At 42.0% G+C, this 576,716-nt stretch overlaps 4 protein-coding genes and 2 long non-coding RNA genes across 11 annotated transcripts; 1 reads left to right on the top strand and 5 right to left on the bottom strand.

Moving 5' to 3' along the window:
- Positions 1-37,160: 37,160 nt before the first annotated feature.
- Positions 37,161-135,740, bottom strand: CPPED1 (calcineurin like phosphoesterase domain containing 1). Of its 2 annotated transcripts, XM_065558898.1 has the most exons (4): positions 135,462-135,736; positions 116,177-116,395; positions 73,078-73,500; positions 37,161-40,276 (listed from the first exon to the last, which is right to left on the bottom strand). In XM_065558898.1, exons 1-4 carry the CDS (start codon positions 135,523-135,525, stop codon positions 40,047-40,049), a joined length of 936 nt encoding a protein of 311 aa, XP_065414970.1. In that variant the 5' UTR covers positions 135,526-135,736; the 3' UTR covers positions 37,161-40,046. The 2 variants fall into 2 exon arrangements, with proteins under 2 accessions (XP_065414970.1, XP_065414971.1); XM_065558899.1 differs by lacking the exon at positions 73,078-73,500 and having other exon boundaries at positions 135,462-135,740.
- On the bottom strand, positions 99,955-104,737 carry LOC135973818 (uncharacterized). Its single transcript, XM_065558897.1, has 2 exons — positions 101,642-104,737; positions 99,955-100,583 (listed from the first exon to the last, which is right to left on the bottom strand). The coding sequence occupies exons 1-2, from the start codon at positions 102,033-102,035 to the stop codon at positions 99,985-99,987; spliced, it is 993 nt and encodes a 330-aa protein (XP_065414969.1). The 5' UTR covers positions 102,036-104,737; the 3' UTR covers positions 99,955-99,984.
- LOC135973817 (uncharacterized) lies at positions 109,550-111,718 on the bottom strand. The gene is made up of 2 exons (XM_065558896.1): positions 110,812-111,718; positions 109,550-110,214 (listed from the first exon to the last, which is right to left on the bottom strand). The coding sequence occupies exons 1-2, from the start codon at positions 111,350-111,352 to the stop codon at positions 109,712-109,714; spliced, it is 1,044 nt and encodes a 347-aa protein (XP_065414968.1). The 5' UTR covers positions 111,353-111,718; the 3' UTR covers positions 109,550-109,711.
- Positions 135,741-179,328: 43,588 nt separating the features above from the next.
- SHISA9 (shisa family member 9) lies at positions 179,329-440,361 on the top strand. Of its 2 annotated transcripts, XM_005307587.4 has the most exons (5): positions 179,329-180,710; positions 187,790-187,917; positions 412,854-413,009; positions 421,148-421,192; positions 437,614-440,361. In XM_005307587.4, the coding sequence occupies exons 1-5, from the start codon at positions 179,623-179,625 to the stop codon at positions 437,982-437,984; spliced, it is 1,788 nt and encodes a 595-aa protein (XP_005307644.2). In that variant the 5' UTR covers positions 179,329-179,622; the 3' UTR covers positions 437,985-440,361. The 2 variants fall into 2 exon arrangements, with proteins under 2 accessions (XP_005307644.2, XP_005307645.2); XM_005307588.5 differs by lacking the exon at positions 421,148-421,192 and having other exon boundaries at positions 179,336-180,710.
- On the bottom strand, positions 200,865-211,936 carry LOC135974056 (uncharacterized). Its single transcript, XR_010591179.1, has 3 exons — positions 211,875-211,936; positions 210,957-210,996; positions 200,865-201,563 (listed from the first exon to the last, which is right to left on the bottom strand). It is a non-coding gene; the product is annotated as an uncharacterized LOC135974056 (long non-coding RNA).
- Positions 425,898-496,836, bottom strand: LOC135974055 (uncharacterized). 4 transcript variants are annotated; one of them, XR_010591177.1, is made up of 5 exons: positions 496,535-496,836; positions 462,165-462,271; positions 452,439-452,579; positions 440,330-440,476; positions 425,898-431,170 (listed from the first exon to the last, which is right to left on the bottom strand). It is a non-coding gene; the product is annotated as an uncharacterized LOC135974055 (long non-coding RNA). The 4 variants fall into 4 exon arrangements; XR_010591176.1 differs by lacking the exon at positions 462,165-462,271 and adding an exon at positions 431,867-431,971; XR_010591178.1 differs by lacking the exon at positions 462,165-462,271 and having other exon boundaries at positions 425,898-429,750; positions 430,230-431,170.
- Between the last annotated feature and the right edge of the window lie 79,880 nt (positions 496,837-576,716).

Below are 576,716 nucleotides of genomic sequence, written 5' to 3'. Positions count from 1 at the left end.
TAGAGGACTTCAATATCCCAGGCCAGATTATACAAACACTAAATTTACTTTAAAAAAGAAAAAGGGTCACTAGAGAATTATTTTGGTGTAGCTATTCAATTCTGCTACAATCAAATGTGTTTAAGGTACTCACAAATATGGAGGGCTTCTAAAATAAATCTCTTTTAAAGCAAGATTTTTCAAATACATTTTACCTTAGAAATGTTATCTGTTGAACAATTCGCAAGGTCCACTAGAGACTCTGCACAGCTTGCAAGATCCAAAGAGCACACACAGCTTGGGTCCCTGTGGGATTTGTGGATCTGTTGGGGTGCTGCAACCTCTACAGGGATTCTGTCCAAAAATAATTATTAATTTTTTTTTAACTTAAGGAAATTCCCAAGCAAAAAAACTTTGTTACCTCATCTTAAAAAAGCCCTTAAGAGAATGTGAATTGTCTCAAAACTCATAAATGTTTGAAAGCCTGGAAATTCCCTTTAACGTGTAAAACATGAGTGTTCGGATATGTACACTTGAGGACACCAAACCAGATGCCTCAACGCTACCCTGTATCACCACGCTGAGAACAGAAACTGTAAGACAACCTTATCCATTTATCACACTTTTGTGTTAACTAATGAACTTGTGCAGTGGAAATGACTTTATTTGAAATGTTAACTGCTGCACAGGCAAATAAGCAGGCTGCATGCAATGTGATACGGTAGCTCTTCATGGATTTAAATACAGAGTAACACAGCACAAACCAACTATCCTGAATATCTGGGAAATATTTTGGTCTAAGGATGGACAGCCATGATCTCTATAATGACGCCTTTGATCTCTGCACTATCATTCTGTCCGTCCATTTTATTTTTACTTCTATCTGTAATATGCAAACTACAAAATCCATGCAACTAGATACATCTTTGAACTTATACTATATCAATATGAATGTTGTTGAATATTTAGTAGTAGTTTGAATAAGATTTGTTATATGTTAAACTGCAAATCTGTTTCTCTTTTCTCCTAAGCAGTTTGATACTGATAATTACACACAGGCGTGTGTTTGCATGCGTAAATCTTGGATCTCAATACTTACTTTTTCTACACAAATCTTTAAAATTACACTAAAAGACAAGATTAGAGGCGGCACATAGACTAGCCCTAATTTGAATCCATTCTGTATCATAAAAAAGGAACACAGTTGGAAAGGAGCAGGAGCATGAGCAAAGAGAGATTCATATTCTGTAACTGAGTAGAACAGACCAGAAGGTGAGTAAATGTCAATGCAGGGAACCTGAATCATTCTTTTTACAACTGACCCAAAGCCAGAGCTTGCATAGCTTATTTACATACCTCCACTTCTGCTCTTATTTGCAGTCACTAAAAACAAGCAGACATGGTGCTGTTGGCAGATTCTTCACCTCTTAAAATTCAGAGCTTAGAAAAGAGAATTTAGAATGTGTAACCCAGGGAAATGTGTGTTTGTTTGTTTTACAAAACAAAGCCTGTGAACACTGGAAGTCTGAAAAATAATGTATGGGAATATTTCTATCAGGTTTTGGTTTTGTGAACCTATTTACGCTCAGGCTCCCACCATTGCTAGCGCCCCTGGTGGTTAACCAGTGTTAGCAACAATGGTTCCTAAATGTTTCAAAAATGTCCCTGTTACAGAAAGGGCTAAAGAGATAAGCACTGAAGAGGCAGTAAACTGAAGCTCTACAAAACAGCAATTTACAGAAGTATGAAAAAGGAAGGAGGAAGTAGGACTGAGATCCCTGGCAGTCTGCAGCTTCCACCCACACCCTTGCTAACTGTGGCAAGAATGAAAAAGAAAGTTTCAAGAATTTGGAGTCCAATGGCCAAATTCAGCCTGGGTGTAACTATGAAACCCCAGGACTTGCACCCACGTCCACTGGGGCTGAACTCAACTGTAGATATTTGAAATAGAAATCCTGCAATAGGCTGTGAATCTACACATCAGGACTTGTTTCAGTGCAGTCCAAGGAAGAAGAAGAAATACTATTCCACAGCAATAGAGGTCTAACCGCACATGTCACATACACACCTTTATGATGGCATCAGAAAGGGCTCATTAGATCTGGAGGCTTTTTCTGAAGGGTCCCTTATGTTTTCAAACTTTTCTGGTATGTCCAATTGAAAAACTCTGCTGAATAGCCCCAGCAACATTGGGATTCTGACAATTATCCTGAATAGTGTTGCTAATTTGGGAAAGAGTTTCTGAGCAGCAACGCAGGGCCATAGTGCCTGCACTGAGTGGCTATGGAGCACTGAGCAGTTTGCTCTCCTCTTTCTCTCCCCAGCTAGAAGACCAGGTAGCACAGGTCTCCATGTCCTATTCCTCCACCACACAACAAAGAAAAAAGAACACCTCCCTAATCCTCTCCTTTTGAGAATCTAGCAGAACCCTTCCTTCAGTCTCTGCGAGGAAAAGGAAAGTGAAGTCCCATTACCCTTCAGTCAGTGTGGAGATGGAGGACAGGGAAAGGTATCACACACACCCCATCCCACCCCTAGTGCCACTTTCCTCTGACTCTGCATGAGAATAGATAGGGAAGAGAAGAGACCTGAGGGAGGACTGGAGGAAAAGGTTACACCTTGCATGGTTTCCGTGAGCAGGGAGAAGAAAAAAGGACCTCCTCCCATTATTTAGGAGAAGGAAGAGGAAACAACCTACAGCCCTGTGTCACTGTAGGGGAAGGGGAGGAGGAAGAAATGGACCCAACACTCAGAATTCAAGCAACAAGGTAGTCAATAACTCCCAATGCCAAATGTGCACCAAGTCCTAAGAGTTGAATCCGCGCACTTCCCTACAGTTGATTCTTAATTAAGAAATGCTCGTGGCTTTACTTAAGCATGGTTGAGGTGTAAGCAGGGGTCCTAAAAAGGTAAAGACTACAATAGGTTTTCCTCTCTTTTTCCTTCTCTAGTGTCTTGGACTCCTCTCTTCTTCCCTTCTCCCCCACCATCCTATTTATTTTACTTTAAATTTCACCACTGGCTTTCACTAAGATAGCTCTCTGCCTGGGAGCTTAGCAAGGTTTTCCTGTTTAAAAAAACAAAACACACCCCACTACACAAGCTTGCTGAGAGACAGCTTTTCCCAAACCCTCACAGCTCTGCATAACATTCAAGAATGCGAACACCTACACTTTACTAGAGATGGAGCTGTAATGATCCAAAACATTCACAAGCAATGTGTACAATCAATACTCACTGGGAAAACATGGCCTGTGACTGCCTCTGCTCCCTGATTCATAATGAATGAATTATACACCCACACTTCAAACACAACAGTGAAAAATATTGTGCTAGATGTATTTTTTTTTAAATAAAATATTTAGTTTGGGGGTTTTACTCCCCACATGGATTTTCCCCATGCCCGCTGTGTTATCTTCTTAACTCTTTGGCACAAAGAATTGTCAGAGTGCTTTCAAGTGTGCAACTGACTCACTAATACAGAAAGATTTAATTTACTTTTTGAACCACTGTATTATAGTCTAGAGGATAATAGGAATCTGCATCATACTATAATGCCCTTGCTCCTTGAATTTTCATACTGAAGTTGGCCACCACTGAGCAGATAAGATGTGGAAGATGTTCTAATCCATTTTACTCCACAGACATTTGTGAGTTTTTGATCTTTGACATGTGTAGGCTACTAATAAGCTATTATGCCACCCTTCTTGGCCTAAGCAGCGATTCCTTGTCATTTATCTCTCATCCAGAGAAATTGTGAACCTGTTCCTGCTTCAGAGATGAAAGTTGTCCAAAGTTCTGAGCTTAGATTCTTGTAAAGTAATGAGGGAGAGAAAGGATCAACACCCTGCTCCAAGGAGTTTCTACTACAGAAATGTGCAGATTAGGCTTAAAGCCACCCATAGTCGATGCATATTTCATTTAGCCTGTGAAAGACTCAGCTATCTATATAAAGGAAATGGTAAAAGGGGGCCCCTGAGGCAAAGCCATTCCCAGTGCTGTGTAAAATATGATGCAGAACTGTAATTATATATAACAAAGAAATGTAGTATCTGCAAATAGGAAGTTACATAACTGGGAAACTAGGGATCTGGGTTTATTTGTAGCTTTTTCCATTTATAACTTCAAGAAGTGACATGAGTCCACTGAGTCAGAGAGAGTGTAAGGTAAAACACAGCTCGTATGCCAGGTTGTCAGTAATTTAAGAAAGCTTGTATAATTCTTCTTCATCAATCTATTTCTTAATTTACTACAAACTATTGTTAGTCTCATATGAAAATGCATTGCAGCAATTTAAGAATAATGATACATTGTACTGTATACAGCCTTAATGAACCACATGGGCTCTAATGGTTAGAACAAGGGATTAGGCATTCACATTCCTGAGTTCCATTCCTTGCTCTCTCACTGAGTAACTAGAGAACCTTTTATAGTCCTGACCCACGTCACGTGACACAAGCCAAGAAATAAAAGCCAAACTTTTATCAGCACTCCTGTGTGTCACAACTTTATTGCACTGGGCAAGTTATTAGCCTCTACTTCCCTCCGTTTTCCTATTTATAAAATGAGGACAATAACATTTACTGACCTATGGGATGCTGAGTGGCTAGATTAATTAACATTGGTGGCACGGTTTGGAGACAGTTGGATGTATGATGCTGTAGAATTTCAAAGAATTCTTATATTAGTAGTAGTATAAAGATGTCTGATGAATGTGATGAATAATATCTAAAGGAACATATGCCCAGAACACAAACCAGACACTTTCTGAGACTTGGAAAGGTTGGATTTATATGGTTGACTGGTTACATTGTTGGTTCCAGATGGTATTGTCATGGGAGGTGCCAAAATACCATGATTCTCAGCTGGCCCCAAACTACTAAGTACCTGGTCCAGTATTTCAGGCCTGGCTGGAAACAAGAAGGGACAAATATCTCAAGGAAACCTGTTCTCAGCAGATTCCAGCTCCATTTTGCAAAGCTAAGTAATTTGGATGGTTACCAAGCTTTTTGAAGGTTGGGCATGAATAATAATATGAATTTAGCAATGAGAGCTGATTAGGAATATAAAATACTCTAATTGGGTTAATTCAGGTAATTTGCTATGGATTTTTTTTAAACAAAGTCAGCCTCGATCAGTGGGTGACCATTTAAGACAGTGAGAAGGGAGTGATGACCATGATCTCTTTGAAAGTCTCTGGACCAAATTAAAAGTTTTTATTTTGATTCAATCTTTCCCTTTTCAGCTGAGCCTCAACCTTAGCCTCCATTTTTGTAGGTAGAATTTTGTTGGTTCAGACAAGTACTTACGTGCATCCGTACCTGTTATGACCTGGCGGGAATCCCTCTGCCACCAATTATGAAGGCGCACTCGACTTGGGTGCAGGCCTCGTTGGCTGCCTTTTTGGCCCACGTCCCCATTCAGGACATTTGTAGGGCTGCCACATGGTCTTCAGTTCACATGTTCACCTCTCACTATGCGATCGTCTCCCAGACCAGGGATGACGCCAGGTTCGGCAGAGCTGTGCACCGTCCTGAGAATTTGTGAACCCACAGATATAGCTTGTAATCACCTATTGTGGAAAATACATGAGCAATCACTCGAAGAAGAAAAGACAGTTACCTTTTCGTAACTGGTGTTCTTCGAGAGGTGTTGCTCATGTCTATTCCACATCCCACCCTCCTGCCCCTCTGTCAGAGTTGTCTGGCAAGAAGGAACTGAGGGTGGAGGGAGCACGCAGCACCCCTTATACAGCGCCATGGAGGCGCCACTCCAGGGGTTGCTGGGGCGCTCCCCTACGGGTATTGTTAGGGGAAAAACTTCTGGCACCGGTGCACGTGGTGAGCAGACACACCTATTGTGGAATAGACATGAGCAACACATCTCGAAGAACACCAGTTACAGAAAAGGTAACTGTCTTTTCTGGTGTCCTACACATTTTATAGCTGAAAGTACTGCACTATCTTTCCCATTGTGTTTTAACACAACAGCAGGTAACAGCTACTGTAAGTGCTGGTGTCTGTTTAAACAAATCTGCCAATTAAAAACGGTTCTAATGAGCACGAGTACAGTCCTGCAAGCAAACTAACTTTAAAGCTGGTAAGGGATGTTTTCTTGCTGATGCACCACTTGCGATGTTATTGCTATATGCAATTTTTTTTTAGACCCACCCAAACACTGGAAATTCAAATGGCTTCTTTCAGGGAAATATCCTTAGTGAGTGAATTTCCCCCATGACCTGCATGCTCTTTCAACATCACAGAGTGCTGAGCACAGACATGAGCAAAGATCAGCTACCTTTCCCCATGAGTACAAGAGGCGTAATAATTGCAGTAGCTTATTCAAATTCAGTGTGAGTTGGTGAAATGTGGGAATATGTAGTTTAGTGTGCATAAAATAGACATTTTAATGAACATTGGCAGGAAAACCATGCTACAAACTTACAAGTAGTGCTGCACTTTGTATTCTTCAGCTAATTACTCCTTTTATTAGAAGATTTTGTATTGACAATGATTTCCTTATTTGCCCACATAGCTTCCATTTTTAAACAACCGAGTTATCTCCCATATCAAGCAAAGGAATGGTAGACAGTTTATACAGAAACCATATTACTGGAATTAAAAACAAAAGCAGGCGTATCACCAACTCTGTATGTTCATCGGAGTGCTGTGTATGATAAAATGTTACTCCCCATGCAAGGGACTGCTTTTCCTTGTGTGAAGAAGTTTGCAGAATCAGGGCCTTAAAGATCCTTTCTCTTTTTGTCTTGTGGTTTTGCCCTCCTGCTAGTTGGCAGAAGCAGTTGGTCTGTTACAGGCGAGTGCTATGGCATTCAGAGACATAGCTTAGGGTGGGGGGAAATAAAAGACAGATATGAAAACATTATAACCAATACATCTTAACTGAGACTTGGATTTCCAAGAAAAAACAGCTTATGTCAGGAAGAGCAGTTTATTTCGGGTGCAGGTGTCACAAAGATGAGTTGGTTCTAATATTTTCCTTATTATAAATTATTCTGGAAATAGATTGGTCTCAGGCTGTCAAAGGGTATGGATGCTCTGTGGTTACTGCTCTGTGGTCACCATTGTACAGATAGTTTTCAGTTACTACAGTATGCAAATGACAGCACTTTGCTTTCAGAACTTCCCATCCACATGTCCCCAAGAAACATGTTCACTTAAACTTGTCATGTCATCCAGATCTCATGAAACAAACCAAAAAACCCTCCAATCTATTTAAATCAGTTGCTTGTCAGAAATATTGTTCATTAGATATTTCAGTAATAACTGTATCCCATGCTAATGTATCTCCATTTTGGACTTTATTTAGCCCATGATACCATTGTTACCTCAGTAACAGGAATCACTCAAGTTATTGTCTAAATACTTTTGCAGGTAGATATTGGAGGTCTGTAAATGCCTCTGAGACAAATAAGCCAGTTTTCTGCTGTGTACAAATCTGCTGGAACGCCATCCTGCTTTCTGACTCGCTTTAGCCCCACCAGAAATCAGTGGAAATGTTCCCAAATGCACAAACGATTTCATGGCTTGGTATCTGTGTGCAGTTCCCAGGCAACGAAGCATTTGTTTATATTGAAAAGTGCCACAAAATAATGTAATGTAACAATATCTCATTTACTAATTGAGAAACAAACTGTACGATAGTATAGAAAATAAAAAAAGCCTTTAACTGGAGAAAGGCAGACCATGCAGTTAGTAATGTTCTACTAATTAAAACTGTGAAGAACCATTTTATTTTTTCTCCTCTAATAAGATGAAACTTGGGAAATGTAGTGTGTGTGTGTGTGTGTGTGTGTGTGTGTGAGAGAGAGAGAGAGAGAGAGAGAGAGAGAGAGAGAGAGAGAATAAAAAGTGCACTTCAGGCATGTAGAATCTGCAGCATTCACTGTCACTAATAAGTAGAGCTCTATGTTTGTCATGAAGGTCACAGAATCCGTGACTTTCCATGATTTCTGCAGGTGTGGCTGGGGCAGGAGCCACTTGCTGGGGAAGTCTCAACCCCCGGTTCCCCAGCAGCAGGAGTTTGGGTGTGGGGAACTCAGGGCTGGGGGTTGGTGTGCGGGGAAATGCTTACCTCGGGGGAGCTCCCCGGAAGTGCGATAGGAATTCCCCTCCCTCAGCTCCTAGCTCCAGGTGCTTCCTCTGCCCGCAGCACCACCCCCGCAACTCCCATTGGCTGTGGTTCCCAGGCAATGGGAGCTGCAGAGCAAGGGCTTCAGGTGGAGCGGAAGCAGCATATGGAGCTAGGAGCTGGGGTCACAGTTTCCCAGGAACTGGGTAAGGAGCCTTCCCCAATCCCCCCCCCCCCCCCCCCGAGCACCCGCAGTGCTTCCCCGGGCCGAGCCCACCTCCCCAGCACCCACGGTGCTTCCCCAGGCACCCACGGTGCCCCCTCCAGCACCCATGCACACCTGCAGCCCACCCCAAGTTTTAGTCAGGGGTATATAATAAAAGTCATGGACAGGTCACAGGCCATGAATTTTGTTTACTGCCCGTGACCTCTCCATGACTTTTACTAAAAATACCTGTGACTAAAATGTAGCCTTAATAATAAGTATAAGCGGACAAATGTAGATTATAACGTATAGAAGATGGGCCCAATCCTTAGATAATGTAAAATGAAGTCAGTTGAACTACACAGATTTATAGCAGCTGGGAATGTGGTTTAATATTGTAAGAGCATGCAGGTAGGCACTATGAACATTACTATTGATTATGTTGAAAATATCACAACTCATCTCTCTTTATTTTCATCACAGGATAGGGCAAGAAATGTAGCTGAGAGAGCACTAAGAAGTATATTACTTTCTAACAATATGTAATTTATTATTACAAGGCAAAATTTAATGGGGGATGGTGGGAGGGCAGTAGCATGACTATATATAGAGATTATGCCTAAGCTTCCTAGTTTTAATTTTCCACAGTCTTGGCAGCAAGGAGAAATACATCTGAATAATATAGACAACCTGAATTTTAAAGTAATCTCTTATTGAAACAGAGAAGAAAATATGATGGATAAAAATGGGAAAAGATCAGAATTCTTTGATGCTAGCAGAGATAATCTAACCATTTTTAATGGCTACATATATATGTTGGTAATGAGCTGATCAACAAACCCACTTATCATTTTTGAAAAATTTATATTATACCATCATGTGATCATATCTGACTTCAGTGGGGTAGAGTCTGCTTGCGTGGAGATATTAAACATACAGGATGTGCATTGCAGCTGAGTTGATACTGCTGCTGGAACCTTAACTTTTGCATTTCTTGACTCTGTGTGTATTTTTGTTGAGCAGGCCCTCACGGGATTTTTGCATTTTTTTTCTACCTTAGCTTTGTTAATAACGGGTTCCCAAGCACGGTGTTTTTGAGAAGGAACACAGAACTAGTGCTATATTGGAAACTGGATGATTTAGAGAGGACTTACAGGGCCAAGAGCAATTTTTCACCCCTGTACACTATAGCATAATCTGAATGATGTGAACCAATACTCCTCAGCTTCTAAGATTTGATATTTTTGAGAGGTCATCCATCCCCATTAACTCTGTCCTACAATATCCATCTGTTGTGCTGTCCAAAGAAAACCTGTCAGTACAGTGATGACATCTTTCTTGTGTTTATAATTTGGTAAGCTAGATACATTCGGTATACCGCCCATATCACATGTCAGAAATGACAAGTGAAAGGCAAATAGGAGAAGTGAAGAAATGCAGTTACTGTAAGCAATATCCAAACAAATTAAGCATGTCATATGTCTTGAGAGCCAATAAACCAGCAATGTCTGGCAAAAAGAGGTATTCAGAAAGATCCTCGTTGCTTCAGCCAAGTCTAAGGCAGGGCCCTGTTTTAAACGGAGTATTCAGCATTTCCAACCCTAAATGTTCAGAAAATGAGTCAGGCCCTGCAAAATCATGAGATAGACTTAAAAATAATGAGATTTTCAAAATATATTTTTTCCATTCTTTTGCTTTGCATTTTGGTTTATGGGCCTTTAGGATGCATTTGGATTGCTTTCAAGTCGTCTCAGCAACCATAAGCACTTACCTTTTCTTTAAATGAAAGCTGAGTTTTTTTACCTAATGATTTGTCTTCAGGAACTGATACTTTCAGAAAAACACCAAATATCACAAGAGTTGGCAACACCAACTATTTCAGCAAACTGGTGCTTCTTTTCCATTTTCTCTTGTAAATATTGTGAGTTAGCTTATGGAAATACGTCCTCTTTTGGCAAGAATAATTTAATAATGCTGTAGTAAATATATTGAATTAAGTAACCATGACAGCATCCCAGCACCACAGTCGTCTGTGGGGATTGAACCTGCATCAAAAGCACAGGCCTGTCCCAGTTGAACTAAAGGAGCAACTACATTAAGAATTCCTAAGTAGCAGCACTAGAATTAATGCAGGTATTTCCAAAGATTCTGTTGTCCATTTTACCTTTATATTTTTCATTCCCCAGACTGATAGTAACAATAAAGTGCACTCATCTGTCCCCTTCTTTACTTCCAAAACACTGTCTAGAGCTCATAAGGAATATAGGGTATATACTGTAGACAGGAGGACTCTGAGCATTGATACTTAGTTTTACAGCAGTAAGCTTGTGATATATTAGATTTGTGTAACTTGCTAGAAGATGTGGTTGGCAATCTCCTGGTAAAGGAGAGAGCTAATCTGCTATGGCTGACGTTTGTGCTTCAGTTTTCTTCTAATTTCATATGCAATACCTACCTGAGTATATTAATTAAAAAAAAACCCTAAATAACAATTTAAAAAATTGATGGGAGCAGAGGACAACTCAGTATTTCCTAAGAGATACTTCAGGATCTGGCCCACAGCTATAATTCTACATACCATCTTGGCAAAAATCTTGCTGAGCCATGAAAGTTGTCTAGACAAAGAGACCCATCTCTGTAAATGATTTAGCATCAGGAATGCCATGTGTCAGCAATATTAGGCTCAAGTACTATGAAGCAATAAAAAAACACTTTTCCCTTTTTTTTTTTAATGCCTAGATTTGTATTCCATATGAAATGAGAGAAAAATGGATACACAAAAGCTAGCTACAGTCATCAAGTGCTCAGACTGGCACTTTCCCCCAGGAAATAAAAATTACAAGTTTTCACAATATGGATTTAAAAAAAAATCAACTTACATTCAATGTATTCATGCAAAATAATCCTGTCCCATTGCTCCATTACTACAAAGGAGTTATGGTTTTCTTTATCATGTAATGGGATTATATTGTGCTATAAGTATCATAGACACTTCACGTCATTGTAAACACCAAGGCCTGGTCTACACTGCGGGAGGGTGTGTGTGTGGGGGGGAAGATTGATCTAAGTTACACAACTTCAGCTACGTGAATAACATAGCTGAAGTCGATGTACTTAGATCTACTCACCGCGGTGTCTTCACTGCGGTGGGTCGACTGCTGCTGCTCCCCTGGTGACTCTGCCTGCGCTTCTCACAGCGGTGGAGTACAGGAGTCGACGGGAGAGCGCTCGGGGGGTCGATTTATCGTGTCTAGACTAGACGCAATAAATCAACCCCCACTGGATTGATCTCTGCCCGCCAATCCCGTGGGTAGTATAAACGTACCCCAAGACTTCATGCACTTTGAATTCCAATTTGCTGACAGAAGAGAGTGAGAGAGAGAAAAACAACAACCCTGAATACAAAGCCAATCAGAGTTGTTTTTTGAGTCCTTCAGTAACACTGCATTTTCTATCACATAATAAAATTGTGGTAAGGTCTCAGGTAAGCAAGTGGCTATATTACCAACTAGCAGGATAAGACTTTAATCAAGCCTTTCAGCGTGCACGAAATGGAAAATAAAACTGTTTCCTTAGCACACAACCTTGTACAAAAGGGCAAAGAATGAGCCTTTAGCAATGTAATAGTAGGGGAGTAGGGTGATGTTACAATTACCTTCAGAATATCACTACACATTCTTTATTAGCATTACACAACTCTTGTGTGCAGAGCTCCAATAGAGTGCACATAAAGGCCACTCTAAATGTTTGGTAATCATTTCCAAGGATTGCATTTGATCATGATGGCTCCGATTCAGTTGCTTGGTTCACCTCTTTCTGTGTCTTTCTAGCCTGCAAAGAATATTACTGACATTTATTAATTTCAATATCAGTTATTCCCAGACCACTGGAAGGCCCAGACCTCTGCACCACTGCCTGTCACGCTGAAAGGCTTGATTAAAGTCTTATCCTGCTAGTTGGTAATATAGCCACTTGCTTACCTGAGACCTTACCACTGGTCATGTCAGAGACTATGAGTCTTCTGTGTTGTATTTCTAACTTTTATCATTATTTATCTTTGACTTCCAATTATGAACTAAATCTAGTGTCCTGATTCCTTTCTGCCTTTTGAGTTCTGTGGCATTAGCAAACCCTAACAATGGGAGTGCTAATGTAACCCACACACCTTCTGGATGTGGTGTTCCAGCCCATCTAGTAACATTGAGGCCACTTAGAGAGAGATTAATGAGTTTGCTCTACAGCCTTAACTAATAGTCAGTTGGTTTTTAGCTTATGCGGTAGAGACTCATGCATTAAGCTCCAGAGGTCCCTGGTTCAATCCTGCCTGCTGACAACTGGGGTCTGTCAGTGTTATACTGACATCAGTGTCTGGCCAAATTCATAGATTTTAAGTCCAGAAGGACATCTGTGGACATCTAGTCTGACCTAAATGTATTACTGTTTCATGTCCAATAGTGATGGTTGAACTAGAGCATATATTTGAGAAAAACATCAAATCTTGATTTAAAATTTTTGAGTGATAGAGAATCCACCACAGACTTTGGTAAGTTGATCCAGTGGTTAATTACTCTCACTGATAAAAATTTCCACCTTATTTCTAGCCTGAATATGGCTGGATTCAACTTCCAGTCATTGGGATCTTAGTATATCTTTACTAGATTGAAGAGTCCTGTTTTATTAAATTTCTGTTCCCCATGTAGGTAGTTATAGACTATGATTAAGTCAAACCTTAATCTTCTCTTTGATAAGCTGAATAGATTGACTTTCTTGAGTCTTTCGCTATAAGGCATGTTTTCCAATCTTTAATCATTCTTGTGGCACTTCTCTAAACCCTCTACAATTTTTCAACACTTTTTCTTCTTGAAAATGTCAGAACTGGATTCCAGTAACTATTCCAGTAGCAACTGCACCAGTGCCAAATACAGAGGTAATATAACCTTCCTATTTGATAGTCCTCTGTTTATACATCTCAGGATCACATTAGCCCTTTTTGCCACTGCTTTGCACTGGGAGTCCATGCGGAGTCACTGCTTTCCTGGATAGAATACCCCATCTTGTAAGTGTGTCCTAAATTCTTTTTACCTAGATGTATGAACTTACTTTTGGCTGTATTGAACACATGGTTTGCTTGTGCCCAGCTTACCAAGAGATCCAGATTGCTCTATATTAGTGACATATCCTCTTTATTATTTACCTTTTCCCCAATCTTTGTCATTTGCAGACTTTATCAGTAATGATTTTGTGTTTTCCGATACACACACGTCATAATATCGCACCCTCCGGTGCCTCGGGCACTCCCCTTAGAATGACACTCCCATGTTCCCATGATCTACAACCCATCCTGAACAATGATCCCTCGCTTTCACAGACCTTGGGAGGCAGGCCAGTCCTCGCCCACAGACAACCCGCCAACCTTAAGCATATTCTCACCAGCAACCACACACCGCACCATAACAACTCTAACTCAGGAACCAATCCATGCAACAAACCTCGATGCCAACTCTGCCCACATATCTACACCAACAACACCATCACAGGACCTAGCCAGATCAGCAACAACATCACCGGCTCATTCACCTGCACCTCCACCAATGTTATATATGCCATGATATGCCAGCAATGCCCCTCTGCTATGTACATTGGCCAAACTGGACAGTCACTACGCAAGAGGATAAATGGACCCAAGTCAGATATCAGGAATGGCAATACACAAAAACCTGTAGGAGAACACTTCAACCTCCCTGGCCACACAATAGCAGATGTAAAGGTAGCCATCTTACAGCAAAAAAACTTCAGGACCAGACTCCAAAGAGAAACTGCTGAGCTCCAGTTCATTTGCAAATTTGACACCATCAGATCAGGATTAAACAAAGACTGTGAATGGCTATCCAACTACAGAAACAGTTTCTCCTCCCTTGGTGGTCACACCTCAACTGCTAGCAGAGCACCTCACCCTCCCTGATTGAACTAACTATGTCCATACTGATTTATACCTGCCTCTGGAAATTTCCATTACTTGCGTCTGATGAAGTGGGCATTCACCCACGAAAGCTTATGCTCCAATACTTCTGTTAATTTTAAAGGTGCCACAGGACCCTCTGTTGCTTTTTATAAATTGATTGATTAATAATTTGTGCCAGAATTTTTCCAAGTATAGAAGTTAGGCTGACTGGTCTATAATTCTCCTTTTTGTTTCCCTTTTTAAAGATAGTTACTGTGTTTGCCCCTTTCCAATTCTTTTGGACCTGATCTGTCCTCCACGAATTCTTGAAGATAATTGCTAACAGTTCTGAGATTGCTTCAGTTTGATCCCTAAGTACCCTAGGGGTACTTCATCAGGTCCTGCCACATCTAACTTACCTAAATACTTTTTAACCTGTTCTTTCCCTATTCTGATTTGCATTTCTCCCCCCTTGTTAATATTAATTGTGTTGAGTATCTGATCACTGTTAATCTTTTTAGTGAAAACTGAAGCAAAGTAGGGATTAGACACCTCACCTTTCTTGATGTCATCAGTTATCTCTTTTTCCCATCTTTCTCTTGCTCCTAATGTATTTATAGAAACTCTTTTCATTCCTTTTTATGTCTCCTGCTAGGTGTAATTCATTCCGTGCCTTTGCCTTTCTGATTTTGTTCCTACATGCTTGAGCTTTTTGTACTCCTCCTTAGCAATTTGTCCATGTTCCGCTTTTTGTGAGTTTCCTTTTTTTAAAAAATTTGAGGTCATTAAAGAACTCCTGATGGAGACAGTTTGGCCTCTTACTATTGTTGCTTTTTAGCCTTTGCAACCTAGGTGGTGGTGGTTTCAGAATAGATACAAAGAACTGAATAGAGAGACCAATCCTCTTGGCCCCAGCGACAGTACCTCCAACTTGGCGTTAGACTCTTTTATTATTAATTCATATTTATAGAAGAGGTTTTTGAATTAATATAACAGTGCTGCAGCTTAGCTGTGCCAGTCTTCTGGATAGCAAATAGTTAGATTTAAGAGTTGTCAATGTGGTACCTTTCTGGAGCAATACATTAATGTATACAAACATTAACAGCAGCCAAAATCCCCTTTGTTGCTGGCGCTGCAAGGTGGGGATACTACCTCAATGCCATTATTCACTGCACCTGATTCTCCTCTCATTTACACTGGTGTCATTCTGTTGGTTTCAGAGCAATTGCTCCTTATTTTACCCTGCTGTAGGTAAAAGGAGAATCAGCCTCCCTATTCTGACTCAGCATGTGTAACTCACCATGCAGTCTACAGCTTGCTGGTGAGCAGGGTACTACTACTACTGAACTACCAACGATGATTGAAACCACTGCCCCCTATGGCTGTGTATAATAAGTTGCTATCACAATTTGCACCTTTGCCGACAGCCTTAGAGAGAGGCCGTAAAGGTTGAAGTAACTGCTCACTCCTTGGTGATACTTTCATCGGGTTGAGGGATAAAGGGAAGCCTGCACTTCTGCTGCCTGTGCTGTTCCTACCATGTAGACAGACAAAATTTCAGCCTCTGGAGAGCTCAGTTTGGAACTTTGCATATGTGCAAAAATTTCACTTTAGGGAAAAGAGATCTCTTAAATAACCAGACAGAATACCTCTGTATATGTGGTAGGGAGGGAGGAGGGTGGGAATTGGAGGCTGTTTAAGATTTCTTTTAAAAGATTATGTGGTGGGAGATGTCCAAAGCCTTGCAGTTTGGCTTCCCACTGGAGGAGAAATCGGTGACACTGAGTACAGGGATATTCTAGAGTGCATGGGTGGTGGGTGAAGCTTTCCCCTTGGAGAGGCTAGCCCGCTACCCTTCCTCTTCCAGCCAAGGCCCCGCCCCTGCTTGTTGCTCTCAGCCCCTTTTTCCCGTGGCCCCAGCTGGGGTGAGGGAGGGGAGGCAGGCTGAGAGGTTGGCCCCAGCTGGGGCTGGAGGGGCGCGGGCTGAGAGCTCGGCCTCTCTCTCTCGTGACCCCAGCTGGGGCGGGGGAGGGGTAGGCTGAGAGCTCTCTGCCCTGGCTGGAGCTCTGAGCCCAGAGCCCCTCCCATGTTCTGCTCTTTTCCCCTGTGCCCCCACCCTATTCCATCCCTTTCCCTGTGGCCCCGCCCTATTCCGCACACGGCCCTGTCCCTGTTCTGCCCCTTCCCTCATGGCCCCACCCCTGTTCCGCGCCCCACTCCAAATTGTCTCCCCTGAGGCCCCGCCTCCCACTTGCTCCCTTCCCCAGCTGTGTTCCTGAGATCAGAAAAGGCTCTAGGACCACGGCAGGGAGCAAGAGTTCTTCCAGCCCTGGGGCCATGGCAGGGGGATATTTCAGGGACTCCCAAATCTGCCACAGACCCCACCCAATGGCGTGAGGTTTGGGGAGGTTTAGCCTCCCCTAGCCTCCATTACACGCCACCCATGTCTAAGTGGAACTTATTTTAATTACATACATACATAAGTTCTGAAATGAGATGGTCAAACAGCATGCAGGACAGTTTTTCCTTTCAGCCTGACACCAAATGCCCAGTTCCCAGATACTTCAAGAATTGACTCCAATCAGAGACCAAGGTAGAGAGCAAACTCTCTTGCTGCTTGCCCAGCTCCCTCTGCTCAGAACCTTGCATAAGAAAAACTACCATCACCACAAGATTTCTTCCCACATCTGAACATGGTGACCTGGTGACATGTTGCCAATAACAATATATTATTTTGTAAAAAGAGCAATTTTGAGTTTTTGACCAGGCCTGGGTGAATAATTGCTTAATTTTTTTTGAATAAGCTATTAAATGTTATTTCAAAACTCACTGAATAAATGCTTGAAAACTATATTGTGTCATGCTAAAACTGCATGAATAATACAAAAATTATTGAATAATTTATTGAAAATATATTATGAAATTAATTGAATGAATTATTCAGCAAATATGTTTGACCGACCCTAGCTCTGACTAATAATATGGAATAATAAATTATAAGTAGGACAAAGCAGCAACACCACTTTCATTGATTTTTTGGTTGCTGCTAGATACTATGTACTAAAATGTCCCAGTATCTTTGGTAGTTTTCCACTATGATTAGTAAATTCTGATATCCAGGAACAAAATACTTCTGACACATTAGCATTGCTGAATATAGCCATTCCAGAATAGTTTAATACCAGGGTCAAGTCATCAAATCAGGATATTTTGGAGGATTATTAAGATTTTAATTTTTCTCCTTTGATGTTTCTCATAAAGTGGCAAACAATTCCAGCATATCAAATGTTTTTGAACCATGTTTCTGAAGCCTTTTAAAATCTTAATTTGAGTGAAACTCAGTTCTGCTTTGCAAAAACTGTAAGACTATACGAACTCTTTTTTATTAAACTGATTTTTTTATTAAAATGCTCTGTCTGATAAATGTTTTTTTACCAAGACTTCTAAGTGCATTAAAATGCATTAGTCACATGTCTTATTTGGTGCCCATCACTGTAACAATGGGTGCTCAGGCTGAGGTGATAAAAAGGCACAATGCATTTGAACAGTCAGTGATGCATTACTTGCAGTTATGGTGCAAGTTAGCAAGGAAAGTTCAACTGAACAAGAAAAACCACCCGTCTTTTGACTTCCTCTTTCCCCTTTTCTCCTTCCCCATTAAAGATGCTGAAAATATAGAGCTAAATGAACAAATCCATTAGTCGGTTCTTGCCACAAATACAAATTTAAAACCATTTTGTCAAATTTAAGTTGACACAACTCTGTCTGATTTATCAAAATGAGAACCCACAGGAGTCTCATTGTATCTTTTTAACACATTCTGTCTCACTATAAAGAAGTGTGTGCACGGTTGGAGACAGCTTTTAAGTACCTCTTGTGGAAACACTGGGAACAAGACAATTCAATGAGAGAATTAAAGTAATGAGTGTGGAATCAATGTCAGAGTCAGAGAAGAGGTCCTCTAACTTCCCCTACTGAGAAACAAATGATAGCACAGGATGCACTTGACACCATTTTAGGCTCTTTATTACAGAAATAGTAAGGGGAAAAACACATTTGAGACTTGCTGCTGTACATCAGATGTCTTCACTAACTGAGACTTCACAATGAGGTTGATTTTAAAATGTTACTTAGTTTTTTCTACCTCCGGCACATTGTGAAGTGAAGAAAGGAAATGGCTATGAGACTGAGGAACTTAGATACTTGCTCTCATAGGCCTGGTCTACATGAGGAAATTAGGTTGGTATAACTACATTGCTCAGCGTGTGAAAAATCCACACCCTTGAATGATGCAGTTAAATGACCCAACCCCCAGTGTAGACAGCGGCAGGTTGATGGGAGAATTCTCCCGTCAATCTAGCTTCTGCCTCTTGGGGAAGTGGATTACTACACCAATGGCAGAAGCCCTCATGTCGGCATAGGTAGTGTCTTTACTGAGGTGCTACAGCAGTGCAGCTGCAGCAGTACATGTGCGCTGCTGCAGCGTTTTAAGTGTAGACAAGTCCTTAGTATTCAAACACTTCTATAGCTTCATTCAAAGCCCATTGAAATGCATGGGAGACTTTACATTGACTTCCATGGGCTTTGGATCGGGCCTTTATTATTTAACTATCACATTTTAAATCAAAAGTGCACCCTTAAAGGAATATTATGTGTGTGTGTCTCTCTCGCATTTAATCTGTGAAAACATATTGGGTTTTATAAAACTTGTTATTTTGCACAATATTAATTTAGGGCCCAACCTACTTGAAAGTGGGTAAAACTTTCAAAAGCACCTAAATCATGTTGTAACCTACATTCCATTGATTTTCTCTGGGCCTTAGGTGCCTATGTCACATTGGCACTTTTGTGGCTCTTATGTTTTGGGCACAATAATGAGTGAAAATAGTATTTTGTAATATTTTCACCTAAACAATATTGATGAATTGCAACTTCTTCCTAGGGATTCTGACTTCAATGGGGGCTGCTTATGTGCTTAAAATTAAGCTAAGTGCTTTGCTAGGTCGGGGCCTACCATGCAGCACTTTACAGGCTCCAGCTCTGAACCAACATTTTACCTGGTTTAAAAACAAAGATGAAAGTTGTCAGATTGGCAGTGTAAACTTCCTCTAATCTTTCCTTTTCAACTTGGCCTTGGAGGAATTAGGACTAATGAACATACTGTAGTGAACCTGTTGGGTTGTTACTGGGTGCCATGTTAACCTCCAATAATCAAGAAATCCTCTATCTTATTTGAAATGTGCAAGTGTTCTTGGGAGCACACCAAAAGCGTAAAGCCTACAGTTTGGAGTGCCTACAATGGTTGTCTCTCTGAGGTTGTGGTACAACCAGCATGCTACCACGTTTGGGGAACTGGTCTATCACAACATTTGGAGTGACACACCCTGCCATGGAGTCAGTTACGCTTTGTTAATTTAGTCTCCATTTCTGTTCTTGATCTGTCTGCAACTGATAATGAAGGTGCCAAACGGCGTGGTGGTGATATGTGATATGAATACTTCTCTATTAGAAATTGGTCTGAGACAATCCCAGGGGTGAAAGTAACTTAAAGGATTTACCAGTATGCTAGAGTCCTGAGCGGGGCGTGGCCTCAACCGGAAGAGGTGTGGCCTCGACCGGAAGAGGTGTGGCCTTTCAGTATTCAAAGGCCTTGGGGCTCTGGCTGTGGCTGGGAGCCCCAGGGCCTTTAAATCATCCTGGAGCTACCAGCTGCAGAGGTGGTAGCTGGGAGCCCCAGGGCCAGGGTGAAAGTGAGCTGGTATGGGCCGGTATTCCATACCAGTAAGAACCCGAACCCGGCCCATACCCAGCCCACATTAAAGCGCTCTGTGGCAGTGTTTTAATGTCCCTGCCCCTTTTGCCTCCCTGGTTGGCAGCCCTGCCGGTAGGGTCCATACTGGCAGGGCTGCCAATGGGGGGAGGGGGGATGGGCAGCGACATTAAAGTGCTGCCACGGCAGTGCTTTAAGGACAGTCCTTTGCTACGGAGCCGCTTTAAGGATCCTCAAAGCACTGCCGTGGCAAAGGACCATCCTTAAAGCGCTGCCGCGGCAAACGGCGCTGCAGTGCTTTAATGTCCCTGCCCCATTGCTCCCCCCTCCCCCGCAGCCTCCGACGGGTGGGGCAAAGGGAGCAGTTGCCCTGGAGACGGCGATTTAAAAGGCCTTGGGGCACTGGATGCTGCTGCCACTAGCGCAGCAGCAGCGTCCGGCGCCTTGGGCCCTTTAAATCAACACGGGAGCCCCGGGCGGTGTGGGCCAGGTGGCCTGAAAGGGCTGGTTGGGGGATGCTGACCCCCAGCTCTGCCCCTTCTGTCAGAGGCCCCACCCCTTCCAGGGGCCAGAGCCCCCCCGCCCCTACTGGTAAGTGGCCCAGGGCTCAGGGGCAAATTAAAGGGCCTGGGGCTCTGGCCACCACGGAGCTCCGGGCCCTTTAAATCACTGCAGGAGCCCTGCCGCCACTGGGGTAGTGGCGGCAGGGCTCCGGCGGGGATTTAAAGGGCCCGGGGCTCCTGCCACTGCGGGGAGCCCCGGGCCCTTTAAAGTGCCGTTGGAGTCCTGCCGCCACTACCCCAGGGCAGTGGCGGCAGAGCTCCGGTGATGATTTAAAGGGTCAGGGGCTCCGGCCGCTGCAGGGAGCCCCGAGCTCTGGCGGCGCTTTAAAGTATCGGCTTACTTTCACCTCTGGACAATCCACTTACTTTATTTAGGTTAGAAATCAACCCTTGTATTATGTTCTGTCACTACTAATGCTAGATTTAAGAAAGTGACATAGAGCTGAAGGCCAGTACCATTCATGTTGCGTCATGATTCCGTTGCAAAGAATGATGTGTAGAATGGTGCTGCATTACAAGAGATTGTATTTATAGAGAAATGTTAATCTGCTTAGCTGTCATACAGAGTCACTTCCTTCCTTCCTTCCTTCCTTCCTTCCTTCCATTTGGAAGATTCCTTTGGAAATATAATGGGCAAGACTGAACTGCTCTAGAATTGCTATGTAGAGAAGACTGTTCTTATGTAAAGAAATAACTGGACTGATCAGTCAATGCAAACCGACAAGAATGCAGTAAGCTCCACAGAATGCACAATTTAATAAACTCTGTTTACTTTATCTATCTATCTATCTATCTATCTATCCTTAACTGTTTTATCGTGCTTTCCACAAATACATATGCTCTGTGCCAGTATGGACACTTTTTGCGATGGAATTTATTTATTTACAGCCAGCCATTAATCTTGAAATGAGGAGGGAAAAGATATAATCCTCTTTAGAAAAAACTATCAAATAGTGCACTGAGACAGCCTAGAAACAAAGTTATGTCAGATCAAAGTAAATTGCAACAATTCATCTTGTACTCTTTAAACCATCATGCTGAGTCTCAAAAGAAAAACTCAATCCTTTTCCGCTCAGCCCACCAGACTGCATGTTCAAAAGGTAAGCAGCTGTTCTCATTATGAATCAACTGTTAATTATATTTCAAAAATAAGGTGCTTAATAACATCGGCTGAATTTTTTAAAAAAATGTTATTCTCCTGATTGGGACTTGCTCATATATTTTTTCCAGGGTACATAATTTATTATCTGCATATTATAATAGATCATATGGAACATGAGACCTTGATCATTAAAATTAAATTTAACCAAGTTTACCAACATCTTCCTTTTAAATATGCAGCACAGTGTCTTTCATTAATGTCGCTTTAAATCCAAGGTTATTATAAAATTTTACTTAACCATCAGGCAATAAAAAAATAATATTCACAACCTAGTCCAGGGGTCGGCAACCTTTGGCACGCGGCTTGCCAGGGTAAGCACCTTGGCGGGCCGGGCTGGTTTACCTGCCGCGTCCACAGGTTTGGCTGATCACAGCTCCCACTGGCTGCGGTTTGCTGCTCCAGGCCAATGGGGGTGGCGGGAAGCAGCGTGGGCCGAGGGATGTACTGGCTACTGCTTCCCGCCGCCCGCATTGGCCTGGGACGGCAAACCGCGGCCAGTGGGAGCCGCGATTGGCCAAACCTGCGGATGCGGCAGGTAAACAAACTTTGATTTGATTGGTTGCAGATGTGTATGCAAGGCAGAAAGCAAGAGATGCAGTTTTGAGCGCGACCCAAGAGGGAGCAGAGGCGCAGTACTCGCTGGAAGGGCAGGCTTGGATTTCTTAGCATGGAAACTACCTGCCTCCTGTCTGTTTCTACTGTAAAAAGGGAAATAGGACTTAGGTGCAATCCTGTTTATATGCAAAGAAGGTACACAAGGAAATACCTGAATCTTGTCTTATCAATTTCTTTCCCCAGTGGAAATATCCTGGAAATGCCCCAAATAGTGGCTAGCCACTTAGACCAAAAAAGGGGCAATTTATATATGTACTGTGTACTGCACAATCCTAATTATATTCTCATTTAACTGAGATTTGATTATGGCCCCAGGGCTTTATTGTGTCTTTCTGATAAATCCCTAATCTGGCACTTGCCAGAGCATGGCACCATGTGCTACTGTGTTGATTATGCTCCCGGTCCCCTAATTATGGGGCATAGCCTCTGCTGGCTGACCAAAATATCTTCAATGTCTAGGGGTCTTCAAAACACCACCTCTATTCCAGAGCTGCTTAGTGTCGGAAAAGGTTTTCACTACACTCGAGCCCCCAAAATGCAGTGTCGGAAGTAGGTACAACTAGCACTGGGAAAGTTAATCAGCTTGTCTTCATTAAGCTGTGGGTTCCCTCCACCCCAGATTGCAGTGTCTGCACCAAAGCTAGATATCTCACCTAGCTCTAAGATTATGGGAGCCTTTGAAGTGTATACTCAAACCTGGTACGCTCGCTTTCTTTATTGTTGACATTCCCTATAGACTCAGGTTACTCCTGAAACCTCTGAATAACTTGGAGGGGGTGTGTGTGTGTGTGTGTGTGCGCGCGCTCTACATGAAAACTGTCCTTTCTTCTTTTGAAAAAAAGTAGACATGAAGTTTGATCTTGCATAGCAGAGATGTGGAGTTCTACATGTGTGAGCGCAAGTTTAAATGGTGATGAGAAGGGCCATGAATTTAGCAAGGTACTTTTAAGCATTTTTGCTGATATGCTTAAATATTTTGCTGAATAAGAGCCTCGGATTTGGAGCTCAGAGGAACGTAATCCTGCTCTGAGTGAGCTATATGTTAGGCTGGGAAGGTTGGATTTGGCAAATCTACATTTTCAAGTAATTTTTTTCTTCTAGCTCCTAATATTGACCTAAATGTTGAGTTTATTGATGCTAAGCTTGATCAGTTTTGGAATTAATACTTAAGGTCATCTGGGGTAGAATAACTTCCTTTGCTGCTAATACAAAAAACATAGAGAAATAAAATATAATGAGCAGTAAATTGTAATGTATTTAATTGCCTTAAGTTATGATGCTTTTTAGGAGCCTAGAAACTTCATGGTTATACTTATCTTCAATACTAAGTTAATACAAGCACCAGTTGAATGTCCTCTACTTAAATTGGATTTCTAGAAATCCAAAGGCAAGGGCACATCATTAAAATGCTGAAGACTTAAAAAATAAACTTGAGAGGATTTGAATGAAATACCATTGATCAGTCAAAGCCCTGGTCTACACTACAGGGTTAGGTCGAATTTATAATGAATGTGTCTACACAAGCAACCCCGTTCCGTTGACCTAAAGGGCTCTTAAAATCAATTTCTGTACTCCACCCCGGCGAGGGGAGTAGCGCTAAAATCAGCCTTCCTGGGTCGAATTTGGGGTAGTGCGGACGCAAATCAACGTAATTGGCCTCTGGGAGCTATCCCAGAGTGCTCCATTGTGACCGCTCTGGACAGCACTTTCAACTCCGATGCACTAGCCAGATACACAGGAAAAGCCCTGGGAACTTTTGAATTTTATTTCCTGTTTGGTCAGCGTGGTGAGCTCAGCAGCACCGGTGACCATGCAGTCCCCCCAGAATCGCGAACGAACTCCGGCATGGACCGAACGGGAGACACTGGATCTGATTGCTATATGGAGAGAAGAATCTGTGCAGGCAGAACTCCAATCAAAAGGAAGAAATGCTGATATATATGCCAAAATCGCACAGGGCATGATGGACAGAGGCTACAACAGGGACACACAGCAGTGCTCCGTGAAAGTCAAGGAGCTCAGGCAAGCCTACCAAAAGACAAAGGAGGCAAATGGTCGCTCCAGGTCAGAGCCTCAGACATGCTGCTTCTATGATCAGCTGCATGGCATTCTAGGGGGGGACCCTACCACTACTCCACCACTGTCCGTGGACACCTGCAAGGGGGGAGTCTCATGCAACACGGAGGAGGATTTTGTGGATGATGATGATAATGTGTAGCAGGCAAGCAGTGAATCCATTCTCCCCAGCAGCCAGGACCTTTTCATCACCCTGGAGCCAATACCCTCCCAAGACGGGATCCCCGACCCTGAAGGCGGAGAAGGCCCCTCTGGGAGTGCACATTTGTAACTACAGTACAGGGTTTAAAAGCAATAGTGTTTAATGTTTGATTTGCCCTGAAGACTTGGCATGCATTTGAGGCCAGTACAGCTACTGGAAAAATCTGTTAACGTGTCTGGGGATGGAGCGGGAATCCTCCAGGGACATCTCCATGAAGTTTTTCTGGAGGTACTCTGAAAGCCTTTGCAGAAGGTTTCTGGGGAGGGCTGTCTTATTTCGTCCTCCATGGTAAGACACTTTACCATGCCAAGCCAGTAGCAAGTAGTCTGGAATCATTGCAGCATAAAGCATGGCAGCGAATGGTCCTGGGTTTTGGTCGCATTCAAGCAACATTTGGTCTTTATCTTTCTGTATTAGTCTCAGGAGAGTGATATCATTCATGGTCACCTGGTTGAAGTAGGGGAATTTTTGTAAGGGAACAGTAAAAGGACCCCGTTCATGCTGGGCTGTTTGCGCTTGTCTAAAAGGGATCATCCCTGAGAATAGCCATGGGGTGGGGGTGGGAGTGGTGAAGGGATCATCCCAAATAGCCACGTGGAGGGGTAGGGAGAGGTGTGTGCTGCACATCCACCTGAAAACCGCAGCCCCTCCTTTTAAATGGCAAACCCAACTGGCATAGCTCGCTATGGGAAAGGAGGGCGCTGCAGTTTGAAAACATTCCCACATGTTATCAAGGTGTTAGAAGCCAAACCCACGTACCCTTCGGCTTACCATGGCTGCCTGGAAACTGAATTCTGTTGCCCAGCCGTGTGTGATGTGTCACCATACCGGCAGGCACTCAATATAAAAGGCAAAATGTGACCTTGTACCTAAAGCACATGTTCTGGATGCTGTGAATTGCTTGATTCACTGTGAAAGAGTCTCCCTTTTGTTCTCAGAAATATATCATCTTAAATTTTACTCTCCCTTTTTATCCCCCCCAGGTGCAAATGTTTCTATGCTCCCCCTATCATCTCCATCCCTGAGGTTAGCGCAGATTAGAAGGCAAAAAAAACTACACTCGCAATGGCATGTTTTCCGAGCTCCTGCAGTCCTCCCACACTGATAGGGCACAGCTTAATGCATGGAGGCATTCAGTGGCGGAGTCCAGGAAAGCATTAAGTGAGCGCGATGAGAAGAGGCAGGATGTAATGCTGAGGCTAATGGGGGAGCAAACGGACATGCTCAGGTATCTGGTGAGCTGCAGGAAAACCAACAAGAGCACAGACCGCCGCTGCATCCACTGTACAACTGCCTGCCCTCCTCCCCAAGTTCCATATCCTCCTCACCCAGATGACCAAGAACATGGAGTGGAGGCTCCGGGCACCCAGCCACTGCACTCCAGAGGATGGCCCAAGCAACAGAAGGCTGTCATTCAAACAGTTTTGATTTGTAGTGTGGCTACAATAAGCAATGTGGCCTTGTCCTTCCCTCCTCTCCTCCCCTCCCCCATCCCTCCCTACCCCACCCGGAATACCATATCAGTTATCTCCCTTTTTTTTTTAATTAATAAAGAATGAATGTATGGTTTCAAAACAATAGTGACTTTATTTCCTTTGCCAGCTGTGATTGAAAGGAGAGTGGGGTGGTTGGCTTACAGGGAGTTAAAATCAACAAAGAGGGCGGGTTTGCATCAAGGAGAAACACACACAACTGTCACACCATAGCCTGGCCAGTCATGAAACTGGTTTTCAAAGCCTCTCTGATGTGCAGCGCACCTACCTGTGCTCTTCTAATTACCCTGGTGTCTGGCTGTTCAAAATTGGCAGCCAGGCAATTTGCCTCAACCTCCCACCCCACCATAAATGTCTCCCCCTTACTCTTACAGATATTATGGTGCACAGAGCAAGCAGTAATAACAATGGGAATATTGGTTGCGCTGAGGTCTAACCTAGTCAGCAAACAGTGCCAGCGAGCTTTTAAACATTCAAAGGCACATTCTACCACCATTCTGCACTTGCTCAGCCTATAGTTGAACTGCTCCTTACTACTGTCCAGGCTGCCTGTGTATGGCTTCATGAGCCATGGGAGCAAGGGGTAGGCTGGGTCTCCAAGAGTAACTATTGGCATTTCAACATCCCCAACAGTCATTTTCTGGTCTGGGAAATAAGTTCCTTCTTTCAGCTGCTCAAACAGCCTGGAGTTCCTAAAGATGCGAGCGCCATGCACCTTTCCCGGCCATCCTACAGTGATGTTGGTGAAATATCCCTTGTGATCCACCAGTGCTTGCAGCACCATTGAGAAGTACCCCTTGCAGTTTACGTACTGGTTGGCAAGGTGGTCTGGTGCCAAGATAGGAATAATCGCCCAACCACAGTTAGTGAAACCCATTGTAGCAAAGCCATCCACTATGACCTACACATTTCCCAGAGTCACTACCCTTGATTGCAGAACGTCAGTGATTGCATTGGCTACTTGAATCACAGCAGTCCCCACAGTAGATTTGCCCAGTCCAAATTGATTTCCGACTGACCAGTAGCAGTCAGGCATTGTAAGCTTCCACAGTGCTATTGCCACTCGCTTCTCAACAGTCAGGGCAGCTCTCATCTTGGTATGCCTGTGCTTCAGGGCGGGGGAAAGCAACTCACAGAGTTCCAGGAAAGTGGCCTTATGCATCCGAAAGTTTCACAGCCACAGGGAATCATCCCATACCCGCAACACTATGCGGGCCCACCAGTCTGTGCTTGTTTGCCAGGCCCAGAATTGGTGTTCCACAGTATCAACCAGCCCCACTGCCACCATGATGGCCTAACTGCCACAGCCCGTGCTTTCAGGAATGGCTGTGTCCATGTCCTCATCACAGTTGTCCTCGTGCTGCTGTCTCTTAGCCAGGTTCTGCACATACTGCAGTACAATGCGCGAGGTGTTTACAATGCTCACAACAGCAGCGGTGAGCTGAGCGGGCTCCAGGCTTGCCGTGCTATGGCGTCTGCATGGGTAACCCAGGCAAAAATGTGTAAAATGATTGTCTGCCATTGCTTTCACGGAGGTAGGGAGGGGAGAGTGATGACGTAACCAAAACCATCTGCGAAAATGTTTTTGCCCCATCAGGCATTGGCTGCTTAACCCATAATTCCAATGGGCAGCGGAGTCTGTGGGAACTGTGGGATAGCTTCCCACAGTGCACTGCTCCGTGAGTCGATGCTAGCCATGGTAGTGAGGATGCACTCCGCTGACTTAATGCGGACATACAATTGACTGTATAAAATTGATTTCTAAAAAACTGACTTCTATAAAATCGACTTAATTTCGTAGTGTAGACCTACCCAAAGATACAGCACATCTCTGATGAGGAAACAAAATAACAATTTATATTGCTATTTCTTAGAGGCCAATGGGGAGAGGCATTAAGTATATGTATTGATTAAAAAAGAGGCGTTAGATTTATTTTAAGATTATCATCAACAAACTGCTGCCCCAATTTTGGTTAAATAACAGCATTAAAATAAATACTTTGGTAAATACCAATTAGAGCCCTGACAAAAGGATCTATTACCAGATAAAGTCTTACAGTAGTTGCTTTAGTGTAGTCCCTTCTCTCTTCCAATCCATGTGGCTTCCTCCATTCCATATGTATTACTATGCTTGTTTTGCTATTTTCTCAAATCTTACAGATACATTGATATTCTGATTTTTACTGCAGACTAATTCTACTAATGAATTTGGGCTGCAAAACTAATTCTAAATTTTAAACCAGTTGCACTGAAAATATTACTTGTATGGATTTTATTAAAATAAGGTTAGTTTGCCAAATATGTCCCAACAATTCCCTTATAATGGCAGCCTTCCAAGATAAGAGGGAAGAAAAAGCATTCTTTGGGCAGAGAGTATGGAGAAATTGACTTCTGAATATGCATTTAGCTCCTGGGCTAAACTGCTACACAGCAATAGCGGATACTGTTTTCTAAACTCTAATCAGTCTATTTCTTCTCTGTTCACATTAGGTCATGGTAACGGAGCCAGTTCTACTTTCTCCAGTGAATGAAACGCTGATCGTTATTGGGATGAGATAGACTGCTCATATAAAAAGCATGTTACAGATCCTAGTCCCTGTCTCATTCTTTGGTGGAATCAGTAATCTTACTGATAATGTTTGAACATATTACAGCTAATGAAGACTTTTCTGCATTGGATTGTAGTATAAATGGAAATCAATCAGAATTATTAAATTAAATGCATCCACTAGCAAAGATTTAAAAAAAACAACCCCTATGCACACCCTATAAAGCCAATGTGCTGTATTAATGGTCACTATTAAATCCTGAGTATTTAAGTAAATTTTGATACACTTCTGTATATGGACATGCCCTCTTTTCATCCAGATATAAGTCACTGGTTTGGTAGTTGACATTTTGCATGGTGACAAGTAGTTAAATAATCTCTGTTGTTTAATCACTTCCTTTATAATACAGAAGTTGCCAGCTGCATGACTTTAAATGTCCCTTGCACAGTAGGAGAGTACAGAGCCGTCTTCCTCCCCTTCTATGCAGAAATTGTGGAGGAAGACCAATTCTTGTATGAAGGACTATGATTGGACTCTTATGCAGTGTTGGAAGGTCAAACGACTGGAGTTTAATCATAGACTATCAGGGCTGGAAGGGACCTCAGGAGGTCATCTAGTCCAACCTCCTGCTCAAAGCAGGACCAATCCCCAGCTAGATTTTTGCCCCAGATCCCTAAGTGGCCCCCTCAAGGATTGAACTCACAACCCTGGGTTTAGCAGGCCAATGCTCAAACCACTGAGCCATCCCTCTTTGAGTTATCAGCTTGTTAGAAATTTCAGCCTCTTTTTGCAGCCTTTGAGCCAAAGTCTTTCTTTGGTTTTACAATAAGCTTAGAGAAATATAAGGAGGATACATTTAAAGCACTGAGCAATATTTATGTTCTGTCAGTTACTAGTCACCCGAAGTTTAGATAATAGCACTCGGTTTTTTAAATGGGAAGCATTTTCACAGGTCTTTTAGAGGTAAAAAGGTGTCCTTAGTCAGTCAACCTCCTGCAAGTGATAAAAGTTCTAATGGATAGAGTTACTTCTAGAAAACAAATGAAAATGTCATTTAAAAAAAAAAAAGCTGTCACCTTTTGCTCCCTCCTGTGAATGGAAGCATGGCTTTATTTTTCACCCGGGTGATTGAAGAGAGTGGTTTATCTCAGTCACTTTAAGCTTGCTTATTTTTCTTTGGTATTGGAGTTGGATTTTCTTTAGACAGGAGTTTAATCTAATGGTTATCGTGATCGTTGCCACACTGGTCTCACTATACTAACCATCGATGGTGTTTGTACAATATCTTTTTAATGAAAATGTGTCCCAATAGCAGCATCTAACAGCTTTGACTTTCCTGGCCTGGGGATGATTAATAAAATTGCTTTGTGGAGGGTTACGGGAGCTAACATGGAAGAAAACTGCTGCTAGTGTTCCAAAGGAACAATTTTTATTTAAAAAAATATTAACAAAAAAATGTACAAACCTGTAATTACCAGGCAACGTATATCCCTCGTATTATTCCATCGCTACCCATGGAGTTACAAGAGGTGTGCACCTGACCCAAATCTGTTGATACCAGAGGACTGCAGGGATGAATTCAACCTAATTTACTTAATTGACCAAGTTTCTCTCTTTGTGTTCTTCATGTGCCCAGTAACCCTGCCAGGCTGACAGCAGAAGCCTGCCTTGCCTGTCCCAGGCCAATATAAACTGGCTTTGTACAGGAGCGGTAAGGTGTGAGAGATGGGAAAGGAGTCCTTCCTCACAGCAGCTTGGCACTGAGCAGCCCTGTGGCTGTTACTGATGTAGAGCAGGCGTTGTAATACAGTTGAGGGGTAGTTTGCTACGCTATTATAGCTGGGTCTGTACAGTGACAAACTTTTGGGCCACTGACTGTAGCCTACATCACTTGCTCCTCTCTTGAGGTAGCATGGAGTAAGGTAACTGCATTACCTCTTTGTGGATTCAGAACTACGCTGGGTTAGCCACATTCTGGGAGTGAAGGTTGCAGCATTTAGAAGTTATTTGTTTCTACAGTCTCTTAGCGGACCTTCTTTCATCTGCTAGGGATAGCTGTCACTCCATAGGATTTCATTTGTCTGCTGTGCCTATGCCATCTTGGGGAAATAGCCCTGGCAAAACATCAGGAGTTGTCTTTTTTTTTTTTTTTTCAAATAATGAGCATATGCTCATGAGAGCCCAGTACTGTTTGATGTTGTGACTTCTTAGGGCTCAGAACTGAGTTGGCAGAAAGATGTACCCTTGCAATGTTGAGATAACAGTTATGGTAGAATATTGATGTGGCATTGCCCTCATATCACTATATCATTGTACAAGCTGGAATTCTGTGGCCGATGTGTGCATATCACAGTGCTAGGGAACGTCTGCCAGAGTTCTGTGTGGCAGGGATTCTTGACGATAATTATCATACCTACAAGTGTCTCTTTCAAAGGACATTAGCGTATTAGTATTCAAACTGCAGTTGCAAAGGCGGCTTAGTGAGAACATTAACAAAAGAGGCTTATTGACAGCGTTAATATCAGTGGAAACAATACTGCGTTTGCCTTCAGTGGCTCGCCCAAGGAAATACATGGATTGAGGGAGCACGGGTCTTTCAAGCACTGAAATGTTTTAATATAGTGAATATTTGCTTACGTTGGACTCATCCATAATTATTCTCCTAAGGCTCTAAAACCACCAACATGATGATAACCTCTTGAAATCAGCACCACTGAGCATTATATTTTTCGTTGTGATGTTGGTGTACAAAAGCAGGCAGAGGGAGCCCAATCTTGCCAGGGACAGAGTACCTCCTGCAAGGGGATCTGTGCCCTCAACTAGCACCATAGTGTGTGTTAAGTACTTGTCAGCCAACTGAGATAGAGAAAGAAACTCTGAATGTTGATGGGTTTATGGCATAAAGTTAGTTTGTGAATGTGTTAGGTAAAACCCACCCTATGGCAAAAACTGGATTTCTCTGTATTGAGGTGCTCTTTCTACACCATTGGTTGTATTTCCTCTATCTCAGGCCGTGTCTTCCACTAGGAAAAAGTAGTTTAGCTAAGGCCTCTGTTTCGAGGCAGTGTGCCTGTTCCCTCTTGTGTCTAGACTTCCAGATCAAATTTCCTTAATTTGGTCCAAGAAAATATATTGTTTCTCATTGCTAGCTCTGAAATTGACACTGTGATCTAAAAATCCAGTTGGAGTTCTTCCTTTTGGGGGGCAAAATGCTGCCCTTCTTGATGGCTGTGCAATCCCAGTGCCTTCTTTTGGGGTGCAGAGGATTCCCTGAAGGTAGAAATGTGTCTTACCTGAGAAACTTAGTTAATAATTCTGTTGATGCACAAGGAGCAGGATAACTCAGTTCATTCTCTCACGGTTTTTGCTGGCTCTGCAAGTTTAGGAGTGGAAAATTTATTTGTTTTTCCTTTTTAAAGTAGAGCAGGTCTGTTGGCTTAGAAAGTGCCATTTTTTCATTAGTAGTCACTTCCAGTTTAGAATCCCCCTCTGCATGAGTCTTCTCCTCCCATACCTCCCTTTGTGCACTTTTAAATGGTACAGCCTTTCTGTACCCCGATCACCTTCCGTCTCTCCCGTCGTCAAAATCCACTTCTCGCGATTAGCTTTTCTTTTGGCATTCTCAGCTCTGTGGTCCTTCCCCTCATGCTCTGATTGTATTAAAATGGAAACACCTAAAAGTAATTAAGAACCACCACAAAACTATGTAATTAAATAATGAGAACAACCCCCCAAAAACAAGTGACATCTTGCATAACTAACACCCTATCATCAGTTACAAAAAAACATGAGATCAGACGGTGTTGGACCAAGAAGGGTAAAAGGGGAGGAGGGAAGAGTCACTGCATTCAAACAACAAATACACAGTTTCAAGGGGTAAACTTTGGGGGAGGTGGGGTTCAGGGATAAAGAAAGGCGTTTACTTCTGAAACTAAAATGAAAAACAAATTGGCAGTTCTGTTTTGCCAAAGCTATTCTGAATGTCCTGTGAGCACCCTGATCACAGGTTTCTCCTTCAGATTGAATTTAATTATGAAGAATTAAATATCTTTCACAGATTGTTCTGGTGTTTTTAACCTGACATTTCTACACATGATTAAATTCTTCAGCGAGAACCTTAGACTTTTAGCTGCTTTCAGGAAACTAAGATGAATTGTGGTCATTTGATTATACATTTTTCCACCTAGAGTGAGTCCAGGGGCCATAGAAATGCACGAGAACTCAATTATTCTTTGTTTCATCAGCAGTTTGAGGTTTTCATGGCATCCCACTCCGAAGCCACTCATACACTGACAGGAGTTACAATTATCAGCCCTGTTGGAGAGAGAGAAATATCTCCACAACATCAAAAGCTTGTTTTCTTGAATGATAATTAGAGTGTCTCCATGGGTGGACTCTTTCATAAATTACCGCAGTATGAATTATTTTTCTGTACATAAACAAGATGAGACACTGTGACCATAAGGACCTCTGCCATTTCTAATTAGTTAAGACATCAGTATAAATACTAAATTAGCTAATTATGCCTGGCAAAGTAAATGAATCCAACAAACTTGTCATTTTTTGCTGGTAGAAATTGATTTTTTTAAAAACACTGGTGGTATTTGCCAAGCAATTCCACTGTGGTAAAGCACTTGGATTGAAAATTAGGTCACATTCTGCTCTCACTTGCACTGATACAAGTCCATTTAGGCCAATGGACCTGAAGCAGAAGTTGGCTCCTCGTTGTTTTAGGGGTATTGACTAGAGCTGGATGAACTTGTTTTTCAGCAAATAATAAATGCACTGCAAGATATATTTTACAGGGCACTGAAACCTTTACACTAATTCTTGTCAAATCTGGCAAATAGTTTGCCAAAAAATTGGAATTTTAAGTCAAAACAGTTCATTTTGAAATGACAGTGTTGCTGTGAAATATTGATAAAATGGACTTAAATATAAGTGCCAATTACACTATTACAGAAGTACTTTCAAATATGCTGTAGAAATAGTACTATGTATTTATAAGCATAAGTGCAAATACTTTTAGCTCCCCTATTCCCTGCAATTGTCTAGTCAATATACGGACAACTACCTAAATAATATAAGCACATCATGGAAGAGAGAAGCGCAACAATGAAATTTTATTCATAGACACAAGCATGGAATAACCATGAAAAAATTTCTTAAATGTAAATTTATAAATTTACTTCCATTTTATTTATATTTATATATATGTATAAAATATGTACAGACAGCATCAATTCCATGAAATGGGCATTTCTCTTCAATAATCTCCAACACACCATCCTGAAGATGGTTCCTTCTTGGCAGTCTCCCATTCCCCACTGCTGTTGGGCTGGGGAGTGAGTCTCCCAACCGCCTGTTTGAACGACCAATCAGACAACACCAGGATCAACAGAAAGAAGCCTGAAAGCTGGAGCTCAGGGTCTGAAGCGCCCAAGCTGGGATAGTGGGGTCTGGGGGCTCCCAGAATCTGGGACAGTTGGAAGTGATGTGATTGTTTCAAAAATGTATTTTGAAAAAGTACATGCAAATTAAAAAGAAGCTATATAAAATAACTTTAAAATGTACTTAAATACAGGTACTAAGTACAACATAATAAGTAGAGTGCTTCAGAGTACTTACGTATTTAAGTACATGGGAACACTGGAAATGAAACACCAAAAAACATAATGAAAACCTAGAAAAAATTGTTTTGAGTCAAACAAAACATTTAGTTCAAACTGAAGCAAAGCTTGTTGTTTGCTAGGTTAAAAAGGACAGTTTTCGTTTGACTGAACCATTTTTTATTTTTCTGGGGTTTTTTTTTTGTTTGGAAGCCAAATTAATAAGTCAATTATTTGCTCAGTTCTAGTGTTGATTACCTTCTGTTCAAAATGGGTCATTAAAGTTTCCTCCCTCCCCAACAAAAAGTCAATAAATTCAGCTTTAAAACCTCCCACAAAGTTTAAAAACTGTTACAGAAAAGAGGGTTTTCATTTTTTGTCAACACCTTATATGGGGTTCATGTTAAATATGCCTAGACACGCACTAACAAGAATCAGAGGGGTAGCCATGTTAGTCTGTATCAGCAACGAGGAGTCCTTGTGGCACCTTAGTAACTTTAGTCTTTAAGGTGCCACAAGGACTCCTCGTTGTTTTTACTAAGAATGTTGCCTCTGAGCACTTCTGAACGTAGCTAGTGTTGCTCTGCTTATAACCTAGAAGATGAACCAAGTTTGAACGGATGGCAAATTATGTAATCAGCTTGATCACCTCTAACATCTTGGCATTTTATTTAAAACTCCTGAAAAATTAGAATAAGCATGTTCGGTTTGAAAAATATTAGACCTTGCTTCTGTATCTAATTTCCCCCCCACTATTAGAGATAAGACTATACATGAGTCACTTCTGTAATCAGATCCTCACCAAGATCTGTATGTATATATTCCTGCTTTACTTTCATATTCAGGAGAAACTAATGGAAAGTAGATGGCTTAGTAATGTATATCAGTGTCCCCATTCTAGCAATGTGGTTCATCCAGGCTGATTAGGCTTGAATCAAACAATATTGAAGGGGCACTATCAACTTTTAAGTCACACGTCTGACTGACATTTCTCTTACTTGCCGTTGTTACAAGCAGCAACTATAAAGACTAAGCGACTAGATTTTTTCTTCCAGTTTGCTTGCTTAGTGCATCTGACAGTATTTTGTGCGTAGTCAGTTTCATTAACTATATGGGGGAAATGGTCTCCAATATAACAGGAGAGAGAGAGAGAGAGAGAGAAACATCTTAAAGGAAAATATGATTGTAAAAGAAAATTCAGAATGGGGCCTTGGGCATACGAAATAGCTTTTAACTTATTTTTTCCAAAGTGACTAGAGTAAATATAATTACTACAGATCCAAGCCTGCAGTCATTACCTGGGTAGAACTTCCATTAATTTGATTTCCACCACCCTTTCCTGCCCCCTCCTTGCCCGTTCTCCCCAAGATCTTCAGAATTGGGCCTTATTTTTTAAAAACCAGAAATATGTATTAATCATTGCTTTAATAAATGTGAATTGATCTAGAATTGAAAACTCATCTGATCAGTAAATGAGAAACTGATAAGACTCCCCAAAAGATCTGCTGTCCAGGTTTGTAGCAACTTGTATTCTTTATCTTGCACCACGACTCCTCAACCTACCTTTTCTGTTGATGATCCACGATTAAGTTCTAGGTTACAAACATTTTTTTTATAATGTATTTTAATATGTGAGATACCCTTGCTTCAAATCTCTTAACCTTCAGGTTAAGAAATGTTTTAGACATTTGCTTGTATATTCTTGCAATAGGCAGCTGGGACACTACTGTACTTTGCTAAGCAATAAAAAAGGTGTCACATGACTAAAATCAGGAAAGTGACACCTGTTTTGTAATAAAGTATGGACACATGTTGCATCCTTCCTCTGGAAAAACAGGCGCACACAGCGAGTTCACACGTTACTAGCACTAGCTGCTGCTGAATGGTATTGTTCCTGTCACCGTAACCAAGGTTCTAATTCCCAATTAAAATGTATTGGTCTTCTAATTATATAGACAATAAGGGGCTGACCCTGCAAGCCAGCAGGAAGCATGTGCACATACACACTGCAGAGATTGTGCAAACGCTGTGCTGTGTGAAGTGGAGGATGAGTGGGGATGCCAGGGTAAACCTCCTGTTGCCCATAATGTCTGCCAAACTTGAGCACACATCAGACATTTGGGGATTTTTTTTTTGAAGTAGCAATTACTTCTCCTTAGCTGGAGGGCTAACTGGAGATTTGCTGCTGAGCCCGCTGCTGGTAAGCAGGACAGGCAGCCATCCGCTGTAGATGTCCTGCAGTCAGAGTATCCCCCACTTTGAACTGATCAAAGTTTTATCCCTAAACGTCATTAAGTGTGGGGGGTGATACTAAGCACATCATGTTAGTTCCATTTTTAAAAAACATACAGCTGCCTCGCAGCTTATATTCTTACAGGTCGAAGTGTGGGTCTTTAGGGAGGGATCTGAAGGAGGACAGGGTAGTCCGCTGGGTTTCAGCCTCAGTTGGACTTCTCAAGGATAGGAAGTGGCCTAGGAAAAAAGCAAACCCATGATAGAAGTGGGCCTATGGCAACAAGGCTGGCACCACTGGCTCAGTGAACCTTGTATTTATTTTATTCCAGCATAGCGTCATGAATGGATCTGAAAGATTCGTTATTAATAAGACTTGAAAGCCCTGATTTATACAGTATATTTATTTCTCATGGTAGACTGTATGATTAATGTATAATTCCTGAAGCTTCTTATACTTCACTCAGTCATGAAAATTAATATATATAAAACGAAACCAAAACTGCTGGAACATTAGTTCCATTCAAATAAAGTATAAGATTCAGTAAATCTAATATTTGAATTCAACAATGTGACACCAGAAGCTTCTGTATTTTATAAAGCTAGTATCTTTTTGTTTTTACAAGGGTTTGTAACAGTTAAAATAGTCTTAGAAATCACAAGGTACACAATATTTGGAATATAAATTTTTTTTAATTGGATTTAAAAAGATTTTACAGTGTAGTAACGCTCTTTAGTGAGAAGACAATGAACAATTTATGGTAAAAAATCTCTTATAAAAAGCAAACTTGGAGCTATTTCTACAATATGAATTAATGTTGAAATTTGAGTTATCAGTTTGTATAGTTCAAATGGTTCTGCATAAACACGTTCATGCTTTATCATTCCACTTGTGTATATATCATTTATAAAATCATAAATTCTAAAATTTTTAGAACCACTCATTCATACCCATTCTATTAATTTCTCATGTTTACGGAAAACCGTTCTTTTCAAATCTCTCTTGGCTCTTCCAAATATCACCCCCACAATTAAATGAACCACCTCATATTTTTTTTGGCTCACTCTAATATTTGGGGCAAAACCAACAGAACCATCCAGTGCTTATCATACTCTCCGCTCTTTCTGCTGAGCTACCATAACCTGAACTGACATACTTAAATGATATAAGTAACATTGGAATACCCTTCCTTCCGCAACAAACTGTAAGGGGAGCACCACTAAAGCATTAACTAGCAGTAAGGACAAAGAAATCTCAACACATTTGGGGCCAGATTTTTAAGTGTCTAAAGCTATATATAGGCACTTTTGAAAATTCTACTAGGTGCCTAACTACTATTGAAATCAATGGAAGTTAGGCACCTAGATGCTTTTGAAACTCAAACCTAAATATCTTTATAAATCTGGTCCTTAGCCTTAGTGAAGGACATTAGCTGCCAAATCTGAGGTGGCGTTTTGAAAACCAGACTATTAAAACAATATCCAACTATGTAAGGCCACTATATCAGGGGTGGGCACACTTTTTGGCCCGAGGGTCACATCGGGGTTGCAAAACTGTATGGAGGGCCGGGTAACGAAGGTTGTACCTCCCCAAACAGCCTGGCCCCCCTGACGGCCCCCCCTCAAACCCCTGACCTATCCAACATCCCCCGCTCATTGTCCCCTCCCAGACCCCACCCCCTATCCAACCTCCCCTGCTCCCCGTCCTGACTGCCCCGACTCTTATCCACCCCACCACCCCGACAGGACCCCCAGGACTCCCACGCCAACCCCCTGTTCCCCATCCCCTGACCCACCCCCGAACCTCCGCCCCATCCAACTGCCCCCTGTTCCCAGCCCCTGCTTGCCCCAACCCCTATTCACACCCCCATCCCTAACCACTCCCCGGGACCCTGTCCCCTATCCAACCCCCTCTGCCCCCTGGTATCCCCTGCCCCTTATCCAACCTCCCCCCCACCCACCCCCTTACCACGCTGCTCAGAGCAGCAGGAGATTGCAGCCCCGCTCCCTGGCTGGAGCCAGCCACGCCACCCGGTAGGAGTGGCACACTGAGGCTGCATGGGAGGGGCCGGGGGTAGCCTCCCCAGGCGGGAGCTCAGGGGCCAGGCAGGACGGGCCTGCGGGCCATAGGTTTAGAGCAGAGGTGGGCAAACTTTCTTAAACCATGAAAGCTATATAATGGGTTGTTTGGATAAACTGATTCCTGCTGAGGCATCTATGGCTGTGTAGGAGGCAGCCTATACCTTGGTTTTCCTGTCTGCCTATTTATAAAAATATTTCCTTGTATTAAGCACAACTTTGAAATGTCACCCTAATTAATTATTCAATTTGTGCTGTCGGTAGCCAGAATAGTCCTGACAAATGTCAGAATCTCCTCAGCCTCCCTAACATGTAGTGTGGAGCATCTCCATGGAAAAGCTGACCGTTAAAATTAAGTAATAAACTACCTGACAGGCTTTCGGAGACTTCACCGAAACTAACTCAGGGTACAGAGGGGCACATCTCTCACATATCTAAATCTCTCTACTATCCTCTTATAGAAATGACATTTCTATATGTACAAGAGAGATGATGTATTCTGTCTCTACAATATTGTAAGTGTTTTTTATGGACATCCATAAATCTCCATTTGTCTAGGAGTCGGCTGTTTTCTAAAGAGGATATGCTCTTACAGGGAACTCTCAATAGCCAATTTAATTGCGATTAAATGCCAAAAGCAACGGTAAAATGATTCTTCTATATTTAGTTTCTCTTTATGGCTTTCCTATTATATTTTCTTAGTTTACAGGCTTTTCTAACCTCCACTCCTGCAGACCCAAATTGTGAGTCTTGTCTCTCTTACAGCACCCACAATGGTGGTTTGCTAGGCAGAGAAGAATCCAGCTTGCTCTGATTGCTGGAGTGGTTCTGAAGATATTACAGAAGTAAAGGCTAGGGATGGGAGATGACATCAACTGGAAGGAAGCAGAAATAGGGTGAGATCCAAAACTCACTGAAGTCAATGAAAGTCTTCTCTCTGACTTCAAAGGGCTTTGGATTAGCCCATACTGAATACGAACATGCCACATTTACTTTGTCACTTTCTGGAGGATTATCAAGAACTTAATAGAGAACATTAAGTATAATGGTTTTGAGATGCATCTTGCTGGCCAAGCTAGAACAGAAGGGTGGACTAGAGTTGAGTTTGTCATCCAGAAGCCAGTGCTTCTACTCATGGATATGCTTACTTAACTATAAAAGTCTGATCCAGGAATAGAGCAGCTAATCCCCAGAATAGCTCTTTCCCATTACAAAATCAATAGCAATAGCATTACTTCTATTATTTTTCATATTATAATTGGTTTCATTTCCCTTCAAAGGTATAAATATCTCTGCATACCTTTCTGCTTTGTTATTTAGGATGGTAATGAGTTAAGACAACTATTTTAGTACATAATACACAACTGGGAATCATCTTCAGCCCGTGGTAGGCTTTTTTGTTTTTGCTGAGTTGGTGTTCCTATCTGTGAAATAAAACATGTGAATTAAAAAAACTGGAGACTTGTCAGTTAGAAAATGGCTAATTTTGCTTAATCAAATCCATCAGCTCTTTCTCTATTCCTTGGCTACTCAGATCATTTAAACTCCAGTATCTGTGAACAATCTTCTCAGCTGTGACAATGACCACTCTAAGCCCATGGGTATCTTCTCCCAGTTGACATCCAATTGCTGATGAAACCACCATCTCTAGATCCTTGTAGAACCCTCCAGCATTCCTATGGTAGTGTCCAGAAAATACAGCTTTAATGCCTGTTTAAAAATAATATAGATTATTATATTTATGATATATATTTAGTTAACACTTACAGCCTACGAAGAAAATGAGCTTAAAAACAGTCTGATCTCCTTTTTTAGGCTTATGCAGCCACTATAATTGAAGAGATATTTATGACTAAGAACAGCTACAACTTGTCGTGCTTACCCTTATTTTCTTAATTGACATTTTTTATCTAATGGATTCAGAAATTGTGAAATTAGTAGGGAATCAGTTACATGATATTACATTTAAGAAGAAAATAAATATTAGCAACATATTGATATTCAGACCAACTAACCTCCCAATCCCTTTAAAAATATTGGAGTCCCATATCTTTAAACTCAGATTCAAGCCAGCTATTTTCCCAATACTCCTTTGATCAGAAACAGTAAAAATGTGAAAGCATGGTGTTGTTGAAAGTCCTTTTGTAATTCTAAATCAAGCAATTAACCAGAGGATGGTGCATGTAGATAGGAGCGGAAAGTCAATTGTTGGATCCACACATTACCTTCCAATTAACATTTGGAGAACTAAAGGTAACAGGACCCTCAAACCTGTTTACTCAAAGGGATAATGATTATAAGAGTGAATGACTTTAAAACATAGGTCAGACAGGATGAGAAGGGAGACAAAGTGGGGAAGGTAATAGCTTTTATTGGGCCAACCTCTGTTGGTGAGAGACAAAAGTTTTTGAGCCTTCACAGAGTTCTTCAGATCTGGAAAATGTCTCAGCTAAATACAAGGTGGAACAGAGTTGTATAGTATACTAGTTACTACATATTTCAAGGGACTATTCACATGAAAGTGGCCCACTAACACCTCTCCAGTAATGGGGTGGGGTATTTAAGAGGGTTCTAAATTGGATTTATGGCTTAGCACAACAGTGTCGCTATTCAGTCCATTATTTTTAATGTCTAGCAAAGTTATGACTTTAAGCTCTTGTCTTTTTGAAGGTGTCATGCATGTTTCCTTTGAGGATGAGGACTGAGGTCATCTAAGAATGATCAGTTCGTGACAAGTATTCATCCACAAGTGATATGTTTTTTTCTGTGTGAATTCATTCAACAGTGTAGTGATTGCTGGGTTTAATCCACATTGTTGTTGTGGCCCTTAATGCATTTGATGAGGTGTACCACATGTTATGATGGGCATGTGCAGTACCCCTGGATATTGGGAAGTGTGTTATGTGGGGTATTGCAAATCATAGCATTGGAGAGATGTCTACAGGTTTTTGCATCTGTTGTTCTGACAGGGTCTGGTGCTGCTTTGAGTCCTTGCTGATGATGAGGCTGGGGAGTTGTTTAAAAGCCAGAAAGGGGAGGGGGATTCAGGAAAGATTTCTTTTAGGCTGTGGCCCCATTGAATATGGGTTATCATGGTTTGTTACTCCATATGGTTGGTAGGTGACAACTTAGGGGTGTGCAGGAAAAAGGGGGTTCATTTTTGTATCAAAGCAGGTTCTCCTGGCAGTATTTGGGTGGCCTGCTCTATGATGCAATCTACTTCTCTGGTGGAGTGCCCTTGTTTGGTGAAGGCAGTTTTAAGTGTGTTAAAATGTATATCCCAGACGCTCTCCTCGGAGCATATTCTGTGGAATCTGAGTGCCTGGCTGTAGATAAGATTTCTTGGTGTGTTTGGGGTGGTTACTGGATCTGTGAAGGTAGGTGTGGCAATCCGTGGGTTTGTTGTCTGTCAGGTTCTATTGTTGAACCTGATCATGGTGTCCTGGAAGTTGATGCTAGTGTGAGAGTGTTCTAGCGAGAGTTTAATGGAGGGCTGGTAATTGAAATTGTGGTGGAAATCTTTGAGAGTCTGTAGGTTAGCTGCCAAAGGATAAAAATATCATCAATGTAGCTCACGTATATGACTAATTTCAGGGTGCATTTATCCAGAAATTCTTCCTCAAAGTGGTCCATGAAGAGGTTGGTATACTGGGGAGACATCCTAGTAGCCTTGGCTGTTCCTATGGTGTGTATGTTTAATGTAAAATAGTCAGGGGTGAGGATGAAATGGACAAGTTTTGGGGTGGATATCTGAGCGTTGTACATTATCTTGTAAATGTTTGAGGCAGGCAGCCATCATTGTGCGGGATGTTGGTGTATAGGCAGCTGACATCCATGGTGGCAAGGATGGTGTTCTGAGGGAACCTGATAATTTTGTGGAGTTTCTGGAGGAAGCTGGCCCTTTGTGTGGTGAATGGTTTGAGGATGATTTTTCTGAGTCCCAATATTCCTTCAGTAACACTGCTGTGGTCAGATATGATGGGTCTGCCTAGGTGGCTCCCTTATTTGTGTATTACAGGATGAGAAGACAGACCTCCTGTGCAGAGGTATTGGGAGATATCCTTCATAAAGGGCTGTGTCTGGAATATAAATAAGCAAGGCACATCAAAGAAACCTGAAACGTGTAAGAAGCCTCTAAGTTAGATGAGAGGGGAAGGAAGATGAAAACTACCTGGAGTGGAGGGGCTGACAAGCTGCAAAGAGAAAGAGGTACTATAATAACTTGAATTAACTCTTGCAGAGTATGTTACACAATGATTTTGTTTGTAATCTAATTTTTCTCTGTATACTTAATTAATCTTGTTTTTAAATTACGCCATTTGTATTTTAAACCATATTGAGGTAACATCACTATGGCCTTGAAAAGAAGAAATACTTTTGACTCAATCTCTTGCTAGAGACAACTGGGGAGAAAATTGTGCCTTATCCTCAAGAACTCTGTTCAGGTAATCCCCTAATGCAGGGATTGGCAACCCTTGGCCCGCGGCCTGCCAGGGTAATACCCCTGGCGGGCCGGTTTGTTTACCTGCAGTGTCCGCAGGTTCGGCCGATTGTGACTCCCACTGGCCGCAGTTCGCCGCTCCAGGCCAATGGGGCGGCGGGAAGCGGCGGCCAGCACATCCCTCGGCCCGCGCCACTTCCCACAGCCCCCATTGGCCTGGAGCGGCAAACCGCGGCCAGTGGGAGTCACGACTGGCCGAACCTGCGGACGCGGCAGGTAAACAAACCGGCCCGCCAGGGGGATTACCCTGGTGGGCCGCATGCCAAAAGTTGCTGATCCCTGCCCTAAAGTGTGACCCAAATACTAGCTCTAGGCAGCAGGGATTTGGGGAAAGCTCACGGACATAAATGGTAGCAGGAAGAGGAAGCAAACAAATATTTTATACTTCATAAAAATTACGTGCTTTGAGATCTTGGGATGAAAAATGCTTTAACAGATTGTAGAGCTGATCAGAAAAATTCTAATAAGCAATTAAAAAAATTAATCGTGATTAACTGCACTGTTAAATAATAGAATGCAACTTATTTAAATATTTTTGGATGTTTTCTACATTTTCAAATATATTGATTTAAATTACAACACAGAATACAGTGTACAGTGCGCTTACTTTATATTTATTTTTATTACAAATATTTGCATTGTAAAAAGCAAAAGAAATAGTATATTTCAATTCACCTAATATAAGTACTGTAGTGCAATCTCTTTATCATGAAAGTTGAACTTACAAATGTAGAGTTATGTACAAAAAATAACTGCATTCAAAAATAAAACAATGTAAAACTTTAGAGTCTACAAGTCCACTCGGACCTACTTCAGCCAATCGCTCAGACAATTAAGTTTATTTCCTGCAAATGTAATCAATGCTGCCCGATTCTTGTTTATGTCACCTGAAAGTGAGAACAGGTGTTCGCATGGCACTGTTGTAACCAGCGTCACAAGATATTTACGTGGCAGATGCGCTAAAGATTCATATGTCCCTTCATGCTTCAACCACCATTCCAGAGGACATGCGTCCATGCTGATTACGGGTTCTGCTCTATAACGATCCAAAGCAGAGCAGACTGACATGTTCATTTTCATCATCTGAGTCAGATGCCACCAGCAGAAGATTGATTTTCTTCTTTGGTGGTTCAGGTTCTGTAGTTTCTGCAGCGAAATGATGCTCTTTTAAGACTTCTGAAAGCATGCTCCACACCTCGTCCCTCTCAGATTTTGGAAGGCATTTCAGATTCTTAAACCTTGGGTCGAATGCGGTAGCTATTTTTAGAAATCTCACATTGGTACCTTCTTTGCGTTTTGTCAAATCTGCAGTGCCAGTATTTGTAAATCAAACAACATGGGCTGGGTCATCATCCGAGACTGCTATAACATGAAATATATGGCAGAATGCGGGTAAAACAGAACAGGAGACATACAATTCTCCCCCAAAGAGTTCAGTCACAAATTTAATTAACGCACTATTTTTTTAAATGATCATCATCAGCATGGTAGCATGTCCTCCGGAATGGTGGCTGATGCATGAAGGGGCATACGAATGTTTGGCATATCTGGCATGTAAATACTTTGCAATGCAGGCTACAAAAGTGCCATGTGAATGCCTGTTCGCACTTTCAGGTGACATAAGAAGCAGGCAGCATTATCTCCCGTAACTGTAAACAAACTTATTTGTCTTAGTGATTGGCTTACCAAGAAGTAGGACTGAGTGGACTTGTAGACTCTAAAGCAGGGGTAGGCAACCTATGGCACGCGTGCCAAAGGCAGCACGTGAGCTGATATTCAGTGGCACTCACACTGCCTGGGTCCTGGCCACCGGTCCGGGGGGCTCTGCTTTTAATTTAATTTTAAATGAAGCTTCTTAAACATGTTAAAAACCTTATTTACTTTACATACAACAATAGTTTAGTTATATATTATAGACTTATAGAAAGAGACCTTCTAAAAATGTTAAAATGTATTACTGGCACGCGAAACCTTAAATTAGAGTGAATAAAGAAAGACTCGGCACACCACTTCTGAAAAGTTGCCAACCCCTGCTCTAAAGTTTTACACTGTTTTGTATTTGAGTCCATGAAACAAAAAAAAATAAATCTACATTTGTAAGTTACACTTTCACAATAGAGATTGTACTACAGTACTTGTATGAGGTGAATTGAAAAATACTATTTCTTTATCATTTTTACAGTGCAAATAAAAACGAATATAAAGTGCGTACTGTACACTCTGTATTCTGTGTTAAAATAGAAATCAATACTTGAAAATGTAGAAAAACATCCAAAAATATTTAATACATTTCAACTGGTATTCTATTGTTTAACAGTGAGATTAAACCCGATTAATTTTTTTAATTGCAGTTAACTCAGGCAATTTAACTCAAAAAAATTAACTGCGATTAATCGACAGCCCTAGTTTTCAAACTTTGCCGCTTCATCAGAATCAAACTGCTTCATGTAGACAGTCCAATTTTGAAGCAGTTCTGATAGAAGCTAGCCTGATCTCCTGACAGCCCATCCACCTGGTTCTAGAGCCAAGGACCCCAGGGGCTGTGGACAGTCCACCACGCATGCTGCCTGAAGCAGGAACTCCATGCCATTTCTGGTACTTTAAAAAAATACTGCAAGAATAAAAATGGTCTCAAAATTCCATCTGCAGGGACTAATTAAAGGAGCATGGTAATTCAAATATGAAATATTGACCATCATACATACCTAAATTGGCATTTTCATCTCTTTTTTTTCCCAGTGAATGCCAATAGATGTAGCATGTAATTTAAACATAAATGTATTCTTACAGCTATTTATTGCTAATGTGCATTGCTTTCACACTTAATGCAACTCACTTCAGAAACAGTACAACTTAGAAATATGAATCAAGCATAAATAGCAAATTTCACAAACAGATTTAGAACCTCCAAAATGAACAAACAAGACCACGAAACCAGCAAAATTCTTTGCATGTCAGGCCATTACAAACTCCCTAAGGCCGCATCTAATCCTATTCCATCCCATTCTGCTTGAAAACACTACCGGACCAGATGGCTGAAAAATCTGAAAATTGTTTCATAATTTATCACATACAATGCATATGATTTAATTGTATATTTTAGGTTAGTATCACTATAGAAGGACTTTTATACCTGATGTTAGTTAAGAATACTATTCATGGTAATTTAAAAAGTGAATGGAAAGTAAGATTTTTCAAAAGCACCTAAGTTACTTAGAAGCATACCTTCCATTGAAAGTCAATAGAACTTGTGCTACTAAATCGCTTGGGGCCAAATTTACTAAGGTATGTAAGCACTCTTTAGACATGTAAGTGCAACATTTAGGTGCATGTAGCTCACTACACAGGTTGAGATACAGTTGTGCTATATTAAAAACTTTGCATACTACTTACCTATGGTAGCAAGACATGCAACCTATAATTCCCAGACTAGCCATTTTCTAATAAATTAACATTGTGTTTAAATAGGCCAAAATATAAAACAAAACAAGCTCTAAATCAAGCATCTTAAAGCTAAGAAATGTTAGCACAGAAATTCACTGTAAGGCGGAATGTAAGTTGTTTAATGTGTAGGCAAAGTGACTTTTTCCCGCCCCTCCATGAGGAATAATGCAGTATTTAAGTTTATTCATTTCTATGAGGTATTGGGAATAAGAAAGCAACCTAGTTTGGTTCCTTTTTTAAAAGATATAGATACAGATTTAAAAGTATATGGTTAGCTGCTTTCAGCGTCAGTGACAACACCAACAAAGTGGTTTGATCAGATACAGCAGTGTATCATCAAAGCCACAGTTTGAGTGGAATACTGAAATAGCCATCTCTGTGTGCATTACAGCTAAACCACAGTTTAAATAGCCTAAACAAAACAGTACTGACAGAGCTACTTTCATGCTAAGAGTATTTCCAGAATCAGCAACCAGATTCATCTTCAGCACTATGGAGGGAGTTCAGAGGCCCCCTTTAATTCAAGGCAAATTATTGTTCCAGGAAGCTCAGCAGAACAACTTGCTAGAGTCACCATCATTTCAAAAGAGTAGTGTTTCCTCTGTTCTTAGGATTTCCTTTGGATTTGTTGATCATTCATGTGACAGGCAACAATAGGACCTGCATGACTTACTGGTACTTTAGGAGTGGAACAAGAAAGTACAAATTAAATTCTGAATGAAGCAAGGGAAATTCTCTTGCTCCAAGAGCAGGAACTTTTTTTGTTAAACTAGCGCCCACTGTGTGCTCGCCAAGCAGTTCACAACATAAGGCATCTAATGATTAAAACCAGGACAGGTAAAAACAGAATTTTTTTAAAAATTCAAATAAAATACAAGTTTATTTAAAAAAATAGAGCCTCTGTAATAATTTCAAATTTAATTAAGGCCTAAATTTAGAATAGTATATTACAATATTTAAGCAGTACAAGTTTAAAACTTTGTCAAAGTCTAATCACTAATCTGATGGAAGTCACTCTAACCATCTGTAACCACTGTTTGTGAAAATGTTAAAACACCTTTTGACAGCAGCAGCGAGGACAGAGAGAATATTTTTTTTCATTTCAATTTATTTGGCAGCTCAGTTTAAAGTTTGAAAAAGAAGAAAAACTTGTTGTCCTCCAATCTGAATAAAAAATAAGGTGCGAGAGGATAAGATCTACTACATCTGAAATCTTAAAGGAAGTAGTAGCCTGAAATAATCAGTCCATTTCACTAACTACAGATAATACTTCCTCTGTTTAATAAATCAGTTTTTAATACAAAATGTGTTTTGCATTAAAAACTAAAACTTGTGTATCTGCAATTTAAGGTAGTTTTCTTTAATTAAAACAATTTAAAATGCTAGTTTTTGTGCATTTTTAATTGAATTCCAATTTCCATCCAAATTCAGCTTGATACAAATCACAAGTAAAAAGTCAATCTAGTAAACAGAAAAGAGTGAATGATGCATTTTAACTAATAAATTAAGAAGCTGAAAGTGTTTTATATTCTTTAATAAATAGGTATAATGTATTCTCCTGGTTAGCAAACAATACCAAATTTAGTGTAAAGGCTCTATTTAGGGCTCGTCTATTTAAGAGCTAACAGCATGCTGGGATGTAAATATACAGCATTCCAGCATAGTGCACACGCACTGGCTGTGGGGACCCTACTGCTGTGCACTGAAAACTCTCTAGTGAGTACTGTCTTACCCAATGTGCACTGGGGAACTTTCTGTCCACAGGCAAAGTGACTGTGTGGCACACTGACCCACTGCAGATTTACCCCTCAGCTTGCTCCGCACTAATGAGCTGCAAATCAACAGAGTTTAATGGTTACCAGCCACTGAGAATCAAGCTCTCTTTAAGAAAATAACTAAAAAGTACAAATGCAAAAGATTAAAACTGGTTTACAGTAAGCCACTCTGGTTAAAATCTGAACAAAAGAGCAGCCAGCTTAAGGGTCATCTGCCTAAGCAGATGGCAATTCACACATCATGTCAACTGAGATATTGAATCTTCAAGAAGTTAGCAGAAGGGTTGGCCCAGCCACCCATCATCTCTGATTCCTATAGATATCACTTCAGCATCTTTGAGCCTCCTAACTCCTGGACTTACAGTACCTGAAGCTGTGGGCTTGAAACATGATATTTTGCCTTCTAAAGCCTGAATATCAAAGGGCGTTCATGAACTTCCCACTCAAATGCTTCACAAATCTATGTGTTTCAGGGAATTCTGAGAACGTGATCCTCATGGTGCTCTTGAATGGACAAGAAATCCAGTTTGTCTCCCAACCAGGGATACGCTGGAGTTCCTTCTAGATGAGCTCTTGATTGGGGCTGGGGATATGTCTCCACTTCAACTAGACGTCCGCAGCTGGCCTGTGCCAAGTTTAATTGTGGTGTAGATGTTTGGGCTTCGGCTGCAGCCTGAACTCTCAGACTTTGCCAACTTGCAGGGTCTGTGGGAGGGCATGAACAGCCTCTAAATGCCTTGAAAGAGGATATAAAGTAGGCCAACAGTCTTCACTTGCTTGTGGGAAAAAATCAACTAGGCTTTCAAAGCCATTTGAACTTCTCTAAACGGAAAAGTATTCTGCTGCTGTGCAGCCAATAGAACATACGTAATGACTAGTGAAATATCAGTTTGATTATCAGCGGTGGAGTCCTCCTCACTCACTTATAAAAAAGTAGTCCAATTTCAGTTTTTGATCAAAATGAATATTCCAGTGCAACACACCAAATTTGAATCCGCCTAGGATAAAAGAGATATCTAAAATTCACCATAATAAACGTAAAAAGACTACTTCCTTGACTTAGCTGTATGAATCTAACAGACTAGTTTTTTTAAAAAAACCCAGAAGATTTAGCAGATCTTTAAAAGGTTCTATGGAAAATGGGCTGGAGCCATCATGCTTTTAAAGACTTTTTTTTTTTAAAAACATAAGATCAGCAATACTGGGTCAGACCAGTATTCTGTCTTCTGATAGTGACCAATGCCGAGTGCCCCAGAGGGAATGAACAGAACAGGTAATCATCAAGTGATCCATCCCCTGTTGCCCATTCCCAGCTTCTGGCAAAGAGGCTAGGGATACCATCCCTGCCCATCCTGGCTAACAGCCAGTGATGGACCTATCCTCCATGAATTTATCTAGTTCTTTTTTTAACCCTGTTATAGTCTTGGCCGTCACAACATCCTCAGGCAAGGAGTTACACAGCTTGACTGGGCGTTGTGTGAAAAAATACTACCTTTTGTTTGTTTTAAACCTGCTGTCTATTAATTTCATTTGGTGACCCCGAGTTCTTGTGTTATGAGGAGTAAATAACACTTCCTTATTTACTTTCTCCACACCAGTCATGATTTTATAGACCTCTATCATATTCCCCCTTCGTTGTCTCTTTTCCAAGCTGAAAACTCCCAGTATTCAAGATGTGGGTGTACCAAGGATTAAATAGCAGCAATATAATATTTTCTGTCTTGTTATCTATACCTTTCTTAATGAGTCCCAACATTGTTTGCTTTTTTGACTGCCGCTGCACATTGAGTGGATGTTTTCAGAGCACTATCCACAATAATTCTAAGATCTCTTTCTTGAGTGGTGACAGTTAATTTAGACCCCCATCATTTTATATGTATAGTTGGGATTACATTTTCTAATGTGCATTACTTTGTATTTATCAACAGTGAATTTCATCTGCCATTTTGTCACCCAGTTTTATTTTATAAATGCCCACCCTAGTCTCAAGAGAGGGGGGAGTTCATCCTCCAGTCCCTAGTCAGGCAAGATTCTCACTGAAGTCAGTCAACAGAATGCCCCATGTGATAATCCTTGGAAGCTAGACAGCTATTCTAAGGGAGATGAGGATAATAGCACTGCAGTGTACCAAAACTGGGTAGGGCTTGGGTGGAATATACAATCTCACAGTGCAAGACTTGAAAAATAACCTTAACAGATTTTTGTTTGTTTGTTTTTGTTTCGTAGGTGTTATCAATCACTTTCTCCAAACCATGCGCATGCAAATTAAAGGAAAATAACCCTGTTCCGTACTGGAGCCCCTATGGTCCTGCTGCTGGCTTCATTCTACTCTTCTGCACTGAGTATGTGGTAGTCCCTGTTTGTTCTCTCTGCTTTTACCCTCTTATCAGCCCCATCCCATATGTTTAAAAAAATTCTCTTTAGAGTCCTCCTCTCTAAACCTTATCAACATGAGCTTATTCACAGTTATCCAGATGCTTACATTCACATAGCCAGAGTATCAATCATAGGTCAATTCACTACAGCAGGATTGAGTGATTAGTTTTAATGAATGCCAGAGTTAAAAAAAAAAAAAAATCTTTACTCAAGATTTCCTCATCATGCAGAGGTTAAGGAACTTCATAAACAGGATGAAGCAAAAAAACTGCTTCTCCCTGAATTTTTATATTTATTAATCACATTATATGCAGGAGCAGTATTGTTTTTACTTTAAACAAGTGTCTCAATATTAATATGTAAAATATGATTTCTGGAGTTTCCTGTTCCTTTATCCAGCCGCAGTGAAAAGCACTGCATTGTGAAGGCTATATGGTCATGATACTAGTGGAGGAATTTTTTTTATAAAAGGGAATATGGTTCTAAAAAAAGATATAAAATATGCTTCTGTAAAAAGTATAACATGCACCTGTTTCTCCTTTCATGTCTCCCCACTCTTTATACAACTTAATGTTCACTATATCAAATCCAGACTCATTTTTCTTCCATGCGCTGCTCGTATTTCCCTTTATTATTGCTAGGGCCTTTAGTGTACGATCAATGCTCGAGCTCCCATTGTACTAGGTGCTGCATAAACATGCAATAAGACGAGCCCATGCCCCAAAAGCTTACAATCTGTTTACGAAAGACACAGCAATTGTATGAAACAAACTAATGGATGGAAATAATAAGGTAACAGAAACCCCAGCATATTTTTGTACAATTTATTCCTTTCACATTACCTCCACCCTTCTTGCCTTCCTGATCACTTGAGTGGCCTTTCCCCCACTATGATTCACCACTTACAGCAGTCATTCATGTAGCATGGATATATAATTGTTCCAGGTCTAGAGAGAGAATGCTCCAGGTCTAGAGACAGAATGCTGCAGCTCCCCACCTCTCGTCCACCAACCTCACCCTCTCTCTTCCTTTAAATCCTTTCCTACCTACTTCTTCCAACCTACTCCACCCCAATAAACCCACCAACCTCCTTTATCTTGTTCCCCTCTGTCCTGACACTAATCTGCTTGTAGAGTACTATGTTGTAAGACTTTCTCCTATAGTAGAATGAAAGGCCTGCTCAGCTCCATCAAAACATTGCAATATATTCATTCAGAAATACAATATGGCTACCTCTGGGTTAAAGCTGCAAGAATAAATTTATGTCCCATACCTTTCATTAAACCTTTAGTATTAGTGGCTATGTAAAATAACTTTCTAGGTGAAATGGGAACAGAGTTAGTGCTGTCAGTGTGAGGGGAAATTCTAAGTTTTTTCAAGAAAATACTGTCACTTTTACAGATGAAGAAAAACTGCTTAGAATTTAAGTTCCACTGCAACCTATTTTCCCCCCTTCTCCTCCTGTTACTGTCACTTTTCTTGGCTCTTCTCTACAATTCCACAGAAGGCAGAAAATGTCATTTGAGAACTCAATTTAATCTCCTGGTCTTTTATGAAAAAGTTACAGTGATATAGCTGTAAGGAGACGTTAACCTGTGTGACTATTTTCCTTTCTAAGTTGAAAAAAAAAATTCTCTCTCTTCAACTGGAAGTTGTTTGGTGTGTTCCTAAAGTGACATGCTATTGCCTTCCCCAGAATCCTACAGGTCTGAAAGAAAACGGGCAGCAGTGACAAGCTGCCTCCCCCCAAACCAAACCCCTTACTGTTGTATTTTCTTTATAATTGGAAAAGCAGTAAGAGAGGATATAAAAGCACCATAAGTAGCACAGCAAGATGCAGTGTGATAGGTAACTTTAGTCTTGCCGTGATCTTAGTGCTGTACCTCCTTCTACGACAACTCAAAACTTGTTTGCAATGCTGTAGTAGCCATGTTGGTCTCAGGGCTACGAGGGACAATGTTGGTAAGGTAATTGGACCAACTTCTGTTGGTGAAAGAGAGATAATACAGAAAAAGAACCCCCGCACTGACTGGGGAAGTAGGTGACATCTACGAGTGTGAAGAGTTGGAAACCATATGGGGTATCAACTACCCCTCTTCTGGCCTTCATACAACACTCCCTCCCTCTCCCCTCCCTGCAACCTCAACATCAGAAGCAAGTTTCCCACAGACCAGGACCCACCAATTCAAAGCTGCACCAGGCCCTGGCCTAACAACAGATGCAAAACTTTCAGATGTCCCGCCACTGCTACAATGATAAATACCCACAACACAGTTTTTGAGAGCCATGGGTCCTACATATGCCTAGCACAACATGTGTTGTAACTCACCTAGTACACTAAATGCCCCAACAACTATGTGGGTGAAACCAGATGATACTACACTCAACTCGCACAGAAAAATGATGAGAGACAAAAACACCCTATCACTTAACAGAATGAGTGCTTTGTGAAAAGCGTTCACCTTCATGTGACCTCTCACTCTTCATTGTCTGGCTATGCCAAAAGGAGGACGGGAGACAGTTGACATGGGTTTAATCAGGCCGCAACTTTATTATTAGATGTCTGGGACTACCTGGCAGATAACAGTGTGCAGTTTATTCCATAATTACCTGGGGGGCTTTTACCAGCTCCCCCGCTTTTTCCCTCCCAGTCCCTCCAGCAAATCCATTGCCGGGACCTTACCATCCACCCCCCACCACTCGTAGGAGGGTTAAGGTGGGTTATAAGAATGGGGGGTTGGCTCCCTGCCGTACCAATCATAGGAGTCCCCAACCACCCCAGTTCATTCCTTTAATGAACACCTTTTTTAAGTCCTTTTCTAAGCCATTTATCCAGTCACTTTCCTGTGGGGTTCCTGCACTGGACATCTGCCACAAGGAGGCATATTAGCTTGGCTGCCTACTCCCCAAACCCAGTCGGGTTCCCAGACATCTCCTAATGCCATCTTTTATATCAGTTAAAACATGACAGCACTTAAGTCAGACAGGTGAACCCCATCCTCCCGAAACAACTCTGCTGCCCCATATACTAGGCCAGGTTATGAAATTACTGTCCTTCCTGTGGTCCCAAGGAATTTGGCCACCTCCCTGTTCACATACCTCCTTGCCTTGTCCACCCTGCGGGGGCTCACGGCTCCCTGCCAGACCCCGCGCTGAAGCATGTCTGACCAAATAATGCTAACTCCTGGAAAAAGTTCAAGGATCAGCCCCAAGTCCCTCCTTGTTCTGAGCATTAGTTCCACCCCTTCAAGCATTCCCAAATCATTTTCCCCAAGATGCACCACAATTATATCTGGGGGCCGCTGATGGGACCGCACAGCATATAGCATCGGTATTAGTTGATCCCATAACATGCCCCTCCTTCCATGCCAACTATCACATCACTTCACCACTGAAGCCCAGCTGCAAATCCTTGGGCAACCTGGATGAGCACCTATGAGCCTAAAAGACAATACTGTGCCCGCAGAGCCACACCAACGTCTGCATGGCTGGTCATCCAATATAATGCTGAATTGCCATCTGAGGTCTTACATATGTTTGGTACACATCCGAATGCCAAAGCCCGATAGCTAGGTATGGAAGCAGAGGCAGTGCTGCTGCTGTTGGCACCCCGATTCTGAATGAGTGGGAACCAAATTCATGGGCTGACAGCCCCAACCTCATCAGCCCCCATCTCAACATGGTAACAAATTATTATGCTGTGAGGGGATTCCCATCACCATACATAAAAAGGAGCCCTTTCCTCTTTAGCTGTACAACTCTATAGACCTTTAAAGCCCGAACTGGGCAGACCCCAGACTCACCACCCTTCCGGAGGATAACAGATTCACCCCGGCCAACCTGACCCATCGTTGACTGTCATAAGTTTAACAATGACATACATCGCCAAGGATCTGCACGAGATCCCCGAGTATCTAAACCGTGATGGGACGACGGGAATCCACCCTGGGGCCACCGGAACACGACCACCCAGCCAAAAACCTTTGAAATAAAAAAACTACTGCAAGGATCAGGATAACCATTTAGCCTACTAATGAATGTAACAGCAGAAAGGCGATTCGAGATTGTGGAGGATGCCAGTTGACGGGTTGCCAACGACAGCATGTACCTCAGTACCTGTTCCTCTATAATGGGCCATATTACTGACTGGCTTTCCTGATCCTGAAATTGCATAAAATCATTAAAAATTTCTCTCGTAGCTCTGCCACATGCGTGGAGCAACTAATCTCCGCACCACACTGACAACCATTCTGCGCCAAGGTTCCATAGCGCTAGTGGCATCTGCCTGGGTTCCCAGCTGGCTCCAGAAGTGCCAACTCCAGAAATCAGTGGACCTGAAAATGAGACAAGCCGTGTGCTATGCCATTGTTAACCCCAGAGAGGTTATGAAGCAATGTAATTCCCTGGAGCCTTTCTGGGAGCCAAGCCTCGAGGCAAAGCCCACAAGTTGTACACAGGCAATTGGTTGGATGGCCCTGCCACTGTACCCTCAAATTCACACTTGTGGAATTATTGTCTTAACAACATGACCAAACCTCACCTGCCTTTCATTATCATTATTGTACATAAAGGGGATAAGAACCCCCATTAAACCCAGCCCACAAAATTTGATGCAACAACCTTGCTGGGGTAGTCCCACAGGAGGCCATAGCCCATTCCATTGCTTCTTGAAGCTGGCCTTGGGGAAAACTCACAAGTTGTCTACCGGCAATTCGTTGGATGGCCCTGCCACTATGGCTCAGAATTCATTCTTGTGGAATTATTGCCTTCACAACATGGCCAAACCCCACGCCTGACTTTCATTATTATTTTGCATAGAGGGGATAAGAACCCCCATTAAAAACCCAGCCCACAACTGTGACCCATTGGCTTTGCTGGGTTGTCCCACAGGAGGCCTTAGCACATTCCACTGCTTGAAGCTGGCCCCTTGCACCAGCCTGAATTCTGTCACTCACACCCTGTTCAAACAGAGCCTATCTGCAGGTGGCATTTGTTCTACCCTGTGAAAAGGAAGGCTCCAGGCACCATGCTGCTCCTTTTCAAACCCTGCATTCCCAAGGGAGGAGTCAGCGACCACTCTCCCCCTTTTGCAGCAGTTTTCATCTCCCTCTCTTCCCCTCAGCCATAAAGCACTGTTTCTTTTACTCAGCCAGACCAACCAAATCGCCCTGCAGGCAGGGATGTCATTGTCAAGGAAACCCGCACACCTTCAAAAGATGAGCATTGTAACTTAACGTCATAATGCTGCTAGACACTAAAATCATGGTCAGACACTGGTGTTTTATTGCTCATTACAACACTCTGTAACCTAGTAAGGCTTCTTTGTCCTATGACTGCAGGGTTGTTCAGTGCCCACTTCCTTTTAAGTGGTTTCTTGCAACACGTGTTAAACCCTTATGCGTAACAAACTGTGCTACCTTGTAGTTAGCTAGGACACGCTGGTTACCTTTTCCAGACCTGAGTCAGAACTCCATGAAGCTCAAAAGCTTGTCTCTTCCACCTAGGGTGACCAGATAGCAAGTGTCAAAAATCAGGTCAGGAGGTGTGTGGAAGGGGTGGGGAAGAGAGAATAGAAATCTATATAAGAAAAAGCCCCAAATACCAGGTCTGTCCCTATAAAATCAGGACATCTGGTCACCCTACTTCCACCAACCAAAGTTGGTCCAATAAAAAAATAAAAATAATAAAAATAAAAAAATATATATATATAAAAATAACCCCACCCACCTTGTCAATCTCAAAACTTGTTTAGGGGGCCTGTTACCATACTACAACAAGTTCATACACCTTATGGGAAATTAAAATGTGGTTAGTTACATAAGGAGAAAAGGTATCACATGAAGCACTTTCAGCTTTGCAATTTAATGGGTCTGTTCCCCCTTCCCAGCATATTGAATGTTTATTGATGCTAATCTGATTTAGCTACACTTATCAAGGCAATCCCTTAATACAGCACTGAAATAGCATCAATGCCACTACCACTAGACCCACCCCTTTATAGCCAATGGCCCAGATGCCAAGACACGCTCCTTGAAGGTGGGAGACCTGTTTTCAAATCCCTATTCTGCCTCATCTGGAGCAGGGGCTTGAACCCAGGGTGTCCCACCTTCCAAAAGGGGGTGGGTCTCAAACTGTCCCATTGAAGCAGTTTCACTTTGTATAAATCATTTAAATATTCACAAGACAGACTGACACTATAGCCAATGGCTACGGATGTACACAAGTCTTCTGCAAGTCCCGGCTCCGAGAAATAAATAATTATTTATACGAAGTAGAACAGCTTCAATGGGAGACACTGAGAAAGCCCCACACCATAAAACCCAATAGCCTGGTTACTTGGGCTCTCTCCTGGAGTGCGCGACCTAGGTTCAGTCCCAGCTCCAATTCAGGCAGAGTCAAGATTCAAACCTGATTCTTCCACATCCCAGCTAAGTGCTCTAACAACTGGATGCATACAGTAAGTGCCAAAAAATCCCACCCTGCTTACCTTCAGCTGTCTTCTATGGCTCAGAGAAAGACTGGGCCCCACCCGCAAGACTGGCAGTGGAACAATTTGCTTGAGAATCCCAGAGATTAGTTATTAGCTAGGGTACTGAACAGCTTGGCAGTGGCAGGAGATAGGAAGTTTTGCACATGCCCACTGGAGGAAACTTAAGTGCCTGGGATTTAGGGGTTAGGTGGCAGCTCAGTGGGCATTTTCAGAATCTCAGGGCGGGCCCACATGTTGGACTTAGGTGCCTAAAGCTCTTTTATGGATCTGGCCCTTGGTGTCTAACTACAGGCATGTTCAGTTGAAAATGTTGGCCAAAAATGCATGTAACATCTTGAACAAAGAAACAGAAACAGGTCTCTGCTGTATTTTAACAGAAGTCTATTTGATGAAACCTCTTTCTTCACTAATGCACAGTTTGGGTTTTTATTTTTATTCGCTCAACTACACTCAACTTATCACCATAAGAAGCCAGGGTGAACCACTCAATGCAATAATACTAAGATGACAAGCAGGCAATTTACTTTTCTCTTACTTTTGATCTTGAACATAAAAAGAATCTTATAAAATGTGTAATGCACTCAAATTTAATTTATTCACTTAGAATGTTTTGCTCAAGTAGTACTGTCAAATTATTATTTCAGAAATACATTCTATTAGAAAGAATGCTACATTTTGTCCAGGCAGGCATCATTTCATGTCCTGCTTCAGAATATGTTTGGATAAGTTAAATACAATTCTGTATAACTTGCTATGTTCAAAGAGCATGGTGCTGCCCGCTACGTTAGAGAAAGTATTGTGATTAAAGCAGTGGACGGCTGCTAATTCTTCATGTTGCAGGCATGATGTTGATTTCTGAACTAGCTGTTAGTAAAACCTCTGGTACCAAGAGAGGAAGTACAAAGCCATTATAAACCACTGTGCTAAGAAATGTCTAAGCATTAGCACCTTCACAAGCATACATTAGATCAGTTTTATGAAATATGCTTTAAACCAAAATTATGCAACACAATGTTTTACTGAACCTGTTCACAAAACTAGGACCTGTTACATCAATTACTATTCATACATAATAGACTACTCATTAAAAAAAAAAAAGTACATAAAGTGCTCAGGAAAGCAAGAAATTAAATGCACTGGACAGAGCCAGGAACAGTGCAGGTAGGTACTCTATAAAATTTTAATACACTTATTTCTGCTGATGCTCCCCTAGTCCTGACCTGCAAAACTACTGTATCTAGATTTTATATTATATTACACCTATCATTATGATACCAGAATGTCTTACAAAATTTAAATAAACTGTGAGTGATCTACAAAGACACCCATTTACGATACTCTTTCACTCCAGAGGTAGGTAGAGAAGTTCTAACAAAAAACAAACTTGTCATTCCCATGTTCTTCTTTCCCCACTGTGAGAAGAAACAGAATTAGGAGGTTTTACTGTTTGGTCAGTTCTCTCTCACTCACAGAGAGTGCGCTCGGAAATGCATATTGAATGTTAAATCTAGCTACAGATGGCTTTGTACTGAAGGTGGTTGGATTCATTATTACCCTCAGCTATAGGTAGGTACTGTACATGGAGTGCAGCTGGTGCTATAGGAAGCTCCAGAGTTGTGGGATGGCTGTTGAAAAAGCTCTGTCATCTGCTTGAACTAGTCTTTCATGAACAATGAGAGTTTCATCATCCCAGAGAATCATAGCTGCCTGTTTTCTGTAACTCCTGCTGATCCAAGTCATGATCATCTCTCAAACAGAGACTAACGATCATGCAGAGATCTGTCAAGATTTATGATGCCGACAAAGTGTCTACTAGCACCAAACTCACTTTTGATTGAAATGCGATTTTATATCAGGTCTTCAAGACATGAATCAATCAGCTACATCACCATGCCTCTAGCAATCTGAACTGAAACTACACTCAGATTGTGCATAAATGCCTGAGAACATTGACATTCTTGTCCGTAGACCGAAGATGAACTTTCACAACCACCTGAACACAAATAAACAATTCAAAAATTCCTGAACTTCCTTTAAAATAGTGCCTAAATATAGGGCTTGATTCTGATCCCACTAACAGTGGGTAAATTGAGAGTAACTCTGCTGAAGTTAATAGTTATCCTAGTATAAAACCATGCCATTAAGAGGAGAATGGAACCATTAAAAATAGTCTCCAGTCAACAAAACTGTTCTCATTGACTTGATTTTGACAAGGCAACAAGATATGGTAGTTCCAAATAACTGAGTGTGGGTTTTTTCCCCCTAATCATGCTGTCCTAGTAATGGACTTTAAATGAGTTTCTGTGTATCAGTTCTGTGAGCACAGCGGCCCATTAGCAGCATCTGCTTCATGACATATTTAATCAATGGACAATGTGTAGTTTATCTTCAAATGATATTTAACAGTTGTTGCAAAATTTTGATAACTCTGCATTTATTGAAAATCTTGACCACGAAATAAGTTTTAAAAGGTCCCTGTTTTTATTCTAACCAATATAAACATTAGATTATGTTGTTTTGGCTCAAACTTTCAAACTATATGTATTATCCAGTGGGACAGGTAAAGGAAGAATAAAATTCCTTCAGAGAGCAGCGGGTACTTTATGTAATTCAAAATGCTACCTTTTAAACACACTTTATATGGATGCTTGATCAAGCAAAAACAATAAATAAATCACATTTTGGAGAAATATTGAAGGGTATTACATGAATACTCTATTCATTTTTAATTTCTGTTAGCATTCGCAACAGTTTCTTGTATGGTACATATTTTCAAGGGGAATTAAAAATAATGCTTTTAAATATTTTTGCCTCCCCCATGAATACTAATGTATGAGAGCCTAGTATCTAAAAACCAAAAGTCATTGAGCAACATACCAAATAAGAAGTGATTAGAGGGAGTGACAAGCTCTCTTTGGTTTGGATGTTTTTGAGCTGCAGTAGCTTTTTGTGAGAAGGATAATATTTATCAGCATTCCCCAGAGCCTCTTTTTTTTCTTAACTCTCTATTACCCAAAACAGCAGGCTAAATTAAAGGGGCCTTTCTGAAAGAGAAGGTCCAGTAGATCCTGCTAAACTATGTGCATAACTTACTGGGAAAGGATAGATGCAGGACACCTGCTGTAAGTGTGGGCTCCAGGGAGTTCCTACTGTACAAGATTCAGAAATATGTACAAATGTGAAGAGTCAGGGTCTGATCCTGTGATGTTCAGTGTCCTCAACTCTCATTGACATCAATGGGAGTTGAGGGCAATCAGAACCTGTCTGGTTTTGGCTCTTGGATGCAGAAATTAAATAGGAAAATTATAAAGTTAAAGGTTTTTATCAGAGGTTTATTGAGCTTCCTATTACTTATCTGGAAGCAAATGCATTCATTCTAGCTATGCTATTCAGTCGTTTTAATACTACACCCATAATCACGCTATCAAATAAATGCTGATGTGTTGTCAAAAGCATTACATATGGTCTAGCTCAGTGGTTTTCAGCCTGTGGTCTGCAGATCCCTGAGGTTCTGCAGACTATGACTAGGATTTCTAAGGTGGTCCACACCTCCCTTTGAAATTTTGTAGACGTTCGCAAGTGAAAAAAAGGTTGAAAACCACTGGTCTAGATTCCAGAGTCTAGGTAACATTTTGACCTCTTTTCAACGGTGGAACTTTGCTGAAACTGTTTTTAAAATGAGTAAATACACAAATTACTCTGCAGGTTTTGGTTGTTCTATTATAAATACAATTGACATGTCCAATTATGCTGCAGGATTGCTGATGGGGAAATCATGTATCCTTTGTGGATATGAAAAAATAGTTTATGGTACTGGGTAATCCCAGTACAATCAGAAACAACCTGCAGTGCACTGTTCTGACAAGAAATTATATACAAGCCTGGGCTTTTTGGTCCTGAGATATTCCGCCCCCTTCAGGGCCTAGCAGTCATGTTTAATTTCACAACTACAACACTGAGGAATGTAGAAGCGGCTAGACCAGAATTTTAAAGGATTAGAAACAATTACAGAACATCTAGGTAGCTAAAATTGTTAGAAATTAAATCTTCACTACAGACGAGGAAAGGTTTCATCTTTGAGTAGAAGCCACATGCTGAACATCCTATAGAAGTATATTCCTCTGTCAGCAAGAGTGCGGAGTGAAGTTATTTAGAACTTTAAAACTGCAGCACCATCTTCTTCTAATGAAATATATTCTTACTTACAAATAAACCCATTAGAATATCAGTTTTGCAGCACCAGGGAAAAGGGGTCAGCGTGATTATGATATAATTGCACTGTAGTGGAACACAGGAAGTTAGTTGTGTGTAATGCATCATAAGCCCTGGAAGGGTAATTCTACCACAATAATTACACCCCAGTCCTGCCTTATTGTTTAATTACACTTTTGTGATTCCAAGCCCTTCCCCACCCCCTCAGTCAGTACTGCTCTACTCTCATTTTCCCTTAGTAATGGAATGAGTGCAAAAACTGTGTGATGCTAGTGCCTTTAGCCAGCCTTAACAGCCTGGAAGAAAGAAGGGCTAGGTCTCCACATGGACCAACAGAATTGGCTGGCCATTAAGTGGAGCATTCACTATACCCTTTTACAGCCGGGGGGGGGGGGGGGAGAAGAGTGAATGCCACAGAGCACAAAGAGTCTGGAATCGCTCCCACCCCATACATGGGTGAGTCTATAAGGAACAATCTTAACCTCAGACTGATTATCTTCATCTTTATATACTCTGTAGCTTAATATAAAGGCTATTTGTCTATTTAACCTTAAAATGTCTATCTTTACAAGATAAATGTCAGGCTTTCCCCCTTTTTTAATTAAAAAGAAAACTGTCTGGTATTGTACATTTTGTGCAGCCAGTGCTATATTTCATTGTGAAATTTGCATTTACATTTCTATAGGAACCATTTAAAATATTTGCATCTTATTAATGTTTTTCACCTGATCCACTATGAGCTACCCAAGCATATACATGTAAATATTTCGGATAGGCAAAGGTCCTGGGAATGGGTATTCTCCCCAGATGGGCCAGAGGAGAAAATGGCAATACAATTCCCTCTCACAACCCAAGGGAATTTTTCTGTGAGAGCGCGAGCCAGGGGCTCTTCTCCCCATTCCCCCATGAAATCAGGAATAAGTAGGGGGTCAACTATCACTGGTCTTTTGGCAAGTCAGGGAGCATCCTGACCAGCACTCCATTAGCTCTGTCCACTCCAGCAGAGCTACTGGAACACCAGTCAACCTGCTCAGCAGCAGTCCTGAACACTGTGTTCCTGAAGACTCCTGGCAATAAATAAATAAATAAATAAATAACATGTCCCTGTGACATTCCCCAGGGTACAATCTGGACCAATGAACAGCTGTCCCCCCACCTCAGTTTTCCAGCCTGGGGTGCCTTTTACACTGCTGGTCTGCTCATACACAGGTTCCAGCATGTAAATTACTCTGTTATACTGCAAGAGTGCTACAGCCAGGCACCCTTGATTTACACTGCAGAGCAACACCGGCAAACTTCCAGTCCCTGACTTTCCTCCAGAAATATACATCTTGTACTGCCCAGCCTCTCCTGGACAACACAAGCTCATATAAATTCTGTCATTTTATTAAATAGAAAATGATAGGCACAAATCCTGTTATTCCAAATGGAGCTTCCCAAACACTTCGGTCCAAATACATTGGGCTAGATAAAACAATAAAATAAGTATAATAACTACAGAAAGATTGATTTTAAGGGATTACAAGTAATGAGGCATAGAAGTCAGAATTGGTTACAAGAAAATAAAAGTAAATCGCAACTAATGCCTAATTTAACAAGTTGAGTGAATTCAAAGCAAATGTTTTAGCAGTCATACTGGCTGAATCTTTCAGTCAGGATCCCCCCTCCAGTCCAAAGTGGTTTCTTTAGTTCTTCAGAAGTTGTGAATGCCATGGGTAGAGAGAAAGGAGGAACAATTTGGGCATCTCCTCTCTCCTTTTATAGCCCTTCAAATGATACCTCATAAGGCATACTATGTATTAAATGTATCATAGTTTAGTAAAAGGGTGAACATAGGGGTACAGGCTATCACAGTCCACAAGAAGTGCGTTCAAAAGGCTTGAACAGGTCAACGTGAGAGCACTACCCTCAGCATTAAATGTCTGACGACAGGTGTGTTACTTAAACGACAACCTGAAAGAGGAGAAGTTTTGACTGGCACTTTCATCCATCAAATTATGACTTCCACTGAAAGTCACCAGTGCTCTGGGTAGGAATAGCTCAGAGCTGCAGAGTTCTATAGTTTATAGGAAGGAAGAGCTATAACAGAACTTTACTAGACTAAATGCATTAGATTTGAAATGATCAAATGAGTTCCTTAAAATCAGTCTGGCCAAAAAAGTGATAGGAAAAAAAACTGCAAAATGATGGTCAGATGTCATGAAAAATGTTTGTTTTTCTAGTTTCACGAAATTATAAGATACATTATCGGACACCAATGGCATATTTTAAAACAATAAGTTAATTCAGGTAGTATAAAGAGAATTCCAATCACACAGGGAATCTAAATTGTGATAACTGAAAAATGAGCTCTTAAGTTAAAATAGCATGAAAAATAAATGAGGAAATGTTATCTTGAAGGACTGACATTTGTTAAAAGTAATTCCACATGGTAACTTGTACTTACAAACCAATCTGCTTAATGCAAACAGAAATGAGCCGATACTGGAGTCTAGATTCTGAACTCTCCCTCTCTTTATCTAGGAGTTAATTCATAGCCTAGCCCCAATCTGGATCCAAATACTGCTCAGCCCAGCTATATGGGCAAAGTTAGTGTGTGATGTTATGCAAGAAAAGAATTACCAATATCAAAATAAACTACAGAACTGTAAGTAGGGAGAGCATGCCTGGGATAATCAGCATAGGAGATGAAAGCAGCATTTTTTAGTAAGAATGAAGCTTCCATTACATAAACTCTTTCCTTTGCTAATGAGACTCTAGCAGAATGAGGAGGGCTTAGTCTGTGGAAATATTAATGACATAATAAATATGTAATAGGTAGAGTATTATTTCTCTTGAACTTTCCACTCACTCTCTGGAGAATGTAAGAAAAAATATTTTAGGTTGATGGCTCCTTTAAGGTCCCAGTTCAGCAAAGTACTTAATCACATGGTCCTTGATTCTATTCCTATTCAGAATCAATAGGAAAAAGTCAACTTGAATGGTGCAGGATCAAGATCATGTTTTCTTAGATTGGCGAGCTATTTAAAAAAAACAAAACAAAACAAAAAAACCTAAGGTATATATAAGCACCAACATCATCTTACCTTCAAACTCCAAATCACAGATTTATTATACTGTTTGAATAATTAGATAAGACTTATAATAAAATCAAGTTACATTTTAAAATGGAATATACATATAAAAAAATTACCAGCCTCACTCCCCTTACCCAATCAGCATTGGCTATGCTAGGTCAGGAACTGTGCCAACAGAAAGTGATGCAGATGCTGCACAGATTTGTGCCAAAGACTGTAGGAGCAAGAGGTGGGGCAGCAAGAGAATTGAAGTGTAAGTAAAAATAAAAGGGTAGGAGTTTGGGAGTATGTATGTTAAGGTCAGAAATCTCACAGAGTGCAAACAATAGTTTTATCTGCACTGTTTGTTAGTAGTAGCAGGGTTTAACAGGCATGCAAGCAAAACCAAAAAGCACCATGGCTCAGATAGATGTTACTCTAAAATATTTCTTTATTAGAAGAACTTAGAAGTTTCTGGCACATGCAATAGTGTAAGTCACAACTGACATTGTGACAAAGTGTTCTCAAGCATTTCCCCAGAAGCATTAGGCCCAAACAGATTTTCCTTTCACTACAGGCATGCAGTAATTTTTCTAAAATTCCAAGCATGCATTGTGGCCAGTACAGGAAAATCTCAAAATGATTTTGCACTTCAGAGTGTTCCTCTTACAGCACAAACACAATCCAGGAACTTCCACATCACTGCCTTTTTTCCTAGTCAGGTGCTCCACATCATTTTCAAGACTCCAGTGCTACAAAGCAAATGACAGTTTTTAGAAATCTTCCACACCGCACATATCTATCTCTTGTGGAATGAAATTGATTTCCCTCTCTCATTACAACTCAAAGAGCCAGAGTATTCACCTCATGCCATCTGCCAACCATGTGCTATAGCACCAAGCACAGATGTGAATACAATAGTAGGGGTAATATTAGCAGGACTGCACAATGCTGAGACAATTTTCACGTTATTCTCTAAAAAGCAATCACTTCCTGTTCAGTGTGGTCTGACAGAAGGACATGTACACTGATAAAACTGTCAAGGAATTAAAATCATGCCTGTGTGTGAATGCCACCATCAGTTTCGTAATCGATAAAATCCAATCTAAGTGCCAGTATCATATGTGCATTTTGTGTATTCTTTTTCGTAAGCCATATACTACTTCTGCCCCTTCATGCTAATATTAATCATGAAAATGCAGGTTGAGCTAGATTTACAAATACTGAATTCTAAGTATAAGAGAATGGATTTAGAAACCATTCTCTGTTGTCAGTAAGCCGGTTCCCACAGACCTTACTTAGGAAAGCTCTCCCTTAGTTCGCCAAGTGGAGACTATGCTTTAAATAATAACAGAAGGATCAAAGGCCTGATCCAACACACATGACTTCAGTGGGTGAGGGATCAAGCTACAAAACCAGTATCTAATGGGGTACCATGTAAGGGTCTGCCTTTGCCTCATTAAAAGCTTATAACTTATTTGCAAAATAAACTCAGTAGGAATATTTAGCTTACAAGGCCTTGGTCTTGGATTTTTTTTTAAATTGAAGAATATCCATTAAAAGTGTTTACAAAGAAATTTTGAAGGCAAGTATTCCCCAATTTGGGTTAACTGCTTGGCAGATTTGAAAGCAAAGCAACCAAAAAAAGTCATGGTTTAAATTATGCTCTGTTATAAAAATAAAGTCTTGAGCATCCAAAACTACAGTTCAGTGAGAACTCGTTACTAACCCGACGTGTTTTTTATAAAACAGAAAATATTGCAAATTTAGCTGGAGAACAAATATTGAGTTCAACTCTCAATCCTTAGGCTTTAAAAAAGTATAGTGTAATTTGGAGCAGTATTAAAAAGATAAAATGGGTAGGGATTAGTAACAAATGCCTTTAAAGTTTTGATCAGAATTTACTGAAATATATTACTTAATAAATGCACTGATGCAGGACTCCTGTAGAATTTATGCAAAGAAAAAAAAAATATCAACATGTTCTCTAATTAGGCAATCAGACTTATACCTGTTTGTTAGAAATGCGGAGTTGAGGAAAACCTCTTGTTTCTGGTAATGGAATCTACGTAGTACTTTCTTGGACACAAAATCATCTTTTCAAAATCTCATAAAGCACTGTTCGTAATCTTGGTGTCATCCCTGACCACAAACTCCTCTTCCCTAATCTCTTTGGTCTATAAATCTGACCACGAAACTAGTCCCCAATTCAACAAAACTCTTAAACGTCACATTAGTGTTCTGCTGAATTAGGGCTATCGGCAATCACTTTACTGGGTGAAGCACTTACTGATCTAAGCAGTACCATGGATGTCACTCATGTACTCAGAGTACTAAGTGTTGGCAGGATTGGGTACTTGAAAATGTAACTACAGTTCAATTTAAGTCACAGAAATGTATGTAAATTTATTTTATTTAAATTAGCATAGTTTTGTCAGTAGAGTCACAATTAATTATGCTTTGTATGAAATAAACATTGGTTCAGTTTTAAGAAACAATATATATTTGCCAAGTTTTCAGTTCAAACTGCACCCAGCCTTTCACATACAAAACTGTGTACATATACACTTGAGCCTGCACTTTTCAGGTGCAAACACCTGTGTACGCACTATTAAAATGTGAACAGCTGAGCATGCATACAACTCCTTTAGAATCCATTGGCTCTAACTGATGTTGTAGGTGCAAATCCTAACATGCACAAGCGTTAGGGTAGGTCAAATATGTTTTCATTCCATAGGTTTCACATAGGTTTTCTGCACCTTCACATAGCAAGAGAAAGAATGTGTATGCACATAAGGGAGACCAGCCTTTTCAAACAGAGGCCTAAAACTCAGGAGTTATAGCATTATGGTTTCAGAAACAAATTTCTATTTGCTGATAAAAACTGCTTTGGATTGAGCTGATCTACTATTACACTCCAAACCAAAAATCTCTTTGACTATAGGAAGGAAAATGGATAATTTGTTAGATATATAGTTATCTGTATGGTTTAACTTCATAAAGTAATAGTACTCATTTACAAATGCCAGATTTTCAATTTATAAATATTTATCTTAAGGACATGATTTTATCTTTAATTAGCCCAACTGTTAAGGACACTTCTAATGTGAGAAATGTAATTCAGCATTTTGCACCAGATGTAGCTTCTGCCAGTTAGTCTTTTATCTTTGCTTGTAACGAATGAGATATTGAAATCAAATTAAAAACATTATGTTAACATGCAACTGATTATTAGAGTAACCACACCAAATCTGAGCTCTAAACTTGAAAAGGATATTGAACTTTCTAAATCAAGTTAATTAATCTGAAGAAACTTTATGCAATATTTGAATGCTAAAACACCCTGTTTACTTCCTAAATATACCTCTATATAACGCTGTTCTCGGGAGCCAAAAAAAAAAAAAAAAAATCTTACCACGTTATAGGTGAAACCGCGTTATATTGAACTTGCTTTGATCCGCCAGAGCGCGCAGCCCCACTCCCCAGAGCGCTGCTTTATCACGTTATATCCAAATGTGCGTTATATCGGGGTAGAGGTGTATCTCCATGTGTTTTTTCTTCATTTATAGTACAACCCAGTTTACCTATTGCTATATAGCCCTTTATTAAGTGCAAATGTTTTCCCTATCTCACTTTCCCTGGCAATTTCTTCCCCGCCCTCATTAAAATTGCTTTTCGATATTAGAGAAACAGACAAAGACAGACTTTAAAAACAGGAACAATATTCCAATTTCAGACAAAAATATCTTGTTAACCTTTACAGAAGAAAATTCTTTACTAGAATTTTTCATCGTTACAAACCATTTTGTATAGCATTTCAAGTCATTCCCACTGAGGCAGAGAAAAGTACTAGAACATTGGCGGGGGAGGGTATGGAAGGGTGTTAAAAAACCTTTCATTAAAAAGACAGAATAATTTTCTCAGATTAGAGTCAGGAAATTAGAATAAATATTAAGGGATCAAAAGGTTAAACTCCTTAACCTGCAAGAGCCAGAGTGTCTTTTTTTTTTTTTTTTAAGAAAATAAGCAAACAGAGTACACTGGGACTTTGTTATCTATTGTCTCTCTCTTTCCTCCATGTATATATGAGGTGAATTATGGGGAAAACCAATTTCATAACCAAGGACGTGCTGAAATTGATTAATTCTTGGGAAAAGCATAAAAATAGAAAATAACTAGTGTCACTACACATCTGTGCTACCATGATAACTGTTTTTTATACTCCTACAAAGAAGGCTCTTCAAGAGAATAAAAAAAAAATGGAAGCAGAATGCATCTGTTACTAAGGAAACTCAGAGCCACAGAGAGCTCTCCATTTTTGATTCAGAGAATTTTTCACAGCTTATTTAGTTAGGCTGTTGTATTGCTAGCTTCCTAGTGTTTTATCCTCATTTCATTTGTTTAATTAATACAAATGTTTGATTGTTATTAGTTATTAAATCATTTACTTGTTCTGTAGAATAAGCCAGAATTATCCATTAAAATATCTGTAAGTGAACCAAAACAGAATGTGCCTCTTATTATGTGGGGGTGGGTGATTTGTTCATTAGAGTGGTCTTTTATTACTGTCTTTTTCCCATAAATTAAAGCTATCTTGGTGCTCTGATAAAGTTTTAACATATTTAAGTATTGACTTTTTATTACTGCTACCAATATGTCTTAGACAAATGAATATGAAATATCACTGTGAGAAGAAAGACTATAAAAAAGCCAGGGATGCACCAAGTTAAAATACAACAGCCATGTACTATTTTACGTTATCTTTAAATTAATTAACTATGTAAAACATTATCTAAACAGATAGCTCTTTGAAGTGTTAACATGGTTGCGACGAGCCAGAAAATAGGAATGACTGACCTTTATATACTGATAAAAGTTTCAGTCAACCAAGTTTCAGTTTAATGGCAGGATAAGACTATGCAAGATGTAGTTCTGTGAAATATTCTGATAGGGAGAAGCACTGTACAACGTGAACTTTAAAAGGCAAGTGGAATGCTAGTTTTCAGTAACACTATTACTCCTGGGGGAATTCTGCACCAGTGCATGTGTACATAATTAATGAGCAGTGAATATTTTTAATATTTTGGGCAGAAAAAAGCTTCTGCGGGAAATTTGCTATAGTTCCGCCTTTTGCCCATCAGAGGGCATTGTGGTGCTAGAACACAGCAGCCGCTCCAAGCCAGCTGGGGAAGAGAAAGAGCCTGTCTTCTTCACAGCACCTGCTGCACCAGGTCAGGAGACAGGGACTATGGGGAGACAGACAGCGTGGGCTGCTGGGGCGGGGGGTCAGATGGGGCTTATAAGGGGTAGTGGCGGAGGACAGACTGGGGCAGGGGCTGAATGGGAGCAGAGGTGCAGAGCCACATGGGCAGAGGAAGAGGGAGGTGCAGAGCTACGGGGGGGGGAGCAGGGCTTCATAGGAACAAGCAGGTTGCTGAGTGGGGGCACAAAGACACATAGGACAGGGGGTGCAGGGCCACATGGGGATGGGTGAGTGGGTGTCTCAATGGGGCTGGAAGGACACATGTGGATAGGGGGTGCAAGGACACTGTGTCCTTGCTGAATGGGAGAGGCTAGGGGTCAGCCAGGGTCTACCTGGGGGAAGCTCCCTAGCAGTCCCTCTCCACCCCCCCCCCCAAAACCTCATCCATATTTTTCCCACTCATATCCAATAACACTCAAAGTTCACACCCAGGCTCCTTCCCAGAAATTACTTCCCTCTCCTTCAGCTCCTTTGTTAACCCTGACTCCCTAAAGCCTTTCTGCTTCTGAGGGGTGCGGGAAATACAGTTCCGTATTGTAGTTTAAATTAATTATTACTCAGAGTTCTGTATTAATATGCCTAATAAGGAATCTATTTGTCAAAAAACATTTTCTGAATCTTTTTTGTTGTCTGTATTGTTACAGACGTACTTGCTGACAGGTATTTTGAAATAAATGACCAAAAATAATTGAAACTGGTGTGATTATATTGTGTTTTTTTGACAAATAAAATATGCAGAATTTTGTAGAATCTGAAAATTAATGCTACATTAATGCTTATTTACCTACGGGAGACTTATGACACCCATTTAATTTTAGGCCTTGTCTACACTGCAGAGTTTTGTCGCTTTAATTAAAGCACTTTAAACTGCTATTGCCTGCCCACACTATGCTCCTTGTGTCAGCAGAGTAAATCCACACTAGCAGCTCTCGCATTGGCATAGAGAGCAGTGCACTGTGGGTAGCTATTCCACTGTGCAACTGGCTGCAGGGTTCTTTGGGAAGGGTTTGCAATGCCTCATGGGACAGGTACAGCATCACATGATGTAGGTTGCACAATCCCATCGTTCCATGGGCATCCTGCTAGATTGCCAGTCACTTTTCAACTGAAGTTTGCGGGAGGACGGGGGGGAGAGGAGCATGTGATGGGGAGTGTGTGTGTGGGAAACACAGAGACAGAATGTGTGTTGGGGGAGTAAGAGAGGGAGGGGAAGTGCGTATGTGAGAGAGACAGGGAGTGTGTCGGGGGAGAGGGAGTGTGTCGGCATGCTGTCTCTAAGTTCAGCCAACCACCAGAAGCGACCAGTCCTGAAGCGGTGGAGGGGGATACCCCCCAACATCAGCCCCCGCCTCCCTGCACAGCACAGCAGTCTCTCTCTCTCTCTCTCTCTCTCTCACCCCCCCCCCCCACACCCCCTATGCCTCTGCCTGCCTGCCTCTGTCAAGTGTAGTACCGAGCTCTGGTCAGTGTAGGTAGTCTCTTGGTCTATCCAAGGCCGTGATCAAGTGTCTTGATGTTTTTGGTCTTTTGGCCTTGAGATGAAAACCTTGTCTCTGTTTGTGGGACCTTGAAGTGAAAAAAAAAAAATCTGTGTTCCATAGTGTGGACACAGCAGCATTCCCTGTTAATGATTTCCTCTTTGCTGCGGGAGCTGAGCGGCATGCTTAGCTGTCAGAACTTCACAGAGCTTTGGAAGGGGAGGGGTGCATTCCTGTGTAGCAGGAATGCAGGGCAGCCAAATTCAAAACAGTGAGCAGAGCAGTCATGGCAGGCATTGTGGAATACTGGGGGAAGCCAGTTATAGTGATATAATTAACGGCAGCATCTACACTAATTCTTTGTCGCAAAAAGCTCTGTCCCTCCCATCGAGGTGGTTTTATTCGCTGAAACTGAAGAGTTTTGTTACCAAAAGTGGCATTGCAGTGTGTACACCTCCATTGTTTCGTCGCCAAAAGTTGCCTTTTGGTAATAAAACTCTGCAGTGAAGATAACGCCTAAGTAAGAATATCTCACAAATACATTGTTTTAAAGTGTTTAAAAATGTATAAGTATTTACCCTATTAAATATATTTCCTATTAAACTAGTACTGATATGAACAGCTCTTTAAAACTCCATAAACAGATGTGCATATTGTATTTTTCTTAAAAAATTCTAAACAATTTCATTCACAAAGATTAAAAGGATAAAATGGAAGGATTATATTTTGTACAAGAACCTCCACTATGATCTTCCAGGACAGTCTTGAAAGATGATACTTTTCCTTCTACCTCTTATATTATTTCCTATCCCCCTGGGACATTGTGTTTCATATTAGGGTCAGACTGGCAGCAGGGATCTAATAACGAAAATAAAATGTGGCAGAGTATGATTCTGTAATAATGCATCTGTGAGGTCTATTGCAATGTCAGAGAAACTCTGTGATAGAAAAGGTTAAAATTTTAACAGTACCAAGGGATAGCTTTGTGTTGTTGTTGTTTTTGTTTTAAACGATAAACATTTTAAAATGTTAACATTCAAAGATGCTTGCTGGACTACTGTGATAGTTTTTGAGCTTGGGAAATAAAATATTGGCAATTATTTTTTGGAGGGAACAGACACACACAGGCATAGACTTAAATACCCCCAAAAACCATGTATGTGAAATTCTAGGTCATTGTTTTAGAACAACCATACCTATTCTTTTTTGCTACTGGTTAATGCAGAGCACATTTTTTAAATGGATAACGAAGCTAAGGTGATCAAGGTAAAATACACGGTGATATGCAGCAATGACATTTTATTGTGACTGCAGCTCTTCTTTTTATGGGGAGATGTCAAATGGGAGATGTCCTGCTGAGGCTGATAGCTCACAAAGTTGAGCTGAGCTGCCTGAAACTACTCTTTACCATAGGTAAACTTTTACACCTGTCAGATCAAACAGATTTGTCAATCACATCATTCTAAACGAGACTTTAATCAGTATTATCTGGTGCTTCACTTGTATGGGATACAGCCTATTCTCTGGATGTAATTTTTAAAAATATTATATACACACACAGAGCAGTGGGAGGCTTCAATCTGTGGGATACTGTCCATTCACACAATCAAGCATCTTGGGACTCATCTCTCTCTTTCACCCTTGTCAAATAGGCAGTCCAAACTAATCGCTGTCCATGAAGGATTAATTTGTTTCGGGGGGGGAAAAAAGTTTACCCACTGTATGTAATTCATTTACCTCTAATTGCTTTTCTTTTTAAAAAGGCTAAACATAAAAATTTCCCTTCCTATGCCAAACCCAAAACAAAGCTCTTAACCCAAACGCCACCAATGTCCACTTATTGTATCCCAGGATATGAGCTGTTCACATCACAGTGCTGAAAAGAAAAATCAGTCAAATGCAAAAAGTAACGATACCTGCTTTATGAAACTTTTCCATCAGCTCGTGCCGAACTGACTTCTCCAAGTTAAAATAGTCATGGTCTTCATCCGGGTTTTGTAGAAATAGAGGAATATGCTGAAATACTATTACATGTTTACACTTCTGTTTTTCAGCTACAGCCAGTTGTGCATTAAGCCACTCATCTTGGGCCTGCTTTAACTCAGAACATTTAGAGGAATCAAAGTATAACTGAGAGTTAAGCACAAGAAAGAAAACTCCTCCAACCCAAAAACTGAAGTAATCATCTCCCCAGTGCTTGCAATAATCATCTATTGTTTCAGGTGTTGGAACATTGCCGATATCATGATTTCCGCTGACAAGTACCAATGGAATGTCTTGGTCAATGTTCTTCAGGACATTTTTCAAATCTTGTTCTTGGTCCTTTCGCCACTGAGTTCCTATAAAAAGAATTGTTGAGTTATTTTACCAGGATTTTACCTTTTATGTTTATGCTACACTCTTCCACCACCACCACCACTTAATTTTGTTTATACAGACAGCATTGACAGTAAAAACCAAATGACACTGCTATGCAGATAAAGCAAATATGCAGCAGACAAAATGTACGTTATTCTTTAATTATATTTTTAATATATCCATCAGTCATCTAAGCTTGATGCCTTCGCTGCTGTCTGTTTCCTTCATGCCTCCCTCCTTCCTTCCTTCCTTCCTTCCATGGCCAGTATTCTGCCATTCTCTATACCTTTCAATGCACAAAGCTGCCGAAGATCATTTTCAGATTGCCCAACAGTAGATGCCATAAGGATGCATGGTCAGTATTTTGCATCAAACTGAATCTCTCTCCCCTTTTTTCCATCATAAGAACAGCCATACTGGGTCAGACCAAAGGTCCATCTAGCCCAGTATCCTGTCTTCCGACAGTGGCCAATGCCAGATGCCCCAGAGGGAATGAACAGAACAGGTAATCAAGTGATCCATCCCCTGTCACCCATTCCCAGCTTCTGGCAAACAGAGGCTAGGTACATCATACAGACTGATGATCCATTGAGGAAAATGCAGAATCACTGGAAGGTTTAATTCAAGTTTGTGTACAAGGTAGCAACTGATGAAACACCTGGTTTATACTTTATGGCTACGTAAAAGAATGGAGTTTTTGTTCATTACTAGAACTGCTTCAGCAAAAACAATTAGTGTCCTGAAGAAATTCATTTAGATAATACAAGATTATTTTAACAAGTAATAGAACATGGGATTAATTTTAAGGAGGGGTAATTGTGCACTTTACCAATTTGTTTCCTCCCCCCATGGCTGATTTATAATATGCTTGTCTAAAATATTTATCATTCTGCTGACAGGAAGTCCTATTACTCTTGGGACATGTATATTTAATCACTGGAGAAACATACACGATGTCATGAAAAGTTAGGAAAAATGTGTTTTTGAAGAGTGTTTTTATTTATTTTACATTAAATAAAAATAGAAAAAGTTTGTTCTACATTTGAGAAAAGAACACTTTTTAAATATAGAGACAGTTGCTATGTGTTTATTATAAACAAATTAAAGTATTACATTTCTAAAAAAATATATGTTGGATTTTAGAATCAAAGAAGACATTTTTATAAAACTGGGTTTGGATTTTTTTTTTTTTAAAGTCTTCATTTATCAGGAGATCTGAATTGAGACTCACATTGCAGTGGTGACCATAAATGTAACAACTATGAAAAACATGTTTACTTAAACAAATTTAAAATTCTCAACTACATAGATTTTATATAAAATCTATTACAAAAGTTTATTTTAATTGCACCTAACACTATAAGGTTTATACAATTTCTTTTTCATGCTTCTTCAAAGTTTCTAGGGTCTGAATGCTGATATAGCCTTGACTTTAAATAAATATTACTAGTGACTTTTAAAAAAGGAATTGAAAATTTAACAAAAACACAAACTTAAAATAATCACCTTACCACTTTCATTTTGAATCTAACAAATGACAGAAGTTTACTCTAGTGTTTTACTACTACTACTACTAGTAGTAGTTCAGGAGTGGCAAAAAGCTTGAAAAATGCAAATGGCTACATGAAGGAAAAAGCCCTGATACTTTGACAGCAATGCAGTGGTTTCCTCAATTAGTACAGTTTATTTATATAGCAACACAGGTGTACAGGGTGCCTTACAACAATAAAAATTAGCCATCAACACAAAAAACAAGGTCTCTGCCCCCAAGAGCCTCGGTGGTTGTATTAAGTGGTCAAAAGAGTAATTTTAGGAGAATTAAATAGTTGATTTTGTATTTTTAGTAAAGGTCCAGACAACTTATATATATTTGTTTATTTTTTAAAAATGAGAACAAGGAAGAGTAGAGGTAGCAATGTGTGTGTATGCAACAGAAATGGAGAGCTAAGGACCTAGATGTTATTTATATTACAGTGGCACCAGGAGGCGTCACTGAGGTTGAGCATCAAGGCATAGTGCCCAGAACAAATAGAGAGTCCCTTAGCTAAGTGCTTACAATTTAACTAAACAAGATGGATAAAGAGTGAGAGGGGATACCAGGCGCACAATGAAAAACAGAAATAACTTGTCCAGAGTCCAAGTCATACAATAGGGCACTGGCATAGCAGAGAATACAACCCAGGTCTCCCGAGGCCCTGTTCAATATCCAATTCAATGGACCACATTGCCTCTTAGTATACAAAATGAACAACATAGTGGTCACTATATAGTTCATGGACGCAGCTGAAGAGGACGACAAGGAAGAGTCAAAGATAGCAGCACCTTTGGATCAACTACTGAACAAGTGTTTACTCTGGATGAAGTCAGGAGAACGTTAACTACCTGTACATCTTGCTACTCCAAAAGTTGTGCATGCAGACAGACAGTAGAAAAATTAAATGGTACTAAAAAGCAGGTTGCTGTAACAGAGTTCTTTGGTGTATTGTAGCTGATTACTGTGACTGCTTATGTATTCAGTGCGCTTTGTGTAAGCTAGTATTTGCTCGCAACCTGATTTGTTTGTGCTTATCTACTTTTCAATAAATATGCACTCTTTTTCTAAATAAAGAAAGTGATAGCACTTTTGTTTTCCCCACTGCTTATTCAATGGCCTCTCCATTATCCAAACTCCCAATTATCTCAATACAATCCATGTCCCACATCCTACTTGGATGAACAGGAGTATACTGTATGTAATCTAATACACATATCAACAGTGTTCACTGTGGGGAAGGTTAAATAAAAGTGAAGTGATATTTATTAGTCTTGTATTTTATTGTAGCTGTTTCTTGAAGCATGAAAATGGCAGAGAGAGGAGGACGACTGCTTCAAGGCATGGCAGGGAAACTTGACTTGGGAAGTGTCAGGGTGGATATAACTAAAAGTAATGAACAGTTCATTTTTGTTCAGTTTATCCTGGAGTTATAATGTCACAATGCCTTCAGTCACTAGCTACACCATACTATGTTGATGTTATATATTATGTTCTGTATGTACAGCTTTGCTCTAAGATAAATGACTTTAAAAATTAATAGCCCATGAAGGATAGTTTTGCTTTTAAGGAATATAAAGAAGCTAGAACTGTCTCTAGAGTATAGCTATCTGCAATTTTCCTTTGAGCTTTCTGTTGTATCATTTTTTGAAAATTGAGTGACATGAGCAAAAGTATAAAGGAGAAATGCCAACATCTCTGTTGCAGAACATCTTTCTATTGTAAGTTATTTGTAAGTCTCTATTTCTCTAAACATTTCCAATAATGTATTGCTCAAAAAAGTCAAGACAACCTTTCTTCTCTCACTTAGAGCAGATTTCAAGAAAGGAAGAAGTCTATTTTGCAAATGTCTTTGCCAAAACTTGCTGTAGTCAGCAGGAGTCGTATTTGCAGTTTATTCTGCAAAGGTAATAATCCTTCTGCTAATAATCCAAATCTACAACTCACCTTGGTAGCAATGCAGAGGGAACCTACATATTAAAATAAAATGATGTTTTTCAAATGCATTAGCTACAAATATGCTTTAAAACACCACATAACTGGGGCCACAGATTTGTGGTTTTGTAAACATGTTTTATTGTGACTTTTGCATCAAAAAGACAACTCTTCATTTATGTTAGAGTTCACCCTCCTTTGCAGTTATTACAGAGAAATTATGCAATATAGATCTTCTTTCAAGCTGATACTATTTTTATAAGCCCTCACTACCAAGGTACTACCACCTGCTGTGGTGGGTAGACTTTTCTGGGGCAGCTAGCACTACCAACTGCAAACTTGTGCAGGGAGTGATGGATCTATCAGGGGTCAATTTATCGCATCTAGTGTAGACGCGATAAAATCGATCCCCGATTGCGCTCCCCGTTGACTCCGGAACTCCAGCTCACGAGAGGCAGAAGAGGAGTCGACGGGGGAGCGGCAGCGGTCGACTCGCCGCCGTCCTCACGGCCAGGTAAGTCGACCAAAGATGCGAATAGCGTAGCTGAAATGGCGTATCTTAGGTCAAACCCTCCGCTAGTGTGGACATGGGCTAGGTGTGCTGCATCTGGATATCTCCACTGATATGCAGTAAGGATGGTGAGATGTGGTTCCCTTTGGGTTCTGGTGGCTGTCTAGTCAGGCACCATATAACAGGAGAGTTAATCATTGGATGAGTCCTATTATCCAGGTCAGTGGGGGTTGCAGTTCCCAGTTGTCTCTGCATCCTATAATTTGGGTGCCAAATAATCAGACTAGTCAACAATGGACGTGAACTCATACAACTCTACTGGCTATAGAGTTGACACAGCACAACGTATAGACTCTCTATTCTGCGTGATTTCTCTATCTGACCTCCTCCAGGTCAGAAAGGGCTTTCTAATTAGCTTTGTCCTACTCAAATTTGGTTTTACAGGGGTAGACTGAAGACTGGGAAGAACTGTATTTTATGTAAGAATAATACAAAAATGGAATTCTCAGGCAGAAATAGTACCAAGTCTAAAAGAGTCAAAAGATGGCACAGCACCACTGATGGAGGAATGAATATTGGACCTGTTTCTTCTTTCATTTACAATGATGTCAGTGGAGTTACATCACTGTAAAAAAGACAATTAGGCCCATTCAAAGAAATGCACATGGTCACTACAAACAGCACTCTAAGACAAAGGTACATATACAGTATTCCATCTTAGAACCTCTTCCATCTGGCTTTCACCCCTTGCACTCCACTGAAACTGCTTTCACCAAAGTCTCTAAAGAATCCTTCCTCACCAAAGCTCAGAAGCAGTACTCCATCCTCATCCTCCTTGGCCCATCAGCTGCTCTTGCCACCACCTACCATGCTCTTCTTGAAATCTTGGCCTCTTTTGTCTTCTGTGCCTCTGTCCTCTCCTGGTTTTCCCTGTATCTCTCTGATTACTCATTGTATGTGTCCTTTGGAGAATCTTCCTCAAGCCCCCTACCTCTTTCTGTGCGTTGTTCAGGACTTTGCCATTGGTCCCCTTCTCTTCTCCCTCAACACCTTATCTGTGAGTAATCTCATCTGCGAACACAAATTCAATTACTAGCTCTACGTGGATGATTCCCAGGCCTACTTCTTTCTCCAGAGTTTCTCCTTCTGGGCCTGGGCTACACTGATGGAGGGGGTGGGGGTTTCGAACTAAGATACGCAACTTCAGCTACGCTATTCGTGTACCTGAAGTCGAAGTATCTTAGTTTGACTTACCTGGCCGTCCTCATGGCGGTGAGTCGACTGCCGCGGCTCCCCCGTCGACTCTGCTTACTCCTCCTGCTGAGGTGGAGTACAGGCGTTGATTCAGGGATCGATTTATCGCATCTAGACAAGACGTGATAAATCGATCACCGATACATCGAACACTACCCGCCGATTCGGCGAGCAGTATAGACGTACCCTAAACTAACATCATGGCCTGTGTCTCTGACATCTCCTTGTGGATCCAGCCGTCAGCTCAAGCTCAACATGGCTAAAACAGCTCTTAAAATTTCCCGTTTCCTCCAATCACTGTGATCATCCTGCTTGCCACTGAGGCCCATAATCTGAGTGGCATTTTTGACTCAGACTTCTCGCTGTATCCTTACATAAAGGCTATGTCTAAATCTTGCTAATTGTTTCTGCAGAACATCTCTACATCCTTACTTATCCATCCACACAGCTGAAACTCTCATCCATGGTCTTATCAACTCATGTCTCATTTACTGCAACATCTTTCTCTCTGGCCTTGACAAAAGCAGTCTTGTCCCACTTTCAGCCATTCAGAATGCTGCTACAAATATCATTTTCCTAACCAGTTTCTTTGACCACGTCATCCCTCTCTTTGCATCCCTCCTCTGGGTCCCCCTTCTTTATCATAAACATAAGCTATTTGTCTTCATTTCAAGGCCCTTCACAGCAGAACTCTACACACTCATCTACTATTGATGTGTCAACTCCCACTTCCCTTTAGTCCATGATGCCAACCTCCAACTTCCACTTGTTAAATTTTCAAATAAGCACCTTCGTGCTTTCTCCCATGATGCCCCTCACACTTGAGAGGAGGTCCAGTTAATATCCACAAAGCTACCTCACTATCCTCCTTCAAAACTCTCCTTAGAATTCTCCTTTTCTGTGATGTGTACAAAGAACTTGACAATCATTGGTATACTGAGACCGCTGTCTATCATGCTGACCAATGCTGTCTGTTTCCTTGTACTCCCCCATCTGTCTGCATCCATCTGTTGGACCTCGTTTTATACTTAGGTTGTAAGATCTTTAGGGCAGGGTTCATCTTTTTGTTAAGTTTATACAGTGCCTAGAACAATGGGATCCCTGTTCATGATTAGGGCTCCTAAGTTGTTACAGAAATACAACATATTGCAAATGCGTATGGGTTAACAATTCAAACTAATATATGCAAGAAGAGCACATTGGATACTCCACATTTTATAATCTCCATGTGGTCATGTTCTTAAAATATATTCCTTCTGGGTTAAAGTCTGTGCTGTGATAGGCAAAATGTTTCATGTCATCTTTTTAGTAAACACGATAGTATATGTGTTATTGATAAAACTAGAGACTGAAGTCCAAATATCACCCAGGAAATGTCTCTTATTTTTACACCACGCAAAGACATATATACCTATTCATTGAGTGATTGAAACCATAGTTTAATAAGACAATACAAAAACAGGAAATGACTGCCTGGGAAGGAGTACTGCGGAAAGGGATCTGGGGATCATAGTAGACCACAAGCTAACTATGAGTCAACAATGTTACATTGTTGCAAAAAAAAAAAAAAAAAAAAAGCGAACATCCTTCTGGGATGTATTAGCAGGAGTGCTGTAAGCAAGACACGAGAAGTCATTTTTCCATTCTACTCTACACTGATTAGGCCTCAACTGGAGTATTGTGTGCCACATTTCAGGAAAGATGTGGACAAATTGAAGAAAGTCCAGAGAACAACAACAAAAATGATTAAAGGTCTAGAAAACATGACCTATGAGGGAAGATTGAAAAAATTGGGTTTGTTTAGTCTGGAAATGATAACAGCTTTATAGTACATAAAAGGTTACAAGGAGGAGGGAGAAAAATTGTTCTTCTTAACCTCTAAGGATCGGACAAGAAGCAATGGGCTTAAATTGCAGCAAGCGAGGTTTAGGCTGGACATTAGGAAAAGCTTCCCGTCAGGGTGGTTAAGCACTGGAATAAATTGCTTAGGGAAGTGGTGGAATCTCCATCATTGGAGATTTTTAAGAGCAGGTTAGACATATACCTGTCAGGAATGGTCTAGAAAATACTTAGTGCTGCCAGGAGTGCAGGGAACTGGACTAGATGACCTCTTGAGGTCCCTTCCAGTCCTACGATTCTATGAATATACCACTGGTACAAATTACCCATTGCTTCCTATGTTATAAAGAAACCTAAAAGAATCTTTTCATTGGGAATTAAAATAGCCATTTTACCACAGCTAAGATATGAGAGGCTGATTTAAACAGTATATTCGGGCATTTTATATTGAAGTAAGCAATACAAAAGTTTTACTACAGTACGAGCTCATAATGGATTATTATATTTCTGAAATGACAGTGAAATAAAAAACAAATGGAGAAAAGAACCTTTCAGCAGCTTAACTATTCCTGGAGCTTCAATGCATTGCATTATACCGATGACTGTGAACTCAGGCTTTTTTCCTAGTTTTCAGCTGCACAGGTGTCCATTTAACTACCTAGTCCTTCAAATTATTGTTCCACCTTCTGCTGTGAAAATAATCACTATGCTTCATTTAAGTACACTCCGCTCTTTTATCCACACACATACCTTAGCAATTTAGTCCTTGCATATCAAGTGCAGTCCAACACTGCCAATGCTTTGTTTCCGATTGTTACCATGACAAGACTAGCATAATTACACAAAAGTTACAAAAAAGTTAATAGAGCACCACTGAAGACACAAACTACTAGTTTCCAATTGCTATTTTTATTCAAGAGGCATGGAGGTGAAGTTTAGCTACGCAAACTTTAAATATATTCTGAGAGTCGGTTACTGCTTTTTTTTTTTTTTTTTTAAGAAGAAGTTCACGAGCTCTGAGGTCTTCATAATATTTTTCATCTCCTACTGAGGCATTATCAACATGTCTAATATCTACTGCTAATATTTTCACCAAACTGTGGCTCCAGTCCCATTATAAGATAAAAAACAAAAAACAAAAAAACAACAACTATATTCAACCAGAAAACTAAAAAAGTTTTTTTTGATGAAAGTGCAAAGATTGAAAGGGAAATTTCCCTACTCTGCTGTCTTAGGCCTTGTCTATACTTACTGTGGTTGTCCAGTATAGATATACTGATAAAATATACTGGCAACCCATCCTAGAGGAATGCAGCTTATATCTGCAAAAGAACTCTTAAACCAGTTCTCTTAACAGAATAATGTAGCAAACAGTCCCTGCACCAAAGAGTTTACAATTTAAATAGGCAAAACAGACTGATGGGACAGAATGGTGAAGTAGCTCATCCATGGTCTATGGCAGACTCTGGAATAGAATCCCAGGACTCCCAGTTCAGTACCCAATAGATCATGTTGTCTCCTACTGACAACATGAAAACTAGCACATTGAGGTCTCCCCATCTCATTCCAGCTTGATGAACTCAGAATCAAACTTGGTGCTGGTTGGACATGGATCATCATCATCCAAGGAGGAAGAAGTAGAAAACAATTTTCAGTTCAGATGGTCAGAAAAAAGGCCTGAAATACACCTTTTCAAAATTCACTGAATTTAAAACGAGACTGGAACCATTATGATCATCTAGTCTGACCGCCTAAATGATATAGGACATAGAATTTCACTTAATGATCTTTCCCTAAAACAAAGGACAGTTCCAAGAAAACAAATGAGGAAGCAAACACTATACAACAGAGTTTCTGTACTGTATAATGTGCCAGACAAATGGTTTGTTATGCAGAAAGCACACAGCTACACCTCATTCATACCACAAACAAATGGGATCGTTACCTTTAAAACATGGCTGCCAATTATGTATAAATATATTTGTCGGTTCTTCGATACCACAGTGAGTGTGCAGCCTAACAACCTGAGAGAATAATATATGGAATCAAACCCTTTGGGCTGGGAATCATTGCCACTGGCTCAATAAATATTTGTAGCTAATCTATCTACACCTATACAGAAGAAAAAACAAAGATGTGGTAAAAAAAAAAAAATTATTTTGATGGATGAAATCTTTGCTAGGATATGCGGGGGGGGGGGGGGGAGGGGGGGAAATCAAACTAGCATCTTCAACACCTGATCTCAGTATACATCAAAACAAAACATTAAATAAATATTATTGGCAAGACTACCCAGTTAAATTAGCAGACTCTGCAAAGTAAATATATATCTAAGGTTTTAGAAGAAAGCTGATAGTATATTGTGTTATATGTTCATGTAGTTAAAGATTATAACAATGTCTGAGCATAGGAAGAGTGGTACGATTATGTTAAAGTCAACAAGGTTCATCCGGGGCACAAGATCCACGACAGCAGATCTCATTGCAGGATTGGGACATAGCACATGAATAAAATGAGAGCACATTTGCTCTACAGATACAATTCTTTTTCACTGCACTATGGCTCCTTTGTGCCCATAAGCCAAAAATATATTGTCAAAGAGGTAAACCATGCATTGAGTACATTTCATACTTCCCTGCTCATGGGATGATTATAGCAAATACAATTTCATACTAAGTTGTCTGGAGGTCGTGAGCGCTCCATTAGCTTTTATTGAAATCAGATAATTTCACAAATAAATATTTTCATAGTAATGTACAAATATAATGAATTTTTATAGGGAATATAAAACCCCTCTGACAGTTTTTGCTGCATCTAGAAAGTCTTTGGACATGAAAAATTACCAATGGGCTGAGGGTTTGGAGAAAAAATAGTCAAGTGTTCTTTGGATGTGGATTCCATTAGGTCTAAACCATCAAAGTCTGTGATAGTTTTGGCTTCTTCCTAATTAACAACAAAATTTAAAAATAGCACACACACAGTCACATGAAAAAAATTATTCAATTAGTTTAAGTTAACTTATTGGCAGGAGACTAGATCAAATCCAGAACACATGTGCACAGGCCATCAGCAGTAAATCAGTTCATGTTACTTGAGGCAATGTTAGACATGTTAATTTCCACAGTTATTCTCCCACGACTCATGTAGAACTTGAGCAGTTTAAACACCAGAGCAAACATTTTTCTAAATATCATCTCTGAATTCTCAGCCTGGTATCTGAAAAATCAAGCTGTACTCTTCCTACTTCGCACTCCATGAACCACCACTGTGGAAGTGGAAGGTTTTCTTCCACACCACCCAACAAAGATCCTGGAATCAGGATTTTAGCTACTGATTTTGCTGAAAATGCATGAGATGAAATAGAATACAGCTGGCTTCTGCACAGCTGTGCAACGGTGATGGCAGTTAAAAAACAAAAACTGTTTCTGTCAGTAAACTAAGCAGATCAGCTCCGAGAAGACAAAAAAGGAGTAAATGTGTGTTCTACTAAGGTGACATGTTTACAGTCACTTTTTAAAGTCATCACCATATTTTGAATATCATTGGAAGTATGATTTTTTTTTAAAAACCAGTAACCACAGTAATATGGGCCATATAAGCAGACAAAACAAATACATTAGAATTTATGCTGTCAAATTTTAAATGGGGAAGGGAATTTTTTTTTTTAATAAACTACAGTATTGTTAATTAAAATAAAATCCCTATTTATTAAAGCAGACCTTATAAAAGGTGTCCCCGCCCCTTTGGGGCAAGCTGTAATGCTTCAATTTTATATGAAAAGCTTTTATTTACAGTTACAAAGACAAAGGAGACTGTTATCACAAGATTAATAACAGTATAACAGCAGTAACAAAAGTGACTCTTGACCAAAGACGAGTGCTCAATAACTTGTTATATACTATGGGGAAAGCACTTTGAAAAAAATATTTAAAAGTTTCAAGTATTTCTTTTCTTTGTAGATTTTGCTGATAATTCAATGCACACAACCTTAAAACTTTGTATGGGAGCCATCATTTCTCTGTGAATTGTTCAGTTCACAAGTGCATAAATTCTGCTTCTGCGCCTGAATACAGGTTGTCAGCATTATATCCATAGCACATATCGGGTGCCAAATTCCACTAGCAGCACCAAAGGGCTTCAAACCTTATTCAACTACCACAACTGCTAAAATGTGAATAGGATAATTCAGTATCCTTATGTAATAAAGTACAAGTACTGTAGGCTCTTGTTTGGAAAGCATGCCAATTAGACTAAATCAATTGTAAAACTATGCTAAAGTTTACCACTTTGTATACCTTCACAGTATAAGTGTTGCTAAGTTCTTTTGACCAAATGTCAACAGCTAGATAGAGCTTCTGCCTAATATTATCTCAGTCTCCCTTTTGAGAAAAACACTGAAGGATACTTAGAGCCTCTTGGGATGTGCTATGTAACCTCGACCCCATTGCAATCAAGTGTTCAGTGCCTTTTCAGGCTCAGAAATGCCTCATAAGTAAAATGGTTTAGAATATTTATAATTGTCATGCCCCTTTATGGCTAGGGAAAACACTGGATTTTAAAATATAGCCCTTTCGTTGGGAGAATTTTGAGTGGTGTATTTTTTTCCTCCGTCTGTTCCACACTGAATAAAATAGGCTTCTCAGACAACCCTATAAATGCCCCCCAAAATAATCCCTTTAGTAGGTCTCTCAGAATGGATTGAAAAATAATGGTTTTAAAACGTTAGTGATTATAAATTGAAATGAAACCTTAGCTCTACCTAGACAATAGCACTATCAACTTTGATGTTCCTTAATTCTAAAGCTCTCTCTTCTGAACAGAAATAACTTCACCCTCTACAGTGCACTAATCATGGTTTGTAAAGGCACCTTTATACAAGTATTGTATAGTTAAAAAAAAAAAAATCAATGTGCCTAATATATCTTGTGACCTGATCTTCAAAAGTTGCTGAGCAGTGAAGTCAGTGGGAGCAGCAATGCTTTGGAAATCAGGCCACTTATCTAGGTGCCTAAATATAAACTTAGAAGCCTAATATTAGACACCAATTTTTGAAAATCTTGGCAAATATCATCACTATTACTTTTTTCACATGGAGAAATCCACCTATCTGAAATTACTGAAAGCCTTGCCAAATTCGGGAATGCACAGAAATGTTATTTGCTGTGCAAATGTGTAGTGTAAAGGAATTGGGTAGTACTGCTTTAAATAGTTTGGGAGCTCTTCTGAAATAGAAGACAGGGAGGTCCACTAGTGGGATCCCAGACTATTAAAAGCAATACTACTCAAATACCTATACACTACAGCATGGATATCTTGTCTTGACATGGACTAGTCACATAACAGTTCTCTGCCTCCATCAAGATCAGCAGTTTTTCCTTCTTGTGGACAAAATGACTAAAATTCAGTTAGTCTTAAAACCGTCCATCTCCTGTATTACCTCAGCAAATCTTCTCTCTCCTGGATTAAAGCTCAGTCACTGCTACAAGGAAATCCAAATGTGCAAAAAAAGAATATTTGCTGCACACTACTCTGTGTAAAATCACATACTTCACTTGTACTCTATATTTTCTGTGGCGAGATGAATTACTTGACAAGTTTCTTGAGAGACAATATATTAACTCTACTATATCCAGAATTTCAGTCTGATATGTTTTGCAATTTCTAGATCCCATGATGTTTTGTGCAGACAGTTCATTGGGCTTATACAGAATTTGGTCCCTGTGTTTTTGAGGACTGTAGTACTTAGAGATTGAAAATAATTAACTATTAGTAGATCATTGAGTTCATCCCCAGAGAGGACATGGTTCGTGGATTGAAGATTTATTAGATTTAACTCTGCTTGATCTTATCCATCAGGCCAAAAATGCCTAATTAAATTAAACAGATTGCTCCTAAATAAATAAACTTTGTACCTTCTCTAGAGAGTGAGCAAATTGAATTGGAAGACTGCTAAACATATAAAGGATGGAGGACCACATATGCCCTGAGCTGTTTACATCTCTCAATACAATCTATGGACAAAAATCAAACACTTTGTTCTTATTTTGTTTGATCTAGAGCTAGGTCCCAGGAAGAGGAAGAATCAAGGTGGTTTGAAACCACCTTTAACCACTCCCCCTCCTCAGCTTCATCAAATGCTGCTCAGGTGCTGTCTCTCTGGCCCCAGAACTATAAATCAAAATGATACACTGCATTCCAGAATCTCATATTCAATGCACATTAGAGGGCTCACTGGAGCTTATTCATTACAATAATGAAATGAATTATTTAACATAGCACTTGAAAAATAAAATCAAAAAGCTTTGAATATGACAGTCTGAAACATTATTTACTAGGGTCTTTTATTCTGTATCAATTGCTAAGTATACTAGTGTCTTCCACAAGAGTTTAGGAATGGTGGGTGAGGTCATAAATGCAAGTAAAGCACCAGTGACATAAGCAAATCACTAAGGGATACTAGGGGATCCCCATAATATTTTTTTAAACTATATTTTTTCCTTATATGAAAAATGCATATTTGTATAGTACTTGGTTAGTAGTAGGCAGGGGTAAGCAAATTTTTTTATTGAACCCTAATTCACCAAATACTACCAAAATACTAGAATAATGGCATCTAAACTTCAGAGACCTATTTCATATTCAGTGCATGTTCAGTGATATTTTCTGCTCTTTACTAATCTTGATGCCCTTGCCAAATTCCAGCATTGGTGATTATGTTCCATCTGTAAATTTCAACAGGACACATTTTTCTTCGCTGCACCTCTTAAAATGTATTGCCTTGCATTGATGGTACAGAATGATATTCCATCCCAGAGATGACTGCATTTCAGCAATAGGCAAAATAAAGTAGTATGAAAGATAGAGGGCCAAGTTTGGCTTTACCCCTAAAGGAATTTGTCCCTAATTACACCAGGCCTGAATAGGACCTAGACTTTTAAGAACTTAGAAATTCCTTCTAGAGGAAAGGTGCTATATATGGATTCTGCCATTCATTATACCATAATTAATTCTGATCACACAGATAAGGCTAGGATGTCTTCACATATGTTCCATATCCAACACCTCATTTAATTAATGATTTCATAGAGACAGCATTATGCTGGATGTTTTACTCATTTCCAAACAAGTCAAGCTGCCTGATGCAACAATGTGGTATCAGAACTATTATGGCAAAACCATGGCAGTCAATCAAGCCAACTAGAGATCGTCTAGTTAAGACAATGAGGAGTTCTTGTGGCACCTTAGAGATTACCAACATTTATTTGGACATAAGCTTTCGTGGGCTAAAGCCCACTTAATCAGATGCATGGAGTGAAAAAAAAAACAGTAAGCAGAATATATATTATAGCACATGAAAAGATGGGAGTTGCTTTACCAAGTGAGGGGTCAGTGCTAACGAGCCAATTCAATTAAGGTGGAAGTGACCTATTCTCAACAGTTGACAAGAAGGGGTGAATACCAAGGGAGGGGAAATTACTTTTGTAGTGCTAACAAGGCCAATGAAATCAAGGTGGCCCATTTCCAACAGTTGGCAAGAAGGTGTGAATATTAGCAGAGGGAAAATTACTTTTTGTAGTGACTCATCCACTCCCACTCTTTATTCAGTCCAGTTTGCAAATTAATTCCAGTTCTGCAGTTTCTCGTTGGAGTCTGTTTTTGAAGTTTTTTTTGTTAAGAATTGCCACTTTTAAGTCTGTTATTGAGTGTCCAGGGAGACTGAAGTGTTCTCCTACTGGTTTTTGAATGTTACAATTCTTCATGTCTGAGATTTGTGTACATTTATTCTTTTGCGTAGAGACTGTCCAGTTTGGCCAATGTACATGGCAGAGGGGCTTCCTGGGACATGATGGCATATATCACATTGGTAGATATGCAGGTGAATGATGGTGTGGCTGATATGCTTAGGTCCTATGATGGTGTCCCTTGAATAGATCTGCGGACAGAGTTGGCAACAGGGTTTGTTGCAGGGATCGGTTCCTGGGTTAGTGTTTTTGTTGTGTGGTGTGTAGTTGCTGGTGAGTATTTGCTTCAGGTTGGGGAGGCTGTCTGTAAGCGAGGACTCGCCTGTCTCCCAAGGTCTGTGAGAGTGAGGTATTGTCCTTCAGGATAGGTTGTAGATCCTTGATGTGCTGGAGAGGTTTTAGTTGGGGGCTGTAGGTGACTGCTAGTGGTGTTTTGTTACTTTTTTTTGTTGGGCAAGTCCTGTAGTAGGTGACTTCTGGGTACCCTTCTGGCTCTGTCAATCTGTTTCTTCACTTCACCAGGTGGGTATTATAGTTTTAAGAACGCTTGATAGAGATCCTGTAGGTGTTTGTCTCTGTCTGAGGGATTGGAGCAAATGCAGTTGTATCTTAGAGCTTGGCTGTAGACCAGTGGTTCCCAAACTGGGGTTCGCAGAACGTTACAGGGGGTTCGTCAGAAAAATTTCACTAATGGCGGACAGAGGACCCCAGGCATTGGAGACAGCAGGTGGGACCCGGCTGCAGGGCAGACATCCCGAGCCCCAGGGAGAGCAGGGCTGGGCAGTTGGGGCCAGCAAACCAAGCCCTGTCCCCATCAGCAGAGGAGCCGGCAGCCCAAGCCCAAGGGAGAGTGGGGCCGGGCAGTTGGGGCTGGCAGCCCGAGCCCTGCCACTGTCTGCGGGGGAGCCGGCAGCCTGAACCCCAGTGCTCCATGTGGGGCTGGCAGCCTGAGCCCCAGGGAGAGCGGGGCCGGGCAGTTGGGGCAGGCAGCCTGAGTCCCGGTGGTCAGCGGGGGAGCCAGCAGCCCGAACTCCAGCGCTCCGTGTGGGGCTGGCAGCCCAAGCCCCAGGGACAGCGGGGCCGGGAAATTGGGGCTGGCAGCCCGAGCCCTTCCCAGTCAGCGGGGGAGCCGGCAGCCCGAACCCCAGCCCGAGCCACAGGAATTTGCCAAATCTCATCTAAAGCCAGAACCACGGCCCTCCATGTTACCACCAGCCACAACCTCACCCGAAACTAGAGATGGGTGAAAAATACCAAGCATTTTTCACAGAAAGTTTTGAATTTTTTTTTCACATTTTTCAAAATTCTCCAAGAAAATTTTACAAAAAACTGAAACGGAAAAATGGTCCATTGTCAAAAACTGTTTTCATGAAACATTTTCTGATTTTTGAAAACCAAAAATGAATTTATTTTTATTAGAAACCATTTTTTTTTTAAACAAAAGCCAAAAAAACATTTTACAGAAACATTTTTGGTTTCTGGTTTTTCTATGTTCGTTAAAAAAAGTTTCAATTAAAAATATTTTTCAGAGGTTCATAGATTCCGGGGCCCGGCCGTTGGGGCATCCATCACACTGAGGAAACTTAAACTTAAATCCCTGAAAATATTCATTTTTAGGAGGGGGTTCACGAGATTTCACAATTTAGTAGTCTGGCTAGAGAATCTTGCTCGCATGCTCGGGGTTCAGCTGATCGCCATATTTAGGGTCGGGAAGGAATTTTCCTCCAGGGTAGATTGGCAGAGGCCCTGGAGGTTTTTCGTCTTCCTCCGCAGCATGGGGCAGGGGTCGCTTGCTGGAGGATTCTCAGCAATTTGAAGTCTTTAAATCATGATTTGGGGACTTCAACAGCTGAGTCAAGGGAGAGAGTTATTGCAGGAGTGGGTGGGTCAGCTTTTGGGGCCCGCATCATGCGGGAGGTCAGACTAGATGATCATAATGGTCCCTTCTGACCTTAGAGTCTATGAGGCTAGTGAAAGGGGTTCACGGGCTGTTAAAGTTTGGGAACCACTGCTGTAGACAATAGATCGTGTGATGTGATTTGGATGAAAGCTGGAGGCATGTTGGTAAGTATAGTGGTCAGTAGGTTTCCGGTATAGGGTGGTGTTTATGTGACCATTGCTTATTTGCACTGTAGTGTCCAGGAAGTGGATCTCTTGTGTGAACTGGTCCAAGCTGAGGTTAATGGTGGAATGGAAATTGTTGAAATCCTGGTGGAATTTCTCAAGGGCCTTCTTCACATGGGTCCAGATCATGAAGATGTCATCAATGTAGCGCCAGTAGAGTAGGGGCGCTAGGGGACGAGAGCTGAGGAAGTGTTGTTCTAAGTCAGCCATAAAAATGTTGGCATACTGTAGGGCCATGCGGGTCCCCACAGCAGTCCCGCTGACTTGAAGGTATAAATTGTCCCCAAATCTGAAATAGTTGTGGGTGAGGACAAAGTCACAAAGTTCAGCCACCAGGCTTGCCATGACATTGTCGTGAATACTGTTCCTGATGGCCTGCAGTCCATCTTGTGTGGAATGTTTGTTTACAGACCTTCTACATCCATAGTGGCTAGGATGGTGTTTTCTGGAAGATCACCAATGGACTGTAGTTCCCTCAGGAAGTCAGTGGTGTCTCGAAGATAGCTGTGAGTGCTGGTAGCGTAGGGCCTGAGGAGAGTGTCCACATAGCCAGACAATCCTGCTGAGCAGTTAAAGTTTCAGTTTGAGGAAAGAGAGTAGTTTTTTTTACTAGCAATTCAACAAGTATTCAATTTAATAGAGAGTTTTCATTCCATTCTAGTGGGCATCTTATAATTTAGTGCAGTTGAAATATTAAATTACAATTGCTATGATTCACATTTTCAAATTATTATTAAATTATTTATATTGTGCTAGCATCTAGGTGCTCCAGACACAGAATACGACCCCCCCGTGTTAGCTACTGTACAACCACATAAGATCTTACTGTCTAAGTGCAAGACAAGAGACGACAGGTGCATAAAGGCAGACAGAAAGGAGCACAAACAAACAAAATAGGTCAAATCAGGTTGCGGTTTTCTTATTTAAAAAAAAAAAATCAGGTGATTTAAATTGCTCCACTGGCAAATGGACAAGTTATAAAGATAAATAAGTGAATTTTGGATACAGTAGAACCTCAGAGTTATGAACACCTCAGGATTGAAAGTTGTTCATAATTCTGAACAAAACATTATGTTTATTCTTTTAAAAGTTTACAACTGAATATTGACTTAATACAGATTTGAAACCTTACTATGCAGAAGAAAAATGCTTTCCCTTTATTTTTGTAGTAGTTTATGTTTAACACAGTACCGTACTGTTGCTTTTTTTTTTTTTTGGTCTCTGCTGCTGCCTGATTGTGTACTTACGCTTCCAAATGAGGCGTGTGGTTGACCGGTCAGTTTGTAACTCTGGTGTTCGTAACTCCAAGGTTCTACTGTACTATATGCTTAATATACAGAGCCTATCAACATCGGCATCCTGGCTGAACTGATTAAACAAATACAGTCAATATAACATTTTACATCAATGTTCCTTTGAAGATAGATGGTGCTCTATAGACAAGCTGGTAGGGGGAAAAGGTAGCTGTAGGCCTATACTAATGCTTAGGCTTGCACGTGAGGAACGCAAACATTTTCAGATAACTAAAGGATTTTTTTCATTATACAGAACGCTATACTAATCAGCACTACTGGTACTTAAATACATTACATAATGAATACCTAATAATTTTACAGTTATGACAAGTAGCATACAGAATGATGAAAGGAGTGACTTGAGTTCAGGAACAGATTGCGTTGTCCTGAAATCCTGGGAGAGCTACGTAAATGACAACCTCAGTACGCAGGAGCATGAGGAGGATTGCACATGCTGCCTTAGCAGCTAAGGAGAACTACAATAGGCTGCAAATCAGCAAGGGACTTCAGCACAGGCTTAACTTTAAGCATGTGAGTAGTTCCGTTGACTTCAATGGGAGTATTCACATATGTAAAAAGTGACACTTGCTTAAGAACCTTGCTGAGTTGGATCATCATTAAATAAACAAATGGATAAAAGAGAACCTCAGCATAGAAAGAATATGTGGTTGAAAACTAGAGTAACCCACTCATGACCAACCCTATGTCTTAAGTCCTTATCCCAAAATAGAGCAAGTCCCCATGGTATAGGCTTTGGATGGCATCAGTGGATTGAACAGATTCCATGCTGAGTTGTCTGGGATCAAACAGGGCAAAAATAAATTAAGAATAAGATATTGACAGGTCAAGCAGAAGAATGGCGATATTTTAAAAGTGACAACATTGATAACTATTCAGAAAAATATTTTAAAATGTAGATTTTGCTTTGCTTTGTTGAAAAACATCCTTTCACAACTCAAATTCTAACTTGGTATCCGATTAGTGCAGAACATCCCACTGCATGTTTTAATAAGATGTCATGGTTGATAACAATCCCTTATGTTTTCTATTACTATCCTGTCCAGAATTCGGCAGCTTATTTAAACTTGACAGTTTCAGCTTAATTCTCCCCAGCTGCCCCTCTGTTCTCTAAAACTACAACTAGTTTTTATGTCTGAAGAAATATCAATTTCTGTCATTTTACTGGGCTGATCATACTCAATGCATTTAGCATGCTAAGGATCTGAAAGATATCTTGGCAGGTATGTAAACAGAACAACACAGAGAAAGCACACAATAGCAAATGAAAGCAAGCAAAATGTATATTCCACCAGAAAGTCAATTTACTTAATGCATATGGCAATTATCAAAGATATTTTCCTAACTTTTAGACTTGAATAAAGGAAATCATACAGTAATTATGTGACGCTAACATATTTAAGCATAGTTAACCCCATACCCTTAATTTCATTTGAAATGTTAAAAATCTTACTGCAATGCTCTGCAAAGCTATGGTCTTTCCTTACGGTCCTCTCCTACTACACTATCTCAAACACTAAAATCTTGGAAATGACATAAAAAGTCCCAATATCCTTTGGTAGGAGGGAGGGAATCTCTCCTTTAAAGATGATGGGCATCAGGCCCTTAATGAATAATACTTCAAAAGGATATAGCAATACATAAAACCATATGGGCTCTGGATCCACAGCTATAGCTGAGGCAGCAGGGCACAAAGGTGGCTTTAAGTCACCTCACCACTTCCTGATTCTGGGGTCATTTGGGCATCAGATTTACCAACAGCAGCCTATCTAATCTGTGTCAGCTCTAACACCTGACCACTGCAAGAGCAATTCCAGAAATCAGGGGTTGGTAGGATGCAGGGACACCCTGGCCACACCACCTCCACCACCACCTGGGAAGGTGGGAGTACGACACTTTCTCTGGGCATTCAGAACTGTAAGTCACCTTATTATGCCGCTGCCTTAGCAAGAGAGATTTGCTGGTGCTAAACTGAGTGACAACTCCCTGCCACCCCAGTTTATTAGCCAAACCAGCCCTTACTTTGCATTGCACCCCAATATCCTGAGCCCCCCGGAAGAGAATTCTTCTGCAGCATCCATCCCATCACTGGACAACCTCAGAAAGTACCAAGTACACTGTCTCTAAAGAGATAGTATACAAACCAGCCTATCAGTTGAGGATTTATACTTTCCTATAATATTACAGCCCGAGATAAATTTATAGTAAAACCAAGAATAATTTTATTAAAAGTGAAAAGCAAAGATAATAGAAACCGAAAATGGTAACAATAAAACAAAAGTATAACAATTTCTAGTAACTAAAATTCAACTTATCCAGCTACAGTCCTGTGTAAGGCAGTTTCTCACCTAAAGCCACCTCTATTACCAACTCCCATGGCTGTAGATCCACCTTTCTGAGATACAAGACAGACTGACCTCTTTGTTCCCTCAGTGATGTATAACCAAAAAAAGTCTTTTCTCCCTTCTCCTTTTAGTCCAGTAAATCTCTGAAAAGTATTGTTGTTTGTTCCCCAGAACGCTGGCACCCTGGCTCCTTTTCCCATCCGCTACATGATTTGCTTTTCCGGTTGACTTCAGATGCAAATATAATTTCCACAGACTTTGGCTTACCCTACTCCATTTACATTTGAGACCTAGGCAGGCGGGCATATCAACATTTCTTTCTCTGGGACAATCTTGTTTACCAACTCTCCCTGGTTATATGGCTTGAGCATATTTTTAGTACATGCATACAACTTTTTAATTGTTACCCCTACATACATCACACAACGATTATGATGACCAATGTGATACAAGTTCTCATTTGATACCATACACTGCATTCTTTATAGATAAATACCATGACAACTATATGTTAGGTATAGTGTGTTTCTCAGGCCTGACAGAAGTTGCTGCTACATGACAGTGAACCCTTTTTGCCAGTCAGCACTCTTAGGGTCACAGGGAGAATGGTGTAGAATCAGCTCTATGGTGCCTGAGTATCCCCTAGTTGGGAGAAATTCTCCAGTAAACAGACCTGCTTAAGAGGCCTGAAACAGCACAAAGCAGCCCTATCCTAGAAGAGTAACATGGCCAGCTCTCGGGAGTTTCTTCTTCTGGCAATTATAAAATACAAGTGAAAAGAGCTAAAAAAGAAACTAGAAGTTAATTAAAATTTTTTAACAGAAGTTGATTAAATGTGGCTGAGATGAATAAGAACATTTTAAGAATTTATCAGCTATAAAAAGAAATGCAGTAACAGTCACGTACAGAGTCTTTCACTTAGCAGTTGCCAGTTCTAAGTCAGCTCAGATTGGTGCGGGCAGAGGTGATGCTAGAGATAGTAGTTTATCAACATGTGATTACTATTATTATTTGTATTACACCTATGCCCAAAGGACTGGAGACCCCCCATCATGCTAAATGCTGTACAAAGACCATGACACAGGAATTGCCCCGAAGAGCTTACAATCTTTTATTAAACAAATTTTTATTTTTTAATTTTTTAAAAAAAGAAGACAAAGCATAGACAAAGCTTTGTGAAAGGAATTAAAGATACAGGCAAAGTGACTAAGGTATCATTAGTTTAAAAAAAATTGTATATGCAGTCCTATAAACACATGCACAAATATATAAATGACACACAAACTATCTCAACTGCCTCTCTACTAAGCAGCTGTTGCAGGCTTTTCTCTCCTTTCCAATTTTAAGTTACCCACGTCTATTATTTTTCTAAGCACAACCTCCTATTCTATTTACATATTTAGCATTTTTTAAAGTTTGAAAATGAAGAACTGCCCTTCTATGCCACAGTTTATTGCTCTTAGTGCAAACATCACCCAATGTCCATTAAATCTTTGGGGTTAGTCACATTTCCAATGGACAGTGATCCACCTTATCAATTTCAGAAGAGAACTGAATTGACTGTGGAGAATGAGCTACTCTCTCACTAGTAGAGGTGTTGCCTTCCAGGTCATAGTAGAGGTATGCTGGGGGGAAAAGCATGGAGAAGCTTGCATACAAGCTTAGATTGTATCTCTTCTGTGGATAAACAGAAGATGTTAGCCTTCACAAAGATAAGAGGATAACCTAAATATAAAGCCAAAATAATAATAATATATAATTTGATACTATGCTATAACTCAGGGAAATTAGTGGATTTTGACAGCAGTGGAGATTTATGTTAAATACTCCTCACCATCAATGCCCACACACAACTGACAATTTTGTTTAGTTCTGAGAAAGAGAGCTAAAGAATTCTAATTAATGTTTTCTTGATCAAACTCACTCATCCAGATGTGGGCTAACCATTCCAGCAGTGCCCTCTGATGCGGTGCTTATAGTTTAATCTTTGACTGTGTTATTAACAGGAAAAAAAATGCAACCAGAATGTATCCACCAGATATACCAAGAGAGTAAGGCATGGGACTGTAACAGACTTCAATTTATTTCTAATTTAGTAACTTAAAAGAAAACATGTGGCTGGATTGAATTGGCCTATGCAGGTAGATTTAAAAAGTGAAACATGTGTCTCGCTCAGAGAAACTTCTTTGAAGTCGAAAACCCCCACAGTGATGTGAACTCCTGGGAAGAAACTAGAGCCAAGAGTAGCTTAGGGTTTTTTCGCCTTCCTCTGCAGCATGTGGGTGCAGGTCACTTGCCAGAATTATCTGGATATATCTCACGACGGGGGCCTTTGCAACTGGTGCACCTCACACCCTCCTATTTTCTGCCTGCGTCAAATAATTAGTTTGGTCTCCTAAAGTAAGAGGAAACATTAAAAGGGATCATCTAAAGCAGACGTGGGCAAACTACAGCCCGTGGGCCACATCCGGCCTGCGGGACTGTTCTGCCTGGCCCCTGAGCTCCCAGCTGAGGAGCCTAGTCCCCAGCCCCTCCCCCGCTATCCCTCCCTCCCCCGCAGCCACGCCACCGCGCAGGCCACACTCTGGCCTGCCGCTCTCGCTGAGCAGCGTGGGGAGCGCAGCTGGCTCTGGTCGGGTGTCGCGGCTGCGAGTTCCTGCTGCTAGTAAGGGGGCGGGGAGCGAGGGGGGCGGGTAAGGGAGCAGGAGGTCCTGGGGGATAGTCAGGGAGGAGGGGGCAGTTGGATGGGGCCAAGGTTCGGGGGAGGGGGCAGTCAGGTGATGGGGAACAGGGAGGGTTGGGAGTGGGAGTCCCAGGGGGCCTGTCAGGGGGCAGGGATGTGGATAGGGGTTGGGAGGGCAGTCAGGAGACAGGAAGCGGGGGGGGGGGGGAAGAGGGGGGGCAGATAAGGGGGTGGGATCCCAGGGGGGAAGTTAGGGGCAGGGGGTCCCGGGAGGGGGTGGTCAGGGGATGAGGAGCAGAGGGCAGTTGGATAGGCGGTGGGAATCCCGGGGGGGAGCTGTCAGGGGCGGGGGTGTGGACAGGGATCAGGGCCGTCAGGGGACAGGGAGCAGAGGGGTTGGATGGGGGCGGGGGTCCTGGGAGGGGCCAGTCAGGGGACGAGAAGCAGAGGGCAGTTGGATAGGGGGTGGGAGTCCTGGGGGGCTGTCGGGGGCAGGGGTGGGAGTGTGAATAGGGGGAGGGCAGTCAGGGGACAGGGAGCAGAAGGGTTGGAAAGGGGGCGGGGGTCCCGGGAGGAGGCGGTCCCGGGACAAGGGGCGGGGGGGTTGGATGGATCAGGGATTCTGAGGGGGGCAGTCAGGGGGCGGGAAGTGGGAGGGGGCGGAAAGGGGGTGAGGGCCAGGATGTTTGGGGAGGCACAGCCTTCCCTACCCGGCCCTCCATACAGTTGAGCAACCCCAGTGTGGCCCTCTGGCCAAAAAGTTTGCCCATCCCTGATCTAAAGTCATTAGCAGAGCCAGGACCGGAATCCCGATCTCCCAGTTCCCAGACTCATGCTCTAACCCCAGACCACACAGGAAATCTATGATAGGGCTGGCAAAAGAACCTTGACTGCCCCATCACCACTCCTGTGCCCTAACCACAGGACCATACTCATTATGATCAATTCACCTCAGCCACAGCCAATTTTTTTTTTTCAAAAGTGTTATAATAAGAAGCATGACTGTTAGAAAGGGTTGAATTCAGCAACCTAGGGATACAAGACTAAAAATGAGAACAAAGAGAATGAAGAGTCTTACTACTAGGGCTTGCCTAACTAGATGCTAGTGTCAGATTACTTAGCACATTATGACCTGAGCAGCACTTGAGCAGACATTAAAGATGTGGAAGCAGAGAAAGAACTGACAGGAAGGGGATGCAATGCATGACAGTTCGTTAGCAAGAGTTAGGCTAACTGTAACCCTAAGAACGCGAGATTTGTAGAAGTGAGGAATGTGTGAGGCAAGTGGGAAAGAACTGTGTGAGAAGTTGTTGCAACTTTGTGTAGACAATGTGTAGATAATATGGAATGTAGACTAAGGGTATGTCTACACTACGGGATTAATCCGAATTTATATAATTCGAATTTGGGAAAGATTGTATAAAGTCGAAATGTATGCGGCCACACTAAGCACATTAATTCGGCGGTGTGCGTCCAAGTACCGGGGCTAGCGTCGATTTCTGCAGCGTTGCACTGTGGGTAGCTATCCCATAGCTATCCCATAGTTCCCGCAGTCTCCCGCGCCCATTGGAATTCTGGGTTGAGATCCCAGTGCCTGATGGGACAAAAAACATCGTCGCAGGTGGTTCTGGGTACAGCCTCACCTCCTCGCTCCCTCCCTCCCTGCATGAAAGCAACGGACGGCAGACAACCATTTTGCGCCTTTTTTCCTGGGTGAACACTACAGACTCCATACCACGGCAAGCATGGAGCCCGCTCAGCTCAAGACAGCAGTCATGAACATTGTAAACACCTCGCGCGTTCTCGTGGAGTTTATGCTGAGCCAGGACCAGAAAAACGAGGCGAGGAGGCAGCGGCGTCGGCAGCACAGCGAAAAGCATGAGGAGGACATGGACATGGATACAGAATTCTGTGAAACCATGGGCCCCGGTGCTTTGGAGATCATGTTGTTAATGGGGCAGGTTCTATCCATGGAATGCCGATTCTGGGCAAGGGAAACAAGCACAGACTGGTGGGACCGCATAGTGTTGCAGGTGTGGGATGATTCCCAGTGGCTGCGGAACTTTCGCATGCGTAAGGGCACTTTCATGGAACTTTGTGAGTTGCTGTCCCCTGCCCTGAAACGCCAGAATACCAAGATGAGAGCAGCCCTCACAGTTGGGACGCGCGTGGCGATAGCCCTGTGGAAGCTTGCAACGCCAGACAGCTACCGGTCAGTCGGGAATCAATTTGGAGTGGGCAAATCTACTGTGGGAGCTGCTGTGATGCAAGTAGCCAAAGCAATCACTCAGGTGCTGCTACGAAAGTTAGTGACTCTGGGAAATGTGCAGGCCATAGTGGATGGCTTTGCTGCAATGGGATTCCCTAACTGTGGTGGGGCGATAGATGGAACCCATATCCCTATCTTGGCACCGGAGCACCAAGCCACCGAGTACATAAACCGCAAGGGGTACTTTTCAATGGTGCTGCAAGCACTTGTGGATCACAAGGGACGTTTCACCAACATCAACGCGGGCTGGGCGGGAAGGGTTCATGACGCTTGCGTCTTCAGGAACACTACTCTGTTTAAAGGGCTGCAGCAAGGGACTTACTTTCCGGACCAGAAAATAACCGTTGGGGATGTTGAAATGCCAATAGTTATTCTTGGGGACCCAGCCTACCCCTTAATGCCATGGCTCATGAAGCCATACACAGGCAGCCTGGACAGGAGTCAGGAGCTGTTCAACTACAGGCTGAGCAAGTGCAGAATGGTGGTAGAATGTGCATTTGGCCGTTTAAAAGGTCGCTGGCGTTCATTATTGACTCGCTCTGACCTCAGCCAAAGAAATCTCCCCATTGTTATTTCTGCTTGCTGCGTGCTCCACAATCTCTGTGAAAGTAAGGGGGAGACCTTTATGGCGGGGTGGGAGGCTGAGGCAAATCGCCTGGCTGCTGATTACGCGCAGCCAGACACCAGGGCGATTAGAAGAGCACACCAGGAAGCGCTGTGCATCAGAGAAGTTTTGAAAACCAGTTTCATGACTGGCCAGGCTACAGTGTGAAATATCTGTTTGTTTCTCCTTCATGAAAACCTGCCCCCTTTATTGACTCATTTTCTGTAAGGAACCCACCCTCCCCCTTCCCCCAGCTTGCTTTCAAACCAAATAAAGTCACTATCATTTAAAAATCATTTATTCTTTATTAATAGATTAGAAAAAGAGGGAGGGAACCCGGGTGGGATTTGGGAGGAGGATCGGTGGGAAGGAAAAGGCCACTAAAAAAAGGTTAAAAAAATGACAGCCTTTTGCTTGGGCTGTCCACTGGGGTGGAATGGGAAGGTGTACGGAGTCTCCCCCCCCCCCCCCCCGCGTTCTTACACGTCTGGGTGAGGAGGATATGGAACATGGGGAGGGGGGAGGGGGGTACAGGGGCTGTAGCGGCAGTCTGTTTTCCTGCAGCCGTTCCTGAAGCTCCACCAGACGCCGGAGCATGTCTGTTTGCTCACGCAGCAGCCCCAGTGTTGCATCCTGCCTCCTCTGATCTTCCTGCTGCCACCTCTCATCTCGAGCGTGTCTCCTCTCCTCACGTTGGTCCCTCCTGTCCTCACGTTGGTCCCTCATGTCCTCACGTTCACTGGCTTCTTTCCTATACTTTGAAACCGTTTCCTTCCACTCATTCAGATGAGCTCTGTCACTGCGGCTGGATTCCATAATTTCTGCAAACATCTCGTCTCGCGTCTTCTTTTTACGACGCCTTATCTGTGATAGCCTTCGGGATGGAGGAGGGAGGCTTGAGGAATTTGCAGCTGCTGTAGGGAAGGGAAAAAAAGAGAGAATTGTTTAAAAAGATACATTTTGCAGAACAATGCTTATACTCTTTCACGGTGACCAACACTATTCACATTACATAGCACATGTGATTTCTGTGCAAGGTCGCATTTTGCCTCTTAATACTGAGTGCCTGTGGCTTCGCTGCTAGAGATCACAGGTCCGGGCAACAGAATTCGGCTTGCATGCGGCCATGGTAAGCCATTGTCTTCTGCGCCCTCCTTTCCCACATACCAAGCAAAGCCCGTAGAGTGCTGCAGTTTTTCTGTTAACATTCAGCAGCAGCAGAAAACAAACTAACCACCCCCCCCCCGTCCCGCCATGAATTCTCTGGGATGATCGCTGTACCCCTCCCCCCACCGCGTGGCTGATATCAGGGAAGATCCCTGCAGGAACCAAACTAACCCCCCCCCGCCGCCCCCCTCCCGCCATAAATTCTCTGGGATGATCATGGTACCCCTCCCCCCACCGCGTGGCTGGTAACAGGGAAGATCCCTGCTAGCCAAACGCGAAAAGCTCAGGGCCACTTTCCCATCTGCGCTTGGCTAACTGCAGGGAAGGATTTATTTTCAGCCACAGGCAAACAGCCCAGTAGGAACGGCCACCTCTGTCCCCTTAATTAAGTTCCCGTATTTCAACCAGGTTACCATGAGTGATATCACTCTCCTGAGGATTACACAACAAGATAAAGAACGGATGTTGCTTGAATGCCAGCAAACACCGGGACCATACGCTGCCAGGCTTTGTCAGGCAATGATACCAGATTACTTGCTGCAAGCATGGCGTGGTCAAGTGTCCTACCATGGAGGAGGGAATAAGGATGCACTGCCCAGAAACCTTGTGGCAAGGCTTTTGGAGTACCTCCAGGAGAGCTTCATGGAGATGTCCCTGGAGGATTTCCGCTCCATCCCCAGACACGTTAACAGACTTTTCCAGTAGCTGAACTGACCACGAATGCATCCCAAGTCCTCAGGGCAAAGTAATCATTAAAAAACGTTTGCTTTTAAAACAAGTTTTATATTTTAAAAGGTAAACTCACCTGAGGTCCCTTCCATGGGGTCAGAGTCTTGGATACTGGCTTGGGAGGGTTGGGAGGGTACTTCAGTCAGGCTGAGAAAAAGATCCTGGCTGTTGGGGAGAACGGAGTGCTGTGTGCTCTCTGCAAGCTCATCCTCCTCCTCCTCCTCTCCCCCATCGGCAGAATCCTCAGGTGTAGCTGATGAGACTATCCCCGACCCGGAATCCACGATCACAGGTGGGGTAGTGGTGGCGGCCCCCCCTAGAACTGCATGCAGCTCGGCGTAGAAGCGGCATGTCCGCGGCTCTGACCCAGAGCGACCGTTTGCCTCCTTTGTTTTTTGATAGGCTTGTCTGAGCTCCTTGACTTTCACGCGGCACTGATCTGAGTCCCTATTGTGGCCTCTCTCCATCATGCCCTTCGAGATTTTTTCAAAAGTTTTGGCATTTCGTCTTTTAGAACGAAGTTCTGCTAGCACTGAATCCTCTCCCCATATAGCGATCAGATCCAGTACCTCCCTAACGGTCTATGCTGGTGCTCTTTTTCAATTATCGGCCTGCATGGTTACCTGTGCTGATGAGCTATCTGTGGTCACCTGTGCTCTCCACGCTGGGCAAACAGGAAATGAAATTCAAATGTTCGCGGGGCTTTTCCTGTCTACCTGGCCAGTGCATCCGAGTTTAGATTGCTGTCCAGAGCGGTCACAATGATGCACTGTGGGATAGCTCCCGGAGGCCAATACCATCGAATTGCGGCCACACTATCCCTAATTCGAAATGTTAAAATCGATTTTGGCGCTACTCCGCTCGTCGGGGTGGAGTACAGAAATCGATTTAAAGGGCCCTTTATTTTGAAATAAATGGCGTCGTTGTGTGGACGGTTGCAGGGTAAATTCGAATTAACGCTGATAAAACCGAATTAAAGTCGTAGTGTAGACCACGCCTAAGAGTCTACATTAGTGAGCAAAACAAGATATCAGAATGACCTATGTATAAACAAAATGCAGCTGTTGCTCATTATTGTCTGTAACAAAAGGTATAAATGCTTGCTGTAATTGTTTACCTGTTGAGAGACCTGTTTAGCTCTCTCCCTCTTATGCAATTGATAGAGAGAAAATAAAGTATCTGATTCGCTGTACCCAAACAAAAAAGTGGAACTCTGTTATTCTCCGACAAAGATTAGGGATTTATTCCTTCACTTAACCAGATCAATTAGCATATGTAATCACAATGAAGCTGAAGTGCCATAATACTTTCCAGTTCTAGTGATTTTAATTTTTTCTAATTAACATATGAACACAAATGCATTGATCTAAAACAGTGAAAGCATAAACATTTGTTCATTGGTCCATTATCACATTGCTAACAGATCAAGTTAATCAGGTTCTACTTGTTTTTCGATTATAAACATTATTAGACAAGACTTGTTTCATTTAGTCTCTAACAGCTATATCTAATTTACAGTTGGAGATAATTGAAGCATGTAAGAGGTCACAGCATGTACTTACACTCACCATACAATTCATGAAAACACAATTAAACACCTGCCCTAATAGTCTATCATATAGTGGACTTTACAAGATTCAATTACTAGACAAGGTGTATATCAAGTTAATAACAAGCAGTAGTGTCATAAGGAAGTTACAGAATGTAAGCAAGTTTCCTCACGGCAACTCAGCTGTACAAAAGATTTGGGGTCAGATTCTCAGCTGGTGTAAATCAGTGTAAACCTCTCAGCTTCAATGGAATTATGATGATTTACCCCAGCAAAGAATCCAGCCCTTTGTATTTGACATATTAGTCTGTTGTAGCCATTTTCAATTGGCAAAATAAAACTACTATTATGAAATGAAGAGGGAAGCACTGTATCCTACGTTAAATCAAAATGCAGCACAAAGAACCATCACAGTCTGTCCATCAGTCGTCTCCCACAGAATGGCAAAGGGGATCAGAGTGCTAAAAGGAAATGTGTCCTTTCAGCTGTTTCAGCTTTTAAACAGTTCTGATTTTCAGACCATCCCCAATTTATTTATTAATTTACTTACTTCATCTTCCGTCTCACCTTAGATGGCAATTCTAGTCCTCTTTGGGCCATTTAATAATGCAAACTAGACACATCAAAGAGAAGGTACTAGGTGTCCAGCAGCAGGGTTCAAGAAAAGACACCTTTGCTAGCTGATCCATGCAAAAAAATTATATCCCAGAACTGGGGTTTTTACAGTTTAGGGATTCAACCAAACCACCTTAGTGAAGGATGTAGGTTTGAGTGCAGACTAAGACATACATACCATGTCCACGTAACTGGAAAAGGGCAACATGATTGATATTCTGAAGCTGACAATGGATGCTGCAAGTCCATTAGTGGACAAAAAAAGTCAGCTCCTGACAAGGTTGCCCATTATATATTAACATTTGTTTATTAATTTTATAATAGAAATTAATAAATAATATCTAGATGTAATTTTAAAATTTCTACTCCCAGAGTAGAAATTAAACCTAAAGACATCAAATTCAAGAGTCCTATTTTTATTCACTTTGCGCTGGACGCTATGAGCCAGATAGTCAAAGGTACTTAGGCACCTAAAGATGCAGGTCCAGTGGGATTTTCCAACAGAGGCACATAGATTTGAAAGAAGTGGAATTTAGCCTAAGCCAAATTTTCAGAACCTCTCATTGCACCTGGAGAATTTAAGAGTACATCATCATTTGGCCTATGTCATTAAAGAGACTCAACATTTTGTCCTATATTATTTATTCCATTGCATTGTACAGGTTTTTCCATAATATGACCACCCGGATGGATAAAAATCAATTATTTTTTTAAAAATAAATAAAAAACTATTTTTAATGTAAGTTAAATACAGGGCTGTTGTATTTATTTTTTAAAATAAATTTAAAATTGACAACCTATGTTAAGGCTAAAATTATAATATATTAAAATTTAGTTCATAAAAATAATGGAAATGCTATTTGGCAGAAACAACTTTCTAAGGCTATGTCTACACTACCGCTGTAAGTTGACCTATGCTATGCAACTCCAGCTACTTGAATAACATAGCTGGAGTCGATGTACCTTAGGTCGAGTTACCATGCGGTCTACACGAAAAACTCGCCCGTCGACTTACTCTTCTCATCAGGGGTAGAGTACAGGGATCGACTGGAGGGAGATGTGTTGTCGATTTGGCGGGTCTTCACTAGATCCGCTAAATCTACCGCCAGTGAATCTCAGAGTGTCGACCCTAGCTGTAGTGTAGACCTGCACTAGGGATTAAAAAAGATGAAAATTATAATTTAAAGAGGAAGATTTAGAGAACTCAATATACGATCATTGGAAAGTTGCAGCAAAGCAGTGAAACAAGCAAATTATCCAATCAATGGCATTTTTGTGCTTTGCAGGTTAACATTTTTGCTATACCAAATTATGCTAACTTAATATACACATGGAAGTCTTTAGGAAAAAAATCTTCAGTGATCACAATACATCTAGTTATAAATATCTAAGGAGCTTGTAGAAAAAGTTATTTTTAGTAATACCTTATACTGCAACTGTATTTTGTAAAATTCTTGATTTAGTACCACAATACTAGGTTAACTATTCTTGGTAACACTATTTCTGATTACATAATCAAGACGAACTTTTCAAAATAATGTTCTGAGTATAAATCACTTTTAATCAGCATCTACATACTGAGACATTGGCACTGATTACTTAGCTCCTTTAATAGCAAGTGTAATGGATAACAAGTGTTTTGCTTGATTGCTTCCTAGCTTAGTTGATCAGGATTCTATTCATCACTCTTAGCTGTTGGAATCCTGAGACTTCTTGGAGTCCCTGTTTAAAGGTCTTGACATCATTTTGACCAAAAATCTGTGGTGGTTTACAATTCAGTCAGTCAAAGTTCTACGTACTTCATGTGTTCCTCCTAGTTAAAAATGTATTTAAGATGGGTAGGGTTTTTTGTTTTTTTAACTGATTGAGATGGCAGTTGAGCATAGAAAAATTTAAATACAATCCAAGAGAGCATAGATAATAATATGAAATCAATGGATGCTAAAAATGTATTCAAACTTTAATCTGACATTCTTAAGCAAAAACCATATTGGGAAAACAACTGCAGTACTCTTTGATTAACATTATTTTTGTCAGCTTAAGTGTAGTTTAAAACCACAACTAAACTAGAGAGCTTGTATCAATTGGATATATATCAATTAGAAATATTAATGGGCCAAATTCACTACTGTCAGACTGAAATCAAGGATTGCCTCCTCTTATGCCTTTGGTGATTTATGTCCATTGAGGAAACATTTTTTAGCCTTTCCTCCTAATACATGATGAAACTAAAATGATTAAACAAATTGACATAGATCAGTAGAAAAACTCCACTGCAGAAAAGCATGAAATGAAGTCAGTATCTCTTCACTACAAATGTATTAGTGTAGATCCAAATCTTGTGTTGAATGGTGATAAAAATAGTGAAATCAGAAAGAAGTAAAAGGAAAAGAAAAAAAACCTGACAAAAATAGTATTAGATACCAATACTCCAAACACTTGATGCATCTGATGGTACGTCTACACTACGAAATTAGTTCGAATTTATAGAAGCCGGTTTTATTGAAATCGGTTGTATACAGCCGATTGTGTGTGTCCACACAATAAAATGCTCTAGGTGCTCTAGTCGGCGGACCGCGTCCACAGTACAAGGCTAGCGTCGACTTCCGGAGCACTGCACTATGGGTAGCTATCCCACAGCTATCCCACAGTTCCCGCAGTCTCCGCCGCCCTTTGAATTCTGGGTTGAGATCCCAATGCCCGGATGATGCAAAACAGTGTCGCGGGCGGTTCTGGGTACATGTCGTCAGGCCCCTCCCTCCCCCGTCACAGCAACGGCAGACAATAGATTCGCGCCTCTTTACCTGGGTTACCTGGGTTACCTGTGCAGACAACATGGAGCCCGCTCAGCTGAGCTCACCGTCACCATATGTCCTCTGGGTGCCGGCAGACGTGGGACTGCATTGCTACACAGCAGCAGCTGCTAACTGCCTTTTGGCGGTAGACGGTGCAGTAGACTGGTAGCCTTCATCGGCGATCTGGGTGCTGGCAGCCGTGTGGCTTGCCTTTTGGCAGTAAATGGTGTATTACGACTATTAGCCGTCCTATTACAAGTCGGGTCATCGCACGTTAGCAGAGTCTTCCCCGAGCAGCCGATTGTGCAATAGGCCTGAAGACCATCGTCATACGCCGCCCCGTATTTGCTGCCAAGCACCCAGAAAGATGCCGAGGGCTATCAGTCACGCTGCACCGTCGTCTTAAGATGTAAAAAATAGATTTGCTCTGTATTCATTTGCTTCCCCCTCCCTCCGTCAAACCAACGGCCTGCTAAGCCCAGGGTTTTCAGTTTAATCTTTGGTGGGGACCATTCTGTGTGACAGTTGTTTGTGTTTCTCCCTGATGCACAGCCACCGTTCTTGATTTTAATTCCCTGTGCCTGTACGCCATGTCGTCACTCGGCCCGCCCTCCCTCCTTCCCCTAGTCCGTCAGATACTACGTTTGCGCCACAGCTCAGAGAGCCGAGAAGCGGTTCGTGCCTTTTCTTTGAATTCTGGGTTGAGATCCCAATGCCCGGATGATGCAAAACAGTGTCGCGGGCGGTTCTGGGTACATGTCGTCAGGCCCCTCCCCACTCGTCACAGCAACGCAGACAATAGATTCGCGCCTTTTTACCTGGGTTACCTGTGCAGACAACATACCACGGCAAGCATGGAGCCCGCTCAGCTCAGCTGAGCTCACCGTCACCATATGTCCTCTGGGTGCCGGCAAACGTGGGACTGCATTGCTACACAGCAGCAGCTGCTAACTGCCTTTTGGCGGTAGACGGTGTAGCATGAGTGATAGCCATGGGGCTGGCAGCCGTAGGGCTGCATTGCACCAGCCCCTTGCCAGGCGATGGTATATTATGACTGGTACCCGTCATCGTCGTATTGGTGTGGCTGTCAATCATGGCCACCTGGGCAGACATGCTACTGTTTCGATGATGATGGCTACCAGTCGTAATATACTATTTTCTGCCAATTGCCCAGTATTGTCTGCTAAGCACCCAGAAGAGGTCGAGGGCGATGCTGGGTGCTGGCGGACGTGGGGCTGGCAGACGTGGGGCTGCATTGCTACACAGCAGCAGCCCCTTGCCTTTTGGCAGATGATGGTATTTTATGATTGGTACCCATCGTCATCGTACTGGAGAGGCTATCACTCATGCTGCACCGTCGACTGCCAGCTTAAGAGGTAAAAAATAGATTTGTTCTGTATTCATTTGCTTCCCCTTCCTCTGTGAAATAAATGGCCTGCTAAGCCCAGGGTTTTCAGTTTAATCTTTGGGGGGACCATTCTGTGTGACAGTTGTTTGTGTTTCTCCCTGTTCCTGTACCTGTACGCCATGTCGTCACTCGGCCCTCCCTCCCTCCCGCCCTCCCTCCTTCTCCTTGTCCATCAGATACTACTTTCGCGCCTTTTTTCTGACCAGGCGCCATAGCTAGCACTGGGATCGTGGAGCCCGCTCAGATCACCGCGGCAATTATGAGCACTATGAGCACCACGCGCATTGTCCTGGAGTATATGCGGAGCCAGGACATGCCAAGGCGAAACCCGGACCAGGCGAGGAGGCGATTGCAGCGCGGCGACGAGAGTGATGAGGAAATTGACATGGACATAGACCTCTCACAAGGCACAGGCCCCAGCAATGTGGAAATCATGGTGTCACTGGGGCAGGTTGATGCCGTGGAATGCCGATTCTGGGCCCGGGAAACAAGCACAGACTGGTGGGACCGCATCGTGCTGCAGGTATGGGACGATTCCCAGTGGCTGCGAAACTTTCGCATGCGTAAGGGCACTTTCATGGAACTTTGTGACTTGCTTTCCCCTGCCCTGAAACGCCAGGATACCAAGATGAGAGCAGCCCTCACAGTTGAGAAGCGAGTGGCGATAGCCCTGTGGAAGCTTGCAACGCCAGACAGCTACCGGTCAGTCGGGAATCAATTTGGAGTGGGCAAATCTATGGTGGGGGCTGCTGTGATCCAATTTGCCAGGGCAATGAAAGACCTGGTGATAGCAAGGGTAGTGACTCTGGGCAACGTGCAGTCAATAGTGGATGGTTTTGCTGAAATGGGATTCCCAAACTGTGGCGGGGCCATAGACTGAACCCATATCCCTATCTTGTCACCGGAGCACCAAGCCACCGACTACGTAAACCGCAAGGGGTACTTTTCAATGCAGCTGCAAGCCCTGGTGGATCACAAGGGACGTTTCACCAACATCAACGTGGGATGGCCGGGAAAGGTACATGATGCTCGCGTCTTCAGGAACTCTGCTCTGTTTCGAAAGCTAGAGGAAGGGACTTTCTTCCCGGACCAGAAAGTGACCATTGGGGATGTTGAAATGCCTATCATGATCCTTGGGGACCCAGCCTACCCCTTAATGCCATGGCTCATGAAGCCGTACACAGGCAGCCTGGACAGGAGTCAGGACCTGTTCAACTACAGGCTGAGCAAGTGCCGAATGGTGGTGGAATGTGCATTTGGACGTTTAAAAGCGCGCTGGCGCAGCTTACTGACTCGCTCAGACCTCAGCGAAAAGAATATCCCCATTGTTATTGCTACTTGCTGTGCGCTCCACAATATCTGTGAGAGTAAGGGGGAGACCTTTATGGCGGGGTGGGAGGTTGAGGCAACTCGCCTGGCCGCTGATTATGCGCAGCCAGACACCAGGGCGGTTAGAGGAGCACAGCAGGGCGCGGTGCGCATCAGAGAAGCTTTGAAAACGAGTTTTGTGACTGGCCAGGCTACTGTGTGAAACTTCTGTTTGTTTCTCCTTGATGAACCCTCCAAACCCCCCCCCCCGACCCGGTTCACTCTACTTCCCTGTAAACCAACCACCCCACCCCACCCTCCCCTCCCGCTTGCAGAGGCAATAAAGTCATTTTTTTTTAACATTCATGCATTCTTTATTAGTTCCTTACAGAGGTAGGGGGATAATTGCCAAGGTAGCCTGGGATGGGTGGGGGAGGAGGGATGGAAAAGGACACACTGCATTTTAAAACTTTAAGTCTTATTGAAGGTCAGCCTTCTGATGCTTGGGCGATCATCTGGGGTGGAGTGACTGGGTGGACGGAGGCCCCCCCACCGTGTTCTTGGGCGTCTTGGTGAGGAGGCTATGGAACTTGGGGAGGAGGGCTGTTGGTTACACAGGGGCTGTAGCGGCGGTCTCTGCTCCTGCTGCCTTTCCTGCAACTCAACCATACGCTCGAGCATATCAGTTTGATGCTCCAGCAGATGGAGCATTGCCTCTTGCCGTCTGTCTGCAAGCTGACGCCACCTATCGTCTTCAGCCCGCCACTTGCTCTGTTCATCCCGCGATTCAGCCCGCCACCTCTCCTCTCGTTCATATTGGGCTTTTCTCATCTCCGACATTGACTGCCTCCACGCATTCTGCTGTGCTCTATCAGCGTGGGCGGACATCTGCAGCTCCGTGAACATCTCGTCCCTCGTCCTACGTTTTCTCTTTCTAATGTTCACGAGCCTCTGCGAAGGAGAAACATTTGCAGCTGGCGGAGGAGAAGGGAGAGGTGGTTAAAAAAGACACATTTTAGAGAACAATGGGTACACTCTTTCATTACAAGGTCGCATATTTCGGCTTGCAGGCAGCCATCGTAGGCCACAGTGTTTTGGCTTTTTTAACCTTCTTAACATGCGGGAAAGGTTGCAAACAGCAGCGCATTTCCCATATCAAGGATGAATTGGGTTGTCCATTTAAAATGGGGTTTCAATGTAAAAGGAGGGGGCTGCGGTTTCCCGGTTAACATGTGGCACAAACACAAGTAAACCACCCCCCCACACACACACACACACGATTCTCTGGGATGATCACTTCACCCCTCCCTCCACCGCGTGGTTAACAGCGGGGAACATTTCTGGTCAGAAGAGCAGGAACGGGCGCCTCTGAATGTCCCCTTAATAAAATCACCCCATTTCAACCAGGAGAGCTTTCTGGAGATGTCCCTGGAGGATTTCCGCTCCATCCCCATACACGTTAACAGACTTTTCCAGTAGATGTACTGGCCGCGATTGCCAGGGCAAAGTAATCATTAAACACGCTTGCTTTTTTTGGTAATGTTTACAAATAGTTACAAAGTTACACTCACCAGAGGTCTCCTGTGTGCCCTGAGGGTCTTGGGTGAGTTCGGGGGTTACTGGTTCCAGGTCCAGGGTCACAAACATATCCTGGCTGTTGGGGAAACCGGTTTCTCCGCTTCCTTGCTGCTGTGAGCTACCTACAGTACCTCCATCCTCATCTTCATCGTTCCCCGAACCGTCTTCCCTGTGTGTTTCTCCAGTGAGAGAGTCATAGCACACGGTTGGGGTAGTGGTGGCTGCACCCCCTAGGATCGCATGCAGCTCCGCGTAGTAGCGGCAAGTTTGCGGCTCTGCCCCGGACCTTCCGTTTGCTTCTCTGGCTTTGTGGTAAGCTTGCCGTAGCTCCTTAATTTTCACGCGGCACTGCTGTGTGTCCCTGTTATGGCCTCGGTCCTTCATGGCCTTGGAGATCTTTTCTAATACTTTTCCATTTCTTTTACTGCTACGGAGTTCAGCTATCACTGCTTCATCTCCCCATATGGCGAGCAGATCTCGTACCTCCCGTTCGGTCCATGCTGGAGCTCTTTTGCGATCCTGGGAGGACTCCATCACGGTTACCTGTGCTGATGAGCTCTGCGGGGTCACCTGTGCTCTCCACGCTGGGCAAACAGGAAATGAAATTCAAACCTTCGCGGGTCTTTTCCTGTCTACCTGGTCAGTGCATCTGAGTTGAGAGTGCTGTCCAGAGCGGTCACAATGAAGCACTGTGGGATAGCTCCCGGAGGCCAATAACGTCGAATTCCGTCCACACTACCCCAATTCCGACCCGCAAAGACCGGTTTTATCGCTAATCCCCTCGTCAGAGGTGGTGTAAAGAAACCGGTTTAAAGGACCCTTTAAGTCGAAAGAAAGGGCTTCGTTGTGTGAACGTGTCCAGGCTTAATTCGGTTTAACGCTGCTAAAATCGACCTAAACCCGTAGTGTAGACCAGGCCTGAGTAACTTCACACACATGAGCAGTCCCGGGCCTGGTCTACACTTAAAGTTTAGGTCGACATATCTAAGTTGCTTAGGGCTATGAAAAATCCACATCTCGACATTTCCACTGACAGCACTACAGTTACTTGTGGAGGTGGTGTTCCTCACTGTTGGAAAAAGCCCTTCAAGTTGATGTCAACCCCACAGTGTAGACACAGCTATGTCAACATAACTACAGTGCCATGGCTATGCGGGTATACTCCCCGTTGTTTAGATAGAAGTGTCTGTTGGATTGAATTTTAAAAGTTAAGTTTTAAGACCTCCGATTATTGCTGGTTATACATCGCAGAAATGTGTTACTTGGAAGGAGGTAATTTTTTAAACATCAAAAATCAATTAATTATTCATAACAAAAAATACTTAAATTCTCAAGCAGTTTGCCTTTTTCTCCTTAATGCCGCAGAAGGTTTTTCTACAACTTCAAATTCTTGACATAACAAAGTGAAAGCACTTACAGACCAATTTAAGTAGTCCTATGATGATTTCCATAATCAGGTCATTTTTTCACAGTAATCAGTTGCTGATTTAGCTTTGCTTCAGTCTAATTATGGCATCTCTGAATGACAAGAGAATGTCACTCTTTGATTTTTAATTGTGGTTAAAAAATATTAAATCCAAGCATAACAATAGCCATTGGAGTCAATGGACATGTGACAGGGTATTTCTTTTTTTGTAATCTTGACCCAAACCATGTGACTGCGGAAAGGTAACAAAGAACAGTGTGTTACAAACACTCGTGTGTATCAGAAGAGAAATTAGAGAGGATAATATCAGATAAAAATCTCTGTAGCAACTAATTCTAATGTCAGGGGATTGAAATTTTGGTGGAGAAAGCACAGCAAATGAGTTGTTAAGGAACCAAGAGCTTGATTCATTGCAAAATGTCTTGTATTTTTTTTTTTAAAAAGAAATAAAATATCCATCAACCATCCAGACTTGTTTCCACACACATTTCTCAAAACATTTTCAGTAAGTGTTTCATTATGACTTCTTTAGGATTTGGATTTGTTTTCAAAATTTTCTTCTCTTTTAGTTGATTTATTATTCCATTTATTCTCCTTTTGAAATAATTTTTATTTAAGATTATTCCAAAAGCTTACTGCAAATAAGTGAAAGAAAATGTTAGGGGAAAAAAATACAAAACCCCACCAAAAATTTCAGCTCCTCCAAGGCATCCATATTTTTATGTTCATTCATTTATGATTAAACCAGAATCCTTCTTTTTGTACTTATCTTCTATAGAATATTTTTCTGACTGTGTTTCCATTCCACTTGCTGCTTCAAGCAAGTCTCAATGACCTTTTGGGCAAACATCCAAAGAACACTGACGGAGTTTATGTCCGTGATGAGATTGCACACACAGTCTCTTAGCCAAAGAATGATTTACTTTAGCAACTTTGTCTCTTTTCAGTTTAGACAGAAAGACAAATTACGGCTATAAAATGTATTTATAAAAAGCGTCAGTAAATCGTTCGTATAAACTTAAACACATGTAAACAGAATGTAAAGCAATGAAAGCTGTTCTTGTAGGAGCTACACTTTCCTTTAATAGACTATTTCCTTAGCTACTTTATGCTTATAAAGTGTCTAATAAGCATAAAGCAGATGTATAGAATATTGCTTCATTGATTTAAGATTACGTTTATATTTACATAGTATCAAAGCTAGATACTTTGTATACCTGTACTACCTATAGTTACTAGCTATCTTTACACCAGAAAGAAGAGATGAGACAAACTGCTCTCTCCTGCTACTACTTGGAAATTGCAATAGGCTGCTGCCAATATTTATACAATGCATAGCAAATACACTATACAGAACATAAGTAGTCTTAGCTCTACAATCTGTTCAGTTTAACATTCATATATTTTGTAACTAAGATGACTATTTGATAAACAAATTTGTCAGAGTATGGCAAATTGTTAAGTTTTATGATAAGTGAGAGCCCTATGTTCATGAAAGTTGCCAGACCGGTGATACTTAGACCTCAGTGGTTCGGGAGTCAAATTAACGATCAACATTACCCAAAAGAGCCACAGTACTGTGAATTCGTGGTTTCATTTACTATAGTATTATATATTCATATTTAAACAGTGTGACGGGAAATATTTAGTTTTTTATATCTGTATATAGTCTCACAGCAAAATGACCAAACAAGTATTATTTATCAACTACAATTGGGTAAGTAAAAAACATAGTAAAGGCATCCTGATTGGTTAATAACTTAGACTGGTTAATAATAAAAATCACACAGTGTTAATATCACATGCTACAGGAGACACATTAAAAAAGTCACTTGCAGTTCACAAGAGTCAGTCTCAGTATCACTGTGCTAGACAGATAATACTGGTTGGAAAAGTCCACTATCCAACTCCTACCCCACCAAAAAAAAATATATATATATATTTTACAAGGGTGATAGCATACATATTTCTGCAGTCTGTCATGCCCGAACCTGATCTGTACAGACACCGTCTAGAAATGAGAGGATAGATCAGGCTCTACGCCCACTCAATCCTTAGTCCCTCTGAAATTTTTAACAAGAGGACTACTTATGATGGAGCTTGTTATATGGACATGAGTCCTGAGTAGACAAAACTCTTTTCAGAGGCTTAAGAGCCATTTTATGTTAATGACTTTCAGGAAATACGCATGCAAGGTGAAATCCAACATACCAGTTTTATATTAGGTTACTGCATTATTTAATTTGGTGACTGGAAGTCCTCCAAACAGATGCAGCAGAAATATTATAGCTGGTTTCTGGAGTTTCCCCTGTGCGCTCTCTCTCCTCCCCCCGCAGGGATACCAAAAGCAACAAATTTGGAATATTACTAACAAACAAACAAACAGGGGATATTTGTTGAAAAATCTCATTACAATTTTGTACTGGGAAAGTCAGACTCTTTAAAAAAAAAATGTGGCAATCCTTTATGCAATGGAGAGATTAGCAAGTTATCTGCTGCAGTACTGAAGTTCATGGGAGTTTTGCCTCCATTGATGTAGGATCATGACCCTTTAGTCATTCTCCCTCAGAAGGGAGAAAAAAGTTTTACAATTTTATATTGATTTTATGATGTTCAATTTAAAAAGTGAAGGGAAATCCTATACGACAACCTAAGTACCAAACATACTGTATATTTTTACCACTGTGTAACGATAATTTTGTTTGAAATTAAGTATTTTATGATTACATCATATTCTCTTTATTTATGGAGCACCTTTAATCCAAAGCATTGGAGAAAGATAATAAAAACACGCAATCAACAATTCATAAAATGTTAACAACCAGTGATCCTGAGTGAGAGCAAAATACAAGAAAATGGAAGAGACAGCAAAATGTAAGCAGCAGCAGCTTGAGTTAATACTTTAAATGATGCCTGCATTTAAATAAACCAGTGAAGTGACCGAGAGATGAAAGACCAGATCCTATGATCAATTGCTTGAACTATCCAATACTCTTATGTTATTTTGCTTAGTTTAACAGATTATTTCATTAGGAAGTTTAAATTTGGTGGTTTCCTATGCTTTTCTATTATCAAAACCATGTACAGATTTAAAAAAAAAAAAAAGTTCTGTGGCCTATAACCCCCTAACGTCAATTAGGGCTTCTAATTAAAATTGCCAAGATGTTGAGGTTTTTAAATAAGAAAACCCCATGAAGTCTATGAAACTATTTATACACTCCCAGTAAAATTATTTTTCTTTTAAACAAAAAGAACAGTTATGGTAAAGAAAATTTACTGGTCTAGTTGCAAAAGTAAGGAACAGCTAAATCTTGTAATCCATATTTGTATATGTTCTGTTGTAGCCTGCTTCAGTATATAACACTAGTCTGATCTCATGGTCCTGCAATAATGGATTAGAATTCTACTCTCTGAATTGTATTAGGGCATTTTAAGATCGAGTATATTACTTTTAAGATGAAGGTTCTATTAAGCATTAGAAATATCTCGCTGAAGATTTTCTATTAGGCCCCAAACTCAACTCCCTTTAGGTACTCAAATGCGTGGCTATTCTTTGGTTCTCTCCCCAGTACTGCTCAGTCACCTGGCTGGAGTCCCTATACTGTTTATGAAAGTAATACTTTTGGTGAAAGTACTTTTACATGTCCTCTTGAAAATTATATTTCATTCTAACAGCAAATTTCTCTAAGCTACAGGAAGAAGTTACTAACAGAGAGGCAGAGCTAGCATGCATGAATGGCACAGGGAGTCAACTGGAGAGGTCAGAATACTACTTCAAGCATGGGCTTAGAAGTACACATCCATGAGAACACGATACTATATAGTATCTTATACTATGCCTGACTGTAAAGCTATGGTAATTGTATATCACATCGAAAATTAAAAAAGAAAATGGGAATATGACTACCTGTGTAGATTTTTAACAGTCTTACCTGGCATACCATGTATGAGGTCACCACACAGTACAAAGAACTTGGGCTTGGGGTTTAACTGGTTAATGGCTTGCACAGCTTGCTCTGTTAATTTGATCTCCTCTTCCCATTCATCACCTCCATTGTCACAGTCACCAATTGCCCAGGCTTTCATCAGTCCAAACTGGGGATCCGCTCCTTGGATGAAGTAGAAAGGGGCTTTCCATTGACATTCATCATCTTTAAAAAATATATATATATTAGTAAAATCTTAAAGGGAAAGGAAATTTTCCCTGTATTATCAAGGTGAAGAGTAACTTTCTTTAAATGAAGGCCACTTTAATACAGTAGACACAATACTTTAATAGAGTAAGCACAAGCATAATATTTCCCTATAACAGATTAGAGCATTTTTGTTTATTGTAATTATGCAATGCTGACTTGTGGCTACAGGATGACTAGAGAAAAAGCATACCAACAACAAAGCAAAAGGTGCTTAAAACTTCAGGACTACAACATAGCTCAATAGCATGGAACATAAGAGATTCATTTTCAATTATTGCCTTTTTAATTAAATTAAAAACGCACACTACATTTTATGGTGTCAGAAGGAATCCACTTAAATTATTACTATGTTAAATGCTTTTTGCTCTTACCATACTAGAGAAAGCTTGAAAAATTAACTTGCTAGCTAGAGACACATCCCCTTTATAGGATGCAGGACAGCAACCCAGTAGGAATCGCAGCATTCTTTCCTCATTCCCAGCAGCTCTGGGCTGGCCCATCCCAGCTGAATTGCTTTTACAAGGCTTGGGCAGGAACCTTCCTAGGCTCGGACTGGTACCCTCTCTCCTCACTAGGTCCTAGAGCCTGGGCTTCTAGCCTGAGCCTGGAAGCTACATTACAAATAAACAGCCCTGCAGTCCGAGCCCCATAAGGCCAAGTCAGCTGGCACAGGCCAGACGCAGGAGTCTAACTGTGGTGTAGACATACCCATAAGGTCAATTGGCAGTGAGGTCCAGGCACATCACCTTCCTCCTTGACTTGAACTTTGGGCTGGTAGTTTTAATTCTCTGGCAAATTTTTCAAGCCTGCTCGCATACATTTTAGTTGTACTATTTAGACTTACAAAAGGCTCTCCCCACTCCCATAACACGGCATTATAGGGAGATCTCATATTACTATTACTGAACTGCTTTTCGGTCTCAAAGTGCTACAGAACATTTACTAATATACTATGAAATATTATAAATAATTTATTGTGTTTGTTTTTTATTTGCTAGCTTCGATCATTTACATTGGGCCTCAAAGTCATTAGTGAGAATTGGAAGGGTCAAATGGAAACCTTAATTTAGGATGTTCATAATGGCTCCTGACTGAAACCTAGAATACAAATATATGAGCCTGGAGGCAAACTAAAATGTGTACAGCTTCCCCCTCGCTCCACTTAAGACCAGAAACTTATGGAAGAAAGAATAGGATTTTTGTAGTTTCAGTTAATTTTTTGTACTTTTGTGCCTCAGATATCTCAGTAATGGGTATCGAAAAAAACCCTTAAATAATGTAGATAGCAAAGCAGGCTAAGAAAAAATTTCTCATTTCTTGTCCATAAATAGCTAAGACCATATTCTGCTAGAGATAAGAGAACGTGGGTGTCCCATCTTTTCTCTAAACTACAGTACAAACTTTTCAAAAGTATACTGTTGCTGCCCTGATTGTCTAAAGGCATTATCTTACATTCCAGGTGTTTGGTTTTGGACTACTGCAGCTGGGTTTTTCCCTTTTAAGCTCTTCTTTAAGGTATGTCTGACTCTCACTTTGAGCTAGTCTACACTAGAAACACTACCATGGCGCAGCTGCACCGAAGTTCGCCTGCCGACATAGCGCTGTACACACCGGCGTTTAGGTCAGTGTAACTTATTTACATCCCCGAGTGACATAAGTTGTACCAACATAACCTGTGGTGTAGCCACGCCCTTTGTCTTACCCCTTTTAGTTTTATCCTTGCTTTAATATCTACAATTAAAACATTCACTGGTAGCTGTCTGAAGTCCTGGAGCTTGTTTATTATATAAGTGGGTGGGTTTGTTTTTATTAAATTCATAATGAAAAACCCACAGTCTACCTATATAGTGCTTCAGAACAAGGAGAACGGTATTTCCACCAGAATTCTCTCTCACCAGGGTTACACAACATAATAGTTGGAATAGTGGCAACTGCAATAGTGGAATAAAAATATAAAAGGCCAGCGTAGAAACACACTCAGCGCCCCTGGAACTACAGATTCAAATGTTATCAAGGTGAGCTCAGAACTTCATCCTTCCAAGGTAGCTACATTGATTTCTAGGCAACCTACAGCAAAAGTCAGTTTTTTTCAGTTAAGCCCTTAAAAATCAAAAATAAATGTCAAAAAATAGGCTCCTAAACCCAACTAAATAAGTAGCCTGATTTGGGGATCCTTTAGTAGGAAACACTTTTTAAAAAAAATTGTTTAACATTGAAACTCAGCACACAGACTGGCAAAAGTAACTGCTATTCTTAACACACGCCATTCCACTTTCCTCTCCTTCAACAGCAAAAGCAAGAGATGTCAGGATCAGTTCTAAGTTATTAACTGCTGCCATTAGTGCCACATCTCTTTACCAAATGTAGGTTCCTACATTTCACTTAATTTAAAATGTAATTGTTAAATAAAACAATTTATAGTCAGCTAACATCATCTATCAATTCATATAGTCATCGTCTTCTTGTACATTAATAATACCTCTAAATCTCACATTTTACAGGCTGAAAACCTTTATCCATCAGTTTTTAAATCTGAAATGCAACCTTTAACATTTTCAAATTAGAAAACTCATTCAGACAGGTTTTTATTCAGAGAAGTGAAATGATCCATCAATCCATCTGTTTTCTATAGAATCCTTTTGGAACTGGCTGAATGACACAACATAATTTAGGTTTTATTTCATGTGTCTTGCATGGAAAATGAGAAATACGACTGTCATAAAAATCAGTTTATGTGCTGCATCGAAGACATTGTTTAGGCAGAGAAATCAACTTAGATTTTTTGAAGTGAAAAGCTATAAAGATGAGTTAAGGAAGCCTGCATCTCTAAGGGTTCTAACTCAGCAGACATGTTCTATGACTTAATAAGGAAAAGGAGGGTTTGAAAAAACTATTCAGTTTGGAGGAGTGGGAAGCTTTCCCAGGTCAGGCTGTCTGGTGCTGCTTGCTCCTGCTCAAAGTTTCTCCATTCTGCTACACAATGAAAACAGACCATATTCCTCTTAGTTTTCACTGCTGCTAGTGAGAACTCTGTAGGCAGCTGTGAAACTGATAAGAACCAAGTCAGTTTCACTGCTGCTCTGGAAAGCTCTGAGCAATACAGGAGGCAAGCACTACAGGAGAATACAAAAGTGGAGTCTCTAGGAAAAGTAGAGTATAAGGCACCCCATCAGAAATGCCCATACAGCAGCACAGAGGAACAAGGAGAAAGTATTTCTCTCTTCCAGAAGCTAGAGAAGGCTGAGGGCTTCAATTTTATCAGACACATACTAAACAGAGGTTTACACAAAAATGAACCACCTGAACAGGGTCAAAGAAAGAATCCCAGCACCCACCCCTTTTTCAACAACTTGAGCTACACAGTTGGCTCATCACCGGATTACTGTCCCTGACAACAAGAGCATCTACTTTTTTCATACTAATTGGTTACTGACTAGTAAATTTAGTCTTCTACCTTATAGGTGTATGAAAGTTCCCATGACTTAAATGTACATGTATTGGTGTGAGTGATATGGGGACAGAGAGACTATTGGGATACATTAGAAAAGAGAAGTTCAGTATACAGAGAGATTCTATGAGGAGAAGTGGCAGAAGAACTTATAATGGAGAAAGGGAAAGAGACATGGGAATGGAAGGATTGCGAATAAACAGAGGAAAGAGAAACTGAAACGATGTAGGAAAAGTTACACCATCACCTATTATAAGAGAAAAAAAGAAATTGAGTGAAGCCAGGAAGGGGAAGAAGATATATCAAAACTGAGAGTTGCAATAAGCAGGGATGGGCAAACAGTATTTGGTTAATATACTGTTAGATTAAATTAGTCAACAATGCCACGGAAATTAGTCAATAGCTATATTTTTGTAGTATTAGATCAGCTAGATAGTAAACAACAAAGAAGATCAATACATAATATATTCAACAGTTTTTTCTGCTATTTGGTCAGTCCAAGTAGTAAGTTCCTTTTTCAAAAAAAACAGGGCTTATTTACACAGAGCTCCACCAGTTTACTAATTCTTAATTAATACTTGGTGCAATTTTAAACCAATTTGGTTACACTAATGCAAAAGTACACTCATGTATTTTGGTTTAAACCAGCCTTATTATACTGTATCTTAAATTGATTAGGAATAGATTTAAAATAATCCAAGATAAACCACTCTTTACACACAGTTTGCACTAGTTTAGTGTAAACCTCTGCAAAACCCTGTGTGAAGAAAGAATATTCATAAATAAAATGTTCATGGACAACATAACAATTAGATACTGCACAACAGTTTTGTACTTCAAAACTGCAACAGGCAATGGCTTTTTTGAGAGTGTGCAGGTATCATTCTAGCTAGGTGTTTTAGTCCTCAGTGCTACTGGAGGTCAGGTACATTTTTCATACCCCGTTGGGTAGGTTATATAATCACAAACACGAGAGTTATTCAAAGGGAGAGCATCAAATGACTAGATATTCCACATTAGTGAGCATCCTTTCCATCTTAGTTGAAGTTGAAACATCATATAATTTAGCAGAGTCCAGAGAATTAAAAACTGGCTCACCATCTCCATGGTGGCTGTAATGCTATAGTCTCAAATAAGGCCAATGTCTGAAGAATGTACTGCAACATCACTAGTTCCTAATTCCCACACGTAGTCATGAGAAACAGATATAACAGCTTCTCCACAAACGTGTCAGGTGCGGCAAAAGGCGTAAAAGTTTTTAACTGAGTTTTAATCAATAAGGAGGAGGAAGATACACTTCTGTTTCCAGAAGCTAGATTATTCTTGGTGTTCCATGTTTTCAATTTTTACCAATTTTCACCAATAAATTACTAGTTTTTTTTTTTAATTAAAAGGGGTTCAGTTTTAACTGATTTACACCACTTTAAATCAATCCACTATTTTTTGGGGGTATTTATTTTTGTTAAACACTGATGCTTTATGTGATTGCTGTTTCCTGCAGCTCTGAGATTGAAACAGTTTCTCAGTGTAAAACACAGAACACACATGACGGAAGTCAGGGGGAAAAAAACAAAAACAAAAAAACCAATGTTAATATCGTAGTACGACTGGCTCACAAGGAGACACTGCCCGCCTATTTTTTTTGCATCTGTTTAGTGCGGCGCTGAATGTAATTAATTAATCCTCCATAGATAAAGAGAAGGTAAATGTGGGACAAAAATGCAAATTTGTGCCTGAATACCAACAAGAAAATCAGTACTTAAAATTTTTCAAGAAAAGTAAAGACCAGAGTGAAGAGGATGCATTGTGCTGCAGTTACCGCAGCATTGAGGTCAGTGCTCATGCTGACAGAATAAAGGAGCATGTCGAAAGCAAGCAACACAAGTAGCTTAAAGAAGAAAGTGAGCTTTGGGATAAGCACTCAATATCAGGAGCTTCACCAGGGTTTTAATGAAAGAGAGGACACAGCATAATTGTATCAATGAATTTGTGTGTGCTCTGTTTCACCACTGTTAATTGCAAAGGAGCCTATTGGTGACTTTGTGCAACAATACTGTCCACCAACAAAAACCCTTCCGAATGCAGACAACCTCACTCACAAATATCTGAAAGAAAATAACGATACTTGTATCTAAACTGATAGAATGAACTGATGGAAATGTGATGTCTAGTCTGATCTTTGACAAGTCTCCTGATGCCTTGGACCATCCAATTCTTGGCCTTTTGTTTTAGTTTTTTTTATTTCAAAGTGAATTATTTTGTGCTGATGTGACACAGTAGTAACTGACATGTTTGAGATGTACCAACTAACTTGGTACAATGTGGCCACAACTAACACAGATTTGACTTCCTCCATGGCTAAATTTGCACAGGAGATTAAACTCAATCAGAACCCAGAGTTTCTACACATTACCTGTCCTGCTCATCCTATTAACATTGTGCTGTCAACAGCTACTGCTACAGAAGAAATGAAAGATGTGAAATCTTGCATCATTAGGTTTGGGGCCATTTTCAAGCATGCGAACAAGTTGAAGGCTTTGTTTTACACAGTGCGAGACGAGTGCAGAGTTGACTGCTGATTATGTACCCCTGTTGTGCCACGTTGGCTGATGAGCTTGTACTTTTTGCTGACTATCATGTAAATAATGTGTGGACTGTGCTAATGCATCTCCTAGATCATCCTGAGTTTGTTGGTTCTAAAGCGGAAACACTGACGAGACTAGCAAATAACCAGAATGACCTCCAGATTCTGTGCACCAAGGTAATATTCATCGTTGAAAACTTGGAATCACTGTGTGACACACAGAAAACACTGGCGTTTTCTCCAGCTATTGCCAACACATTTGCAAATACAGATGTTTACTGGATCCTGACAACCAAAATCTCAGCTGCAAGAGAAACATACATCAAGAAAACCCAGCAGTTTCTGGAAATCCTTCTGACCCCAGAGCATGAGAAAACCAAAAAAGCATTCAAAACCTTCAACACAATGCTCAGCAAGAAATGGGAGATGACCATGACCTGTAATCTGAACTCTGAAGTGTTTGGTGCCAAAGATTCTTTTTGGAATGTCATTTAGGTATTTTACCCCTTTCTCAAGGTGAATTCTGCAGCAGACTATGACGTATGCCAGAGTGTTTCAATCATTTGCCACGGACGATGAAATTTCAAATCCGAAAGGGGGAATTAACTACTTTCATGAACTTGCCTAACTCTGACAATGCAAAACTGGATGTGCTGGCTTTTTGGAACAATCATCAAGACACACTTCCCAACTTCAGCGAAGTGGCATGGCGAGCTTTGAGTGTAGCCCTGGATCTATTGATTCAGAGAGCACCTTTTCAAAAATTGGACTACCTCCAAGAAAGCAAGAGGCTTAACATGAGTGAGAACACTTCGAAGAAAATTATGCGAGTGTACGCAAACCAGGTTTCTGGAAAAACTACGAGCTCTGAGAGAGACAAAACATACCTTTGTACATTTAAAAAAATGTTTCAGTTACACTGTAGTAAAATGTGCATATTACAAAAGTTTTTTTGTTTTTCTTTTTCCCCCCTCCCGATTTTGCTCTTTTAACCTGATTTCATTCCAGTTTTAATGTTTGGAAAATAAACACTGTAAATTTCCCAGATTTTTATTTTTTGTAAACAAATAAAAACTGAAAATGCAGAACACTAATTATTCTCTAAGCAACAGAAGTCTGAGGAACCACTAGAATTTCTTCACGTGCTGGGCGGGATATGCAGAGTGCCCTAAATTGTAAGGGTGTGCAATTTTGGTTTTACAGCTTTGAATGATCCTTTTATGGCATTGGTAATCTCTCTATAATGTATTTTTAAAAGATGCAAAATTCTGCAACAGCCGGTTCCCATTATTTCGACTGTTCAACCACCATTCTACGTACTTTTTAAACAGCTGTTGTTCCTTTGTTTCCCTAAAGTATTCCTGTATATACAGGTTTCAGAGTGGTAGCCATGTTAGTCTGTATCAGCAAAAAGAACGAGTAGGGACTGGAGCAAATGCGGTTGTATGTTAGAGCTTGGCTGTAGACAATGGATCGTGTGATGTGGTCTGGATGAAAGCTGGAGGCATGTAGGTAAGTATAGCGGCAGGGCCGGTGCAAGGAAATTTCGCCCTAGGCGAAACTTCCACCTTGTGCCCCCCCCCCCCGCCCTGCGGTAGCTCCCCACCCCTCCCCCCGAGCTGAGGCGCCCCCCCCCAGCAGCTCCCCACCCCAGCTCACCTCTGCTCTGCCTCCTCCCAGAGCACGCCGCTCCCGCTCTAATTCTCCTCCCCTCCCAGGCTTGCGGCGCCAAATAGCTGATTGGCGCCGCAAGCCTGGGAGGCGGGAGAAGTGGAGTGGTGAACGCACGCTTGGGGAGGGGGCATAGGAACACTGTAAAAAAAAAAATTGGGGGCACCGCTTTTTGGCGCCCCCAAATCTTGGCACCCTAGGCAACCGCCTAGTCTGCCTAATTGGTAGCACCAGCCCTGTATAGCGGTAAGTAGGTTTCTGGTATAGAGTGGTGTTTATGTGACCATCGAAGCCCTTGAGGAATTCCACCATGATTTCAACAATTTCCATCCCACCATCAACCTCAGCCTGGACCAGTCCACACAAGAGATCCACTTCCTGGACACTGCAGTGCTAATAAGCGATGGTCACATAAACACCACCCTATACCGGAAACCTACTGACCGTTACACTTACCTACATGCCTCCAGCTTTCATCCATTGTCTACAGCCAAGCTCTAACGTACAACCGCATTTGCTCCAATCCCTCAGACAGAGGCAAACACCTACAAGATCTCTATCAAGCCTTCTTAAAACTACAATACCCACCTGCTGAAGTGAAGAAACAGATTGACATAGCCAGAATACCCAGAAGTCACCTACTGCAGGACAGCCCAACAAAGAAAGTAACAGAACGCCACTAGCCGTCACCTTCAGCCCCCAACTAAAACATCTCCAGCACATCATCAAGGATCTACATCCTATCCTGAAGGACGATCCCTCACTCTCACAGACCTGGGGAGACAGGCCAGTCCCCGCTTACAGATAGCCCCCCAACCCGAAGCAAATACTCAACAGCAACTACACACCAAAAACACTAACCCAGGAACCTATCCTTGCAACAAAGCCCGTTGCCAACTCTGTCCACATATCTATTCAAGGGACACCATCATAGGACCTAATCACATCAGCCACACCACCCGGGGCTCATTCACCTGCACATCTACCAACGTGATATATGCCATCATGTGCCAGCAATGCCCCTCTGCCATGTACATTGGCCAAACTGGGCAGTCTCTATGCAAAAGAATAAATGGATACGAATCAGACATCAAGAATTAGAACATTAAAAAACCAGTTGGAGAACACTTCAACCTCCCTGGTCACTCAATTACAGACCTAAAAGTCGCAATTCTTCAACCAAAAAAAACTTCAAAAACAGACTCAAATGAGAAACTGCAGCAATGGAATTAATTTGCAAACTGGACACCATTAAATTAGGCTTGAATAAAGACTGGGAGTGGATGGGTCATTACACAAACTAAAAACTATTTCCACATGCTAATTTTTCCCCTACTGTTACTCACACCTGCTTGTCAACTGTTTGAAATGGGCCACCCTGATTATCACTACAAAAGTTTTTTTTCCTCCTGCTGATAATAGCCCACCTTAATTGATTAGTCTCCTTAGAGTTGGTATGGCAACCCCCATTTTTTCATGTTCTCTCTGTGTGTATTTTTATATATATATATATACACACACACATATATATATACATATACACACATATATATACATATACACACACACACATACACACACACACACAAAATATCTTACTATTATATTTTCCTCTGCATGTATCTGATGAAGTGGGCTTCATTTAAAGAAAGTGCCCAAATAAATTTGTTAGTCTCTAAGGTGCCACAAGTACTCCCCATTCTTTTTCCTGTATATACAGGATTTCTTCCCCAATGCTTTTAGTTTAGCCTTTCTAAACCCACCACCACTTGGCATCAAGAAGTAAAATAAAATGACTTTCTATTGTCATTGGATTACAAGTTTGAGTAACTTCTTTGAAAAGCTATTAACATCTCATCAATGACTAAACTATGGTGAATGTCTCACTACAAAGTGAGTTGTGTTTCCCATTACATACAAAGTCTTACTGTCAAATAACCTCTAGTCTTACTTTATGTTATCATAGTTTAAAGTTTTGCTGCCTAAATGAGTTACTGTGGAGGGACACTGCCCTCCTTCCCCACAAGGGGTCAAGGAAAAATCCCCTCAGCAACAGGCACCACACAGAGTTATCAAACGTGACTCAATGCTACACCCTCTGAAAACCTGGAATGAGGGGCATGCTAAGAGTGGATCTTGAGTCATGAGGGGACAGGGACATAGCACAGCGCTCTGGGGGATTCTGAGCTGTGGAATAGCCAGCTAACTGGCTGCTCCAATTTATGCTGTAGGTTGCACAAGGCCCCAAATGAGCTCAGAATCCTGAAAGCACAAAACGGCTTAAAGACATCTGCCTGGGTGGAGCTTTCTGGAATCTCAGCTGAGAAGTTTAGCTGGTCAACAAGGCTGAATTCTTGACTCCTTTTTCCAAGCTACAGAGGCGCTACATGCAGTGGTAAAAATTCACATTTCCTAGTTCAGGTTTCACTTTCTGAAGTTATGTGCATGGTTTCACATTTTAAAATTAAATTGATCTAGTGTCCTTATGACTCAATATCCAGTCAAATGATCCCTAAACAAACAACAGAGATAGCCTGTGCCACAGCTCTCCCTACAGTAACACAAATCTCTTACTCTGGAAGAATTCTATGCCCCACAAATGCATACAGGAACTAGAATTGTCAAGAACCAGTCCCTCTGGGGACAGGGATATAACATTCACTTTGCTCTAAGCCTCTACCAGCTGAGAAATTATTTATTTACAAGGTCACTCAAAAAAAACCTTGGTTTTCCCAATATGGTGGTGTGACACAACACTACTTAAGGAGTTATTAGACTAGTATATGAAATCACCACACAGGGAACATTTCTCCATACTGGTTCTAGCTTAATTTTTCATTTTCGGCTGAATGTATTGATCTTTGACTACAATTTGTTGTGAACATAACATCTCCTCTCCCTTCTACACCCCATTAAAGTTACACAATGGCAGCTTAGGGTTTTTTTAAAAGGGAAACACTACGCACAAATCAAAACAGTCCACCAGTGCCTCCAGTCCTGGTATGCGTACCAAACAACTGCCATAGAAGGCGGCCAGCTCCAGAATGTCATGTTGTTGTGCCCCTATTTCAGTAGCAGTTTCTGCTTCTTGTTCTACTCCAACCATGTCTACATGCACACACAGGAGATAGCATCCTTGGGACTTAATAATGAGAACTTAGAAGAGGGAACCAATACCATCTTGAACTTCTCAACGTAATCTCATTTCTTCTGTGACCTCTCAATGAATTAATCCTAACACACTAATAGCAACGCACAGCAGGAGGAAAGCTCACTAGAAGAAAGACTGATCTGGCACAAGGAAAGGCATTTCAGTGACCTGTGTGGGTCTTAAGCCTTTACTCATGGTCTTCAGAAAGGAGCTCTTGATGTCTTGGTGTGACTTTTTGAAATCTTCTCTGCCGTTCTTCGGTTCTCTCATATTTTCCCATGTTAGAGATGTGAATACACTTTTTATATAAGTTGGTCGTATTACACTTTATATAAGTTAGTGTCTAACTATTTGGCTTGAGACACCAACCATGGCATTTTCAGACACCATGACACTTCGTGAAATAAAGACAGTCCATATAAAATTCATTTTTCTTGACAACAATATCTACGTGGGCACTATGGCACTGAAATGCCAGGGGCATGAGCACAATATAAGAATTTAAACCAAACAGAACCAAGAAACAGCCATGCCGGTTAACAGACAAGTGTTCAAGGGATTTCAACTCACCACCCCACAACCCCACAAATTAACACTGAAATAACCTGTCTTGCGTGCTAACTATGGTTAAACAAGAACTGCAAAGCAAAAAAATATTTTTGGGTTGCCACTTACACTCATTTAAATAAAAATTACCCCAAGCTTGTCTTCTGTTTGTTTTTAAAACATGGAATGTCAAATATCGGGTTCCCAATTCCCTTCCTTTGTTGGTGGGTCCTGGCAAAATCTTGGAAGGTTTTAAGTGATATTACACTTGGTTGTAAGCTAAGCTATAGATCTCCCTCTGCGTGAAGTGGGAGAGAGGATGCTGACTCAGAGGGAGAGAGGTGAGACCCTAATATTTTTAAAGAAACAAACAAGATAATCTTCATACATCAGAAAGAAGGTAAAGGGGCAAAACTTTTCCCTCCTGCTTTGCAGTTCTCCTCCAAGGAAATGTATTTTCACTCTTATCAGCCCAGAGCCAGCTTGTTTTTCAAAAATAAAGTGCTTCTACTAAATCAGTGGTCACCAACCGGTCGATCATGATTGACTGGTCAATCCTAGAGGATCTCCCAGTTGATCGCAATCTCCCATGGTGTAGTGGGGCTGCCATTAAGACAGCCTGCCCCGGCCCCATCTGCTCCCAGAAGTGGCCAGTGCAGCTTCGCGGCCAGGGGTCTCCTTCCACGCATTGCTCCTGCCTGCAAGCACCACCCCCGCAGTTCCCATTGGCTGAGACCAGGGAACTGTGGCCAATGGGAGCTGCAGGGGCAGTGCTTGCAGAGAGCACCAGCGCACGGAGCCATGTGCCCCTGGGCTCCTCCCCAGGGGCCACAGGAGCATGTTGGCCTCCGGCATGGGGCCGGAGTAGGTAGGAAGCCTGCCTTAGTGGCAGCCATGCTGCACCAACTGGGAGTGGCTGGAGGTAAGTGCTGCCCGGCGGGAGGCCGCACCCCAACCCTCAGCCCGCTCCCAGAGCCAGCACCCCATATCCTGTCCTGCACCACCTTCCAGAGCCAGCAACCCATACCCCCTCCTGCACCCCAACCCACTGCCCCAGGCTCAGCCCAGAGCCCCCTCCCACACTGTGAACCCCTTGGACCTAGCCATGAGCCCTCACCTCCTCCCAAACCCCTACTCCAGCCTGGTGAAAGTGAGTGAGAGCAAGCGAAAGAGAGGGGGTGGGGATGGAGTGAGGGGGCCGGGGCTTTGGGGAAGAGGCGGGGCCTTGGGGAAGGGGCAGTAGAGCCTCAGTTGCCCTTAAATTCAAAAAGTGATCTTGGGCGTAAAAAGGTTGGAGAACACTGTAGTAAATAATTTATAATTTCCAGTTCAATACTCAAAAATACTCACTAATTGTGCCTTTAAAAAATGCTGCCATTATTGCTTCTATGAGCCGGTACAAAGACTGATTTCATCTATCAGGCAAACCACCAGAAGACAGAGGGTTATTTAATAAAGTCTTGCCTTAGCAACCACCATAGAATGTATATAAGAGGCTTTTGCTTCTTGTCCAAGGTAAACTGTTCCATGACCTTCTGCTGAAAAAAGTTTCTTATATATATTTACAATATGCATTAGCAAAATACAAAGATTTAAATGATACTTAGACAATAAGTGTATGTGAGTGGCATCTGTTAACCTGATTAAGAAAAATAGGTTTGTGTGCACTGAGTACTGTGAAAGGCTGACCTCTTGCCACTGGATTTTCCATTCCTTTTCATCTTCACCCCCAAATGTTAACATTTAATCCCATTATATAAAACATGGACTTTTTAGAGAAGTTTTTTAAAAGGCTTGGACGGGAGTGGAATATGTTATGGCAACGTGAAATCATGGTGCATTAGTCAAAACCTGCCATAAATTTGCCTAATTGTTGTGAAAATCTGAGCTGGCCCGGAGAAGTGTGTATTTCCCTAGATGAGACATACAAATTTATTTTTATACAGCATCCATCATCCAAAGCATCACAAAACTTGCTAACAAGGTGGAAATAGTGGCTGGGACTCTAACAACTGTGATATTCCTATCTCATCTTTGGGAAGAGATAGGAAAAACAAGCTAGTTCTTAAATCATCTTTAAATAAGTTAGGGTGGTCTTAATGCTGTTAAAATTAAGTAAGGGGAGGGGAGGGATAGCTCATTGGTTTGAGCATTGGTCTGCTAAACCCAGGGTTGTGAGTTCAATCCTTGAGGGGGCCACTTAGGGATCTGAGGCAAAAATCAGTACTTGGTCCTGCTGGTGAAGGCAGGGGGCTGGACCCAATGACCTTTCAAGATCCCTTCCAGTTCTAGGAGATAGGATATCTCCATTAATTTAATTTATTTTTTATTTTAAGTGTTTCTTATTTAACTAGCAATTATAAAATAGTGTATTCTAAACGTAAAATAAGTTGAGGAATTTTTAAAGCCTCATTTAAAAAAATATATAGAAGGCTTTTCTCAAATGATTATCCACAATATATAGATTTTATTACAGAAGCATAACGTGCATCTGGCAGAACTTTCCACAAAAGTCACTTGCAACAAAGAGTTCCAAGGTAGTAACAAAAAAATTCCTTTCCCTTAACATACTTCTTTCTACTCCACAAACTAGTGGCTGCTTGCCAGTACTGCCACTTGTACAATCACTTTTCTCTATTTTGCCTGCTTCCTATACAGTTGAAAACTATCTTGCCTATTCCTCCAAATCCTTTGCGCTTAGAAGTTCGCTGTGCTTCTACGGAGCCATGGCTAGAGCTCTACCAAATTCACAGCCATGAAAAACACGTCAGAGTATGAAATCTGGTCTCCCTTTGTGAAATTTGGTCTTGTGTGCTTTTACCCTATACTATACAGATTTCATGGGGGAGACAACATTTCTCAAACTGGTGGTCCTGATCCAAAAGGGAGTTGCCGGGGGTGGGAAGAAACGCAAAGTTATTTTAGGGGGGTTGCATATTGCCACCCTTACTTCAGCCACCCAGCTCTGAAGGCAGCACAGAAGAGAAGCGGCTGTTGGCTAAACACTCAGCTCTGAAGGCAGCGCTCCACAAGCCACAGCACAGAAGTAAGGGTGGCAATACCGTACCATGTCACCCTTACTTCTGTGCTGCTGCCTTCAGAGCTGGGCGGCCAGAGAGTGGCAGCTGCTGACTGAAGGCTGACTGAAGCTTTGCAGGCAGCAGTGCAGAAGTAAAGGTGACAATACCATTATGACACTGCACCCCACTCTTCATAGTGATATTATTATGATATAGTTGTAGCATAATTATGATGCATTTTATGCAAGGTAAGTCTCTGAGGGGTCATTGGGAAATTTAAAATGTGTTGAATAGGATTATCCTATTTGTATACATGTATCATTTTTGTATCTGAACTTATAAATATTGACTGTCTCTGTATTTCAAATGTAGTTACACCTAGGTAATGCCCACTAGACAAGATGCTTTCAGTCTAGATAGCTGGTTGGGAAGGGCCTATTCAGGGCAATGAGTCATTAGGGAGAACAATAGGCCTTAGGAGAAGCTTATCTTCCACCTGGTAAGCCTTCCTGAGAAGGCTACCAACAGCCTGAGTGATGGCTGGTATGACTCTACGAGGACATGTGACCAGGCCACATGATGCTGGGCTCCATCTTGAGATGTCAGTATTTTTCCACAAACTGGTCTGGGAACCAAGTTTTGGAACAAAGGGTTCCTGCCATTCGTAAGAGTTATATAAGGCAGGCAGTGACATCATCACCTGTGGTTTTTCATTCCCCACACAAGACGACTCCTGAAAACACCTGAGGAACAAAGACTGAACTGGAGGGAATGCTGGACCCAGGCTACAGGGATTTCTAGCCTGTGTGTAAAGACCTGAGAAGCCCAAGCTGTAAAGCTAATGCAGCTTGTGCTTTAAGAATCTGCTGCCTGTTTGTATCCTCTCTTAGGGTGAGAATCTGTTAATTTGTATCCAATCTATCAAGTATATTAAGCTTAGTTTGCATTTTTTTTTATTTGCTAGGTAATCTGCCTTAATCTGTTTGCTATCACTTAATCTATCTTTTGTAGTTAATAAACTTGTTTTTGTTTTAATCTAAACCAATGAGCTTTGACTAGAGTGGTTGGGGAAAATCTCTCCTTGGTTATAAGTGTGCATTGTTCTCTTCACATTGAGGAAGAGGCAGACCGGGTATTAAACCCATATACTGGCCAGATTTGACGAGGGCAGGACAGTACTGCTCTGAGGTCCCAGTCTGGGAAGCTGGTGGTTAGAGAGCCTATGTGTAACTGCAGCTGGGTATAGGGTTACCATTCGTCCGGATTCCCCCGGACATGTCCGGATTTTTGAACTAAAAATAGCGTCCGGGGGGAATTTGTTAATGTCCGGACTTCCCTCCCCCCCTGCAGAGCACGCAAGACTAACAGGGCAGCCGGATGGTGCCACTTACATGGGGCTCCGACAGCGAGAGAGAGTCCCTCCTCCCCCTGCAGCATAGCTCACTCCCTCCCTGCATTCACCTCCGGCAGTCTGAAGCTCCTCCCCCACTGCTGCCCAGCGTGCTGGGAGAACGGCTCAGACAGTTCCTGAGCAAGCTCACAGAGAGACCTTAGGCGAACCGAAGGCCAACGACAAGGGAGCCAGGGGGTCGGAGAAGGGGCAGGGAGGTTCTGGAGGGGGCAGTCAAGAAACGGGGGGGGGGGGCGGGAGTTCGGGGGGGGGGGCTTTCTGGGAGGTGTGTGGATAAGGTTTTGGGCAGTCAGGGTACGGGTAGGGGGTAGGGTCCTGGGGGGCAGTTAGGGAGGGGGGGGTCTTAGGAAGGGGCAGTTAGGGGATAAGGAACAGGGAGGCTTAGGTAGGGGGTGGGGTTCTAGAGGGCAGTTAGGAGCAGGGGTCCCAGGAGAGGGCAGTCAGGGGACAAGGAGCGGGGGGGGAGGGTTGGGGGTTCTGAGGCAGGCGGGAAGTGGGTGGGGCATGGGCGGGGCTAGGGCAGGACAGGGGCGGGGCTAGGGCGGGGCTCCTCCCGTCCTCTTTTTTGCTTGCTGAAATATGGTAACCCTAGCTGGGTATGCCCCTACATGTATGAATGCTGGTGAAAGTGCAAGTTGGAAAGTTTTGCAGCTTGTCACAGCAGTAGTGTGAGTGGGAGCCCAGACTGGTTGGTCAGGGGGCTCAGTGGTACACCAGTTCCAGGTGGCACCCCAGGGGGAACCCATGACAACCATACCATGCCATCAACTTCTGTGCTGCTGCTGGTGGTAGCTCTGCCTTCAGAGCTGGGCTCCCTGCCAGGAGCCACTGCTCTCCAGCTGGGAAGGCAGTGGCGCCACCAGCAGCAGCGCAGAAGTAAGGGTAGCAGTACCGCGACCCCCCCACTGTATTGGGCAAACCAAGCATTTTAAAATGTGTGATTTCTTTGGCAAAATTAGTTATCTAAACTGCAGAGGGCCAAGCAGCTTAACTGAAACACTATAATTGTTCTAGACAATGAGGAATTTTTTTTTTTTTTTTTACAGAAGCCTAAAGTCAATACGGATCCATTTACAACTAGCAGTGTGAAAGCTGAGTACACAAATTCTGGGATAGAATGCAGGAGGGATTAACAAAAGAAACAATAAGAAAAGGAAATGAGGCCCATGTGTAGTGTTTTCATGTTTTTTGAAAAAAATATTATGCCAGAATAACATTACAAGTGAGAGGCATCTCAAAGTAGTTGAGAGATTCGTGAACACAATGATGTCTGTGGAACAGATTAACAACAAAGACATTTGGGAACCCCAGCCCAAAATGTGAACAAATATTTTTCATTTTCAGATGGAAGAATCTTGGGCCTATGAAGCCTGGGATCTGCATTTTCCAGCACTTTATTTATAATTTAAACATTTCTTCCGTTGAACTTTAGCCTTTTTCAAAAGAACAGACTAAATCTAGAACAAGGAAACATCTCAGCTAGAGGTGGCAGATAAACACTGAACACAAGTTTGTAAGTCCAAACCAATACTGGTTTGCAGAAAGATGATTTTATTGGAGGTATTTGAAGAATACCAAGTTACCAGATGATATGAGGCAAAAAGAAAACACTTGTAAAGAATGCGGTTTGGGACAATTTTGTTTGTTGCTCTTCTCATACAACCATATTTCATTAAGTTTTTGGATCTAGTTTTGTTCAGCAATGTTTTCGCTGTTACTGGATATTCCTTCCTTGAGATTTCACTATACAACTGATGTAACCAGGGGGCTGGTCTATTACCTGTTCCAAGAATGCTAAGTGCTTTGTTCCAAACCACCAAGCCCATCAGTAACTAATAGGTTGCCAGAATGAGTGAACATGTATTTCACAGGCTCAAAATTGGTGATTTTGTTTTTTAAATTTGGCAGTAAGACCAAATATTTCCAATGAACACCAAGAAGGCAAGAAAATATGACCAAGTTGCCTGGTGCTTTGTGCCCTTAGCCCTCTAGCCACCTCAGCAAACCAATTCAAGGACAAATACAGAGATAAAATCTACACCTTTTCTACATCTGACTTTCAAGATATATTAAATCAATCTTTGTTAACCTAGCCATAAACTACCTGGGACTATGTGTAATTATGAAAGGTGACATAATGGTAACCTTAACCTCATACATCAAGACATAAACGGATCATCACCCAGACCACTTACAAAGAATTAAGCGTTACTAGGAGGTGGTATGAATGGGCCAGGGGCAGTCAATAGTCTCACACATTTTAAAATGCTTGGTTTGCCCAATACAGTGGGGGGGTCGCGGTACTGCTACCCTTACTTCTGCGCTGCTGCTGGTGGCGCCACTGCCTTCCCAGCTGGAGAGCAGTGGCTCCTGGCAGGGAGCCCAGCTCTGAAGGCAGAGCTACCACCAGCAGCAGCACAGAAGTTGATGGCATGGTATGGTTGTCATGGGTTCCCCCTGGGGTGCCACCTGGAACTGGTGTACCACTGAGCCCCCTGACCAACCAGTCTGGGCTCCCACTCACACTACTGCTATGACAAGCTGCATGAACTTCATGAACTACCGAGGGAGGCAGCCTACTCGACTTAGTGGCCAACTCTATGTCATATTTGGTATTTGATATTATGGATTGATGTTTGTGTCTAATAGAGTTAATCGCCCGGGGTGAGGGGCACTGCAGTAAGTGGAGCAGGGCAATGGGAACCGGAGTCATCTTATCGCTGGTAGTTCACAGGCGCAGGACACCTCAGACCGCGGAGTCCCGGCGAGGACGGGCGGGAGTGTACGTGGAGCGCCCTCCTCCTGCGCTGGGGCGGGGGGGGCTACCAGTGACCCCCTCCACCGCGGCTTGGGAAGACAGTGACCCTTCCACCAGGCCCCACAGCAACGGCGCGACCGGAGCCCCGCGGTTCCACAGTCCTTACTAGAGTCGTGACCCTCCGCCACTCGGCGGCCCCGTTTCCTAGTGGTCAGCCGCACCCCGCAGCCAACGCACCTGCACGCTCTGCTAGACCCTCACCCCCGCCTCGCGCACACCGCCAGACGGGGTCTGCGCATCCGTCCCCCCAAAGCCTGGTAGCGCCCCGGTGACACGAGCCCGGCGGAAACCCGCGCCCCCCGCACAAACGTTCCGCCGGGCGCCGAGCTCCAGCCGCCTCCCTTCCCCGTGCTGGGCCAGGCGGCCGCGTACCTTCGCGAAAGGCGCTCAGCGTCCTGCCCCGGGCTCTCAGGAACACGTCCCGCTCCTCGGCCATAGCGTCCGCCTAACTGCAGCCGCGCCCCGAAACGCCAGGTGGCTGCTCCGCTTCGGGATAGGGAAACCCGGAGCCAGCGCTGGGGCCGGGCCGACTGGGAGGGGAGGTGCCGCCTCCGCACGAGGGGCGGGGCCCGAGGGGTCAGCCGGGGGAAGCAAAGGGGAGACAGCGGGACGAGCCCTACCTGGCTCCTGGCCAGGAGGGCAAAGGGAGGAATCCAGCCCCGGGGGGGGGCGAGGCAGCATTACTGGGGCGGGCAGTTTTGCACTTCGCTCAGGCGTTCTCAGCACCATGTCACGGCACAGAGTGAAAACACCTGCGCCCTGAGCGGACATCGCCGCTGCAAACTTTTGCGCGGAGGCAGCCGGAGCGCTGGCCTGCGGTGCGCGTGCCCAGCTCGATGGCTCTTGTGTGAAAGCCAGAGCGTGGGCCCGTGAGACAGGAACTGAATCTACCCCCAATATAGTCTGTCTTTTTAATTAAAATATAAGGGCATCTGGGAGTTTCTGGGGCTCAACTGTCTCCTTATTTGTAAAACACAGGGACTCTGTTTCTCCCTAAAAGCACTGGCAGGCAAAGTAACAACACTTGCCTCAGGCTCATGCTGTCTTTAAAGACTGGTTTTCAGTTCAGTTCACGGTTCCCTTTCCTCCTAACATTTTTTTTATTCGAGATGCTCTACGGCTCTACAAAGGATTTGTTTGGTTTTAAAAACAAAAAGAATTTAAAGACACAACCTCTCTCTCTGACCCCCATGTTCACCTTCTGCTCTTCCTGACCCCTTTCCAGGATCAGAGTCCTCTGATAAGTTGTGCTTGTAATGGCTCCATTGTGCTTTCCTGGAGGCCTTAGGAATTGTACAGCACAGTGGACAGCAGCCCCAGCCGGCAATGCCACATTTTTCTTTGAACGCAGCAGCAGATTAAGTAGTCACACAAAGACTGGGAGAGAGAAGTTCTTTTTGTATGTGCTGTGTCCAAACTGGTGGTAGGTAGTGTATAAACACCCATTAAGACATTCCCTGCCCTGAAGAGCTTTAGAACCTAAATAGACAAGACAGACAAAAGCTGGGAAGGGAAACAAAGGTACAGAAAGGGGAAGTGACTTGTTCAAGGTCATCTAGCAGGATGGCAGTAAAGACGGGAATAGAATCCAGGTCTGCTAAGACTTGGTCCAGTGCTATATACAGTAGACGACACTACAGCAGTGGCTCTCAACTTTTCCAGAGTACTGTACCCCTTTCAGGAGTCTGATTTGTCTTGCGTACCTGCCTCCCCAAGTTTCACCTCACTTAAAAACAACTTGCTTATAACATCAGACAAATACAAAAGTGTCACAGCACACTTACTGAAAAATTGCTTTTTCATTTTTACCATACAATTATAAAATCCTCTGGAATATAAATATTGTACTTACATTTCAGTGTAACAAGTCAACGGCTGCATGAAATTTTAGTTTGTACTGACTTCCCTGGTGCTTTTTATGTAACCAGTTGTAAAACTAGACAAATATCTAGATAAATTGGAAGTACCCCCTGGAAGACCTCTGCATATCCCCAAGGGTACATGTACCGCAGGTTGAAAACCCCTGCTCTACAGTATGAATTCTTAACCATTAGAAAGTTGTGGAAAATTCAGTTTCTAATCTTTCCAATATCAATTGTTGCAATTTAAGGTATAATTCTATGCACTCCTGAGAGATTTAAATAAAGCACTATTACAACAAGTAATTAATTTTTAAATTCACCATCTTCTGATGAACAGTAGTTCAAAAATGTATTGAAAGAAAGAGCTACTTGCCTACTCTTAGTGAAGGAAGAAATCATATTGCAAGTATGGAGGAATACTAAAGGTGAAACGAGCAGGGCGGTCTAGACCAAGGAATTAAAGTTACAAAACAGACAGATGCACATTTGAAGCTAAACCCATTCTAATCTTATACATAGTCATTCTAGTCTATGTGCCATCTGGAATTCAGAGAATCCAGTGAATGCTGGGGGTGTAAACAACACACATAGGATTATCAACATCTGTTTCTGATGTGTCCTGATATATATACACACACAAGTCCTTGAGGGAAGAGTTAGACAAAATAAGGGAAATAAAACTTGATATACAAAGGACCACATCTTTGTGTTTGTTAAGGGACAATATGGATTTAGAAGGATTAGCTAAATAAGGAATATAATGAATAAAATCTGATTTTAACACTATACTATTCAAAACACCATAAACTTGCAACAACCCTACAATAAGAGAATGGATTACAGCCCTAACAGTTATAACTAGAGGCCTACTTAGATCACCATTTCACAGAAATGTGAAATATGGGATCAACAACAAAATTAGCCTTCAAAATAAAAATATGTATTAATCATAAAATATGCTGCAAAACTTGTGATTGCCACAATGCAAAAACAGTTGTCTATAATCATGCAATATCATTCCAATCATCATAGTGGATAGTTGCATAACATAGACTAAAGTGAGCAGTCACTACAGTAGATGATTGAAAGTGTGTCAACATTTATGATAAGTGAGCAGAAACAGGTTGAGTGAAAGGATTGTTGTATATAAAGATGGCTGACAAATTAAAAAAAGCAAAGAACATTTCAGCTTTGGTTAGTGTGAAGCAGTACCCATGGAGAACCTTATATGTAGTAAGGTTCAAGTGGTAAATTGTTTTGTTCATCTTGCAGTGACTCTGGATTTGTTCAGAAAAAATGTAATTGGTTGCCATTTTGAGTCTGAATTGCATATTAAACAAAAAGCACGTACAGAGGCTATATGTCAGAACAAAAAACAAGCGAAAGTGTCCATGATGTTTACAAGAATGATTGAAAGTAGTCTGGAAAAAAAAAAAAAAGCACTACAATGGAGCTAGTGGAGGCTTTCAAGGCTGCTAACGTACCTTTAGAAAAAAAATGAATCCAAAACTAAGGGACTACTTCAGAAAGCATGTAACAAATGCTGGCAGTTTTGAGTGTGCAAACAAATGTCACCAATATTATCTAACCAAAGTAATTGTGAAGCACCTTCAGTTTACAAAATCTGTGCTGGCAGAATAAGATTCCATTTCAATTGTTCCTGACGAAGCAACAGATGCATAGGATAAGTACATACTCCACATTTTATTCATCCTGCAGCTGGAAAGACAACTATGCTGTTTTCCTAACAGAGCCTGTTCAGCTCAAGTCAGTAAATTTTTCAGCTGTATCACAAGCTGTAGTAAAGGCTAGTGTAAACTAAGAGTTAGATTTCAACAAGGTCTCAGCATTTCTCTGACAACATGATGTACATGTGCAAAGCTCTCTCTGGTGTACTACAAGGAATAAAGCCCAATGCAATTCATGTTACCTGTAATGCACACATTCTTTCAATGGCCAGTGATATCTGGCATACACATTTTCCTGTTGTGGGTATACTAGTTTCTTCTTTTAAAAAGAATATTCAAGCATTGTCCAAGCTGTAAACTACAACTTAAGGAGTCCATGGGGCTAACCAAAGTGGTAACCAAGCAGTGTCACTTCCACATGAACCAGTGATTACAAGGTGGAATTCATGGTTCAATGCAGTTGCTTAGGCTACATCTACACTATGGGGGGGGGTCGATTTAAGATACGTAAATTCAGCTACGCGAATAGCGTAGCTGAATTCGATGGATCGCAGCCAACTTACCCTGCTGTGAGGACGGTGGCAAAATCGACCTCTGTGGCTTCCCGTCGACGGCGCTTACTCCCACCTCCGCTGGTGGAGTAAGAGCGTCGATTCGGGGATCGATTGTCGCGTCCCAACGGGACGCGATAAATCGATCCCCGAGAGATCGATTTCTACCCGCCGATTCAGGCGGGTAGTGTAGACCCAGCCTTACTGTAACGGAACCTTGCGCTGCTCGTGCCAAAAATAAGCCGGACACCGCTTAGAGTGCAAGCACCAGTGCCCTTTTAGTCACAGAGTCACTTCCCACCACCATCTATATACAGTCTGTTCAACCCAGCACCGGGAGTGGGGACAGGCAGCTAGATTCCTCAGCCAGCAGGGCTCTACAGCCACAGGCTCCCCCCTTTCCTCTTCCCCCTTTGGCTTCTTTTCTGCCAGATTTATATAGCCCTTTTGCTAATAAGGCCCACAGGTATTTCTCCTCAAGACCCTAGGTGAGCCACACCCAGTCAGCGCCAATTAATTCCTCTTAATTGGAGCTGGACTAACAGGGGCCTGGCTCAGGCCGTCCTGGCTAGCACCCTGTTATCATAGAATCATAGAATATCAGGGTTGGAAGAGACCTCAGGAGGTCATCTTGTCCAACCCCCTGCTCAAAGCAGGACCAATTCCCAACTAAATCATCCCAGCCAGGGCTTTGTCAAGCCTGACCTTAAAAACCTCTAAGGAAGGAGATTCCACCACCTCCCTAGGTAACCCATTCCAGTGCTTCACCACCTTCCTAGTGAAAAAGTTTTTCCTAATATCCAACCTAAACCTCCCCAACTGCAACTTGAGATCAGGTACCAATGAGAACAGTCTAGATCCATCCTCCTTGGAACCTCCTTTCAGGTAGTTGAAAGCAGCTATCAAATCCCCCCTCATTCTTCTCTTCTGCAGACTAAACAATCCCAGTTCCCTCAGCCTCTCCTCATAAGTCATGTGCTCCATCCCCTAATAATTTTTGGTGCCCTCCGCTGGACTCTTTCCAATTTTTCCACATCCTTCTTGTAGTGTGGGGCCCAAAACTGGACACAGTACTCCAGATGAGGCCACACCAATGTCGAATAGAGGGGAATGTTCACGTCCCTTGATCTGCTGGCAATGTCCCTACTTATACAGCCCAAAACGCCGTTAGCCTTCTTGGCAACAAGGGCATACCGTTGACTCAAATCCAGCTTCTCGTCCACTGTAACCCCTGGGTCCTTTTCTGCAGAACTGCTTCCTAGCCATTCAGTCCCTAGTCTGTAAGAGTGCATGGGATTCTTCCATCCTAAGTGCAGGACTCTGCACTTGTCCTTGTTGAACCTCATCAGATTTCTTTTGGCCCAATCCTCTAATTTGTCTAGGTCCCTCTGTATCCTATCCCTACCCTCCAGCATATCTACCACTCCTCCCAGTTTAGGGTCATCTGCAAACTTGCTGAGACTGCAGTCCACGCCATCCTCCAGATCATTAATTAAGATATTGAACAAAACTGGCCCCAGGACCGACCCCTGGGGCACTCCACTTGAAACCGGCTGCCAACTACACATGGAGCCATTGATCACTACCCGTTGAGCCCGACGATCTAGCCTGCTTTCTATCCACCTTATAGTCCATTCATCCAGCCCATACTTCCTTAACTTGCTGGCAAGAATACTGTGGGAGACCGTATCAAAAGCTTTGCTAAAGTCAAGGAATAACACATCCACTGCTTTCCTCTCATCCACAGCGTCTGTTATCTCCTCATAGAAGGCAATTAGGTTAGTCAGGCATGACTTGCCCTTGGTGATTCCATGCTGACTGTTCCTGATCACTTTCCTCTCCTCTAAGTGCTTCAGAATTGATTCCTTGAGGACCTGCTCCATGATTTTTCCAGGGACTGAGGTGAGGCTGACTGGCCTGTAGTTTCCCTTTTTTAAAGATGGGCACTACATTAGCCTTTTTCCAGTCATCCGGGACCTCCCCCGATTGCCATGAGTTTTCAAAGATAATGGCCAATGGCTCTGCAATCACATCCGCCAACTCCTTTAGCACCCTTGGATGCAGTGCATCCGGCCCCATGGACTTGTGCTCGTCCAGTTTTTCCTAAATAATCCCGAACCACTTCTTTCTCCACAGAGGGCTAGTCACCTTCTCCCCATACTGTGCTGCCCAGTGCAGCAGTCTGGGAGCTGACCTTGTTCGTAAGACAGAGGCAAAAAAATCATTGAGTACATTAGCTTTTTCCACATCCTCTGTTACTAGGTTGCCTCCCTCATTCAGTAAGGGGCCCACACTTTCCTTGACTTTCTTCTTGTTGCTAACATACCTGAAGAAACCCTTCTTGTTACTCTTAACATCTCTTGCTAGCTGCAACTCCAAGTGTTATTTGGCCTTCCTGATTTCACTCCTGCATGCCTGAGCAATATTTTTATACTCCTCCCTGGTCATTTGTCCAATCTTCCACTTCTTGTAAGCTTCTTTTTTGCGTTTAAGGTCAGCAAGGATTTCACTGTTAAGCCAAGCTGGTCACCTGCCATATTTACTGTTCTTTCTACACATCGGGATGGTTTGTTCCTGCAACCTCAATAAGGATTCTTTAAAATACAGCCAGCTATCCTGGACTCCTTTCCCCCTCATGTTATTCTCCCAGGGGATCCTGCCCATCAGTTCCCTGAGGGAGTCAAAGTCTGCTTTTCTGAAGTCCAGGGTCCGTATTTTGCTGCTCTCCTTTCTTCCTTGTGTCAGGATCCTGAACTTGACCATCTCATGGTCACTGCCTCCCAGGTTCCCATCCACTTTTGCTTCCCCTACTAATTCTTCTCTGTTTGTGAGCAGCAGGTCAAGAAGAGCTCTGCCCCTAGTTGGTTCCTCCAGCACTTGCACCAGGAAATTGTCCCCTACACTTTCCAAAAGCTTCCTGGATTGTCTGTGCACCGCTGTATTGCTCTCCCAGCAGATATCAGGGTGATTAAAGTCTCCCATGAGAACTAGGGCCTGCGATCTAGTAACTTCTGCTAATTGCCAGAAGAAAGCCTTGTCCACCTCATCCCCCTGGTCTGGTGGTCTATAGCAGACTCCCACCACATCACCCTTGTTGCTCACACTTCTAAACTTAATCCAGAGACTCTCAGGTTTTTCTGCAGTTTCATACCGGAGCTCTGAGCAGTCATACTCCTCTCTTACATACAATGCAACTCCCCCACCTTTTCTGCCCTGCCTGTCCTTCCTGAACAGTTTATATCCATCCATGACAGTACTCCAGTCATGTGAGTTATCCCACCAAGTCTCTGTTATTCCAATCGCATCATAGTTCCCTAACTGTGCCAGGCTTCCAGTTCTCCCTGCTTGTTTCCCAGGCTTCTTGCATTTGTGTATAGGCACTTAAGATAACTCGCTGATTGTCCCGCTTTCTCAGTCTGAGACAGGAGTCCTTCCCTCTTGCACTCTCCTGCTCGTGCTTCCTCCCGGTATCCCATTTCCCCACTTACCTCAGGGCTCTGGTCTCCTTCCCCCGGTGAACCTAGTTTAAAGCCCTCCTCACTAGGTTAGCCAGCCTGCTTGCGAAGCTGTTCTTCCCTCTCTTTGTTAGGTGGAGCCCGTCTCTGCCTAGCACTCCTCCTTCTTGGAACACCATCCCATGGTCGAAGAATCCAAAGCCTTCTCTCCGACACCACCTGCGTAGCCATTCGTTGACTCCCACAATTCGACGGTCTCTACCCAGGCCTTTCCCTGCGCAGGGAGGATGGACGAGAACACCACTTGCACCTCAAACTCCTTTATCCTTCTTCCCAGAGCCACAAAATCTGCAGTGATCTGCTCAAGGTTATTCTTGGCAGTATCATTGGTGCCCAAGTGGAGAAGCAGGAAGGGGTAGCGATCCGAGGGCTTGATGAGTCTCAGCAGTCTCTCTGTCACATAGTGAATCTTAGCTCCTGGCAAGCAGCAGACCTCTCAGTTTTCTCGGTCAGGGCGGCAGATAGATGACTCAGTCCCCCTGAGGAGGGAATCCCCAACCACCACCACCCTCCTCCTCCTCTTGGGAGCAGTGGTCGTGGAACCCCCATCTCTAGGACAGTGCATCTCATGCCTTCTAATTGGTGGAGTCTCCTTCTGCTCCCTTCCCTCAGGTGTATCATCTACTGCACTCTCCTCATTAGTACCTGTGGAGAGAACATGAAAACGGTTGCTCACCTGTATCTCCATTGCTGGTACATGGACGCTCCTCTTCCTTCTTCTGGAGGTCACATGCTGCCAATTTTCTTCACCGTCCTTCAGTCCCCTCTGCGCAACCTGCTCCGATTCTTCAGAACATTGTGCCTGTAGAAGCATATCCTGACGTCTGTCCAGGAAATCTTCATTTTCTCGTATGCAATGCAGGGTCGATACTTGTTTCTCCAGACCTCGAACCTTCTCTTCCAATATGGAGACCAACTTGCACTTTGTACAGACAAAGTCGCTTCTGTCCTGTGGAAGAAAGACAAACATGGCACAACCTGTGCAGGTTACAACTACTGAACACTCACCTTCCTTCTAAGAGCTTCCTCAGCTGCTGCAGCAACTCACAGAAGCCCACGAGATGTAAGGCTCAGTGGGCTCTCCGCAGACAAACTCCCTCTGTTAGCCTCCGCTGTTTGCCGCTCAGCTGGTTCACTGCTGACTGCCTTTTTATACCAGTCAGGCCCACTCAAGGCCCACCTGGAGCAAAGCACTCCCAATTCACACTGTTCAAACAAACAATCAAGCGCACAGTCAAACTGACAAACTGTCCCCTGCAACAGACACTCAGATACTCACCAACACAGCCCCCCTAATGCAGCACTTAGCATACCTCCTCTCTGACAGATCCCAGGCAAACTCCCCCTGTTAGCCTCCACTGTTTGCTGCTGTTTACAGGTCTCACCCCTTAGGAGCCGCAAGGTCCAGCCGACCTCAGCCCTTTCGCCCTTTTCCCGGGGGGCCCCCTCCGGGGAAGTTCCCCAGCCTTGGCCGGGCGATCCCCGGCCACATCTACTGATGTTTGCTCCATCTCCCTCCTACAGAACGTACACTGCTCAGGGAGTGGCTGCCCCCATAGCTCCGCCTCTGCTCACAGGTCGTCACACCAGTCACACCTTGGCAGGCATCCCATCGTCCGTTCCCCCTCTACCTTTGATAGGGGGTCCGGATCCATCCCGCCCTGTGGTTGGACCTTCTGCGCCTCAGTTTCCCTCACACTACCACACAGGTTCTGGATCCTGTCCACGGGGAGCGGTGTTGTGGGGTGCTCCACTTGCCCCATCCCTCCTTCTAAAGGGCTCAGGCTGGCCAGCTCCCCCATATACCCTTCCCACGAGTCCACCTTCTCTGGGCTCTGTTGTCTAGGAGTCTTTTCATTGCCAATGGGGCTTTGCCCCTCTTCCCCTCTTGGGATCCTAGGGCTTACGATATCCGCCCCCTTCGGCATCCTTCCGCCTCCTTCTAGGTAAGGGGCCCCAGTCTCTACCTAACACCACCGGGTATGGTAGCCCCTCCAGCACGCCCACCCGCTTCCACTTAAAGTGGACCCTCACTTCCAGGGGCACCTGGGCCACAGGGCAGGACTTCTTGTCCCCATAGATGCACTCGAGGGCCACCCTTGCCCCCGCCACCAGCCCGTGCGGCTTCACCATCCCCCTTTGTACGAGTGAACAGCCTGAAGCCATGTCTACCAGGCCCGTCTGGGGTTTCCTCCCAATCCTCACGGGGATGGTGGACAATTTCTGCCCCCCTTTTCGCCCCTCAACTTCGGTCCATCCACAAAACTTCACCCACCCGCACTCCATATCTGGGCAGTCCCGTTTTGTGTGACCAGGTCTCCCACAGTGCCAACAAGTCAGCCTGGTGGGCCTTTTGGGCACTCCTCAGGGCTCCCCCTTCTTCTCCTGGCTTCTCCCGGAAAAAGGTTCTGCCTGCCTCTTCCCCAGCTCCCTGTCCTTCCGGGGTCGGTCCTCCCTCTGGGGACCCTCTGCCTCGATGTACTCTTCTGTCAATCTGACGGCCTCCTTGACGGTGCTGGGCTGGTGTCGCCTCACCCAGACCCAAATGGTCTCAAGGAGGCTTTGCAGTAATTGTTTGAGGAGCAGGGTGTCCATTATTTCACCCATGGTATGCGCCTCTGGCCTCAGCCAGCATGTGGCCCAGTCCATCAGTCTCTGGGTATACACCCGGGGCCGCACTGCCGCTGTCCATCGGGCCGTCCGGAACTCCTACGGTACTGCTTGGTCGACAGGCCCACCTGGTCCAGAATGGCCGCTCTTACTGCCTGTTAATTTTGGGCCTGTTCCTCACTCAAGGCCATATAGGCTGCTTGAGCCTCGCCTGTCAAGTATGGAGCCAGTCAGAGGGCCCACGTTGCCCACTCCCACACGGCGCCCATGGCTACCCGCTTGATGGTCCCAAGGAAGGTGTCCGATCATCCGCTGGGCTCATTTTGCAAAGTCCCCAGCCCGGCGACCGGGTGCCCTCCCCTCCCGCAGGACTCACCATGCGTTGCAAGAGCTGCTCCTGTACGCCGGTCTGCTCCCAGATAAACTCCTGCAGACTCTGCGGTTGTTCAGCCTGCCAGGTTAGTAAGGCCTGTCTCTCAGCCTGGTGGGACTGCTGGAAACCTTGTAGGGCCTGCTGCATCTGTTCCTGCTGTTTTACCAGACATTGTAGAGTCTCCTCCATTTCTGAGTCGCCAACCACATTCGCTAGCTCTGATATCCCGGACAAGCCTCCCCGTGTAATGGGGCCTTGTGCTGCTTGTGCCACAAATCAGCCAGAGAGCACTTAGAGTGCAAGCACCAGTACCCTTTTATTCGCAGTGTCACTTCCCACCATCATCTATATACAGTCTGTTCAAGCCAGCACCTGGCGGCGTAGCTAGCTTCCTCAGCCAGCAGGGATCTACAGCCACAGGCTCCTTCCTTTCCTCTTCCCCCCTTTGGCTTCTTTCCTGCCAACTTTATATAGCCCTTTTGCTAATAAGGCCCGCAGGTGTTTCTCCTCAAGACCCTAGGCGAGCCACACCTAGTCAAGGCCAATTAATTCCTCTTAATTGGAGCTGGGCTAACAGGGACCTGGCTCAGGCTCTCCTGGCCAGCACCCTGTTACACTTACCATGCAAGGAATATTAAATACTACCAACAATTTGTGGTCGAGGAGCTTGAAATCACACCAATCACACATTCTGTGCTTAAAGTCTCTAATCTGTTAAAAGAGAGCAACACTGAAGAACAAGTGAAGGTCATGGTTGAGAATGCAATCCAGTTCATGCAACTACTAACATGCAGGGCCGGCTCCAGGCACCAGCCCACCAAGGGGGAGGGATAGCTCAGTGGTTTGAGCATTGGCCTGCTAAACCTAGGGTTGTGAGTTCAATCCTTGAGGGGGCCACTTGGGGATCTGGGGCAAAATCAGTACTTGGTCCTGCTAGTGAAGGCGGGGGCTGGACTCGATGACCTTTCAAGGTCCCTTCCAGTTCTAGGAGATGGGGTATCTCCATTAAAAAAAAAAAAAAAAAAAAAAAAAGCTTGTGCTTGGGACGGCACCTGGAGGGGGGCGGCGCAGCGCTCTGGCCGCCGGGGAGAGCAGAGCCCCGGCCGGGCTCGCCGCCCTCCCCTGGCGCTCTGGCCGCCGGGGAGAGCGGAGCCCCGGCCAGGCCCTCCCCCCGGTGCTCTGGCCGCCAGGGAGAGCGGAGCCCTGGCCGGGCTCTCCGCCCTCCCCCTGGCCGGGCGCTCCGGCCTCCTCCCAGGGCTCCGGCCGCCAGCGGAGCCGCGGCGGGCTTGCCGCCCTCCCCCCAGTGCTCCAGCCGGTTGGGGAGAGCTGCCCGCGGCCAGGCTCGGCGCCCTCCCCTGCCGTGCGGGGGGGGGGGGGAGGGAGCGGCAGGAGGCTTTTTTGCCTGGGGCGGCAAAAAAGCCAGAGCCGGCCCTGCTAACATGGTTTGAAAATTGGCCAGTTTTGATTCAAAGCATACAACAAACTGATAGATTTGATCATATGGACTGAAGATATGGCATCACAACAACTTTCAGACTGCCAAGCTGAAAATAGCCTCAGACAAGAAATGTTCTAGTCAATAGCAGAAGTTAAACCAGTACTCCAGGTACTACCATCTAAATAACCAGATACCTACTTTTTGAGTGCTATTAACATTTTTTACCTAAATCAGGTGTCTTTTCTGTGTTTTGACCCTGAGCTAACTCAAGCAATTTCTGGGTGGGAGAAAGATCATGACAATAAATGTGCTGCTTACTTGACCTTTGTCAAAGAATGCCAGATGCCAGTAAAAGTAATTGAGTTTTGGGACTCTGTGATTGGTTTCCAAATCGCTGCAAGCTGGCAAAATGCTGCCTTACAGTTCCTACCAATTCTGTGGATGCAGAACATGCAATTTCAGTATATGGACAGGTATTCACCCCATACTCCGGGGGTGGGTGGGGGGAATTCTGCACCAAAATATTAAAAATTCTGCAACAAAAATTTCAAGTTCTGCAAAATTCTTCATATTTTGTCAAAATAACACAATATAATCACACCAGTTTCAGTTATTTTTGGTCATTTATTTCAAAATACCTGTCAGCAAATATGTCTGTAACAAACAAAATTCAGAAATTGTTTTTTGACAAATATCCCTTACTAGGCATATTAATACAGAACTGAGTAATAATTCATTTAAACTACAATACAACTGTATTTCCCCCACCCCCCAGAAGCAGTTCAAAGGCTTGGGTGAGTCAGGGGTACTGGAGGAGCTGAGGGAGAGGGAAATTGCGAGGAAGGAGCCTGGGTGTGAACTTGGAGGGTTGTTGGGTATGGTTGGGAAAGTACGGAACAATTTTTTTTTGGGGGGGTGGGGAGGGACCGTTCGTGAGCTTCCCCCATGCCCACCCTGGCTGACCCCTAGCCTCTTCCATTCAGTCAGGCACAGGTGTCCCTTCATGCCCACTCAGAAACTTACTCCCTCCATCCCCATGTGGCCCTGCACCCCCTCCCCATGTGTCTCTGGGCCCCCACTCAGACACCCTCTGTCCCTATGTAGCTCTGCACCCCAACCATCATGTGGCCCTTCACTCCCCGCCCCCGTGGCCCTATGCCTTGAATCCCATTCAGTTCCTTCCCCTGTCTGTCCTCCCCCACTAGCCCTTATGAGCCCTTTTCTGACCCCCCCAGCACCCCACGCTGACTGTCTCCCCATAGCCCCATCTCAGGCCTGACCTGGCCAGCTGCGAAGAAAGCTCTCTTCCCTAGCTGGCTGGGAGCTGCTGCTGTGTCCTATCACCACAGCACCCTCTTGTGGGCAAAAGGCAGAACTGCAGCAACTTTTCAGCAGAAGCTTTTTTTCTGCACAAAAAAATAAAAATATGCGTGGCTCACTAATTATGCATGCATGGGTGCAGAATTCCCCCAGGAGTAACCCCACAGAGACAGAGTATGTCAGCTGCAACTGCTGGTGGATGCTGCATGCTGGCATTTATAAATAAAACAGACTATTTTATTTTGTTAAGCATAAACATGTATTTCTAAGCTTTATGTACAACTTTAAGTACTATACTTTTTATTAATAATTTAGCGGACTTCCTTATCCAGGGCAAGTTACAAAGGTAACAGTAGTACAGTACAATACTTGCATATATACTGTATGAACACATCTGCAAAATTTGCTATCTGCTGTGAAAAATGTGTGATTTCTCTAGGATTTAAGTAGACCTGTAGTTATAACACTTGTGAAGAAATCATATTTACACACACACACAAAAGGACAAAGTTAATAATGCTTGAAAACTGTTTTGGTGACATATTGCAGCCACCCACTCCTATCACAATCCTACACTATCCAGGAAAGAACCAATCCAACCACAAGAAATACCAGTCAGTCCTAAGAGATGCATGCCAGCAGACCACCCTAATATTAAGAGGTGATTCAGAAGAATGGTGAGCGCGTAAGGTTCATGGATGACTAGAACAGGATGTACCTAAAGAAAAATGGGATGTGCCAAATCTTGAGGTCTCCATTCAGTTTTTACCAAGTCCTTACTCATGCAAAATTCCCATTGACTTCAGTGGGATCTGAGTTTGTGTGTCTGATGGTAAAATTTACCTAAAGTATTCAAAATTCTATTTTATGAAAGTCTCCTGCAATGTCAGTTTCAAAGGCAGCAGTCTGGCATTTGTTAAATAGGTTGAGATGGGGCCCTCCATCTGATTATGGGAAAGGAAAGTAACTCGGGACATACTAAATAAGTGTGAGTGAGTCATTACAATGATGCTTATCCTGTTCAAAGAAGACAAAGGCAAGAAATAAATCTTTACTAATTCCTGTCCTTCAATAGCAAGGAGCCTTCAGTGCTCAAAGGAACTCAAATATTACTTTTTTTCTTAAGATATGAAGAAAATAAAAAATATTTTGCACCAACCAACTTGAAAATCTGTTGACCAGAACCGATCTGCTGTTGCTAAGGAGGGGACTAAAGTGACATTGATTGTTTCCACAGTTAAGAATCTACAATGTAATTGATTTTTATCTGACTCATTTAGTGTGGGCAGGCTCCATTTGTTCAAGAAACCTATAATATATTCCTTGAATCATTGTAACTATGAGAGATATAAAAGTTGATGTAATGTGTTAAATACATTATTTAACTCAATTTGTTTTGCACACTGAATTCCCATTCTTGACACGGATACAGATTCTGTCTAGATATTGTCCATGTTTGCAATATTGTAACTGGAGTTTTTTGAGTGTTTAGCAAACCAAGCTCAAGGTGTCTGAAGTTGGCCACCCAAAAAATGGAGGCATTTCAGGTTAGAGGCTATGTCTGAAAATGTTCGTCATAATATTTTAACATACATAAGTTCCTGACCTTCGTGCTGCTTATATATGTAAACTTGGGGCCCAGTCCTGCAAGTCTAAGCACTTCCTGCAAGCTTGATTCCAGGGAAGGGTGCAGACCAGGTTAGGTAGTGTTCAGCACCTCACAGGACTGGGCTCATTTATAGAATCCATTGTAACAAAGAAGAGAAAGGACTCACTGCTAATAAATGCAAAGGAGATTCTTTGCTGAATCTGCTGGATATCCTGACTCTTTTGCTCCCTACCTAAAGAGAGCCTTTGTTGACAGGATTATCACAGGCTTCTCCCTAAATCAGAGGTGGGCAAACTACAGCCCACAGATCACATCCGGCCTGCGGGACAGTCCTGCCCGGCCCCCGAGCTCCTGGCCCCGGAGGCTAGCCCCCGGCCCCTCCCTTGCTGGCCCTCCTCCCCTGCAGCCTCAGGTTGCTCGGTCCGCTGCCGGCGCAATGCTCTGGGCGGCGGGGCTGTGAGCTCCTGGGGCAGCGCAGCTGCAGAGCCTGGTCTGACTCCGTCTCTGTGCTGCATGGTGGTGGCGGCGGGAGAAGGGGTGGTTGGATGGGGCAGGGATCCTGGGGGCTGTCAGGAATGAGAGGAGGGGTTGGATGGGGAAGCGGGGGTCCTGGAGCAGTTAGGAGATAGGGAGCGGGAGTGTGTAGTTAGGGCAGGGATCTCGGGGGACTGTCAGGGAATGGGGGGGTTGGATGGGGCAGGAGTCCCGGGGGGGCATATAGGAAGTGGGTGCTGGGCCACAGACCCCTCCCCTAACCGGCCCTCCATACAATTTACAAAACCTGATGCGGCCCTCAGGCCAAAAAGTTTGCCCGCCCCTGCCCTAAATCCTTTCCTGGCCTAAGTGGGGTGGGGTGGGGGGAACACATTGACTATACTACACCATTGTTACTCAGCATTAGTTAGCCATGGTGCAAACCTGATGTCATAAGTATTGATTGAAGGACAACCCAAGGTACCAGAAAAAAAAAAATCAGTTAAGTGCCTAGCTGCTTTTGAAAAAAATCTCACTATGTACCTATCTGTACCTTTAGGTGCCTAAATACCTTTTTAAAAATCAGGCTTTAAGGGCTACTACTAGGTGGCCCTGGATCAAAAACCCAGATTCAAGTATCCTTAACTTTGGGAAAGATCAGATCCAGATCTGAAGTTTAGAGCTTGAACTGTCTAATTTTTAAATAAAGTGAACTTTCCCATTAATGTGCAAGGTTAGTCTAGCATAAGAAGCTAGATTTAGTTTTGGCTTTTGTATGCCTGGTCCATCTTGCTTTTTCAGATTCCTTTCTCCTTTGTTGATAAAAGACATTTTATTGGGGGAAAAAGATGATTAAAGTGCAGTTGCTATTTCTGAAATGGCAAAAGAAAAAGATTCAAACAATCATAGCCCTCAGATCCTTTTTTGAACTAGACATGTAGAGAGAAATCCTCTCAGATTAGACATTGTTTTACTACAGGTGACCCGGAAAGAGGGCTGAGACTTTTCTTTCTCCCTGCCTCTTCAAAAAGAGGGTTTCTATTTTCCATGGCTTGGTTTTACCTTAGAAATATCATGAATGTTAATTCTAGTCTTCTCTGGAGAACACTTTTCAGGTCACCTGTTTAGCCGAATAATTTTGTATGAGAAGCATATGCATCATTCACATTGGATATACCAAATTAAGTAAAGAACAGAAGCATTAAATCACATTCACTGAGGAGGAATTGTTGCCTTAGTGAGGACAGAAGAAATGATAGGATTCATTTCCTTTCCACTGTACAAAGAAGACAGGATGCAGAGAGCCCATGCAGACAGGGCAGAGCCCCTAAAGGACTGTCCTCTCAGTGACTGGGTGCAGTTACAGCCAGGGTGTGGCAGGGAAACTTGGATGATATGGTTCAACCAGCCATATACCCCTTTTGTAGGAGTTGGCCACAAGAGCTGCCAAGGCTGCTTAGTTTCCCTTTAGACTGTAGCCTCACTCGTAGATTGCAGCAGTAGCAGCAAAAGAGAAACTCTGCTGTTACTTCAGGTCCAGGGAGGGAAAGGATTCTGTCCCTCCAAACATTTATAGCATTCGCCTCTGAATTGCCCATTTACTCAGGCAGTGTGCAGTGTTCTCAATGTGTCACAGCTATTAACATGCTATGTACTTACTTTACCAACTGTTTTATCAGTATAACCTATGCTAACGAACGGAACTGATATGTTAATCACTGAACCTCCTGAAACAATGATCATCTATTGAAACATACATACATTTTGCTATGGCTTTTCTATCCTTTCATATATTGGATGTGCTGGATATGTTGCAGAACAAAATACTTCTCTGTAATTAAAACTGGAAATGAACAAAGCGACTATTCTGGGAAAAGTCACAGATTAAATTAAGCACAAATGACCCATCTGAGATCTTTACAACTCAGGTAATGACTGAAGAAAATGAGTTGAGACTGATGGACTCAGAATGGATAATTGATATTATAAACATTTTAGTTTAATTTTCAAAAAATATGATTGCAGAATTAAATATTACTTGATATTTTCTGTGTTCTAGTGTGGACTATCTTCCAGCTTTGCTCAGAGCTTCTGTTGCAGAGAATTTCAAGCACCCTTTCTATTCCATTAAGGATAATTTTTAACAAATCTAAAGCTTCCATTTTCAATATTATCTTAGTGATAAATAATAGTGTTTTGCACTTCTCTAGGTTCCTTCATCCAAATATCTCAAACTGTGTTACAAATCTTGAATAAAGGGAGAAAAGAGAAGGAGATCCTTACACTACATGGAATCCCATATTGATGCAGACATGCAGGCGAAATACGACAACACACAGAGGATGAGTTTTACACAGCAGGCTGATTTATTAATTCATTTAACAACAGGGGTGAACAGTACTCCAAGCCCTACCAGGCAGAAACAATGGTTAAATGCAGGAGGGCATGGTTCTATGTCATAACCTCAATAGAGGTAAGGCACCGTTGGCCTAACTCCTTAATCCATCTGAGATTCAGACAGATATTTCTATCTTCCACCACCCTTCTTCATACAAGGGAATGAGGGTAGAGATGAGGGGTGCCCTGATCCGTGCTAAACTTCTCCTCATCCCATATTTACCAGATGCCTCCTTCCTGTGTGCTGCACTTGGGTTTACACCAGGAACAGTTCAACTGTTAATTCTCCCAACCTTGTACTGGAATGAGGCAGGAGGATTGGGGGGAGGGGAGGAACCAGCCAGCGTTAAAAGGGCAAAACTCCCAACCTTCCCATTTCTCTGGCAGACTGAACTAGCACCCAAGGGAGCGACTTCCTCCCTGCTGGCCTGAGATAGCAGGGGCACTTCTAAAAAGAAGCATGCAAAAATATGCACATTTTTGCACCAGTGATTTAGACATGCCAAACCTCCTGATGTCCCACCTTGTATTTAGCTGTGACACTAAGTACCTTTCCCAGACTTGAAGGAGAGCTCTGTGTAGCTCAAAAGTTTGTCTCCCTCACCAACAGACATTGGTCCAACAAAAGATATTACTTCACCCACCTTGTCTCTTATTCCAGAAGTTTGCATATAATGCTCATCTGGCCTACACTTGAATTTACAAACTAGTTCCTTGAAAGGGAGTCTGACAATAGAAATATGCTATAGCTTCAGAGATTTTTTTTTTCTTTAAACAGCATCTTATTTGTTTTTTCAGTCTATCATTCCTAGCAGTGAAATGCTTTTATCCCTTAGCCTGAAAATTGAGCCACTACCAGTTGAAGGGAGAGGTCAAGTAATTCACTGTCTCTGATGGAGTTACCTCTCACTGGACACTACTCAGGCATCTCTGCCAGAAATTATGCATCCCCGGACAGCATAAAAATCTTGTTTTGTCTTTGGAAGGCATCAGATTGCACCAAATGGCAGGTGTTTTTAAAATCCACTCTGGGTGGAAATCTGCTGGCTTCCCTGTAATGTCTCCCCCAGCCATTCCAACCACACAAGTTCTATATTCTATTATGTCAATATATTCAGTGGGCCTGCTTGTCAGAAGTTCTGAGCACTCACAATTCTGTGGAACATAGTTCTGAGCACACAAGTCAATGAAACATATTTCAGGAATAAAGTATAACCATTTCCTGCAAAGTGCCCTTAATATAAGATTGCTTGCCATGTGGTCCTTTCTTGGTTTTAGTTATGAGAAACCATTTTTCTTTAAATGGGAAAACAAGGGAGCAGATTCTCCAGTCTCTTACCCTACCCTCTGTAAAACACATACAGCCCTTATATAGGGGTTTATCTCAGGCTTACTGCCCATTATTAAGATACTGGCTGCATATTAGCTAGCTAGAAATATATATTTTTTCTATTAATTTGTTGAGCAGTTACACTGCTTGTGTACTAACCATAGTTTCCTCTATGTCCACAGGAACGCTAGGCAGAGAGACCTCTACAGGATATAAGTGTTCAGATATTAAAGTGATGCATACTTTGGAAATACTTAAAATAGTTGGACAGCCTGACAAGATAGGTCAGCACCAACAACCAGGCCTGATCCCAGGAGCTGTAGGCAAAGATGGGCTATGATGTCTTCCCACCTCAGTGTATGTACTAGAATCCAGTGAAAGAATTCTCAGGCACCTGGTTTACACTGACATTTCTCAGTGTCTCTCACCATTGCACTTATACTATTACAGGTCCCCAAATGATAGCAGCACACAATGTCTGCTGGTGTTTGTATCACCCTGGGGATTAATGATGTCTTTCACACAACAACATTTCTAAAAATCTATAGTGCAAATGTAACATGCCCAAGTGTTAAATGAAGCTGTTCTGAAGGAAACAGATTTTAATGTACATGAGGAAAAATAGGCTTTAACTCCCTTTGAATATCTTCTGAATATAATGCTGAATATAATGGGGGTAATGGGATTTTTATCAGTGGATGTTACTTATCTCCTTATTAGTACATTCCTACCATTGCTGGGAGATGATCACATTCAAAATACCTTCACTATGCAGCAGGCAAGAATCAACAAATTAAACTCACCAATGCTCCAGATGGGCTCACACCATTAAAAGTATTTTTCACTATTGTCATTTGGTTCCAAGTATATGTAGCAGGCAGGGTATAGAAGTGGTGTTGTCTTAAAGCAAAGGACTGAACAGGAGAGAAACTCTAGATGCAAAGCTTGCCTGAATTGCAAGTTCACTGTGTGACCCTGAAGAAAAAAACAAACAAACAAACAAAAAAAACCCCTAGCTCCTTGTTCCTCAGTCATGCCAGCTGTAAAACCTGATAGGATCCCACTAAAAATCATTTGAGATTGTGTGTGTGAGACCAACCGATTAAAACACATACCCTATAGGGCAAAGGTTCTCAACCTTTTTCTTTGTCTCCCCTCCCCTATGCGATAAAAACTCCACGGCCCACCTGTGCCACAATAGCTGGTTTTCTGCATAGAAAAGCCAGGGCCGACATTAGAGGTAGCAAGCAGGGCAATTGCACGGGGCCCCATGCCACAAGGCCCCCATGAACCTACATTGCTGAGGCTTCAGCTTCAGCCCTAGCCCTGGGTGGCACGGCTCAGGGACCTGTGCTTCAGCCCCAGGCGGTGGGGCTTCGGCTTTCTGCCCTGGGCCCCAGCAAGTAACGCTGGCCCTCCTTGGAGGCCCCCATGAAAGCTGCTCGAGGCCCGTAAAGGTCCACCGGACCCCTGGTTGAGAATTACTGCTGTAAGGTACTAAGTTGTGACAATGCGGTTCTGGCGGAACCCAACTGAGAGTGCCAACTCAGGACAAATTGCTCAAATAGGGCAGTTACAGCCCAAGGCTGGGGTTTTTTCCACCTCTAAGGCAAACCAAACCAGCCAGACTAAGAGGACTTCAGTCTCACCCCACTGGCTAACTGCAAGTCTCACAAGCAATCTCCTTAGATACTCCAGTTTCCCAGTATTACCACCAGTACCACTCGTTATGGGGACAAATGGTTATGAAAACCAATACCCCAGTAAAAGAAAAAGGTTCTCCTGATCCCAAAGGACCAAGCCCCAGACCCAGGTCAATATACAAATCAGATCTTACCCACAAATCACGCTGTAGCCGATCCTTTAGAATCTAAAAACTAAAGGTTTATTCATAAAAGGAAAAAGATAGAGATGAGAGTTAGAATTGGTTAAATGGAATCAATTACATACAGTAATGGCAAAGTTCTTGGTTCAGGCTTGCAGCTGCGATGGAATAAACTGCAGGTTCAGATCAAGTCTCTGGAATACATCCCCCGCTGGGATGGGTCCTCAGTCCTTTGTTCAAAGCTTCAGCTTGTAGCAAAGTTCCTCCAGAGGTAAGAAGCAGGATTGAAGACAAGATGGAGATCAGGCATCAGCCTTATATAGTCTTTGTCCCTGCATACTTTGCTGAGGTACAAGGCGTATCTGCCTTCTCTTAATGGGTCCATTGTATAGCTGATGGTCCTTAATGGGCCATCAAGCAGGCTAGGCAGAGCTAATCTCAGCTTGTCTGGGATGTCACCCAGAAGCATAGCATAAGTTTGCCATACAGACAGTATAGAGCCAATATTCATAACTTCAACTACAAAACTGATACACACATATAGACAGCATAATCATAACCAGTAAACCATAACCTTGTCCTAGACACCCCATTTGACCCCCTTTATACAAGATTTGGGTGCCACTACAGGACCTTGGTTGCAACAATGATCTATATGGTCCCAGTTTATGTCAATAACGTCACATAAGTATCCTAAACTCCCATTGAACTTAACATTTAGCACCTAGCAGGATGTGTTCAGTACCTCATGGGACTGGACCTTATTTTTATAATTTCTCTTTCACTGGATAAATGTTAGACAACCATGGCATTTAAAAGTGTTATCCTGTTGTTGCTGAGAGGTCAGAGTCTTCCATTAGTTCTAATAGGAAATATTTTGTTTAGAATGGTACAAGTCTATTCCAACACTGCAGTTGCAAGTAAAGAGCATCCCCACCTCATTGTAATAGTGGAGTGTTTCCAGAGGGAATCTCTGGCTAATGGGGCTCTGACAAGCATATTCCCACCATGAAGTTTCAGAAGAGAGTTCAGAAATATGATGCAACTACATGGGGAAACCAAACATCAGCTCTTGTGTTTCCAAGGGAGAATGCTACTGCCACCTTTAACATCATGCACTTGAGTGCAATGGGCATCCAGAACTGTATCAGAAGTTGAAAAAGTTCTTTATGAGGAAAATATCTCTGTTGCTGCTATATAAAGTGTATCTATTATGGGTTTTGACTGCTTGAGAAAGGAATGCAGGGGAAGAGCTGGTGGAGGTCTGATGTTTATTGTTAGGGAGACAAACATGAAAGATATGGAAATATATGAGACGACAGTGATACAAGCTAACTCAGTATGCATGTTCAAGTTTGGGGGCAAGGAGTTAAGAGTTGTCAATGTCTACCATCCTGATGTCAGCCCAACTGATAAGAACAACCTTGTGATAGCATTGGGAAACTCATCTGTGGAGATTTCAATGCCAAAAGTGAAGTTTTTTGTGGGGGGGAATAGAACGAATGATTTGAATGGAACTTTGCTGGTTAGTATTATTGCTGACAATGATTTAGTTGTCTTGAATGATGGCGCTATGACTTATACGTCAAGATCACATGCCACACAGTCAGCATTAGATACAACTCTGGTGACTAGCAGCATGTCCATGAGCTGCACATGGAATGTGTTGGAAGTGATCCCTGACCTGTACTCAGTTGTTGGAATAGGAAGAGTGTCAGCTTTCAGTTGATAAATAGGAGGTAGAGCTTTCATAAAGTGACTAGTCCTATTTTAAAGTTAAGAATATTATTTCTCAAACACCTATGAAACAACCTTGAAAAAGACCTCATTCTTTTTAATCTGCTGTGCAGAAAAACAGTAAAAAGAGCATCCCAAGAGGAATAAATGGGTCCGATGTTGGAATGATACTGGCATGAAAAAAATCTTAAAGAAAGGAATCAAGTTTGATTTGAAGTTGAACAGGCCCTGGAGATGAAGAGGACAGCTGAAAATGAAATGAAGCCTCAAAAGAGGTAACCATGAAAATAGATGAAGGCAGTAGGAAGAGATTCGTAAACAGCTGTATCTTCAGATTAAAGTATTTGTGGATGACACTGAAGTGAACTGAGAACAAACAAACAGACTAAGGCCTGGTCTACACTAGGAGGTTATGTCGAATTTAGCAGCATTAAATCGAATTAACCCTGCACCCGTCCACACAACAAAGCTATTTAGTTCAACATAGAGGTCTCTTAAATTCGATTTCTGTACTCCTCCCCAATGAGGGGAGTAGCGCTAAATTCGACATGGCCATGTCGAATTAGGGTAGGTGTGGATGGAAATCGACGCTAATAGCTCCGGGAGCTATCCCACATTGCACCACTCTATTGACACTCTGGACAGCAGTCCGAGCTCGGATGCTCTGACCAGCCACACAGGAAAAGCCCCGGGAAAATTTGAATTCCTTTTCCTGTCTGGGCAGTTTGAATCTCATTTCCTGTCTGGACATCATGGCGAGCTCAGCAGCACTGGCAACGATGCAGAGTTCTCCAGCAGAGGTGACCATGCAATCTCAGAATAGAAAGAGGGCCCCAGCATGGACTGATCGGGAAGTCTTGGATCTGATCGCTGTGTGGGGCGATGAGTCTGTGCTTTCGGAGCTGCAATTGAAAAGACAGAATGCAAAGAGGGTACAGCCGGGATGCAACACAGTGCCGTGTGAAAATCAAGGAGCTGAGACAAGCGTACCAGAAGACCAAAGAGTCAAACGGACGCTCCGGATCCCAGCCCCAGACATGCCGTTTCTATGAGGCACTGCATTCCATTCTAGGTGCGGCCGCCACCACTACCCCACCACAGACCATGGACTCTGAGGATGGGATATTGTCGACGGCCGCTTCCTCGGCGATGTTAGCGGACAGGGAAGATGAGGAAGAGGACGAGGCAGTCGACAGCGCTTACAATGCTGATTTTCCAGACAGCCAGGATCTCTTCATCACCCTCACAGAGATCCCCTACCAACCGTCCCCAGGCGTTAACCCGGACCCTGAATCAGGGGAAGGATCAGTCGGTAAGTGTTTTAAACGTGTAAACATTTATTTTGAACAGAACAAGAATATTAACAATGGATTTTTCATTATTTGTTTGCCCTAGGCACTTAACGTTTTAGTCCTTGGCAGTGCAACTACTGCAAAAGAATCTAACAATGTCCGGTTTATCATGATTAGTTTGCTCTAGGTGCTCTACTTTTTAGTCCTTGCCAGTGCAGCTACTGGAAAAAAAGGTCTATATGTCCAGGGATAGAGCTGAAATCCTCATGGGACATCTCCACGAAGCTCTCCTGGAGGTAATTGGAAAGCCTTTGCATGAGGTTCCTGGGGAGAGCGGCCTTATTGTGTCCTCTGTGGTAGGAAACTTTTCCTCGCCAGGCTATCATCAAGTACTCTGGGATCATTGCCTTGCAGAGCATGGCGGCATACGGCCCTGGTTTTTGCTGGCTTTCATGCAGCATGCGTTTTTTCTCGGTCTCAGAAATTCTCAGCAGAGTGATGTCACTCATGGTGACCTGCTTAGAATTAGGGGAATGTTACTATTGGGACTGCTTGCCTGTTCCTTTACAGAACTGTCACCGGCGGTTTACAGCCACGCGGTGGAGGCGGGAGAGGGGCAGCATACAGGGATCTTTCCCGGGGACAACCGCAAGGGGGTCAGACAGGGGCAGAGTTCATGCTTGCCGGATTGCCGGCAGCAGGAACTGGCCAAAGATAGGAGCATTGCTTTGAACGTGAAAGGAGGGCACTGCTATAATTTAAGTTTTAAGCAGCCAAAAGTCTACGGCTTACCATGTCAGCCTGCTACCCGAATTCCGCTGTCCTGCCCCGCTTGTCTGATCTCCACTGCAAGACCCCAGGCACTGAATGCGAAGGCCGAAAATTCAACCTTGTCCTGAGTGCGCATGTGATAGGTGCTGTGCATGGTCTTGTTCACAGAGAAAGACTATGTTCATTGTTCACAAAAAATTATCTTTGTGAGGAATTCACTCCCTTTTTCCCATCCCACAGCTGCGACTGTCTCCCGACCTACCCTGGCATCCCCCTCGCAGAGGCTGGTGCTGATTAAGCGAAGAAAGAAAAGGACACGGGACGACATGTTCTCAGAACTTATGGACTGCTCCCGAGCCGATGCGGCCCAGCAGACCCAATGGAGGGAGAACATGTCGCAATACCAGCGAGCACACAGCGAATGGGAGGAGAGGTGGCGGCAGGAAGACCAGCAGGTGATCAAATGCTGCTTGGACTAATGAGGGAGCAAATGGACACACTCCGGCGCCTTGTGGATGTCCTACAGGACCAAAGGCAGGAGGACAGACTGCAGCGGGGCTCTGTCTCTAACCGCCCTCCCCCGCCACAAACTCCCATCCCCCCCTCACCCAAAGTCCCAAGAAGGAGGGGCGGCAGGGGCCGTGAAAACTGTCACTCCACCCCTGCAGACCGCTCAAGTACCAGAAGGCTCTCATTCCCAAAAATCTGATAAGTCCTTTCCTTCCCGCTTCACCCAAGCCCCCGTCCCAGTTTCATCCCCTAACTGTGTAGTTGCTAATAAAAGATACGTTTCTGTTAATTACTGTTTCCATCATGTTCTTTTAGGGGAGAGTGTGTTTGAAGGGGGGGAAGGGGGTTGGTAATTGGAGAGGACAGTCACCTTTACCAGGGTCCAGACACGGGGGCAGGTTCAGCAGAAGGTCACACACACATTGCAGTCACTAGGCACTCTGGTCAGTCTGGGAGGTGGTTTTCATGTTCTGTGTGGGAGGGGCCATGTGACTTTGTGGCGGGGAGGGCAGATAGAGATCTTATGCAGCGGTCCTTATCCTGGATCACAGAGCCACGCAGCAGGGGATCTGTAACCGTCCTCCACCGCCACAAAGTCATATAGCCCCCACACACAGAGTCCCGAAAAGGAGGGGTGGCAGGCTCCGTTGAAACAACCAGTCCACCACTGCGGACCACTCTAGGAGCAGGAGCCTGTCATTCCTCAAGTTTAGAAGCGTCCTTTCCATCACTACACCCACTCCCCACCACAGTCTGCGTCCCAGTTTCAACACTTTACCGCGAAATCCATAATAAAGAAAACGGTGTTCATTAACAAAGTTCCATTTATTTTATTTTTAAACGTGTGTTGGAAGGTGGTGGATGATAAGATGTGAGGTGTTGACAACGGCCATAACTGCAGCGTTGGTCGCAGCGGGCTCCATGCTCGCAGTATTGTGGTGTCCGTGCTGTCACTCACCAGAAAAGTGCGCGAACTGATTGCCCGCCGGCACTTTCAGGGAGGGAGGGCGGGAGTGACGGTTGGATGATGACAGTTACCCAAAACCACCCTCGACACACTTTTTTTCCCCCAGCAGGCATTGAGGGCTTGACCCAGAATTCCAATGGGCAGCGGGGACTGCGGGAACTGTGGGATAGCTGCCCACAGTGCACCGCTTCCAATGTCAACGCTTGCCCCGTTAGTGTGAACTCACAAAGTCGAATTACTGTCCTTAGTGTGGATACACACGTTCGACTTTGTAATATCGATTCCACATATTCGATTTAAGTACAATCGAACTACTCTTGTAGTGTAGACATACCCTAAGGCTTGCAATTTAAAAGATACCAAAATCCCCAGAAGTGGAGGTGTCGTGGAATTAGATGACAAAAAGTCTGAATATGCTGGTCGAACATTGCACCAAGACTAGTAGGCTCATATATAATGATAAGGATAGGTCTGTTGCAAAATATGCCAGATGGATTATTTAGGAGGAAAGATGGAGAATTAAATGTGCACACATATCTGAGTACCATGGCTTTAGAAAGTTCTGTCATACGCGAGTAAGAAGTTGCAATATGGAAGCTCAAACCACGCAAGTCACCTGAACTAGATCACCTCTATGGCCATGTGATAAAGCACCTTGGGAAGAAAGTTAAAATCATAAGAACATAAGAATGGCAATACTGGGTCAGACCAATGATCCATCTAACCCAGTATCCTGTCTTCCGACAGTGACCTATGCCAGGTGCTTCAAAGGGAATGAACAGAACAGGTAATCATCATATGATCTATCCTCTGTCAAAGGAAATATTAGCTGGAATAAATGGTCAAAAGATCCTCTCCTATCAAAACATCTCAGAAAATAGCATCCACTATCATGAGATTGCAGTGGGACTCGCCGCAAGAATAAAAATCAGCAGATGGAACCAAGCTATAAACGACTCTGCAAGATGTGTCAGGTGTAGGCTTTAAAACCTGCCCACATTTTAAGTGTCATATTGTAAGGAAAGGAAAGCCTTTTGGATCGGAAACCTTGGATCAAACCCTTAAAAAAAACCTGAATGAGATGTCAAATTAGTTCTTGAAATTCATGGTCTGATAGGATTATTGCAGAACAAGACAACAAAAAACAATAATTCTACAGTCCATTCTGATGCAGACCTCATATTTACCACAATGGGATAATAACTCCTGGATGGACTGCAGGACCAAGACAATGTATTATACTTAGATTCATTGCAGCCAAAAAAGGTCACTGTTAATAATGACAAATCTGGGGTATGAATTGCGGATCTCAATTTCTCCCCAACAGACTGTATTAGAGGAAGACATCCAAATAATTTAGGATTGCCCAGAATGACAGGCTATGCTGTCTCTGTAAATCAAACTCCATTCTCTTTGTTTGTTTTACTAATAGAATGCCATCAATACACAAGGAGATATTTTAAAGGTCATGTTCTGGCCTCTCTATTATGAGCAGTGCAAAGGGGATGTGTGGAGTGTTGGAAAACATGACGAGGGCCTGTCAGGAATTGGCACAGGGCAAATGCAGAGAGTGATTAAAATTACCCTGGGGAGAAGACACTGCTGAGAGCTCCATACACCTGCTGCTGAAAGGTGAAACATTTGCTTCTCCCAGCATCTGTTTCCTGACCTTCTGTACATCTCAGTATTTGGAGAGCCCTGACCGCATCCCCACCCCACCCGTCCACAGTCTGCAGAACTACTGGATGTAACAGAGCTCTTTAATTGTCAGGGGTTTGGCTAATGTCAGCATTTAAGTGGCCTGCTAGGTCGAAGAAATGTCTCCTCCCCTGCTTTTTTTTGGAGTGCCTGCATTTGACAGAATAGATCTTTATCTATGAAGGGGTTTGGTTCTTTGATTCCCATCAACCATTCCCATTAATGAGAATGCTATATTAGAGTCCCTGTGCAATGCGCCCTTAAATCTTATGTTCCCAGTCTCCCATCAGTGTCGAGATGTGCAAACACAAAAAATTCTGGCTTCTCGGTGACATTTCTAGGATTTAACTTTTGGGGTGGAAGATGGAACAGTAACGACTTTTCCTATAGAATGGGAGTTCTGCACTAGAGATGAGGAGATGTTACTAAAATACAATTCTAAAATATGTCAGGGTCTCATGTCATAATTCAGGGACTAAAATGACCATTAGCCACAGCAGAACTCCTATTGATGTCAATGGAATTTGCAGGCATGGAATTGGGGGAAGTATATGACCCTAAATATTAACAATAATCCTTGGTAAATGAATTGCAAACATGTGCAGTGCATTCTGCTTCTGGTTCCTGGATTGTGGCCACTCGATAATGTGTTACCTTGATAAGAGATGGGGGTGGGGGGGAGGGAGCATAGCTCTTCCATAAAAGTGGTATCTGTCTCAGACGATATTCCTCTGAAGTTTTCATATGTTCCCTAAAGCTAAAACTAATAAACTCAACACATTATGACACAAATTTGGAGTTGCCTGTAATAATTTATCAGTATTCTGTGCTGATCTGGTTATTGTGATGTTTACTGTATGCATATATTGAGTTAATTCAGTAGCAGGATTGTCAGAAAGGGCGGTGATAGATCCTGAAGTACACCGTACAAGCAAACACTAAAGCTAGACATTGCTAGGGCCATTCACTTTGCTGTGTTACCTCCAACACTCTGCTGAGGTCACTGGGCTAGTTTCAAGGGGTGGAGTCTGAGCTTATGGAGACAGAAGAACCAAAATCCCAAGAAACTAGGACAAAGAATTTCTGGGTGGATACAAGTGACTGTCTCTTTAGGGAGGGACAGTTACTGTTGTAGAACAGAAGAGACTGACACTCAAGCAGCTAGGCCTGCCACACCACCTTCACAGGATACTAGAGCTTTAGGAAAGGTAGACATGCAAATAGACCTTTTGTTGTTTTAAAATCCTCTCTTATGTTATACTTTGTTCCTTTTAAATTAACCAGTATTTTGGTTAGAAAAGGCTATCTGATCATTGTATTTACCACTGGACACAAGATCCTGAAGGGGAGACCTGCAGGTACCCAGCATAGCTGGATCTGTTGGGTAAGCATGGTAGCCCAGAACCCAGTGTAAGAGTGGGAAGAACTACAGTATGTGAATCCAACCCAGTAGAGGTAAAGGCATGAGGCCTGATACCTGTGAGGGTGCACTTTGAAAAATCAGAGAGGGTTCAGAGGTGCAGCTATCCTTAGAATTGTGACAGATTGATTAAGCTCATTCAGAATAGAAGCTGGAGCAACTAAACCTAGGTATTTGGACTGTACAGTCATTTACAGGTTAAACTATTGGGATGAACAACAAAGTAACACCCTAAAAATAGAGAACAGCATGATCAACATTTTTGCTGAACACAGTAGGATGGATTCATCAGCCACAACAATTTCTTTGATTAACTTTGTGTTGAAATTTCATAAAGAGAGAAGTACAACAGTCATACATTATAATTATTACAGTGTGAAACGGGCATGAATTAGAACAAGATACTTTTTGTGGGCAAGTAAATTCAGAGTGTCAGGAAATATTCCCACACCAGGTGCTAGGAATTATGTGCCTATACTCTATTGCAGTACAGAGTACAGGCTGACTATTAATAATATATTTATAGCTGAACATAAGGTATGGAGGGAATATTTAAAATGTTTAATTATTCAAATGAAGGAACTAATTGACTGTGCTTCTCTTGCAGTTCTATCAGCGTTTCTAAACTTAAGAAATGCTTAGGGTGGTATAAGTATATAGGAGGAAGTCATGAAAAAGGAAATTTACAGCAAGAGAAAATTCTTAATGACTTACATTATGGTGTACATGATGTCATTAGAAACTACAAGTTCATGAAGCATGATATATCCCTAAGCATTTAAGGCTGTGGAAAAAAGAGCCAGATAAGTCCATGTTTTTCTTAGAGTGTAGGTTGGTAGCATTTGGGCATTAATCTCCCTTATCAGAGCTTTTGTGAAGGTAGCAAAATGAAACCATTTATCTGCTGACCTTAACATCAAGGAAGCATAACAATTTATTATTATTAATTAAGTCTGAGGAAAAGACAGAAGTTGTACGTAAAATGGTTAGTTCTGTAGAGGTCCATTTCCTATCAATCATTTTTTGTATTCATCTCATGGCATTTACAGTTAAAGTGTATTTTTTCCAGATAGCTGATGCCTCAGGGTCAGCCACTGATACTGCATTGCTACACTTAGACCCTAAAAATGTTGAGTTTTTTAGGCCTTGACAAAGAACCACCTCCCTCTTTTTCCTCATTATTTCACCCGGGGCTGAGATAATCACAAGGTTTCCATTTGTAACCCACTGAAGGCCTTAAAGAGGAAGACCTTCTTGAATATGACCTGATACTGAGTGGAGAGGTGGGGTGCACAGAAAATTGGTATGATGCAGGTCAGTTTCAAGGCAACTACACCTGTGTTCCCCTACCAGAGTCCAGCAAGGGCACCCACTTCAGGTTTCTGGCTCCTAGCGGTCACCTCTCTTAGGCAGAGACCCACATCTCATTTCCTCCTAACAGGAAATGTTAAGGCTGCACCACTCCCTGCCTCTCTCTGTGATATCCCCAGAAAGCCAGACTGCTTAAAAAGGCCAGCGCCTCTGCTTTGCTTTCTCTCTGAGGCCTACAGTTATAAGTTACTGCATAGCTCCTTTTAAGCAAGCACATTTATTCTTAAGGTAAAAGCATTACACAGAAAAACATTACAATAAGAGAACCTACATGCATGCTAAAAAGTTTACTAGATGTAACCCCCAACTCCAACCTAAGGGATCTTGTAATTTTTAGTCCTTCCAACCCACAACTGGGTTTTCCCTGTGTTTACAAGTTCATCCATCTTAGATCCTGAACCAGACTGAAAGCCCTGACTCAGTTGAAGATCAGCCTATTTATCCAAAAGTCCTTTCTTTGTATGTTGGTCTCTGGAGAATCCAGTGTCAACCAGAATATGTGAGCCTTCCCAAGAAGTGGTACCTCTCGGGAGATGTTATAATCTTAATCATTCCCTATTGTTTTTACTTCCTGGAGGTGATATTGGTCAGCATGTAAAATAGTTATTTTCTCTGGGATAAATGTGACACAATAGGTAGAGATTTTTCTATACTATTTGTACTTGATTTGTAGTATTGGATTTAACAGTTAATGTTTCTCTTTCAGTAGGAATCAGGATATATGAAATTTAATATATAGCTTTTTATTCCAGTGTGTAACAGACACATATCAGTCATGTTTAGAATGTATTCACTTCATTTCTGAATTTCAAATTGCACAGCACCTTGTTGTCTTCACCAGTACTCAAGCACTTTTAAACCTAATCTAACATGACATCATAGTGCTCGATTATTTCCGGTAAATATGTCAAGGAATTCTCATTTGAATCCATTCTTTGGAATACCTCTGCTGAGCCACTGGCAATATAGCATTAGGGTGACCAGAAGTCCCAATTTTATAGCAACAGTCTCACTATTCAGGGTTTTGTCTTATATAGGCGCTTATAACTCTCTCACCCCCCCCCCCCCAACTCCTGTTCCAAGTTTTCACACTTGTTATCTGGTCACCCTATGTAGCATGCATAATTACACCTAGATTATGTCCAAGATAGGCATCATCATATTCTGTGCAGGAACATAAGGATAGGGAAGCAGGTATTGTGTTAGTCCCCCCAGAAAACTTTGAAGCTAATTTGCTAGCAAGATGGTCAAATGAAATTGGAAGTCAGATTCATTTAGAAATATTTTCAGATAAGCTGGAGTCAAACAGCTTAAATATTAGTACAGTACACAGGTGGTAAATAATGTAGTAAAATTGAATAATCATATAAACTGGATGTTTATATAGCTCAGATAATCTTTAGTGGGCATGGACAATCTTGTCTGTCCCACATATAACTGGGTTTGCAGTTGTCACATTAGTTTGACTTCACATACATGTGTTCAACTACAGCGTTTGCTGAATCATATGTCAACAGCAACATGAGACTCCATAATTTCGAGGGTTTTATGGGCCTTAAATAGTGCATAGGTATAGTGCTGCTTCTGTACATGGGGTGAAATCCGATCCTAGAACAGGGCTTTGCAAGCTGCTTTTGCTGGACATGTACTGAGAGGGACCTTCTACTTTAAACATTAACCACTGAATCCTATACAGCAGGCTAACAGGGTGGCACTCACTTCTCATGAGCACTCCTTCTGGTCAGGAGTGTCTGCAGTTTACAGTTCCTGCCCTGGTATCAGGCCATACCCCCAGGGCTTCCTCCCTAGAGGCAATGGTTTTACCCTCTTGGTCTGTTCTGGCCCCAGCTTGGACACTGCATAGTTCAAATCCCCTTCTGAGTGTTTATCACTGTGATTGTAGGCCACCTCACCCAGGAGCCTATGCGGGGGAGAGAGACCCAGGCCCACCCACTACTCCAAGACCCCACCCAGGGACCCTAAAAATAGCAGACACATGCCACTGTATCCCTTTAGCAAAACTGCTTTCAGTTCCCTGGACTACTTCTCTTCAAGCTCAGCTTTCACTGATCCTGCACCCTTACCCTAGGGCTCTTCTTCATTCAGGCCCATCAGCCAGCCAGGAGCTCATTTTTTCTTCCCTAGTCCCGGCCAGCATTGAGCTGTCCATGGTGCTGCAGCTCCCTTCCAAGAGCACCGACTGTACTCCTCTGACTCCAGCAAGAAACTAACTGGATCTGGCTCTGCAGCTTCTTTTCATATGGCTCTCCTGGGCCCTGATTGGCTGCTCCCTGTAGCCTCTCTGATTGGCTAGCCCTTTGCAACCTCTCTAGGCCACTTGGAGGACTTAGCACCATTGCTTCTTTCCAGGGATGGGTGTGGCAGGACCCTGAGGTCTCCAGCATGGGGCCTCTGGGCCTAGCCCATGACAAGCAGGCTTGATATGTGATATGATATTTGAAATCCACATAAAATTGTAAATAAAGGCAAGACACTTGTGTTGTTAAAGGTTGGGAAGCCTTGACCTGGAGAAGCATCTGTTGGCTAAAAATAACAATATAATAAACAAACTGGTAGCAGAACTTCCAGTATGTGCTTCAAAGGCAAAAATAAGTCTGTGTGGTTCCAGTATTACTGAAGTGCAGCTTCAATTTGGGCAACTGAGTTGTTTTCTCCCTTCCCATTCCTCAATAGGGAAATAAGCACCACCTGATTTAATACAAAGCAAGAAACTGATCATTTTTAATGGCAAGAAAGAGGTGAGAGATAGAAAGAGATTACTCTTCTAACTTCTATTAGGTCTTGGTCATTGGAGTCTTTGGTTTTAAAAAAAAGCTATGGTACCAGTACCAAAGCTTTGATTCCATATTTTAATATTAACTGAACTCTGGATAAAAACCAGTTAATCAGATTTTTGCAATTCATGCAGATACAGGACCAAATTCACTCCTGGTGAAAGGGCGTGCTAATCCCATTTAAATCATTTAAAATTGCACCCATTTTTATTTGCCCCACTGTTTGTCTTTTTCTTATCTTATGAATATAATTGTTTTGAAAGCATCCAGCAATTTGCCCAATACAGTGCCTTAGTAACTAATTACACCATTTGAAAAGTGTTTCTTTAGAAAACAAATATTTTAGTATTAGTTACAGCTGCTGGATAATTGTACAGGAGAGTTGTAAGGCTTTGGACCTAAGAGGTCTTTCTGAAGCAATGGTGCAAGTTGCTCCCACATTGCCCCATTAAAGTGCCCTCAGTCAGACCTGGGAATAACTACTTTTAGAGATGAAGTTTAGCTCCTTTTCTATAGCTATTCAGTCTTTGCCCTCTGCTGACACTACCAATAAGGATACTGATAATTGCCAGTTGTGGTAGTAGTTTTGTTTGGGGAATCAGTTTTTTTTTTAAGTTGTGAAAGTTTGAATTATGCAAAAATAGTAAAGTGCTTAATATTCAAAACTAGGAAAAGTCCGACAGGCAAAGTAAATACTTTCCAACCTTGAAATAGTTTGTGAAACTATAGAAGTTTCCATTACTTTTCAGAATCTTGGTTTCCTTAAGAGATTTGTGTTATCTCTAGGATACTTCTGACACAGACTATGATGCAAAGACTGATATAGTAAATATTTATCTTTGAGATAAGAAAAACTGGTATCTCTCTACAAATCCTATGTAAATAGCAAGAGTGCAAGTTAGGACTCAACTTGGATGAGTCTTTCTAAACCTTTGAATAATAAACATTATCTGGACAAGCAGGGTAATATCATTTTGTGTATATCCTCTTTAAGATGACACAGACAGATAGATCTATGAAGGGCTTTTTCATTGGAAGAACACTGTATATTTATTTATATATTTGTTTTTATATGTTAATCAAGTGTGTAAAGTATTGTTTGTTTGCTATGGGTGTCATTTCTGCAAAATATGTGCCCATACACTTAATAAAAAAAGTGAACTGTTATGCTTGCTTTGGTGAGCACCATGGTGTGTGTGGGAGGAGCTGAGAGGTGCCAGCTGGATCCATCCATCTAGCTAGGCATTTATACCATGCTCATCACCATGGTATCAGAGCACCTTACAAATTCTCAGAGTAAATACAATAAAGGATCTCTAGCTTTCTGTCCAACTCCTAGGGGAGATGGCTTCATTATTTTTGTTAGTATTATTATGGAAAGCACAGATTAGAGTAATGGGTTTTACATTTCAGTCCAAAGGGGGATTTATGATTTTTCTAATATCTTAAGGGAGTGAATTACCCAGCCATGGGCCAGTTGCTGAGAATACTCTCCCTGCCACTGAAATGAAAGTGACTGTCCCATTGTTCCCATGTAATGTAACTGTAGTGGTAGGCCCTGATCTTGGAGAGTGAGAAAGTCTCTCTGCTCTCAGAACCATTTAGTTAGGGTGCAGAAAAATGGCTCAGGATGGCTGAAAGGTTGCAGGGGTGCTAACAAGTGTTGTGGAACACACTACTGATTTTTTATATTGGTTTCACTGCTAGTGCATGCTGCACACCTGAGCATATGAGCTAGTGAGCTGTGTGTGAAATCAAATCACCAGGCTGGTAGACCATGCCTCTTTGGGTATGCTGATGGGCATGGTACCCTGGCCTCTCTGTTAATACGCTGTTGAGCACTAGCTATCTTGCACTGGACTGTAAGGTGTCTGGGTAATAAAAGGCTCCTTCCACCACCTCCTGCCCCAAAGGCACCCATCCAGCACAGGTCAGAAAGTGGCCCTTAGATTTAACTTCAGCCACATTTTGTTTTTGATCATTTATTTAACCTTTTCTGTCTCTAGTCTGTATCCTTTTGTGTTTATAGGCAGGGAGCCATCTTTAGCACCAGCTTCTGATATTCTTGCTCACAATGAATAGCACCTTTCTTCTAAAGTAGCCCCATTGAAACTAATGAAACTCCACGTGGAGTAAAGGACTACTCAGTGTGAAAATGGGTATCACACCGTGACCCTGAAGGTGAAATCTTGGCCCTGTTGAAGTCAATGGCAAAAATCCCATTGATTTTTAAACCTGGGAAATCATATTTAAAGGCTGTACAAGGTGTACATAAATTACAAAATTGCCTCTTTAGTGGCCAGCTTTTTATCAGGTGTGTGGGTGTGAATGACAGACTAACTCCCACATTCACCCAACAAGATTGGGAGTTGCCCTTTAAAAATAATTAAATTACAGCTGCCCCTATAGACTTATGATTTCCATTCTATGCTCAGGTACAGTTAGAACATCTCCATTACATGTAAGCCAGTACCACTATTTTGAGACTATTCAAAATATAAAATATTGTAAAAATTGTAGCTCTTAGTTGCCAGCATGTTGTATTAAGTCTAACCTTAGTGTAGTCTGCAGGGATGTCCTATACATGTATTAGCTGCTACTACCCTAAACGTGTTATTAAAATTAGATGATATTTAGCAATATGCTGATTTAAGAAAACATGGCAACAAACGACATCTCAGGATCTGCTTTCAGCACCTTGTCGCATTACTTCTCCTAACTCTCTGGTGTGCATTTTACATTACTGTTAAAACCTTTTTATCTATCCTATTATTTATCAGCTGTGGGAATCACTGCCCTTTCAAAATAAAAATACCTCAAGCAAACCCAGTTTGCAAAACCACAAGAAAAAAAGACTACAAAGTATTAATAACAAACATGCTTTTCCACAGAGCACTTTATTTACTTAAGACATTTATTCTTCAATGTACTACTATCATGATGCAAAGAGTAGAGAGATTGGAAGGATTTATTTTTGTTCAAGCTACAGAGGATTGTACAGTGTTGAAAAATACTAAATGATAAATCATATTAACCATATCACAATGCCTTTTTAGAAAGAAAATATATGAAGCTGCATTTGCATCTTGATCTCTTCATACTTTTTTGGCCAAGCTATTAGTATGCATGGATCATAGATTTTGGGAGGCAAAAAAGAAAATCCCTCTGGGGTCAATTCCAATACTACTCTATGGATTGACTGTTGAGTAAAGTTAAGAAGAGGCTCTTTTTACGGTCTGCCTGGAAACCTAGTGACATACATGCATGTGCATTTGTGCACACACCCCTCTCATTTTCAAACTTGAGTGTCTAAATTTAGATCTCTAAATCCATTATTAGGCTCTTAGGTGACATGACCTTCAGAAGCATGGAGCACTCAGAATTTCTGTTGACTTCAGTGTTTGTGAGTCTCAGCCCTCTGAATGAGAGAGGTCCAAACCAAGTCCCATTTAAGCCAATGGAAAGACAATTGTTGACTTCAGTGGACATTGAATCGGACCTTGAGTGTGTAAATTTTGGCAAACAAATTTGAAATTGTTGGCCACATAAATGTACCACGTATTTGCAGCTGATTTCCATGTGAAAAATTGCAGATCCATGGACTAAATTAGTTTATCATAGCTCCGACAGCTTAGTTGCTGTATGCCTACTATTCCATCTCTCCTGTGACTTAATTTACCATTCTAAACCCCTGAGTAACTTCAGACTGCTGACATGTTTAAAAATATCAAGCTGACAGCAAAATGTTGCCTTTTCTTTTTTCAAACGCGAAATTTTCTCCCCTCAAAAAAACCAAAACAAAAAAACCCATGACCAGGATGGGCAAGTACTTTTCTATATATGAAAATATCATGGCTTCAAAGTTCACTATCTTGTGGGCATGCACCACTAAAAATGGTGGTCTAATTTTTCAAAACAGTGACTCATCATTTTGGGTGCCTGACTTGAGACAGCATTTCAGAAGTGCTGAGCACCTACGCTCTGAAAATTAGGCTCCTGAAATGTGTCTAAAATTGGTACATCCAATATCATTGGGCACTTTTGAAAATGTAGACCAGCAGCTTTATAACACTGGAAAAAAAAAAGATACCCAGCTTTCCTCAAGACCCACTACTCACTTCTAGCTCTAGAAAAATCACTGGCATAAAGCTGGCAGAGGTAAGATAGCTGCATACTGCACCAGCTGCCCCCTCCTCTGGCAAATGGGGAGCGAAGTAATGTGTCCAGGGTATTCTAGTGGTGGAGAAAAGGCATGCTAGAGTAAAGCTTGGCTACATGTGATCCTCCACTAGCACAGGGTCACGTATAGACCTTAAGCAGTAGTGTGGGTCTGCTACTCTCAGGGCCAGGCAGCACAGGATCATGGATTTCTCCCTGCAGTGCACCTTCCACTGTGCCTGAGCTGAGCTCACACATGGTACAGAATTTCTCCCATTGCCTTTAAATGTGTGACATATTAATGGTATTTTAGTCAAGGGTTTTATGGCTCCCTCTGAGCACTTCACAGTTGAACTCATGAGAACAAAGGCATCTGGCTTTACAGGTAGAGGGAGACAAAATCCAGTCCTAATTTCTTTTTGATGAGTTTCTAAAACATTCCTAAAACATTTTTTTCAGTAACAAGTGGCATGTCCAGAATACATGATAGTGTGGTGTGCTATAAAGGTTCTATTGTCATGAGTTTGGAATGATCTGCAGTGGCCACTCGTTTAATTGCAGTAGTCCACAAACCCCAGGGCAAGTTACCCATAGTTCTGAATTGTGCAGACAGCCCTGATTTTTAATGAGAAGAAACATAAGTTATTTTCATGTACTTGCAAATACTATTATAATTCACAAGCCATATCAATGCTGCAGAAGATAGAAATTAACTGACAATTTGCTGTGTTCCAGAGACAAAGTAATAGCCATGCAACAGACAAATTTGGGCACACCTAGTTTATCAACTATTCTGCTTAAAGTTTTGTGGACTTCTTGGCATGTTTCCTTTTTCTGTATATACGGATAACCTGTGCATTGTAAATGGATTCCCTCATATATTTACAAGTACTCAGATTACATTTTAAATTAAACTGAATTTGTAGAATTGAATAATCTAACCTTAAACAACTAGAACTGTCAAGGGATCTTTATCTCCATTCAAAGAGAGAAAAAACCCAAACTTAAGCAACTACTAAACTTACAGTTTTACACTAGGATTGAAAAGGACAATATCAGGTGTTAAACGTAGTTTCAATATTGTAGAACTGCAGTGAACTATTTTCCCCGGGTGAGTCAGGAAAACATGCCTTGCATGCTAATTAGCTTTAGCTCATGAAGTGCTTGCCATTGGCCTGGCAATATCATTGGTGAGCCCACTGTTACATGCTTATCATATGAAGCTAATTTAAATAAAATATTAAAAATTGCACTTCTACATCAGCATTTTCTCAGACCTAGCTCATTCTGTTACAATCTCATTATGTGTGAGTGAATGTTTTTTAATTGAAACATCCAAAGGAGTTCAAGAGTGGACTGAAACACATGCCAAAGTAAAAATGAAACAGGAAAGGTAGATTTAGTATCAAACCACAATAGCCAGATTTTCAGACACTGATGCACTGGTATGATGGTAATCGGGCCATTGCACTTGTTCAGCCTTTTCTTAATGGAGGAACTTGACCTCAGTCAGGGCTCAGGGTGGCATGCTGCATCACCATCAAGGAGAACATTTAGGTATTACAAAGAAACAAACCAGGTTCAAAAAAAATATAGTAAATCATGGGACCCACCTTGAGAATTTGTAAACCACAGATCTCCTGCAGCCTCCTTGCTGAACATATTTAGTTCTTGAACCCTTTCCCCCATGTCTCAAGCTACCCTCTGGACTCTTCCTAACACTTAAATGTCCTCTTTAAAGATCAGTGACCAAAACTGTACTCCGTACTCCAAAAACAGCATGAAAAAGGACTTGTATGGAGGAATCATCTCCTTTGTTTGCCACGACACTTCTTCTCAGAAGAGAGAATGCCCCTCACATCAGTACTGTCTAGGGATCAAGTACTATCTGCCTACTATTGTAGTAATTTTCATGACTCTGGAATGTCTGTTTAATAATAATGATTGAGGTGCCGGGCATTAATGACTGGTTAGAAGGAATTGATGGCTTATTGCCCTCTACTGAGCCTTTCACCCTAGTCAGTCATTAATCCCAGGGAAATGCCCTGAAGTCAATATTGTTATTATAAAATGAAAAATATGAAACATGGATTTATTAAACATGGCAATTGCAATTGGTTTGTACACAGCATCGCTAGATAGACTTGCCTATCAAAATGCTCTCAACATTCAGTTTAATTCATAATTATTATTTCTTGCTTGATTTTCAACCTTGCTTGAAGGTTGTTAACCTTACTTCCTCGTTGTCAATAAAGAGATGCTGTAGTGATTAGCTCTAATACCTTATGTCAAGGTTTCTTCCCCACTCTGAACTTTAGGGTACAGATGTGCGGGACCTGCATGAGAAGCTCTAAGCTCAATTAATAGCTTAGATCTGGTCTGGCTGCCACCACTCCCTAGTACTACTTCCCTTCCCGCGGTAGCTTTGAGAGACTTCACCAATTTCCTGGTGAATACAGATCCAAACCCCTTGGATCTTAAAACAAGGAGAAATTAACCATCCCCCCTCCTTTCTCCCACCAACTCCTGGTGGATCCAGCTCCAACCCCTTTGGATCTAAAAACAAGGAAAAAATCAATCTGGTATAAAAAAAGGCTTTTAATTAAAGAAAAGAAAGGTAAAAGAAAACCCTCTAGGAGAGATTAGCATACCAGCTACTCTCACAGACAACAGATTCCAAACCCAGAGGATGTTCCCCTGGGCAAAAACTTAGTTACACAAAAAATACCCAAATACCCAATTTGATTATTCCTCTAATTGCACAAGACAGGTTACAAAGAAATATACATAAACCTATTTATTTCCTTCACTAATACTCACTACTTGATAAGAGGCTGAATTCTGGAGCTTTTCCCTCTGGTCAAAAGTGAAACTGACCCAGACAAAGGGAACTTCCCTCCTTCATTTTGAACCATCTTGTCCTCCCATTGGTTCCTCTGGTCAGGTGTCAGCTAGGCTAGGTGAACTTCTTAACCCTTTACAGGTAAAAGAGGCATTAACTCTTAACTATCTGTTTATGACACCTTAGATAGCTAAATACAATACTAAAACAACATATTATACACATAGTGTTACGAACTAAATTATTTTACATGTTTAATGAATGGTGCTGCCTGATGCACTTAGAGACCAAAGTCTGTTTAGCCATAAAACAAGCACAGCATGGGCAGTGGTATGGCAAACTTCCTCAATGCCTCACCAACTTGGCTCAACCTTGATGCAGACAGACCACGTTTAATGGTGAGAAAGTCATCCTGTTTCCATGCCCATGTAATCCTTAGTTTGACTGCTGGGACTGATAAGGATGCCTGCCAGGAACAATTCTAGTAATATTTTTATTAGATAAATATATGAAGTGTCCATCACTATAGTGTCTGGTGGTAACTTGGTGGAAACTATGTGTTGCTGATGTAAAGAACATGACTCTACTAACAAACTTCATAACATTTTTATAGATTGTGATCATGGTTTTAACATCTACACCATTTATTAATTGTTTGTACAGTGCCTAGAACAACAGGACTCTGATTGGAGCTAGGTGATACTGAAATGCTACTGCTACTAATGATGTTTGAATTGTTTAGCTAACTCTCATTGAGAGCTGGCTTTTTACTGATACAGGACTTCCCAGCAAGAAGCCTGTTATTTTAACAAATTTGGGCTACATCCTATCATTGATTCACATCTGAAAATCTCAGTGAAATCAATGGGAGTACTGGGGAAGGAGGGGGGGAGAAGAGGAGAGGAAGTCATAGTAGGATTTGACCCTATGTAAAGCCTGATCCTGCAATGGACTACTCATATGGCTAAGGACTATTTGCCTGAGTAAGGGCAGCAGAGTGACCCCATAGGTATGAGTTGGGAAAATAATTATCGTGAAAGGCTGCAAGTTTTCAACTGTTTTGGAAGCAAGTAAAATGATAGACCATAGCTTAAAACTGTAAAAGTCTAACAATCTGATCCAAAATCCATTGAAGTAAATGGAAATCTATTCCCTGACTTCAGTGGGTTTTGGACTAAGCCCTAAATGTTGAGCAATACTTCCTTTGTCACATAATGGGCCATATTTTACCCCATCATTGTGCAAACTTCCATCGCTTTCAATGAGAAATCTGTGTCTGAAATAAGGGTAAACTACAGTAATTTCTTGTTTCTTTTGTAATATTTATTATACTTAATGATTTCACATTTTGATGATTTACAATTCTTTTAAATAACTATATTTTGTAATTGAAGTCATTTAAAAATAAATTGTAGAGGGCCTAGTACCATAGGGTCCTGGTCCATGACTAGGGCTCCTAAGTGCTATGGCAATACAAAAATAAAATAAAATAAAATAAAATAAAATAAGGCAGAGAGTGTAATTGGAGTAGGGACTTCAAATTAAAGAGTTATAGGTCTGGTCCAAACCCCTGCTTAAGTCAGTGAGAGTGTTTCTGTTGGTTTCAATGAGCTTTGAATTATGCCTTGTGTTTCCCAGTGCTACTCCGTGGGGGCAAATCACTTAGGGACCGATTCTGATCTCATTTCAGTGAAGTAAGTGGAGTTCCTGGTGTAACTGAGATTAGAATCTAGCTTTAATCCTTCAGGTTTTGCCTTTATTAGAATTTAAGAAATCTTTCCATTGTTATCTCTGGTTCAACTAAATTAGTGTTAACAGCCCAGATTTGTATTTAATTTATAATTTTATTATATCTATATATTTATGGCCCCAATCCTGCAGCGCACTTTAGCACCTGCCTAACAAGTAAAATCCATGGGACCACTCAGGTTTGCAAAGTGACACACCTTCTCAAGTGCTTGGCAGGCCTGGGACCTATATCTCTGTATGTGATTATAAATATGGTACAGTTTCATTTTGTTCAGCATCCTCAGTACAAACTGTACCACAAAGTGCTTTACAGAGTTAAATAATAAATAACAGAGAGAAATATAGGCAAGGAAGGAGAGAGATGATTGCTGATGAGATTTGAAAAGAGAGGGAGATGAAGATGGAGGTTTTAGGAATTAAATATTAACACCAAGGAAAGCTGGATTTGAATGGAACTGATTGTTTTCCTCTGCTGTGGAATTTCACGGCTTTATTTCCTACCCATTGGCCAGGGATGCCAGGCTTCCTGTCAAAACGCTCAGTAGACTCACTGTACTTAGAGTCTATTTTTAAGGGATGGCAAAGGATCGCAATTAGCTAACTACAGCCCTCTCCGATTCCAAACGTCTGCTTTGTCCTCTGATTCACCTTTCTGCTTATTTACTGACTCTTAACAATTCCCATAGGAAGTTGGCTGAAGCGCTGGAAATACATCGGCAATCCAGCCCTCTCGCAAAGATGGGGAAGAACCACCACCAAATTGTAACCTGCCACCCTGCACATGCGGCTTCAGAGCCCCATCAGCAAGCCTCTCTTCCTTAGAGATAACAGCAAAGAGGCCCTGGTGAGGCAATCTGAGATATAGGAAGAGGAGATGGGAAGCTGCTTTAAAACACAGCCCACAGTCTGCTAAGCCACACTTTAATGGACTTCTCCTAGCATTTGGTGGCAACATGGTATTCAGGAAAATGTTCTCACTATTTCTGCGGGTGATTTCTAACCAAGTGGTGGAGATGAGAAAGTAGAGTAACCAGGATGGAGTGAATCATTGAGAAGTCTTTCCTAGGATCAAAGGCGCGTTGGGAGGGAAGTTATTTTAATTGTACATCTGATAGCCGGCGGTATAAGGATGTCCTCTGGAGCCAGCCTTACTGGCTGATAAAGTGCTTTCTTAAATAGCTGATACACGGGAGTTCAGGTATGAAAGACAAGAATGTAGGATCATTCCATAGCATTGGCTAGAACTAGTGCACCATCTTTACACTCCCTGCCATGTAATAGCCATAGTCTCATACACACACGTTTAGAATTGTTCTGGCCTCTATTGCATTCGTTATATAGGTAAGTGAATCTTAAGAGACTGATAAAAGAGGATTAGGGTGTAAGAAGGGTTTTACATAGTAAACTGTTCTCTTCAAGTATCAGGAAAGTGGCAGCCTCTCTCCCCGCCCTCCAAGTACCATATAATTCCCGTATATGTTCAAATCCTGCCCCCATTTTGAGGGACGTGAGGTCAGAATCCAAAGGTGCGGAGTAAAAGCAAAGTCATTGCAAACTGGTGCAAAGGTCGTTGTTCGTCTCCCACGTGACTCTCTGGGCTCTCCTGAAGGAATGCATCGGGGGTATCACCTCAGCGAGGTTTCCAGCCTCGTCCCAGACATCTGCCTCTAGCATTTCTCAGTCCCTCTTATCTCTTATTTCCAGAAGGGCTGAGCCATGTGTCTGATTGTCCCTTTCATCCCCACTGGCACGCTCTCTCCCCAGGCGGCGGGCAGCTCCTCTCTCACAACGGGCCAGTTGGGGGCTGGGAGTGGGCCGGGGAGAAATTGGCCGCAATGTACAGGTCAGGGCTTCGGAAGGGAGGGGGGGGGAGGAGCAGCTATTGCACCTTGGCTCGTGTGTGAAACACCCTCCTCGCGGAGGCCCATGTTATATAACCGAATGACTGGGAGCAGTGGGCAGCTACAGCTGAAGGGGGCTGCTCTGGCTGTGCTTGTTGGTACTGTCAGCCGAGGAGGCGTCGCCGGGGCTCATGCAGGCGCCTCGCTAGACGGCTTTAGCTTTCCAAATCCGCATCTCCCTCGCTCATACCCACACTGCCCACCAAATCGGATTTTCCCCTTGGTGACAGCGCTTGCCCGTCAGCTGGCTGCTGCAGGGAGCCCGTGCACCCCGCGCTCTCTCGCGGACGCTGTCAGGATGCACCAGCCCCTCGTCTCAGGTGGGGCTCCATGGGCTCCTCTTCTGAGGGAGAGAGTTTTCTCGTAGGACGGGCCGGGCTTTCTCACAGGGCGCGGGAAGGGGGGTTTCCCCGGTGCCTGCAGATTTCACAAGGCTACGCGAGGAGCTTCTCCCGGCGCCCGCTTCTCCCCTGCTCTGCGGAGCCCGCACCTCACCCCGCCCGCTCTCCCCAGCCCCACCGCTCCTTCCCCCCAGCCCTCCTCTCATCTCTGCCCCCTCACTCCCCCTGCCCCCTCCACCCCGCTCCACTCCTCCTCCTCCTCGCTCCCCTTCTCCCGCACGCTCCACTCTCGATTCCACAAGTGCCGCTCACTTCGCTCCGCTCGCTGGGAGCTGCCGGGGCTGGGGAGCCCGCCAGGCAGGGGGCGGCTCGGCGCCCAGCTCCTGCCCCTGCCCCTGCCCGCGCGGACCAGGCTGCTGCAGGCGCGAGCGGGCTGAGCGAGCGCGTGGCCCCCCGCCCGAGCCCCTGTATGTTCGGCTCCTGGCGCAGCGCAGCAGCCAGCAGCTCGAGAGGCGGCGGCGGCGGCATCGCAGCGGCCGGGCTGGGAGGCAGGATGAAGGGCTTCCTCCGGCTGGCCCTCGGATGCTTGGTGGCGGACCTGCTCACGCTGGTGTGCCGGGCGCAGGAGAAAGCCGGGCAGCACCTGGGCAGCATCGTGGTGCTCTCCGGGGGGAACCACTCCAGCCTTGGGGAGCACGGAGACGCCTCGGAGCCGCCCCCGACCCCGGACTTCTGCCGGGGCTACTTCGACGTGATGGGCCAGTGGGACCCGCCGTTCAACTGCAGCTCGGGGGAGTTCGTCTTCTGCTGCGGCACTTGTGGCTTCAGGTTCTGCTGCAAGTTCAAGAGGACCCGGCTGGATCAAAGCACCTGCACGAACTACGAGACGCCGGTGTGGATGAACACGGGGAAGCCTCCTGCCCGCATCGACGACCCCCTGCACGACCCCACCAGGGATAAAACCAACCTCATCGTCTACATCATCTGCGGGGTGGTGGCGGTCATGGTGCTGGTGGGGATCTTCACCAAGCTGGGGCTGGAGAAGGCGCACAGACCGCAGCGGGAGCACATGTCCAGGTAAGGCGCCGCGCCAGGCAGCGGGGACCCCTCCCCCCACCCGGAGACTATACCGGAGCCCATGTGTTCCTGCTAAGCAAACAACTCCCGCCAGCCAGGCTCCGCCGCAGGGACAGACTAGACAGACCAACTTTGGAGAGCAGGGCTCCAGGGCTGCCCCCCAGACCCGGCTTCTGACTCACACGGCCAGGCGCACCAGCCAGCATTGCCGAAACTGCCCAGCCACTAACCCGTTTTTAACCTGCAGTGTTCGCCCCTCTCCCCGACAAGAGCCAATAACTGTTCTTGGAAATATTGTCTCAAACCAAAAAAGCCCAAGTCCAGCCACAAATGCGGGGTTTGAATCAGCCTCAAGGGGGGCTGCTGGGTTCCCCCGACAAGCCCCGACAAGGTTTTTATCTCTCAACAGAAGGATGTAAACAAATCCCATCCATCCCTCCCTCCCTCTCCCACTGCAAAATGGTGTTGACAGGACTTTCCCTCCCCCTCCCCCACCCCCTGAAAGTGTGAGAGCTCTTTGTCCTGAAAATGAGGTTGGGGGGTAGCGAGGGAGAGACCAAAAGGGACCTATTGTAGAAGGATTCTAACGTTTAATGTAACCAAGCTGCCTGCATATCAAGCCTGTCCCCCCCAGTTGCTACAGAGGCAAAATGTAACCAAATATGGAACATAAAAGTCTTTGTTGTGTGTGTGTTACACTCTGTGTGTCCACAATGCAATGGCTGGGTTACATCAAAGAGAACCTCCCCTACCTAGAGTGAGGCATGCTGTGTACTTGCCTGCTCCAGGGACTGGCTGCCTGCTGGTGGGTAGGCAGGTGGGCAGCTCAGGACACAGCCCAATTGCTTTAACATCATACTCCAGCACCCAGATTGTCACAGCACTTCAGAATCAAGGGATAACATATTTGTCCAGTTTTCAGTCTGTCTGATTCATTATGCTAATCCCAGACACAGGAAAGTAAAACAGATGGGGAAAGACATTTGCAGATTTTTTTTTAAAAAGGCATATAGCGCCATTAAAGAGTCTAAATTGATTCCAGCATCTTGGTCAACTTTGGAAATGAAATACAATTGCAAGGACACCTTCTAGCGGACATGCAGCATGGCAGAAGGTTTTCTATCTCCCTGACTGGTGGTCAATAGAAATGGAGTAATTCACAGTCAGAGCTTTAAAGCTTGGCTCAGGAGTCACCCTCGGAAAGATAGTTCAAGAGATCGACAACACCTGGAGCCTTATTTCTTGTCCAAGTTTCTGTATTGCTTTGTGATTAACAGCCTCCCCTGAAATGAACAGAGAAGCCACCAAAAATAGTGCTGCGAATGCATCACCAGTTCACTAGCAATTATTTGCTATTTATATACTGGCTGATATGGATTCATCTTTACTACTGAGGAACAAAACAGACCATAGAATTTTTAGTCAACTCAACACTATGAGTCTGTGGTAATTCTGGGGAGACTGTCTTTGTTAAGCAGGGTATAAATAGTAAGACATTTTGAGAATCCTGACCCACTAAATTGATAAAAAGAATACATGAATCCTGAAAAAAATTATAAACCCTACCCTGTATCTGTTAGCCAAAGCTTTGGTAAAATAGCTTTATTCCCATCTGCCTCATTCCATTTCTGTAGTGTTTACATGCAGGTAAAACAGCAGGTGAGTTTAGACACTTCATTTGCAAAAAAAACCAAACAACCAAACACATGACAGAGAGAAGGTGAAAACAGTGCATCCATCTCTGTTCAGCTCTGGTTAGATCAGTCAGTCACATTTCCAGTAGTAGAAATATTTGGTTTAAAAAACCTCTAAAAGGATATATCTATTTTCTCTCTATCAGATAAAGGTATGAAGGGTTCTGAAATGATATTTCTATCCCTAAGCCTATGGATACAGAATTATAGGGGATGGAATATCATTCTAAGCCCCTTCAGACCTGTATATAGATTAGATTGCTGAAGTGGGGCTCAGAAAGGACAGCTGTTGTCCTGATTAGTTAATATTGTTCAAACTCATGTACTTTTTTATTCATAGATCTCTTAAGGTAGGATTATTTCAGAGGTTGTAGGAACCTACAAGAGTCAGGATGATAAACAGACGCCCACTCAGTACACACAATGGATATTCCACAGCTGTTAGGAAATTGCTACAACTTTTTCAAAAGTTCTCATCACAAACATACATGGTGGGATTTTTATAACCATCTAGGGAATTTGGATGCTTAATTTAATTTTTCACACAGTAGCTGAGATTTTCAGAGGCTGCCTAAGGGTTCCCTTTAAAATGAACGGCAATCTCCTTGTCCTCAACCTGTTTAACCAAAGCACCATATCCTGGCTTGTTTCAGGGTTCTGGGGGAGAAAGAAGGGGGGCAGAGCTCTGCACTAAGTTTTACGATGTAAACATAAGTACTTGCTAAAAAACATTTCATAGTACTAGTAAGTAAGACACTATATATCCTATCTAGATAACTACCTTCTTATATGGCACCAATCCCCACGAGGTCTATAAGAAATGAACATGGCTTCCTATGCTCTGCCTACATGCAATCTCATTTTTTAAATCATATAAATTATAAAGCCCTAGTCATGAGTGAGTCAGTTAGGCCATGTTGAAATGATGGACTTGATATTAGAAATCCTGGTTAAAGATTTTACTATTTTTCATTAAAGTAGTTTGCTTGGTTTCCAGTGCTATCTATTTTGGCTGGTAGTGAGAAGAACACAGAAGCTGATTTGCCTTTTTATTCCCTCATTTGACAATGTCTCATCTCCCAGGCCAGGCTGAGAATATCGCTAACAAGGAGGGACACTATTGCTTTAGCTTCCTTAACTAGCTAATGGATGCCTGAAACACTTGAATCCTTTTAACTTTACAAACAAATTCACTTAAAGAAAGAGTGATATTACTTATCGGAAATATAATACACAATATACTGGTGTGCCTATTTTATTACTAATGACCAAAACATGCAAAGCTTTATTTTTAATCACATTACATTGCTGAAAGCTACTTTTAATCTGAAATTTTGTATATGCATGTAGGGAATAAGAATGTTGTCTAATTTAGGGCTAGACTGTGTCATTCTTACTCATCTTGTGGAGTACTTCTTTATGCAGACAGTCCATAGATCTGCTAGCCAAGTAAGGTACTTATGTGAACAAGGGTGTCACAACCTGGCTATTAGAATGATCAGATATGGTTTCTTTTACCATACACTGCACTCTGCTTGCTGCTATATGAAGACATTTGTTTTGACATTAAATGGCCATTTTGAAGTTTTATAGATTATTTGTCAGTTAAAATGCAGAAAAAACATTAACATGGTAAGCAGATTTATTCAGTGAAAACCATCAAACTAATTCATACCTTTTTAGGGATGCTGGGTAGTTCCTGTAGTTTAGACAAACAAGGCAAAGTGTGACCCTTGTTACATTTTAATATATTAGTCTCTTTAGATTGTGGTGTTGGGTGAAAGTGGAAGAAGATAAGGGGAGGGGGAGAAGGATCACTCATGATATGCTTCCCATGGGATTCTAAAGTATTGTGTATTCCTAATTCCTAATGCTACCTCTTGGTCTTCTTTAGGTAAATTTGTTCAAAGTTAAGAGAATTAAAGTGTTTTCTTTATCCATAGGCAAAGAAAGAGAACTAGTGTCTAAGAAAGGAATAAAGTGTCCAAGAGAGCATTAATTCTCCCTCTGAATCTTCGATCTCCTATGAAAGGAAGTAAGGTGCAGGTAGATGTGGTGGTGGTGGGAAGACTTATGGTAGGGTATCCTCCCTTCTGAGGGAGCTATGTTGCCAGGTGAGATGGGGAAGCTGGGTAGCAGTGGAGAGGTTTCTGTCTCCCCAAGTTGTTGCCCTAGGATGCAGTTGGTGTTCATCAGAGCACTAGGCTCAACAGGATTTCTGGGCTGCAAAGTCGCATCCTTTTACTGCCAGTTCAAGTAGAGAAACATCTCCCTTGAGGGGTGAATAGGAAAGGAACCCCCAAAAGTGATCCTTGCAGAGTTTCCAATAGACTTTACCTCTCCTCCACAGAAGGAATTTTTTTGTAAATAAAAATGCAGCATCATATACTGCCCCACTTCACATGGGAGATGTGCACATAAATCAAGAGCAGTAAAGGGCCTAAAGGCCAAAGTCTGCAATCAGATCTGCACTGTTATAGCTCCTGTTTTTGTTATAACTTAAATGTTTGTGATAGTTTGAAAGCAGCCTCCCAAATATCTTATGAACCCACCTGAAAGCTGCCTCCTGTATATCTTATGAACCACCTGAATTTTCCCACCCTCCAGAATGTGCTGATTTTCCAAAAGGAGTGTGCTTGGGGACAAAAATAGTCTGGATTGCCAAAATGCTGAAATCCTTTGTGTGAAATTATTTCCCAGATTGGCTTTGACCCACTTTTGGAACCAAAAAAACTGACAACTAACCTTTCATGAAATTACATCTGTATGAACCTCTTCAAGCTTGTAGCCATAAGGGAATTGCCTGGCTAGATATGCTTTATAACTTCTTAAAACAGCATTATAGATCCAGAGAGCAAAATATTACAATAAGAGATATCCTGAAGATTTGTGACACTTTTTAATAGCTTTGGGCTGATCTCATAGGTCGAAGACATTGCTCCATATATGTATGATTTCCATCATTATCAGTGTAGGGAACAGACAACATCTCTGATTTGAAGATTATCTCATCCTGTAGTATGCATTTTCTTAAATTCATTAAGAATGTATATGTATATGTATAGTGCCAATATAAGTCTCTTATTTATTTAATTTCCCAATGAGAACTTTAATGACACCTTCTTCAGATATTTATAAGATAGTACCATTCTACCATTCTGTATTGTACCTCGACAGAGGTACAATACAGAAGCAAAGTCAGCAAGTGAAAAACTATATATGGGTAAAGAGTAAAGACATGGTCGTATTTACTCAGGTTAGCCAAATGCATGGAGGGAGAAGCCCTACCCAACAACCTGTTGTATCTACATACAGTTTCAGAAAAACAAGTACCCTATACCAAGTACTTTATGTTCTCATTGTGGTACATAAACATCCACTAACATTTAAAATTACATGAGCAAATCCTCAAAAGGGTAGAATGTGACTCTTAATCTGTAATATTAATTAAGACAATAATATGTCATCTATGTTTGGTCTCCTATATATATAGGGTGACAAGACAGCAAGTGTGAAAAATCGGGATGGGGGTAGGGGGTAATAGGAGTCTATATAAGAAAAAGACCCCAAAATTGGGACTGTCCCTATAAAATCAGGACATCTGGTCACCCTATATACATTATATATATCTTTTTTGGGGGGGTTCTATGAAGTGCTGAGCATTCTTAATTTTCATTGATGTAAATGACAGATAAGAGTGTGCAGCATCTTGCATGAGATGTTCAGCTCCTTGAAAGATCAGGCCCTTTACTCGTTTACTACAATATAAATTGAGGTAATGTTTTGTTAAAAAAACAACAAAAGACACCCTGCAGATAAAGAGGTTTCTTTCTTTTATCCTGGCTTTTGGCATTCTTAATGCCTGGTTGAATATTCAGTAATTAGCAAACAAGCACATACTTTTGAATTAGTATTAGACAATCAAAATGTGCCCAGGTTTTCTAAGGTTTGGATTTTAAAAGCAATTTAAAATAATAGGAGTTGGATACCTAACACCCTGAACCCCTTTTGAAATGGTGAAGACTTCATTGGTATTTTCAAACACAGGGAACAGTTAATCTGGTAGTATGTGGGATGTTATTTAGAGTATATAATGAATAATATTTACAGTAACATTAAAGGCAACGAAAAGGCCATCTCTAAAAGTCTGGTCTCCTAGACTTGGGAAATACTAATCTCTGCATTATGAGATTACACCATTTTAACTCCCAGAATGAAGGTGGGATCTGTCATTTGCTTTTCTTCTTTTTCCAAAAATGTGTCCAGCTGCCTCTTGAATTAAATCTATAATGCTGACATAAACAATTTGTTTTGTATAAACAAGTTCTGCATACATTCATTAGATAGGAGTGCTCTCCCAGCTTCCGGGCATAACTTGTTTTCAAACTGTGGTTTGTGATATAATCCTTTCCTTTCAGGATCATATTGTACATACCCCTATGAGATCTCTGCTAGTGGCCTTTTTCTCAGCTATGTAAGCCAGCTCTGCTACTCTTGCTGTATAAATATTGCTTCATATTGAAATGTTGCTTCGGTACTTTAAATAATTTTGGTTACCTTCTTCTAACTTTTTACAGTATCATCAGGTGTAACACAATCAGAATTGTACCTCACATTCTAATAGCATAAACATTTCCACAAACATGAGGGAACATATCATTGTTTATCTTATGTGCACCAAAGTTTCTATCTGCATTTTGAGAGCAAGATCTAGCTCAAGATTTATCTATCTGTAACCCACACATTTATATGGAGTTACTGTTCAATATTTCAATATAGCACATAACTAGGAAAATAACTCCTGTCACACTGGTTCAGTGGAAGAGCTGTACTGTATTTGCCTCGACTTTCATAGTGAATGTATTTATTTATTAATTTATAAACCAGATGCAGTATCTAGGATACTGTATGTAATTTTACACAAAATTATACTAAACTGGGCATAGTGCCTAGTAAAAACATCCATTCTCTTTAAAAATTGATTAAATGGTCCAAATCTGGTGACAAAGGAGACAAACAATGGTCAGTGAGGTACAGAACTGAAAACACTTGCACTGAACCCTGAAGACATTAATAACACATGCCATATCATTCCTTTGCCTAAGGCCAGGGCTTTTGCAGGGGGCCAATTATTTTCTATGGCACAGTAATGGATCAGGTACTTATAGAGTATACACCTAGTGCCAGTCCTGCTCCTACTGAAGTCAGTGTCAAAACTCTCTTTGATGTCAATGGGAGCAGGCTCAGGCCCCTATTAAACTGTGACTCTGCAGTACATATGTTGTAATGTACAATATCGAGAACTAAAAAGACCAGAGTACATTGCAACTGCATTATAGATTTTGCAGCAGATTTATTCTAATTAAGTTAATTTTTGTTCTTTAGGGCTCTTGCTGATGTTATGCGACCTCAGGGTCCTTGCACAACAGATCACATGGAAAGAGACCTAAACATTGTAGTTCATGTGCAACATTATGAAAACATGGAGGCAAGGCCACCTGCAAATAATTTGCGTAAGTTGTATTATATTTTATCACTGTTTTGCCATGCGAGTGAATGAGATGATTATGATCAAAGGAGATAGGACATGGGTTCTTGTAAATCAGAAATTATTCCTTATAATGCCTTATTATTGAATTAGATTACATCAAGTACTTTACACTGTCAAAATGGCATTTTCAACTGAACTAAAGTTAAATTATTGAATTTATTTGGGATTAGTTTTGGTGGTTGGCTGCCATTTATTTCATACCTCTGTCTCTTATTTAAAAAGGCATTTTCATTCAGTTCTCAGATTATGACCTATTCACTGTTTTAGTATACTTGACAGAGAATATAAAAGTAGCCAAGTTTACAGTAAGACTTACAGGATGTTTAATAAGGCTGTAAAGTCCAAAAAGAAAATGTTCTGTGTAGGTATTTATACCACTCATACAACCGTAACATCTGAACACCTTCCAGAAATGCAGTAAACAGTAAGTGATAGGCATTTGTCACATGTGTCTCTTTCCCTCCCTTCCTCCCTTTTTCTCTCTCCAAAGAGATAATTAGGGGAGGATTGTTTTATTCTATTCTATTTTATTTTTAATATATATTATGTATTCATTTATTTTATACCAGTTGTGCTATGTGCTTGTATTATTGAAAGCAATGTCCAGAAAGTGCACCTCACACTTGGTATGGAATGTGGCAATGCTTCAGGTGGCTCTTAGATCCTGTGCAAGCTTGTTCCATAGTCCTGGACAAACCCCTAAGAAAGCTCTTTTTCCTGCACAGATTAACTTTCCCTTTCTGCTGGGCAAGTTTCTGTGTGTGTATGTATTCAAATTCAAGGTGTTTGTGAAAGAAAATGGCATAATTCAGAATAGCAGGCTACAATGGAAAATTTCTTTCTGTGTTGTCTATCTGCAATGTGCAAAAGTATTATGGATTTACTTCTTGATGTGTTTTAAGTATATTTAAATCGCCAGCTAATTTTTCTTTCATACGTCATATGTCTATCTACAACTATATAGAGCTGACAGTTTGAACATCTTTGACCAAGAAAATAGGTTTTGCTAGGATCATATTGTACAATTGTGTTGAAGCTATATCATACCATCTGCTGATAAAACCAGTGGGGGATGGAGGGTCAGAGAACGCAGATAAATAATGGCATTTCTCATAAATACCACTCTTTGGGGTGGTGGTAAAGGCTTGGTGTGATTTCTCCCTTCTGTGAATACCAGGTATCAAGAGAGAACAAAAGCTTCAACTTATGATGAAGCTATTATGTACGGTGAAGCCTGACCTCCTATTATAATCTGGATGCATAGCTTCCTAAGGAATCACTTGCCCTACACCATTGAGAGGGCAAAGTACAGAGCTTCACAGAAGTACCTAATTCCCCCCTTCTCCCCATCGACATCCACTCAAAAATACACCAGCTCCCAAAGGGAATTTACACTCCTGTCCCAATCAAAGAAGCCTTAACTGCAGGGAGCACATATGAACTTTCAAAGGTTTGATGTAAAGATGGGAGTGTGTGGTGTAGCCACTGCATCTATCCCTGCACTCCCATATACCAATTCTATGCTTATGCCTGGGGGAATTCTGTGCCAAAAAATAAAAAAATCTGCGCACAAGATTTTAAAATTCTGCAAATGTTATTTGTCAAAATACCACTATATAATCACACCAGTTTCAATTATTTTGGTAATTTATTTAAAATTTCCTGAGGGGTAGAGAGTTAAAGAAACCCCTGTGACAACCCAGTTCCTGTTTCTCTTCCCCCTCCCCACCTTGAGACCAGCTGGGGGTCCAGACACCACACGCCTCCCAGCCAGGAGGCCAGACACTCACACCCCCAACTCCCCAGAGCTCATCCATGGCCCCCCCAGCCCAGATACTCACACCCCCTATCCCCTGAGAGCCCAGTCACAGCCAAACACTCACACCCCTACCCCCCGCAGAGCCCAGCCGCAGCCCCCCTCAGCCCAGACACTCACACCCTCTTCTCCCTAGAGGCCAGGGATCCAGAGGGATGCTGGGTCCTGGGCTTGCATGGAGTTTCCTGCATGCCACCACCTCATTCTTTCAGGACATGCTGGGAACTGCAGTTGCTGGGAACCCTCTAATTCTCTCCCCGAGCCTTGTCTTCTATTTGCGAGCTGGGCTCTGCTGGGTCCAGTGTCCCTAGTGGCAGCGAACATCTCTGCAGCCCATTTCTGTGGGACGAAAAGGAAATTCTGTATGCACAACATTAATTTCTGCAAAATTCTGCATTGCACAGTGGTGCAAAACTCCCCCAGGAGTATATGCTGTTTGGTCTTCTCTGAATAAAAGGAGAGACATATCCTTCCTATGATCAGGTTTTCAAGTAGGGAGGGTGCATAGTGGTAAAGCAATTAGGTGCGACCCCATTCATCCCCATATGTTAAAATAATGTTAAGAATCTAGGTTACAGACAAAAGCCAGGAAATGCACAACTTCTTATTTCATTGCTCATTTCTGGGTATTTCAGAAATCTTCACACTGGGCATTTAACAGACAGTACCTTATATACTGCGCTATATAAGCACAACACAGCAGATCTTTATTAACCTCATTGTATTTCTTAGATTTATCAATTTTAGGTACCATGTTTAATTCAATGAGAGTATGTTTACAGAACCAGGGTCTGAGTTAGTTTTTTAAAGGTACCTTAGACTTTTTGGTGCCAATCCTCAACTGATGTAAAATACCATAGGCCCATCTGACAATTTACACAAGCTGAGGATCTGCCCCTTTGTAGTTCATTTTCTTTGCTTTTCATGTTAATAAGTAAATGGAAATGAAATCTGGAATGTGTGCAGACATTGGCATGATATTCCTGTCAGGTTTATCATAGAGTTACATAAACAATTTTAAACATGTTTATTATATAACTGATAAATCATCATTGCTTTTGTGCCATTATAATCAGTCATGAAAATACATACTTAGACAAAATGGGATTAAGCCACTCAACAGCATTAACTGGTGCTTTAGAAGCTATTACATTCTGTCAAGTGCATATGTAGGGTACAGAGTGAAATCCTTTATGAAAAATATTTATGTGAAATTGGCAGAAGTCAGTTTTCTACGTCAAATATTTTAGCAATTTGAAATGTTTATGGTGGAGTTATGAAAAACTAGAAAATTTGGCAGCACAATCACCAACCTGTGACAGTATGGCATTACCCAGTGCTAATGTTAAAGAAATGAGCAACCTTTTAAAATATGTTTTTGCAAGCAAATAAATCTGAAACTTGAGTATGGTTCATAGGTCTATCACAAGTTACTACATATGCAGAGCAGATGAAGTGGTACAAAATTACTGCATCAGCTGATGGCTACTATAGTAGTAGTTCTTTTAAGTTACAACCTTCCGTAACACCTCATAGTGAGACTGAAAATTGCTGTCACCAGTTCCTTGAAGTCATCCCTCTTGTATTGTTCCATGATGCAAGAAAGCAGGGAGTAGTTTCATAGCCACTATGTACTTTTCATTGAATTTTTTTTCAAATGTATTAAAGGTTAATTTTTCAAAGCAAAGTATTATTCAAGAGTGTTCTAATTTGAGTGATTATTCATTTGCTCTTTCTGATCTCTTCAAATGCCACTTTGCTGATGCTGCCAAACCATACTGAAGCTGTTTCAGAAAGAAGAACTCTATCAAAATGAAATACCTTACATGAACTCTGACATTGAAAAAGACTGTGCTTAAGTCTCTAGACTACTTTTTACTAAAGAAAAAGGATTTTCTAAGCACCATTCAATTAGCTTTGCTACTTGCCAAGATTAGGAATCCAACAAAAAGCTAAAGTCCTTCAGAATAAGTGCAAAATATTTCCATGTGTCTCCAGCCCAATGGATTGTAACTTACTTGGTTTGCCATTCTTCCTTTTCTGAATATCAATCTTGGTGGATCTGGAGAAGGACAGACTTTTGTCCTGTGCATATCTGAATCCAGAGAGGCTAAATACTCACCGCTTAAGTCTTCTTTGACCATTACTGGTTGTTACTATCCATATTTCTCTTCTAGTAATTTGGCTTTAATCCAAAATAAGGCACAACAGCTCCCCACATTTTCCTTCATCAACTTGCATTACCATTGAATAGTCCATTGACAGTAGTGTGACCAGATGTCCCATTTTTAAAGGGACAGTCCAGTTTTTGGGGACTTTTTCTTATATAGGCGCCTACTACCCCATACCCCCTGTCCCGTTTTTTCACAGTTGCTATCTGGTAACCCTAATTGACAGTGAACAGCAAATATTCACCAAATAATATAACATTCAAGGAAATATTAAAGAAAATTAATTGGTGGACAATTCTAAATATTTTTAAAATGTAGATATTTGGAAGTCAGGAAAATATTAAACCTTGTTGCAAAATCTTGTGTTATATGTTTTTGTTAATTTCTTTTAAACTTTCATAATTCTTAAGAGAGCAGCATAGTGGATCAATCTTCTTTTGCCATATTTTTCCCATTGATTACTATGTTAGGAGTTGGTCATTTATTTAACTTGTCAAGATCATAACGATGATGCAAAGTCTTTGAAGCTATGGTCCTCATCTCTGGAATATGCTTCCCACTATTATTCTTAAGTCTCATTCTGACAGCATAGTGAAACAAGTGGTTATGTTAGTGTTACCCACTGTCCTATAACTGGCAAAATCTCAGTTCCTATGTCCACAGTAATAACTCACCCTAAAGTAGTCAATCACCTTCCTAGTGCATTGACGGGAACCTGCAGATTCCCCCAGCTGTAGGTGACTAAAAAGGGAAGCCACTTCTACATTATGGATTTTTTTCTAAGGTGAAAATTGTTTGTATAAATTGTCTAAATTTTAATTGAGTTGGGAGAGTTATGGGTTATTTTCCAATTTTAATTTTTTATTATAATTTTTATTATAAGTTTTTATTATAAAACTACAGAAATGTGTAAGTGCAAGTGAATTGGCAGCGTTTATGTGAAGGATACATTTTGTTATACTGTAGTAAGTAGCCAATGTTATAAAGGCCAAAGTTTTGGACTCCATAGAGTGGTGTTTCAATGTATTGAAAGAACTATGTGTTTAGCCACTGTTTCCATTTGGGACAATGGATATTTAGAAAGAGGATGATTCTTTTGAAAGCTATTGTGTGCTAAAATAACATGTTCCACACTGTTGTGTATGGTTAGTTTGTCAAAACAGTAGGCTTAAAATGCGAACCTGTGTACTGTATTTTATCTGCGTTTATTCTGCTTTATCCTACTCCTGGGGGACGCCACGAGAAGGCAGAAGAAATGTCCCCTAAAGATCACCTGCCACACTGCCTTGATCTAGAAGTTAGCAGGAGAGAAGCTGGGGAGTAGAGGCAAATGTTTGACAAACCTCAGTCCTGTTGCTGGTATGTGCTAGATTGGAATATTGTGGAGCAGTGGGGGGGGAGGGGAGGAGAGGGAATGGGGAAAGCCAGCATACGCATCTCATTGATTTGGAGCTGAATACAGCTACCCATATTGTTAGTGGCTGCATTAGCCACACATTAACATCTAATTTATATGTGTTGGCTCATATAGCTCCCTCAAAATTTGGCCATTACCCTTAAACTGCATGGAGGGCTATGATGGATGAACACAACCTGCTGCATACCAGGCTGACAATGATTCCAATAGTGTAAATATACAATTCACACTTACTACAAGAAGATCTGCCTGGAAGAAGACACCCACACCTGCAGTTCCTCCTGACTTGCTATGATTGACTTTGCAACATCCTTTCATGGCAGCTATTCACACACTCATGTCCAGTACCGCCAGTCTAGTGCCAATCTAGGATGAACAATGGCATATCAGGGTCATGGGCTAGGGCCTTGGAGAGTGGCAGCAACTCTGGCATAGAGAGACAGGCATGCAGATGAATTTCAGAAGCCCTAACTTACATCCACCTGTTAACAGCCTGTTAAGCGTAGTCCAGGATCTGCATCCCATGTTGCATTGCCAGAGTGAATGCCCAGTGCAGAAATTTGGCTTAGCCCACTTTTCAGTGGGACTGTGAGGCAGCAATGCAGATGATGAAACATGTGGTGCAGGAGTGCACAATCGCAAGATTGGAGGGTGGACTGCAATACCTTGCTAGCTTTGATGATGCAGCAGTTAGATGACTGAAAAAATGTACATATTGACTTGGGATATATACAAAAGAAGAAGTCAAACAGTAATCAAAGGATGTTGACATTCTGGATAATCATTGTGTTAAGGCCTCCTAATATAGGGCTGGTCAAAAATTCTCTTTCAAAAACTGATTTTTTGGATGAAAATTGTTTTTTCAACTAAATGAAAAATTTTGCGGAAAGCCTTTTTCTGTGGAAAAATGTGATTAAAAAAAAACCAACAACCCAAGAACATGAAAACTGAGAATTTTTTTTTCCAACGAAAAGTGAAATTTTTGTGAAGACAGAAACCCCCAGCTCTAGTAGCAAACTAGCAGAATATAACAAAGCTGGCAATATTTCAGGACCTCTTTTCAAAAAAGCAAAATCTGAGGTCCTGTGAAAAACTGTGTGGCTCATGCAGAAGTGCAATTACTGTGACTGCATACACAAAGCAGATATTTGTGCACACAAATGACAAGTTAGTAGACAACTGTCCATCCTGAGATTATGCCATTTTGAAAATTAAGTTTTCAGTGTCATCACATGACAAAATCCCATCTACAAATATAAAATAGTGACACACTGACATTTTAAAAACAACCAAGTAGCCTCAAATGCAACTTGCTTTTGAACAAGTAAAAGGTGTATCAGAAATTGACAGTGGAGCGGAAACATGGCCTAGTAGTTAAAGATAGGGCCGCCCGGGGGAGAGGGGGGGCCAAGTGGGGCAATTTGCCCCAGGCCCCCACGAGAATATAGTATTCTATAGTATTGCAACTTTTTTTTATGGAAGGGGCCCCCGAAATTGCTTTGCCCAGGGCCCCCTGAATCCTCTGGGCAGCCCTGGTTAAAGAGCATTGTATGGTGTCAGGAGATTTGGGGTCTCCCACAGTTCTGCCACAGATGGTACTATAATATTACTATTTCATTTAGTGTGAAAATATTTTCAAAGGACTGGTCTGCCAGCTGATGGCATATGTTTTTTCTTTTTTCTTTAACATTTTTGATGCAAACAAGCAAAAAAATGAAGAAACTTTGTTTTGTTTTAAGGCTAGTAGTTAAAGTTAAGTATCTACTTTGTATTATGTTATACTGAATTGGGTCTGATAAGAAGAAGTAGGAAGTTGACTGCAAAATACGTTTATGCAATATCCAGGCATATAAATAGAGTGAACTATATTATATACAAATACAATTTATTCTAGAGTATATTGAGGCAACATTTATAATGGCCCTGATCTTGCTCCCAGAGAAAGTATTACTGTGGCCACCAGTGACAGCAAGATCGGCACTTATATCCATTGCTTGATACTGGCAGAAAGAAAGTTAGGATTTGCAAGAATTTCCACAGTTGCCTATATTTATTTAGAATGCATGAGCAATAAATAAAACACTCCTTGGACAAATGAGTTATTTTTATGTTTAAAAAATACATTTGCAACAAAAATGTTTACCTCAGATGATTCATTAAATCCTGACATGTTTCTAGAATATTTTTGCTTATGCATAAATCTTATTGTTGCTAATAGGAAATAAGTATGGAGGCATCATGAAGAGATTACATTTTAGAGCAGGGCTAAAGGTTGCTACTCCTGTAAATGGAAGGTCCTTGGAGCCCCAATACTATATAGTAAGTTTACTGACATGATATCTGTTGACCATGTAATTTCACAGTTAATTAACTAGCCATTATTGAGAATTTGCAAAGTTATTATTCTGGGTAAAATACTGTCCTTGATCTGGGCCTTAAACTTCCACTGTCATCAATATGCAGATATATGGAAATATACAAAGGACGGAGTACATGATTATTTGCATCCTCAGCATTCAGGCTATATAGTTACAGTAAAATGCTCTTCTGGGCCTGGTTATGTACGGGCTGTTGCCCAGAGGAATTGGAGTGTATTCTCCATATGTTCTTCTTTGGTTGCTCAACTTCTTCCAGACAGAAGATGCAAGTGGAGTCCAAGAACCCAGCCTTTACTGGAAAGATTCCACCCACATCTGCTGAGCAAGAAGATGGAGAATAACAGGAGGTGTTGAGCCACCAAAGGGGTATCCGAGGTTAGCCAGGCGATGGGCATTCCTGTGAAAGTGCACTCGAACTGTTGATGAGGGGGCCAGAGTTAGGGAAGAATGAGGGCAAGTGAAAATGCTAGCATAGGTTCAAGGCGCAGGACTGGCATGCTTGTGAGAAGCAAGAGTGCTGTGGATGGGAGAGGGGACTGTGTAGTTAGTATGGGGGAATGGGTTGTGGACTGCTGACTTGGAAGAGGTTCTACAACATGGTTGGGAGTGGGGAAGTGATGACTTAGGAAGGAACAAGAACAGGGCAGACACTGCTGTTGTAATGGATAGGACAGACACGGAGCTGGGGATGTATTAGTTTTTTATTTTTCTATTTCATATATCACCACAAATTAAAAGTTTTCACTAACTCCTGATAAATAGGAAAACCAAATAAGACTTCAGATAATGCCAAATGTATGAACTAAAAGGGAAGACAGGTGAGTATAAAGAGAGGACACACTTATCTATCCATTTAAATAATCAAGTAAATGAAAATTGATCAAAGAATGAAATACTCTACCAAGCAGATTTTATGCTGCATTGCTGTATATAGCTGATAATCTGCTGATTTGGAGCTAAACACAGATGAAGGGTTTCATTGGCCCTCAAAGGTCTCCATAGATTTGGGTGATTTCTCATTTGTCATCATTCTTCTAGTCCATTTTTTATAATCTGCTTTCTTTTCCCCCTTTAGCTTGCACAGAAGCCATTGATAGTACTAAAGCCATTGATAGTACCAGCTGTTTCTGACACTCAGCTGTAAGACCCTACTGTTGTAAAACTTAAGTCCATACAAAAAAGCAGGTAATTTTAAACAAACAAAGAAAAATCCCAAATGCTTCAGCTAAGAGGAACAATGAACTGGAAGGGAAAATGTTGCAACAATAATGATCTGCAGGGCTTTCCATGCTGCAACCAGTTATGCCTGTGCTTAACTCTTAATCACGTGAGTAGTCTCCTTGACTTCAGTGGGATTGCTCATGTGCTTAAAGTTAAGCATGTGAATATGTGTTTGCAATACTGGCACTCCATTTAGAAATTTAAATTTAGGCCTTAGTCATTAGTGTCATTATGTAAAAAAATGTTTTACTAGGGCTTATACAACCTAGATGAAAGCAGTTTATGTTATTTGAAGTATCTGATCTTTAGAAATAGTTTTAGACTAATTGATGCATCAAGACTCCTATGCAAAAAAACTTCTACAGTTAAGGTAGCCCTGGTATACGGGACACGGCTATTTACTGCATTTTGCCTGTTACCTACAATGAGTGGATAAACTCTCGTTTTATATCATTCACCCACCAAAACAAATTCATCTTCTTCCAAGAGAAATCTACAACTACTACCACCACCACCACCAAAGGAGCACAGTATTTTTTTTTTATGTCTTGTAGTTTCTGACTGAGGTTAAAACCACAATCTGCATTGTCACAACTACATCATTTCCAGCTCCTGACTTCAGTTAATATTATGCACATCCAGTGGGATTCATAGCATTTGCAGGTTGATGAAGGGATTTTTGTTAATATAATTATGGTTACAGAGATGAATATGAGAACTCCAAGCCTCCCATGTTGGAAGCAAAACTTTCCAATCTAAAATTACAGTAAGTGAATGCGCACTTCATTGATCTCCTACATGGATTCAATCAGTCATTATAACTCACTGTTTAATTATTTCTGAATTTGTGTTAACCATTTTCTGTTAATCATTAATATAAAATGTAACTAGTTTACATTTCATATTTTAATACAGATACATGATACTGATTTATAATAAGATGTTATGAACCTTCCTGAAAAGACAGTAAGTATTCTCAAGGAAGTTAATTATTGTCACAGTTCAGGGCAACTGCACTTGTATTCCCCCTCTGTGATGCAGCAAGGGCACCCATTCTCAGGTTTCCAGCACCCTAGTTGTCACCTTTCTTGGTCAGAGACCTCTCCCCCCTGCTTACCAGGGTTTTTCCAAGCTGTACAGTACCTTGCCTACTTTATTCTTCCCCAGCAAGGCAGACCGCATGAACAGGACTGCATCTGCGCTTTGCTTATTCTTCGAAGGGTATCCACAGTGTAATTAACCACAGTTAAGTTACCACATAGCTATTTCTAAGCAACCACACTTATTCTTAAGGTAAAAGCATTACAGAGAAAACACATTAAAAACAATAAAAGAACCTACACACGTGCTATTACGCTTACCAGAGATCCCCCCACAACTCCAGTAGGAACTCTGGCACATGTCAATCCTTCCTACTCTTCCCTAAGGATTAATGCCCTTTCCTTGGATGGAAAGTTTTCCCTGTTTGCTGGATCAGAATGAAGGGCCTGAGTCAGTTTTAACTCAGGCTATTTATCAAAAAATCCTTTGTTTTTCCCTGGAAAATTGAGTTTGAATCAGTATATCCAGCCTCTCTTGGAAATTCTATAACCTGAGTGAACTTGTCTAACTACCCCACACCATTCTTAGTTCCTGGAGGACTGTGGTCCCCTTCCCAACATAGAATTACATACAGTCCCCTCAATACTACATAAACATTTGCATTTTTAATACAGTGAATTCCTAAAACGCTTCATTCAGTAAGGAATAACAATTCAGTAGTTTGCCTGGTATAGTGTAAGATATTGTCACTTAGAATCTAAAAAGAATATCTTATCAGTTTACTGGGGGAGTGGGGGAAGTAGGATAAATATGTCATTAAGCAGTGACTACATTCATTAACTTAAATTATGTTAAAAGCAGAAGTACGGTCTCTATTGGTGGTTTATAAAATATCAGTGCTCAATGCACTATAGTGACACTGCGGGGGGGGGGGGGGGGGGAAGGGGAAGAGCCTCAGCTTGTGTAAGTTATCACCATTCCATTGATTTTAATAGAGCTATGACAATTTATACCAGCCGAGGCTCTGCCCCCAATCCGACGGTAAGGCCACCAATATTGCAGAGACTTACCCATGTGATTAACTCTATACACAGTGAATCCTGTTGACTTTAATGGAATGAATCACAGTACATACAGTTAAACACACATGTAAATCTTTGCAGGAGTGGGACCTAATTTTGTTGGAGTGAGGACTACAGGAGTGTGTCCTTGGTATAAAGTCAGCACTGTGCACCAAAAGTTGCTCCGGTAGGCTTCATAGAGCTCTTCTTGATTTTAAAGTGTTTCTTGTCAGCTATGATTTCCATGGGAAATCAGTGAGAACGATATTATGGATGCTGTTTTGTGCAGAGGCTATCACATTCATTTAGGGCTGGCTTCAAATCTCATTGAAGTCAGTGGAATTTGGATTGAAACCATTGGGTTTCCATTGACTTAAATGGAGCTGAGACAATTTATACCAGCTGTGGGTCTGCCTGTGACAGGGTTTGCTATTCACTGCTAGATCACCTCCTTCTGGCTTGTCTGGAGATTAGCTCTCAGCCAGTCTGTTCACCCTCCTTTGGTTGCTCACCCTGTGGTGTCTCTCTGGAGTCAGGTTACTAATTCTTCATGACTTGGGGTGCTCCCTTGTCATGGTTTGGCCCTCTGGCCAGGTCACTATCACTTTCTCCTTCTGGGGTATCAAAGTCCCTCTGGACAAACTGTCTCAGGCAGTCTTCAGTTCCACTGCTGATCTGTGCCACTTCCCCAGTGGCTGGTAGGGGAACCCAGGCCTGTCCAATGGTCTGGGTTCCAGCCCAGGGACCCTTAGACTAGCAACCACAGTTTACATAATCCCAGATCCTGTGGCTGCTTCCTTAGTCTCCTTCCTACTTTACCTTATCTTCTAACCCATCCCGTGTTACCACTTGAGCTTCCCCTGCTCCCTGCATCTACTTCACCCACTCTTAGGTTCTGACCAGACTATAGTCCAAGTCAGAATCCCAGGGCTTACTCTCCTGTTAGACCTGCTTGTCTCTTGCCAACTCCCATCCTCTCTGGGGAGTGAGGACAGTGGCTTCTTCTCTTTATGCCTATCCCAGCTCCTCTCACAACTGGGCTTCATCAGCCATTGAGCATTATTAAAGCTACGTTTTAGTCTGGGGTATTTTTAGTAAAAGTCACGGACAGGTCACAGGCAGTAAACAAAAATTAATGGCCCGTGACCTGTCCATGACTTTTACTATATACCCCTAACTAAAACTGGGGGGGGGGGGTGCGCTCAGGAGGGTGGCTCTGAGGGCACCATGGGTGCTGGGTGGGGGTGGGGCAGGCTGCGGCCCCAGGGGGTGCTGCGGGTTGGGAGAGGTGCTTGGTGGGACTCTGGCAGGCTCCCTAGCTGGCTCCTGGGAAGCGGTGACCCCAGCTCCATGTGCTGGCTCTGCTCCACCCCAAAGCCTGGTTCTGCAGCTCCAATTGGCTGGGAACTGTGGCCAATGGGAGCTGAAGGGGTGGTGGAGGCAGCATGTAGAGCTAGGAGCTGAGGGAGGGGAGTTGCTGCCATTCTGGGGAGCCCACCCCGGTAAGCACCACCCTGCACTCCAACCCCCAGCACTGAGCTCCCCCCCCCCCCCAACTCCTGCTGCTGGAGGGCGAGGAGGGCCCAAGACTGCCTGAGCAGCGGCCGGTGCACCTGGCCCAGGGGCTGCCTGAGCTGCTCAGATAGCCCCTGGGCTGGGCACACCAGCCACTGCAGAAGTCACCGAGGTCATGGAAAGTCACAGAATCCGTGACAAAGACGGAGCCCTAAGCATTATCAGTCCTGATGCTCCTCCAGGCAGAGCCTGTCACAGGCTTATTTGGTCCTTTTTACCCAGTCAGGCTTTGTGTGGTAGAGACCCCATCACAATGCCCCTATGTGATCACTACCATTAAAAACTTCAGAATGTGCAAGAAAGGTCCTTTTTTTGGTTATTGCCTTCTTTATTATGCAATATGAACACACTTTTCTCCATTTGATATATAATCATTTTAGCATGCTTTTAATTTGGCATATTTTAATAAAATATTTAATGTAAAAAGGTATTTGAGAGACATACAGCCATAGTTAATTATCACAGATTTATTTAATTTTGTGGTAATTAAAATTATAGTATTAAAATTCTGTTCTTAAACATCTATTTAGCATAATTTTTACAGTTTATAATACAGTTTAATTAAATGAATGTCTCATTAATAAAACAAAAATTGTTCTCACAATTGAAAAGATTGCAATAATATTGTATTATATGGGTAGTTTCAGTCTACAACAACAAAATTGGAAAGTATAGAGTAAAAACAAAAAACTCATTTTGCTGTGGTTCATGGCACTTCTGATATATTGTCATATTATACATGGGAAGCATTTATTCACTAGTAGATGCGGTCTAATATTGAAGTCTGATTTGACTCCGAGAAGAACTTCTTCACTTCCTGGGTGATTCAGTTTCTTCTTTTGCATCATCAAGAGAATTGTTTACTAAGGGTCCATTTCTGCAGACACTTGCTACTAAATGTTAATGCTTTCTGCTGTCCACTGTTCCTCTGAGAGAGAAAAAAAAAAGGAGTGCTCACAATAATAAGCACTTGGGACTAGCTTGGCACTTTACAAGCTATATTTTTATCTGTTACATCTTCTTAATGTGGCAAGTTCTCACAATTTACCCCTTTTCATGATCTTAAAATCGTGTACAGCTCTTTGACAGATAATCATTATAATTTGCTTGGGGTTGACCAACATTTAGTAAAATATACTTCTATTAATAATAATTGTCAGCAGCATCAGGCATCACTGTTTCATTGATATTAAAATCTAACATCTTGATGGAAAAGTCCGAGTCCACTCATGGTGTAACTCTGCTTGGAAAAAAGTTTGGACTCCTGTTTTCTTAAAATGAAATGTACAGCTTTATAAAGCCCAAGGTATTGTGGCATGAGTCACCTGGTTAAAAGGCAGGCAAAAGGTACCTTTCGTTTCTAGTGTTGGTTTGCCAACAATGTCATATGTAGAAATTGCATTTGTATGCCAAAATATAATTCTTAATTGCTAGCTTAAAGCTTAATCATCTTTCTAAGTCTGTTCCCATCTCCACCCCCATGTTAGTTGTCTCAAAAAAAATCACAGCAATGGTAAAGAACATGGATACATTCATATGCTGGTTTCAGATAAGGATACAAGACCAGATATAAACTGTTGCAAGCTGCAGATGCACTTATATCTTTTCCATTCCGGCTGAGTGAAACTTTGATGCTAAATTTATGGTTTAAAATATTGTTACATCCTGTAAGATCACCTCTCTTTTATTACTTCATCTTTTAATCCATAGATACTAACTTTACCAGCCTGCATCAGAAATCAGTGGTTACAAGATAAAAGTGGTGAGGTTGGCTGCATACATTAAAAAGCTTATAAATACACTTTGCAGCATTACTTGGCAATTATGAAATGCTATTCAGTGTAAGGTAATATTTTCAAAAAATTCAATCCACCAAATTCAATCACAAATGTTTTTTCAGTAGCTTTGTTCCATTTAATTTATATTTACTGCTTTATATCATAACTTGCTTTGAAATGTACATGTCAGTGCCGACTCCAGTTTCATTATTATAAAATAAAGCTAAGAAGGGAATTGAGTATGTTTAATATTTATGAAATGGCTATATTGATATGGATAATAAAATATAATGAGCGCAAATCTCCACAGCTGATGCAAAGCTACATTAATAATCATTCACAGATAATTACAATATCAATTCAAATGTATTATTAAGTATCATTAAACCTTAAAACTTTAAATTTTATTTTTTGCTACTATATCAAAACAGTATTCTTAATACTTTGTAAAAAAGGGAACATTATTCATACTTCACATATAGTTCATAACTGAGCAAGCATCCAACTCTAAGAAATGTATTTGCCTTGCTCTTTTATTATTGGCAACAAGGAAAAATTGAAGCCCATATATGAGCTTCTGACATTGACTTTGTAATTTCTAAAATATGTTCCAAGATAATGTCATTTTGTTTCAGGATCAAATCCTTGACACTTGAAAAAGTACACAGATGACAAATCTAGTGGATCAGAAATTTGGGTGTATTGTTATTAGTAATTATATTTTATTTAGTTTAGGATAGTGCCCAAGATCTGCTAAGTGATTACCAAACACAAAAGACGACATGGCTCTTGCTCTGAAGAGTTTCCTGGCTGCATTAGTTCATATTTTGGTTTCTACAACTGTAGCTATGAGAGGGCTTTTTCCTTACATGCAGCTGCTCTTCCAGGTCTAATCTGATCAGTGATTTTTTATTTTTATTCCTCAATTGTTTTCTTAATGTGTTTCCAATGCATAATAAACCTTGTGTTTCCCATTATTTATTAACCCTGAAATGCTGTCATTTCTGCTGCCTGTAACAACCTTGCTGAAACACATTTGTCTTTTTCTAGAAAGTTCAGGATCTCAAAAGATAATCTGAAATATTCTATGATGGTCCACCCTGGACAGCATGCAAAGCAATATATCAGAAAGCTCCTTTGCTGGCTCCAGCATCATGTCATGTTACTGGCTTCAGGGCATTCAGAATTAATTTCCTGATCCCCACCTTCCTCCCCAAATGCTTAAATTACAGAGAGCTGATAACAGGTACTGTTGAAGGAATAACCATAGAGGGGATAGATATGTTGTTTGACATTTGCTTCAATTGAAGAGTTTTGCCAATGACTTCAGTGGTAGCTAGGTTAAGCTAACAGGGTAAAATCCTGGCCTTGTTGGAAGTTAATTGCAAAAATCTCATTGATTTTGATGAGGAAAGGATTTCACCCATAAAGTCTAATGACTTATAAAGGATTGCATTAAAATACAACTCATATAGGCCTGATCCATCTCTCATAGAAGCCAATGGGTCTTCAATGGGACAAAGATAAGGAGCTATGCAGAACACTCACTCCCCTGCCCCCCGCCCTTCTCAAGAAGAGCCTTATATTATGTTCATGGCATATACAGAGAGAGTTGGAAACAAAACAGAGTACCCTTATTGGAAGGTGGCACAATAACGCTGCTTTATGTCTTACAATCCAGAACCCTAATACAAGATCCAAAGACACAGAGAGATAAAGCAGGTCGCTTCCTAAGTCAGAGAGGCACAGTTCAGCCCACATTGCTTTAGGTAGGCTCTTTGCAAACTGCCTGCACAAGCTCCAGGTCTCATGCTTCCATAGAGAGCCTTCTAGCCTGCAAGTGATAGCTTGTAATTTAGTTTTAATACACCACACATAAGAGTGGCCATACTAGGTCAGATCAGTGATCCAATTAGCCCAGTATCCTGTCTTCCGACAGTGGCCAATGTCAGATGCTTCAGAGGGAATTAAAAGAACAGGACAATTTCGAGTTATCCATCACAGTTTATGTGAGGAATTCAAAGTAGAGATGTAAATAACATTTAAAAAAAAGTAAACATTTAAACTATTAACATTTTACCAGTTAAACCTTTAAACTGTAGGATCCATTTCCTCCCCATGAGCCCGGGATCCTGGCTGCCGCCTTGCATGGCCAGGGCTCTGCTGCCACCCCGCGCCCAGGATCCCGGCTGCCACCCTGTGTGCCTGGGGCTCTGCTGCTGTCCTGCGCCATGGAGTCCTGGGCACGGGGCTGACAGCTGGGATCCTGGGGGTGTGGCAGCAGCCAGGACCCCGGGGGGACCCAGGGTGCAGGCATGGCAGCAGAGCCCCAGGCACACGGGGCAGCAGCTGGGATTGTGGGGGCGGGGTAGCAGTGGAGTTTAAATGTTAACCGGAATACCTTACTGATCAGACTAATGCTTATCGGTTAATTGGTTAACAGTTTACATCTCTAATTCAAAGCAGAAAAAGGAACAAAGAATGTTTATTCCAAAGAACAATATAAAATAGTCAGTGAAAGTAGAGTGCAAATTACCAAATAAAGAGTGAATTATACCTTCCTGAGAAGGATATTATAAAATCCAGGAAACTTCATTAAGTTCAGAGTTTTATTCCAATTGTCCAATGATTGGTGATAGACTTGGAAATCTACAAAGGAGGCAAAGGGTGCAACTTCCAGATCTTGTCCAGATCTTTGCCACCCATGGGAAAAGGAAACCCCAGTCCTGTATGGGTTGCCCCCTCCATGCTACTACTCTAGGCCCCTCCTCTTTGGCAGCGTGGCTGCTGTAGGAGCAGTAGTTCCATTAGTCAGAAAACATGCCTGCAAACCTCTCAGAGGGGAACATTTTGCATCAGGCTTGATTCTTTACTACTTCCAAGCTCTCAGGGAAGCTATCACAAGCTGGCTACATTTCCACAGTTCTCAGCCACCCCTCTCTGGCTCAAGTTAAAGCTTCAGGCTGAAGCTTTAACTTATGCCATTGTCATAAAGTCTCTTTGGGACCTTATACTAGTGGAGAAGTGGATATCCTGGAATTTGCTCTGCCATGCCCCTGTCTCATGTCCCTTCCCTCCTCTTACCACCGGGGATGGAGGGTTCCAGTGTAAGAGGTGTTAGAGCCAGCAGGAGAGCTAGCAGAGAAGCTGGCTTCCACCAGCTTTAGGCCATAAATGGCACACACTTGGTGTACTAGGGAATCTGGCCAATGGAGTATAAATTAATGCAAGCAGAATTCATGTAGGCACTGACATCTAAATAGATATGTTTCTTCTTGGGCGAATGCAGAAAAAGCAGCTCTTTCTCCTGACCCCCCCCCCAGTTTCATGGAGCACACGTGTAAGCATATTTACAAGGGAAGGAGGAGGGAGGGAGGGAGGATGCTACAAGGAAGCAATCCCCTTTTCACCTATTCTGACATCACAAGGTTTGAGTTCAGTGCTTTAATTGCTCACAATGACTGCAGTGGGACTATTTGTATAAGGCCAGCAGGATTTGACCCATGTCAAAATGCATCTAGATCAATTTCAAGATAAATATTGAGTTGTGCTCTACGGTACGAATGAATTCTTTTTAAATCAGTCCCTGTGACTACAACTTCATAAAGCATTTCTAAATATTATGGGCCATATTCTCAGCTTCACCCCAATCCCTTAGTGCCACTAGGTAGTGTTGAGGGAGATGAGGATACTGGTAATTTTCTTTTTGGGGAGTTGGATTCTATCCTCTGTTGTCCTTGGTGCAGAGGGCGTGTCACAGGTTTAGAAGGGGATGGCATGTTGGGGACAAGTGAGCAGGAGGTTTGGCCAATGTGCAAAGTGCTCTGGCAATTCCCAGCTGCTGGATGCTGGTGTTCCCTAGGCTGGGGCCGGGCAGAGAATCAGGGAACTGTAACTCTCTTCCTAACAGCCCCAGTCTGCTGCACCTCAGCAAATGATTAATTTCTAAGGATAATTTCTGCATTTATATAATGAATTGAAATGTTCTTCCAAGCTGCAATGACAGAAAACTAAGTTTTTGCAGGAATAATCCAGTTTCCTTTTAAAGTTTCAAATTAATTTCCGAATAGCAAGTGGGACTATGAGGAAGTATTCATTCTCTATTGTCAATAACAAGACCTGACCACCATTTCAATTAGAAGGCTTTTAAGATTCCAGCCGTCACACCCTAACTAAATTAACGTTAAAAGCTTTGCTTAATTAAATAAGCTGTAAGAAAGATTTTTTTTAGCAAAATCATTTAAATACACAACTGATTATTTCTTCTTTGGCATCATTTTAACACTTTATTTTTCAAGTTTCTTGTTTTCTTTCTTGCTGTTCCAAAGCATTCTACAAAAGATCTCTGCAAAAAGGAACAGATTTTCTTGGAACTGAATCAATTGGCCCCAAGCAAAGGTTTTCTAGCCACCACAGAAAAGCAGGAATATCAGAACACATTTAATGGCATAAGAGATTCTCAGGAGGTTTTCTGTAGAAGTGTAACTTAGAACAATGATCTCTTTAAGCAACATATATAACTATCAAAGTTAATTTAAAATGAACATTTCCTTAATTGCAGTGGGTGTCTGTCATGTTCCCTGTGTCTACAGAGTCTTGCAGGAAAGCCAACAAACTCCTGGCTAAAGATGTCCCCTTGGAGCCCAGCATGCTACTCCTTAATTATCCAGAGGTGTCATTGTGAGTGATCGCGTTCTTCAGGGACTAAGCATGGGTAAAAATGTTTATAACAAAACCAGTGGCAATTACTAGCAACTTCTGACCTTTGAGGACATTTCTGATAAAAATTCTTTAACATTTATTTGAAAACATGGTCTCAATCCATTTTAGGAAATCTGTTTCCCTGAATTGTTAACATTAAGAATTTCATGCATGCATTCAGGGATCGATAAAAGGTCACAGAAGATCTGACCTTCTCTGGCTTGTACCTTGTGTAATCATTGACATCTGTGTAACCTGAGTATGAAAAAGGGGTTCAGCATTAGCATTATGATCCAATATTGTTTTATACCTGCTGGGAACAGGTATAAAAGATCATGTAAGATACAAGGCAGGGAAGAATTAGATCTAGGGTTTTTTTCTTGGCAGATTTATTGAACAATGCAATTAAAATAAAATAGGAAAACAATACTCACTCTGAGAGCCATCCTTTAAAATATGGTGGTATTGTTTCATCATTGGCAGGTTAGTGCAGTTGGTATTCACCCCTGCAGATCTCAGTTGAAATAAAAATTCTTTTGGCAACTTCATCCTAATTCCTAGGGCATTCATCCACAACATGCTGAATTGTGCCAATTTTTGGACTGGCAAGCTCTACTCAGGCAAAGCCTTGGACTGTAATCAAAGGGGTGTATTTCTAGAGTTGTGTTGGGAAGCTTGCATATCACCTGCCTGCTCTGTGCTTGGCTACAACCAGAGCTATTAGTGACTCACTTCAGTAGGCATTAAAACCACATTTTTAGAATGAAAGATAAAACAGGCCCAAGCTTTGTTCTGAAACTGTTAAAAACTGTAACCACCAAAATATGACTATTTTGTGGACACTTCACCTCTAGGGAGAGATTCTACACAAACTTCTCCATGCAGCACCACAGAGTGCAGTAAAACAGTACAGGGTATAGTTAGCACAGAATTTGGCTCAGCACATAAATGGGTGTTGATATGCTGCACTCAGAGGTCCTAACCATCTGCAATAGACATCTAGTCATCACAGGGGTAGGAATGCCAGGAAAGTGAGAGGTGTGTGTGGGGTGGCTTTCCAGCATGCTCCCCATCCTCAAAGTTTTTCCATGAATACAGTGCTTGACTTGTAGTCTGCAAGTTGCATGTGTGTGTGGGGTGATGGTGGGGAATGGTATGTCAGGGGAGCAACAACTCTGTACAGCATGCTTCCCTCAAACATTGGCAGATTTGTTATTAATTGTTAATTATTATTATTTCTGGTGTGCATAATGCCAACATCATTCTGGGTGCTTTCCCAGTGGAAATCTGCACAGTATTTAAAGGCTGTTCAAAAGCAGCATTATTCCTCCTCTATGGCTTCTAGCCCTTCTGGAAAAGTAGGCATTGTACAGCTGCGGAACAGAAAGCCAATCGCAGCTGCCAGTGGGAGGGTGAACAGCAGCATGGAGGGGAAAGACTTTAGTGACTATTCCCAGATTCTAAGCCTCTGCATTTAGAGTTGAAGTTTACTTTCCCCATAGATCCTTAGGCTCCAAGGTTAGAAGTCTGTACACCCTGCATCTTCAATGAGGAAAGTGAACATGCAGTAGTCACTTTGTGATGTTCAGTATTGCTGAGCTCTCTTTTCTGCTTGGATGGGATACAATCTGGGAGGGAATATTTGATCCTAAATATTATCTGAACAAGATAAAATCAGAACCTGCCAATGCAGCATTCCAAAAAACAAGCAGATTTCGGAGAAGAGCTGGGGCCAGATTCCGCCAAGTGTACCTCATACCCTGAAGAGTCCCCCTAAAGTCAATGACTTAATAAGAAACTATGCAATATAGTAAGGGTGGCAGAATCTAGCCCACAAATGAGGATCAGTCAAAATACTGTTTGTATTTAAAGAAACTCTAGGTGGAAAAGGAATTTAGGCAAAGGTTTTTCTTAGTATGATGAACTCACAGAACAAGAGAAGTTGTTCAAGGAACCTATAGGCGTAATTTAAGAAATAAAATAATAATCAACACTTGGACACTTCACAGGCAAGAAAGTATCAGTCAGCACATGGGGAGCTGGGATGGATGTAATTTCAAAGGGCTCCAAAGACTCTTTCAGCTATAGGATCAAATTTTCAAAAGTGGGTACAGTATGGGAATCCCAAAAGATCCATGCAGTTGTCTTTTTTCCTGCAAAACTGACATAATACTTAGGCATACAATTACCTGAACTGACCATTTGGCAAGCATGTTTCTGCAGGCCAAATTGATTCACATGAATCAATATCTGACCCATAATATTCATATTCCACCTTCCATTTTTTACTTTTTGGCCCCATATAGCCAAAGATCAATAATCAATATCAAAAAGACTCAATAATATCAAAAAGAAGATAGGCAAAAATTGGCATGTGAAGTCAGAGCCAAGTTACAAGTTATCTATGGTTAAAGATGATACTGTACCAGGACATGACTCAAAATTGCACAGGCAAGGTCATCTCTTCCCATCACGAGGAGCCTCGACCAGATGAACATGATCATTTGTCAATCTCCTTCAAAACCTTTTGTTTCCTTTATATTTGTGATTCTGGTATTCTGTGTGACAGTTTTAATGAAGATATGCCATAGACAGTGACAAGAACAAGAATTCCAGGAAAACAGTGCCAAAGGAGATGAAGTGAAACTTGCCCTGACATTAATTTCTGAAAGTGATCACTGAAATATAAATTTCTCTAAGGCTCTGTGGCATAGAGCAGAAGTCAAATTTTCTTAAACCTCCCAATGCCTCAGTAGTTTTTAAAAAATGATTTGAGTGAAAACACAGAAATGCATGTAGAGACATGGAAAACATAACCGACTGCTAAAGAGACACTTCATCATAATGGGCTATAAAGGTAACACAGGAAATGGTAATGTTTTTTCTGTTTCTTCACCAGCTGGAGCTGAAGAAGAAATCATGTTCATGACTTATCATTGTCAATGTTGTGTATTATGGCTTTCTAATGGCTTGATGTTGACACTACATGGCTAAGAGTAACAGACATAGTTTTTGTAGTAAAATTTTTTTAACCTTCTTTAACTTTCTAACCACCCCAAGGTCTCATATCTCAGTTCCTTCTAGGACTGGATATAATGTTCTCTTGATCCCTTCAGCAATGACTCTGGGTCAGAGGGATGACTGTAGAGCAACTTACGTCATTTTCCCTTGGGAGACTGTATACTCTGCCTCTACAGCTCTCCTAGCCCCTCTGGGCCTTCAGGGAGCAAGAGACTGTTCATTAATGAATTCGTTTGGATTAATATGGCAACAAACATGCCATCTTAGAAGAACATTTTCAAAATATTATGCATGACTATGATTCACTGGTAGTCACATGATTCACTGGTAGTCATACAGAGAACTCACTACACCATGCTTTGGAAATTTAGCCTTTAGATAGAGAACTAACTAATGTATTCTACCAGCAGAGTGACTTTTCTGCTCATTATTTAAAATCTTTTTCAGTTGCAATAGCTGTTGAACTGTACTGGGCAAAATCCTGCCATTTAGAATGGATAAACAGTTCATGCCTAAATCAGTGGAATTAGTAGACTCACAAGCAAAATATTGCTGCGAAAAAAAAAAAATCACACCACCATCAGCTTTAAAACAATCGAAAGGAAGTATTTCTTCACACAACACAGTCAACCTATGAAACTCTTTGCCAGAGGATGTTGTGAAGGCCAAGACTAGAACAGGGTTCAAAAAAGAATTCAATAAGTTCATGGAGGATAGGTCCATTAATGGCTGTTAGCCAGGATGGGCAGGGATGGTGTTCCTAGCCTCTGTTTGCCAGAAGCTGGGAATGGGCAACAGGAGATGGATCACTTGATGCTTACCTGTTCTATTCATTCCCTCTGGGGCACTTGGCATTGGCCACTGTTGGAAGACAGGATACTGGGTTAGATAGACCTTTGGTCTGACCCAGTATGGCCATTCTTATATTCACCATATTGGGCCTGATCCAAAACATATAAGTTAAAGGATAGACTTCCATGGATTTTAATAGGCTTTTGATCAAGCCCATTATATATTAAATAAAGATGCTTGAGATGCCACAGAATATCACATTATGCATAATATTATCAATTATATCATTGTTTTACAGAGGAGTAACTCTTCCCTTTTCATAAGTCAAAGATGCTTCTAAAAATCTACTATATTACTTATATAAACATTACAAACCTCAGGTACTTTGACATCTAAGTAACATGATTTTTAAGAACAAAAACCATGGGAATATAAAATACTGGAGACTGGGAAATGCAGAGCAAAACCTCAGAGATTTCTAGAGAATCTAAAAATCGTGGCAGCCTGCCTGGAATATAGACTCTGGACAGAGGGTAGTTTCCAATTTCCATGCAGTTCAAGCTAATATAGTGTGACAAAGTTCCTCCTCTACCTTGGTGGGTCCTGCACTTATTGGCAGATTTGCTCGCTTCACAGATTCACCCTGTGGGTCAGGAAATAGTCCCGAGACCTTCCCCTCTGGTAGAAGCTATAGTCCAGGTCAATTCCTCCTGTGTTTGATCAGGAGTTGGGAGTTATGGGGGGAACCCAGGCTCGCCCTCTACTCCAGGTTCCAGCCCAGGGCCCTGTGGACTGCAGCTCTTTAGCGTGTCTCCTGGTACAGTTGCACAACACCTACAACTCCCTGGGCTACTTCCCCAGGGCCTCCTCCCAACACCTTCTTTGTCCTCACCACCAGACCTTCCTCCTGATGTCTGATAACACTTGTACTTCCCAGTCCTACTCACTCTCAGCATCTTGCACACCTCTTGCTCCCAGTTCCTCACACACACTTCCGCTCCCCTGGTGTGGCTGGAGCGAGCCCTTTTATAGCATCAGAGGGTCCTTAATTAGAGTCAGGTGCTTAACTGCCTCACCTGACTGTTAGCAGGTTAATTGGAATCAGGTGGTCTATTAGCCTGGAGCAGCCCCTGCTCTGGTCATTCAAGGAACAGAAAACTACTTATCCAGTGGCCAGTATATCTCCCTTCTGCTACTCTGCTGTTCCCAACTGGTCTGGGTCTATCACAATCATTATTAAAATAAACTCTTGAAAAACTGTTAAGAAATTGGTACTAATTAGAAGTTCATTTCTGGGGGAGAGGGAGACAAGTAAGTTGGGAATTTCTAATGGCAAAATGATTTGAACAAGAGTAATAAAATATTAAAGTGTATAAAATGAGCATCCAGGCTAATTAATTCAATTTTATGCTATTCACTAAAGAAAATAGCTTAGGTTAGCAATGACATTTTGTAAACTCAGCATGCACACAACATAGGAGGATAAGAATTAAAAAAAATCTTTTATTGACATGGACAGAGGAAAGTGAAACAAATAAATTGTAATTCCTTAAGAAAAGAAGTCCTGAGGGACTGGATAGCTCAGGAGATTGGTAATGGAATACAGAACTTTTAACATCTAGGTCGCTGGTTTAAATCTAGCCATGATTTGTAGTGAATAACAAAGTAATTACCAGTTAGTAACCAGTGTTAACATGTCTGTTACCAGCTGCCAGTTCTTTGGTTAAAGTATTAAATAATCCAGAGAGAAGCTGGCCATCATCTCAGGGTTTTAATGATATCAGGGATATCTGTCCATATAGATTATGAGAGCCCTGCTGTTTTAACTAGCTAGATTTGCTAAAACAAAAATGGGGAGTGTTTATCAGCAGATCTGGAGTCCCACCTTTCAATTTATGAATATGGATAGGTTCTAGGGCATGAAAATAAGTGTCTTGATAACTTGCAACATTGTCATGAAGGGAATATTCTGGGGCATATTAGAGATGAGAAGATTCTGTTTGCTGATTGGATTAATTTTAGATGACATCATTTCATTAACCAGATGATTATCAGGGACCGAATCCTGTGATAGCTTGTGGCATATGTCCATGCTGTCACTGTGGGGCATAAAACAATGAGTGTATGTGGTTGTGAATTCACAAGCAATGTACACACATTGGTCAGCTCCTATCCCTCCCAAACTCCTGAACTCTGCAGAGAAGGAACACGGACCCTGTGCTTAGATTTCAGAGAGGCCAAAAAGGGGAGGCCAAAAAGGGGCCGCTGTGATTATCTAGTATGAGCTCCTGAACAACACAGGCCACATAATTTCACCCAGTAGTTCCTGTATTCAGCTCATGAATTGAGAAGCAAAACAGTTCATCTTTTACTGCAGCCCGGGTTGTGTTTAAGGTGCAAATTATGGAATATTAATGATAATCTATAATTGTTATTTTATCTGGAATTTGTTTTGGTACCATGTCTTAATGTAATCCAGCAGTGTAAATGTGCTTATGTGTTCTGTTATGGAGGTGTTCTGTTAACCCCTAATTGATATCAAGCAAAAAGAGAAAAGAAATAGTACTAGAGATGATTTATTTTAAGATATTGTTTTCATATTAATTATAATTTTCTCCTTAAGCTAGTAGGACAAGCAACTATTTGAGAGGAACAAACAGACTCTGCACATGTGCAGGAGAGAGAGATAGTAGCATTTGCTTGCAGTTCAATGGCCTAAGTGTAAGAAGTTGGTAGAATCCATCCAGAACCTACTGGACAAATGTCTACATCACTAATTCTTCTCTCTCCTTCCCTCCTTCCTCCCTGCCCAGATGCTCATTTGGAAGTTTCAGTAGGCAGGCCAAGGACTTAATTAGAAGAGATAGGGCTCCTTTCAACTGTTTTTTTTTATATTCAAACATATACAGATATCACATACAGGAGAGTGATATCCATGTGGCAAATTCATTTCATGAATAAATTTATGCACCACTGACAGCCTCACCTGCCTTTTGCTCACTAATCCAATTCCCTGGGACTTATTCCAACATTCCAAATCCTAGAGCTGCTTCAGGCAGCATTTACTTTTAGCCCAACAAGCCCACAAGATATCACACTTTAAAATTGGGATTTTTATGTGTAGAAGAATATTTCAACAGTTTCCATGGCTCCTCTGATCACCATATATTTAGACTTATGGTAATTAAACACCTGGTTTTACAAGTTGGAAGATACAAATTATATTTCTAATAAAATTGTTAAAACTCTTTAAAACATTCCTAAAATAGTTTTTCTGTAGCAAATACAGAATACATGATGGTGGTACAAAGTTTTATTGACATTCATTTGGGATGTCTGGTACAACACTTTTGGCTTTAAAATTCATGAATAATTCACCCATCCCCAAAATTATCTCTCTCTCACACACACACCATCCTCCTTACTTCAGCCCACAATATTTTGATTTTGTCTTGAATATGACACTTACTGTTTTTTATAACACTCCACGTACAAACTCTGGGGCAGATTCTCAGAGCCGTTTCAGTCCTATTGCACCATTCTGGTGGTGAAAAGAGGCCAGAAAGCTGGTGTTACTGGCCAGCTAGGGATTCACCTGGCATAGAGAAATCACTTGGTAGCATACAGCCAACATGGATGTCCCTGGTGTTAAGGGGTTGGGGAGTGCAGGGGCATGGCTGGAGCACCACTGCACTCCAGCAATCCCCAGCTAGGGTATTGGCTCCTTGGGGCCGTAGATACCTGGCGTAGCTTATGCAGCTCTGAGGCTGATGTAAAGTACATTGGGGCTGAGAATGGTGTAGAACTAGCCCCATGATCATGGAGTCACAAATGGCTCCTTTTACAGTTCAGTTCAGTGCTTATTCAGTACAGCAGAAGATTGAGCCCTATATATATATATGGTATTATAGATTTATCAGGCTAAAACAATATACTAACAGTAGTTCTTCATTTTTCTTATATTTGTTAGTTTAGTTTTGGATCAACTCAAGCTCACATATCAATAAAAATGTCCAATTTCTTATTTCTTAATATGAACAAGAAGGTGTTTGTACACACACTGATAACATGACAAATTACTTTATATATTGATTTTGTGTATGAGACATCATCTGCTAACTCTCTAACCCACTCTAATACTATTGGTGACTCACTGTTGTCCATCCAGTATCTAAATTCTTGCGGACTTGCTATGTCTTGTTCGTTCTTTCTTATTCTTTTCAGTCTATAAATTACCCTTTTCCTCACTGATCTTGTTGATCTCATCCAGAATGTATCATGTTTTTGCAGCTCTTTCAGTGTTGAAAGAACATTTAGAATAAATGGAGTTGGAGCCATTAGTATAATCTGTTTAGTTTTTATTGTAAATAGTCTCTAATTTTATGCCAATATGTTTTAGTATTTGGGCAATATGTCTTAACTCAAACATTTCCCTAAAGCACTTCTCTACACATGTTCACTAACCCATGACCCAATTCTGTGCAATCTCTGCAGTGTCCAGTATAACCTATTAATTGTTTGGAAACATACTGGCTGTAATTTGCATCCCATGAAGCTTTATCAGTAGTTCAATTAAACTATATCACTTGGGGTCATGACACTTTCCCCAAAATATCTTTGCTATCAACATTTCCAGGAGTTGTAATGTAATTCTCCTGAGTGTTTCCAAATGTATATGTCTCAGGTATAGCATCTTGTTCCTTGCACCAATATTAATGAGTTTAGAAACTGCTGAGTCTTGTAGAGTGACCAGATGTCCCGATTTTTATAGGGACTGTCCTGGTATTTGGGGCTTTTTCTTATATAGGTACCTATTACCCCCCACCCCCGTCCCGATTTTTCACACTTGCTATCTGGTCACCCTAGAGTCTTGTATGACTCATAGACTCATAGACTCTGAGGTCAGAAGGGACCATTATGATCATCTAGTCTGACCTCCCGCATGATGCGGGCCACAAAACCTGACCCACCCACTCCTGGAAGAATTCTCTCCCTTGACTTAGCTGTAGAACTCCCAAATCATTATTTAAAGACTTCTAGTTGCTCAGAATCCTCCAGCAAGCGACCCCTGCCCCATGCTGCGGAGGAAGGCGAAAAACCTCCAGGGCCTCTGCCAATCTACCCCGGAGGAAAATTCCTTCCCGACCCCAAATATGGCGATCAGCTGATCCCCGAGCATTGCGGGCAAGATTCTCTAGCCAGACCTTCTGGAAAAGTTCTCTGTAGTAACTTTTAATATCCCATCATTGACCATTGTTATCAACCTATTGACTAAAATCACTGTATCCCATCAAACCATCCCCTCCATAAACTTATCAAGCTTGATCTTAAAGCCAGAGAGGTCTTTCGCCCCACTGTTTCCCTCAGAAGGCTATTCCAAAACTTCACCCCTCTGATGGTTAGAAACCTTCGTCTAATTTCAAGCCTAAACTTCCCGACGGCCAGTTTATATCCATTTGTTCTCGTGTCCACATTAGTACTGAGCTGAAATAATTCCTCTCCCTCCCTGATATTTATCCCTCTGATATATTTAAAGAGAGCAATCATATCCCCCCTCAGCCTTCTTTTGGTTAAGCTAAACAAACCGAGCTCCTCGAGTCTCCTTTCATATGACAGATTTTCCATTCCTCGGATCATCCTAGTGGCCCTTCTCTGTACCTGTTCCAGTTTGATTTCATCCTTTTTAAACATGGGAGACCAGAACTGCACACAGTACTCCAAATGAGGTCTCACCAGTGCCTTGTATAACGGAACCAGCACCTCCCTATCCCTACTAGAAATACCTCGCCTAATGCATCCCAAGACCGCATTAGCTTTTTTTACGGCCATGTCACATTGCCGACTCATAGTCATCCTGTGATCAACCAGGACTCCGAGGTCCTTCTCCTCTTCCGTTACTTCCAACCGATGCATCCCCAGCTTATAACTAAAATTCTTATTAGTTATCCCTAAATGCATAACCTTACACTTCTCACTATTAAATTTCATCTTATTACTATTACTCCAGTTTACAAGGTCATCTAAATCTCCCTGGAGGATATCCCGATCCTTCTCCAAATTAGCAATACCTCCCAACTTTGTGTCATCCGCAAACTTTATCAGCCCACTCCTACATTCGGTTCCGAGGTCAGTAATGAATAGATTAAATAAAATCGGACCCAAAACCGAACCTTGAGGAACTCCACTGGTAACCTCACTCCAGACTGACAGTTCACCTTTTAGAACGACCCGCTGCAGTCTCCCCTTTAACCAGTTCCTTATCCACCTCTGGATTTTCATATCGATCCCCATCTTTTCCAATTTAACCAATAATTCCTCATGCGGTACCGTATCAAACGCTTTACTGAAATCGAGGTATATTAGATCCACCGCATTTCCTTTATCTAAATAATCTGTTACTTTCTCAAAGAAGGAGATCAGGTTGGTTTGGCACGATCTACCTTTTGTAAAACCGTGTTGTAATTTGTCCCAATTGGCATTGACCTCAAGGTCCTTAACTACTTTCTCCTTCAAATTTTTTTCCAAGACCTTGCATATTACAGATGTTAGACTAACAGGCCTGTAGTTACTCGGGTCACTTTTTTTCCCCTTCTTGAAAATAGGTACCACATTAGCTATTCTCCAATCAAATGGTACCACCCCCGAGTTTACGGATTCATTAAAAATTATCGCTAACGGGCTTGCAATTTCCCGCGCCAGTTCTTTTAATATTCTCGGATGAAGATCATCCGGTCCGCCTGATTTAGTCCCGTTAAGCTGTTTGAGTTTGGCTTCTACCTCGGATACGGGAATGTCAATCCCCACTCCATTATTCCCATCCGTCTCCCTTCTACTATTCCTCGGCCTTTCATTAGCCTCATTAAATACCGATGCAAAATATTCATTTAGATATTGTGCCATGCCTAGATTATCCTTAATCTCCACTCCATCTACAGTCTTAAGCGGCCCTACTTCTTCTTTCTTTGTTTTCTTCCTATTTATATGGCTATAAAAGCTCTTACTATTGGTTTTAATTCCCCTCCAACTCTACTTGGCTTTTGGCTTTTCTCACTCCATCTCTACATGCTCTGACCTCAATAAGGTAGGTTTCTTTGCTGATCCCCCCCCCCTTCCACTCCCTGTACGCTTTCTGTTTTTTTCTTAATGACCCCTCTGAGATGCTTGTTCATCCAGCTAGGTCTAAATCTGCTGCCTATGAACCGTTTTCCCTTTCTCGGGATACAGGCCTCCGACAGCTCCTGCAACTTCAACTTGAAATAATCCCAGGCGCCTTCCGCCTTTAGATCCCTAAATATGTTAGTCCAATCCACTTCCCTAACCAGTCCCCTTAATTTATTAAAATTAGCCCTTTTGAAATCATAGACTTTAGTCTCCGATTTAATTCTGTTAACCTTTCCATTTAGTTTAAACTGAATTAGCTCATGATCACTCGAGCCAAGGTTGTCCCTTACAACCATTTCCTCAACTAGGTCCTCACTACTCACCTGCACCAAATCTAAAATGGCATCCCCCCTCGTCGGTTCAGCAACTACTTGATGAAGGAATTCATCAGCTATCACGTCTAGGAAAATCTGAGCCCTATTATTGTTACTAGCATTTGTTCCCCAATCTATATCCGGGAAGTTAAAGTCTCCCATGATTACACAGTTTCTGTTAGTATTTACTTCCCTAAAAACATTATAGAGTTCCCTGTCCATATCCAGGCTAGATCCCGGCGGTCTATAGCACACCCCAAGCACTATCCCAGGGGAGGTTCTAGTAGTTCTTTTACCCAATATGAGTACTGCCCAGACAGACTCCGTCTTATCCATTCCATCACTTATTATTTCTTTACAGTTTACCTCATTATTGACATACAATACTACTCCCCCACCTTTACCTTTGATCCAGTCTTTCCTAAACAGCACATACCCTTCCATACCTGTACTCCAGTCATGACTACCGTTCCACCACGTTTCAGTTATTCCTGTGATATCCGGTTTCATTTCTCGGACCAGGAGCTCCAATTCCTCCATTTTGTTACCTAGGCTTTTCGCATTGGTGTATAAACATCTTAATTTATGCCTTTTGGCCTCTCTCACATTCATTCTCCCATTTGATGTGGACACCGTACTGCTAGTATGACCTATTAGTCTGCTATCCATCCCCCCGCTCCTCTTTATGTCCAATCTCTTCCCCCCGGCTGTATCAGTTCTTATCTCTTTGTCCTCCCTCTCAATGTTATAATCTGGTGTGGAGATTAACTGGACATCTCCCAACCGTCTCCCCCAAATTCCTAGTTTAAAGCTCTTTTGATGAGGTGAGCCAGCCTCCCTCCCAGAAGTCTATTTCCTTCCTTACTCAGGTGAAGTCCATCCCGTGAGAACAGTTTTCTGTCCCCGAAAGCTTCCCAGTGGCCATATATCCCAAAGCCCTCTTTATAGCACCACTCCCTTAGCCAACTATTTATCATCACAGTCCTTTCACCCCTTTGCTGCCCTTCTCTAGGAACAGGCAGAATCCCACTGAAGATGATCTGAGCCTCGATTTCCTTAAGCGTCTTCCCCAGTTTGGCATAATCTCCCTTGATTCTCTCTAGTGAGAACCTAGCCGTGTCATTCGTTCCTACGTGAAGGATGATCAAGGGGTTCTTACCTGAGTCTGAATCTTTCACTACTGATTGTATACAGTGTCAGCACAATGAATATTTCTAGTTTATATTTGTTCTCTAGTGTACATTTGTTGATCTAAAAGTCACTGGAGACAAGGTAAAGGTTCCTACTGACTTCAGTGGCTTTTGGATCAAGCACAAGATAGTCAAGTATTACAAAATCATTTCCTTCGTACATGTCGTACATGCAATTTGCAGATTCTTGCACCAGTGAGAGATGCTGTGCCCTGGGGATCATCACTTCTGATGGAGGCCATGCTGCATTTCCACCATTTTCTTCCCTTAGTGCTTGATATGGGGAAGAACTGCTGTGTGTGTCAACTGGTTGGAGCCCTGGTGGACAAGGCTGCACCGTAAATGTCATGACATTTTCCCACTTCCTAAGCCACAAGTACCAATAAAACCTATGTACCACCCTCACCCCTGCCAGCACAATTCATCTGGGACTGTGCTGGATGTGCGCAGGGTTTCTAGAGGTGAGGGGACCAGTATGCAGGTAGAGGGGGCTTCTGCAGAGATAACCCTTGGAGGGAATCTACTCAATTTTAACCCTTTGTGGTTTCTGCAGTAGTCTCCCTCTTATGCAAAAGACTATGCAGTTCCACATCCTTTCACATAATTTATTGGTATTGATTTATTTTACAAGGTAAACATTGCGATTCTTAAAAGTTCCTTCTTCTGCACAGGGTTGGACGTGTAGTCTGTGAGCCAAGGAGGGAGCTGCTGTGTGTGCTGTACCACATCTCATTATGAATAGACAAGACTCTCTGGGTGTCAGTCTGGTACCTTTTCTGAGCACTATAATCCACTTGAATTTATATTTATTTAAAATGAATGCTTTATTGAGAAAGTCTTGACATTTCAAAGGTGTACAGTCCTTGTTATAATGAATGATTGCACAGTTTTTTTCACTGTTAGCAACCAGTTCTTTTCATTCGTCGAAGAGAAAAACTAAAAACTAGCAGTTGTTTTGCTGACAAATCTTATACAGTTAACTGGAAGACACTGAAGATGAAGACTGTATGCAGGGTTTCTTCAAATAGGATGAGCACCAAGGAATGTAGACTGATATTGAAAATACCTTGTAATGCATGGTCTATACTTCTCATAGAAAATTTAGTTTTAAAGGTTCAGTGTCTTTAGAATACTCATCTATCATATGATCAATTTAAATCTCATCAGTCATGTAAATGAGATAGCAAAATCGTTCACTGTTTGTTCAAGATATTGGTATACAAGTATGCAATAGACTTAGTTCCATTGAGAAGTGGAGTCAGATAATTTAATTATTTTCAGAGATTCAAGTCTCTATGGTCATTCTTAGTACAGAAAATGGCTAACAAACTATATAGTGTATGACATTTCAAAATAGCTGACCACCACATTAGCATTTGTGTCAAGATAAATGAAGATTAATGGAGTAATATGGTCTTTTACAAAGGACAAGTTGAAGAGTCAGGAATGCATGGATACATAGGCATATTTCTGTTTGTTTCTGCAAGGCATTAGATGAAGTTTACTTTTATATTGTTGAGAAACAGTAACTACACACAAGTATACCATAAACGGTCACCAAGTTGTGACCTCTTTCTCCTAGTTTTCCGGTACAACACATGATCTTTGTTAATAAAAATCAAATATTCATAAGGAACATTGCACCATGCGCTTGAATTTTAACAAATGAAAAGTACAAATCAATTAGTGTTACTGAATTCCAGATCAAGATATTTCACCCTGCAATACATCAATTCTTGTGCAAAAATCATAAACTTCACCACACATTGCCACTGTGATGCTTTTCATTGCTTACCTTAGCCACATGGTGGGATTCTTCTGAAATACATTCCATACATTTTGAAATGGAAATGTTTTTGATACACTGAAGACTATGACTATATAATGGCCTTCTTATGAGTTTTCTAAACATAAGAAGAAGGAACAGGGAGAGGATTCTTCACTGCAACTGCACAGGGCTTGCTAGTGCTCACCGGCAGCATGAGGAGTACTCTATGTGCAAACACAATACAGCAGGGACTCCTGCAAAGACAGTGCCAATTCTTCCCTCTTTGAAGGTACTATAGCCCTAACAGAACCCTAAAAATATAAACACTACACTGAGCACGAAGTAGAGCATAAAAATGTTTCCTGTCCTCAGACTCCTATATTTTGCTTTATTCAAAAAACATTGGCTATAGTCAGTGTAACGTACCATGTTAAAAATACAGTTAATAGAACAAATATTTTCCTAAATAACTTGTTAAATGGGTTTCTGACTGTCCAGTTGGCATTGAGAGAAAGAAGCTTGCACTGAATTCAGATACAAAAAGTGAGGGTAGAATTCTTGAAATGACTTTGATACCTGGAATTTATTTTTTTATTTCCAGTTTTTCTGTTTCTCCCAGCTTGTTTCCCCTCCTGCTGTCTGACTTCAATATCAAATAACTTTGCAAGCCTGTGGTGCTGCTACAAGTATTTTTTAAATGGACTTCTGCCAGTGCCTGTGCTAGGCAATAATCCAGAAAGGTGCACCACCTAAATGATGTAAAGTAACTTTCATTATCTTTTATCATTGAGATGCTGTTTGGGTGTGTGTGTGTGTGTGTGTGCGCGTGCGCGCCCCTGAGGAATGTTGACCTTCTCTGAGTTGTTCTCATCTAGAAAATGTGCTAATTACTCTGATTCAAAACATGAATAGTGTTTAATCCTCTGCCTGTTAAATGCTTTGGCAATAATCCCATTGTACATCATGCTTTTTATTGTTTGTAAATGTAGAGTGCAAGCGTAGTTTAAGATTACATATAGTGCCTGATCTTTATAGCTTTCAATTTCACTGGTGAATTTCAGGAAGTGTGTATTTACTATTTTCCGCCTGCAAGAGCCAAGTAAACATTTGCCTACATTGCAGAAGGGATTTATCAATCTAAATATACCGTGGATTTTTATTCAAACTATTGATCCAGTATTAAATTTCTCTCAAATTCTACATAGATACTAAATCTTATTGCTAGAAAGCCAACATCTTTACACACAGACTCATTAATACAGTGATCTGATATAAATTAGGACTATTATATATTTATTTATATATCTATACTAGATAGCTATATATATTCATAATCTCAAAATTCTATATATTCCTAATCTAAAAATTCTACCATTTCTATTATGACAACCCTGAAGTAGTTACAGTAAACCCATATCAACATCACAACCCCAAAATTGTCTGTAATTCCAAAATATACCCAGGATATTTCCTCATAAAATAGATTTGATTTAGACTAGTTGAACAATTGCATTTCATGAGTGCTAAGTATACTCTGAAATATTTCTAATGCAGTAATTTTGGTATGGGCAATTCCACTGAATATCAAGATGTATTCAGAAATATTAATTAAACAGTTCCAAGAGCATGTGCCATACATTTTAAAACAAGATATTTATGGCTCTAGTTTATTCTGAGACTACATTAATAACATTATCAACTTAGTGTTTCCAACTGCAGCAGGGTCATGGCAGTGTTTTCAACATGAAAATATTGGTAGAATTACAAGAGTAAAGGGTGAAAAGTCACAGTTAGACTCTGAGTAGGAATGGGAGAATTTTTCACATACAAACTAGGGATGAGTAAATCACAATTCATTACAGAGAACCAGTCTGTAACAAACCATGGCACCTTACTTACAAAGACACCAGTCAACTGAATTGCACACATGCAGAATTAGAATTCATTGTACTCTATTTCAAAACCACAATCCTTCTCCACCTGAGCTAAAGAAAAAGCTCCATTGACTATCAGTAGCATTTGGGTGTATACACTTTTTGTAAGCTAGCAATTAGAGGGCAAGACAAGTAGAGATACTTGAGCATGTCTGATTTTATATTATATCCGGCTATGGTAAACATATGCATAAGCCAGTATATTACCACAGGCCTCTTAATCTTAAAGGAACAGCTACACAAGCTCAGTCAACAGAGGGAAACTATACATGTGAATGAGCAGGTCTGACATCCCATCCAGTAGAGGGCAGTGAGGCACATAACAAAACCAGTTCAGTACAAAATGATTCAAACTAAAAGCAGGGGTACTGCTATGGTGGGAATAGAAACCAGAAACTTTGAGATTAAACTCTTTTAAGTTGGCAAATGCTATGCTGTCTATATGGTGAAACTTACTGAAGCCTCTACTCCAGCTCCTCTTGTAAATCTATAAAGATCTTTGCTCTTTGTATAGATTTCATGCAAGAACATGAAGAGGTACAGTAGGTTCCATTTATAATATCACCACCAATATTTTTGTTTGTTCTTTTATTAAAGAAGTGATAAATAGAAGCCTTAGCAGTACAAATTATTTTCTTACATAAGAAGAAGGTATTGTGTGAGAGTTCAGAGGAGAGCTGCACCTGTGATCTCTCCCACAGTCTCTTTGTGTGCAACTTTAAAGTGACAGGCTTCTCTACCTGCACTTCTCCCAAAGTGGAACACTCTGGTTCACCAGGGTACAACACATCTTTTTATCACCCTCCTGTCCTGGTTACAGGGTGAGTGGTGCCTTAGACTTCTCTGCAGTCCCTCATGAGTACAGCCCTCAGGTAACAAGTGCCACTACCGTCACCTCTCTCTGGGTGGAATCCCACAGTTCTACCACTCATACTGGACCCCAGGATAGGAGACCCCCTCCCCCTGTTCCAAGCCATGATAATATGATAGGCCCAGCTGTATTTAGCAGCTGCAAGACACTTCCCTCTGGGAGCCTCTGACCAGCGGCTGATTAAAGTGACCCAAAACAGCTCCTTCCAAACAAATATTATTGTCTATTCACCCAAAGGTAAACAGCAAGCACAGAAAAGAGTTAAAACCACAGGAAGTCTGCATGCCTGGGACTTACCTAAAGCTTATCATTTCTCTCAAAGCCTAGGCAAGCCTAGCCTGTGCCTCAGACCAACTGCTCGCCCTCCTGCATTTTCTGCTTCTCTCAGCATTTCCCTTTCAGCAGCTGCTGGCAACTCACCTCACACCATCCTTTCTCGAGGCAGAAGTTTTTAACAATTTAGCATCCTCTTGATCTTAGATTCCATTCTGGAAAAATAAGTTTGTTAATCTGGCTGGATCCAGGCAGGTAGCCACTTCCCAATTAATAGCTAACCCACTGTTCTCTTAAGGACCCTTGAAGCATTTCCCCCCAAGACTTCTGATATTTTAGTCATTGTATCATTTCCTGCTTGTTTCCCCACAGCTCACTATTAAACTTCGTCAATCAATTTTCACATTCCAAAGAGGCTACGCATCTTAGTAGCTAGGTCACATATTCATAAAATTATTACAGCTTAATCCCGTGCTTTCCATCCCTGTATACAAGAGAATACAGGTGTATCGAGATATAGATTACAGTATATGCACACTCATAGTGTTATTATAAGAGCTGTATCACAGGTTTGGTTTTAATCAATTCATCCCACTTGCTCTAGTCTTCCCTGAAATATTGTTTGTTAGCTAACCTAATATAGGCAGTAAAAGTCTTTCTATTTCTCTTAATTTTTATTCATGCAAATCACACTTCTGTGGTGTGTATTTGGTTGATGGAATAATAGTAATGAAATACATGTTTTTGCTGCCATCACTAGCATTCTAAATAGGCAGTTGTCTGTATTTCATTTCTTTAAATCAGAGCATCTCCCCAACATGATAGTAAAAATAGAGATTTGGGTCATGTATCACTCTTGCATCAATTTACAGACATCAAATCAGAAGTCGTTCAATATAAAATATTCCCAATAGACATGCAGATAGTTTACTATACCATGGCATTCCCTTGAGAATTTCTTGTGAAATTTTTTGTATTTTGTTTTGTAAGGCTGGAGTATGAAAGACAACAACAAACACAGCTAAAACGACCCACATTTGTTTAACTGAAAACAGTTTAAAATGATCAAAACATTGGTCAATAAAATCAGACTTCCATGCAAAGAGATGTTGAAGAGTGAATGAGACGCAAACTCATTTCTCTTTTATAGCCAACTGAGACATTGTGCAGGTGACAGCAAGTCAGTAATCCAAGAGTTATAAATAATTGTCAGGAATTTATTCTCCAGTGCAACTACCCTTTTCCTTTCAGTAGCTTTCACAACACATGTTGCAAATAGGAAAAGTCCACTCACTGTGAAGCCCATGAACAAAAGACATGTCTGCCCGACTTCCTTTAATTTTTTCAGAGGCAAATTTAGTACTTTAGATTATTGGATTCAGAGAATGCAGCCAATGAGACAGACTTCAAAGGAACTCAACGAAATGGTCTTCAATGACCATTGTGGGATAACTTGATGTTTAGCTTTTCTATAATACTGTTTTCCAAATAAAAATAGGCACGTTTTCATTTTTTTTGCAGCCAAACAACTCTAAATCTCTCTCTCTTTCGAATTTGTGACCCCACATTTCCAAAATCATTCAATGCATTCCCATTATCACTCTGCAAACTGCTGGTGACAGAAGATCTTGTTGTTTGCAATAGGTTTTCCTAACAACAAATGCAATGGGGCAGATTTATGTATCGAATATGAACATTATTTTCTCCACAACTCATTGATAAACATGTTTATATGGTTTTCAGATGAAATTAGCTAGACTTTCCTGAAGATACCTGTCCTATGTTAAAACGAAGTGATTTTGCAGGCAAATTTTTCAAGCTGTAGAGTGGAGTAAGTGGGGGACACAGCACCCGGAGAAATTAAAAACAAATATTTTCTAAAATGTGATACTTCTTTATGTTCACTTGTAACCATCTCTCCTCATTATTCTCTAATGTCACTATCTAAAACAGTCTCCCTGACTTTTCAAATTCACTTTGAAGACCAGTCTTTTTGCACTGACCTATGTGAGATTCTCAACTCTACTTCAGCCAAGGAGACAGATTGACAACCCTACTTTGTACCAACAGTCCCGTATTATAAGCGATGTCCCTTACCAAAAAATAGTCTGTCCTGTACTAAACTAGTATGAGATGCCTTTTATTCTGTATTTCAAACCAACACTTCACATTGCAAAGTGCTGCTATTTTGCAACTTGACTTGGCACACAGGGTTGCAACACCACTCATATTTGGTCCAGCTGCCCCCTCCGTCTGGCACAACAGAGAAATAGCCAGGCAAAATTTGCAACCTGGTGCATGGCGTTGCAACACCACTCAAATTTGGCCTTGCTAACCCTCTGCCCCTGGTCCCCCACTGAAAGTTGCCTTTTCCAAATGGCACCCCTTCTGGTTGCAGCAAAACCTCTTTCACACTTCTTTCAGCCCCGACTGCTAGCTGCAAACAACACTGCAGCAGGCATTGATCAGCAACTCTGATTCAGATCCGAGCACACACATGGAACCTGAACAGGAGCTGCAGCAGCTCTCCAGCCCAGTGCCTGAGGCTTTGGCGTCTTCATAACACCCAGAGCTGGAGAGAGCCTTGGAAGGATGTGGGAGGAAAAGGGACTTGCCTATCAGAGGCTCAAGTCAAGACTGGGGATATCTGAGATCTGTCTCGTATTTTTGAAATACAGTGTTGTCAACCCTAGTGCAAAGGTTTCAGAATAGCAGCCGTGTTAGTCTGTATCCGCAAAAAGAAGAACAGGAGGACTTGTGGCACCTTAGAGACTAACAAATTTATTAGAGCATAAGCTTTCGTGGACTACAGCCCACTTCTTCGGATGCATATAGAATGGAACATATATTGAGGAGATATATATACACACATACAGAGAGCATAAACAGGTGGGAGTTGTCTTACCACCTCTGAGAGGCCAATTAATTAAGAGAAAAAAAACTTTTGAAGTGATAATCAAGCTAGCCGAGTACAGACAGACAGTTAGATAACAAGTGTGAGAATACTTACAAGGGGAAATAGATTCAATGTTTGTAATGGCTCAACCATTCCCAGTCCTTATTCAAACCCCCTAGTGCAAAGGGGCTCTTAAGCCCCAGATCCAGGGGGGAAGAATGCCACCAACACAGGAATCGGGGAAGATAGTCACAAACCATGGTTTATGGGGCATGTGAGGGCAGAGTTGGAGCAGGAGGGGGGAGTACCACAGAATATGGTGCTAGAGAGATAGTGGGCAGTGCTGCTGCCCATAGGAAGGCCATAATTTATGCTGGGGATCACTCCAGCCCAGAATCTGTAGGGTTTAAAGCCTTCCTAGCTCCCCCACCCCCGAAACACACCTCTTAGAGATGCAGTACAGAATCTTATCCCATTTCTAAGCCTCTCTCTAATAAAAACAATCAAATCCATTTTTCTTGAGCTCAATAATTCTGCCAAAATATTAGTCTTTTCACTTTTCTGCATCCTTGTCCTACTTTATGGAGAAAAGCTACATTAACTGTATATTACACTGTTTTGTAAGCTAGGTATATTAGTCAGATTTACATATACAGCTTGTGATTATTAATTGTTATTTGACAAATTTGCACAGAAGATGCTACAGAAACACTGTGTTGCAGAAGGTAAAAAGAAGTTAGATGGTTTTGCTTTCACACCTAAAGTTTTAATAAATAACTTTCTGATTTCAAGCCATGTTTGGTTTTTAGTACCATTAGGCAGCTTCCTTCTTTATGGTCCACTAATTTGATATCGAAGTTATCTTTATTATTTTTTTCTGGAACATGCATATTCTATGGGCCCAATTCTCAGGAGCTCTTCAAGTGCTTTATTCTGCTATAGCAAAGCAAAGAAGCCAGAAAGCCAGTTTAACTGACTGAGGATTTCCCTATGATGTAGAGGCTCTACTATATCACCTCTCCTCCCCACATTGCCAGTGCAGGGAGTGGCATTTCTGGGAAAACAAGTATGCAGCCAGGGCATCCCTATATTTCAGCAATCCCTGGCTGTGGGCAGTCAGGTATAACTCAGTGCAAGATTGCTTTAAATTATGATGGGACCAGACTACCCTCAGGATCACTCCCTTCTCCCCCGCTCATAATATAGATAAGCTATCCATACATATGTAGATGTAGTACAAACAGCACTGATTCCATTACTCTGTGGAATTATCTCAGCTATAGCTGAGGCTATATCCCTATGTATATAGTTTATGTACCCTAAGAAGAAAAAATACATGTTGGTGTGTTAGCTTTTATCAGCATGAGTTTAGGGCGGCCCAATTATTCATGAGTGGTGAAGCCAGTCCTGAGTTTTAACAGTGATTACAATGGATTGCCAATAAAACCTTTAAGCCAGAGCAACATATATTCTACATATGGCATATTTAGAACAATTATTTCAGAAATACATTAGTTATTTCATTATTTTTTTTTAAACTGGAATTGTATTTTGTATCTCTCCACTTGCACAGCCAAGCTCCCTTAGTATTATGAGCCCAACTTTACAGATCTCAGAGAGAGAGAATAAAATATAACTCTCTATGCATTGAGTAGCTCTGCCACTAACTGGCAAAGATCTGCGCAAATTCGGTTTCTTTTTTTGTTCTTCTGACGCAAAGTGGTCTTTTCTGTAGGTAGGAGGGTTCTGCTATGCACCAGAGGGCTGGGCGATATTATTAGCTACAATGAGCCCTCAATACTGTAGTTAATTGCAGAGCCCTTCCTTGAACTGTACATATATGATGACATCCTAAAATTACAAACCTGAAAGATATGCCAGTGGATTAAACAAACTGGTAGGTTTCTGATAAATTAGTAAAACATTCCTGTCACACCAGTTATTTAAGATAAGGACCATCTTCTGGAAGTGGGAAAGAAACAAACCATCAATGTTTTAACAAGAGATTAGAGAAGTTGTAACATGTGCATGTTGGTAGCCTGGAGCAGAAAGCAATAAAACATTCCTTCCTTTTTCATTTCGTACTTCAGACTTCACAAAAACTAAGCCATTATAATAAAATAAAATCCTATTGTGGTAGCCATTAAAACTCTTCTAGATCTGTGCATAACAATTAGCTAAATTAATACCACTCCTAAAATGTGGTGCTTTTCAAAGTGTCCGTGCATGCAAATTAATAAGAACTATATAATCATGTATTTTCATTAGAATAAATTACATTGCTGAAGCCCGGCTTGCATTCATTGGAAAAGTATCACACAAAGGAAATCATAATATAAACAGTTTATAAGTTCCATACCACAGGCCAGTGGCTTTGAATATGAGGGAAAATATTAGGCCTGGTCTACACTGGGGGAGGGGTGGGAGAATCTATCTAAGTTACACAACTTCAGCTACGTGAATAATGTAGCTGAAGTCGACGTACTTAGATCGACTTACCGTGGTGTCTTCACCATGGTAAGTCGACTGCTGCCGCTCCCCTGTCGACTCCACCTGCGCCTCTCGCAGCGGTGGAGTACAGGAGTCGACGGGAGAGCGCTCGGGGATTGATTTATCATGTCTATCCCCGCTGGATCGATCGCTGCCTGCCGATCCGGCAGGTAGTGTAGATATATCCTTAAACTCTATGTAGCAAGAGACATCTTGATGAAGAGGAAAAGAAAAACATGCACCAGATATATGGGATAATAATAATTTTGTTAAATTTACAAACTACATTAATAGAGGGATTTGCTAGTACTCCACAAAATATGGAGATAATTTATTAAAAGGCAGATCAGTAGTATCCAGTTACTTCCCCTGAGGATGTGTGAATAAGGAACTCAGACATGCAAATACTCAGTTTAAGCAACCATTTGTCTTAGGGCAGGGGTGAAAGTAACTACAGACACTTACCGGTACGGGGCCGGGGCTGGCCCCAGAAAGGGGCGGGGCCTCGGATGGAAGGGGCGGAGTTGGGGGGGTCAGCATCCCCTAGCCAGCCCTTCCAGGCCGCCTGGCCCATGCCACCCAGGGCTCCAGTGGCTATTTAAAGGGCCTGGGGTGCCGGAACCCCGGGCCCTTTTAAATCACCGGTCCTGGGGCAGCTGCTCCCTTTGCCCCCCCTCCCGCCCGTTGGCAGCCGAGGGGGAGCAAATGGGGCAGGGACATTAAAGCGCTGCAGGGTCCTTTGCCGGTACGGACCCTACCAGCAGGGCTGCCGACGGGGGAGACAAAAGGGGCAGGGACATTAAAGCGCTGCCGTGGCATCACTTTAATGTGGGTTGCGTACAGGCCGGTGCAGGTTTTTACCGGTATGCCGTACCGGCCTGTACCAGCTCACTTTCACCCCTGTCTTCGGGCCTCATCCTGTAAGGTGCTCAGCAAAAAATCATTAATTGTCTTATTGAGTGAAATTCTAATTGTACTAACTAAACTTTGATAACTGTTATGTCATTAAATATAAATTGGATTCAAACTAAATTGTATTTGCATTATATATGCTTGCTATTAATGAGTCTATTAATCTTAATACTTTGCAAACTCCTTTTGAAGTAAAATGTCACAATCTATAGATTATAATCAGAAGTGAACTCTTCCCATAAATGAAAACATGGCAAGGCAACACTGGCAAAGCATTTATTAAAGAATATAGTCCACACTCTTTCCTGTGGACAGAGAGCACACAATACAATTTGTAGAGGGGGTAAATCTGGCTTTAAGACACCTTCCATTCTGGACTGGTTGTGTACTATGTTGGAAGTTACAGCAGTCTCTGGGATGCTCTAGTTTGTGGCAGCTGCCAATACCCACAATGGACGACACCCTACTTGCCCCAGCTATACCTCTTATGCCAACAGCACAGGTAAGAATCTGACCTAGGAAGCTCTATATCATGTCAGAAGTAATTTTCTAGACGGTGGAAGACATTCTTTGGCCATTTTCCATCAGAAAACATTGAAAAAATCCAAAAAACAATAGGAACCAGAGTGACCTGGAAGTAATAGGTGTGATTGTCTTTAAGAGAAGGAACTCACTTTTCAGTTCAATAAGAACAATCAAATTATAGATGTAGAAGAAGTGGGTGGCACCAAATAAATCATGAGTGGGTTGTCATCTAATGGGCTTCCCTTGTGTGTGAGCAAAGAGACATAATGACTATGAGTCTAACTCTAACATAGATCTCTCCTATTGAATAACTCAGGAAATTCCCACCCCCTGAAGCAGTTTCAATCCACCTCAAGTCCCATTATCAAACATTGGTCAGAGAACCTTGTTGTGTTTTGGGTGGTGCCAAAAATAACTAATATTTTGGGCTGGGAGTTGAACATTAGCATTAAGGCCTCTGTTTATTCAATGGATTTCACCTCATTCTGTTTCTGAATGATTTGAGGACAGATATTTTTAAACAATTACATCAATTTAAACAAAATTATGAATAATCCTTGGTCTGTGCTCATTTGTGAACAATTTGCTGCTCACATCTGATATCTGAAATTGGAAGTTTGAGTTATTTTTATGGGAAATACATGAATGCATATACAAATTCAAAATTCATTATCTTAATAGTTGCTATTCTTTAATATTCTCTTAAAATTCACTTTCCCATGAACATTCCTGACTAATCTTGTCCACTAGGAAGTTTGCAGAAAGCAAACACAATAGGAGGTGAACATGGATCATGCAATTTTTTAAAATATTGAAGTGAATATTCATGATAACAATTTTGAAATATTCACCCAGCTATAGTTACATCAAGAAAAGGACAAGAGTAGTAAACAATGGGGACTGTCGAGAAGTACATGGGAAGAGAAACATTTGTGCAAATCTGTTTGAGAACTTGGAATATGCTGCTTTGCTATTAAAAATCAATTTTGCTCAAAGCCTATTTCAGGAATTTACATTTGCAATTTAAAGCAGACAGATAATTTGATTAATCATGTGTCTGCTGTCCACTAATTTTATTTCGTAAAATTAATCACCCATTTCTCAGATTGAAATGTGCTAATTGCTCAGTGCCATGAAAGTAATTCTTGTGTGGCGGACAAGCAAATGGATGATCTATGTACACCACCTTTCTAAAAACAATCTCCTGAGCGTGGAGGCTGGACCTTTACCTTGTCAACCAGTCTATTATGTGTGTGTAAGCTAATTTGTCTGTCAGATTTAGATAGCAAGATACTTGGGGCAGAGATTTCTCCCTCTGCACTGTGCTGAGCTAACCACTAGTGCTCAGTAATGAATACAATATTTCTGTCAACCACTCCTGACTAGTATCAATATTTGGATATCCAGAAATTCAGCGTCAGAATTGCCTTTGTGTTTCAGTATATTACAATTGACTTTGAATGTGAAGAAAGTTTCACCTTAAGTCCATCCAGAAATTAACTGTCAGTAGAGATGAGCCTAACCTCCAAGGCTTGGATCAGATTTGCATTTGAATTTCCCCGGAAGTCAGGAGCGTTCATAGTGGGATTTTGGTTTAGCTTCATTTGGAATTCTCAGCCTAGCAATGTGTAATGATGATGGTCGTTACCATCACAAATAATAAAGCCCAAGGCAAACACTGAAGCCTCTTGACAAGGCAGTCCCTTAAATTCTGATTTTTTAAAAAAATAGAGAAAACAATTAGTGTCTTCTCCTTACTTGTTATGCAGGTTTCACTAACAAACTCTGATGCTTCCTGTCAATACTCATAAAGGGGTGGTAGCTTGCATTGTCTGTCCACTAATGTGAATGGAACAGCATGGCAGATCTGCAGTAGCGCTATATTGCAAAAGCTGTGACTCACTGACTTTTGGCTGGCAGCCCAGTTTTAGATGGTAATAGAAAAGACCGAATGCGTCTACCAACTTGTGGGAGCCAAGGCCTAATTTGGTGCATAATTCAGGAGTAACGTACTTCTGCACTGATCAGAGTTTGTTATTTCATGAAATCATTAAATATATGGATATCAATATACAGATAGATCTCAAAGTGGTGTAACTGTCAGAATCTTTACACACACACACAGAATCAGTACTTTTAGTTTCAGATGTATTTGTTGTTACAGATGTATCATTTTTGCCTTGTAGCACTTCAGAGGGTCTTCATAATTAGGTTTCTTTCCCCAGAATTGTCCTGTGTATTCCACTAGAAAACTGCATGCCTCTGACTCTTTTTTTTTTTTTTTTTTGCATGCACTATCTGCATGGTTAGGCAACATAACCAAATCTAATACTATGATTTAGATACATAGCTTTATTTTTCTCTTTCCCTGTCAATATCTGATAACATTTTTCTGAAATACTCTTGGTGTAAAAGGATGATTTTTTTTTTCAAATGAAGATTTGTATCTTAGGTGTCAGGATGTACAAAAAACCTGCAGTGGTGAGCACTATTCTGTACAGTACATATTTCAATTTAAATACACTTAAATTTAAATCTGCAGACTGCATTGTCCTCTTTCTTACAAGTATAATCATGCAGAGTGAGTCAGGATGAAAAATATGGTCTAATGGCAGACTAATTAAAGGCATCAGTGCTGTTTCACCACTGTGCTACTCAGTTTTACTCTACTGATTTAAAGGGAGTGTCATTGGCATAAAACTAGAATATTGCAATGGTGAATCTAGCCCACATTGTGTATGTGGGAACTGCCATCTCCTTAGCAAGAGGAAAGGGAAAACATAATATGCACTTACCAGCTGGAAGATAGAAACATGCAGCTAGAAGCTGTCATTTGTAAAATGGCCACTTTAGATCATGAGCTCTTTCACTCCACCAAATTGAAAAGGCCTTGCCCAGAATGGCATGCTGGGGGAAAATTTCCTGTAAGAGGAACTCTGCAGTAAAGAGATTTTGTAGGGAGCAGGAAGTCAGTAGGGAAAGGACTGCTTTGGTGTTGTGTCTGCCACCACTATTTCACAATTTATGAAAATAAACAGAGAAATTCTTTTTCTGGGCTGGTCTTGGGTGTCTGTTAGAAGCACAGAATTCATCATATCAGATGAAAACCCTACTGATTTGAATGGTAGTTTTAATAACAAAACTGAAATGTAAATGCATATATCTGACATACTTTAAAATTCCCAAGTATAGAATCATTCCATCGATAAAATACATTCAATAATTTCTAGTGAGTTCTCTGCAGTTTTTACTCAAAGTCCTATCTGATTAGAACATTCTGAGGTAAGTGTTAAAAAAAATTCACAAGGTACTTTGGCTACATGATTCCGATTGACTTCATTGGCTAAAGTACTATATAACTCTTAGAATATTTATCCCTTACGGCCTTGTTTCTTCTTTTGTAGTTACAGTTGCATAACTTTTTGTCCTGTAGCTTGTTTGCATGGAAGGATGGGAATATTGGTTACAAGATACTCAGCTCTTATATAACAGTGAAAATGTGACAGTGATAAGTATAGTCATAATATGGTTTAGCCAGCTATAGATTTTAGTGTGGGTTTCACAGTCCGCTTATGCCATCCATATTAGGGGACAGTGGTAATTATTATACTTATTGGTATTCAATTCAAACGAACAAAATAACCCACTCCAAACCCAGTGCAAAATGTGCAGTACCATCTAGAGCTGGAGAACTGGTGCTACAGTGTAGGGTTACCATACGTCCGGATTTTCCCGGACATGTCCGGCTTTTGGGGGCTCAAATCCCCATCCGGGGGGAAATCCCCAAAAGCCGGGCATGTCCGGGAAAATCGGGAGGGCTCGGTGGTGCTCGGCCGGGGCCTATTTGGCTGGTGTCGGGGCCGGTGCGGGGCCGGGGGCATGGTGCCGGGCCGGGGTCCAGGAGCCGGGCGCGCGGTGCCGGGCCGGGAACCAGGGGCGCAGGGCCGGGCCGGGTGCGGGGCCGGGCGGGGAGCCGGGGGCGCGGTGCCAGGCCGGAGTCCGGGCCGGGAGTCCGGGCCCGCGGGGCCAGGGAGCCGGTCCAGGCCCGCGGGGCCGGGAGCCGGGGAGCCAGGCCCGCGGGGCCGGGAGCCGGTCGGGGGTCGCGGGGCCGGGGTCGCTGGGCCGGGAGCCAGGGTTGCCGGGCCGGGCCGGAGGCCGGGAGCCGGGGTCGCGGGGCCGGGAGCCGGGGGGTGTGCCGGGTCGGGCCGGGGACCGGCAGTGCTGGGCGGGCCGGGGGTGCTCGGCCGGGGCCGGCACCCCAGGGCCCGAGCCGACCCAGGCTGGAGCTGCCGGGGGGCCAGCCTGGGCCGTGCCTCCTCCCCCCACACTCCCCCTTACCTGCTTCAGACTTCCCGCGACTCAAATGTTCGCGGGAAGCAGGGGAGGGGGCGGAGACTTTGGGGAGGGGGCGGAGTTGGGGAGGGGGCGTGGGCGGGGCCGGGGGCGGGGCCGGGCCCCCGTGGAGTGTCCTCCATTTGGAGGCACAAAATATGGTAACCCTACTACAGTGTACTCTTATTAGCATATACCAGATGCTAGATCTACAATCCATTACCTAAACCGACAATGGGTATGGCATTATGTGTTATCACACACTTTTGGGTGATGAGATAAGTGACAAACTGTAGCTTTTCAAAGCCAAGATAAGACTAATCTATTTTTGTCTTTACACATGGAGCTACTGGTAAAAGGCCAAATTGTAGTTAACCCTTGTGCAGATTTAAACATTGGATTTACATTGTGCAAATGTCTGGGAGAAAGAAAACACTTAATTGATACAGTTAAAGAAACTACAGCACTTACTTATAGATTTTCTGTTCTTTTATACTATCAGTCCTCACAGGGTGTGTTTCGGATTCAGATCCATTACTGTTTCATAAGTTTAGATGAATTTGTTGCAATTAATGAAAAATCTGTATGGAGAAGGAAAAAGTAAACAGAAATCATTCTTGATTATAAGATACTTTAGGAAGTTATTTGAGGCATACAGAACTTAATAATAGTGTATATAGGCTATAAATAATCTGAAATATCAGGAGAATTATTTTGTTGCTTTGAGATCCCCAAAAGAATACAAATATGCAAGCTTTCTGTTCCATAAAGTTAGTGCCATACATTTAAAATGGCAACTTTTAGGGTAGTCTGTGCGTATAAGACAATTACATTAAAATTTAAAAAAGACCTCAAGGGTTAAGGACTTGCATGCTTTTGTGTCAAAGGTGGTTAAACTTTTTTTAAGCTTGTTCCTTGCAACCATAAATAAGCGGTCATCAATAATTTAATATAATTAAATGAAGGGATACCCAGTTTGTGGCAGGATTTTGTACAAGTGTGTTATGAAAGGAAACAATGAATCTGAGGAAATGAGCCATTCCGAATAGTTTTACCCATTTACTAAAGGCTACTCTTTTTTATAAGTAACCATAGTAATAACTACACCAGGAGTATTTGCTTTCTTTTGAGTGTATTGAAATGTTTGATTTCAGTACTACATGGGGACTGTCATTGTTGAGATTTACAGTTGTGTCTTTAAAGGCCCAGTTCCCATCCTTGCACCATAGGGAGCTACAAAAAGGACTCTGATTCTGGGATTCAAAATTTCTTCTGGACCTTCTGATGCACAAGAGGTATGTACCTATGTTGTAGCCCTCCAGGGCTTGCAGCATATCCCCACTGAGCCTCAGGATCTCATCTTTCCTGCTCCCTTGTGCTTCCAGGGTTTGCATAGAAGCTGCAATCCCTGCATTCCAGGATTGCAGTTGTACCCTGTAAGAGGGGTAGTGTTTCTTGTACCCTCCCATCCCTGCACACCTATGGAGCAGCAGGACCTCATCTGGTCCATAGCATAAGGTGAACAATCCCAGCATAGTACAGAATTTCTAACAGTTACGTCCAAAACGTTTAAACTCAAGTTTCTAAAAATATTGGGTGAAATGATCATTCCAAACCAAGACTCTATAGTGATACACACTAATACAATAGCTAAACTGTCAGAGTTTAAAATGAGAAGGGTTACTGTAGGGCAGCTGCCAATGATGACAGCCAGGTTTAGGAGTAACTATGCCTCCCTTAGGGCCTGGTCTTGTCATTGGTCTGCATGTAGAACTCCCGCCAATGAAGTCAATGATGTCAATGGATGTTTGAGTGGATTTCTACCATGGCTACAGGGCAAACTGAAGGTTTTAGACCCCTTTGCAGTCACGCTTGAGTGAACCCCTCAATTTGATATCAACCAGTCTTAGACTGAGTCTTTGGGCTGCAGCCCCCGTTTTCCAATAGTGGTTCCTAGCAGGTCCAATTGGGCTTGGCCACTACAGGAGACTTCCTTTCAAGAGATGTGCCCAGCAATTATTAAAGTAACTGAAAACAGCTTTTTCAAAACCAATGTATTGTTTATTTGCCCAAAGCAAAGAATTAAAACAACAAAAGTCCTACATGCATAGGTCTTACCTAAACTATATCCTTGCAATCTTTGCTAAATTCCACTTAGCCCAGGTACACATGATTCTGAGCTGGGAGGGGCAGACTGTCCTGTTTAAGCATCTCTTTTAGAGTCTCCCTCCAAAACAGCTGCTGCTGCTCACTCACCTCCTCCTCTTTCTCTGTAAACAGGGATTTTAAACAGCTTAGTGTCCTTTTGATTTTAGACCCCAGCTCTGGAAAAAATAATCCTGATAACTGGCTGGAGTCAGGCAGGTAGGCACTTCCCTATTAATAACCTTTTGTTCGCTTAAGGACCTTGGAAGTATTTTCTCCAGAAATACCTTACCTCTAGTCATTGTTTAATTTCCTGCTTGTTTTCCAACAGTTCACTGTTAAACTGAACTAGTTCATTTACATATTCAAATAAACCAATAAGGCTATGCATTTACTATCTTAATAGGTAGGTCACATTCATAAAATTGCGATACATTAACCTTCTGCTCTCCACAATTCCAATTTGCAAGGGTACTGCCACAGTAATTAAAAATTAGAAATCTATATTTAATCTTCCTCATTTAGAGACCAGTTCTGTATACCAGCTTTGTGGCTTTCTGGGATGGAAAAGCCTCAGGTCATGTAAACTTATTAGGCCCAATTCATCCATATGCCAGTTCTAGGGACAGAGTAGGGAATGCGAGGAGGCTTCTTACACTTCTCCTATTTTGCTGCTGATGTTGGGGGCCAAGGCATAGGCTAGAGCAGCTCAATTTGTGCCTTTCAGAACCATATTCCTATGGAGGTTGTGGCAATGGGGAAACAGGGGGGGCAAGTACAGCCTGACGATACCTCCTACCATCTGCTGCAGCCCCCTCCCTCCTCTGGCCCACTCCTGGCACCCTGGCTTCTGCAGTGGTGGGCCATAGTGACTCCACAGCTGTCACCAGAATTTGGCCCTTAGACATACATTTTTCAACAGAAGTATTGCCTTGAAAATAAAACATCACTAGTCTCGGTTGCATTTAGCATTCTGTGGAATATTTATTCAAGTAACTCATGGTGCGTAAGTAATGTAGGCTCCTAAGTTTCATTGACTCTGTGAACCTAAGTGCTTTTGAAAACTTTACCAATGGTCATATTTTCTGTATACTGCTCCCTGAAATTTGTAAGAACTCTAAGCAGAGGCAGCAGCCATTTTGTTGTCAGAGTTCCTGTAGCTTGTTACAGAGCAGATACATACACTGTGCTTCCTTGCACAGATTTTAATTTTGATCTTTCGTGTTATTTCCCCTAATTGAAAATAAACTGAAAGCTTTTGCCCTTTGGTTATGGAAACACATTGATCCAAAGACAGCAGGAACTATTTCTATTCAAAATAGCATATTAAAAAACATCCACAAATAATTTTTTCCCTAATCTTGTTTCTTTTATCCTGGGGATAAACAAGCAGGGTGGGGTTTATGGTTCAGTTGTTTAAACAATTTGATCAGAACTCTCCTTGTTACCACAGGGACATAATATTCTTCCCAGCCAACAAAAAGATGATTGCTGTGATTAGAAGAACAGAAAACAAAAATGATATTCAAATAATGTGTTTGATTTGCAAGGAGTTCAAGGTCTTATCAGAATTAAAAATCTGCTTTGTTGAGAGAAGCATAGGATTCTCAAAGAAATACATAAAATGTGGCTAAGAGAAGCAGAGAATTCTCAAAGAAATACATAGAACATCATGAACATCATAATAGTTGTAGCAGTAGAAGTATTTGAAATCAGACAGCAATGACCTTGACTCTGTAATTACCAAAAAGTCCTTGTCTTTCTTAAAAAGTTAATTGCCTCTACATTCCACAAGAAGCAGAACTTTGATACTAATTTATCCACATATTACTTGGAAACATCAAGTACTACTGTAGCATTTCCAAATTCTGGCTCTAATCTTCGCTAAAAGAAAGGATGCCAATAAATTTCCTGCTTATGAGATTTTGGCCAAGCTAGGTCTTAGTGTAGTGACACACAAAAATATATAGTTGCTATTACCAACCAAGCAACCACATACAACAGATGCAATTTTACAAATTTTGTTTTTAAAATGCAATAGTTCAGTGAAGAGAGAAAGAAGCTCAGAGTCAGGCCTGGTCTTCACTGCCGCTTAAGTAGCTTACATCGACCTAACAAGGTGTCTACACCATGTCAGCTGGAGACGCTTGCCTGCCGACATACCTTCTGTCTTTTCCACTCTTGGGGAGGTGGAGTACTGAAGTCAACAGGAGAGTGCTCTGCCATTGACACACCGTGTCTTCACCAGACCCAATAAATCGACACCGCTGCATCGATTGCAACAGTGCCAATTTAGCATGCCAATACAGACAAGCAGTGTTCAAAGGAGGGAGAAATTGCTTAAGGGAAGACACGGGGCCTGAGATATGGTGAGCATCCTTTACTCTAATTGGTTTCAACGCCCAATGCACAAGGTCAAGGCAGGGCCAATTTCGTCATTGGAATCACACCATTTAAATTAATGTAGTGAATTGACCTCATGCCTGTAATACTTTCATGCAGGTCTGAAGAGGATGGCAGGGCATATGGTAATGTAGCAATGAGTAGTGCTGAAGAGGCCAAATCACATCCTCACATTAAACTCTTCCTCTCTTCTTTGCCATCTTTGCAGTATTTTTTTCCTAGTTCAAGAAGGTACATGTGCCTAATGTGAAGCATAGATGTAGTCTCATTGACTTCAACAGCACAACCAAGCACATAATGTTAAGTACGTGTTTAAGTATTTTGCTGGTTTTAGGCCTAAAGTACAACTGTTTGGTTAAGAACCCCTCATCTTTATTAAATCAAAAGCCTGGAGCTTTACAGTCTCAAACTATGGGAAAGTTTGGAACTGACCTTTGCAGCTCAGGGCAATCACTAATGCTAATCCTGTATTTAATATTAGTAAATATTAAAGGGAAATTATGATGAGGATATCAAGAAGTTCAGTCTTTAGATCTCCTTAGCTATGAAGAACAATAGAAAACTGGACATTTAATCATTCCCAATCTTGTCTGGAGAGGCATTTCATTTCTACCAGTGATACTGTAAATAAAAAGAGACTAGAGCACCAGACATTTTCTCCCTTTGTTCAGTTGCTATAAACAAAGGTTTGAAGGTTTTGTGTCAGCATCAAAAGGAAAACACGGCCGTTTTCCACATATAGGTACCAATTGTCAGATTTTTATCCCAGTCATCTCTCTTCTGAGAGATACAAACTTCCTGGTTCTACTTGTAGAGAGACTGGTGTCAGAGGAGACTCAAAAACAAGGATGAGATGTAATGAATCTTATGCTTGTCTACCTGGGGAATTCAGAGGGAAGTTAGTGTGAAATTGATAGGGTGTGCATTTAAAGAGCAATAGCTATTCTGCATTAGCTTCATGTGTGGATGTTATTCCACACTAAGAATACCTTTGTGCTCTTTAAAGTCTAATCCACTTTAGTCTAATTGTGACACACTGGGAGGTAGGTGTGCGACCTAGTGGTTGGAGCAGAATCAGAGGGCAGAACTGGAGGCATGGTCAGGAGGCAAGCCAATGTTCAGAGTTAGGAGCCAGACCAGAACTGAAAGGCAGAGCTGGACAAGCCAGTAGTCAGAGCCAGGAATCAGGAGTTGAAAGGTAGGCAGGGATTAGGGCTGGACCGGAGCAGCAAGGGTTGGAGCAGGGGCCAGATTGGAAGCAGGTCTGGTGCAGCAGTGTGTGTAGAATGCATTGAACAGCCACTGTGCTGCTATTGCTACAAGGTCTAAATGGTGATCTGGGAGCACAGTCAGTTAGTGAGGTTTTATTTGGCCCTGTCAATCTCATCGGGTTGCTAGGTGACTGACCCAGGAGGCAGCTGAGTTCCTGACACTAGTCTGCTCAAAAGCACTCAGCGAAGAATAAGGGCATCCACACAGTGAGCGTCAGCAAAATAGCTGTTCAGTAGTACCTATTTTGAACTAACTATTCCAGGCTTTTCCCACCATGTAGACAAGCCCTTATTCCTTCTAAGGTCAAATTCAATTGTCAACAGGAAGCTTCAGTTTTCTTTTCTCCTCGATCAAGCTTTTCAGAGCACAACAAATCTCATGGTCCCAAAAAATGAGGTTAGGGATTGAGGGCCTGGTTCTGCAAAGAAATATTGATGTGAGTACATTTACTCATGTCAGTATTCTCATTTAACTCAATGGTATTACTTTTATGCATAAAGGTAGTGATGTGCATAAATGTTTTTAATGCTTGAGAATTATAGTGAAAAACACTGCCTTTTCAAAAAAGCCTGTACCATATTTCCAATATTGAGCAAATAATCCATAAAATGAGAATTTATCTGTCTTTGCAATCTTTTCCTCCTACCCTCAGAAGGTGGTGTATGATGGAAAAAAATCATCTCTCTGTAAATCTGAAAGAAAGCCCACTGAAGTCAGTGGGAATGTTTCCATTTACTTCAATGGACATTGGATCAGACCCAGTTATCGCAGTTTGAATAATAATGATAATAACATCTGCAAAGATACTGATTCTTACTGAAGAGCTCATTATGGTGCCTTATTGGAAACAACTACAATTTTAAGAGAAAAGAATTATGATTCTCAGAATTTCAGTATCAGAAAGCCTTAAAAGCATCTGCTTTTAGATAGGTTTCAGAGTGGTAGCCGTGTTAGTCTGTACCAGCAAAAACAATGGGGAGTCCTTGTAGCACCTTAGAGACTAGCAAATGTATTTGGGCATAAGCTTGAGCAGATGATGTAGTTTCTTTTGGTAATCCTCAGTGGGGTCAGAGGGTAATGGCCTGTAGAATGTGGTATCAGAAAGTTGTCTAACAGCCTCTTGTTCATATTCCGACCTATTCATGATGACCGAGAAGTCACCTCGAACAGGACAGGCCCAACAAAAAAAGTAACAGAATGCCACTAGCCGTCACCTACAGCCCCCAACTAAAACCTCGCCAGCACATCATCAAGGATCTACAACCTATCCTGAAGGATGATCCCTCACTCTCACAGACCTTGGGAGACAGGCCAGTCCTCGCCTACAGACAGGCCCCAAACCTGAAACAAATACGAGCAACTACACCACACAACAAAAACACCAATCCAGGAACCAAACCCTGCTACAAACCCTGGTGCCAACTCTGTCCACATATCAAGGGACACCATCATAGGACCTAACCACATCAGCCACACCATCCGGGGCTTCTTCACCTGCACATCTACCATTGTGATATATGCCAGCAATGCCCCTCTGCCATGTACACTGGCCAAACCGGACAGTCGCTACGCAAAAGAATAAATGGACACAAATCTGACATCAGGAATCATAACATTCAAAAACCAGTAGGAGAACACTTCAGTCTTTCTGGTCACTCAATAATAGACCTAAAAGTGGCAATTCTTCAACAAAAAAACTTCAAAAATAGACTCCAACATGAAGCTGCAAAACTGGAATTAATTTGCAAAGTGGATACCATCAGATTAGGCCTGAATAAAGACTGGGAGTGGTTGGGTCATTACAAAACCTAAACTTAATTTCCCCAGTACTAATTTCTCCCTACTGTTACTCACACCTTCTTGTCAACTGTCTATAATGGGCCACTCTCTTACCACTTCAAAAGAGATTTTTCCTCCCTTGGTATCCTGCTGTTAATTGATTTATCTCGTTAGACTGACCTCACACTTGGTAAAGCAACCCCCATCCTTTCATGTATTTATACCTGCTTCTGTATTTTTCACTTCATGAATCTGATGAAGTGGGCTCTTGCCCACGAAAGCTTATGCCCAAATACATTTGTTAGTCTCTAAGGTGCCAGAAGGACTCCTCGTAGTTTTTGCTTTTAGATAGGGATTGGAAGTTCATCACAATTCTTCTAGCCATGGACAACAGTTTCAAAACACAAGCTAAGAAATCTATGCTTCCCTTAATGTGCATATGTAATTTGCATCGGCACTAATGGGATTTATACTGAGAGGTGTATGACAGCACTTTGAGCCATTTATTTTGTCTTGCAAGTTTGAAATATGCACTCATTACTGATATAGAAGAAGTCAGTTCTCTAAGTTCTGACTGAAATGGTTTTCTAGGACAAGCAGGTTTTAATCATAACATTTCTTTTAAAATATTAACTAGACCTTTAGTATTAAATTCCAAACTGCTTACATCCTTGTTTTAATACAAATAAATATATTCCCATAAGGCCACAAGGGTTTTCTCAGTGTTTCCAGGCCTACCCAATGGTTTTCACTTAGATGCTTTTCTGTAAGATCAGAGGTTAATTAACAGCTGATTAACAGCATCTTTTAAGTCTGGCATTGCTTCAAATTAGAATTCTCTGAAAGAAAAGATAACTGTCTTAGCTTTACAATTTTTGATGTTTTTTGCATTTCTTTTGAATTTTGCCATGTGCAATCATCATTGACTAATTTTAAGTTAAAAGGTCACATCCGGTCAGATAAGTAAAGTCCTTTCTATTATTTTGAACTGAATCAAAGATTTCCTGCCAATGACCTATTTTAAGAAATTGAAAGAGTGCAAAATATTTAACCTAATTACAGAGAAATACAGAAATCATATCTTTGGCTTCCTGACATGAATTCACTGCCTAACTTCATTCAAATCATGGTTCTTCTGCAACTGGCCCTCCCCTTCACATATATAAAATAATGAACATGCTTTTAGTAGCACTAAAACTCTTGTTACACAAAGGTTAAATATCAATTAAGATTAGCCACACTGTGTTTTGACATATTTGCTGATACGCTGTATCAGTCTCTCATCATCAGTATTTCTAGAGCACCCATCATTGTTGTATGTAGTTGCCATTGCATGTTTATGAAAGATCAGATTCCCCCCTTCTCCCGAATCTGCTATGGAAGTAAGTTTACAAGTGATTTCTTAAAATTTTCACACCAAAGAACTTATGGAAGGATCTCTTTGGGGTAAAATTCCAGAGGTAATGTGAAAAATTTAAGTCTCATGATTCCCACTGATTCTAGCCCATGGAACACAACATAGGAATTGCTATACCAGATCAAAGCAGTGCTCCATATAGTCCATTATCCTGTATCTGACAGTGATTGGTATCAGATACTTAAGATGGTGCAATAGTCTTTACAATGTCTGCAGGAGATTAGCTCCCATGCTGAATATTTTAGGAGGAGCACAGTAGTGGAACTTTTCTCGTGTACATCTCAGGAAATCCACAGGAGAGCAGCTCTCCTCCTATAGACCTTCCAAGGTCTAAGAGGTCCAGAGGACAATCTCTGGGAACAGGTCCTTGCTTATAGAACTCAGGTAGTGAAATGCTGAATTAGATAACTGATTGAGGTACAAGGCACTGGCAGTCCTTTTGATGCCTAATGCTGTGACTGTTGGCTTCCCTACATACTGCAAATTTATATTCCCATTGACAACAGAAGCATTTGAAGGAAACATTGGAATTTTCACTAGCTGTTAATAAAGGGACTTTTTCTGTAAGTATCAGATTATACCTCCTCAACTCTGCTGGGCCAGGTACTTGTGCCAGTTACAGCCACTGGCCATGGTCATCTAGCCTTGACTTTGTTATCTAGGAGGGTCAAATTTATCTTTCATTTATTTTGCCTTGGATCTTTTAGCTATGCTATCTATTTTGAATTGAACTGGTTCCAAAAGTGGATTCACTAGACCACAAACTGCAAAGTGAAACCAGTTATTTCAAAACAAGACACCTGTGTAAACACCCACCCTAAGTTTTCTTAAAGGGAAAAAGATGGATAGGACTTGTTGAATGTCTGTCAGTATTTTGGTAGTCCCTGCAACAACCAGATGGTCATGGTATTTCAGTGCAGGCCCATCTGTAATTTTATATATATATATATATATATATATACATATACACACTTGCAAGTAACTTATTCTGGCTACACTGTAGTAACAGCTGTGGAACTGAATAACACTTTGTAAACTACCTTCTGTTTAACAGGCAAGTTATAAATAACTATGTGGTGAAGATGTCACAAGAGATATTTGGTGATTCATAGACAGGGCCTGTTAGCATTTCTGCCGCCCCAAACAAAACAACAACAACAACAACAAAAAAGTCACGATCGGCGGCGGCAGTTCAGCGGCAGGTCCTTCGCTCCTAGAGGGAGTGAGGGACCTGCTGCCCCGGAATTGCTGCAGGTGCTGCCCCTCTCCCTTGGCCGCCCCAAGCACCTGCTTGTTAAGCGGGTGCCTGGAGCCAGCCCTGTTCGTAGATGATAACAGAGCCAAATAACATGTAATCAATATGTATAGATGTGTCAGGGAAAACAATTCTTTTAAATAGGACCTCATGCAAGGGATCTTCATTCTATTCCTTAGTGTAGCTATCACTCACAACATGTCCCATTGGGTTAGACACTTAGTCATGTTGATGAAATCCTGGCTCAGTTGAAGTCAATGGGAATTCTGTCATTGATGTCAATGGAACCAGGATTTCACCTCTGGAGTTATGTGACTAATGGTATTGAATCTGCATATAAGGGTTTAGAGAAAATTCTGGTTATAGCAAGATTCCTACAAACACAAAGCCAGCAGAAGGCCTATTTATCTGTTTGACATGAGGCACCAGCAGAACATGTGACCTATATTGTATACATTATTAAGTAACTGATATAATGTGCTATTTTGTTATGTGTGTTGTAGAAGACAGAAGAAGCTGGTTCAAGGGCTCTATCAGCCTGAGGAAAACTGCAGGCTCAAACCTGTTTCTGAAACTTGCCTAAAGCTATGCAAAGCTTGCATATTTCTAATTTGACAACTGTGGTTACTTTAACATCAGTGTTTTTACAAAGTTAGCAAAAAAGTTAGAGGCAAAAAATCAAAAGTCTGTCAGAATATCCCTGAAAGTAAAACAATGAGTTATTTAAAGCATCATAAAGCCCAGTTATCAGACAGAGCTGCTTATCAGAATTCTTTGATCTGTGTCCACTTAGAAGGCCTTGATATTACTATGTAAAATCCTAAACTGGAAATTATTCATTACTAAAAATGTGCAAGATAATTTGGGATAAATTCTAGCACTTTCACAAACTTTCAAGTCTTCATTTATCAGGCTCAGGCTGGGTATTGCTGATACATATTGATGTTTTCTAAGTCATTTTTTACTTTAGTGCCTAAGTAAGGCCTTTTGCCACTGTTACCTTGTTTGGTGAGTTTACATATTTTCCTGGCTGTAATATGTGCTTTGTCACCTCTGGTTGTGGCAATCATAATGCCTTGGTGAAAGAAGTCATTTCAGCTACGAGTTGATTACCAGAGACTAAAGTCCTGATGAATAAACCCCTGTAGCCTCAAGTGAAACAAACAGGCTTTTCTCTTTGTTAGCATTGAGCTCCTCACTGTTTCTTTGTGGTGCAGTTATCTGATTGTCTCAGCCAGGTGCAATGGTCTAGTGAAGACTCACTAAATCAATGGCAGAGCACTCTCCGATCAACTCCAGTATTCCAGGTCCCTGAGAAGAGTAAGCTAAGTTGACTGACGAGTGTCTCCTGTCGATGCAGCACAGTGAAGACACCGGGGTAAGTCGACCTAAGTTACGTCAACTCCAACTACGTTGTTCACATAGCTGGAGTAGCATAACTTAGGTTGACTCACTCTGGTAGTGAAGACAAGCCCTTAGTCTGTAAATCTCTGCTGAGACTTCCAAAAAGGATGACATTTCATGCTCCACGTGGGGGTGTTTTTCTTTTTTCAATGTCAAAGTCTGCCTAACAAGAACTGATCTGAGACTGCCTATTCAAGTCATATACACCAGTGACTAACCATCAGATGGGAATAACTTTTGTTCACTGTCTGCCTGGGTCAGTTTCATGCCACTGACCAAGAAATGAAAAGGTTCATATCTCATTACCAATCCCTTCAGTCATCCAGTCGCCTATGACTAAAATGATTTTGTGAGCTAATGTAGGTCTGAACAGGGGAATAAAGGTGGTGGGAGATTATGTATATCACATTTTTCTGTTAATTGGGGCTACAAAAGGAATTGTATCCAGTTGTTTCTAATTAATAGCACGTTAGGATTTGCCACTTAAAATCAGTAGGGGCACAACATTTCTGTAGCTCAAGAAAGTTAGAAACAATTGCTGGAATTACTTCCTACTCATTGACTGAATTTATGTCTCTCTGGCTGGCAGTGTAGTTTTGCCTATAATTAATGGGGATTACATTGTAGATGATTTCAAAGACAGATATTTTAGCTAAAATACATGCAGGAAACACAAAGTAAAGCCTAAAATAGTCTCAGGCTTATGTTTTCTTATTTGCCATTAGGAGTTTCCTTCTAATTTAACACAACTGACAAAAACTATAACTTTCTTCAAGAATCTAAAGATTTTCTTACTTCATTTCAGTTTTTCAAGTGCTTTTTAAAATCTGATCTTTGCTTTTGCGGGTTTCTTTTAGTCTCTTATGACTGCCTTCAATGATATCATTACAGTAAACGTGCCTTTTTTAGCACCATCTATAAAGCATCTTACAATGGTCATACTTATCTCTTGTGTCATCTGGCAGTTAATACAAATGTGATCACCTAAACTAGCATAAGTTTTCATTACTTGTTGAAATAATGTAGTTGCAGTGGGTTAACATGACCTGAGTCCAAAAGCTGCAAGCCAGTCCACTAGTATGAAATTAAAATTAGATTTAAAAATGGAAGAGATAGGTAATTAGACCATGATAAAATAGACAGTCTATGTTATGTTTATTTAAAATCTTAACACTCTTGCTTTGAAATAGGAGAGACATCCAAATATCCTTCACAATCCATTAATTTTAGCTGAATGCAATGGCATATTAATCAAAACTAGTGAAAGAAATATTGTCCACTGCTAACTGCAGAACACAAAAGACAACTCATTCCCTTTCTTCGGGAAAGTGTGCTTTTCTAAGAGACCATACAGTCATTAGAGGTTTTGATTCCAAATTGAAGCAGTTATCAAGAACATAACTGAATCAATATGGGACTAACTTGTTTCTGTTGAAAATTCCTTAAAGCTCCTTGGTTTTATCTACTGGAGCCTCTTTGCTATGAAACCTAAAGTTTGGAAAATTCTTTTTATATGCAGCATTTTTATTTCCTTTGACACTCAATGTATAACCTAAGGTAGATGTGGGAATTGGATGAACTGTATCAATCTGCCAGTTAGAGACCTTGCAACAGGGAAGTGTGTGGGGGGGAGAAGTTGGGCTTCCCTTGTTAGCCAAATGGGCTCGTTTCCCCCAGGAGCCCAATTACCCCAAGGAGGCACGGGAGTCTAGAAGACGGCTTTAAGTTTTTATTGATCAGTCAGCTGAGTGGGCGCTCTCCTCGGCTAATGCCAGAGAGAGAGCCCCTTACAAGTGCGGAGCAAGCCTTTTTATACCTAGCAACAAACAACTCAGCATGCATACCTGATACGTGTATGCGGAAGGATTGAGAGAGAGGCAAGGGAATGGATACATATCAGGATGCGGTTTAACATTTGCTTGAACTCATCACTTCTTTCCACAGCACCCCCTTTCCCCCCCCGCACTCCACTCTGAGGCATATGTTAGACTGAAATAGCAGTGCCTGTCTGTCTCACCTAGGCTGGTGGTTTGGCCGCCTTGTGTTATCACATAATCTTGCTGCACAGAAGGCTGCAGCGGGTGTTTTGCAGAAACAGTCGTTGCTCCTGATATAACAGCTGGACTTAAAGGCAAATAGTTGACCTTTTGCTCTAACAGGATTCTCCCCCCTTAAAAGCATTTTGAGAGCTTTATGGCCCCCAATCCTTAGCCTTCACCGGCTGGTACAGTGCTATCATTTGTTGGTATACAATTTGATTAGTCATTCGTCAGATCAGTGCCACTATACAGGGAGCAAAGCAAGCTAGGATTAATAGGGTTACAATAAAGAGTACGAAGAGGAGGAAGCCTTTTCGAAGTCATCCTAGTTGCGGTAACCAGGAAGTAAACCAGTCCATATTCCAGAAGAATAAAGTCGCCAGGGGCTACTATCCTCAGTCCAAACTCCCGTTCCATCGTGGACTATACTCAAATTGCTGAGCCACCATTTGGGCTGTACCGGCTGGGCTACCCAAGGCCATTCATTTAATTTACCCGGGGCCTCCACACACCCAACAGTTACTGAGGTTAAAGGATTTTGCTATTGTCCCCCCCAGCTGTAAAAACCTATTTTCCCAACCATAATAGTGGTGGAAGTACATAAACAAAGATATTAACAATAATTTCATTATCTTTTTCTAAACAGTCCCTTTAGTCCGTCCAAGTACTGACACTCCCAGGTGGAGTCTTCACCTGTGCCACCCCGGGCGTCTGGAGCCAGGGCGGGCAGAGGGCTGGTGTCCTCTTCCGCTAGTTCAGTCTCCGGGTTAGGGTTCAGAAACCGCTTTACCCGCATATGGTGTGTCCATTTGTCACTCCCAAGAACTTTGACTGCAGCTTGGCTGATGAGCAAGACAGTGTGCGGGCCGTCCCACCGTGGTGTAAGGGGGTCACGCTTCCACTTCTTGACAAGGACCTGATCACCGATCTGGAATGGGTGCATGGGCTGGTCCAAGGGAAGGGCCTGAAAAGGCACCGCGTATCGATGCAGCTGTAACAAAACAGATTGCAGCCCAGAGACCTGTTTCCATAAGGAGTCCTTCCCCATTTCCCAGTTTACATCCTCCCGGAACCCCGGGATAAGGATTCGGGGAGGGAACACGAAGACTAGTTCAAATGGTGAGAGCTTAAGACCCTTACGCGGGGCCCTTCGAATGCGGGTAAGGGCGAGCGGCAGCGCATCAAGCCATTTTAAACTAGGCTCTGTGCATAGTTTAGTGAGGGTATCCTTGAGAGTTCTATTCATTCTTTCCACCTGACCTGAGCTCTGCGGCCTCCAGGGTGTATGCAACTTCCATTGTATACCGAGTGCCTGGGACACCTGTTGGACCACTTGTGAGGTAAAGTGGCTTCCTTGATCAGACTCAATCGTTTCGGGGAGGTGGAATCGGGGAAGTATTTCATGCAACAGGGCCATAGTAACAGCCCGGGCCTGACAATGCTGGGTGGGGTAACACTCTACCCATCCAGTAAGCTGATCCACAAATATGAGTAAGTATTTATAACCCCTGCAAGGAGGCATTTCTGCAAAGTCAACTTGCCACCTCTGGAAAGGTATGTGGCCCATGGCCGGCCTCCCATTGGGGCGGGAGGGCCACATCCCTTTTGGTTGGTTTGTTGACAAACAGGGCAATTACTAACAATTCTCTGGGCTTCCATGTGCATGCCCAGCCCCTTAAGGGATCGGGTGGCCAAATCAACCATTGCGCCTGACCCCATATGTTCCTCCTTATGTATGTGCCGAAGAATTTTCTGAAGCACTGGTCGGGGGACAAAAATCTCCCTCCCAGTAATTTCCACCATCCAGAGGGAACCTGCCGGGCCCCCGCAGCCTGCGCGTGGCACACTTTCTCAGTTGTGTATTGGGGAGGGGGGTTTTGAGCTTCTGTGTCTTGAATCAAGAGGAGCCATGAGGCCCCTTCCCGTGCGGCCTCCTTTGCGGCCTGATCAGCCAATTGATTATATCTATGTTGTTTGGACTCCGGGGCCCTTCCATGGGCACGCACATGTATTACGACAACCCGGAGGGGAAGCATCAGGGCCTCAAGAAGTGTTTTGATGAGGCTCCCATGTGCGATTCTTTGGCCTGACGCTGTGATAAATCCCCTTTCTCTCCACAGGGTCCCGTGAGCATGTACCCCATGTAGGCATAGCGACTATCAGTATACAAGTTAATAGTTTTCCCGGTCCCCAATCGGAGAGCCTCAATAAGAGCCACTAGTTCCGCCGCTTGGGCGGACAAATTAGGGCTAAGTTTAAACTTGTGTACTTCTTTGCCCTTAATTACTACTGCTGCTCCGGTATACCGCTTGCCATCTATCACATAGCTGGACCCGTCAACGTACCCTTCAATTTCAGGGTCGGGCCAAGGCAAGTCCGAGAGATCAGGGCGGGGTTTGGTTTCCTGTTGTAAAACTTCAATACAGTCATGAGTGGGGCTAGTCTCATGGGAAACTCGAGGATCGGGCAATAGGGTAGCTGGATTCAGGGAGCTAACTGTCCTAAAGGTTAAGTTAGGGGCTAGCAAGAGCCCTACTTCATATCTGGTATGTCGACTGGGATTTAGATGCTTTTCCCCAGCGCCTGTCCCCAGTATTTGAGGCACCCCGTGGGGGACCACAACCTCAGTGTTCCCCCCCCAGGATCAACTTTTCAGCCTCCTGTACAAGAAGAGCGGTGGCTGCAACGGCCCGTAAACAGGCAGACCACCCCTTGGCGACAGGGTCCAGCACCTTTGAGTAGTATCCAATGGGTCGCCAGGTTGGTCCCGACCTTTGGCACAGAACTCCAGAAGCCACCCCTCCCCTTTCATGAACGTATAGGGTAAATGGCCTCTGGGGGTCTGGGAGGGCTAGAGTGGGAGGCTGAACCAAGGCTTCTTTTAGCTCTCGAAATGCTTTCCCCATCTCTCTGGTCCACGTCCAATGGAGTAGACCTTCTTTAGTTACGGATTCATACAGTGGTTTGGCTCTTCCCCCGTAGTCGGGGATCCAGAGCCGACAGAAGCCAGTCAATCCCAGGAAAGCCCTTAATTCTCGGGGGTTCCGGGGTTGGGGGCTATTAAGTATCACCTGGATTCTTTCTTTACCCAGACTACGACTTCCCTGGCACAAATAATCCCCAAGGAAAGTGACCTGCTGCTTAACCAGTTGGGCTTTTTCCTTTGAGACCTTATACCCCTGTGCCCCAAGGTAATTAAGGAGCTCTATAGTTTGCTCTTTACAGACTGCCTCTGTTTCAGTACTTAAGAGCAAATCATCGCAATACTGGACTATGTTACATGAAGGGTGTTTAGCCAGGAATGGGGTGAGGTCCCTTCTTAACTGGCTACCAAAAATCTCGGGTGCACAGGTAAGTCCTTGTGGGACAACGGTCTAAAGGTATTGAGCTTTGTAGTGGGTATCTGGGTCCTCCCGCTCAAAGGCAAACAGTCTCTGAGACTCCAGATCAAGGGGGATGGAAAAGAAGGCATCTTTTAAATCTATGACAGAGAACCAACTGTGATTTTTGGGAACTTGGCCCAGAATAGTATGGGGATTCGGGACAACTGGATAGGGGGCCTCTATTAACTTGTTAATCTGTCTTAGGTCCTGGACCAACCGATATTGCCCATTAGGCTTAGGCACTCCCAGTATTGGAGTATTATATGGGGACGTACCCTCCCTGAGCCATCCATACTGCAGAAACTTTTGAATCAGAGGTTTTAACCTGATTCTAGTGGTCAGCTTAAGAGGGTATTGTCGAATTCGGACCGGCCTGCTTCCTTCCTTGAGGGAAATATGCACTGGGGAAGCATTCCGGGCCCGAGCGACGCCTCCCTCCTCCGCCCAAACCTCAAGGTTAACCCCTGACAGTTGGCTCCCTTCATTCCTTCCCTGGCATTCCAGGGAGTGATGTCTAGCGCTTATCAGGGCCAACTGGTAGTTGGAGGATTGCTGCTTAGGAAGTCTAACTTCCATAGTCCCGTTGTTGAATGAGATTTCTGCCTGCAGTTTAGTAAGGATATCTCGTCCGAGCAGTGTGATGGGACAAGAGGGGCTGCAAACAAACTGGTGGGAAATTTGACGGTCCCCTATTTTCACTAGGAGAGGTAAAGTTTTTTTTTTTCAAAGTTGTAGTTTGTCCCTCTATCCTTTGGACCATGGCACGTCCCCGAGCTCTACCTCGGGGAGCCTTATTAAGGGGGAGCAAACTAAGGTGGCCCCAGTATCAATAAGGGCTTCAATTGGGCGACCCTCCACTTTGATTTTTACCGTGGGATCCAGGCTGGCAGCTTGCGCCACCAGGAGGGGCCACTGGGTCCCCCAGCCCCCCTATGGGGAAGACCCTTCCCCGAAAGTCCTGTATTGTTGTAGAGGATGGGAAGGGACTGGGTTCTATCCTTACATTCCTTTCCCATGGCCTTTCGCCAGGGACATTCATTCTTCCAGTGTTCCTCTTCCTTACAGAGAGCGCACTGATTTCGACCCAGGCGAAGGCCCCTCCCCTCTCCCGGTGTACCTGGCCGTCCCTTAACTTTGTCCCCCCCTTTCCTCATATCCGTCTCTTAGGGCCATGACTAAAATGTGGGCCCCTTTCTTCCGAGAACGGGGGATTCTGTTGCTTCCAATTATATAGATCACTAGTACTAAAGGGAACATATACCATAGTGAGATTGCCCTCAGGGGCTACAGCTTCCTGCAGTGGACAGAAATAATTCTGTTGCAGGGGCCCTTGGAGTACTGGGCCATTAAGGTCTTAATAGTTTGTGATTTACATTTCTGCAACCCTGGGGGTCCTGCCAAATATCTATATAGGGATATTGGTCCCAATGCCCATCTTGGGTCACAATGGTATGTAGTGTTTGTATAATCCCTGGTTTGAGCGTCCCTCCCTCGGGCCATTCCACCCCGAATGTCGTCCATTCAAGAGTACAGAATTTTACAAAATTATCTTTACATAACACAATTCCATAATCAGCCTGGCGTCTAAACGCCTTCCAGTTTTCCAACATACATCCCAGGGGTGTCCCGGAGAAGGTACTTTGTCCGGACCCCATTATGCTTTAAGCAGAGGTGTTTTTTTTTTCCCCGAGACAAAGGTATCAAGAGGGGGAAGGGGTAGGGATCAGATATCTGCTGGGTCACGAGGTTCGGCTGACCCCCCTTGCAATCAAGATATCCTTGTCACCGGGTTTCCCCTCGCAGGAGTCTTGGGGCGGCTGAAGTCAGCTTAAGCCTCAGACCTGTCAGTGGCACTCATTCATCTTTCACACAGATCCTTTAATCAGTTACAATCTCGGTTTCCAACACACCATTAAGAGGAGAAACAAGATTACCCCTCCCAGAAACAAGAGTAATCCCTGAGATTACTCCAAGTCCCAACAATTGTTAAAAATGACCCATAGACTTGTGGACTAAGTTACATTAGTCATTGGCCGTTATTTGTTTACCCTTTAACCAAAAACACAACAACAAGACATTTACAAAACAACAATAATGTTAACATACCTTCCTGTATACAGGCTGCCTAGGGGATTTCCACCATGTCCAACCCACACCTCGGGGGCGTTATTCCTCAAACCCGGGAGGTAAACGCACTTTCCGCCCGAAGTGGCCGCGTCCGGCAGTCAGACTTCCCCTCCTTCTGAAACCGTCTTGCTTCCGTGTCCTTCAGAGTTCTCTACAGAGAGGACGCAGCCGCCCCGGCCGATTGTGACGATCTGAGGCCCGAGCAAACCAACAACTCGAGGTGGCCACTCCCCAGGATCGCCCTCGGCCGCCGGTCAGCGCCCTCTACAGGGAGAGAAGTCCCATCTGGGGTGCCATTGTTAGCCAAATGGGCTCGTTTCCCCCTGGAGCTGCCCAATTACCCCAAGGAGGCATGGGAGTCTAGAAGACGGCTTTAAGTTTTTATTGACCAGTCAGCTGAGTGGGCGCTCTCCTCGGCTAATGCCAGAGAGAGAGCCCCTTACAAGTGCGGAGCAAGCCTTTTTATACCTAGCAACAAACAACTCAGCATGCATACCTGATACGTGTATGCGGAAGGATTGAGAGAGAGGCAAGGGAATGGATACATATCAGGATGCGGTTTAACATTTGCTTGAACTCATCACTTCTTTCCACAGCACCCCCTTTCCCCCCCCGCACTCCACTCTGAGGCATATGTTAGACTGAAATAGCAGTGCCTGTCTGTCTCACCTAGGCTGGTGGTTTGGCCGCCTTGTGTTATCACATAATCTTGCTGCACAGAAGGCTGCAGCGGGTGTTTTGCAGAAACAGTCGTTGCTCCTGATATAACAGCTGGGCTTATAGGCAAATAGTTGACCTTTTGCTCTAAGACCCTGAGTCCCCACCAGACCCCAATTCCAGTTGTTTATAATCTCCTTCCCCTGTTTGTAGCATACAAGGGGTTCTCCAAACAAAAACAAAAGAAAGGTACTTTTCTATCTCTTTCCCTTGTGGGGAGAGGGGAATCAGAGTAAAAGGAATGAAAGGCAAAGGTGATCTTTCTCTTAGGCAGTCTTCTGGGGTCACCCCTTTAGGGCTTGGCTTATCAGTTGGTATAGTGTCTTTAATTAGGATCTACCTCCAGCCCCTCTTCTTAGGGCACCCTGTCTTATAGCTGGTTCATGCAGTTTCAGGGGCAGCAAGGCCTACAACTTTCTCCCTCTTGGCTGATCTGTGTCTTGTGTCAGCAGTCACTGAACTCTAACAGTCTTCTTCCTGTTTACCACCCTCTCCCGTGGCAGATATTCCCTTTTTAAGCTCCCCAGCTTGAGGCAGAGCAGGCCTTACAGGTGCGCCTTGTTAGCATTGACCAGACCCAGAAGACCTCAATACTCTCCTCTCTACTAGAGTGAGGGCGTGTCCCTTTCCATGACGGAAAAAATAAATAAAAAAGGAAGCAAGCACCAGAAAATAATGCTATTTGCTCAGACTGGCATTTGCAAATCATGATAGTAATTGACATTTGGATAGTATGCACTGCATATTAAAAATGACATTGGAAGCTACCCCAGGGTTAACCACGTAAGAATAACTGCTGCATATAGGCTTGAGAAGTATAATGATAACAGGGTCTTTCACTGCTAGGCTTTAAGCATGTTTATTGATGGCCAGAACTGCAACAGACACTAATTCCATTGCCCCTTTATTTATGAGTTTTTCTGTCTTCTGGAATTAAACTTTCAGAGCTGTGTATCAACAGTCGTTTCATAATTGTTTTGTTCTTTATGTTTGGTTAACAGTGGAAAATTTCCTTTGAGGTTTGAATTCTTTTAAATGCAGTTCTAATTTGTAATAGTTCTGTGCATTTCATTCATATGAACAATACTTTCCTGCTACTACAATTTCAAACAGAAACTGTCTATTCAGCAAATCTAAAATATGTTTCCATGAAGCTTCGAGCAATATACTAGGCTTTGAAATGCTCATTTAGAGCAAATACTTTTGAAATACTTAAATAACTGATTGTTAACAGAGACTATTTTGGGACTATATTGTAAAGAAGTCAAAGTTTTTTTGCAATATTGTATTCCAGACTGTGTCTAATTCACAGTATTTACTTGGTTTAAACTTTTTTTCTTTTTTGTGTAATTTTAACTTGCAACATATGTTCACTTGATGTTAAATTATGTCTCCTTTCTAGGAGATTTAACTGAATGCCTGAAGAAAGTTCTGGGCATTAAGCTTTCCACTGCATACCTTTCAAGAAGAGATTTTCTGTATACTTATGACACATTTTCAATAGCTAAAAATTAATTAACCCATTATTTCCTGGACTATTGTCAGACTATTCAAGTGTATGAGTTAGTAAAATGTAGTGACAAAGGAAGGAAGTGGGTAATGGGAAATTATTTTTACTTGGGCAGCTGGGGAAGATGGGACAAAGCAGCAGAGGGAGCCAGAATAAAGGATGTAAGGTCCAGGTTGCAGGGCCGGCTCTAGGTTTTTTGCCGCCCCAAGCAAAAAAAATTTTGGCTGCCCCCCATCCCAGCCCTGGGCTCCTCGCCGCACACCCCTGCCTCCCCAGCCCTGGGCTCTCACCCCCTGACCCGCACTCCCCTGCCGCCCCAGCCCTGGGCTCTCCCCCACAAACACACACACACCCTGCCGCCCCAGCTCTGGGTTCCCCCTACCCCCCCCCATCATTACCCCCCCACACACACCTCTTGCCACCCCAGCCCTGGGCTCACCCCCCACACACACACACCTGCACCCTCCTTCTGCCGCAGCCCTGGGTCACTGGTAACTCGCTCCCAGGGCAGGTCATTCAGCAGGAATTTTAGATGTGCACAGAACACAGACAGGATTGATTCCCATATGGTTACAGAACTGCAGTAAAGTGGAACAATTTTCAGCTAGTGTGATTGGAGGATATCTGGATGCATATTATAAGACTGTCCTACATAAATGAGGAAAAGTTGAGGTGCCTTTATTATTCTTTTGTTCCACTCTTTCTTTCTATGGGGAATTTGCCAATGCAATATCACGGTCTTCCTTTTAAACAAACAAACAAACAAAAAAAGAGGCAATGGCTGTTGAAAATAGCAATTCCAGTCCTAATAACCACTGGGAAGCATTTCTTGCTCAATTTTATCCTACTTTTTCTACAGCAAGTTACAGTGGATCAGTATATTTGATTTGGGAGAAATGAAGTAACAGCTGCCCAAACTGAGCTTGAGCACTCCTGAATTTTGAGGTGTTCAAATCTGGAAGACAGGTGCTGGGGGAGGGGCGGGAGGCCTGTGGCTCCGCAGGGGAGCACGGCAGCGTGTATGCAGTAGCTTGTCTGGCGCTGCGTGAAGCCAGATACACTGGTCTGAATGGCACGGTAAGGGAGCTGGTGGGTTGGAGAAGGGGTAGAGGGTTCCGGGGGTGGGCAGTCAAGGGACAGGGAGCAAGGGGGGTTGGATGGGGCAGAGGTTTGGGGGGGCAGTCAGGGGACAGGCAGCAGTTGGATAGGCATGGGAGTCCCAGGGGTTTGTCAGGGGGCAGGTAGGGAGTAGGGTCCTAGGGGGAAAGTTTGGGGGGGGAGTCTCAGGAGGGGGCAGTTGGGGACAAGGACCATTGGGGCTTAGATAGGGGGTGGGGTCCTGGGGGGCAGTTGGGGCAGGGGTCCCAGGAGGGGGTGATCAGGGACAGGGAGCAAGGGGGTTGGATGGGTTGGGGTTTGTGTGGGGGGCAGTCGGAGGGAGTGGATGGGGGCAGGATGGGGCTACCCTCCCTCCCCATGGAGTGTCCTATTTTTTAAATGTTAAAATATGGAATCCCTACTCACAGTGCAGCTCTCCATTCATAGCAGGCTGCAGCATGAGGTCTCAGCTTCCTCACTCATTCCCCCTTTCCTGTTGATAGCAGCCAAGGGAATGCTGGGAAATGTAGTTCTTTCCCTGCTCCAGGGCTGGCTCTATAGGCAGGGAGCTAACCAAGGAACTACAGCTCCCAGGGCCCCCTGTTGGTTCTCAGCTCCCATGCTGGATCCCTGCCGCCCCTGCAAATGGGCTGCCCCAAACACGTGCTTGCTTTGCTGGTGCCTAGAGCTGCCGCTGCCAGCATAGCTCGAAATAGCGTTAGGAGCTGTAACTGCAGAGAGGAGCTGCAGTTCCTACAACTGGCGCAGTGGAGGAGACGCATGCTGGATGGTGGGGATAGTGAAAAGGCAGGCCGATAGAAATAGAAGCTGCATAGCTGAATGGGGTTAGAGTTTTGCCTGACAAAAGGATTGTGGCTTGGTGCTGCAGTCCTCTGATCTAATAAAAGTTCTTGAGTCAAAGTATAAATATGAGAACCTGACTAAAACACGAACATACATTGGCACACCAGAGATCAACGTCTGATTCCTGCTTCCCACAGGCCTCACTCCCCAGGATCCATCGGATAGGGAGTACCTTACATTCTTCAGTTGTGACCCTTCAGATATATAGGAAGGAGCAATGATCTTCAGTGAGTCCCATCCAGTCCCCTTTGAGTCAGAAGATAAAGAGGGCCTCAATGCAGTCTGTGAGAGTTAATTATATCAGAGTAACATTAGGATCACTAAAATTCAGAAAGAGATGTGAGGATCCTGGAAGTGAATGGGAGTCTGAGGAAGGGAAGGAGCAAAAGGAGGAAGAATTCTTTCCAAAATTTACAAAATATAGATGGTTCCTGTGGATTGGAGGAAGCAGACCAACGAGATAGAGGCAGTGCAACCTCCAGGCACTTGGATTGTTGTAGGAGGCCTTTGGAAGTGATACGATATTTTTCAAGAAGTATTCCTTCATTAATCTCCATGATAGATGGTTGTGAATATTTGGAAAAGGCCACTTCAAGACAGCTTGGGCTCAACAATAAAATAAAATAATCTAGTTGTAGATTTTTAACTACTGAAATTTATCCACACTCTTTTCTGGAATCTACAGTTTGCTCTCTGGAGGATCCTGTCATATTTAAATGCTTTACATTTGTTTTTTGAAGAACAAGCATAGTGAAGAAATAGATTTAGTGTTGGAGAAAAGTTACAATTGGCGCTATGAGACTCAGGGTACATCTACACTACAGCGGGGAGTCGATTTAAGATACGCAAATTCAGCTACGTGAATAGCGTAGCTGAATTCGACATATTGCAGCCGACTTACCCCGTTGTGAGGACGGCGGCAAAATCGACTTCTGCCGCTTTTTGTCGGCGGCGCTTACTACCACCTCCGCTGGTGGAGTTAGAGCGCCGATTCGGGGATCGATTGTCGCGTCCCGACGGGACGCGATAAATCGATCCCCGAGAGGTCGATTTCTACCCGCCGATTCAGGCGGGTAGTATAGACCAGACCTTACTGCCTAGTGAGGAGTGTTGGATGATAGGAATAATTAGATGCTTTTCCATGTTAATCTAACTGAAATAATAACCCTGTCTGACAGCAGTTGTTTCTTGCACTGTATCTTAAATCCACTCTGTCACAAAAGGAGAATTAGTCGACCAGCAGACTTAGAAGCTATCTGTTCTAAAAGGCGGAGAAGGTGTCGCACTACATTAGACGCTTGTTTTCAGAGTGACAGTATTGACAGCAAATAACAGAAGCTCTTTTCCTCTTCACTCATACATTGCTTCACTTTTTTAGCAGATAAAGCTATTATTACATCTCATCCCCACCAGAAGCTTTAAGTACTAAGGCTGGTTTCAAGGAAGATACAATAACTGTAACATGATCAATGAGGGCAAGAAATATGCACAAGGCAACAAATTTAATAGTCATATGAATTATAACCAAGAACCTTGGTCTCTTATTATTGAATTGCTAATTTATAGTTTGGGGGCAAGAATGTGCTTGTTGCCTGAATGGGTGCATAAAAATGGGAGGGCGCAAGGAATAGCTTCTTACCTGCCTTGGTTCACTGAGCGAGGGCAAAGCACACTTGCAATTTTTGTGTCTCTCTGCTGTGCAGCTTCTTTCCCCACTGACTTGCAAAATTACTCTCCCCATCACTAACACCTGTACAAAGATGATACTGGAGGGGAGAACTTGGGGATATGCATGCCATTTGGGCACAGAAGAAGTGCATATTGCACATCTGTAAAAGTGAATTCAGTCTCCAGGAGCTTCATAACATTGTGTGCCTGATTGACATAGTGTCTCCTGAATGCCTGTTGGAGCGATGTGCCTCTGCACCCCCTCTTCCACATGAGAACTGTGCACTTGGAGCCTGGTCCAAAGTCCATTGAAGTCAATGTGAGTCTTTCCATTGCAGTAGGCATTGAATCCAGCCCTTGAGTCACAATTCAACCTCTACTCTTTAATATAATGAAAGCCTGAAAACAGAACAATTGCCTTGAAATAATTCTTGGTGAAAGTCACCACAGACACTCTAGTTATTAAAACAGTGTGTGTGAGAGAAAGAGCGAGAATACATTTCCAAACTCATGAGTAATTGCTCCAGTGATGAATATGTTAGCTTAATTAACTGCTGGGAAATAATCAACTCAGCCCTCAATCAATAAAAGATACCACCAAATAGCAAATATTATGTAAAACTCACATTAAGGATAAGCATGTGGAACCAAGAAATCCATATGTTTCTGCATTGCCTTAGGAGTCTTCTTTTACTAGATTAAGTTAAATTTATTTATCCATATGTTGTGCCTTTCAAGTGACAACAAGGTCTTAAAATGTAAAAAGAAACAGAGATTTTAACCACCTGTTGCACATAAATTCATATTAATATTCCGTTACATTAATATAACAATATAAAAAAACCCTATGCATCAATAAGGGTAAGGTTACTAGTTAAGGCTAGTAGGTACTGAATTCTCTCATATTACATATATACCCACCCATCCAGCAACTCCTGCTCTGCAGCCTTTTCCCCCATCAGCTCTGCAATATCATGTGTGTGTTTGCAGTTACCACTTTTGTGTGTTGACCAGAAATTGGCCCTAGGTTTGTGACACCATTTGAAGGCTCAGTTCAAAAAGAGAATGTCCTGATTTCCTTTTTGATGGGTATAGAAGTCAAATTTTGGGCTTCTGAGGTCTTGTTTATTTAGAGTGGAAGAAAATCTAAAATATTTTCACTGAATTGGTCCTTTAATAGAAACCAATATTTAGAAGGGGAAAAAGGGTATTGGCTTATGTTGAAGTCTTACTTCTTGTTAATCTACATTTGTTAAATCAAAACCTTTTAAAGTTAAATGATTGAGGAAGTCTCCATGACATACAAATCCTGAACTCTGATGTGAGTTTTTCTTCCTAGATCCTAAGAAAATATCTCTATTGATTTTTTTAAGTTAAGTTATTCCCTCGTTGAGACCTTTCTTGCAAGGATCAGGCCAGAGAAAATATAGCCAGCATAAAAACCCACAGAAATTCTGAAGCAAACTTCACTTGACAAGTGCAGCTATAATGAATGTGGTGCACAAATAATCAGAATCAGGAAGCCAGGAGCAATTCCTGAGAGGTAAATAGACAGATATGGGCCTGAATCTCATTTACACTAAGCCCCCTTTACACCAGTATTGCACCACCGAGTGGTCTTCAAATGGATGTAAATTACATTAGCAGCTACTTTGAGGCCCCTTTTAAGGCCTCTTTGTAGTGCCAGTGTGGTGTATAGGGACCTTAATGTAAAGGAGAATCAGGCCTATATGTATCATGTTACTTCTAGCAAATCACTCTTAGTTTCCTGATCCTCCATCCACCCACCAAATGAGGTTTTTTTCATGTCCTTCCTAGTATTGTTTTAGCATTTTTTCCATTGATACAAGTCAGTAAGAAATTTGATGTGTTCATTGAGAAAGATACTGGGACTCTAAAAGAACGAGGAGTACTTGTGGCACCTTAGAGACTAACAAATTTATTTGGGCATAAGCTTTCATGGGCTAGAGCCCACTTCATCAGATGCATGCAGTGGAAAATACAGTAGGAAGATAAATATATATATATACATACAGAGAACATGAAAAAAATGGGTGATGCCCTACCAACTCTAATGAGACTAATCAATTAAAGTGGGCTATTATCATCAGGAGAAAAAAAACGTTTGTAGTGATAAACAGGATGGCCCATTTCAAACAGTTGACAAGAAGGTGTAACAGTAGGGAGAAAATTAGCCTGGGGAAATAGTTTTTACTTTGTGTAATGACCCATCTACTCCCAGTCTTTATTCAAGCCTAATTTAATGGTGTCCAGTTTGCAAATTAATTCCAGTTCTGCAGTTTCTCGTTGGAGTCTGTTTTTGAAGGTTTTTTTATTGAAGAATTGCGACTTTTAGGTCTGTAATTGAGTGACCAGGGAGGTTGAAGTGTTCTCCGACGGGTTTTTGAATGTTATGATTCCTGATGTCAGATTTGTGTCCATTTATTCTTTTGCGTAGAGACTGTCCGGTTTGGCCAATGTACATGGCGGAGGGGCATTGCTGGCACATGATGGCATATATCACATTGGTAGATGTGCAAGTGAATGAGCCCCGGATGGTGTGGCTGATGTGATTAGGTCCTATAATGGTGTCCCTTGAATAGATATGTGGACAGAGTTGGCAACGGGCTTTGTTGCAAGGATGGTATTTTTGTTGTGTGGTATATGGTTGCTGGTGAGTACTGCAGAACTACACAAAGTAAAAACTATTTCCCCCTACTGTTACTCACACCTTCTTGTCAACTGTTTGATGAAGTGGGCTTTAGCTCATGAAAGCTTATGCCCAAATAAATGTGTTAGTCTCTAAGGTGCCACAAGTACTCATCGTTCTTTTTGCTGATACAGACTAACACGACTACTACTCTGAAACCGGGACTCTAAAGTGATTTTTTCCCCATCCATAAGCAACCAATAAGGTCCATTCCTAATATTACCTTTAACGTCAGTGCTTGCTTCTGGTGATTATTTCAATAAATGTCGAACAAGGGCCAAGTAGTGGAAACAAAAAAGTCAGTAAGCATCTGAGATTCTCTACAAAATAGAATCAAAAGTTTCAGGTCCTCAGCGTCAAAGTCTCAGTATTTAAAGCTGGGTAGTTGAAGGGTTAAAATCCATTTTATATAACAACCTGGTATATGGATTGAGCCAGCTCTTTTTCAGACCCAAAGTCCAGAGTTTGGATAAGAGATCAGAGGCCTAGCCAATAGTGATTAGCTAAGAGAAAGCACAATAAACAAGACAACATTGCCTTTGCTTAGATATACTTGGTCAGTAGAAATGCCAGATGTTGAAGCAATAACTAAATAATTGTGTCTTATTCAAAGTTTCAAATTGAACAAAGGATCCCTGTTCCTATTGTGTCAGTCTCTTCTGTAGGGAACATTCTTCCCACAGATCCAACCTTGAGTTTATGGAAATTGGCCCATGTCAGTATAAAGATATGGCATCCTTCCACCTCCCTTTCACAGGGACCAATGCCCTGCCTTAAGACATAAAGGAGACAATCTGTATTACCATATCCTTTCACTGTTTCTTTGCTTTAATCTCTAGGAACGCACCTGTTGGACAATCAAAGGAGTTGCTCCATTCCTATGGACGCTAAATCAGAATTCAACATATATATTGTACACTAATAACATTTTATCAAAGTATTAATTAAATGTTAACTTGCTAACTTGATACCATAGGCGGAGACATTATGTAACCTTTTAACCATTGGCTAATGTTCTATCTTGTCTTGCTGCAAAACCTATCCCGGGGTGTGGAACTGCCTACCCCGTCACTTTCCCCCACCCATGGAAAATCTATATATTTCATTGTAATCAATTGATTGACAGTGTCTCTGAGCCTAATAAGCCAGGTGACACTCCGCCAGCACTGTGTGTAATAAACCCCTATGCTTTGACCTCAACACGGTGTGGATTTATGTCCTTCAGTAGTGGAATTGAAAAATTCAGCTGTTGGTCAACATATGATTCTCTTGGGCTTGCTTCTATAAGAGAAATAAAGGTCAGAGTTAAACTGAATATTACGGAAAATAAAATGAGAATCAAAAATACGCAATTAGTGGACTTGTTCTTATAAATAAATAAAGATATCCTATTTCCTAGAACTGGAAAGGACCTTGAAAGGTCATCAAGTCCCCTGCCTTCACTAGAAGGACTAAGTACTGATTTTGCCCCAGATCCCTAAGTGGCCCCCTCAAGGATTGAACTCACAACCTTTGGTTTAGCAGGCCAATGCTCAAACCACTAAGCTATCCCTCCCTTCTTGATTGTTTGCAAAACTCAGTCAGAAGGTTTGTCATTCATGATTGTTATTCAGTTTAGTAGGGGACTACACCCTTCCTGCTTCAGTAGCTTCAGAAAATGCTCTTTATGACAAGGAAGAAGAGGGCTAGCGCTTCTATAAAAAGAATTATCTAGTACAATTTCTGTATCCCACAATGCAATTTAACAAGTAGACAAAACATTACTGTGGGCTATTCACAATTGTTTTCAAATGGGGTAAAGCATTTTTGAGCTTTCAGAAAACCTTAGAGTTTTGTACTGGAGCTACCGATTAATTGTTTATCAAGAGCCTGATCCAGACTCCATTGAAATCAGTGGGAAAAAATCCATTGACTTCAGTGCACTTTGGATCAGGCCCCAACTAATGAGGCCAGCACATTTTGGATAGGTAGATGGTGGAAATGATAATGGGCTTTAAAGATTTTCTGTGAGACTTCTTAGAGACTTTGACTCACATGGTAAATTGTCATAGTAAAATCCTAGGGTTCATCTGGGAGAATTTCCATCTAAAACACTCCTCAGAAGGAGGGATTTAGGGACATGGAAGGGGGACAGGAAAGCCCAGGCTCATGGTGAAAGAAAGTTCCATCCTTTCAATCCTCGGTCTTCTGTAGAGAAGGCTTGTTTCTTCACACTGCTCACTATATTTCACCTCAGCTAAACCTACACCGTGCACCTGAAGGGTATAGACAGCATGGAATGGAAGTAGAAGCATTACTTCTGATGTTTCCCTAGCAATTTCACTGAGTTCAGAAGGGAGATTGGTGAATAAAGTAGCTACTCCTGTTACCCACCCTCTTGGCTTGACTCACATATCCCCTGAACTGTGGAGCCTACACCAGGGGTGGGCAAACTATGGCCCGCGGGCTGGATTCGGCCCACCAGCCATTTTGAGCCAGCCCTCGAGCTCCCACTGGGGGGGGGGTCTGGGGCTTGCCCCACTCCGGCAGTCCAGCCAGGGAGCAGGGTCAGGGGCTGCTCCACGTGGCTCCCGGAAGCCGCAGCATGGCCCTCCTCCTCGAGCTGGGGAGCAGGGTCAGGGGCCACTCCATGCGACTCCCAGAAGCAGTGGCATGGCCCCCCTCTGGCACTCCAATGGGAGCTGCAGAGGCGGTGCCTGCGGATGGGGCAGCGTGCAGAGCCACCTGGCCGTGCCTCCACATAGGAGCCAGAGAAGGGACATGCCACTGCTTCTGGAATCTGCTTGAGGTAAGCGCCGCCCGGAGCCAGTACCCCTGAGCTTCTCCCCATGCCCCAACCTCCTGCCCCAGCCCTGATCCCCCTCCCGCCCTCCAAACCCCTTGGTCCCAGCCCAGAGCACCCTCTTACACCCCAAACTCCTCATCCCCAGCCCCACCCCAGAGCCCGCACCCCCAGCCGGAACCCCCACTCCCTCCCGCATCCTAACCCCAATTTTCTGAGCATTCATGGCCCACCATACAATTTCTATTCCCAGATGTGGCCCTTGGGCTAAAAAGTTTGCCCATCCCTGGCCTAGACCATAGGGAGTTGCTGTGAAGACACTCCCTCAATCTCCCAGAAGGAAAGAGGTGCATGCTGGAGACATTCCACCTCAAACTTTTGTACCTTTCTTTTTTGCTCCATTTTGCTTCCCTCTATGCCTATGGTTCCTAGTGATCAGTGACAAACTCTGGTTGATGGTCCCTTCAACAGGAGTTTGATATGTCTGTGGAAAAGCAGACTGCCTCTAAGCAAAGACAATATAAATCTAGTGTGATATATTTGCTAAAAATGTGTTTTTCCCCTCTTTGAAGCTGCCTGTAATTGCACATTTGGGGACTAGTCTGATGTTCACATTTTGCACTATACAGCTATTTGTACTTAGCAGAATATTTTTGATGTCTTCCTTTCTTGTTCCACTTTTCTGAGTAATATGTTCTATTATATCCTAATATAAATAAAGTAAGGGCTATATAAATTGATACATAACTGATTTATATATACATACACTGCAAGTAACGTCAGCCATGGAGTAAGAAGCTAGCCAGGGGCAAGAAATGTATATATATAAGAGAGGGGGTGAGGGGGCTCTTGAATCTCCTGAAAGAAAAGCCAGCTGGCTCTCCTAACACTTCCCACTAGGGAAAGGGAATGGCTACCTCTTATGACATCTGATGGCCAAAGGGAGCTTGTTGACTAACCCGGCATCAACTCTTGGAGCGAAAGGCTGGCCAGCTGCCCCGACTTCTCCTCCCTATAGGCAGACCAAATGTCTCTTGCTCAGTGAAGCTGGCTTCATGTACTCTAGTCCTTGGGACAATTTCTGATCTCAGTCACACCAGCATAAATCTGGAATGAAGCCAATGATTTCAAAGGAGTTACTCCAGATTTACATCAGTTTTACAGGGAGCAGAATCTAAACATATAAGAACTTAAGTGCATAAAACGAAGTCCAAATACTCACAATACAAATAGTAATGGGCTACAGAGGCAAAAGTGTTAAAAGAAAAATTGTTTCAAATGGGCACAGTGCCCTCAGCCTTTAGCTACGAGCAATATCCTACAATCATATTTTGATGCTATTACAGCAGTTATTATTTATATATTTCATTTACACACACAAGCTGAGCAAGTAGTTTATATAATGACATTATTATCCTTTTCTCTTTACAAAATGATCAGAGCTTATGATTTTCTTGAATTTATTTGCTATTTGAAATTCAGTGAATAACTTCTGTAAATAATTCTTGGTCTGCAGATTGCTCATGATCAGTACACTGCAGGGGTGGGTTATTCAAAATGTGGAATTTGAGCTGAGTTGGTTAGTTTTGACTGGTGAGATAGATCACGTGGTACTATTTCTGTTCCCTGATTGGAAGAACATAACTCTTAAAGTGAGGTTTCTGATGTAAATAGTCTAAAATTTACTTTTAAATTCCTGTATCCATGAATATTTCTGCTAGATTTCAATGGGACAACCTGTATGAGTATGTACAATTCAAAAAAGGTTCATTCCTACAAGCTCTTATGCTTGTGAGCATTTTTATTGACTTCAGTGGAGACTACTAACATGTCTAAGTGCTTGCAGGAACAAACTCCATAGTAAAGATTTCCAGGATCCATCCCCAAGGATCTATGAAGCAAATTTAGCTATCAGCTCACTAATGCAACTTAACTGACATCAGTGGGAGTTGTGTGCTTTTCTGCAGTTGATACATCACCCTATATTATTAATATTTGGACATTATTTATTAATATGTTTTGGTCTTCAGTATTTTGATTGCTACAATTAGAGAAGGTTAATGATGTGTGTGTGAGTTTAAGTCTGAATACTTGCATGTTTATTTCTATCAGTCATTGGTTATGGGTTGGTTATTATATGGATATATATTTCATATAACTCTTATGTTATTACTGTTATCTGTGGGTGCATCCACATATGCTACCATTTCGGGGAGTATTTAGGATTCTTGATAACTTCCTCTCTCTCCCACACCAAGTTTTATAGCTTGAGCTGGTAGTACTGCCTTGTAAAGTTGGTTTACACTTCCAAGTATAAGACTCTGTTTTCAGCTGTTTATAACTTCATGAAACTAACCATTTGGACTGAATTTTTCCATGCTGAGTAACTGCCTCAGGCGGAATGTTTTTGGAAAATTTCAGCCAAAACAATTTAGCATTTGCAAGAAGAAGGCTAGGTGAATAATTGGTCATTTTGCCCATATTAAAAAATTCTTGAGACCTCTTCTTTGAAGTACTACAGCACCCCTACACTTTGGAAATTTGGTAGGAGATTGGCCTATGTATCAGAGATGTGCCTTTTCTTGTTCCTGTGAAATAACTTGACCAAATTTGGTCAAGTTATAAATCTTTGAAAAAAAATCACAGTTTGCACATGGTCAGCAGAGGTTTCTTCTATTTTAGCAGTTAAAATCCCTGAAGATTCCATCTCATTGGCTGGGCAAGGAGAGTGGAAGCTGGGGGAAAGGCGAGGACTGATTGCGCAAGGGGCATGGGCCTGGGACACTTGGAGCCAATTGGTTGGGGAGGTACACTGAGGTCAGATGATGAGCTGAGGGGTGGAGGAAAACAGGGTGGACAAGGAGATTGAGACTAATAACCAGTGAGAAGGGAATGGGGGGCAGGAGACACAGATCTGGCAAGGAACTAGGCTAAGTGGGGGAAGAACTGGGACTAGCTGAGAAGAGAGACTTGGAACAAGAAGCAAGGGAGGCATGAAGGGACACTAGAATTGGATAGGGAGACTGGGACTGGAAGCAAGTGGGTAGAGACAGATCAGACAAGGAGCAGGGGTGTGAGGAAATTACCCACACACACAAAATAACCCCAAAAATGTGTTAAAAGAAAATCATTGAGGTTGCAAAGTCAAGCACTCAAAAGCTAGGAAATGGTTTGTTTTGTTTTGAACCAAAACTGACTTTTTTTTGTTTTTTCTAACAGAAATTGAAAAGCTGAAAAAAATTGCTTTGCATTGGGAAAAAAAACCCAGAAGTGAAACAAAACAAAAAGCCTATGTAAAATAATTTTTTTTGTTATGCTTTATTTTGGGGAGTTTTTCATCTTTTTTTAAAATGTAGATGAATTTTGAACCAGACCATCATTTTGAAATAAGAAGTTGAAACGTTCAGTTTCGAAACAGTCAGAATGAACTGTTTTGCCTTTTTAAAAATCTTTTTAAAATTAAAATTCATCCAATTTGATCTGAATTTTTTGAGTAGTTTCAGAGCCTTTGAAAAATGCAATTTTCCTGAATTTGCTATTTGACAATTTTTTTTGCCTATCTCTCTATAGAGAGTACTCTATAGATAAGTACTCTGAACAATCAGGTCCTTGGCATCTCAAATTGGTCACCCAAAATTAGTGGTCACTTCTGACCTTTCTCTCTCTGTGCCTCAGCCACCTGTTTATAAAACAGAGATAATACCTCCTCATCCACAGGGGTGATGAGAATCTAAATTAATGAATGTTTGTGAAACACCTAAGTACTATAGTGACACGTGCAATAGTAAAGCCCAAGAGGAAATTAATAGTACTGTCTTCAGAGCAGGGTTTGAATAATGTGCAGTAAATAAGTGTTAGTGCCAGATATTGAACATGAGGATAAAACAAAATAGTGCATAGCTATTCTTTCATTGAGCATTGTCCATCATGTGGACTTGATGTGGCAGGCATCCTGTGGAAAAAATAGCATGTGATCATGTAATTAAAGACTGTGATGATACATATGCAATAGGGGGATGAATTAAAGTTGCAGACAGCCTTAATTCTGGCTTTCTAAACTTTTGATTGCTTGACTTTTCAAACTTGATAGTGTTCTTTAAATGTTTATTTTTGTGAGGAATTATGATAGTATGTTTAATTCATATTCACATTTACATAGCCCAGTATTGTCAGCAGCACCATTCCTTGTCATGGTATTTCAGTGTTTTGTTTGATTATTGCTTGGCTATTGTGCTATGATTGATATTTGTATTACGGCATGAAAATATTCAAACAAAATAAAGTTTTAGAGACTAATGAAACTGCCAGTGCTGCTGCTTGTGCTTGCATAAGCATTAGTCTCATTAGTAACATTACATTAATCTCAGATACAATACTGCACTCAGCATATATTTAATGGTCTATCTACCTTTTTTCTCCACACAAGTATATAATCAAATTAGTCTCTAATTTTGCACTTCACATTGAGTTTATTACACTTTGAGCCCTACTGTGTATTCACTGAGATAAATGCATAGAAAAAATATATTCTATATTACCAGGGAAATATATATTCATCACTCTTATATTACAATAACACCATTTCAATATATTCTATATTACCAGGGAAATATATATTCATCACTCTTATATTACAATAACACCAATACTTCAGGTTTTGTCAGAGTTTTTATCATAAATACTAATTTTTAGAGGTTTATAATTTAGCTATTTCTGTGGGAACAGAAACTTGGCACAATGTTACTTTTACTTTCACCCAGGGGTGAAAGTAATATTAAACTCTTACCAGTATGGGGGCCCAGCTCCGGGCCCCTGAAAGGCAGAAGGGGCGAGGCTAGGGGGGTCAGCCTCCCCCAGCCAGCCCATCCGCGCTGCCTGGCCCAGGCTGCCTGGGGCTCTGGTGGAAATTTAAAAGGGCCCGGGGCTCTGGCCACTGCCATGATAGTGGCGGTGGCCAGGAGCCCCGGCCCTTTTAAATCGCCGGTCCTGGAGCAGCTGCCCCTTTTGCCCCCCGCGTCGGCGGCCCCGCCGGTAGGGTCACTGGCCACTGATGCGGGGGGAAAAAGGGGCAGTGACATTTAAGGAGAGTCCTTTGCCACGGCAGCGCTTTAACATCGGCTGCGTATGGGCCGGTACCGGTATGCTGTACCGGCCTACTTTCCTCCCCCCCCCACATCCCTCCAAAACCAGTTCTTTACTGTTGCCTTTTTGTGTGTAGGTCCTCTGTCTGGAACGTAGATCAGTGGTTCTCAACCATGGGAACACGTACCCTTGGGGGTACGGAGAGGTCTTCCAGGGGTACATCAACTCCAGGGGCGGCTTTATGTATTTTGCCGCCCCAAGCATGGCAGCCAGGCGGCTTTCAGTGGCATGCCTGCGGGAGGTCTGGCTGGTAACACGGATTCGGCGGCATGCCTGTGGGAGGTCCACCGGTCCCGTGCCTTCGGCATACCTGCCGCCGAATTGCCGCTGAAACTGCGGGACCGGTGGACCTCCCGCAGGCATGCCGCCGAAGGCGGCCTGACTGCCGCCCTCACGGTCGACCGGCACGCTGCCCCCCGCAGCTTGCCGCCCCAGGCACGCGCTTGCTGCGCTGGTGCCTGGAGCCGCCCCGATCAACTCATCTAGATATTTGCCTAATTTTACAACAGGCTACATAAAAAAGCACTAGTGAAGTCAGTACAAACTAAAATTTCATACAATTACATGTTTATACTGCTCTATATACTATACACTGAAATGTAAGTACAATATTTATATTCCAATTGATTTATTTTATAATTATATAGTAAAAATGAGAACTTAAGCAATTTTTCAGTATGTGTGCTATGACACTTCTGTATGTTTATGTCTGATTTTGTCAGCAAGTAGTTTTTAAGTGAGGTGAAACTTGGGGGTATGCAAGAGAAATCAGTCTCCTACAAGGGGTACAGTAGCATGGAAAGGTTGAGAATCACTAATGTACATTATGCACTGTTGATATTTAGATTACTTAGATTGTAAATGCTTTGGGGCAGGGACCGCCATTTTGCTCTAGTTTTGTACAGCATCTGGCACAATGGGGTCCTGGTCCATAACTGTAGCTCCTATGTGCTACTGTAACACAAATAATAATCAAAAGAACATTCAGATTTGAAAACCTATTTGTAATCATTTAATTGTGTGCATTTACAGCATACATTTATACTTATGAATAAAATAATAATAATACAGTATATGGAGCAGATTCTGATCTCAGGTACACCAGTTTAAATCCAGAGTCCATATTTTGATAGCAACTCCACTGGAGTCATATTCATATTTTGACAGTTTCTATATTGTAAAACTAAATGATATAATTTGTTACTAATCATCAATTGCTAGTAGTATATTATTATTGTATAAATTCCATGCACAGTTGCATTAATGTAGGAGTATTTCTCACAACCTGAAAATCTACAGACTGTTGTGTGTTGCAGGTTAGCCAAAATGGAGAAAACTTATGGCCTTGAGTAACCTTTCAGTAGACAGCTTTGCAGGATATGTTAAGTAAATTTAAATATAATGGTTTGAATTCCCAGCTATACCCAATAAGTGATGGAAACAGTTGAGGTGGCAGGCTGTAAAGGCACAATTTATCCCTGACTCTGAGGACAATCCTATGCTGTTTCCTCAGTCATAATGGCCCCCAAGATGCTTTTAATGCTGGCAAGATCTCTGGATGCCCTTTTACTAATGACATCCCCGATAAATTGGAGGTAGAGGCAGATAGGCGTTGTTGTAGAGCTAGTAATGTCAGCCAAAGTTTCTCTTGTGCACGAGAAATCTTCAGATACCCACTAAAAGCAGCTTCCTGGTCCCTTTGCAACACTAGTCCTGTATTTCTTACACACCATTACTTATTAACTATTAAAAACTAGGGTATGTATTTTTAAAGCTATTTAAGCATAACTGTACTTATGCATAATTATGCAGGATTTGTTCACAGACACATATCAGGAGGCATTTACAATAGACATTTGCTAAGGTCTATCTAGGCTAAAGAAATTCTGTGAAGGAAGAAGGGTGGCATTTCAGAAAACAGGACAGATGAAATAGCTATTGATTCAACAGCTGGAGAAATATGTAGAATGTGAAACAGGAATAGAAACTAATAACCCTGGTGCTAAAGGATCCGGGAACACTACAACAGTCCCCTCTTACTTGTAACTTGTACTTTTGAATATTGGGCCAGCTCCTCAGCTGGTAGGAATTAGTTTAGCTTTATTGACGTCACTTGAAAAGCTCTGATTGAAAAGCTGTGTTTTGATCAGCTCCTACCCCCATTGAAGTCAACAGCAAAACTCTCTGATCTCAGTGACAGCAGGATCGGGTTAATTAGAAAAAAATACAATTGCCTGTGGAGACATGTGAAGCACTTGGATTTTTTGCCCTCTGGTCGTGAGAGCTATATCTGTTTTGCTTTTTCCAATAACAGATGCAAATGACCACAACACTAATATTTACTTTAATTTCTATGTTTCTTAATAGCTGTATAGAATATTTATTGTAGTTTGAGCTAACTAGCAATACACAGTTACTTCTTGACCCTAGAGTTACAGGGAGATGGTGGCCATAGGCTGCATTTGGTTTTTGGGTCAGACTTACATACATTCCCTTTAAAGACTCTACCACACTTCCACATGCAACTTGCCAAAGGGATAGTTTTGATGTGTACACTGGATGCATGACCTGCTGGTATCAGATGGGTAGTGGAATTTCCAGGAGTGGCGCCAGGGTTTTTGCCAGTGCACCTCCTCTGAGCAGGTGGCGGGGGTCCTTCCGCTCCGCGTCTTCGGGGCACTTCAGCGGCGGGTCCCGGAGCGAGTGAAGGACCCGCTGCCGAATTTCCGCCGAAGACCTGGAGCGGAAGGACCCCCCGCCGCCGAATTTCCGCCGAGGATGGCAAAATGCCGCCCCCCAAATCCTGCTGCCCTATGCGACCGCCTAGGGTCGCCTAGTGGAAGTGCTGGCCTGGGAATTTCCTTTCCGTATGCAGGTACACAGATTTTCGCAGAATTGATATTTGAAACTCACTAATTTTAATTCATTGGGGAGTGTGAATCTTTTCTCCTCTTTTGTTTCACACTGATTCAGATTCAAATTATGTGAATCTCATCCAAACCCAATGGCTCTGGTTGAAACTCATGTGAAATCAGAGAGTTTCACTTGGTTTCAACACAGAACATTCATTAAACTGGGCCAAGATCACACAGCAAAACTTTCATGGAACATGACAAAAGATCCCCGCTTTTAATGTTAGGAAAATTTCACACAGACCTTGACTATATTTTCAGATCCAGTGCAGCCCATTCCTTTAGCAAAATAAATAAGAAAATAGCAGAAAAATATAAAGTCTATTAGAATTCCTTAGTAATTGTTTACATAATTTCTAAAATTTAGCTTTATTACATCATAGTCAAATAGGAGCCAAGGAGTAGAAATGGGGCCAGGAGAAAATATGAACACATTTACTCCTCCCAGACAGAGGTGCGGGAGGAGGAACAGTGAGGAAGGAAGAGTCAAGCACCCCCTGCTGATGTTTCATTACAGTGTAGCAAGATGCTTAAAACATTCATCAAGCAGCTCAGCAGTAGTTTAGCCCTCCTGCTAAGACTAGGACCAGGACAAAATTACCACCTGTCCTTCTGACAGCAATCCTGGGAAGATGCTTGTGTGAAGTAGCTATCCTGTATTAGAGGCCGCACGGATAACAGCATCCTTTCACCCTGATCCTGAACTTATCATCATATCGGATTTACATTGTTACTCATTCGCAGTATGTATACTGCAGTCTCTACTTTAATGGATTGGGTCATATCTTCCTTATAGTCATTTATCTTAAAGTACCTTTGTACAGGAAGTTAACTATTCACCTTTCACTTTTCATAATTAGGAAAGAATCAATATATCTGAAACAATGGACACACAATAAAAGGGAATAAACATTTTATTTCCCTATAATATCAAAGTGATTTTGGTGAAATCAAATTAGAAAGTTAGTTGCTATTCAGCAGTATCCTGATTCTGTGCCTTGAAGTTTTAACCCTGCCGTGTTATAAATCTCTAATAAACACAGTAAACATCTGGCTGACATGTCAGGAATTTCACATCCTGTAAGATACAAATGTAACCTGCTATAGTAAATTTCAAGAAAGATCTATATATGCTTCAAGCTGCTGTCGGAAGTAGACATACATGTCATAAACAACACTGAAAGCAGAATTCTGCAACCTACAAATATCATAATAGAAACAGGATGATGTTAGGTAAGGAGATATTGTCATGCCTACATCACTGTTAGAATTACACAATGACTTGTTTGAATTAAGAAAACAAAAGTGTGCGTGGGGAGGGGGGACGGGGCAAAGGAGCCGCAAAATATCCTCAGAACTTTTCAATTTTTTGATTGCACCCAAATATTGAGAACATAAGAACAGCCATACTGGATGAGACTAATGAGCCATCTAGCTCATTAGCCTGTCTGACAGTGGCCAGTGCCAGATGCTTCTGGCAATTGGAGATTTAGGGTCACCCGGAGCATGGGGTGTCCTGACTCTCTTGGCTAATAGCCCTCGATTAACATATCCTCCTTGAAGAATTGGATGCTTAGTCTGTATAAATATGATTTCTACTGATTAGTAGATCTGACTGAATCCTTAGAAGTATGGGTGCTTATTTGAAGCCCTGCAGGTTTCCTTACTACAGCTGTGAAAAATTGTTTTCATTTTGCAAGTAGTCACTTAACAAAAACCTTTGAGTTTTTACAAAAAAAAAAAAAAAAAAGGTATTTACCGTTCTTGCTAACTCTGCCAACAAATACACCTTTCAGAACAATAATGAAAAATTCTAGCCTTAGAACAAAATTGTAAATTTTAATATATTTGTTTCAAGCAGAAAGCACTTTTGCAATAAACTTTTTGCCATAGCAAAAGACAAGAAGATGGTGATTTTGTTTTGTTGCCTGAAAGAATACATTTTTGTATCTTTCACCCAGTTCAGAAAGGTCCTTATAATTTTTCTTCACCCTCAGATCACTCCTGCTATCCCACCAACAAGCTCCCTAACCTTATAACTTCTTCTCCAATCACGTGCCTGGATTAGGAGTATCCCAGAATGCTTTGCCCCCTTCCCTCTTTCTACCCACCATATCAGCCTAGGGAAGCACCTATCTAAACTTTTTTTCACACCTAAAAGTAGTTTTGGGATTGGTTCTTGTTACAATAGTTCTGATATTTTCAGAGCTGGTACTACTACCTTCTAATATTGAGTAAAGAACTATTTGCTATAAAACTTCTAGATACCTTTATAATTTATATTCAGGGAATAGTTGTTTTACATGGATAATATGGGGGAGATAGTATTGGCCAAAATTTTCAAGATACCTAGTGATTTGGGGTGCACCATTTTTGGGGTTCTCAACTTGAAACACTTATTTGCAGAGGGTCATCACACGGCATTTGCTGGTACATCAAGTTGGACACCCAAAAATTGAGGTATCCAAAATCAGTGGGCACCTTCAAAAATCTTGATCATTATTTAGATTTTAAAAACAAACAGTAAAATATCAGACATATTCAGTGTGTTCTTGCAAGAGTATGGGTCCAAGGCAGAGAGCAGCACACTGTTTAAATAATTTGTCAATTAATATTACTGTAGATGCTAGTTTTAGATTCATTCACAGGTGTATGCCAACTTCTAACTGCATCATCCCAAATGCAAGACCCCACCAGAGGAAAGTCTACCTGCAGGGGACAGAGGTGCAGCACAAAGTGCCAGTGACTTCCAGTTTATGTCTGTGGGACTACTTGAATGATTAAGCTGAGCAGGATTCTACCTAAGTGACTGTAACATTTCAAATAAAATAATCAGAGGGGTGCTTGTAGTGCATTTCAACCTCTTATAGACGGTACAGGGATGAGGCTCATAACTTTCCTGTTTTCAGAGTTTCCCCCTCAAACCTTGACCAAACCTTGAACGATGAATGATTTAGAAATCATGATAATTTCTTTGAGACTTTTGAATGTAAGTCAAACTTTGAAATTAGAATTTTAAATCCATTTTAGTTTGATTGGAATACGGCTGTTGTAGAGTCTCATGTATTTTATAAGCAGTTTCTATTAGCCCAGCACAGTTATTTATATATTTGTTTTGTCCTCCTGGTCTTGTTCTGTTTTCCTTAACGTGAAATTTATGGTCTCCTTGTGGGTGCAATTTTGAATACAATCATTTTCAGCGCAGAACTGCACTTAAAAAAAATCCCAACTCACAGACCCTCTCTGTCTTCTTTCCCAAGTTCACCTGAAAGTACTCTAGGACTTCCAGTAATATAAACTTTTCATAGGTTTTCAATCCCTTATTACTGTTCGTTATTTATATTGTGTCAGAGGGTACACACAAAGGCAGAAAAGAACAAGATACAATTTATCTTCTTATCTTTGGATTCTATTACTGGCCAATCTTTCCACTTTTGACAGGCTGCAGAGACTCTGGCCAGAATCCTTGCCTCAAGTCTCCAGTGCCATGGTCCATGGCTGCACAGGAAAGGGTTGGTGTAGTGAGGTATGGCTCCTGAGCAAGATGGGCTCTACAATGCAAGCAGAGCAGGAAGTCACCTAAGGTTTCAACATTTTACAGGCAGCAAAATGTTCAGTAACTTGTTCATGTGATGACTGTGGGGTGGTAGGGAAAGACATTTGTCAGTTTGTATAGCGCAATCGCTATTCCTGATTGAGGTCCATCAAGAGTTATATGGGAGACCCCTATAATAAATGCTTGCTGGTAGGCAGAAAAACGGACGTTAGCGATGAACAGGCTAATCTAGGGGCTTTGGAGGAGGCAGACTGCCGCATCAGATATAAGGGATTGAGGTTTTTAAATAGCCAAACCTGAGCTTTAGTTTTTTGTTTGTGAAAAACTCCCCTGTGGAGTTTTTGTTTGGGTTGTTAAAATCCGTTTAACTCAAATGCCTGACAATAAGCACCTGGGAGCAAAGCTGTCTCTTTGAAAGTCTTTTGTTGTGTGACTGCATTGGCCAACCCTGTCAGTTTAGAAGGTTGTTTAAACAAACAATTAAGGTTTGCTATTGACTTTGCAAACTGAAGTGCAAAACATGAAAACTTTCTCTTTCCTCGAGAATATATTAAGAGCAAAACAAACAACATTTCCATTCACTTTCCTTGTATCATTGAGTTAGGCAATTTGATCATTATGTATCTGGTCTTCCCACTTACACCTTCCAGTTTCAGAGTAGCAGCCGTGTTAGTCTGCTAAGAAACCTTCTAGTTTCTTATTCAAGTTAAGTCAGTAGCTAGCTGGGACCCATTTCATGGGGCCAGATTCATTATTGTCCTGCACTTTGTGTAGTCATTTACATCAGTGTAAAGTCAGCGTAAAATACTATGAAACCAGAATGAGAGCATTTTACATCCAAAACGCTTTGAGGTAGAGATCATCTTTTTGTTATGTGTGTACAGTGCTTAACACAGTGGAGTCCCAATTTCTTACTGGGCCCTTTAGGTGTCACCAACATGCAAAATAATAAATAAGAACTCTGCACTCCATGTAAATAACTACACAAGACATATGACAATCATGAATTAGAGCCATGCTTTCTGTTACTATTATTTATTATTTGTATAGAGGTAGCACTTAGGAACCCCAGTCATGGACCAGGACCCCATTGTGCTAGGTGCTGTACAAACACAGAACAAAAAGACAGTCCCTGGAAAGATTAGAGTGCTGTCAATTTGAAGTTAATCAATCTTAACACTGGTCTACACTACGAGTTTAGGTTGAATTTAGCACCGTTAGATTGATTTAACCCTGCACCCGTCCACACGACGAAGCCATTTTTGTCGACATAAAGGGCTCTTAAAATCGATTTCTGTACTCCTCCCCGATGAGGGGATTAGCGCTGAAATCGACCCTGCTGGGTTGAATTTGGGGTAGTGTGGACACAATTTGATGGTATTGGCCTCCGGGACCTATCCCAGAGTGCTCCATTGTGACTGCTCTGGACAGCACTCTCAACTCAGATGCACTGGCCAGGTAGACAGGAAAAGCCCCTGTCTACTTTTGAATTTCATTTCCTGTTTGGCCAGCGTAGCGAGCTGATCAGCACAGGTGACCATGGAGTCCCAGAATCGCAAAAGAGCTCCAGCATGGACTGAACGGGAGGTATTGCATCTGATCTCTGTATGGGGAGATGAATCCATGCTATCCAAACTCCGTTCCAAAAGACGAAATGCTGGAATATTTGAAAAAATCTCCAAGGGCACAAAGGACAGAGGTTATAACAGGGACCCACAGCAGTGCCGCGTGAAGCCTACCAAAGAACCAGAGAGGTAAATGGCCACTCTGGGTCAGAGCCCCAGACATGCCGCATCTGTGATGAGCTGCATGCCATTCTAGGGGGTGCCCCTACAACTACCCCACCCCTGTGCTTCCCTCCTTCCCCACCCCTCCCGGGCCATCTTGGCAGTTATCCCCCCATTTGTGTGACAAATTAATAAAAAATGCATAAATTTGAAACAACAATGAATTTATTGCCTCGGCAAGTGGTGATCAAAGGGGGGAGGGGAGGGCAATTGGCTTACAGGGAAGTAGAGTGAACCAAGGGGGTGGGTTTTCATCAAGGAGAAACAAACAGAACTTTCACATAGTAGCCTGGCCAGTCATGAAACTGGTTTTCAAAGCTTCTCTGATGCACAGAGCGCCCTGCTGTGCTCTTCTAACCGCCCTGGTGTCTGGCTGCACGTAATCAGCGGCCAGGTGATTTGCCTCAACCTCCCACCCCGCCATAAATGTCTCCCCCTTACTCTCACAGATATTGTGGAGCACATAGCAAGCAGTAATAACGATGGGAATATTGGTTTTGCTGAGGTCTAACCAAGTCTGTAAACTACGCCAGCGAGCTTTTAAACATCCAAAGGCACATTCTACCACCATTCTGCACTTGCTCAGCCTATAGTTGAACTGCTCCTTACTACTGTCCACACTTCATGAGCAATGGGAGCAAGGGGTTGGCTGGAGTAGGCGCAGTGCTGCCGACCGGGAGAGCAGCCTGAGGTAGAAGGCTTCAGCTGGCATGATATTCCAGGCAGGACTGAATCTCCATTAGATGAAATTTAAAGAAGAGAATGACCTCACCGAGGTAGGCCAGGAGCACCCACGGGATGACGACGACGGCTAGCAGTTGTATTGTACCGTCTACCGTCTGCAAGGCAAGGCAAAGGGATGCTGCTGTGTAGCACTACAGTACCGCATCTGCCAGCAGCACCCAGGAGACATACCGTGACAGTGAGCTGAGCGGGCTCCATGCTTGCCGTGGTATGTCGTCTGCACGGGTAACCCAGGAAAAAAGGCGAGAAACGATTTTTTGCTGTTGCTTTCACGGAGGGAGGGAGAGAGGGAGGGGGGACTGATGACATGTACCCAGAACCACCTGCAACAATGTTTTTGCCCCATCAGCTCAACCCAGAATTCCAATGGGCGGTGGAGACTGCGGAAACTGTGGGATTGCTACCACAGTGCAGCGCTCCGAAAGTCGACGCTAGCCTCGGTACTGTGGACGCACACCGCTGACTTAATGCGCTTAGTGGGGACACACACAATCGATTGTATCAAATCAATTCCTAAAAAATCAACTTCTATTAAATCAACCTAATTTTGTAGTGTAGACATACCCTTAGAAGAAAGTTATCCTGAAAGGATTTTTCAGTTGGAAACTGGTAAGAACCTTTGACTTCTGTAAAACCAAGATTGTTAACAAATATGCTTTATTAAAACTGACCAACATTTTTCACATGAAATGATTTTTACAGAGGAAAACAGTCCTTAAAAAAACTTTTGTGTGGAAAATCATTATTAAAACATTCTGGTTTTGTGTGTAAAATTTTCCACAATATTTATTATCAAAATTTTTATCAAAATAATTTTCAAATTTTCCATTTAAAAAATGCATTTTCTTACTAAGAAAGGTTTTCAGTAAATTAAACATTCTGAAAATGATTTCAATAAAAATCTTTGTTAAAGATATTGTGAAAATTTTGCAAGAAATTGAAAATGGATCCATTTTAGAATCACAGAGTCATAGAAATGTAGTGCTGGAAGGGACCTTGAGAAGTCATAAAGTCCAGCCTCCTGCACGGAGGCAGGACCAAGTAAACCTAAACCACCCGTGACAGGTGTTTGTCTAATCTGTTCTTAAAAACCTCCAATGATGGGGATTCCAGAACCTCTCTTGGAAATGTACTGCAGAACATAATTACTTTTACAGTTAAAAAGTGTTTCCTAATATCTAAGCTCAACCTCCCTTACTGCAGATTAAGCCCATTACTTCTTGTCCTATCTTCAGTGGACATGAAGAAAATTTATCACAATCTTCTTTATAACAGCCCTTAACATATCTGACCACTGTTATCAGGTCCCCCCTCAGTATTCTTTTCTCAAGACTAAACATGCCCAGGTTTTTTTAGTCTTTCCCCATAGATCAGGTTTTCTAAATCTTTTATCATTTTGGTTGCTTTCCTCTGGACTCTCTCTAATTTGTCCACCTATTTCCTAAAGTATGATGCCCAGAATTGGACACAGAAATCCAGATGAGGCCATACAAGTGCTGAGTACTGGGAGACAATTTCTCCTATGTCTTATATACAACACTGCTGTTAATAGATCTCTGAATGATCTTAGCCTTTTTTTGCAACTGCATCACACTGCTGACTTATATTCAATTTGTGACCCACTATAATCCCCAGATCCTTTTCAGCAGTACTATCACCTAGCCAGCTATTTCCCATTCTGTAGTTGTGATTTGATTTTTCCTTCCTAAGTGAATTCCTTTTTGCACTTATCTTTATTGAATTTAATTTTGTTGAATTTGTCTCCAATTTGTCCAGGTTGTTTAGAATTCTAATCCTGTCCTCCAAAATGCTTGTAACTTCCCCCCCACCCCCCGGCAGCTTGGGGTCATATGCAAATTTTATAAGTGTATTCTCTATTTCATTATCCATGTTGTTAATGAAAATATTGAGTAGTACCAGACCCAGGACAGACCCTCTGGGACCTAACTAGATAAGCCCTCCGAGTTTGACAGTGAACCACTGATAGCTACTCTTTGAGTACAGTCTTTCAACCAGTTGTGTAACCACCTTATAGAAATATCATCTAGACCACATTTCCCTAGTTTGCTTATGAAACTGTCACGTGCTACTGTGTCAAAAGCCTTACTAAAATCAAGATCTATCACATCTACTGCTTCCCCCAATCCACTAGGCCAGTAACTCTGTCAAAGAAAAGTTAGGTTGGCTTGACATGATTTGTTCTTGACAAATCCATGCTGACTATTCCTTAAAACCCCATTCTCCTCTAGGATACAAATTGATTGTTTAATAATTTGTCCCAGAATCTTTTGAGGTATCTATCCTAGTCTATAATTCCCTGGGTTCTCTTTGTTCCCCTTTGTAAGATGTTTGCCCTTCTTCAGTCCTCTGGGAGCTCACCTGTCCTCCAGGAGTTCTTGAAGATAACTGCCAACAATTCCAAGATTGTTTCAGTCCCTTAAGTACCCTAGGATGAATTTGAATAGATCTAACTTATCTAAATAATCTTTTACTTGTTCTTTCCCTATTTTGGCTTGCATTCCTTTCCCTTGTAGTTAATAATAATTGTGTTGAGTATCTGGTCACCATTAACCTTTTTAGTTAAGACCGAAGTAAAATAAGCATTGAACACCTCAGTCATCTTGATGTCAACAGTTATTAGCTCTCTTTCCCCAGTAAGCAGAGGACCTACACTATCCAGTGTCTTTCTCTTGCTCCTAGTGTATTTATAGAATCTCTAGCTCTGTTAAGGTGGCCTTTTTTATGCTTATCTGTGGGTGTTTTTCACCTGCCTCTTTTGAATCTAGTTTTGAACCCATTTTGGCTCAAAGAATGACAGTTCAATCTCTGCTTTCCCTTGTTCCATGGAAGAAAGTAATTTGTGCCAGCCCTTTGCCTGGTACAATTTATTTCTCCTTCTATGCCAGCTCAGCTGTGCTGTCTCATGTTTCATGTACTGTGTGCTGGACAATAACAGGAGAAGAATCCATGTTTTGAAAACTAAACAGACTCTTCATTAAACGAACTTTCTTACAGAAATGCATTCCAACCATATGCACATACACTGATTTCCTGGTGCCTCCTCCAAATTCTCCCTTCCTGCAATCTGTGTTCCACCCTCCAAGTACCATGCAGGTTCCTACAGCTGGCACATGGAGGGGGAAGAGTGGAGATAAGGCTCCACCTACTCTTTGCCCTCCCATGGCAGGAGAGTTGGGACCCACTAGTAGTTGCTCTGTCCTTTGCAATACAGGTAACATGTGCAGGGAGTAAGGGGATCCTTACACTCCTTTACTCCCCTGTACAAGTAGGGTTGCCAACTTTCTGATTGCAGAAAACCGAATGCCTCTGCCCCACCACTGCCCCGGCCCTTCCCAAGTCCCCGCTCCTGCCCTACCCCTTCTCCGAGGCCCCACCCCCACTCACTCTATCTCCCTCCCTCCATCGCTCACTCTCCCCCACCTCCACTCATTTTCACTGGGCTGGGCAGGGGATTAGGATGCGGGAGGAGGTGAGGGCTTCAGGGTGGGGCCAGAAATGAGTGGTTTGGAGTGTGGGAAGGGGCTCCGGGCTGGGGCAGAGCGATAGGGTGTGGGAGGGGGTATGGGCTTTGGGCTGGGAGTGTGGGCTCTGGGGTAGGGCCAGAAATGAGTGGTTCAGGGGGGCCTTCAGGCTGGGGCAGGGGGTTGGAGTGCAGGGGGGGGTTAGGGCTCCTGATGGGGGTGCAGGCTCTGGTGTGGGGCTGGGGTTGATGGGTTCAGAGTACGGGAAGGGGTCCAGGCTCTGGGAGGGAGTTTGGGTGCGGGAAAGGGCTCAGGGCTGGGGTAGGGGGTTAGGGAGGGGGTGAAGGGTGCAGGCTCAGGGAGGGAGTTAGGGTGTGGGAGGGGGTTCCAACCTGGGGCAGAAGGTTGGGGTGCAGGAGGGGGTTCGGGGTGCCGTCTCCGGGCGGTGCTTACCTCAGGTGACTCCTGGAAGTGGCCAGCATGTCCATCTCCTAGGCAGAGGCGCAGCTAGGCAGACCTGCACGCTGCCCCCATCCACACAGGTGCTGCCCCTGCAACTCTCATTGGTCGTGGTTCCTGACCAATGGGAGCTGCGGAGCTAGCTCTAGGGGCGGGTGCAGCGTGCAGAACCCCATTGCCATGCCTCCACCTAGGAGCCAGAGGGAAATGCCAGCTGCTTCTGGGAATTGTGTGGAGCCAGGGCAAGCAGGGAGCCTGCCTTATCCCCTCTGCGCCACCGACCAGAATTTTAACACCCTGGTCAGCAGTGCTGACCAGAGCCGCCAGGATCCCTTTTCGACTGGGCATTCCGGTTGAAAACCGGACGCCTGGCAACCTTATGTACAAGTGAGCAGAAAGAGCCATGCTCTGGCTAAGAAAGTTTTCCATATCCTGAACATTCCCTGTCTTCCCTCATATGCATATTACAGATTTGTTTGCACGGCTAACAGCACTTACTCTCCTGACATTTAAAGATCTTACTCCTATTGCAAAAGATGTTGCGGTGGGAAGTCACTGTGCCTGTAGATTTAAAAAACTTTTTTGCTTAAATACAATTATTTTTGTGCTGCTTTTATCTACCAAGCCTGGAAGCATTTATTTATTTATTTATTTATTTGATAGAACATTTGGAGAAGGCAGGAGGTGTTTTGTGGGAAGTAGTAATGAAAGATTCATGAAGGATTAAAAATAGTTGGGGAGGGGAGGTCTGGGTTTAATTCAGAATCTCTTCATTTTTCCCCTTTGCTTCTTTCCCTATTTACACTGAATATAAACATAGGGCTGCTTCTTCTAAAAAAAGTTGGATGAATGAAGAGTGTGTGGGAGTGAAACAAGAGATAAGACCAATGTTTTCCAAAGTGGGTGCCTAAAATTAGACATCTGCATCCATAGTCAGGCACCTAAATGAGTGACCTGACTTTTTCGGGTGATGAACACCTACAACTCCATTCAAAGTCACCAGGAATTGTGGTTGCTCAGTGACCTGAAAACCAAGCTACTTCTTTAGGTGCCTAATTTCAGCCACCTACATTTGAACATTTTGGCCAAAGACATTAAAGTTACCTTCAGATTTGTACTTTAGCCAGGACTGAAATCTTTCTCTTTTACACATTAATGACTGATCATAATATACAAACAGGGCAAGTGGAGGTTAGAGTCAGGAGTGGAGGGGAACTACAACTGTCCCAGGGGCCTCGGATGGGGTTTGTCCTGAAGCAATGTTACTTGAAGGGTTCCTCCAGCACTGTTGTTTTGGTTTCCTGGCACACTAGGCAACAACACAGAGAGAAACCCTACAAATGTCATTGCCTCAGTGCTGAGCACGCCCCCCTCAACCTTACTTCACAGTCCCATCCCTTCCATTTCAGCATCCCACCAAACATCACCACTGACCCTCATACAACCACAACATTTCTAGATGGATGGCTACCACATCCCTGTTCTCTCCCCCTCTTGCTCCATGATAGAGACCCTTGGGGTGGTTCATTAGAAGGCAGGCGCATTCTGATGAAACACAGATGGCTCAGCAGGGCAGAGCTCCTCTCGCTCTGCTTGCCACCTCCCGGAACCTTGGAACTCAAGCCCTGTTTCTCCCCCATCATCCCATAGCCAGATTCATCCTTTGTGTAACAGATAACCACCATAGCTCCCCCACAATCAAGCTCCTCCATGTCTCCGCACCAGTCCTGTTACCCTCTGATCCAACACCCCCCCATTCTAAACCAGGCCCTCCCTAACACTGATTTGTATATGCGCAAATCAAACAGAGACATGGTAATGGATTCAAAACATAGGGCCTGATCCTCCTCCCAACCCTTTGGTGGAGGAGGCATGTCAGGGCATTGTTGGAGTGATAACATTCTGGCAATCCCCAAATGACATAACAGCCCCTAAGGGGCCTTACCAGTCAGCATAAATTAGTTAGTTATCCTGAAGCTTCTCTAATTTATGCCAGGGGATTGACAGACACTAGGAAGTCTCAGGGAAGTGCAAAGTTGGAATTATCCCAGGCCCCACCCCATTCCACACACACACACTTGGACCCTGTGCCAAACTCCAAGGTATAAAAGCAAACTATAGTGTATTTTTCTAGCATTTTCTATTACAATCAAGTTATATTTGGCCAGAGCTACCCAAGCAAAAGCCATGTAACTAGGTAAATTCACTTGTGTTTAGTATTTTTATGTAAAGTTGAAAAAGTGAGAATTAAAAGCAGAAAAGTATTGTTTCTTCTTTAAATTATTATTTATTGTTTATATGGTGCCAAAAGTGTGCAAAGCACTTTACAGACAGTTATGAAGATAAAAACCTTGACCTGGGTTAGCCCTTCAACTCTGCTTTTCAGGGTTTTGGTGATTTGTTTTTGTTTTCTTTCTTTTACTATAAATAACATCAGCAGAAAGATGTTGCCATGGTGAGATATTATAATGTACTTAAAGTCACTTGTTACAGTGATGTACCACAGTACCATCTCCATTTATGTGAGTTCTAAGGATATAGAGAAAATAGCACAGCCAAAAAGTAGATAATTTATTAATTTCATTACAAAGATTTGGAGTATTTAGTTGGTGCACAGTATACATCAGCCAAACACCCTAGCTGCTGACTTCATTTCCTCTTAACTTAATACATTTAATAGCTGAATGGAGCCAAATTTGTTTGCCAAAATCAATGCACTTCTAACCTGAGGCTCAGGTATCTTTGCTTACTTGCTGTTTCTTGGCCATCTTTGCCTGGCATCTTTATCTGAGGTCCTGCTTTGCAGAAAAGATAAATCTGATAGAACCATGAAAAACATTAGTCACTGAAATCCACTGATTTATCCACAGCTAAGCTTAATGTTTGGAGGTTCCTTGGCTGAAGAACCATGTGAAATTCCATGATTTTACTTTTCTCTCTCTTCTCCCCTACCCCATGCAAAATTAGAGGTTTTCACAAACATTTGCAGATCTCGCTTACTGGGTCATTTTGTGCAGGCACCATAGTTTCAGTCTCAAAGAGAGTAAAATAAATAAGATTAATCTGTAGGCCAGCATGGCACCTTGATTTTCCCTGCTACTTTTGGGGCCCTGACTCTCTGGGAGACTTGTGGAGTGTGCACCAGCATTCTCCTAGCTGCCAGTGTGCCTGGGATGGAGCTGAACTACAGCCACCAGTGCTGCAGTTAGTTTTAATTAACTAACAAATGTTTAAAGAGAACATTTAGTGAGACTGTCAGCAGCCCCAGTGGCTGCTGGAATTGGGAGATATAATTCAAATCCACTCTGAGCTGATCACCACCAAGAAGAAAACTTCAGACCAACCTACTAAGTCCACTGGGGAGTTGGGCACCAAGAATCAAAGTAGGATACCTCCAGAAGATTATTGGTAAATTGTGAGCCTCCTTACTCCCTTGCACAGGCTACCTACATCATGAGTAATAATGAGTGTCTATACCGGCGTGGAGCAGCCTCTAGAAAGCTGCTACAGCCCCTCCTTTGCACATGGACTAACTCTTGGCTCGACCTCCCCACAGTATGCCAGTCAGCACAGCTGAGTCATGGAAAGTAATCTGTACTAGGTATGGGGACTCTATAGCCAGGCACTGGGACTCCATTGGCTACAATGGAGCTATGACAATTTACACTATCTGAGGACCTGGCCCACTATATGTAAGTAAAATGATATAAAATAAATGTAACCAGGGTCAGAGGAGCCTGAGAGAAAACCCCACCCCATGAGCAAAGCTGACTGGCAAGCGCCTGGAATTTTGGCTTGAAGTGGTCCTTCAGTTAGAAATGGAATGACAATTTGATTCAGTTGAGGGTGAGATTGAAAGAATAGCTGTAGCTTAGTAAGGGAAGCTGAGGGTCTAGAGTTGCAACAAAGTGATTAAAGTCTGAATTAGAAGGAAAATAATAGAAAGGTAAAGCACAGATACAGAGAAGAGCTACTAGGATGAAAAGGAGAACGTACAGCCTATCTTACCAGAGATGACTAAACAAGCTTGGCTTGTATAGTTTAGCAGAACAAAGGTTGAAAAACCATATGATTGCTCTTTATAAATACATCGTGGGTAAACATGAGGAGGGAGAAGATCTACTTAAGCTAAAGGACAATATTGGCACAGGAACAAATGGGTATAAAGTGGCCATGAATAAATTTAATCTGGAAATCAGAAAGTTTTTAGCCATCAGAGAAGTGAGGCTCTGGAACAGCCTTCCAATACAAGCAGTGCAGGCAAATGGCCTACCTAGTTTTAAAAGGGTGTTTGCTAATTTTACAAATGGGATTATCTGATTGGGTTGCCGGCAATGGCAGGGGACTGGACTTGATGAGGTTCTATCCAGTTCTATATCTCTAGTCTAGACAAAGCTAGTATACCATAACAGTTAACTGAAAACTGAGTTTAGGGGCCAGATCTTACTCACATGAAATCAATGGGAGTATTTCAATTGACTTTAGTGGGAGGTGGATCAAGCCCTAGATTTCAGAAATAGTTAAGGGAAAACTAAAATACATTGGGGAAAGCAATTATGTATGCAAACACTATGTTAATACTATTAATGATATTTATTTTAGCAATAGTAAGTTAAGGTAGGGAGTACCGCCAGTACATTGAAACTGGATAGCAGCTCCTCTGATAACATATGTTCTACAAGACGGCAAGATTCTCAGTTGGCTAGGGACAAATTTTTAAATTATTTTTGCTCTGGGAATGGTAGGATTTTGCCCTGCTTTCTTTAAAATTATGATACTATCAAATGAGATAGTACCTGCATAAAGGCTAAAATCTGTTTTGGATACATACCTGGACAAAGGGCCAGGTTTTCAGAGTTAGGTATATGCAATTGCTGGCATACATTTATGTCTGCCTAAGCCATGCGGAATGTGTGCTTTCAAATCAGTTATATGCACATGGCCAGCTGGATACTGTCACAGGGTGGCACTGCCCTTAAAGAGGGAAGAGGCCAGAGTACCTGTGACTGAACAGCTGACCTCCAGTCAGACTATAAAAGAAGGCACTTGGGCTCCAGAAAGGGAGGAAACTGGGTGAGTAAGACCTGAAACTCATTCAAGAAAGGGGAAGAGAGCAGACATGGGAAAATGGGACATGATCTCTGGGGAAAAAGGAGACAGGCCAGAAGCCCGGAGGCCTGGGTAGCAGAACTTCCTTGGGAGAGGCTGCCAGAGTACCCTGGGAGGGGAGACTACGGGAATACACCAGGAGGAAAATAGTCTCCAAGGAAAGAATCCTGGGAGGCCGTGCTCAATTAATAGAGCATGGGAGAATGATTTATTAGGCCCCGAAGCAGGGAGAATTGAAAGAGGCAAAGGGGAAATTCCCCTGGGAGCTATGGCCCAGGGTGGGCTGAGGAACTGTTTTTGTTTGTTTGCTTATGTTTGGAATATATGCCTGGAAATGAGACTCTGGGTGTGGCAGTGGGTCTTTCATGGGCTGGGGACAAGCTAGCATCTTACAGTACCTAACTGGCCATGTACACATGCCTGATTAGTGAATTTATGTTGGGTACTTCTACACACATCACATTTACATTTCCATAAAACCAAAACACCACTCTGCCTCTTTAAATTGGTAGAAGAGACGATAACCAGACTCCCATTATCTAGCAACCTGCCACTAACACTCTTCTCTGAATTGGGGAGCACTTGTCCTTTCGTTAGATTTCTGGGTGTGCTGGCGTAGTTGCCTATTTAATGTAAAATATTGCTAATTTGTTCATAAAATATTTGTCTAGTCACTAGACCCTGGTGTCTGAGAGTTTTAAAATGTCTCTGAATTAAAAAGTGGAGAAACTCTAATCAGTGACTACAAACTTTTTCAATGCTTATCAATCTTTCAGTGCAATTTAGCATGACTATATGGGACATACCAGTTTTGGTGTGTAAAGAATAAACACTATCATTTTATAAAGCAAAATGTATTTCAAAATCTTACATATAGTGACAAGATTACAAACTAGTAAATATATTCTTTAATTGTTATGGCCTGATCATCAAATGTGGTTCTAATCTGGAATGGTGGTATTGCACATTTATTTTCTCTCAGGGACTCAGATCAAATTTGCTCAGTTTTTAAGAAAAAGGGGTGTGTGTGTATGTGTGTGTGTTTTTCTTCCCTACCTGCCAAACCTATTATGTGACCTGGAAACTGAAATCCATGCCAGGCCGCTAACAAATATTCTGCATTCAAAAATGAATTAATAATCCTGTTGACCAAGCATGAGCAAGAATAGAATCCAGCTAACTCTTCCATAGCTGTATTGGTTCTGCTGAGATTTATAAAAAGTAATAAAAATGTATTAAAATAAATAGAGAATACAGATGGGGCAGATCTGAGTGAACAAAGTGGTATTTTACATAGCTGCTTTTCAGAACAGAACTACCTTTTAAAAAGATAAGTACTTCACGGCTTCAGCCTTGCATAGTTGCAAAACACCAAATATTTGTTTGTTGCTTTTATCTCAGGTACATGAATTCTAGTTGATGCTAACTATCTTATGTAACCTGGCTTCTAGCTATTTGAAAGAACACTTCTCTAACTATTCACTATGGGTTTGATCTTGCCCCCCTGGAGTCAATGACTAACTCCATTTACTGTAATGGCTCAGGATCAAGCCCTATCAAATCAATCCAACTCCTAATAAAGTCAATGGAAAGTCTCCCACTGGTATTTGTAGAAGTGGATTGGAGCCTATAGTAAGTGAGGCAGTTGTGCTGCTAGACCCTAGATTTGAATTCTATAGAACTACCAGTATTTAGGAGACCCTTGAATTTGGATCTTGCCACACTTTGTGGGTTGCCAAAGTATTTTGCAAAGCCATGGTGTCATTCTGTCATTTACCTGAGGGCATGTTGGCATATGAAGGCAGTTTTGGGTCAAGAAGCAGGATGGCCTCAAAGTTACTGCACATGACGGGAAACCAGAAAATCTGAGTTCTATTTGCAGACTTTCTGGGTAAAACATAACCTCATTTCCCCCCCATCTTTTAAAATGGGGAAGTTAATACTTACCTATCTCAGAGGCGTTGTGAGGCTCATGTGGAAGGTGGTATTATACTGACTCTAAAGATGAGTTGGGAATGGTATTTTCGGTCCAACTCTTTGGAGCTTGGGACTGTCAACATTGTTGCCACTTTCTTTATAAATATCAATGTAAACAAATAAGCATCAATGTTAAACATAGTGTTAGGTACTTGCAAACCGTGGTGCAACTATCCAGTTATTAATCTTTAACTACTGAGTGTGGGATAGTCAAAGTAACCTAAATCAATCAGGCATCCAAATCCCATTGGATTTCAATGAGATGGGAGCACCTAACTCCCTCAAACTTCTTTAAAACCCACTGCCTAAGTACACTCTTAAACCACCCCACGTACATTTTGAAATTTGGTCAGAACATACAAGTTTGGAGACACAGCTTCCTACTTTTTTGTAGACTGATTTAAATTGGCTGGTGAAAATGAAACAGGGTTCATTTTCATAATTGTACTGGAAAGTAAACACATATCACCAATTATTTAACACTTTTGCACATGCTTCCTACATAGTGCTTTGAATGTTCAATGTGAAAACTTAGCAGTTTGAACTTCCCTAGGAGCCAAAGAAGGATGTCAAAAAATGAGAACACTAATGATCTAACATACAGAGGAAAATGAACATGCAAAGATAAAATTTTAACTGGGGATTTAACAAAACACATTTATAGATCTTAACAAATTCCCCAGGGCTTTTCTGATATTTTTCTAAGCTCTATTATGGTTAATTGCCTATTAGATTTTCATTCATAAAGGTCCAGTTTTATACCACCAGCAATTGAAGTCATCAGTTTATTTTAATGCTTTTTATTGGACCTGTGGCTGGGGCATCTGGCATTACATATATATAAGCAAGCAGCATATAAACAAGCAACATATCTAATTAAACTGGTCACAAAGACAGCACAAATAGCTTTCCCACCCTTTGCTGCAACAGAAAAATCTTCCTCGCTTCAATCTACAGACAAATTCATGGCAAAAAGGAGATGGTTTACAGCAGTAATCTCAGGCTGTAGAAGATTGAGAAAGAAAATGAAAAAATCCAGGGCCTGATGTTCCATTGCCCTTCACCTTGTTTAGTCATTAGCACCAGTACAAAGTGGGTGTAAAATGCCACCAAATCAGAAAGGTAGTGACACAAGCAGCCTCTTGGCTAACATACCAGAGATTGAACTGGCAGACCTCCAGAGCTCAAAACATGAGCTGCTACAACTAGCCAAGGCTGTGTAGCTGGGGGCTGTCAACTCCTATCCTTTATTGATCGGCACAGTGGGAGCCCAGTAGCACCTACTTGGCACTGCTGTAAATGACTACAGAAGGTGCATAGCAATGGATAATCAGGCCCCCTACCTCCACTCCCAAGCATGCACTTCTAGAGAAGTTGTGCCAAAATGTACCACACATAGGCAGTGACATGGAAGCCTCCCACTCTGTCCATTCAAAATCTTTCAGCCTTGCTTTCGAGGGATCATTACAAAGAAGATCAGTTCCAGACCCATTCAGTTGTTGGCCTCTGCTGACACTGCCAACAATGGTTTCAATTGATGCCATATATGCGAGTCATTTGGGGAATATGGCCACCTAATATTCCAAGAACTGGACTGAACCCATCAGCTAATTTCATGTAAGTCACTAAAAAGTTGTCAGATAATTTATTTTTATTTTTTAAGTTTGCTATACTGTTAGAGTTAAAATGTAATGAACAGCTGCATAGGTGTCAGGTTGTAATGTTAAGGAAGGTTAATAGGGCAGGAGAAGTGTCTTGTTCAGTTCTCACCATGACCTCTTTAGATGTACGTAAACTTGCTGAGTAACAAGAAATTATTCTGCCAGACTTCCAGGTCCAAACACCCTCCCCCGGTGAATATGAATTCATCCAGAATCTTGTTGAGTGTCTGCAGTATGACTATTTGGTGTGACAATAATAGTAAACAATCTAGTTATAAAGTGTAGCTGCCAACGCATGCAAGACACTATTATATGTTTTGATTACAACAGAAAAATAGTTTTAAAAATCCTCTCAACACTCAAATACAAATTAAGAGATGAAAAAAGGGAGATGGATAGGAGAAAAGGAGAGACAGCAGTACTTACAAGGATCAGAACAGAAACTATGCTCAGCAAAATAGAACTTCAAAGTTCAGAATTTTGTGTTTCCTAATTAAATATTTTTAATAAAGGCAAAGTGATTACAGCTCATTCCCAGCTACCTGTTTGTCAGTTTTGAAGTTTTAAAACAAAGACACTTTGGATTTATCAGAGCACAAAAAAGTTGAAACAGTTTTAAATGGGAATCAAAAAAGTGTCTATATGGCCTTTCTTCAAACTTTAAAAATAAATCACCTTTGAACAGACACAGCAGAAGAGAGTGCAGTCCAACAGTTTTGGTGAATGGGTTAACAGAATGGAATGGCCCTCTCTCCCTGAGTGTCAGTAGGATATAGGGTTGGCCAGGCATCCGGTTTTCAACTGGAACACCTGGTCAAAAAGGGACCCTGGCAGCTCCTGTCAGCACAGCTGACCGGGATGCTAAAAGTCTGGTTGGCCATAGCGGCTGACTCCACACGGCTCCCAGAAGCGGCTGGCATGTCCCTCTGGCTCCTAGGTGCTCCTAGGTCACCGCTTCCTGGGACTGAGCTAAGCACCACCCAGAACCTGCACCTCTCACCTCCTCCCACACCCCAACCCACTGCCCCAGCTCTGAGCCCCCTCCCACTTTTCGAACCCCTCGGCTCCAGCTGGAGCCCCCTCCTACACCCCAAACCGCTCATCCCTGGCCCCACCCCGGAGCCCACACCCCCATGTGGAGTCCTCACCCACTCCCACACCCCAACCCTCTGCCTCAGCTTGGTGAAAATGAGCGAGTCAGCAAGGATGAGGGAGAATGAGTGAGGGATGGAGTGAGCAGGGGCAGGGCCTCTGAGAAGGGGCAGGGCCTTGGGGCAGAGGGTGGGGCAAGGGTGTTCTGTTTTCTGTAATCAGAAAGTTGGCAACCCTAGCAGGCTAGATTATTCCATTTAAGTAGTGCTTTGAGCAGGGGGCATTGCAGAGACATAGAAGCCTCATCTGTTCTAACTATCAGGGGCCTCAGCAATCAGCATGCAGATTTACAGTCTGTCTTAGTGGAAAACAGCCTTTCACCTTCAAATTATGTTAGTGGTCTTGAGTATTGGGAACTGAAATAACTACAATGTAATGAAACGAAATTATTGGGGAAGATTTTTAAAAAGTCTATAATTTAAAACATTTTCATTCAGTCCAAATTCATAAATACTCCCTCTGACACATACTTGCACACTCCCTGGACACATTTACTGTGTACACAGTACTTTACATTGGTATACAATAGACAAAAGGTGAAAGGGGCTGTTCTGTCTTGTTATAATTGGTGTGCACTATTTGTCGTTGGTGCCTTCTTTTTAAGGTACTATTTATAACATTCAGGATTCTTTATAAGGTGCTGCATATCAAATTCTTTCCTGTTACGTTGTATGGCATGATCTTTAATGTTTCTTCTCCCTTTCTTCTCACACTCTCTGTTCTACAAGGGTAGCACTCACAAAGGGATCAGAAGAAATGTAGTGAAATTTACAATTATAAAATAAAATGTGTATCTTTGCATTGCAAAATGAAAATCAGATTTTTCCTACTTTGCATACTCTAATAATCTGACTATATATATAATATATAAAATATATAACCACAGAAGGTAGTTTTAAATGCTTGTGTGTGTGTGTGTGTGTGTGTGTGTGTGTGTGTGTGCGCATGCATGCACACACACAGAGATACAATAGGCAAACATGCTGCATACAGAGAAACAAACATCTGTTAATGAGAAATGTAACTTTCACATCTGTTGTGTCATTTCTCATTCACAGTCTATGGAACACAAACTCAAATGTATGGATATATTACATATACATATGTGTTGGTGTATGTATATTTACACACACACACACACAGAGTAATCTATTTTGTACATTGTTTGAACACAATATTGTTGTGCTTTTCAATACTGCTATCTTCCCCCTCTGTATTAAACAATTTTCAAGTACTTTTTTTTGTTAAGTGGGGAAAAAACTGCAGGATTTTTTCTTCATGTTTCATCCAGTGTGTTGCAGTTAGTTTCCATAGATACAGTATGTATTGGTTTCCTAGGAAGCAGCTGTAGGATGGAATTTGATTGGCTGTGTTGTCAGATTGATTGTCAGAATTGTGGGCAGAGTTTTGAGTGGTAGATGTGTGCAGGTGATGCACACAATAACCTAATGCCTGATCATCTAAGTGTTTTACAGTATTTCTAATATACAAAAGCTTCATTGAAAATTAGGTGGGTTCTTCTTTTGAAATGAGTTATATCCCAGTGGGTTAATTTACTCTGAGTGACAAAAGAGCGCTGATTGCTGTGAGGAGGTATGAAGAGGTGAGTTGAATGGAAGTGCTGTGATGATTCTATTTTGTACCAAAGTTGGGTTTTAGTGCTAAAATCATTTCCCATTTCTATAGTATTAGCTGAAGATGCGGGCTATAGTGCAATACTCCTGCCCTATGGGTGATAAGGCAGAATTGTGGCAATCAGGAAAGAGCTTATTGAAAGACATCAGAACTTCAGAACACATTAAGGTCTGGGTTGCATCAGAGCACATGGCATTTTTTTTACCATAGACTGAACTGGCAGGGAGGATTCTGGGGAGTGCTTCTCTTCCTTATTCATGGAACACCGTCTCTGAATTAATCTGTAAGGCTGTTACTTTTTCCTCCTTGATGCCTACAATAAATATGCCACCCAATGATGATTTGGCAGGGACAGCTGATTTGATCTATTTATTAAACATTTGGTACCTTCAAAAATCTTCAAGTTATGCAATAGCTACCTATACACATTTTCTTTTTCTATTCCATTCATACTCCCTCTCCCCATCCCTCCTTTTGTTTATCACTCCCACATGTTGCATCTTTTCTCAGAGTAGATTGTAAAGGTTTTGGGAAGGAACTGTCCCTTACTATGTGTTTTACAGAACCTAGTGCTCTATTATTGACCGTGATCCCTGGATGCTACCACTTCTATTACTTCTATACTTCTATTACTAATACTAACAACAAAGACAACAGAATGCTCAAAGCTCTGGTTTTCAGAGCTCAGAAGAAACTGGAGAATCCACTGCAAAAGAAAAGGTGGGTTCTAAAATATTTTGACCAGTGCCCCTATTTCTCAATTGTTAATTTTGATAAGACAATAGTGGTTTAGGGAAGGATATATTTCAACTTCCTGCACCAACTAAGCCCATTGCACACTGGTGGAAAACAAGCTACGTTACCACCATCACCCTACTTAAAAGCTCGTGCTGGGTTGAAATGGGGAGAAAATTTAACTCTTGCCAGGAGCTACAAAGAAACTTGGTTCCCCTAGCCACCATGATATAGCTGCTCCCCAGCACATGCCACTCAACTTACTGTGCGCCTCTGGTTCACCTGTACTCTGCATGACAGACATTATGGCCTCTTTCTACCACTGCAACATTCTCCCTTGGTCTAATTACTTCTGGGATCTTCTACCAACATCCAATTATTATTATTGTTAGTATAAATTAAGTGCTAGATCAGGGGTACTGAAACTTCATTGCACTGCAACCCCCTTCTGACAACAAAAATTACTACATGACCCCAGGAGAGGGGACTGAAACCTGAGCCTGCCCGAGCCCTACCACCCTGGCCCGGCCCGTGGGCCCTCCCAAAGTGCAGGGCCTGGAGTGGTCACCCCGATTCGCCGTCCCTGAGGGACAACTCTGCTGGTCACAACCAGATGCAACAAGTGCTGGAAATCAATTAAGCTATACAGTTTTTCACACCCAAAAGGTTTAGATAATGATCTACTCATTTGGATGCTTATCCAAACCTAACCTCAAGAGATTCTTCAGTTCTAATAACATGGTCAGTATAAAGAGATTCTAATTTATGATGTCCTCAGAACCTTAAACTATGTTCTTAACCTTCAAGTATATCAAACACAGGAATCATGTTTTAAATTAAATTTTTATATGAAATATCCCTCCAACCTCCAATGTGCTCATTTTGCATATAAATAGTACATAAATAGAAAAAATGGACAAAAGTTTCCTACATGCTTTTTATAATTCTAGCTTGCTTTCAGAACTCTTATGTATATCTTGCACACTTGATAGTAGGAGCACTCAGATGTTAGCTTCTATGTCTTCACTGCAAAAAAAGTGAGGTCTTTTTTACTGTAAGATAGTGCACAATAGTTATCTTGGTATAAAAATCCTAGTGGAGACAAGGCACCTGTAGTTCTCGCCACAAGATAGCAAGGCGAGGTCAGCACTATGCCCCAGCCTGTGTTTGATCTTCCTAGCTTACCTTGCAGTAAGTCTACAGTGCTTGTCTCCCCTAGGATTTTACAGTGGGATAGCTAACATGCTTTAGTTATCCTGTGTAAAAACACACTCTTTTTAGCAGTGAAAACAAAGCCAGAGGTAGGTCATCCACACACACACACAAAATAAAATAAAATAAAAAAATCAGTGTTGTCCTCATTTGCACACCCAATAAACACTAAGGTTGGTATTTGGGCACACAACTGGCAAGCTGTGTGTCTAACGTGACCTTTGAATGTGCATCATAACTAGATATATAGTGAACATTTTGAAAATGAAGATGTATTTTCAAAGTCAATCTCTAAGAAGAGTTAGTGAGTTTATTGTTAGTTTTATTTCTGGTGGGGTTTTGTTTTATTTACACCTTATGAAGTTCAGATTACATTGCTATAAATATATGGCAGTGACAAATAGATCTCTTAGTCCCTCATAATTGCTTCATAGTTACAGTGCTGTGAAATATGACCTTTTCTTGGTTAGTGAGTGTCAGGATTTTTGTATTAAAAATATATGCATATAAGTATCTTTGTGTAACCTAAATAAAAATTTCCAGGTTGGCATTATTGCAAAGATATATACATAAAAAGAAGAAAAATCCATTTTTTTCCAGAGTGTCAAAATACATTTCCTGCTTATAGTCCCTGTTTCAGCACTGTTTGGTTTTACCCCAAATGGGCAAACATGAATGCTGTATTAGTATAATAACTATGCATTATCATATCACTTATGATCTGCACAAGATAAGGTGCACAGACTACTTGTGATGTATCTACTGAAATACATTGGAACAAGGCCTTCCTACCCTAAGCATCTCCTGAAATGGCCTGTTCCCAAGTTTGGGGCATTGAAGTTAATGGGATTTATTCCATTGATTTAAGTAGACTTTGTGTTAGCCTTTTGAAGAGAAACCAGAAATAGGGCAGAAAAATTTCAATCTTTCTCTCTTTGGGCTACTGCTTTCAGGTGTGTGCAGGAACTAGCCATAAGACCCCATATAATTTTGAAGTAAAATAATTTTCAGAACATATCTTTTGAAATAAAAATGAGTAATTAAAATCAGAAAAGTTGTCAGGCAGGAAGTACAACCAAGGCAGAAAATGTCTAGCATGATTATCTGTCATGACTTGTCCTTGAAAGAACATTCCATAGAATGTGCCAGCTGGTAACACTCAACTTTGATAGATGAGGAAAGGAAATTCAAAAGGTATAATGCACAACTTTAAAAGCACTAATTTTAAATGTCACCCACACTGACATTTATGATACTCAAATATACTGAAATTACTTATTTTTATAAAGGTTTCAGCACTTAATATGTTCTTATCAAGGAAATAATATAAACATATTCCACCATTATACCAAATAATATGGAAAGCAAATGCAAACACAGTGATATTGCTAAATAAATGTTTGACCCATTTCAACTAATCCTCACACTTAAAAAAAATTGTTTTAATCAAATGTTCGCTTACTTTTTCTTTTACCTGGGTTGGTGGTAAAAATAAAAATCTAAGGATGGGAGGAAAAATCTTAAACTTCTGCTACACATGTCAGAGTGAACTCCATCCAGGTCTCTAGAATATGAACAGCTGAGCTACATTACACTAGACTGTCCAACCCACATCTGCAAGGCAAAGCCACTGTTCAGATAGAAATGTTCATGAAAATATTCCATTTCCCAATAGCCTGCTTGGCCAGCATAATGAAAATCAATATGAAAGAACTACACTCTTTAAAAATATACATTATTCACCACTTCCGATCTTTTAGTCTTTGTTGAAATACTACCTAATAAAGTGAACCAACACTTTCTTCAACAGGGCACTGATTGCCCCATTTTGTTCTCAACAATAGTATCTATAAGCACCTTCAAATTCTATATCCTGACACCTTAAAGTGTATGGCACTTTATTAAAAATTGTGCCAATTGCTATAGTCTTCTATAATGGACACTGTATGAGTACAATCATATGTTGATGGATTTAACCCATATTTACACTGAGCTATCATTTCATAAATTCAAACATCAGCCCATTAAAGGAAAATAAAGCAGAAAATCTTTGGGTTTTCTTTCTCTTTTTAAATTTTGTTTTTCAATTAATTTAAGCTCATTATAAACACTGCAGACTTCATAAGTACTGAGGAGCTTGGATTTGTTACAGTAAGAGACTGGAAGTCCAGGAGAGAGTCAAATAAAATGGCAAAGTGGTCAAAGTATGGAGAAAAGGAAGATAATGTTATCAATCTAAATCTTTTAAAGAAAAAACTGAAAAGCCTCAAGTTAAATGATTTAAAGGGTACAATTAATAACACTCAACTTAATTCATTACAAAAATAACTTTAGAGGAACAATGCTTTTATGTCAGTCATATCACACTATAAACAATACAGTTCTTGCACAAGACCCACTGTCTCCTGTCAACGTTTATTCTAGATGACAATTAGGTTGATTTGCTTAAGATGAATGAGGCCATAGATCAACATCAGAAAATTTGTAATTACTTAGGGCCAAATCCAACTGCTGCAAGCAAAGCCCAAAGAATATCCTTGACTCTGTTCTCTCCCCACTTTGCAACACACAACTGGGGCATGGAACACTTGTATAAATAAATGGTAGCTATTAGAGGGTCTGGTGTGGAGTAGTGGACTCGAGTCACAACTCTAATCTATTTCTGGGCTGTGCATAAATGCACAGGCTAAGCTACTACTAGATCCCTGACATTCCTACTTCTCATCCCCTGTAATCCTATGCAAATTGCTACTGAGGAGCTCTGCTGCTAGGTACAAAGGGCTGTGTATTTACCTATGAACAGAGTACTATGTACATTGAGGATGAGATCCTCACCTCCACTCCAGCATCTTATGCCCGATAAAAGGGGTGGAGTGGCATAAAGGAGCCCTAAAAGCCCCAGTTCTGGCTGGGGCAGGATTCCTCCTGGGCAGGTAGTGTTGGAGATGGCCATAAGACTGCCTTTAAAGGACCCCCCTTGTAAACATGTCAGGGGTGGAGCTGTGGAATACTGTTGAGATTCTGGGCAGTGTTGTGGCCCATGGTGCAGCCCTGAGAGGCTGCCACAACTTAGACAAGAAAACATGAATAGTAATTTTCAGCATGCATGTGTAACCCTCAGTTGTCTCCAGCACAGGCAGAGGCCAGTTTATAATAGCAGCACCTTGTATTTTCATCTTCTTCAACTGTGTGCTGGATTACAAGTGCTGATGACTCTGCTCTGTGGCTCCTCTCTTGATCTATCGCAGTGGGGCTCTACCTCCAGAGAATTCTAAAACACAAGCTATGCAACTGCTAAATGACACCTATAGGAAAATCGGGATTGTACGAATGGAGTGAATGTGCCATTCTCATGAAACTGAGAGGATTTTTCTGGGTTCACAAGGAGGTCTTCGAATGTTTGGGCTTTGTAGCAGTTGGAAGTGTTGAGAGTGTTTGGATACCATGGCATATTCCACCCAACAGCTCAACTACCCTCAAATGCCATAGAATCTTTGAGCCCAAACATTCCATCTCACCACTCCCTAAAAACTCCTAAATTCCACAGAACTGCCAGCCCCAGCATTTCTGTGACACTTTCCCAAAAATTCCCAACTTCCACAGGACCATTAGTAGGCAATCTTCCATCCTACAGCTCCTCAAACACTATTTGTTCCTTCACTTCACTTTTGTTGAGATGCAGCCACATCATACTGCTGATGTATCACCATTTAAAACCAGAGCAGATATGAAAGGCAAACCAGCTCTCACAGATCCTAGGAGGATCAATAGGACAGCAGCCAACAATCAGGCTAGTCAAAAGCTGGCAAAGCAGCAGTTGCTTACCCTTGGATATCTATTCTGACCACTCTTTGAGCATATGGTAGGCTCCATAGGGAATAGCCAAGTGAGGGAATGGATTTGAAGACTAAGGCTAAGCCTTTAGGACAATTAGCATAAATGTAATCTGGTTACTGAGAAAGGAAACTTTTTTGCAGGGGGAAAAACAGTGAGAAGGAAGTTAAATTAAAAATCACAATGGACAAAAAGAGTCAAATTCTGCAGTGTTTACTTAATCTTAGCTCAGCTAAAGCTCCATTGAAACCAGTGGAGGTTTTGCCTGAGGAAAGACTAAGGCCCCAGTTCTTCAGTGAGCTTTGTGTGGGTGGACTCCGGTGTGCTCGCACTTACCTTATTGACTTTATTTATAATTTTTCTCACAGTAGTATGGGGTTTTCTTTGTGTGTATTTTACAAAAGTCAGCATCAACCCTATAATCGAAAAGAGATTAGCATTTAATTCGCCAAGAAATAATAGTGTCCACAACACTTGTATAGCTTAGAGGAAAATTGGTGCTAAATATACTCATCCTTACAACTTTTCCTATTTTTCAGTTAAACATTGTACAAATTACAAAATCTGCATTTAATTATTTTAATAGATCTTGTTTACAGATGACTAGGCAAAAATCAGTGAAAACTAATTCACGTTGACTACTCTGTCTGCAGCACAGACAGAAATAGAATTAGTATATTCTTACTATGGTCTGGAAAGTAAGGGGAAAAAACGTAATTGAACATAATCATAATATAGCAGTACATGCTATTTTTCCATTATTACAATATGATATTTTTAAGTTTGGAGAAATGAATTCCTTATACTGGAAAGTTTTGTTGTTCCCTTTATTGTGGAAAACAATAGTATAATATCTTTGGAATATTTTAATTTTGCTTAGATGATTTGTGTTTTAAATGCCCTTATCATTCCTATGCTGTTGGTATCCAGGACAGGTAGCATGCAAGTTCATCTGTTATAATCATTCACTAATGGCTAGTAATCAAAATACTGAAATATTACAATATACACTTTGGCCCAATGCATCTGCAAACACTGGTAGCCTTCTGGGCCCCACAAACCTACGGTAGACTACAGTCTTGTGGTTCTAATTCAGCAGAAAGGCAAAAATGCCATTGTAACCTAGAAGAAACAAAATACATGGCCACAAGTTGTAGAGATACTTAGGAGGCAGAGAATTCCATGTGTCCCATTCTCTAGTTCCACTCATGATCATGCTACAAGAGGAAAGCTACAAAATTCCACATTTTTTGGTGGCATAGGTAATCCACCTTCCCTGAGAGGTCAATGGAAGAATTCTTCTGTTGACCCAGCGGCTGTGCCCAGCAGGGGTTCGGTTGGTATAGCTATGTCTCTCAGGGGTGTGGATTTCTTGCACACCCGAAAGACACAGTTATACCAATGTAAATTCTTAGTGTAGACCAGGCCAAAGTCTCTGACCTTTAGAGAGTCACAAGTCCTTTCTAAGTAAACTTGGCCAGGTCAGCGCTCCTGTAGTTCTGCTTCTTAGGAGCTCAGAGTATACATCAGTTTACCTCTACTGTCTGCCTGCCATTGGCTACTCTCCACCCCCCTCTTTTGAAGCTCTTTCTCCAGCCTGTGCAGGCTTTGAAGGTGTGGTGGTGCAGGACCACTTGACCTCAGAGCAACTATTTAACCCTTTCTTTTCAATGTGTCCCCCCATGACAAGCATTAGTTTATTTATATTATTTATATTCTCATTATAAACTACAAAGACTATCTTATTTTCAACTTGAACTTTATATTATTTCAACCTTGGAACACAATGTAGCTACATAATGTTGTACATGACACAAATATATGAATTAATATACAAACAAGAAAAAAAATGTTTCAGGCTCAAATCAACAGTTATCCAGATCTTTTAATGAGTATATTCAAGACATATGGAGAACAAAGCAAGAAAAAACAAATTCTTTTGGGGTTCTATTCATCACAACTTCATTCTCGATGAACAAATTGATAACCTACCAAAGAACCCTAGAGAGTATAGAAGTCCAAAAAACTGGGAGCAGTCATCTGGAAAATAGGCATGTCCTGCTCAAATGAATAAACGATCTATCCATGAAAAATCAGTGTAATATAAACCTCTAGTATCAATTAGATCTGTCCAAGAACAGGAAGCTTACTTATCTATTTACTCCAATATTTATTAAAGCAGGGGTTCTCAAACTGGGGGTTGGGACCCCTCAGGGGGTCGCGAGATTATTACATGGGGGGTCATGAGCTGTCAGCCTCCACCCCAAACCCTGCTTTGCCTTCAACATTTATAATGGTGTTAAATACATAAAAACATGTTTTTAATTTATAAGGGGGGGTCACACTCAGAGGCTTGCTATGTGAAAGGGGTCACCAGTACAAAAGTTTGAGAAACACTGCATTAAAGGAACACCTTCCAACTCAATCTGTCTCTTTTCTGGCACTAACACTTTATGCTTGCTCACTTCATTCAGGAAGGAAGACCTCAAGAGTAATAGTCTTAGTCATTTCAGAGTCACATATACACTCTTACAGATCACAGTGCATACGTTCAGAAGATAGCATCTTTCAATTACTGTCTCTTGATGTCTGATTTGCTTAATGTCCTAGTTCTACCTGATGTGAACCCTATTGCCATAGGTTGTGATATGTCACAACCGCCACTGTTTAATAAAAACAGTAATGAATGCAATTTGTTTCCTTCAGATTTTTCTGAGATTATTTCAAAGTGCAGTACGATAGGTTTTCTTATGAAATGGAAGCAGTGTCAATTGAAGTGTATGTATGTGTGTGTGCTGTGCTTTAAAACGTACAATACACTTGTTTCCTTAATTACTACATATTGTACATGCAGTAATTTAAATCCAAAAGGATCCAAAGCTTTCTAATTTTCTTAAGGATTGGCACAGTTCTTCTTCCTTTGACTCCTGAAGTCTGAACTGTGTTCTGTAGAACAGAAGGTTGTGGACCTTTTCATTGTTCTCCATCGAGAGACTGGATTTGCATTCAAATAAAGTGGAGAGAGAAAGAAGAAATGACATCTAGTTAAAATAATGCATGCATGTAATCACTGAGAATAAATGCTGATGAATTTTTGAAAAATATCCAGCTATAGAGAGAATTTAAAGCATGTTAGCAGCAATCCAGCTTGATCAAACACTTAACTTTAAGCACGTGAATCATCCTATTGGGACTATTAATCCTAACCCTAATTGGGATGACTCACATGTTACAAATTAAGCATGTGATCATAAGCTTGGCTGGATCAGAACTAATAATTCCTGCATTCAAAGAGCCCAATTCAATGCCTGGTGAAGTCAGTGGGAATCTTTCTACTGACTTCAAAGGGCCTTGGATTGGGGCTAGAATGCCTGGCTATAACTCCTCCCAGGATGGGGGTGGGGTTGTGGAGGGGAGCAAAAACCATGAAATGGAAGCGACTGCTTAATCAGTTTAAGCTTTTTTAAAAAAGTTTCTTTCACAGGACAGGAAAGAGCACCATCAAAATCTTCAAGAAACACTGAGTCTGAAAGAGATACCACACGTGTTAGTAAAAGTGAACATAAGGACTTTTAAAAACCCAGGACCCTTTCCAACACCACGTAGTCATCAGCTGCACCCACTGAAACTCTGCCAGAATTGTTTTCTATCCAAGGAACACTGCAGTGGATTAACTCTAAACAAGATCTCTGTGCTGCCATTTCCCTTGTGGAAAATAAAAGTTGCAGAAATTGCTGTTTAATTTACTAATGGAAGCAAGGATGGGAAATAATGACAAAAAAGTGCAGGCTTTGGCTCTGAAAACCCTAAATCTCAATAACAGCAGGAGCAAATTACAAAGCTTATCATGGGCAGTGTGACTAGAGAACATTGACTAGAATAACAGAAAATGAAATACTATACAGAAATGAGAGGCTGTGTCTACACTTGGACATTTCAGATCCATAGTTCCTAACCAGAGCAGCCTCCCCCTCCCATCCCCTGCAACCTCCCCGGTAGTAGGGTAAACAAGCTTCAGAGCTGGGTAGCTGGCATGAGAGCAAAGTTACCTGAGCTGGTTTGATCCTTGTCTACACTACAGTTTCCACTGATGCTATTACTGTCTTAAATGGGAACTACGGGTCTAAGAACTCCTAGCATTCACAAGACCTAAAAGTGGTAGATATCCCTCCAGGGAAAGGATAATTCAGAGCTGCTTTCTTGTATGGAAAATCTTCTGCCAAAAGTTTTGAATCTTGATGTAAAAGAAGATCTTATCTACTTGGAAAAAACTAACTGCCCCCTAAGAAGAAAGCCCACAAAAAACTCCCAATAGGAAAGCACTCTTATCACATCTTTATCTGATCAGAGAGGGACAGAGAATGCTGCTCCTGCACAAGCTATAAAAGAAACTGGAATTTAAAGGGGCCAAATTTCTGAGTTCCCCAGCTCTGTATGCAGCCATACAAGCTAAGGAGAAGAGAGTGTGATATTTTGAAAAACAATAATTGAACAGAGGAACTGAAGCTCTATTTTCTATCTGGCAAAAAATGGAATCGCCATTGATGGGAAATCAGATATGTATTCTGGGACATCAGCAACCAGACTACTTGACACTGTCAAAGACAGCTGCTTGAAACAAAAACTGTGACACAGCAGAAACTAATGAGGATTTCAAGCGGGAATCACAATGTATGATATTTAACCTCTCCCCTTTCTTCCTTCCCTAGCACGACAATGTATCAGGCATGTACTTGGTAAGTCCATGGCATCCTTGGTAGCAGTGCTTTCTATTGTGTCAGGTAGAAGTTAGTAAGTTATTGTAGTAGGAAATTAGAACACTATCTTTTGCAGGGGCATCTGTTTATTCATTGCTCAGGTATTTTCTCCTCTCCCTGCCCTCACCAAAAAACAAGGGATCCTGACACATTAGGGTTACCATTCGTCCGGATTCTCCCGGACATGTCCGGCTTTTCTCAGTTAAAATATAGCATCCAGGGGGAATTTGTTAATGTCCGGACTTCCCCCCCATGCGAGCGCGCGCGGCTGACAGGGCAGCCGGCCGGATGGTGCCACTTGCATGGGGCTCTGGCAGCCAGAGAGAGCCCCTCCTCCGCTTCCTCCTCCTCTCCCCTGCAGCTGAGATCACTCCCCTCCTCTCTCTCCCTCCCTCCCCATCCCTGCATTCGCAGCCAGCTGGCCGTTCGCAACAGGCCCCCGGCAGTCTGGAGCTCCTCCCCCTGCCCAGCACGCCACTCTGCAGCACTCTGCGAGGGCGGGAACCGGGCTATGCGCGCCATGGGGGAGCGCGGCAGCGTGTCGGGCTGTGCGTGGAGCCCGACACGCTGTTCTGAGCGGCACGGTAAGGGGGCCAGAGGATCAGAGAAGGGGCAGGGAGGTTCTGGAGGGGGCAGTCAAGTGACAGGGAGCAGGGGGAGGGTTGGATGGGTTGGGAGTTCGGAGGGGACTGTCTGGGGGTTGGGGGTGTAAGGTTTTGGGCAGTCAGGGTAAAGGTAGGGGGTAGGATCCTGGGGGGACACTTAGGGTGGGGGGATCTCAGGAGGGGGCAGTTAGGGGACATGAACAGGGAGGATTAGGTAGGGGGTGGGGTTCTGGAGGGCAGTTAGGAGCAGGGGTCCCAGGAGGGGACAGTCAGGGGACAGGGAGCAGAGGGGTTTAGATGGGTCGGGAGTTCTGGGGGGGGGGCTGTCAGGGGGTGGGGAGTGGTTGGATGGGGCGTGGGAGTCCCTGGTGTCTGTCTGGGGGTGGGGGTGTGGATAAGGGTTGGGGCAGTCAGGGGACAGGTAGGGGGTAAGGTCCTAGGGGACCAGTTGGGATGGGGTGAGGGTCTCAGGAGGGGGCAGTCAGGGGACAAGGAGCAGGGAGGCTTAGGTAGGGGGTGGAGTCCTGGGGTGGCAGTTAGGTAGGGTTACCATATGTCCGGTTTTTCCCGGACATGTCCGGCTTTTTGGTCCTCAAATCCCCGTCCAGGGGGAATTGCCAAAAAGCCGAACACGTCCGGGAAAATAGCTTTGCCGGCATCCCTGCCCCAGTCCCCTGCTTACCTTGTGGCTCCTGCAGGCTGTGAGCTGCAGGTGGATTCCCCCGCGGCGGCTGCTGCTGCTTCCCCCAGACACCTCAGCTCTGTGTAGCTGAAGAGCCGAGCTGTCCGAGCGCTACCGGCTTCACGGTTTGCCGGGCAGCCTCCAGACCTCCAGACCCTGCGTCCCCGGCCGGGCACTTCCCCTCCCGGGCTCCGGCTGTGCTGGGGAAGCAAACCATGAAGTTGGTAGCACTCGGGCAGCTGAATCACGGCTGGGAGGGAGGAGGGGAATGCAGGGCGCTCAGGGGAGGGGGCGGAGTTGGGGCGGGAAGGGGCGGAGTTGGGGTGAGGCCGGGCCCCGTAGAGTGTCCTCTTTTTTTAATGAGGAAATATGGTAACCCTATGACCCATAATAATTAGTTTCTTGCATGATGGTTCTGATTAATAAAAAATCCTGATTCATTTTAATGATAGGCTATAAACCTTTACAATAATACATTTTTCTTCTCTTCTGGCTTTGTTTGACTTTCTTATAAAAAGAGATTGTTAAAAAGCTCTGGATATTACTAATAACCATCATCTCTAATTTTAGTGTGAGCAGTCTACATAATGCTGACTGTATTTCTGGATGCCTGCTCAATCTGTACAGATGGCTTTTTCAAGATGTATTTATCCAATAAAAATAATTTTCAAAGGATAAAATCCTTATGTCCTGAAGGGGGTTGCTGCATTGCAGGTTGAATTTGATGGAATAGCTCTTGGTTCCTGTAAGTATCTGCAGAAACTCAGTAAGAGCTGAAAGGCATTTGCCAAAGCTTAGGAAGGGAAGTGTATGTATTGGAGTGATGATTTGTAGGGCATAAGATACAGGTAGGTACCACTGTAGGTACCACTGTAGCCACACAAGGGTTGGAGGATGAATGGCACAGATAGGGAGGGAACTGGGCTGCAACTCCATATAGAAATGTAGGGCTGGAAGGGACCTCAAGTGGTCATCTAGTCCATCTCCCGCATTGAGACAGGATTAAGTATATATAGGCCTACATATAGTAGCCCTGCCTCTGTCTCTCTCTTGCTCTGACACATGAAAACTGGAAAGAAAAATGCATATATAGTTTAAAAAATAGCTAATTCTGTCAAGAAGAGAAGATCTCAACCGAGGCTTGTTAAAATGGATACTTAGGACTGCCTAATACAATGTCTCAGCACTGATGGAAGCTCATTTTGAAGAATAACCTATTTGTGTGTTAGAACACTGCTTGTGTTTTAGTGAGATCAAATTATTTTATTTCCATCTGATAACTTAAAAAACGCATACCGCACATGCAGTCTCTCCTTTTTGTTTCTAAAAATATTGTGAATACTAGTAATACACAATATATGCATCATGAGGGACACTGAGAATTACTGAACTTCCACTATGAACATTCTGAAGACATGGCCTAAATTTATGTCACTCAGCATGTGACAGTGAAGGTTCCAAACTGGCACAATCAGACCAAGATGACCTAACAGATGAACAAACACATTCTGAAGTACAAGACTCTGAAGATGTTCCAAAGAATTTTTTTTAATTTCTGTTAAACATAGGTTCTTATTTTCTCTCCTTCAAGACATTTGTGGAAGGAAGCATCTTCCACATCTCTTGTGGAAATCAAAGAATCTTTCTTTTTCCTTCACATGAAAGCACAATTTTATTCTGAAAATAGCAATATGGAGTTCCATGTGGATTGTTTCTCTAATATTTCTCTATCAAATCTGGTCTGGTTACAAATTATTTCTCACTGTCTGTGCTGCAAACTCAATCTGGAATCTGGCAGTTCAAGTGTGAACCAGAAAAAACACAAATTAAAGCAATGAAATTTCTGCAAATGTAAGTTATTTAAGAATTCTATACATGATTTGAAGCACAAGCCAGAATAAAATCCAGCTCATTCTCTTATAACTTTTCCTGCATATGGTCACAGGAGTAAAATACGGGAACAGATCTGTGAAATTAAAAGGTCTCATTTTTACATGGTTACTTTGATATCCTTAACTGCACTTTAAACTTTCATGTAGTTATTTCATATACAGACTTATCGACAATACTCGTCTTCATAGTGTTTGAACATCATAAATACATTAATGAAATAATCCTCTTAACACTTGAGGGAGGAAGGGAAATATTATTCCAAATTTACAGATGGGAAACTTTGGCAAAGGACAGTTAAGTGACTTGCACTAGGTCACACATGAAGTCCGTGGCAGAGATGGAAACAAAACTCAGATCTCTGAGATCAGGCCTGATGCATTAACCACAGACTTCCTTTCCTCATGGCTGATAAAATACTAGCCTTCTAGCTGAGGAGGAGAGTTTGGCATTCCATTCAGAGTCAATGAGTGATTAGTCTTAGCAGGACAGAGGTGTCACCGTTAAGGAACATGAGACACTTACTTCCTCATGGGATTTGCTCACCGAAGAGACAATCCCCTCATATGATAGCACAGAACATTGCTACTGGGATAACTCAACAATCTTTCTTTAGGCTCTTTCCACAGTATCTGTTTATATCTGCATGAGTTATTCTTTTGTTCTTTTTGATTCAGGCATCTCATATAGTCACTACTTGTTTATAGATTTATTAAAAGTAAGTGTTTTTTCAATTAGCAGGATTTTAAGTATTATGATCTTTAGAATCATGAAGCATAACGTCTTTGCACATAAATATCTGATCGTATATGTCACATTAAAAGCTCATGTGTTTTGGAGAAATGGTATATGCACTTATCTGCATTTACTACAAAACTATAAAACGTCTCAGAACAATGCAATGAGCAGCACAGCATTTACATAATGTTCCACTGCAGAGCTAGAAGCACTTCTACATACACAGCACATTATATACATCTCCACAGAAGGTGCTCACTGCAGATCTCTGATTATGTGGTTTTGCAGATCCATGCCCTCTGTTTCCCCAATGGACTCCCAAACCCTGTCTCCTTGTAGCAAACTTCAGGAGACTCATCTCTTGCAGTTGTCTTGACTGTCTATCCCTTCCTATAGGATGTTCCTAATATGGGGAATATGTCATAAGAATATGATACAACTCTTAGAAAACAATACATTACTAATTTTAAGGGGGAAGGGATTCATTTCATTCATTTAAAAAAACAACAACTGAGGACCAGATCCTCAGTTAATATAAATCAGCACAGCTTCATTGATTTCAATAGAGCTGCATCAAATTGCACTGTCTGAGAAGAGAATCATTATTCTGTGTGCATGTCTATGTGTATGTGTAATATGCTCCCTGACTTCTGCCTTAAGACTCTGACTACTAGACAGTTGTTAAATCTGAGTTTTCCATAAGCAAAAATGCTGTTTTGTATACAGTTGCTATGGTACTACATGTAAATTAAAATGTGTATTGGGATTCTCAATCTAAAATTTGAAGTAGTAATGCAACATTTAGACATTTCAATCTTGCTCAGATGAAAAGAAACTCATTCCGCATCTGTACATTTAAGAAAGAGATGTTCTTTTCAACCTTATTATTTCTAATTGAAATAAAAAGTTACAGGATTTCAGTGCACAAGGATCTAAAATACTAATTTGAAAGATAAGGTGTTTTTGCCCTGATTTAAATGAGTTTGTTATGACACTGTTGGCCTTCTAGAACTTCAGAGCATCTTTTATTCCTTCGAGAAGACTGTTAGATTTTCCCAGTGGAAAGTCCTTAGCCAGCAATGGACAAGCAGGAAACAACTTGCTCCAGAAGGATTATATGCATAGTTCAAGTCCTTAAAACTGTAATGAGACCAGACCCATAGCCCATTAATCATCACTGAGGCACAGGTTTTCATTAAGTCCTGTAATCCAGAGTGGCCTCTAGTGTTTGGTGCCTCATTCTAGCTGGGTCTGGGAGCATCAGAGAAGTGATGCAGTCACAGGTGGTGGTTGAGTGCCCACTAGCACTGTTACCCTTTTCACTCTATAGTAGTGGGGACATTAATTGGCATTTTATTCATAGAAGGTAATTCCGTCCCTCCTAGCAGCAGAGCAAATGTAGCATTTGTCATGCAGATGGCTGGTTGTGTGTGTTAGGCTATGTCTGCACTTGGAGCTGGGGTGTGATTCCCAGCTCACATTGGCAAACTCACACTGTCATTGAGCATGCTTAAAATATTAGTGTAGCTGGGGTGGCATGGGCAGCGGCGGCATGTGCTAGTCGTGCCAAGTACAAACCACCTGAGCCCCATGGGTATATACAGCACAACTAGCCCTGTGTTGCCATTCACCACTGCCCCTGCTATCCCAGCTACATGTAGGGTTACCATCTTTTAGTTTTTAAAAAGGAGGACACTCGATGGGGACCCGGCCCCACCCCAACCCCGCCCCTTCCCCACCCTCAGCCCCGTCCCAACTCTGCCCCCTCCCCTGAATGCTCCGCCCCCTGCTCCTCCCCCGGCCCCGCGGGCCCGGCCCCGTGACCCCGGCTCCCGGCCCTGCGACCCCGGCCCCGCGACCCCGGACCAGCACTGCGACCCCAGCCCGGCACCGCGCCCCCGGCTCCCGGCCCTGCGACCCCAGCCCCGCGACCCCAGACCATCACTGCGACCCCGGCCCGGCACTGCGCCCCCGGCTCCCGGCCCCACGGGCCCGGCCCCGCGACCCCGGCTCCCGGCCCGGTAGTGTGACCCCGGCTCCCGGCCCGGCCCAGCTCGGCACCGCGCCCCCGGCCCCGCGGGCCCGGCTCCCGGCCCGGTACTGCGACCCCGGCCCCCGGCCCGGTACTGCGACCCCGGCTCCTGGCCCGGCCGCGCGACCCCGGCTCCCGGCACGGCACCACGACCCCCGCTCGGCACCGCACCCCCGGCTCCTGCCGAGCCCCGCCGGCCCCAGCCCGGCCCCACACCGCCGACCCCAGCCCCAGAGGCCCCGGCCGAGCACCGCCGAGCCCTCCGTCCCTCCCGATTTTCCCGGACATGTCCGGCTTTTGGGGATTTCCCCCCGGACGGGGATTTGAGCCCCCAAAAGCTGGACATGTCCGGGAAAATCCGGACGTATGGTAACCCTAGCTACATGGCTATTTTTAGCATGCTAGCTCAATGAGAGCCAGCATGAGTATGTCTATGCGAGCTGGGAATCACATCTCTTGTATGTAGGGAGAATATAGGGTGATACCTCAGACGGACTTCTACCCTGAGGTGAAGGCAGAGCAGGGTAGGGAAGAGTTGATACATAGAGGCCTGGACCCTTTCTAAATCACAAAGACTTTTCATCTTATGCTGTACTTTTGGTAAAGCAAAGTTTTGTTAGAAAATAATTGATTAACAAAAGCATGTCTCAAAACTGATGCAAAAACTTTCCAGGTCTATGTGGGTCAGCTTTATTACCATATGCTGGTGATGACAGCATGGATGGGCATTCTTCCAGCACTCTGGAGAAGATCTTGCTTTAAGTGTCATATTACATATTAGAAATGTAAGTAGTTCACATTCATGTATAAAATCATGGGGGTGGGAGGACTGCCTCTTGTTTAAAGTTTGTGTCACTTTTATGAGCACACCTTGGACAAATACAAGGTTATTGCACTCCAGACTTAAACTTGAATAACTATGGCTTCTTGTCAGGACAAATTAAGTAAATGCAAAGATCTGCTAGGTTTTGCACCAGTTCGTGTACCTTTTTCACTGCTGTTATACTTAATAAAAGCTGAAATAGTACAATATTAAAGGGACACTGTCAGGTAGTTTATGCCCAAAATTTAAACCAGCCTTGAAGTTTGTACAAAATGTCCTCCAGATTTGAAATGCATATGTTTAAAGTCATTGTTTTCTTGCTCAGGTTCAAAAACAAATGCCAATAGTCACTGCCCATATCTTTTACTCTGCTGCTGCAGAGGCAGTAGAGGGAGCCCAGCTTAGCTAACAAAACTTTCTTGACATCATCAACACAAACAGGAAAGTAAAAAGACAATACACCTAGGACATTGCTGATTGCTCCTTGTAGATTTAGCATCCACACGGGCAGGAAGTAGTGTGCCTTGGTAAGCTATGGTTAGGGCCAGTGGCCACATCATTCCTCTTTTAGCACTGTAGAGATTTTTCAAGCAAGGTAATACTATTGTACTACCTTTTCCACACCTCCTCTATGTGGAGTAGTTCTCTTTAATGGGGTTCCCCTGGGCAGCTATGGCCAGGGAAGGCCCTGATAAACTAGATCCAGCGAAGCTGTACCACCAGGAAGTAGATGAAAAGTCCTGGGGTCCCTTTGACATCTGTTTATAATGGCACTCATCATTTTCATATCTGTGCATATCCCAAAAATTTAGAGAGAGCAGCCCAAGTCTCTCCCTCTTCCTTCTATACCTGTAAGAGAAAATGTGTGTGTGAAGGCAAGAGCAAGCTGTGTGTGTGTGTGAGAGAGAGAGAGAGGGTGAGAGGGCTGCGTGTGTGTGTGTGTGTGTGTGTGTGTGTGTATGTGAGAGAGAGAGAGAGAGAGGGCCATGTGTATGAGAGAGAGAGAGAAATAGGGTGACCAGATAGCATGTGAGAAAAATCGGGATGGGGGTGGGGGGTAATAGGAACCCATATAACAGAAAGCCTCAAATATCAGGACTGTCCCTATAAAATCGGGACATCTGGTCACCCTAAGAGAAAGAGACCCATGTGTGTGTAAGAGAGAGAGTGAGGGCCATTTTTGTGTGTGTGTGTGTGAGAGAGCAAGAGCGAGAGAGAGAGAGCTGGGTGTGTGTGAGTGAGCCGTGTGTGTGAGAGAGAGAGAGAGAGAGAGAGCCAAATCAAAGGGATGAGTTTTACATTTAGTTCTTAACAGAGAGGGCTGTGTGGTCCTTTAGAATTCCTGGTGTGGAAACATGGCCTATCCCACGGGAACTGATAGTCCCTTCTCCCAATGGAATGGTGCAAAAATAACTCTGAGGGGATCTTTTGGGAGTCTTTGTTTCTTTTTCTGTCTTGTGCTGGATTTCTACAGCAGGGTGAACTAGGCCTGCTAGTGGGCTGAACATATATTATATAAACTATTGTTTAATATTGCACTTATGAAACTTCTCTTGGCTTTAATTATATTACCTTGTTGGGTATCCTTTCTTTTGTATTTGTGTTTCCATTTCTATTTTTTTGGGGGGGGGGAGGGAGTGTTGTCTAGTGGGGGACTATGAACCAGAAAAAAGTGGGTTCTAGTCCCTGCTTTACCATTGGCTCTCTATTTGACATAACCTCTATGGACCTGATTCTCATTCACACCAATGTTCTGGCTGTGTGAAGGAGCCTCACCATGAACATATATATAATTTACACCCACTTTAAGTGTAAATGAGAATCAAGTCCTGTGGCTCAGACTCTGTTTCAGCTCATCCATCTTTACAATAATAAATACTTAATTACCTCCTGTGTTGTTGTGGGGCCTAATTAATAGTGTGTATACAATGCTCTGAGATCCCATAGATGAAAGACATCACAGAAGTACAAAGTACTCAAAGTATTTTATCAACCAAAATAAGGCAAAGAACAAGCATAGTATACTGATAGGCATTTCTCACTCACTAATTCCATTTTCTCCCCTCTCCTGGTCCCCTCTATACTCTCCAGTTGCTTAGCTATATTGCAGAAGTCAGATGGTTGCTTCTGAGATAGGACTTTACAGTCTTGAAGCAGAATAAAAAACTATTGAATACTGGAAATATTGCATATAGAAATTGGTATCTCTAGACATTGGGGCACCTATCTATGGAATGGGAGGGTATTTGCTTTTGTGCTCTGCTTATCATTACAAGACTAAAAATACCAGTTCAAATGTTTGATACTTGAATTGAGCTGAAAAGAGGGGAGATTTCCAGTCTCTTAAATGGAATTTTGGCTGAGAAAAAGTGCAATGCACTTGAGCAACAATGAAAGAAACTCCTGTTCTCAGGTAGTATTTTATCTTGTTCCCTTGGTGTTGCTAGAGTTGTTTTTGCAACCTAGATAGATATCCATTTGTATGACCTTTCTCTCTCATATGTGGCATCCTTACAATGTGTTTAGCACATTCTTAAATACTAAACGTGACTGAAGCAAACAAGAAACAAACAAAAAATATAGAAATATATAACTGTAAACATAAAAATACAGTTCAATAAAAGTCAGGGTAAGAAAATATTTTGTTTTGTGATTTTTAATAAATAGAATAATAGAAATGTAGCGATGGAAAGGACTTCAAGAGGTCAGCTAGTCCAGCCTCGTGCATTGAGGCAGGACCAAGTATACCTAGACCAGAGGTGTGCAAACTACGGCCCGCGGGACCGTCCTGCCTGGCCCTTGAGCTCCTGGCCCCTCCCCCGCTGTTTCCCCTCCCCCGCAGCCACGCTGCTGTGCGAGCAGCATGGCTTGCGCCCGCAATAACCCGGGGGGGGGGGTCAGGAGACAGTGAGCAGGGGGGGTTGGATAGGGGTGGGGTCTCTGGAGGGGGCAGTCTGGGGACAAGGAGCAAGGGGGGTTGGATAGGGGGTGGAGTCCCAGGGGGGTGGTTAGGGGCGGGGGGTCCTGGGAGGGGGTGGTCAGGGGACAAGGAGCAGGGGGGTTGGATGGTAGGGAGGTTCTGAGGGAGGCAGTCAGGGGGCAGGAAGTGGGAATGGGCGGATAGGAGGCGGGGTCCAGGCTGCTTGGGGAGGCACAGCCTTCCCTACCTGGCCCTCCATACTGTTTCGCAACCCCAATGTGGCCCTCGGGCCAAAAAGTTTGCTCACCCCTAATCTAACCTATTCCTACAAATGTACCCATCATGCTGTTTGCCTGAGACCTGATCTACTCCCTGCCCCATATTAAGCCAGCCTTGAGTGAAACGGGGTGCCCTAAATATAGGCAGGTAACAATGCTGTCTTTGGACCCAGGCACAGAAAAAAACCTGCTATCAGTTAGTATTACAAAGAAACATCACTGAGATTCTGCTAAGAAGAAACAAACACACTCTGCCAGGCAAAAGTCTAAGTAAACAGATGGGCTTCACACCATGCTTTGAAAATCAACATTCCTGGGCTTTCTTGTACCAACAGTTAGGGCATGTCTGCATGGAGACACTCAGGAAAGTTAAGCCTAAGTAACTGAATGTATGAATTTCTAGCATGTTAAAGTTAGTTAAAGTGCATTAAACGCCTGTGAGAAATGTCTGTCAGTTTAGTATCCTTGTTCTTTGCCTTATTTTGGTTTATAAATATATACAAATCAAACCCACAAAGTTCAATAGTCATTGAACATGACTGTATGTCTCTCTCTTTCTGTCTCCTTTTAGGTATGCCTACAGTACAGGGACTGCTGGCACAACTATGTCAGTATAGCTACATCAGCAAAACCCCATAACATAGATGCAGCCTACATTGACAGAAGGGTTTTTCTATAGCTATAGGAACACCACATCCTGAATGACATTAGCTATGGCAGTGGAAGACCTTTTCCATTGGTATAGCTATGTCAACACTGGAGGTTATGTCAACATAACTATGTCCATCAGGGATGTGTTTTTTTCACGTCCCTGATCAACATAGCTATACTAATATAACTTTCAAAATGCAGACCAAGCATTAGTATAAGCTCTAACATGTAGGAATACCAACCAGCCACTTTAAGAAGATCTTCTGTAATTCCAGGCTGTTACAGAAGGGTGGGTGTGGATGGTCTCATTCTGAAATAAAGTGGCCTCAGCTTACTTTAGCTTAATTCACTTCACTCTGACGAACTAAAGCCACTTTACTTCTGAATGATTAATGAGAAGGGAATGTAGCAGATATGAGCTCTGCTATATTTGATCCTCTGCTGGTGTAAGGAACTTTATGTCTGCAGTGCTAGCAGCATAAATTAGAGGAGGACCTCTTCTGCTTTAACTTGTGTCAGGACCATATGGCTCCAAATCAGGGAGTTGCAATTGGCTCCCTGCAGCCACCCCTTTCCACAGTGTCCAAATGCAGGTCAGTTATAGTTGAAAATCAGGGCCTTAATTTCTAATCCCAGCTCTACCACTTGATCAGTGTTTCTCAACCTGTGGCCCAATCATCACAGAGCTGTGGCACATGTGACATCCTCAGAGCCATACAGGTAGGATTGGATGCAGCCTACATAACACATTTTGGGCCACTTATGCAGCTCACAATGGTAAATAGATTGAGAATCACTGCACTAGATCATTGTGTGCTCTGGGGCTAGTCATTCTCTGCATTTCATTTTTCCATTCTCTAAAATGGGCAGAATGCTATGTACTTCCCTATCTCACAGGAGTCTTGAGAGAGCTAATTAATGCTGTACAGTAGTTTGAAAAAGCAAGTACAAGCTGCTTTTATTGTACTCTAACACTGTGGTTTTCAACCCATGGTCCGCAGACCCCTGGGGGTCTGCAGACTATGTCTAAGGGGTCTGTGAAAGGTTGTCATTACCATAGAACAGTGGTTTTCAACCTGAGGTCTGTAGACCACTGGAGATCCACAGACTATGTCTAAGATTTCCAAAGGGGTCCACGCCTCCATTCAAAATTTTTTAGGAGCCCGCAAATGAAAAAAGGTTGAAAACCACTGCTCTAACATGTCAAGCAATTTAAAAAAATCATGAGTAAAAATCTAGTAGGAGGCAGAAAAGTTTGTGAGAACCTCCCACAAACCAGTGCCTCTGAGAATCAGAATGGAAAACAAAGGAAGGGATTATCCCTGATGTACCTCTGTGCAATTTGGATGGTACAGAGAATACTTCCTGTAGTTATGTTACAGCATAGCTTTCACAAGAATGTATTTCACAATTCAGAAAATTTACAAGAGGCTTTATAAAGAACTGAGCTTTACTCACCGCAAGTAAAAGTAAAACTTCCCAGGAGGTACCTGTATGGACTGAGACCCTTGCAAAAGATGAGGAAAGCATCTTCACTTCTTTCTCTAGGGGCCTGATCTAATGTATAGTGAAGTTAATAGAAAGATTCCCAGTGACTTCTGTGGGCATTGTATTGGGCCCTTTATCCAAAAATCCATTAAAATGAATAGAATCTTTCCTTCCTCATGAAATGTTCCAAATAAATGAAAACTCTGGGGCTGGTTCTCCTCTCATTTATACTGGCTTAAATCAGGAGTAACTGCAATGAATGCAGTGGTGTTGTATTAATATAAAAAATAGAGAGAGCTGAGAATCAATTGCCCTCTTTTTCTTTTACTTCTAAACTTCTTATGCAATACGCTGGCCAGGTGCTCCACAAGAAAGCAGGGGGAGTAGGAAAAAGAGGGTGATCTCTTGGGGAAGCTGAGGTCATTATTTAGGATCAGTGCCCATTTGGACCACTCACAAATACTTAAATACTCATATGTAATTCATTTGAGTGGATCAAAAGACACTAAAATCAATACATGAACATTTTGTTAAGTGCTTAAATGGATGTCAGGAGTGTGCATGCTGTGCTGGAGAATTTAAGGTGGTAAATGGACACAAATTTGCTTCACTAATATCACCAGGCGGTAGTGGACATTATTTATATGTAGGTCTCTTTTAATTATTCACTGAAAATGATTAAACCTGTAAAAGCTTGGGGGGGACGGGACGGGAAGGGCACAAATCTCCATCAGCTGCCACTATGGATTCTTAAATTATTGAATGATGAAGTGTTAATGTGCTATTGAAATGAACTGCCAGGGAGCCATGCTGCTTCCACTTTGTGAAAACTCTGAAGACAGAGGAAAAATTGTTCTATGTATTTATTTACCTTTATGCTATTTCTGTCATTTAGCACAATTGTAGCACTATGAGCTTTGTTTTTCATCAGCAAAAGAAAGAGAAGACTTGCAACATAGTGATTTCTGGCAAGCCTAACTAAGTACAAGAAAAGCTTTTCTTGTCACATTTCCAGGTCTTTTCATAATGTTATCTGTATAGTGGATGATAACAGCATGTGCCATACAGCTGCATCATACAAATAAAAATACATGTAAGTAGCAATTGTATGCTGTGCATTTTCAGTGGAAAGCTTTTCCTATCCAGTTAGGCTGTGACAAAGAAGGTCTTTCCATTTTCAACTTCATAGAGGTATAGCCACAATATTTACAGATGTCTAGAATTTAATTCACAGTGTGGATCACTATTTGTAATGTACCAGTTAGGTACCATTGAGTCTTGTTCTAGCAAGCCCCTCAGCTCTTTGTTATGTTCTAAATGAAAGAGAGAGAGAGAGAGAGAGAGAAAAGAGTGAAATAAAACCACTCCAGATTATTTTCTCTGTTTTATGACTGGAATAAGGAATACATAGACCACCCTCTGCATCACAAATTTATACAGCCTGATTCTGCTTCAGTTACACTGGTGTTAATCTGGAAAAAAATGCCATTAAATTAAGTGGATTTTTCGTCTAGGTTTACACCAATGTAACAAACTCAGGTCAGCATCAGGTACTCCTTATACGGTGGTTAAAATGCAAAAAGAAAATATAGAAACCAATTTGAAATAATACCCAATTGATAAGATACTGTTAGGAATTGTGTGTGTGTGTGTGTGTATAAACATAAATGTATTTTAATGTATGCGGTCAGTTAAATATCAATTGATTTAACAGATTAAATATATTTTTATAGACAGTACAGTGAAACTGTTTTAAGAAATCATCCAACAAACCAGCACAAACTAGAGCCACAGTTCTACTCATGAGTGTATATATATGCACGTGAATAATTTCACTGAGTTCAGTGTTAGAATTTTGAGATCAGTGGGATTACTCATGTGCAAGCTTTAGCAGAGTTGAGGGCTTACTCATCTAAAGGTAGGTCTTAACTAAAGGTCAAACCAAATTGCACATGAAAACTTGTGGTTACATTAAAGCAGTCACTTATGACAGGATGCTATTTGCTGAAGGTAGCCTGATTGCAGGTTTCACTGTATATTATATACACTGTTCGTACACTATACTTGCTTGTGCATTTTTGTCCAAAATTCAAATACAAAGGTGAAAAAATGTCACTTTGACCAAGGACAGCCTTTCTTTACCATATCTAGAAGGGCCATACAGACTTACTTAATTTCCATGGGAACATTGTTGCTTCACAGAAATACAGCTGCAAACACATTTTTGGTCTACTAAAAATATACCTTAAATACAGAAAGGTTGATTTTATTTTATTGTAAATACACTTCCAAGTACTATAAATTCAGTAGTTACTACTTGTCACTGTATTACACACGAAGTGTCAAAGCTATGGACTGTAGTAAGGATGAAGTGTATCCCAATGCCAGGACTTTCTGGCCTGTGTCACTTAAAATCTCCTTTTATACCACACTATTTTCTTTTAATCTATGAAAGCTTTATTTGACCAAATTATGAAAGATCACAGTGTGAGACCCAAAAAAATGGTGATCCATTTATTCTTCAAATGAAAGGTTTATTTTTTTTTAAATTAACTAGATGTTTTTGTTCAAGCCTAGCTTTCAAACCCTCTCAATATGTTTAATACATTCTAAATATCAAAATAATACAATGAATTATTTATGTTTCACAGACCAAACTTCTGCTGAAACAAGTTACACTAAACAAGTTAATCTTCCAAAGAAAGGAAAAAACACAATGCCCCCAGCACCCAAAACAAAACACCTCTCTGTGGTATTCACCACTTTCTTCCTAGATCCCACTCTGAATAAGAAAGTTGACAAAAAGTCACACTATCTGTCATATGAAAAGCAAATTAAGATGGCCTAATCTTAAATGCATACACATGGGTAATTCAGTAGGCTCCTGATTCAACTGAGAAAGTTGCATGAGTGTTAACCACTGAACTGAATTCAATGCTTCACTCCTGCAGGATTCTCAAGGGCATATCATGGTTTGTCAGGAGTGGAGTATAGATCATGAGCACATTCACTGAAGCTTTATCATATTCCTTATTCTTTAACTAGACCATTGTTGATGTTCCCTGGGGGTGTTAAGTACAACTCCACTCCACAATTAGCAAATAATATACATGAAAGTTAATTTTCTTAATGAATTAGTGCTCAGATGCCTAAAAAGAAAACATGCATTGCTCTAGTTCAAATTCCTTACACATGTAGACAGTTTTTTCAGTACATAATTAAGGCTGGCAGGCCCAGTTATTTATCGTTACTAAATGCATTCATCTTTATTTTTTAAGGAAGGGTGGACTGAAATTTAATAATGGTAGTGGTGCACGGTGTGAGCTGAGAGATTTATTTTCCTTTGTTATGAATGATTTATGAGACTCTTCTTAAGTGAACAGAGAACGACTGCAACTGAGGGTGAGGGTAAATTATAGCACTGTTTGACCACATAATATCTTAAGTATCTGTACAAATATAAATGACAGGTTTAAGGTTCTGATGGAAAGATAGTCAGGGAACGATAATCAACATAGAGATAGGCAGATCAACTGGAAATAAACAAACACTAACCTAAATCTCAGCCTAGACCTCAAACCTCAAAACCAAACCTTTTCACAGCTACAAATTAGTTGAAATAAGAATACTCCCTCTTTATTCCTGCAGCAGTCCTCTGTTATGCCATAGGAAACCACGCTCCCCTACCTCCAGATTCCTGACCAGGATTTGGGAATAAAAATCCCAAAAGAATCTTAGATTTTCCCATGGACTCTGATCATGCTGCTGGGGCAGGATTTTGGCAACAGGAGAATGCCGGTCTGTGAAGTTTGCTCCTGGGCCCACATGCTATCCACCCACATAAATAAATGGTGGGGAGAGAAGCACAAAAATGTATAAAGATTAAAGCCACAGACAGTTGTGCTATAGCATACCCTAAAGGAAGCCACTGAGAAGGAAACTCCTATGGAGCAGTGGTGTGGTCATGTAGCACAACGTAAAGGGTGATACACCATAAGCATTAAAAAGCAGCAGCAAAAGTAAGAGAAACTTGCAAGGGATCTAACTGCAGGTTGAGAGAGAATAAAGGACATTATTACCAGGGAGCCAAACTGACAGAGAACTTTTAAACAGCCAGAGCCAATCACAGCAAGATGACCCTGACCTAGTATGCAGCAGGAGAGGAGTATGGCTGTGTAAGGCAGACATCACCAGAACAAGAGATACGTCAAGTGAGTTAAGCAGTGAGGGTTATTATCTCTATTTTCTAACATCGACTGATTGAACCTTGTGTTGCTTGCTGACAGATTGGAACAGAAGTAACTTGTGATTCTCTTATCATTAGTATTTCCAGGCTTTTGTGTGGAAGAGCATGTAGCATGAATGCCTGCCGTTTTTACCCTTCCCACCTTCAACCTACAACAACAGAGCACATTTTTCTAACCAGTGCATGACAGTCACAGATGCTGTGCACGGTTGGATGTCTAATGGATGGCACAAGTACTCAGGGGATGACACCACATAGGTTTTGCCTCCTTGAGTGGGGTTTTTATATCCTTGTTTTGTTGTAATTTTGTACCCTAACTATATATTATGTAAAGGAGGGCACAGCATATGGATCTTTGCCTCTGGTGTTTCCTTGAAGAGGGATTTTTAATTGCTAAACAACTCAAAGAAGCCAGGTAGATGAGGGGAGCTCATGTTAATGCCATTATAGTTCAATGACTTGGAAAGGACAGCAGAGGGAGTTTGATCATCCTTAAAATGTATTCATCCTGTCTCTATTCTTCTCCCTGATGTGTCCTTTAGATTAGCTTGCTTTAAGGGCTAGGAAGAGGTTTTAGAAAAGAATAAAAATTATGACAAGTATGTGCTAGAATAAATGGCATTGAAAGAAAAAAAAAGTAAAACACTACACAAAAGAGCTTCTGAAATGTATGTGAAGCCTGCAAATCAAGAGCACAGATTGTGTTTTGAATAATGCATTTTGTATAGAAAGGGCTTTGAATAACTCAGTAGAAAGAAATAGTGTGTGTATGACAATTAAAAGGAATTTTGTGAATTAAGTATGATCTACCACAAAATGACATGTATTATTTACTGTTGAGATTCAATATTGTTAATATTCATGGAACCATACATTTGAACAGAGAGGGAAGATCATTATTGTATTGGGGAAGATTAAAATAAATTTCCTTTGGGTACAGAAGTTGATCAGCCCCAGGAATCAAACTTCTGAGAAAAAATACAATTATAATCAACTGGGAGAAATTTAGATCAACATTTTCAAACCTACGGGGCTAAAGTTAGGCTCCTAAATCTATATTTAAGAAGTGTTGAGCACCCACAAATCTCACTGAAATTAAATGGGAGCTGCACCTTTGAAAATGGGACAATTTGTATTTAGGAGACCTGTTGAAAACTGGAAAGGAGACTTCAATAGTTGGGTTTTGAGTACGCTTCAACAGTTCAATCAGATGCCAGCTGACCTTTGGTACTAGTTTGGAAAGACACACTTTCCTTCTTCCCTACAACATAAACTCTTTTGTGGCATGGAGGTTAAAGATATTTCAGGAAAACCACTTTTAGGGCTAATTCTCTTTCAAATACATAAACAGATGAGGTTTCAGATGATTTATAAAGTTAAGTGAAAACCAAAATGCACATCTTCCCAGTTTTTTCCAACAGACTAGCTGAAATACAAGTTGGAGCAAGGCAAGATAAAAACACTTAATATTTAAAAAAGAGAGCAGCCAGTGGATGGCGAGAGGCAATGCATAAAGGCTCGTCCTAAAGGAGAGTGGGCAATATTGGTCCTTCTGAAAGAAGCTCAGCAGAGCAAATTGGTCTGAGATGAATGAATAGTGATTCCACAAATGTTAGAGGGAGATGTTATCAAGAATACACAAGGGACGTCTGAGAGTCTCCGTAATATGAAGTCAAGAACAGAGAGGTGTTTGTTTGGGTGACTATGATGTACCAGAGTGATAAAAAATATACATCTGCACAAGTTAAGGTGACCACTAATTTTTACAAGATGCCAGGCAGTGGCAGCGGGTTTCACTAGGGCAATTTCTACAGGTAGGAAAAGAGAACCTGGTAGTGGGAGACTATCTTAAAGTCCTCTGAAGTGGCTGCTGTAGAATTATTCTTGAACCACTGTTATAATTCATCTGAGTTTAACTAACTGGAAAACACAGACCCAGATCCGATCATCTCTATATAAGGGAGACATTGTGGCGATATAATGCTGGTATAGTGATTTTTACATTACCCTCCTCTTCCTGTGGTTGGCATAGAAGCATGGCTGGCAGGAAGGGAGCATGGCCAAAGCATCCCTGTGCCCCAGTGAACCTTGGCTACTGTATGTGGCCTAATGGGCTATGGGCAGCTGATCCAAATTAGAGCAACCATCAGGTTGGCAAAATTTGACTGGACTTTAATGGGTCCAGGATTAAATCCACTAGGTCTATTTGTACTATTAATAACCCCTCCACTGGAATGGAGAAAATCATCAGCTCGGTGATAGATGGGGAAAATGTTTTTCTTCCTTCTTCTTTCCAGATTATTTTTTCATAGTAGCAACTTGCCTGATACAATTCGTCCTAAAATTTGATATGAAAATCTCCAGTATGAGTTGTATAATTGTACTGTTTGTATGGGTTTATCCATACGAAATTTGCCGTTATATCACTTTATGAAGGTGCTGCAGGTTTTCTATACTAGAAGACTCCTGGTTCTGGGGGATTCATTAAAATACTAAGAACTTATTCCATTGGAGGTATTTACTGAAACACTCCTGAAGACAGGGTGTAAATCTCTTTAGCTGGCTCACACTTTCGGAGATTTCAAAAGGTATCCTTTGAAGTTTAGGAAAGACTTTTGAAGTGCCTGAATATGCAAAAAGGAAATTAGAGTGTATAGCACAAGATACCGACCTTTATGACGTGTTTTTGTAAACTGGAAAATACGATGGCAACATGTTAATTAGGACTTTGTACATCTCCACACTGAGCCTCAGAAGTAGTATGAATAAGAGCTACACAAGACTGACTGACTGACCCATTAGAGAGACAAGGTGGGTAAGGTAATATCTTTTACTGGTCCAACTTCGTGTTGGTACATGCTTTTGAGCTTACACAAAGCTCTTCTTTAGGTCTGGGAAAACTTACCAGAAAATTTCCCTACATCCAATTCATAGCCAAAGTGTGTGTGTCCAGATGCTTTTCAGAGGAGAGTCCAGCCTTCTATCTCCTAACCATCTCAGTCAGACCTGAAGAAGAGCTCTGTGTGTCTCAAAAGCTTGTCTCTCTCATCAACAGAAGTTGGTCCAGTAAAAAATATTACCTCTCCCACTTGGTCTCTCTAATATTCTGGGACCAACATGGCTACAGCAACTTGTACTATGGAGGCTTTTCATAGCCCCTTCGCTCTCACCCCCTCACCCCCGACCCAACAAAGCAATCAAAGTACATTTAACACATGAAATGCTTTATTTTGTGCATTTCTTTTCTCTGTATCTGAAACAAACAGGATTGTGTTTAAATGCGTCTATAATTTAGATTTAAATTGATAATGCTAGTGAAGAAGTGCTGACAATGTCTGGGAGATGACAATTTCTACTTTTAGAAGGAGGGAGGGAAAGCAGATGGGCTTAACTACTCAAGAAATACCAAAGGTCATGAGAAGACAGTTGGAAGGGGTTACAATGCCTATGTACAAAGATGCTATAGAAGTGGTTATGGTAACAGTTAGCCCTGAGTCCTTCGGTGTACTGCCAGATGGTTACTTGCCTTTAAATTAATTAAACACTCTATGGATAGTTGAGAGGCAAACCCTAAAAAATAAACATATAGTAAATGACGTGTTTTGCAAAGGACAGCAAGTGATTCAAGATAAGAATACCACACATAGAACCTTGATTCTCTACCAGCACCCACACAGTCACAGTAACTTATATGATTTAAAGCAAGATTGTGAAAAACAGAATGTATGAAAATACAGTTTACTTTGACAGTAACTCTCTATATGACCCTCAGTAGCCGGTGAATATGTTTATTTTGACTTGGGAAGTTCTTTCTCCTAACCTCTGTGTGATCCAAGCAATGAAGTTATATGTTTGTGCCATTTTGATCTGCTGTCAAGAAAGGATTGTGATATCACAGCTTCAACATTCTAACTTCACTATCATATAAAGTAGAAAAGGGTTAGTAAGGACTACAACCCTTTTAAAACAAAACTACCTTTGATGATGATCAAAAGTGGTGCGTATATATATGAGAATTTATTAATTATTATTATATATTTGCACTGTGGTAATGCCTAGATTATCATGGACCAGGACCTCATTATGTTAGCTGCTGTATAGTCATAATATAACAACTACCCAGAAGAGCTTACATCCTAAGTACAAGGCAAGAGGCACAAGCAAATAACAAAGAGCTCTCCTGTTGGCAAAATAAAACCACCCCCTCCGAGGGATGGTAGCTTTGTTGGCAGGAGAGCGTTTCTCACCAACAAAACGCTGTCCAGTGGGGTGTTTTTTCACACCTCTGACTGACAAAAGTTTTAATGACAAAAGTGCAGTGTAGACATAGCCTTATTTAATACTTTACATTTCACTTGTTTTTCCTTCTTTTCCATATCTTTAATAAAAGGTTAAAAGGATTTTTAATGGTGTGTTTGGCATGATGCAAAGCAAGCTGAGGTCTCCGTTTTCCAAGCTCCAGACCTTGTTTAATACTGTTTAATGTTGGATAGTGACTGGATAATGATAACACCGTTAGCCCATTTATTTAATCTAAATTAATACAACAGAGGGCAATAATGACGCACAGTTGATGCTCTAGCACAGAAATGCGGGCAGTGACTCAATTAAATTAAAAACTGATTTGAACCTTTGACCAAAATACAAACCAAATGTTTCTGAAGTTCAAAAATACACACTCAACTTTTTTTTCCCTCTCTATGCAGTGCTTTCACACATTTTGATCATGGCTGAGATAGGGAGTGGAAGTGCTGAAACAGAACAAAAAACCCTGTTCTTATGGCATTTGCAGCCCAGATTGAAGCAAGAAGCACCTGAAAGCTCACACAAAAAACATGACACCAAGATGTTTCCAAAACAATTTTGCAGATACAAAGATACTGATAATTCAAATAATTATATATTGAGTGTGTATTTGAACCAAACCTTTGAAGATTCAGCAGACAGTATTCAGAAGCCAAACAAAGATAAAGGTTATGTGTTTTAAACAGTCATAAAATAAGACACTAGAGACCCTCATTGTCAAAGAGAAATCTTCATCCAAAAGCAGAACTCGGTCCATACTTGTTAAAAATGAAAAGAAAGAAACCATTAAAGCATTAATCCATTACATTATAGAACTACACATGCTTCGTAGACCAATTATCTGTCACTAAAATATTTATCATGATCCATACACAGTAACTTAGCCTAATAAAGATTAGAAGTTAATTAAAGAAGATAATAGAAGGAAGCAAGTCATATGGGTTCTACCAGATAGCTTCTCATGTTTCAGATTTGTATTGAATAATACATATTTAATTTTGGATGACATATTGGTATGGATACTTGTTACAGAAAGTGCTGATAGCCAAGCAAAGGATCAAGGGTTTTGGATATGAATTCAGTTATGTATGATGTTTAAATTAAGAGTTACAAGGCTAGATCTTCAAGGATATTTATATTTCTCTTTTTGTCCGGTCCCCTTTAATACGGCTGTACCTTGTTATTTTATGACTCTTTTAAGAAGTCTGCTGTGCCCTGGAACATCCACTTTCCAAATCTGACTGAAATTCCTGTAGCTGAAATTTGAAAATAGTTTGACAGGATTTGATATGGGGAAGGTGAAAATGTCTCATGTTGTGACAGGTAATAGGCTGGCTGCCTAAAAAGTAGCCATTTTCTGCTAGCATGTACTCCACAAAATCTGAATTTTTGTGGCAAGATTAGAGGTCTTTTGTTTATCCCCATTTTTGCTGTCATTATTGCAAATTTTCATTTTCTCTCACTGATATGTTGACTGGATTCTGAATAATTTAGTACTGTATCTCCATTTCTATTGCTTGGTTTGTACAAAACATTACAAGTAAGGTCCTATCCTGCTCCTATTGAAGACAACAGGAGAGTTTTGACTTTGACTTCAATAAATACAGTATTAGTATAATATTTCTGGTCAACCCATGTGTATCTTTTGTATATGTAGATACAGTCCCTAATAGTTTGAAACATATTGCATTACCCTGCATATTGCATTACAGTCCCTAATAGTTTGAAACATATTGCAAAACCAAGTTAAACATCCCTGAGATCTCTTTCTTTTTTAAAACCTTCCAACTGCATAGATCTACTTTTTGACTTTCCAGGCTTGCTGAATCATTGGAATGTATGAGTCATGCTTAGTATTATTGTATTATATTGTGTCAGATATGAGAAAATAAAAATAACACCATTTATCATAAACAAAAGTTTAAACATTTATCATATACAAACAATGATTATTTGTTCTCTAATTCTGCTATACAGCAAAAAAAAATCATAAAATGCTTTTACTGATTTAAAAAAAAAAAGTTTACACTCAAACTCTGGTAGAAGAGTTGACTTGCCATTCATCTTTCCAGTGTGCAAAACCTGAAAACTTGAGATCCCCTCTATTTACATTAAGATTCCATGACATTTTGTGTGAAAATAATTTTAGCTATCCTTAGCCAAAACTCTTCCCCCCTTACAACTACTACATGCTGACTAGACTGCCCACATATTTTCCCCCTCCAAGTAACTGAGCATGGCTGTATGGTATTCAGGGGCTGAGCAGCACTCTTCTTGCAATTGTTCCTCCTAGCTGGGGGTGGGGAGGGCGGGAGAGGGTGCTGTGGTGCCAGGCACAGAACTGAGAGCAGGAATACCATCTCTGTTGAAGATTCCCGCTGCTGGTACCCAGACAGCATGGAGAAGGAGGAAGCAGTCTGACTTGCCTGAATGCAGAGGTGTGAAAAGAGAGGAGGATGACAAGACATGCTGGGATGGACAGAGGCAGGCTGGAGTGAGGGTGCGGGGTGGTGGTGGAGGAATTCAAGCAGAACTGGAAGGACAGGAATGGAAGGGAGCAGGCTGCAGGAGAAATGTGACAAGTATAGCAGACTCCACTCCAGAACCTGGAACAGAACTTAGGGATCTTGAGTTCCAAAATTCCTCTGCTGTCAGCAAATAGATCTGAAACTCATTGGCAAAATGTGTGTTTCATTCCACTGTATAAGATAAATTAACAGGAGAACTGGTAGCAGTGGTAGTTTAAGTGGTACATGTCTGTGCAGTGGATCTAAAGGTTCCAACCCTGCTGATGACCCCATGTGAGATCAGTATGATTGACATGGTGGAATTTATGTTTTTTCAGTTTGCTTTTTTAAACATGTAGGAGATTATAGTGTAAAAAACCTCTTCACTAAAAGAACATTAAGGTTGAAAAGCCAAGCACTCAAAAGTTAGGCATGCCATTATCAAAGCTTCCTGTGTAACCTTAATTTGCCCCTATTGTGTCTGCACATGATTACATTACATGGTCACATAATTTTTTTCCCCCCAAAGTCCCCTGTCTTTATTCAGTGCACAGGATGGGCAGTGGTCAGGGTATGTCGGTAGTAGATGGGCAGTAGGTACCGGTATGTCGGACAGGAGGCTGCTGTCTGTAGGACCCTATCTCATTTGATGCAGAAGCTGAAAGGTGTGTAGTGAATGAGACAGGATTGTAGGATGAGAAAGCATGGTCTCACCCTGGAGAACTGAATTATTTCATTGCTTCTGCCCTCGAGTTCATATGTGATACAGAGTTTGTATGTGGTGACTTACAGCAAATTTTTCACAGGTGGGCACTGTGTGTTCCATCATTTTCTCAGTGCCCATCTTGAGATACCTGAGATCTGATTTGCAAACATACGGAGTGCTCACAACTGTAGCTGAATTCAATGCGATCTGTGCTTAACTATATATAGTGCTTTAGAAAAACAAAGTACTCAGAAAAATCAAGCTTTAGGTATCTCAAGTTGAAATTAGATTCTCAAGTTGGATACCCAAAATTAGCACACACTTAAAAATTCTGTCCTTAGTCTCTCAAGGGGATAATAATATCATTTTACTTCACGAGGTGTTGTAGAGATAAATACAGTAATATTTGTGAACCAGTCAGATACTTTGGTGATGAGCTTCATAGAAAAGCCTATGAGGAAATTAATAATACTGTATTCAGTGCAGAGTTCAAGTCATGTGCAGTAAATAAGACCTGGGGTTGTACACTGAATAATTAAGATAAAAATAAATATTTTATAGCTACCCATTTGGTAAGCCCAATTCTTCCTGCACACTAAATAAGGCAGCAGTCTTGTGAAAAATTAAAAATTTTTGTGCATATGCACAAGAGGACAGAATTAATGTTTCCTGTTGCAAAGGCAACCTTAATTCCAGCCTTTCCTAACTTTCGACTGCTTGATTTTGCAACCTTAACATTCTTTTACTATAATTTTGTTTGTTTGTTTTGTATGAAATCACTATCTAAAGCAAAACTGTAAAAGTTTTAAGGGTGACAATTAATGATATTATTATAAACATATTTATAATATAAAACTAACATATACAGTATTTGTAGTTCATAGTTAACAGATCTTTATTGTAGGATTGCATAGGAGAGTACTAACAAGTTTGATATTTGTTGTATATTTATCTTATTCTTTCCTTTTCACCAGCAGACTTATAAGGCTGTTTCTGAGAAGGAAAAAAGTGCTAAGGCTTGCACAGCTAAAAAGCATTTCCAAGAAAGGCATTTAGTCATACCAGTGTGTTGCGACCCAAAGTAACAGCTGTGACAGAAATACTAGCATGAGCAAGCTTCTCTGACTTTAACTAATGGTGGCACTGCTGATTGCTCAGTTTGTGCAGCTGAGAGAGAGAGAGATACACACATACAAGGGATTCTGTATATATTTGAAACTGAGCAAGAAAAAAAAGTTACATTCAGAAATAGTTCAAAGTAAACCAGAGCACACTTTGGGGGCTAAATTCAGAGTCTAAATTGAGTCCTGGTCTCATATTTAGCAAGCTTGCAAAAGTGAACAGGCATCCATTTTGCATGTGGAAACAGGTATTTGTGCCCAGCAGCCTGCTCTGCATGTGTGATTTGCATTTAGTGGTGCAATCACAAGGAAAAGGTGGGCATGTAAAACTGAAGGCTGGCCTGAGGTCAACAGAAGAATTGGCCTTTTATATACAGTATTACATACAAGTGAAACAACGACTGTAAATTCTGTATATATGACTAATGTAATTGAAATGGTTTTTTGAGGGGGGGAGTATGTGTGTAAGTGTATACACACACACACATATATATACAAATAAAATATATTTGTGTGCATATACACAATGTGTTTCTATAACACATACACCACAAAAACATTCATGAGTATATGTTTTATAAAATTTGATTATTGGGGACACAAATGTCAATAAGAAGAATGCCCTTTCAAATCATAGTGATGTATTGCACAACATGAAAAGTATAAGGTCATATTTTATATATAAAATAATATGTAACAAAATGGGTTAATAACCATGCACATGAAACATAACAGAACAGCTGAACTTTTTACAAATATTTGTTCATGAGAAAAATGATGAAATGGTTAATTCATGAAAAAATGATACTGGAGAATAAGAGACAGGATAAAACAACAACAAATCCATCTGGGATTTAGACCTGGAAATGGGGAATTATGAGATAAGCAGAAAGTAGAGTACCTGAACAGTTATAAATAAGGTTAAAGACTGTTCAAAATGTAAAGGCTGCAAACCAAATCCTACAAGATTTCTCAGAGAGGAGCAGAAAAAAAGGCATGGACATTGACAAGGCTCTAGCAGACATTTTCACAAGTTTTTCTCTGCAGTTTAGGAGAGCTCTTTGAGTTGTGAGTGGTTATCATAAAGTTATGATTTAGTACAGTGTCATGTCAGCTGTTGTGTGGCATATTTTACAAAGTAACCCATCAAAGGTAATCAAATGGTGGAGTATGTGACCAGAATTAGCACAAACTGGATAAGAATAATTGCCATGGACATATGAAAGAAAGGTGTTAATTCTAAAAGTTGCTTCACTTTTTGAAGGTAGAATTATAATGAAAGAAGGATGAAGAGATTGTCACAGACTTAGTTTTTTTCATAAACCATTTGAGGTACTAACACACTGAATTGCAGATTAGGTGTACACTTTCAGTGCAGTGTGTAAAGGTAATTTTTGCTACTTCTGTTGGATAGAAATTGTACACTTAATTCTTCTCATGCCACACAAGAAATTTATTTAAATATACAGGATAGAAGGATAGAAGGAAGGCAGACAACAGTTTTCTCACTGCTTAAAGGTTGGCTCCATGTGTTGAACATTCCTTACATGAAATAATAAATAATCACTGACGCTTTTCAAACAAAGGGAAACCTTAACAATACTAATATTACTACAAGGAATTTGTTTTCTGTCATTAGACATAGACAGTAATTCTGGTAGCTTAAGTACCACTTTTCATGATTTATTTTTATGGGACCTATATATTGTAGGTTTCTGCATGTAGTGCTTCAGCTTGATTGGAGCAGCTTCGTCGAGATGGAGAGAGACATGCTAGAGCCAGTAGCTTTCATGGGTTGCACTGTCAACACAGAGATAAAGGTGACTGCAGTCAACTCTGTTTTATTTTATTTAAATTAGATTGGGCCCTCAGATTCCATATGCCTTTGTGGTCATCATGGAGTAAATAATAGGTTTGGATGACAGATTTACCAGAGTTGGAGGAATATGGGAGAAAGAATTACTTATGGAACAAACTCACTTTCCCTGCTTGATAGTCACAAATCTAAATAATGTACAGTAACTCCTCACTTAACGTTGTAGTTATGTTCCTGAAAAATGCGACTTTAAGCAAAATGATGTTAAGCAAATCCAATTTCCCCATAAGAATTAATGTAAATGGGAGGTTAGATTCCAGGGAATTTTTTTTTTTTGCCAGACAAAAGACTATTTTTATGTATATGCACACACATATACACAGTATAAATTTTAAACAAACAATTTAATACCATACACAGCAATGATGATTGTGAAGCTTGGTTGAGGTGATGAAGTCAGAGGGTGGAAGAGGGTGGGATATTTTCCAGGGAATGCCTTCCTGCTAAATGATGAACTAGCATTCGGCTGAGCCCACAATGGTTAACACATTGTTGTTAATGTAGCCTCACACTCTACAAGACAGCACGAATGGAGGGACAGGAGACAGCATGGCAGAGAGAGACAGAGACACACCCTGTGTGTGAGAGAGAGACGAGCACTGCCCCTTTAAGTACATTGACCCCACTCTAAGTACACTGCCTTTTTAAGTAGATCAGCAAGTTGAGATAGCAGCTGCTCCCTCCATCCTTGGCCCTGTTGTGTCCCCCCCCTTCTCTGTGGAAATAAGGTACAGGAGTGGAGAGAGGGGGACATCCTGACATTAGCACTTCTCTGCCCCCTCCCCCCGTGCACAGCAAGCAGGAGGCTCCCGGGAGCAGCTCCAAGGCAGAAGGCAGGAGCAGGCAGTGGGGGAAGGGACAGCTGAACTGCCCGGCAATTGATAGCCTGCTTGCCAGCTGCCACACAGGGAACTTAGGGGAGCAGGGAGCTGATAGGGGGGCTACCAGTCCACCCAGGTTCCAAGCCCCCACCAGCTAGTTCCAACAGGCTGCTCTTTCTGCAAGGAATGGACAAAGCAGGCAGCTCCCAAACAACATTATAAGGGAGCATTGTGCAACTTTAAACGAGCATGTTCTCTAATTGATCAGCAATGTAACAATGAAACAACGTTAACTGGGACAACTTTAAGTGAGGAGTTTCTGTACAGCAAGCTCAATTAGTACTATAGGACACAAATCAATTAAGCATAAATAAAATGCTATATTATTATTGGGCTCAAAAAACCCCAGAAAAGTTCAAAATATGACAATGTTTTTTATTTGAGACATGAACATTCATTCCTCAAGCCATGTCCCTGGCTTTACCCCTCTCTCTTCCTTTCTCAGCCTTTCAGACATTTTATGAAAAAGACAAAGCAATGAAATGAATGAATAAATTTAGGCCCAAATTCCAATAAGGTTTCAAACCATCAGAGGAGTGAGGCTCTGGAACAGCCTCCCAGTAGGAGCAGTGGAGGCAAACAACGTAACTAATTTTAAAATGGAGGTTGATAAGTTTATGAATGGGATTGTACGATGGGGTTGCCTGTGATAGCAGGGTACTAGACAAGATCCAAGAGGTCCCTTCTAGTCATATAGGGCCAATGTTCCTATGAAAACGTATACTTGCTGTTTTGGGTCTGAAAATGCCTCTCATTCATTGCCCCCAGAATATATTTCTTTTCAATAAGCCAAAATAAAATTGCTATTTTAATGTTTCAGATATCCCCTCTGCTTGGCCCTATTTCCTTCTTCTCTCTACTACATTTTGAAAACAACAAATGCAATAAAGGGAAATTTAGATGCTCTCTACAATACGTGCCTCTGATACAGTCATGAACCTGCAAAGTTCATGTTACTACACAACAGAAAAATATATTTTGCTGTTATATAAGCACATTTTATCAAAGGCTCTTAAAGTGCTTTACAAACATTAATTAAACTTTGTAACACTTGTGTCTTTACAGAATGATAAATTGTGCCAGAGGGAGGTTAAGTGTAGAGCTGAATGGGAATTTTCCAACATAACACTTTTAATCAGAAAATGTTGATTTCTCAAAAATCAAAACTGTTTGCAGGAAAGGGTTATTTAGATGAATCTCCCCATTTGGTTTAAAATTGTCAAAACATAAAAGTAGTTTTCCAGTTACACACTATTATTTTTGTTTTGAAATGTTCATTAATTTACCATAAAATAAAGTTAAAACTATTTTAAAAGGCCAACATTGAAATGAAATATTTTGAAGTTATTGAAACAAAATATTTTGAGTGATCCAATCCAATTTTTTTTTTTGGATTATCAGTTTGTGAAATGTTTCAAGATTTTGGAGTTTTGTCCCAATTTGTCCAGAAAAAGTTTTGAAATCTTGAAAATTCTCATAGGATGGGGAAACAGTTTCCTGTTCAACTGTAGTTAAATGGCTTATGTTCAGAATGCAATCTTTACAATTGAGCTTGTTTTGAATATGACTTCTTGCTAAAGGTCTAGCATTTGAAAAATTCTGATTTCTTCGGTGGAATGGGGAATGTAACCACGACTAGCAGGTCTTCCTGTTTTCTACATGCCCACCAACTTTTGGGGAGGGGTCTTGCAGTCCATTTACTTTGCTTGTCTGCTCAGATTTCTTCTGCTCTGCTTCCACCTTCCTGAATGTCAGATCTCAGTTTCCTTCCCTCATGAGCATCTGAGAATATTCATCATCTCCAAACAAATATTTTCTGCTACTAATTCTAGTTATCCTGAATAAAGATAAGTAGATTTGGCATGGGGTTGAAAATGAAGATAATAATCACAGATAATAAAATAAAGCTGAGTATAATAATTACAGTAGGCTAAAACCACTGTGATGACTATTAAAGCTGATAAAAAAAATTTCAACAATTTTTATTGAAAAATGCAGTTTCATTAAAAGATTTCAATTGTTTTGATTTTTGAATGAAGAATTTTGTAAAAATGAACATTGTTTAATTGTGAAACAAAATGTCAATTCAAAATTAAAACAAATATTTTGTATTCAAATTGACATTTTTATTTCATTTGGGTTTTTTAGCACTTGAATGAAGCAAAAATGTCACTTAAATATGAAACACACATTTTTATTTTGTTTTGAATTTTTTCATAAAAATTATATTTTCCAGAAAACATTTTGAATGAATTTGCTTCATCTGAATTTTTTCACAGAAATAAAATTGAATTTTTCAACCAGCTGATAAGCATCACTAGCTATGGCCTGGCCTCTGGGGACCAATTGTATATTAAGGTTTGCTTCTCTCCCTCACTCCAAAAGCATTGCACCTGCTTCTTCCTTTGCCATAGCCAATGTTCCAGAAAGGTGTACCTCCACAGTGCTAGATATGTGAACCCTTTACTAATGTTGGGACTTCACTAGAACTCCTTAAATGAGTAATTGCTCACCAGTACAAGTAATGGGTTCACAATCTGATTCATAGCTAGCAGCTCTACGTGTAACTGAAGATCTTCTGTTTAAGCATCTCTGATGGCTTTATCAGACTAGGAGTTAAAAGTCTTCATTAGCATGTTGTTTATTGAGGATCACCTCATCTGACAGTTCAAACATACAACATTTTTCAATTATATTTCTAGGACACAATGTATTTGATCAAATACATTAACCCTTTTCAATTTCCTCCTAATTTGCAAAGATGCATTTCAAATAGTGTTCTCCTATTTCAAACAACCTCTTGAAAGTTATGTGAAGAGGTTATCCTTTTAAAGTGAATGCACGCATCACATGGATATAAACCAATTAACACCACCATACCTTTCAAAAGGAGTCTGCTTCCTTTGTGGAGAAAGCAGGATCTTTGAAGGCCTTCTTTACACTGGAGATTTTGACACCTTCATAGCTACACTGATGTAGCTATACCCCTGCAAACCCCTAACAAAGACACTGCACTGGGGTAAAAAGTGCCTTGAATGAGGGTTTGACACCAAGATAAACTCAACTCATGGAAGTCACTTTTTATATGGATGCAGCACATCTTTACTAGAAGTTTGCACTGCTTTAGTTACATCACCGTATTTATTCCAGTGCAAAAAACTCCAGCGTAAGGTCTTAGATTTTTCATCACATGGAGTGTATTTGCAGCAGAAAGAGAGTCTTCTAGTTCTTATCTGACAGAATTCACAATCAAGGTGAGAAGTTCACTATGGCTGTAGTTAAAAGACAAATATCTTGCCACCAGTATGTCCAATCCACTTCACTTTCCAACAGATAATAACTTAAACGAGGAGAATGATTGAATATTCAGACAATGGCTGCTGAAGATTCAATTATTAACAAGATTGATCTGTGACATGCACCACTCTCACACGTCACTTTATCTACATCAAATCCCCCAAATTCGCTTACAGCAAGAATAGTGCCTCAGATACATTTTCTACTTTATCTCTTCTTTCTGATTATGTGTCATTCTTGTGATATCGGTGATGCCCAGGTCTAGACTGTAAAGCCTCTACCCTCTCTTATTTTCAATCCTTCTTCAAGACTTTATTCTGTAACTTCTAAGAAATTAGCCAAGTAATGACAGGTAGGCTGAAGTGCAGCTTGTGATAGCTTATATTTATTTATATTGAACAACACACACAAACTTGTAAGTGATTTGGAACCAATCACCTCTGTGCATTCATTAAATTTTATTTAGATTTAAAATAATTGAACAGGTGCCTATGCAGCTGTGGCAGTATGCCAAGAGAAGAGAGGTGATCCTTCACGGAGGCTGGTCTCAGGCCCTTTAGCTGTTCATAGGTCATAACCAACACCTTAAACTCCAGCTGGAAAACAATGGTCAGCCAGTGCAGATCCCAAAGCACTGTTATCATGCGCTTCCAGAGAAATACCTCTCTCAGTGAGTGAGCCGCTGCATTCTGCACCAGCTTCAGTCTCTGAATGGTTTTAAGGCGTAGCCCCATGCAGAGCACCTTGCAATAGGCTAGTTTTGAGGTAACAAATGCCTGGCTAACAGTGGCAAGGTTTACATCCAAAAGAAAAGATTGCAGCTTACTAGTCATATTCAAATGGTAAAAAATGGACTAGGTTACTGTTGCAGGTGGAGACATAGCATTCAATCAATCGGCTGATATTACCTCCTCCAGCTGCTTCCTCCAACCTGCCATTGAGACCTCAGTCTTGCTTGGGTTGCATTTTAGCCAGCTTATTCTCACGTATGCCCCAGTCTTAACTAGACACTGACTGAGCCACAGAATAGCATAATGAGCATTGGACAAGACAGAGACATACAGCTGGGTATCAATTGCATATGGAAAACATCCCCCAGCCCGCCTCCTTGCTAATCCTCCTCTTGGCCTTATAAACATAATTAGACTATGTAACTGCGTGAATTTATTACTGTTGCCTTCTCTTCTCTCCCCTTCTTCTCTATTGTTTATCATACTCATGTTTTTTATATTTGGTCTTAAATTAGACTGTACTGTAAGTTCTTCAGGGCAAGGACTGTGTCTTCCAAGCTGGTTGTCCAATACCTAACACCCTGATCCTGGTTGGGGCCTTTTGGCACTTCCTCAATACAAATAATATATACTAACTGTGTTCCCGATCCAGGTGAGTCTGAGCAGCTCAGGAGAGATTGGGGGTGAGGCAAAGGCAGCTGTATGCTAGATTTACACACACGCATGCATGCATACGCTCTGGCCTGGAGCCAGCAGAGGACTGGGCTGATCATGAGAATGAGACCATTTGAGAACTGCTCTAATTTATGCCCATCTGGTTATGGCACCAAGGAGTCAGCGATTCCAAGGCACAGATACATCCTAGCTACTCCCTGTTTCTCCCCGATAAACCTGTATATTTGTGTTTCTAAATGGTAGAATGATGCAAAATGAAGATGCCTCGCACATAGTGAACAATGCAACCAAATACAGAAGAACTTAGGACTCACACAAAGAAATTCAGTTTGTGCATATGGAATGAATCTTGGAGGAAAGAACTAAAAGGGGAGCTGATGTTGACTATTTAGAATATGTGAGAAAGTTTTCAGAAAATCCCTAAAGCCTTAGGTAAAATGTTCAGGTGCAGATGCAGTAAAAAAGACAAATATTGTGGTGAGTTGAACAGAAAAAGGTTTATAGTATAAAGCAATGGATATTGCATTACCATTATTATTAGAGTTAGAGTCTGCAGAAAAATAATGTGTCTAGTGAGTTTCTCCCAAACACCAGTTTTACTCACTCAGGTCCATTTGGAACTTGGAAGAAGTGCATGGTTTGACATCAGATGCAGCAATGCCACTCACAGGGTGATATTGTCCTGGAACAACATCACTACATCAGCCAATCAAGATTGGTTGGTGCTTTCATAACATTCTCTGTTAAACTATTTTGAGAAAGTATGAGTTTTCAGAATAATGAAAAACAAAGTAGTATGTTTCAAGTTCATAGATAGTCTGGGTTCCAGACAACCACCAGGTAAGAAGGATGAATTAGTGGATATGAGGCTGACTTGAGACTCTGGAGAACTATGTTTGATCCCTGGCTTGGCCACAAACTTCCTGTATAATACACTTCCTGGGGACAACTCAGGTAATAATACTTCCATACATAGGGTGACCAGACGTCCCGATTTTATCGGGACCGTCCCGATATTTCCTTGTTTGTCCCGCGTCCCGACCGACATGCGGTCGGGACAACCGGACAAACAAGGAAATGCCCCGAGCCTCGAGCCCGGAAGTGCTCGCGCCCCCCCCCCTGCCCCGACTCCGCCCCCTCCTCCCCCGATTGGCTCCCTCCCCGAATCCCCGCCTCTTCCCCGGGCTCACCATTCCCCCTCCCTCCGCAAGTGCTGGAGGGAGGCCCGGGAGACTCAGAGGCAGCGCGGGGCCGGGGTGAGTAACAGTCCGGCCTGGCCCAGTGCAGGCAGGACTCGGGTGGTTGGGAGAGGAGGGGGGCGACCCGCGGGGCCAGGCGACGGGGGAGGAAGCGGCCATGGCGCTCGGCGGCTCTGGCGCCCCCGAACCCCCCGAGCCGGGGCCTGCAGCAGCGCGTACGCTGGGCCCAGCCCCTGGCTAGGCACGTCTGGGCTGCTGCCCAGCTGGTGCTATCGCGCGGCGGCCCCGGGGCGGAGGCATCGGCCGCCCAGCCCCGTTCGTTCCCCTGCGGGACGGGGGGGCTGGGGCCTGCTGCCCCCACTCCGGGGCCGCCGCGGGATAGCACCAGCTGGGCAGCAGCCCAGACGCGACTGGCCAGGGGCTGGGCGCAGCGTGCGCGCTGCTGGGTCCCCGCAGCAGGCCCCGGCTCGGGGGGTTCGGGGGCGCCAGAGCCGCAGCCGCGGAGCGCCATGGCCGCTTCCTCCCCCGCGGCAGTGGGAGCTGCAGCAGCGGCTGCTCCCGAGTCCCGCTGCCTGGGGGGGAGAACAGCCGCCGCCTGGCCCCGCAGGCCGCCCCCCTCCTCTCCCTACCACCCGACTGAGTCCTGCCTGCTCGGGACCAGGCCGGACTGTTACTCACCCCGGCCCCGCGCTTCCCCTGAGTCTCCCGGGCCTCCCTCCAGCGCTTGCGGAGGAAGTTTTTTTTTTTTTTTGGCCCCGCCCCCCGCCCACGTCACCCCCCCCCCCCCCGCGTCCCGATATTTGTCTTTGGTGATCTGGTCACCCTATCCATACAAGACTGGTATGATACTCAAATACTAAAGTGATGAAGGCCTAAGTTTGAAGGCCTAAGGCCATAAGTACCTAGTTTCATAGATTTTCACTGATCTCTTAGGTCTTAGAAAGTATACAAACTTGGCAGAATCCTATGTAATACAGGAGGAGAAGCTTTCAGCTGCTGGTGCAATGCTTTGAGAGAGCATCCAATACCTCACTTGCATAACCTCCCAGTGTGTATTAGAGGCCCTGCTGACTCAGAGGAAACTGAACATGGTTTGGTATTACAATGGAATACCATGTTATGGAGAAAGATTTTTCACAGGGGAAATGACAACCTGCACCAAGGATTAGATGAAAGACCCATGGCCCACATTCAGACTAGCCTCGTTTCGTGTTGACATGAATCAAGTGTAATCTGGGCAAGTGACACTTCCTGGCCTCAGCTGTACAAGAGTAAAGTGGGTGTGTGTGCGCACCCACACACATAAAACACAGAAATTTATTTGACATCCTTAGTATAGTTGAGCTGTGAAGAAAAAAGAAAATTAAACTTTGGTTTCATAGCTCACTAAGCAATAATTTATTAGAGAAAGTTTAAAAAAATCAATATTGATCTCAAGGAGCAACTCCATTCTTGTAAAAATCTTCAGATTAAAAACAAAGTGAACACAGAAGCAAGGATTGATACATTACAACATTGGGATTAAAAACTGGTTAGGTAAACTGAGTGTGTTATGCAATTAAGAAAAGGGAACAATGCATTAACTTATGTTTGCGAGAGGGGGCAGATGCTTTAATGAGAGAATGGATAAAGTGATACTGTTCATGCAGAGGAATGGAAGTGGGGGGAATGAAGAAACAGTATTGATGGACCCAGTGACCTTTGATGTTCCAATGATTACAGTTATTATGTTCTTAAATTATGCAATTTTCTCACGCTTATGGCTTGTAATTCTGTGAATAAGCCCCTTAATGTTATTCTAAAGAAAATCAGACCTGTGCTATTTTGAGTTCGATACTATTAAAACAACAGATCAAAACCCAAACCTACCCACGGCCCATTTTCCTTACGTTCAAATGACAGAATGAAACTAAAAGGCCAAATACAATGACATGCAGAGTTAAAGCTGCTGTTTTGCCCTGAACTTGCCCAGTGTGACTGTGCATTTCAGCAGCAGCATATACTTCTTAGTTCATGCACTGATCTCGGAAGATGCCCTATACCAACACCAAGTGTTCAAAAATCATGAGTCAGACGTGGCTTACAAAATCATGACCTTTTTTAAATGAAATTTAGGGTTCTTTTTTATTTGACTTCTGAGCCTTTAGGACAGCACTTGGGTCACATTTTCAAACTTTTCTTCAAAACCATGAGGACTGGAAATATTCTGATTGTTTTGAAATGAAAGCTGAGAATCTCACATGTAATCACATGAATCAGGAGCTGCAGCTTTAAGAAAACCACCAAATATAGTGAGACTTGTGTTAAGACCATGAGAGTTGGCAATGCTGCATATGCAAGAGGGAGATGGAGTGGTAATATTTAATATTTGACCTGCAAAAACAGGAGAAATGGTTATATTTAAGAGTTAAGGAAAGAATGTCAGTTATTGCTTGTTCTAAGTTAGATCCTGCTGTTTTAAATGCAGTCTCCTTTTTGTATTTGAGCCTGATCTGTAATGGTATTTAGGAACCTAAAGACGCAGATGGGCACATAGTGAGATTTTCAAAAGTGCCTAAGGGAGTTAGGCACCTCCCTATCTGCGTATTTAGGTGCCCAAATAACTTGAAAAGTTTGTCCCATGAAATGTCACTGTTATCACATAAAAGGTGATTTAACTAGGGAAGGGCAGATCAGGTCAGGTAAAATAAGTATTCACATGAAAATATGAACAGAACCTGAACTAACTCTTGGTTAATTTAATGGAAAGGCCCAAATACCAGGAGTAAAGCTGTTTTCATGTTATTTCTGGCTCAGCCAGAAACTGGAAGGAAGCTCATAAGAAAGGCTGCTGTCAAGAGATCATCAGCCTAGGTTTCTAGATTCAAAGGTTTCTATAATTTGGAAAGGGGTTGCTTATAAAGAACAGTTTGCTATGGGAAAAGGCCAGACCACCAGATAAGGGAGGGCAGGAAGGCTGGGGGAGTGCGGGGAAAGAGAAATAAACTCCTCATCTCAACCAAGGGATGGGAGAGAAGGAAATAGAGGACAGAGGCAAAATTGAGAGATTTTGTAGTAAGGAGAGACAGAGAGGGTGTGTCTCCTCTGCCCAGCAATAACCTTGCTGCTTCCCTGTCCCAAGAATAATTATGGGATGGAAAGAGAATGGTGGTGTTTTAAATTTGAGTGAACCATTTCAATTTAGTATGTTTTTAATTGGTTAATGTGTTTCAGCTAGGACTCCAGAAATTATTTCAAATTATGTAATATTACATTAATTTAAACACAGATTAAAAAATAATTACTTATTTAAAATTAATTATTAAAGAGCTCCTTTCACCACAGAAGAGTTGCAATTTCTGTTCCATATCAACCACTGAAGGGAAGTAAACATTCCTAACCCCAAATGTATAGCAAGCTGCCTTACTAAAGACCTGACTTTAATGGGAACAGGAGCAATCCCCAAATGAGCTGCTGTCTGAACCAGTTATGAAATCTGGGCTCTGCCGAGTCATGTGTAACACACAAACAACTCTCTTTTTCTTTAGTAGACAGTGTCTTTGTAATATTATTGCATATTCTTCTTGATACATAAAATGTCATTGAAACCAATGGTGCAGTACTCTATTCATGTCAATGGGACTGAGTAAAATAAGATGTAGAGAGACACCTGCCCAAACTGCTGAAAGAAGATTATTATCCCATAAGATGCACCAGCAACTCAATTATTCTTGTAGTCCAATGTCCTTTTATGCAGTTTTTTGTTATAACTGTATAGTATTCTCACTAGGTGAATTCCTGGAATGGCAAAATCACAGGTTTTTTAATTTAGATTTGCACATGAAGCTTGAGATCTTTACCAAAATTCACAAATTTGATCCCTTACAAAATGCCTTTCTCCATTCCCATCAGCAAATGCAACATAAATACAGAAGACAGTTTGTCTGTGCAAACCAGACTGGACAAGAGGATATACAGTCCTAGGACTATTCTATATTGTCTGTCCCATCCAATTCCATGAAGCTCTGCATGGGCACAAAGGATCCATCCACATAGATTTGGGGATACATGTGCAGGTGTGAGTCAAGAGATGGCAACAGGATGGAAGGGACAGATGGGTTGTTCTCTATTATCATAGAACCATAGAATATCAGGGTTGGAAGGGCCCTCAGGAGGTCATCTAGTCCAACCCCCTGCTCAAAGCAGGACCAATTCCCAACTAAATCATCCCAGCCAGGGCTTTGTCAAGCCTGACTTTAAAAACCTCTAAGGAAGGAGATTCCATCACCTGCCTAGGTAACCCATTCCAGTGTTTCACCACCCTCCTAGTGAAAAAGTGTTTCCTAATATCCAACCTAAACCTCCCCCGCTGCAACTTGAGACCATTACTCCTTGTTCTGCCATCTGGTATCACTGAGAACAGTCTGGATCCATCCTCCTTGGAACCTCCTTTCAGGTAGTTGAAAGCAGCTATCAAATCCCCCCTCATTCTTCTCTTCTGCAGACTAAACAATCCCAGTTCCCTCAGCCTCTCCTCATAAGTCATGTGCTCCATCCCCTAATAATTTTTGTTGCCCTCCGCTGGACTCTTTCAAATTTTTCCACATCCTTCTTGTAGTGTGGGGCCCACAACTGGACACAGTACTCCAGATGAGGCCTCACCAATGTCGAATAGAGGGGAATGATCACGTCTCTCGATCTGCTGGCAATGCCCCTACTTATACAGCCCAAAATGCCGTTAGCCTTCTTGGCAACCAGGGCACACTGTTGACTCATATCCAGCTTCTCATCCACTGTAACCCCTAGGTCCTTTTCTGCAGAACTGCTGTCTAGCCAATCGGTCCCTAGTCTGTAGCAGTACATGGGATTCTTCCGTCCTAAGTGCAGGACTCTGCACTTGTCCTCGTTGAACCTCATCAGATTTATTTTGGCCCAATCCTCTAATTTGTCTAGGCCCCTCTGTATCCTATCCCTACCTTCCAGTGTATCTACCACTACTCCCAGTTTAGTGTCATCTGCAAACTTGCTGAGGGCGCAGTCCACGCCATCCTCCAGATCATTAATGAAGATATTGAACGAAACCGGCCCCAGGACCGACCCTTGGAGCATTCTGCTTGATACCAGATGCCAACTAGACATGGACCATTGATCACTACCCGTTGAGCCCAACGATCTAGCCAGCTTTCTATCCACCTTATAGTCCATTCATCCAGCTCATACTTCTTTAACTTGCTGGCAAGAATACTGTGGGAGACTGTGTCAAAAGCTTTGCTAAAGTCAAGGAATAACACATCCACAGCTCTCCCCTCATCCATGGAGCTAGTTATCTCATCATAGAAGGCAATTAGGTTAGTCAGGCATGACTTGCCCTTGGTGAATGCATGCTGACTGTTCCTGATCACTTTCCTCTCCTCTAAGTGCTTCAGAATTGATTCCTTGAGGACCTGCTCCATGATTTTTCCAGGGACTGAGATGAGGCTGACTGGCCTGCAGTTCTCCAGATCCTCCTCCTTCCCTTTTTTAAAGATGGGCACTACATTAGCCTTTTTCCAGTCATCCGGGACCTCCCCCGATTGCCATGAGTTTTCAAAGATAATGGGCAATGGCTCTGCAATTACATCCGCCAACTCCTTTAGCACCCTCGGATGCAGCGCATCCGGCCCCATGGACTTGTGCTCGTCCAGCTTTTCTAAACAGTCCCGAACCACTTCTTTCTCCACAGAGGGCTGGTCACCTCCTCCCCATACTGTGCTGCCCAGTGCAGCAGTCTGGGAGCTGACCTTGTTCATGAAGACAGAGGCAAAAAAATCATTGAGTACATTAGCTTTTTCCACATCCTCTGGCACTAGGTTGCCTCCCTCATTCAGGAAGGGGCCCACACTTTCCTTGACCTTCTTCTTGTTGCTAACATACCTGAAGAAACCCTTCTTGTTACTCTTAATATCTCTTGCTAGCTGCAACTCCAAGTGTGATTTGGCCTTTCTGATTTCACTCCTGCATGCCTGAGTAATATTTTTATACTCCTCCCTGGTCATTTGTCCAATCTTCCACTGCTTGTAAGCTTCTTTTTTGTGTTTAAGATCAGCAAGGATTTCACTGTTAAGCCAACCTGGTCACCTGCCATATTTACTATTCTTTCTACACATCGGGATGGTTTGTTCCTGCAACCTCAATAAGGATTCTTTAAAATACAGCCAGCTCTCCTGGACTCTTTCCCCCTCATGTTATTCTCCCAGGGGATCCTGCCCATCAGTTCCGGGAGGGAGTCAAAGTCTGCTTTTCTGAAGTCCAGAGTCCATATTCTGCTGCTCTCCTTTCTTCCTTGTGTCAAGATCCTGAACTTGACCATCTCATGGTCACTGCCTCCCAGGTTCCCATCCACTTTTGCTTCCCCTACTAATTCTTCCCTGTTTGTGAGCAGGAGGTCTAGAAGAGCTCTGCCCCAGTTGGTTCCTCCAGCACTTGCACCAGGAAATTGTCCCCTACACTTTCCAAAAACTTCCTGGATTGTCTGTGCACCGCTGTATTGCTCTCCCAGCAGATATCAGGGTGACTGAAGTCTCCCATGAGAACCAGGGCCTATGATCTAGTAACTTCTGTTAGTTGCTGGAAGAAAGCCTCGTCCACCTCCTCCTCCTGGTCTGGTGGTCTATAGCAGACTCTCACCACAACATCATCCTTGTTGCTCACACTTCTAAACTTAATCCAGAGACTCTCACGTTTTTCTGCAGTTTCATACTGGAACTCTGAGCAGTCATACTGCTCTCTTACATACAGTGCAACTCCCCCACCTTTTCTGCCCTGCCTGTCCTTCCTGAACAGTTTATATCCATCTATGACAGTACTCCAGTCATGTGAGTTATCCCACAAGTCTCTGTTATTCCAATCACATCATAATTCCTTGACTGTGCCAGGACTTCCAGTTCTCCCTGCTTGTTTCCCAGGCTTCTTGCATTTGTGTATAGGCACTTAAGATAACTCGCTGATCATCCTGTTATCTCAGTCTAGAATTGTTATTATTTCCAGGCCCTTTCCTAAGTACTCCTACAATGGATGTTTTTTTTTCTGTAGCAGCATGACTAGCATGCTAGCACTCTGTATTATGTACTGTTATACAAAGTTTCATTGAAATCAAACATTCCAGTCATTTCAATAAAACATTACTACTTATTACCGACCATTGTTAAAGTAAATATGCCAAGATTTATTACACAGAAAGCACAGTCTTACATGTCATACAGGGCTGGTAATTACATAATAATGTTACAGGTAAAGCCAGGTTCATCAAATGAATAAACAGATCATCTTAGATGATAGCAGCATCAAGATGTTCCATGATGCAGTCTGAAATATCCAGGATATGCTACCATGAAAAACAAGGAGTAAGTACTGCACCTATCAAGGTTCACAATGCATTACAAGGTTTCTACTGAGAGTGTTTTCAAATCTGAATATCTGGATGATTTCCAAGCACCAAATCTATGACTGCATTTCATTTTCCAGCTGATTGCAGTGTGTCATCTGACATATTGTAACTGTTTTTAATCTAGAAGGCAGGAAAGCACCTGCAACTCTGAGAATTTTATATTTTAAAATCAAGCACTAGATCAAAAGTGCTTGGACATTGTTTTGTAAAAAATAAATATAAACTCCATCTCTGCTGACAATCCGTGTAGCAATTTCAGTGCAAAATGATTCAAAACAGCTGGGATATTAACATCCTTCTAATGCTACAGGAAAAGTTTGATAATGGAACAGAGTCCTGACAGTTCTTTTATATAGCTCTAGTGCTTGACTTTCTAACAGAAAGAGCTTGTAAACTTTACACCATGGCATTTTCAAACTGATAGTGGCGATGATTTAAAAGAACTGTTACACGTCTTGCAGCTGGCTGCAGCAATTTCAAGCACTGAAGTATTAACTTCAAGAGCTCATTTACCTGAATAAGACTCAACTTTAACCTTCTATTTTGGGTAAAAAAAATTTCTTGGGATGCATCTCTGCTAAGTAAAGATCCAGATATTCCAAACAGCTCAGCTCCCATTTAGGCACTTAAATAAAGTGGCCAGATTTTCAGCTGTCATTGAGCACAATGGAAGCTGTAGGGGGCTTAGTACTTCTGAAAATCTCACCATTTTATTTAGGTGTCTAAATGGGGAGTATTGGCAGCTGAGCTTTTTGGAAAATCTGGCCATAACTATAGGGGGACACACTGGGTGTGTCCATTGTTATTATGCAAGCATAGCTTATTCTTTTTCTGGTTCTGCTGTAATATTCATGAATATTTATATAGTACCATATCTCTGTGTGATGCTTTAACAGAGATAAAAAATAAAAAGGCATGGTCCCGGCCCTGCAAAGCCTTCATCAGACAAAGACAGAGTAGAAGGCTAGGCGTAGAGCTGGTTGGGAATTTTTTGATGAAACAAACTTTTAATGGAAACGTATCAGATTCAACAAAATTTTCATCAAGGTGGTTTCTCAAGTGCAACATGGAATTTCAGGTGGTTGTGGTAGTGGCAGTCAAGTAAAAATTGTTTAAAAAGAATAAAGCGAGAAAGAGAGAGAGAGAGAGAGAGAGAGAGAGAGAATGTGGAAGACCTGCTCTGAGTCAGAGCTTCTTCAATATTTATTGGACCAGAACAGGGACATGTACCTGGGCCTCCCACATCCCAGGTGAGTGTCCCATCTATTGGCTCTTCTGGTGGGATGGGGCTCTCTCTCTCATATTTTGTTGTTGGTTTGTTTTTTGTGAAGAATGTGAAAAGTCTCAGTTTTGTTCCAGTGTGGAACAAAATCAATTTCTGAACTCTCACATTTTTTGGCAAACAAGAATTCTTGTTTTCCAGCCAGCCCTAGCCTAGGAGACAACAAAAGGGGGTCGGGCAAGGAGGAACAAACTTTAAAACAGAGATAATAGTCCTGCTGCTCCTCTAAGTGGGAAAAACAAGCACTCATTCTCATGGGAAAACTCAGGGAGTTTCCAGTTTGTACTCATGAATTTGCAACTAATTCTTCCACTAGGTGCAAAGGTTCCCTCCCTCCACACTATGTGTTAGCAACAGGATGTCCCCCACTTCTAAACCTACAGATTGCAGGGAAGACCCCTTGACTCTGCATTGCTACTTGCTGTTCCCTACCAGCCCCTAGCTTTCCTTGGACAGGGATTCATCTGACCCATATTTGCCCACGGTATTCTGACATGAGGAGATTCCATGGCAAAGAGAAGGAAAGCGGAATAAATTATGTTGCTGTTCTGTATAGGTTGATGGATGAGTTGAGGAGAATCCGGTGGAGACCTGAAAGGATTTTTGTGCTCTTGTGGTTTGTTAAAAAGCCTTAATAGAGTTATTTCCTAGAATGCCCCCCCCCCCAGCAGCAATCCATTATTCTCTGTATGTCAGAGATGTTACAAGGTACAAACAGAGATTTGAGAATACAGATGTATTGAGGACTAGGTAGAAGAAGCTAGCAGCACATATTGTTCACATAGTATAGCGCTCCTCGATATTTTCAAGCAACTAACAAATCACCAGAATGTATAAGCTTTTTGTTCTGTCCCTTAGCTTGATGAACTAATGGTCAGATCTGTGTGCTTCATTGTTGCCTGCCTCCCATTCAATTAAGCAGGCTCTTACCCATAAAGGAAGTTGGGGAGCTGCTAATCCTAAAATTGCCCCCTTGCATGAGACTGAGGTTTGGATCAGCCAAAACTCCACTCTAGTGAGCGTGCAGACACATGAATGGGAGAAAAGGAGGAGGCTGCCCATTCATAACTAATGTAGAGACAAGGGCTACAGTGGGAATGGCCATTAAGGCACTAGTGGTAAATGCAAGACCAATCAATGATATAATGGATTGATTGTTACTAGCCACTCACCATAACAACAGTGTACATTTATCACTACCATATTCAATCCATAGGACTTATATGGATTTTAATATTTCATCACTTATAAATAAGCCTGCTGCCAACAGTAGCTCTATTTTAAAATACTGCTCTGCATTTTGTGACTGTTAATAATGGCCAGCTGCTTGCAACTTATATAGTTTATCTATGCTATTGAATTCACTGAAGAACCACAGGTGAAAACAATAACTGGTCGTGGTTATACACTGATACAGTAACACCTAGAGTTTGGCAGATACAAACCTGGGTACATTCTGGGTACTTCTGAATGCAGCTGGCCAACTAACAAGTCATGTATATCTATGGAACTTCCAAACTAGTGCTTGCAGCCATCTTGAATAATAGGTCCTACCCAAAAGGAAAGTGTTTTCTGGAAGGAGATAGGAATGTTGTCATACAGTGATGAAGAGCTGAACTGATGGCTTTTTTCCCCAGGAAGTGGAATTCTAGTATTTGTCCAACCCAAGGCAAATGAGTTATTGGCAAAATATCTCTGAAGAATCCCAGCTGATCAGAAAACTCAATCCTGGCTGTTCTTAGTAAGTGAATATATTTTAAAATAAGAAGCCAAATCAGATGATGTCTCAGAACTGTATTTGTCAAAATCTGAATGAATGACAGCACTTAAATACTTTAAGATGTGGAGGCAATGAAGTTAATGAAGGATGCAGAAGAATTTGCTGGATCTTAGCTACCTACAGCCCTTTTCTCTGGAAGATGAAAAAAAAACTATTGCTGGTAACAGAACACTCAAATAATAATTGAAAATCTATGAAAAAAATATAAAGCCTCTTTTGTATTTTTCAAAATAAGATTTTTTTTAATCCTCATTTATAGAAAAAGATTTTTATGTTCAGATTCCCTGGATGATACATTGAATCAGGCACACAGGAAGTCACATTATGGAACATTATCAGATACAATACAACATGATATGACTAATGTGGCCAACGCATCCAATGCATTGCAATATTGTGACTAACACCGTCAGAATTGTTTTCAGAATTCTGGGCTAAAATATAACAAAATAGTTTTTAGGAGGCAAGGGTAGTGGGAGTCTGTTGAATGTCTGTAAAAGCAAAAAACTAGTAAAAACTACAATCAAAATGTTTCCGATCAAATGTTAACTTTATGAGTGTTATGTAAAAAAAAAGAAAATAAATAGTAATACTTTGTAAAACAATTTTAGACCTTCACATGCAAAGACATGCATTATCATCCTCATTTTACAAATCAGGACATAGAAATACAAGCTCCAGTTCAGGAAAGAATTTAAGCAGGTGCTTAAACACATGCTAAACTTCGAAATCAATGGGACTTACGTGGTGTCCTGAATAGAGATCAGTTGGGGAGAAGTGACATGCCCAATGTCACACAACGAGCCAATGACTGCATTCTGGTATAGAAATCCAGAATGACTCCAGAATGCATTCCTATATGTTAATAAGAATTTCAGGTTTCAGTTTCAGTTAACATTACCAATAAAAGTAGTGATAAACTTTTTGTTTAAATTGTCCTTCCATTGCTCTTAAAAATATGGATATTAATTTCAAGCTACTTCTGGTTTCCAGACCACCTGCCAACTTCACACCATTCCTCATCAACAGTACCTAGGATGGAAGGGAGGAGCAGCACATTGCTAACAGCATTGTGTATACAGGTCCCAATTCAGCAAACACTTAAGCATGTGCTTAAGTCCCACTGAAGTCAAAAGGACTTAAGCATCTGCCTAAAGTTAAGCATGTGCTTAAGTGCTTTGCAGAATAGGGACAGACTGCTGAAGTGGGATCACAAGTCAGGAGCAGTGATATGAGGTGACAAGAAGAAAATTTTCCTTTATGGCATCCAGTAAGCAAACTGAAAACTAATGACCAGTTCATGAAACAATTATTAGATTCTATCTGACAGTTTTATACTAGGAAGAGGCATGGAGGGCATAATGAGGGCTCCATTAAATCATGGACAATTCACCAATTATAAAATATTTTTACTAGTTCTTAAGGATTTGTTTGTATTAAAAAAGACATTTCTTTGTTGAGTTGCATCACAAAACAGGGCAGCATTGCCTTGAAACAAAAACACTCATTACAACTTCATAAAGACATTGCAAACAGATATGGAGATGTTGTAATAGTCACAGTAAAACTGAAGTCCACCAAATGCAAAATCCTGAATATTTCATTACTGTTTCACACAGAAAACGGTGTATAAGGAGTACATACTTCACATTGCTACTTGCTAATGGCCCTCTGAGTGTCTCCCACACCATTACACCTGATTTACAGTACCAGTACACATGTGTCACAATTACACTTACTTAATTTCCAGAGTGGGTTCTAGCAAAAAAATTCTTATTGACCATTTAGGGTTATTAACGAAGAAGAGGCAGGTTGGAACATATGGTCAAAGGAATATTACAAACATTAACTTGCTTTGATAGAGTACTCACTGCTATTCAAATGAGATAGTACTGTGCCTCACATTGGGCCCAGATTCAGCAAAGAATTTAGGCCTGGTCTACACCTAAAGATGAGATCAACCTAGCTACATAGATCAGGGCTGTGAACAATTTTGCATCCTGTGCAATATTGTTAGGTCGGCCTAATCCTCACTGGAGATGCAGTTAGTTCAATGGAAGAATTCTTCTGTCATCCTAGCTACTACCTTTCGAAGAGGTGAATTAACTACATCAAGGGAAGAACCCCATCCATTCATGCAGGAAGCATCTATACCATGGCACTACAGATGCAGCTTTGTAGTGCAGACATAACCTAAATCATGTGCTTGCACCATCCCTATTCAGGACAGCATTTAAGCATGTATGTAAGCCCAGTTGAAGCCAATGGGACGAAAGTACGTGCTTAAGTGCTGTCCTAAACAGGGATGCTTTCTTGAAGCAGGGCCTTGCTCTACGACAGGCCAAGTTTGTTAAACTCAGGGCACACTGCAAGGTCCATCTTTTCTCTGTGGCTTGCAAGGAGTAGCGACAAATTTCAAATAAATAAATTAGTCTAGCCATTTACAGTGCTTATGGGCAGAGAAAATCCTAACAGTTTTCTACTTCATCTGTTTGGCTGGCTGCCAGTTCATAGCTTACTTACTTAATACCCTTACCTAAGCCTCGCTTGTTTACTTTTTGCAATGTGTTTTTATAAAGTTGCAGGCTTGTCTTTTTATTTTTTTTTGCTTCACATACAGTTCAGAGTTGTCCAAATGCAGGTGTCTTGTCTCAGCCTCATGTCTAATAGGAAGGACCCTATTTTCAAATGGTTTGCTCCCTGGAGTTTTCAAAGAAACTCAGACAGCATGACCCTTTCTATGTAACTTAGGGCTGGTCCCCACTTAGTCCGGACTTCGGACTAAGGTACGCAAATTCAGCTACGTTAATAACGTAGCTGAATTCGAAGTACCTTAGTCCGGACTTACCGGGGTCCAGACGCGGCCGGAAGTCTCCTCCCGTCGACGCTGCGTACTCCTCTCGGAGAGCTGGAGTACCGGCGCTGATTGTGGGCACTTCCGGGATCGATCCGGGATCGATTTATCGCGTCTTAACCAGACGCGATAAATCGATCACAGAACATCGATTGCGTGCCGCCGGACCAGCCGGTAAGTGAAGACTAGGCCTTAGACAAAAGCAAATCTCAGATACATGGATTACTGGCACAGACAAAGGTACACTAACAGCATTCACACACCAGTACATATGTGCATGTGTATGTGTTGGATGCAGGACAACTTTAAATGGGCACAGAAGGGAAATAAAGGAGTATTGAAGATAGAAGAAAAACAAAACAAAAACACCAAATCCCATATGCAATAACACACCACTTCAGTCATATTGGGGAAAAGTCATGGCCAACATTTACTGTGTGCATCAGATAATCCATTCAAACACTGACCTTTCTAGAATTATGAGGGTTATCTTTAGGTAAGGATCAACTGTTCTTGAAAAAATTTTCACAGAGGCTTCCCACACATATTATCTTGTTTCATTTTTTTCTTTTTAATCACTGTCAGTCCAAGACAAAAAGTTCTATTATTATCCTAAATGTTAAATGGAAATTCCAGTGACTCTTCTTATTCAATACACCTGAATTTTGTTAGAAAACTGCTAGTTTCATTCTGCTCTCTTGTATCCATTAAATGCCATTTCGATTAATGTGGTAATGAAAGAATATGTAATCTGAAATTATTTTCCAGTGTCTACAAAAATACACCTGACACTTTGTGGTTGTAATTGACAGTAGTATTATCATAGGGAGGTACTGTCAGTTTCAAAAAGTGAGAGAATATGTTGGAAGAGAAAGGACAAAGAGCCAGTTACTCAGTGTGAAGGATGTGATGAATATTATATGCCCATCTGTTTGTTAACTGTTGATGTCTTTTTGTTATATGATTATTAGGGGTTAATTCAGGCATGAGATGGTTTACACATAGACAGGAAAGTGACAAACATTCTGATAGTCCTCCATTAACAGTACTTAGGGACAATGCAGGTGTTAATTCCTTTGAAGTTTTGCCTCCACCAAACCAAGGTCAGCTATCTGGCTGGTGACCCCAGAAGGGAGGGCTAGCAGGTGGGAAACTGAAAGAAAGAAAGTTGGAATTAATAAAAGCCTGTGCCCCTGAAGTACATGCGGGGATGGGGGGGGGGGGGAAAGCAGATTGAACCCAAATTCCCAGAGGTTCCTAAACTTTGGGTAAAACAGTTATGTGTGTAAATAGTTTATGTTAAAACTGCTATTCAGATTAAACAATACTTGTTTGAAAAGGCTGTGTTGAGTTTCTGAATTCACAATGCTCACAGCTCATGAAGGGAAGACTTGCAAGCAGCTGGATCCAATCAGGACTACTGAGCAATCATAGTTGGTACACAGGATGCTGTAGCCTGGGAACATGGGCGGTGGGTGAAACCACCCTTTGGGGAGGCAAACCTCCACCCTTGAGCCTTCCATTCAAGGCCCTGCCACTACCCCGCCCCTTCCACTCCCTGCACCAAAGCCCTGAGGCCCCCCCCACACACACAACCAGAGGAGCTCTGGCCAAACCACCCCAACCCCTGGCCTGGGCCAGCCCAACCAGACCTCAGGCTCAAATGCCACCCTGAGCCATCAGCCGGCCCGAGCCCTGAGCCTCAGGCCACTGGCCAGAGCTGAGCCCTCATCAGCTTCCGAGGAGAGGGAGCTGAGGAGGGTTGCGGCAGGTGGGGGGGGGAGAGGAGGAGTGTCTGGTATGGGACGGGGTGGGAGGTGAGACTCGGGGAGCGGCGGGTGGTGAAAGAGAGAAGGGACACAACGGGTGGTGGGGACCTCTGGAGGGGGGGACATGGAGTGGAAGAGAGGTAGGACACACCAGGCAGTGGCGGGGGCCTTGGGGAAGGGGCAGAGCAGGAACTGGAAGAGGCAAAGGACAGGTGGGGCCAACACAGCCCAGGCATCCTACGGCAGGTCAGCGGTGGCTGCGCCGGGGAGGCTTAGCCTCCTTTGGCCTATTATACCTGCCGCCCATGCCTGGGAACCCAGTCTACAAGTGGAAGAACTGCAAGATTCTACCCCAAGGAAGTAAAGGCTTGTGGCCTAAAACCTGGGTGAGGTGCACCAGGGAGACCCCACTGAAGGAGTCAGGTGTGCAGCTAGCCTTGAACTGTGACGCTCAACTGTTGTGAATTAGCATAGTAACAGAGTTTGCAGATTCATGCCAGTTGAAGATCTGGCCTGATATGTACAGCATACAACAACTGGAGCAGTTGTTCTAGGAGGCTCTTTGACTTCTGCGTATTCACACTGCATGAATTTGATGTTGCATGTGGACATGTTAAGTTAATTCAAAGTGAAGACATGTGAAGCAAGTTGTCAGCTGTCTGAATATCATGAGAAACAAACCTCCCAACTTCTTGGCTACAATAAATATCAGAATTAGTCATTTCTGCTTCTTAGAACAGTGGTCTCCAAACTTCTTTGATCGCGCATCCCTATCAGTAAAAAAAATTTGAGCACACACCCCCTGCCGCGCTGGCTCTACCATTTTTGCCAAAGCAAAAGAAAAGCTGCTCGGATGAAGAAAAAAAAAAGCGCGCCTCCTGCCGCACACCCCCACGGATCCTCTTGTGCACCCCACTTTGGAGACCACTGTCTTAGAAGACAGTGAAGGGGGAAACCTTCTCAGCCCCATTCCAATTCTGGGCTTCTTTCATAGTACACTTAAATGATTAGCATTTTATTGAAAACTATGGCCAGATCTTTGCATGGCACAAATCAGTTTAGCTCCATTCGTTTCTCTAGACTAATTCACATGATCTGAGAACCTGGTCCATTGTCTTTGGCATAAGTACAAGTACAAGTCACTTCATTGCTCCAAGTATCAGAGGGGTAGCCGTGTTAGTCTGGATCTGTAAAAAGCAACAGAGAGTCCTGTGGCACCTTTAAGGCTAACAGATGTATTGGAGCATAAGCATCCGACAAAGTGGGCATTCACCCACAAAAACTTATACTCCAATACATCTGTTAGTCTTAAAGGTGCCACAGGACCCTCTGTTGCTTTTCATTGCTCCAGAAATACATCACAAAAATGCTGGTCCCAAATATCTTTTCACTTACACTGGTTTCACACTAGTGTAACTCCATTTACATCAGTGGAGCTGCTTCTGATTTGCACTGGTGTAAATGAGAGGCGTATCAGAAAGTGGGCCCCAGAAAGTATTTTAAAAAAGTTATTGCAGCAAAACCAAATGGTTGGCACCGCCTTAATAAAGCAAGTAATAATTGTGTTTGTGTTACAATTTATACATTCTTAGGAAAGCTAAATCTAGCCTACAATGTTACCAATTCTTTCTTTTTCCCTTTACAAACAATGCATTGTTGGTATCACAAGCAGATCCAAATAATTATTTGTGTGCCAGGTCACTTTTTACAGCAGTGAAGGAGCACAGGATTATATTCTGTCTTTTTTTGTATCACTTCCCTGAAAGACTTCACAGTAGCTTAGCTCAGTACAGGTGAGACAATTTCTGATCAGTAGTTTGAATTTTTCAGACCCTTAGATCGTTGCATATGAAGTCCTACAGTTTTACCTTTTCCCTTCCTCTATTCCTTCACAATGTACAACAGTTAATATGCATCTTCAAAGCACTGTACAAATATTAACATATTAATCATCCCAACACACCTGTGAAACAAGTATCAATTTTACAGGTGAGTATATTGAGGGACAGAGCGTTTGGGTGAAATCATGGCAAAATTCCCATTGACTTCAATTGAGTCAAGATTCCACCCTAACTGATTTACGCAAGTTGGTGAATATCAGAGCTAGGACAAGAACTAAGGCGTCCAACTCCCATTCCTCCATTCTAACTACTAGACAGCAGACCTTCCCATACTTCGGATGTTCTTCTTATAAAGAAGAGCAGATACTCAAGAATGAACCTTCCTGGATTACTTTGGATCAGGACCTGTACATGTCACTACACATAGCAACTTGACAATTTACTTTCATGGTATGGGATACAGAAGCAGAAAAGTGATTTTTCTCCTTTTTGCCCAAGAAAATGCAAATAATTCATTGGCAGAAGGAATACCAATAGTTCTATTCACTCAGTGCAATTTACTGTCAAGGTAATTATTATTTATGCTATGCTCAATTTTACAGCCATCTCTGTAAGTTATTAAAATACTGGTATCTCTCTGACTTTATTATGCTTCTAGGCTTCACAGTCCTGAATAAAACCCCAAACCTTAAAAACCCCTGCAAACAATGAATATGCTCTCCTGAACAATGCATTCTCCTCCACAAAGGATCTGTGTTAAAAAAAATATAGCCAAATCCAAACAGGGAGGTAGTTAATTACCCGAGAATAAAACAATAACAGGTATAGAACTAGTACAGAAAATGAAACTGAGAAAATTGTCCCTTTAATATAGATGAGTGAAAATCATATTAAATGCATTTTCAGTATTATGTGCATAAAATTTTCATGAACAAATCCGAAGTAAGACACTTACATTTTGTTTTAGGTCTTTTCAGTCTCTTTTGTACAATTCCTAAACTGAAGTTCAGTTTTACATGAAAAATAATTGATCATTCTGAATTTCATTTTCAATCAGCTTGAAAAAAGATTTTAGCTCAGGAGAAGACATTTGCTGAATGTAGTTTTAGAGAAGTTAAAAACTACCAGAACCTCTGACTGCCAAAACCTGGGACTGGAAGACAGGGGTTGGATCACTCGATAAATTGCCATATTCTGTTCATTCCCTTCTGAAGCATCAGAAGACAGGATACTGGGCTAGATGGACCATTGGTGTGACCAGTAAGGCCATTCTTAAGTTCTTATTATGTTAGATGCAGCACATTGCAAAAGAGGACAGTAAAAGTATACTTCTAAACCACAACTTTCTACTGTTAGCAATGCAGCATTCAATGGATATTATGCAACTACTGTACATCATCATCCTTGGAAGGAGATCCATGCTGAATTTTAAAGGTGTTTAAAACTGGAAGGTAATAAATTAATTATAGAAGTGTGGTAGATTTTTGTTCTTATTTCATAGGGCTGCAGGAATTCCCACAGCAGCTGCCTATTACATGTTGATGTCTCCATCAGGAATGGTTTATTTAATAACGTGTAATTTCAGAGTAAGGTTAAACACTTTTGAAATGCAAGTGGCTGTTCATTTCAACACATTTCTATGTCTCGCTTTCCTTGTCAGTTACACAGCATATTGTGTCCAGACTCAGCATATTTTTAAAAATATCTTTAGATATTGTTTGAACAAAGAAGTTAATTGGGAGTAAGGACACTCATGAGGGGCCCTCACTTTACTTGCTAAGTTAATGGCTTTATTAAAAACTCTTCCATGTGAGGAGTCGTCTCTCTGAGGTTTCCAATAAGTACTGAACTCCATTATATTAGAGATTACAAACTGCTTAGGAAGAGGTTTTAAATCTTCATTATTCTCTTGGTACCAACCTTGGCATTGTTCAGAAGTGTTAAGGGGCTGGCAGTCCCTTAAGTGAATAGTTGAGAGCTCCTGAACTGTGCTAGGTCAGGGGGGTAAGGTACTTTCTACTCCTGCTGTTCTCCATATTTTGTAACTTGGTGGGATGGAAATAAAAAAGCATGGTGTGTTGTATTTAATTTTAAACATTAAGTTCATCACAATAAGTGGATGATGCTGTTAGTTGGCAGGCATGAAAACGGAAAGGAGAGAAAACTGAGTCCACGGGGCCAGACCCTTAGCTATCGCCAAGCTATCACTTGGCTATACTGCCTCTCTGGCCATTACTACCTGCTTTTCTGTAGCAGACACAATGCTTGCAGGAGCTCTGGGTGGTGGCTGGTGGAACAGAGTCACCGAAGAGAGCAGAATGGGCAAAGCAATAGCGCCAAGCTCTCCCCGCCCTCAATGGAGAGGCTAGAACCAGCACTAAATTAAATTTCATATTGTGCTTCTCCCTTGCATTGGTGTGTAATTGTGTGTGTGGGGAAAGGGGTGTCTTTTTTTGTCCTCTGTGCCCTCCTTACTCCAGTTCAGGGCCAGGTACAATATGGTCCTGGTGTTCCCCTGAATTTAAGGGTTAAATATGGTTAGCTTTAGCGCTAGATTCTCCAGAGCAGGTGGGGAAGGGAGGCCAGGCAATCAAAATCTTTCTGATCAACTTTACAAATCCATATTATGTAGGAAACCAACAGCAGAATTAGGAATAGGACACAGAATTTCAGACTCCCAGTCCTGTGCTTTATTCCAAAAGCCAGCCCTCTCATCTCCTCCTTCCACATAACACAGAGGGCCAAGTCCCAGGTGTAACTAACTCCACTGACAATAAATGAGTTACATCAGGGGATAAATTTGGACCATACAGTATAATCAGAAGCAGCTCTCTTACAGACTCACTATCCCCTTGGTAGAAGAATGGTTTTCTCTGGACCAGCATTTAATATGTTTCTTGTGCTTGTGGGCACAATAAAGCTACAATTTGCCTCGTGGAGGTTTGCCAGTAACTATAGCAGAATGTCAAGCTGTATCACTGTGTTCAGTGAGCTCGAGCCCATCCTCCCTTTGCTTTGTTACAGCAGCTATGAATCTTGCTGTGTGTAGTCTGAAGAAAATACATTTGGTGGGACTTGAATGGTAGGAAGCTAGTCAAGCATATAATGCTGCCCAGAGTATGTGGTCACTGTCACAGCAGTTGTGCTACAGGAAATACAAGGCTATTTGAGCCAGGGGAAGTGAAACAAATAAGTAGCTTGAAACATGGCATGAAAAAACAAAATGTTAGAAATGTAGCTGACAGTAAGGCAGCTTCACTGCATCTATGTGGAGGATAATTTATGCACTAAATCACAATTATAGGGGAGGAGGATGCGTAGACCCTGATGGTTAGAATTAGCCCCTTTTTAGCCATTTATGAAATCTTCGGTTTAATCTTCTTAGTAAATACCGAGTCCTGTTTAGTCTCCCAGCCCCATCATTACCTTTCCCCCCACTTTTGTAACCTCACCAATATTCAGTCACCGACTGGTGTTCAATACCCTTTTGGACCTCTACCCCTCTATTATTCCTATGGCTGGTCCTCCCTAATGGCTCTCTTCATTGCTCCTTTTGGCAGTAGCTGACTGCTCTGTTGTTCCCCCTCCTCATGCCCTTTCTGATGCCATCTTGTTCTTCATGAACATCTCCAATGCTCCTGCAGACATTTTTGTAAATAAGAAATTTTCCTGTAGCCCTTAACAATAAACCCCTGACCTTTGTGATCCTTTTTCAATGACTGTCCAGTTCTCTGGGACCTTCTCTGATGCTTCACTGAGCCTATGCAGCCTTTTCTACACTACAAAGAGAATTAGTATAGCGAAGGACATTACAGCACCCAGGTATGCCAGCATTGGGTCTGGTACTTTGCTAATTATATCTTTGTATTTTACTGTTTTCTACAGAACCCATCGTTGTAGTGTTTCAGCATTGCACAGTTCAATTATATCTACATAGTGACCTTGGCTTCCTGGAGTCTTTTGTTCTTCTATCCCTCTATCTCAGAGTTTTGTACCGGCACCCATCACCATAGTAACTGAGACTTGTCTTCTCTCCCTAGTTATAGTGAACGTTGCTTGGGGTATTATATATAATTCCCATTATGTTGAGAAAGCTTTATCAATGAGAAAGGTCTTACCGTGTACTTTAAAGGTGGTCAGACTCTGGAAGCCCATTCTGTAGCCAAACCCCATCTCTGGATCTCACACATTTCAACTTGCGTTTTGTCAACTACATTGCCCCAAAGGAGCACTGCTGTCTTGGCAAGGTCATGCATGGAGATGTAGTTGCTGATTTAGCCAGATCCTGACCTGCTGATGGCTTTGAAGATCACAGCCTTGAACTGGCAAAGGAAGCAGACTGGGAAGCAGTGGAGGAATCAGAGCACATGGTGCTATGTTCTTCATCGAAGAGTCCACATTCTGCATCAGCTGGATCTTCTGCATTGCTGACACCTTCAGCACCAACTAGAGTGCAAGATGTAGTAATCCAGTGGAAGGTCTTGCATATATGGAACAGTGGTCAAATCCTCTTCTGGGAGGAAGCGGACGTTTCCTAGCACAAAATCTCCTAATAGAGGTAGAAAGTGGCATCTGATTTGAACTGATTGTCTGGCCCGCCTAATGATTGGCAGGACCCCATCTTGGTGAACATGAGGCAGCAATTTAGTTAGTTCTCTGTAGCATTTTCCCCTTTCTGACCAGCATTTCCATCCCAGATGCTCTTAATCCAGGATCTGATCTCTTGAAGACTTTGTGACATCCTTGTGAAGACATAAATTGCATGCGTGGAAAATGTGAAACATTCCTGAATGCCATCGGCATGTTGCTGGCAGGAGAGGTCCTCTCCAACTCTCCATGTAGAATCCTGTAAATAAGGCATAGGATAGATTTCTGTGGGACTTTGCAGGAAAGGGCTTTTGGGGAAGAGGAACAGATGCCCAGCACTATTCTATGGGTCTTATTAAGAAGGAGTAATTTGAGCCATTGTAGTGCTACTCCAATTATTTCAAGCAAACAGATCTGCAGCTCCTTGTTGCAGCTTCTATATAAAAAAAATTGAGTAGAATGACATATGGATTCTACCCATTGCCACGAGGAGATCATCTTTTAACACCAGGAGGGCTGTCATCCATAGCTTCTGTTTAGTGACATACTTAAGCACATGTTTAATGTTAAGAACAGGAGTAGTCCCATTGAAACTTCAAGTACCTTGCTGAATGAAAAGCCAGTCTTCAGTTTTGCAACGCTTACTGGGATATAGTACTTATTAAATGGGCCTATACTCACAGGAGTAAGAGTTGCATAATCAGGCCCCATGTAAGCAAAGCACTTAACCTACATGGATAGGCAGTTACATACTTGCTCATGGGAGCTTGATATTGTGCATACATGCCCCATTCCTGCAGCTTGCCAGGTGCTATAGGAGTGCAGTGTAACTGTTCCTATTTTGCAGTTTAAAGCAGCAGACAAGGTCAGCTCCCATGCTGCTGTCTGGGCAACACAGTATGGGAAGGAGGTGAGCAGCCCTCAGTGGTGAAAGAACAGGTTAAGGACTATTTAGAAAAGCTGGACATGCACAAGTCCATGGGTCTAGATCTAATGCATCCGAGGGTGCTGAGGGAATTGGCTGATGTGTTTGCAGAGCCACTGGCCATTATCTTTGAAAACTCATGGCGATCAGGGGAGGTCCCGGACGACTGAAAAAAGGCAAATATAGTGCCCATCGTTAAAAAAGGAAAGGAGGAGAACCTGGGGAACTACAGACTGGTCAGCCTCACCTCAATCCCTGGAAAAATCATAGAGTAGGTCCTCAAGGAAATCATTTTGAAGCACTTGGAGGAGAGGAAGATGATCAGGAACAGACAACATGGATTCATCAAGAGCAAGTCATGCCTGACCAACCTGATTGCCTTCTATGATGAGATAATTGGATCTGTGGATATGGGAAAAGCAGTGGATGTGAAATATCTTGACTTTAGCAAAACTTTTGATACGGTCTCCCACAGTATTCTTGCCAGGAAGTTAAAAAAGTATGGATTAGATGAATGGACTATAAAGTGGATAGAAAGCTGGCTAGATTGTCGAGCTGAACGGGTAGTGATCAATGGTCCATGTCTAGTTGGCAGCCGGCATCTAGTGGAGTGCCCCAGGGGTCAGGCCTGGAGCCGGTTTTGTTCAACATCTTTATTAATGATCTGGATGATGGGATGGATTGTACCCTCAGCAAGTTCTCAGATGGCACTAAACTGGTGGGAGAGACAGATACGCTGGAGGGTAGAGATAGGGTCCAGAGTGACCTAAACAAATTAGAGGATTGGACCAAAAGAAATCTGATGAGATTCAATAAGGACAAGTGCAGAGTCCTGCACTTAGGGTGGAAGAATCCCATGCAGTACTACAGGCTGGGGTCCGACTGGCTAAGCAGCAGTCCTACAGAAAAGAACCTGGGGATTACAGTGGATGAGAAGCTGGATATGAGTCAGCAGTGTGCCCTTGTTGCCAAGAAAGCTAACGGCATATTGGGCTGCATTAATAGGAGCATTGCCAGCAGATCGAGGGAAGTGATTATTCCCCTCTATTCGGCACTGGTGAGGCCACATCTGGAGTATTGCGTCCAGTCTTGGGCCCCCCACTACAGAAAGAATGTGGACAAATTGTAGAGAGTCTAGCGGAGGGCAACAAAAATTATCAGGGGGCTGGGGCACATGACTTATAAGGAGAAGCTGAGGGAACTGGGCTTGTTTAGTCTGCAGAAGAGAAGAGTGAGGGGGGATTTGATAGCAGTGTTCAACTACCTGAACAGGGGTTCCAAAGAGGATGGAGCTCGGCTGTTCTCAGTGGTGGCAGATGACAGAACAAGAAGCAATGGTCTCAAGTTGCAGTCGGGGAGGTCTAGGTTGGATATTAGGAAACACTATTTCATTAGGAGGGTGGTGAAGCACTGGAATGGGTTACCTAGGGAGGTGGTGGAATCTCCATCCTTAGAGGTTTTTAAGGCCCAGCTTGACAAAGCCCTGGCTGGGATGATTTAGTTGGTGTTGGTCCTGCTTTGAGCAGGGGGTTGGACTAGATTACCTCCTGAGGTCTCTTCTAACCCTAATATTCTATGATTCCATGATTATCTGGAGAGTATTAATAAGACCATTTGAGTTGGCTTTAAAAATGCCCATAAAATTAATGGAAGTGATACACACAAGGCAGGCTTATTTTTGAATCTCTGGAAGTAAAATGTCAGAGTTAAGAAGTACTTTGTTGTGTTCATCCTGTATGGAGTGTATTACTTATTAAAAAATAACAAAGGTTGTGACAGAAGAGCATAATTAAAGAAAACCAATACATTAATGGAGGAGGCATACCTGAGTCTGCTCTGTACCCAGGCACAAAGGGATGCATTAAGGTAGAGTGTATGTGCTCCAATTTTTCAAATTGGTGATTCCCTGTGGTGCATTTCACACAGAATTACCTGGAAATTTTCTGACCCTCAGTAACAATTTAAAATGCTTGAACGTAGTTTTCTCGTGTGACTTCCACTGAGGTTATTTTTGTGGGACGGAGTGAGGCAGAGATTGTCATAATTATTATGTAGAATCAAAGGAGATTTTAAAAATGGTTTGCTTCCCATTCACATAAAAGTCACATTTCAGAACAAGTGGCACCCATATGGTTAGCTTATTCCATTTGTATAATTCTCTGGGCCAAATTGTGCCCTCATTTACACAGCAGCAGCATCAGTGGGTTTGCACTAGGTAAACAAAAGCACTATCTGGCCTTCTGACATTCATGGAAGCTGTTTGGAATAGCAACAGAGAAGACTGCTCTAAGTGTAGTATTCATGGAGTTAAATGTAAGGTGGAGAATAGACGCTGCAATACTCAGCTGTGCCACACCTAACTTTTAGGTGTCCTGCTGCCTCATGGAATTCACAACCCTGAGACAGGCATCCCAGGCTCCCTATGCACAGGGAGAGTTAGGCACCTAAGAATGGGATTCACAAAAGCCAGCACACTGAGTGGGGAGCCACCTGAGCTAGCTAGTAGGAAATGCTGATGAGAGGGGTGGAGCCCACGGCCCCTCAAAGGGAGTTAGGTGGCTAACTCTGGGCCCGGGTGAGGTGCCTATCTCTGCTTGGGATTCACAGCCATGACCTTTTCTGGATTTAGGCACCTAAGCTAATTTTTGCAAGAAATGCCACCACCACTCTAGTCATCTTTAGCCCAGTGGTCAGAGCACTGAAACAGGATATAGGAGATCTGGATTCAGGGCTCTGTCAGTCTCTCCTGCTATAGCTGATCCACTGTGTGTAGATAATTTAATATGCACTGGACTGGAGAAAGAGTGAGAATGACTCTATAGTCCAGTGGTTAGGGCACTCACCTCAGAGATGGGAAACCCAAGTTCAACTCCCTTTTCCACATCATGCAGAGGTGGGACTTAAACCACCTAAAGCCTGGGTGAGTGCGCTAACCCCTGACTATTTTGTATAGGTTTACACCTGCTCAGAGCACACCTATTGGATCAGGCCCCAAAAGCAAGAAAGGTGGGGAAGCATCTATTTTGTGAATTCCACTGAGGCTCAGGCACCAAGCTGCTGCGTGGGGTCAGGACAGACTGCTGTGAACATGCTCCATTACTGAAATTTAAGGCCCTTGAGGACTTTAACCGTGATTCAACATAGGCACTTAGGGACTTTAAGCACCTCCAGGGTTAGAGAGCAGCTAAACAGGGGTTTTGTGAATGCCAGTGGTTCTTAAATGTCAGATTTACAATCCTAAATTGGCAGTTAGGTGTCTGAATTCCTTTGTGAATTTAGTCTTTCGTGCAGAGACTGAATTAAAATTGGATAAACAAACACTGTGTAGATCTTAAAAATCCATGACATTTGATATGCAATGAATCACAGTACACATATTCTAACCACTTCACAAGGTCAAACATGAGAACCATTTACAAGTTTTGGTTGTTCAGATAAGTGAAAAAAAGTAATGTTCTAGACAATTGATTTTAAAATATTTGAGTTTGGGGGGGTTTCCTTTAAATATAACTTGACTGTGTGTATATAACAATAACATGTGATGAAATAACAAGCTCTTGGTGCTACCTGATCAGAATGGCAATGTTTTACACCCACTTTGCACTGATTGGCCAAGCTGGCAAAGGCCTTACACTCAATATAATGGGATTTTTTTTTGTCCGTCTGTCTGATTGCCTTACTTACAGGTACTTTAAGCACTGCAGCCAATCAATTCCAAAATGTCAGGGACTGTTCTAAGAATCAATGGCCAGAATCCTATTGATGTTGGGGAATATCAGAAAACCGAAAAGGTGTGGGAGAAATGGGGGAAAACATGGAACTCCTGCCATCTGCTTAGCATAGGATTGCCAACTTTCTAATTGCAGAAAACCAAACACTCCTGTCCCGCCCCTTCCCTGAATCCCTGCCCCTTCTCCAAGGCCCTGCTCACTCCATCCCCTCTGTTGCTTGCTCTCCCCCCATCCTCACTCACTCGCTCATTTTCACTGGACTGGGGCAGGGGGTTGGGGTGTGGGAGGGCATAAGGGCTCCGGCTGGGAGTGTGGGCTCTGGGGTGGGGCCAGAAATGAGGGATTCAGGAGGCGGGAGGGGGCTCTAGGCTGGGGCGGGGGTTGGGGTGTGGGAGGGGTGAGGGCTCCAGTTGGGGGTGCGGGCTCTGAGGTAGGGCCGGGGATGAGGGGGTTGGGGTGCAGGAGGGGGCTCTGGGTTGGGTCCGAGAGATTCAGAGTGTGGGAGGGAACTTCGGGCTGGGGCAGGGGGTTGGGGTGCAAGAGGAGGTGAGCGCTCTGGCTGAAGGGGTGCGGGCTCTGGATGAGGGGTTTAGGATGCAGGAGGGGGCTCTGGGCTTGGGCAAGAAAGGGGTAGGAGTGCGGGGGGGTGGGTGAGTGTGAGGGCTCCGGCTGTGGGTTGGGGTGCGGGAGGGGGTGCGAACTCTGGGAGGGAGTTTGTGTGCAGGAAGGGGATCAAGGCTAGTGCCCGGGGTTGGGGAGGCGGTGAGGGGTACTGGCTCCGGGTGGTGCTTACCTCAGGTGACTCCCGGGAAGCGGCCAGCATGTCTCTTTGGCTCCTAGGCATAGGGGGAGCCATGGGGGCTCTGTGCATGGATCTGCCCGCAGGTGCCGCCCCCACAGCTCCCACTGGCCGTGGTTCCAGGCCAATGGGAGCTGCGGAGCTGGCACTTGAGGCACGGGCAGCGTGCAGAGCCCCCATGGCTGCCCCTGTGCCTAGGAGCTGGAGGGACATGCTGGCCGCTTCCTGGGAGCCACACGTAGCCGGGTATGGAGCCTGCCAGCCCTGCACCAACAGGACTTTTAATGACCACGGAGCCGCCAGGTTCCTTTTTGACTGGGTATTCTGGTTGAAAACCGGACACCTGGGAACCCTAGCTCAGCACAGCCACAGCTTCAAGCACCTCTGCAATTGTCTATAGATCAAACAACTGGTTGGTGGCACCTATTAGCTCCTTCCAGCACAACAATACCCCATCTCATCTCTTCTCATCCTCTCAATAGAGAGTTTAACATGATTTATCTCCCAGACAAATAATAATGGGAGGGGGGAGGGCCAATGGTGCGGAGAATAGGGGAATGAAGGCATACACACAGCCCCTGGCCTGGGAGAGGAATGGGGGACCCTGGTATGGAGGGTGGGAGAAAGTTGGAGGATTTTGGAATGGGGGGAAGGGGAGAATGTGAGGCAGACAGAGCCCTAGGCAAGGAGGAGTGGGGGAAAGGGTTGCCAGGTGGTCCCCTGGCATGGAAGGGAAAGACTGGGGGACCCTGGTATAGAGGGAGGAAAAAATGGAGAGCATACAGACCCCCTGATGTTGAGGGAAGATTGGGGGAAGATGGCACATACAGAGACCCTGCCACTAGGGAGAGATTTGGGGACCCTGCTATAGGGGGACACAGAGTCCCATCATGGAGCAGAAGTGGAAAGCATAGGGACAGAAGAGGGAATGAGAGCTGCTGCCACCGGGAGAGACAGAGGCGAGTCACAGGGAGTTCCTGAAATAGGGGCATGGAAGGGAGCTCCAGGGGTAGAACAGAGGAATCCCAGGAGGCCTGGTGTGTACAATAAGTTAAGCCTACAGAAGATAAGACGTCACCTTTCCAACTGCAACTCATTTGTAGAACATTTTCAAACTCTCTACTCATCTGGCAGTGAACTTAGAACAACACGTACGCTATCCAGTGAGATGAGGAAGAAGGATTATTGCCCTAGACACAGGGACTTATAACTGATATTTCAGTTAGTGCCATAGCTAAATCATTTTTTTAAGTTTTCCAAAAACTACACATATAATTACTGCTCAGTTTTAATGCTATTTTCTTTTGTGTAATGCTATTTTCTTTTCTGTGTGTTTAAATCTTAGTTTTATATATAAAATGAACCATACCATCAACACCATCATCTCTACTGGGCAAATCTTGATCTCTCCTCTATGGACACAAAGGGCCCTCTTGCAGTGGAATCAGCGTACAATGGGCATGCGACAGGATCTGAGAGGCAGTGCACCAACTTGCAGCAGGGAATATAGCTCTGCAGAAAGTCCCTGAGCATTGTTACACATGGATGATTTGGAGGCAGGAAAAGGGACTAGGCTGGAGAGTGTCAAGGCTAAAGAATACTAGAGAATCTGTTATACAGTTCCTGAATTCCTTCATCTCTATGTAGGTGGGGAGGGTGCCTGGGTCACCTCCCACAATAGGCTGGAGTGGAAGCCAAGAGCATCTCCACTTCTGCTGTATTCCTCCCTTCTTTTTGCCCATATAATTCCCCAGCATTCAAACAAGTTACTGGGGCTAGCTTGTTCTGTGAATTAATTTGTTTTCAACGAGGCTGATAACTTTCCAATAGTGAAATGAAGATGCTCATTCATTTTGCAAATTACGCACAACAGAGGAGACCACAGCCCAAGGCAAAATTGCACAGTCCAAAACAAAACAACTAGAGTCAGTTTATTGCTCTAAAGAGAAAAAAAGGCATTGGCACAGATGGAAGCATCTTTCTCAGTTAGTGTCATGATTCCAATGCACTTATTGACCATCCAACTTAGAGATCCTTTTCATTACTGCCAGAATGCCATTTTATTGACACTCATTGTTCACCTTCACATGATGTAGCCTAGCTGCATGAAAAACAGGGAAATATAAATATCCGTTCTGTGCAGTTTAACAGCCTCCTCATTTGCCTGCCTAATGGGATGGGTTGATTCTTCCTTCTTGCTGATGAAGAGCAGAGCAGTAAATCACTCCGGATTGTTCAGCAGCAGTAAATCTGGCACTTTATATTGGAACCAGCGAGGTAATGGGGGGTATTAACGAGTCCCTGTGAGCTTAAAAAAATATTTTGCAGCAGAGCTCCTTGAATTACAATCTTCTCACTCATCCAGACAATTGCCAGTTTATCATAACCATTGGGGGCACTTACTGAATTTAGTGCAGGCCCACAAACACCTGGGAAAGAATGCTGTTCCTTGGGAGTACCAATGTAACTTCTCTGAAAAATGTGATTCAGCAGGCAGAGGACAAAATTATAATCACTCAGGCCAATTTCAGTGTTTCTTGAACTATGCAAATAAAATAACCAGTCTGTTAGCCTCCAAACCCTCTAGAAACAATCAAAACTCATGGACTGGTGAATCAAGGCTTAACAGGATTTCTAGAGAGCGATCTGTGAACCAAGGAGGTTAAGTGAAATTACATATTGCTCACCATCACACAAGGATAAATAGGGTTCACTGGGCTTAGATTTTGTTTTCCTGTTATCTTGTTCATTATACCATGATTTCCATTGTGAGAGAAACAGCAGTTGGATCCCTTTGAAAGGAAAAACATTAAATCCAGAAAGGGAATGAAAATGTTATTTCTGGGCAAAAATAGAAAAAAGAATAGAAAATCAACACAGCCAAATAAAAATGTGACTGCATAATAGGCCCAATCCTGCAAGCTCTTGTCATACAGACCTCCCATTGATTCAATGCAGAGAGCATCTGCAGAATCAAGCCCAATATCTGCATGTGCTGGAAAATGCTAAGGCAAGTGACAAGATGACAGAAGCAAAAGGCAGAAGGCAAGACTGGAGTTGATTATTCTGTCCTTGTGGACTTCCTCTGACTGCAGTAATACCATGTTCTGTTTTCCCAAGTACTTAAGGAAGACCGCACTGTCAGCATGTCATCTGTAATCTTATTTTTCCTGTATCTATTGTTCACAGTGGTGTGTCACTCCGGTGAGGGCTGAGATTCAGTTTCTACTCTGAGCTCAATTTCTCATGGGATTATTGCAACATAACCATTGTTCACGCCAGGCTAAAAAAAATCAGTGGTATCTAGAAGCGGTGTTTTGGATACTTTGGAAAACAAAACCATGTTCCAATATGTATTTAATCAACGGTGTTGGAGCCAGACACAGACTGTTAAACATTTAAAAAACCCACCAATATACATATTTGTCCTACAAACCAGAGTAGCTCTATTAGGTGGAAATACATTTACCTTGCTCTGCTCACCCTAAACTGGGATATGTTTACGGTCCTGATTTGCTTTAATTTGGCCCTGCAGTGTAATTAAGTACCTCATCCAACACATGCTGGAGTGGAAAGAAAGTAAAGAAGTCCATTGTGCATCTAAACTCTGAATACTTAGGCTATGAACATGCATCTAAGTTTCGAGTGATTACGCTGGAAACATTAAAAAGAGAATGCCTCTTTAGCTTTAATGTGACATACAAATATTTGAGTCCAGTGTGACTGTTGTATTGTATTGTACTAAATTCTATAGTTTTGTATGAACTAAAAACATGATAGGCCAAATTCTGCCACTGATACTCATATGCAAATCTCACTGATGGCAATGGGAGTTGCAAGAACATATATTTATAAATGTATTATTATGCTCTGAGGACAGAATTTTGCCCTACATATTTTACTAAGGTAACATATAATAAAGATGGGGAGATAAAGAGGTATAAACCTGCAGCCATGCACCAACCTAGTGGCAGAATAGCCACTGGGCCAACGGGGCCCGTGCCCAGGGGCCCCGGCCAATTGGGGCCCCAACCCAAAAATGGGTGCCCCAACCTGCTCAGCGCTCCTGCGGGGGAGCAGGGTTGGGGCACTGGGGCTTGCCCTGCTCCACCCGCCTGGCACTCCTACTGGGGGCTTCCCCCGCTCCCCAACCCTGCTTCCCAGAAGGAGTGCCTAGCGGGGGGGCGGGGGACGGGAGGGGACTGCAGGTGGAAGAGGTGGGGAGCGGTCCCCACTTGCTCTGGCCCAGGGTCCCACAAAATCGTAATCTGCCTCTGACCAACCAAAATATCTTAAAAAATAACCAGAGGAAAACCAGTAATCTGCAGTAGCTGCTGTAATGCCGTTAATCTTATCACACAACTTTTGCTATTCGGGATAAACAAACAGGAGGAACTAGTGCTAAGAACCTAGATGTGCAAATTCCTTTTACATCAGTTAATCCAATTGCGCTATTTATCCATTTAGGACACATTTATTTCCCTCCAAGACAAAACACATTCAATACCAAATGTATCCCAATTAGAACAGGTATAATTTGGTACAAGAAGAGACTTGTTTTTCTGCAGCTAATGTGGAGCTGAATTATTTTGTTTCAAAAATTCTGTGCAGGTAAGCTGAACAAACTTTTCTGAATAAGGCTGAAGACGAACGGAGTTATCACATGCTTTGTAGCTTCTGGGTTGTAAAGTGGCATTGGCCACTTTGATGGGATGAATAGATTACATAATGGCTTACAGTAAAACTACATCTCTACCCCAATATAATGCGAACCAATATAACACGAATTGAGATATAACGTGGTAAAGTAGTGCTCCGGGGGTGGGGTGGGGGGTGGTGGGAGGAGGCTGTGCACTCCGGCGGATCAAAGCAAGTTCAATGTAACACGGTTTAACCTATAATGCAGTAAGATTTTTTGGCTCCCGAGGACAGCATTATATCGGGGTAGAAGTGTATAGTCATGTCGAAATTGATAGAGCCTCTCCTTCCAGCACAGGACTGGATCCCAGATATAACTGGATGCAGTCTACCAGAAAACTTTATCTTCAATTGGGAATCAAGACTAAGTTCTAAAATATTTGCCAATCTTTTCTGGATTATGCAAATAGATATGGGACTTGATATTTCATCTTGGTGATATATCTGTTGCCACGCTTTATGATAACTAGGCAATGTTTGGGAATGAATAATCTTTGGTTAGCAGTCTATGCACATTCTGTATCAATGTTATGACATTTGTAAGGCAGATGGATTCTGATACTGTAGCTTTAACTGCCCCGCAGTTCTTATTGGACAAATATCCTCATCACATAAACACCCTTGTTTGCAGCCTCAGAGAAATTAAAGATAGCATGGAGCTCTGGAGACTGAATCTCCTTCCCGCCCCCGCTAAGGTAGCCAAGTGCCCGATTTTCGACCAGAAGTCCAGTCAAAAAGGGGACCTAACAGTGTCCTGTCAGTTCTACTGACCTGACACCCACAGTCCAGTTACTGTGGGCGGGAGGACGGAAGGCATTGGGTCATCACCTGCACCAGCCCCTACTCAGCTGTGGCCACTTCCTATCTGTGTCAGTTGGCTGCATCTCCCAGTCTCAGCAAAGCAGGCATGTCCCTCCTAACCCGGGTGGGGAGACTGGAGAGGAAAAGCAACAAGCAATGGGAGGGTGTGGGGGGGAGGAGGAGTGGATGGGGCGGAGCCTCAGGGGAAGAGGTGGGCAGGGGTGGGGTATCGGGGGAAAGAGGTGGGGCAGGGGAGGTTCTGGCACTCCTGTGGGAGTGTTTGGTTTTTAAATATTACCAAGTTGGCAATCCTAACCCCCACACAATGGGTATCATCTCCCAGATAGAGCTGAGGCACGTGGGTAGAGAGACTGTAGAGACTGCGTAGTCACTGCTCATGCTGTAATTGTTCTACTGATAGACAGACTGAGAAACCAACAGTCTCTGTCAAGCACCTTTTAAATAATAAAACCAAAGTGGGCCAGATCCACAGCTGATGGAAATCAGGGTTGCTTCACTGAAGTCAATAGCTCTATGCCAGTTTACATCAGCAGAGGACAAGGCCTGTTGAACGAGTGCATGTCCATTTTAAATGTCACAAATGTACGGTTCAAATTGTTAATTTGCTCAGTTCCAGAAAGTGGTGCTTATGCTCCTCTGCTTGACTTTACTCCTATAATTAACCAACTAAATATAGAGAATAATTGATTGTACAGATTTCTGGAGTGCCTGTGCGCTACTCCGCACAAGACACCCAAGCTAGTGAATGCAATTTATGCCCTAGAATTAATGCAGTATGATCTGTCTGTTGATGCAACCTCAGAATTGACCTTTGGGTTCTTTCCTGGCAACCAGCAATCTGTCAAGAAATGAAGAGCCAAGAACAGTGCACTTCACTACAGGCCTAACTACCACAGCCTCTGTCACCAGGGAGATTGTTATTCTATTAAGTGAAATTTTCCTAATCTAATTGTGGTAACTAAATTTCTAATTGTATAATTAGCCACTAGAGTTGTGCCAGCGAAGTTACGTTAAAAAATGTTGGTTATTATTTCTCAATAGAGTAACTATAGGTTTACTATGTTAGCTATTTTTTCCTCCCCTTAAGATCTGGGTGTTCCTAGGAAAACCCATCATATGAGCAAACTGACTTTAAAATGCCACTATTCCGATGCCTTGCAAGCCTTAGCTGAGGCTAATTATAGTTAGCGGAGAGAAAAGATTAAGGCAGTAGGGAGATGTATTCACTACAGCACAGCCCGCTCTGCTGGACTCTAAGGAAACCAACTGGCAGGTGGAGTGCTCTGCAGATGGTCATGGTAGGCATATCTCCAGTGGTGCATAATTGGCACATACCATCACATTTGACTCTGCCATACTGCCTAGCAAGATTTATGGTTGATTACCCACAATTATAGCAGGAAATGAGAGAGAACATCTCAGCAGCACTAACCATCTCCTTCCACAAGCAATACTTGGATCAAGCCTGAGCTGCTATTCTCCTCCCTAAACATTGTCTTGCTTTTGGGTTTTTAATTGCTTTTTTTCTCCCAGTTGCTGATGACTCTGTACCAAATTAACCCAGGGTTTGTGCTGGCTTCTGGCACAGGGTTCCTGGTATCCAAGAGTCTGCCCAGGCAGCAGGGAGACTGTGGTGATGCAAGGCAGCGGACACAACCTCCCTTCTTTTCGAGGGAGTCAGCAACCATGGCTGCAGCCACAGAAATGGGTAGTGCTCCTCATGGAGGATGGCTGCTATAGAGCTAGTGGTGGAGATTGTAGCTGCCTTTCTCTAGAGTCTAGAGAAAACTCAAAGACAGAGAGGACAGGCAGCAGTGCCATAAACTGTTTTGCCTTTGGTGAATCCTCTCTGGTGTGCAGCAGGGTGCAGGGAGATATCACTTGCTCTCCCCTGCCCCAGGGGACAGAATTTGGCCCTTTGTCTTGGTTGAACTGGAGCTGCAGAAGCACATGCAGTGCCATTGTTTTAAATCATTCAGTGTATTTGAGTTATAACCAACCCTTACTTCTAGGGCTTGGTCTTGCACCCAACACCCATGCAATGGAAATACTTTGATGGACAAAAGTTTGCAGGATTAGATACTTGTTCTTTTCGGTGGAGAAAGAGGCAGTGGACCAGCTGTATCGATGCCAAGTTTTTCAGCCTAGCACCTACGTATATCAAACCTTTTCACTACAGCCTGTTTAATCTCACAGGCCCCACACAGCCTATGAACCACTCTGCTTTCATGTGACTATGAGCATAAGAGGAGAATTACCCTCAGGAATGTATCTTTTTTTTTAAAAAAGAAAAATTATGTTTGATTTTTGAGACACTGAGATTTGTCCCAGTTTTGCTACTTCAGCACGCGTCCCTCTTCCCCTGCCAAGTCTCAGGCATCACAAAACAAAATACAACTATGAGGAAAAGAAGATTTATTGAAGTTTTTTGCTCTTCCTGACTGGTGGTATCAAACCAAACTAAACCTTCAAGGTAAAAACCAGTAGTTCTGTGTCTTTAAAACGCACTTTACAGTTTTCTTATGGAATCTTTCTGGTCTCCTTCTTTCAGCTTCTTCTCTGGGTTTTGAAAGAAATCCATAAATGTCAGAGAGGCTGTTTTGACTCTTGATTAAAGACTGGTCATGCAAACGCTTACACATGTGAGGAATCTTATTGACTACCCCTTGGGACAACAACATAACTAAAGAGGTGACTGATATGTGCAAGTGTTCCCCAGATCAAGGATTTGGGTGATGGAGAAAGAGACAAAAAGTTGGGGGGAGCAAGGGAAGACATTTCCACCATAGTTATATGAGTGTTTAGAAAGAGGCTTCGCAGCTAGTTTCTGGATTTGCCTAGGAGCAGAACACTGTGAAGTGCCAATCGAGACTTTTCCTATGTATATACATCTGATTATCTGGGATACAACAGTGATGGGCAGCCTATAAATATCATAGACAGTGTGAGACTGCTATCTATCCTCTGTACAGCAGGAGGGTACCAATCCGCACTACCCACTGTAGATTGTACTGGACCTGACATTTAAGACTGTCTTCAGTCCCAGGTCTGGGTCTAATTTGTGATGAATCTTGGATGGAAGTGGTTCCAAAAGAAAAGTTTTCAATCATTTACAAAGTGTTTTGCATTTTGAAAATGTACTGTACCTTTCATGTAATTGCATATTACTCACTGCAATTACATTATGCACCTACTTTGAAGAAAAATCTGCTAGTTGCCCCACTACTGATCAACAGCTGATGTGATCATTCGCTCTGAGATGAGCCTTGGACTCTAGTCATTTAGCAATTTTGGTATAAGGGGGATGACAGGATAGTGACAGCAGAACAGGCTGCTAAGAAACATCTTTTAAATAATAGGTGTAATATTCTGCCTTCCCCCTCTTCCTCAACCAACACAAAGAGAGGTGATCTTACCACTATTTCAAACATCTGACTATAATGGACATTCAGCAAAAACAAACAACAACCAATAACCCTCAGTTTAACATACTATAGCTTGCCATGCCTTCTCCATTAGCTCAGTAAAAAAGGGAAGAAACTATTTTATAACTAGAAATGTGTTACTGTAGCTTAGACACTTTTAAGTCAGGTGTTCTGTCTTCAGAAATGTCATGCCACATAATGGTGTTTGTAAAATTAAGTCACATTCCGTAAGACAACCTGATCTAACTCAAGGCAATTCAAGAAGCAAAGTATGCTAGCAGTGAAAAGAAATACCAATTCAGTAACCAATTTAAACAACACATGCCGCAAATTGTATAAAACGTGGGCATTTTATTCCAAAGATTATACAAAGGAGGTATTCCCAGGACAGGCCTTGGAGCCCCTGGATAGAAGCCTCTGTGTGTGGGGTTGAGATAGAAGGGGAAACCTGCTTTGGGCAAACCTTTCTACCACAAAACTCACTATTTATTTCCATCTCCTTAAATATGAATCAGTTTCTGCCTGCTTACACTGCCCAGATGCCTACATTTTTCACAACACAGAGATATGACACAATCCTGTGCCTCTGGTTTTTCTTTTTATACTTATCTTTGTGATGTTCATAACATTTCTTACTACCTATAAGACAATGGCAGCTTTTCTTTAAAATGAAGTGAAATCCTGTAAACCTTATTGCTAGCCCTCCTCCTGCTGCTTGAGGGAATAAATATCCTCCAAGGACAGCACTAGGTACTCTGTTACTTATGCACATCTATTCATTAAGTAGCATATTTCCCAGTAATGCACCCTCAACTCCATCACATTTCTCTTCTTTTTACCTGTACTACCACAGCCAGTTTCTATGGTGGCAAAGTAGATGTGAAGTAGCTTGTAGTTTCATTAATAGTGTGCCAGGACCTGCTCAAGTACTCCTTTATTCAGCTGTTATACATTGATTAGCAGAGGTTTAAAAATTGGAATAGTTTCACTGTTTTAGATTAACCAGATGTCTGGACCCAATAGTGACTCTATGAGCAACAGCTATGGTGAGGGATCACACCTCCGGAGGAGGCAATAGCTCTGATCCTGTAATGATCTCCGAACAAGTGCAGGGTTTTGCCTGCATGGAGCTCACTACCAGGTCAGGCCCATTCTGTGTGTGGAACAAACACACAGACTTATGGGGTGTGCTTATTCCTTCTTTTTGGAGGTGCAGCATACACTCACCATTGGCTCCAGTCTGCCAGGTGGGAACCTTCAGTGTTTAAACAGTAATAATAAGGTAAATATTTTCACATCTATAGTACCCTCCATCCAAGGTTCACAAAGCACTTGACAAATGTAACTGAATTTACTCTCACAGCATCTGTGTACATAACTAGTATCTTCCCTATTTCATAGATAAGGAGATGTATGTGCTGAGAGGTGAAGACAGTTTCCCAGGGTCACAGAGAGTCTGTGACAGAACCATGAAGAGATTTCAAATCACCTGACTCCCAATTTTGTGCTCTAGCCACAAAACTATCCACCTCCTTCCTTCTCAGGTCTGCATAAAGGATAAAGAAGCCGTGGATAGGCTTGTTAATGATCAGATATGCTTACTTACTCCAGTTGCCTGCCTCTACTACGATATTCAGTGCTGGAGGTTCTAAGGAATCTTAAGACCTACCTCACTTTGCTGAATAGCATCAAACATTGCCTTAAGATGAGCAGTTATAGGGCAAAGTATCAATGTTTTTTTTAATGCATCATTCCCTACAATATCATCTTTTGTCTTGATCTGTACTCTGAGAAGGCAGTCTAGCTATTTCGATACATGCCAGCTTCCATGGAATGCATCTCTGCACTGTGTCAATTTATATGCTGATGTGAAGTCAATTGTAGTTCAGCATTTCCCTTCACAGGAGGAATAACTTCATTTTTATGATACTTTTCTCAGCTTGCAGCACCATCCAACTCTATATATGATGTTGCAGCTTCCAGAGAGTGTGGGCTTTTTTGTGTGTACTTGGGGAAAGGTATAATACAATATGGTACATTTCTAGTCAAATACAGCACTGGGTTATGCTAAAAGAATTTATCTCCCCCACTATGGAATATGGATTAACCATTTAAAATGTATATCTAAATATAAAATGCCTTTTTCATTTTGTTATTCTGTTTGGAGCAGCATCAGCTAAGAAGCTCCAGGCAACAGCAGAAAATTAAGGTCTTTTCCTAACAAGAAATGTGCTCTGTAACAGGATGGCAGGATCTGTGACCTTGCACGGGGATGCTGGGCTCTTCTGTTGAGCTGCCCTGTGAGGATGATTTACAGCCCTGCATAAAGTTGCTGAGTTAGTTCTGCCCACTGATTGTGGCACTTTGGTTATTACCGATACAAGAGGTGGATGTGACCCTGTGATCAGAGAGAACTAGGGATGCAGACAGGGAGATCCTGAAGAAGACCCTAGGGACAGCCATGATTAGGGAGAAAATTTAGGCTGAGGCTTATGTTCTGTTGTTATTATATCACTTACCCTTTTCTGAGATTTGGCTTTATTAGTAAGTATGGCCTTACACGGTCTGTATTAGGGTGACCAGACAGCAAGTGTGAAAAATGGGGGCAGGGGTGGGGGGTAATAGGAGCCTATGTAAGAAAAAGACCCAAAAATCAGGACTGTCTCTATAAAATCGGGACATCTGGTCATCCTAGTCTGTATAGACTTTTTGGGAGCAGGGTGGGAGTGCCACCTGGTCACACACTCCTACATTGGGATTCACACCACGACAATCTCTGATCTTAGTCTGAGTAATACTAGAAATGTACAACAGTTTAGCTGTGAATAAATGAGATTTATAAACAAAATTAGTGGCTCAGCTAGTAGCATTATATAAGCATGGGAGCCTTCCCAATACAAAGAATTATTGGACTCTTTCTTCATGTGCTCATCTGGCCAAAAATACATCCCTGTTTGGCATGTCTTTCTCGTCACTTTGCACTGGCTCTGTAGCATCAATTACAGATGCTCCCCCTCTTCCCCAGTTCAGGAAGGCATACCTGTTCATGAAACACACTAAAGACATGCTTAAGTGCTTTCCTGAATCGGCGCCACAATAAATATGGGGGTTTACAAGGAACATATGCAAGCTGTTATGTGGCAGTGGGTATTGAGTTATATGTAGAGGAGAGCAACTTGGTCCAGAGTGAAGGTGTGAGTGTAAGCACAAAGTTATCTTCCCATATGCCTCCCAGAATGCATTAGGACATTGCCCATCAACATTTACTGTAGACAGATTTGGGTAGGAGAGTCTGTGTATCAATGCTCATGGCTCTCAAACTGAACATGTAAACGGAACAGAATCTGATTATTTTTAAACTATATTTTGCCAAGTTTTGCTCTCTCACCCTGGTGTAAATTTGGAGTAACTCTGTGGAAGTCAGTGGAGTTACAAGTGGATTAATGCAGGTGTAACTAAGAGAGGAATTCAGTATAATATGTTTATAATCAATAGTCATATTGGCAGACGCTCAGTTACCTACATCATCATGGTTTCCTACTTGTCTACTGACCTAGGCAAGGGAAAATGAAGAGAAGGGGAATTGATTTCTGAAGAAAATGACAACAGTACAGATCCACAGGTGGGGGTGCATCAGTCTTCTCTTGGCACTTCATACTATATCAGAATGCTTCTTTCCCTCTATCACCTCTCAGCCACATTCACTGGAATTACTCAGTTGCAAGCAAAGAAAACCTACTAGCTTCTTTTTCTAAGGTTTCAGCAAGAGGAACAAGATGGCAAAAAGTATACAAGTGGAAAGCATCCCTCCCACGGTGCTTCCAGTTGCAAATGAAATGACATGAGGAAAACAAAGTTATCCTTTTTTTTCCTGAAGACAGGACCCTTGCTGTACATTGAAGGGAACAGTGCCATCTGAGGAGCCAGTCTCTTGGAGCTACTAAAAGTTACAAGGGAATCAAACATTATTTATCCAGGATTAAAATCAGTTCAGAATTTTCTATTCCATGGGCCTACTTCCATTTAAAAAGCAAGACAGATTCTAACAAGGTTGGCCTGAGTTCTTCTTTTAACTTTTGCAAATTAGACGTTACATGGGGGTAAATTTTCAAACTGGCATGAGAAAGTTGGGCTCACAAATCCCAATTATTTGCTAACCAGAGATGCGTCATTCCTGAGCACCACTTTGAAAATATACACCACAATATCTGAAAAATCTCATCCTGTTCTCTAAGGATGAGATAATCTCCCTGAATCTTGAGACAGGTTGATGGAAAGAATCTGTGTTTTTGCGCATCTTTAAAGACAGTCTAAGTCACATGGAATTATAATTATGTTATAACAAAGTATGTTATTGTATAACAAAATAGCAGCTGATTTAGGGCATGAAATTATTATACTGGTGTGAGCTGAAAACTTTTTAGACTCATATGTGTCACAAGAAAAAAAATGATATGGGGCTGAGAGGTGGCAAAAGCAGATGTGCTGTCACTTTTTAATTGTTTTTTTAAAATAGAATTGGCAATTCAGCAGTTGAATCGTTGGTTCAGCGATGATCAGAAGACAAGGTCAGGGTAAGAAAACAAAAGAAACAGAGAAATGAGATGTGAAAAATGTAGTGACAAAGAATTCACTGACTCAAGAGAAGTAAAATCATTGCATTGAAATGCACACTAAACATATAGGCATTTGAGTCCGGAAACAGCTAAATGGGATCTCGGAAAAGATAACAAAAGAAAACCAGAAAGAGAATCAAACAAAAATAAAATCATATTATTAAGCAATCTGACAGTAATGATTATTTTGTTTATTGGTTAAATAGACTTTCATAGTAAATATAGTTTTATAAATACAATAAATTGAAACACTTTGGCTTGATAGTATCATTAGACGAATATAACAACGTCTGAATGCTGAATTTGGCTGCTGTGCATTTTAGCTGAAACTGCTGCCTCTCTTGACATGCTATTGTCTTTAAAAGAATTTGCCCATAAAATATAGTTATCGAAGGCAAAGCGATAGTTGCAATAGTTAATATCAGTGATATAATTATATTATGAGTTGTGCTGATTTTAGTAAGCACTAAATGTAACTAAGCGCAAAGGTTTGGCAGTAGACTGTCTTTGCCAAGTGTGCTTTGTCATTAGGAACAGCGCTGTTAAGGATAGGTATTATTGGTTTATTATATCATATCTGGCTACAACAAATTCTTCATGTTCTTTATTCAGCATTATCCAAAATGACTGCAATATTTTTGAATATGGTGTCCATCCTGCAGTCCTTAGATTAAGGTCCCCTTGAGGCCAGGGTGAGGATAGTCTGAATAAGGTCTGCAGGATCATTCACTGATTTTTTCAGAGGTGGACATTTTGAGGAGAGGAGGAAATTTTCTCTCGCTTAACCATCTGCTCTCCGGCTCTAATATTCCCAGCCTGGGAACCACCTTATGAGACAACATAGGTTCAAATGCCAGGAGCACGCAGATCAGATTCAGTTCTATGCTTCTTTTACATCTCAAGCAAACAGCACCATCTCTGAGGTCTTGTGGGTTTAAAATGGCGCCAATGGCACCATGGAGCGAGGTCCATGCTCAGAAGGAGCCCCAAACTGCTCCGCTTGCACTGTGCCCTGACACACACCCCGCCCACAGCCCACTGGCTCCTCCCTGCTCACCACTTATTCCTCTCGGCCTACCCGCTGACCAGCCAAGGGCTCCTCTCCACCCCCTGGCCCCACCTGCCAGCTTCTCTCTGCCTCCCAGATGGACACCAGTGCACCTCTGGCTCCCGGCAGTCTCTGCTTCCCACCACCTGTGGGGCCCCACCTGTCTCCCCAGAGCTGAGTCGCCTGGGACTGCTGCAGAAGCCTGGCCAGTCTCGGCCAGTTGTGGGGGCTTGGCTGGGCCCCTCCAGGCAAGTGGGTCCTGAGGGAGCCTGACCATGGTAGGCCCTGGCCTGGCTGATTGTGCCACTCCTGAGGGGCTGGAGCAATTCCCCCCTCCGGGACTAGTCCTGGTTGCACTGGCGGCTCAGCCTGGCAGACACAGTCGTCTCCCAGAGGGCCGGTGAGTGCGGCTGGGGGCAGGGCCTGGGGGAGGGGGATTTCTGGAGAGCCTGGGGATGGTGCTGGGCTGTGAGGGGGTAGGGAATATCTCTGTGTGTTGGGGCACTAGGGAGTGGGGGTTCTGTGTGGGGTGCTGGGCAGTTGTGGTGGGGCAGTGTGCAGGGGGGCGCTGGGCAGGGGTGGTGGTGTGCAGGGCCCTGTGCATTTGTGGCAGGATCTGAGAGGATCTGGGCATAGTGGGCCCATGGGGGCTCTGGCCATAGGGAATTGAGGGGGGTGTTCTGGTGTTGGGCGGGGGGGGGGGGGGAAATGTCTGGTGTGGCATGGGCCCACCCCCGAGGGGAAGGGGCATGCTAACAGTATATGGCCAGGTGGGCATTGTGCATCTGGCAACTGCCAGTTTGTAGTGCCCTCGCACTCAGCTGGGCAGAGCGGGGCCACCCCTGCCATGCCAGGCCCCTGGCTGGCCCCTCACTCTGGGGACCAACACCCCTCTCCCCTGCACCATGCTCCATTGCCCCCAAGGGGGCCCACAAATATGTTTGGTGTCGGGTCCACAAAAGATTAATCCGGCCCTGGTGCCTGGACAAAGCTAAACATAGGCAAGATTAAAGGTGGTACTGGTGGGGAAAGGGGAAATGCCATTACAGTAAGTGTTGCCCTCCATTGAGGGCATATACTGTTAGGTCATCAATATAGTCCTCATTCTATGGGTTTCTGTGCACTCCATATTACTACAATATCGATGATTTGCTGAAATATCCACATCTGTGAAAAACACACTGTTTCATATCTGGTGACTATGAGATTACACCCAGTCCTTTTGGATTCAGATTTGGCACAGTTATCCATGTATTTGTGACCTTCAGTTTCACTTATTGCAATGTATAACACATAGAAATCAAACCTCTGACTTTAAAAAAGCTTAAAATGGTTCAGATTTGGGTGTTTACTCTGTAACACAGGCTGCCAAGAACACATCACCCAGTGCTTCACTGCCTGCAATATCTCCCCATTGAATAGAGAGCCAAATTCAAGGTTTTGGTTTTTAACTTTAAAGCTCTCTCTGGGATTAGCCCAAGCCACCTGAAGGACTGCCTTGGAGTTTCACTGGAACATTAGTACACTGATGTCTGAAGGAAACAGAGCTTCCTAGACAACTGGCCCATGATAGTGGAACTCACTCCCAGAAGAACCACCAAAAATCTCATTGCCTTTGGAATATATTTCTTTGACCTAGACTTTCCACACAAAAAAAACCAAACCAAAATAAAATTTAAAAATGCACCAATAGGAAGAAGATCTTTTGTTGTGTTTAGTGTGAATTTCTAGGTGAATGAGTGCAGTATACATGCCTTTATTAAATTCAAAAAGTATTTGTTCTATCCTGTTCTCCATTCTCTCAATAGTTTACATTAATCATTCACTAACTGTAATGCAACATGCAATTTACCTCAGTTAGCATCTTTCAAAGACATCCAGTGGTTTTATTCTCTCCTCCCCACCTTGACATTGGGCTATTTAAGAGTTAAACTTCTTGTAGGAATGATTTGAGAAATTGTAGCTATTGTATGGTATTAAATGTCAATTACTGGGGTAAGCTGCTTCCTATTGCATATTTATTTAGATTAATTTACAAGGTGTATCGAAGGAGCTATTGAGCATTTTTAAAATGTTAATGGACAGTTACAAATAAATCATTCTGACAAAAAAATCCTCATGTGCTTTCATAAGATCATTCTGAAGCTCATTAAATCATTAAAATGAAGCTATGAATGTTCTGTTAGGCACACTATTAGCGTTTTTAAGCTATTACACTAATATGGAATGTCCTCAGCCAGTCTGAGCACAGTGATGCTGTACAGTGCCACTGTGGTAGTTTCCAGTATCCATAACATACCACAGTCTGACTGGCTATCATTAGTTCCCTACCCTCTGACTTCCCATTGACTTCAGAACTCATCATGTACATCCCTGTAACAATTGGGGACAGCCACCATGGGTAGGCAGCAGGCTGGTGACCTCTGAAAGTGAGTTGGCAGATCTGACATGTAAATGTGCCACTCCAAGTCAGTTTGCAGCACCAAGCTAAGATCGCACTAGATATGACTCAAAACACAGTCAGCTAAAACTTCCCTGACTGTCCTGCTGCTTCCCTCAACTTCTCGTTTCCTCCAGCTGCCAACTTCTGCTGTTCCAGACTTTCATCTGACTTTAAAAGTTTTAAAAAACCAAACCCTTAACCCAAGTATTTCGCAAAAGTATTTAGACATTTCAGCATAATAGAACATAGTAAATAACCACCACTACATACACCTTTGGCCTGGGAGTTTAGTTAGTCTGCAATATATTTATCACCATTAATCCAGAAAGCAGATTCTCTGATTTTATTCACACTGTGAACGATATCAAGTCTTGACACTGAGGGACCAAACCCTCCTCCTTTTCATTGTTATGCAGACAACCTCCGGCTTCCATTCGCAATTGAATAACACCACCTGTTAAGCGATTGCTTATCTAGGGAAATGATATAAGAAAACTAGATATTTTCAGTTGTTTCATCCTAAAATTTTCGAGTATTTTGCCCTTTTAAAAAAAATGAATCACACTGACTCTAGTTTTGTTCCTCTCCACACTTTCTCTGTTCCTCTCTTCTTCCCACTCCTCTGCAAATACAGTAAATCCTCATTTAAAGTTGTCCCACTTAATGTTGTTTCAATGTTACGTCTCTGCTCAATTAGGGAATATGCTCATTTAAAGTTGTGCAATGCTCCCTTATAACGCCGTTTGGCTGCCTGCTTGTAAGATTCTGTGGAAGAGCAGCGACTTTACAAGGGAGCATTGCACAAGTTCCGCTTCTCCATCTCCTCCCCCTCCCTCCCAGAACTTCCCCCACCACCAAACAGCTGTTTGGAGGCGCTTATGACTTTCTGAGAGGGAGGGGGAGGAGCCAGGAAGTGCCGCGTCTCCACTCCTCCCCCTCCCTCCCAGAAATTCCTAAGTGCCGCCAAACAGCTGTTTAGTGGCACTTAGAATTTTCTGGGAGGGAGTGGGAGAGTGGAGATGCAGGCCTTCTCCGCTCCTCCCCCTCCATCCCAACACTTCGCGCTTAGGACTTTCTGGGAGGGAGGGGCAGGAGTGGGGTAAGCCAGGGGCACTTACCAACCACAGTACAGTACTGTACAGTATACAGTATGATGCCTTTTGTCTGCCCCCAAAAAATTTCCTTGAAACCTAACCGCCCACATTTACATTAAATCTTATGGGACAATTGGATTCGTTTAACATTGTTTCACTTAAAGTTGCATTTTTCAGGAACATAACTACAACTTTAAGTGAGGAGTTACTGTACTTATCGGTTGCTTCATCCTCTTCTCCCTTTCCAAGTTGTTCCCTGTTGCCTGGGTCCTCTTTCCTGCAGGACATGTTTCCCTACCACTTGGTTCCCTACTGCACTGGCCCCCTAGAAATGCTGGCCACTTAGCTAGTCACCTGCTCATCTTTTCCCCCTAATCCCTTGGACATAGTACTTGGCTGCCTAGTCTCTTCTGCCTTGGAGATTCCTGCATTGCTTGTGTCTGGCAGCTCCAGTTGTCTCACTAGGGCAACTCTTGTTTCCATCTCTTATGTAGTTCTGATTCCTTCTCCTTGTTTCCAGCTGCTTTCACAGGCTTCCAGACTCTTTGTTCCAGACAAGGAGTTAGGACCATGTGAGCACTCACATTTCTGCAAATCACTAATGGTCCCTGGACAGCAGTTTGGCAACCCCTGATATAATTTATTAGATGGGGCCTATTCCTGCATTCTTTGGGCACCCAGACCTCACACTGAAACAACCAGAGGTCCAGTGCAAAAGGAATGCAGGACTGTGCTTATTGTGTAACTTCTAAATCAGTTCATGCCCTTTTCTTTTTATGGCAAACTGACTATACCTTTTTTTCATCTCAGAAAACCGATTGTATTTTAAGGGACTGTCAAAGACAGTTGAGAGAACTGTATTCCATACAGATACACCTCAAAACAGTGATGCACTACCAATATTTTAACAGGGAACTAACACAAAATTCCCATGTTTAAACTGTGATAAACTTAATGTAGCAGGTATATGTACCCTGGCAGAGTAGAGAGGGAGAGGGACTAGGGAGCTATGCATTTGTTTTCTCATGTAGTCTGAAACACCGTCTCATGATCATTACCAAGGAAGGAGGTGGCACCATTCAGCTTGTTTTTATTACTGTTACTCTTTTTGGCCCAAGCAATTAGCCAATATTTAAGGCCTTAGGAGGAGAAATGAATGATAGAGTCAGATATTTCTTCATGCAATCCTGTTATACAATGAGTCCTGTTTTCCTGAACACAGTAGGAACAAATAACAGGAGGCCATTTCCTTGCTTACAATTTCCAAGCCTTTTTCCAGCCAGTTCTTTCTCTTGCCTTGCTTCTAGGCCCACCCTAAAAGTGCTTCTTTGGCTGTCTCCTGGGCTTTCTGTTTTCTTCCTGCTCCTCAGGGTTTCTGACACACAGACACACACAGCTGCAATCAAATCAATCCCCAGTCCCAGCATCTGCATTCAATCTAGTCTTTGGGTAGTGACTTCCATTGTTTCAGCTATCACTATACAAAGGGGCATTGAATTATTCCCTTATTTAGCCTGAATGGAAGATGGTTAGCATGTCCATCAATTTCAATGAGGTTTGTGATGGACCGTAGATCAAAGATACACTTACTAGGAGCCACCTTTCTTCCAACATAACATTACCTACATTTTCAATCAGTTGAAAGCTAGGGGAGTTGTGGATTTGAAGGTGGATCCATGAGATAAAAGGCCAATGATGCTAAATTAGTGCAGGATTAATACACTTTAAATGTAGATGCAATTAGTGAATAAGCAAATGATCAGCACATTATGTAAATACAGAAAACACCACCATCTAAGGTGGCATGAGCATGGTAGGTAACAGATTACTTTTCCGTTCTTTTCATCAGTCAAGTCAGAGAAGCAAGGAAGTTAACATATTTTACCATAACATTAAGACACTTTAGCATTAAAAAACCATTAAATAAAGAAATATTTCTCAGGGGCATTAATTAGGGAAACTTTGGTTTACGCTCATAAACCCTTTGCCTTCTGATGCATAAGGAGGTCATTTTCATAAGTAATTCTAAATGTTTGCAATTCTGATTGTGAGGAACTGCGGCTAAAGAATTTACCGAGAACAACAGAGTAAAACAGTATTTAGGGCCAGATTCTGCTTAGTCCTTATGCAAGTGCAGAGTGTGTGTGGACAAATAGAGTCTTCTCCCTGTTTTCGCTCCTCCCCCGAACAGCCTTGTGAGGGTAGTAAATATATTCAGGAAAGCATGGGAGATGCTCCCTAAATACTCCCCCTACTACTCCAAACTGGTTGGAGCAGTGCTCCCCAAATTTTGGGGCACACCCCACTAGGGGGATGCAGAGGAACATTCGTGCGGGGGTGGGTGTGGCAGGCCCAGGCCAGTCCCCACATGGGGCGGGGAGGGAGCACCACCCAGACCCAGCTCTGCTCCCAGCCCAGCTCCAGCCACAGCTCCACTCCACCCCCTGCTCCGTCCCTAGCCATAGCTCCACTCCGCCCCCTGCTCCATCTCCAGCACAGCTCTGTGCTCATTCCCTCTCTGCCCCCAGGCCAGCTCCGCAAGCGCTAGCCACAAATCCTCCCCCATCCCCAGTTCTGCCTCCAGCTCTGCCTTCAGCCCAAGCTCTGCTGTTGAGCCAACTGTACACCAACAAATTCCATTACTGGTAAGCGGGGACACGACAGGAAAAGTTTGGGCACCACTGGGTTAGAGAGAAGGTGAAGCCATGACTTCTGTCCTCACACAAACCTCCAGACCAGGCCAGCTGAGTGTGGGGGAGGGGAGGGTAAAGAATATGGTGCGCCAAATGCTTAGCAGCATCTATGTTCCCCCTCCTTACTAGGAAACTCCTGTGCTCTCTCTGGGTCAATGCTCCACCACACAGTCCCTCAGTGCAGGGGCCTTTCCTTTGTCCTTTCGCTTGCTCCAGTTTTTGTTTGTTTGGTTGGTTTGTTTTTACATGGGAGGAGTGGGGCAGAAATCAGAAAAATATCAAATCGCATCAGCACAACAATTTTCCTTAGTATGTTGCTATTATCCAACCCCAATACCAATAACTCTTACACTCATGTTCTTGCATACACTATTGAAAGAAACAGAGTAAATAATAGCAAGAGAAAGAGAAGAGGCAGAGGAGGAGAGAGGGAATGAAAGATAGCAGGTCAGTGCCCACTCAGATATTCTTTATATCACATGGGGGATTTGCCTCAGCACACTGAAGTCACCATTATGGTGCATTGGTTCTGCTGCAAGTTCTGCAGCAGCTTCATTTAAGAAATCCTAAAGCAGGGATCTCGAACTCAAATCACCATGAGGGCCACATGAGGACTAGTACATTGGCCCGAGGGCCGCATCACTGACACCTTTTCATATAAAGGTACAAAAGTTCCGCCCCCGCCCCCACTCCACCCCTTCCCCAAAGTCCCCACCCCTACTCTGCCCCCATTCCAACCCCTTCCCCAAATCCCCACCCTGGCCCCGCTTCTTCTCCGCCTCCTCCCTGGAGTGCACGGCTCCCCGCTCCTCCCCCTCCCTCCTGGAAAGCGCTAAGCGCCTCCAAACAGCTGGGAGTTTGGCGGGCAACAGCAAATAACCAAATGTGTTTGAGACCCCTGTCCTAAAGGAACATAGGCTTTCATTCATGTTTCCTCCATTCCTGTGCTTGAGGCAGGAAGCAAGAAGTGTCTTTAAGCTTCCTTTGTACCCCCTGTGCCCTGGGGCAGCCATGGGCCTGCCAGGCCCACAGCGTATCATCTGGACCTGGGAAGTGGAGACTAGCTGTAGTGCAGTGCACTTCCAGCAACACTCCCTCTGTCCTAGACTTCACCCTGGCCTGCCCTCTATCCCAGGGATGGAGATCAGGTCCAACATCAAGCCCTTACACTAGCTCTCCATTTGGAGAGGCCCCTTGCTGGCACAGTGGCATAATGGGGCCTTAGTGTAACTGAGATTTGGGCCAATAGTCTTGAAACCTAAACTTAATTTCCCCAATACTCATTTCTCCCTACTGTTACTCACACCTTCTTGTCAACTGTCTGTAATGGGCCACTCTCTTACCACTTCAAAAGTTATTTTTCTCCCTTTGTATCCTGCTGTTAATTGATTTATCTCGTTAGACTGACCTAACACTCGGTAAACCACTCCCATCCTTTCATGTATTTATACCTGCTCCTGTATTTTTTACTTCATACATCTGATGAAGTGGGTTCTAGCCCACGAAAGCTTATGCCCAAATAAATTTGTTAGTCTCTATGGTGCCACAAGGACTCCTTGTTTTTTTTTTTTTTTTTTGCTATTACAGACTAACACGGCTACCACTGAAACCAGTGTTCAGAGGGTCAATATAAGGCCTATGTACCATTCAGAACCTACTAAAGGCTTCAGTATAAGACTTAAATAGGCTTTAACTGCCACCCAGGCCTTGTGCTCCTTCTTTCACAAGAGTGAATTTTGCCCATGGTGCATAATCTTTGGTCACACTATTATACCAAGTAACTGAAGGAGAAGGGAGAGACTGACCTTTTAATGAACTAGATATGAAGTGGAAATATCCTGAACTGCTCAGTAATGCTTTTTCTTTGTCATATAATTAATTATCTCCAGCTTAATAACACATTTCATAATAACTTACTGCATGATCCGTTAGTCTAACAGTAAACATCCTCTGTTCCCATTACTGTGTGTTCAAAAATAAAGAGTGCTGCATTAGCCTCTAAAGAAGTAATGAAGTTTAAAGATGCAATAATGCCTTTTTTATTTTAATGAGACAAAATGGTTTTCACATTGCATGGACAATACATTTTCTTCACTCTGTTATCATTGTTTGAAAGGGAACTGAAGTCAAAATAGAAAAATAGATTAAAACAATGGCAGTTTCCAGTCTTCAGTATTGTCTCTTTTTTCTTGTTGATTATGTTCATTATTTGTTTTTCTAGTGGGAGCCAGAAATGCCCTTGGTGCCCCAGAGCTGCTATGCAGTAAGGGTTTATTTGTGCCATTTGCCTTCTTTCCTACCATTCTTTTATTTTTATTCTTGGTAGAGGTCATGCTCGGTAGAAGTTTCATAATAGGGAGTCTGGCATTTGCTATCTTTCATTCCCTCTCTCTCTTCTCTGTTACCTCCTCTCTCTCTCACTATTATTTAAACTGGTCTATTTTTCTGTCTGACTATGCATCAGGAGTTGAGTTTGGCTGTATAAGAACTTCAGAGTGGAGAACAGTCCATATACTGCACAAAGAACTCCCATAGATGGGGCTGTGCTAGTTACACTGCAGAGCTGGGCTCTATAGCTATCTAGGGATCTTCCTTTAGAAAGAACCCTTTTCCTTATGGCAGGAAGCCTGGGTTAGCTTTAATGAAAAAAGAGCTGGAGAGATCGATGTCTCTTGATTCCTATAGGCAAATAGGTCAAAGCTATTGTTCTCACTGAATATACATATGCGGGTGTGTATAAACACAGTTGAAGGAGTTTACTTTGATTTAACAAAGTTGATCTGGGCATGTAATGGCATTCTGCTGTAGGGAAAGGGCTTATATGCCCTCTCCTTGGGTGTGTGGGAACTAATGGACTTCTGAGCCCCTTGGCCAATGCTTCCCCCCCAAAACACTGTGAGGGAAATAAAGGGAGGGGGGAACCCTTTAAAGGGGCCCCAGCCCTTTTCTCCCTGGTGATTCATCCAAAAACTCCCTATTTTTGAGGCATGCATTTGAAAATTGTACGCCGAACACATGCTGTAGAAAATGTCCTAGATGCACTGATCAAGTGTGCACAGTTACTTGGATGCACTTAAAAAAAATCTCATGATCTTTAAGGAAATCTCATGATTTTTGAATGTTTGGGGTTGACAATACCAGGATGCTAAACATGGCGAAATCATCACACACAGTTTGAGAGGAAATACAGGAGGATTTTGACAATAGTGTGCGCTTTGGAGAACTGCTGTGCAGAAACAGGAATGTAGAGGAAGGTCAGACTGAGGCAAGGGCAGGACGGGGTAGAGAAGATGTGACCAGTGGGTCCACAGCCATGCAGATCCATGCCAAAGCCCCAGCTAATGGAGCAGTACAGAGCATGGCTGAAGTAACAGCAGTGAAGGTTGCATTAATAGCAGAGAAATGGCAGGAAGTTGTAGTGGGGAGCTTAGAGTGTTTTGTCCTTTATGACTGTTGCAGAGAAGCCCCATTCAATGTCTGTTCACTTGGCTTTGGACAGGTTGAGAAATCAGCCTGAAATATGGTATTGATCCTGTACCTGCTAAAAACAATAGCAATACTTCCATTGATTTCTATGGATGTAGGCTCAAACCCTATGTTTGTAAAACAAACGAACAAAAACCACACACACAAAATAAGCCTCCCCCACACCCTGAACATCAAAACAGAACAGCACCCAGATCTGAGGTCTGCTTGTGATTAATAAATCAGAGACATTTTTTCCAAGAACTTTTCATTCGTACATAAAGGCTAAACTTGTAGAAGGCAGTGGGATGTTGAATTATTTACCATTTAAGCTCTAGCTGCCCAAGGATTCTTCGCCAGTGCAGCTAACTTTTGCAAAAGGCTTTGAAATTCTGCTTATATGACTTTGTGCAGCTTGCTTATTTGTCAGGAAATTTCCCCTTTCTTCCTCACTCCTGGGTATTTTGGGGAGGCAGAAACACCTGCGCAACCTGGCTATGTATCTCTGTGCCCAGGTGACTGCATGCTGCACTACACTTTTTATTTTTTTTTAAGCAATTATGCCAGGGATTTTTAGCCTAAGGTTTGAGCTGTGCAGAGAAAGGCAATTCCATTTCACAGAAGATTTTTGATATTTTGAAATTAGATTTTGTTTTGATTTTAAAATTCTACATGAAAGGGAAAGCACGGGCGTCCATGACTTCGAGGCAGTCTACCTGCTGGGTTGCCCCAGAGCTGCGGATCCTGGAAGCCCTGGCAGCCTGGACTACTGGGCAATCTGTGGAGGAGCCCAGGCGCCTGGAAAATTAGGAGCTGGGGCTCCTAGAGCTTCTAAAGCTGCCAGGTGGGCTGTCCTGGAGCTGGGAGGGCGAGCTGATGAGAAAAACAGAAACCTGCCTGCTTTTCGGCAGACCTCTACTGAAATCAAGTCTCCACAGAATAGTTCAAGTTTGATGATTTGGCATCTCCAACTCAGAAATGTTCCGTCAGAGAATTTCTGACCCCCCCCCCTAAGTTAAGTGCCCAAATCCCATAGAAATTCAATGAGAGCTGGACACCTAACTCCCTAAATTAGACTGCTTTGAAAATCCAAGCCTTAAATGATAACATTCTTGGGGCCCAATCCTGCTGCTATTGACTTCAGTGTAGTTTGAATATTTAGAGGAGCCAAATGAAAAACAAATGTAACCTTTGTGATTCATATCAAATATTCTATTTCCAAAGACACAGGGCAAAAAGTGAGACTATACTTACAAATTAGTTGGATATATTTATTTTTCATGTGGTCCTTTTCAGAGAATGAAAAGAAAAAAAGCCCTAATGAAATTATGGTGTTTAAGATATAAACAACCCCATGAATAGTAGGCAGCCTAGTATATGTCACTAGTGCCAGCATCAAGGAAGGGAATTGTGCATAGAATTCTCTCCCCCAAAGACTTTATTATTGTAATATACGGAGATGTGAATTAGGCTGAAGCTGAAATAACTTAATGGGATGAAATTTAGACTCAATATTTTAAAAAGTATGGGAATGTGAGGTTCAAGTTTAGTTGATATTCAGTAGGATATTTTAATTATTCTTTGTTTTAAAATCAGGACATTTCACTTGAAATCAATCAAAGATAACCCCGTGATTAATGTTTTCTGTACCAGGTTTAGCATATTGCTCATGGAGTTGTTCTGAAGGACAAAAATATGTTCAGAATTTAGCTAGTCTTGAAATGTATTCCTCTATTATTTCTCTTTATTATGGTATATTAGACATTATTAGCTTTGATTGCCCTCTTTCCCATTCATCTTAGCTTTTGGGGCATTTGCCAATGTGGTTTATTCAAAATCAGTCACTCAGACCATGATTCAGTTGGACCGGTCTTGGCAGGGTACTTAGCCTACCAAGCAATTCTTAATCAGGCAGTGAATCTTTCCAGGTTATAATTCTACAGTAATATCCCTATATCTCCTTCCTAGAATAGTTATTCCAACAAAAAAAGTATATGGTAATTATAGTCCTTTCAACCAAAATGAGAATCTTAAGGATGTTCCCATACCTGACCGTAACAGGGTAACATTGTGGGGTATTAGATAAGCTACTAGGTCCAGCCGGCTTTGGTTATACTTACTTTACAGCTTACTAGGAGTCAAAGCCTGATTTTCTTACTCAGACATGCCTCCCATGGACTTTTCCTTAGGTTTTTATCCTCAAATAACAGCCCATAGTCCATCCATTGCTCACAAAGCACTTTAGAAAGTATCATTCTCCCCATTTTACAATTGAGGACAACACCAGAGAGAGGAAATACATGTTCAGGATAACCCAGGGTAAGTCTACACTGCAAACAAACAAACAAAAGCCCTGCAACTGCAAGTATGAGAACGCTGGTCTACATATTTGGGCTCACGGGGCTTGCACTACCACACTAAAAATAGCAGTGTAGACATTCCTGCTTGGGCTCTGAAACCTGGGGAAGGGGAGGGTCTCAGAGCCTGAGCAAGAACATCTACACTGCTATTTTTAGCACCATAGCAAGAGTCTACAGACATGGGCTCCAAAACTTGCTGTCATGGTTTTGTATTTTTGCGGGTTTTTTGTCATGTAGACATATCCACTGTGACTCATTGACAGAATCAGGAAACAAACTCAGGTCCCTGGCCCTATCCTCTATTAATTTTACAGTCATAATATAAAATTATATTCAAAATATAGATTTTATAAGCCAAAATAACAAGCACATACACAGTTACTAGTGCCACATTTCAACACTTTTTAAACAAAATATAATTGTGGGTTTACTTTATATTCCTGGACTGGGTAGAACCTTGACTAAATGTTGAATAGATGTAAGTAATTGGTGTAGTGTGAACATTTTTCAAAGGCTCACACAAAGCTTGGGTATTTCACTGCATATTTCAGCACATGTTGTTGAAGTATAAAGAGGCCAATCTTGAAAATGCTTACACTTGTTGATAGCACTGCTGGAATTATGAACCAACTTCAATTGCAGAGAATGGAAAGCCGCCATTGACCTCAATAGGTTTTGGATAAGGCTCCAATGGCCCCTATCCAGCAAAGCACTTAAACACCTGAGTAGTCCCATCGAGTCTAATGGTGCTTAATGGTAAATACATTTGTGCTTAAGTGCTTTGCTGGATTAGGGCCTACATGGAGAAGAACTAAGGGTATGTCTACACTGCAATTAAACACCTGTGACTGGCCCGTGTCAGCTGACTTGGGCTCGTGAGACTATAAAACTGCAGAGTAGATGTCTGGGCTTGGACTGGAGCCCAGGCTGTGAGGTTCTCCCAATTTGTGGGGTCTGACAGATTGGACTCCAGCCCAAGCCTGGACATATATACTGCAGTTTTATAGCCCCCACTGCCCAAGCCCCACAGGCCCAAGTTAGTTGACACAGGCCAGCCACAAGTGTTTAATTGCAGAGTAGACATACCCTAAGAGAGAAATCCTGGCCCCATTGACTTCAGTGGCAAAACACCAATTGACTTCATTAGGGCCAGGATTTCAGACTAAGTGTAAGTGGAAGGCTTGTAGGATTCGGCCCAAAATGCTGATTTTCTGAAAAAGCTGTTTATCTTCTCCAATGTGTGGTGTTCTTTGGATAGCAACAAGTATCAAGCATTACAGCTCCAGACATCCACTAGCAGATGAATATAAATAAAAGAGCCACAAGAATGATTAAAGGATTACAAAACACACCTTATAGTGATAAACTCAAAGAGCCAGAGGTTATACAATCATTCCTTCTGGCCTAGGAATCTAGGAATCTATGAAAAGAGTCGGAGACCTTGCTCCCAGCAGTATAGCTCATTTGCACTCAACAGCTCGTGCACCGCCAGGGCCGGCTCCAGGCTCCAGCCTAACAAGCAGGTGCTTGGGGCGGCCAAGGGAGAGGGGTGGCGCCTGCGGCAATTCAGGTACGGCAGGTCCCTCACTCCCTCTAGGAACGAAGGACCTGCCGCTGAACTGCCACCGCTGATCGCGGCTTCCCCCCCCCCCCCGCCCAATTGCCGCCGCCGATCGTGATCACAGAAATACTGGAGCCGGCCCTGTGCACTGCAGCAGCAGCAGCATCTTCTCCTCTGACCTCATTTCAAATTCAACTGATAATATTTGAGGTATTTAAGGGATTTATGAAGCTTATGAAGTAAATTATGAAGTAAATTATGAATTTACTTCCAAAAAGTTCAGGAAACAGGTATGTATTTGAGTCTCCCTTGCTGAGTTCTATTGTTTCAGGGGGAAATCCTGCTATCCTCACTGAGGTGAAAACTCATGATCATGTGTGGTGGATGCACAGCTGAAGTGTGTGGCAGCTTTGTCTCAATAAAGAATGCAGATCGGGGCCTTTTACTGTAATAATGCGAGTGAGTACTACTTCCAGCCTCGAAAAGTTGCTGTGTTTAACCTTTCAAATAGATGTGTGTTTAGGACTCCAAGCCAATCTGGCTATAATACAATAAATAAATAAAATACATCTCTTGTGTTTTCCTTTTACCATAATAAAAGTTCAAGTCCTTTCACCAATCACTATCAAGTGGACACATGCATGTGTAATAATTACAAAAATGCTCTCTGTTTTGCTTTGAACAGAAATGGCTAAGCAAAGGGCATTCATCCACCCATGAGAAGAACAAATAATGCAAAACATATGCAGAAAAATCTTTAGTTCCCTCTAGTTGAATCAGCAAGATATGGAAAAATCCTATGATCACTGAACACTGCCAAGGCCAGATTGTTTTCTAATTGGCAATTAGGTTCAGATTTATCTGCCTTCTGGGTCTTTCTCCCATTTGACAAGTGAAAGATATTGCCATTTATTCTGATAAATGCAATAACTCTGTTGGAGGTATGCAGGGAATAGGATACATTCTGACTGTATTTATGCATAATAAAGATGCCCCAGATGAAGCTGTGGAAGTTTTCTGTATGATAATCTGAAACTAGGCAAGACTCACCTGATTTTGCAACTATCCAGACATTTACTGGCCTTTGTGAAACTCTGAAAGAACCTGAATTGAATTTGGAGACAACCTTGGCTGTCAGTTCCAGTGGACAAAATCTAGCATTTTTAAATGTTTCATTCTGCGTTTTAATTACAATGCAAAAGTCACAAGAGAGTGAATCCACCTGAATTAAAACTGGAAAAGAGGTTCCCACAAACCCATGAGAATGGAAACTGTTACATTTCCATGGCTGTAGTTACAGGAACTCACATGATGCCCATTCACACCAACTTTGTCCAGTCCTAAAAATAGGTCATACATATTTCTTATTATTTTCTGCAAGATTTAGGATTAAAATTGGTATCCCTATCATAAACCATACCAGCCCTCAGGAGAAATGCTGTTTTGATTTCTACCCTTGCTTTTGTGTATACACTTTTCTCTTTAACTTTTACATGCAGTGACTCACTCAAAACAACAAGAGCAACTTATATTTTAAAAAAGGCAAACTCCATTCATAAGTGCAAAATGTATTTCTTCTGGCATGCAGTGACCTCTGTACAAAAGAACAGAACAAATGAGGCTCTCTGTAGATACAAGTGACTCTGCCATATACTGTATTTAATCTAAAAAAAATCATGCTGCTGCTACAAAATGAGGGGTTCTTTTACTGATTTTTTCCCCACAGTAAGTGGCCATACTCTGATATAGGTATCTGACTTGCTGGCTGTAAAGCAGTATTCAGCATGGACTGTACAGTATGTAATATGAATAAATACTGCATATATTGTACTGACAAAAGACATTACCGTTACATTCCTCTCTTTTTACAGTTTTGTTTAATTTGGTTTCCCTCTTCATTTGACAAAATAACTGCATATGTTTATATAGTACATGTCCTTCTAAAGGAACCAAAAGCATCCTTAGTATTAACTTGTAACACAGTAGCACCAGAGGCCCCAACTGGTATCAGGGCCCCATTGTGCCATGCACTTTACAAACAAACATAAAAAGACAGTCTCTTCTCCAAAGAAGTTACAATTTAAATCATACAAGACAGACAAAAAGGCAGTATTATTATATTGACTTGCAGATAGGGCACTAATGAGGAGAGAGATTAAAGGTGCAATTTTCATCTAAAGAATTTGTGCATCTAAAGAATTTAGGAGCACAGTTCCCATTAAAAACATCCTCTGAAGTGTCTTACCAACAAGACAAGGTTGTTCTATAGCAGGGGTCGGTAACGTTTGGCACGCGGCTTGCCAGGGTAAGCAGGTAAATAAAACTGGCCCGGCCTGCCAGGGTGCTTACCCTGGCGAGCAGCGTGCCAAACGTTGCCGACCCTGTTCTATAGCACAGCCAGGAATTGAATCCAAATCTCTCAAGTCATAGTTTCATGCCTTCACCACAAATCCATTTTCTCTTTCTCTCTCTCTCTCTCTCGGTTTGTAGGAGGAGGAAGAAAAAAAGCAGCAGCTAACTTACAAATTAAAATTGAACAAAGGGATCACTTCACTCATGAAAAAATCAGCCTATTCTAGGCTGAAATGTGGAAGCTGTTTAATAGCTCACAAAAATAGTTCACAAAGGTTTAGGGCAGGATTTGAAGAAACCAGAGAGGGAATTAACACATAGAAACATTATTATAATTGCCAAAAATATTATGTCAGATCCTACCCAATTAAACTATTGCACCTTTAATATTTACTATTAAACTATTGCAATCTTTATCCTGTTGAACTATTGCAATCTTTAATAATACTGAAAAGGGACTGTTAGCTGTAGTATTTGTAGTTGTAAATATATAAGATGAGGTCATATTTTTTAAACATAACATTAATTAAAGTTGGAAGTAAAATGTATTAAAGAGAAACACATTTACCGAGTATGGAGTTTCTATGGGAAGTTACAGTAGAGTCTCTAATCATAAACAGAGGTTATATAGAGTAACAAGATGTGAGAAACAACAGAGTTTTGACAGAATTAATTCAAGGACATGGCCTTTGGTTACAAAGCTAGTTTAGATGCATCCAAATAGCAAAGCTTCTGGCATATTCTCCTTGGGGCAGGGACTGTGCCTTTTTCTGTGTTTGGAAAATACCTACCACACTATGGATGCTACCAGCAATAAATAAATAATCATAGCGTTGGAAGTTAAGTTTTTCATAACTGAGTCTATGTGTCACTAAGAGAGTCCATTGTCTCAGTCAGCTGTGCAGGAAATTCTATTTTAAGGACCAACACACGCCAGGAAGCTAACAGCCACCGAAGTCCTCAAGTGAAATCATGACTCCGCTGAAATCACTGGCTAAAGTCTCATAGACTTCAATGGGCCCAGGGATGTCACCTCTTCAAGGTGCTGAGCATTTAAGTTAAGTTAATGGGAGCTGAGGGCATTCGGCATGTTGTAGGATTAGGCATTAAGGCACAATGGAATTTTTCCATTGACTTCAGTGCATTTGGGGCCAGGGTGTAATGGAAGGAAGTATAGGAGAGCTGTTGCCAAAATCCTTTCCTTACCAGGAATAGGAGAAAAGAACATAATGCAAATCATATGGGTGCCTGTGTCTGTTAAGGCTCCAAAAAAGCAGTGTTCTCTGAAGGAATTCAGAGAAAGTCATACACGCTCTGCATTTCATTAAAAATGCTGTATGCAAAGTAATGACATAATATATGATAACCAGAAACAATTGAGAAATGAAGTGCCAATGCTGATATTTTGTTTTCATATGTTGGCAATGGATGCTGAACAATTTTATACATGAACTTATAGTGTAAAAGTCACCCCAGCACAGAGCTTATTCATCTGTTCGTCATGTATGCCATATTCGTCATGGCATAAGTGACTTAAATGGTGCATAGGCCTTGTATTGACCCTCTACACAGGGGTGGAGTTCACCCAAATGAGCAACCAGGAAAGGAGTAATAGCCACCTGGGAAGGGGGACAGCAATAACTAGGGAGAGTAAATGAAGTCTAGGGCATGAATGGAATTTTATCATTTCCCCTTCTGCCAACCCAGTTTACTTTTTGGAGGTGATGTAGGATTGGCTCCCAAATCTTGTTGTGGTCCCTAAGAGCACTCACTATCATCCTATGGAGATGCAAGCACAAAGTGGAAGCTTGCAGATCAGAACACTGCAGTGCAACATCATTGTTAATCAGTATCAAGTGCCAAGTAGAGTGTGGTAGCTCTCCATTCATCATTTTGTACCAGGTCTTTGTGGCCTCAAAATAATGAGCATTTGATCTAGTTAAAATGTTACAAAATGCTGAAACAACCATTTCTGTTGAGCATCCATTTATCAAGAGGGCAAAGGTCCAATTTTGAAAGCTTTTTAGATATAGTGAACTAGCTGATCTTATCCTACAGACTAGCAAAGAACTGAGAGATGGGGATCTCTTATTTGGACTGTCATTCACTAAAGGAATTAAGGCATCTAGGTCACAGATATCAGCCAATAGTACACTGCCCAATTTAGAAAAGATAATATTACAACCTGGTAGACATTCAGGAAAACCATGCATGCAGTATAGGAATCTGGGAGAGATGGTCAGTGCTGTATACTGGATGTGAAGAATGGTGTTGTGACTTAATGAAAAGTGGAACTAGAGCTCTGGAGACTGGCAGTGGGATAAAGAGGCCTTTTACCTCCATGTCACCAATTCAAACACGTCTTGCATTTGGCAGTGATTGAAAGTTATTAGCAGCTAATGACTATTCGGTGGGCTGTGTGAAAGGAGTTGGTGATCTCAACCACTTTTCAGTGACCATATTACAAAAAACACCTTCCAAAGGGAAACACAAATTAGCACCCTGCTCTCTGCAGAGAGGCCAAAATGAATGGATGGACAGTGACTGAACTATTTTTCACTCTTAGATGTGGTCCTTCCAGCTGCATACATTTAACCAAAAATACCTTTCAATGTAAGTAGGTTAAATGACTGCTTATGATCTTTTTATTATCCAGTCCAATATGCCTTACTCTCTCATATGAATAAAATCTTTGATTTTACTCTGGATTCACAGTGTCCTTTAATTAACCTACTGTAGTTATTTTGTCAGCTTTAGTCACTCTATGTAAAGCCTATCCTTAGTGAATTTTCTCCTTTTTGGTAAGGAGCTTGTAAGAAAATATATAATCTCAATCTCCATTCAAGTGACTGAAGACATTTAAAAAAACATTGAAACTTGAATCTCTAAAGCAGTACTTTTTCCCCCTCTCTCTCATTTATTGAAACATATGTTCATGGTTGTCCTTTTACCAGCTAAGCTGTCCCTCCAAGAAAGGCCTTTACAGCATCCCAAAATAGAACTGGGTCATCTCTATGCTAGACATCAATGTATGTGCATGAACCTTATTGATCACAGAAAAATTCCACAAAAAGAGGGTCTTAAAATAACATGGGGGTTGAGACACCAACTACCAGCATTGCCTTTTAAACCTGAAAGCTGAAAAAAATGGGGACGTGATTGAAATGGTAAAATTCCTCACACATGCTAGCAGAGGTTTAGCAAAAGGGAAAATAACATTCTAGTGGATATGGAGCAATTAAGAGCAGGCCTTTGTCCCCATCCCCACTAATTATATTTTGTAGCTTCCACTTATAGTTTTATATGCATGATTAGAAGAGAGGGTCAAATAATGTTTGACTTGAGAATCATCTTAAAAAAAACTAACGTAAAATAGCACCTGTCAATAAGACTTTTTATTTTTAAAGTGGTGAAAACTTTGATGAAATTTCTGTGAAATTTTATCCTTCTTTTTCACCCAACTACAGAATTGGTTAATTTTGTCCCACTTTTAAAAATGGAATTTTTTTTTTTTTAAAGGGAAATATTTTTTTAAAAAAAGACACACACACTTTTTTTTTTTTTTTTTTTTTTGATTTCCAGCTCTTGTACTTAATGGCCACACAAAAGGCAAATAAGGTGTTTTACCTGTGACTGAAAATGTAATCAACAGATATTCTAAGAACTGTTGGTGCATAAGCATACCTTATGAAAGAAATGTAACTAATCTTCAACTACTGGTCACAAATACAGCTAGCGAAACAAACTCAGACTCTAAAACAAATTAATAGCAATGCAGCAACTGAAAGGACCAAGGAACCTTAGGAAGTTCATATGTGCCTCTTTTCAAACAATGGTTTCAAGTATGTTTTCTTTCACTCCCAGACAGCTTTTCTACCGTCTGATAGGAACTGCAAATATTATGAATATAAAGTCAGACTGTCTGTGAGGTACCATAATAACTTATTTCCTAGGCAGGATGTTTATAAATGGCTCTCTGGAAAAAAATAATAATGTGGCCACATATCTGTGTTATATTTACCTTTATCCTATATATTTGCTTTGCTTGCGTCATGCTATCTCAACTATTGCTTCAACCCCTAAACCAAATAAAGAGACCAAAAGTAGGAGGAAAGGAAAACGTTCTTCCTTTTGCAATTTTCATTTTAAAATGCACCTGTCTTCCTCCTTCCCCCATAGTTCTGACTGTTTCATGAAATTTCCATGCATATACTCAGATAAAACAACATTAGCTATATAGGAAACAAATTGAAAAAGCAACTCTTCAAATGAGTGATTCAAATCATAACTAACTAGTTAAATGCTCAACAATTGCTTTAAGTAAATTGCATTAAGCTGTTATGGTTCACAAAGAAGAAACATATTTATGTTAAGTTTGGGGTAGATCATAGAAAAGGAGAGGAAGGCAAAAGATTCTAGTGTAATTCAGCATAATTCAGTTTTAAAGGTCATTTTCTTAAAAACAATTTACTTAGCTGAAGAGTCAAGAAGTCAGGATGGCCCTTTAAAAAAGGCATAAGAAAACATGAGTCCAAATAGTAAGATGCATCACCCAAGCGTCAGGAACCTGTATCTAAAGGGTGACAAATTGTGGCTATTTCTTTCAAGGTTGAGCAATGATTCTCCACTGCTTTTAAGAGTGTTCTCCGAGTTTTTGTATGTATGTGGAACAGGAGAGAATATGCCCATTTCTGGACATTAAAGCATCATATTAGAACACAAGCACAATTTTCACTGACATGATCTGAGTTACACCAGGAAGTAACTGCCCAAATGTAACTGAAGACAGAATATATGTTCCTTACAGTATATTTCACTTACGTAGGATGTGCTTAAATTTGGGTAGATGTTTTAATAAGACACCTCCCAATTAGCCAATTTGGCTATGATGATAGTGAATGGTAATGACTACTGCTTAATCAGGGTAGTAATTGGCATTCATTCTGCTTAATGGGGATGCATTTGGCCCATGTTAAGAAGTTAAGTGATGCTGAATTGGATGAGAAATTTTAAGATGCAGTGAGAATCATTTTTATTCTTGTAATTTTTATTCCATATAGCATGTTATTTCATTTAAAATCTCTCAAATTAATCAGGCCAGCTGCCCAATTCAGATGACAGGCTGCCCACTGAGGTGTCCCAAGTAAAATATTTTAATGTATTCAAACTGTAAGAAAATCTCTTCTGCATCAGTTGGTGGCCCATAACCACTATTGAAAAATGAAAAAATAAAACCACCCCCTCCTTACACACTCTTTCCAAATTCAAATTCAAATGCAAATAAGGCAAAGAAACACAGAAAAATGCCAAAGATTATAATAATGCCATTCTAAAGCAGAAGTTATAGTATTACTGGCAAGGAAACGTTTGCAATAAGAGACAAAATACAGTAGGATAATGAAGCATAGAACTAGGTGGCACATTTCAACCATGCTGCTAGTATTTCTAGGAATGGATGAAATTGTTTGATTTAAAGAATAGCTGACACCTCATGGGAAAAATGTGTAGAACATTCTGCTTAGCAATAATTCAGCTTTATAAGTCAAATTTCCTGAATTTGGCCTTCCTTAATTTGCACAGCTAGGAATGTTCGCAGTGCTCAAAGTGTGTGTAGCTGCTGGAGGAAAAGGAATATGAAGACACACAAAAATGTGGGTGGAGTAAGAGCATAGCATCATTTCTTGTCCCCCACAACCATTCCCATCCCAATTCAAGCACTGGAGATTGGTATGAAAGCAGAGACTTTTTATCTGAAGACTTCATCTGTTTAGTGCCCTCTTAAAAAGTTATAATCCTCTGTTTGCGAAGTCACAATGGGGTGCTCGGGAGAAGATTACAATGTCACAAATCTGATCAGAGGATTACAGCTACTTCAGGTGGGGAATAAAAAAGAGGAGGCGGCAAAATCTTCAGTGACAAAGATCCTGTTTTCATACAGATAAACATCCATCACAAAAGGGAACATGGTGTCACATGACAAGAAGTCCATATGAAAAGTTATCTGGAAAACCAAGTCCAAAATAAAGTGTATTTACATACAACAGAGCAGAGAAAATAAAAGGCAAGTCCAATGGTATAATACAGTGTACAGGGAGTATGAAATAAGCAACTATATAGAAGATACAGGCTCCTAGCCAATTTAGTCACAAGACTGATGCTGTCCCACTCCCACACCTCCCTGGATGGCAGCAAAACAACCAACTGATATCACAGAACTTGATTAGACTCCTACACATTTGGAGCCTAACCAGATACTCAGAGCCCATCATAAAAACCACCGAGGGCCCCCAATTCCTAAGTTAATGAGCGCTGAAGGGATACAGCACCTAACAGGATCAGTCAGTCCCTAGTTCATTGGAAAGGGAAGGGGAGCTGTATTCGCCAGTACTCTAGCTTAATCAACATACACAGATACAATTTTATAGATAGATAGATGATAGATTTTGTCTTTTATCCCACTGGCACCCTGTCACACAGTTTAGGTCTCACATGCAAGATAATTATATATACTTAAAAGAAAAATCCTTTCCCATGGATTTATTGAGGCCCATGTTTCTTTTGAGTGACAAAAACATACTGAACAAATGGTCTGTTCCAGCATGTCAAATCCTACGTTTCCATTCAGGCATGTGGGAGCCGTTAGAGAGTAGACTGCAATTTGCCCCTTCTGCCAGTGGAATTCTGTTTCTTCCTATCTGAGGAAATGAAATGAGCTTGGTGACAGGCTCATACACCCTAGTCTGCCATGTCAGTCAAATGGGAGACTTTTCCTGCTAGGAAAAGTGGCACCATAACTCATCTGTGAGCCTGTGTCATTCCGTTAGCATGGACATGACTAGACAGTGCGTTCTTTGCATTAACTGTGTTTGTGACAGGACACAGCAGTCAGAAACGGGAAACTGGCTTGTAGTAAGCTGCCCCCCCGCAGCTATCCCATTTTGGGAGAAAGACAGCTTCTTCTCAGTGTGCAGTTCCAGTTTAAAAAAAAAAGGAGCATACAAGACATTATACTGCATAAGGAATTGGATGGCAAATTATATGGACGATGTTATAACGTCAGTGGTGCAGCCTCATCTGGAGCAGTGTGTGCAGCTCTGGTCACCCCACCACAGCAAAGGATGCTGCAGATTTAGAGGGGGTTCAGAAAAAGGTGATCAAAATGATCAGGCGCATAGAAAATCTTTCATATAAAGAGATACGGAAAAGACTGAGATTGTTTACTTTAGAACGGAGACAAAAAAGAGGAAATGAAAGAAGTATATAAAATAATGGATGATATACAGAAGGTAGCTAGGAAGAGCAGAAGCTCCCAGTCTCGTAACACAAGAGCAATAAAATAGAAAGGCAGACAATTCAAAACCGATAAAAAGAAATACTTTTTCACTAAACAGTTACACTCTGGAACACATTGCTACAGGATCTTGAGGCCAAGAATTTAGATAAGATTCAAAGTCATATTGAAGGATTATATGGATTACAAGAACTTTCAGAGTTGTAACAGTTACTGCAAACAAAGAAAGTTTTTTAAAGGATTAAAAACTTCACACACTTCAGGTCTTAAATTAATCTCCAACTATTAGGGGTTAGTAGGAGGCCATCATATGAGGTAGATTATCCCACATCTGTGTACCATGGGATTTTTGCAATTTCCTCTGATGTAATTGGTACTGGTCAGTGCCAGAAACAAGATTCTGGACTAAATAGACTATGTGTTTGACCCAGTATGGCAAATTCCTATGTTAAGAAACTAGATAACCAAAGACTCCTGCTTTTGTGGCCTCTCCTGTCACAGTCACAGACACATGCTCTTGATAGAGGATACTGCAGCTCTAGAGTGAAAAACGAGGAGTCTGAGAATCCACTTCTGAACTGGAATATCCTTTACAAATAGGCCATCCAGTGTACAGGTGGTAGAGAATGTAAGATGGCACCTAAGTACAAAGCAACTAACAATGCAATAGCATACCTGCAAGAAGAGAGAGAGAAAAAGTAAATAAGATCTAGCCATAGGATAGGATGCACAAATAAGGAGGGGAGGGGAACCAAACAAGGTCAGTTCAGCTAAAATTGGGGCCACCTGCAAAGCCAGAAGATTAGGTACTGAGGCTGCAAGGCTTGTGATTGAGTAGGTGGCATGCGCCCCCACCACTTTGCAATGCCAGCTTAGGCACAGAGGGTTTAGTCTCACAGATGAGTTGAGGGCAACAGATAATAAGTGTGTTTGTGTATGTGTGTGTAATTAGTATGCAGAATGTTCCTTGGAGAATATCCTAAACTGCACTACAACAAGAGTGAGTTTACAAGGGGCTTATGGTGTTATAACCAGGGAGCTCAAAGTCAGCCTCGAAGTGGTTCTTCAATACTGCATCTAATATCACACTAGCAGTTCAACCTCTCCATGGTGGAGTGGAGTCTCATGACCCCCTGGCTTGCAGGTTTGGCAGCCCTGGCTGAACTGGCCCTGCAAATAAGGCAGAGGAAAATGTACAGTACAGAAAAGGACAGAGGGAAAAGGAGACAAATGCACATGTTTGTGTGTGTGAGAGAGAAAGAGAGAGAGAGAGAGAGTGTGTGTGTGTGTGTGGGGGGGGGCTATCTACAAACATTCTTTAATCACTCAGCCTTGTTCTGCTTTTATAGCAGTTATTTTCCATTGTAGCTGCTTTGGGGCTTATCTTTCTCTGCTGAGTCTCTGAAAATGCCCACCTAATCTTAGATTTTGCTCTGAATTTGCTCGTTTGTCTCATTTTTCACCTGACTTCCTGGTCTCCTTTTGTCGGTCTGTCCTCGTTTCCTTTTTGTATGTGCCTGCAGGTGGTTTTCATAGCAAAATCTTGCTCTGCTCTTCTGCCCCTCCCCCCATTTTGTTTTGTTATCATATTGCCTGTCATTTGCTCTTTTTCTCATGTCTGCAACTGCTCATTTACTAATAAATTCTATTTTATGCCTATGTATTTTTTTTTTCATTTTCCTTGTCTCCAAGCACAGAATAATTGACTTTTCTGCTACAGAAGGAAGTGAATCCTCAGGCCACTCTATAGAATAGCTTTCACTCTCAGGGGGTTGAAGAGAAGGAAGATTTTAATAATGATCTATTCCTGAGCTTTAGGAAGATTCAAGGCAGACCACATGTTGAACAAACTTATTATTGCTATCAGGGTACTGGCATATCTCTCTCTCTCCCTAACCCTAAAGTCAGGACAGCTTAACACCAATAAATAAGCAGGGTAAGCTGCACAATACATTTCTCAAATAGGTGTGATGTGGGGGGAATTTATCAGCCCCTGACGTATAGGGTATCTATTTTGTGTGGCATCTCAGCAAAAGGCTGAAATTAGACATGACACTACCATGTCTGAATGGAATGCAGTTTATATTGTAATAAACTGTAGCCATGTATTTTCACTGTTGTCCGTATGCCATGTGAAAATTTCCAGCGAGCACAGGGATTAGAAAACAGATGCATCAGCTCCAAAAGTACTTCCACTTTCAAAATCTCCATTAGCTGTATAGTGTGCGAGACACACAGCAGAGTAGTCTGATATTATCCAATAGAAAGTTGTGGTGCACAGTCACTGTACCCAGTTTATTAAACCATAAAAAAACCCTCTTCACCTGTTGGGATTGTGATGAGATGCTGGCACCTTAGCTTCTAAGGTTCTTTGCTCTCCCCCTTCCACTGCTGAGACCTCCCTCACGGTCCATGCTGGTGCTCTTTTTCGATTATCAGCCTGCATGGTTACCTGTGCTGATGAGCTATCTGTGGTCACCTGTGCTCTCCACGCTGGGCAAACAGGAAATGAAATTCAAATGTTCGCGGGGCTTTTCCTGTCTACCTGGCCAGTGCATCTGAGTTTAGATTGCTGTCCAGAGCGGTCACAATGATGCACAGTGGGATAGCTCCCGGAGGCCAATACCATCGAATTGCGGCCACACTATCCCTAATTCGAAATGTTAAAATCGATTTTGGCGCTACTCCGCTCGTCGGGGTGGAGTACAGAAATCGATTTAAAGGGCCCTTTACATCGAAATAAATAGCGTCGTTGTGTGGACGGTTGCAGGGTAAATTCGAATTAAAGCTGATAAATCCGAATTAAAGTCATAGTGTAGACCAGGCCTGAGAGTCAGAATTTACTTGTACTTCTCTCTTCCAAACTATCAGGTGGCTCAGGTGCTGCTTCCCTCCTGTCCAGCTCTTATCTGGATCTCCTCCAGAGACATAGGCTGCCTGGAGCACTGCTCTCCCTCCTGCTGGCTACTCCCATGTCTAGTGCTTTTAAGGAAGGAAGGTAGCAGGCACAGCAGGCTTCTGCATCTGAAGAACCTTCTGTCAGCTGCTTCTTGTCTGCCTCATTTGCTGCCCCAGCAGGTGTCTAGCTTCTGTCTTGGTGAACTGCAGCACACTCCTCTCCTATTCTTCCTTCTTGTACTGGCAGTAGGGAGACAGAGGGCTAGCCAAACACACTACATTCTCACATGTCCTTGTAGACCAGACAGTCCAGGGGTTGCGGAGTCAACTCAGGTCAGCTGGCAGCATGATATCAACTATTGTAGCTCCAGCAGCCAATGAGACCCATGGGTAAGTTCTTACAACATCACCAGTTACCACTGCATAGGCTAAGTCTGACTATGCACACTGGAGGTTTTGGTCATGGCGTAAATACTTTGACTCTGTAATGCTCTTGTTTTTGGCTTTTTAAAATTCATAAATAAATACTGGCAGCTGCACAGTGCCAGGCAGTTACATGGAGTATCATGCTGGGCAACATAGCAGTGTTGGAATGCCAAACATAATGTATCAACACAGTCAGAACTTTGAGCTTGAAATTGTCCCTGTTTGGTAAACCAGCTATTTCCAAATATCAATCAGAAAATACATGGCTGATGGATAGTCAGGATTCAACATGCTATTAGAGGTCATGGGTAGAGCTAGTTGGGAATTTTTCAACAAAATCGTCAAAACATCCTACTTTGACATTTTTGAAATGACAAGTTTTAGTTTTTAATCCTAAATGACTTTTTGTTTTAAAATTTTGTTTCATTTTTACCAAAAAAGTTAAAATTTAAAAAAGGTCAAATCAAAATGAAAACATTTGGTTAACCCAACCAGAAAATTATTATGGATTATCAATTCAATACTTTTTTTTTCAGGGGGGGGGGTTGACTTGTCATCCCATTTCAAGATAGGATTTTTCTTTTAAATAAAATCTCAAAGTCTCATAGGACAGAAAAATTGTTTCCTGCCCAGTTCTAATCAGGGGATTAGAGTTAGATTTCTATGTCTCCTGGGAGTATCCCTGCCACTGAAGCCTCATCTAGACTTGGAAAATAGGTTGCATTTTAAAACATGTAGCTAACACATTTTACTTAATACAATTTTAAACAGGACCTTGCATTTAGTGTAGGCAGGCAGGACGGGTGCAAGGACGTTTCGCGCCCTAGGCGAAACTTCCACCTTGTGCCCCCCCCTCCCGAGCCCTGTGGCAGCTCTCCGCCCCCCCCATCCTAAGGCACCCCCCCCACGGCAGCTCCCCACCCCCCCCGCCCTGAGGCGCCCCCCCTCCGCAGCAGCTCCCCCCGGCCCGGGGAGCCATGCGGCAGCTCCCCGCCCTAGCTCACCTCTGCTCCGCCTCCTCCCCGAGCACGCCGTCGCCGCTCCACTTCTCCCACCTCCCAGGCTTGCAGCGCCCATCAGTTTGGCGCCGCAAGCCTGGGAGGGAGAGAAGCAGAGCAGGGCGGCATGCTCAGGGGAGGAGGTGGAGCAGAGGTGAGCTGGGGCAGGGAGTTCCTCTGTGTGCCACCCTCCCCCCTTACTTGCTGCAGGTGGCCCTCCCCGCGCCCCCCTGCCCCAGCTCCCTCTGCCTAAATGCCAACGACGACCAGGGTGGCCGAAGATCTGGCCGCCGCGGTCGCTGCCGAAGGACCTGAAATGCCGCCCCCCAAATGCTAGCGCCCTAGGCAACCGCCTAGGTCGCCTAATGGGTTGCATTGGCCCTGTAGGCAGGGCAGGGTCATATTGAAGAACATTACCTGGTTCATGTTAAACCTGGGCTCCCCCTAGTGGCTAGATTACAGTCACATCACCAGCATGATAGTTCACATTATATCCTTCTTAATTCCATAATAAGATTTTTCTGAATATCATTCAAATATTGGGGTAACCCTTCTTAAATTACCTATGTTTGGTGGGAAAAAGATAAATTGGCTCCACAGTGGCATTTGGTTATCAAATTCACTCAAAGAAAACACAAGAAAGATTGCAACTGAATTAGAATTCAAACTGTTGAGAGACTCAAAATCTTGAAAATGCAACTGGCATACTTACCACTGATGGTAATTTAGAGACTCACAAATGGTAGGATGCAGAATTAAGTGTGTGATTGTAGACAGCTCAGATTTCCCTTTAAATCTTGGAAATCCAGTCTAATGTAGAGGCTTTTACAAACATGCATCTTTTCCTCGCTTATGCAATGTGCTGTGTTTCAGTTTGGCCTTTTGCTTAATTAGCCTTTGTGTTAATGGCCAATTGAATGTGGAACTTGAATAATGTTTTCCCTCCAATGATCTAGCCTTGTATCAGTACTTCTGTGTGAATGAAGGCTACTGTAGCAGACAGTGAACAGCAATGAAAGAGGTTTTGTCATTAATCAACTTGAAAGTCACCATTTAGAATACTTCATGGCCTCAGACAAAAGCCGGCGAAGTAGAAATCAGATTCCATAGACATACAAAAAATAGCTAATATATTTAATTATTAAATCTTCATAAATTGTTGAAGAGCTGAAAAGCAGCAACATTAACTCTGATAATAGCTTGGTATTAAAGTGGAACTTCAACACTTGAGTGCACTTGGAAGAAAGAACATTTTTATACTTAAATCCATTTTCTTTGTCAGTGTTTTTCTATATTTCCCTTGTTGCTATTAAAAATATGTCTGAATAAGCATGACAGGCCTGACAGAGAGGTGGAAGCTAGACAAAGAACTGTGGCCACCTACACTAGACAAGATTTCCACCATTGCAGGTCCACCAGTGGTAGCAACAATGAAATGGCTAGTGTAGCCATGCCACCAGTATTTTTACCACTGCATCTCCCCACTCTGAACAAGACTAAAAGACATGTTGGTAAAAATGCTGATGCCCTATTAATACCAATGCTCCCACCAGTGGAGCTACAGTGTTGTTAGTGCAATGGCATGAGACTTCACCAAAAAGTCTAGTGAAGACTCAGCCATAAAGGGTGGTACAGCTGGTTTGCAAAGAGTGCCCAGCTACTTTCAAAGCCATTTAGTACAAGCCATCAGAGTAAAAGGCTTTCCTCAGCTGGGCCTCAGACTCAGTAGAAAGGGAATGGATTTTCTTTAGCTCTAGCTCCTTGTATGATAGTAGTCACTACAGTCATTCAGTCGATAGGGGTCATTATTACAGTTGGTTGGGAATTTTTCAATCAAACATTTTTGGGGGGGGAGCGGGAGTTGGAAAATGCTGATCTGTCAAAACCAAAAATGTTTGCAGGAAAGGGTCGGTTTCGATGAATTTACAATTTAGAAAGTGTTGGGAAAACATTTAAAAGTTGTCAGAATACCACATTTTGACATTTTCAAAATGAAAAAGGTTCCATTTTTTATTTTGAAACGACTTTTCATTTTGAAATGTAAGTTAATTTACAGTAAAAATGTAAAAAAGATTGCAATGAAAACAAAATGTTTTGAAATTATTGGAATTAAACATTTGAATTGACTGAATCAATTTTTTTTTCAGCTTTTTGATTCACAATTTTTTTGAGATGTTAATTTTTTGTCCCAATTTGGGACAGAAAAAATGTGCAAAAATCCTCACGAAATGGGATAACCATTTTCCACCCAGCTCTAGTCAGTATCCACTGATAACACTCCTGCTATTAGCCCTTATTATATTCAGTGATAGCAAGAAGGAACATTCAGTTAATAGATCATAGATTTGCCCCACCCCATCCTTCATTCACCAGGGTGTCCTCTCTCAACTGGTTTATACAAATGCTAGGAGGTGGGACTTGACTGCATTTCTCCATGGACTCCTGCTGATCCACTCAGCTTCGTTAGAGAACTGTAGGCAGCCAGGTGGCTCCGTTCCCTTGCAATCCTGGCAGCTTTTGTAGGGATATCTGGCTTCTGCCAGATCCTGTGGGGGAGGGTCCTTTCACTCCATCATAAGCTTTTTCTCCATTGCAACCCAGCTTTTCCTTCTACTTTGTCATAATCCTATGTCTGATGCTGTGAGAGTTACCGTATAGTCACAAATTCAGCATTATGGTTTCACTGCGGGAATAGGTAACAAAGAATGAGCTATTCTGTGAATGTTAAGAGTTTTGAAACTCTATATACTTGACAACAGCATTGTTATTTGCCTGGCACATAGTTCAAAATACTGTAAAGCACACAGCTTGGTAGCAGACTCACCAAAAGGGTATGCTGACCATGTAGAAATCTAGCTTATTGGGAGAAGCATACAAGTCTGATTCACCTAGCTAGACAGAAGCTAAAATAGTGGTGGAAAAGCTCATTGTTCAAGCACGTACATTTTAGGGGGAGGGGGAGTAGTCACGCTGTATTCACTTATCTAAAGGGACAAACCAGCCTGAGAATGGATATAAAATCTGTACTGATACGACAGTCCAGAAGCACTCACCAGTTTCTGTTTCTAGACTTGAGGCAGCTGCTACAGTAAATGTTATCTTGTTCTGCAGCTATGACACCTATTAACATGGGTGGTGGAGAGGAAGGGGAGGAAGAAAAATACAAATGGCCTCTGGCCTTTAGAGATGTATCTACTTTTAGAATGACCTCATTATTGGTCATTATCATCAAATGTTAATGATGGACCTGAACCAAAACCCTAGATTCAAATACACCTGAACTTTAGGGTTCAGGTTGGAATATGGAACTAAATGCAAGTTTTGGCCCATATAATATATATACACACTATATATACACACACACAATATGTGTTCATTTTCTTTCTCTCATATTCATATTTTATATATAAAAATAACACTCCAAAACCATGCAGTTAGTGCTGCAATGAACTCAGCCATAGCATATTAATAATCAATAGCTTTAAAATAATATTTACTAGTCCAAGTCTTTGTTCTGTTCATATATGCTGCTTTAACCATACCACGGCCTGTGAATATATTTACTGGAGAGATTAGATTGGCTGTATTCTAACGCTAATTTGTTTTCTGGTAACACCATGATACATTCACTCTGTCTAGTTTGTAATGCACAATGATGATCAAACCTAAAGATTTACTTTTTTAAAATAAGACTTTTTCATTTTTGTTTTTTAATACAGATGGTCCACAGATGAATAATGTGGTACCAACTTCTCCTCTCCTCCCTCAGATGGCACATCCACATTCATACCCCAGCATCGGACAGATCACAAATCCTTATGAACAACAGCCCCCAGGCAAGGAGCTTAACAAGTATGCCTCCCTAAAGGCAGTCGGTAAGCAAGAAAAATAATGCACGATTCCTTGTTTAATTCAATATGTTGCATATTCTGGTGTCAGCTAACAATCAGCCTTTAAGTTAAAAAGAAATCCTTTCTGTTCTGACCACTTAATTATAGAATTTGAGCCATTCCAATATTATTTCAGTTAGAAAGTACTGTACTCCATAAATTAACACTGAGGTCACTTTACAATTAGGCAGAAGGAAATTAAAAATAAGGATTTTGTACACGCACAGGCACACAAACACTATTTTCAGTTTATAGCACTTTTGCTGTGTTCACAAATATTGCATTTCCTCATACAAATCAATTAATTGTGTACTGAACAGGTTCTTAAATAAATAGTTACCCAGTCTGTGCACTCAGATAAGGGATATGCAAGAACAGATGAATGCAAATTTAGAGAATACAATTTAGGCAACTGGTTTGTGTTTCCATACAGAAAGCACAACTAACTATATACCTTCAGTCAGAATGACCTTTATTTGGAGCAATTAGCAGGCTATTGGTGTATAATCTAGGCATGTTGTGAGGCCTCATGCCTTTAACTACCTATACATACATGATTGTGGCTTATTGCTGTCAGAGTATGGCTCATTAATTTAATATATATTTGTTTTTAAAGCTCATGAAAAGGCAGTTTGTATGGATGGGGGCAGCAGTGGACAGATAGGGGATGCAATGTACCCTTCATTTATGGAAGTTATTTTTCTAATACATTTTGAGAGATGTAGCATTCCCTAGCACAACACTTAGGGATATGAACTGTTTGTTACCTTATCACTTCTGTCCCCTTCTAGTCAACAAGAAAGCAAAAATTAGGGATTCTGTCCATTCTTAGCTTCCCACCAACCCTTTCCCAGTTCCTATATATGGAAGTTACATATAGAACAGCATCAGATCTTCTGTTTTCAGAGGTGGCTATTTGGCTCAGACAAATAGTTGTACAGCTGAGAAAACTCAGATATTCAAAGGAAGTCATCACACTAGAACAATTATTCATTGCAAGTTGAAATCCGAGCTTGTTGGCAAATGATTTTTCCATGCACACTCACAAGATCTGCTAGTCTGTTAATCAAGTTTTACATTCAGGTGGGTTTTTACTAGAGTGATACAAAACCTGCCAGTTTCAGTTGTTACCCAAAGTCGTCTCTTGAGCAGAGATGCCACTGGCAAACAACAAAGACTTTGATGCTGTTCTACATTTACACCAATTTTGCCCTTTCATCTGGCTGTATACACCCACACGTAAATCGTAAAGTTCCCTCAGATTCTAATCACTTTAGTTCCATCACTTTAGTTTTCCCTTTGCATTTGATGACAAGTGATTTAAGCATTGATCCAATTGCCTACAGCAGAAATGTAATAATGAGTGTGGTTTTCATCTCTCTGTGGTACATGGAAACGAACCATAGCCATTTAAGTGCAGCTCACGCTACATGATCTTTATGTTAGGAATTAGTTGACTATGCTCAATTCCCTTTTCTTGCAGAGAAACATTACTGTCAACTATTAGCAGCCGGTATTACAGTATGTAAATATCACCAATCATAACATGGTCTTAAAATCCAATTGATAAGATGTTTAGGCGATTGAAAAAGTGATGCATTACCAGCTGCAGTATTAAAGTTAACAGAGCTAAGGCAGCTGCTTCCTCCTGTACTATAGATGTCCAAATAATTTGGCTGCTTATTTCTAGCAGACAACTACTCAGCCTGCAAATAACTTTATGTAAGATACTGTAAGAGCTCTATTCTTAAAAACCTAATGGCCCATAGTAATTCAGGGCACACAGTGCTGCACCTGCATAAAGTTTAGCACTTCAGACAAACTCAGGACTCCTGAGCACAAGAACTGCTAAACAAGAACAGTGCCATTGTTATTAATTAATGTGGTGTTAAAAGCACCTGATTCAGCACAAAGAGTGCCAGGGAACAGAGTTGAAATGGCCATCATTGACATTATATATTTTATTTAAATTGGAGAGGCTTTTACATGAGGAAATTCAAACAGCAGATTCAATGTGTCTCTCCAATCTAGAGTGACCATACATCCCATTTTAGCCAGGACAGTCCCTTTTTTAGGCCCTATCCCGGCTGTCCCGATTTTTGGGGGCAAAACTGAGCATTCATCCAGTTTGCTCTTGCCAACTGATCATCAGTTGGCAAGAGTAAACTGGACAAATGCAGAGTTTTGTCAAAAAAGTAGGATGGGACCCCTAGCAGGGTGCGGAGGAACGTGCAGATGTGGGGAGCGAGTGGCAACACCAGCACCATGCTGGAGGGAGGACTGGGAGAGTGGCTTGGGCCGACTGGCCCCACACGCAGGGGGGCTGGACTGGCCTTGCACACAGGAAGTGGGTTGTGGGGGAGCTTGGTCCAGCTCCACTTGTCAAAGGAAGGGGGACCTCAGGCCAGCCCCGTATGGACAGGAGGCAGGGAGGGCTCGGCCAGCCGTGCACGAGGGAGGGAGAAATGGGCCTCGGGCTGGCTCATGGGATGTGTCATTTTCCCTTTGGGAAAAGATGATCACACTACTCCTATCTAAATTCCTCCTACAAGTTCCAAGGAAGAGGAGATTTTTTTCTTCACTTTCTGCTGTTAGCTGTTTTGTAGGGTAGCTATTTGATGCCGCCTCCAGTGCTGGGATTCTATGGCGTGTAGGCCAGGAACTAAGGATCAAATTTGCTTTTGCCCACCAACTTGTGTATTTATTTATGTCTGTGTAAAACAGTACTATTCTGATGGGATAACATTTTACACCCACTTCGCACTCCTGTAAAGGGCTACCAAAGGTGCAGGATAATGGCAAATTGAGGCTAATAGTTGTTTTCCCCCAGCAGAATTTTATTCTCTCTCCCCCCACTTCCCCAGAAACAACACTTGCTTTCTCCACTGGAATCTTACTGGGTCTTTCTGGAACAGAAGACTACGATTTGCACTTCTCTGCAATAGTGGGAGCAGATCCAACTTCATGAATTACTAATAAACTTGAGTGTTTATTGCCATCTGCTGCCCCCTTTCCATGCTCCATCGCTATCCAGCTAGAATTTTTTTTCCCCATCTGCATTAGACTCCTGCCATCACCCATGATGGATATCAGGGATGACGTCTGATGATATACGTTCCCCTGCTGCCTGCTCCCATGGATTTGAGAGCAATAGTTCTCACCCTAGTCCATGTCATTTGACTTGTTTTTAATTAGTTAGAATCATTCCCAAAGATTAAACACACACTATTATTTATAGTAGATTAGTGGCTAGGAGCTCTAGTTGTGGACCAGGACCTCATTGTGCTAGGTAATGTACAAATACAATATACTAAAGGTTCTACAAGCTTTTCCCCAAAGCCACCTCTTTCAAAAAATTGCACTGAATGCTGGGTGGCATAGAGCACTCAGTGTTCAGCCATCTTAATTTTTGGATCACCTGCAATGGCAAGATCCTGGTCTCCTTTGGTACTTTTACAACATTTCATTATTTATGTGGAAAAGTGCAGAAAGTGGTTTTCTACATAAATTATTCTTATTTCCAATTCATCAACCTTGTTTGTACTCCATGCTTAAATGGTCATTGTTCATTTATGCACTGCTGACATAGAAAGCTCTTGAAAAGGACGGGGGCAGTGTACCTGAACATGTTCACTAAATCGGAGTGCTGGGATTTACTAAACACAGAGTCACTTCCTCATAAGACTTTGCAATCCATTGGACATTCAGAAGGCATGATTAGTCCAACTTGAACTCCTTCTCCTGAGCTATAACAGTTGAATGCCAACTTTCCCTCAGTCAGAGATTCATGCAAGGTATTAGTTATCTTCATGCATACATATATAGGCAAACAGTTAGCATTTTTAAGGCCCAATTCTGCACTCCTGACTCACACAAGTAGTTCATTTCTTTCCAGGATTTTCAAGGACTGGCAAGTGGCCAAAGCACCTGTCCTCAGTGGAACTACTTACATAAATAAACAAGACTATCTGCATGCAGCTGAATGACCACCTCATAGTTCACAGCTCCCAGCATCCCTTGAGGTTTAGCAGTTCTTTGATCCCATAGGGGATAACAAAGTTAAACAGCATACTTGTCCTACTCATGGCCAAAGTGAGAAACTACAAATATAATGCTCAAAATCTTCCACAATTTCATGTTGTGATTGTTGCTCCACTGTTTTGTCTTCCCCAAGTAGAAGATACCACTCTTAGCTGGGACCCCTGCAGTTGCTCAGTGAAGCCACACATGAGAACTAAAGGAAAGTACTGTAATATAAACCTGAATTGTATTACCTCCCACGCAGATTGTTCTAGAGGGAAGGGATTTCTGCATGGCAGACAGTGGTACCTCCGCTATGCTACCCATTAGATTCCATGGAGCTCCAGTTAAGGGGCATCTACAGAAAGCAAGGGGTGGAGTTGGGGAGAAATAGGTAGGAAAACAATACTATGGACGCACTATCCCCTCCTTGCACACAACACAGAAGATGCGTTTATGGCTTCATAGGGGATGATCCTTTAGAAAAATCAGAATTAAAATTATTAGGCATAATACAATTATACTATGCTATCAACTGCCACCTACCACACTGTTAGACTGATAAGTAAAGAACCACATTTCTTTGCAAAGGTGCAAAGAGGGATGGCAAAATAAATACCACACTTGTACTTTTTCATTTCCAACAGCAAAGAAATATCAGCTACCATTTCCGTAAATGGTGGCACAAAAATGGATTAAAAGAATCTTAGACACAGGAATAGCTCACTGAGTTTAATGCCTAGGAAACAGACAGGGAAGTACAGATTAAGACATCATTTGTCATATCCAGAGGGTGATTCAGTTAATAATTTCATATATTTAGAGGTATATGCAGTGTCATATATAATGCTAGATGAGGCAATTTGCCTGATTCAACATTGGGGCCATGGATCTATCAGAACCAAGTGTGACATAAAAGCCTGATATATATATAAAATCTAGTGTGGCTGGAGCTTTGGGGTGTTCATTTGCTAAGTATTATGTTAGGTAATCCCTGCTTTTCCCCCAAGGTACAGGAGATGTAGTTTTAAGCATCTTGGCATTAGTGGACTAAGCATGAAATCAGAAATACCTTGGGACCACACTTGTGAAGCTCAGTGCTGTCCAAGGAGCCCTTCTCTCTTCTCATATAGACAAATTGTGTCCTATTTGGCTACTCTGTGTGTGGGTGTTTCTGCTGAGAACTTGAAAATTGCTGTCCATTTTGTACAGACTTTCAGGACCCATTCCTGCTCCCAATGAAATCATGCAGACTTTTTCTATTGACTTCAGTGGCAGCTGGATTAGTTCCTGTATATCCTTTAGATGTTGTCAGAGGGAAAAAACCCTACCCTGATGTCCTTAATCAACATTTCCCCCTTTCCTATCATGCAATGCACTAATTGTCACTTTCTACCTCAGAGATGGGTGCATTTTAATTTAGCTGTGAACACTCTGGTTGTGAAATGCCTTGGTATCCCAGATACCATACAATATCAGTAGTTTGGGTGGTGTCTTATTGCAGTCTTTAAGAAATTACATTTTATTGTAGACTCCTTTGCTACCTGGTGATTTTCTCTTTCTGGGCCTGGGGAATACGAGGATTAGTAATCAGCCATCACAAAAGGCAATGTTCATGTTACAGACACATCCATCCTTCAGCAACTAAATAGAGCTGTGAAAAGGTAGCTCTTTAGGGATAAGACTGGTCTTAGTAGAAGTGACATCTAGACTGCGGAGAGTGGGGAAAAGAGACTGCAAACAGTCTAGTAGAGGCAGCTTTAACACCAAAGTAGGACTCACACAAACACTTTCATGTGTGTCATCTCACCTTTACTTGTCAAGTAATGTATCCAGCTTTAAAGAATTTTGTAGGAGGTAAGGATGGTTATCAGCAGCACAAAGGCATTTTATCCTTTTTAAATAGTCACTAAAGTAGTAAAGTATAGAAAAGATTTAGAAACTATTATTCAGATCTCATCTTAAGAGAGAGAATACCTGGACCATTGGATGTCTAGTTATTTTTGATAAATAGATTTAGGATTTACTAAGCCAAACACTGCATGTTTTTTATCTTAAGGAATGAATTTGACACAGTGTCAGTTTCCATTGGTGAGCGTGAGCCTCATGAAGTTTTGAGAGTCTGTCAAATTCTCAACCTATTTTTCAATCTTACATATCTAGTTTAAATTTGAGAATCTCTTTAATTCCAGGTTTCAGATCTATGTCCCCCCCGCTCCAAAAAGGATTTCAGTTTTAATCAATTAAAGGAAAGCTTGCATTATGTTTTATGTTAAAGACACCCCTCCCGCACCAAAAGCGAGGCTGGTTCTTTGAAAGCTAATTGAATTTTCAAACCCATATTATGTGACAGTGTTCATAATAAGACAAAATTAATTTCCCACATACCTGTCTTCCGTAGTGTACAATGTGTAGACCGGTATCAGCAGCAGCATTGATCCAACTGGCCTAATGCAGTGTTTCCCAAACTTGGGATGCCGCTTGTGTAGGAAAAGCTCCTGGCAGGCCAGGCCGGTTTGTTTACCTGCCGTGTCTGCAGGTCCAACCGATCACGGCTCCCACTGGCCGCGGTTCGCTGCTCCAGGCCAATGAGAGCTGCAGGAAGCAGTGCAGGCCTGGAGCAGCGACCCGCGGCCAGTGGGAGCCGTGATCGGCTGGACCTGCGGATGCAGCTGGTAAACAAACCAGCCTGGCCCGCCAGGGGCTTTCCCTACACAAGCGGCATCCCAAGTTTGGGAAACACTGGCTTAATGAAATACATTACCTGATTAGAAGGGTTTTCCCTCTCTATTGCTAGTGGTTGCATGATTTGTTGGCAACAGGCTAACAATCAAAACAGGTTTATTTCCATCCATTTAGCAGATCAGTGATCAGTAAGAAGCCAGTAAATCTAAATCCAGGGTGCCTCTAGAAAAGCCTATTTTAATGAAAACTTTATGAATTACACATAGGACTTTACGGTAAGTGATACAACAGGAAATGTGTGGGATGATGTCTAGGCTTTGTCTGCGCTACAGAACAAAAATGGTTACAGCTGAACAGAATTCAGTGCCTTTTGTATATGCTCCATTTACAAATAAAACATGGCTTCCCCCCTCCCACTCCAACTGCCAGCCCTGCGGGATTTCACAGGGTCCAGTCAAGTCAGTTACACCAACATTTCAAAAAGAATCCACCCCCATGAGACATCTAGGAATTGATTTTCATAGCTGCTGAGCATCCACTGCTCCCATTGACTTTAGTGACCCCTTGGGAGTGCTCAGCACCTCTAAAAATTGGGCCAGACTATCTCAGGGTAGGGCCTCAAATTATGGAGGCTTTTGAAAATCTTAGTCTCTCAGTCCATCCATTTTTGAAATGGGTATAAAACTGACCTCACAAGGCTTTCATGAGGCCCGTCAGACCTTTTATAAAGTATTTTGAGATCTTCAGATGAAAATTGCTACATTATTGCAAAATAATTCAGCACTTGTCGACTTTGGATGAATGGGGAAAGATGCAGAAGAGAACTCTACTCAATAGGTGAATAGTTTCTCATGAGTAGGAGCTCTCAGTACACTGCTTTTATATTCTTTATTTCATTTTGACACTCTGTTTGTGTAAAAGTCATGATAACCGTATGATATTTTGTGTCAAAGTTCGATCTAAAGTTATGCTTTCTTTTTAAATCCCCAAAAGTGAAAATTAAATTAGAACCCTTCTTTAAAAGGTTGCTTTAAATCTCACAGTGCTGGGGTTAAGCCAGAGAAGGACAATGAAAGTGTATGAGAGGGATTCTGATATCTCATTAGCATTTAAAATAAGGTGTGTACTGCAAGAAGTGAAATGGAGAGTTCTGGCTCAGGGAGGCAAACTCATTTAAGGGACAGATTCCAATTCCTGTACTCACCTTACTTATCAAAGTAGCTCTATTGAGTTCAGAGGGGCTATTTGTGGATTAAGGTACTATTGAATATGAGCAAGCGTATGAGAATCAGGTCCTAAGCAGAGTGTAATATCTTTAAATATCTATCTTTAAACTATTTGAATTCAGTGTACTGTGCTTATGATGTTTGTGATATGAAACAGAACAAACATACTAGCATGTCTTGATTATTTTTTAGGAGAGTATGATGGTGATTTTCCTGTGATGACACTTAAGTCAAAAGGTACTGTAGGATCTTTTGCTCTTTTGTTCTAACCAAAATCAAAACCCAAATGCAGATAAACGTTAGCAGTCTTCACCTTTGTATGATGATGCACATTGACATCAGCTGTGTGGTTTTTTCCCCCAACAATGCCAGATAGAGCAATTAGGCAAATGATGGGAATGAACCCTTTATTGTAAATATTATATAAATAGCAGCTGTTAACAGTCTGCCATTTCGGTATTGCAAAGGCTGTTCTAACTGGAGCAAATGAGTATAAGAAAAATCTCACAGGTAAGAAATCACAGACATTACTGCTTTACTCCTACACTTCTATACTGTAATAATAAGAGGCTTGGGGGGAGGGGAAGTGCAGTAACATGATTTGCAAGGCACCCAATGAATTTTCCCACTTTTTTTTTTGGCCTAAAAATTGAATTTTTCTGAAATATTAGCGATGTGACTACAACAGCTAAAATCCCCACTACAATATCTGTGGCATAAATCAAAGAGTCATATCACATCATCATGGTAACACTCTAGATAAGATTTCTGGCCTTTATGGAAGAGAAAGTTTATGTGCCCCAGAAAGCCAGGTAAGCCACTATTATGAAAAAAGTGTGTTTCTTTACTGTACCACCTCAGGGAAGAAAGACTGGTTTGGGATGCTGTTGCCTATTTTCAAAAATATAATTCTATATCATGGGCTTTCCTACTGTATGACTGGTGAGTGTAGAAGAATGACCTAGTGGTTAGGATTACTACCCTCAGTGGGCAGTTGAGCTCTTATGAAGGGGGAGACTCTTAAATGATAAAAGCAGCTATCTGGGAACAATTTCACAGGAAATTCCACAATATATGTTTTCCATTCCGAAATGGAATGAAAACAAAATATTTCAAAATTTCCCATGAGATGAAATTTTAAAAAAATCATTTCAGGCCAAAACATTTGTTTTGATTTAAAAAAAAAATCAAAACATTTGGTTCTGATTTTCATGTTTTAAAAATATTTTTATATAAAGCAATTAATTTGGTTTCAAAAAAGTATTTTCACTATGGAAAATCAAAATGTTTCGTTCTGAAAATGTTATTAAAATGGGACATTTGGACTTTATCAAAATGCTTTGTTTCATTCCCTCCCGAAACAACATTTAGTTGAAAGTGACATTTCGTTTTGACAAATACAGCAATTTTGACAAAATGACAGTTTTGACAGCTTCAACAAAAAAATCCCCCCCCCAGCCCCAGCTCTAACGACAAGCTCCTCTCTTGTGATTAAATGGAGCTTCAGCCAAGGAGACTAACTGTTCAGCCAAAGTGGCTCCTTTTCAGTTTCTGCCCTATTTTCTCTCTGTATCTATATTAAAGCTATTGAAAGGTTTCAGTTCCCAGGCGTTGGAGAGTTTTGCTTTGCTTTTGGGGTTGGAACAACCCCCAAAACAAAATGAAAATTCAGATGAAGCCTCACATGTTGCCTGACTTGGAGTGAAAAGGTCACAAAATCAGTAACCCTAGAATTCAATATGGTTTACTCCCAAAACTGTAAATCAACCAAGATTCAGTGGAAACTTGCCCTGGGTTTTGCTTAAAAACACATCCCTGCTTTGCTGAAAGGCTCAGAAATGTTGGAGAACTCTGCCCAGGTAGAGGTTTCATCATGAAAGTTTCATATGGCTCTAGTGTAAAATGACAGGCAGAAAGAAAGAAATGTGTGGGGTGAAGCTAAGGCTTTAAATTTATATTTTCCTTGCTATTGCTTAACATTGCTCTCACTTTTTAAAGTAACAACTATTGGAACTAATTTTGTAACAGTTAAGATTTAAGAAGCCAGCTGACTTCAGTTCAGAGCAGTGGTGACTAGAAGGTTCTTTGAAATTGTAGCTGTTAATAAAAAGATCAAAGGAAAACTATTCTTGCAAAAACAACTATAATAGTATTGCTGTGAGTTTAGTGCTCATTTTAATCAATACCATTCAGATTAAGAGCCTGAGGGTCAAATTCTTCTCTCAGAAGCAAATGGGGTAAATCTGGAGAGACTCCACTGATGGAACAGAGCAAAATCAACCCTATTTCAGCATAAAAAATGGTGTCTAAATTACATAAATTGTTCTGAGAGATCTGAACTGAGGCTTCTGTGTCCTTGTGTGGCTCCCCACAGCAGAACAATCAGTAACATTTGTAACTGACTAGGCCAGTGTTTCCCAAATGGTGGGTCCCAACCCACTAGTGGGTTGAGGGAAGGTACTAGATGAGTCACCACATTCCAGGCCAGATTAACCCATCTCTGGTCCCTAGACAAACATATACTTCTCCTGGGGTGGAGAGAAAGCCCTGGAAGTAGGGTGTGGTGGGATGGAAAGCAAGCCCACCGCACCAGCAGCTCCTGTCTGATGGGGCTGGGCCCAGCTCCCTCTCCAGGCCACACTAACAGTGACACTGTGACCCTGTGGACCAGGTTGCAATGCCCACAGTGAAGAGCCAGGCCCAGCCCTGTGGGACAGGAGCCACCACTATGAGGTGAGCTTGCTCTCCAACCCTCCTCTTCCCAAGGCCTCCCCTCCACAATGGGCTGGGAATAGGGTTGCGGTGCCAGAGCAGAAGATGCATATATGTAATGGTAGGTTTCAAAATAAGAACACATAGCTGGTGGGTCACCTTAGTAAAAAGTTTGGGAACCAATGAACTATGGCAGTCAGACATTTACACTTTTAACAAAAATGCACAACAGGTGTCATGATTTTTGTTTTCAGAAGTTAAACTGAAGTTTAGCATTTAGTCAAATTTTAGGATTGATGTGACAAAATTGCATGGTAAGGAATTGTCCTTGTCCTGTGAGTGTAAGAACAAATTTGTTGTTAGCTTTTTCAGTCCATAGTTAGATAACAAATACACGTTTGTGGAAACAAAAATATATTTTTAGTCATTGAAATATGTGCTGGAACAGTGTGTTATTATTATTTGAACCACAGAACTTAACATTAACATTTATAAGGATTGCTACAAACTTTTCAGATCTAGATTACTGAAGGAGGGAAGGAACAAGCACTTTTTAATAGAAATCTGGAAATCTCTTATGTTAACTATAGTAAACTTACTCCGCAGGCCATTTAGTTCCCATTGAAGTCAGTGGGAGTTTATTTCAGGCAGGACAGCAGGATTGGACTGTTAATTTGTATTTCAAATGGTAATTTTTTTGCCTATACCCTAATATGCAGGGAAGGTTGTCAGAAAACTGAGAAAAATATGTTCAAACTCTATTAATTTATTTTTTTAGTGAAACCCATCCCATGATTTGGCAGGTAATTTACTTCACAGTTGTAGATGCCATGCAAGGATAAGGGGAGAGAGATCATTATGAAACAGATTTCAAATTACAGTATACCCATTGGCTGGAATTTTCAAAGGAGCCTAAGGGAACTGGGTGCCTAATTCCCTTATGTACCTTGGAAAACCTAACCCATTGCCATGTGCTTAGAGCAGGGAAGTGGAAATCTTTTTATTTTGTGCTCAGATTTTCACTCACTATTTGACATTGAGTAACAACCTCGCTGTGCTTAAATTTTGCCTTTTATAAAATGTGAATAGTACAAGGCTCGTGTGAGGCTTAATGCATTGCTGTCCATCAACAGATTTCAAATCCTCTGACAAAAGCTACTATTTTATTAGTTTAACACAGTGCAGCATAATTTGCTTCCAGGAAGTCAGAGTCTCTTGATTATGAAAAATCTGTGTTCAATGCACTGGTTTCCTAACATTGGTTGCAACTGAGATATATTTGTAATTTATTAATCTCAAAATAGTATACAATGTATGTAGCCAGTATACTTCGATTGGTAAATAAGGATGTCACCACTGCATTACTTTGTAAAATAATATTGTTAACACTGTAATTTAAAATTATGTAAACCTGTGTGGCTTATTATAAAAATACCTTTTGAAAAGAAGTTGTTTTACATGTCCATAGAGAGAAACCTGTTTGATCTTACAAAGTGTTTGGAAAAGAATAAGAAAAAAAAATACCAGAAATAATTAGTCCCTTTGGTGTTTATAGTTCTTGGCACATGTTCAGAAGAGGGGCACTTCTGCTTCTGGACATGTGGATAGTCTCAAGCTCCAGTGATTTGCTACCTACCAAGCAAGGTGCCATGGAAAATCTCATTCATTATGTCTAGTGCCTGAGGAGTTAATCAAATTCTGTCTCAGAATTACCAGCCAAGCAGCAGACTTCACTGTCTGCAGTGGGTGCAGAGAACATTGCGGAGACTGCAGGCTCTAGTTACCAAGTCTAATTACATTCATATTCTAAAATATTCTTACTGTATTTCAAAACCAAACATTCTCTGGCCTCTTGAGCATTTCAAAAGCTGTCATAAAAGTAATCAATAGAACAGGAGAAGAGCTTGGGCCTACATATTTATGTTTAATCATTTTTCATCACATGAAAGTAGCATTTTATTTTATTGGAAAACAGAATGCAGTCTTGTGTCTGGAGGTGGACAAGCTCCTTTCAAACAGCGTCTGTGGAGGAGAAGAAGGATTGGATATGTCTTTTTATGCTTGGTCTCTCTCCAGATCAGTATGAGAAATGAGTAAACTGATAAAGTGGTACAGTATGTTAGAAGAGGAATAATAGAGCCACATAAGTAGGATTACCAGCCCTGTGAGATTCATTTACATCCAATTCTGAGCATTGAGCATTTTTTATATATATATATATATAGTTGCTTACCAAACATCCCTATCACTAATAAGGATCACAGAAAATAATCTGCGGCCATAATATGCTATCTTTCTTTGCAGACTGTTACAAATAAACTGGTGGGAGAGAAAAGGCAGAGTAGAAAATGCTGATAAATGTGTGTGTGTGGGGGGGGGGGGGGGCGGGCGCGGAAATCAATCTTTTGCAGTCCATGGGCTGAATTCTCAGTTCTAGCCAAGCTGTGCTCAGTACAATAATGGAAATGGAGGGAGGCAAAGGTGACTTTAAGCCACTTTTCGCTTTCTGTATTCTCAGTCTAGCTCACAACTGCTCTAACTTATGCTCAGCCGCAACAAAGCCAGCAAGAAGTCATTCCACAGATGGCAACAGCTGGTGAGCAGTGAGCTGCCACAGCCATACTTCCTCCCTTTGGCAACACTGCATCCGTAAAGACACATCCTATCCTCCTTTACCTCTACAACCACTGTTTGAAAGGAGCTTGTCTACTTGCAGACATGAGACTGCATTCTGGTTTCCAGGTCCCCCTATGCCAGACAATTACAAAGGTGGGCCAACCAGAGCTGTTATACTGGCTGTATGCTGTCTGGGGAACCCCTGCATGCACTGTTCTCTGGGTATTAGTTCTATCTGCCTGGATGTAAAAAAGAATTGAGCCCTATTTTTCTAAAAAGTTATTTTTAAAGTTCATCCACTGAACTCAGTGAAGCTGAACCAAACTGTAATTTTGTCTTTTCCCCCAGCACAGGAAACATTAAATTACTATAGGGTTGATTCAGCACAGGAAACATTAAATTACTATAGGGTTGATTCTTTGCAGAATTAAGTCTGCATTAGTTTTCATATGAACTCTGGTAAAAGCCCCTAAAAAGAACAGGACTCAAGTAGTTTGGCAACTTCTAAACACAATGTTTTAGCTTCAGCTCAGACAAGTAAACAGTGGCAGTCACAATATTTAACACTAGATCAATTTGACTGTGTTACAATAACTCGCAGTAACATATAAGCCAAGACAGGATTCTAATATCTCCTTAGGCTCCTCACTATGAAGTCTTCCCTTGAGCCATCTCATGGGGACATTCCAACTTCTTTACTAGGAGAGGTATGCAAGGTTTCCCATCTTAGTGTTCGATGGCTGTGAGTAACTACACAATAGCTCAAATCAAAGACCACAGGTAGAAGAAAGCAAGCCCCAAAACAGTTTTACCAGTGTACATAGGCTAAGACTTACTAATAGGAAGGTGCACATTGTCTGTTACTCATTATACCAAACTGAATCACTTCCTGTCCTCCCTCTCATTTGTTGTTCTCTCCCTACGTGTTATCTCTAGTCTTAAATTCAAAGTGCAAGTTCTTGGGAGCTGGAACTGTTTTCTTCCATGCCTCATACGATGTCTTCAGGGATCTAGGATTTCACCCATACTATTTAGCTCATAAGCAACATATTGTCTAAAATACATAATCACATAATTTTGGATTGAGAACAAATATGCAAAAATTGAATTTTGTTCACGGACAATTCACAAACAAAAGGAGGACACATTTGGTAAATAGCTTGTCCAGTTCTACTCCCTTTCATAGGCATAGGCAAATAAACCCTCCTCCTTCCTTAATAAAAAGATAAACTATCTTTAAAAGTAACAGTGGTCACCAAGAGTAGCCACTCCAGTTAAGGATGCAAAATGTTTCTCATTAAAACCCCTAGTTCTCAGGCACTCAGATTTCTGAAAACAAAAAACCCAGCTTTTTAGGGGAAATTGTCCATGTTTCAACATATAGTTTCCTCAGATATAATAAGCTATCATTAAGTTTATGGGTACACTAAGAGAGGAAGAATGGTGAAGTGGTTAGGGCACTACCTGAGGACCCAGGAGACAGAGATTCAATTCCCTGCTCTGACACAGACTCCATGTGTGACCTTGGGCAAGTCACATAGCCTCACTGTAGCTCAGTTCCCCCTCTGTAATGGAGATAATAGCATTTCCCTACCACACGGGGCATTGTGAGGATAAATACATTACAGACAATGATACATTCAAATACTACAATGGTGGGGGCCACAGAAGTACCATAGACTACCCTAAGTTAAAAGGTAAAAACCTTACAAAAATGTTGAACTGTCAAAATTCATCTAATTAACCATTAATACCGGAGACAGGAAAAGCAAAGGGGTGACTCTCAGAATTAAAACTCTTATTGTACATAGTCATTATGCAATTCTGAGATTCCAATTCTTTTCTCTCTCTCTCTCTGTGCTAATATGACAGTGATATCTTTAAATCCTATTTTACTGACTTGCATACAAAATATACTCAATACAAATGAATTTACAGGGCCTTTCATCTGAGAGCTCAATGCACTCTACAAATAGCAATTAATCCTAGGAACACCTCTGAGGAGGTAGTTAAGGATTAACAGTCCATTTTAGAGCAAGGGAAATGCAGGCATGCAAAGGTTAAGTGATTTCCCAAGATCATGTAGCAAGTCAGTGGCAGAATCCGGAGCAAAATCCCAGATCTCCTGGTACCCTACTGTGTGCACAAAGGGAAATAAGACCTTTGCAGTGATAGGTTAAAATAAAGAAGAACCCACCCAGGTATACTCAACAGGCAGTTTTCAAAGATGACTGCACAAGTATCCATATACTGTGTACATGCTTTATTTTTGGCTCGATATGAAAGCACCTCTCCTCCTTCTCCCCCTTACCTCCCAATAAGAAAGGGGAGGGCTAGAAAGTATAGTGAATATGTATACTGAAAGTATACTGAATAGTGAATATGTTTCTGCACTAGATTAGCATCAGGTGTTGGCATGTTAGGGGTAGCATAGTTGGGTTGCAGTTATAATATATTTGGAAATATTCAGTGGCTCTCAGTTTCATGCTTCTGCCCTGTTGGTGTGCACATTTTGAGGTGGAGAGATAGAACATTCAGGAATATTGGCCTCTAAGAGTTGCCAAAAGATTTTTTACACCATTTATCCTTCTTTTTTTGTCTGTGTTTATTGAGGCAGATTTCTTTGTTGTTGTTTTTTTAAAGAAGCCTACTTTAAACAGATGGAAAATGGGATTTACAAGACTAGCTTTGAACGTCAATGTCTTTCACTGTGCAATCAAACACACTGCTGACATGTCACAGTTATACACAGCATTAACAGCTGAAAATGGGATTTTGAGGGATGCAGGGATGGCTCTGTATCCATAATACATTTATCCCAAAGTGCACTCATGCATCTACTATATTTAGGTAGTTTTAAATCTGATTTAGATGTACAACAATCAAATTGGAGAAAGAACAGTTCAGCCATACAAAGCTGTGATGTCTAATTTACAAAGAGTCACAATAGAAAAGTGTTAACCATTTAAATGGCTACCCCTCCAACCCCACCCCACCAAGTGTCAAACCCTCCCATGGTAAAACGAACAGAAGGATAATAATCTATGGGAGCTTTAGATGGAAGGGATTGGGAATGCAGATAAAGAAAGATTCTTCAAATTTTGGAGGTTGTACTTCTAAGTATGTGAAGGTAAAGGAAGTTCCAACTTACAGATCTAAGATTAGCTGCAAGTTCACTGGCTCTCCCACCCTTAGCAGCACATCAACATTCTATTGTTCCACACACACAGATAAACTAGCAGAAGTACCTGGGGACTGGGCTTCACAGAGTGACTTCCAAGTGATCTCTCTAACCTACGAAGCCCCAACTGCAAAGAGGTATCCAGATGGGGTTTTGACAGGCTCTGGGAAATAGGAGGAGCTGTCCCCCTTCCAAAAGTTTAGGAGATTAATTTTTATTCTGTTTTGGTCCCCTTTACACCTCATAGCAGAAGGTCCATGAACTCCAAGGCCCCATAAATCCACACCTGGGGCAAAGAAATGAGAAAGAGGGACAAGTTTACACCATAACTGCATCTTAAGTAAACCAGAAAGAGTTAACCATTTCATATAACAGGATGATTATTCATATAGGCCTCACATTCTTACTCAACTTGGGGCTTGATTGCACCACGTAGGAACCATACCACCCCAGGTACAGCATGACCACGGCTGCACTACTTCAGGGAGTGCAGCATACCCTCCCATCTCCACTCAGCAGGTTCTGAAGGCCAGCACATGTGTTAAGGGATGGGGCCAAGGACCTCTCTCTCCTTGTCCTCTTTGGGTGCCTTGCATCCAATGGTGTATGGACAGGAGAAGCCCCTGTACTTCTCTAGTCCGGGGATTACAATTGTGTCTGGCTGTCATGCATACTGTAACGGGGTCAGCACCCGCCTCTCAGGCGTGCCCCCTTTTCTCTGGCTGATACACCTGCAATCAATCTTTTTCCTGGGGCGGCACTCACCTCTTGCAGGCAGCCCCCCTTTGGTTGGTTGGGTGTCAGCCTGCTTTTGTTTTTAGTTCTTTCCACGGGGTGGCACTCACCACTCGCAAACATCGCCTGGCTGATGGTTCTCTTGGTGGGTCTTCAGCGACTCAGCCCTCCGACCGAGCTGTCTACACTGTCTCCCCTTCCGGGGTATACAATCGCAAGTTCTTATCATGGACCTGGTATGGGACCATAGCTCTTAGGCTTCTTCCCAGAGGCACTGCCTTCTTCAACCACCCAGCTGGGGCCCATCTCGGTACCCACAGCTGGTGGTGTTTCAGCAGGCCTCCCTGGGTTCAGTCTTCAACCAGACCAGCGGGGCTCATCTTGGTACCCTTGCCTGGTCTGGCCAGGTCCTGGGCTCAGCCTGCCTGCACTGACCTTTTCATGGTCTTGCTGCTACTCTATCCAGCCAGCCAGCCAGGCACCCGGTCTTCAGCAGCCTTCCCTGGGCTTCAGTCCTGTCTGCAGTGAGCTTTCTGCAGTGAGATGTCCATGGTACTGCTGCATTTGCAGCCAGCCAGTCACCTAGTCTTCACTCTTTGAGCTCCACCCAGCAACTTAACTTCTGCCCTCTGCTGCTTCTCTTGTATAGGGCCCTTCTGGCCCTGGATTGGCTGCTCCATCAGCCCCTTGGATTGGCCGCTCCTCTGCAGCCACTCTAGGCTGCCTGGAGGAATTCTTGCTGCTCTTTTCTGTGGCGGGGTGATGCAGGGCCACAAGGCCTCCAGCAGGGGGCCTCCAGATCTAGTCCACGCTGCCATATATACACACAGGAAAAGGTTTGGACTAGTTCTGTCCTCTACTTTCATGCACACCAATAGGTCAGTCAGTCAGAATCTGGCCCATTGACTTTGTGCTACACATGAAACAGCTCTGATCAAGTACCATTTCCTTCCAACTTCTCTTCCCCCTGCCTTAGAGAAGGAACAAGAAGTCAAACTGTAGTTGCAAAGATGATAAAAATATAAGGGGGATTTTAGTGACCATACAACACCAACAAAAATTGACAGGGCTAAAATAATAGGCATATTCATAAACTGGAATCATTTATATTGATAACTCCTTTTGTTAAAATTGGCTACAAAATTCAAATAAACTCCTACTGTATGTGTGAGGCTGCATAGGTTGATAATAAGTTTCTATACAAAAAGAACGCTTAGGTCTAATTTAATAAAAATCAGTTTTGGTATTTTTGCTTTTTCAAAATGAAGCTGACATGCAGTATGTTTGTTAATAGTGACAAAGGTTTATCAGGTTTATTTCATTAAGTAATGAAAATGTGATCCACTTGACACACAGTGGAAATAAATATGAAGGATTTTTAATAAAAAATGCAAACCCAATATGATTTGAACGCAATATCTTTTGAAATTTATAAAGACAGATATTTTATGTATTAGGGTGGAAAGTCTACAATTAAAAAAGATCTGGGAATTTATAGATGTTAAATTAGCTTTTAAGAAATAATGTTGTTCTACAAATATTATAGAAACACAATATTTTAGTACTAGCCACAGAGGTAAGAAGAAAATGTGTTTCCCTAACTTGTTTCTAGATTCTGCTTTACCTTGGGCATGTTATGTAATCCCTCCATGCCTCCATTTTCCTACCTGTAAGATGGGTTCAATAATACCTATATCTGACAGGTAAAGAGAAGTCCAGTTTTCTCTGTAACTAGAGCTGGTCAAAAGTTGGTTTTCATTCCACAGGAAATTCTGCAATTAAAAAATTTGGTTTCACCCTGGATTGGGGCAGAAAGTTGTAATCTGGGAATATTTCTCAAAATGAACTATTCTAAAAATATTTCTTTTCAACTTTATTGAAACATCTCATTTTGATAATATCAAAATGTTTCATCTCAACTTCATTGTTTTTACTTTTACATATTATAACAAAAGTCTAAACAAAATGTGAAAATTTCGACATTGAGCCATTCCTGAAAAAATGTTTTGATTATGTTGAATCAACATTTTCTGATGGTAAATTGTTCTGTCACACAATTTGCAACCAACAATACTCTAATTCTAATTTCTTCTTTCTAGTTGCTCACAACTTTCTCAAATAAATTATTTGGGGGTGAAATTGTGGGTGTTTGGTTTCAGCCTGACGGTGAATAGTCTTTGGAAAAGTTTGAGCAAAAATTATTCAGCTGTTTTTTTGAGTTATTCAAGTGAGAGTGGGAGGAACAGGGTATAATACACATTTTCCCCATATACGTAGGCACTCTCATTTCAGCATTTCTTCACTATCAAAAGATGCTATCAACACTGATCATATTGATAGTGAGAGGATGAACTAGAAGATTGAATATAGACAGAAATTTCATAGTATTTAACATAGCAGGGAAGAACGAAAGTACAATCACGTCTCTTCCTTCAAAGACATTCTAGACAGCTTTCAAAATGGGTTAAATGACCGAATGAACTGAGAAATGAGACACAGAATTTAAGCTTTCAAAATAGGATAGGAATTGAATGGTAGCTGTAGCATAAACTGGGAGAGTCTTACGGCTTTGTAGACCTCACATCATAAAGAACATCCGTGACAACTCTAAATTTTCTCAAAAGATGAACCAACAGTAATTTTCAGCTGCCTTTGAATTTTTCATACTGAATAGCAGAAGCTATCTTCAGATGCATGCACTGTGGGCCATGATGAAAGAAAACCAAGAAAGAGGCAAGAGTCCTAGGCAGCTTCCTAAGGCTTCTTTACAAAATCAAAGTGTTAGGCACATGTGGGAATCTCTCAGAGGACAGCCATGAGTGATTTGATTAGTACAGGTTCAAATGCCAACTTTCCCATGCTATCTCAGCAGCCTAAAGCAAATCAAATGCAGTCATTCCCCAGTGCTGCCAATTTCACCCATTTACTTCTCACTGGCTAACTTTTGCAAATTGAACTTTGCTGTTACCTTGATTCTCAGATTTCCAGCCGTTAGTTTTGTAAAACTCTAGAAAGTCTCACTGGATTTAGTTAGCTGAAATACTTAACAAAATGGAACTGTATTTGCAGAATCTATTTATTTGGCCTTCGAGATCAACCAATAAAATAGCTGCAAATTTTACACAGAATACATATAACTTGTATAAGGGCAAAATAAAACCACCAGACACCTCATATTCACAGCACTTTCTAGGCTTTGCTCTCCCCACCTCTAGCTTTTGCAATGGGAGCCTGTTTTAGATTAAACAATTGAACTATTAGGGCTACAATGGTAACACAATTTACTGTTGTGTGAGAACATTTATCTTAATATATCTAGAGATCTGAGTAATAGATCTTGTATCTGACAGAAATCTGAATGTAGGCACTGCTCCAGCATGAAAGATATGGCCAACAAAAAGAGTATGAAGAAAAAGAAATCAAGGAATTAAGGTTGTCTCTTTGGGGCATTGCTTACTTAGCCAAGAGAAGATCTGGAAGTGGGTAGTATTAACCTTGGAATACTCCATTAGAATTATACCTAAAACTGGAGCTCAGAAAACTATTCACAGAGAACATACTTATTCAGGGCCAGATTTCTGATATCCATGGCTCCAGTTTAGAAGCCATTTCTTTCACAAGTTCTACAATTGACTTAAGTGGAAGTACCAATGAAGTTAAAGGTACTATTCATTGTGAATAAGTCTATTGCAATCTAGTCCTATATGATGTTAACGTCTTTTTTCCCCCCAGTTCATTCATTATTTACAAATAGACAGATTTTATTAATTTGATAAATATTATTTAGTGAATGGCCTTTGCAAACATTTTCACCCAGATTGCTCATAAATTGTGTGTCATGATTATTACTTTGATCATTTACTATTCCTAATTCATTACTTAGTTGTGATTGATCACCTAAGACATTGCCTATATGACAGAAGTTGCCCCAGTTTAACTACATAGATCTAGCTAAATGGATCTGAACCCATACTTTAACCCATATTTAAATCAGTTTATCATAATCTGGTAATTTTCCAATGAAAATTAAATCAATTTAAACATGGAACTGTTGTGTCTACATTGGGAGTTTGAACCGGTTTAATTAGATTGATTTAAAATTGTTTAAACTGGTGGGACTTTTCTCATATAGACAAGGCCTAAGTCATATGGTAGTGATTCCTGCTCCCTGACTGGCTAACTCAAATCTACCAGTATGGCCACATAAAAGTATCTGGTGTGAATACTCATGCAAATACATATTTGCTAGCACAAGTGCTCATGAGAAGCTAATAAGAGGGGCTGCGTATCCATCAATGTGAAACTGCAGGGTTTTTTTTTTCCTAACAAATACGGATGAAGACTGTTTTGCAATAAATAGGACTGTCCATATTTAGACTGACAAAAGTCATTCAGAAACAAAGTAAATGTAATTTCCTGGCTGTTTAGATCACAGATTTGTAAAAGGAAGAAAACTCTAGCAAGTCTTCTTTGTAATATATTACAGCTTTATCAGTAATTGCATTCGCACATCGTGTATTGAAATTAGAACAGGCTATTATCTACATTCTGTATTTTAATTAAAAGGGAAGACAAATTCTTTACTGCACCTGTACATTATAGAAAGCATTCAATTGCCAATTAAGAGAGAGACAGATGGAGATAGGTAAGGCATGTAAAGCCTAATTTTACAGCATAGTCTCCTTCCTAAGCAATTTCACTTAATCTGAGGGAAAATACATCTTCAGTGATGAAATCTACAATCGAAAAAGAAAACCCAGTTCTATGGCCATTACGCAGATAGTTTCCTGAGATGATGAGCAGCAACCCTTGTGAGTAAAATCCACCCTGTGCAGAGGGCCTGCACAAGCAGGATGCACCATTTATGTTTTAATGAAGCCCTATTTTGAGGATGGATGTGGTGAGTTGCCTTCATGCCAGCCCTCTGCACAGGGGTAAATTTCACCTTCTGAATTAAAGTTCCATACTGTAAGGCTAAATTCTGGATTAGCGATGTTTAGGACTAGAGCACAACAGAATCTGTACCAATAGCAAAGGTGCAAAAAAATGGAATGGCAGCTGAGGGAAGCATGCAACATGGTGGAAACAGATGTAGGGCTCTACAGCAAGAGTGGTGTCTAAAGGACTTGCAGAGGCCAAGTAGGTTTTAGCTTGAAGGAAAGGGGATATAATTTGTTATGGCACACCCAGAGCTGGTGCAAAGGATGGTTTGGCAAAGTCAAATCTGCCCTCTTTAGGGGAACATAAGGCACAGCAAAGTACCCATTCATGGCAGCAAGCACATTCTGCAGAGTCCAAACAACCTCCATTAAATAAAGATATTTTTCAAAGATGATGGGGCAAGTGCCTCTGACTCCGTATTGAAATAAAAAAAGATAGTACATTACATTGCATTGCAACATCCATACTACTCATTGTAACCACAGTTTTCCTATAGTCCCTTTGCTTAGTTTGTCACCAGCTCCATGTCTAAATATTGGTATTTTGCTGATATTCCTCTATAATAAAATGGTATGCCACATGCAGTTTTTAGGAATGATGGTAAGAAAATTTATCAGGATGTGTGTTAATTTAGTGCTTCTGAAAGCAGGAGCGGCGCCAGGGTTTTTGGAGCCCTAGGCGGGGGTCCTTCCGCGCTCCTGGTCGTCGTCGGCAATTCTGCGTCGCGGTGGTCCTTCCACACTCTCGGTCTTCGTGGCACTTCGGCGGCGGGTCCCGGAGCGAGCGAAGGACCCGCAGCAAAATTGTCGCCAAAGACCCGGAGCGCGGAAGGACCCCCCCGCCGAAGAATTGCTGCCAACGGCAGCAAAATGCCGCCCCCCCAAATCCTGGTGCCCTAGGCGACCGCCTCGGTCGCCTAAATGGAAGTGCCGGCCCTGCCTGAAAGTGAGGAACCCAAAGCATTTGGTTCCGTTGCTTCCTATCACAGCTGTACCAAATGCATCTCATCTCTGCCTGCAGCAGCCTCTCTTGAACAGAGTGTGCTGTTTGTGTTGAATTGTGACAAATGGTTTTGTATTTTTGCTGTGTGCACAAACAACGAACACTACAGCTAGCCCTCCAGAGTCATTCTGCTCCTGACTGAATTCACCATTTAAAAAGCAACGGGTAGAGGATGCTCTGCAAATGGAGGAGGGGAAAAACTGGTAAATCAGGGAGGTTGGGAGGGTGGGGGGGACCGAATGGAAATGCCATGTCTGCCATAGTGTCTCTCTGCCCCTGGGATCCCATAAAAGATCCTTTTCTCTAGCTCTGATGGGGATGTACTTCCATGGTACTTTGAAGGCAGGGCTGAGGTAGAGCCAGGGACCTACCCACTATTATCAACAGCATCATCCTTGCTGACCCCTTATCCAAGTGGAACTTCACATACTGTAAAAAGCAACAGAGGGTCCTGTGGCACCTTTAAGACTAACAGAAGTATTGGGAGCATAAGCTTTCGTGGGTAAGAACCTCACTTCTTCAGATGCAAGACTTGCATCTGAAGAAGTGAGGTTCTTACCCACAAAAACTTATGCTCCCAATACTTCTGTTAGTCTTAAAGGTGCCACAGGACCCTCTGTTGCTTTTTACAGATTCAGACTAACACGGCTACCCCTCTGATACTTCACATACTGTAGTTTGAATCAGTATAGATTCCTGCTAGATTCCCTTTGTGGGTACTACTACAGGGGTTCTCTGTGAAAGCTCTGTTACCTAAGCATCATTGTAGTGAACAGCACCTCCTCTGCAGGACTAAGGCGTCCCTTCATGAATCGCTGGGATTCATGGGGTTGGGAGACTTCACCTCTGCCAGTTCCCCAACTCCCTTCCTTTGTGAGATGATTTGGTAAATTCTGCAAGGTTAGTTATGGAGAGTTTTCAGGTTGCCTCTCTATGGGATGGGCAATATTGATCCAGAGTCTCAAAATGTGGAAAGACAACAGCTTTTTTTTTTTAAAGGGATAACAAACAACATACACAGTGAGAATGGTACCTGGGTGACACCTGCAGAGCCTGGCATATTTAGAGCTTGATCCAGAGCCCACTGAAGTCAATGGAAAGATTCACATTGAGTTCTATGAGCTTTGGCACAGGCTCTTAATGAGAATTAAAAGTGGTGTCTTTTGGTTTTCAGAAATGTATGGTATAGGTGGACATTTGCATGGCCAGTTTAAATCTGTTGAAATATTATACTGAAGCCACTAATACCTGGGCTGCTGCTATCCATAAAGATCTAAGGAAAAGATAATTGAATCTTTCTACCAAAACCATTTTAAGAATGGATTTTTATTCCCATCTAGAAAGATTTGTTTTTCTAGCTGATCTAGATGTAATCGACATGATGGACTATAAACTCTGCATTGATGTTTAATATTTTCCTGCACTCAACTGACCTTTTCTTTTTTCCCCTCCTCTTTTTGAAATCAAATAGCTGACAAGGTCAACGACGACTTCTATTCCAAACGCCGACACCTTGCAGAACTGGCTGCCAAGGGGAGCCTGCCACTGCACCCAGTGCGCAGAGAAGAAGACAGAACGTACACGCCTGACAATGGCACAACCAGACAGAATGGGCAGAAATCCAAAGTCTCAAAGATGCACACACACCCCTTAGCTTACAACTCCAACTTCAAAACCTGGGACCCCAGTGTCCAGTCCCTCCGACGGCAGACATATGCAAACAAGGGAAAGCACGGCACAGGAGAACCAGCAGCAAGTGACCCACTGACAACTCGGAGCCAGCACTATCTACCCCCACAGCCATATTTCATAACTAACAGCAAGACAGAAGTGACTGTTTGAGATTGCTTTTGAGAAAAAAAGATCCCTTAAAAACAAAAACAAAAAAAAAAAAAAACCCCCACACACAACTGAAAGAGGCAAAAAACAAACAAACAAACAAAAACAAAAAAAAAAAAACGACATCAAGAAAGAAAGGAACTTCCACGTGGACATTCCTGCTATGAAGCCAATTGTAAGGCAAAGAGTGGGCTAATACCATTCAGCAATACACTGAAGGTTGAATTAGAAACACCATTTGTATTTCACACTGGAAAACAAACCCTTGTGACTAATTTTTTTTTACTTGAAACTGAAATCCATGATGAGAAGTAGCACAATCTAGAGAAACTTTATGTCTGCTTAAACCATTACACTATGTTCCTGCCTTGAGACAGAGAGCTAGTGAGAGAGAACAATATACTGTAATACATTGTTTTGGTCAGGAATTTTGTATAAATTCTAATAATAATCACTAGACCTGTGAAAACCCAAGTGCAAATAACTTGGTACCAGCCCTAACATTATTGTACTTTCATGCCATCACTATATGAAGCGCAAAAAAAACCCCAATAAAATAAAATAGACAAAAGACTCTTTCATGTGAATCCAACGAAGACTGTTACAATTAAAAACATATGAGAACTTTCTGGCTGGCAAAGAGTCCAGAAGGACAACAACAAACACAAGACGCTTTTATTTTAGTTTATTTTTGGTTTAGTTTAAAAGTTTTTTGAACCTCCAAAATAAGAGACATATCATATGACAGAATGTGGGGTGGGAGTGCGGGAAGGCGAGGGCAGTGGGCAGAAAACCACTCCCCCTCAGTCCTGTTTTCCAGGCAGAAGGTAACAACTCTCACTTTGCGGACTGTCAAGACTTTTTCTTCACCTAAATGTTTTGCCTATATTCAACTGCTTCGGACTGAAAATAAATAAGCGTGGGTGGTGCCTTTACTGTATTGCTATTGTTCAATGACAGTCTTGTTTCTCAAAGTGAAACCCGTGTTCTTTTAAGCTTATTTCCTCATGTTTTATTAAAGTATTAGAAGGGTTCCATCCCCATCAGCCTCTCTGCCCTCTTTTGTTGTCAAGAATGAATATTCATGTTTCATCTCCGTGTAGTGGTTGCAAGGTCAGGAATATTTAGTTAGCCCCTCACCCCCATGGTAAACCATAATTTTCCTACCTAAAATCCCCTATAGTCTTTCATTCTATATTTGCTTTTAGGCACAGTAGTTCTCCTTCAAAGTTCAATTAAATGTTACATGGCATATTGTCTTTTCTTTGTTTGCTTTTTGTTAGTGGTGTCCCCCCTCTTGGTGGGCTATTTGATAAAGGGGACTACTGCACTAGCCTCAGACATCACAAAGGTCTGGGTTTAAAAATCAGACTCAGTCTCGCCTTACCATGGTTCTGATTACTTGGATACATTTTTCATATCAATAAAACCACTGCCAAATTCTGGACAGTTAGCAGCCTGCAGTCCTGGAATGGTAAAACGTGTGTACATCAGCAGTGAAGTGAATAATTGTGAGACTAAGACTGTGTGGCAACAGCCTGACACCAGGCAGTGCAATCTGCATTTCACTTTCATCATGCACTAAAATCCCTGCCCTCCCAAAAAAGAAGTCATTTGGCCAAGTCATAAACTAACCATCCCAATAAAATTTACATTCTCACTGGCTGTCAATTCTCCTTAAGTTTAGTTTAGTTTCATAATGTATCAGGACACGATTGGCTCCATGAGTCTGAGAATTCTATGCTGTAAAGTGAATCAAAGGTGGGATTTCTTAACTGTATTCAGCTGATTCAGGCAGTATTTCTTCTTAGATTTTTGCAAGGATGCAAGAGCAGAGAAGTTTAAAAGAGGCTAAAGGACAGATCACTTATCCAGCCATCTCAAGCTTGATTTGCATCCTGACAATACAGGCATCACTCTATAAGTGTGCTTCTAAATTGTATGATCATCTATTTTAAGTCTATGAGAAGTAGACAAAGCCCATGGACTAATACTTTGCACACACTCCAAGTTCTCCAGTATCTCACTTCATTCCTTTAACCTTTATTGCCTTCACAACTGGCTAACCTAATTTGACCCTTTATGGAATGTTGCTGTTAATCCATATGCTTTAGATACACACTTCAGCTGCACTCTTATCCACACAGATTTTTGTGTAACTTTAGCATATTTTATGTGGAAATATTTTAGTAACTGTATGTTCTGTAAGTAAACCCGTGTTAATACTTGTTAACAACTACAGAGTTTATGATACCAATAATACTTCCTATGATTAAAATGTTTGTTTGTTTTTTAAGAATGTTTATTTGTAAACATATGTATTCACTATATTAATATGAATTTCTTACCTGGCAATAAAACTGATTCTATGTGAATCCGATTTGCTGGCTCATCCATAAACTTCGATAACTGGGCCAACTCCTGACTTCCTCATTCAGCTTTTAAAAGGTCTTTACAAACTCCCTCTGAAGCCAATGGGTCTTGCCTGAGCAGAACTGAGAAGTTGAGCCTTTATTATTTGTATCATGCAGGAAGAAAGTTCTCTTGCAAATGCAGGTTGTATCTTATCTGTAGTCAGTATGCACCTTGCTAGCATTTGAACTCTGCACACCTGATTAATTATTTTAAAGTTTTGGGAGAAAAAAATTAAAAGACACATAAGAGCCAAATCCCGCTCTCTTTGAAGTGCATGGGAATTTTGCCATGGAACTCAATGGGACTGCAGGATCTGATTCATATAGTGTGCACTGGGGTGATTGTAGATGTAACACTTCTATTCCTATGCAGGAGTTATCAATTACAGAAGAAACATTACATTATGGCTCTGTAATATAGTGATTCGCTTTGAACAGAAATATACTGTGATGGGCTTCACTACAGCTGACAATGGCCCATACACCTGTGAGTAAACAAAAACTTCAGCTGGGGAAAAACAAAGTATTTAGTTATCTTCCAAGTTAATCTTCAATATCATGCAATGGTGTGGTCTGGTATTTAGAACAAAGCACTAGGAGTCAGATCTGGGTTCAAGTCCAGCTTGTGCCACTGACTTGCTATGTGACCTTGGGCAAGTCACTTAAACAATAACTACTCAATTATGGTTCCTAAGAGACTATGATATGTTGGGTAGGGAAGAAAATCCATCACCTTAGCCATGGTGTATGGAGGAGTTATCCATCTGAAAGGCATAATGGATGACATCCTCTTTTGTGCCCTTTTATACCATGTAAAATGAAATGGACCCTAAAAGCTCCATATCTGGCCAGAGGATGATTCCCACACCTCAGGCACAGTAGAGACAGACATAAGGGTGCCCTCTGAGGACCCCCTCACAAAGTCTAGTGTAGGGGTCTGGAGGGACATGCTAAGGGTAGGGCCACAGCACACAGCATTGAGGAGATTCCAGGCACTGGTGTGGCCCACAGAGCAGCCCAGGGAGCCTACTGCAACCTAGATAGGGATTCCTTGGAATCACAGAACCATAGAAATGTAGAACTGGAAGGGACATAACTAGGTCATCTAATCCAGTCCCCGGCAGGACTAAGTATTATCTAGACCATCCCTGACAGGTGTTTGTCTAACCGCTTCTTAAAAACCTCCAATGATGGAGATTCCACAACCTCCCTAGGCAATTTGTTCCAGTGCTTAACTACCTTGACAGGTAGATTTTCCTAATGTCTACCTTAAACCTCCCTTGCTGCAATTTAAACCCATTACTTCTCATCCTGTCCTCAGTGGTTAAGGAGAACAATTTACCACCCTCCTCTTCATAACAACCTGTACTTGAAGACGTATCATGTCCCCCCTCAGTCTTCTCTTTTCCAGACTGAACAAACCCAATTTTTTTTTATCTTTCTTCAGAGCTCATCTGTTGTAGACCTTTCATGAGTTTCATTGCTCTTCTCTGGACTTTCTCCAATGTTACATCAGGGCCCTCTCCAGCACCCAGAACAGCCCATGATTTGGAGGGTACAAAGATGATTTAAACCCACCTTCATTCCCACCTCCTCCTGGGCTCTGAATTTTGTGTTGCATCAATTCACTTCTGCCATGTTGATTAACTGCTTCCATTTAACGTCTTAGGGTATCTGTACACAGTAAATGAAGGTGGATAGGCATCTAGCTTTAATCTAGCTAGAGTGGGTAATAATAGTAGTGAAGACATGATGACATGGGCTTCAGTGCAGGCTAGTTGCCCCAGTACAAGCCCATTGGGGACTCTAGCTATTTATTCAGGTTACTAGCCCACACTGAAGTCCATTCCACCATGTCTTCCTGACTAGTGTTACCTCTGATAGCTAGGTTAAAGCTAGTGTGGGTATGCCTACCTGCACTACAATCACACTCATTTTCTGTGTAAACATACCCTTAGCTGTGCTGGAACTGCTCAGCTAGTAAAAATGAACAGAGACTTATTTTTGTCAGTGAAGTCAACTGATCTTGCTCTGATTACATTGAACGAGCCGATTTATTGAATGTGAGAATGCCATTATTCATTCTCATTCTCCAGCGAACAGCTATCATGTAAGAAAAAGCTTCACAAGCATGTACACTCATGCTTCTATTCAGCCCTCTTTGGGTTATTTTATAATTTAAATAAGACCACTACTTATATAGACTTCTTCCTTAAAATTACCATGGGCACGCATTCTGCTCTGGGGCAGAATAAGAACGGACTCTGAATCAATGCATCTGAAAACGGTTAAAAAATCCTCACATATACTTTTGCCATTTTAAACTCTTGTAGTTATGTATTAATTGTTACGTTCACATAAATTAGAGGAAAAAAAATCAATATTTATTTGAAGGATTCTATATAGAAACTCACAGCCATGACTGAATATTAATGTGTGTTGTACAACTGCAAATAAACTGTTTATTCTCCTGAAAAGACACTACGTGACAGAGTAAAATATAATGACCTATACATAGACTGTATTTTGCCTGGAAAGTAACCAGTCTCAATGTGGAATGTTTTCCTCCTTCTCCTCTGCCCCACCCCCCTACTCATTTTTGCTTCTCTTTCCTTTTTCCTCTAAGAATAAGAGCAAACTTGATATTCTCCTTCCTCCCCATTAACTGAGTCCGCAAATGCCACATTTCTGATCCACCTTCTCAAATTCTTTCTCCAGGAGTCTTTTATCCATTCTGCTGCTTGAACCTCCCTCTGTTTAGTCCCTGAGCTATTGTGATCCTTAGCTTCTCCTTAGCCTCTGAAGCATCTGTGTAACTACTCACCTGTATGTTTCACCTTTGTGCATTTAGACTTCTGTTGCTTAATGTTGTATTAGTGCTAAATGTAATTTTATACATTTTCACCAAATAACTGCTCTTGTAGATTTCATATTTGATAACCAACAATATTTATAATGGACCTGCTACAAATATTTAATATAAAATGCAATTCAAATAATTTCTGCAGAACAATTCTTTCTTACAGATCCAGGTAGTAATTCAATTCACATGTGAACTTCCCATTATTTCTGGTTCATTTGTTTAACTTTTGGTTGTCGCTGAAGCTGTGTGCTAGCCGCTCTCTCCCCCGCTCCACCCTTGGAATAATATGCTTTTCAAACTAGATTAGAGAAATGGAAAGAAAATCTTCTTTCATGTTAATAGAATTATGGAAGGCACATTTTTTATTGTAAATGCCAGCTATGCTTTGCTCTCTGCCACATTCTTAAAGTCATATAGGAAGGATCTGGTTAAAAGAATAGTTTTAAAATCCAAGATTTTTAGAAGTGTCATTCTTTCTACTGTCAGATTTTTAAATCCCAACCAGGACTACTCTGAGACATTTCAACCAGATGGTGTTACATGTTAATAAAAAAAAAAAAAAAAAAAAAAAACCACCAACCAACAACAAAACCACCCAGAGTTATAGTTGTGATAAGTAGTTTTGTCATTTATCATCCTCCTTCCCCACCCCTCCCCCCCTTAAATTTCCACCTGGACTGTAGAACACAGATTTATTTAACAATAATATATTAAAACAGTTTTGTGGGTGAGGGATAAAGTCCTTCCCTTTTTCCTCTTTAGAGGCATAAAATATACAGAATCCCAATTCTATTTTCAGGAGATAATGTAGCATTTGCTCTGGTTAATTTCTGTGAAATTGTTATACATGCACTGTCTGAGCACTGTTTCAACTGCAGGACCCTGATGCATGCTAAGCCCAGGGGTTCCCAGCCAGAGCTATGCACCTCTCTCCTTACCCTAATTATAATCCTCCATTGGACCCCTGTTCACCACCATTTGCCTCCCATGCACAACTGGAGCAGATCAAGCCTCCTTGCAGGTTAGAGCACACACAGCTGAATGAGTGGTACAGGCACTGCTTGGCACAACTGAAAGCTTAGGAATTAACTAAGCCCTGGTCTACATTGCGGGCGGGGGTGGGGGGAGGGATAAATCTAAGTTACGCAACTTCAGCTACGTGAATAACATAGCTGAAGTTGACGTACTTAGATCAATTTAAGTTGCAGTGAGTCGACTGCATCCACTCCCCCATCGACTCTGCCTACGACGCTCGAGGAGTCGACAGGAGAGGGCTCAGGGATCGATTTATCGTGTCTAGACTAGACACGATAAATTGATCCTCGCTGGATCAATCGCTGTCCGCCGATCTGGTGGGTAGTGTAGACATACCCTAACAGGCCTAGGGACAGAGCCATATAGTATGGGTTAAGAGGGTGCACTGCCTGAGCAGTAGTGACTGGAAGAAGGGTGTCTGCAAGAAGCAGGACTCAGAATAATGCCTCTGTGTGCACTGGACAATCACACTAACCTTTAGGACAGTTGTAACTGGCAGACCCTCTGAGTAATTGCTGGGGAATGTGATGCACTGGGCCAAAGCCATAACTCAGAACTGCACAGACATAATTCCTTTCTGTATGTTCAGTTCCACTGCCATTCTTAGCAGCTCCCTCACTGTGCCTAGAGCACACGCTATTTCAGCTCAGAGAGGCTGGACTGTCAGCCACCACATAGTTCTCCATTATGCAAGCATGCCACCACCTGCTGAATCAGGTGCTCTTGTTGCGCCGGATGCTGTGTTGCCAGTTCCTGGAGTAGCTGTTGCTGCTGAGCCACTTGTTGCTGCTGGATTGTGATCTCTTGTAGCAGCTGGCCTTGCGGTTGCTGTCTCCCCATCATCCATTTTTGTAACTTCTGTGTCTCCCTGGCTTCTCTTGTGTCAGGTTAACGCAGGGGTAGGCAACCTATGGCACAGGTGCCAAAGGCGGCACGTGAGCTGATTTTGGCACTCACACTGCCCGGGTCCTGGCCACTGGTCCGGGGGGCTCTGCATTTTAATTCAACTTTAAATGAAGCTTCTTAAACATTTTAAAAACCTTATTTACTTTACACACAACAATAGTTTAGTTATATATTATAGACTTATAGAAAGAAACCTTCTAAAAACATTAGAATGTATTACTGGCACGTGAAACCTTAAATTAGAGTGACTAAATGAAGACTCGGCACACCACTTCTGAAAGGTTGCCGACCCCTGGGTTAACGGTTACCCGCTGTCCTTTTAACAGACCTTGGTCATTGCCTGCATTCTCCACCACATATCGGGGAGTTGAGTCTGAACCTGGCAGTACTGTCCAGTGGCCAGAGTCCTGGCCGTGTGGCCCAGTGGCCAGAGCTCATGGCTCTCCCTACTCCAGCAGGTTCCAACCCAGAGCCCTTTGACTAATAGTTCAAATAGGTGGCCTGGGCAAGCGCCCTTATGCCTGTTCCCTGGGCGACTTCCTACTCTGGCTTCGGTTCCTCTATCCACTCCAATGGTCAGTTTCTAGATTCCCCTTGGAGTTCTTTCTGTTGGCACTCTGGAGGGTCTTCCTCTATCAGCCATGGCCTGTCGTTCCCTGCTTCCATGGAGTGAAGGGTCTGTGATGGCTTGGCAGAGCGGGGCCTGATCTCAGCTGCGTAGAAGCCTGATGGCTTCTCTGTAGGAGCTTGCAGCACATGACTGCTCCTCTGCTCTCTCTGCCCAGACTGAGCAGAGCTGCTCCCTTTTGATCTCTGCCTCCAATGTGAATATGCCGAACAAGTGCGACTGGCAGGGCCGGCTCCAGGCACCAGCTTCTCAAGCAGGTGCTTGGGGCGGCCGCTCCGGAGAGGGGCGGCAGGTCCAGGTATTCGGCGGCAATTCGGCCGACGGTCCCTCACTCCGCCTGGGAGTGAAGGACCTCCCGCCGAATTGCCGCTGCAGATCACGATCGTGGCTTTTTTTTTTTTTTTTTTAAGATCGCGATCGCGGCTTTTTTGTTTGTTTGTTTTTGTTTTGTTTTGGCTGCTTGGGGCGGCCAAAACCCTGGAGCCGGCCCTGGCGACTGGGCAGGGTCTTCTGGGCCAGAGCTGCTCTTTAACCTTCAGTTTACCAGTGCGGGACCCCTACATCCCATTGCTGAGCCAGTGCTGGCCCACAGAGGAAGTGCAACTGGTTGGATCCTGGGGTGGTGCATGCAGAGATGATCTCTGAGCAGGCTACTGTAAAGATCTGTTTGTTGGAACTTTACAAGTTGTGCCTTTGTATCAGAAACCAGACCAGGATCATCATATCAATCCCTGGACCAAGACTAGAGCAAGCATAATTCAGCCCTTAGTCTGGAACATTTGCCCAGAAAGGTTGGTAACCAATGACTTATACTTTGCTGTAATAAATAGGGAAAGAAAAGTCATTGCAATGTGTCACATTAGGTAAGGATTGGAGAGGAGCCTGAAATGTAAAACTCAGATCAAGATTTCAACCCCCAAAACTTTAGTGGCTGTTTGGATCTAGTGTTTCTAATTGATCCACTACAGTACAGAGATAGGCTATAAAAGTAGAGGCAAGGAGTTAAGACCCAGGTTTTAGCTCAGGCTAATTTCTAATAAATGTAAATCTAAACCTGGAATAAATGGCCTAATTATATGGGGTAGAAGCAGAGTAAAGATAATTCAGACACCTCAGTCAGCATTTCACAACCACTAACTGTTGACTCTATTTTTCATTGTAACAAAATGTGTTAAGCTAAAAACTGTGGTGCATTCTTGCATAGCTGATGATTTAAATATAAGTTCCAAAGCAGCTCTCTGATTAGAAGGAATGTACAAAGTACTCATAGCTATATACAACAGTTCGTGCTCAAGGGCAACCCCTCTCCTAAATCATGTAGGCTCTGATCCTGCAAGGTGCCAAGCAGCTCCTGGAATATATGCAGTAACCTCCACTGCCAGAGAATTCAGCTAGAGCTGGACAACTCCAAGAAGGTGCTCAATGAGGGTTCACCAAGTAGGGGAGCAGAATGGCAGCAGATGAGCAGAGAACCCAGCCTTCTACAACACAGTAGAACAGTGACAGGGCACTTAGAGACAATGAGCTCAGAAATGCTCCTTATTGTTGCTCCCAAAAGTAAGTGTGTTTTTTTCCCCCCTTTCCTCCCAGTTTCTCCACCTGCCATTGATCACAGCATGTATGCAGGGAAACTAGGGGCTGGTGTATGCCCCATAATTGCCTACCCAGACCCATTTGGGGCCATAATGCATAGTCAGATCTTTTTCCTAAGGCTCAAGACAATGCAATGGTGGGATTATCTCTTGTGCTGTTCCTTCACTGATGTGTCGGGCACAGCCCTGTTTCTGAGCCTTTTTTCTCTCTTTCCCAGGACAACTCAGGGAGGATTTTGCCCCAAAAGATTGATAAATTTTAGCACTAAGTTAAAGAGAAATTAATTCCTTCGGTCATTATGTGATTTTAACAATATACTCAGTCTATTGCGTAAACGGTTTCTGCTCCTTTTGCACCTTGCCTGCTTTAGTCATCAGTAGCTTCCTTTGCTTAGCAACATCACTCGCACTTAAATTCTAAGAGTGCATCACTTCATGTTAACAGGGGTTGACATTTCACTGGAAGATCTCATTTTCTGAACTTACACACAATATGCTGTGTGCATCCTTAGCAATAAATAAGGCTGGGAGCACAACAGAGCATCAAACAGCTGATGATTTCAAATCAAGAGAGCACAAGTGCATGTGAGAAACTGCTGCTGAGGTTCGGCTTAGTTTCCAGAACTGAACCAGGAAATAATCATATGCCTGTTGAGTTGTCATTGGCATGGATTATTTAATTACAAAAACAAAGCCTATCAAAAAGCAGGTGTGCAAAATGATATTAGAAATAAGCTACTGTGCAGAAGCATATTCTTCTCTGTACCATATTTAGCTACCAATCTCAGTTTTTCTCTCTCTGCTACTTTGGCTCATGCTAACATTTTAATCATAGTGGTTATTATAACTTGAGAGACCTTTACTAATGTGAGTACATAAGAACATAAGAACAGCCATACTGGGTCAGACCAAAGGTCCATCTAGCCCAGTATCCTGTCTTACGACAGTGGCCGATGCTAGGTGCCCCAGAGGGAATGAACAGAACAGGCAATCGTCAAGTGATCCATCCCTGTCACCCATTACCAGTAGATGCAGTTCTCAAAGTTATTGCTCCCTAATGGGATGGACACTTTACGTGTTATTTACTCTTTCTTTAAGCAACTGAAGTGGGTTTTTTAAAATAAATAAATACTATCATTATGTTCTTTTACAAGCCTGGGGCTAGAGACTAGGATCCAGATTTTGTCTGGCCCAGAGCATGTCCTCATGGGGGAGGAAAAGGACTCAATGATTCTTCCCGATCTTTTACAGCCCTGAGCAAGGACTGTGCTATAAATAGTTATGCTTCAGTGGGACTTCCCACATATGCTACAGGATACCATGCAGTGCCATACTTCCTGTTGATTCTTCCACATACTGCCACAGGGACCAGTTGCTGACTCAGGGATCAAGGAAATACCAAAGTCCTTGTACTAGTGCTAGCAACAGTGATAGCCTCCCCACTAAAGGGGATGGTAAGGCAGAATGTAAGGACATAATACTTCCCCCACTAACCGAGATGTGCCCAAGGCTTTAGCACCACATAGCGGAGTTTACGTTGTACACTGTAAAATGCTGTCACAGGGCTACTCTGGTCCACTTGTATGAAGAGTCCAGGAGGGACTGGATGAGATTTCCAAAAGCACCTACAAAGTGTTGCTAGATCCCATTATATTAATCAGGCATTGCAAAACTACTAGGCATCTTTTAACCCCCTGTCTCCTGGATTCATATGATTACATGAGAATCTCAGCAAGACTCCAAATTATTTTTAATCTCATGTTTTTAAGACAACCTCAGGATTTTCTGAGTGGGACTCATGATTTTTGAATGCTTGGGATTGGCAATACTCCTGAAGGGTAACATTTTTAAAAACATCTAAGTGGTTTAAGAGGCTAAGTCCCATTTTCAAAACTGATTTAGGCCCAGATTTGTAAAGGTCTGTAGACACCTAAAGATGCAGATAAATGCCTTGTGGGATTTCCAAAAGGATTCAGGCATCTAAATCCCAATGGGCACTTTTAAAAATCTGATTAGCCCCCTATCTGTATCTTTAAGTGCCTAAATACCTTTGTAAATCTGGCCCCAAGCCCTGAGATTTTGAAAATGGGACTTAAGCGCTTTTGAAAATTTTACCCCAATATGTTAGGAGAACAAGAATCTTTGAATTTCAAGAGCACAGTCTAGGTGTAGGGATGGTCAAGTGTCCTTTGAGATCATAATATATTTCCATATTACTGCTATGGGGAAGGCAATACAAATAACGATGGAAAGCAACTTGACAGGGCTCATTAAGGCAGACATAACTTAGGTTGCTGCTTACGCACAAATCTCTGTACACCTCTGCATCTACTGGTAACCCCTTTGGGGCACATTTGTTATTCTTTTCACTAATAGTGATTTATGGGGATATTTTGTTTTTAAAAGTGCATATGAAATATCTACAGTTAACAGCACTAGAAACCAAAGCGCTCTGTTCATCCACAGAACGGACACCGCATTGGCAGGGGCAGCGCAAGTTTCCTCATACTGCCCCTCCAATGTGTCTCTTCCCTGATTTAGAGGGACAGCTTCTAGACTTAAGGGAACAGTTCAAACCTTGTGCCCCTCTGCTGAAACTAACCATGTGATGCCAACTGTGATTGTGGATGTGGATTTTGTGATGTGGATATCTGCTTACTAGCAATTGCTCCACGATAGACAACCAACTCATTTCACATAGGCACAACACCCAGGTGGTCAGTATTTTGGGTCATTGCAGCCTTTGGCCAGGTTTGAAGTAGTGACTAAAAGGTGAAAAGTTCCATCTTAGATTGTTATTCTAATCCCCTGAGCCAGCCAATCCCCACTTTCATTATTGTAGTGCAACAGCTGAGAGAAGGAAGATTTTTGCCTTTTAAAGTTTTATTTCATTTACAATTGAATAAAACCCTTTATATGGAGTTGATTTTGCTTTTATTGGTGTATGTTTTGTCCAGTACATACATTTCTCTATTTGGTTCTTTGAGTTTCCCTCTCCAAATCTATAACCCCCTTTAGAAGCCAACATATGTTCCTTCCATGATCACTTGCTAGAGACTATGGAACAGTTTCCCTAGTTGGGGAATTAGAGAAGCTTCATTGAATCTGAGACGGATTCTGGCTCACCCCTTTGCAGAGAGCATGCTAATACCAAGTGTTGTGTGGCCCCATGCACCCTCCACCAGTTCCTTGTTAGTGCATAGAGCGTGGAGCATATCCCACAATCATTTAAGACTAGTTAACACAGCACACTTAAGGGTATAATACAAAGAACTACCTACTTGGCAGGGAGATGCACGAGATTGATGTACCATGACCATAACAATTGTCAAAGAGCCACAGAAACTAGCTGCAACTGTACAGTTAGTTCCAAAATCTAGGACTCTCTGGGTATGTCTACACGGCAATTAAAAACCTGTGGCTGGTCCATGACAGCTGACTCAGGTTTGCAGGGTGGGGCTAATGGGATGTTTAATTGTGGTGCAGACATTCAGGCTTGGGCTGCAGCCCAAGACTCTGGGACCCTTCCACCTCATTGGGTCCTAGAACTTGGGTTCCAGACTAAGCCCAAACATCTACATCACAATTAAACAGTCCCTTAGCCTGAGCCACACAAGGAGGAGTCGGCTGGAACAGGCCAGTAGACACATACCTCTGACAGCTAAGGCCTTGATCCTGTGGGATCTCTGCCGTTGACTTCAGTGGACATAAAATGAGGCCCACACCCCAAGCAAAACTTTATTAGACTCCCTATAGTAGTTTGGGCAAGTTAAATTTATTCGGCTGGTTTGCAATTTAACAAGTAAGCCTTTAAGAACGAGATGCAGCTACAGGTTTGTATATTCAAGCACAGCCACATCACTGCTGATACTGCCGTGTAATAGAACAGTGGCTGGAGCATTGCCCAGTGGAAAAAAATAATATCTTGGGAAAACATCCAGCCGATATCTCATCTGTCTCTTTTTGCTGGTTGTCATGCAGATGTTAGTTACCTTGACACAGTTCGTAACGAATAAGGAAGAATCCCTTGTTCTGACAAACATTCACATTCTCAGGTGGCTTGCTTGGCACTGATGTATGTATTCATTGCACTCTGTGAAAAAGCTGCTACTGTGCACATTAGGATATTGGTGTCTTCATAATATCACTGTACTTCTCATATGAACTTCCAACACTACAGAGAATCCCTTCTATATATGGTGAGAAAATGTTTCAGGTTGGTTTTTAGGTGCCCAAATCCAAGTGAATTTCAATGAGATTTCTTTTAGGCTCCTTTGAAAATCCCAGCCTTCATCCTTAGTTTCTTTGGATTTTTGGTTAATGTTTGGCTGCTAATCTAGCAATATATATACCTACAATTACTTGTAACATGTGCACTTCTGTAGTACCATTCCATAAACTTGATATTCTATTATATACAAACTACACTATCAGGCATTAAGTAGATGGTCACCTACAATATGTAAATGTCTGAAAATTAAAGCTAAATATAATAGATGTGCATTTAGTATGGAACAAAGATTATAAAAATCTGGCATCACAGCCCTCATAATATTATTTTCAGTTTCCCATTGAATGTACATCCCATGTGGAAGGTTGGTAATGCAATAATTTGCCATGAAAATACTACATGATTCACTACAAAACTTACTCTACTCCTTTTTAGAGAGGTTGCTTCTTTTCATAACAGGAACAAGACAGTTGTATACATAACCAAAGAAATACCAAAAAAGGCTAAACAAAGACAATTTTTATGAGGGCTTTATCCAGCCAGTATCCCATTCCCTTCCTGTTTAACATTACAGCCACAAACAACACAACACAAAGCTATGTGACAATGTACCACTAAGACTGCAACATAAGAAGATTAATTTAAATATCTGTAGTGAAAGATGGAAACATTTGTTTATTGACACATGCCACGCAGGATGGGTCACAGTTTCAGAAATATCCGTGCTAAATAACCACATGCTGATTCCTTTAAAATGTCAATGGCCTTCAAAGCAGATCATTTCTTACCTGTTGTTCAGTGATCACTGAAAAATGGGAGGAGGATCTGTCCTTCATGCCCATACACACAAAAAAGGAGAGAAGTTGTTGGCAGCTTCCAGGAGTTTAGTCACAACCGAAGATACCAACGGTAATAATGGTAAGGTTTCACTGAAAGGACAGATGAAGGAGCACAGTTACAAGAGTTTACTGAGAGAAAAGCTAACTTTATTTCTTTCTCTGATCAGATTTTTTTGCTATTACCAGAATGGTGGTAATTTCACCACTAAACGGATTGTCCAAAAACTCAGAATAGATCTTAAAAAAAAAACAAACCCCCCCCACAACCTCTAAGGGACACAATGAAAATGCAGGTAAAACTAGACTAGGAACATAATTACAGATGTGATGCTGTTACTGTTAATAACTACTGAAATTTTACAACCTCTGCTAATTACCCCTTTGTCAGGTGTATAAAGGAACCACGGATGCTGCTATAATACACAGTGATTTTATCCTTTGCAAGGATCATACTTCTCCAGAATCAATGACATATATGTTCACTTACACTCACACTGTTAATATACACAAGTGAGAAGAGAACCAGTATTTTTAACAAATGTGAAACAGCAGCTGAGACAGACAACACAACCTCCGCAGTGGGACAGATCCATATGTTACACAATGATACAAGCCAGAAAAACAATACAGAGTAGGGGTTTCTCTTGGGTAAATCTTGTTTTTAAAAAACTTCAGATATAGACCGGATGAAAAAGCTTGGCTCAGGGAGAGAAAAATGTATGGCAAATACTGACAGCGTAAGAGACAAGGAAAATGTTTTGAGCATATCAACTACACATTAAACCCTAACCTACATCTCTAATTAAGATGTTGAGAACAAAATTAATCAAGACACCAAAAGACATGAAGAGAAGAAATCCTTAAATTGCTTATACACCAATGCTAGGACTGAGTAATTAACAAGAGGAATTGGAATTGCTTATTTATGAGCATAAATTAAATGAAAAAAATCTGCATTACTTAAAACCTGGTGTGACGCTGTTTGGAGTGGTACATGACCGTGAGTGCCAACCTCAGGGCAGACTGTCAAGAAGCAGGGCAGAGACCCCAAACTGGTTGTTCTAGAATTAGATTTCACCAGCCCAGTAACAAGTGTGAGCTCCTAAAGCACTAGAACTGTCTTATCATGGAATGACAGACAGTCCCCCTAGGCCAGTGGTTCCTAAACTGGGGTTCATGAACCCCTGGGGGTTCGTGAAATGTTACAGGGGGTTCTAAGGAGAAAATTCCCTAATGGCAGACAGAGCTGTCCTTAGGGACCCTGGGCAGCACGGGACCAGCAGCCCAGAGCCCCTGGACTTCCAAGAGCTAAGCAGATCAAAGCAAGCATAGCTATCACACTGAGGAGATTTAAACTTCAAGACTCCTTATAAGAAATGGAAAGGGAGGTGGATATTTTTTGCTGTTTTTAAAATTAAATAGGCAGCTAGTATTGCTCTTAAAATTATTATGAAGAACAAGTTTAAGCTTTGTTGTAACGTGTGTTGTTTGATTGAACTGCTCAAGACCTGAATGCTGGTATAAGAGGAACTCTTCGAGTTGGCTTCTTAGATACCTTCACGCTGTTTCACATCTGATACTTCTAGATGAAGCATAGGAGCCTTGTCTTATAACAAGCTTATTCAAAGTGATACAAGCTACAAAAGTGAGATCTTGGAAGAGTGTTGCCATTTTCATAATGTAATAAAAATACTGTAATGATGAATAATAATTAATAATAAATAGTGTGTAATAAGCAGGTCATAAAAACAAATTTTATATTTCCAAGATCACTGCTTTTATAATTTATACTCAGGTAAAGAAGAAAATCCCTGGAAATATTCTTTTTTAGGAGGGGGTTCGCGAGACTTGACATTTTGGTGAAAGGGGTTCACAGGTTGTTAAAGTTTGGGAACCACTGCCCTAGGCATTTCAGTCTATCTTGCCACCCTGGCAAGCTGGACTTTGTGATAGTTGGTGGCTACACACCAAAGATCACAAAATATTCAGGTTGCTCCCAGTCCCAAGAGACCAGTCACTTAATTTGTACCTCAGATCTCATAACCAAAGACAACACTGGTAGCCAATCCTGTAATTAACTAACTAAAGATTTATTAACTAAGTAAAGAAATGGAATAATTATTACGAGGTTAAAGCACGCAAACTTATATACACAAATGAATTACAGGTCTATGGTTTTAAAAGGTAAGAAAGTTGTAGTAATCGGTCTGCTCTGAATGTCTTTCAGGGCTACCCAGGTTGACCTTGGGGATCTGTGCTTCTGTCTCCTAGTTCTGGCCCTGTCAGAGTCCAAACAGCAAAAGAGAGATGAAAAATTTTCTTGTCAGCTATTCTTATTTCCTTCTTCCAGAATTCAAGCTGATGGGACAAGCCCTTTTGCATGTAGCCTCTTCATTAGTATGAATGGGCAATTAAAGTCTTTGTACTGTGATGTCCCACCCAGGCTCATTTAGTTTTGATAGCCTTCTTGATAAGCAGGAGATGATCCCTCCTGACAGATTCACAGTTTCACAGCAAACACATTTTAGTTACAAAGCAAAAACTTAAATATTACCTTATAGCATATGACAAAGATATTATGAGTGAAATTAATGCATGCAGCAATTTACAAGCATTTCGTAAACTCTAAATATGAAACACATTGTTATAAATTCAATACCCATATTAATCATACTAATACACAAGTGAAATATTCATTGCTGGAAACCAGACTTTGTCAGTGTTCAGCTGAGACCTAAAGACCTTGGCAGGAGTCAGCACTTGGTCTGCCAGCATCACAGAGGAGTCACATGACTGGAAGGTAAATCACTAGTTTTAACTTCAATCTGAGTGATAGACCCTGGCGGTCTCAGGCTGCCAGTATTAAAACATTCCCCAGAATTCCTAAATATTATAGATGACAATTTCCTAACTCAGAAAGTGTTGCATCCAACATGGGGAAATTCTGTATTATATATCATCTTGACAGATCACAGAACTAAAAATAAGGGATAGCTTAAGTTCAAGTGATCATGACTTGACAATATTTGTCATATGCAAACAGGATAAAGTCCCAACCAGTAATACATATATACTTAGTGCTTTAAAAGGGCCAGTTTCACAACCCCGAAAAAACAATTATGAGCCAAATTAGTTAGGACAAAAAAAATTGAACAGAAAAATGTGAAAGATAACACTGCTCTACAGCCAAAATGCTTCTGAAATAAATGTAGTCAAACTTTACTAATTCTGGATCACTGAGAATGAAAATGATTCTTAAAATTGTTGATTGGTTCTAGTTTTCAAGATATGCTATTGGGTCAGTATATACGACCCTTGACTTGGGAATGGTGGAGGATAAGTGAGTTATAAAGGGAAGGGATCTCAATTTAAACCAGAAATGACTAAAATACATCTTTGACTGGATCTATGAATAAATCTATGACTGGGTTTGGACAGTACTTGCTTTTTAGGCAAAACAATGAATGATGCAATCTGAAGCTGGTATTGTGTCATACATGATATGAATTGTATCATGTTATTCCTAGAAGTCATGGATGATGCAATCATAACGAAGCTTACATCACTCTGCTGAACAAATTGCCCTATATCAGCTCTAGAAATCATACAGTGTCGTGCTCTCTTATTTGTCAGTGTTTGATTTTGCAAAGGGACACATTTCTGTTCAGCCAAAGTGAGCAGAGATGCCTCGTACTTGTGTGAACAGTGCAGATAACTTCTGCTATGTTTGTGGTGAAGTGACTTTTGCATCACAAAAACGCAGTATAACCACTATGGTTAAGAAAGCCTATCACCTTTATTTTGGCTGCAAAATTGGAGATCAGGACAAGAGATGGGCCCCACACATATGCTGCAACACTTGTGCAACAAATCTTCGCCAGTGGTTGAACAGGAGAAGGAAATCTATGCCTGTTGCAGTGCAACAAATCTTCGCCAGTGGTTGAACAGGAGAAGGAAATCTATGCCTTTTGCAATGATTTGGAGAGAGCCAACAGATCATACCAGCAATTGTTACTTCTGCATGGTGCCTCCAGTTGGGAAAGGTGTGTCAAAGAAGAAAAAGTGGACTGTGCATTATCCAAACATTCCATCAGCTATACGCCCAGTACCCCACGGAGAAGGACTGCCGGTTCCTGATGCACCAGAATCATTCTCACTTGAGTCAGACGAGGAAGAGGAAGAGGATGAAACTTCTGGTCCTGAACCATCAATGTCACAGGACCCACATTTTCTCCCATCCTCCTTCTCTGAACCACACCTCAGAACATTGAGGTAAACTGAATGACCTTGTCAGGGATTTGGAACTACCCAAGAGTAAGGCAGAGCTGTTGGGCTCCAGACTACAGCAGTGGAATCTCCTGGCAGGTGATGTTAGGGTTTCCATGTTCTGTGACCGTCAAAAGGATCTTGTCACATTCTTCTTCATGGAAGGTGATTTTGTAGCCTGCAACAACATCGATGGTGTGATGGCAGCCCTCAACATCGTTCACGATCCAGATGAGTGGGGACTGTTCATTGATTCATCGAAGAGGAGTCTTAAAGCTGTTTTACTGCATAATGGCAATGTTTTGCCATCAATTCCAGTTAGTCATGCAGTCCATATGAAGGAAACCTATGACAACATGAAACAACTTTTGAGGTGCATAAACTATGACCAACATCAGTGGCAGCTTTGTGGCGATTTGAAGGTTGTTGCTCTCTTGCTTGGTCTGCAGACTGGATACACAAAGTACTGCTGTTTTCTCTGCGAATGGGATAGTCGTGCAAGAGATTCCCACTACATCAAGAAAGATTGGCCACTCCGACAGTCATTGGAGCCTGGGAGGAAAAGTGTTCAGCATCCACCACTTGTTGAATCAAGGAAGATTTTGTTACCACCCTTACACATCAAGCGGGGTCTGAAGAAGAACTTTGTCAAGGCCATTGACAAAAACACAAGCAGCTTTCAAGTAACCTTGGAAATTTTTCATGGAGGTAAGTGAAGCTAAGATAAAGGAGGGTGTCTTTGTTGGTCCTCAGATTCGTGAACTTCTTCGAGATGATGCATTTGACCATGCACTGCGTGGCAAGGAAAAGACGGCATGGAAAGCCTTCCAGTTAGTGGCAATAAATTTTCTCGGAAACAACAAAGCAGACAACTACAGGTTGTTGGTGGAAAACCTCCTCAAGGCATACAAAAGCCTTGGTTGCAACATGTCACTAAAGATACATTTTTTGCACTCTCATCTAGATTTTTTCCACCGAACTGCAGAGCAGTGAGCGACGAGCACGGCGAGCGATTTCACCAGGACATTGCAGCAATGGAGAAACGCTATCAGGGCAAATGGAGCCCATCAATGCTTGCAGACTATTGCTGGACAGTGACAAGAGATGCTCCATTTAATGAATACAAGAGACAAGCCAAGAAGCGCCGAGTAGACACTGAATAGGACTAAACTATGTACATAATAGTTTTTTGCCTTTTGTTTCATAATAAATGTTATTTATATAACCCTTTTGCTGATTTTTAAAGTATTACATAAACAGGACAGGTGAAATATTATCATGTAAAGCAACCATAAATACATGAAAAGACCTAGGTTTACAATTTATGATTAAAACTCTATCTACACAATATACATAGACATAAAATGTAAAAACTTAAATATCTTAGAAACAGTAGCCAATCAGTTGTTTTAATTGTCATATTTGAATTCAGCACATCAAAATACATAATAAATAGCACATTTCATCTCTGAAGCAGATGACTTCTCAAAAATTGTAGACCAGTGTAATTGGAAACTTTTAAAGAATATGTTTGTAGCTTTTTGGAGAGCTAGAATCTCACAAACAAGAAAGAAGGTCACACTTGTTCAAAACCAACCTGGCCTAGATGGGAAGTATTTATCAAGTATATATATTTTTAAAAAATGTAATAAATGGCAGAAAGGAGAAGTAATGAATATAAATCAGAAACTAGGATTTGTAGAAAACTGATAAGAGAAGCAAAAGGACAAAAGGAGAAATAATCTCTCCTAATGACCTGAAACAGGTTTGATAGCCATTGCCCTCCATTTGATTTCCATTTAGCCATTATCGTGTTTCACAAAATCTTAGTGGAGAAATTGATTCAAATTAGTTTGGCTTTGGATCACATGGTTTGAAAACTGGCCTGAAAGTGATAAACATAAGGGTCATGGGTAAATGGCAGAGTATGAAGTTTGGAGAAGATGTGGCCAACAGGATCCTTCACATACTTGTGTTAGGTTTAATCTTATTTAGTTTATTAGCGATCTGTGAGAAGAATACAAGTTATTCTCCCATTCCCAAAGATGATATGAAATGCAATATCCCATCCTTAAAATAGCAGAATGACAGTGCTGTACTTTATAAAGCTTTTGATAATAACCTGTGAAGCTTTTAATACAATACTCAAGCCTCCTCTAACATCCAGCTATTGGCAACACCTACAATTGGTGTAAGATCACTTAGATCAAAAGCCTTTTGTGAGCAGTCTTTTATTTACTTTTATTTCATCCTTCTGCCTACACACACACACACAGCTTTTTTACAATATTGATTAAAAGGGTATAAAAAGTGTTCACTCTGAGCAATTTACTGAATGACTAGACATTGTGAACCCTACACAGTAGACTTGAAGACTAAGACTATGGATTGCAGAAAATTATTAAAACATCTTAAGTGTATATTGGCATTCAGAATGCATTCCCTCATTCTCAACCCCCTGGATACCATTCTGTTTTAAGGCATGTGGCCAAATGCTCTGTTCCAATTTTCAAAAAATGACTTAGGAGCACAAATCCCTTTGACTTTCAATGGGACTCATGATACTAAGGTACTTAGGAAAATCCCAAACAAAAGAAGGAGCAGTGAGGGAAGCAAACAGGATTGTTGAGTTCACCTGCCTGGTTCAGAGGGAGATGTTAAATCACTTAGTAACCACTGAGAATAGCTATACTAAGATTATGAAAGCACCTTTGCTGTCCATAACAATTCATAATTTTGCATGCTATGATATATAGCTCCTGTTTTCAACTTGCATGGAGCATCTAGTTTAAAGTGAGTGACTGTAAAATCCCAGATTTTTACATTTTGTACATGTGCCTGGTTGTAATATTTTTCAATGCACTTCTCATGGCCTGACAGTCTGGGAAACTGAAGTTCTCTATGTAGCTTCAGGACAGGTGTCAAATGGGCATCAACAGTGCAAGTTTCACCACAGTGACTTATCAAAGCGCTTCAGTGCTGCCTGGCTGGACCATATCTAGGGCAGTTCTGTCTCTAAAACCATTTAATCGTTGGCCTCTCTGCTTACACTACCAACAAGCATGTTAATTAGTGCTAAATGAGATATGTGTATGTTAATGTGGACACTGGTCTACCATGAACTTGACTGCCAAACTCATTTCACAGAGGCCACCACACAGCCATTAGATGGTAATAAATTGTTATAATTAATCATTTTCATTAGAATATCACTTAGAGGCCCCTTGTGCCAGGCACTGTACAAAGATGTAAGTAACAGTCACTTCCCGAAAGATCTTAATACTGTCTTGTCTATTTGGAGTGCATCTCCAATTTACAGATTTGGAACTAAGGAAGAGAGAGATTGAGTGATGTGCCCTGATTTACTCTATGGCAGAGTTAGAAATTGACACAGACCTCCTGAATAATCCTAGCCAAGTGTCCTTACCACAAGGCTATCCTTCCTCTCATTTCATAGAATCACAATGCTCTAAAATAGCTGACTCCTTCTCTACAGGTTGTGTGTGTGTGTGTGTGTGTGTGTGTGTGTGTAAAATCGTTGATCTTCATAGATTCTAGATTTTCCTAATGGGAAGAATCTCAAATGTCACTATAATAATTTGAGTACTTGGATTACTATACATGTGGGAATGTTATAATCATAAGTTCTGAGGAAGAACAATTGGAGCATCTGTGAGAAAAGCAGATGCACAGATATATGGAGGGTTTCAGTTTTCTACTTCGGACTCTAATTTTCAATTTGTAGCACAGAGTAAATAAGGGAAGCCATGAATATCTTCCACAATTTCTCAGTGTCCCAAAAAGTGCACTTAAAACTGCTCTACTGATGAGAGTGAATGGAATTCTGAACCTGACTCACATTGAAACATAGCATTTGATTCATTTACAAGTGTTAAGGAATCTCAAACAAAGTCTCTTAAAACTTGATTCATTCAATTAGTTTAGTTTTTCAGAATGGGGGGGGGGGAAATCATACAAGCCATAAGACTGTAATTTGTGTAATATGCATACACACATACTGTACTCATGGGCAGAAAGATTCTAAGAGCACTTTTGTGTCAGCTGTTTAGTGAGAACTTGTTTATTTCTCTTTAATGCCCAATGTGAAGATGGCACAGATGAGATGCCACTAGGAAATTAGTTTACATCTTATGTTTCTCTACAGATTGAGAGCATCTTCTCAAACATTTCTCATGATCTCAAACTGAGAACTATAATTATAAGGTTTCCATATTTCAGAGTCCCAAAAAGTGGACACTGCCAGAGGGGGAGTACAGTTGGGGCTGCTGGAGGGGTGTGAGAGTACTGGGAGGGGTATTTGGAGGGTGCTCGAAGGGGTATCTACAGAAGGGGTACTCACTGGAGGTGGTGGGCAGTGTTGTTCCCTGTCATGATGGCAGAGTGGCTGGCGCAAGCCCAGGACACAGTGACAGCCATCAGTCAACACCTCCCTGCAGGATCCCCCTCCCCAGGGCTGGGAGCCAGGGCCTGGATGGGTGGGATCCTGCAACTACCAGGGGAATGAACCAATCTGTTACAGATGCATGGTAGGGACCAACTGGGAAGTGGACCAATCAGGACTCTTTCCGAGTGGCAGCTTGTCTGCTCTGCAAAAATCCTGGACATTTCCTGTGTAATTAGTATGACAAATATCTTTGATAGTTCCTCAAAGTTTATAGTTTGCTCCAGTTCCCATGTTGCTAATTTGTGCGTATTGTTCTACCGCACCTGAAAAGCCAGCTCTGTTCTGATGTAATTTGATGCATTAAATAGTCCCTGTAGAGTGTCTAGAAACAAAGAAGCCAAAAGCACAAAGAATATTTTAGCAATACCATTTGCGTTATAACTTCTATTCCACACATTCAACTGTGGCTCTTCCATTTTGTGGGTCAGTCAGAACTCTTAATGGCCAGATGCTGCCCTCACATATATTTGGGAGGTGAGGTCAGAACTCATTCTATAGATTAGTTCATATTATCTAGGAAGCTCACCCACACTTCTGAATGATAAAAGACAAAACCACCACATCACCATCACTTTTCCAAAAGCAATCACTCTATATCTGACCTATCAGTCCACAGCCTCAAAGGAAACTTGCACAACACTTTCAAAATACAAGCCTGGGAGCTTAAATTCAATACACTGCTAGATGCTAAAATCGTGGACTGAATGGAGACACTGGATTTATGGCTTATTAAACAATCTATAATCCACTAACAACCCTCGCAGGTGCTTCTCAACTCTTCCTTTCCTCCCGATGACTGGAGGGGTGTTAACAGGCCACTTCACCTTGAATGGTCCCTTGAAATATGTGTTAACTACTTATGCTAAACAATCTGTTCCATCTTGTACTTAGCTGTGACACTCTGAGACTTCCCAGACTTGAACTCTGAGCTTGTCTCCCCTTACCTCTGGATTGAGCTGCAGCGATTGATCCACCAGGGGTTGATTTAGCGGGTTAGTGAAGACCGGCTAAATCGATTGCAGATCGCTCTCCCATCGACTCTGGTACTCCACTGGAATGAGAAGAGGAAGGGGAGTCGATGGGAGAGCATTGCCCATTGACATAGCGTAGTGTGGACCCCGCGGTAAGATCTAAGCTACGTCGACTTCCTTATGTTACTAACGTAACTCAAATTGCGTAGCTTAGATTGACTTTCCCCTGTAGTTTAGACCTGCCCTCTGTGTAACCTCAAAAGCTTGTCTCTCTCACCAAACAGAAGTTGGTCCAATTAAAGATATTACCTCACCCACGTTGTCTATCTAATACCCAGGGATCCACACAGCTACAACACCACTGCACACAGACTTCCTTTGTCATCTTGGGCAAGTCATTTAATTTCCTTTTGCTTCACTTCCCCACCTGGAAAACTGAGATAATATAATTATTTCTCATCATATACTTTGATTGTAAGCACTCTTGGGCCCCACACTTCTTGTCGGGGCACCCCTCAGCCACATAAACCTAAGAGCTCCAGGGCCAGAGCCAGCCCTGGGAGTTTATACATGACCTAAGAGTTAAATCCAGAATCCACTGAAGTTAGTGGGAGTTTTGCCAATGAGCTCAGTGTGATCAGGATTTAGCCTTAATTATAAGTAAAAGGGGCTTTAAGCATCTCCTGGGATCTCTTGCAGTCCTTTTGCACTGGGATGAAGTCATAATGCATTACTATTGAAGATAAAAGGTGCTGTGTTGAAAGACGGTACATCAAAATAAATAGAACAGTTCCTCTCATTTGTGCTGGTAGGAATCTCCCTTGACAACATATTATGATAAAATGAATTTCTGTATTTCTTGTATGCCACAGAAATGTCCCCCCCCCTTCCCCTGTCCCCCCCCCCCCACAATTATTTGTTAGATGTATCTATAGGATAAATATAAGTTATATAAAATGAAATAAGGCGCTGATCCTGCACCACTGAAGTCTGTAGGTGTCTTGTGGTTAGTGTTTATCTGAATGAGTAGAATCAGGCCATAAACTGATCCTAATATAATGAAGTTTTTCCATTTACTCCAATACACATTAGATCATATCCTAATTTAAGCAAGAGATTAGTCCCATTGAAGTCAATAGCACATTGAATGCCTAAAGTTAGGCATGTGCTTAAGTACATTGCTGGATTGGGGCCTAAATGAGGACCATACATCCTTGAAATATGCAGAATTATTTAAAAGAAAGGACAGTGTCTGAATTTGCTGAATTATTTAAACCAATACACCAGTCTTCAATATATAGTTAGGCTGCATGCCAAATTCGGTTTTTGTAGAATTATATTTTCACTGCAAGACATGCTTTTTGCAGCAGCTTTGCTTGTAGTGCAGTAATATTTGTAACCTTACCAAAGTTACCTAGACTTCTTTATTCTTTGGTATGTCACAATCGGAAGCTAATTATATTCGTTATTTACACTTAAAAAAAAAATCACTTTAGAATAATTATAGATTGTGAATTAGGTTTCCATTTTCCTTCCTGCATCTATTACTTCCATTTCCCAGACTCACTCTATTCCTACTGGTCAACAGGATCTCTAAATGGTTTTTGTTACAGCGGAGTTCAAAGTCAATTACAGATCCATTCATATCCCTAAATTTCTTTTTTTAAAGATGCCAGTCAATACATTTCTAAAAAGGAAAAAAAGCAGAGATAATGGAGAGCCAGAGTGTGAGCTAAGGAGAAAAGTAGTAAAGAGGAAGAGGAGAAAGATAAGCCTATATATGAAGTTGTACATTTCAGTAGCTAACCCTCATTTCTGCAGTAGCCACAGCCTATGTGTGAAACTGTGATGCTTCCTTCCCTCCATCTGTACACTCCATCTTTAAATCGGTAAGATTCTTCTTTTCTATGAGAGCAGCCGTTTTTCCAGAGTTGAATCTAAACTTTTGGCCATTTTTGTTTTCTCAATTTAATTTAAAATCATTTTTAGACTAAAACTACATGGTTTTAATCCTAGGGGAGGGGAAAGAGGATAACATGCTTTAAAGATTTTTAGCTGAAAAAGTGCCTCTGCAATCTAACCCTTTTATGAGTTAGTAAACATATATGTTGAGTAAGGTGCTTTGAAGCAATGATGTTTTGCCACTTCTGACATCTGGAATACTTGGACCTTGCTGCACGGCAAGGGGCATATTGTTACAGAAATGTAGGTAGGTGACAAATAAATCCTGAGCTAAAATGTATTTATTATGGAAGTTGAAGAGAAAGAAAAAAACTACTTTAAGTCCTGCAGGACTTCCTTATGTGAAATTTCACTACACTGGCAATAGTCAACACAGGCTCTGGCATGGGGCCCTGATGCAAAGTCCATCCAGAGAGAGTTTGCAGTGAAAAGGCATCTGCAAGCCCTCCTCAAAGGCCAGCAAGGGTAGGCAGAAAGTAACTGTAAAACATGCAAGAAGAGACTTCCAAAGGAGACAGCCTTAGCACCCGCTTGTGCTGGATTGACTCCCTTTTGGCTTTCCAAGAATTGTTGCCTATGGGCTACAAGGATTCCCAGCAGGGCCGGCTTTACCAAGAGCGGGGCCCGATTCCTGGGGGCGGGGCTTGCTGCAAGCCCCGCCCCCAGGACCCGAGCCGCGCCGCTGGGGGGACCCGAGCTGTGCCGCCGGGGGGACCCGAGCCGCGCCGCGGGGGGGCCGGGGTGGGGGGGGGATCCCAGCCGCGCCGCAGAAGCCGTGCCGGGGGTGGGGGATCCCAGCCGCGCCGCAGAAGCCACGTCGGGGGGGGGGGGGGGCCGAGCCGCGCTGCGCCGCCAGGGGGACCCGAGCCGCGCCGCAGGAGCCGCGCTGGGGGGAATCCCAGCCGCGCTGCGGAAGCCGCACCGGGGGGACCCGAGCCGCGCCGCGGGGGCCGTGCCGGGGGTCCCAGCCGCGCCGTGGAAGCCGTGCCGGGGGTGGGGGGTACCCGAGCCGCACCACCGGGGGGCCCCCGAGCCGCGTCGCGGGAGCCGCGCTGGGGGGGGGGACCCGAGCGGAGCCGCGCCACGGGGGGGGGGCGCCCCGAGCCGCAGGGGACTGGGCCGGGCTGGAGCCGCTGGGGCCTGCGGGATGGACGCGCCTCCCCGGAGCCCTTCTCCCACCCCAGCTTACCTCGTGCTGCTGGCCCGCCCCTGCTTCGTCTCAGACTTCCCGCGAATCTCTGATTCGCGGGAAGCAGGGGAGGGGGCGGGGCGTTCAGGGGAGGGGAGGAGGGGCCAGGGAAGTGAGCTGGGGGCGGGGCGGGGCGGACAGCTGCAGCGCGGGGCCCTCTTGGCGCGGGGCCCAATTCAGCCGAATCGGCTGAATCGGCCTAAAGCCGGCCCTGGTTCCCAGTTAGAATCTTGGCTGCTGTTCCCTACAGGATACACACAACCCAAGTTCAGCTGCAGAACGGGAATGCTGCTAATAAAACAAAATCAATTGTTTGGCCACCAGCAGTAACTGTGAGCCTTGGAGCATATCTGTACAAATGTGGCTTCAACTTCTATGAGTTATTTGAGATACCATAAAAATCAAAGAATTAAGAAAGCCACGGGAAGTTCAGATGTCCTGCATGATGAGGCAAACCCTCCCACTGCCCATTCAGGCATGAGGACAACCTTCTTGTGATGGAATTGTTGGATTGCCACTGTTCAAGGGGGAAAGCAGGATATGATGAGAATTCACAGAACTCAGCTGTACAAGGTTTCTTTGAATACTAATCACACAGAGGAGGAGTGGTACAGAAGCCAGTTAAGGAGCATGATACCCACTGAAGCAGTGAGCTGGACTGGAGCTGTGAGCTAGAGCACACAGAGGGGGCCAAAGAGGTTCAGGAGCTAGTGTGGAGAAAGATGATCCTAGTCTCTGTAGTTCTTGAGAGTTTAGGAGGGCCAAACTTCCTGTTATTCTTGTGGGGTGGTAAGCCCACGATCACAATGGAAAAGTGCTTTGGAAACTCTGAATGCAAAGATGCAGGGTTTCCCATCCCTTGTAAAGGGATAGCTTGATGAAGTCATAATACAGACCTCAGTGAGAAAACATTAATTTGCTACATCAGCCACTTTCATAAAATGCCAGGCTGTATCATTTAAATATGGATGTGGGTCCTCTCCTATAATGAAAAGAATCAGTCCTTTAAGTTCTTCCTAAAGAAGAGGAAGCTGCTTCTAAACTGCTCAAATATGGCCATAAGAAAGAAAGATGAAAGCCGAAGCATGATTTTACTTTAATACAAAACTTGCAATAATTTTTCATTTGTAACTCAAAATGTTCCACTTCAGAAACAGTATTTTATTTGCATAGTGCCATCTTGAAAAATATCAAAGCTGTTTACAAATATGATTACAAGTGAAGCTTAAAAACATTTAACACAGTTAAAACAATGAATTGAAACTGATTTTCTATTGCAAGACATAATGTGATTTCAAACCCTGCAAGGGAACTGGAAGGGAAAACACAATGTTGTAAGGCAGCTGGAGTGCCCAAACTTGGTTTTCAAACACTGAGGGTCAATTTAATTGTATTCATTCAACCCTTAAATTTTGGGCAAACACTGTTATAGAGATTAAATGAAATCAGGTGTAGAAACATTGAAACATCTGTGTCATCTACACAGCAGTAATGTTTGATTTTCTAACTCTAGAATAATATCCATTAGTGAAGCACTACAGACAGCAAATACTCAACCAAGGAGATAACCCTGAAGCAGCCCATTAGAAAGAGGGCCAAGTGAGAAAGGGATAAATGGCAAAATCATGCAAATTATCTGACAACTATATATAACAATTATGTAACAATGCAATGTATCTCAGATAACTTAACTCGCATGATATACATATACACACACACATAAGTATAGGAATGAACGCATAGGCCAAACCATACAATATGTCCAGTAAAGGTGGCTGTGTATCAATATCAAAAGTAAAAAACATATCAAGCAACAATGTCCATAACTGTTTGAGCACTTAAAAGACCAGTTTGGTCTAAGCTGGGATGAAATTGGTGAAAGTATTTCCCCCTCCCACAAATATTTTGAATTAAATTATAAACTAAAATGTTTCATGTGGTTTTCCAGACTTTTTTTTTTTAAATGGTGAGTGAGCATTTTTCACAGATCAGTTTGAGTTTAAAATATCAAAAATTTAGAGAGAGAAATTTGTAGAGAGAAGACAAGGAGGAATAAAACTACCCATTGATAGGTAGCCATACACTGACACCAGGTCAGGTGGAGTTGAGTGCAGCCAGGGTGTACTCAGTCTGGTTTTACCAACAGAGGTGGTTGTAGACATGTTCTAGGCTCTGCTCCATGAAGATCCCACATCCCCTAGTCTAACCAGGGTGGAGGACCAAGCTGGGGCACTGAGGTGAGGTGCTCAGGTATCTGCAGATGTTGTGGTCCAGATGAAAGCAATCTCCCATCAACATAGTGCTACTCTTTCATATCATGACTGGGGGTACTGGAGGACTGAACTGTAATTACTCAGAAGGAGACACAGACCCATCTCACCAGAAATCATCATCCTGCACCTAGTGATCCATATGGTTGGGGTACCCTTCGTAACAGAAGCAGATGACAAAGACAGTAATCTCCTCTAATCCTGCCACTGTGAAGTACTCTTCGTCCCTACACTGTAAGTATGTGGCCATCTCCCAAAAGGAGATGCTGTTTGAAAAGTCATGTGACTTTAAACGAGAAAATTGGGCAGACAGAGCAAAAGAAGTGAGTTTGAGGCCAAGGGTATAATTGTTAATATTGGTTACCTTGCTCACATCTATTCACAAAAAGAGCAGTTTTCAGCAGAATGTACTTTCCAAATCATCATTGGCATCAAAGACAGGAAAATAGAAAGGTCCAAGACAATGGAACACAAGCTAATTTACCTCTAAAGATCTTCAAGATTTTAGGCTTTATACTATGAAGATACTCTTAGTACTTTACTTTTTTTTTTTTCTTCAAAAAAAAAAAAATCAATCAAAATTCCTTGTTTCTAAGCATCTCAGAGAGGAATGGGAGTTTGGCAGTAGTTCTGTAACTAGCAGCCAAGTCATCAGGAAAGGAATGTTACTTTAATAATGGCTAAATGACAACAGATTTAAAGTCAGCAGGTATATAACCTAGGGACATAGAAGTATTAATTAAATCAGTAAAAGCAGGCAGAAACTCAGGAAGAAAATCTGAACAAGAATTTGGTGAGCACAGATAAGGCTAGAGTTTCTCTTCACAGCTCAAAGGAATTAAACCCCCAAGGTACAACTAAAGCTGTGAAACAAGCCATCAAAACACTTATTGTCAATCACTGGACAAGATGTACCACAGTCAAAAGGTGTTTCTAGGGCTTGCAGAAAAATAAAAGAATGAATATATGATATAGGATTATCATTAGTCAGTGACTAAGCAATGAAGTCTTGATGCAATGCCGCAAGGAGGCAATAATGATAAAGGAGAAATTAAAGATTAAAATTCTCAACCCATTTTCCATTTCCAAGACTTCCTTTTTTTCAACCTCACTTCTTGACTCCCATTTTACAGTATAAATCTGATATAGCCTGAACTGGCTTTAGGACCCTGCAGGGAGTAGAAGGGTTGTTGTTAATGGAAGCCAGACCAGCTAGGGCTCAATGTAGCTCCAATCCAGGGAATAAGAGGGTTCTCTCTCACTCTGAGGAAGAAGTGTGACAGAGATAGGAAGGTAAAGGCCTCGCATAGAGAAACCCCAGGAACTAGCCAAGCTCACAAAAAAATCAGACTGTTGTGTTCGCCAGTTCTCTGTTATGTTCATGACATACACATAGAGAAGTTAAAGTTTTTTATTTTATTTTTATCTTTCTGGAAAGTTGCAATGTAACACTACTTTGTTTCTTAGAATCTAGAATCCTAACATACAAGAACCAAAAAAGGAGACAGACCCATTCTGGGTGTTCCCTAAGACAGAGTCACAAGTTGGCCTGCCTTGCTCTAGGCTGACTCTTTGCACAAGACCCAGGCCTGGTCTACACTACGGGGTTTGGTCAAATTTAGCCGAGTTAGGTCAATTTAAAAATGACTGCATCCACACAACCAACCCCGATCCATTGACCTAAAGGGCTCTTAAAATCAACTTCTGTACTCCTCCCCAGTGAAGGGAGTAGCTCTAAAATCAACCTTGCTGGGTCGAATTTGGGGTAGTGCAGACGCAAATAGACAGTATTGGCCTCCGGGAGCTATCCCAGAGTGTTCCATTGTGACCGCTCTGGACAGCACTTTGAATTCCAATGCGCTAGCCAGGTACACAGGAAAATCCCCAGGAACTTTTGAATTTCATTTCCTGTTTGGTCAGCGTGGTGGCAGCACTGGTGACCATGCAGTTCCCCCAGAATTGCAAATGAGCTCCAGCCTGGACCGAAAGGGAGACACTGGATCTGATTGCTGTATGGGGAAAAGAATCTGTGCAGGGCCGAACTTTGATCAAAAAGAAGAAATGCAAATATATTTGCCAAAATCTCACCGGGCATGCTGGACAGAGGCTACAACAGGGACACACCAGTGCTGTGGGAAAGTTAAGGAGCTCAGGCAAGCCTACCAAAAGACAAAGGAGGCAAACGGTCGCTCCAGGTCAGAGTCCCGTTCATGCCGCTTCTATGATCAGCTGCATGGCATTCTAGGTGGGGACCCTACCACTATCCCACCACTGTCCGTGGACACCTGCAAGGGGGCAGTCTCACGCAACACGGAGGAGGATTTTGTGGATGAGAAGGAGGACGAGGAGGAGGACGACGAGAATGCGCAGAAGGCAAGTGGTGAATCTGTTCTCCCCGGCAGCCAGGATCTTTTCATCACCTTGGAGCCAATACCATCCCAAGGTGGGATCCCCGACCCTGAAGCCGCAGAAGGCACCTCTGATGAGTGCACATTTGTAACTACAGTACAAGGTTTAAAAGCAATAGGGTTTAATGTTTGATTTGCCCTGAAGAACTGGGATGCATTCATGGCCAGTACAGCTACAGGAAAGGTCTGTTCACATGTCTGGGGATGGAGTGGGAATCCTCCAGGGACATCTCCATGAAGTTTTTCTGGAGGTACTCTGAAAGCCTTTGCAGAAGGTTTCTGGGGAGGGCTGTCTTATTTCACCCTCCATGGTAGGACACTTTACCACGCCAAGCCAGTAGCTTAAGAAGCCAACCCCGCGTACCCTTTGGCTTATCATGGCTGCTTGGAAAACAAATTCTGTTGCCCAGCTGTGTGTGATGTGTCATCATACTGGCAGGCACTCAATATAAAAGGCAAAATGTGACCTTGTACCTAAAGCACATGTGCGGTCTGCTGTGAATTGCTTGATTCACTGTGAAAGAGTCTCCCTTTTGTTCTCAGAAATGCATCATCTTAAATTTTACTCTCCATTTTTATCTCCCCCCAGGTGCAAATGTTTCTATGCTCCCCCTATCATCTCTGTCCCTGAGGTTATCGCAGATTAGAAGGCGAAAAAATGCACTCGTGATGACATGTTTTCCGAGCTCATGCAGTCCAAACGGACATGATGAAGTGTCTGTTGGAGCTGCAGGAAAGCCAACAAGAGCATAGACCCCCACTGCATCCACTGTATAACTGCCTACCCTCCTCCCCAAGTTCCATATCTGCCTCACCCAGGCGCCCAAGAATGCGGGGGGGAGGGGGAGGCTCTGGGCACCCAGCCACTCCACTCCAGAGGATGGCCCAAGCAACAGAAGGCTGTCATTCAAACTGTTTATTCTAGCCACACTGAAAAACAATGTGTCCTTGTCCTTTCTTCCTCCTCCACCTCACCTGGGCTACCTTGTCTGTTATCTCATGAGTGAGTGCTACGCTTTTATGTAAAATTCTCTTTTGAAAGCTTATGCTGTAAATGAATTAATGAAGAAACAAAAACCATGAACTTGCAGCTCTGTCCATCCTTAGGAAAAACTACAATTAAACATCCACAAATCACACTACTGATTTACTCACACCATAAAAAGTGATATTTGGAAAAGCTGTTTAAAAAACAGTTATACTTTAAAAAATGCTGAATGAAGACAAATTTAGTCTAAAGTTTGGCTTTGATCTAGAGAGTCCAAAACTCAAACTTAGATTTTCTCATCAGTAGAAGACTGCTGCTAATGAGGCTTCTGACTAGGATAAGCAAGATCAAAACATTTTGGCATGCTAATTATATTTAAATGAAAGTGCTCCCACCTTTATAAGTGCAGATAATGAAGAAACAGGCTTTAAAATAAATTCCTTATCCAGAAGTAAACTGTATATGTGAATTCAAAGGGATTGTTGAAGGGCAAGTAAAGTGGAGTTTACTTTTGATTCCCTGGAAGTAAACAACTTTGGAGTGCAGTTAAAATACATGAAGGGATACTGGTAATAGGGTATTTGCATTAATGAAAAAGATAAATTGTACATGGATACTTTAAAGGCCTCTTTAGACTTAAAGCAATGGAGAGTGACAAATGGAAGAGAGATGCACGAGGGAACTGAAAATATGTTTGGGAAAAATGAAAAGCTTCAGCAGCCCTATGGCAGCCCAATTACATGGCAAGCCCAAATGAAATCCCAGAGCCACTAACTAACAAGCAGCTAAGCAAGATGATACACTACTGGAAAATGGCCATTCATAGTACAGCAGCTACTGTCATTCTTGTCATGTCAATTATGTCCCATGATTGTGTGAAAGTGAAATGAATTATACTAAAGAAATAGAATGAATTAAAGAATGCTGTATGTACCTTTAAGTAGAAATTAGAAATGCTGCAATGCCAGGTGTGCAGGAAAGCAGACATTAACTGCTTAACTTGCCACTTAAGGGCAATTGGTGAAGCATTAGTCTTAGATCGATAAGCGTTAACAAGGAAGCAGGATATGCATATTGTGCTCCATGCATATTTTACAATTTTGCTCTCTCTGTCCTTTTGTTTAGTTTGCACCCTTTTATCTGTATAAATAAGACTGTTTGAATCTTGCATGGAGGCTCACATTATCTGATTGTATTAGCAGAGCGCTGTGCTAATAAACAGAGTGGTCTTGACAAAATTGTGAGTCCTGATTCTAACTTTGACAATTTGGAGGTTCCACCGAGATGGCAACCGTCTTCACTGGGGCTGTGTGATTTCTGACCGTTTTTGTAGGACGACCGTGGTAGCTGGCACCTGGGCATTTGGCCTGAGCAGTCCTCCTCCTGAACGGAAGGGCACACAACCACAGTGAGGTCTACGCCATTGAACCTGTTGGTTCCCACTCTGTTCTGATAGGGATCCCAGGATCTGGCATCAGGAATCTGGTCAGGTAATTATTTCTGTGTTTTGTCCGGACTGAGGACTGTCCTGTCTCTGTGTCTATCTGTCCTCCTGTGGAGTGTTTGAGTCTGGGTGCCATCTCCGTCCGTGGATCGGCCGACCAAGGGGTTCCTGTCCCCGCGGTCTGAGTGAGTGAAATCTGCACAATCGCAGCCGCACCGCACCTTGGGTAAAACCCTTGGTGTGAAAGCAAGGGCGATTGAGGCAGTAGCCTGTGGGCTCCTTTTGTGTGTTGCACCAGGCATCGCTCTGACGAACCCGAATTTCCTTCTTGTGTGATTGGTGTGTGTGTAAAGTCCTCCTGTATGGGTAACCAGACATCTAAGTTGGGACAGTTCCCTAGAGGAACGCCGGCTCATTTTATGTATTTTAGGAAGGGTCCGGACTCCTGTAAATTTCTGGAAAAATGGTCTAGGCTAACTCAGGGAGATCCCAAAACTCAGTGGCCACTGTTAGGATCTTGGGACAAGGACCGAGTAGATGTCTTAAAAGACAAACTCGGCCAATCTAAAACTAAATTGGCCAGAGGAGAGGTTGATTGTTTCATGCAGTGGTGGGAAGAGGCAAATCGTAGGTGGACAGAATCGAAACTCGCCTCTCTCAAAGATTCAAATGATAAGTTAAAAGCTTTATTGAAAACCTCCTCTCCCACCACCAGACCGAGCGCCCCCCTTTTCCCCGTTCTCCGAGCAGATCCCCCTTCATACTCCTGTCTCTCTGTGAAAAAAGATGAAGAAAACTCCTTGTTAGATTCTGGGGATGATGATGAGGAAGACGCATTAATTGGCTTGGCAGCCTTGCGTCGGATCAATAGACTGTCACCAGATTCCCCAGCACAGGAACAATTTCCAGAGATCTCCAGTTCAGACCCATCTGGATCGTCCGATACCACCCAGGTCCATTCCTCTGATCCCGCTCTGCCCTGTAAAAGCTTACGCTTGGGCCTTAAAAATATCCAGGCTCCCCTCCGAATCCTGCATACTGGGGGCCAAGACGGGGGTCCCACTTGGAGCTATAAACCCTGGACTCGTACAGAACTCCTTTCAGTTGTAAAAGGCTTTCCAAGGCCCCGGGAAAATCCTACCAAATTCGCAGAGGAATTTTTGTTAGTATGTGACACCTATGAACCCTCTGAGGCAGACCTCCTGCAGCTGTGCAAGCTACTTACCCCTAGTGAGCATGAAAAATGGCTCACAGCAGCAAATTGGCTCGCAGCTGACCGCCACTCTACTTTACCAGACACTGGTCCTAATGCTGAATACCGGAAAAGGTGTAAGGAGCGAGCTAAAAATCTATTTGAAGCCATCCCTCGGGTATGGACTCCTAAAACTAACTGGACGGCCATAAACGGCTGTAAGCAACGACAGGGAGAAAACCCGGGTGACTATCGCTCCCGGTTAACTGACATTTTTCTGCAACATTCTCGTATACAGCAACCGGATAAAAATGGACAGGGCGCCCTGGCTAATGCATTTGTTAATGGCCTCCTACCTGCTGTTGGTAATATGCTAAAACGAATAAGTGTTGGGTGGGAGACCGAAACCATGGACAAATTGCAAACAGTGGCAGAGCAATGCCAACGTACTTTAAAAGGAAAGGAGGAACAATCGGCTCAACAGTTAATGGCCCTGCAAATACAGCATTATTCAGGGCAGGGCAAACAGTACCGGGGACGGGGAAAATACCAGGGACGGGGACGTGGTCGAGGGAGGGGCCGAGGAACTGGATTTTCGGGTTATGGGGAGGTTTGTAATTACTGTAAGCAGCCCGGACATTGGAAGAACGAATGTCCAAGCAGGCCTAATAACTCTGTAAATAACCAGCTAGACCCCCTGCCGGCACAGCCAGTCAGTCCCCAGCCTTACTTTGTCCCACAGCAATGACGGGATGCCAGGGAACCTCAGGAAATTTTAGCTCCTTTACTACCTCTCACTCCCACGGGTGAGTGTGTGTTAACTATCAATGATTTGTCTCTCCCTTTCCTTGTTGATACGGGAGCTTCGCTCTCTGCAGTTCGTACTACTGACCTGCCTGCGGTTCCCTGCTCCGGAAAAACTGTGTCTGCTGTGGGCATTTCGGGAATCCCAACCCCTTATCCCCTTTCAAAACCTCTACCGGTCCAGGTTGGTCCCCTATCTGCAGATCATGCCTTCCTTCTCTCTGACTCCACTCCAGTAAACCTTTTGGGTCGGGATCTGTTATGTAAACTTGGCTGCACCATATACTGTTCCCCGGATGGTGTCTATTTGCAAATTCCCCAGTCCTCTCTGAGTGATTCTGTGGCCTCCCTGCTGTCTGAGACCCCCCTTTCCACCTCAGTCCCTTGTTGCACACTGGTCCCGTCCCTTCAACACCTAATTTCGCAGGTCCCATCCTCTCTGTGGCCAACCCATCCCTCTGAGGTGGGCCACCTAAATACTGACCCCATCTGCATTACTGTTGACTCCTCCAAACCTCTGCCTCGCCTGTCTCAATACCCTTTAAACCCCGAAGCCGAGGCTGGCATTGCTCCGGTCATGACCGCCCTGCGGGAGCAAGGCATTATTGTTCCCTGCTCCAGTCCCTGTAACACCCCTATCCTCCCAGTTCGAAAAGCTGATGGCAAATCATGGCGATTTGTTCAGGACCTTCGAGCCATTAATCGTATTGTCATACCTGCCTTTCCTGTTGTCCCTAACCCAGCAACGATTCTGGCTTCTATCCCACCAGAGGCAACTCATTTTACTGTTGTTGATTTGTGTTCTGCTTTCTTTTCTGTTCCGGTTCACCCTGACTCCCAGTACCTCTTCGCCTTTTCTTACAAGGGACAGCAATATACATGGACTACGCTTCCCCAGGGGTATACTGAAAGCCCATCTTACTTTTCCCAGGCACTAGCCCGAGACCTAGCTGACCTTGTTTTCCCATCCGGGTCCACTCTAGTCCAATATGTAGATGATCTACTCCTCTGTTCCCCCTCATTATCTGCCTCAAAAATTGATTCTTTAGTGCTCCTTACTGCCCTAGCAAAAAAAGTCACAAGGCTTCTCACTCTAAACTACAGCTCTGACAAGCCTCTGTCACATACCTTGGTTTTCTCCTCTCCCAGGGTTCCCGTACACTTTCTCCCGCCCGCGTCCAGGCTATCCTTAGCTTTCCCCGACCCTGCTCCCCACGCCAGGTCCGAAAGTTTTTGGGCATGGCTGGATTTTGCAGGCAATGGATTCCCCAGTATGCCTCCCTTGCAAAACCTCTCCAGGAACTCACTTGACTCTCTGTGCCTGACCCCATGCCATGGCCCCCTGAAGCAGACTCTGCCTTTGTTTCCCTCAAAAAAGGGTTTGGCTTCTGCCCCCGCTTTAGGGCTGCCTGACTACTCTAAGCCCTTTACCCTTTTCTGCCATGAACAATCTGGGTGTGCACTTGGAGTTCTCACTCAGGTGCACAGAGGCAAGAACCGCCCAGTGGCTTACTTCTCTGCCACTTTGGACCCTGTGGCCCAAGGCTTACCTCCCTGTCTGCGTGCTGTGGCTGCCGCAGCACGCCTAGTTGAAATGTCCGAATCCCTTGTCCTTCGCTCTCCCCTTACCCTCATGGTCCCTCACTCTGTGGAAACCCTGCTGTTACAACGTAACACAGGCCACCTCTCCTCCGCTCGCCTTACTAGGTATGAACTTTTACTGCTGTCAGCTTTGTATATTACTGTGAAGCGTTGTTCTCAATTAAACCCTGCCACTCTCCTTCCTTTGTCTGATGACGGTGATCCCCACGACTGCCTTGCAACGGTTTCTGCTGTCACCGTCCCGCGCCCTGACCTCTCTGATGCCCCTCTCCCTAACTCTGACCTTGTTTTGTTTACTGATGGTTCCTGTTTTCGAGACAACCAAGGTCGTCTCCTTGCAGGGTACGCTGTAGTGTCACTCACTGAGACCCTAGAAGCTGCGCCTTTACCTTCTGTAACCTCAGCACAAGTTGCCGAATTGGTTGCCCTCACCCGTGCCTGCTTTTTGGCAGAGGGACGCTCTGCCACTATTTACACTGACTCCCGCTATGCTTTTGGGGTTGTACATGACTTTGGCACCCTCTGGCAAGCTAGGGGTTTCCTTACTTCTGCCGGTACCCCTATTAAGAACGGCCCCTACATCGCTGCCCTCTTGTAAGCAGTTTTACTTCCATCTGCCCTAGCTATTGTTAAGTGCCCTGGCCACTCGATGGCAGATACTGAGGTTGCTAAGGGTAACGCATTTGCTGACACCTCTGCTAAACATGCTGCTGCCATAGAACCTTCCCCAGATGCATTTCTAGGTTCCCTTTCTGTTTCTATACCACCGCTGTCCCTCACTAACCTCACCCTGCTCCAAGACTCTGCCCCAGAAGTCGAAAAAGACTCCTGGATTGCCCAGGGTTGCTCTCTATATCCTGATTCCCTTTGGCGTTCGCCTACTGGTGCCTTTGGGGCCCCCTTTTCACTCTACCCGTCGCTGGCCGACCTGCTACACGGTGTTTCGCAGGTCGGAAAGGAGGGGATGGTCTCTGCTGTAACTAAGGCAGGATGGTGGGCCCCGCATTTCAGCTCCTTTGCAGCCCGCCACTGTGCTGCCTGTACCACTTGCCAAAGCCATAATATTGGTAAACCTGTAAAAGTGGCTCAGGGGTTCCGGGGCCTGCCCCAGGCACCATTCTTGCATTGGCAACTTGATTTTGTACAAATGCCGAAGTGTCAACGATATGAATTTATTTTGGTTATGGTATGTTTATTTTCTGGTTGGATTGAAGCCTTTCCTTGTCGCAAGGCTGATTCACTGTCTGTTGCTAAATGTTTGTTAAATCATATTATGCCTGCCAAGGGAATTCCTGCCACTCTGTCCAGTGACCGGGGTACACATTTTACCGGACAAATTGTTCAACACCTGGATCGTATATTACATATCACACACCTGCTGCACTGTCCCTACCATCCACAAAGTGCAGGTGCTGTGGAAAGGCGAAATGGTGTACTTAAGAATAAGCTTGCTAAGATTTGTGACTCCACAGGGTTAAGCTGGCCAGCAGCTTTACCACTGGCCCTTATGGAAATGCGATCCACTCCATCCCAAAGGCATAAATTGAGTCCCTTTGAAATTGTTATGGGACGGCCCATGCGAGCTATGGCTACCATTACTCCAGTCCCAGACTTGAACTTGACTCACAGTACGCTCCTTCAATATTGCAAGGGATTAATGCAAGCTGTAAGTCACTTCCATTCACAGGTTCGAGCCGCCTGGCCAACAGAACCCACCTCTGATGCTTGCCACGACCTCGAGCCAGGTGACTGGGTCTACGTACGGCACCATCATCGAAAACACGCCTTGGAACCCCGGTGGAAGGGTCCTCATCAGGTACTGCTTACTACCCAGACAGCTGTTAAACTATCTGGCATTGCAGCGTGGATACATGCTTCGCAGTGTAAGAAGACACCCTCCCCGGCGAACCAATCATCACCTCAGAACTGCACAGAGTCAATTTTGACTCCGGAAGAAGACGTAGAGGAACAGCCTGCAATAGCTTACCATCTACACTCTCGTAAGGGTTGCCAGAAGCAGACGATGACCTAAAGCAAAGCCCGAGAAGGAGCAGTAGTGAGCCTAGCGCCTGCTGCCTGGTGGATGTAAAACCATAACTACGGTTCCCTCAGTTGAGGTTGTCAGAACCAGAAGGGCCTTGCCTCCAACATGCACCTCTGGTGGCGCCTGTTCCTTGGCTGCTGGTGTCTTAAGGTCTGGGGAGTCCACAATGACAATTCTTTTATCCAGCAGCAAGTGTGGATAGCTCAGACTCTTAATATTTCTAATTGCTGGGTCTGCAGCCACATCCCAGCTCACTCTCAAGCTGGTGTTCCTGTCCTGGCAATCCCACTCAATTCCCCAGAGCTCACTGGAGGACTTCGTCCGTTTAACAAAACATGGAACAGCAATGACACTTGGGAAGCAGTGGGAATAAATGTATCTAAATGGATAAGTGTGGTGGAGGGAAAAGGTCATTGGTGTTGGGTGTGTAATGGGACAGGGCCGGATCTGGGAAAAAGTCATTGCCTTCAGCATATTGTGGCAAATGGTGTATGGGATTATTCGAACAAAACTAAAGAGTGGCGGGCCGGGTATGGGGATATGAATTTTTTCTCAACCTGGGATCAAACAGAAAAATCAATTTCATGTTCCCCCTACAGTAATCTTAGTGGAAACAATACAATCTTCCAATGCCATGCAAATAACACCACTCCTCGTAAGGAGAATTACCCTGTGCCCTTCGGAGGATATTACTCCTCCTTTGTAGGCACCTATGTGACAAATGGGTGCAACCGACCCTTCCCAGCCTTAATAGGCCATCATTGGGTTTGTGGGACCAAAGCTTATACTGTGTTACCAGCTAACTGGTCAGGTATCTGTTATCCCGCTCGACTCTTCCCACAATTCCGAGTACTGGGGTCCTTCCCACGAGAACGCCTTCGTAATTTCAGGCGAAGAAGAAGGGACTTATCAGATGCCCAATGGTATGTAAATAACATAAGCCCCTTGACCTGGGAAGAGGCCATTGGCAGTTCCCTTATCCCACTTGGGGGAGTAATACACCATGCAAAAAGGCTCCTAAGGTTACAAGCAGTAGTTGAAATAATGGCAAATGAAACCGGAGAGAGTTTAAAGACCCTGGCCAAAGAAACAGGGGCGATCCGACAGATGGCCCTCCAAAACCGTCAGGCACTGGACATAGTGCTGGCGGCCAAAGGAGGGACCTGTGCTCTCATTGGAAAAGAATGTTGTGTGTTCATACCTGACGACACCAATGAGATAATAGATCGCACTAGTCACTTAGAACAAATTGCATCTCTTTCCCATGAAGAGCCAAGTTCTTTATGGAAGTGGCTAAGTAACCTATTCAATTTCTCTGGCATAGGAAACTGGTTGTTTCAGGGAGCCCTGACTATCCTGTGTGGAATCCTAATGATTTTTGTATGTTTTCAGTTAATCTCCTGTTGTATCCAGAATTGTGTAAGGTATGCCACCCAGGTGACTACCCCAAAACAGAGTGCTAATATGATGATGTTAAATATCACTGATGAACGAAGAGATAAAGAACTATTAATATGTGGAACCCAGTAATTGTTGGTCTTTGCGTAAGCTTGACCAAAAGGAGGGATTGTGAAAGTGAAATGAATTATACTAAAGAAATAGAACCAATGCATATGTGGAACCCAGTAATTGTTGGTCTTTGCGTAAGCTTGACCAAAAGGAGGGATTGTGAAAGTGAAATGAATTATACTAAAGAAATAGAATGAATTAAAGAATGCTGTATGTACCTTTAAGTAGAAATTAGAAATGCTGCAATGCCAGGTGTGCAGGAAAGCAGACATTAACTGCTTAACTTGCCACTTAAGGGCAATTGGTGAAGCATTAGTCTTAGATCGATAAGAGTTAACAAGGAAGCAGGATATGCATATTGTGCTCCATGCATATTTTACAATTTTGCTCTCTCTGTCCTTTTGTTTAGTTTGCACCCTTTTATCTGTATAAATAAGACTGTTTGAATCTTGCATGGAGGCTCACATTATCTGATTGTATTAGCAAAGCGCTGTGCTAATAAACAGAGTGGTCTTGACAAAATTGTGAGTCCGGATTCTAACTTTGACAATTGTCACAGCTGATTTAACCTATATCTTCTCTATCCCATCTTTCTTTGCAGAAACTGAAGTAGTCAAAGAAAGAAATATAAGGAAGGGAAAAGAAAATCGAATAATTAATTTAGAAAGCAGTGTGTGGTAGATTGAGATATTACTAATCCAGGCCCCTGGCATAATAAAACATTACTTCCACTGAGATCCAGTTTTGGTGTGTTTGGAGTGTCATTTAAGTGGCTATACTACTGTACTCTGTGCTTTTAACTTTTTTTTCCCCCCCATGCAATTTCTTGAATCAAAAAACTCCCCAGTTTTCAGGCAAGTACTTTGACAAATGGAGATAACATTTTATGGGCAAAATGAAGTCAGGTAACATTTGTCTGGAGGTTGTTACAGCCGAATTCGTTAGGTGTTGGGATTAGCAGACCTTATTTGAAAAGCTCAGAGAACAGTTCTAGCAGTCTGTCAGTTAAGTCAAGCCACTTTCTTTGCAACAAATGTTCCCTACAATCCCCATCTGAAAACAAGGTCCACTGTCACAGGATGATGTGTTGGACACTGCTCATAAATCCAATACCCAGTCCTTTCAGGAAATGTAAGCAATTCAGAGATGAATGCAAAAATAAAAATACCAAAATCTATGTCAAAATATAATATAGGGATTGATGTTGGGGTTACCCTGTGGTTAAGCTATAGCCTACATGATCTGTGTGCATGGCAGAAGGCTTTCACTGCAGCAGGTACTGGAAGCATTGTGGCTGACTCAGCCAGAACTCTTCCAGGAGCAAAGGAGGCTGCATCTAGTGGCCAACGAAATACCTTTAACAGTGTTCCCACTTTGCCAAACTAGCTCAGCGCAGGAGGAAAGAGACAACACAGTAGCCATGCTCTTGTCTCTTCTGGGTGTCCATTGTCAACACTACACTTTGACCTTTTTGCTCACAGAATGCAAGGATGGATTTGTGGGTGGTCCCTGTGTAGGGGCAAAAGGGGAGGAAGGAGAAGGAAAGCTTTGTGTCTCTTTTCCATATGCAGAGACAGCCAAAAGTGGCTTTTAGTGAATAATTTAAAAAAATAATCAGTGGAACTACTTTGGCCTGATCCTCCTCTCATTAATACCAGCAAAAAAACTAGTGTAATTCCATTGGCTTCAGTGAGTTACTGACAATTTATACTGGGATGAGTAAAATCAAGACAGGCACTCTGTCCTTGACTCATTCCGATGTGCCCAAATATTGCTGTAGTCTCAGAAATGAATCAGAGTGAAAAGCCAAACACCACAAAGGGATTCCACATGTTAGCCCCATGCTATTAGAAATATCCTGAATTGTGTGGAACAGAGCTGTAGGAAAGAACTCATAAGCAGTTCTTCTCTTGAAGAACTTTCATGGCAGGATTGTGTTGTTGCCTTTAATTTCCTGAGAGATTGAGGCTCCAATAAGTGCAATAAGTGGTTTGAGGAGTCTCTTTTCCTTTCTCAACAAAATAGTTTTCTCTTCAATAAAGCTCTTTCTGATGACAGTCAGTACTCTTAACCTCTCTCTGTTACAAGCTGCTGTTAAATAGCAAGATCTCTGGTACAGGAGTAAGTTACATACATTAGGGTAATAGTATGGAAAAGACGACAATGGGACACCTTGAAAAAGTTTATAAGGAATATTGGCAAGGGCAGAAATTAGGTGTTCAAATTATTCCATTTTTCAAGACCCCTTTTTTAAAAGAGTTTACAAACCCATTATCATTTTCCCCCATGGTTCAATGGACTCAGGGACTGGTTCATTCCTATTGCTCCAGAAAGGTGTAAATTTCATTCTGGAGTGCAGAAGGCAATTATTCATAGCTTGATAGCTCTTACAGGGATCAAGGCCCTTTGTGCTTATTAAAGAGAAAGTTCCTGCCCATATATTTGCACCAACACCCTGCTCCACAGATTCTTCAGGGAGAAAGAAGCTTTAAACTTGGTAGGAACTCCTTAAGAACTTCTCCAGTAGATTCTGCCCTGACTATGCCCTGTCCCTGACCAGTGGCACCTACTTAGAGATTCACTGGCCATATGCAGGATCCTTGCAGTCGCACCACTGCAACCCATTTACAAACAGACTTTCAACCACTAGGTGGACTGTGCACTAGTTCACACACAATGGAAGCCAGCCTAAGTCAAGGCTGAACCAAGCCCTGTATCTCTAATCATTATAATAAACTGATCCATCTATTTCATAAGGGTTGATTTCCATTTTATTCTCACATTACTTTTCATAACAGGTGCTTAAGCATTTCAACTAATAAGATAGTTACTAAGGCTAAGATTTTTGTCATGGAGGTCATGGAATCCATGATTTCCAGAGATTTCCGTGACATTTTCCGCTCAGCCCTGGGGCCACGGGGAGGGGGGCGGTGAAGAGAGGGAACCAGGATCCTGGCACTCTCAGCCACCGTAGGCAGCAGGGGAGACCTCCTCCCTTCCCATTTTGTCATGGTTATTTTTAGTAAAAGTTAGGGACAGATCACAGGCTTCCATGAATTTTTGTTTATTGCCCATGACCTGTCTGTGACTTTTACTAAAAACAACCATGACAAAATCTTAGCCTTAATCGTTACTAATCAGGCTGGATTTGTGCAACGGATCCCAGTGTCATTCCCAATGAGAAGCCTGGTCACCTTGAAGATAATTTGCCTCTCTCTCTGCCTTATAGCCCTGAACAAGTACAACTAGTGAGGCCTGGGAGGGAAGTGGAGCCTTGAAATCCTAGAGTATAGAATATGTATTTCAAGGCTCCACTTCCCTCCCAGGCCTCACTAGTTGTACAGGGTCATTGTATTGTATGACCTGTAATTCTACAAGATGGCAGACTTACCTTCCTCAAACAGAGTTTCAGTCTGACACTGTAGAATTCTTATTTTCTTCCATGTGGTGCTTTTATATCTTTTGTTACAGAGAGAAATGGGCTTCTCCATATATTCAAGACACAATCTTTCCTGCAGCAAACAAAACCCCGTCAGTACACTGTACATCCCATCTAAGTGCAGAAAGTCACTGAAAGGTAGGGGGTAAGTCAGGGAAAGGAAATAGGACAGAGGAAGCAGAGGCACGGCACCAGTGGTGCAAATTAAAAAGGAAAATAAAACAGTGCCAGTGCTTCTGGAACTGATTGGATTCCACAGCTGAATCTAATTAACTGGCATTCCAGTGTCCCGGTGCTCCTCCTTGGGCTAATTGCCAGAGACCCAATTCAGTGTAGTACATTTCCATGAGCCTAAGCAATAGGTAAATGGCATACCTAGTCTATATCAAATGCAAATACCTAGTAGTGTGACTGGGAGCCTAGTGCAGGAGCTAAGAGGTATGAATAGATATTTACCCATGTAAATTCTCTCTCCTCTGCAGCCCTTTGTTCACTCATGCTGTTTTCTATGCTGTCCAAATTAACTGGGTGTTAACCTTACCACAGCACTTAAAAATTAATTCAAGCCCCATTTCAACAAGAATCTTAAGCACATGAGTACTCCCAGCGAAGTCACTGGGATTACACATGTGCTTAAAGTTAGGCACTTGCTCAAATACCTTGCTAAATTGGGATTTTAATTGCTTTAAAATTAGCACTAAATGATGCATTAATTAAATAAAAGGAAGAATACATCAGTAAAATGTATCTGAGACTTTCTGCTCATCGAAACAAATTATGTAATTGACATATAGGGTTTCTGTTTCTAATGAGCTGTGTCAACTAAATAAAAAATTAGAATAAATATAAGCCCTCATGCTTTAGAACATAAACCAAATCACTAACACACCCAGACCAGGAAGAAACATCCCCTATGGGCTGGTTCACTACAATGCTTCATGTCCCTTAGCATTGTCACAGTGAACTACTGATCTTTTCTGCCATGGCAGTTCCTATGCACTTATTTAAGAGGTTTCTGCAATATTTTTAGAAGGACCTCTACCTCTGTGTCCTTACATAACAGGCCTATTTCTTATCCATATCTCTAAAAAGAATGACAGATCTGGTTCCAGATGGTATAAAATGGCTTTCAAAACAAGACAAAAATGAGAGAACATCTTTTTAAAGGCCATCTGATGCTGGGGTCTTGTCTATGTGGCTTGGAGAAAGAATCCTTCTCTGTCTCATTGTTAACACTCTCTCCATTGACTTAGTACACCACCACCAGGGTGGGAAACTCACATGGTAACAAGACCAGTTGAATATTTTTGTTCTATGCTGGTGCCAAAGTTCATAATCAAGACTTTACAGGAAAGCTCAGAAAGTTACTTGGCTCCTATTATGACTCTGTAGCATTCAAGCCATGGAGCCCCCATACCTGAAATCAAGATTTTTGAACTAGGAGCTCTTTGGTTTGTGCTCGCTATAGCGATTCCTCTCCTGCAGTGAATACCAGAAAGAGACTATCAGACAAAGTGGTAATTCTGCAATATGGACCACTAGATATTTACCAGTCATACACAAAAAGAGAACAAGGAGATTGCCTAAAGGTCTGTCCTGTCTGGGTGTAATACACACCTGTACAGAAACCAGCACAAGACCTATGCAGCACTTCGGCTCTAGGCATACAATCTGTATGTACAGAATCTGGAAGTACAGAACTGAATGACCAATTAAAATACACCATAATTTACAGTCTACCCCACCTCCTGAAAGTAGTAAACTGTAAACATATTTTTAAATTCTAGACTAGGCTATACAATTATTGAAATCAAAACAAACAAAAATAAAATATAAAAACTATAGTTAAAGAATAATGAGAATAAATGAATATGATATACCATATACCAAACTAAAAGCAAAGATGAAGCCTTTCTTTCAAGGCTATTGAATAGGAAAAGTAAATATCAATATTCTGTTAGGGGGAAAATATTGCTAATCATCAGCTATATGCTCTCTACCTGAAAATTGTCCTCAAATTTCCTTTACTTCTTGGCTGCTATAGAGAAGAAAGTTATTCCTTCAACATACTGAAAAAAGAACGGTCAGTAAGCAATGAAGTGGAATTGATTATTATTGATCTTGATGAACAGTGTGGTTATGGTGCTATAATGGGGTTTCTTACCATCCAGGCAGAAGTCAGAGGCATTTCCCTCCTCTTCCCCCAACCCTTCACCTCCCCCCGCCCCCCAAAAAAAGTATTCTGTGGCTTGGTTTTCATTTCAATCTAGAGAATATCCTCAAAAAAATATCCATGCTATTGATTAGATTTTAGACATCTAAAAATCAGTCCCAAGTGCCATTTTTACTAGGTTTTCCATCACTGATATGGATGTGAGATAATACGCACTTTTGGTGACTAGAATAATCAACTACAGACAATTCAAATGAGTTTGAGTTTGAGAAGAGATTTATTCTTAGTCCCTGGTTTCCACAAGAAGTTCTAAACTCAAAATGGCCCATTTATACTCCATGCATAAGGCTGCCTTATATTGCCACTTCCCTACAAGGAGGGGCAAAAGCCCCTGTGCAAATATGCAAGTGGAGAAGACAAAGCTACCTGCAGCCTCCCAGCATGATGCAAGCCTCTATCTATTTCACTTGATTCTCTGTTGATTGCTATTAATCAAGGCTTTTTTTTTTTTTTTTTAGCAAATATAACACGCACAAAATCAGTGCTTCTATCACAACTGGTGTCCCTGCAGCACACAAAATACCATCCTTGCATCACGTTAATGCTGCTGAGCACAAAAAGTATATTCTGTATATTCTCCAACCCTCTTAACCAGAGCAGATGCTACCTACATAAGATATCATGGATGGCTGGATAGTTTATCCTAAGAATCATCAGGAAATCAAAACCACAAAGAGGAAGGGAAATGTAATATAGCAATAATTTTTTACTACTACAGCCAACCCATTCTTCATTTGCCCTGGTCAAATGGGATCATCCATTTGAATTTTTGAAAGCCAATTACATTAGGGGGATAACACAACATTTTACTGAATGTGGTACAAAGATAGTATTTTTTACCCCGGAAGACTGAATATTCCCACATGCTACAGAAATTTCTCTTTTCTGCTTCTTGCAACATAGTACAAAGCAAAGTCTTCTTTACCAACTTGTTCCCAGTAGATTTTCAGTGAAATCTTTTACATGTCAGATCCACAATTATTTTAACGTAAGATGCACTTAAATTACACAATTCAATTAAAACTGCTTTTCCATTAAAATGTGCACATAAGTCTCAAAAGAGAGCTGATTTAAGACCTGATTTGGCAAGCTTCTCTCCATAGGTAGACACCCTCACCTCACCCTCAAGACCTGTGCAGAACCTTGTTGGCTCCAAAACTCAGAAGGAAGGGACACAATATAATATGGAACAGATGACTCACTGAGACTGTGTACTAATCATTAATCCCTGAAGACCTGACTTAAAGTCTGGTTTAGGTCACAAATTAAATGAATTAGGCAGTCTCAGCCTAGAACTTTATGTCTATGGCATTAATTCTGCCAACTGCTCAATGTGGATGGACTCCTAATTGGCTTCAATGGAGTTCTGCAGGGAAGCGGGAATTCACCCATATTGAGCAGCTTGCAGGATGAAGGCCATAACTCTAGGCTGAGACCAACAGACTCCTCATCTCACTTGTAACCTAAATCAGACTTTAACCCAGCTCTCCAGGAATTAATGGTTAGTGCCCTGTCTCATGAAAGCCCCTAATCCATATCAGCTCATTCCTGGTTAGGTTATTTTCTTTCTTTTTGGTCATAAACATCCAGTTTTATGACTTCTGCCAAGTAAAATCTCATTTCTGTACATATTAAGCACACAGTCTAGGAAAGCAATAATTCAATGACATTTTTCCTAGTTAAGAAACTAGTGTCCCCACAGCATCAGATCCAATACAAACTACAAAGTAACATTAAGTATAGAATATTAGCACTTAGGCCCTCTTAGTATTTGTTAGTAGCATAACTTAAGAGTTAACATTATAAATGGAAATTAAAAAAAATATGCTGTCTACTGAACTAATATATGTGGATAAGGTAACATCTGCTACCTTGTTTATGACAAAATGTGTCAAACGTTAGATATGCCAGCATTCATGCACATGTTCTGATGGAAGTTGGAGAATTTGATATTATTCTCCATGCAGAAAATAAGAGCATTTTTAACTATGCTGTGGCAAAAGAATCTCAGAGTTTAAAATGCTGGAGAGAAAGGGGAAAGGTTGCTTTTCAAAGAAAAATGTGCTACCCTTCTCATAGCTGATTCTAATAAGTTGCTACAGAACACTCTTCTTTTAACAGAGGTTTTTGGGAGAGACAGGAGGGATAGTTTGGAAGAAGCTATGGGTTAGACTGTGCCTTCAAAGCACTGCCCTGAACAAAGGGTGGTTTGTAAGCTGTATCACTCTAGTGTTAGCCCTTGGAGACAACATGACTCAGATACACACGAGTCACAGTTTTTTATGCTGGGCTTCCTCCTTGCTCCAAGTAGGTGTGGGAGCGTAGTAGTTTGTTGCTGTGGGTGCCCTGGATACTTTCCCTAGCAGTATCTTCTCTCTCTCTCTCTCTCTCTCTCTCTCTCTCTCTAATTGTTTTGTTTACTACCTGGTTTTCTTTCACAGACTCATTTGATTTAATTCTGTGATCACACAAAATGATAGGTAAACTGCCACATATAGAATATCCATACGGCCAAGGGGGCCGCAATTGGCCAAACCTGCCGCGTCAGCGGGGAAAATAAAACTGGCCCGGCCCGCCAAGGTGCTTACCCTGGCAAGCCGCGTGCCAAAAGTTGCCGACCCCTGCTGTAGCTCCGTTCCCAGTCCCCTCAGGATTCTCTCTCAGACTTCCTCTCTCTCCTTATGGCATGAGTCTCAGGTCTCCTCCTGGAACTTGGGTAATTCGCACAAATGATGTCCCTCCCCTTACCAGAAGTCAACAGCTCTCTTCCTGGAGCTTGGTTGCAATTTATCTCCCTCAGCTGACCCCACTTAGTCCTCAAGCTCAGAGGGCTTTTCAGCCTTTTCCTGGTGGTATCTGCTCCCTGCTAACTCTGGGCCCTGCAGGAGCCTTCTTTCTCCCTGCACTTTCTAGGCATCTGCCCTGCAATGAAACAGGAGACAGCATTTATGCTGACCCTTCACTCCTCTCTCTCATTGTCTGGGTGAGAGGGGAGCCATGCCCCACCCTCTCTGCAAGGCTCCAGGGCCTTAGATAGAGTGAATTTTGTTACTGTAAGTGCTACTTCTTCTCAGGATCCCTTATCCCTTTCCTCTCTCCCTGTATCTCCTCAGGCTTTGTGTATCAGACTACTACAAACTCTTAGAGAGCCATGCCACGTGAGGGGGAGGACTGACCAGTATGCAGTACTGACTTTAAGGGGCAGACTACCCAATCATACACTAACTGTATTGTGCTGTACAGTGGGTGGGCTAGGTTAAAACAACGATAAAATCCCTACCTCTTCAGGTTTACCATCTGAGGACACTCGTACAATAGAGTACAAAGAAATAGCAGCACCACCTTCCTTGTTATCCAACTGGATCCATAACCATCAATTCCACTTCATTCCCTATTCCTTTTGCAGTGTGTGGAAGCAGGGCCAGCTCCAGGAACCAGCCCACAAAGCATGTGCTTGGGGCGGCGCCTGGAGGGGGGCAGCGCGGCGGGGCGCTCCGGCCGAGCTCGCCGCCCTCCCCCCAGCGCTCCGGCTGGTCGGGAGAGCGGAGAGCCCCGGCCGGGTTCGCCACCCTCCCCCCGGTGCTCCGGCCGTCAGGGGCTCTCTGCCCTCCCCCCGGCGCTCCGGCCTAGGGCGGCAAAAAAGTCAGAGCCAGCCCTGTGTGGAAGGAACAACTTTCTTTTCCAGTGATGCCGAATAGCAAAGGAAAATACTGTACACAGTGCTGGGCCAACCCAGGGCCACTTGCTTGCTAATAGTTCAAAAATGTCTAAGTTTTACTTTTATGATGAAGATTGGGCCTTGTAGAATGTGAATTGCTGTCGGCCATGAAGGAGTGCTTTGCAGCTCCCTCAAAGCAGACAGAAACCTCAGTGCTGCAGAGAACTCCACATGGGAAGACCCTGTATGCACATGAAGCTTCACTGACATCAGCTCACACTTTCATTTTGTTTGTATAGTGGCTGCAAGAAGGACGATTGGAGCCCACACAGACATTACCACAATACAAATAAACAATTCATTGCAGGATCACAGGCTGTAGGTATGTTACTCCCAGTACTTCATGATGTCTTTTTGAATCAGCTCTGAACAAGACCTAGAGTAGCTGACTGCTGCTCCTCAACCACACTTCAATTTCTAGACAGCCTAACCCTCCCCACTTCTGTGTCAGTCTTTTCACATTAGTGGAGATTTTGTTTTTGTTAATATGCTAGTTACCAGTCAGTATTCTGATGCAATATTTCAGCTCAGTTTCTTCCATGGACAATAATCAATGACATTTTAAATGAAGTGTGGGCCCCTTACTCAATGAGGGAGGGATGTGACAGAGGATGTGGAAAAAGCTAATGTATTCAATGCTTTTTTCGCATCCGGCTTTACGAACAAGGTCAGCTCCCAGACTACTGCTCTGGGCAGCACAGCATGGGGAGGAGGTGACCAGCCCTCTGTGGAGAAAGAAGTGGTTCAGGACTATTTAGAAAAACTGGACGAGCACAAGTCCATGGGGCCGGATGCGCTGCATCCGAGGGTGCTAAAGGAGTTGGTGGATGCGATTGCAGAGCCATTGGCCATTATCTTTGAAAACTCATGGAGATTGGGGGAGGTCCTGGATGACTGGAAAAAGGCTAATGTAGTGCCCATCTTTAGAAAAGGGAAGAAGGAGGATCCGGGGAACTACAGGCCAGTCAGCCTCACCTCAGTCCCTGGAAAAATCATGGAGCAGGACCTCAAGGAATCAATTCTGAAGCACTTAGAGGAGAGGAAAGTGATCAGGAACAGTCAGCATGGATTCACCAAGGGCAAGTCATGCCTGACTAACCTAATTGCCTTCTATGAGGAGATAACTGGCTCTGTGGATGAGGGGAAAGCAGTGGATGTGTTATTCCTTGACTTTAGCAAAGCTTTTGATACGGTCTCCCACAGTATTCTTAAAGACGTATGGGCTGGATGAATGGACTATAAGGTGGATAGAAAGCTGGCTAGATTGTCAGGCTTAATGGGTAGTGATCAATGGCTCCATGTCTAGTTGGCAGCTGGTATCAAGCAGAGTGCCCCAAGGGTTGGTCCTAATAATAATTAATGGAGATATCCCATCTCCTAGAACTGGAAGGGACCTTGAAAGGTCATCAAGTCCAGCCCCCTGCCTTCACTAGCAGGACCAAGTACTGATTTTACCCCAGATCCCTAAGTGGCCCCCTCAAGGATTGAACTCACAACCCTGGGTTTAGCAGGCCAATGCTCAAACCACTGAGCTATCCCTACCCCCTGGTCCTGGGGCCGGTTTTGTTCAATATCTTCATTAATGATCTGGAGGATGGCGTGGACTGCACTCTCAGCAAGTTTGCAGATGACACTAAACTGGGAGGAGTGGTAGATATGCTGGAGGGTACGGATAGGATACAGAGGAACTTATATAAATTAGAGCAGTGTTTCCCAAACTTGGGATTCTGCTTGTTTAGGGAAAGCCCCTGGCGGGCCGGGCCGGTTTGTTTACCTGCCGCGTCTGCAGGTACGGCCGATCGCGTCTCCCACTGGCCACTGCTCTAGGCCAATGGGAGCTGCTGGAAGCAGCAGTCAGTATGTCCCTCGGCCCGCGCCGCTTCCAGCAGCTCCCATTGGCCTGGAGCAGCGAACCACGACCAGTGGGAGCCAGACTGCCAGGGGCTTTCCCTACACAAGCAGCATCCCAAGTTTGGGAAACACTGAATTAGAGGATTGGGCCAAAAGAAGCCTGATGAGGTTCAACAAGGTCTAGTGCAGAATCCTGCACTTAGGAGGGAAGAATCCCATGCACTGCTACAGACTAGGGACCGAATGCTAGGCAGCAGTTCTGCAGAAAAAGACCTAGGGGTTACAGTGGACGAGAAGCTGGATAGGAGTCGACAGTGTGCCCTTGTTGCCAAGAAGGCAAACGGCATTTTGGGCTATATAAATAGGGGCATTGCCAGCAGATCGAGGGACATGATCATTCCCCTCTATTCAACATTGGTGAGGCCTCATCTGGAGTACAGTGTCCAGTTTTGGGTCCCACACTACAAGAAGGATGTGGAAAAATTGGAAAGAGTCCTGCGGAGGGCAACAAAAATGATTAGGGGGCTGGAGCACATGACTTATGAGGAGAGGCTGAGGGAACTGGGATTGTTTAGTCTGCAGAAGAGAAGAATGAGGGGGGATTTGATAGCTGCTTTCAACTACCTGAAAGGGGGTTCCAAAGAGGATGGATCTAGACTGTTCTCAGTGGTACCAGATGATAGAACAAGGAGTAATGGTCTCAGGTTGCAGTGGGGGAGGTTTAGGTTGGATATTAGGAAAAACTTCTTCACTAGGAGGATGGTGAAGCACTGGAATGGGTTACCTAGGAAGGTAGTGGAATCTCCTTCCTTAGAGTTTTAAGGTCAGGCTTGACAAAGCCCTGGCTGGGATGATTTAGTTGGGAATTGGTCCTGCTTTGAGCAGGGGGTTGGACTAGATGACCTTCTGAGGTCCCTTCCAACCCTGATATTCTATGATTCTATGAACAGTGACCCACAGTGAAATAGAAGCCTTTTTGACAAGAGTATACATATAAAGTATCAGTTACTTTAAGTTAGTCTTAACAAAAACAATGAGGTGCCAGTTGGGTTTTTTATCCACGAAAGCTTATGCCCAAATAAAGCTGTTAGTCTTTAAAGTGCCACTGGACTCCTCATTTTTTTTTTTTTTTTTTTTACATATAAAGTGATTACCTTAATTACCTCAAAGATGCAATGTTGCAAGATTACATTCTTCCCTCTGCCTTGTAAGCACTTTTTCTAACCTGCAAATATACCTCCAGATATGGAAACTGCTTTAATTTGAAAACACTGTGCTTTTTAGACTGACATTTAAATAAATACTGGTAATTGCTAGGGCTCTGATGTGAAATGTGTAAGTGCTGAGAATGCAAATTTAGAAGCAAAGCAATATTTTCTTTTATGTATTGTGGACCCAATTCTGCAACTCCTTGTGCTCCAAACGTACTCCTTTTTGGAGGGGACCTTACACAGTGATAAAAAAATCTAAACAACTTAGTCTTGCTGATGCAAAAAGAAAGAGCTTACCCCTTTGTGTTGCACTGAGAACTGGTGCACAGATTCACTGAAAAAAAGGGAAATGGGAATGCCAGAGAAATGCAGAAGAGGATATGAAGGTGTCCTGGCAAGTTCTTGTGACTCATGGTGGGAGACCAGCTGTGGTGAAGGAATTGCCAGGGTGTTCTTGAGACCTCACCACACTGCCATTTTCAACGGACAGTCTACCACAACAGATAGGCTTGAACTAGAGAACATGAATCCTGCACTCACTGATAATGTAGATCCGACTATGAGTAAGTTGTCCATGACTGACTATAGGCTTCAAGTGGACACATATACATGGAAAATTGTGTGGATGACAGACTGCTTAGATTCCTAGGAGATATTTAAATTATTATTGAACTAGCAGGGGAAAAGTTGTAATGATTAGTGTAGACAGCACCTCCTCTAGTAGATGGGGCCATATCCTTATCTTAATGCTTGTACATTATGTTTTTGTTCTGACCTGGGGGATTAGCAAGAAGTTCAGTCCTGCATGGGTGTATGCTCAAGTTGGTACCTTCAATTTCCCAATAAATCTCCGTGATTTTATAAGTAATATATTTTTCTAGCTAAAATGAACTCTGCTATACATTATGGGTGAAATCTTGGCCCCACTGAAGTGAATGGCAAAGCTCTCTGACTTCTTTTTTGCAGGATTGGGCAAGTACAGACTAGATATACTAGTTCTCCCAGTGCTGGTTATTAACATCCAATCTCTCTCTTATAGTCCACACAGTGCAGCATTCCATTTGTATCTAAACATCTGGAAAAACCCCGACTATGCAACATGCAAGTAACATAAATGGAACAAGCAAGTCATGAGTTGAATGCTGAGAAAAATGAAGCGAGCTGATTTTAACCAGAGACTAAAGGATATGAAATTATGTCTCATATCTCCATGCCATTTAATTAGCAAGATAAACTTATCTTGCTGCCTAAACTCACTGTGTTCAATGTTAGACTGAATCAAAATAAACCATTCATGAAACTTAGTTGAAAGAAAAAAGGTGAGTGGCAATACCTCCCTTTGGACAAAAAAAAAAACTAGAGCCAAATCAAGAAACAAACCCCCCATTGTTTCTGTTCCTGTTGTATTAATGTAAAACAAACAAGCAAGGGGAAGAAAGGCCACATGTGGAGTTACCCCTGTCTCCACTCTGCTGCCTCAGACAAAAAGAACTCAGAACGTTCATGCTCTAAATAGCTGCAGTAAATTAGAACTGCTTGGTACTGTCTCGGATTTCCACATTCTGAGATTAGGGTAATATAGACAAGAAAATTATGCTGAATTTACTAAACAGAGTCATTTGATGAGCTTTCCAAACTGCAAGTAGAATTGGTGTCCAGCTGTCACCTTTCCCTCACAACTGTAATGGAAACTTGTTTTTAAACTCTTTCAGGGGCATGCATCACAGATCACGTACAGGAGCAATAAGGAAAATGGCTCTCCAGCCCATTTCAAATGATAAACACTTGTATTTATGATGTCCCATGGGTCCTGCATGGATTCACTGCCTTAGCACTGAGAAGCTATCAGCAAGCTGTTTTAAAGTTCAGAAAATTGTGGTCTTGCTGATCAAATGTAAGCTATGTTTTGGAACTGCTAAAAGATCAGAATTAATTAACAGAAAGGTTAATTTATACAGTAAAACTTGAGATAAGAAGCTAAGCAGAAGCAGTTATGCTTTATGGTTTTAGAAATAATCAGAAGGAGTCTTAAAAAATAAGTTTCAAAGTTATTGGAAGGACAGAGGATGCCTTCAAAGGAATGATGCTAGCAGGACACCTCATAACACTCATACTTTCAGGCAGTCAACTTTCTTAGGCCCTGATGAGGAAAGCACTTAAGTCCATTCATATTCAGGAAATCACCCAAGCACATTTTTAAATGTTTAACGAAATATGGATGCTTTCCAGAAGCAGGGCCTTACACTGTAATATGTACCAGCAGTATCATTTTCATGTGATGATCTCAGAATGATATGAAATATTTGAAGGTTCCATATTTGGTTTATAAACTCCAACCCCCTTCGCTCTCCCCCCCCTCCCCATCCATACCAGGAAAACAGCTTTAATTAATTAATTTGCCTGGCCGCAGCAATAGAAACTTCAATCCTTCATGTCAAGGCTACTGTGGTAAGGCACCTTAAAAAGAGTTGTATTTGCAGTAGATCTAATTGTTTAAAGGTTTAATTTCTGTGATGGGCGCCTGACTTATTTTTACTATATTATTTCATTATATTGTATTTCTTTCAGGTCAACGCGATCTTGGAAACAGATTGCTATCTTTGAAACACAGCTTTTGGGAACCAGCAAACAGGAAATTTACATTATTCAATACAGAATGTACCGTAATAAGAAACTTATTTGTGTGTCTAGATCTGCCTAGGAGATTGCAGATCATAATTTGGTAGTCTTCCACGTCTGATAAAATGTTCAGTTACTGAAATCTACCCCATTGTATCCACATCTATGATATTTTGGGCCAAAGCACCAGAAATCAGCCTGAAATATGGATGGAGGCACATCACTGACTCAGCAATTGGCATGGGTCTGCTGAGCACAGAATCTCATATATCTGCCTCCTATTCAGAGAGGTTAGGTAGACATAAAGAGAAAAAGTAGTGAGAAATGTCCTGAAAACCAAATCCATTAACAGGAAAACAGCTCCCACAACAGAATTTTGGTCTAGAATTGTCAACAGCAGATGTCTGAAGTGAAACCAGTTATCATATGTATTAGGAAAGTGTGGGCGTAGTATTGTAAGATGGTCAGTGGTGCGTACAAATATTAAATTTTCAAGTTTCTAGCTTGTTCAAAATAGCCCATTGAATTATATTTAACTAGATTTAATGACTACAACTCTAAACTTTGCCCCATGGGCAGGGATTTGCCCACATAGAGTACCAGTTTTAGGATCTGAGACTTAAAGGGTGGATTTTTTAGAAGTGCTTAAGTTCCATTTTCAAAGGTGACTTAGGTGCCTAAGAACCTGTCTCAATAGTCACTTTTGAAAATGAGACTTAGGTATCTTAGCCAGTTAAATCCAGATTTTTAAAGGGAATTAGATACCTATACCTTTAAAAATCTGGCCCTTAGGCACTTCTGAAAATTTTGCTCTGTCTTTAAAAGCAGATAGTAATAAGAGCAGTGTGCATAGCAATATTTTATCCTGCGGGAGTTTCAAGTTATTTTGCAATCATGAAATGTCTTTTCTTGACTTTAATGAGGCCCAATTCTTTTTATTTCAAAACATCTTAAGACATTTTCTACCAAGGATCAATCTTTTGAGGTTACTAATTATGATATTTCTAAAAAAATTCTTGCTTACTGGATTTTTAAGTAGAACAAATCTTAGGTACTGAATTTATTAGAGATTTGAAAATTATTCTTGATATTTGGAACATTGATCCTACTGTAATTATGCAACAGAACTCATCTGTAGTATCATTTCTGATTTATTTTTTTCCTCATCCAGATATTGTAAAATTCATCTACTTGTTGAGGTTGTTCCATATATATTCCTTTGTAGTTTTGGTGCTATCATTTTAAAAAAACTGATAAGTTAAATATTTTTTTAAAATACGAGTGAACAATTGACTCCACATTTTTACTAGGCTTCCTTAATTGCATATCTAAGAACTCCCTTTGGACATATTGTATTGTAGCAAAACTGCACGGCTGAGACCTAATGTTAGAAACTATGAGTTCAGGTTGTGTGCATGCATGCATGTGCGTGTGCATACACGCTCTCTCTCCCCAGTGAAATCACTGCAGGATTTTGGCCTGATCCCTTGCAGGATTGTGTTTCCCTTACACAGTCCGGGGAAGTTAAAATTCTGCATCCCTAACAGTTTACTTAAAAAAACCCCTTCAAAACGGGAACACAGTCAGTTATAGAGTTAAAGGGTTCTACAACTCTCCGTCAATAACCTCTCTTGTTGCTTTATAGTTTACCTTATTAAGCCAAGCAATGCCATTGGAGATCATTAATTACAAAAAGAAAAGAAATTATTATAGGGTGCTTGGATCATCTTAATCATTGTGGCTTTGTGAAGGATGGGTGTGTTTGCCCATAGGAAAGTATTACAGACAGAAACAGCAATAGCCAACATATGAAACCATTACTTCTGGGCACCACTTAAATTACATAGTGAGAAATCTTACCTGCACTGGTGTGAATGAGATGTGTGAATGAAGGAAGAAAGAAACAATAATCTAACTTATTTTCGTCCATCTTGCTGGCCAGCAAAACTTCTTCTGTTCCTGCCCTACCCCAAATCCTCCCTTTCTTCAGCAGGAGTTTTTGAAAAAATAGTGCTTTACTGAAGGGCTCAACAGCAATGCCGGTGTTGCCACCAAAAGAGAGAACAGGGCTGGAAACAACACTGCATAAAATGCAGTGACCTATTTCCTATCAGTTCCAGGGACTTTCTAAAGTAAGGAAGCCAGAAGCAAAGATGCCTAAAACAATGGATGTGTACTGATTGATGATTGTAGGAGGTAGGGGGACTAATTTAAAGCAGGTGTGTAGTTGGCAAAAATGAGTGTCTCTATGCCAGCCTGAGCTATGACAGGTGAGCTCTCAAACCAGATTGATTTCATTTCTGACAGAAGAATAAGATTCAACAGGTGAAATGACAACCTCAGTAAGTCAAAGAATATGAGGCAAGACAGAGCACCTGGTTTATATTAGCTGTGCTGTTTGATTATTTCATTAAATAGTTCATTTTTAATTAAGAAAAAGCATGGTTAAGAGATTACAACATGGCACTGGTGTTCAGGAGTTTTGTGTTCTATTCCTAACACTGCCACTGCCTTTCCATGACATATAAATAATGGAGATATCCTATCTCCTAGGAGTGGAAGGAACCTTGAAAGGTCATTGAGTCTAGCCCCCTACCTTCACTAGCAGGACCAAGTACTGATTTTTGCCCCAGATGCCTAAGTGGCCCCCTCAAGGGCTGAACTCACAACCCTGGGTTTAGGAGGCTAATGCTCAAACCACTGAGCTATCCCTCTCCCCATTTTGTGCAGGGCACACTCTGTGCCTCAGTTTCTCCAGCTGTAAAATGGGAATGCAACCCTTCCATCCAGTGCTAAAAGCAGTAAAAAGGGCCAGATTCTATATGAGATTAATTTTAAAACGTAACTAAGTAGAAATCCTAAAGTATACCTGAGGTCTGGCAGACTCCACTGTTTCTTTTGTTAATCATTAGCTGGCTTTTTGGGGATGCAAAAACCCTCTCCCTTAATGCTAATCCCCCATCTGCTGTTTACAGGAGCATTGTGAAGTCTAATGGTTATAAAATGTTCTGAGATGCTTGCATGACAGGTGCTATATAAATAAGGCCAGTCTAACTCCCTCTCAGTTGACAGATGTTTCTCTGTGGACTTCACTGGGAACTAGATCAAGCTCTATGCGCAAAGAAATATTCAAGTACCATGAACTGTGCCATTTGCACAGTCTCTGAATTCTGAAGTTCAGTCACATGGTCTTTTAACAATAAACAAACAGCAAGGTGATCACGTTGAAAGGCTTAACAACAAAATGTTCTTTGATCCTTCACCACCACATGTACAGATGCACTCTCAGAACCTCAAAAGACAAAGGCTTGGCTTAATTCTGTTTTTTAATCAATAAGCAGGTGCAGTATGTTTGCACTAAGGGTCAGGACTGCATGAGCCCTGCAGTGCAGTTCACAGAGGTTGAAATTGTATCATCTCCTTCTGGTCTGACCAGCCCAAATCTCTATGGGATCTGCATGCTCCTGTCACAATAAGAATGTGGAACCCCCTTCTTTTTCTTGTAATGTCCAGAGGAAGTGAGGTTTGCTCGTTTCCCAGCCTTGTGAACATGAGCTTGTGTTGGCTGAATGTGTCATAAGCATGGGCTGATGTTCACAAACACATCAAACTTGAAATCCATGTTCAGTCTGAGTGGGTTTGAGATTCTGGGCAAATATTTCAAGCAGTAATACCATGAAATCCCACTCATGCTCTGGTTCCCATGTTGCTGTGTAACAAGTTGTGATGATTGAAGCATTAAGTAATTATTTGTTTTTGAATCCCTTAAAATAACACTTGTCAAAATGTTAGGTTAGTTTCACAATACTTTATCATGTTGTTTGAACCATCATGTTTGAACCCTTTTCTCCTGATATTTTCTAATAAAGAGAGACATTGCAATGACATTGGCTAGACCTTAGCAAAGTTCACTCAAGCAAGAAACATGAGCAAGGAAATCAGTTTAGTGCATGGATAAAATCCTAAAGAGTCCATATGGAGATTTTCCTCTTAGGCCGAATTTCAACTTTTTTTAATTCACCTTGCTAAATAAATGCCCTACACATGTCAGAATCCTCTCTGAAATAAAAGGGCCACTGTGACAATAATATGGAGCCAATTAGTCTCCAACTTCTGTTTAAAATAGTCCGCAGAGGGACAGGTTAGGGGAAGGCAGACTTTAAAGGAAGTAATTAAAAATTTACCACATTAAATAAAGACAGAAAAGCTGTCTGTTCGACAAAAATAAAGCCCCATATCAAAAGGGAGATCTATATTGTGGCACAAGCTTACAATAAATGTTTTATCATGTTAACCCTTCAGACTTCTACAAACCTGCAATTATCTGTGTCTTAAGAATACATTTAACTCACCGACTTTTGACTATTAAGGGGTGAATATAACAAATGCAGGAACCATTTTTCTTCTTTTACAAATCTTGATCTTTTTTAAACTGTGTCCTGTTTAAAATACTCAGGTTTAATAACCGCATTTAATAGATCCATTGAACTATTATACTGGTAATGTTCATTAGCAAGCTTTACATTAGCAATGGAAGCAAAGGATTGCAAATACTTTTCTGCAGATGAATAAATCCCTTTGCAGTCATCTATGAAGAAAGTTCATTCATACTTTATTTGATTTGAACTGTAGCTCAATAAGGTACCATAGAATATGTAGATTTAACAATGGGAATCTTAAAAAGGAAATAGGAAGGGGAATTAAATGTGCTCTATCTAGAACTTAGACAGCTGGGCATTCTCAGTTAAAGGACTGTGCCCCCAGGGGAACTCTTGGCCCTTAGTTGTCATCAGAGCCTGAGTTTGGCAAATTGCAAAATATATGAGAGTTTAGTTGACCTTCAGTTTGGTTTACTGTTGTTAGTCTTATTTGGTTTGATGTTTTAGGCTGGGTTAGTTTTTGTGGATGGTGGCAGTTTTCTGGGTTATTTTTGAGATTCCTTTGCTTTTAATTATTGTACAGCACCCACTCTAAGTACTTCTGCTATTGGCACAATATAAGACAATAAACAAGAATGGATGTATTTGCATAATGTTCTCAGAGGCATAGGAGTTTGGGTATGGTACATGTTTTCTCTCATTTCATGTAGCTAATGTTCTAACTTCAAAAACTTTGTAGATAAGCCATGACTGTACAGTGCAGTGCAGTGCATGACTAAACCCAGTGCAACCTAGGACTTCATGGTTGTCACTATGCTATGCATCCCAGCCTTTCGGAACTGCATGGTGGCAGTGATGAAAGAACTGAGATCTTGATGCTCCAAAAGCACAGGACCATGAGACCTGAGCTAAAGGAGAATCACTGTTGACTATTTTTAGCATTATAGGGCCAGTAAAACATAAGCAATTCTAAATCCATCCAATGGAGGACAGTGTTACATACATGTGAGCCAGTTTATCATTACACTATACCAGGGGTCGGCAACCTACGGCACACATGCCAAACACGGCACGCAAGCAGATTTTGAGTGGCACACTGCCTGCCTGGTGAGAGGAGGAGGAGGGGAGGAGGGGCAGGAAAGCACCATGCTGGGGGAAGAAGCAGGGGAGGGGGGAAGCTTGGCTGCCGCAGGACCAAGCTTCTGTCTGCCTGCCCCCGCAGGGGAAAACGGTGGGGGGGGGTCCCGGCCCCCAGCCCCACTCTGCCCCCATGACCACCGCTCTCCCCTGCAGGGGCAGGAGGCAGAAGTTTGGTCCTGCGGCAGCCAAGCTTCCCCCTTCCCCCGCTTCTTCCCCCAGCGTGGTGCTTTCCTGCCCCTCCTCCTCACCCTCCCTCTCCCTGCACCGATCAGCTGATGGCCCTTGCGAGGGGGAGGGGGAGTGGAGCAGAGCCAAACGGCAGCATGGTCGCTGCTCCGTAGAACAGGCAGAGAAGAGGTAGGGATGGGGCCTTGGGGACGGGGGTGGAACAGGGCATATCCCTTCCAGCCCCCTGCCATGAGCCGTTCAGGGCAGGGGGCTGGGAGCACCCCCACGAGCCAAGCACCCCAGCCTTCTGCCCTGAGCCCCCCCTCACACCCAGCCTTCTGCCCTGCACCTCCACCTCCACACACACCCCAGCCCTCTGCCCTGACCCCTGAATTCCCCCCCACACCCAGCCTTCTGCCCTGCACCCCCATACACCCCCAGCCCTCTGCCCTGACCCCTGAACCCCCCCACAGCCTTCTGCCCTGATCCCTGAACCCCCCCACACTCCCACTGCCCTCTGCCCTGACCCCTGAATCCCCCCGTACCCCCAACCTTCTGCCCTGAACCCCCCACATCCCCAGCCTTCTGCCCTGCACCCCCACACACTCCCAGCCCTCTGCCCTGACCCCTGAAACCCCCCCCCCCCAGGTCTGGGGTCCTGGCTGCCGGCCCCTTGCCAGCCGGTGTCCTGGCCGCAGGCCCCGCTCAGTCCGCTGCCGGCCTAGGTGAACATAACCCCAGGCTGGAAGCGGGCTGAGCAGGCTGGCAGCGTAAGATCAGCATTTTAATTTATTTTTAAATGAAGCTTCTTAAACATTTTGAAAACCTTGTTTACTTTACATATAACAATAGTTTAGTTATATAATATAGACTTAGAGAGAGAGACCTTCTAAAAAACGTTAAAATGTATTACCGGCACGCGAAACCTTAAATTAAAGTGAATAAATGAAGACTTGGCACACCACTTCTGAAAGGTTGCCTACTCCTGCACTATATAATTGATGACGAAACTTTCAAAGGTATATCACAAACTACTCTTCTTTGAACTGAGGTTATGGGGCCAAATATCTGCAGAGGAAACCCCACTGAAGTCAGATATAATTTTGGTCCATAGGCTTTTCATGAAAGAACACAACATACAAAAGTCATTATGCTTGCCAGGTTACACATTATCATGACTGGTTTTAAAAGACTTGGATCAAATGCACTATGCTTTGACATTTTATTGCATGTTAAAAAAAACTGTACATACAATAGTAACTTCTTTGATGCGCTCTCACACATAGCATATTTTAGCCTGCAGGAGGATTCTACAACTTGTCTTAGGCTATGTCTATACTACGCAGCTTTTAGCAACACGGCTGTGCCACTACAGCCATTCCGCTAAAAGGCGCAGAGTGTAGCCACTTTTCATTGGCAGGAGAGAGCTCTCCTGCTGACAAAAAACTTCCACCCCCAAGGAATGGCAATAGTGATGTTGGCAGGAGAGCACTCCTGCTGACAAAGTGCTGTTCACACCAGTGCTTGTCATCAGCAAAACTTTTGTCTTTCTGGTGTGTGGTTTTTTTAACCCCTCTGAATGACAAAAATTTTGTCTTTCACTTGCCAGTGTAGACAAAGCCTCAGTGTATTTTTATGTTTAAAACTTGACTTGCAGTAGTGAGAGGATTACAGTTAACTAGGCTCTTGGGAAGGCTAATATTTCTGTGGCAAAATGCAGCATGATCTCATGCATGTGTGCGCTTCTGTGAACACACAGACAGACACACCCACACACACCCCCCAAACCAGAGCTGGAAAAAATAGCTTTACTGAAGCTTGTAACTTCTTACCAGGAAAATAGCTTTATCTGGTTTTGAGCAAATATCAAGGCCTGGAGTTTAATCCTGCAGTCCTTACACAGAACAAAATAGGTTTTGAAGGGCTCCAAGTAATTATACATTTGGGCTGATTCTGCTCTCATTCACACTGGTATAAATCAGAAATGACTCTTCTGTAGACAGCAGAATTGCACACTGTTGTCAAACTTGTGAGAGATCAGAATCAGGCCCATAATTTCTAGTTCAAAACTTTTAAAAGTAAATCACTGCCATACCTGTACTTGGAATAGTATGCGGCTTCTTTCTGATGGATTCTGCAGTTCAACCATCACACAGACAACATGGCTGCAAACTAGAAGCCCTGCTGGTCTTACTGTGCAATAGGAACATTGTGAGATGTTACAATTAAAGCATAGTTAGAGATAAGAATTGCAATTATAAGTGTGTGTGCAGGAAATATGTCATCCCAGTCATAATGGAGATTAGCCATCCCTTTTGTGACCACCCAGCACTTGGGGATGAGCCATCTGTGTGTACTTCAGAATATCAGAAAATGTGAAATTATCTAAATAGTTTCATTAATAAAAAGTCACTTTTTTCAGGACTGCTGTTCAGTGCCCAAATTATTTCATTTGTAGCTTTTACAATAAATTGGTTACTAAATTACCCATCTACCCTCCTTGTGGTTCATCGGGGATGAATTTCTGTCAAAATACTTAATGTGCCCTTATGTGAGAAGATTTATTCTTCAGCAAAGACTAGGGGGGAGGGAGGGAGAGAGAGAGAATAAGAATGTGTGACAGTCAGGCACTGAGCATACAGCAAAACCAATAAGCTAGTTTTAATTGCAGTTTGGATACAGAACACATCTGGTGAAGAGGGCTCAGATGTAATATCTTTTCTGCCTGTACTTTTGTTTTTTGATTTGTATGCATTTTTGCCAATGTGTGCAATACCCCCTCCTTCCGATGCTTTTGTTAAAATAGCAGGATTTCCTTTTTCATTGGAAGTGTTATTTTATACTGAAAAATAGGTATTTCTATGCTAAATTCTTTGAAAGTGACATTGAAAATAGGCACAGCACATAAATCACAGATCTGGGGATAACACAGGCCAGATTCTCAGCTGTGCAAAATTAGTGCTTGGTGCAGCTAAAGGTGTGAAAAAGCATGGACACTAAGGAGCTGTTTCTTTTTCAGGCCAGTTTTCTACCAGCCCAGCATTAACACAGGGCTCCTCTAAATATTGCTAGAGGGCAAGGTTGCTCCAGACACACTCACTTTCTATCATCTACACTCTTTATGTGTTCGTGTGGGGGGGAGAGGGCAGGTCTGAGAGCAGTGATGGAAGAGAGCACCTTAGATTGTTTCGCAATGGGGAAATGGTCCAGCAGAAAAAAGTTCTGGTGGCTTTAAATCTACTTTGCACTGGAAGACTGGGACATTGTAGGTTTCCAGTTGAATTGGACCCGAAAACTTCAGACATTCAGAGAAGGTGAATAAACCCAGCTAAGCGGCAGTTCTCCGGAAAAGGACCTGGGGATTACAGTGGACGAGAAGCCAGATATGAGTAAACAGTGTGCCCTTGTTGCCAAGAAGGCTAACGGCATATTGGGCTGCATTAGTAGGAGCATTGCCAGCAGATCGAGGAACGTGATTATTCCCCTCTATTCGGCACTGGTGAGGCCACATCTGGAGTATTGCATCCAATTTTGGGCCCCCCACTACAGAAAGGATGTGGACAAATTGAAGAGGGTCCAGCGGAGGGCAACAAAATGATTAGGGGGCTGGGGCACATGGCTTATGAGGAGAGGCTGAGGGAACTGAGCTTATTTAGTCTGCAGAAGAGAAGAATGAGGCGGGATTTGATGGTAGCCTTCATCTATCTATCCAAAGAGGATGGGGCTAGGCTATTCTCAGTGGCTGCAGATGACAGAACAAGGAGCAATGGTCTCAAGTTGCAGTGGGGGAGGTCTAGATTGGATATTAGGAAAAAATATTTCACTAGGAGGGTAGTGAAGCACTGGAATGGGTTACCTAGGGAGGTGGTGGAATCTCTATCATTAGAGGTTTTTAAGGCCTATCTTGACAAAGCCCTGTCTGGGATGATTTAGTTGAGGTTAGTCCTGTTTTGAGCAAGAGGTTGGACTAGATGACCTTCTGAGGTCTCTTCCAACCCTAATCTTCTATGATTCTATGACAAACTGGAGAACTGGCTGTAATCAACAAGATGAAATTCAATAAACACAAGTTCAAAGTACTACATTTAGGAAAGAAAAATGAAATGCACAACTACAAAATCAGGAATAACAGATTAAATGGTAGTACTGCTCAGAAGGATCTGAGGGTTACAATGGATCATAAACTGCATATGATTCAACAATGTGATACAGTTGCAAAAAAGGCTATTGTTTTACGGTGTATTAACAGGCATGTTGAATGTAAGACCTGGGAGTTAATTGTCCTGATCTAGTCAGCACTGGTGTGGCCTCATCTGGAGTATTACGTCCAGTTTTGGGTGATACGTTTTAGAAATTATGTGGACAAATTGGAGAGAGTCAAGAGGAGAGTAACAAAAATGATCGAAGATTTAGAAAACCTGACCTGTATGCCTGGCGCTGGATCGGCATAAGAGCTGCATGGGCAGCTGTGGGGTGCCACGATGTGGACCCTCCACCTTCCCTAGGCAGGGACACAGGAGGTGGCTGCTTTCAGCCCCCGCTCTTGCTTCCAACTTGTCCTCTGGGGGAAGTGGAGGGGCCTTGGGGATGGGGCCTTAGGGGTGGGGACTCCTGCCCCCCCCTACACTTTTGGGAAGTTTCTGCCACCCCTGCTTCCAGCCCTACATTTCTATGATTCTAGGATTACATTCTGCCCTCTTCAATTCAGATCTTTGTCTTCATAATTGGGCTTTATATTAATTTCAGTTACTCCGAAGTAACTGTTAAAATCAATGTGATTTGAAGTTTCTGGAGTTACTCTGCATTTACTAGGGTAACTGAGATCAGGGTCTGGAAACTTATCCTTAGTTATTGAAGTGTTGGGGGGAGAGAGAGAGAGGTGGGAGCAGGAAGAGGCGGGGGAGGGGCTGGGAAGAGGCGGGACAAGGGTGGGGCAGGGGTGGGGGATTAGCAGAAGGGGCAGAGCAGGGGCGAGGCCTGAGGCAGAGCGGAGGTCGAGCACACCCCAGGATCTGAGTAAGTCAGCGCCTATGATTTTGAGATAAACAGTGGCCTGGTCTTCACTGGGGGGGGGGAGGGGGGGAAAATCGACCTAAGATATGCAACTTCAGCTATGAGAATAGCGTAGCTGAAGTCAATGTATCTTAGGTCGACTTACCTCGCATCCTCACAGCGTGGGGTCGACTGCCGCCGCTCCCCCGTCAACTCCGCTTCCACCTCTCGCCGCGGTCGTGTACAGGAGTCAACGGCAGAGCGATCAGGGACCCATCACTACCCGCCGATCCGGCGGGTAGTGTAGACGTACCCAGTGATCTGTATATAGATAATACTTGATTATTAAACCAGCTATGTTTCACTAACAGATAACATTTCTCTTTCCAAACTATTAATATAAGTTGTGCAGCATAGGAAACAAATAGTATTCCTGGGGCTTCTGATCACCCCCCCCCATTATTATACAGGGGCTGTCCATAAGTTATATAACACACTGGGAGGGTGGGGGGGAGTCCTTAAATTTGCATGTTTGAGTATTACGAAGTGTTATAAGGAGATGGATGGCTCTAGAAAAATCACAAAAAATCTGTTATGTTACATACAGACCAGATTTAAACCAATTTTCATTGATGATCATTTTTCTAATTGGAAATCTGAACATTTTTATGACAGAATAATAGCAATTTCTCAGAAACTACACTACAATAATAGATAATTTAATTTGAAGAGTGAATCAGTTCAACTGAATTTTGAAATCCATTTTATGTATTTCCAAATGAGATCATCTGGAAGCAATACGTGTGCCAATTCCTCCAATTTTCCCCTCATTTTTCTGTCACCCACCACAGTTAAATCATTAAAGGATCGAGATTTCATTGCATGGAAATTAAGGTCATTCTAAGATGCATACAAAAGTGGCCACTCCTTCATGCAGATAGAGGCTCTTTTTTCCTTAGGTTACTTGGCCATTTGAAAAAGCTTATCACTTACTCACAGAAAAAGTCATAATTTGCATGAAAGAGGGATCTCAGCATGCAGTGTTGATAGCCAGGCTCCAAAGCTGATCTGTGCTGTGAAGCCTGCCTTTGGAGACCAGGAACAGTTCAAAGCTGGCTATCTGCAGACCTGAACACCAGCATATTTTCTAAAACCATGCAATTTGTTGGCTGAATAAAATATGTTTCAGTGCTTAACAAATAACAGGACCAGATTCTGCTACTCTCATTGAGCAGTTCCTTACTCCTCAAGTGCAATGGGTCTACTTGAGGAGCAAGATAGTATTCACTGTGTATAAGGGTGGCAGAATCTGGTACAATAAGTTCTCTCTGCAAAAGAGGTTTCCTGTGTGCTTATAAAATGCTTGAGATTGCTGCTCCCACTTCACTGTTGCCCCACACTTCGTGTCGTCACTTATACCAGTGCAAAGTGGGTTTAAAATGTTACCAAATCAGAATGGAAATCATACACTGCACTGGTGCAAATGGTTACATAAGGTGCAGGGCAAAGGGCCATGGGTGTTGTAAACAGGTCTCTTGTCATTCTGTAAAAAGATTCAAGCACATACAAGCTCAGTTCAGAAGTACCTTCAGGATCTTCATAACTAGAGATAGGATTAAACAGTGAACATCTTGCTGCAGACTATCAAAGTAATGGGATAATTATCATCAGGGATTTGGTTTGGCCCTTCCTTAGAGTCAGATCCAAAGATGCTGCTGGAAAATGAACAGATGGGGTCAAATTTGATGCTCTCAGGGACAGACTTGCCCTGGATGTTTGGCCATTTAGAATTCATCTGGTATATGTCCTGTTTTTCCTCATCTGAAGAACAAGCAACTTTTTCAATGTTTGACATTGCATTAGTTTAACATTGCTCAGCCATCACCACCTAGTAGTCAGCTTTTCCCACAATCACATCCCTTTCTCCCATACTTACCTGCATGTGTGGAAACCCTGCCCCAAATAAATCTTATCTGCCTTCAAATTCCTACTTACAACTCACCTCAGCCAGTCGGCCAGGCTGCTTACAAGACACAGTCACCTGACAATGGTTAGGTAAGTGGTGAGCTGTAGCCACTGTACTCAGATTGTGCTTATTCTGCTGCTACACACTCCTCCACTTCTCATCTTCACATTTGTTTAGTTTTTCCACTTGTTGTGTTCACATACCTACGCTGTCAGCTCTTTGGGGCAGGGACTGACTTTTTAATAGGCTTTTGTGCAATACCTAATACAATATTATACTCTCATACTGGAGTCTATAGGCACTACCATGATACAAATATTTAATTATAATAAACCACTAGTCAAAAAATTCAAAATTTTCATGACAGCAACATTCACTGAGTGCAGTAATTCATGTGTTATCAGACCTAAATTCACATTGTTCAGGTTACACACTTGAATGTCCACCCTGTCTTTTGTTTGTAGAAAAGCATCTTGGTGTGCTACTTAGCCAGTCCCGGGAAGTCTTTAATTGACCAAAGCTTCCACTGACTTTTGTGGGAATTTTGCTTAATTTAGGGATTGCAAAATTAAGCATGAAGGGTTTGTTTATAAAATTGCAAATGTGGGCAGATCATGTTATTCTTTACAGAGGACAGGGAGAATTCTTTTGTTTGCTTATAAGTCCTTACTAGTGTGTTGATCTCTCCTGACATGTGATTGAAATATACAGTTCATTTGTTACAAGTACTGGTCAGGACAAGTACTGTTCTCACAAAATATTTTGATGAAATAAAAGTTTTCATTGAAAATTTTGAAGGAAAAATGTGTTTTCATTACAAAAAACTGGTTACCAAACACCAACTTTTTTTCAAAAAGTTTAATCTGACAACCTACATTTTTTGGTTTCCTTGTTTATTTTTTGGGGAATTTTTTTTTGGAGGGGGGTCAAAATAGGTCATTTTTTCACAGTTTCCATTTTGGTGAAGATGCCATTCTTGTCAAAAGCTTTCAAACAAAAAAAATTTAACCAGCTCTCTTTGTTACCCTCACTATCCTTCAGAAGTTATAATGGGAAGTCTATGCTTGGCAATGCTGATTTGGTGAATCAAGCAATGGTTAAATGGTTTCCACTAAAGATCACCAATAGATTTATGCAACAAAATTAAAAAACAGTTGACAGTACTATTGGAGAGTAGAAATTGTGAACTTCTCTTCCCATCCTAATAACTAATTTGAACTGGACATGTTGGCTTTTCTATCTACAGAGCACCATAATAAAATAAAGTAGTTTTTGTCTGCATCAGTCCACACGAAGTATTATTTTAGTTTGTAGTCTGGGGTTTCACCTGGAGTGTCAAGTTCAAACTGAAATTCAACAAATCCTCCCTACAATTCACATGATTTGGGGCTGAAAGTAGACAAAACTGAATGTTGTATTGTTTCCACCCAAAATAATTTATCAGCCAGAATTTATTAAGGTGGCTTGAAAACGTGGGTTTACGATATGAGAACCGAATGACAAAAATGACATCATCCAAGACAAGCCTCAAGAGGCCATGTCCTCTCCTTTTGCAGAAATCAGTACAGCAGAGTTCAGGATGCTTGCCAATGTAGGCCATCATGAAATTGGCAGAAAAGTGACAGATTCTGACATTTTAAATGAGATGAGAACAGAGGATGAGAATAATGAAGAGGAGGAATGTGGGCATTGACAATGTACCCACACCACATATGCTAAGCAAACAGAAGAATGTTTAATAACCTTGTGCCTGGGTCCTAAGAATAAGAAAGGAAGATTTTCATATAACCAGCTGGTATATGTACCACCGTTGTTTTGCTGATTGTTTTTCATGTGGTAAAAAGGAATCAGAGATTATTGACTGAAAAATCATCTAAAAAATGTAAGGTGCCTGGAATGGACTTGGTTGTATGGAGAGGGGCACAGAGGAGATGTTAGTTAACTTTCTATTCTGTTCAAATACCTAAGTTTGAAAGGATTCGATTTTTATTGGTAAAATGTCAATAAATGTTGATTTCACGATACACACACAAACCAACAAAAATATTTCAATCGATAACTGAAATATACTGATGGCTAAAGTAAGAAAATGCTGTTTGAGGACTTTTTAGAGTTTGATTTAAGCATATTTACTTTGTGAATTTCACAATTTGTGTTTTCATGATGATAAAGCTTTAACTTTTTGAATCTCAACAACTACTGTTGTTAAATAATTATCTGATCCCCCATTGTCTGACCCTCTCATAAGTTCTCACAATAGTGAAAATTTAAACCCAATAATTTTGTGCAACTGTAAACATTTAAATAGATAAAAATTGAAAAAAAATGCTTAAAAACATTATCCACTCAAATTGTAAAAAATAAATAATAATAAAAAGCACCAAATTCTGCAAAGCCTACAAATACCCCTATAAACAGGAGTGCAAGTAGGGTGGTACCCACCAGTACGCAGTACTAGCAAGAGATTTTTAGCAGGTACAGGGTACCGGAAAGACTTGGGGCTGTGCTCTGCTCCTTAAAGGAGCGGAACGTGGCTAGGGAGGGCATTCATTCTTTAAATGGCTTTAACAGCACAATACATAAACTAACAAACTTAAACAAAGCCTTTGTTTAAGTTTGTTAGCATATATATTGTGCTGTTATGTTGGTCAGGATGGGAAGAATGGAGGGAGGGACGGAAGGTGTTTAAATGGTGTTTTTTATTCTGTTTCTCCCATTGGTCTGAATTATCTATGATCTCCATACTGCATCACATAAAGTCCAAATCATTAGAGGAATGCCTCTGCTTGCACTGACCAGAGGATGTTTGGATTCTGATGTCAGCCCAGTTCTGCAGCCTTACAGGAACCAAGGTGTACACAGAATTCTTCTTTGCAGCCAAACTAGTCTAACATGCATTTTGTTAACTTCAACTGGAGCAGCAAAACAAAGAAAACAAATGCCTCATTTTCCAGCTTTGTGGGTGAGAGAACTATAAGTGAAGAATATAATGCCGGGCACTGATGGCCTTAAACCAACTGCCTCAGGCATCTGCCGAGAACTTTGCTGAAAATATGTTCCTCATCTTAGCAACGGAGCTAAGACTTATCACACATCTGCCCACCTTTATTCAAATGAAGCTCCTTCTGATTTGACAGCTCAGGCATTGTCAGTTTCATCCACAACAATTTACAAACTTGGAACCGAATCCTGTAAACGCTTAATCATTTGATCAATCCCATTGAAGACAATGGAACTATTTGCATGTCTATGGACCACTTTTGTGGACCGGTAAGAGTTTCAGGAGTCTGTTCCTATAAAGGAAGTTGAATCCCCCATTGAAATGCAATGTTTGGGTACAATACCATAAAGCAGTTTAGGATACAGTTCTACTTAACATTTGTCTTTTAATAAGTTGTACATATGCTGAAATGGAGAGGATGGGGAGAGTTGGGGGCCCCAGGCTGGGGGCGTAGAGGAGTCATATGGAGGGTCACATGGGGAGGTCACGTGCCCTCCCTTTGTTTCCCTCCCACGAGTGCAATACCGGCAAGAAATGATTTCTACTTGTACCACTGCATAAAAAAATATGTAATATCTGAAATTAGCTTGTGCCTTCTGCAGTTTGAACTTTTACACAGGAAATAGCAAAGTGGAATCTGAGTAAATGAAGTGCACGTTACAAGAGGTGTAGTGTGGGCTCCATTATTGATCTCTCGTCAGCCTCTGAGATCAGACACTACTAGGCACATACATTTCACTCATTTTGTGGTGAAACCACAAATAAAGTGGAAGATTATTAAAAGCAGAATATGGCCAATTATCTTTAAAATCAAGGAAGCACAGAGTCTCCCAGAACTGCCAGAAATTCTAGGGCCTGTGCTATGCAGGTTAGACTAAATGATCGTAATAGTCATTTCTGGCCTTAAAAATCTATGAATCCACAGAGCACAGTAAGAGTGAGATCCCTGCACAACTACATGGGGAGCCTCCTTTGTAACGGTCACAATGTGTGTGTGCAGTAGAGGTTGGAATGGCAAAACGTGCCACTGGCCCAGGGGCCTCTAGTAAGGAGCACACCGTGTGTTCAGGAGCTCAGTAGCACCTGGCTCTTGAGGAGCTTATGGGAAAGGCTATTTATGCCTTCACCTTGCTCCTTACTATATGTTCCATTCTATGCATCCGATGAAGTGGACTGTAGCCCATGAAAGCTTATGTTCAAATAAATTTGTTAGTCCCTAAGGTGCCACAAGTACTCCTGTTCTTTTTGCGGATACAGACTAACATGGCTGCTACTCTGAAATCTTTTTCTCAGTATACCTGTACTAGATGAACAACTTTAACTGGGCTCTTAGCATTTCGTTTGTTCTCCAGGTGAGACTGTCACAGTTACTGGATGAACTGCATCTCTGAGCCCTCCTGGTTTCCCCTGGAGGTTCAGACTTGGGCCCTCAAGTCTCTCTCTTGGGATGAAACATGTGATTCTCCCACTCTCAGACAGGGTGCTGGTTTGCAATCCCTGGTGTATCAATCATGTCACCTCAGCAGGACTGATATACGTGCAGACTGTGCAATTGTGTACCCTCAAGAACAATGGGAGTGGTAATTAGTGACCAGTCTCCTAAAAGTGAAGTATTACTTCAGGGCTCGGCAACGTTTGGCACGCAGCTTGCCAGGGTAAGCACCCTGGCGGGCCGGGCCAGTTTTATTTACCTGCTGACGCGGCAGGTTCGGCCGATCGCGACCCCAACTGGCCGCGGTTCGCCGTCCCGGGCCAATAGGGGCAGCGGGAAGCGGCATGGGCGAGCGATGTGCTGGCTGCGGCTTCTCGCCGCCCCCATTGGCCCGGGACGGCAAACCACGGCCAGTGGGGGCCGCGATCGGCCGAACCTGCCGCGTCAGCAGGTAAATAAAACTGGCCCGGCCCGCCAGGGTGCTTACCCTGGCAAGCTGCGTGCCGAACGTTGCTGACCCCTGTATTACTTATTTAGACAAAAACTATTTTTTGGGGGGGAAATCATATCTTATATTCAACAAAGCATATGGTACACTAACTCCTCACTTAAAATCGTCCCTGTTTCATTGTTACGCTGCTGATCAATTAGAGAACATGCTCGTTTAAAGTTGCGCAATGCTCCCTTATAACGTTGTTTGGCAGATGTCTGCTTTGTCTACTGCTTGCAGAAAGAACAGCCCGTTGGAGCTAGCTGGTGGGGGCTTGGAACCAGGGTGGACGGGCAGCCCCCCTATCAGCTCCCCACTCCCCTAAGTTCCCTGTGCAGCAGCCGCCCAGCAGGCTATCAATTGCTGGCAGTTTAGCTGTCCCTCCCCCCACTGCCATGTGCTGCTCCTGCCCTCTGCCTTGGAGCTGCTCCCGGGAGCCTCCTTCTTGCTGTGCGGGGAAGGAGGGGAAAGAGGGGGGTTAAAGTCAGGGTGTCCCTCTCCCCCCTGCTCCTGCCCCCTGCTTACCTCATCTCCATAGAGCGGGGGGTGGGGGGGATGTCGGCGACACAACAGGGCTCAGGACAGAAGGAGCCTGCCGGCAGCAGCTGCTGTCTCAACTTGCTGATCTACTTAAAAAGGCAATGTACTTAGAGTGGGGTCACAGTACTTAAAGGGGCAATGCGCATCTCTCTCTCTCTCTCTCTCTCACACACACACACACACACAGGGTGTGTATCTCTGTCTGCCATGCTGTCTCCCCTCCCTCCATTTGTGCTGCCTTGTAGAGTGTGAGGGTAAATTAACAACAATGTGTAACCCTTGAGGGCTCAGCCGAGTGCTAGTTCATCATTTAGCAGTTAGGCATTCCCTGGGAATTATCCCACCCTCTAACTTCACCACCTCAACCAAGCTTCACAATCAGCATTGCTGTGTACAGTATTAAATTGGTTGTTTAAAACTTATACTGTGTGTGTGTGTGTTATATATAATATATTTATTATATATATACTGTGTGTGTGTGTATATATATATAGTCTTTTGTCTGGTGAAAAAACTTTCCCTGGAACCTAACCCCTCCCCCCCCCCATTACATTAATTTTTATGGGGAAATTGGATTCGCTTAACATCGTTTTGCTTAAATTCGCATTTTTCAGGAACATAACTACAACATTAAGCGAGGAGTTACTGTACACATATCTATTTCTTCCTTAAGGCTTACCATTCCCTGGATCAGGGAATGCCCAATTCCATCAGGTTTCTCCACAGGTTGTCCCCCTAGGCAGCTGCTGGCAAGTGAATGGCCCTTCTCTCCTTCAGAACAGCTTTTAAACTCTTTAGTCTCCTTTTATCGCCAGGTTCCTAGCTCTGGCAAAACAAAATTTCCAATCTGTTGTTGGAGACAGAATTCTTGAAGCCCACATGGACAACTAGATGTTCTTCCTTGGGAAGCCATTTTGATGCTTCACTGTTTGTTCATCCCACAACCCCAGTATAAGTTGGATCAATGCATTCACCCAGGTAAGTCGTCTAACCCAATACTGAATAACTTCCCCTCAATGACCTAGTCTAATGGTGTTCAGAAAATGATTACATAGCAGCTTTGCTTCGATCACAATGAGTATTCAGTAGTTACATTCGAAGTTATGCAGTTCTTGTTAATCAGCTCCACTTCTACTCAGCAACCTAAAAATCTCCCACTGTGATACACAAAATTCAGATGTATTCATTCATCCAGATAATCTTAAGTGCACTTCAATATAGAGGTCTTCATGTGCAAATTATTATTTATGAGGTGCCAAGTAAATGATATTACCGCTATAAAAAGAGTATTCAGTGCAGCCTTTATAAAATGTTAAGACACTGACACACCTTTTTAAATAGGAATGCTAAAGCTTGACATTTCATCCTTGAGAAAATTGATCTACTACTTGCCCATCCCATTTTGTGAGGAGAGACTTGTAAACTTTGGGAATAAGCTAGTTCAGATGTTGGGAAGCACCTGATTCACAGTCTACAAAAATAAGTGTACAATTTTCAACTAGAACTCAGTATAGTTTTGATTCAGTAAGCAGCTTAGATACATCTTTAAAATAACACTCTGCTTGGGTTATCCAAGGGTTTAGTATAGTAGCTCAACATGGTCACGTGGGAGACCTGACTTCCATTCCCATTCCTGGTTTCTGACTCTCCAAAGTGGCAGAGAGTGAGAGCATTTAGGGGGAAACTAATGCTCTCTATTTCACCACTCAATAGATTCAGAGAGAGTGTCTATTCAAGTGACCATTGCTATCAGGTGACAGTTGCAGGTTTTGTTAAACTAGGATTTTGTCAGTCCCGACTGAAATGTTTCTTTCTTTTAAAAATAATTCAAAGGAAACAGTTGTCAGAATAATTCAAAAATCCCCCGTGTGGTGTTTGGAGGGGAGACAGTATGGCCTAGTGGGTAGGCTCTTGGACTGGGATGCAAGATACCTCAGTGCAATTCCCAGTGGTGTCACTGGCCTGCTGAGTGACCTTGGGCAAGTCACTTCAGTTTCCCCATTGGTAAGATGGGAATAATGATATTGAACTCCTTTGTGAAATGCTTTGTGATCTAATGATGAAACACACTATATAAAAGATCTAGATTTATTTTATTTATATTATTTAACCCAAACCTTACAATACTGGAAACCTGGAAAGTGAAACTGACTAGGAATTAATTACAGAAAAGGGAACTGACTACCTCGTTTATTATACCAGCCTGAGATTTCTAGGGTTGCCAACCCTCCAGGATTGTCCTGTAGTCTCCAGGAATTAAGCACTAATCTTTAATTAAAGATAATGTCATGTGATGAAACCTCCAGGAATTCATCCAGCCAAAGTTGGCAACCCTAGAGATATCCCAAGAGTAAGAAAATACTGTCTGTAGTAAAAAGTAAATTTAAAAGCTCTGGGGGACAGGGGCGGTCTTTTTCTCTTATTACCGTGTGTACATTGTCTAGTACAATGGATTCATGATTGGGGACTCCAGGTGCTACCACAGTACAAAATCATTCTGGAGGTTGTATTTTTCAGCTCTTGGGTAACTAGAAATGCCTGCCAGTAAATTCAATACAACTATGGGGCTGATATAGGACCCTGAATGGAGGTTAAAGAAGTATGGAGGGAGGAGGAAATGGTGGGGTGCAGATAATCCATCCCCAAAAAACAAACACTATGGTGAGGACTGGGTTGGGTAATGGCTTGGCTGCACCCTACTGTATTTGGAGATTTTTAGCCCCTGGCGCATTTGGCAATGATGCTTTAAGTCTCTGAGTCAAATGCGAGCTGGCTCATTCATATGACATGTGTCATAGTTTATATGGAACTTCATGTTATTTCTCAATATGTTAACAGTAAAGATTGTGTCTCAGAACTCCTTTGCAGGCTGACAGTGCTGCTATTTATTTAGAATATGAATGCCCCTGCAAAACAAATACAGTGAAACCTGTTCACAATGGGCAAAGAGACTGCTATTTTTCTGGTATTTAGAAAAGCTGATTGCTTAAAGCAGTGTGATTAACTTGGAAGAACTCTCACCAGGCCTGAGATTTGATTGGTCCCAAGGATAGGTAAGGTCACCACTAGGTGGAGAAAGCAACACCGTTAGTTCTCATTTCAGGGGGACCTGGACACAATGACTTCCTCTCAGTAGGACTTCAGCACCTTGAGTCCCCTCATGCAGTAGCAACAAATTTATCTACTGTACCGCAAAAGGAAAATAGGGGGCAAGTGGTTGCAATTTGGCTGGAGCCTGAAAGTGCTGGAGCATACCTAAGTTGACCTGAGGGTGTGGGGCAAAGGAGGAGAAGCAAAGTAAGAGGGCACAGGTGGGACAACAGAAACAGGGGTAGGAGGTGGCAGAGAAATGGCAGGGTGAAAAAATGAATAGGGTGAGTTGAGGAGAGAGTGAAAGAAGGAGACAAAGATAAAGGCAATAGAGAAATGGGGGAGATGAAGAAAACAAAAAAATGAGCATAGATAAGAGGGTAAATGAACAGTGAACACATGCATACAGTAAAGGCTGTAAGAGAAATATTGAGAAGAGACAGACTAGAGAGAAGTCTACACTACAAAATTTAATCAACCTAAGTTATGTCAATGTACAGCTCCTGCAGTAATTAAATCGCTTTTGCATGCCCACACTATGCTCCTTGTGTCCGCGGTGCGCGTCCTCACCAGGAGCGCTTGCCCCAATTTAACTGTCAGTGTGGAGTATTGCAGGATGGCTTCTGAAAGGCAGCAACAGTTGATGTAAGTAACGCAGTGTCTACAATGACACTTTTCAGAGTAGCAGCCGTGTTAGTCTGTATCCGCAAAAAGAAGAACAGGAGGACTTGTGGCACCTTAGAGACTAACAAATTTATTAGAGCATAAGCTTTCGTGGACTACAGCCCACTTCTTCGGATGCATATAGAATGGAACATATATTGAGGAGATATATATACACACATACAGAGAGCATAAATAGGTGGGAGTTGTCTTACCACCTCTGAGAGGCCAATTAATTAAGAGAAAAAAAACTTTTGAAGTGATAATCAAGCTAGCCGAGTACAGACAGACAGTTAGATAACAAGTGTGAGAGATTCAATGTTTGTAATGGCTCAACCATTCCCAGTCCTTATTTAAACCGGAGTTGATTGTGTCTAGTTTGCATATCAATTCTAGCTCAGCAGTTTCTCGTTGGAGTCTGTTTTTGAAGTTTTTCTGTTGTAATATAGCCACCCGCAGGTCTGTCACTGAATGACCAGACAGGTTAAAGTGTTCTCCCACTGGTTTTTGAGTATTTTGATTCCTGATGTCAGATTTGTGTCCATTAATTCTTTTGCGTAGAGACTGTCCGGTTTGGCCAATGTACATGGCAGAGGGGCATTGCTGGCACATGATGGCATATATCTGATGTGATTAGGTCCTATGATGATGTCACTGGAATAGATATGTGGACAGAGTTGACATCGGGGTTTGTTACAAGGATAGGTTCCTGGGTTATGTGCCATACCATCAGGGGCTCGTTCACCTGCACATCTACCAATGTGATATATGCCATCATGTGCCAGCAATGCCCCTCTGCCATGTACATTGGCCAAACCGGACAGTCTCTACGCAAAAGAATTAATGGACACAAATCTGACATCAGGAATCAAAATACTCAAAAACCAGTGGGAGAACACTTTAACCTGTCTGGTCATTCAGTGACAGACCTGCGGGTGGCTATATTACAACAGAAAAACTTCAAAAACAGACTCCAACGAGAAACTGCTGAGCTAGAATTGATATGCAAACTAGACACAATCAACTCCGGTTTAAATAAGGACTGGGAATGGTTGAGCCATTACAAACATTGAATCTCTCACACTTGTTATCTAACTGTCTGTCTGTACTCGGCTAGCTTGATTATCACTTCAAAAGTTTTTTTTCCTCTTAATTAATTGGCCTCTCAGAGGTGGTAAGACAACTCCCACCTATTTATGCTCTCTGTATGTGTGTATATATATCTCCTCAATATATGTTCCATTCTATATGCATCCGAAGAAGTGGGCTGTAGTCCACGAAAGCTTATGCTCTAATAAATTTGTTAGTCTCTAAGGTGCCACAAGTCCTCCTGTTCTTCTTTTTACAATGACACTGCATCAACCTAACTCCATCGATCTCAGTACTAGGCCTCTTGTGAAGGTAGAGTTACTAAGTTGGTGTAGTGGGCGAGTTACAAGGGCAGGAGCTACATTTTAGCATAGTTGACGTAAGTTGCCTTATGTTGACCTAACTCTGTAGTGTAGACCAGGCCTAGGGGTTCTCTTGGATTAGTGGCAGAGGGCTGGTGCATGGAGCTCTTCTTTTACATCCTATCCAAGACCTTGTAAATTCCAGCTGCTGCTCCAATTATCCCATTAACACTGGGTTCACTATATGTCACTTTACACCTATCACTTAGCATCTATGACTTGGGCAGCTATCACCTTGTTAATCTAAGCACTTCATTTGGAAAATGACTCAGAAGAATCATATGAAATGTGACTCTGTGATGGTCTCCTTAACAGCTATTAGTAAAAAAAACATATGGATAAAAAGTTGTTGGAACCAACCTGAGTGGAAAAACAACCAAGAGAACTTGAAAGGAACTTGGTTCCTTTTTTCAGTTGGTTCTCTGAGACATTGTTTGAAAAGGGCTTATCCTGAAGCATGCAGATACATGTCAGAGGCGGGGTATAATTATTTAAACTCACTGAGTCACAGATGTTACCTTTAACTGGTTTGTCAGATGTCACCCACTGTCTGACAATCATGATGAAGGGCACGCTAGAGCTGCATGTGCATTTTCTATCTACAATGCTGTATACAGCAGCAATGCAATTGTAAAACATGGAGATGCAAGAAGAAGGGTTGTCTAGATGGATTCTTGGGCTAGTCATGTAAGAAGCAGGAGTCCCAGGTACTCACTTAAATGACAGCTGTCTTCTTGGCTGACCCACTAGGGAACCTATAATACCATTTGCAACATTTGCTGTGTGTATTAATAATCTATTACTGATTTCAGTCACCATTCAAATCTAATCAATGGGCTAAAACCTCAGCTAGAGTAAACTGGCATTTTGAGAATTGGCCATTCATTCCTAGTTAATGGTTTATATCCCTTAACACAGAACTTCATCTTTTACCTCATAGTTAACAGCTTTTTGTGATTAACGATATCAAAAGCCTTTTGAAAGTCCCAATAAGTCATAGATGTGTGTACTTTATCCACAGTTTTGTTGGATTTCTTTGAAAAAGGTTAGGTACAGGTTTGAAAGTCATAATTTATCTTTACGAAACCTTATACTCAGGATTTCTTTAAATGATGTTCTTTCCTAATTATTCTGAAATCTCACAGCATCCCAGTATCACCTATATTACCTTTTAAAAAGATGGATGCAATATTGGCCACGTCAGCTGATCGTAATGATAAATTATATATTTGTGAGCAGCTTAGTTACTTGGGTTTAGTTCCATCAGAACACTCAGATAAATACTGTACCAGCCACTTCTCATGATTGATTGCACTTGAATATCTCAAGTTGATCAATCATCTTTTTTATACATCTTTTGCCCTGAATAATGCCTCACCTTCATTACCTATAAAAAATAACCTTGGTATAGGTTTATTTCCATCATCTGTGGTGAAAACTGATAGCAAAGATCTCATTTAGTTTCTCTGGATCTCCCACAGGGTACTCTGGTATATTTAAAGAATTTCTAATTATTTGTTGTGTGATTTTGGGCCTTTTTTCCCTTTTTTTCAAATTTCCTCTTAGCCCTTTCAATTATAGCTCTATGGTGTACACCTATGTATAATCAACATGGGCCATATTTTGACTCAGCATAGAAGTGCATGCAAAATGAGTGCAAAAATACTACAAAACCAGCACCCATAATTTGGCCAATGATAGGCTTCTGAACAGGCCCCTTAATCCAAATTATTTTTGCCCTGTGCACAAGAAATGTGTGCACATAGGCAGTTCAGCAGCTATCAGTGTTCCTCAGAAAACGTGAGCACCTCACTCTGGAAATGAATCCGAACGGAAGGACTAAATGTCTGTCTTCTGTAGGGCCAGGTTTTCTAGATGGAGTCTATTCACCCTGCCAGAAACTCAGCCCACAATTTCAAACACTTATGACTTCACAGGTCAAGCAACTAAAATTCTCCACAATGGTTTTGTCACATTATGCCCCATATTCTTCATAGAAATATGCTTATGAGATGAATATGGCATAACTGAGGTATCATTGGAAAGGTTATGATTTTACTGAATATGATTATTCTATTTGTATGCATGTATCACTGCCGTATCTGAAGATAGGAATATAAGCTCTGTATCAACTGCAAAAGTGTTTGCATTTAGGAAATGCCCACCAGACAATAGGCAATTAGCCTGAATGGGCCATTAGGAAGAACAATAAGACTTTGAAGATACTAATCTCTTGCCTTCCTGAGAAGCTTCCTGGGTTGCTGCTTTGACACTGCAGAATCATGTGATCATGTCACCTGGTACTAGACCCCCATCTTGGGCTTTCCAGTGTTTTTCCATTAAAAGAGGGGTGGAGGTCAGACTGTGAAACAAAAGGTTCCCACCATATGTAAATCCTATTTAAGGCTGGGGAGTGAATTAATTGAGACTCTTCTCCACTGCCTCCCTGCCCAAGAAGGAAGACTACTTAAAACACCTGAAGAAACAAAGGAGCTAAGCTGGGGAGGGCAGGGGCTGAGCCCAGGTGAGACAGATCAGCCTATAAAAGGAATCCCTGGAGATTTAAGCTGCAAGCAGTGCAGTTTACCTTCAAGAAACTCTGCAACTTGCTTGAAACAACATTTAGGGTGAGAAATTATTATTTGTAGCCAGTATACTTCAGTGTATTAAGCTTAGTTTGCATGTTTCGTTTTATTTGCTCACTAATCTGCTTTGTTCTGTTTGCTATCTCTTATAGTTGTCACTTAAAATTTAATTTACCTTTTTTTTAGTTAATAAACTTGTTCTTTGTTTATTACAAAACCCAGTTTGTGCATAACTGGGGGGCAAAAAGCTGTGCATATCTTCCTCCACATTGAGGGACGAGGTGAATTTCATGAGCTTACACTCTATAAATTTCTATAAAACACAAGACAATATAATTTTGTGTTTACACTCCAGAGGGGGTGTGCACCAAAGTGCTGGGCAAGTCCCGGAGCTGAATCCTCCCACACAGAGCTGATTGTAGACTCTGTGTGATTCTACAGCTGGGCATGTCCCTAGCCGTGTGTGTGCTGGAAGGGGGCTGGTGAGCCTGACACAGCAGCACAGAGTGTGCGGGGGGGAGGACCCAAGCTGATGAGACAGTTGGGCTCAGTGAGACCACAGCACATAAGGTGGACCCCCCCCCCCCCTTCTGAGGTGACAACCTCTCACAGGTTTATCTCTGGTTTGGATGAGGAAATTATAGTTCTATCCAATGAAATTTGACAGTTTATGCAAACTTTTTCCTTAGTCCGGTTTTTGGACAACACATTTCAGTTACTATTTTTTATTAAAGGTCAACAGACATATTGACACAATAACTTATTTTCTTCTGCAAGTACTAACCGAGGGTGACAGATATAAACAAATTCCCTTTTCTTTTATGAAAACTATTTCTCTTCACCCTACATAGCCCATCTTTCTTCAAATAGTTCAGTTATTAATCTAACACAGGCATTATCCTTCCTTTCTTTAATTCTTTGATTCTGGTTAATTACATTTGCCATGATAGTGAGAAAATATATTTGTTAGCTACAACAAAAAGCCAGGATTTTTATACATTCTTTAAGATAAAACAGAGAAGTAGGGTGGTGCAGTCATTGACGCTCTGGGCTATGACTCAGAAGATCTGGATTCAGCAATGTAAAGGCAGGTTAACTGCATTAACTTTCATCCAGATTCACCAGTATAACTGAATTAGAATTTAGCTCTATTTGTACAGTATGACTATTTGCCTATTACATTATTTAAAAAAAAATTCTAATTGATGAGTAGCATATTTTGAGCTAACTAGCAGATGACGCATCATTTTGACATGAACTACTGAAAATTCTTAATGCTGCAGTGTTCTTTGCTTCATCTAGCCACTTTGGCTTTTATAAGACAACCTAGGCATTACTTAACTATGCAGTTATGTCCAGTCATGTTTCTTCTAACCTGACTTCTCTAAAGAATTTCAGAACAAATACTTTAGATAGCAAAATGACACAAAGAAGAAAATCCTGCATGAATAAGTTATGACCACATTTTATTGCATGATACTAAGACCTATACTGCCACTTCCCTTACTCAGACTTGAAATGACAGGAATTAGAATTTAAGTGAAGGCTGAAAAAAACAAACTCTCACAGTACCCTAATACATTTTGTTGCTTTAAAGATATTTTCTGAAAAAGTCCCTGTCATTCAACATTTTAATTTCAACTCTCCCTTTAAAATGCAGTTGTGGCTGGTCATTGATTGAGGGGATTCTTGACAATATACAAAGATATGATTATAGGATTCTCTCTCATGGGGCCAATCAGTTCTGATTAGATCCATGGGAGTCTATCTATTGAATTTAATTGGAGTTAGATCATGTCCACAAACATTAAATTTCACCACATCGACATCAATGTGGAAATACTGCAGACAGTAGGATTTTTGTCATTAACTTGAGTGGGGATCCCCCAAAATATTTATCCCCAAGTCTATACTAGAGTATATATATTATAATCTCAATTTATCAACACTGAATAGAGATGAGTTGGCTTTGGATTAAAATCTTTGCAGGAAGGATCTTTGATTTTTAATGGTTTAAATATTTTGAGATAAAAATGTAGATGGATTCAGACTTTTAGGATAGGATTTTCAAAAGTGTTCTGGCACTGCAACTTTACTCCCATCTAAATCAATGGTAAAACTCCCATTGATGTCAATGGGAGCTGAGTCAGGACAACTCCCACCCTTAATCTTTTATTCTATAAAAGGAGTATAAAACCAAAAGTTTGCAAACAGCTAGGCTCAATTTTAAGTACTTTGAGCCAGAATACTTGTCTTATTATACCTGTAAAGCACTATGGACAATTATGCATTATAAGTGGCATTCACCCTTGTGCAGAGAGCCTATGCACTACTCAAAATAAGGCGTAAGTGGCACCCAAATTATATATGTGCCTTATGCTTACTGTGTGCACAGGGTGAATTCCACCCTAGAAAGTTACTTGGCTCAGCGGCAACAACTATTAGAAACAAACAGCTGAGATACAGCAATGAGGTTTTAGAAGCAGATATGCTGAATGGGAAATCTTAGTGCATTCATTTTTCATATGATATTCCACTGATCTAGTATATTTTCTCAATACACAAACTCCAGTTATCAAGATAGACTCCAATAGCTATAAATGAGGCATCACTGCGAAGAGGAAATGTGAAGAAGTATTAGTTTATTTTATCAATAATCTATGGAGCAGAACTCTGTATGGGCTTGATCTGAACTTGTGAAGTTCTGGCATACATTACAACTAGTAGCAACCCCCTTGTCTGTTGTCACAATGTACCATGTTGGATGGTTCTGGGCTAATAGAGACAGCTTAAAAGACTGTTTGATGATGCAGAGGAGGGAGTCTGAGGCTTCTCAGTCTATCAACAACCCTCTTTCCTTTTCTACTGTCAATACTTAAGGCAACTTTGTCAACTCCAATTTTAATATATAATTTTCAGTTTTGGTTTTACTCCTGTAGAATCAAAGTATTTAATATACTGGAGCTGACACTGGACCATCAATTTTCATATCCTATTATCACCAGTATCTGAATTTCCCAGTCAACAGGAGCTGGGCTTCTAACTTCCACTTGTGTCTCTGAAAATCTCCCCCGTAGACTCTTCCTTAATTAGGCCTTTGAGTTAAGTTTTTGGTGGCCACCTTCTGATTCAGCATTAAGTTAAAATGGATCTGTTTAAGATTAGAGGCCATTCTGAGTTTCTAACTACTCCCTTTTTCATTTTCTGTTATTTCCTGGAAATGTTTAGTTTAATTAAAGAGTGGGTGTTACCATATTTCTGGCACACCACACCTGGCAGGAAATGAAAACCTTAGAGCCTAAAGCCTCAATTGCCTTTTTTTAAATTAAATCATTTTACTTTTTAGATTACTTTTCTAGATCAAATTTTCTAATTCCCAGCTACTGTTTCAGTTTCTTGGTAATTATCTTCTGGCAGTAGCAGGAAGCAAGGGAAAGGAGCTAGCCTATAGTATCTGTGGCAGTAAAGAGCTAGTAGCCATTTAAAAAACAGGATGATAGAAAATAACATGCATCTTGCCCCATGCATATTTTGGGCTCTCGCCTCAGAATCTAGCTATTCCTAAAGCAGAGATATTACAGGACTACGCTGGTGCACAGAAGTTTACCCTACATCATTTTGACCTAACTGTAGATGATTTAAAATTTATTTTTCTAGACAATCATATTGTACATGTATATAGCAACTTGCATTCTGGATCACAAAGCACTTTGACAACTGTACAGGGAGCACAATCTGAATTGAATGTAAACTCCCCTGAGGTAGAGGGTGAACTGTCCATCCAGCTTGATGCAAAACAGTGGGGGATAGAGGAAATTTGGAATAAGGACACGAGAAAGAGCCCCACACATAGTGATAGAATACAATTGATCTTCCTGTGACCCTAAAGCCTCCTAAATGCTAATTGGCAAAGGGTTCACTGTTCTATGACAGCAATTCCTATCAGGCCCAACAAACTCACTACACCTAGCACGTGACTGATAGTATTTATCTATACAGTATATTGTGAAATGTATCTACTGATACTATGTATATCTACTGTAAAATATGTTTTAAAGTTTGAATTCACTCAGGGTTGACAAACAGGTTTTTGCCAGACAAAGGGATATACATTCACCTGTCTGCCTTGATTCTCGTGCAAATTAAGCACAACGGAAGCTCTGTTTGCATTCAAAGTCAACATGAGAATGTGAAGTCAGCATGCCAGGGAATAGACCTGGGAGGTCATCTTCACTCTGGGGATAAACAATGTATGTTGGAGGGCAGGGGTCATAAGGAGAAGGCAAAAGATATCTCTTTATCCTTCACCGAAGAAGCAAAAAGGTCAATGCTTTTTGTGTTCATGAACGAAAGATCCCAGCCAGGTTTGTTGGAGACACTGGGAGATTTCTTTACATAGATAAACTTTAAACAAGGATTTAGAGTCTACAAAATGTGTAATACTTTTGTTTTATATATAACCATTATCCTTACTCACAATCTCTTAAATCTTAGCTTTTGACAATCACTGTATCATTGTTTTCACTAGAAATATATCTTAGTACTGTGATATTATAAAAGAGCTAATCCTGACCTGTAATGTGCAAGCTGTGTGTATATTGTTCCCTTGGGGGCAGCAAACCTGTGTCTGTCCAGTGGTTAAGGGCTGGGCACTACAGAGAACATTCCAAGGACTTGAGGGCTGGTGTGTACCTATCATTAACCTGCACAGCGACTGAGGTCTGTGGAGGCCTGGAAAGCAGTGCTCTTGTTACCAGAGGCTGTTGGTTTCAGGGAGCTGAGCTACAACATGCACAGACAAGACACTTTACATTAAGGGCATGTATTGTTGAGGTGCCTCACAATCCTGGGGAGGAGCACATTTCCTCTGACAGATTAAAAGCTAATTCAATATTACCTATTATATGAACCTTTGACTCCAGGAAATCTATGTATTTAGAACCTCACGCATAGACCACCTAGTCATCCCTCCAACCCCTACATGTAAATTTCACACTCTCAATTTTAGTGTTTACATGTTCAGGCTTTCATTGCTGATATATTTAATTAAATTCACCATTAAGATCTTTTATGCTTCCATCTCCATGGCATCTGGACATGTATATAGTGATACAGTATTGCACAATAGGACAGGTGTGTTCGAGGTTTCTTTTTACAAAGCACACGAATGTGGATCATGTACCATTGGCTGTTATTGAAGACAGGGGCACTGGACAAGAATGGTTGTTGGTCGGCTGCAATACAACTACTCTTATATTTTGACTTTGAATCCCATAACAAAAAATAGTCAATGCTTGGCTGCAAAAAGAACCTCATCCACATCCTATGGATAATATATTATTAGTAACTAAGTGAATCACTACAAGCTATCTTTACTACACAATCTGTCCTTGTAAAACCTAAATATCCACAAGCCAATTTTATATTTAAGTGACAATATAACATAGTGCTAAACAGTTGGATAACAGAGTATGTTCTTGTAGTGTCAGACATAATGGTTATGTACAAACATCCTCCCCACCTCACCCTGTCTTCTCAAAAGGAATGATACTTTCACATAATAGTTTATTCTTGACTGCCCCTTCCTGATTCCCAACTAATCCCCTTTGTAATCCTTGTTGTACAAACATTCCTACTGTAGGGAACACATTGACCACCACAAATACTAAAGTTAGATAACAGAAACATTTTGTTAATCAAGGCAGTTGGCACGTTTTACATTCCACCAACATAAATTACAAAAACAAGAATACGACAATATTTTTGTCAAACCAACATTTTATGCACAGGTAAGTAATATTTGGGGGGAGTTTCAAAATGAGATGATACACTATCTTATGTTTGTATATCTTAAAACTAAACTTTACTTCTCTGCTAGAAGGGAGCTCCCAGCGCAAAAAGCTGCATCCCATAAAAGGAGGAAGATGTGCTAATAAGAGAACAAGACCTGGTCTACACTTAAAATTTAGATTGACCTAATTGTCACTCACGGCTGTAAAAAAATGTGACACCCCAAGCACTGTAGTTAGTTCAACCTAACCCCTAGTGTCTTAACAGCTAGATCAACATAAGGATTCTTCTTAATTTGAATGATCAGATGTCTTTGGTATTTTCATGGGAAACTGAATTTGAGTGAAGCAAAAAGAAACGGGAGCCAGTGGACGATCAATGTCAGATTAACATCTAAATCGTACATCACCTATAGGATATGTGAATACTCTTTCCAACAGTCACTATGATAAAGAGGTGCCTTCAGAAATGCTTGCCAAGTCATTCTCAGGTACAGAGGAACTGATTATCTGAATGGCAAGGTATATTGACTGAAACTGATGAATGTAATGACAATGAGTGTTTGAAAAAAGCACCACATACAAAATTTCATATTATTTTTAAATTGCGGGGCCACATCATCAACTGGTGTGAGTCAGTATAGCTTCATTGATTTCAATGGAGCTGTGCCAATTATGTCAGCTGAGAATCTGGTCAACTATTTCTAATTTGCAATCAAGTTTTTTAGCCAGGCAGTGAGATGTTGGTCTTATTTCTTTCTAAATACAAAGACCAAGAAAGACATCTTCAAAAACAATCTTATTTACAATGTTATCTTAACAGAAAAGTACTTATTCCACTAAAAGGAAAAGAAAAAAGGAACAAGCACAATTTCCCATTCCAAGAGCCAATTATGTTTACCAAAAAAAAAAAAAAATCTGAAGTAACTTTCAGCAAAATGCAAACAGTGGAGCAGACAGATAAATAAAAACATGATTGCATTACTTGGTGTGGTATTGACAATAATAGCCTGCTTAGATGTTCAGTTAAAAGGAATACAAAATGAGCTGGCTCGCAATACCACAAAAATAATAACATTACAACTGGTCAGTCAAGTGAAGCAGCAAATAATATAAACAGAAGAGAGTGACAGAAGCAACTCCCAATGATAGAGAAAAGAGGTCGAATGAAGAGGGAGGGGTAAAAAAATAAAAGAGGAACAAATATTTGAAAACAAGAAATTAACAGCAGGGAAAGGCAGTAATTCAGGCTGTAATAGCAGCAAAGCAGCTTTGCAAAAATTTTACTCCCCTACTATCCCAGGACAATTTTTTTTTAAATGGAGGAGTAAATCATAATCATTGTGCTAAAGAATGGGCAAATCAATGTTGTGATTGGGCCAGTAAATTTTACCTATAATTTTGCAAGCATTACTGACTAATGCTAAATTTTCTAAATATGCAGAAATTCCTAAATCCCTTAGGGATAACCTACATGATTTTATACGAGCTAAGCAACTTTAGTCAATCGGACCTGCAGGTACCTTTGAAGGCAATGGGATTTGAGGATTCTTAGCACCTTGAAAGACAGGACCCTTAGAAGACAAAAGCACAGGAGGAACACACACAGTGGGACAACACCTCTTTTAGCAAAAAGACAAATATGCAGAAGGAGTCAGGGTCAAAAATAAATTCAACAGCGCTCTAGCTTCAGATGCTCTCGGTGACACAAATGTGATGGAAGCAAATTAGACACAATAAAATAATTGAGCATTAGTCTTTGTATAATTAATTTGTTACTTACTGACATTAATTGCACCTTTCCTTTCAAATTTTTGAGAAGCAATTCTCAATCACATGCCTTCTAATTTGCTTGGATCCCTATGAGGCAGTGAGGTGATATCAAGAGGTAATGCTTCCCCTGCCCACCTGCTGCTGCACTCTAAATTGTTCCTGATTGTCCAAACTGACTTCTCTTTTCAATACTCTGTTTTTATATTTTAATATTTATAGGATTTAAATGTGCTTAATCTAGCTAAAGACTTCTGTCATCTCTAAATTATATGCTACAAACAGATTAAAGTTAGTGCTCAAGGAAGAAACAGAATTTATAGCCTTCTTGGGGTTATATTTTTCTCTTGCTACTCAGGGATTTTTGCATGTGAACTCTCATTAACACTAATGGGAAATACAAGCATAAATCTCTCTGCACATCAAGATACAAAAATTCCCCCAAACTTGACAAATAGTGTGCAATTCAATGAGCAAGAGGCCAAATGAGAGCAAGAGAAATAACCTCTCGAGAGGGTGCCAGATTTGTACACATTTTTGATACGACTCTATTTTCTTTAATGCTGATTGTACTGCAAATAAGGGCTTTAATTGTTTTCCAATCTGTCATTTCAGTTGGAGAATTTACAGTATTTTTCATTTTGTCTCCTGAAATTTAAAGCCTTGAGTGCTTTTGCTGCCATATTGCCCTTGCTGTGGTTTCAGTTCAGTAACATTTTGTTTTATTTGTGAAGTGTCTTGGGATGCTTTAGGATGAAAGGCACATAATAAAAATGGTTTATAAACAGAAATGGGCTCCCTTGCAACATTCACACTACTAAGGCACGTCACTAGTATAAATAACAGCTCAATGAGATTACTTTCCTTAGTCAAGCATCCAAGGAGCACAGCTGAAGCTTAAAATTACCTTCTGACGATTGAATGCTAAATTATCATCATTATTAAATAATATGCTTGGGAAACCCACGATTTCTCTGTGACACACACTCTTCAAGGCTTTACGAGAAACATGTGGCCATTGTGTAGCCAAATAAACCCTATGATAAGCAAGATGTGATATACATCACTGCAGTCAGGGACATTTTACCATTCATTTTGAGGATAAGCAGGTGGGGCACTAGTGGAGCTGTATTTCTAATTATAATTTGGGTCTAATCCACATGCATTCTGATATGTTTCCATCTCCCTTAACTAAAATGCTTGAAAGAGACATGAGTTAGTGAGGCTAGAAGAGAGACCTCCCTTTCCTTTGTAACTGGAATGAGGAGGAGACAAACCCAAGAGACAGAATTCATATATAGACTTATGTAAACTTGGGACCATATAAGTGTTTACATGAGTCTTTCTCTTGCCTCACTGGATAAAGATATGTTTCCCTTCTCCCAGTTAAATGGGGTAAAAAGCAGGGTGGTTCCATTGCCTTTAGTGGATATAATCTGGTCTACAACACTGTCAGTAATTAATTGTATGTGGTAAAAATCAGCCATATTGCAACATTCCCCCTCCCCACCCAAAAACTGCAAGCCATTTCTGGAGGGGAGCGGGAATCCTTGTTTGAAGGATGTCAAGTTTGTCTATCCATTTCAGAGGTCACCAGGCTCCTGTAACATGATCCAGGTACAAGCAGGAGAGAGGATTTCAAACACACAGGAAGGCAGTGTGTACAAACATATAAGCTAGCATAAAAGGTCTTTGTCCATTAAAACACTTAAAATTAGGACGTCATGTATGCAAAGTCTAAATTTACAAGATGCCCATAGTCAATTCACAATAAGAGATACAATGACATGGGCAGAAACAAATGCTTAAGGGGTAACCAATTCAGATAAAAATAAATCAGATAAAAGCAGACACGTTTCCTGGTGGTACATATTATTATAAATTTTTTTTTGTTGGCTAATTAAGATGTAGCTATACACACCAGCAGATTGACAGGTCTGAACAGATACACAGATGTGCTTATGCATGGAACAGCTGCTAGTGTGTTTATAGGCCAAGATTTTCAAGAGTGACTAGTGATTTTAGGTGCCTGATTTGAGACACCTTGAAGTGGCCTGATTTCCAGAAAGTGTCCATTGTGCAACCCTGAAGATAAGCCCCTTCAAGGTGTCTCAAGTCAGGCACCTAAAATCACTACTTTCTCTTGGCCTTGATGATTAAATATATCATTATTTCATGATAATTTACTTATAGCTCCCAGGGATTATTCTTTTTTCCGCTGAAAATAATGGCAACTGGAATCCTCTGCACTGCAGCACATGCCATGTTATGCCAGGAAAGAAATCAAAGTGTGTCATCGCTGTTGATAGAAGGATAAATATAGTTGACGTCAGATTAATATTTCTAAGATTACTCATTTCTACTTCAAAAGAGAAGCAAAGATCATGTGCAAGATGACAGCTACCCATCTGGGACTAGAAAAGTCACCATATGGATGCCTTTTGCTAATTATAGTTAAAATTCTGAACTAAGGGATTTAAAAGTGGAGATCTGCCAGTTCAGAAATACACTCCCCGACCACCCTTCAATATTTGGGCATTTCTCTGGATGCTGGCTGATGAGGTACATAGATATTTTTTAAATTTAGCCTTGCTTTACCTTTAAATACAGTCCTTTCACTTCACATAACACATGATCACCTTGTCTAACCCTGTCAGAGGAGACTTGATACAGTACAATTTGAAAAAGGCAGTGACATAACAGCATCTTTAGTTGTACTGAACATGTGCTGGCTGCAGGCAGCCACAGGATAAGATTTGGTTGACATACAGATTAGATATTTTCAGGAGTCTCAGTTAAACACTCTGGACCTGATTCTGCCAAATTTATTCACATTCAGTCATACTTCACTTCTCAATCCACTGAGATCAACAGGCCTAATCACTCCCCTCCTACTCACCCGCTCAAAACAAAACAACAACAAACCACAATGCATGTAAGGTTCCTCTGTGTACAAAAGTCTCATCTATGTGGTAACATGACTCAGGTGTTTCTGCAGCATCGTGTCCCACCCTATATTTCCTAAGACTGCAAGGGGCTCTTGCATGGTTTGAAATCCACATTCCTCCGCGGGATCAAGAGCAGTCAAATTGGTAGTGGAAGGAAAAAAATATACATCATTACCCCTTCAGACTCCTGCTACTTATGAGGGGGGGAAATGTATATCATCCTTAGCTATAGTAACTTTAGGATTCTCCCCAGCAGCTTCAGGAGTCACTGACGTCAGTGAGCAGTGAGCAACGGAGAACAGGGTGCCACTAGAACCATAAAAGGGATACCGAGCCTCTGAGATATCCCAAGTTGGGGTCTGGCTTTTCTATGGGGGGCAGGCAGGAAGGAAAACTCCATTTCATCCTCTCCCCTATTCCTCTTCTAAAGGACAACAACTCTTCTGCAAGTAATTCTTTACCTCTCTAGTAGTTTTAATACAGGTGGTGATAATCTAGGCCAATGGGACTACACAGTGAGCAATGTGCTGTTCATCACGATCAACTGGAGACAGAATCTGGTCCTCTCTTTGTGAAGAGCTTGCAATTTGTCAGTGAGGCTGGCTTGACCCTGTCAATTTTAGTTTTAATATTTCTAGCTGTAATACTCACACCTGTCCATGTCATTGTGGTTCTTATTAATGTCATTTGAAATCCAGGCAACTTAGTACTTTATTTGGATGAGTTCCCAAGAATATAGAAGTTTAACAGTGGGGGGAAAAAACCCTTTTAGCCAATGCAGCTTGCTCTCAAAACTGAGGCCCCTTCACTCCCATTTGGAAACAGCGTAACAAGATCACTTTACTCTCTCTTGGTACCTGGTGCACCATGCCTCACTTTCCTTCTTCTGGCTCCAGACACTTTTGTCCCTGCCCTAGGAGGAACAGATTCCAGTGCTTCTAAATGACTTCGTCTTCCAGGTAAGTCATAAAGTCCACATATACACCCCCCCTGGAGGTAAGCAAGAAGTCCAATAAAAGCCTGTTCTCTTCAGCTCGCCTGGCTGTTTCCAAGGCCTCATGCCAGTCCCCCAAGGAGAGCTTTCCTGCAGCCCTTTCTCCCCTCAAACAGTCATTTTTGGCTCAGGTATCAGAGCTCCCCAATTACCCTATTCAAGCCCCAGCTCTCTCTCTCAACTCCCCAGTTCTACCACAGCAGCAGAGCTCTGCCCGTCCCATGCTGAACCCTGGTCCCCTCTGAAGATACCTCCCCTAGGGTTGCTAACTTTCTACTCACACAAAACTGAACACCTTTGCCCTGCCCCACCCCCACTCACTCCATTCCCCCCCCCCCGTCGCTCGCTCTCCTCACTGTCACTCACTTGCTCATTTTCACCAGGCTGGCTCAGGGGTTGGGGTGTGGGAGGGGGCTCCAGTCTGGGGGTTGGAGTGCAGGAGGGTGGTGAGGGGTCTGGCTGGGGTGTGGGCTCTGATGTGGGTTGGGAATGAAGGATTTGGGTGCAGGAGAGGGCTCCATGGGCCTGAGGGGTTCAGAGTGAGGGAGGGGGCTCTGGGCTGGGGGTCAGAGTTAGGGGGGTGAGGGCTCTGGCTGGGGGTGCAGACTCTGGAGTGGGGCTGGGAATAAGGGGTTTGGAGTGTAGGAAGGTGCTCCAGGCTGGGAACGAGGGGTTTGGAGGGGGATCAGGGCTGGGGCAGGGCATTGGGTAGAGGGGGTGAGGGCTCTGGCTGAGGGTGCGGGGGCTGGGGATGAGGGATTTGGGGTATAGGAGTGTGCTCCGGGCTGGGATCAAAGGGCTCGGAGGGCAAGAGAGGGATCAGGGCTGGAGCAGGGGATTGGGGTACAAGCTCCGGGCAGCGCTTACCTCAAGCAGCTCCCGGAAGAAGCAGCATGTCGGGAACCACTGCCAATGGGTGCTTCGGAGGTGGTGCCTGCGGACGGGACAGCGTGTGGAGCCCCCTGGCTGCCCCAATGCATAGGAGCCAGAGGGGGGGACATTCTGGCTGCTTCCCGGGAGCAGTGTGGGGTGGAGGCTAGCAGGGAGCCTGCCAGCCCTGCTGCATGGCACTGCCAACCAGACAGTCAAAGGCCCGGTCAGCGGTGCTGACTGGAGCCACCAGGATCCCTTTTCGACAGGGAGTTCCGGTCAAAAACTGGACACCTGGTCACGCTAACCTCCCACTGGTCTCTCTCCTCCTGACGGTACATCTACATTTGATTCCCAGAATATCTAGATGTACTTGTGCTATTTTAGCTGGAGCTAGTGCCTAAAAATAGTAGCGTGTGTGTCTGCACAGGAACCCACATGGGCTAGCCACCCTGAGTATAATCCTGCCCAACCACTTGGGTACGTACTCGAGCAGACATGCTGCCATGGACACACTGCTAGTTTTAGGTGTGAGCTCAAGCATAGCTAGCAGGGGTACGTCTATGCAAGCTGCGAATCACATCTCCCAGCTCAAATTTAGACATACCCTGAGTGACAGACACTGCCTTCTGTTCTCATATTCAGTTCATGGGATCAAATACCTTTTACAACGGTATTTGACCCTGATTAGTAACAGCTACAGGCACTCCCTGAGCTGAAGGATTAACCCACAATGAACAGCAAGGATACATTAGCATGGTTTAATGTAAACCAGGTCCATACCATATATGTCAGCAGTGTTATTTGGATTGCCTCAGCAATATATTTATTATTTATATTACAGTAGTGCCTCAAATGCCCATACGAGATTGAGGCCTCATTGTACAAGTCACTGCACAAACACTTAAGGCCAGATTCACTGAGGTAATTAGGTGCTGAACTGCCTCTTTAGATGCTTATGTCTAACATTTTTGCATCACTAACAGTCTCAAAACCACTGCACAGCTGCAGCCTAACTCTGTAAGTACTAGTTTACAAGGGGCCTACATTTCTGCCAGTGGTTATGCACAAAGCCACCTAAGTTCAGATACCATCCCATAGCTAATGAACTGCTCAGAGCCCTTCTGCATGCCTGAGCCCAAGCGGGATTCTCAGTCTAGGCATTCCCTCCATCTCCCCAGCAGTGGCCAACCCAGTATGCATGTTTGGACCACCAGTACTGCCAACTCTCACTATTTTTTCCAAGATTGATGGGATATTGGCTAGGCTGGAGCCCATCCCATGATGGCATGAGAAATTCCAACCCTAGGGAATTGAACCCTGCCTGGGGGATAACCCCATCATCGGCTGACTACCCCACTTGCCTGCCTTCTGGTGCAGACCAAACAATCAGAGCTGTTGTGGGAAGAGCTCTCACCCCTCCCTCTCCCTTCAGCAACCTGAAGCCATTCTCACAGGAGGAGAGGTGTGGAGGAGGAAGCAGAAAAAGCCCAGCAACTCAGAGCAGCTCCGCTCCCTCCTCCCCTCCTGTAAGCAACAGTGATGGCTCCTCGGCTCCTCCCAAAAGGGCTGGGAGAGGGGACTGAAGAGCCCCAGCAGTACCAGACATGGGACTGGGGGGCCTGAACTGATAGGGGTGGAGATTGGGTGAGGGATGAACTTAGGGGGTGAGGAGAGATGGGCTGACCTGATGAGGCACAGAATTGATAACTGATGTGGTGATTGGGGACAGGATTGGTTTGGAGATTGGGGAAGAATTAATTGCTGGGCAGGGGATGGGCAGATATCGAGGTAGAGAGTGGGGGCCAAAATCATCTTACTCAATACATTTTGGAGAATGGGCAATGCTAACTAACACACACACACACACACACACACACACACACACACACACCCCTCCCTCTGGCGATAGGCAGGAGGAGTTCAAAAATCAAAAACAGACAAAAAACCCACAATATATTTTTTTTAATCTCATGATTTTGGGGGGGGTCTGACTGATGTTTTCCATATCTTGAGGGGGGAGTCCATGCATGATTTTTCTCTTGATCTTGGCAATATTGGAATACACTACCTCCACAAAAAGACGCCATAGGCAAGAGAGAGAGACTATGTGTCAGAATACCCAATAGCGCAGTAGTTAGAGCATTCACCTGGAATGGGGGAAAATGCCTGCTCTGATGTAGAGACTTGAACCCAGGTCTCTCACTTCCTAGGAGAGTGCTCAGGCTACTGGGCATTCTGAAGCAAGTCTCTCTCAAAACCATCTATTGCAGCTGTTCCACTTTGCTTAACTAATTAAAGATTTCTTGGAGTATGAACTTGAATCTGACTCTCTTACACCCCAGGGAATGCTCGCCCACAGGGCTACAGAGTCAATCCTGTGCTCTCTCTCTGCCCTAATGAATGTTTAATTATTTATACAAAATGCAACAGGTTCAACGGCCGAGATTCACCTCAGACTACCCAACAAGTTGGTGGTTCAGGCACTCCGCTGAGATGCAGGAGACCTGGGTTCAGATTCCCCACTCCAAATCAGGTAGAGCAGGGATTTGAACTTGAATCTCCCATATCCAATGTGAAGGCTCTAACTGTTGAGTTGTTAGCTACAATGGGATGAGAGGGAAGCTCTCTTGCTTTTCATGAGAAAAGCAACTAAGCCAGGTCAGTCCTAACTCCAGTAGAGAGTTCATGGCTGAGAACCCATGATAGGCGCCTCCTGTCTAAGGCACAAATCAATGGGAAGTAGTAAGTGGCTTTTTGAATCTGGGCCCTAAGCCCCACTCCTTTCCTCAGTATTTCAGTCCTGACTAGCTTTGGCAGATCCCATTCAGGTTGGTGGCTTCCGAGAATCCCTTTCTTAGTTCCTAACTCTTCCACTTGAACTGCATGCAGAGTATGGGCACCTAACTTGGGCTGTGACTTCTACTAGGCAGCAGGGTACCTAGGAGTTAGGTGTTGTACCACCAGAAGTGCCTTTTTGAATAGTCCACGTAGCTCCTGCCACCAAGTGCTACATAGACAAGAGAGAGAGAGGGTGGGGAAGAAATGGAGCCACAAAGAGGATAAGTGATTTGCCCAAGGTTACTGAACAGGTCAGTAACAGAACCAAGAATAGTACCCTGGTCTCCTGAGTTCCAAACCCGTGCATTAACCCCTAAACTACACTGCTCTCAACTTTGCTATGGGAGTCAGTGTTCACTCATTAAAAAATATATTCTTTTTGAAGCGTTTCTGAATAAATTCTAATTAAATATTTTAGAATACTTGTGCTTGGTACTGTTTGGGACAAGTGCTACTTCCAGCCATTTAAAATGAAAAAATTGTGGTCTTGCAACCTGATCATTATTAACTATTTCTTGTAAATCCATTTTCCATGACTAACTGACAGAAGGCCAGGTCTCAGAGTGCAGTATCAAGATAAATAGAATTCCATCAAGTCTTCAAACATGAAAAGAACAAATAGAGTTTTAATTAAATAATTCTAGGCCCTTACTTCACATTTCTCAAACATCTGTCTGTATTTGATGTGTTTGTTAATGTACCACTCAGTATAGACAAGCCCTGGGGGAGGAAGGATAGGATGTGGATTGATAGCACCTATCACTTGATGATGGCCACTTAACAGCTACGGACTTTCAGTCAGTACCAATCTGTGCCCAAGATATATTTTGGGCTGACTATTCTACTGCCAGAATATTTCAAAATATCAAATATTTGGGATCCACTCATATATATAATAAACTGCAACTCCTGAATAGAGGTATATGCAAACGTTTTGATACAAGTTCCCAATAAACTAGAAATCCTGATAGACTCCATTAGAATCCTTGCCCATTCTCAGGTGGTTTTCACTTGGCTTAATTTGATTGGACAGCCTCTTTTGCTTACAGTTGGAGAACCTGTAGTATAATAAATTCATTACTGTGTTCCAAAACCTTAGCTGCCCAACTAGAATCAGATGAAAAATTACACATTGAATTTTCACTAGGGTAAAACATAGCTATTGTTCTGTTTCTCCAGGGCTGCCTCCTACTATAGAATGAAACTGCTTTAAAAAAAAAGGTCATTTGACAAAATTATCATAGTCCTGCCTGCACTGAGAATGTTTGTATTGAAAGGGTTAATAGATTGGCATGATCAGCTTGTTTATCTCTTGAAAATGTGAAGCATATAGTGAATCATTAGGATCCCGGGGAAAAAATACATTTGAAAATGAACAACAGCATATGCTTATGCTTCCTTAAAATTAGCTTGAGGCCACTTATTTTGTATCCCACGATAACACTGAGCATGAAGCAAAGGAGGGATGTTTCTGCATGCATGCCTTTCATAAATCTACGTTGGTAGTCAATTTAAAACTGCAACGGTTGTAAAAATGAGCATTGTTTGGGGAAATGCTTCTCTACTACCTGAAATGACGATGAAGCATTTGTTACTATAAACAAGGATTTTAGTGTTTTAAGGCTAATAGTCTCCTGTATAAGAAACCTAGCACTGAGAAAGAAGATAGAATTTAGATTCTTTAAATACTATGCTTTTACGTATCCACAGATATGCAGGAAAGGGGCTCACAACTTCAAGAAAATGGAATTTGTCTTATTGAATGGGATATGATGAGGTTGCCTGCAAAGTAGGCAACTGGACTTGACACAGAAGGTCCCTTCCAGCCCTATGTTCCTATGAATTAACCCTCCAGAAGTGTAAAATGAAAGGCACTTGAGACCAAATTTATAAAGTGATCTGTGTGTGTATGCAATCTCTTGATCACACAAGTTTCATGCTTCACAAAAACAAAAAGTGAAACCAACTACAACTACTATAAAGTTTGTGGACAATCCCAAACTGGGAGGGATTGAAAGTGCTTTGGGGGATAGGATTAAAATTCAAAATGATAATAACAAACTGGAGAAATGATCTGAAGAAAAAAGGATGAAATTCAAGAAGGACAAATGCAAAGTGCTCCACTTAGGAAGGAACAATCAGTTGCACACATACAAAATGGGAAATGACTGCCTAGGGAGGAATACTGCAGAAACAGATCTGTGGATCATAGTAGATCACAAGATAAATATGAGCCAACAGTGTAACACTGTTGCAAAAAAAAAAAAAAAAAAAAAAAGCAAAAATAATTCTGGGATGTATTAGCAGGAGTGTTGTAAGCAAGACACGAGAAGTAATTCTTCCTCTCTACTCTGCACTGATTAGGCCTCAGCTGGAGTATTGTGTCCAGTTCTGGGGGCCACATTTCAGGGAAGATGTGGATAAATTGGAGAAAGTCCAGAGAACAGCAACAAAAATGATTAAAGGTCTAGAAAACATGACCTATGAGGGAAGACTGAAAAAAATGGGTTTGTTTAGTCTGGAGAAGAGGAGACTGAGGGGAGACATTATACAGTTTTCAAGTATGTAAAAGATTGTTACAAGGAGGAGGGAGAACAATTGTTCTCATTAACCTCAGAGGATAGGACAAGAGGCAATGGACTTAGATTGCAGCAAGGGTGGTTTAGGTTGGACAATAGGAAAAACTTCCTAACTATCAGGGTGATTAAGCACTGCAATAAGTTGCCCAGGGAGGTTGTGGAATCTCCATCATTTGAGATTTTTAAGAGCACATTAGACAAACTTTTGCCAGGGATAGTCTAGATAATACTTAGTCCTGCCAGAAGTGCAGGGGACTGGACTAAATGACTTCTCAAGGTCCCTTCCAGTCCCATGATTCTATGATTCTATTCAACAACCCACAGAACATCACCTCTGGGAGAAACCATGGCACCAGTAGCGACCACATGGACAGTACTCTACACCCAATCATCATCAACTTTCAAGACTACCCCTGAATTATCTGTACTCTAAGGGACTGAACTTCTTCACATGTTAGTATGGTATCAGGTTCTGTGGTGGAGCAGAACTAGAAGAATTCGTCCACCAACTCTGCTTCAAAGAATTATTACACAACAATGAGGACACCAGTCACAATTATCACAACCCCACCTACAATCATAAGAAAAAAGAACCATCTGACTGGACACCACAGAGTAGATGAAGCTACTTTCTTAATCATTACATTGATTGCTTCAGGGGAAAAACATTGACTGTGAAATCCTTAAACATCACTGTGACGTTCCCCTCTGGTGTTATCTGGACTGGTGATCTGCTAGGCCTCTCCAATCCTTGTCTCTGGGAGCCAGTCTTACCCTGCTCTGCTGTGAGAACCCCCTCCTCTGGGCAGTTCATGCACAGCCTCTGGTATGTAAGCTGCTCCCAGCTACTTGCAAGAGAATGACACTAGCCAATATCTCCGGTCCCAGACACAACCCTAGGTATCTCTGTCTTGCAGTGTCCAGTTATGCCCGCTGGACGCTGCAAGCTTATATAAGTTCATCAATTTAACAAAGAAATTGATATGTACCAGGCTTGTTCTCCCAAGGGGAGTCTCTGACACGCTTCAAATCAAATGCACTGCTTCAGGTAGAATAAACCAACAGATTTATTAACTATAAAGGTAGATTTTAAGTGATTATAAGTCAAAGCAGAACAAGTCAGATTTGGTCAAATGAAATAAAAGCAAAACGCATTCTAAGCTGATCTTAATACTTTCAATGTCCTTAAAAACTTAGATACTTCTCACCATAGGCTGGCTGGTTACTTTTCAGTCAGGCTCTCCCCTTTGATCAGCGTTTCAGTCGCTTGGTGGTGGTGGTGTCTGTAGATGTATGTGGAAGAGAGAAGGCATGACAAAATGTCTCTCCCTTTTATCATATCCTTTCTTTCCTCTTGACTTTGCCCCCACCCCTTAAGAGTCAGGTGAGAATTACCTCATCGCAGTCCCAAACTGACCAAAGGAAGGGGGTGACTCTCTCGAGGGTCTAACAGATTCTTTTGTTGCTGCCTAAGTCAGTGTCCATTGTTCCTGTGAGGCTGGGCTGGGTTTGTCACACCTGACGAGGTGTAAACTGCCTCTCTGTTCTTGAAGAGTTTTTGCATAGGCTTGCTTTAAGCTACGAGGATACATTTTCAGCCTCATAACTATATACATGAAATTATAACCTATAATCTTACTATAACATTACTGTAACAATTACTATAACGTCACTATAACAACCATGCTGAGGGCATTACGAGCCTTCTGAAGACACCTGACATGACAAACTTTGCATTGGATACCACACAATCATTTTATAAAGATGAACATGGGGGTATAGGGTGTTCCCCTGAGGTACTGAGTGTCACAATCACATCCACCACAATCTCTCCACTGCTGAGAGGAAAGCTATACAATCCATGAAGTCCAACCACCAGATAGTGATTAAACCAGCAAACAAAGGGAGCACCTTCATAGTCCTCAACTATAACTATTACATGAACAAGGTCAATCAACACCTCTCCAACATCACCTACTATAAAAACTAAAAGACGAACCCTCCCGCCATAATTTACCCATGAATTTAAGAATATCCTCAAATCCTTCCCTAAACAGCTCCCAGAGAAACTCTACAAACTCATCCCCTATGTACCCACCCCAGGGAGCTTCTGCATACTTCCCAAGATACACAAACAAGGGAACCCAGGCAGACCCATCATATCGGGCCACAGCACTCTTACTGAAGGAATATCAGGACTCAAAGAAACCATCCTCAAACCACTCACCACACAAAGGGCTAGCTTCCTCCAGGACACCACCAGCCTCCTCCACAAACTCCACAACATTAACAACCTCCCTCAGAACACCATGGACGCCACTTCCCTATACACCAACATTCCTTGCAATGATGGCATAGCTGCCTGCCTCAAATATCTACAAGACAATGGACAACACTCAGATACCCACCCCAAACACATCATCAAACTCATCCATTTCATCCTCACCAATAACAATTTTACATTCAACAACAAAGACCTTGTCTAAACCAAGGGAACAGCCATGGGTACTAGGATGGCTCCCCAATATGCCAACCTCTTCATGGATCACTATGAAGAAGAATTTCTGGGCAAATGCCCCACAAAACCAATGACATACCTGAGATACATTGTTGTCCAACCAGAGGATGAAAATATCATCAAACTCCCTCACAGATTTCCACCACAACTTCAGCAACCACCACCCATTCACTAGACTCTCTCTGGAATGCTGCCACACTACCATCAACTTCCTGGACAGCACAATCAGCTTCAGCAATGGAACCCTACAGACAACTATATACAATAAATCCTTGGATCACCACATCTACCTTCATAGATCCAGTAACCACCCCAAACACACTAAGAAATCTGTTATCTACAGCCAGGCACTCAGATACCACAGAATATGCTCTGAGGAGAAAGTCGAAGATATACACCTTAACACATTCAAAAATGCCTTCACCAAACAAGGACACTCCTAATGGAATTGTCTAATGGAACAAGCCACCCAAATACCCTGAGAAAACCTCCTTCAATACAGAAATAAAATCCCCTGTGACTGCACACCCCTAATTGTTAGCTACCACCCCACATTGGAACCCATATGGGGTCTCATCAAACAACTACAACCCATACTCGATGGTGACCCCATCTTGAAAGAAATCTGTCCTGAACCTCCTTGTCTGGCCTTCAAACAAACCCCCAACCTCTCCAAGCTCATCAGCATAAGCGAGCTCCCCACAGACCAGGACACCAACTCAAATCAGCATCAGACCTTGCCAGAACAACAGATGCAAAACCTGGAGACATATCACCACTGCTACAATGATCAACACCACCACAACAACCTTTCAAAATCCATAGGTCCTACATAACCCTTTCACAACATGTGGTGTACCTCATCCAGTGCACTAAATGCTCCGACAACTATGTGGGTGAAACCCGACAAACACTACACTCTCAAATGAACTCACACAGGAAAATGATAAAAGACAAAACAACCTATTACTTGTGGGTGAACACTTTTCACAAAGCCATCATTCTATATCTGACCTGTCAGTCCCCGTCCTCAAAAAACACCTGTGCAACACTTTCAGAAGATCAGCCTGGGAGCTTACATTCAGAACTTTGCTAGACACTAAAAATCATGGTCTTAATAAAGATACTGGATTTATGGCTTATTACAACAATCTGTAACCCACTACCCCCCTTTTTGTCCTAGGGCTACAGGGGTGTTAATGGGCTATGTCACCTTGAATGGTCCCTTAGAATATGTGCTAACTACTTATGCTAAACTCTCTCTTCAGTCTTGTACAATATTTAGTTGTGAGATTGACTGCCTTTCCGAAACTTGAGGAAGAGTTCTGGATAGCTCAAAAGCTTGCATCTCTGACCAGCAGAAGTTAGTCCAATAAAAGATATTATTACCTCACCCATCTTTTCTCTCTAAGTTTGCCATCCATTTGTGTGCAAAACTGATTTAACACAGGCAAACTCCATTTACCATGCAAAATTCTTGTGCAGCTGGGCTGAAATTGTACATGCTTCATATGCGTGAATGCACAGGTGCAACAAACAGCATTGCATGCAAAATGCATGTAAATATGTAACAAACAGCAGTGAGATGCAGCGCTGCTTTGCCATAAAACTTTCAATTGTCAGGGTGTTTCACTTACAACTATCTACTCAACTTCATTTTTCATGTCTTACACATATCTTATTTCATATACCATTCCCCATGCCACGTGTCAACCCTATCACATTCCATATTTTAACTAAGGCTACGATTTAATCATGGATATTTTTAATAAATGTCACGGGCAATAAACAAAAATTCACTGCCTGTGACCTGTCCATGACTTGTACTATAAATACCCCTGACCAAATCTTAGGTGGTGGGCATGCCATCAGGGGAGCTGCTGCTCTGGGGGACCCTGCCGGGGGAGCTGCTGCTCTTGGGGCACCAGGGCCAGCAGCACCAGCTGCCGGGGGCTGCTGAGCAGTGGCTGCTCCAACCACTTCCAGGACCGCCCCCCTCCCCGCCGCTGCTCTGACCACCCCCGGGAGGCGCCAACCTGCAGCTGCTCCCACCACCCCTGGGACCACTGCTCAGGCGGTCTCCACGGCCAGCTGCACCGGCTGTTGCAGAAGTCATGGAAATTCACGGAATCCATAACTCCCGCGACCTCCATGACAGACACTGATCCCTAATTATAACTGTAATTTTACTAGTAAATTATTCTGATGGTGTTTGTTTGTTTGTTTAATTTAAACTTACAATAATGCACCGCTTGCCTGCATAGACTTAAGGATTCATTTTTTTGTTCACTTTAACTATGCTTTCTAAGATTGAAGGTTTTCTTTTTCTTTTTCTTTTTTTTTCTGAAGAGCATTTCCTCATATGGAAGCACTTGTTCCCCTGTACTTGTTACCCATAGCATAGAAAGAAGAGGAAATACCACTAGATGGCCGCCACACTGCCAACCCCCAAACAGGTGGGTGAGGATCCTTGGCCCCAACACAGCTGATCTGGTGCACAGGGAGAAGGTAACTATGCCAGGGAGAGATGTCCAGATCCTCAACGGTATTTAGTAGCCTAAGGCAGTTAGCTTCCTAAATAACTTTGTGGATGTGGGGCAGGGCCTACTTCCCCTGTCCATTACAATCTAGCCTTTCCTAAATAAAAAGAATGCAATCCAACTCTTAAAGCTTAAATATTACTAATATTAAGTATTGAATATACTTTCTTTAAAATATTGTAAGAACTGTTTGTTTTCATATTAGAATTTGTCATGTAAAATTTATGCTTCTCCATAACTATTTTGATATAATTAACAATACATTTCTAATTTCAAGTACAAGTACATTAAAAACTGATTTTTTCATAAATTGAAAATAAATCTAGACCTATTTAATCTAATCAAGTCTTGTTTTGTGGTAAACAGTAACAGCATATTTAGAGAATGATATAAGCATCACTGATAGCATCATAGTTAATGACAGAGAATGTTGTTTAACTGTAAACCTTTATTTTTGCTATCACATAGGGCCAACTTCTGATTTTTTAAAATTTAGGAATACATCTATTATCATTTATGGGCGTTTGTCTGGGGACCAGACTCTGATCCATTTACTGATGCTGAATCAGCATCTTGCTCCACAAACAGCTGCCAAAGACTACTTTTGGAGTAAGGTGCTGCCCAATGGGAGTAATAGGATCAGAATCTGTTCCCAGGTAAATGAGGATTAAAGATTTCTGGATCTGACCCATTTGTTACTTGAATACACTTCAACTTTGGAATGCTGTGGTTACACTTTATAATACATGAATATAAGCATACTGCAGTTAGAGTGCAATTACACTAGGCCCAATTTTTAAACCTTTACTCATGTTGAGTAGTATCTTACTTCAGTCATCCAATCAATTTCAATGCAATTACTCATGGAATTAGGAACTACTTGCTGTGAGTACGTGTCAGAATTTTGCCTTGTGTTGTTCTATATTTTTGTTACCTCTCATTACCACTCTTTCATATAATTGGAAGGTTAACTACATCACTAACTTCCTTATTATTACCCTTTAGATTCATACTTAAAACATTTATCTGTCATAATTCTACAGTTGCTTTTTTAAATACACACGCAAAATCCTAATCTCAGTATTCAGAAATGTAAACTACGTTGCTGAAGCAAATGTTATTGTTTATTTTCATAAACGCTATCTGGTATACACTGTAGTACACAGTGCTGCAAGTTCATATCCAAGGTTTTAGAACATTTGCTATTATATTGTACTGTTTGAAAAACAGTATGTGATCATGTAATTAAAGGTTATTGTAATGCATGCTCATAAGGGGCAGGAAAAAAAACAACAATTTTTCAGTTTGACAAACACTGAGGCAAGTTTTTTCCCTCTAGAGGTCTGCACTGCTGTGCCACAAGCTACAATAGCAGTGTTATTTCACAGCCTCAGTAATGCAGTGTGTCACAGAAACAAATGGTGTTTGACATGCCAGTCACTTCAGTGATATGTGAATTATATCACTAACAGCTGCTGGCCTGACTGCTTTGTTAAGGAATATAGTCCATGTGTGGGCCAATATTCCTGTACAGAGGAAAAGTTATTTTTCTTTCTTTCTTTCTTTCTTTCTTTCTTTTTAAAGAGTATCCCCAGCCCCATTTAAGAGCTAAGGTTGCCGCTTCATGAGTTATGCCTCATAGCATAGATGTTATATAAGATGACCCACTGTTTGAGATCCCTACAATATCTAAAATCAATGGGTTTAGCCAAGCTGCTTAATGTGATTTTAGTGTAGCCATTTGGATGTAGCATTATCTTTCATGGGTATGCAGTGTTGGCACGACGGTCTTAAAAGGAAAGTCAAGATGACTGGGGCAGGCTGCTTGCAGAGCTCCAACTGCAAATGCTGAAGCATGTTGACTGTGCTTTAATACACAGTACTGCATGTTTCCTATGAAAATTTAATTTGTTTTTTGATGTTTCAAAGAAACATCTGACTTAACAAGTGCTTCTGCCATTTCTTGCATGTATTCAAGTGTCTGACATTGTCATTTTTCCCCCACTTCCATCCTTTGGAGAACTTAGCTGAGAGGAGAGAAAAATTCCTATGGACATTTTGTGTCAACCCCTGGAGACAAAGGATAAAATAAGGAGAAATCCACCCTCTCAAGCCTTAGGCTGCTCAGGAGGCAGTGGCAATCTTAAGAAGCTTAAGCATCCTCTGCATTTTGCTATTACTATTTATTTTAAAAGCTCTTCCCCCTTCTTCCTTAACACCCTACCATGCTGGGCCAAACTCAGAGATGAGATAAGTGGTTGTGAAAATTGCCTATCAATAGTTTGGCATCAGCTAACATAAAAGGACTTAAGTGAGCCAGATTCAGCATAGGGATATGCTGTAAACTCCCCTCCACCAGGGGGCCATTACCAGGAGGGAGTCAAGAAGCCTCTAGTTAGGGCTGCTGAGAGATACTCATGGTTAGTGTATCTTCTTGGCAGCCTTCTCTGGCAGGGCACCAGAAATGTAAGTTCTCCCAGCTACTGGCAGAAAATGCTAAAGAAGTAGTGGCACTCCTGTATATCTTGTGGTAACTCCCTCTCCTTGCAATGAAGTCAGGCAGGTTGGCACAGAGAAGTATAACTTACACTTCTCTGCAGCATCTTTGGTGATTCTGGCCTTGTAGTTTAAGATGACGTATCTTACATGCCAAGGGGCCTGAAAAGTAGGGAACGAGGGAGAGCATAGGAGAAGTGGCTCCAAAGAAGGTATAAAATGAAACAGTAACAAGGTGCAGTAACTGACGTGCAACTTATATCGCCCTTCATACCACCTCTGATCTCGCCCTCTCTTTACTATTCTAAAGACATAGATTAGAAATTAACTAATTTGCATAAAAAGAATATATGAAATAGAGAACCACAGGCAGCAATAGGAGAGGAAAGATTATACAAAACTTATGACATCTGACTAGTATTTGAAGGGATTTTAGGGTGGATGCTAAAATTTATTATTTTTGTTTTCTACGTGATTTTCCCCCCTCACTGCATATTAGCTTATAGTATTCTTGCAAAAGTTACTGTGCTTCCCTTTTATGTATTGCTGAACAGAGATGATAAAAATTGCAGACAATTTTCTCTCACTTTTTTTTTGTTACATCATTTGGTGTAAAAATGTTAGAGTTAAAAATGGAAGTTATAACAAAGCTAATTTCCACCATAAATAAAGTACATTAGCAGTAATACAAGCACAGTAGCACAAATCTCTAAGAGCATTTTAGTACTGTGCATTTGGCTTGGCTGGCCATTTTGCATGCATTGTGCAATAATATTATAATTGGAAGCCCTACTCTGTATATACAAATTCCTAATATATACGAACCAGAAATATAAAAATAAACAGGATGTTTTCCCCACTATATTTGAATCAAACTTATGACATGAGACAGAGTAACCTTGCAATTTCATAGACTGAGGGACTTTGATCAAAAGTCTGAGTACAAATCTCCTAAGGTATTTTTTTAATTTGTTTCCCAGTATGTACATAGACTGAATGGAAGAAGCAAGACAGAGAGTTCATTAGAAGAAAACAATTTTTCTTTTCAAATTCCAGAGTCATCTACTACAATTTATGGGGTGGATCAGTCATTAATATTCTGTGATAACTCATTCCCTTATTGGAGATTATAACAAAAGCAGCAAATAGAAGAAGTGAGTCCGGTTGTGGCAAATATGTTACTGGAAAGGAAACAAAATTTAACTGTTCAGGTTATGCTCTTAAAATACCCATTGAATGGTCATAGTTTGTGACATCAAATTACAAGGATGATTTAAATTTGTCAGTTGCTTTAGATTAATTTCCATGCATCAAACCTAAAGAAGCTGGAATCACATGAGTGAAGAAGATTCAACAACATATACTGGTGCCCTGCATTATTTCCAGTTATATGAGTATATGAGAGGTGTTTCTAAATGCAGGATTATCTTTAAGTCTCAGGCCTGGTCTACACTGGGGGGGGGAGAGGGAGGGATCGATCTAAGTTACGCAACTTCAGTTACGTGAATAACGTAGCTGAAGTCGACGTACTTAGATTGACTTACAATGGTGTCTTCACCGCGTTTAGTCGACTGCCGCTGTTCCCCCGTCGACTCCGCCTGCGCCTCTCGCCGAGCTGGAGTACAGGAGTTGACAGGAGAGCGCTCAGGGGTCGATTTATCGCATCTAGACCCACTTACTCCAAGGCATCTCTTGCACAATTTCTATGCCATGCCCTTTCATGAGTACCAATCACGGTAACAACCATTTATAGAATCAGAACATGTACATACTTGAACTAAATCAACAATTTACAATATAAGGAATTATGGGTAAACTACATTATAATTCATATAAACGAAGAGTAAGATAAGAGCTGGCTTTTCCCACCCCTGCGTAGAGGGAGCAGAGAGTTGCATCCCTCTAAGCGCTAGGGCTTACACTTATGCTAATAATAGTTAACCTGTAGGATATATTAAAACAAGTTGGAGGTCTGATTCCCAGGTCACATAGACATGCACACACTAGCATACTGAAAGTATCACTGTAGCCAGTGTAGTAAGGGTGGCAGCTTGCACTAACCACCCAAGTATGTAGCCAAGGGTTCAGGGAAGGTTTATAGCTCAAGCAGAGCTAGTATGGGTACATCTACATGAGCTGGGAATCATACCTCCCAGCTCAAATGTAAATGTACCCTTAGGGCAAGGGAGTTGTAAAGGGCCACAAAATGGTTCTTAAATTGTACCCATGTGGTATTCTTTCTGGGTAGTTGGCTAAGTGTGTGTGTGTGTGTACACACGGGTGCGCCAGGATCTAGAACTCCTGAATCTTATATTGCCAAGGGCCAGTGTGAGCATGGGCTATGTGCATACGGGCTATATGCATACTGAGGCACTGCTCAATGAAGGCAGACGGAAGGTGGTGTGGGCAACTACCCTAACTCCTCGCACCTTTTTGTTCTTTAATTATGCTAGATCGAATGCTATGGGGAAAAGTGAATGGGTTGTAAAAGGAGAAGAGCTTGTACATTTCAGCAACTCGGGGTTTGGCAGAGTAAAGCTGTGTGTTAACAGGACACAGTGGGGCACTGCTTAAAGAGAACAATTTTAACTCTGCATTTCCTGATTTGTAGAAGTTTGGGTCTTGCTTAACTTAGTGGTCTGCAAAGCAAGCTATATCACCAAGCAATCTGAACTCTACCTTAATGTAGCTTTTTGCCATTGAATAATTCAAATATTTATGAAGAATTAAGAGCTAGTGAATGGTTAATTTAATTAAGATTAATATATATACCCTGTAAAATAAGACAGACTGAAGTAGTTGCTTTTTTCTGTGATATTTTGTTTTAAATATTCAATATTTCTGTAAAATTCTAAAGCCTCAAATATGTCAGAGATCAGATTATGAAACTTTAAACAGAAAGTTTACTGCCTGTCTTAATCCCTTTAACTAGAGTAAATTCTTAGGGCAGAGTTGCTTCCTGGAAACTGAATATGGTATCTGGGCTGAGATTTCTGAAAAACGAGGTTTGCATATATGTCATTTATGATCATTTCTGGTCAAGGATTGGTGTATGTAGTGCAAATAAAGCAGATTATACTAATACCAAGACTCCATCTCACTGATTTCTTCTCTAACGGGAAGCTGACCTGATAGGCAGAGAGGCAAAAATAGCAGATGGAAAGCAATATTGCAAAATTGCTTTCCACTTTGATTGAAAATGATGGGGTTGTATGGTCACTTTATTGCTGGTGTGTGAAAGTGAGTTTCATTAAAAATCTCTATTTCATGATACGAAAATAAAAGTAAAACAACTTATTCATTCTCAAGATATATACAACAGAAGGACAGGAAGAGGACAAGGCAGTCATACCAGAAAAAAAATGAAAAGACTCTTTGAGGAAGGCAAATATATGTAAAAAATATTAAGAAATGTTCTTGACAGCTAAAACTTCCTTGATTTGGTCTTGCAATATTAAATCTATACTTCATTTTGGCTATTTTGTTCGCTTCTTTTACTTTCTTGTCCCTTCTATACTTTTCTGGAAACTCAGTCAACCTGAGGGGAGTCAAAATGTTGTAAGGCTTTGCCCAACAGTTCAATATTAATTCCTATTACTATTCCTGTGAAAACGTCTTAAACTGTTAAGAAATAGCTAGAAGCCCATCCGATAATCGAATAGCAAATTGTTTAATTATTTCTTTTGCTTATACCAGATTCCTTGACAGCACTCCCCTGAATTATGTTAGAGAGTCAGAGATAGGTCATCACACTTGTTGACAGAAAAACTACACAAAAAGAATTGCTATCCACACGTTATCGAGGTGGTTGACCCTCATCTCTGGAGAGAGGGTTACCTGAATGTTTGTGAGGAAGCCTAGGATTCTTTAATCAGGCCTATGTTTGTGAGGAAGCCTATGTTTCAATTTTATCAATGGAACATAAAAATGTACCTCACTGGGACTTTCAAGTAGTTTCTATTGCTGAAATCGTGTCTATCCTCCCAGAGCAGTCAATAAATTAAACTGCTAAAGTAGAAGTGAGATTACCCAATTCAGGAGGCTTTGGTGACTGAGCATAGATGTACACAAATGATACCAACAGGTTACTTGACTATTAAAGTTACTCAACCTATCTTCTTCCTCTTAACTGCATTTCATTGCTAATGTCACTTATATACTCCAATCAAAGCTCTTTGGGGGCCTGGGAGTCATCCATTTGAAGAACAGAACCAGTACCATAAACTAAATCTTTAGCAGGTTTTCCACAGGAATCCTGTCATGAGCTCAGCCCCTGCTCAAACAGCTCCCTAGCTGCCTCTCTGTCTCCAGAGGCACTCCCCTGCCATTCCTGACTGTCTCCTACATGGAACTTTCCTGTCTCTTCCTGTCTATTCTTCTCTGCTTTATAAAACTCAGGTATCTTCCCTTTCAGTCAGCAGCAGCCAACTGGTCACATGTGCCTTTCCTTTCAATCAACTGGGCAGCAGGCTATCAGTCATAGGTGCCTTCCCTTTCACCCTGTGACAAGAAGCTTTTAGAATTATTGGATTTTGATGTTGTTGCTTGATATAATACACTCCAGTCTCATATGTACTGGTTTTTTTTTTGTCACTTAAAATCCATAAGTCAAACAACCTAGTCAATACCATTCTCCTAAATGCCCTGAAAACACATCACTACATAAACTGAAGTCCAGTTACACATTAATTATATTTATCGCTCTGAAGCTTACATAAGAGGCAAGAAGAATACAGTCAGTTTGTGGATACTTAGTTATTTTAAAAGGTGGGACAGCACTACAGCAAACGGAAGCTATGCCAGGACTGATGAAGATTTTCAGAAGGAGGGTACAAGCATTCTAACACAGGCTAGATTCTAATATAGGTACTCAGGTGGAATAATACTGTATCTCCTCAGTTATTTAACACTTCTATTGTGATAGCACATAGAAGCTAACTAGGTCAGAGGCCTATTGAGCTAGGCTTTGTATGAACATATAGTAAATAGCAGTATCTGCCCTAAAGAGTTTACTATCTGAAAGAAAAGACCTAGGTTGATGAGAAAAACGAACAGGTTTTGGTGAGAGGGGCAGTGGGAGATGGGGTAACAAAAATAACAGAATATGTGCAAATCTTGACCAATCAGGAGCAGTAATTACAACTTGGCACTTGACTAGCCATTATCAGATGGCAGTTTTTGTATGCATTAGAGCAATACAGATCCATTGATAGCAGTAGGACTATTCAAGAAGTTAAGTGAGTCTTACTCTGACCCTAAAAATCTCTCTTGTGGTTTTTCTAAAATAATTATTTTTTCATCTCATATAATGCTCTAAGACACTGACATTTTGTTTTTCACAGTGTGATTGAATTTATATGCCTTAGTTCAGCAACCTGATCGTAGACCTTAAAGGAGACAACAGTTCAGGATTGCTTTTGATTAATTGATTGTTTTGAAAAATTGTTAATACCATTTATATTTCTCATTAGACTTGGAACTGTACCATTTTTGGTTTTCCAATATTCGGCAATGAAGACAGACAGTATTATACATAAGGAAGAAGAGGTGGATGAGGCTTTTTTTAAACTAACAAAAATCATCCAAAGCACAGGACTTGGTGGTGATGGGAGTCTTCAACTACCCAGACATCTGTTGGGAAAACAACACAGCAGGGCACAGATTACCCAATAATTTCTTGGAATGTATTGGAGACAATTTTTTATTTCAAAAGGTGGAGAAAGCTAGTAGGGGAGAGGCTGTTCTAGATTTGATTTTGACAAATAGGGAGGAACTGGTTAAGAATTTGAATGTGGAAGGCAGCTCGGGTGAAAATGATCATGAAATGATAGAGTTCATGATTCTAAGGAATGGTAGGAGGGAGAACAGCAAAATAAAGACAATGGATTTCAAGAAGGCAAACTTTAGCAAATTCAGGCCATTAGTTGGTAGGTAAGATCCCATGGGAAGCAAGTCTAGGGGGAAAAACAATTGAAGACAGTTGGCAGTTTTTTCAAAGAGACATTATTAAGGGCACAAGAGCAAACTATCCCACTGCGTAGGAAAGATAGGAAGTCTGGCAAGAGACCACCCTGGCTTACCCAGGAGATCTTCAATGGTCTAAAAATCAAAAGAGAGTCCTACAAAAAGTGGAAACTCGGTCAAATTACAAAGGATAAATATAAACAAATAACACAAGTAGGTAGGGATAAAATTAGAAAGGCCAAGGCACAAAACAAGATCAAACTAGCTAGAGACATAAAGGGTAACAAGAAAACATCTACAAATACATTAGAAGCAAGAGAAAGACCAAGGACAGGGTAGCCTGTTACTCAATGAGGGGGAGAAACAATGACAGAAAAAGTGTAAACGGCAGAGGTGCTTAATGACTTCTTTGTTTCGGTTTTCATAAAGAAGGTTGGAGGTGATTGGACGTCTAACATAGTGAATGCCAGTGAAAGTGAGGTAGGATCAGAAGAGGCTAAAATAGGGAAAGAACAAATTACTTAGACAAATTAGATGTCTTCAAGTCACCAGGGCCTAATGAAATGCGTCCTAGAATACTCAAATAGTTGACTGAGGAGATATCTGAGCCATTAGCGAATATCTTTGAAAAGTCATGGAAGACAGGAGAGATTCCTGGACACTGGGGCCTGGTCTACACTACGAGTTTAGGTTGACTTTAGCAGCGTTAAATCGAATTAAGCCTGGACACGTCCACACGACGAAGCCCTTTCTTTCGACTTAAAGGGACCTTTAAACTGGTTTCTTTACTCCACCTCCGACGAGAGGATTAGCGCTAAAATCGGCCTTTGCAGGTCGGATTTGGGGTAGTGTGGACGGAATTTGACGTTATTGGCCTCCGGGAGCTATCCCACAGTGCTTCATTGTGACCGCTCTGGACAGCGCTCTTAACTCAGATGCACTGACCAGGTAGACAGGAAAAGCCCCGCAAACTTTTGAATTTCATTTCCTGTTTGCCCAGCGTGGAGAGCACATGTGACCATGCAGAGCTCATCAGCACAGGTAACCATGATGGAGTCCCAGGATCGCAAAAGAGCTCCAGCATGGATAGAATGGGAGGTACGGGATCTGCTCGCCATATGGGGAGACGAATCAGTGCTAGCTGAACTCCGTAGCAGTAAACGAAATGGCAAAATATTAGAAAAAGTCTCAAAGGCCATGAAGGACAGAGGCCATAACAGGCACACACAGCAGTGCCACATGAAAATTAAGGAGCTAAGGCAAGCCTACCACAAAGCCAGAGAGGCAAACGGAAGGTCTGGGGCAGAGCCGCAAACATCCTGCTTCTACACGGAGCTGCATGCCATTCTAGGGGGTGCAGCCACCACTACCCCAACCGTGTGCTTTGACTCCGTCAATGGAGAAACACGCAACAGGGAAGCGGGTTCGGGGTACATGGAAGATGATGATGATGATGAAGACAATGAAGATAGCTCACAGCAAGCAAGCGGAGAAACCAGTTTCCCCAACAGCCAGGATATGTTTATCACCCTGGACCTGGAACCAGTAACCCCTGATCTCACCCAAGGTGTGCTCCCAGACCCTGAGGGCACACAAGGGACCTCTGGTGAGTGTACCTTTGTAAATATTACACATGGTTTAAAAGCAAGTGTGTTTAATGATTAATGATTAATTTGCCCTGGCAATCGCAGCCAGTACAGCTACTGGAAAAGTCTGTTAACGTGTATGGGGATGGAGTGGAAATCCTCCAGGGACATCTCCAGAAAGCTCTCCTTCATGTACTCCCAAAGCCTTTGCAAAAGGTTTCTGGGGAGGGCTGCCTTATCCCGTCCACCATGGTAGGACACTTTACCACCCCAGACCAGTAGCACATAGTCTGGAATCATTGCATAACAAAGCATGGCAGCATATGGTCCCGGTGTTTGCTGGCATGCAGACAAGATCCATTCCTTATCTCTCTTTGTTATCCTCAGGAGAGTGATATTATGGGGTGATTTTATTAAGGGGACAATCTGCCCGTTCCTGCTCGGCTGAACAGAAATGTTCCCCGCTGTTAGCCACGCGGTGGGGGGGAGGGGTGAAGTGATCATCCCAGAGAATTGGGTGTGTGTGGGCGGGGGAGGGTAGTTGGGTTTGTGCTACATGTTAACCCGGAAACCCCAGCCCCTCCTTTTACATTGCAAACCCATTTTAAATGGCCAACCCAATGGGTCCTTGGTATGGGAAACGAGGGCGCTGCTGTTTGAAACCATTCCCACATGTTATGAAGGTTAAAAAAGCCAAAAGACTGTGGCTTACCATGGCTGCCTGCAAGCCGAATTCTGTTGCCTGGCACTGCGTGAGTGATCTCTCACACCAAACCGGCAGGCCCTCAATATAAGAGGAAAAATGCGACCTTGTAATGAAAGCACATGTGCTGTGTAATGTGAACAGCAAAATTTAACGTGAAAGAGTGTACCCATTGTTCTCTAAAATGTGTCTTTTTTAACCATCTTTCCCTTTCCTCCACCAGCTGCAAATGTTTCTCTTTCGTAGAGGCTAGTGAAGATTAGAAGGAGAAAACGGCGGACTCGGGATGATATGTTCACGGAGCTCCAGATGTCCTCCCACGCTGAAAGAGCACAGCAGAATGCGTGGAGGCAGTCAATGTCAGAGTGCAAAAAAGCACAATATGAACGAGAGGAGAGGTGGCGGGATGAATCGCGAGCTGAACAGAGCAAGTGGTGGGCTGAAGATGATAGGTGGCATCAGCTTGCAGAGAGAAGGCAAGAGTCGATGCTCCGGCTGCTGGAGCATCAAACTGACATGCTCCAGCGTATGGTTGAGCTGCAGGAAAGGCAGCAGGAGCAGAGACCACCGCTACAGCCCCTGTGTAACCAACAGCCCTCCTCCCCAAGTCCCATTGCCTCCTCACCCAGATGCCCAAGAACACGGTGGGGGGGCTTCCGGCCACCCAGTCACTCCACCCCAGATGATTGCCCAAACATTGGAAGGCTGGCCTTCAATAAGTGTTCAAGTTTTAAAGTTTTAAACTGCAGTGTGTCCTTTTCCTTCCCTCCTCCCCCACCCATCCTGGGTTACCTTGGAAATTATCTCCCTAGTTGTGTGATGAATTAATAAAGAATGCATGAATGAGAAGTAACAATGGCTATTGCCTCTGCAAGCGGTGCACGAAGGGGGGAGGGGAGGGTGGGTGGTTGGTTTACAGGGAAGTAGAGTGAACCGAGGGTGGGGGGGGCAAAGGGTTCATCAAGGAGAAACAAACAGAAGTTTCACACTGTAGCTTAGACAGTCACAAAACTGGTTTTCAAAGCTTCTCTGATGCGCACCATGCCCTGCTGTGCTCTTCTAACCGCTCTGGTGTCTGGCTGTGCGTAATCAGCGGCCAGGCGATTTGCCTCAACCTCCCACCCCGCCATAAATGTCTCCCCCTTCTCTCACAGATATTGTGGAGCACACAGCAAGCAGCAATAACAATGGGGATATTGGTTTCGCTGAGGTCTATCCGAGTCAGTAAGCTGTGCCAGCGCGCTTTTAAACATCCAAATGCACATTCCACCACCATTCGGCACTTGCTCAGCCTGTAGTTGAACAGGTCCTGACTACTGTCCAGGCTGCCTGTGTACGGCTTCATGAGCCATGGCATTAAGGGGTAGGCTGGGTCCCCAAGGATAACGATAGGCATTTCAACATCCCCAACGGTTATTTTCTGGTCCGGGAAGAAAGTCCCTTCCTCCAGCTTTCAAAACAGACCAGAGTGCCTGAAGACACGAGCATCATGTATCTTTCCCGGCCATCCCACGTTGACGTTGGTGAAACGTCCCTCGTGATCCACCAGGGCTTGCAGCAGCATTGAAAAGTACCCCTTGCGGTTTATGTACTCAGTGGCTTGGTGCTCCGGTGACAAGATAGGGATATGGGTTCCGTCTATTGCCCCACCACAGTTTGAGAATCCCATTGCAGCAAAGACATCCACTGTGGCCTGCACATTTCCCAGAGTCACTACCCTTGATATCACCAGGTCTTTGATTGCCCTGGCAACTTGGATCACAGCAGCCCCCACAAGAGATTTGCCCACTCCAAATTGATTCCTGACTGACCGGTAGCTGTCTGGCATTGCAAGCTTCCACAGGGCTATCGCCACTCGCTTCTCAACTGTGAGGGCTGCTCTCATCCTGGTATTGTGGTGCTTCAGGGCAGGGGAAAGCAAGTCACAATGTTCCATGAAAGTGCCCTTACGCATGTGAAAGTTTCTCAGCCACTGGGAATCGTCCCACACCTGCAACACGATGCAGTCCCACCAGTCTGTGCTTGTTTCCCGGGCCCAGAATCGGCGTTCCATGGCATGAACCTGCCCCAGTAACACTATGATTTGCACATTGCTGGGGCCCGTACTTTGTGAGAGGTCTATGTCCATGTCAATTTCCTTATCACTCTCGTCGCCGCGCTGCAATCACCTCCTCGGCTGGTCCTGGTTTTGCTTTGGCATGTTCTGGCTCTGCATATACTCCAGGACAATGCGCGTGGTGTTCATAGTTCTCATAATTGCTGCGGTGATCTGAGCGGGCTCCATGATCCCAGTGCTAGCTATGGCGCCTGGTCAGAAAAAAGGTGCGAAACTGATGGAGGGAAGGAGGGGCGACTGACGACATGGCGTACAGATACAGGGAATTAAAATCAACAAAGGTGGCTGTGCATCAGGGAGACACACAAACAACTGTCACACAGAATGGCCCCCCCAAAGATTGAACTCAAAACCCTGGATTTAGCAGGCCATTGATTTCACGGAGGGAGGGGGAAGCAAATGAATACAGAACAAATCTGGTCCATCTATTTTTTACATCTGGAGCTGGCAGCAGACGGAGCAGCATGACTGATAGCCATCGGCATCTTCTGGGTGCTTGGCAGAAAATGATGTACTATGAAGACGGTTCAATAGGCCAGGAGACAAAACATGTCTGCCCAAGTGCCTCTGATTGAACTCACTGAGGAATACAACGATGACGGATACCAGTCGTAGTACATCATTTTCTGCCAAAAGGCAAGGGGCTGCTGCTCTGTAGCAATGCAACCCCACATCTGCCAGTACCCAGATAGCCGATGATGACTACCAGTCAAACTGCACCATCTACTGCCAAAAGTCAATTAGCTGCTGCTGTGTAGCAATGCAGTACCACGTCTGCTGGCACCCAGATGACATATGGTGACGGTGAGCTGAGCTGAGCTGAACGGGCTCCATGCTTGCTGTGGTATGTTGTCTGCACAGGTAACCCAGGTAGAAAGGCGCAAATCGATTGTCTGCTGTTGCTCTGACGGAGGGGGAGGGGCCTGATGACATGTACCCAGAAGCCCCCTTGACACTGTTTTGGATCATCAGGCATTGGGATCTCAACCCAGAATTCCAATGGGCGGTAGAGACTGCGGGAACTGTGGGATAGCTACCCACAGTGCAACGCTCCGGAAGTCGACGCTAGCCTCAGTACTGTGGACGCGGTCCGCCGATTTCATGCACTTAGAGCATTTTATGTGGGGACACACACAATCAACTGTATAAAACCTATATCTATAAAACCGGCTTCTATAAATTCGACCTAATTTCGTAGTGTAGACATACCCTGGAAAAGGGCAAATATAGTGCCAATCCATAAAAAGGGAAATAAAGACAACCCAGGGAATTACAGACCAGTCAGCTTAACTTCTGTACCCAAAAAGATAATGGAACAAATAATCAAGCAATCAGTTTGCAAACATCTAGAAGATAATAAGGTGATAAGTAACAGTCAGCATGGATTTGTCAGGAACAAATTGTGTCAAACAAACCTGATAGCTGACAAATGACAAATGCAAAGTACCCCATTTAGGAAGGAACAATCAGTTGCACACATACAAAATGGGAAATGACTGCCTAGGAAGGAGTACTGTGGAAAGGAATCTGGGGGTCATAGTGGACCACAAACTAAATATGAGTCAATAATGTAATGCTGTTGCAGAAAAAGCAAACATCATTCTGGGATGTATTAGCAGGAGTGTTTTAAGCAAGACATGAGAAGTAATTCTTCCACTCTACTCCATGCTGATTAGGCCTCAACTGAAGTATTGTGTCCAGTTCTGGGTGCCGCATTTCAGGAAAGATGTGGACAAATTCGAGAGAGTCCAGAGAAGAGCAACAAAAATTATTAAAGATCTAGAAAACATGACCTACGAGGGAAGATTTAAAAAATTGGGTTTGTTTAGTCTTGAAAAGAGAAGACAGTTTTCAAGTATGTAAAAGGTTGTTACAGGGAGGAGGAGAAAAATTGTTTTTCTTAACATCTGAGGATAGGACAAGAAGCAATGGGCTTAAATTGCAGCAAGGGAGGTTTAGGTTGGACATTAGGAAAAACTTCCTGTCAGAGTGGTTAAGCACTGCAATAAATTGCCTAGGGAGGTTGTAGAATCTTCATCATTTGAGATTTTTAAGAACACGTTAGACAAACACTTGTCAGGAATGATCTAGATAATACTTAGTCCCGCCATGAGTGCAGGGGACTGGACTCGACGTGCCTTCCAGTCCTCTGATTCTATGATTGTTGAAACTAGTACCAGTGATGGGGAAAAAATGAGCTATGGATTCTAAGTTAGCAGAACTTTGCTCACATGAATGTTTGAGGAGAGAATCCAAAACAGTTGCCAATATGGCACATCAAAATTTTAGAATCAGAATTTCTAATTCTCAGAAGGAGTTGTGAACAAGTTTTATTGCCACTGATCCTGTCTTAAGGCCAAGACTAAGAGGTGTGATAAAAAATTGCCCAGTAACTTATTATTTATATTATAGCAAAACCTAGAAGCCCCATCTGAGATCAAGGTCCAACTGTGCTAGCTGTTGTACATGAACATAGTAAGAAACATTCTCTGCCGCCTAATGGATATGACAAAGGATGAGAAAAAGGCAATTATCAAGGAGCTAAATCTATTTATCTTAACCTTTTCTTTAAGATGTGACTTGATTACAGGCTATAATACCTACATGGAGAATAAATATTTAATAATAGGCCCTGCAATCTAGCAGAAAAGGGTACAACACAATCCAAAGGCTTGGAGTTGAAGCTAGACAAATTCAGGCTGGAAATAAGGTGTACATTTTTAACAGTGAGGGTAATTAACCATTGGAACAACTTACCAACGGTCATAGTGGATTCTTCATGACTGACAGTTTTTAAATCAATACTGGATGTTTTTCTAAAAATACTCTAGGAATTATCTTGGGGAAGTTCTATGGCCTGTGTTATACAGGAGGTAAGACTAGAGGATCACAATGGTCCCTTCTGGCCTTGAAGTCTATGAATTATTATTGCCATTTTACAGATGAAGAGATGAGCCACAGGGAGGTTATGTGACTTGCTCAAGGTCACACAAGGAGACTTCGATAGAACTGACAACTGAATGCAGATGTCCCTAGTTCCAGTCCACTGCCTCAGTCACAAGAACAGCCTTCCTCTCTGTTTACTTTGAGCTTGTATTTCTCTGTGCACCTGATTGTATTTATTTGACACACTTTTACCATTAAATGTCATTTTAAATCCAAAACCAGGAACTCTGTATGTATATAATAGCTCATAGATTTTGTAGCTCTGTTTGAAAATGTTTCTGACAGCGCTCCATGTAGCATTCAGTCTTTGTTCACATTGCTCCTTTCAAGCATGACATATGAATGAGAATAGTTTATTATTGATGTATGCCCATTAAGGAATCTGTCTTATCACCACACCGGCTCTGGCATATTGGGGCCGTGGAATATTTGACAAGAGAGACCTATTTTCCTATCTTTACAGCATACAGACAGCATCTACTCCTGTAAACATCACACACTTATCTGTGCTTTATTTGTGATGTCCCACCTCTCTAGATGATATGGGAATGAAATATAGAAAATCTTCATTATTAACTAAAGATTTAATTGACTACTTAGAAGAAGGCTGAATAAATTACAAGTGCAGTACAATGTGCAATATGATGGGACAATTTCCATTGCTAACTGAATCACGCCTCTTACCTGCATGAGAGCTATGCTGTCATTGTTCATAAATAACACTAAAGGGTTGAATTAATCTCTGGTATAATTGCATGTCGCGGGGTAGGTGCACCCCGTCATGGGATGCCTGGTCACAAAAGGGGGAAAAGGCTGTACCGCAGCTGGTTAGGTCCTATGCAGAAGGCCCTTACTATGGAACCTGGTAATACGGCCTAATGGCCGGAGTCAGCAGACAATGGCCCTTCTGCTCAAGGCAGCATGGCCGGAGTCAATACACAAGCCCCTTACAGTCAGGGTAGCATGGCTCAATGGCCAGAGTTGATAAAGCACCCCCCACCATCCAGGACAGGGTGGCCTAATGGCCAGAGTCAATAAAGTTGCACCCCTCTGTGGGGTTGCATGGCCTATTGGCCCATTGGGGAAATGGGGCACCACTTGGGGGGGAGGGGAGTGCCCTGGGTAAGGGGACTCGGGCCTTCCCTTTTCCTCCGAGCCCCAGCCCAGGGCCCTAGCAATGGCGGGGTTATTCGCCACCGAGTCAGCAGGGATCCTCCCAAAACACACTGACTGGTTCTCTGGTTCACCCACCGGAGGAAAGTCTAAGTCCCCTGGGGTGCTTCTGACCCTGTCCTCTCCAGCGATGGGCCACTGTTCCCACAGGTCTCTGGGGTCCTCAGGCGGCATAGCTACTGACGGCGCAGCCTCCTCTCTGGGTTGGTTCGGGCACCTGGAATCCATCTGGGGCTCATCAGGCCTTGTTTCTGGGGTCGGGTCTCTTGAGAGAGCCTACAGTCTGCATCCTCTCCCTTCAGCAGCCTGCCCAGACTAAGCTTGGCTGCTTCCTTTTATATCTTGCCTCCAGGCTGAGCATGCCCAGCAAAGGCAAAGGGGGTGCGGCTTCCTCAACGTGAAATGCACAGTTAACCCATGCAGAGCCAGGGTGGCATAAGTGCATCCCATCACATTGCACTAAATTCATTTGAGAAACGTGTGTTTACTATATATTAGTGAAGGCCCAAACAACTCATGCAGACCAACAGCTGAACTTTGAGTCTGGAACAAATTGGAAACTGAATCCAAACCATTAAACCAAATCCAAAATGCTTTGCAAAAAACAACTCCTGACTTTCCCCTTCCTCCCCCAGGCCCTCCATACACACATTTAGGGCTTGTCTACATTTACAGGGCTTGTCTACATTTACAGCGCTTAGAGAAGACACTACCTAAGCCAACAGGAGAAAGAGTCTTCCATTGGCATAGGTATTCCACCTCCCTGAGAGGCGGTAGCTGTGTCAATAGGAGATGCTCTCCAGTTGACGTAGTGTTGTCTGCCTCCCTAAAGTGGAAGTGCTTTAACTGTTAAAATTTTTAAATCCTGAAGTCAAGACTAGTAGAGTTTTTTTAAATTAAAACAGCTGAGTTATTAGCATCTGTGAATCACCTACTGTGCCTATGTAGTAATCTTTTCTAATATGCATGTCTATATCAACATAATGACAGCACCATGCTACAGATCGACTGGATACTAATTACAGATTTACCTGATAGACTGGAATGGGTCCCCAGGTACTGTTTCATTCTATTTAGTAAATAAGAAGAGCTTCAAAAAGCTGCATAAGGACATAACACACTAAAAAAAAAAAACTGATTACAATTTTATAATAGCTTGTAGGGTTACAACCTTCGGCTGCAGAGACAACAGCAGCCAGTACTGGGTCCCAGTCTACCAAAGTGGGCTACATGGGCAGATCCTTACACTGTTACAGAGCCTCAGTCCGTGGGGCTTTGCTTGAGCTCAGGGTATGCAATGGGGTCCTGTAGGGAGCCAGGGTGGCTGCCCTCCGAACCTGAGGGTAAAGTGCCGCTCGCTCAGCCTGAGTGGGCGGGGCCAGGCCAAGCTCGCTCCACCCCCCCAGAAGGGGAGGGGTGGAACAGGAAGTATAAAGGGCAGGGCCCTTATCTCAGTCAGGGCAGCACCAGGGAGGGAGGCAAATGCAGACCGTGGGGTGCTCCCTTCAGACCCTGCTGCCACGCCAGGGGAGGCCCTGGCCCAGTGGAAACCTCACCTGGAGGAAGGACTGGGGCTGCCAGAACTGCCCGCTGCCGAGTATCCAGAGGTACTGGAGGATTCGGAGGGGGAGCTGGAACTGCCAGCAGCCGAGGACCGGGAGGAGCTGGAGGAGCCTGAGCCCGAGCGGGAGCTGGAGCTGGAGCTGCCGACAGCGAACTACCCCGACGCACTGGCGGGACCAGAGGGATTCGGACGAGCAATCGGGTAGGAAGTAGCCCAGGGACAGAGCTGCACAGTGGTGAGTCTATATAGCGGAAGGACCTCGCTGACCCAGTGGCGGGACCCTCGTCCGGCCACTGTCAGGGCCCTGGGATGGAACGCAGTGGTGTAGGGTGGGCCTGCATTCCCCTACCCGGCCGACCCACGCCGGGACCTTTGCCGGTGCTCCCCTGCCTGAGGGGTGCGCTACTGACCTTTGCCGGCGCTCCCCTGCCTGAGGGGCGCGCTACAGACACTGGCTGGCATCCTTCCTGCCACTAATTCCCCAGTGGCAGAGGTGTGACCCAGGCCAGCCAGTGATGTCGTAGCTCACCACCGCCCCCTAGCGGGCAGGTGGACCGACAGCGATCACAGGTCCATCTACAGGGATGGGAGAACTCAAGTGAAATTCTAGTTCTGCAGGTCAGATCCTTAGTTCTTATTGTCTGTAGCAGCTGGGTGCCCTCTAACATGATAATGGGACTTTGCATCAGTGCTGTATCACAGGAAAGAGTACCAGCTGCTGATTCACCAATACTACCTCCTGCAGTAACTAGTATTTCACTATCCTTCCATCCAAGGCCCTGATTCTGGAAAGTGAATCATTCCACAGACTCCTGTACCTGTGTACAACCCCTGTTAGCAAGTAATAATGTAAATCCCAATGCCTAGCAAAAAGAACAATTTGAGTAATAACATAGTGCCTACCTCATATTTCTCCTGTATGTTAATTTGGGTAAGGTATGCCTCACTTCAGTTATGAAGGCTCTACAAGAACCTTTTCTGAGTTGAATTCAAAACCATCTTCCATTTTTTCCTCTCAGGAGAGAGGAAGCACTGGATGATGGATTGACATTCCATTGTAGATGGCTTCAATGCTTCAAGTAGGCAATTCCAAAACTGCCTCTGACTTGTTCATTGCATTGCCTCTTGGACAGCTTCTTAAGATATTTTTCAATATTGATGGTCAATCTAGACCTCTTCCCTGCTTTTAAAGTTAGTCTAGAACCTAATGTTCTAATATTTAAATTAACTCACGCAATTAACTCAAAAAATTGATCGTGATTAATCAGTTTTAATTGCACTGTTGAGCTATAGAATACCAATTGAAATTTATTAAATATTTTTGGATGTTTTTCAACATTTTCAAATATATTGATTTCAATTACAACACAGAATACAAAGTATATAGTCCTCACTTTATCATTTTTACAGTGCAAATATCTGCAATAAAAATATAAACAAAAGAAATAGTATTTTTTAAATTCACCTCATACAAGTACCATATCTCTTTATCATGAAAATGCAACTTACAAATGTAGATTTTTTGTTACATAAATGCATTAAAAAACAAAACAATGTAAAACATTAGAGCCTACAAGTCCACATAGCCCTACTTCTTGTTCAGCCAATCACTAAGACAAACAAGTTTGTCTTAGCAATTGGCTGAACAAGAAGTAGGACTGGGTGGACTTGTAGACTGTAATGTTTTACATTGTTTTGTTTTTGAATGCAGTTATTTTTTGTAAAACTTTCATGATAAAGAGATTGCACTACAGTACTTCTATGAGTGAATTGAAAAATACTATTTGTTTTGTTTTTTACAACGCAAATATTTGCAATAAAAAGTAAATATAAAGTGAGCGCTGTACACTTTGTATTGTGTTGTACTTGAAATCAATATATTTGAAAATGTAGCAAACCCCCCAAAATAAATATTTAAATAAATGGTATTTTATGATTGTTTAACTGTGCGATTAATCGCAAATAATTTTTTTCATCGTGTGATTAATTGCAATTAATTTTTTTTAATTGCTTGACAGCCCTAATTTAAATTAATGGCAACTGTACACCAAATTTGGCACCAAGTTTACAGCCAGGCAGCATTCCTTATGCATGCACAGTTTGAATAGACAAAACTTATACCTGGAATTGATGTAAATTAATTTCATATTCTCCTTAGGCCATACTAAGTTTCAGTCATGTAAATATATAACAATTTAAGCATATATATATATATACACACACACACACACACACACAAATGGGTTAGCAGAGACGAGTTACAAGACCTTGACTTTGCTGACAACATTGCTTAACTAAATATGATGTGGAACAGAATGACTGCCCTTTCATCAGGAGTAGAATAGGAAGCAGCAAAAATAGTGAAAGAAAATGCAGAGAAAAGCAGATTATGAAGGTAGGAAACTGAACAATAGATGCAATAATGTGGATGGAAAAGAAATTGAACAGGTAGAAGAGTTCTGCTATCTGGGGAGCGTAATGACATTTGAAGGTGGCGGCGATAAGGATATTCATATGAAATTAGAAAAAGCAACAACTACTTATGGAAGAATGAACAACATCTGGTCAAACAGAGGTCTCCAAACCAAACTAAACCATGTGATTCTACTGCACATGCTACTGTACAGAGCAGAGACTTGGCTGATGACAGTAGCTAACAAAAAGAGATTGGAGGCTTCCCACCACAGATGGCAGAGGAAGATATTCTGATATTTATTATTTTGTCCTATAAAATGTGTAGTAAGGGAGATGACAGAGCAGAACATATTAGAAAGTATAATCAAAGAAAGAAGACTCAGGTGTTTGGGACACATACAACATATGGAAGATGGGAGACATGCTAAGTGGGCATTGAACTGGGTACCCGAGGGAGGAAAAAAGAAAGTGAGGAAGGCCAGGTAAGACAGTGACAGAGGATGTTAAATGCACTGGAACCCATGGAAAGAAGGACTACAATTAGCAAGCGACCATAATCAGTAGAGGAACTGGACTGCCCAATGTTTCACTGGCATAGGAATAGCTAAGCTCTAAGGCAAACGTATAACAATTGACTTATTACCTTATAGATGCTGTTGCAGATCTTTTAAAAAAAGACCTAGAGATCCATGTGCAAAATATGTGCACATCTTTGTGCCTGTACTTATAAATGCAGTAACTGTAATTTTCTCCAATATAGGTTGGTATTTGTGCTTGTAGATCTCCAACCAATAAAAATTTGGCCCTCTATGTCTTTGTTTGAAAACACATATTTGTGTCATCTAATTCTGTTAGCATTTTTAGATAATTCGTCTATTTCAAAAATGAAGAAAAGGATTTTTAAAAATGTAGACTACATATGGATAATTGTGGAATATTATGCCATGGGGAAATTTCTTCCTGACTCTAGCTACTGAGCAGTTTATGCTCTGAAGCATGAAATCTAATATTCTCCTTTTGGGTTGATCACAAAGACTTAATGGAAGGTAACGTCTATTTCCTTAACAGAATTGCTGCATCTAAAGAGCACTTTGCTTCACCTCTGGCAACAATATCCTTATGGATGCATAGCTATATCCTAAAAGTTTTATCCTAAAAGTTTTCGCCAAGTCATGTATATATTTCTTATAAGTTATACAGATACAGTTACCCTCTGATTTCTTAAACTCAGCTTCCACCCACACAAAATAAACTGCTGACCCAAACAGCTTTTATTGGGATCACTTATTCTCATGTCAAGGACAAGCTCAGTTTGATTATTATTCTACAAGGGCTAAGCAACAAACAATAATAATTAGTCCTTCTGATTTTCTGGATTCAACCAAGTCATGCATATGTGCTGAAGTGTTATTCCAGATTAGATAGCAGATAAAGGAAAGTTGGTTGATATAAATTATTTGGATTTTCAGAAACACTTTGACAAAGTCCTTCACAAAAGGCTATTATGGAAATTAAGTAGTCATGGAATGAGGGAGTAAAGTCCTGTTATGGATTAGAAAGAGACTAGGATGCAGAAAACAGAAAGGTGCCACAACAGTGGGGTGCCACAAGATTCCATACTAGTACCAGCGCTTTTTCGTATTTATTATTGATCAAGACAAGAGGCTAAACTATGGTAGCAAAATTTGCTGATGATTCAAAATTGTTTAGATGAGAGAAGATTGTGGTAAAAATCAAAGGGACCTAACAAATATAGGTAAATGGGCTACACAAGGGCTCGAGTTCTGTCAGAAGGCTCCAGAATGCTGTTCCACCCCTCGTTTTGGGAGCTGGAATGTGTTCTTCTGAGATTTCTGGTACTTCCAGTAATATCACTTATGAAACTAGCTGGGGCCCTGGTAGCTAGGCTCCAGCGGGGATTTAAAGGCCCAGGGCTCCCCACAGCAGCCGGAGCCCCAGGCCCTTTAAATCGCCGCCGGAGCCCTGCCGCCACCCCAGCGGCAGCAGCTCGCACCCCCGCCACCCCAGCAGCAGCAGGGCTCCGGAGGCGATTTAAAGTGCTCGGGGCTCCCCACAGTGGCAGGCACACCAGGCCCTTTAAATCCCCGCCCAAGCCCGGCTGTCCCTGCAGCTGCTGGAGCCCCGGGCCCTTTAAATTGCCTTTGGAGCCCTGCCGCTGCTATCCCATCCCTAGCCTGAGTTCTGCCACGCCGGGGTAGCGGAGGCAGGGCTCCTGCGGTGATTTAAAGGGCCCAGAGCTCTGCCCTTTAATTTACCCCTGAGTCCTGGGGCTCCCAACTGTCTCTGCAGCTGGTAGCTCCGGAGTGATTTTAAGGCCCTGGGGCTCCCAGCCACAGCCGGAGCCCCAGGGCCTTTAAATCTTGAAAGGCCACACCTCTTCCGGTTGAGGCCATGCCCCACTCAGGACTCCGGCGTACTGGTAAGTCCTTTAAGTTACTTTCACCCCTGAGGGGGGGATATGATAGAGGTCTATAAAATCATGACTGATGCTGAGAAAGTAAACAAGGAAAGGTTAATTACTCCTCATAACACAATAACTAGGGTTCACCAAATGAAATTAATAAGCAGCAGGTTTAAAACAAACAAAAAGGAAGTATTTTTTCACACAACGTACAGTCAACCTGTGGAACTCCTTGCCAGAAGATGTTGTGAAGGCCAAGTCTATAAGAGGGACCCTCTCAAATGTAATAAGGAAGGTTTCGGGGTCATCCTCAGGACCCATCTTTGTCAAGTGCACCGGCACTACAGGGTCAGCGGGTCCCGCTGCACCCCTGGTGTGGCAGCCTCCTGAGGTCAGCAGAAGTGACATAAGCTGCTGCATGCACTGTTGTCGCTACTCCTGGTTTTGGGCCCTCAATTCTCGTATCAGTTGTTGCTGATTGCCAAGCTGTTGCAGCAGCAGCTGTTGTTGCTGCTGCTGTTGTCTCTCGGTGAGCCATTTAACCAATTTCTCAACCTCTACCTTCTTCTCACTGAGGAAGGGTGTAGGGGGGTCTGTCTCAGGCTGTTGTTGGCTCGTCCCCTTATCTCAGAAGTGTTCTCCACGCATTCTCCACGAAGTGTAGTGCTCCCTCACTGGGGAGGGAGGCTACTCTGCCTCGTTGTCTTGGGGTTTAGTCCTAGGCCTCAGGTCGCACCGGTGGGACTGAGCTGTAAGCAGTCTAGAGCTCTGGGCCTCTCTGGCAGAGGCAAACACACAACAACAGTCTGGGCCCCTTGTCCCTGCCCCTGGGCGGGGCAGTGGCCTCTGTAGTCTCTAGCTTGCAGTCCCGCAATAGGGCTGAGAGCAAGTAACAGTCTAGGGGCCTAGCCCTCAGGCAGGGCTGGCAATGGTAGCGACTGTATCCTACACCTCCCGGCACAGGCAGCCAGTAGATACGCTGAGTCAATAAACTCTTGCCCTTTGGGCAGGGCAGGGATCAGGCTTTAGCCTGGGTTTGTGGGCTCAGGCAGCCAGCAACAAACACAGTCAATTAGCCCTCACCCTTTAGGGCAGGGCAGAGCAGGGAGCAGGCTTTGGCCTAAGCCTGGAGTTCAGACAGCCAGCAAACACACAGTCTATAAGCTCTAGCCTTTTGGGTGGGGCAGACCAGGGGGCAGAGTTTAGCCTCAGCTGGGAGCTCAGGCAGCCAGCAAACACACACAGTCTTGGGGTTCAGGTAAGGGCGAGCAGCCACACAGTCTAGGGCTCTAAAAGGGGTTTGTGCACCTGGCAGGCAGTCTAGGGTGCTAGCAGGGGGGTTCACAGAGTACAGGCCTCCTGGCCTAAAGTGGGGAGTTGTCCACCCTGGGGTTCAGGTGGCAGGGGGACACAGGCCCACCCTACTCCACCACATCCCAGCCGGGGTCCTAATATTGGCAGAATGGTCTGCAGCTGGGTCGGCAAGGATCCAGCCACAACACGCCAACTGTGATGCGGTCAGCCATGTAGCTGGCCAGTCATCAGCTGCCCCTGGGCTACTTCCTACCTCCCCGGCGTTTGGTATCTCGGGCCTCTGCAAGTCCTCAGGCTCCTCGGGGTATACAGCCAATGGTAGTCCTGGCAATTCCTCGTCTACATTTGTCTCCTCTGGGGGCAGGCCGCGGCAGAGCGCAGATTCTGCTCCTGGGTGCCGCAGCAAGGTAGAGGCATCCGTCTCCTCCACTGGCTCCTGCCCAACTGAGCTGCAGAGCCTTCCTTTTATATTTCCTGCTCCACTGTGATACTTCCGCCAAGGGAGGTGGGGGGGGGGGGGCTTGGCTCCGCCCACTAGCAGGAGCATAGTGCTCCCTCGCTCTCCTGTCAGGAGGGAGGCCACTCTGCCTCACTACAATGACACATTACCAAATTACATGTGCTGAAGCATAAATGAAGTTTTTACACTCTTTATAATTTCTTGCTTATGTATAACAGTAATAATGAAACACCTGCAGTAAAACCTTGTTAGCTCAGTGTGGGATATATGATCCCTCTTTCAGCTGGAAGCAGAGGGATTTATTCAGATCTAAGCTTCAAGAATTTGACACTTGCTTACATTGCTCACATATTTTGGTTTCAAAAGCACAGGAGTATAATTAATTGTTCCCATCTCACTTGGCAAATCAACATGTAGGGAGAATTATGACTCATTAAATTGTCTGCCTATCAATAAATCATAGAAATCTTTCACTGTTTTCATTGTCCCTATATTTTGTTTTTTTATTTTTGGATAATACAAAGTACATCACTAACCACAGTAAATAATTTATTGAAGTCAAATATAAGCCCTAGGCAGAGAAACTGGGATCAAACTAATGTAAATTAAAACAACAATATATCTGTCAAAAGGTATGTTCATATACATTATGGGCCAGTTCCTGCTGCTGTACTCACACTGAGTAATATTTTATGCTGCAAGAAGCCACATCTTTTTTCAGTAGCTCTACTAGAGAAGTATATTCATCATGAATAAGGGTGGCAGAATCATGAATAGGAGTGCATGGAAAGTTAAATATATAGGTGTTATGTTAACTGAGGGACGTTCTGGCATGGAAACAACTTGAACAAGGTTGTATTGGCTGAGTATGTTGGGGGAAATGAAATCAGAGAAATGGAAGTCAAAATTTTCAAAGGAAAATTACAAGGTTTGTAAGTGTAATATAAACTCCCTATTTTCTTCAGGGGAGGTACATGTACGTACGAGCAAGAAAACAAATACAAAAAGAAAAAAAACAAAAATGCTTATGGAATGATCCTTATCTTAAAGGACACAAGTCAATTTGGTATTCATCTTTGACTAATTCATATTTTACATCCTAGTGGAAATTCCAGCTGAAATTTTTCAGCTTGCTAGAATTCACCAAGTAGGCTTTGGAAGAGAGCAATAAATCCAAAGATGTACTGGTTTTGGGTGCTACTCATCCTCTATCTGAAATCAGCGGATATCAGGAGGAAAAAAACAGAGAAGGTGAAGTTTTCTAAGGGAGTCAAATAGAGTTTCCACTATGGCACATTGGGGAGGGAATGGCCTGATATTTTGTTTCCTTTTATACTTGCTTTTGAGTTTTAAAAACTCTTCATATGAGAATTTTCCAGGCAGAGACTGCCCTATATAGAGAACATTAGTCACTGTATTTTATTCTACCTTATTTGAGGAAGTCCTTTGAAAGTCCTCTCAAAATGACTACATTTTTAAAACTTGATCTCATAATAAGTATGGGGCAGTTTTCAATACCCATTATCACACTGAGTAGTACTTTACCTCCTCCTCCAACAGTAGATCAAGTGACTCCAGCAGAACTAGCCATGTAATTAGGCAATACTTAGCATGCATAAGGTCATCATTTACTTTTGATTTTTTTCTTCATTTTTAGTTTTAAAAATAAACAAACAATGTAAAAATTAAAAAAAATATGTAATTAAGCAAGTCTAGCTAGCAGATCAAAGGAAGGAGATTCTTCAAAAACCAGGTCAAGGACAGAAATAGCTAAGTCCCCAATGTAGCAGATAAAAAATTATACCTGTCCAGCTGAGTTTAAATATAAAAGATCCAGTGTGTATACAGCTTTACTACAGAACATTACTCTCTGTAACCATGGTATGAGAATGCTAGTTCTGAGCATTAATTTTGCTTACCTATTCATATTTGATGTTTGTCTTTTGCTTTGCCATGTTATATGAAGTTTTTGATGATGTGTAAATTTTGATGTTGCAAACCTTGAATGATGCTAAGAGCCTAACTCCACTGTGGCGAAGGACTTCGTACTCTAAGAATCTCGAACCTTTATAAACAACCCACTGCAATGTTCAAATGAGATCCTTTAGGGTCTTCCTAGTTTTTTCAGTAATAATCATATCAAAAGCCTCAGAGGTAGCTCATGATACAGTTATTAGGAAGCGCCAGCTACTTATTATTACATCACATCATGTTGTTTTATATATAATCCTAAATATCACATTATAGAAAATCAAATTACAGTAACTCCTACAGCCTGAGTGATTATAATAGCCTCTAATCACTCCATGTATCCACACATGCATCTTAAATCAATATTAATGCATAATAAAAACCCATAAAGACCTGTAAAATGCATAGCTTTTAAAGGAAGATAAAGCTATAAATGTTAGGGCCTTTTGAAATTAATTTCCAGTAAATAACCCCTTTCCCTTTTCAGAAAAATAAATACATTATATTTCAAGGCTATACAATCTTTCAGATGGGATTTTTAAGTGGACCTAAGAGAGTTAGGTGCCCAGTCTCCGTAAGTCCCATTGAAAATCCCAGCCTTTAGCCTCAAAAAAACTTTACCATGAGCTGAAGGGTCAGATTAGGATTTAACAACACTGAATGATGGTACAATGTACATAGGCTTGTCTACACTTACAGGAGGATTGACGCCGCGGCAATCGATGCATCAGCAGTTGATTTAGCGGGTCTTCACTAGACCCACTAAATCAACCGCTGATCGCTCTCCCGTCAACTCCACCTGATCGAGAAGAGTAAGGGAAGTCGACAGGAAAGTGTCTCCCATCGACTTCGCGTAGTGTGGACCCTGTGGTAAGTAGATCTAAGCTACATCATTCTGAATTACGCTATTCATGTAACTCAAATTGCGTAGTTTAGATGGACTTTTCCCTTCAGTGTAAACCAGGCCCTAATGACAACGCTCAGGCTCCCCTCAGACTGATAAAATAGCTTGTAGACTTTGAGGGACTCATCTGCCTGAGCTCCAGCAAGAGTAATGTTTACTGCAGCTCACCTGTAAGCATGTTTAACGTGGCTGAATAGAGAAAAAAATGTTTTATTTTTCTTACAAATGTGAACCCAAATTTATTATACAGAACTTTATCATTGGATTCAATATGATTGTTTCTTGACGGACAGTGTCAGAATTCAGGTCAGAAGAGGGCAGAAAGCAATAAAAAATAATACAGCACTGGCAAACAAATAGAGCTGTGCAAAACATCAGACCAATTTAAACTGATTCTTGCATTCAAGAGTCCATGTGATTGCAAAGGTTGATGAACATAGGATGAATTTGGTTGTACAGCTGGAAAGCCAGTGGACCATTCTCTCTGGCTCCAAATATTTCCCATATTTATATATGCCCACACAATTATACATATACATACACCTTCCAGTACATAATTTGCATTTTGGCATAAAAGAAATTGGATAAAAGGGTCGTTTAAATTCTTCAAAAATACACACCCTTTTAAAATCAAATTGCAAAGGTGTGCCTCAGAAAATAAGAAAATGAATCATTCTCCTAACTACCCATGTGTTTGATTCCAGAAGTAACAAGTTCAGTACACAAAACACACACACTGGCATGCCAAAACCAGTAAAGTCGAGTGCAGAAAGGTTCCTTTCATGCATCATTTTTTATTTTGCTCGGTTAGGAACAGGAGGGGTAGCTTAAGCTCTAAAGCTTCTTGACACGGTGACAAACCAAATAAAGCCAGGTTGCACATTTTGGAATTCATTTCACATTTCATCTATGATATAAACAAAGGGAATTTTCAGCACTCCCAAACAACAGCAACTAGTGGGGATTCTTTCCCCCCAGGGATGATATTTCCCCTTGTACAAGGATTCTAACTGAAAAAATATATATACTGTATATGCATGTGATGGCCAGCTCCAGCAGCCAGGCTGGCCAGCATGATTACTGCACATTCCTGCAGCACATTTGCTCCCTTCAGCTTCATATCTCCAATTTTTCTCAATATTGTCAAAGCAAGCAATCATGGTGATTCAGATATGCTCCAGAAAAAGGCACAGACCAACAATTCTCCAAGGCTATAAATTATTAATGTAATTGTGCCAATCACATGGTGCTTAGAGCTTTTAAAAATGGAGTGAGATTATCTCCACAGTTATACTCAGTCAGTTTTGTCTTTTTTTAGGGTGCATTCAGCATATGGCTTACTTTCAAAAAGCTATTTTTTTCCCCACAGAGAGTGTAGCACCACCATTTCTTGTGAAATGTGACGAAGCTTTAGACTTCGAACCTAAAGAAAGTTGTGTTTCAAGGAAATGATGAATGCAATGGGTATATTTTTGTAGATAGGTTCTGAATAAAATGAACCTACGAGCCTGATTCTGTAACTATTGACCCCAGTGGAGTTACTCCTTATTTACACCAGTCTGGGTGAGTTCACAGTGGGGCTGCAGGGTACTAGCTATTGCAAGCAAAAATGGTAACAGAAAAGTTTGTAAGAAAGGATCATTGTAAAAGTATCTTTTAAAACATAACTGGGGCATATGGCTCTCTCTACAGCTAGCTAGGAAATCCTCTTTCCAGTACGTGAACACTAAAGAATACATTCAAGCCCATCAGGGATTCAAAGAGCTCCAGAAGTACAAGCAACAATCTTGGGGCACTAGGAAACTGCTTGAGAAAGAGATTTCCTATGTAGCTTCTGCCTGACAAAGTTTGTACACATTTTCATCAAACTTTGTATTCAATCCTGCCTTATAGGCACTGGCCTGCATCGGTGGTGGTGTGGAGTCATGGGGGTATATGCTCACTGCTTCACCTCTACAGGAAAAGCTGTAATATTCCCCTATGTGTGCCCAATTACTATGCCATAGCCAGATTTCACTCGCCCCTGCCCTGAGGATCGTGTGCTCCAGAAGGCACCGGGAAGGAGTAATCCCTGTGCTCACCAGAATATAGAGATTGCAACTCTGGCTGAATGCCACATGGAGGTGCAATAGTGGGAAGCTTCTGAGCAGCCCTGGACAGCTGGGTGAGATCTGACCTTTCTGAACAATAAACAGGCAGGTAGACTGAGAAGAGTTTTTGACTTTGAGGATAAAGCACCGATTCAGCAAAGCACTTAAGCACAGATTTAAACTCAGTAGGACTTAAATAAGTGCTTAAGAGATTTGCTGAACAGAGATAGGCTTAAGCCTGTGCTTAAATCCTTTGTTGAATAAGGACTAAAGAGATTATATAACCTAATGCATAGGTAAGCGAACAAAGGACTTGGAAAGAGTAGGGCTATCTTATTTTTAGGTAGATTAGATAGATGGAAAGATTAGGGCTATCTTGTATCTAAATCCTTTGTTCTCTGATGTAAGCATTAGATTATTTTGTCTGTAGCACATACAGGAAAACTGAACTTTAAAATGCTCAACTGTTGAAATACCATATATGTAAAAATAATATAGTAAATTCCTGATATTCTCTAAGACTGGCATACTGAATGCATCCATTACACTACAGAGAATTGCCCTATTCTTGTGTTCACATGCTGTAGTGCCATTTAGCAACATGTATCTCCATCTGTGACTTCTCTTCCTGGCATTTGGCTTGTACTTCCCTCCCCTCCGCCTAAAGTCTGGCAACGGTTGCTCGCTATTATTCTGATAACAGTGGAGGTCAAACTCATTCTATTCTGAATGTGCATTTGTACTGGCAGAGAGCGAGTGATTGATTGGTAGTAGGCAAAAGTGACTTTTTCTGTTAAGATTCTGGCAAGTCAGTCTGTGGTTAATCAGTTCTCCTGAATGTCAGTCAAATCCACCAGATGTGACTTTAATGGATATGCCTAGTCTATAGCAGAAGAGTGTTAGCTGCCTGATGTTTGCCTATTTTGTCACTGATGCAGGTAGGATGTTCTCAAGAGTTAAAAATAAATTAAAGGCATGTAATTGGGAAGCTGAAAAACAGTTTTTTTACATTTGTGACTTCTGCTTATTAAAGTACAGATAGCTTGTTTGCCCACTATGCATTTGAATTCATAATAGGAATATACACTCTAATTTAATCAGGGAAGATTCATACAAGAGAGTATTGCTGGGGTGGGAGGGTGGTGGAGGGTGAGGTTGGTGTGCCAGATAATTAAAATTGCTATTGTGCAAGCTATTTTACAAATTGTCAATACCATTAATAATTACTTCAATGCTTGAACACCACAATAACAATCACTAAGAAATCACCACAGAATTTATTTACATTGTGGCTGTCCCTAGCAGACTGAATCAGGGTCCCATTGTCCTAGATACCTCAAATTCACAGGTGGTGTAAAAATCATCCCACGGAACATAGAATTTAAATGAAGTTAAAAGACTGTCATTCTTTCCTCTTGGTAAGGAACCTTAAATCTGCTCATTTATAGGACTGAACATGAACCAAAGCCTTTTTGAGGTCCTGAAATGTCCAAATTAGTGTTTTTCACATCCAGTTTATTTCTGGAATTGGAGAAGCATCAGAATTTTAAAAATCTGTACCAGGAGATTTACAGCACAGATTTACAGAATTTACAGACCTGGATAGATTGGCTACACTTCAGGTGCTATAGACATTTGAATTTATGGATGTTTATCCAAAACAAAGGTAAACTTTCAAATTTGTGAAGTTTTAATCTGTAGGAAGTTAGAACTTTACATACAAGTCTCAATAAATCATATGCATTGGCTTTTTTTTAAAAAAAGCTAGAAAGTCATCCATTATTATGTTGTTAATTACAAGTGTAATTCATCAAGTTCCATTATGGATTTTCCAAGACCTTTAATAGCAACTAAGTCCCACTTCCTTGCTCCCATAATTCCCTGTTTCCCTTAGTTCATTAACTTCAATGGAATTACTTGGATGAGCAGGATTTTGCCTCAGAAGGCCTGTTGCCATTTGAAAATAAAAGTAAAACCTGTAACACTCCCAACCAATCCTGCTCACCTTACTCAAACGAATAAAGTTATTGAGGTCAATAGGACTGTGCATGTGAATAAGATCAACATCAGCCCCAACAACCATAGGGTAAAATTATACATAGAGCAAGATCACTTTCTGTTCTGAGATCCCTCAGTAGGCATACTTACACAATTCCTTAAAGTTCTAGTGGTATTCTCCATTTTAAGTGTTGGGACTATCTCTGGGATGGCACATCTCCAAGACCAAAATTAACCTTGTCAGTGTATCTACCATAGGGTGTACCTGGATTGTATACTTTTGTTTTCATTTTAATTCAAACCTTCAGCATGATTTTCAATAAGGATTGATTAATTAATCAGTTCATAAAATAGGAATGGGATCGAAACCCAAATCTATTGGCAGGTTCATGCAAATACTTCCTTCGCTATTCCCAAGTGTGTTCTGTTCCCAACAGCTCCCTGCTTTTGTTGATATCCCACAAAAATTCACCCCCATATCCATTCCTGCCTCTGCAGGTTACCTGTGTCTTCAATTTTTAGTATTTGGTGTGTCTCTTGGACTAGACATGCATTTCTTTCTTATTGCCTCCAAGAAGAAATATCTAGAAAGAAGAACCTCTGAATATAGCTTCTAACCCATGCCAAGTAAAGATTATAATACCTTGCAATAGCAATGGAGATAAATACTTAGGAGTCAAATATTTTTGATAATTGTTCTGATCAAATAGCAGAAGGATGCATAGACCTTGTTGAGTAAAAGTAATAAAAAAAAAAAGTGGTAAGGGGAAGTGTGTCCTCCCACCTCTGACACCCTAGAAAATTTGATACAGAGATGAGAACGGTATTGCTCACACACACCTTAATTCACTCAACTAAATATCTGAGTACGAGTCTCTCCTGGTTTATTTTAATTCTCAGTGAAACTGACAAAGCATCTTATTTACACCTCAAGTAACAGTGTAGTGTTTTTGCATTTCATTAACATATCAAAAGAAATCAGGATCACGGATTCTAGTCCTTTGGGCACCATGAGTAAAGCACTTTGTACTGCTGCACATGTTTCTTGGCACTCAATTGATTGGCAAAAATGTTTGTGCTTTCCATACTGATAGATCTCACTTAAAAAGAATGCACGAAAAACAGAGTAAGAGGAAAAAAAGCTACTCCTTTCCCTGCATTCACCACCTCACTA

Source organism: Chrysemys picta, chromosome 10 (assembly GCF_011386835.1).
Source record: "Chrysemys picta bellii isolate R12L10 chromosome 10, ASM1138683v2, whole genome shotgun sequence".
Lineage (NCBI taxonomy): Eukaryota > Metazoa > Chordata > Testudines > Emydidae > Chrysemys > Chrysemys picta.
This window is presented reverse-complemented; position numbering and strand designations above follow the sequence as displayed.

What these genes read in the sequence shown, in the direction of transcription:
- LOC135973817 (XM_065558896.1), bottom strand. Translation starts at nt 111,352, where the DNA reads ATGGAGTCCTCCCAGGATCGCAAAAGAGCTCCAGCATGGACCGAACGG. An exon ending in GGGCACACAGGAGACCTCTG is followed by an intron (nt 110,215 to 110,811) that starts GTGAGTGTAACT and finishes CTCCTCCGCCAG; the next exon opens with CTGCAAATGTTTCTCCTTCG.
- CPPED1 (XM_065558898.1), bottom strand. Translation starts at nt 135,525, where the DNA reads ATGGCCGAGGAGCGGGACGTGTTCCTGAGAGCCCGGGGCAGGACGCTG. An exon ending in CCTCATACATGGTATGCCAG is followed by an intron (nt 73,501 to 116,176) that starts GTAAGACTGTTA and finishes TTCTTTTTATAG; the next exon opens with GAACTCAGTGGCGAAAGGAC. An exon ending in GGAAAAGTTTCATAAAGCAG is followed by an intron (nt 40,277 to 73,077) that starts GTATCGTTACTT and finishes ATTTTTAAACAG; the next exon opens with GCATTAAAGCTGTATTTTCT.
- LOC135973818 (XM_065558897.1), bottom strand. Translation starts at nt 102,035, where the DNA reads ATGATGGAGAGAGGCCACAATAGGGACTCAGATCAGTGCCGCGTGAAA. An exon ending in CCCCATGGAAGGGACCTCAG is followed by an intron (nt 100,584 to 101,641) that starts GTGAGTTTACCT and finishes CCTTCCCTACAG; the next exon opens with CAGCTGCAAATTCCTCAAGC.
- SHISA9 (XM_005307587.4), top strand. Translation starts at nt 179,623, where the DNA reads ATGGGCTCCTCTTCTGAGGGAGAGAGTTTTCTCGTAGGACGGGCCGGG. An exon ending in CAGCGGGAGCACATGTCCAG is followed by an intron (nt 180,711 to 187,789) that starts GTAAGGCGCCGC and finishes TTTGTTCTTTAG; the next exon opens with GGCTCTTGCTGATGTTATGC. An exon ending in TGCCTCCCTAAAGGCAGTCG is followed by an intron (nt 413,010 to 421,147) that starts GTAAGCAAGAAA and finishes ATTATTTTTTAG; the next exon opens with GAGAGTATGATGGTGATTTT.